Source organism: Lemur catta, chromosome 15 (assembly GCF_020740605.2).
Source record: "Lemur catta isolate mLemCat1 chromosome 15, mLemCat1.pri, whole genome shotgun sequence".
Taxonomy (NCBI): Eukaryota; Metazoa; Chordata; class Mammalia; order Primates; family Lemuridae; genus Lemur; species Lemur catta.
In genome coordinates, this window is record NC_059142.1 from 27,735,195 (window position 1) to 28,307,134 (window position 571,940).

Below are 571,940 nucleotides of genomic sequence, written 5' to 3' on the forward strand. Positions count from 1 at the left end.
AAGAAATTAGCCGGACAACTAAAAATATATAGAAAAAATTAGGAAGGCATGGTGGCACATGCCTGGAATCCCAGCTACTCAGGAGGCTGAGGCAGAAGGATTGCTTGAGCCCAGGAGTTTGAGGTTGCTGTGAGCTAGGCTGACGCCACGGAACTCTAGCCTGGCCAACAGAGTGAGACTCCGTCTCAAAAAAAAAAAAAAAAAGATCCAATTATTGAGTCAACAAGGATTGCCAAGGAAGAAAGGAGTTTTTAATATGACAGACATGTTGTGTCTTGTTGGGAGAAAAGGGAGAAGCTGCCTCAAATCTGTCTCTGACTAAGGGAGATCATGGGCTTTTCAAGGAAGGGCCACGTGCCTTGGGGCCTGTCACGGTGTATCTCCTAAGGGGTGGTATGCATTGGGGGCAGGTTTTGTGGGATAGTGAATCTTGATGTCAGGAAGTCTGCCCAAGGGACTTCAGAATCTCAGCTCCTTTGTCTTGTGGAAAACATTTCTGGGAAACAACTTGAAAGGTAAAGTAGTTAAGGAGAGGATCATATAGGGGTCATTGAAATTTGTTCAATGGGGGAATAGGTTATACGCTAAACGTAATAAGCTGGCTTTTCTGTGATAGCCTCACATACATTTTTTTATTCTTATATTTATTTATTTAATGTCCTGGATATGCTAAGAATACTCACTTTTATTTCTTCCCTATTTCTTCTGCCTGCTAATGTTGAGCAGCATGAGCTTGCTTTCAAATGCTATTTTAGACTGTCCCTGTTGTATTTCTTGTTTTAATTAATTAATTATTTTAGAGATGGGGTCTCAATATGCATTATGTTGCCCAAGCTGGCTTTAACATACTAACTGCCATGTGAGTTGTATTTAACTCATGCTAGTTTTGAGCATGGGGCGTCGTGAAGCATATGCAACTTATGTCTCTTTACCTTGAGAGCTGCGTGAACTATTGTTCAAGTTGCACATAACTCACACACAGAAAACAAAAAATAAATTTTTCATTAAATTAGAAAGTATTATCTTGTTTTCAAAGGTTTTATTCTATTTTTGTAATAAAACACTGTGGCCCCAAGGAAAATTTTTCTTTTTCTAGTGTGGCAGTCAGTGTGTTAAACCAGTGGGCTCAAGTGATCCTCCCACCTCAGTTTCCTTAGTAGCTGGGACTATAGGTGTGTGCCACCATGCCCAGTTTCTGGTATAGTTCAGTAATACCTTTATTCTCCTTCAGCCTGTATTATTGTAATTTGTTCATTCCATGTGAAAGCTAAGAAACTGAAATTAGGGAAGCATTTACCCGCTACTTGCCAGTTTTGTGTATGTGAATTTTATTTGAAATAATTATTGGCAATAAGGTAATTGCCTAAAAGTTGGGACAGATCTTGATACAAAAATATTAATCACAGTCTTATTTATAATAGCAATACATATACACATCTGGCAAATAGGGAAATAAATCATGTATTTATATAATAAGAGGTCAAGTTGCTAATACATTATTAATGTTCTGGGAAACACTGAAGCTTACTAAGTGGGGGAAAGGGGAGAAGCAGGTATTGCACTTTGGTAGTTAAGATTGGGCTTTGGAGTCCTACTTGAGATGTAAGTGGCAGGTTTCAAATTCTAGTTGTGACCCTAAGCAAATCACTTAACTTCTGAGTGTCAGAATGGTTGGAAGGACAAAATGGTAAACTGTTAAAGGGTTTGGTATTTAGTAAGCCTTCAATGAATGGTATTTACATATATGTAATAAAAACTAGGCTTTGAAAAGACTAGGAAAAAATACACCAAATATTAGTTCTGCAGATTATAAAAACATACTATTATATAATTTAAAACTTTCTATTATGAGCATGTATTTGTCCATTACAAACTTATAACAGCCGAAAAACAGGATTGAGAGTAGTTTCAGTTAAAATTGTCCTGTCTAGTTTGAGTATTTCAAGAACAGAAAGCCTCCTTTTTTTAAATTACAAAGTAAGTTACACCTTAGTATCAGATATTAATTTTTTTCAGTACTCAAGCAATTAATATTAAGGTAGCTCCTGTCATAGGATGGCTCAAGGGTGTGATGTTGATTCCAGGGGATTGAACAAATGGTATTATCATGAAGAGGTCATAACAAATTCTTAATACTGTAGTATTAAATTGGTTTTGCTTTCACTCTGGGGGAAAAATGAGATTGTACTATTTTTCCTCTATGATTTCTGTCACAATTATCTTCTAAATGTTCTTCCCCTCAACCCCCTTAAAATTGTTCTCTATGTATTTCTCAATATATTCTTTTGTTGCCCAAGCCTGAAGCCTCTTTGTGGATAACTCCCAAATATAACTTCTTCCATTAGCTCTAGATCGATATTTCCAATAAAACTCCCTATGTGAATATTCAAATTGAACACATCTAGAATACTTCCTGATTTTATTGTTTTGTTAACAGCCACTATTCTGTTAGCTGGAATTGAAACCTGTACAACTAATTTGCATCCTTTATCTTCTTAGTCAATAAAATTATCTCTGGGCCGGGCGCGGTGGCTCACGCCTGTAATCCTAGCACTCTGGGAGGCCCAGGCGGGTGGATCGCTAGAGGTCAAGAGTTCGAGACCAGCCTGAGCGAGACCCTGTCTCTACTAAAAATAGAAATAAATTATCTGGACAACTAAAAATATATATAGAAGAAATTAGCCAGGCATGGTGGCGCATGCCTGTAGTCCCAGCTACTCGGGAGGCTGAGGCAGTAGAATCGCTTAAGCCCAGGAGTTTGAGGTTGCTGTGAGCTAGGCTGACGCCATGGCACTCACTCTAGCCTGGGCAACAAAGTGAGACTCTGTCTCAAAAAAAGAAAAAGAAATTATCTCTGAAATTGTCATAGTATCCAACCTCCAATTTATCTTCACTCTTACTTCCCTAATTTAGGCTTTTTATTTCTCATCTGGATTATAACTTTTCTAGGTTGACTATAGTGTTTTTGTCTTAAGTTATAAGTAATAACATGTTTAAGAAATTAAAAACCACAGGCCTGCCTATTCTCCAGAGGTAATCTGCAAATAATTTCTTCAGGCGTTTCTACATGTATACAAATCAGAATTTTTTTTTTTTTTTTTACAAAAATAGGTTGATACTTTACATTGTACTGCAGATATACTTGTTTCTTTAATTTTAAATTTATTTTGTCATGTCACACATCATGTCATTCATCCACCCTGCTTTTTCTTTTTTTAGAGACAGGTTGTTTTTAGAGATAGGTTCTCCCTCTGTCACCGAGGCTGGAGTGCAGTGGCACTATCATAGCTCACTGCAGCCTCAAATTCCTGGGTTCAAGTGATCTTCCTTGTCAGCCTCTTGAGTAGCTGGGACTACAGGTGCACCATCATGCCTGGCTAATGTTTCAAAAAAATTTTTTTGTAGAGAAGCGGGTGGTGGGAGTCGGGTCTCTTCTATGTTGCCCAAGCTATTCTCAAACTCCTGGCTTCAAGAGATCCTCTCCACCCTGGCCTTCCAAAATGCTGATATTACAGGTGTGAGCTGCTTGAGTTTACTGGCTTACTCTGCTTTTTAACTGCTGTAATCCATTATATAGATGTACTATAATTTTTATCAGTTCCTTATTAATAGATATTTATGCTGTGTAATTGCAAGTTATACAAGTAATATAACACGTAAATTATGGTAGAAAGTTATGTAAGTACTTAATAACCAAGTTAGGAGATTTGTCTTGTGGGGAGGGCAGCAAAGACAGCCTTTAAGGCTGTGGTCCCCAACCCCTGGGCCGCTGACTGGTACTGATCTGTGGCCTGTTAGGAACTGGGCCATACAGCAGGAGTTGAGTGGCAGGCAGGTGAGTGAAGCTTCATCTGTATTTACAGCTGCCCCCCATTGCTTGCATCACCACATAAGCTTCACTTCTTGTCACATCAGTGGCAGCATTAGATAGGAGCACAAACCCTACTGTAAACTGCATGCAAGGGATCTACGCTGCATGCTTCTTACCAGAATCTAATGCCTTATGATCTGAGCTGGAGCTGAGGCGGTGATTGTAGTGCTGGAGAACAGCTGCAAATACAGATTATTAGAGAGGTTTGTGTGCACAATAAATGCAATGTGCTTCAATCCTGAAACCATCCCCCCACCCCAGTGGTAAAATTGTCTTCCATGAAACCCATCCGTGGTGCCAAAAAGGTTGAGGACTGCTGCTTTAAGGGATTCTGATGGAGCAGATAGATTATAGGCTCCCTAACCCCAGGCAAATGACTTCAGTTTAGCAGTCTGCCAACTAAATTATTTTATGCTTAGGTTAGCCAGAATCTGGCTTTGTGCTTGCAACCAATGGCCTCTAGTTAGTTGTACAGGTGTTTCTAATTTTTCACTATTATGAACTAATGCAATAAGTCCTTAAACATTTTTGGGTTCTTGGGCAAATATACAAGAACCTATTTTAATATTTATTATATACATGTTGCAATTTCTCCTGTCTTCTACTATACTGTTCCTTGAGAGCAAGGACCACTTCTCATTACTCTTTGAATCCCAAGTACAGTATAGTACTGTGTTCCATAAGCAATTCTTTTGAGGTAGAATTTACATAACATAAAATTAACCATTTTCAAGTATACAACTGAGAGCATTTTAGTACAAACAGTGTTGTGCAACCGTCATCTCCATGTAGTTCCAAAATCATAATTTTTAGTGAAAGCATTTTTCAGTCCCAGCTGAATCTTTCTAAATTATATATTGTCCATGGCTCACATAGTTTTAAAAAAAAAACTATAAGTCCGAATACCTGCTATTCAAGAACTTCTTTCTAGATTGTTATTGATTCTTTACATGTGCACTCTAGGTTAAGTATAATAAGTAGTTGCTTGCAATAAATAGAAAGGAAAAATTAAATTCAAATTAAGAATTTGATGTACGCCCTTGGTCTCACACCTTCAATAATGCATTCTTTACACATCTCTTCTGGAAGCGAAATTGTAGAAACCAGATCCCAATTATAGGAAAGCTGAATACAGCTGACACCCTTTTGCCCTTTCAGTAAGTCCCATGGCTACAGCTCAACTCAAGTGGCAAGAAATGAAGGGTGGGGCGTGGGCCTGCCATGTTCACAGTGTGTGGTCCCGTCTTACCACCAAAATGAGAAACGTCACCTCTCCACGCTTCACGATTTGGAGCTTTCTAAGTTCATTTGCTTCGGTAGGTGGAACAGAAGGCTTAAAAACCTTAGAATCTGTCTTTCAGAGAAAGAGAACGAATAACCACTAATCCCCTGCACCAGATTTCTCAAAGTGCGGGTCCCAGACCACCTGCAACCGAATCACCCAGAGTGGCTGTTGAAAACGCGGATTTCCTGGGCTCCACCGTAGAATCTAGGAGTCGGAATAGCTAGGGGTGTGGTTCCGAAGTCATCCTCCTCCACCAGCACAGCAGGTGGCTCCAATTTTTGGAGCGCAAAAGTTTGAGATCCACGGGGTTCCGCCCCGAGCGGGGCGGGGCGCAGCGAAGCGCTGAACTCCCGCCGCCGCCGCCGCCGCCGCCGCCTGCGGTCTGAGGCACACAACCCTGGGAACGCAATCCGCCAAGTCTCGTGTGCGCCCCCTCACCGCGGGAACTAGGTGCCCGCCTCCCGCGCATGCGTGCCGCGCCTTCTTTCGCCGCCGCGCCTCCAGCTGCCCTGGTTACGGTTGGTGTTTGCGAATTCTCTGCAGCGCCTTCTTCGCTTGAGACCAGCGTCGCCCAGCTCCAGGCGACGGTTCGATACGCGCGCGCCCCTGTCACGTGGGCCAAGGCGCCCTTGCGGTTGCCGGCGGGCGGCTAAGCCGGGGAGAAGCGGCGGTCACCGCGCTCGCTCTGTCTCTGCGCTCCAGGGCGGGCGCTCCGGTAAAAATGGCGAAATGGGGGTAGTCGCCGCCGAACCTGAAGCGATGGGGCGCGCAGGTGGGGCGGTTGTCGGAGCCCCCTGACGTGGGCGCCGGACTTTTCTCGGCGATTTGACCTGGCGACCTCGGGCCGTCGCCTAAGAGGTCAGACTACAGAGTCCGCGGGTCGCCGAGGGCCCCGCTGAGAGCCGGAGGCAATGGATGAACAGAGCGTGGAGGTGAGGGAGTTGAGGAGAGTGGTGGATTAGTCCCCTTTCTACCCAACAAGCATTTTGTATTCGGGATGCCTTGCCCTTGGCCTCCCTCCAGGAAGTCAGCCCCACGCCGCCCCTGCGGCTGTGGAGAGGGCTGGGCCGGTGGGGAGGACGACGTGCTCTCTGTCTGCAGCCCTCCGGGTGTCTTGTGTTTAGACTGTTCGGCAGTCAGGTGGTGCGTATTCTAGCGTTTTCAAGGATGTCTTGGCACCTCGGTGCTCATCCCCACCGGGTATTTGCAAACTATAGCCTGTGCAGAGCAAAACTGCAAATTCATCAGATGAATGTGCCCTGAGATTCGCCATCAGTTCCTGCGGCGAGTTGATGAGCTGATCCAAATCTCCCTGTGAATGGATAGTCCTTTTTCCCTTAGCGGTACATTTTGCAGGCTTCCGCCCTTCCCAGATTGAATGAGCATATACTCGTACTATCTCATTCTACTGTAGTTTCCAGGACAAACTATTTTTATATCTGATTCTTCTAAGCTGTGATTTCAGAGTGTTGGGATATTTACATAAGGGCTAGAAACATAAGAAAACAGTATGTTTATTGGACATACATGTAATCACTGTCAAATTTTGGACCTTTCAGTTACTGAAATACTAAATTCTTAGGGGTGAGCATGTTACTGGTACTGCACTTGAAACTAATTTATCCAATCAACACTCTTGTCCACCTGGTTGTCGGTTATAGAACCTGCATCTGGCGCAGGTTCTTTCTGTCCCTGCAGAGTCATGATTAGACTCATGGGTAATTTTCTCCTTGATTCCTCATGTGAAAGTATTAAAAAGGTTCTGTAAACTTACTTTAGTTTTAGGAGGATTTAATTCTCCTGGAGTGGCATAAAATAAATGTCAGTACTGTAAAAACTTAAAATATGCAATAACAATACATTTAATTAACATCTGTTTTCTTGTTTTAACTTGTTAGTTACTTCCTAAATTTATTAAACTGAGGCTTGGAAAGATAATACAGTTTCCTCTGTTTTTATTTTTTTGTTATATTTTTTTGGAGACAGGGTCTCTCTCTGTCACCTAGGCTGGAATCCAGTGGCATAATCATAACTGATTATAACCTCAAACTCCTGGGCTCAAGCGACTTTCCTGCCTCAGGCTCCCAATTAGCTAGGATTACAGGCTGGAGCTGCCACACCTGCCTGTTCTATTTATGTAATTTTTTTTTCTTCCCAAGGCCTCATAAAGCTACCACCAAAGTTTTCAGCAAGGGCAGAAACTTAGGTTCAAATAAGTAGCTAGTTGATTGCAGCATCAGGACAGAAATTCAAATTTCTGGATTTTGAATTAGTTTCTCTCCGCATCAAAGTACATTGCCATTGGGATAAGTGTCTTTTTAAGACTTTTTTTCCTCTAAGTTATAAAAACAATTTATCCCCTTTGGGGAAATTGCAGAAAAAGTAAATAAGTTTTTATTGCCCATTCAATCATGTAGTCTGCCTTTTTTCCCATACTATTATATATCATAAGCATTTTTCCGTATCATTAAGTCAAGAACTATTTCTAGTGACTATCATAATCTATGTGTAACTGCCATGGTTTAGTTAATAATTGGGCATGTGGGCTGTAGCCAGATTCTTGTCATTATGATTAATGTTTCAGTGAAAATATTTGTGCATAGGTCTGTGTTTGCATTTCGTATCTTTTCCTTAGGATAGTACCATCGTGAAGCTTACAAAAAAGGAAGCACATTTTCCAGGATATGTTCTCAGGTTCCTGGACCTTGACTAAGCAAGCCGTGCTATGGAATATAGTTAAAACTGAGATATCAGACCAAAATAAATGTAAATGTCAAGTGAGTTATTTTTAGCATGCTTTTTACTTTGATTCAGTAGCCTAATCTGGTGGACCTTACATCCTTTATTATTTTCAGAGCATTGCTGAAGTTTTTCGATGTTTCATTTGTATGGAGAAATTGCGGGATGCACGCCTGTGTCCTCATTGCTCCAAGCTTTGTTGTTTCAGCTGTATTAGGGTAAGTTGTATTTCTTTACATGCATTCAGTATACATAGAATATATTGTAAGGATTAACTATTTCCCTTTTTCTTATGTTGTATTTTGTGCCCTTTTAAAAAATGTCTCTTAAATGAATATTCCTTAATAGACCACCAATTTGTGGAGATGAATAAACATTAAATGGTAACTGCCACAAAATGTCTGTGGATAGCTGAGTGCCTCTGGAAACAAAGTCCACTGTAATTTTATAAAGTGTTTGCCTGTATTGTGATTGATGTTGAGGGATGCTAAGATAAATGTGACAAAGTGCCTGCTTTGAAGGAGCTTAAATCTAATTGAGGGAATGGACTTAAGTAATTATATTGAAGAATGTGTAGTACTGTAAAGAAGCATTTAAAAAGTGCTGTGGGGCTCAGAAGAGAGAAAGTTTATGCTTTTTTTTTTTTTTTTTTTTTTTTGAGACACAGTCTCCCTCTGTTGCCTGGGCTACAGTGCTGTGGTGTTAGCCTAGCTAACAGCAACCTCAAACTCCTGGGCTCAAGCATCCTCCTGCCTCAGCCTCCCTAGTAGCTGGGCATGCCAGCATGCCCTGCTAATTTTTTCTATTTTTAGTAGAGATGGGTCTCGCTTTTGCTCAGGCTGGTCTCGAACTCCACACTTCAAGTGATCTTCCCACCTTGGTCTCCCAGAGTGCTAGGATTACAGGTGTGAGCCACTGGCCTATATATAACTCCTGCGCCCAAGTGATCCTCCTGCCTACGCCTCCCAAGTAGCTGAAACTACAGGCGTGACACCACACCTGGCTGATTTTTCTAATTTTTCTATTTTTAGTAGCGACAGGGTCTCACTGTTACTCAGGCTGGTCTTGAACTCCGGAGGTCAAGCAATCCTCTCATCTCATCCCCTCAGAGTTCTAGGATTACAGGTGTGAGCCACCACTCCCAGTCCATACTATTCTTAGATTATTTCCTTTATTGAGAAAATCAAAGCCATCTCACATGCTGTTCACCTCAAAATTTCTGTATCCTTATTCTTCCCTAAGGCAGGTAAATATTCTTTTGTCAAGAGTAATATCTGTAACACTTAAATAATTTTCTTCCAGTCACACAGCTAGCAAATGGTGGTGTTGGATTTGAACTTAGGAAGTCTGACTGTAGAGCTTGTATTCTTTGCCACCACACCATGTGTAGAAGACCTAGGTTGCATATGATGTTAGTTCTCACTCTCATAAAAGGAGATTTCATCTTTCTTAGCCTTGTTTCCTCGGCTGTAGAATTCACATAACAAGATCTGCTTCACAGGATAGTTGTGACATTAAATGAATAAGCTCAAAAGTAATTTAGAAATTGTACTACCCACTTGTAAGGTATCATATCATCTAGCTGTTAAAATAGCAACTAATGCACATAGCATTTATCCACATTTTATAAATGATGAAACTGAAGCTAGAGAGATTAAGTAATTGACCTCCATCTCTATAGTTTATTAAGTGGTAGAGTCTGGAGCTGAACTCAGTTCTTTTTATTACAATCCTATATGCTTATGGCCTCTGGTCATTACCTTATACCTTATTGATTGTGTGTTTCTTCATTGTAACTGCTGCTTCCTACTGTCCCTTAAATGAATTTATTTTTTAGATATTGCTGCTGGCATTCTCTTCTCTGGGGTTTCTGGGAAAATTCATCTACTTTGGGGAATGTGATTTACTTTTGCAGCTTTACTATCATCTCTATGTGTATGGCTCCTAAATCTATTCCTTCAGCGTTGACTTTTAGATATTTTATCTGGTTGTCCTTCTACCATCTTGAACTTTGTTCAAGGTCAAATTATTCATATTTTCTCAAACTGACTCTTCTCTCACCATTTTCTCAAACAGAACTTCTTTCTTTTCTCTTCTGCCAATCACTCAAACTGGTTACACCAATGATTTTTTTCAGTCATGTCAGTTATTCTCTTCTAGTGTCACTTACTTCTGTCTGCTACTTTTTCATTTCTATTATGGCCATTTTGATAGAGAAATATGGATGTGTATTACTTCACACTTATATTATTATAGTTACTTTCTTTTTTTTCTTTTGGAGATATAGTCTTGCCCTGTTGTTCTGGGTAGAGTGCAGTGAGGTTATCATAGCTCACTGCAACTTCAAAATCCTGGACTTGAGGTATCCTCTTGTCTCAGCCTCCTGAGTAGCTGGGACTACAGACGTGTGCCATGACACCCAGCTCATTTTTTTATTTTTAGTAGAGATGGGGTTTCATGCTTAGGCTGGTCTTGAACTCCTGGGCTCAAGTGATCCTCCCACCTTGGCCTCTCAGTCTTAGGATTATAGGCATGAACCATGGCGCCCAGCCTATAGTTACTTTCTGATTTCTGTGCGTTAGTCTTTTCTTATCTCCAGTCCATTTTGTGTCCTGCTGCTATCTTAGTGTGTTCTGTTAATGTCATTTATTCCCCCCCAGAAGTCTCAGAGATTGATTGCCTGAGGTATAAAGTCCCAGAACATTAGCCTTGCCAGGTGTGGTAAATTTACTCCATCCTCCCACCTGTCTGACACCTGGTCAATGTTACTTCCATATGTACACATGTGTTGATCAATTAGTACCAATTTAATGGTGAGTACATGTGTTTGTTTTTCCATTCTTGTGTTACTTCACTTAGAAGAATGGGCTCCAGCTCCATCCAGGATAGTACAAGAGATAGTTTACCTTTTTTTTTATGGCTGAGTAGTACTCCATGGTATACATATACCACATTTTGTCAGTCCACCCCTGTATTGATGGACACTTGGGTTGTTTCCACATCTTTGCAATTGTGAATTATGCTGCTATAAACATATGAGTGCAAGTGTCTTTTTTTCTTTGGGTAAATACCCAGTAGGGGGTTGCCCCATTGTTCTTATTGAGTTTTCTTTTTTTTTTTTTTTTTTTTTTGGGACCCCCCCCCCCTTCTTGATTTTTCAGCTTTGGTAGCACTTTTTATGTTTGCCTATAATTATTGACTTTATTTTAATTTTGCTAGTCATTTTTTATTAGGTATAATTGATAAACAATAAACTACACATATTTAAGGTGTACAGTTTGATAAATTCTTTAAAATTATTTTTTACTTATTTTCTCCCCACCTAATTTTTGAGGGAGAGTTTGATAAGTTTTGACATATGTATCTACTTGTGAAACTATCAATACAGTCAAGATAGTGAATGTTACCTGTCATCCCCCAAAGTTTCCTTGTGCTTCTTGGTCCACTTGCCTTGTCCCCAGGCAACCATTGATCTACATTTTTGTCACTGTGGATAAGTTTGCATTTTCTGGAATTTTATACAAATAGAATCCTATAATATGTGTCTGACATTTTTCACTCACCAAAATTATTTTGAGGCTCATCCATGTTGTGTGTATCAATAGTACTCCTTTTTATTGCTAAGTAGGATTCCATTGTATGCTTATGCCACAATGTGTTTATCCATTCACCTATTGCTGGACATATGGGATGAAACTATTTTCTAAAGTAGTTGTATTATTTTATATTCTTAAGAGCAGTGTATGAGAGTTCATATTTCTCCACATGAATGCCAGCGCTTGGTATGTTCAGTTTTTTGAATTTTAGCCACTCTTCTGCGTATGTAGTGGTATCTCATTGTGGTTTTAGTTAGCATTTATTTCTCTGATGAGTAATGATGTTAGCGTCTTTTCTTCAATGGCATTTGCCATTCATATATTTCTTTGGTAAGGAGTCTGTTCACATATTTTATGTCTCCCCTCCCCTCTTAGTGGTAAAATAAATACAACAAAATTTGCCATTTTAGCTATATTTAAATGTATGCTTTTATGCCATTAATTACATTCACAATGTTGTACAACCATACCACTATTTCCAAAGGTTTTTCATAGCCCTAAATAGAAAGTCTGTACCCATTAAGCAATAACTCTCCATTTTCCCCTTCCCCAGTCCCTGGTATAATAACTTTTAGTCTACTTTTTGTCTCTGAATTTGCCTCTTATACAGGGTGTCCCAAAAGTCTCCATAGAAAGGAAAAATTTTGTAAAATTTTATAATGACTGTTTTACAAGTAAGTGTACATTTAGCTACAATGTCCCATTTTCCCTAAGTATGGTGACTTTTGGGACACCCTGTAGATATTGCATATAAGTGGAATCATACATTATTTGTCTTTAGCATGTTTTCAAGGTTCACCCATGTAGCATGCATCAGAATTTCATTCCTTTTTATGGCTGAATAAAAAGGAATTATATGTACAATTATATGTAAACGTATACAATTATGCATGAAGATGGGGATATGTTTTGAAAAATGCCTCTTTAGGTGATTTCATCGTTGTTCTGACATCATAGAGTGTACTTACCCAAACCTAGATGGTATAGCTTACTGTGTACATAGGCTAAATGGTATGGCCTGTTGCTCTTAGGCTACAAACCTGTACAACATGTTACTGTGCTGAATACTCTAGGCAGCTGTAACATAGTGGTAAGTATTTGTGTTTATCTAAACATATTTAAACAGAGACAAGGTATAGTAGTAGCGTAGCCCTGCCAACACTTGATCTTAGCCCAGTGAGACCTCTGTTGGACTTCTGACAAAAAAGAAAAAAGAAAAAAAAGGTATAGTGAAAACACGGTATGAAAGATAAAAAGTGGTAGAGCTATATAGGGCAGCTCCATTATAGTTTTATGGGACCACTTTTGTGTATAGGGTTCATTGTTGACCAAAATGTTATGTAGCTCAAGACGCGTACCACATTTTTGTTTATCCGTTTTTATATGTTGATGGATGCTTAGACTGTTTTCACCTTTTGGCTGTTCTGAATAGTTCTGCTATTCACAAGTGTACAAGTATCTGTTTGCTTTCATCTCTTTTGGATATATACCTAGGAGTGGAATTGCTGGGTTTTATTGTAATTCTGTGTTTAACTTTCTGTTTAAAGTGTGGTAAAATATACGTAATGTAAAATTTGCCATTTTAATAGTTTTATATGTACAGTGCAGAGGCATTAAGTACATTCAGTTACATTGTTGTGCAGTCATCACTCCACTATCCGTATCTAGTACTTTTTCATCATCCTAAACTGAAATTCTGTACCTATTAAATAATAACTTACTATTCCTTTCCCCCAACCTCTGAGAACCACTGTTCTATTTTCTATGAATTTGTTCTAAGTACCTTATACAAATGAAATCATAAAATATTTGTCCTATTGTGTTTTATTTCTATGCTCTCTATTCTAGTCCATTGGTGTCTATTTCTGTTCTTAAGGTAGTACCACACTGTCTTTTTTTTCTTTTTCATTTTTTTAATTTCAGAATATTACGGGGGTACAAGCGTTTAGGTTACATATATTGCCTTTGCACCACCCGAGTCAGAGTTACAAGTGTGCCCATCCCCCAGATAGTGTGCACTGCACCCATTAGGTATGAATATACCCATCCCCACCCTCCTCCTCCCACCTATCCAACACCTGATGAATGTTGCTTCTATATGTGTCCTTAAGTGTTAATCAGTTTTAGTACCAATTTGATGGTGAGTATATATGGTGCTTGTTTTTCCATTCCTGTGATACTTCACTTTAGAGAATGGGTTCCAGATCCATCCATACAAGAGGTGTTCACCATTGTGTTTTGTGGTTGAGTAGTACTTGATGGTATACATAATACCACATTTTGTTAATCCACTCATGTATTGATGGGCGCTTGGGTTGTTTCCACATCTTTGCAATTGTGAATTTTGCTGCTATAAACATTGGAATGCAGATTTCTTTATTATAGAATGTCTTTTTTTCCTTTGGGTAGATGCCCAGTAGTGGGATTGCTGGATCAAATGCTAGTTCTAGTTTTAGTTCTTTGAGGTATCTCCATATTATTTTCCATAGAGATTGTACTAGTTTGCAGTCCCAGCAGCAGTGTATAAGTGTTCCTATCTCTGCGTCCACGCCAACATTTGTTGTTTTGGGACTTTTTGATAAAAGCCATTCTCATGAGGTAAGTGATATCTCATTATGGTTTTGATTTGCATTTCTCTGATGAGTAGAGATGTTGAGCATTTTTTCATGTTTCTTGGCCGTTAGTCTATCTTCCTTTGAAAAGGTTCTGTTCATGTCCTTTGCCCACTTTTTAATGGGGTTGTTTGATTTTTTTCTTGCTAATTTTCCTGAGTTCTATATAGATTCTAGTTATCAGCCCTTTATCAGATGTATAGCAAGCAAATATTTTCTCCCATTCTGTAGGTTGTCTGTTTGCTCTAGTGATAGTTTCTTTGGATGTGCAAAAGCTTTTTAATTGGATCAAGTCCCGTTTGTTTTTGTTGATGCTGTGATTGTTTTTTTGGTCCTCTTCATAAATTCTTTGCCTAGGCTGATGTCTATAAGAGTTTTTCCACCATTTTCTTCTAGAATTCTTATGGTTTCATGCCTTAGGTTTAAGTCTGTTATCCATCGTGAGTTGATTTTTGTTAGAGGTGAGAGGTGTGGATCCTGTTTCAGCCTTCTACATGTGGCTTTCCAGTTTTCCTAGCACCATTTATTGAATGGGATTCTTTTCCTCAGTGTATGTTTTTGTCTGCTTTGTCAAAGATTAGATGGCTAAATGAGGATGGTTTTTTTTTTCTTTTTTAGACAGAGTCTTGCTCTGTTTCCCAGGCTAGAGTGCCGTGGCATCAGCCTAGCTCACAGCAACCTCAAACTCCTGGGTTCAAGCAATCCTTCTGCCTCAGCCTCCCAAGTAGCTAGGACTACAGGCATGTGCCACCATACCCAGCTAATTTTTTTTCTATATATATTTTTAGCTGTCCAGATCATTTCTTTCTATTTTTAGTAGAGATGGGATCTCGCTTTTGCTCAGGCTGGTCTCGAACTCCTGACCTCGAGCGATCCTCCCGCCTCGGCCTCCCAGAGTGCTAGGATTACAGGCATGAGCCACCGCGCCCGGCCAGTATTTTAAGATTTTTAATGATTGTTGCAATCAATATGTGTGTGGGTTCCCCGCCCCCAGACATGGTCTCACTCTGTGGCCCTGGCTAGAGTGCAGTGGTTTCATGGTAGCTTACTGCAACTACAACCTCAAACTCCTGGGCTCAAGCCATCCTCCTGCTTCAGCCTCCCAAGTAGCCAGGACTACAGGTGCACACCATGCCTGGCTAATTTCTCTGTTTTTGGTAGAGATGGGGTCTCACTCTTCGTCAGGCTGGTCTCAAACTTCTGAGCTCAAGCCATCCTTCCACCTCAGCCTCCCAGAGTGCTAGCATTACAGGTGTTGAGCCACTGTACCTAGCCTCCATGTGTCTTAAAGCGATTATTTTCTGTTGTAAAGTTGATTTTTTTAAAAAACCCTCTTTTCTTTGGTCTTCTGTTACACTAACTTAGTAACTTTTCATCTAATTTATTTAGTTCTGCATTCTAGAGAATTAATATACACAGTTCTTATGATAATTACTCATTCTTACAAGTTTTTGGAAATAAAGGAACTGCTTTTCCCTGTTAGACACACCATGAGAAGTGGACTTTTGTTTAGTGGTAAAATAGAATCTTGTTATATGTTTTTGCTATGCATATATAGTGTGCCTAAAACTGTACTTGCCTAGGGGACATAAGAAATTTTGTGTGCTTTCATAAGACATTTAAAATCCTTTATGATCTGCCTCTTGGTTTCCTTGTACTTTTGAGCAATGTGAAAAAAAATTCCTTTGTGAATGAATCTCCTATTTACTGTTTTCTGTTATAGCTAAAACTATTTAAATGAGCTTTTTCCACTCCATTTCTTTGCACCTTCACCTTCCATTTACTCTTTAACCCATCCTAACTTAGCTTTGGTTTCCTGCATAATAACTCTCATCGGTCTTGCAAGGCTATAAACTCAGTTTTGCTAAATCCAGTAAACATTTCTTTGGCTTTATTCAAAGCATTTAGGATAAATGACTTCACCTGTCTTGAACCATTTTCTTCTTTGACATAATAATCTTTTGGTTTTCCTTTTTTCTCTGTTTTCTGACCTTTAAATGTTAGACTGTCCTAGTGCTGGTTAATGGACTCTCTTCTTTTTATAATAGCTATATTATCTTCTGAGTAACTTCATGGTCTTGTGGCTTTAAATACTACTTGTAGACTTCATAACTCCTAAATTTATCTTTTCAGCCCTGGGAAAAGGTAAAAGAAATAAAAATTTTTCATTCCAGTCATTTTTTTCTTGGAACTCAGTTTTTCATCCAAAAACCTTGGAGTAGACCTTGATTTTCCTTTTTCCTTACATCCAATAGTAAGTGTAAATTAAATGTTAGCAGCCTTTTTTTTTTTTTTTTTTTTTTGAGACAGAGTCTTGCTCTGTTGCCTGGGCTAGAGCGAGTGCTGTGGCATTAGCCTAGCTCACAGCAACCTCAAACTCCTGGGCTTAAGCAATCCTACTGCCTCAGCCTCCCGAGTAGCTGGGACTACAGACATGCGCCACCATGCCCGGCTAATTCTTTTGTATATGTATTTTTAGTTGGCCAGATAATTTCTTTCTATTTTTAGTAGAGACGGGGTCTTGCTCTTGCTCAGGCTGGTCTCGAACTCCTGACCTCGAGTGATCCACCCGCTTCGGCCTCCCAGAGTGCTAGGATTACAGGTGTGAGCCGCCGTGCCCGGCCAGCAGTCATTTTTTAAAAAAGATTATTTTATATACTTAGGATCTGCTAACTGCTTCTCTCTAATGCTTACAGCAGTTTTGCAGGGTAGATAATGTTGATTCTGTTATTGCTTAGGAGGAAACTTGAGCTCCAACACTTGCCCAATGTCACGTAGTCAGTAAGTACGAGTGCTGGGCATCAGACTCAGATTTGTATACTTTCTAAAGCTAGTGATTCTTCCAATATAATGAAGGAGAGAAATTAATTTTTAAATTGAATGTGGGGGAATTACTCTAAAGATATTCCTTTACTTATGCATTAATATTGTGTCACTGGTTCTTACCTTTGGTTTTTGTTTGGGAGAAACATTGTTTTTCCCAAAGTATTAAAATTGCCATATTTATTTTGTAGTTAAATTAGATTGTGGAATGCAAAGTAAAAATGCCACAAATATTCACAGAAGGAAAAACTTTAGCCTGGGAAAGGCAACAAGGTTTTATGGACATAATTAAAGGACATTCCCATGGGACAGGACACAGAGGGAGGGAGGGATTATATAAGCAAATACAAAAATAGGATGTCAAGAATGTTATGTATTGCAGCAATAAGCCTATTTTGACTGGGAGGGAGAGGCATATTTAAAAAAATGTGATCTTGTCACTCCTTATCATGGTCCCAATGTTTATAAATTTATAATCTAACGGGGTGGGGGAGAACAACAAATAAGTCAGAAGTGTCATAAAACACAACACGGGGAAGTATAGTTTGTAGTGGTAGAGCATGGCAGTAGTATCAATTAATAAAATAGTTTGCAGAATATCAAGGAAAGTTTTTTTTTTGTTTTTGTTTGTTTGTTTTTTTTTTTTTGAGACAGAGTCTCACTTTGTTGCCCGGGCTGGAGTGAGTGCCGTGGTGTCAGCCTAGCTCACAGCAACCTCAAACTCCTGGGCTTAAGCGATCCTACTGCCTTAGCCTCCCGAGTAGCTGGGACTACAGGCATGCGCCACCATGCCTGGCTAATTTTTTCTGTATATATTTTTAGTTGTCCAGATAATTTTTATTTCTATTTTTAGTAGAGACGGGGTCTCGCTCAGGCTGGTCTTGAACTCCTGACCTCGAGAGATCCACCCGCCTCGGCCTCCCAGAGTGCTAGGATTACAGGCGTGAGCCACCGCGCCCGGCCAAGGAAAGTTTTTTGAAGGAAGTGACGTTACAACTGAAATCTAAACAATGAGTAGTAGTAACCCAGATGAAGAAAGGTGTCGAAGAATATTGTGGGCAGAGAGAGGACACATATTTAAAGGCTTAACCTTGCTGAGTCATAAGATGTGGCTCAAGAAGTGTACACTGAGATGAGTTCTAGAGGGGAGCTCTGACTTCAACAGAAGAGTAATGTGATCATAGCATTGTTTTAGGGGAAGAAACCTGACCCACATCTTGTTTTTCTTAGGGACCAAAGAAATTATAATGTTCAGGGTTATTAAATATGGAGGAATCCTTTTTCATATGCTTTTTTTCCTTCTAGCTTTATTTTCTTTGCTATAAAGTACATGATTTCCTATCATTTTAAGTCTTCTATTGTCCTTTAAGGTTTCCTGGGGAATTTTATTTCTGAGTTTATTATTTGACTTCAGATAAAAGCTAATGTTCTTTTATAGAGAAGTAGAAAGAGATAAACACAAATTAACAGATACTGGGAGTATGTTGATAGGGCTTATAGTTATTTACCTCTGAACCTGTTTACGAGACAATTAAAATAAAGTTTTTAACTGTAAACCTGTCGTTTTCTGAAAAGCAGTCAGAAAATCTTAGCATCTTCTCTGTATGTGGTGTAAAAGTGCTGCCAAATCAGTAATAATTTAAATTATTAAACTAATAGAATTTGGGGTTTACCGGAAACATTATTCTCTTCTAAAACTTTTTATAATCAGGAAACCAAGGTACTTGGATGTTTAAATTATCGAACTATAAAACACTTTTAAGTGTTTAAAAAAAGATTTTTTGTATTGATTATTCATATTTTAGGTCTATATGTCTATAATGTATATACCTCAGAATTAGCTTTTCAAAAAAGAAATTTGGTAGTATGTTAGTAATAAATCATCACTATGGTTTACTCTGGACGGTGGGAGTTACTATCATTTTTGTGACGATTATCTACACCTTCTCTGTGAGAATCAGATAATCCTAGAATCACTTTGTTTCCTATGGGAGAATAGGCTCTTAAAAGCTATTTTGGGATGAGTTTTGTCCCTTTGAAAGTTTTTCCCTATCAGGGTGATAATCAGAGGGAGACAGTAGACTGCCTGTTTTTTTTTTGTTTTTTTTTAAGACAGAGTCTTGTTTTGTTGCCCAGGCTAGAGTGCTGTGGTGTCAGCCTGGCTCACAGCAACCTTAACCTTGCGGGTTCAAGCAATCCTCTTGTCCCAGCCTCCCAAGTAGCTGGGACTGTGGGTGAGCACCGCCGCACTGGACCAATTTTTTTCTATTTTTAGTAGAGACGTCTTGCTTTTGTTCAAGCTGGTCTTGAACTGCTGACCTCAAGCAATTCTCCCGCTTTGGCCTCCCAGCATGCTAGGATTACAGGCGTGATCCATGTCGCCTGGCCTACATTGCCTGTTGTTTCTATAAGTATCTCTAAAATGAATTTAGGCACTAGAGAGTTTGGTTTATAAGTATTCAGTGTATACAAATTAAAGTACTGGTGTTTTTACAATTAAAATCTAATTCTTTTGCCTCTTTAGCGCTGGCTGACCGAGCAGAGAGCTCAGTGTCCTCATTGCCGGTAAGTGTTTTGTTATGATTATTTGTGAATTTGGAAAATAGTAAGGTGATGGGGTTTGAGTGTGCCCTAGGATTCATAAAAGCAAGGTTTCTGCAATCTGCCACATTTCCCTTCTTTGTGAATATAGATGAATAAAAAATAAGCAGTCTGTCTAGAAAAATGCGGAAACCAATTTATCTGCCTTACAATTTTGTAGAATACTTTATAATGTTTGATATGTTGTACCTTTGCCTCTCTGAGAAAACCATTGTATAACTTCTTACCTTTTATAATGAAATTTTTTTTTACTGTTTCTGGTTATAAAATTCAGATAGTAGAGATAAAGATAAAAGGCTTCTGATTCTATACTTCCTACCCTATCTTTTCATAAAACAATACTTTCAGAAGAAATTGTTAGATTTGATATCTGTTCTAGACATTTTTCTGAGCATGTGCATATATATATTAAGGCTCTAATTGAATGTGTGCATATATTGATATGTATACCTATATGCTTTTTCTTAAAACACACAAATGCTATGCTGTTTTGCAATTTGTTTTAATGTAAAATATGGCAGAAATCTTTTCCTGATGGTATGTATACATATGTCATTTTTATTTTTTTATCTTTTTAATTTTTCCTCTTTCTATGGATCAGGCCTTATATGTCATTTTTAAAAAGCCATTTGTGTAATAATCTAGTCTCTGACTGACTATACATTTATTCCCATATTGAGAGACAAATAACGATGCCAGAGTGCCATCTTTTGACCATTTTTCTTCTTTTCTTTTCTTTCTTTTTTTTTTTTTTTGAGATAGAGTCTCACTCTGTCGCCCAGGCTAGAGTGTCATGGCATTAGCCTAGCTCACAGGAACCTCAAGCTCCTGGGCTCAAGCGATCCTCCTGCCTTAGCCTCCTGAGTAGCTGGGATTATACGTGCACACGACCAGGCCTGGCTAATTTTTTCTTTTTCTTTTTTTTTTTTTATTTTTTGAGACAAAGTCTCACTCTGTCACCCAGGCTAGAGTGTTGTGGCGTCAGCCTAGCTCGCAGCAACCTCAAACTCCTGGGCTCAAGCAATCCTTCTGCCTCAGCCTCCCGAGTAGCTGGGACTACAAGCATGCACCACCATGCCCGGCTGATTTTTTCTATATGTTTGTCCGGCTAATTTCTTTCTATTTTTAGTAGAGAGGGGGTCTCGCTCTTGCTTAGGCTGGTCTCGAACTTCTGAGTTCAAAGGATCCACCTGCCTCGGCCTCCCAGAGTGCTAGGATTACAGGCGTGAGCCACCGCTATTTTTTTTATTTTTTTATTTTTTTAGTAGAGACGGTCTCGCTCTTGCTCGGGCTGATCTCAAACTCCTGAGCTCAAGCGATCCTCCCACCTTGGCCTCCCAGAGTGTTAGGATTATATGCATGAGCCACTGCTCCCAGCCATTTTTCTTCTTGTATTGTTTACTTTTCTCACATTGGCTTGCAAGAAGATCAGCACTGTCAAATAGAACTTTCTGTAATGATAGAAATATTACACTGTCCAGTAGAGTAGCCACTAGCTACATGTGGCTTTTGAGCACTTGAAATGTGTCTAGTGTGACTGGTGAAATTTTACTTTTACTTAATCTTAATTAATTTGCATTTTAATTTAATTAGTCACATGTGGCTAGTAGCTATCATTTTGGACAGCAGAGGTTTAGATGAAGGAGTTAAAAATTCAGTCTGTATGCTGAATTGTCAGTATTTCTGTTGTTTTTTTTGTTTGTTTTTGGTAAATGCAGTAATGTGAAAATAAGTTTCAAAGCATATTTTTCATTGTCTTTGTTTTTATTTTACTAGTGTTATGGTATGATTGAAACCTTTATTTTGAGGAATATGTTTATTTTAGAAAATAATCTCAAATTACTGAGTTAGAATATATATGTATGGATTTTTTTCCCCAGTGCTCCACTCCAGCTACGAGAATTAGTAAATTGTCGTTGGGCAGAAGAAGTAACACAACAGCTTGATACTCTTCAACTCTGCAGTCTCACCAAACATGAAGAAAACGAAAAGGATAAGTATGTCCTCAATTTATTTTTTCAATATTTAGTAGATTTTGCCTTTTGTTATTTTAATGACACTATATTGGTAGTTCTCTAGTTATTTATAAGTAAATAATGTAATAATCCCTGAGTTTTTAATTTGTTCATTTAATGTTCTTGTTAGATAATATTTAAAATGATTCTTATTTGATAAGTCAGTTGATAATACATTGTTAATTTATGTTCCTTGATTGAAGAATTTTGATCATATCTGAAGGGTTGTTATGGGAAGCTGATAAAGAAAGGAAAGATTAGTAATGTGGCAGTAATTTGTTTTTGCATGTAAAAAATCTGCAACATGGTTAATTGCAAGGCTTCACTCCAGCAATAATAAAATAACTTGAATTTGGAGACATTTTAGGACTCTTGAACATTTAGAAATAAAGCCATATTACTTTCTGTAGATTCACAACATGTTAAAGTAGAATGTTAAGGCTTCAAGGGTAATTAGAAAAAATTTATACCTCTTTCTTCATTATCCCGAGGAAATAAAACCGTAGAGATAAGCTTAACTGTGGTAACATAACATGTTAATGCATAATCAGAATTAAAACCTAGTGTTGTTTCCTTTATTATTCTAGTTAAACTAGACCGTTAAAGATTTGTTACTTCTACATTATGGAAGTCTTAACAAAAGTAATTATTTAATCTTTTTAAAAAGTGTATAATAGGACATTTCATAGGTGAACACTTAGGTTTTTTCCCTCTGAAGTGATCTATTTGGGAAGACCCTTTACCTCTGTTGGGCATCTTTTATTAGAGCCTCTCATAAAAAGAATGGAAATGCTATGGTTTGCTAATCTGCCAGTCGTCTTTGCTGCTTGATGCCTGGTCGGCCCCCTTGGTTTGGTGAAGATGCATATAGGTCATTGAATAAGAGTAGTTCTAGTAAATTTCCTACATTGTAAAAGCTGTATTATAAATTTGGTAGTTTGGAGACTGGGCATAGTGGTTTACGCCTGTAATCCCAGCATTTTGGAAGGCTGAGGTGGGAGGAATGCTTGAGCCCAGGAGTTCCAGACCAGCCTGGGCAACATAGTGAGACTCTGTCTCTACAAAAAATAGAAAAAAATTAGGCAGGCGTGGTGGTGCGTGCCTATAGTCCCATTAACTCTGGAGACTGAGGGAGGAGGATCACTTGAGCCCAGGAGTTTTAGATTGTAGTGAGCTGTGATGTTGCCACTGCACTCTAGCCTGGGCAACATAGTGTGACCTTGTCTCAAAAATAAAGAAATAAATTTGGCATTTTGGAAATCTTACTAAAAATAAGCTTCCAGACAACATCTGATATGCTGTTTCTTCTAACTTCTGTTAATTTCCTATATGATATTCACATTACTTATGAATGAGAAGTATAAAATATTGACCTATGTAGGTATTTTCTCTAAGCTCAGTGTCTTTGATCAGTGAAATGCTTTTTAAAAAATGCAAGAGTATTGCTCCTTGACCTTTTGGCTAAGATCAAGTATAAAAAATGCAAGAGTGTGTCTGCTTTATAAGCAAGAGAAAATGTAATTTCAAAAATTTTAATTGTGGCAAAATATACATAAAATTTGCTGTCTTCACTATTTTAAAGTGAATAGTTCAGTTTTATTAAGTGTGTTTAAATTGTTGTCAAGCCGATTTCAAAAACTTTTTTATCCTGCAGACCTGAAACTATACCCGTTAAAAAACTATGCCCCATTCTCTCTTTCCACTAGCCCCTGGCAATCACTATTTTACTTTGTTTTTGTGAGTTTGACTTCTCTTAGATATCTCATAAGTACTTAATACAATTATACAGTACTTGTCTTTTTGTGACTGGTTTATTTCACTTAGCATAATGTCCTCAAGGTTCATTCATGTAGCATGTGTCAGAATTTCTTTCCTTTTTAAGGCTGAATAATATTCCATTATATGTGTATATCACATATTATTTTCCCATTCATCTGTCAGTAAACATTTGGGTTGCTTCCACCTTTTGGCTATTGTGAATAATACGGCCATGAACGTGGGTGTTCATGTCTTCAAGACTCCTTTCAGTTTATTTGGTTATATATCGAGAAGTAGAATTACTAGATCATATGGTAATTCTATTTTTAATTTTTTGAGGAACCTCTGTACTGTTTTCCATAGGCTATATACCATTTTACAATCCCACAAACAGTACACAAGGGTTCCAATTTCTCTACATCCTGGCAACACTTCTTTTTATTTTTGATAGCTGCCATCCTAATGGGTATGAGGTTTGGATTTGTACTTCCCTGGTAATTGGTGATGGGTGAGCATTTTTTCATGTGCAAAAATGGGTATTCAAGTCTTTTGCTCATTTTTTAATCTCATTTTTTGAGTTATAAGAGTTCTTTGTATATTCTGGATATTACTCCCTTATCAGATATTTGATTGCAAATATTTTCTTCCATTCCATGCATTCCATAGGTTGCCGTTTCTTTCTGTTGATTATGACCTTTTTTAAAATTGAGACAGGGTCTCTCCTGTGTTTCCTGGGCTAGAGTACAATAATACCATCATAGCTCGCTGTAACCTCAAACTCCTGGGTTCAAGCCATCCTCCTGCCTCAGCCTCCTGAGAAGCTGGGATTATGTGGGCATGCCACCATGCCTGGCTAATTTTTTTGTTTTTTGTAGAGGGTCTCGTTTTTGCCCAGGCTGGTCTGGAATTCCTAGCCTCAAGCGATCCTCTTGCCTCAGCCTCCCCAAAGTGTTAGGATTACAGATGTGAGCCACTGTGTCTGGCTGATTCTGACCTTTAATGCACAGAAGTTTTTAATTTTGATGTAGTTCAGTTTTTCTATTTTTAGTTTTGTTGCCTGAGCTTTTGGTGTCATATCCAAGAAATCACTGCCAAATCTAATGTCATGAAGCTTTTCCTCCATGTTTTTCTCTAAAAATTTTACACTTTTTGGTCTCTCATGTTCAGGTCTTTGGTCCACTTGGAGTTCATTTTTGTATAGGTTGTAAAGTAAGGGTCTGTATCAGTCTGCTAGGGCTACCATAACAATACCACTGACTAGGTGGCTTAAACTATAGAAATCTATTTTCTCACAGTCCCAGAGGGTAGAAGGTCAAGTCAAAGTGTTGGCAGGGTTGTTTTCTGGTGTTGCTTACCTCTCTACTTGACTTGTGCACAGCAGCCACCTTCTATCTCTGTTCTCACGTGGCCTTTGCTGTGTGTGCGCTCCTGGTGTCTCTTCTTCTTTTTATAAGGAGTAGTCCTGTTGGACTTGGGTCCCACCCTTATGACTTCATTTAACCTCAATTATTTTGTTAAAGGTTTGATTAGAAAATACAGTCACACTGGGGGTTAAGGCTTTAACATACAAATTTTGGGGGAGGACACAATTCAGTCCACAACAACTAAATTTCCTCCTTTTGCATGCACATATCCAATTTAAGAGAAAACTTGAGTTGTTCGTTTGCCATGAGGATCTAGTTTTTTGTATGTGTGGGGTTCTTTTGTTTGTTTTTCTGTTTTGAGACAGAGTATTGCTCTGTTTCCTGGGCTAGAGTGCAGTGATATCATCAGCTGACTGCAACCTCAAACTCTTGGGCTCAAGCGATTCTCCTGCTTCAGTGTCCTGAGTAGCTGGGACTACAGGCATGCGCTACCACACTTGGCTAATTTTTTATTTTTTCGTAGTGATGGGCTCTTGCTATGTTGTTCAGGCTTATTTTTTGTAGTGATGGGGTCTTGCTATGTTGTTCAGGCTGATCTTGAACTCCTGGCCTCAAGTGATCCTCCCACCTTGGCTTCCCAAAGTACTGGGATTACACAGGCATGAGCCATGCACCTAGCTGGATCTGGCATTACATTGTACAGTTAATCCCATGTCCTGGTTATTGTTATCATTGACCACATGTAGGCAAATATTTGTGCATGGTAGGTATAGACGCAAAAATCAATCTGCTTATTGAGCACTTGCCTAAAATGCTAGGAAATGATGCAATATTTGTACGTTTTTTTAGAAACAAATCTTCATTTTGCATGTGATTATAAAATCCAGATTAATAAAAACAGTACTCTAAAAAAAACACATGTAATTCTTTTTTTTTTTTTTTTTTTTTTGAGACAGAGTCTTGCTTTGGTGCCCAGGCCAGAGTGCAATGGCATCATCACAGCTCACTGCAACCTCAAACTTCTAGGCTCAAGCAAGTCTTCTGCCTCAACCCCTGGTCCTCCCCCGCCCCCTGCCAGTAGCTGGGACTATGTGCCACCATGCCCAGCTAATTTTTCTATTTTCTGTAGAGATGGGATCTTGCTTTTGTTCAGGATAGTCTTGAACTCCTGGCCTTAAGCAATCCTCCAACCTCACTCTCCCAGAGTGCTTGGATTACAGGTGTGAGCTACCACGCCCGGCCTCCATATATAATTCTTTATCTTAATTCACAGAACACATTGAGTACATTTTATATTGTTTGCTGAGATATAATTGTTTAAAATTGACTGACCTGTTTGCTCAAGCTTAGGAATTTGTTGAGGTAATTATGTTTCAATTTTAATTTATTTAATTTATAACTTTATTTTCTTTTCATAATGTATAGATGTGAAAATCACCATGAAAAACTTAGTGTATTTTGCTGGACTTGTAAGAAGTGTATCTGCCATCAGTGTGCACTTTGGGGAGGAATGGTGAGCCGAACAAATTTAGTATATTCTTTTTAGTTAGAAACTTGAAGGCACTGAAATAATTGTTTGATTTAGATACAATAGAACATAGTATCATTTTATTTTAGAGAATGAAAATTAAAATGCATCTGCTTTTTAGGTGCTTTATTAAAGATACTGTACCTTCTGTTATTCCAGAAGAACCTTTTTTGTGGGGTATTTGAGGTAAGAGATTACCTCTAGCATAAATGTTTTATTTTAACCTAGTACTTAAATAATTTACACTGTATTCATTTGCAAATCTTTTGTTGTAGGATCAAGGCCTTTTTTTGGATTAAAGGTCAGTTGATCTGATATACTGGCCATGATATCCAGTTTTGGTTTCTTTTAAATGGAGCAAGAACTTAAAAACTCATGAAACAAGATGAGTGCAGATACCTAGATTTTTTTAATTTTATTTTATCGTTTAGTTTATTTTTTCTAATTTAAAAGCCAGTTTTTTAAGGGAATCTACCTTAAAGCATTCAATCAGGTCTAAAGCATTCAAGTTAGTTTTCATAGAAGCAGCTTCTTATTTTATCATCATATTCTATTTAATATTTGATTAAATGATTTACTTACAATAATAAGTACAGTTGGCATAAATAGGTTGATAATAAACACAATAGATTCTTAGTGGGAAAAATAAGTGTTAGGGGGAGCAGAAATGGGTAGAAATCTAGAGTAGTCAGCCATAAGAATTGATTATTCTGTGGGCATCAGTCAGTATGTTTCACATAGAGAATGGCAGGCCAAATTGGTTGAGTAGAATTCAGTTCTGTTAGAATTTGCATACTAATGTGCTGACTAGAAAAAAAATTAAGTTCTCACAATTTAATAGTTAAATGGACGGGTTCTGTAAGAGGCGGTGGAAACTTTTTTCCATATTTAAAGTGTACATGTGAAAATCTACATCTTTTTTCTTTTGGAGACCATAGTGAGATACTTTGTCTAGATGAGACAAATTCTAGTAAGAACTTATCTCTTATGGGAAGTTTCTTACAATAGAAATTTAATAGTTCTACCAGTCAAGAGAATTATATGTTATAATACTAAAAATGGATAGAAAATTCTTTTTAGGTTGTTAGCTCCAAAAAATTGTTTTTTGAGTTGAATGCAATTGGACTTGTGAGACTAATTTGTATTAGCATTCCATCTCTATGGTAACTCTTTGTGGCAAGGGAAATGGGTTTGATTCTTTTGTTGATGATGTGCCCTGGGTTTTTCCCTCAGGTGTCTTTCTAATTCATTCAGCTGTTGGGAAGACTCGGGATTTGGTGATGAAAAGACCGATATCAAACAGTTAATTCTACACTTAAGCCATGTAATAAATTTGAAGAATAAATGTAGAGAGCTGATGAGAATACATAGTACATAACTATGGAAGCTGACCCTTCCATAGCTGACCCTGTAAGCCTGACCTAGGCCCCAAAGGAAGAGTAGGAGTTAAGAGGTATAGAGATGGAGAACAGAAGATGGAGAATTATTTTTGAATAAGAGGGAGTAACTTTTACAAAGGCCTGGTAGAAAGAAGTTTGAGGACATTGAAGAAGGCAAGTGTTGCCTGAGAGAAGAGTGAGGTTGTGGCAGATGGTTTGGCCCACGGTTAAGGATTTTGGTTCTTTCTAATGAGTCAGTTTCTAGGTAAATGAATATTTTGCTGAAGTACGTTATTTACAATCTTGAAAGAGTTCCTATGTGGCCAAATGATTTTAAGCAAACATTGGCCTGCTTTAACAAAATAAAGGTAGCTAAAAAGATAGAATTCATTTGAAAATATTTACCAATTTATTAGTGTTCATGGAATGTTACAAGGGAATAGAAATGCAGATAAAATACGTAAAATGTTCTAAAACTACTCTTATTAATTTAAATAGCATGGTGGACATACCTTTAAACCTTTGGCAGAAATTTATGAGCAGCATGTCACTAAAGTGAATGAAGAAGTAGCCAAACTTCGTCGGCGTCTCATGGAACTGATCAGCCTAGTTCAAGAAGTGGTAAGGTTACTGTTAAAGATCATTATCCTTTTTATACTCATATATTTTGTAATATGTATAAATCAATCAGATGTCGAAATCAAGATTTTCAAGATTTGCAAATTATATAGGATCTATCTATAGTCAATTTCATCAACTTAAGAATAGCTGAGGAATTGGCATCCAAAGCCCTGGTCTGTAAGGAAGCAGTTAGAGCCAGAGAATTGCCTCTTTTGCAGAATTAGAAAGTCAATTAGTGACTTAAAGAGGTCTGTGAAATCTGTTTTTTTACAGAGTCAATATTGACTTTTGCAGAATCATTAAATTATATATTTCTTTGAATCCTCTGATTTGGGAAGAGTTTCTTCTACCAAGGAATGGACTATTTATGATGTCCTGAATTAGAAATCCACAGCATTGAAAAAATAATTTAACACTACTCTTCAGATCTTGTATGGGTCAATCAGCTTTGGTGAGCTATTTATTACACTATATTATTTCTGTGGAAAAATCTAATAAGCTGTAAACAGTTAAGTTCTAAATATATTTTTAGAATACTTTTTTTTTTTTTTGGAGACAAAGTCTCACTCTGTTGCTCGGGCTAGAGTGCCATGGCGTCAGCCTAGCTCACAGCAACTTCAAACTCCTGAGCTCTACCAATCCTTCTGCCTCAGCCTTCCAAGCGAGTAGCTGGGATTACAGGCATGCGCCACCATGCCCGGTTAATTTTTTCTATATATTTTTAGTTGTCCAGCTAATTTCTTTCTATTTTTAGTAGAGACGGGATCTCATTCTTGCTCAGGCTGGTCTTGAACTCCTGAGCTCAAATGATCTACCCGCCTTGCCCTCCCAGAGTGCTAGGATTACAGGCATGAGCCACCGCGCCCAACCCTAGAGTACATTTTGTTTAAAGTTGCCAGAATGACAGTTATCATTGAGGTTTGTGGATCATTCCTAATTTAGGAACAGATGTCATCTTTGTTTTATCCCTTAAGGAATCAATAACCAAATCATCATTTATAACATTCTTTATGTAGAAAATGGTGTCTTTGAATTGCATATATACAAGCAGTTTGGATGGTGTCTATTTGGCCTTCATCTAACTACCTTTTTGCTGTTACTTTTTGTTGGCAATATTATAATATGGTCATTAAGGAGAGTGTTGTAGGTGAAGATTCTCACTGCTTGCATTTATATAATAATAGTAAGTATGAGAAATACGTCTTTTTATTTTCTGTGGTATACCAGTTTGAAATCTATTACATATACTATTCTGCAATCTTGGAAAACCCTATTGTTTTCTTTTTGTATTTAGTTCTGAAAACAAAAACAAAAAATCTTTGTCAACTAGTGTAGATATTGGTCTTTTAAAAAATTTCATTCGTTTTAAGGTTTTTTACTATGTGAACTAGCTTTATTTTTTTTGTTTTTGAAAAGTGGTTTCCTAACAGGGATGATTGGTATTTCGAGTATGTGTTGTGTGTTATGTTACCTAAATCAGTTTTTTATAATTACAAATCTTTCTGTTTAACTGTCAACATATATACTTTATTATGCTTTAATTATTTATTTTTAAAAGTCTTTTAAAACTGATTCAGTTCAATGCACAGAATTTTTTGTTTTTTAATTTTTTTTATTTCAGGAAATTATGGGGGTACAAACATTTTGGTCACATGTTATGACTTTGCCACATCCCAGTCATGATTTGAGACATGCCCTTTCCCCCCCTGCAATGCTCTCTGCATCCATTAGTTGTGAATTTACCGACCCCCAACTCCCCTACCCCCCAAGAATATTATTACTGTGTGAGCACCTTAGTGTTGATCACTAAATGCCAGTTTGATGGCTAGCACATGTGGTGCCTATTCTTCCATTCTTGTACCTCACTTCGGAGGATAGGCTCAAGCTCTGTCCAGGAGAATATAAGAGGTGCTAGATCACCATCGTTTCTTATAATTGAGTAGTATTCCATTGTATACATATACCATATTTTATTAATCAACTCATGGATTGATGGGCACTTGGGTTGTTTCCACATCTTTGCAATTGTGAATTGAATGCACAGAATTTTTTAAAGCCACAAGTTACTTATGCTATATGAACAATTTAAAAATACTGTTACTGACTTACAGTTTTTACAGAGGGAATCAAATGACTTTAAAAATAATTTCAGGCTGGGAGGCTAGGTACGGTGAGTGGCTCACGCCTGTGATCCCAGCACTTTGGGATGCTGAGGTGGGAGGGGATTGCTTGAGACCGGAAGTTCAAGACCACCTGGGCAACATAGTGAAATCCCTGTCTCTACAAAAAATTGGAAAGAAAAGGAATAATTGCAGTGATTGCATTAATGTCTCTTCGCTTCTGTTTTTAAAATTCTCCAATTAAAGTTATTTTTACATGTTTATCTTCTAGGAAAGAAATGTAGAAGCTGTAAGAAATGCAAAAGATGAACGTGTTCGGGAAATTAGGAATGCAGTGGAGATGATGATTGCACGGTTAGACACACAACTGAAGAATAAGCTTATAACACTGATGGGTAAGTGTTTTTGTATGCTATTGGGGTACATGGTGCTTTGAGCCTCCTTAAAGTTCAGTCTTTGAAGAGAGTAAGCCTGACGAGTTGTTATAGGGTAGGAAGGAATCTTGAGATTTTAGGCTACTCCATGTTGTTACGGTCTGGATGTCTGACTTGTATTTGTTATAGAAATGACTGGAGAGAAAAGTTTGCGTAGCCGTTTGGGTAAGAATCCTTTTTGTTTTCTTGTTTTTATTTATTTATTTTTTGAGACAGGGGTTTCACTATGTTGCCCAGGCTGGTCTCGAACTTCTGGGCTCAAGCATTCCTTCTGCCTCGGTTTCCCTAGTAGCTGGCATTACAGGCACATATCATCACACTTGGCACAGGGTAAGAATCCTAATGGTCAATGGACCCTATTCTTAGGTAGCATTTTTTTTCAAGTCTAATAAAAAGTTCTACTACTAATGTCCCATTTCCTTTCAGTCCATGTCATTGAAGATGAAGAACCAACATTTGTAAATATCAGAGTAGTCCTCCCCAGGTTTTTCTTAGAGATTTAAAGTCTGGGTTTTTGTTTTCTAGTAGGTGTCATTTTAAATCTGTTAATTATATTTAGTGTTCACTTTAAGTAGACAGAACACAGATTTTTCTATTCTCTTACTCAACAACAATCAACACAGAAGACTTTTGTGACCAAATGTGGGGGATTTCTCCCCACCAACAAATAATCAATTCTGCAGTAGACACCAGCTGGGTGACCTACACTACCTGGAGATAGCATTAGACTCCATAGGTTGAGGACTTAGTCCCTAAGACTACCACTTCTCCCCCCAGAAACCAGTTACAAATCTAGGCCTCTGAACGTCGTCTTTTTTTTTTTTTAATTATACTACAACTTGAAGTCATGGAACTTCTGACTGACTGGCTTCAAGTTGAGGTTCCCACAGCCTCCTCTTTGGGTTCAATTAATTTGTTAGAGTGGCTCACAGAACTCAGAAAAACACTTACATTTACTGGTTTTTTACAAAGAATATTTTAAAGGATATAGATAAATAGCCAGATGAAGAGATGTATTGGGTCAGATCTGGAAGTCTGTTAATGTAATGATGGATTTCCTTGAATTCACGCCACATTTATTTTTTCCTTTACCCTTAGCTACTATTCTTCCTTTTCTTTATTAATAAGCTTTAGAAGGGACATTAGAATCACCACTCTGCTGGTTTAGATTGCAGGCAGCAGTACTAGTCCTGCAGGTACCTCCTTCTCAGTCCATTACTATTCAGATAGGGTAAGATTACATAGGTGGCAAACTAGTGGGCCATTTTTACTACTAGGTGCAGTATTCACTGTTAACCCCAGTTTTGTACAACCCACCCCCATTAGGCCCTTAGAAATTCTGGCATGAGGTTTAAAAATGTAGTTAGAGTTTCTTGCTTAGGAATCATCTCTCCTTTGAACACTTGTAGTTGCAGCTCTGGTCCTAGGACTAGTGCATCCGGTAGGGGAGAGAAAAAAATGGTTGAGGTGACATGGGGAAGAAAGAAAAGAGTGTAATCACTATATCAGCATACTCCTCCCTTGGCAAGAATTGCATAGTTACACCAGCATGCTCCCCCACCCCCTCTTCCCAGATCAACTGGAAAACCAGAGGAAAATCTAGGTGGGAACACTTCTTTAGTCGTACTCATGTTGAGTGTGAGTACACTCTCTTGAAGGTATGTAAGCCAGTCCTTTATGCTTGTATCTCCCCCTGTTTTAGATACCCAATGTTTTAATTGCCCTTTCTACTTCTCTATCAAACTATTACTCTGAGTAGGATATCCCTTTGCCCACTGCTGGACATTATAGACTGTACAGTGTGTTCTTTGATCTAAAGAAATGATTGGCATTATGTGTCTGAGAGGGTGCAAAGGAACATGTCTAGATTCAGACCATCTCTGCACTGCTGCAGTACCTCCATGTCCACTCGTTTCATGACACATCAAGGCAGCACATGAATGCTTGTCGATTCCAGTCACCTTCAGAACCTGGAAGGCTGCTCTTCTGATGGTCATCCACATGCCTTACTTTAATATACCCCTTGAATTTCCATAGGGCTATGCCTCATGGGGCCATCCTTTTAATAGGCCAGGTTTCCATTACCCTCTTTCCTCAGTGTATGGCCTAGCCGTTGTTCACTGCCTGCGGAGTCAGTAAAAACCCAAACACAGGGGCTTTGACTACTGTTCAGTTTTTTCATCATGGCTACAGAAACAGCAGTGCAATTCAGTTCACCAAGCCAATTTGTTTTTACCTTTTAAAATTAGAGTGGCAGCCTGCCGAACCAGCATTGTTGTCCATTCACCTTCATACTGTCATTCATAAACCATGCAGTTCTTAGTCAGTCAGTTGAGAGCTGTTTATAGGACACTGTGGACTCCAGCAGCTCCTGGATATCACACAGTTCCAGAGTCAGTTCTAGGGGAGAAGAGGCTCCCTGTGCATGAGTCTCCTCTCCCTGTATTCCCCAGGTAGCATGATCCTGTATAAATCATGTGCATCTTATGGTACTCTTCTGGGTATTGTCTTCTCCATCAGAGCGCTCTGACATCACCCAAGAACTCATGGTTATTTCAGGTTTCAAGACAATTTTATGTCCTTCAGTCATAGGGGTAGCTTCAATTAACGTCCCATCATAAGGTAGTAAATTCACTTCAAGTGGAAATTCTCTAAAGTCCCAGTAGTTATTGGGAAGTGCTCATAGGTTTTTGCCATAAGCCCTGTAAACGCTCCCCTAAGGGCTATCTGTCAAATGGAGAATTTGTCCCTGCCAGCACTCCAGCTTCTATTCTACACTGCATGAGCTCAGGCAGTCCTACTGGTTCTCATTTAGCATGTCCAATAAATAGTGCTTGAAGGGTGGATTTACATGCCTTTTATTTTACAGTACTATATAAGGGAAACATTCCCCAGTCAGGTAAAGGAGATACAACTTCTTTACATAAATTGTGTTTAAACATTCCAACCTTCATAATCCTATCAACCTTTACATTTTTATGTTATAGTTCCAGGAACTTCTCCACTCCCAGACCATTTTACTTTTACTTGTGTGGAAGGCTATGGGTTCCCATCCATGGGATTGAGCCAAGGGTCCTTGGCCTTTTTGTCAATCTTTACCTTGATTAACCTACCTCGACAATGTCCCAAGCAATTGTTGGTCAGCTTTCCCACTGCTCTCTCCCAGCCCTTTCTTTTTTTTTTTTTTTTTTTTTGAGAGACAGTGTGTCGCTCTGTCACCGGGGCTAGAGAGCACTGGTGTCATCACAGCTCACTGCAACCTCCAGCTCCTGGGCTCAAGCAATCCTCCTGCCTCAGCCTCCAGAGTAGCTGGGATTATAGGCATGAGTCACCTCACCCAGCCTTTATTTCTTAAGAACCATCTAAAGACTTCTACTCTGCTGGATTGAGTCTCATGATTCTTTCTTTTTTCTTCTTAGTTTCTTCCCTATCAATGCTTTCTTTATTGACCTTATTTCTTAATAACTGTTTAAAAAAATTTTCCCTTCCTGGGATGAGTCCTTTGACATTCCCTTTTATCTTTCCCCATTCTCTTGTTAAGTAATCTAATGTTTTTATTAGGTTTTCATTACTTTAGGTTACCTGATATTAGGTTATTAGGTTTTTATTACTTTAGGACACATTAAAGAGAGCTGAGACAGCAAATTTGATAAGGCTTCCTGAACTTTCAGTTTTGCAGCAGTAAGATTACATGAGGTGCCCTTGCAAAAGGGGCACCCATAACGACAGAAGTTTACCATGATCTGGGTAATGGGTGTACTCGGCAGATGAATATACTGGTCATCATAAAGCTAATCCCACATGGCTTGCATACAAAGCATATTAGCTGCTTCATCTGGGGTGGTTTGCTGGCATTTATAAGGGGAGCTGGACGGTCCCCCTTCTCAGGGTAAACAGACTTTACAGTGGCTTTTATCCAGTCTACCAGACTGGGTGTTCCCTCAGGAATAACCTCCTGAATGTAGCCATATATGATTGTTCCATAGTGAGCTGTGGATCCTGTATCCACTCTGCAGCATTTAAAACCAAAGTTACTGCCCCTAAATTAGTTATACTCACAATCCATTTTGGTAGTAAAGGTTCCTCAGGAATCTGATGATACTGACCTATAAAATGTTCCTTCACACTGGACCCTCTAGTCTCAATAGTTACTTGGTTTTTCCCTTCCTGTGTATTGACCACCTTCTTGGTAATCACGGGTCTTAGAAGTACTTTCTATTATCCCTGCATAATTTTTCCCTTATGGGTCAGCTTTGAAGCTAGTGGCCAAAGCTCAGACTAAAATCTGAGGTTGATCTAACATAAAGGTCTAACCCAGCATCTCTTTTAATTTCATTTTAGCTGTCACAGATAACAACCAAGGGATTGAATATTTTACTTTTTTCTTTCTTTTTTTTTTTTTTTTTTTGAGACAGAGTCTTGCTCTGTTGCCCGTGCTAGAGTGCTGTGGCATCAGACTAGCTCACAGCAACCTCAAACTCCTGGGCTTCAGCAATCCTACTGCCTCAGCCTCGTGAGTAGCTGGGACTACAGGCATGTGCCACCATGCCCAGCTAATTTTTTTCTATTTTTAGTTGTTTGGCTAATTTCTTTATATATTTTTTAATAGAGACGGGATCTCACTCTTGCTCAGGCTGGTCTCCAACTGCCGACCTCAAGTGATCCTCCCGCCTCGGCCTCCTAGAGTGCTAGGATTACAGGCGTGAGCCACCACGCCCCAAGAATATTTTACTTTTTTCTTATTAGTTTGCATTTCCTTGTGCATCTGGTGAACCAACTCCCTGGGAGTTGGATCCACCTATAAATTAGTAACTGAGTGCTTGTAACACAGCTATAGCTTCATATTGTGAGTGACCACTTGGCCACCCAGGAATCAAGAGTTCTTCCTCCCCCACCCTTTGATCCTTTCTCTTCCTAAACCACATTTCCATAAGCCACAGCTATTCTAACAAATCCCATCGCTGCTACCAAATCTGAGTGGAAAAAACACACTCAGAGTTTTTTCTATTACTCAACAACAGGAATCAACACGGAAGATATCTGTGACCAAATGTGAGAAATTTCTCCCCACCAACAAATAAGCAATCAGTTCTGCAGTAGACACCAGCTAGGTGTCCTCTAATTCAATTCTGACACAATCTACCTGAAGACAGCAACAGGTCCTACAGGGTTCAGAGAGCTTCTAGATAGCTGAACAGGTGCAGTTTTACAGGAAGGTGAAAAAGAACATCCACATGTGGGGGAGAGCGTACGCTCAAACCCCACAGAGACAGAAGTGCCTGTGTTCAGGACCCTTCAAGACCTCACCCTGTGTATCTCTTCATCTGGCTGTTTATTTGTATCCTTAAAAATAACTTCTGTAATAAACCAGTAAACTGTGTTTCCTTGAGTTCTGTGAGTTGCGTTAGCAAATTAATTGAACCTAAAAAGAGGGTCATGGGAACCCTAACTTTAAGCTGGTTGGTCAGAAATTCTGGAGGCCTGGACTTGCAACTTTTGTCTATGGATGGGGTTATAGTTTTTGGGACTGAGCCCTCAACCTGAGATCTGATGCCGTCTCCAGGTAGATAATGTAGGGGCCAAGGAAGAACTTCCCCTTCATTCTCTGAAGTTTCACTGAAAAATCATTTCACAAAAGGAAGTTAATAGGAGAAATGGCATACAAATTTATTAATGTGCACATAAGGGAGAACCACAGAGTGATTACTGTCACTCACCAGTAGGGTTCAGAAGCTTATTTACCATCTTGAGGTTATAGAAAGAATGGGGGCTTGAATCTTGGTGAAACAGGTTATGGTGGCAAAGTAGGTTATGGGAGGAGAAGAGGCCTGGCTAGCAAAGGTGATCTTGTTATATATAAGAAACCTCACAGGTAGCAACCCTCCTAGATGGTGAATCTACCTGAATATAGCAACAGATCTTCAGATCTTTAAAGGGTCAGACTCTTAGTTAATCTTTTGTAGGTCAGGACTAGGGAAGACCTCAGAAAACCTGGCTGTATCAGTGCAGATTTTCTCTACAGATGCAGATTTCCACCACAAAAACACCTTTGCAGGGCTACTTCTGTTTGCAGGCCCTCTGAACAGCTATCTCCAAAATACATGAAAGAAGTATATTTTGGGGTGAAATATTTTGATTTCCTTCCGTACTGTTGGAATTGAATTACAGGACACCCAGCTGGTGTCTGCTGCAAAATTGATTGATTGTTGGTGGGTAGAAATCCCCCATATTTGGTCACAGAAGTTTTCTGTGTTGATTGTTGGGTGAGAGAATAGAAAAAAAACAGTTTGTGTTTTTTCCACACAAGTTGACCTTTTTGATTCTTCAAAGATTCTCTCATTCTTTGATTGTGAAGCCTAGTATTGAACATAAAATTTAAGAGTCTGATCAAATGCTAAGTTTGTTGGCTGTGGTGATCTTGGTCCATCCAGTGTTTTGCTAACTCAAAACCACCTTTTTTTTTTTTCATCATAGTCCCACATGAAATATATGTGGACTTTACTAAGTGAACAAAGAATTTTTTACTGGCTGTCTTGCTTCTCCATGGTTTTAACTGTGCCTTTGTATCAACCAAAACACTATTTTGTCCATTTTATTTTTAACTTGTTTTAAATAAGATACAAATATCTTTGAGGTTGGATATTCTGATACTATTTTATGAATTGTTTTTATATTATAAGTCTATACTATCCCATTTTTAGTTTTTTTCCCCCAGATCCAACAGCAAGTGGTCTTAAAAATCATTCTTTCAGATTGAACAGGACAGTTTATCCACACAGTGGAGCAATTAGAAGAAACCTGTAGGCATTGATTATACCAGTCACAATGCCACTTAAAGATTCTATGTAGGCCAGGTGTTGGATGTGGTGGCTTATGCCTGTAATCCCAAAACTTTGGGAGGCCAAGGTGGGAGGATCACTTGAGGCCAGAAGTTTGTGACCAGCATGGGCAACATTAGTGAGACCCTGTCTCTACAAAAAATTTTGAAAAATTAGCCGGGCACAGTGGCATGCATCTGTAGTCCTAGCTACTCAAGAGGCTGGGGTGGGAGGATCGTTCGAGTGCAGGAGTTTAAGGCTGCAATAACCTATGATTGTGACACTGCACTCCAGCCTAGGTGACAAAGTGACATCCCATCTCTTAAAAAAAAAAATCATTTATGTAAATGAAAATCATAATTGTTCTTAGGCTCTCAATCTCAGTCATTCTTATTTTTTGAGAACTTTAGATGGTCTTTGAGATTCCCTTAAGTTCATTAAGCCATGTAAAGTACTGCAATATTGGTATGGGTTAGAAATTTTTAAACTGAGGGCTTCTTTAATGTTAATGTGATCTTAAATAGTAGCCAGACACATTTGCATGTGGTCCTGTTTTTCTTGAATGAATTTGGTTCATTGCCTCATTTATTTAATCAAATCAATTAAAAGTCATAATACTAAAGTACGTATCTCTTAATTTTACTAACTGTATAACTGACTGAAATAACTTCCCTTTCCAATAACTGAATTTGCCCTGCTTTTGTGTTTTTCAAATTATTTTCCATTTTGAAAAGTTACTGTAATTTGTGATTTCCAAGATAGTTTTCAGAATTAAATAAGATACTTTCAGGTTTAGGGTATTAGGAGGAACTTCAGACTTTTATTCATATCTCAATTTCTACCACTAATTTTCAAATTGAATTATGTATAGCTAACGTCTTAGGACTGTGGGATGTGGTGGCGGTAGAAATTACCTCTGATAATGGTAGATCCTGGCGAATCGTTTGTTTATTTATTTATTTATTTGGAGACAGAATCTCGCTCTGTTGCCCAGGCTAGAGTGCCGTGGCATCAGCCTAACTCACAGCAACCTCAAACTCCTGGGCTCAAGCAATCCTTCTGCCTCAGCCTCTCAAGTAGCTGGGACTACAGGCATGCGCCACCATGCCCAGCTAATTTTTTCTATATATTTTTAGTTGTTCAGGTAATTTCTTTCTATTTTTAGTAGAGACGGGGTCTTGCTCTTGCTCAGGCTAGTCTTGAACTCTTGACCTCGAGTGATCCTCCTGCCTCGACCTCCCAGAGTGCTAGGATTACAGGCGTGAGCCACCGCTCCCAGCCACTAATCATTTATTTTGACTCCCATGTGTCTTTTTGCAATCGAGCTTCTAATTTGGCTTCAAAAGTAAAAGTTTCTACCTATTAAATGTCTTTTTATCAAATAACAGTACTCCAAATTGATATAACTTCTGCTAACCTTATGGGATATGCCTCTAGTTTTTCAAATTTTGTGGTTTGCAAAGAAAATGGTCTGATTTGGCCCGGGCGCAGTGGCTCATGCCTGTAATCCTTGCACTCTGGGAGGCCGAGGCGAGTGGATCGCGCGAGGTCAGGAGTTCGAGACCAGCCTGAGCAAGAGCGAGACCCTGCCTCTACTAAAAAATGGAAAGAAATTATCTGGCCAACTAAAAATATATATAGAAAAAATTAGCCAGGCATGGTGCTGCATGCCTGTAGTCTCAGCTACTCGGGAGGCTGAGGCAGTAGGATCGCTTGAGCCCAGGAGTTTGAGGTTGCTGTGAGCTAGGCTGACGCCACGGCACTGGCTCTAGCCTGGGCAACAGAGTGAGACTCTGTCTCAAAAAAAAAAAAAAAAAAAAGAAAATGGTCTGATTTGGCAAGCATGCCTATCTTACCTTCTTTTTGTTTTAAAAACATAGAAAGTAGTTTCCTGCTTCCTTTTTTATAATAATAATTTCTTTATCCTTGTCTGTCTCCAGCTTCTTGAGACTGTTTACCTCTTTGGGCATTCTTTTTTTCAGTTCCCTCTGTGTTCAAAGGACAGACCTTTTGCTTACATGGCACAAACATCTGGCCTGTTTACCACATACATCCCTCTTTTAACCCACAGTTAAATTTGGGGGAAAATTATTTCAGAATCATTGAATGAAATTCATCTTATTGCTTCTTCTAAAAGAAATGTAATAATCTAGGAAAGTAAATTTTTTACTTAAAATATACTGTCATTGTATTATACATTTCTTAGATTTGTTTGATAGCCATAAATTGCATTTTGTCTGAAACTAGTTAGATTTGGTTCTAAAGTTCTCTTTTCAAAGCTACTGTAATATTAGATACAACCTCTGAAAGCTCTAGGAAAATCTTTAGGGTATCTGGAATGACAAATTTATGCTTACTTAAAATGGATTCTTTGTTATGGAATATGTTCAGTGGAGGTTAATTTCATTCTTAAACCAGTAATGAGCCTGAGTGTTGACGTTTTGCTATTTTTAAACAGGTCAGAAGACATCTCTAACCCAAGAAACAGAACTGTTGGAATCCTTACTTCAGGAAGTGGAGCACCAGGTGATTAAATATTAAATATAATGAAATAGTCTGTCTCCTTTTTTGTCCATATGCTTTAAAAGTTGTTTTTTTGACAGGTTATCCATGTGAAATCAAAAGATCTGTGGATCTAGGTGGTATAATGGGAATTTTTATGAAATAGGAATCAGCTGATTCTTCTCAAGTTTTCTGTTGATATTTTAGAACTACATTAATAAGCTTTATTTTGCTCTGTAAGAATAGAATTATTTTTACTGAGAATAACCCATGGAAATTGTAAATCTATATAAGGTTAAAATCTCCCCACATTGTGATTTGAGTGGTGGCTTTGAGATACTATATTGTTGCAAATTTCTTAAATATAGTGATTCCTATATAAAATTTTAGAATTTTTATTTATTGCTGGGCTCAGTGGCTCACACCTGTACTCCTAAGCACTTTGGGAGGCCGAGGCGGGAGGATTGCTTTAGACCTGGAGTTTGAGACCAGTCTGAGGAAAAGCGAGACTCCCTCTCTACAAAAAAAATGGGAAAATTAGCCAGGTATGGTTGTGCGTATCTGTAGTCCCAGCACTTTGGGAGGCTGAGGCAGAAGGTTCTCTTGAGCCCAGGAGCTTGAGATTGCAGTGAGCTATGATCATGCCATAGCATTCTAGCAACCTAGGCGACAGAGCAAGACCCTGTCTCACCAAAAAAAGGAAAAAAAAATTATTTATTGAGGAAATATCAAATGCCAAATAGAAAGCATTGTTTTAGTTGTTTGGGATACAGCAGTGAACAAAATGGCAAAAATTCTATCCTCGCAGTATTGTTTATATTTTAGATTAGGCCTGGGTGAGTATGAAGCATGTAGTAAATGAGTAAATATATGGTATTGCATAAATATTTGATATATTCACTTGTCTTGAACTTGTTTGGAATTCTTGAATTTCTCTCTATGCCTTATACACAGGTGCTTCATGAGATTGTTTTCTTAATCATCCTGGAGATTCTCTTCACTTCTTCCCTGGGTTGAATCCCTTGTTTCCTGATTGCCATGGCTTTTACTCTTTGGGGTTACTTACTTGTTGTGGTATCACACTTCTTTCCCTCAGTAGCTTTCCAGGAAGGGTAATCAGAATAAATTTTTCTTTACTGCATGTCTGAAAGTATTTTTATTTTATGTATACACTTGATTGACAGTTTGGCTGGTAGGATTTAGTACACAGATATTTACTAAATCTTGTATTTTCATCAGTACTCCCTTTCTTAATTGTACATATTGTTTTCTTAGTTGAGAGATTTTATTTTATCCCCTCTAGAAAATAAACTTGCAGCCTTCTGTTGGAGTGATGGGGCAAGTTTAGACAGCTGTGGTGAGTAGGGGTTGAGGATTGAGGATTTATATGTTATGTTTTTCTTAAACAGCTTTATTGAGAAATAATTAACATAAAAGAAACTGCATTTTTTTTTATGTATGTATGTCAGGGTTTTGCTTTGTCATCCAGGCTGGAGTGGAGTACCGTGGTGGGTACAGTTCACTGCAGCCTCAAACTCCTGGGCTCAAGCGATCTTCCAGCCTCAGCCTCCTGAGTAGCTGGGACTATGAGTGTGTACTACCACGACGGGCAAATGAAAAAAAATTTTTTTTGTAGAGACAGAATCTTGGCTGTGTTGCCTAGGCTGGTTTCGAATTCCTGGCCTCAAGGGATCCTCCCCGCTTGGTCTCCCAAAACACTAAGATTGCAGGCATGAATCATGCACCTGGCCAACTGCATGTATTTGAGGTTCACAATTTGATAAGTTTTGATGAATGTGTGTATCTGTGAAACCTTCACCATAGTGAAGATAGTGGACATATATATGTCCCAAAAATCTCCTTGTGCCCTTTTGTACTATTTTCTTCAACCCTTCCCTCTTCATGGAACTGTAGATCTGCTTTCTGTCATTACAGATAAATTTGCATTTTCTAGGGTTTTATATAAAGAATTATACTATGTACTCATTTTATATCTAACTTCTTTCACTCAGCAAAATTATTTTGAGATTTATTCATGTTGCTATGTGTATCAGTAATTCTTTCCTTAGCATTGCTAAGTAGTATTCCATTGTATGTATATACCACAGTTTGTTTATTCATTCAACTGTTTGTGGTCATTTGGGTTGAACCTAAACCCAAAAATTCAGTTTTGGGTTGTTACAGATAAAGCTGTTACAGATAAATGTTCATGTACAGATCTTTACATGGATGTATATTTCTTTTACTCTTGGATCCACCTAAGATGGAATGGCTCAGTCAAATGGTAGGTGCGTGATTAACTTTTTAAGTAACTGCAATAGCTTTCTCAAGTAATTGTACTATTTTTATATTCCTACCAGTAACACTACCAGTTTCTCTTCCACATCCTTATCAGGACATAGTGTAGTCTTTTTTTATTTTAGCCATTCTCAGAAGAATATCTAATTGTGGCCTTAATTTGTATTTGCCTAATAACTAGTGATGTTGAGCATCATTTCTTAAAATTAAATTTATCATCCATACGTCTTGTTGAGGTGTCTGTTCACATCTTTTGCCTATCATTTTATTGACTTGTTCATTTTCTTTTTGGATTTCCAGAGTTCTTTATATAAGATATATATCTTAAGATATTTATATTTATTCAGATATTTATATCTGATAAAGTCCTTTATCAGATGTATGCTTTGCAAAGATTTTACTCAAGTCTCAATTTGTCTTTTCATTTTCTTAAAAGTATTTTTTTGAAGAGGAATGTGTTTTAATTTTATAAAGTCTAATTTATCAATTTGTTCTTTTGGTGTCATATTTAAGAAACCTTTACCTAACCCAAAAACACAAAGATTTTTTTCTCCTATGTTTTCTTTCAGAAACTTCATTGTCTTAGGTTTGATAGCTAGATCTGTGGTCCATTTTGAATATTTTTGTACATAAAGTGTGGATCCAAGGTGTTTTTTGTTTGGATGTATGGCTGTCCAGTTGCTCCAGCACCATTTGTTGAAAAGACTATCCTTTCTCCACTGAACTGCCATTGCATCTTTTTAAAAAATTAGATGTCCACATACGAGTGGACTGTCTATTCCGTTCCATTGATTTGCTTGTTTTCATGCCGGTACTACACAATTTTGATTACTATAGCTTTAAGTGTTAGCTCTCCAACTTTGTTCTTTTTTTCAAGAATTGATTTGGGTATTTCGTATCTTTTCCATTTCCATGTGAATTTTAGAATCTGCTTGTCAATTTCTGTGGAAAAAGAACTCTTTTTGGATTTTCATTGGAATTGTATTGTATTTGTAGATCAATTTGGGGAGAAATGACATCTGAACAATACTGAGTCTTCATTGCATGAAGATGTGTCTGCCCTAGCAGTTGTATCTCTGCATTTATTTAGGTCTTCTATAATTTCTTTCGGCAGTATTTTGTAGTTTTCAGGGTTCAGGTCTTCCATGTATTTTGTCAGATTTATTAGGTATTTCAGATTTTTTTAATGCTATAGTAAGTGATTTTTTTAAATTTCAATTTCTGATTGCTTGTGGCTATACAACTCTTTTTGTATATTGATTTTGTATCCTGAAGTGTTGCTAAATTCATTTATTCGTTCTGATAGCTGTTTTGTAGATTGCTTGGATTGCCTATAGGTAGTCTTGTCATCTCTGAATAAAGTCAGTTCTCTTTGCAGTTTGGCTGCCTTTTATGTCTTCTTGTCAGATTGCACTGGATAGAACCTCTAGTACAATGTTGATTTAAGTATGATGTTAGCTGTGGGTAATTGTAGATGTTCTTTATCAGGTTTAGGAATTTCCTTCTATTCCTGTTTGATGAGAGTTTTTATTGTGAATCAATGTTGGTGTCAGTGTGTTCCAACTGCTATAGCTCAAATACCGTATACTACGTGGTTTATAACTAAGAGAAATTTATTTCTCACAGTTTTGGAGGCAGGGAAGTCCAAGACTAAGGTGCCAACAGGTTTGGTGTCTGGTAATAGCCTGCTTCCTACTACTTGCTGTGTTCTCACGTGGAAGAAGGGATGAACTAGCTCTTTGGGGTCTGTTTTATTAGAGCACTAATTCCAATCCTGAGGGTTCTACCTCATCAACTCTCAAAAATCCCACCTTCTAATACTATCACCTTGGGGGTTAGGATTCCATATGTGGTTTTGGGAAGGACACAGCATTCAGTCCTTTGCAGTTGAATTTTGTCAAATTCTTTTTCTGCATCTATAGAGATCATGTTTTTTTCATTTTTAGTTCTTAATACAGTGACTTGTTTTGTTTTTTTAAAATAGCAAACCAGCCTTGTATTCCTGGGATAAAAACCCCAGTTTGGTTGCTGTATTTTCCTTCTATTGTGGATATGATTAGTGTAAATTTTGTTGAGAATTTTTGCATCTTTGTGCATTAGGGATATAGAGTGTTGTTTTCTTTTCTTGAAATATCTTTGTCTGGCTTTGGTATCAGAGTAATCCTGGCCTCAAAGATGTTTTAAATTGTATCTTCAGTTTCCTGGAACAAGTTGTATAGAATTGGTATTGTTTCTTCTGTAGATATTTGATAGAATTCACCAGTAAAGCCATTTGAGCCTTATTTTCTTAATGGAGTGTTTTTTGTTTTTTGTTTTTTTTTGAGACAGAGTCTCGATCTGTTGCCCAGGCTAGAGTGCCGTTGCATCAGCCTAGCTTACAGCAACCTGAAACTCCTGGGCTCAAGCAATCCTTCTGTCTCAAAGCCTCCCGAGTAGCTGGGACTACAGGCATGCGCCACCATGCCCGGCTAATTTTTTCTATATATTTTTAGTTGTCCGGCTAATTTCTTTGTATTTTTTAGTGGAGACGGGGTCTTGCTCTTGCTCAGGCTGGTCTTGAACTCCTGACCTCGAGCAATCCTCCTGCCTCGGCCTCCCAGAGTGAAGAACGAAGAGAAGGTTGAAAGTTTTGTAAAAAGAAGAAATGTTGTTATTATTTTAAATGTAATTCATTGGTACTTGTAAAATTTTAGGGAGCTGGCAATCTCTGGTGAGTGATGGCAATGGGTAAATATAGTCTTAAGAGTTGCAGCAGGTTGTTTCAATAGCTATTAGGGAAAACTGGTTTCAGGTTAAAACGGGTAGTTTCATCAGCCAGGCTTGCAGAGAATTACGATCATAGAGCAATGTTTTCTACCTGAGTGTTTCTTCCATCTGGCCTCTTGATGCAATTCATGTAATCAACTTTTGCAATGAATTATGGCATTGATCCAAGGGAAAATTGAATATTATAATGGAGTTATTCTCCAGTATTAATCTACAATGCAGTTCAATCTTAATTTCAATGTGAGTTTTCTCAGAATTTGATAAAATTCCAATATTAATATGAACGAGCAAGGGCCCCCAATCGGGGGAGGGGGAAGAAACAAAGTTGGAGCTCTTGTCATACTGTGTATCAAGACATGAAACCACAGTATTATAATTATGACACTGGTATTGGCACACAGAGAGACAAATAGATAAGTAAAACAATAAAAAGTTCATGTGTAGACACTCAGGCATATACAACAAATGGAGAAGGATGGACTTTTCAACAAATATTGACAGTTACACATGTGGAAAATAAAGTTAGATCTTCATTTTACTCTGTATACAAGAATCAGTTCCAGGTATATTAAACATTTAAGGAGAAAGACTCAAATCAATTAAAACTTTTTTTTGAACCAAAAATCTTTTTTTTTTTTTTTTTTTTTTTTTTGAGACAGAGTCTCACTCTGTTGTCCTGGGTAGAATGCAGTCATCATAGCTCACTGCAACCTCAAACTCCTGGGCTCAAGTGATCCTCCTGCCTCAGCCTCCCAAGTAGCTGAGACCACAGGCACATGCCACAATGCCCAGCTAGTTTTTCTGTTTTTAGTAGAGATGCGGTCTTGCTCAGGCTGGTCTTGAACTCCTGAGCTCAAGCTCCTGCCTTGGCCTCCCAGAGTGCTAGGATTACAGGCATGAGCCACTGTGCCCAGCCCAAAAAATATTTTAAAAGCTAGATTGACAACCCACAGACTGGGAAAAGTTGTGTCATTCCTAAAACTGAATGAATTGGCATCCAGAATTTATAAAGAAATACAACTCAACCATAAATAGCTAAAACAATCTCATAAAATAGGAGCAAGAGATATGGACAGATCCATAGATCCTAGATGACTGTAACTGAGTGCCAAGCTCATGCTACTCAATACAGGACAGCCACAATAAGTTGAGTGACAACATGTTGGTGCAAGGAAGGTCAGTTTTATTCAGAGAGTCAGCAAACCAAGAAGATGGTGGACTAATGTCCTAAAGAACCATCTTAAGTTAGTATGAACTTGAGGCTCTTTTTTATGTTAAAGGAAACAGGAAGAGGATGCGAGTTGCAGTAGGTAACCAAGGACTGCAGACATCTGAGTGTCAGCCAGGGTCTGAGGAGGTTATAAAACTTCGTTCTTGGTCAGTTAACTTTGGAGGGCATAGATATGGTCACAATGTTCCTATAAATCTTTAACATAGCATTGATACTTGTATGTGTATGTTCCTTATCTCCCTGGGAGTTAGTTTTGGGAAAGGGATGGTTATCATCTTTTTTCTAGAGCTGAACTACAAACTATTAATAGTAATAAATTCTTCCTGTAATTAGCTAGCTTACATGCAGAACTAAGTAGAAACTTTTATTCTAAAGGTTATTACTACAGGAGGTCAGAAGCAAAATGGAGCTAGTTATGTTAAGCCTCCTTTGCACTGTTATTTGATCAATAAATGTGAAGTTTTACTGATAAACTGGGCAGTGTTTACTAAAACCCAGCAAAATGTCATCTTATACCCATTAGATTGGCAAAAATTAATAAGTAAAAATATAAATGTTTACAAGGGAATTTACTGCTGATAGAAGCATATATCTATTGAACTGCTTTCGAGAGCAGTTTGCTAATATCTGCTGAATTTGTTGGTATGCTTCAACCAGTAATTCCAGTCCTAGAGAAACTTCAATATGTTTACAAGGAACTGTTTTTAAGGGTCTTCACTCTGTTAGGGTGGAAATTTGTACACAGGTGGAGAATAATTCTCAACACAAAGATTAGAGTAGAAAGAAGTAAAAGTGTATTTTACTTTTTCTGAGAGAGAGAGAGAGAGAGAGAGAGAGAGGGAGAAAAGAGAAATGGTACAGCACCTGAAAGAAAGAGGGAAGTGCCAGTGTGGAGATCAAGTGGCTTGGAGTTGTTATTGGGGGGTCATAAAGAGGTAAAGAAAATTTATTGCTGTGGACTAATTAATTAGCAGGAAGCAGCTGTAAGATGTCAGGGTGTCCGTTTCTCCTGTTTTGTTTTTTTTTTTTTTACTATTCCTGGAGACTTGCTTATCAGTGGTTCTGGCAGAACTGGTCTGGCAAATGTAAAGGGGCAGGATTTACACTTTGTTTTGTCTGCTCAGCTCTTTTCAAATGCGGTAAAAACATTTTCATAGATAATTAGTTAATCTTAAAAGACAAGTGATTGATCTCAAGCACAGTGTAAGGTTAATGTCTCTGTGGTCAGTCTTAGAGACAGTGAGTTTATATTTTTCTGTTAGTTTGTTAAGGCCATCCTTTCACTCCAAAGTTATTTTCATAGTGAAGACTAGGAAGCAACCTAAATGTCCATTGATAAGAAGATAAATAAATTATATGATAGTCATACAAAGGTATTTTTTAAAACTGTTGAACTAAGTCTATGAATGTCAATACAATTAAATCTCAAAAACAGTATTGAGTGAAAAATATAGGCTGCATGGTGACAGAGCCTAATAGTATTTATGTGAACTTCAGAAATATTCAGAACTTTGTTTATGGCTGTATACATACACATAGTAATTGTAGAAACACATGTATGGTGATAATAAATGTCAATTGAAGGAACGAGTTGCCTTTGGAACATATGGGGTCAAGGAAGGATATATTTAGTAACCATTCAATGAATATTTGTTTAATGAAAAATACAAATTAAAACTTTATATGTATGTGTATATATGCACACAGTGATTTTAACATACCTTAAAATCATAAATAAAATTCAATAACATTAGATCATTTATTTAAGTCAGTTACTGAAAAAACCTCAATGTCCTGGGCAATGCCTGACACGTAGTAATATGAATGACAAACTATGCTGGTGCTTGTTTTTTCTGCCCTATTACCAATTACCAAAAAAAATCTTGTTGGTTGATCGAGTAGTCCAGTCATATCATATGATTATTCTTGGTAAACCCAAGGCTGTAAGCTCCGATATAGATCATATGATGTGATATAATTATTCTTGGTGAGCTATAAGCAACTGTTATTTAAAACATATAAACCCAACTGTAGTGGGTTTTATAAATATCATCCATATGGCATTTGATAGGATATTAGTTTGCTAGGGCTGTCATAATAAAATATGGGACGCTTAAACAACAGAAATTTACTTTCTCATAGTGCTAGGGGCTTGAAGTTTGAGATCCAGGTGTTGTCAGGTTTGGTTTCTCCTGAGTTCTCTCTCCTTGGCTTGCTTTCTCACTGTGTCCTCACACGGGCTCTTCTATATGAGTGCCCGCTCCTGGTGTCTCTTCTTATAACAATACTAGTCATGTTGAATTAAGGCCCCACCCTAATGACCCCATTTTTAACTTAATCACCTCTTTAAAGATTATCTCTAAATGTAGTTCTGAGGTATTGGGGGATGGCCTGCCACATACAAATTTGGGTGGTGTTGGGGAACATAATTCATTCCATAACAGATAGTTTACAACGCGGTTTCACATACAGCTTCACGATCCTTAAACTCAGTGAAGCATGCAGTGGTGGATTTATTATTCTGGTTTTATACATAAACAGACTGAGAGTTATGTAATTAGTGGTGGAATTAGAACTTCTAACTAATTTTCTTGAATACAGAATCAGTTGTCTTTTAAACTACTACTGAAGTTAGATTTCTCACTTTTTCTCTTTGACATAACTTAAGTAGTATTTCTGAAATTGATAACAGGATAAGATTTGGTGTGTGTATTATATCTTAACATTTCTGTTATGTAGAATGCCATCTGAGAAATGCTTGCTTTTAAAGGCTTTCAACATACAGAATTTGTTCTTTAATATATATAAGAGCTTCACTGTGCCAATCTGAAAATTTGTTTGTAGTTGCTTAAAATTTGACTTACCCTAAAATGTGAGGAGAGAAAATTGCATTAAAATCAAGTACTCTTTTTCAATGACTTTACTGTTAGAATGGAAATAAATAAACCTAGATCTTTTGTAGACTGCCAATTTTCTTTGAAAGAGTCATTTTATTTTTATTTATTTTTTTCAGTTTATGACCAGAATAATTGTCATTTCCTTCCTTATTAAGAATTGTGAGATGCCAATAAATAGTAATTTTGTTTGTTCAGATAATTTTTTTCCTTACACAGTTGCGGTCTTGTAGTAAGAGTGAGTTGATATCTAAGAGCTCAGAGATCCTCATGATGTTTCAGCAAGTTCATCGAAAGCCCATGGCATCCTTTGTTACCACTCCTGTTCCACCAGACTTTACCAGGTATGACACAGTTTTTACATTTCATTTTCATTTATGTGCCAGTGCATATACTTGTTTTAAAAGAATTTTTTTTTAATTCCATCTCTTTTTAAGGTGCTGTTTGTAATGATGTGGTCTGGTGAGCTCTATTTTATGCATGTAAAACTAGTCCCCCCTAAAAGTCTGGTGGACTCACACTTGAATGCAAAGAGAAAATGATTATGAATTAGGAATTGTTTTTTTTCCTGGAACTTCTTTTTCCATAGTGTAGAAAAAATAATTGATCCCATTAGCTTCATCAGTGTTTGTTTATTCTTTTACTTACCTTTTGAATTAACATATCTTTTTTTTTTTTTTTTTTTTTGAGACAGAGTCTCACTTTGTTGCCCAGGCTAGAGTGAGTGCTGTGGTGTCAGCCTAGCTCACAGCAACCTCAAACTCCTGGGCTCAAGCGATCCTACTGCCTCAGCCTCCCGAGTAGCTGGGACTACAGGCACGCGCCACCATGCCCGGCTAATTTTTTTTATATATATATTTTTAGTTGGCCAGATAATTTCTTCCTATTTTTAGTAGAGACGGGGTATCGCTCAGGCTGGTCTTGAACTCCTGACCTTGAGCGATCCTCCCGCCTCGGCCTCCCAGAGGGCTAGGATTACAGGCGTGAGCCACTGCGCCTGGCCAACATATCTTTTTATTTATTTTTTGAGACAGAGTCTCCACTCTGTTACCCTGGGTAGAGTGCAGTGGTGTCATCGTAGTTCACTGCAACCTCAGATTCCTGGGCTCAAGTGATCCTCCTGCCTCAGCCTCCTGAGTAGCTGGGACTACAGGCGCATGCTACGATGCCCTGGTAAATTTTTTTATTTTTACTAGAGACCAGGGTTTCACTGTTGCTCAGGCTGGACTTGAATTCCTGAGCTCAAGCAATCCTCTTGCCTCAGCCTCCCAGAGTGCTAGGATTATAGGCATGAGCCACTGCGCCCGGCTGAATTAACTTATATCTTGTTATATGAAACTCAGAAATGGATGAAATGCCAAAAGAATTTGAAGGTGGCATGGTGTTATCTCCATAGCCTAAAAGATTGTGGGAGGAAACAGTTACTACAAAAAGTTGTAGTCTATGTATCTTTTTCATTTTGGACTGAATCTTAATATTCTTCTGAACAGCATCTTCTTTCAAATATAATTAGAATTATACTATGCTGTTAGATAAGTGATTCTTAAGTCTGATTATATGGTAGACTCATTTGAGATTTTGTTGAAAATTATCAATGCTGGGCCATGCCATACCCAGGCCATTTGAAATCAAATCTCTATAGGTATATTAGTCTGCTTGGGCTGCCATAACAAAATACCACATCCTGGGTGGCTTAAACAACAGAAATTTATTTTCTTATGGTTATGGAGGCAAGAAGTCCAAGATCAAAGTGCCAAAAAATTCCATTTCTGATGAGGCCTCTCAGCTTGCAGACAGTTGCCTTCTCACTGTGTCCTTACATGATCTCTTCTCTGTTAGTGCCTTGGAGAAAGATCAGTCTCTGGTGTCTCTTCCTCTTATGAGTATACCAGCCTTATTGGATTAGAGTTCTTCCCTTATGATGTCATTTAACCTTAGTTACCTTCCTAAAGGACATATCTACAAATATGGTCATGTTCGGTGTTAGGGCTATAACATAAGAATTTTGGGAGATATAATTTAGTCCATGATATTGGGTACAGATGGGCATTTTCAGTTTATTCTTTTTGTATCTCCTTTGCTTATTCCTAGGATGAAGGGTGAAGCCACTGCTTCAGATAAATATTTTGGTATGACAGACTTAATCTATCTTATATTTTAGAGATGGCTTATGGAATGCTATGGAGTTTTTCTAGCATGTTGAAGGCTGTGGTACATTTAGAAAATAGCCTTTCTTATAAAAATGTTTACATATTGAGCTGCCTTTTCTTTTTTCTCTAATATACGATTCCCTCTTATGGCCACAGGGCATTCATTGTATTAGAGTATCTGGTGGAAGCCAGGGTTTCTTAACTTTGGCATTGTTGTCATTTTGAGCTGGATAATTATTTGTGGGGTGGGAGGAGCACCCATGATCCCCCTTATGACAAAAATGTTCCCAGACATTACTAAATATCCCCTGGGGACAAACCCCTGGTTGAGAATCATTGGTGTAAGCTCTTGCTCTTGAGCATCATGACTACCCACTACTCCTATTCATAGAAGGGCAGAATTTTTGTAATGCCAGAACTCAGGTGGCACTGACCAGTAGGAGGAGTCTTTATTTCTTTCTTAATTAACAAATTTGGTACAATATTCATATCTCATTAAAGCACTCAATATTATTAAACAGACTAGGTATTTGTTATCATTGAGTAGATTTGGTTGAAGAAAGAATATTCAGTGGTATCCCAAGGATGTCTCTTTGGTATGGTTAGCTATTTTAGTTTTGAACGTATCTTTTCTGAACCATTCCATCATTCGTGTTATGTGGAATGAAACAGATTTTGATGTATGTAACATACATAAGCATTAGTGCTTTTCAATTTTTTTTCCTTAAAACTCCCATAACAAATTAGTGTTTTTTAATTTTTTTTTTTTTTTTTTTGAGACAGAGTCTCGCTCTCTTGCCTGGGCTAGAGTGCCGTGGCATCAGCCTAGCTCACAGCAACCTCAAACTCCTGGGCTCAAGCAATCCTCCTGCCTCAGCCTCCCGAGTAGCTGGAACTACAGGCATGCGCCACCATGCCCAGCTAATTTTTTTCTATATATATTTTTAGCTGTCCAAATCATTTCTTTCTATTTTTAGTAGAGATGGGGTCTTGCTCTTGCTCGGGCTGGTCTCGAACTCCTGATCTCGAGTGATCCTCCTGCCTTGGCCTCCCAGAGTGCTAGGATTACAGGCGTGAGCCACTGCCACCGGCCGTGTTTTTTAATTTAAAGTGTGGTTCATGGATCACTTACATCAGAGCCACTGGGGTATTTCTTCAACATGCAGATTCCCAGGCCTACTTCCCCAGACTCTTTAAAGGTGTTATCCAGGAAATGCATCTTGGGCATCCTAAGTAATGCAACACTAAAGTTTGGGAGCCATTGATATATGTAAATTGCCATCTTTATACCACTTTCAGCAGCTCATCAGGCAGGCAACGATGCTTATCAGTCTGATAATTAAGCAGCCTCTCATGGGTAAAGATCACCTTAGGGCCCTCTCTCTCTAGTAATACTCACTAACTTATTGGAAATTTTGGCTTTTAACTTAATTCTTTCTTACTTTCTTTTTTTTTTTTTTTTTTTGAGACAGAGTCTCTGTCCCCCTCGCCCTCCTCCCTAAGTACAATTAGCGTGCAGGGGTGTCATCATAGCTCACTGCAACCTCAAACCCCTGGGCTCAAGCAATCTTCCTGCCTTAGCCTCCTGAGGAGCTGACACTACAGATGCATGCCACTACACCTGGGTAATTTTTCTATTTTTTGTAGAGACAAGATCTCACTCTTGCACAGGCTGGTCTCAAAACTCCTGACCTCAAATGATCCTCCTGCCTCAGCTTCCCAAAGTGCTGGGGTTACAGGTGTGAGCCACCGAACCTGGCCTTAACTCTAATGTTTCTAGAAACTCAGTTTATTCATTAACATACAGGAAGCAGCTATATTGGTTCTTGTATGTTAGCAACTTTACTGATGCATTGATCAGCAAAGAAAAGAGGGCTGAAATAAGAAAGACCAGCATTCACTGACATTAAGTTACCAGAGTTTAGATGTGCAAAGCAATGATGTCTCTATTACCTTTAGTTCCATTAGTCAGTGACCGGTGATGGAGCCACAATAGAGGGAAAAAGTCATTAAATCAGTGAGGTATTATTTTTTAAAGACTGTATATCCCAGCACTGTTGTAGGTGCTACATAGGAGACACAGAAGAGGAACTAAAAGTCTTTTTGGGTAAATATTCCACATTAAATAGTGGAGAATTCTTTATTAAAATCTAATATTTGTTATGTATCATTTTATATCAGACGTTCTGAGAAGAGTTCAGAATAGAGACTGGCATTGTCAAGAATACTTTATAACCTAGAAAGAAATTGAGGCCAGGTGCAGTGGCTCACGCCTATAATCCCAGCATTCTGAGAGGCTGAGGTGGAGGATCGCTTTAAGTCAGGAGTTGGAGACCAACCTGAGCAACATAGGGAGACCCTGTCTTTACAAAAAATAGAAAAAATAGCTGGCATGGGGGCACATGCCTGTCTTCCCAGCTACTCAGGAGGCTTAGACCAGGGGATCGCTTGAGCCCATGTGTTTGAGGTTGCAGTGAGCTATGATGGTGCCACTGCACTCCAGTCTGGGTGGCAGAACAAGATTCTGTCTCAAAAAAAGAAAGAAAAAAGAAAAGTTAACTCTAGGGAGTTTCTGAGAGAAATCGTCAAGTTGGGGCTGGACGTGGTGGCTCACGCCTATAATCCTAGCACTTTGGGAAGCCAAGGTGGAAGGATCACTTGAGGTGTGAGGACTTCCAGACTAGCCTGGGCAACATAGCAAGACCCCATCTCTACAAAAATTTAAAAATTAGCCGATTGTGGTGGTGCATGCCTGTAGTCCCAGGTACTTGGCGGGGGAGGGGGAGGCGGGAGGATCACTGGAGCCCAGGATTTCGAGGCTGCAGTGAGCTTATCATGCCACTGCACTTCAGCCTAGGCAACAGAGTGAGACACTTTCTCTTAAAAAATTTTAAAAAGAAATGGTCAAGTTAGGAAGGAGAACCAATTTTTATGTAGCTCACCAGTCTGTTTCCTGAAGGAACAAATGGTTACTTGTAATCCTCCATTCCCTTTGTTCATGAAGTTATGATGAGGTCACTGATCTGGAGATTTGCAGATCAGTGACTTACAGAGTTCTGGGCTAGAGATGGTTTGAGGCAAGTTTTTCATATTCTGTGAAGCCAAAGATTCACTGACACTATCATGAGATGAATCCAGTGTCATCATAAAGGCCAGAGTAGTCAGTCCATACTTCTAAAAGAAGAGAAGAAATAAAGAATATTATGAAAACAGGCCGGGCGTGGTGGCTCACGCCTGTAATCCTAGCCCTCTGGGAGGCCGAGGCGGGTGGATCGCTCGAGGTCAGGAGTTCGAGACCAGCTTGAGCAAGAGCGAGACCCTGTCTCTACTAAAAATAGAAAGAAATTATCTGGCCAACTAAAAATATATATGGAAAAAATTAGCTGGGTATGGTGGCGCATACCTGTAGTCCCAGCTACTTGGGAGGCTGAGGCAGTAGGATTGCTAAAGCCCAGGAGTTTGAGGTTGCTGTGAGCTAGGCTGACGCCACGGCACTCACTCTAGCCAGGGCAACACAGTGACACTCTGTTTCAAAAAAACAAACAAACAAACAAACAAAGAATATTATGGAAACATAAAGTGATGTCATATATATATATGTATATATATATACACACACACATATATATATGTAGAGAGAGAGAGGGGCACAGAATGGTAACATCAATTAGTATGATTGAAGATAACCTCCAAATGAGCATAATGTAGAGGTGTTAAATATTTAAGGGTGGTGGAAGTAGATGGCTTAGCAGCAACTATAGTTTTGTGTGTGTATATAAAGAATGCAAATGAAATTTTTGAGCAAATATTTTCAGCTCTCTATGAGTCTGCAGGTGAATATTTAGAAATATTTGAGTGCTTGCTGTGAATATTCTAATCCTAGCTGTGTTCCAGGCATGTCTTAAGTGCTAACATTCTAAGCACAATAGAAAGCTCTTCTGATTTATGAATTATGATTTATTGAGAAAAATATATGATTAGAGCCACAATAAAATGTGATGACTGGTGATAGGGAAGGTATTTGTATCCTGTTTAATGCTGCCCCCTAGTAGTAATTTGTTATAATGCTATTTGTGTCTAAAATGTTTTCCCTAAAAAAATATTACATATGTAGAAGTATATCACATATACCCTAGGATTGATTGATCTGTTTTCTGTGTTCTACATTTGATCATTTTCTCTCAGCAGGTGAGAGCTAGGGCAGACTGTACTGTATCCTCTTGGTTAGTCAGCCTTCGAACCTGTGCTCTTCACTCGTAATATTTCTACTTCACCATTCTAAGTTGACTGTGGCATCTCCTGCTGTTTATTTTGTGTTTTGATGAACTCCTTTGACCCTTGATGGCTAAGAAAAATATGACAATGGTAGTCTGGACTTAGATCAAAAACAACAATAACAACAATACAAGAAATAAGTCTCACTGGATGTTAAGCACATGATGGAAGTAATGGTATGCAGATCAGCAGGCAACTGGGGATTTGTTGAAGTCTTTGCACTTTATGGAGGATGTTCTGAACTTGGTGGGAGAATTGACCAGCACTTGTGTGATTGAATGTTGCACAAAATGATAGCCAAAATCATGTCCCTTATTTGACTAAATTTGAACAGGAAGGCTTTCCAGGCACTAGTTGCATTGCTCCTGCTAAATGGGGTTTGTGTATATCGAGTGCTAGGAAAGTACATAATGGAAGACCTTAGAGCAGACTTCCAAGAGTATGTGACTTCTAATCTGTTACCTGAAGGAATAGTAAAGATTAACCAGGCAAGAGTATCTGGGGATGGGGTGGTGTCTTCAAAGGAAAGATAACAACTGACTAGGGTTATGATAGGAGTGCTTGACATAGTTTATCTGGATAGTAGATTATACAGTTAGCAGTCACAGGGCAAAGTATATCTACTTACTGTGAAAAAGATGTGACCTATTTAGCTATGCATTCTTACCATAAAATAAAGACTAACTCATTTTTTAGCTGTGCTATATTTTCACATGGCAAACTACTAATTTCTTTAGGCACTATCACAGTGTTATAGATATATCTTGTATCTTATTTTGATAATGACCAAAAGTTTGAATTGAACTTTAGAAAATTTATCTGGAGATGTGGTAAAATGGTTCATGGTTTATTATTTTGGTAAATTTGTAACTTTACATATCAAATTTATAATACTGTTACAACACTGTATGATAGTATCTTTATAATAAATAGTGTTTTAATGACTTTTGAGGTGTTCTAATGACAGTACCACAGATCATCCACATGATCCAAGGATGGTTAACAGCAAAATGGGTTATCATTTAGCCCATTTCCTGTGCTTATAGTTCAGTTCTTTTTGGAAAAGATTGGGTGTATGTAAAGTTGCATCAGGTAATCTTGCCTTGCCAAGAAAGTGTTAATGTGCTAGTCCATTTCAGTTGTCCCTTAAGTGATTATATATCCTCATAAATATTCTCAAAGTATTTAAGGTCCCAGCCTGAGCAAGAGTGAGACCCCGTCTCTACCAAAAATAGAAAGAAATGATTTGAGCAGCTAAAAATCTATGTAGAAAAAATTAGCCAGGCATGGTGGCGCATGCCTGTAGTCCCAGCTACTCGGGAAGCTGAGGCAGTAGGATCGCTTAAGCCCAGGAGTTTGAGGTTGCTGTGAGCTAGGCTGACGCCACGGCACTCACTCTAGCCCGGGCAACAAAGCGAGACTCTGTCTCAAAAAAAAAAAAAAAAAAGTATTTAAGGTCTGCTAATATTTCCCATAATTTGTTCTGAAGAAGGAAGTTTTGGAATTGTGATATATTTGATTTTGCTGTGTCTTTTCATTTTTTTAAAGCCTGTTTATATCTGTTTAATAATTCAGGTTCACAGCCTCAGATTCAGTTTCTTACTTTTTCCTATTTCCATGAGTACTTTTTTAGTTTGGGTCTTGTACTTATTTTAATATGTAATCATATACTGTATTGCTTTTTTTAAAAAAATTATTTAATTGTAAACTGTTGATAGTTGCATAAATTCATTTTATTTAATGTTATGTTTAATAAGGATTTGAAAATATTTCTTAGGGACTTAAAGTTTTCAAGGTATTACTGAGGGACTTTGTTATTTTTAACTAAATGGAATTTTAAACTTATATAACCTAAATAGTTTTTTTGCCTTTTGCTTCTTTTTAGTGAATTAGTACCATCTTATGATTCAGCTACTTTTGTTTTAGAGAATTTCAGGTAAGAGTTCTTGACAACTGGTTTTTTTGTATGTACACATAAAGAAGAGCCAAGAAGTATCATTCCTTGGTAGGGTAGAGATCTAATGAATTCAGTTTAGTAGTGTTAGAAGAAACAAGTTTCCTGTTAGAAACAGAGTTTATTTATCTGGATTGTTTTGTATCTTTAGGACTGATTACTTCTCTAGTCTGGGAAAAGGAACCATTTTAAAGAAGAGGGTCCACTTAGCTTTTGCCAAGGCAGGGGCTGGGAATATAGAGGTTGATGAGCCCCTGCCTATGCATCCTCAGAAATAAAAGTGGTGGGAAGAAGTCCCTTGGGATCCATATTATCTCAGCTCAGGAATTGTGGATAAGAGGCCATTACTGTAAGAAATTTATAGGCTTTGTAAGTTGCATGTTAATTTTGCTAGCATTTACTGCTTTTTCCCTAAGATCAGAAGCAAACATCTTAAAACACAAAGGTTTTAAGGGGCTTGTCTTCAAGGGCAGCATGGAAGTGGGAACTAAGAATACAAGGTCTGGGGAGGAAAACTCCGAATAAGCAATAGCCATTAAAATAAGACCACACTGAGAATTTATACCCTTCCCTATTTAATTTTTTTCTTACAATTTTGTGGCTAAAACATAGCCTCTTTGAGGTTTTCCCCACATATTCAAAGTTTAGCACATGTTCTCTTGTTTTTCCATATTCAAAAAGGATAATTATCCTTCAGGGAAGTGAGGAAGAAACACATTCCAGGTTTTTGGGTTTTTTGTTTTATTTATTTATTTTTTTAATGGTGAAAGGCTACTCTTTGAAGCAATAATTAAATTCAGGATACTTAGTGATACTCTGGTTTTCACTTAAATGTCACAATTTTGAGGGTTTTTTTTTCCCCCTGAAACATAAAAGATATTGAATATTTCAGTATCATTAAATTTTCATTTATTCCAGAACATAAGTATGTCTAAACTTACACAGTGCGATGTATTTCACAGCAGTTTTGATCTTGGGATTTGGTCTATTTTCTTTTCTTTAGCACTTTGCGCCAGAGGGCAGATCCTGTTTACAGTCCACCTCTCCAAGTTTCGGGACTTTGCTGGAGGTTAAAAGTTTACCCAGTAAGTTTTTCATATTTCTCATAAATTTTGAAAGCAAGATCTTTTTTTCAGGGTTATATAGTATACCGGTTCATTTTTTAGTGGAGTAAAGAAATTGAAGTAATGATAATTTTATATTTCTTTATGAGGTATATAACTAAATCTATGAAAAAATAAGTTAAATATGAACAGTATGAACCCTGACATATTAAATTTTATTTCTGATTTGTAGAAAGATATTTCCTTAGAAGAAATGTTTGAACTTCTTTTAAAAACCATTTTAGGGCCTGGTGCGGTGGCTGACGCCTGTAATCCTAGCACTCTGGGAGGCCAAGGCAGGTGGATTGCTCGAGGTCAGGAGTTCAAGACCAGCCTAAGCAAGAGCAAGACCCCGTCTCTACTAAAAATAGAAAGAAATTATATGGCCAACTAAAAATCTATATAGAAAAAAATCAGTCGGGCATGGTGGCGCATGCCTGTAGTCCCAGCTACTCGGGAGGCTGAGGCAGTAGGATCGCTTAAGCCCAGGAGTTTGAGGTTGCTGTGAGCTAGGCTGACGCCACGGCACTCACTCTAGCCAGGCAACAGAGTGAGACTTTGTCTCAAAAAAAAAAAAATCATTTTAGGTGGGGCACATGGTAGCTCATGTCTGTAATCCCAGAATTTTGGGATTATAAAAAAATAATTATTACAACCAAAAAAAGGATAGAATAATAAAAGGTGACACCCAGTGCTAAAAGTAATTAAATGTAATTTCTATATGTTCCTCCTAGTTGACTCTTTATTTCTTAAATAACTTTTTAAAATTCCAGTTTTTTGCTCAGTTCTATCACCTGATTTCTAAGTTTTCTAATTCTAATTTGTGCTATTCTTTTATATGTTATGTAATTTTTTTGGTGGCTCTTAGGTTGTTTTGAAATAGGTTACAATTTTGATCTGCTTTTTGATTATGTCTTTCTGGAGTGCTTTCATTATCTGTAGGGATGTTATTCTGCTCTTTATTCTCTTTTATTTTGGTAAATGACACATAACATAAAATTTACAGTTCAGTAGTGTAAGTATATTCACATTGTTGTGCAATCAGTCTCCAGAACTTTTTCATCATGGGTTATTTGGTGGGGTTTTTGTTGTTGTTGAGTTGTAGGAGTTCTTTGTATGTTCTGGTTATTAACCCCTTACCAGATATGTGATCTGCAAATCTTTTCTCCCATTCTGTAGGTTGCCTTTTCCTTCCGTTGATTGTGTCCTTTGATACACAGAAGTTTTTAATTTTGATATCCAATTTGTCTATTTTTACTTTTGTTTGCTTTTTTTTTGGTTAATTTCTATTTCATTTCTAGGAAATTGCCAAATCATTGCCAAGTTCAGTGTCATAAAGCTTTTCCCTTATATTTTATTCTAAGAGTTTTAAACCTTATGTTTAGGTCTTTGATCCATTTTGAGTTCACTTTTGTGTATGGTGTGAGAGTCCAACTTCATTCTTTTGCATGGGGTTATTAGTGTGATACAGCAATCAAAAACATGGGCTTGTTTTCTGAGAAATTTCTTGGTTCTCCTGTCTTCCTCTTTTATCTGGACCTTCTCCTTTTGTCTTCATTGTTTCTATGCTGTTTATCTTTTATTTCACTTCTAGAACTTTCTTTGTAATCTGGGGCCCTGTCCTGAAAGGCGTTAGATATTCCTTTTCAAGAGTTCCTAATGACTAGACTGCATTTAATTTTTTTAGGCCGCCTTATATTAGGCCCCCTTGTATTTACCTAGCATTATATTGAGTAGCTCTTTCCGATTTCACCTGTTGAATTTGGCACATGATGCTTTTCAGTTAATAACTCATGGGTACTTTGCCATTCTCCTGTTCTCTGGTCCATTCAGATGCTGCTCTACTTTGTCCCACGTAGATGTTGGTAGCATGCAGGTCTTTGTGGTGTCATTGGTTTGTCTGTACCTGCTTGTATTTTGGGGAATGTGGGGATAACCTGCCATCTAGTTTTGTTGTAAATGTATGTGGGCTTTTGGTTTTGCTGTCAAGTTATTTTTTGTTTTGTTTTTATGTTTGGATTTGGAGAGTTGCAAAAACTATATTGCCATTGCAGCAGTCTTTCCAGAATCTTCTACTTACTGAAAAGTCTTAAAGCCAGTATTTTGTTATAGGTGCATCCGGCATGAAAGTAAAACTACTAAGAATTTTGTTCCTTGAGAAATGTCTTGCTTTTCTGCTGCCCTTAGGTTAAGCAAAAAAATAAAAGAAAAAAGAAGAAAAATTTAATAACTGATAATTGAAGGTCAGGGGCCAAAAATGTTCATTCCTTTTTACTCATGAATTTTGCTCCAGGGAAATTTTTCTAGGAATAAAATTCAAAAGAAAACATTAAACTATTTTAGCAAGGATGTCAACTGATTTTTAAAATCAGTATAGTTTGTGATATCATTTACATTTAACAAAATTCACTAATTTGGGCAAGTTTTGACAAATACATACAGTCCTGTAGTCACCACCACAGTGATGACGTTGACTTTGAAAAGTTATCTTATTCCCTTTTTCAGCTAATCCCTCTCCTTTCCTGGCCCCTCTGCTACCACTGATCTGCTTTTGTGAGGATAGTTTTGTTTTTCTAGAATTTTGTATAATGGGATCATACAATATATAATTTTTTGTGTTTGGCTTTTTCCACTTAGCTAATGATTCATTTATTCATTGGTATTTATTGAGTGATTATCATGTCAAACCTTGAAAGCTGTCTCAGGTCCTTTTTAAGCAAGGTAAACTAGAAATGAAGGGGTTAACACGTACTTACACCTCTTTATAGTCTTATCCCAATAGACACTGGAGGTATATAAGGCTTCCTGTCCTCAGCTCTCATACTCTGCTTGGGAGAACAGATGTTTAAATAAGTAGTTATAATGAATGTGATCCTTTAAAGAAATACATGCCTGAGCAAAGTACTGGGGAAATATACAGGAAGTAGTTATTTTTATAAAAATCTCTATAATAGAGATTTAAACAACTTTTAAGTCTCTAGACAGAATCTTATGTGGAATCCTAACAAAAAACATACGGAAATTACATTTAATTACTTTTAGCATTGGATGTCACCTTTTACTATGCTATCCTTTTTTTTAGTTGTAATAATTATTTTTTTGTCTCATTTCTAACAATTATTTTTTTTTCCCATTAGGGGTCTTAGTTTTTTGTTAGAGCTAATTTGTAAAAGTTCTTTATATGTTAAAGCTCTCAACCCTTTTCATGATATTTTCCTTAATTTGTTCGCCTTAATATTTTCACTTTTTAAAAGTACAAAAGTTGAAAATTGTTATAGACTCAAATCTCTTGGTCTTTTCATTATTTTTTTTATTGCTTTGAGGCTTAGAAGTACTTCCCAATCCAGATATCAGATATTAATCTGAATTTTGTCTGTTTGTTTTATTGTGGCTTAGTTTTTTTACATTTAAATTGCTCTGGAATTTGTATAACCTCTGATTCTTTTTTAAGGATGGAAATGGAGTTGTCCGTGGTTACTACTTATCTGTGTTTCTGGAACTCTCAGCTGGCTTGCCTGAAACTTCCAAGTAAGAGATATAATTAAATAACAGCCTTAATGTGCATTCATATACATTCCCCCCTAGCAATTTTTGTTAATTATTATGTCTGTTAAGATGTACATTAGTGTGGAATTGTTGCCATAGTATGACGGTATAGATTGGCATTTCTCAAAGTATTTGGCCTCAGGGACCTGAATACTCTTTTTTTTTTTTTTTTTTTTTTTGAGACACAGTCTCTGTCGCCCTGATAGCTTACTGCAATCTCAAACTCCTGGGCTCAAGCGATCATCCTACCTTGCCTCCCAAGTAGCTGCGATTACAGGTGCACAACACCATGGCAGGCTAATTTTTTCTATTTTTGGTAGAGACAGGGCCTCGCTGTTGCTCAGGCTGGTCTTGAACTCCTGGCCTCAAGCAGTCCTCTGGCCTTGGCCTTCCAGAGTGCTAGGATTATAGGCATGAACCACTGTGACACCTGCCAGTCCCTATATACTCTTAAAATTTATTGGGAACCCCAACGAATTTTTGTTTATGTGGGTTATATATATTATTATTTTCTGAAATAGAGATTAAAATTGAGAAAAATTTTGAAAAATTGTAATTCATTTTTAAAATAACTATAAGCCTATTGTATAGTAACATAAGTAACATTTTTTAATGGAAAATATTTTCTGGGCCGGGCGCGGTGGCTCACACTTGTAATCCCAGCATTCTGGGATGCCGAGGCGGGCAGATCGTTTGAGCTCAGGAGTTTGAGACCAGCCTGAGCAAGAGTGAGACCCCGTCTCTACTAAAAAAAATAGAAAGAAATTAGCTGGAAAACTAAAAATATATATAAAAAATTAGCCAGGCATGGTGGCGCATGCCTGTAGTCCCAGCTACTCGGGAGGCTGAGGCAGTAGGATTGCTTGAGCCCAGGAGTTTGAGGTTGCTGTGAGTTAGGCTGATGCCATGACACTCTAGCCCAGGCAACAGAGTGAGACTCTGTCTCAAAAAAAAAAAAAAAAATATTTTCTAAAATAAGACTTTTCTTTAGAAAACGTGTATTGCTTTGCAGTTTTGGAAATCTCTTTACTGTCTAATTTAACACATAGACTGCATGTGAGTTGTATTTAATGCAGGCTAGTTTTGAGCCTGGGGCCTTGTGAAGCAAAACCCTGTAGTTGGTTTGTGAAAATCTTACTTGTTGATGTTCTCATTGTTACAATTGATACTGACAATTTAATTCTAAAAACGTGGATTGCGTTGCATATAACTCATGCAAAGAAAACAATAAAAAATAACAAAGTAGAAAGGATTGTTTTGTTTTAATAAAACACCATGGCCCCAGGAAAAAAGCTTTTTCTCTAGTGTGGCAGTCAATGTGTTAAAAGAAGACAACTTTTATATTTAATTTCTTTAATTTCTTCAGGGTTTTTTTGATGAATATTCGGTTTTAGATTATGTTTCATCACTTCATCTTTACCTAACCATTGTTCCGACTGTCAGAAAGAATCCATTTTTCATCACATGTAACAATACGGTATAGTAATGGATCACCTTTATGTTGTGACAACAAAGAAAGGCAAGCTTTGAGACAAATTTCTATTCTGACATGTGGTACCCATCTGTCTAGCTTCTTTACCTTGCCAATTTGTTTCAAATGGTCCAATATTGTTGGAATAGTAACATCAAACCTTGCCACTAATTCACATATTAGGTTGAGATGGATTTGCTTCCACTACAACTTTCAGTTCATCATTGTCCACCTTGGTCTCAGGTCACCCACCTGGCTCATTTTCAAGAATAAAATCACCAGAAAGAACTTCTCAAACCATAAATGTATTGTGCATTCATTAGCCACATCCTTCCCAGAACTTCCTTGTTTGAGGTGTCTACACTACATTGGTTCCATGACGGAACTCACATTCAAAAATAACACAAATTTTTGACTTATCCATGGTTTCATAAAAATTGCTGTAAAAAAAATTTGAAACATTATCACAAGCCAAAACATGTGTTTGTGCAGACTGAAGATGTCCCTTCACAAGAAAAATAAAACAAGAAGTATCAGAGTAAAATGTCAGAGATCTCAACTGTTAAACTTATTACTTAAGGAAATGGAAGATTTCATACTTAATAACCTAATATAATTGTACTGCTAAAATAACAGACATATAGCTAATACAGTAACAAAGGAGATAAAATGGAATTGTAAAAGAAATACTTAAAGAAGATAGAAAAAGGGAAAAGGTAACAAAGAACAGATGGAACAAATACCAAGATGTATTAATGGAAATAGTCTAAACATCGCAATTAAGGTGCAGAGATTATCAGATTGCCTAAAAGAGCAAGACTCAAGTACACATAATCCACAAGAAATTCACTTTAATTATAGAGATATATTGTGCTGGTAGTAGGCATAAGGAAGTTGGAATAGTTATTTTAATGTCAGACAAAGTAGATTTCAAATAATATTATCAGAGATAAAGTAGCTCATTTCATAGTGATAAAAGGATCAGTTAAAGAAGAGGATGTAATTCTAAACATTTATGTCTATGCCCCTGATAACAGATCTTAAAAATATGGTAAGGAAAACCTGATAGAACTGCAAAGAGTAATAGACAAATACCTCTTTCTCAATCAATGTAATAATAAATGGGCAGAAAATCTTTAAGGATATAGTATACTTGAATAACACTGTCAGTCAGCCTGACCTGATTTACATTTATAGAATGTTCCATCCATCAGTAGCAGAATACAAATTATTCTTAAGTGCATACAGAACATTTACGTAGATGTAGGCCATATTCTGAGCTTAAAACATGTCTCAGTAAAGTCAAAAGGATTCAACTCATTTCAAGTATGTTCACCGACCAAAATGGAATTAATTCCTGTTTGTCACAGATATTTTTAAAATGCTGAAGTATTAATATTTGAAAGCTAAATAACACTTCCAAATAACCCCTAGATCAAAGAGGAAATCATAAGGGATTTTTACAAAGTATTTTTAACTAAATGAAAATGAAAACACTACCAGAATTTTAATATAGTGTAGTTGCTAATGTGGTTGGAAGGTAGAAATTTATAGCACTAAATGCCTATATAAATGAGAGGCTCAAATCAATGACCTCAACTTCTGCTTTTCATAGACTAGAAAAAAGAAGACCAAGTTAGATGAAAAGTAAGCAGAAGAAAGGAAATAATAAAGATCAAAGCAGAATCCGATGAAATAAAAAACAGAAAAGCATTAGAGAAAATTATTGAAGTCAAAAGAAAATAAAATTTCAGAGGTAACTATCTGATTTTAAGAATTATATAATAAGCTACAGTAATCAAAATAGCATAGTATTAGTGTAAGAATACACAAATAGATCAGTAGACTATAATAGAGTTCTGAGGCAAATCCACATATGTAAGGACAACTGATTTTTGGTGAAGATGCAAAGGCAGTGCTGCAGAGAGAAGGTAGTCTTTTCAACAAATGGCGCTTGAACATTTCAGTATCCATATGCAAAAAAAATGAACTTGGAGTCATACCTCATACCATATACATAAATTAACTCAAAATTGATGATAGACTTAAATTAAAATCCTAAAACTATAATTTTTACAGAAGAAAACAGAAAATCTGTAACTTTGAATTAGGCAATGATAGTTTAGATACAACTCAAAAGTACAGTCTATAAAGGAACAAATTTATAAATTAAATTTCATGAAAATTATGAATATCTCCTTTTCAGAATATACAGCATTAATGGAATGAAGCCCAGGCACAGACTGGGAGAAAATCTTTGTAAAGCATTGATCTGATAATGGATTTGTATCCAGAATATATAAGGAACTCTCAAAACTTAACAAAAAAAATAAACAACCTTCCCTCCTCAAATAGGCAAAAGGTTTTTCAGATACCTCATTGAAGAAGATATATGGATGACTATGAAAGATGTTTAATGTCATTAGTCTTTGTTTTTTTTTGGAGACTGAGTCTTGCTCTATCTGTTGCCCATGCTGGAGTGCAGTGGCCCAATCATAGCTAACTGCAATGTCCAGCTCCTGGGCTCAAGCAATCCTCTTGCCTCAGCCTCCCAAGTAGCTAGGACTACAGGTATGTGCCACCATGCCCAGCTAATTTTTAAATTTTTTTTTATAGAGATGGGGTCTCCCTTTGTTGCACAGGCTGGTCTTGAACTCCTGGCCTCAGGTGATCCTCCTACCTCCACCTCCCAAAGTGCTGGAATTATAGGCATAAGCCTCCACACCCAACCTCTCATTAGTCTTTAGGGAAATGGAAATTTAACCTCAATACAATACCCATGTTCTCTATTAGAGTGGCTAAAATTTAAAAGACTATACCAGCTGTTGACAATGATATGGAAAAATTTGAATTCTCATATGTTCCTGTCTGAAATGGAAAATGTGTAAGTACTCTCATTAACCATGTGGTGATTTGTTGAAAAGTTAAATATCCACTTACTGCATAACCTAGGTTATCCACTCCTAGGTATTTACCTATGAGAAAAGAAACCATATGTCATTCAAAGACTTTTACACAAATGTTCATAGTAGGTTTATTTGTAATAGCCAAATATAATCAACCCTAATTTTCATCAACAGATGATTGGATAAACAAATTTTGATATGCCCATATGGAATACCACTCAGCAATAAAAAGAAATGAACTGTTGATACATACAATAACATGAATGAATTTTAATTATTCTTAGTGAAAGAAACTAGACCAAAAAAAGAGTACATGTGCATGGTTCTACTTATAGAAAACTCTGGGACGTGCAGATTAATCTGTATTGACTGAATGGAGATGTGTGGTTGCTTGGACATGGGGCGACAGGCAGGGCTGAGAGCTGGATTACAAAAGGCAGAGGAAACTTTGGGTAATGGTAGATATGTTTAGTATCTTGATTGTGGTGATATCAAAACTTATCAAACTGTACACTTCAAATATGTTTCAGTTTTATTTCTGTAAAGCTATTAAATCAAAAAACAACCAAAATTCTGTTGGTCTATCTTGTGCTTTGTACCTTTTTTTTAAAAATAGAGATGGAGTCTCACTGTGTTGCCCAGATTGGTCTTGAACTCCTGGCCTGAGGCAGTCCTCCAGTCTTGGCCTCCCAGAGTGCTGGGATTACAGGTGTGAGCCACTGTACCTGGCCTCTCTTGTACTTTGAATGGATCTTTTACCCATTCATGATTTTGTTAACATCATGCATTGATAATTTGGAAAATAATGGTTTACTAAATAGTATTTGATGTGTTTCATTATATAATATCAATTATTACTTCATCAAAGACAGTTTTGAGAGACATTGGCTTTTTTTTCCCCATCTGAAAGTGTATGGCAGTGAATAAGACTGGTATGTTTTTTTTTTCTTTTCTTTTTTATTTTATTTATTATTTATTTTTTTACTCCAGCAGTATGGAGAAGGACTGGTATGTTTTAACTGCCGTTGCTTTTGCACCATTAGTGCAATGTAAACAGTGAAAAGGACAAATAACATATTATTTTTATGAAAATGGTTTTGGCTGTGGGGATTCCTCAAAGGACCATAAGAACTGTCCCCCACGGATATAAAACTTACACTTTAAGGACCTTTGGCATAGACTCACCTTGATGAAGAATATCCTCGCCACCACTGATGAGTCATAGTATGAGTATTGCTGGTGGAATAGAAAACATTCTGGACTCGTGGATTTTAAGTGTGTTTTCATCATAGCTCTGCTCCAAATCTGCTGCATGATGTGAAACATTGGACTAACCTATGTTATTACAACAACTAATATTTGTGGAATATTTGTGTCAGGCACTATGCCTTACATATTTCATTTTCCCTTCACTACTACCTTGGGAACTAAAGGTTCTAGTATCACTCCCATTTCATAGGTGGGAATACAATGGCTTACTTAAGTAATTCACTCAAGTTTAGCACTGGGACTGAAAAATCTGGGTTCAACAGGTTTTTCTGTCCTTTGTTCTTAACCACCAAGGTCTTTTGAGTTGATCTTGGGCCAAACTATAAGAAATTCAGCCATCATAAGATTTTGTTTAGACTGGGCGTGGTGGCTCACGCCTGTAATCCTAGCGCTCTGGGAGGCTGAGGCGGGTGGATCCTTTGAACTCAGGAGTTTAGAGACCAGCCTGAGCAAGAGCAAGACCCCTGTCTCTACTAAAAATAGAAAGAAATTAGCTGGACAACTAAAAATATATAGAAAAAAATTAGCCAGGCATGGTGGCACATACCTGTAGTCCCAGCTACTCGGGAGGCTGAGGCAGAAGGATTGCTGTGAGCTAGGCTGACGCCACAGCACTCTAGCCTGGGCAACAGAGTGAGACTCTGTCTGGAAAAAAAAAAAAATAAGATTTTGTTTATATCCTTCTTACTATTATTAAATCTTAGGCCTCCCTTTATTTCTTGGTTAATCTGTTTCCTGATCTGCCACTATTTCTTGGCTTGGGAAAATTCTATTTCAGGACCTGATACATAGATTTTGTGACAATTAAGTTGCCTTTGGTGCTGGTTTCATTTTGATGCTGTTATTATTGACCATATACACTTCAGGAGTTTAAGTTCACATTGTCTTATTAAACAGTAATAACATTATCATTAATGATGAAGTAATATCATTCAGGATACTATGTTTGAAAAAGACCGGAAATTTTGTTTTGCATTTGCTAGATATTATTTAAATACCTTAATAGGATTGTTGTATTCTGTTAAAAACAGATTACCTTATCTGTTAATTCATTTTTCAGTAAGCCTAGAGACGAGTACTGAATACTTTTTCATTAAATATTGAAATGTCATTCAACTTTAGAATTCAGAGTTTAATAGTGGGTTGGTCTAACTGCCAAAATGTGGAATAAAAACTTAAATCATTATATCATAGTCTGGTAGGTGTTAATATCAGCTGGGACTCTGCAGAAGTGCTTACATAATTTCATTATGCTTAAATATCTTTATAAAGATATGTGTTTCTATACACATGTGTAGGATTTCAGGGGACATTTGCCCATGAGTGACATCCTGCAGTTGACTCTTAACAGTATTTTGATGGGTGACTGTTGTTTTAAAGAAGGAAATTTCCTTGAGTTATTTAAAGCTGCCATCCCCAACCCCCAGACCTGTTATGAACCAGGCTGCACATCAGGAGGTGAGCGACTGTTGGGCCAGCGAAGCTTCATCTGTATTTACAGCTGCTCCCTGTGTTCGCATCCCTCCATAAGCTCTGCCTCTTGTCCGATCAGCAGTGGGGGCATTAGAGTCTCATAGGAGCTGAACCCTCCTATAAACTGCACATGTGAGAGATCTAGGTTTTCACTCCTTATGAAAATCTAATGCTTGATGATCTGATGTGGAGACCAGGTGGTGATGCTAGTGGTGGGGAGCAGCTGCAAATACAAATTATCATTAGCAGAGAGGTTTGACTGCAAAATAAATGTAGTGTGCTTGAATCATCCCGAGAGCTCCCTCCCCACCCCACTCCGTGGAAAAATTGTCTGCCATGAAACCGGTCTGTGGTGTCAAAAAGATTGGGAACTGCTGGTTCAAAGAGTAAGTAGAACTTTCCCTAGAAAGGTTCACAGTCCTGTTAAATTTATTCAGACTTTCAATTTGATAAAAGGAAAGAATTTAAGTTATAACATTTAAATTTAAGCTTTTAGTTTTACATAAAGTTGGGGTTGAGATGCTTCATAGGTAATTAAACTTTAATGCTATGTTTATTAAAAACAGGTCTGTCTGTCGTGATTTTAAAGAACCAATGAATAGCAAAAATTAGCTGGGATGTGGTGGCACACACCTGTAGTCCCAGATACTCGGGAGGCTGAGGCAGGAGGATCACTTGAGCCCAGGAGTTGGAGGTTGCTGTTACACCAGGGCCTTCTAGCCTGGGCAACAGAGCAAGACTCTGTCTCAAAAAAAAAAAAAAAAAAAAAAGAACCAGTGAAGATGAATCTTTTTGTCTTAAATATTATATGCCGTTCACATGATGTGATGTAGAGCAGTATAAAAAATGTCTTTTCTTACAAGATAACTGATTTTTTTGAAAACTATTTTATATTAATTTCAAGCTTTTACCTGTACTTGATCCTGGACCTATATGACCATTTTCATTAATGTTTTTTCCCCCCAGATTTTTAGTATTCTTGATTATTTCTATGTGAGTCTTGAGTTTTCACAATACTCATTTTTTAAATAGAAGTAAGTAGAAATTTTCTGAGTTGAAATTCATATAACACTCAATTAACCATTTTTAAATCCACAGTTCAGTGTAATTTAACACATTCACAATGTTGTGCAACCACACCTCTCCGTAGTTTCAAAATATTTCTATCACCCCAGAATACCCTGTACCCATTAAGTAAACATTTCCCATTTCCTCCTTACCCTATCCCTATGCAGCTAGTATTCTGTTTTCTCTCTGGATTTAACTGTTCTGGATATTTCATAGAAAAGATTTTATGATTTTAGTAAAAATAATGCACCATTTTGCATATTTTACATGTATAGAATATTTACAAATTCCTTTACAGCATTTACTTAATGTTTATTATTTTTCCAGTATTTGCCTTTTGTACTCTTTTCTTCAGTAGTAAAATATTATCCAGTGTTCTCTTTTACTAAAAAATTGGTTTGTTGGGCAATCCTCCTTGTCCCAAGGCCTCTGTTCTTTTCCATTTTGTTGCCATAGCTGGATGTGACTGCTCCTTTAAGGTTTCCACAGGACAATTTGGTCTTGGCAGTTGATATCCAGGTGTTGGCCCTGGCCGATTACTGAAATACTTAGTTTTCAATTCCTGTGTGGCTATAATTCTAGCACATGGATTGGATAATAAAGCTTTCTATGAGATCTAGCCAGTTGTCTCCTGCTGCAATGAACATGTATTGCAGTGGGATTCCAGGAAAAGTCTTAAATGTCACATAATGTTGAAGACTGCACATGTCAGGCCACTGTTCCTCAGTTGGTGTGCCCAAAGTTTCAGATATTCCTGTCAGCTGATCGAGATCTGAATCTCCTGGCAAAAAAGGAACACTTAAAAGCAACTCTGCTAATATACATCCAACAGCCCACATGTCTACACCTACACCATACATTCTATCTCCAAATAGTAACTCAGGGGCCTGATACCACCTGGTTACAGACTGATGTGTATAAGCCTACTGGGGCTCCCAAATGATTTGGCCAAGCCAAAATCTGCCAGTTTTAGAACTCTATTTTCATCTAGCAACAAGTTGTTTGGTTTCAGATCCCTATGTAGGATCCTGTGTTGATGTAAATATTCTAACACTTGAAGAGTCATCAACACGTAAGCTTTGCTGTGTGATGGTGTCAACACAAGACTATCATGCTTTATTATATCCTCTAGATCAGTTTCCATAAAATCAAAGACAAGGCTAATATTAGATTTATGTCCAAAAGCTTCAAGGAGCATCTTTAGCTTCTGATCTATGTCCAAGCTCAATTTTCTTAATGGTGACAATTTATCTCTGGCCTTGTAAACCGTGGCAAACTTAAAGTCTCCAACAGCCATTTCCAGCGCCACTGGGCTCTGGCGCTTTAGTAGCCGTGCGCGATTTCCGGAATGGGTGTGGATGTTGCTCAGTGGGGTCCGGCCCCTTTTTGTTCCTTTCATTTGGGATGGTGTTTTCAGGGTTACCCCATGTTGAAGCATGTATCAAAACTTCATTCCTTTATATGGCTGAATAATACACCATTGTATGTATATATCACAGTTTGTTTATTCATTCATCTGTTGATGGATGTTTGTGTTTCAACCTTTTGGCTATCATGAATACTGCTATAAATATGCACATTCAAGTTTCTATCTGGGCATATATTTTTATTTCTTTTGAATATATATACCTAGTTGTGGAGTTGCTGGGTTATATGGTAATTCTGTGTTTAATTTTTTGAGGACCTGTTGAACTTTCCCACAGTAGCTGCATCATTTTATATTTCCACCAGCGATGTAGGAAGATTTGTATTCCTCTACATCCTTGATATCAGTAGTTATTTTCTGTTTTTAATTACAGTTTTCCTAGGGGGTATAAAGTGGTATTTTATTATGATTTTGATTTGCATCTCCTTAATGACCAGTGAAGTTAAACATCTTTTCATGTACTTATTGGCCATTGGTGTATCTTCTTTGGAGAAATGTCAGTTTATGTCCATTGCCCATTTTTTAATTGAGTTTTTTGTCTCTTTATTGTTGACTTATAAGAATTCCTAGGTACTAAAATGTTATAAGAAATACGGTTTGCAAATAGTTTCTCCCATTTGGTAGGTTGTCTTTTCATTTTTTTGTTAATGTCCTTTGATGCATGGAAGTTTATACACTTTATCTTTTTGTAGACCTGAGAAGTACAATAGGATATGGAGATCAGAATATATTGACTTTCTCAACATTTTTTTTATTTATTTCAGAATATTACGGGAGTACAAATGTTTTGGTTACATAAGCTGCCTTTGTACCTTTTGAGTCGAAGTGTGCCCATCCCCCAGATAGTGTGTATTGTACCTGTTAGGTGTGAATTTACCCATTCCCTCCTCTAACCTCCCCATATTTTCTATTAAAAAATTATATAGCCTTGAATTTCTGAGTATACAATAAGTTGCTTTATAAAGTGTTTTAAAATTTATATTTTAAAATTGCATGGTGATAAACCTCAGAGTAATAGAAATGACAGAACATTCATATCTGAGGAAATGTAAATAATGTATAGAAAAAGTCTTGCATTTGTAAAACAAAAATAACTTTGAAGTATTTGTTTATATAAGATTTATTTTTTGAGGTGTTTTATGCTTGATGTATCGGTAAACATTCTTATGAGGAAAAAAGGACCTAGTGCCAGTTATGTTTTGGGTACCCATTCAAAATACCGCTGTTTTTATAAATGATGCAGTCCTTTCTAAAGGAAATGTAACTGTGTATCAATGAGTTTCTTCTCAGGTAATTACTTAATGACCTTAATGTTTAAATGAGTCTGTCTTTTATTCTTCCTTTACTAACAAAATAGTAATGGTCTGGTTTTCAATTTTAGATATGAATATCGTGTAGAAATGGTTCACCAGTCTTGCAATGATCCTACCAAAAATATCATTCGAGAATTTGCATCTGACTTTGAAGTTGGAGAATGCTGGGGCTATAATAGGTTTTTCCGTTTGGACTTACTTGCAAATGAAGGATACTTGAATCGGCAAAATGATACAGTGATTTTAAGGTAAGAGAGAAGCATTTGATACTGTGTTTTTTTTATTGTGGGAGAATAATACCAGAATTTTATTTCTGAACTTCAAGTCAGTGACAAGTTAAAAGGAAAAAACAGGCAATAAAAAATCTTTATTTCAAAGTCCATCCATTTAACAAAGATGAATATTGAAATTCATACTAACTATAATCTTAACATTTACTTAACTGTTTCATTTCAGAAGTCCTTTGTAATCAGTGTATAATAAAAGTCAATAATTTGTTTGACATCTAGTTAGTAATTTCGTTAAAAAGGAAGGTACTAAACTGGGTATGGGCCTGTAGTCCCAGCTACTCAGGAGGTTGAGGTGGGAGGATCTCTTGAGCCCAGGAATTAAAGACCATCCTAGGCAACATAATGAAACCCTGTCTCAAAGGAAAAAAAAGGAAACTGCTATTTCCAAGAAATGTAGTAATATTCCATTTATCTATTAAACTTTTAGCAGCCTCACCATTTGGAAATCTAAGGATAGTGAGGGATCAAGTGCTTCTTTTCTTTTGACTTGACAGTTTATATACTATTTGAGTGACTGGTTTTACACACTTAATTTTATAAAATGACTTTCAGTTCTTTCAAGATAACAGCAAATTAAAAGTAAGGAAATAGAAACAAAGATAGTTGAAAACCAACAGTTTTCATCATTGGTATGTTATTTGCAAGAAAGCAGAGAATATGAACACTATAAAATAACAGTGATATTTAATGCTGGGGTAGCCTTTGCAGATTAGAAGTTTTTGGGCATCCTTATGTTATAATTTGATGGTCAAAATGGGATCCTGAGTATTTAAAAAAAGAGATTCAAATATGTTCAGAGTACTTAACAGTTTAAAAAGTTTCTATCAAAACAATTTTAAAAGTTTTTTTTCCTTGGGAGTGATCTATAGCAGTTCCCAACCTTTTTGGCATCAGGGACTGATTTCATCGAAGACAATTTTTCCACAGATGTGGGGAAGGCTTCTCAGCGCCTGTAAATACAGATGAAGTTTCTGCTCCCTCACCTGCTGCTTACCTCCTGCTGTGTGGCCTGAGTCCTAAGTTTCTTGGAAGAAAATTTTTCCACTGATGACGGGGGTGGGGGATGGGGGCAGGAGGCGGAGCTCAGGCGGTGATGCTTGGCCTAGTTCCTAACAGGCCACTGACATACTGGGCCTCCTCCTGGGGGCTTGGGGACTGCAGATATACTCCTAAATTTCACATTTTCTGAGCTCCTTGTTCTTGAACATGCTAGATAAATGAGTTGCTATCATATCAGTGTTTACTATTAGGTACATTTTTCATGGCTTTTCTGGGAGTATAAAGAAGTGAAAAAAGGGATATGATCTTCAAAGTTGAGAAATACATTCATGTTTTTGTCATATTTTTTTAGAGGGATTATTTTAGTTCTATTTTATAACTTTTCAGGCTTTTGTTTTGGTTTTTAATTATTCACCAAGAGAAATAATTGGTTGCTATTTCATGCTTCATCTATAGAGAGGATTGCAAAATTACTCAAACATTAATTTTACCAACCTACAAAAGAGCCATTTTTTATATCCTTAGTCTTTTCCTCATTGGAATCATAGTAATGTTAAATCTTCCTGGTGGCTGTCTGTGTCAGAGAATTTTCTTTTTTCAATGCTCTTTAACCTGGCCTGTATTTTTTTAATTAGGCCATCCCTGTTTATAACAAAACCTTTATTTATAGACTTGTATATTAGTTCAGGAACATATTCCTGTTGTGATTTAATTATTTATTCAGCCAGCATTTCTTGAGTCTGTACCCTGTGCCTGACACTGGGCTGATAATAAAAACGGAATAAACATGCTTTAGTCCTGAAGGAACTCATGATGAAATGGGCAGATAAAAACAGAATTTACTCTATAAAATAATGTTGTAATAGTGGGATAAATAAATTGCTGTGGGGTTCACGGAGGGGCCTTCTAATTATCCTATTACTCATAATATTTATTTAATGAGAGATTGTTCAAAATTTAAACTTTATTTAGTTCAAGATTCCAGGGGAATTTTATATGTACTAATTAGAAAGTTATTTAAGGCTTTTCTATGACTTCATATAAATAAATATATTTATTTTACTCTTTTCATTGAAAGAGAAAATTAAATTTTACCTGCTTCTTGCTTTTGTTTTAATGACACAAATGTTAAAAATAATGTGCAGGGTTGACCCACAGTTTCATTAGTCATTCAAAGAAAATAACTCATTTGAAGGTCTTACTCTAATATCTTTCTAATGAGTACTGTCCTAGGTAGTATCCACTTAGATGATGATTCAGTGAATCATCTCTACCCTCTCATGAATGAGTATCGTTGACTAAAATTAGATGTCTACTGCAGATAACTATTAGATGGTTAGTCGTTTCTTACACTAGGTGCAAAGTCCTAGAAAAAACTAAATGGTAGCTAACATAAAAGTGGTAGGAAGGGCTGGAAGGGGTAAGAGATGTAGACTTCCAAATTAGTCTCACCTCTGGTTCTCCTTTTCCACAAAAACACCTTTATACATGCACTGCAAATGTTTTCACTATTAATGTAATCATGTTAGGCTGTGTAACAAAGGTAGAGGTTTGTTTGCTTTAATAGGTATTAGTTTTTTAAAAATACAAATAACAGCTGGGCATGGTGGCCCTTGCCTGTAATCCTAGCACTTTGGGAGGCCAAGGCAGGAGGATTGCTTGAGGCCAGGAGTTCAAAACCAGCCTGAGCAACATAGCAAGACCCTGTCTCTACAAAAAATAGAAAAATTAGCCAGATATGGTGGCAGCTACTTGGTCCCAGCTACTTGGCAGGCTATGCAAGAAGGATCACTTGAGTTCAGGAGCCTGAGGTTGCAATAAGCTATGATGACTCTAGCCCAGGCAAAAGAGCCAGACCCTGTCTCCAAAAAAAGGGCAGTAACTTTGGATAGATCAAGGTCCTATCATTTATTCATTAATATAATTTAATATAAGAACAGTACCTTTTCATCCCTAATTCTAGCTGAGACACACCGTATTGTATTAATAATATAGGGAGGGATGTTTTTGTTGTTGTTCGTTTTAAGATAGAGTCTCGCTCTGTTGCCTGGGCTAAAGTGCCATGGCGTCAGCGTAGCTCACAGGAACTTCAAACTCCTGGGCTTAAGCAATCCTTCTGCCTCAGCCTCCCTAGTAGCTGGGACCACAGGCATGCACCACCACACCTGGCTAATTTTTTCTATTTTTAGTAGAGATGGGGTCTTGCTCTTGCTCAGGTTAATCTCCAACTCCTGACCTCAAGTGATCCTTCCCTCCTCAGCCTCCCGGAGTGCTAACATTACAGGAATATGAGCCACTGCACCCAGCCAAGGGTGTTTTGATTTTAAGCTGCTGTCTGAAGGGATTGAGGATATAATTTATTTAGAGCATGTAAGTAACTCTTTGGGAGACATTAGAAAAGTACAGATTGAGTTGGACAGCTGACTTTTCAGAACCTTATGTCATTATAATTTGTGGACTACATGTATAAATAGCGAATACCAGGAGCTTTGAGTTCATTTGAATTTTGGCCTTATATAACGTAATCAAATTAGCCACAATTGCAGAATTTATAATTATAGATTCAAGGCTAGATGATGTTTTACTGTTTGGATTATTTTTTATGTGGAGCTATTCTTTTAAGGTTTCAGGTACGTTCACCAACTTTCTTTCAAAAATGTCGGGACCAGCATTGGTATATTTCTCAGTTGGAAACTGCACAGACTAGTTACATCCAACAAATAAACAACCTTAAAGAGGTAAGGAAATAACATCTATTTCTGGTTTAGTGTTTTGTACTGTCCTTTTGGCTTGTTACATTTGTAATTAGATTTTGGATATTTATTGTTTGTAATTTTGTTAAAAAAATCCAGTTATGCTATTCCCCTTGAGCCTCTAGTTCTGCACTGTCCAATTCAGTAGCCACTAGCCATATATGGCTACGTAAATTTAACATAATTAAAAATTTATTAATAGTTCCTTGGTTGCAGTAGCCTCATTTCAAGTGCTTGTATTAGGCATTGCAGATAAAGAACATGTCCATCGTTGCATGAAGTTGTATTGCACAATACTGCTCTAGTATTAGGTAAACTCTTTGTGTTTCTCTCAATTACTTAGGTATTTCTCTTCCACAAGCTATCTTTAGAGGACTCTAAACTATAGAATAATTGAAAGTTGCCCCATCTTGAACCCGCACTGTTGTTGAATGAGCACTGGGGAAGATCAGTTAATGAATTTTTATTTTACAATAATAAACTAAATTATGTGAGGAATGTTTATTTTCCCCTAATGAAACTTGGGGTGTGGTTGGAGGTTTGGAGTGCTGAGAGTGGTTAATAGATAAGGGAGGAAAATATGAATATATAAACAAATACATACTTTCAGAGATTTTCATGCTAAGTATATATTCACTATACAGTTTGCTAATTATCAGTGTAGCTTGGGCTGGATATGAAAGAAGGAGGATAAGAATAAATAGGGTAGTTTATCTTTGTCACAGATTTTTTTCATAATCAAAAGGCAGGAGGGATTGAGAGAAATGGTTTTAGGAACATCTGGATGCAATTTTTTTTTACTTGTACAATTTTTTACTGTGCCAGTGAGGCACGGTTTATGACCTTTTATTTGTGTTCTTGTTTTAAAAGAGACTTACTATTGAGCTGTCTCGAACTCAGAAATCAAGAGATTTGTCACCACCAGATAATCATCATAGCCCCCAAAATGATGATGCTTCGGATACACGAGCTAAGAAGTCTGCATGTTCTGACATGCTTCTTGAGAGTGGTCCTACTGCAGCTTCTGTAAGGGAGGCCAAAGAGGATGAAGAAGATGAGGAGAAGATTCAGAATGAAGATTATCATGTAATAATTAGGCCAGTTTTAGATTTTTTGTGTGTGTTTGATAAGACAAACTATAGGATCATGGCTTTTAACATAATAGTGTATTGATACAGTGGGCTGAAAATCTTGTTCATTGATTTTCATTATTGTATGTATGCCCTTATGTATAAGTCAGCAGTTGTTGAATCAAAGCATTTTAAGTTTCTGAAAATCAGTTTATTGCAGAAAACTATTCATTTTATAAAACAGACTGTGGTGGACATTCTAGAAACCAAACTGTATAAATTGTGGATTTTAAAAATATGTTTGTTTCCATTCACTGAAACTAGTAGGTACGTTATCATTGCCTATATAGGTAGAATGATTTAGGATTTGGGAGACTGCCAGGTTTTGTTCCAGCTAAACAACAACCAGAATAAGAATTCAAGAATTGGTTGCTATTATTAAGTAAAACGGGGGGAGGGGTGCAGAGATAAATGAAGGTTTTTTTGTAGTAGTTTCTATTTTTTAAGATGAGAGAGAGGCTAGACATAGTGGCTCATGCCTGTATTTCTAGCACTGTGGGAGGATCACTTGAGGCCAGGATTTCAGGACTGGCCTGAGCAAAATAGCAGGACCCCATCTTTACAAAAAATTAGCTGGACATGGTGTAATGCAGCTGCAGTCCTAGCTACTCCATAGGTTAAGGCAGGAGGATCACTTCAACCCAGGAGTTTAGGGTTCAGTGAGTTATGATGACACCACAGCACTCTAGCCCAAGTGGCAAATGAGACCCTGTCTGGAAAAAAAAAAATGAGGAATGACTTCAGTTTTATGTTAAAATGAAGGAGCCAGTGGGGAGAGAGATTGAGGATAAGGTTAAATGCATTGATAACTAAGGAGATAATAGGGGTTGGCATGGAGCACTCAGGTGTAGCAGTTAACTGAGTAAAAGGAAGGGTGAAGTTTATGGATAAGGCAGCTGAAAGCTCCGGGGAACTTTATGCTTATTAGCTTGTATTTTTTCTGTGCAGATAGATGATAGTGTTATCTAATGACCTTCAGGATGATAAAGGTTAGGCAGAACTTGTTACTCTGTGAGGAATCTTACTGGAAGCTGACATGGAACGTATGAAGCGTTTCCAGTAACATTGAGGGCCCAGTAGAAGTTGGCAACCATAAATTAGTAGTAGTACCAGTCAGTGTGGTTGTGTGAATTTCTGTACAGGGCTCAGCTGCCTGAGCACAGGAGCAGAGAATAGAAATCTGGTAACTTTTTTCTTTGGTGCTTGGTTCATGGGCTGAATAGAGGCTGTTCAACTGAGTGGAAATATTTGGAATAGAAATCTTGTTTCCTTTGCCTCAATCTAGCATGAACTGTCAGATGGCGATCTGGATCTAGATCTTGTTGGTGAAGATGAAGTAAATCACCTCGATGGCAGTAGTTCCTCTGCTAGTTCCACAGCAACAAGTAACACAGAGGAAAATGACATCGATGAAGAAACTATGTGAGTATCCCACATTAACTACCACTATAAATCTATAAATACTGCTGTCTAAGTGGTAATTACTAGAAGCATATTAACTAACTCAGGCTTAAAAGTGGGGATATTCAGCCATTTTCTGAAAGAATCAATAGCCAGTTTTCTCCCTCTCACCTCTAAGTTTTAAGCCCAGAATTTTTGTTTTAACTTTTTTTTTTAGAGACAATCCCTCGTTCTGTTTCCCAGGCTCAGGTGATCCTCCTGCCTCAGCCTCCTGAGGAGCTGGGACTACCAGGTGTGCATCACCATGCCTGGCTGATTTTTGTATTTTTTTGTAGAGACAGGGTCTTGACATGTTGCGCAGGCTCATCTTGAACTCCTGGCCTCAAGTGATCTTCCTGCCTCAGCCTCCCAAAGTGCTGACATATTACAGGCATGAGCTGTCGGGCCTGGCCTGTTTTAACTCTTAACTTTGAATTTTGAAATTATACTTAAGAAAAGTTGCAAAAATATTACTTAGAATTTCCATATACCCTTCACACAGATTCCTTCCCCAAATGTTAATATTTTGCTTTATGTTTCTCTTTTCTCTGTATATAATTTTTTTCTGAGACACTTGAGATTAAGTGAATACACTTCTCATAGTGTACTTTCTGTAAACAAGGATATTTTTTACGTAACTATAGTACGGTTATCAAAATTAGGAAATTAACATTGGTGTAATAGTATACTAAAAATTTTGCCAGTAATGTTCTTTGGTTCAGGATCTATTCCAGGATCATGTGTTGTGTTAGGTCTTAAATATCTTCAGTCTGCTTCAATCTGAATTTTTAAAAATTTGTTTTTCATGACTAACGCTTTTGAAAAGTACAGAATTATTATTTTATAGAAAGCCCCTCAATTTAGAATAATCTGAAGTTTCCTCATGATTAGACTGAGTTTATGCACTTTTGGCAGGAATACTACAGAAGTGATGATGTGTCCTTTTTAGTGCATCCTAGTGGAGTAGGGGGAGCACATGATGTCAGTGTATCCCATTACTGGTGATTAATTTTGATCACTTGGTTGACATAGCATCTGCCAGGTTTCTCTAAAATTACTACTTTCCCTTTGTAATTAATAAATATTTTGGGGGGACATACTGTGAGACTGTAAATATAATATTTCTCATCCTACTTTTGCTTACTAATTTTAACATCTGTTAATGATTCTTGCTTGAAAACGATTACTATGTTCATTGGCAAAGGATAATTTTCTAATTCCATTCCTTCTACATTCATTGGTTGGAATTTAAGGAAGAGCTTTCCCATCCCATTAATTGATTAGTATAGACTCGTGGATTTTCATATAATTAAATGATTTAATCCTTTACTACCATTATTTATTTTATTGCACAAATAAGCTCACATTTGGCCAGTGGGAACTTGTTATAGCTAACTAACTCCTGTGTTCTTTTGCAATGTCCCCATCATTTTTAAAGCACTTTTTTATTTTCTGGTACTACTAGACATTTGAAGTTCATCTTGTACTTTCTTTGTCCCAGTGTGGGCATCAGCTGTTTCACAAAAGAGTAAGGTGAGAATTTTAACACCCTATTTGACTCCTCTTCATTCTTACAAATAAGTTCCTCAAAATAGAACATTTTTACTTAATATTCCTCCTTTAGCATATATAACAAATTGTCTAAAATGGGTTAGCTAGTTAAAACGTGAAGCCAAGGTACCTAAATCCCTGAATCAGAAGTCATTGTTATAGTGAGATTTTTAGAGATGTAAAATAGAACTGGTTCATTTGAATCAACATGGAAAATTTACAGTTGATTCCTTTAGATAGTGATTCTCTAAAGTGAAATCCGACTTGCTGATGACTTAAACATGTAGTTCTGTCTGAATTAATTTCTTTGTTATATCTTTTCACTTTATTTCAAAATTGTTCTAAAGGCAAGTTGGATTTTATGTAAAACTTCCATTACAACCTTTCATTAGATTGACTTTTTAGTCCTTTTTCTAATAGAAAGTTTATGTTCTATGTACATACATCTGCAGTAATATTTCAGTTCAAACTATTTTATATAATTCATAGAAATAACAGCACAATTAGTCTTTAGTTATTTTGGGCACATGGGAAATCATAAAATATTAAATCTTAGAGATTAAGATTAATTCCTTCCTTTTAGAGATGAGGAAATAGGCATACAGTTTGGATAATGATTATTATAAGTAGCTTTTTAAACTAGAACACAGTCACTTGACAGACTTTTCTTTCCTTCTCTCTCCTTTTTCTCTACCTTCTCCCTCATTGGTCGTTCTATGATAGTACTGTATGTTTTCTTCCTGCTGTTTATTTTTTCCTTTTATTTGGAGATACTTGTAGATTCACATGCAGTTGTAAGAAATAATACAGAGATCCCAACACTCTTGACACAGTTTTTCCCATTGGTAACGTCTTGTCAAACAGTAGCACAGTGTCACAATCAGAATATTGTTATTGATATAGTCAAGATATAGAACATTTCTATCACCATAAGAATCCCTCATGTTGCCCTTTTATAGCCACACCCACTTTCCTCCCACCTGAGCCCTCTTCTTAACCCCCTAGCAACCACTCATCTGTTCCCCATTTCTATAATTTTGTCATTTAAAGAATTAAAGTTACATAAATTGAATCATACAATAAGTAACCTGAAGGGATTGGCTTTTTTTCACTCAGCGTAGTTTTCTGGAGATACATCCAGGTAATAACTAATAATCTAGGAATTGATAGTTTTTTTGTTTTTTTTTATTGCTGAGTAGTATTCTATCTTGTGGATGGTTTGTTCAACCATTCTTCTATTAAAGGACATCTGGATTGTTTCCAGTTTGGGGCTATTAGGAATAAATCTATAAACATACATGTACAGGTTTTGTGTCAACATAAGTCTTCATTTCTCTGTGATAAATGTAAATGCTGGATTATATGGTAATTACATGTTTAGGTTTTGAAGAAATTACCAATTTTCCAGAATGGCTATAATGTTTTACATTCCTACCAGCAGTATATGAGTGATCCAGTTTCTCTGAATCCTGACCAGCATTTAATGGTGTTATTAGTTTTTATTTTAGCTATTCTGATAGGTTTCTAGTGATATTTCATTGTGGTTTTAATTTGCATTCCCCTTACTCCTGGGCTCAAGCGATCCTCCTGCCTCAAGCGATCCTCAGCCCCCCAAGTAGCTGAGAGTACAGGTGCCCACCACCACACCTGGCTAATTTTTTCTATTTTTGGTAGAGACGGGTCTCGCTTTTGCTTAGGCTGGTCTCAAACACCAGACCTCAAGTGATCCTCCTGCCTCAGCCTCCCAGAGTACTAGGATTACAGGGTTGAGCTACCATGCCCAGCCCCTGAACATAGTTTCATCTGTTTAATACATATACATACACATGTTTAATACTATACACACACCATATGTATATCCTTATTGGTGAAATTTCTCTTCATGTTTTTCTAATTGGATTGTTTTTGTTTATACAGGTTTTTTTTTTTTTTTTTGAGACAGAGTCTCGCTCTACTGCCCGGCTAGAGTGAGTGCCGTGGCGTCAGCCTAGCTCACAGCAACCTCAAACTCCTGGGCTTCAGTGATCCTACTGCCTCAGCCTCCCGAGTAGCTGGAACTACAGGCATGCTCCACCATGCCTGCGTAATTTTTTCTATATGTATTTTTAGTTGGCCATATAATTTCTTTCTATTTTTAGTAGAGACGGGGTCTCACTCTTGCTCAGGCTGGCCTCGAACTCCTGACCTCGAGCGATCCACCTGCCTCGGCCTCCCAGAGTGCTAGGATTACAGGCGTGAGCCACCGCGCCCGGCCTATACAGGTTTTTTAATGGTAAAAATTCATAACATGAAATTTATCATTTTAACCATTTTTAAGTGCAGTGGCATTAGATACATTCACATTTTTGTGCAACCATCACCATCATCTATCTCCACAACTTTTTTTAATCTTCTCAGACTGAAACTCCATAAGCATTAAACAGTAACTCCTTCTCAGCCTCTGGCAACAATTGTTCAGTTTTGAGAATTCTTTATACAGTCTAGATGTTAGTCCTTTGTCAGATATCTGGTTTGCAAATACTTTCTCCCACTTGGTATCTTTTCTTTTCATCTCCTTAACAGGGTCTTTTACCAAGTGAAAGTTTTTAATCGTTCAACAATGTTTTGTAGTTTTCAGAATATGTATTTGGTACTTCTTTTGTTAAGTTTATTCCTGAATAATTTGTTTTTTCATGGTATTGTAAATGAAATTGATTTTTTAATTTTTTTCCCCCCCAAGAGATAGGGTCTCACTCTGTCACCCGGGCTGGAGTGCAGTGGCATGATCATCACTCCCTGCAGCCTTTAACTTCTGAGCTCAAGCCATCATCCTGAGCAGCTGAGACTATGGGTGCACCCTACCATGCCCAGCTAATTTAAAAGAATTTTATTTTATTTATTTATTTTGAGGCAGAGTCTCACTCTGTTCATCCTGGGTAAAGTGTAGTGGTACCATCATAGCTCACAGTAACCTCAAACTCCTGGGCTCAGGCGATCTTCCTGCCTCAGCCTCCCAAGTAGCTGGGACTACAGGTACAGGCAGGTACCATGTGACCCGGCTAATTTTTTTCTATTTTTTTTTTTTTTTTAAGTAGAGATGGAGTCTCACTCTTGCTCAGGCTGGTCTTGAACTCCTGACCTCAAGCAGTCCTCCTCCCACCTTGGCCTCCTAGAGTGCTAGGATTACAGGCATGAGCCACCACGCCCTGCCAAAAAATTTGTTTTAGAGACAGGATCTCAATATATTGCCTGGGCTGGTCCTGAACTCTTGCCCTTAAGCAGTCCTTAGCCTCCCAAGTAGTTGGCATTATAGGTGCAAGCCACTATGCCTAGCTAATTTCATTTTTGGATTGTTCTTTATAAATATGTAGAAATACAATTGATTTTTGTCTGTTAATTTTGTATCCTGCAACCTTGCTGAACTCATTTATTCTAATCGCTTTTTAGTGGATTCTTTAGAATTTTTCTATATACAGTCATTTTATCTGTGAATAGACTTGGATTTACTTTTCCAACCTGGATACCTTTTTCTTTTTCTTGCCTAATTTTTCCAGCTAGAATATCCAGAACATTGTTGAATTAGTGTGAGTGGACATCCTTGTCTTATTCCTGATCTTAGGAGGAAAGCGTCACGTCTTTCCCCATCAAGTATGATGTTAACTGTGAGTTTTTTGTAGACACCCTTTATCAGGTTGAGCAAGTTCCCTTCTGTTCCTACTTTGTTGAGTGTTTTTATCATGAAAGTGTGTTGGCTTTTGTCAAAAACTCTGGAGTTTTTGGTTTTTATTCTGTTGACATATATAGTATATTGCATTAGTTCATTTTTGGATTATAAACCAACCTTGCATTCCTAGGATAGATCCCACTTGGTCATGGTGTGTGGTTGTTTTTACATGTTGCTGGATCCTGTTTGCTAGTATAGTCATCCCTTAGTATCTGTGGGGGATTGATTCTAGGACCTCCCTTGGATACCAAAATCTGAGGATGCTCAAGTCCTTTATATAAAATGATGTAATGTTTGCATATAAACAATCAACATCCTCCCATATACTTTAAATCATCTCTAGATTACTTATAGTACCTACTACAATGTAAATGCATGTAATTTGTTTTATTGTATTGTTTAGGGAATAATGGTAAGGGGGAAAAGTCTGTGCATGTTCAATACAGACTTTATTTATTTTCATGCTCTGTCACTCAGGCCTGTGTAGTGGCCTGAGCATCAATCACTCTTACCTTGAGTTCCTAGGCTTAAGTGTTCCTCCCATCTCAGCCTCCCGAGTAGCTGGGACTACAGGCACATGTCACCACACCCAGCTAATCTTTTTTTTTTTCTCCACTAGAGATGGGGTCTTGCTGTATTGCCCAGGCTGGTTTCAAACTCCTGGCCTCAAGCGATCCTTCCACCTTGGACTCCCAAACCTTTGGGATTCCAGGCGTGAGCCACCACTCCCAGCCAGCAATTTTTTTTTCCTTAATATTTTTCATCCTTAATTTTTTTGAATCCATGGATGCAGAACCCATAGATACAGAGGGCTGACTGTATTTTGTTGATGCTCTTAGTAAAGCTGTATGTTTCTCTGAGGCTTCGTTCTATAGCCTGCTTCTCCCCCCAGAAAAAATTTCTGAGCCACCATTTTGAAGCTGGAGTAGGGACTGAAGTGTGCTTCTCCCACGTTAGGAGCTGAGCTAAATGGGTGTTGGGGACTGTAGCCTTAACTCTTCTTAGCTTGCCTTTTCAGGCCTAGGACCTCCACCTTATGAATAAGCTGGAGCAGGGGTGATCTGGGCCCCAGTATTCTCATCATGCGACACCCAAGTAGACTCTATTGAGTGGGGTCTGGGCAGAAGAAGCGAGCTCCCACCTTGTGGCCACATGTGCCTGGACCTTAGCATCAGCAACAGGTAGCTGGGGACAGAAAGAGAAATGGTGATGTCTTGCTCCTCCCAGAAATATAGCCCTTCTTTCAGGAGCTACTGGAAATGGGAGGCCTACTTTCTTGGGTGCATCAGTCTGGAGTGGGATTTCTGTATTAGTAGGGGAAGAGGAGTGGTTTTGGTTCAAATACTACAGGTATGCAATATTTTTACCATATTTGTACAGCTTTTCTTGAGTAAATATTTTTCATTTGCCATATGCCCTTTAGACTATTTCCAGAGTCTTCAAATGGTTTAGAAATAATTTTCACCAGTTTCACTAGAGCATAGTTCTGCAAAGCTCCTCATACTGTCAAGCTGGGAACTGATCTTGAGATTTCTTTGAATATCCAAAACTAGCATTGATTTATACTGTTGCAAATAGTACTTTGTTGTTTAAAATAAAGTAATAGCGAGTGTTTTTTAGTATGGGAGACTTCGTGAGGTCTGCTAGGAAGCTGCATCCTCCTTTCTGAAATACTTTAAGAAAAGAATATTTAGTCATATACAGTACTTTGGGCTTTTAAAAAAATATGTAGTGTTTTAAGCCTAGTTCACTACCATTAGGTTTCCAATTCTCTGAAGCTATAATCTCTTTTTACAATGGTTCTTTTTTTTTTTTTTTTAATTTCAGCATATTGTGGGGGTACAAAACTTTAGGTTACATATATTGCCCTTGCCCGCCCCCCCTCCCGCCCCCAAGTCAGAGCTTCAAACGTGTCCATCCCCTAGACAGTGCGCATCGCACTCATTATGTATGTGTACACCCATCCCTTCCCCCACCCACATCTGCCCGACACCCGATCAGTGTTATTATTAAATGTGCTCTTAGGTGATGATCAGTGAAACCAATTTGATGGTGAGTACATGTGGTGCTTATTTTTCCATTCTTGGGATACTTCACTTAGAATGGGTTCCAACTCTTTCCAGGAAAATACAAGAGGTGCTATATCACCATTGTTTCTTATAGCTGAGTAGTACTCCATGGTATACATATACCACATTTTATTAATCCACTCATGTATTGATAGGCACTTGGGTTGTTTCCACATCTTTGCAATTGTGAATTGTGCTGCTATAAATATTTGGGTGCAGATATCTTTGTTATAGAATGTCTTTTGTTCTTTTGGGTAGATGCCCAATAATGGGATTGCTGGATCAAATGGTAGGTCTACTTGTATATGTTTAAGGTATCTCCATATTGCTTTCTACAGAGTTTGCACTAGTTTGCAGTCCCACCAGCAGTGTATGAATGTTCCTGTCTCTCCGCATCCATGCCAACATTTGTTGTTATGGGACTTTTTGATAAAGGCCATTCTCACTGGAGTTAAGTGATATCTCATTGTGGTTTTGATTTGCATTTCCCTGATGATTAGAGATGTTGAGCATTTTTTCATATGTTTGTTGGCTATTCTTCTGTCTTCTTTTGAAAAATTTCTGTTCATGTCCTTTGCCCACTTTTTGATAGGGTTGTTTGATTTTTTCTTGCTGATTTTCCTGAGTTCTAAATAGATTCTAGTTATCAGATCCTTTATCGGATGTGTAGCATGCAAAAATATTTTCCCATTCTGTAGGTTGTCTATTTACTCTCGTGACAGTTTCTTTGGCTGTGTAGAAGCTTTTTAATTTAATCAGGTCCCATTTATTTATTTTTGTTGTTGCTGTGATTGTCTTTGGGGTCTTCTTCGTAAATTCTTTGCCTAGGCCAATGTCTATAAGAGTCTTTCCCACATTTTCTTCTAGAATTCTAATAGTTTCACTCCTAAGATTTAAGTCTGTTAGCCACTGTGATTTGATTTTTGTGAGAGGTGAAAGGTGTGGGTCCTGTTTCAGTCTTCTACATGTGGCTATCCAGTTTTCCCAGCACCACTTATTGAATAAGGATTCTTTTCCCCAGAGTATGTTTTTGTCTGCTTTGTCAAAGATTAGATGGCTATATGAGGATGGTTTTATATCTGGATTCTCGATTCTGTTCCACTGGTCTGTGTCCCTGTTCTTGTGCCATACAATGGTTCTTAAGCCATTTTAAAATTTAAATGTTTTAAAAATTAAATGCCAATGGTATCTTGATAATTTTAAAAGGCTATTTGAATATTAACACTACTTATATTTGTGATATGACAAAAATCTTTCTAATCCTTTTTGTATTTAGAAATATTCTATCTTCACGGGAGAAAGCTATGCACTATTATAAAATTTGTTGAGTTGTGACAAATCATTAATTGTATTTTACTCTATGAGCATGATGAATTTTGTGTATATTTAGGTCTGGAGAAAATGATGTGGAATATAACAACATGGAATTGGAAGAGGGAGAACTCATGGAAGATGCAGCTGCTGCAGGACCTCCAGGTACAGAGGCCAAACCTACCCCCCACCCTACCCTAAGCCATTCTGTCTCTGCTTTTCTCTGACCATATCATATTGTAATAGGTGGTAGCCACTGCTGTCCATGGCTGATGGTGTTAGAAGTGTTCTGTCTTATAATAGTATGGATTTTAGTGTTTATTACTAATGATACTTAAAACAATAATAGCTAACATTTGCAAAATGTTCTTTTCATACCAGGCACTGTATGAAGTATTTTATGTGCACTTTATTTCATTTATTTATAAAATTTTATGAGACAGGTTCATTGATGCATACATAGAGAAATTCAGCAGCTTGCCAAGTTTTCACAATTTAATAAATGAAAGAGATTAATTGGATCCCCAGATTTCTCTGGGTCCAAAGTCCATATTTGATACTATTCTTTCTGATATACAAGTCTTATTTGCATATCTTGCTTGACTGTAGAATAATCTGAATAGAGTCATTGAATCTTGACTTACAAAGGATCTTTAGAGAGCTCACTTTATATCATCAAAATTCAGAGATTTAGATGCCTGATCACAGAGCTGGTTGTTGGTATAACCAGACTTAGAACTCCAGATCCTCTTGTTTTGGAACCCAGTTTTTCCCCCAAACCGTAGTGTTGCTCCTGAGATGAACTGACTTATATAGTGGGTGTTTGTTTTGTGTTCTTGGATCTGTTTAATTAAGTATGTGAATCTTGGTTAGAACAATTAAAAGCCAGCTTTATACTGCTTCTACTTTACCCATGTTGCTCTTAGTATGAACACTGGTGTGTTCTTTAACATGCTTCAAAAACTAAAGATCTCTTAAATACTAGTCCTTACCATTTCAATTTCCAGCCTAAGCCCTTCCTACACCTCAATTTAATATGGGTGATGTCATCCACACCTGTGTTTCAGTTACTATCTGTATGCTGATTAGTCTCCAAGTTCTCTCTCTAGCCATTATCTTTCCCAAGACTTCTAGATCCATAGAGCAGTCTCAGTGTGACTCAGCAGCACCTCCGAAACAGGAATCATTATCTCTCCATCTGCCAGCCTGCCTGTCAGCAGTAGCTGCTATCTTAGTGACTGATAGTGCTATAAATTCTTTACTTCTTCCTCTCACTCGAACTCTGCTTTAATGTATTACTAAGATCTGTTGGTACTACCTCCTAAATAGTGCATAAATTCATTTGTTACTCCCACTCCGTTGCCATTCCTAGTCCAGGTCTCTGTTTTTTACAGCAGTTTCTCATCTGGGTTCCTTGTATCTGTTATTTCTCTTCTCCATTATATTTCCCACAGCATGAATTCAGGATGAGGGTTTTTTTCCCCCCTCCTAATTAATATCTGATCATGTCAATTCTTTACTTAAAAACCGTTTATTGGATTTCATTCATTTATAGGATAAAATCCAAACTCGTTAATATGGCAGGCACACAAGTAGTTCATGTCCTGGTTTTTGCTTATTTCTTTAGCCTTACTTCTCTTATTCCTCTGTGTCATTCTTTAGTCAGGAGGAACTTCTTTCAGCCTCTCAAATGTGCCTTATTATCTCCCACCTTTTTGCTTCCCAACATATTCCTTCTACTTTCCCTCATCCTGGGCATAGTCAACTCCTATTCCTTCATTTTAGCTTACATTTCATTTCTTCCTGGAAGCCCTCCGTGACTGTTTACTTTGGGTGCCTTTTCCTGCTCTTTCAGATTAACCTATTAGGACATTTGTTAAACATTATAATTGCTTATTTAGCTGCTCATTTTTCTTGTTCATCTCTGAGCTCAGGCCAAGGTCGTGTGTGTCTTCCTCACATTTATAGTCCTAGCATTTAATGCAGTATAAAAAGGGGTCATTTACTATTTTCAGATAAATGTTGAGTAAGTATACTTTATTACTAATTGTTGGATGTAATTTTCAAAGTTTTAAAAAGTATGGAAAAATTCAGAGACTCTCTCTGTGCAAAATGGAAGATGAGTGTAGTGAGTCGAGGCAACGGACTGTTTTTCAGTCTTGTGTGTGTTTGGTTAGGCCTACTTTCCTCTCATAAACTGTGTGGTAGGGAAGTTGTCATATGTAACATTTTTACATATTCAGGGTAAACGGAGATTATATTTTTTTTAAATTCATCAAATATTTACTGAGCATTTAGTTTGAATTGAGCATTATTTTACTGTCTGTAGATACAGTGTTGAATAAAAAGATATCCCTATTCTTATGGAGCTTATGTTCTAATTCTAAATATTGTACTGTAATTCAGGTACTATATTCTAGGTATTGAGGATACAATAATAAAACAGTTTATTTTTATTATATGCTTTCGGAAATTTATATATTTGGCAAACATTTGTTGAATATCATGCCTATTTCAAGATTTCTGGAAAATATAACAAAAAAAGACTTACTCTTAAGTAATTTATAACCTAAAAGTAAATAGATATATGAACAATTAGACTGTGACAGTACACATATAGAAGAGTTCAATTATTTAGATACTCCCTCCTCTAGGAGATGGAAGGTAATTTTTCACCCCTTGAAAGTAGGCTACGCTTGATGACTTGCTTCCAAACAGGCTTTCAAATAGGACAGTGTCAAAGGGGAAAACATAACTTTATAGTAGAGAAACTTAGCAAACATTATCTACCCAGGTGATCAAATTTAGCATCATCTGATAAATCATGTACCCTTGGTATGATGTGTTGAGAATGGCACTTTATGGTGTCTTGCTCCTAAATTCCCATAAAAATAATCAAAACATAAGAAAAAAAAAATCACACAAACCCTAATTGAGGGACATTATACAAAATACCCGACTTGTGCTACTCAGAAACAAGGAAAATCTGAGAAACTGTCACAGACCAGAGTAGCCTAAAGAGACATAACCAGCTTAAGTGTAATTTAATATTCTGAGTGAGACTCTGGAACAGAAAAAGAACATTAGGAGAAAACTAATGAAATCTGAATAAGGTATAGAATTTAATTAATATTATATCAATATTGGTTCATTAGTTCTTATAAATATACCATAGTAATGAAAGATGTTAACAGTGGGAAACTGGGTGTTGGATGTACAGGAACTCTATATTATCTTTTCACCCTTTCTGTAAATCTAAAAACTATTCTAAAATAAAAAAATTTTTTTTAAAAAAAGGCAGTGAACAAAAGCTGGGTTAGGTGGGTAAGGTTAGGTAGAGTGTGGAAATGCTTTTTTGTTATATGCGTAACTCCTGACCTCAAGCATTCCTCCTGCCTCAGCCTCCCAGAGTGATAGGATTATAGGCGTGCGACATGGCACCCAGCCTGATGACTTTGTGTGAATATGCATTAGACTGTACATTTATGTTTGAGACACACTTAGTAATAATGACAATATTAGCTCAGAAAGAGGGAAACTAAAATAGATGTTAAAGCCTTTGATGACTGTGGGGGAATACAATAGTGGGTAGAAAGGTAGGAGCATGTGAAAGGAAAGTAGATAAAGATCATAAACCACAAAGGAAAGGAGTTTTTGTTCAGTGGTATGAATAATGGCCTGGAAAAGCAATGAGATAAAGGAGATTGCTAATACTGCTTTCTGTACTATAAGTACATTTAAAATGGGAGAATGAACAACTTCTATTTTAAAAGAAGAACCAGATATTAGGGCAGTAAATAACAAACACTATTATTCCTCAGAATCACCTGAGTAGCTTTTTGGGAAAAGTTCCTGGGTCCCACTTCAATATTCTCATTTGGTATATCTGGGATAGAGCTAGGAACCTGTAATTTCTTTTTTATTTTATTTAGTTTTTTTTTTTTTTTTGAGACAGAGTCTGGCTTTGTTGCCCGGGCTAGAGCGAGTGCCGTGGCATCAGCCTAGCTCACAGCAACCTCAAACTCCTGGGCTTAAGCGATCCTACTGCCTCAGCCTCCCGAGTAGCTGGGACTACAGGCATGCGCCACCATGCCCGGCTAATTTTTTCTCTATATATTTTTAGTTGTCCAGATAATTTTTATTTCTATTTTTAGTAGAGACGGGGTCTCGCTCAGGCTGGTCTCGAACTCCTGACCTCGAGCCATCCACCTGCCTTGGCCTCCCAGAGGGCTAGGATTATAGGCGTGAGCCACCGCGCCCGGCCAGAACCTGTAATTTTTAAAGTTCCTTCACCTCACTGATATTTAGCCTTATTTGGGAACTACTCAGTAAAAGAAAAGAAATCCAAAATAGTTTCAACATGAAGGGGGAATAATTTTCTGCTATTTATTAGGAATTGCAGTGGATACACAGGCTGGGAAGAAAAATTGGCAGTGAGATAATAATCCTTAAAAGAGGAGATAGAAGAATTGGGAGAAAGTGAGAACATGAGGATGTGGAAAACATAAATTACTAATTGGCTTGGAGGTTCTGAATAATGGAACTTTTCTCCTAAGTTATTTCCTGCTGGATCTCTGAAATACTCATGGGCAGTCAGAACCTGATTATTTTATATTATAAGACTTTCGTGCATATAGCCTCTTAAAAATGTGGTGTCTCTTTAGAATGTATTTAAATAGCTTTATTAAAGGACAGTTTTAAGCAACATTTCCATACCTGATATTTGCTAGGCCTTATACGAGGCACTACAGAAAAGTCACTTGTTTTCCTTGGCTTAATGAGCTTAGTCAAATACAGGTGGTACGGGCATGACATCTGCTCACTGATACCTGTAATATGCATCAGTCATTAACAAGTTCTGTCAGAAAACTTCACATTGTACTCCAGTATTTAATTAAGCTAGAAAAAGTCTACCAAACTGTAATGACCTGTACATTTTGCTGTGCAGAGACCTGAATGAGATTCCTATTAGGTCATTAAATATGAAATGTCTGATTTTGAATCAAAAGTTTATTATATCTCAAGAAGCAGTACAGTTAATCAAAGTATGCACCTAAACTATCAGCACAGTTTTGCTATCTTAACAGTAGGTAAGTGGCAATGAAATTGCAAAAGGCATTTTCCACAGCTTGTTGAGAACTGAATATTTTTCTTTGCAAGAAGTGGTCCAAAGCCTGGAAGAGGTGGTAGTCAAATGTTGCAAAGTCTGGTGAATACAGTAGATGACAGAGAGTTTCCAAGTCCACCTTCTGCAGTTTGAGCAGCTTTGTTTGTGCAACATGTGGTTGAGCGTTGTCGTGCAAGAGGATTGGCCTGTCTCTATTGACCAATCTCAGCTGCTTAATTGCAAGCATCCTCATCATTTCGTCCAATTGGTTGCAGTAGAAATCGACCAGGTTTCATGAAGCTGTAGTGGGTAATACCAGCACTGGACCATGGAACAGACACTATTAGCTTTGATGATTATTCGGTTTTGGATTGTGTTTCAGCACTTCATCTTTATCCAGCCATTGTGCTGAATGCTTGTGATTATCAAAAACAATCCATTTTTCATCACACATAACAATATGATGTGGAAGCAGTTCGCCTTTATGTCATGACTGCAAAGAAGGGCAAGCTTTGAGACAATTTCTATTCTGACACTTGAATTTATGTGGTACCCTTCTATCCAGCTTCTTTACCTTGCCGATTTGTTTCAAATGATCCAATGTTGTTGGAATAGTAACATCAAACCTTGCTGCTAATTCACATATAAATTGAGATGGATTTGCTTCTACTACAGCTTTCAGCTCATCATTATCCACTTTGGTCTCAGGTCACCCACATGGCTCATTTTCAAGATTAAAATCACCACAACATAACTTCTCAAACCATTGATGTTATGCATTCATTAGCCACATCCTTCCCAAAACTTTGTTGATATTTTGAGCTGTCTGCACTGTACTGGCTCCACAACGGAACTCAAACTTGAAAATAACACAAATTTTTCACTTATCCATGGTTTCACAAAAATTGCTCTAAAAAAAAAAGTGAAAGGTAATCACAAGTCAAACCATGCATTTGAAAGTTTGAGGATGTACCTTCATAATAAAAATAAAACAAGAAGTGTCAGAGTGAAATGTAGAGATCTCAACTGTCAAACTTAGTACTTAAGGAAATTGGACAAATCATACTTAATAACCTAATACTTCGGTGTCTAGTTATTTGGAATCTGTTAATTTGTGGGCATTTACCTTTCATCTAAGACCAGTGGGTCATGGGATATTAATTTCCTTTTCCTCACCCTCACCCCTCATCCCCCTAATTGTGCACATTGTACATGTCATCTTTTATTTCTAGGGCTCAGCATGGAGTTGATGCTTACTCCTGAATTCTAGATACTAATGAGGCCTTTGGTCAGTTACTGTGCTAGTATACATCTCTCTGACAGTCTGGTTTCTTCTTTGTGTTTCTCATCATGAACCTGAACTCCTAGGAGATAGGTCCATAAACAAGTATTCGAACAATGTTAGCCAGTTTTTTGAAGTATACTTAAATTTGTGCAAATATACATTATATGTACATTTTCTACACTCAATTCCTTTTGCAGGTAGTAGCCATGCCTATGTGGGTGCCAGTAGCAGAATGTCAAGAAGAACACATTTATGCTCTGCTGCTACCAGTAGTTTATTAGACATTGATCCATTAATTTTAATACATTTGTTGGACCTTAAGGACCGGAGCAGTATGGAAAATTTGTGGGGCTTACAGCCTCGCCCACCTGCTTCACTTTTGCAGCCTACAGGTAAAATAACAATGATGATTTCCCTTTTTTCTGTGGATCTCTAAAAGAACTCTTTAATTTTGATTCCAGTATTTCAGGTAAGAGTTGGAACATGGTGTATTTCTGTAGCAAATTGATTTTTTATTATATGCCAGAAAAGTAACATTTATATGAAACAAATTAATTTTTTTGTTTTTCTTCAGTGATGTTTTCTGCAAAAACAAAGTAAAAATGCCTGTAAGATTTTTAATATGATTTGCTACTTAGAGTATGCCTAACTGACCGACTGATTCATGTGAAGTACAATTGTTCTCATTGTGAATGGACTTCGAGTGTTTCAGGCCTCATGAATTCCCTGACTTCCAAGTGGAACTGTGTATAAATTGAACGTAGAAAAAGATTTTACTTTTTACTCATGCTTCATCATTCAATAGATTAAAAATGTATTCCAATTGGCAGCAATGTTTTATGTGCAAAGGTTGTTTGTTAAAGTTAAATTACATTTGTTTAACTGTATCAAGATGGGGATTTGTGTCATCATAATTGGGCTTTTTGAAACTCTCAGGATGGAGTCATTTTGAACAGCTAAGGATTTACCTTTAAAAGCTACATTTTAGAGCCAGGTGTTGTGGCTCATGCCTGTAATTCCAGCACTTTCGGAGGCTGAGGCAGGAGGATCGCTTGAATCCAGGAGTTTGAGGTTGCAATGAGCTATGATGACTCCACTGTACTCTAGCCCAGGCAACAGAGTAAGACCATATCTATGCCCCCCCCAAAAAAGGTATTATAGATGAGACTCTTAATTCTAATTAGCCTTATGACTTAGGGCAGTAAGGAAGGCTTCTTATTTTGTAATGTAAGACCCCATAGCACCTTACACTTTCCTGTCTTTGTACTTATTACACAGTACTATTACAGCCGTGCCAGGTTCATTACCCACTGCTCAAAAGGAAGCCAATACGCTGAGACAACAGGGGGTTACAGTAGAGGAAGAGTTTAATATCACAGGCACAACACGAGGATATGGGAGGAAGTCTTCAAATCTGTCTTTCTGAAAGGGTTTTTAAAAATAGTTTGGCGAGGCAATTGGGTCTGCTGATTGTCTGCGTTTGGGGGTGGAACCATAGGAGGGTAGAAATCGTTGTCTTCTGTTTAGTCAGTTCCTTGGGTGGGAGGCGGGTCACGAGATGAGTTGAGTCAGTTCCTTGGTATGGGCCACTGGTCTGGGTGGGTCAGCCAATCCACTGGAATTCAGGGCCTGGAAGGTATCTTAAAAACTAGCCTTAGGTTTGACAAGGGTGATGTTATCTAATTCACAAAGTTAAGAATCTTTATGACTTATATGTGACTTATGAGTAACAATTATAGGAAAGCAAACTAGAGACAATGGCTAGTTATATATATATATTTTAAAGTATTTACTATTTTTAAACTATAAACCTTTGCACAGTTCAGGCCTCTACCAGTTCCCACCTTGTGGCCCTTTATTAATTTTGTAAAGGGCAGTTTCAGTATTGAAACTGATTATTTTTTATTTTTCCCAGCTGGACTGGGAGCTTTGTGATGGTAAAGGCAGGATGTTTTTCTTGTTTACTGTTGTATCCCCTGCCCAACACAGTGCTTAGTATTTAAAACAGGCTTAGTAAATGTTTATTGACTGATTGTCAGATGATGAGGGTTTATTTAATTCTTTTTGCATTTTTCCATTTGGGATTTTTACTCCTCCTTTGCCATTCTTGTCAGTTTCTGATAATAATAAACTGAAATGTGTAGGTTAATAGAGATACTCATATTTAAGTCCATGGACATGTGGAGTGGGAAGTGGGAGTCACAAAGATTGTTTTAGCAAACATATTAAGTATTTTTGTGCTTGGCCTAGAATACAAAGATCACTTAAGATCTGATTTCCACCCTGAAGTTGTTCATAGTCTACGTGTTTGTCTTCCATATTGTAATGTAAGTGCTTTGGTAGAAATATAATCTGTATATTATACAAATTTAGATAAGAATTGATTTGTGAGGAGGGGGATGTTGACAGTACAGATGCCTAAAAGAGGGGCATTTAAGGTTATATCTGATGAGTTTGGGTTGGCAGAGAAAGAAATGGAAAGGGAATAGTATATGTGAAAAGAATGGAAGCATGATAGAGCAAGGCCCATGTATTAGAAAGAGTTGTAAGTAATTCCAAAAGATTAGGGTATATTTGGAATGGAGGTAGAAGATATAAAACTGCTGAGAAATAAGGTAGAATCAGATAATGAAGGGCCTTTGTGCCTTGCTGGTACTTTCCTATAGAATGTTATGTGGGATTCTAAGCAGGAAAGTAGTGTCTTTTAAGAGTTGGGGGTCTACTAGCTCCAGCTCAGGCTTTTGAGTGCAGTGGTATAATCTTAGCTCACTGCAGCCTGGAACTCCTGGGCTCAAGTCAGCTTTCTAGCTCACTGTGGTCAGCTAGGACTATGGGCGATATGTACCACCGTGCCTGGCCAAATTTTTAATTCTCTGTAGAGATGAGGTCTCACTGTGTTACCCAGGCTGGTCTTTAACTTCTGGCCTCAAGTGATCCTCCTGCCTTGGCCTCCCAAAGTGCTAGGATTACACGGGGGGAGTCACAGTGCCTGGCCTAATGATGGATTTTGGAAAACTGCAGAGTGTTTTCACAAACATTGAATTTTCTGAGCCTCACAACAACCCTGTTGTGTGTATATTATCTTCATTGTACAAATAAACATACAGACTCAGAGAAGTTAATGGACTAAGAAAGTTACCGTGTCTAAATGGTGGACCTGAGACCAGATTCCAACTTTCTGAAATCTCTGGTCATGTTCTGTTATGAATGCTTTTAACTGCAAGTAACAAAATGCTTCTAACTGGTGGCTTAAATAATAAAGGCACTTAATTATGCATACTAAGAAATCTGAAGGTAGGTGATTCTAGGATCATCAGGTACTTAGAGGCAGAGCACAAGATGATCTTCCTGTGATACTTTTGCCTCTTCTCTTACTGTAATAAGATAGCTGCCGCAGCACCAGGCATCATGTATTCACAGGAATGTGTCACTAGCAAGAAGAAAAAACTAGGCAGCAAAGAGACCTTATTCCCATTACCCTGAAGTTATTAATATCAAGATTACTGACTCTGGAGGCAGACTCTTTGGTTTGAATTCAAGGTCCTTTACTTTCTAGCTATGTTACCTTGAGTATGTTATGCAACCTCTTAGTGTCTTATTTATAAAATGGAGTTAATAATAGTACTTTCACAGACTTAAGAAAAAAAAATAATAGTCCTTACTTCATAGGATTGATATGAGATTAAATGGCTTAATATTTTTGCCCAACACACAGCAAGTTCTTTATAGTTGTTTGTTAAATAAATAAACACAAGGAAATCTCCCTGTCAGGGTAGAAAATCTTTCCCAAAAGTGCCCCAGTAGTCTCTTGGCCAGAACTGGGTCTAGTGCTCATTCTAAACATTGTCAAAAAGGAATGAAATGAGACTAGTCATGGACCCAAGTATGCCCTGGGGCTCAAGGAGGGACCTGATCTCCCTGAGCACATTGCTGCCCACTTGGTTGATACCTGAACACAATCTGGGTCTTTTTGGCAAGATATAGAAGTAGGGGAATGGCTGTTGGGCAGACCCCAATGTCTACCTTTTACTGTACTTCCTCTTGTGTGGCAGTGGATGGTTGTAATGTTTAAGAAGGTTCGGCTATCATGTCTGCTGAAAAAGGATTTGTTCATTGTCTAGTTACAGTGCCTCTTGGTCCCTGGTTTTGTTGTTTTTTTTTTTTAATTTGGCTTGGTTTCTTTTTGCTCTGAGTCAGTCATAATGTTCTTCGATTTCCAAAGTATCTGCCTCTTTTTACCTTCCTGCAATAGAACAGAAGTGTGTATTTCCCTTACTTGTGCTTTTTTAAATATTTAGGTAGGGGAAGAAGAAATTAAAAACAACTTTAACTACTTCTCTGGGAAGAGAGAAAACTCACCTTTTAGTGGATGAAAAAATTCAGTCACTGGATACTATTTTATGATGTTCTATTGTGCTTAATAGATGTATCCAATAAAGCGACTTTTTGAATTTAGTTAGAATATATATTTTTAATATAACATATATAGCAGATTTGGCAAAGTATTTAGCTTTTGAGTTTTTCATGTTTTCAATTATGGACATAAAAGCTCAGTGTAGAAAATTTGAGAAAAGTGGAAAAGTATAAAGAAGAAAGCACAAAGCAGTAGAGCATCTTTTTTTTTTTTTTTTGACACAGAGTTTCACTCTGTTGCCCGGGCTAGAGGGAGTGGCGTGGCATCATCCTAGCTCACAGCAACCTCAAACTCCTGGACTCAAGCAATCCTCCTGCCTCAGCCTCCCGAGTAGCTGGGACTACAGGCATGCGCCACCATGCCCAGCTAATTTTTTCTATGTATATTTTTAGCTGTCCATATAATTTCTTTCTGTTTTTAGTAGAGACAGGGTCTGGCTCTTGCTCAGGCTGGTCTCGAACTCCTGAGCTCAAACAATCCTCCCGCCTCGGGCTCCCAGAGTGCTAGGATTACAGACGTGAGCCAGCGTGCCCGGCCAGTAGAGCATCTTTTAAATTTTTAGAGCTAAATATATAATTCAGATTTGAGTGATTATGATGTGACTCAGATTCTAACATTGAAGGTGTAAACTTAGGACTCTTGTATCTTCTCTTTATTTTCATTAGTGAAATTTAGTATTATTTATTTATTTAATTTTTGGAGACAGAGTCTCGCAGTGGTGTCATCCTAGCTTACTGCAAACTCAAATTCCTCAGCTTGGGCGATCCTCCTGCCTCAGCTTCCAGAGTAGCTGGGACTGCAGGTGTGTGCCACCACACCCAGCTAATTTTTTCTGTTTTTGGTAGAGATGGGGTCTTGCACTTGTTCAGGCTGGTCTGAAACTCCTGACCTCAGGTGCTCTTCCTGCCTCTGCCTCCCAGAGTGCTAGGATTACAGGTGTCAGTGAATATATCTGGCCTAATGCATGCTTTTATTGTTGATACCACCTAAAGCACCTTAGCTTATTTTTCACATTGAATTTGCATATATTCATGGTACAAAATGATTTCATGAATGTTAAAGTTTATATTAACATGACTTGTCAATTTCTCTCTGAAGCATCATATTCTCGAAAAGATAAAGACCAAAGGAAGCAGCAGGCAATGTGGCGAGTGCCCTCTGATTTAAAGATGCTAAAAAGACTCAAAACTCAAATGGCTGAAGTTCGATGTATGAAAACTGATGTAAAGAATACACTTTCAGAAATAAAAAGCAGCAACACTGCCTCTGGAGACATGCAGACAAACCTTTTTTCTGCTGACCAGGCAGCTCTGGCTGCATGTGGAGCCGAAAACTCTGGCAGAGTACAGGATTTGGGGATGGAACTGCTGGCAAAGTCATCAGTTGCCAGTTGTTACATACGAAACTGTAAGTGAAAAACTTCCTATTAGTGTCGTTTCTCCATATGTTATTTGAGAAGCTAGATGACTTTTTTTTCCCTCAGGAAAATAATATTTAAACATCTCTCTTCGTGAATTAAGACTGCAAATATGTGCAGACCTTTTTCCCCATCCAAAATTGATTCCATATATTTTTTATTATGTAATGGAGCTAACATTGCTCAATTGCTTACTTTATACTGGGTAACAAGCAAGACGAAATTCTTAACCACATGGATCTTGCATTCTAGTGATGGGAATCAGACATTAAAATCTGTAAACAATAAAGATAATTTCAGTTGGTTAAAAAATGCTGTGAAAGAAACAACAGAGGAGTGGGATTGGGAGGAACAGATGAGAAGTGGGCTAGTTTAGTTGGGGTGGTCAGTGAGAGTCTCTGAGGAGGCAACATTTGACCTCAGATTTGAAGGTTGAGAAGGTGGCAGCCATTCAAAGATCCAGAGAAAGCAGTTTTCTGGGTAAACAGAACAAAAAATACAAAGTCACTGGCCATAGGATTTGCTTCGTGTGTTTGAGAGATTGAAGGGAGACCAGTATGACTAAATATGGTGAACTAAGCAGAGAGAGGAGAATAGTAGGAGATGAAGTCAGAGAGGTAGGCAGGATTTAGATCAGGTAGGGTCTTATAAAACCTCAATTAGGAGTTTGAGTTTTATTCTTATTTTAGGAGGAAGTCTCTGGAGAATGTAAATCAGGGGAGTGTTTATAATCTTGTTTACTCTTTACAAAGATGACTTTGCTTGTTATTTGGAGAAGGGTCTAAAAAGAGTTGAGAGCAGAAGTTGTGAGACCATTAATAGCTTATTACAACCACTTGTGTGAAATATAGTGGCATATTCTGGAGTTTTAACAGTGGGAAAATGGACTTGCTCATAGGCTCACAGCCTTTATTGACTGAGGTTTCCATCTTTCTGAATTCTCCCAAGGATGGTACATAACTAGTACTATTCTGGATGCATAGGAAAGAAGTTCATCAAATATTTGCAGTTTCTGTGTCTATGAATTTGACTATTCTATGTATCACATGAGTGGAATCATACAATTTTTTTTTTAACTGACATTTCACTTAGCATAATGTCTTCAAAATTCATCCATGTTGTGGCATATTGCAGAATTTCCTTTTTTGTTCTAAGGCTGAATAATCCATTGTATGAGTATATCACATTTTGTTTATTCATCCTTTGATGGACATATTTGGGTTGTTTACACCTTTTGGCTGTTGTGAATAACGTTAATATTAATATAGGTGTCCAATTGCTGGATCATATGGTAATTCTATTCTTAAATTTTTTGAAGAACCTATGTCATACTGTTTTCTATAGCAGCTGCAGCAACAGTGCAGTAGGCTTCCAGTTTCTCCACATCTTCACCAAACACTTGTTATTTTCTAGAGTATTTTATATTTTATTTTTTCATTTAAAAATTTTTATTTATATATATATTTTTAAAAGGAGAGCTTTATTTCTTGGGAAGGATTTCTTAGCCTGTAGTGGCCATTCTGACAGGCTGGGAAACACTGCTCCAGCCACAAGCCAGGAACATGTGTTTCGAGAGGGAGAAAATGGAACAGGATTTTATACTCTGGTTTTATTGTTTATTTGTTTTTAATAATCATCCTAATTAACAGGCATGAAATGATATCTCATTGTGGTTTTGATTTACATTTCCCTAATGAATAATGATATTGAGCATCTCTTTATGTGCTTATTGGTCATCTGTGTATCTTCTTGGAGAAATGTCTGTTCAAGTCCTTTGAATTAAACCCATTTTTTAAATTTAATTTTTAAAATTATTGTTTTAAAAATTTTCAAATGGCACCTACATTTTAAGTGATGTAGACATGCACTTGGGGTGGGTGGGTGGGAGTTCTCAATTGTGTTTTGAAATCCCAAATTAATGAGCATGATAAACTGTTATTGCTGGTGCTGGCCTTACCCCAAGTGGCACTGTCTCTCTATTCTGAGTCCTTGGTGAGCCCCCCTTACCTTCCCCCAATCCCCACCTTTTCCCTTTCCATTGACTTGGGATAACTCTTGTTAACATGCCAATCACAGGGGGAAAGGGGAGTCACAGTGCATGGGGTTCAAGGTCACAGTAGGCAGAACAAGGGGCATCACAGTGCAAGTAAGTCAAGTTGGTTCCTCTGCTCAAGTCCAGGTGTATGCCACAGCAGTGCAACCCATGGTGGATGCCCCAGGAGGAGGTGGTGGCAGCAGCAGCAGTATCCTTTCTTGCCTACATTTATCTGTTCTGTTTGAAGCTTTGTGACCCATCAGTACCCAAAGGCTGTCTGATCACATTATTGGGCTGCCTGCTGTCTTTGGGTTGGGAGATCCTGGTTGGCTTGTTGAGGATGTGTTTCTCATGCTCTTCCTTAGGGCTAGGGCTGCCCAGGACCCTCTTTGAGGCCTCAGCGTATTCCATCTACTGCTGTGCTAGGGACACTTGACGTAGTCTGCTGGTGGAGTTGGGGCTGCTGACCAAACTGTTGCTGGTGGGCGTCTTGAGGATGTGGATCTGTGAAGGGGACCCCATGGGAAGGCTATTGACCTAAATCACAGTGGGCACTTTGGGAGGAGATTTGGATTTCCCCACTGTCTGCCACCTCCTCCCAGCTCCTCATCTTCCATATTACTTGCCGCTTTCCCTCCTCCCTGTCCCAAATTATTATTTTTCAGTTGACACATAATTGTAAGTATTTGTGGGGTACATAGTGATATTTTGACATTATATAATGGGTAGTGGTCAATTCAGTAATTACTATATCCATCACCTCAAATGTTGATCATTTCTTTTGTGTTGGGAACATTCAAAATCCTCTCTTCTAGCTATTTGAAAATGTAAATATTTGTTAACTCTAGTCACCCTATAGTGTTGTATAACTCTAGATAGAATTTATTCCTCTTGCTTAGCTGTAATTTTGTATCCTTTAACCAACCTCTTCCTATCCTCCCACCCCCGTACTGTTCCCAACCTCTAGGTAACCACTATTCTACCCTCTACTTCTACAAGTCAACTTTTTTTAGCTTCTGTATATGAGTGAGAACATGCAGTATTTATCTTCCTGTTCCTGGCTTATTCGCTTAACATAATGTCCATCCATGTTGTCACAAATGACAGGATTGTTGTCTTTTTTGTGGCTGAATGTTATTTCTTAGTGTATATATACCACATTTTCTTTATATCATCTGTTTGTGGACACTTAGGTTGATTCCATATCTTGGCTATTGTGAATAGTGCTGCAATAAACATGAGAGTGCAGATGTCTCTTTGATCTACTGATTTCCTTTCCTTTCCTTTGGATATATACCTAGTAGTGGGATTGCTGGATCATATGTTCTATTTATAGTTTTATGAGGAACCTCCATACTGTTATCCATAATGGCTCTATACTAATTTACATTCCCACCAACAATGTCTAAGAGTTCCCTTTTCTCCACACCCTCACTAGCATTTTTTTAAATTTATTTTTTGTTACATTTCTGCTTATGTCTTTGTTAATGCATGTCTCTTTTTTTCTCTTAAGCAATAATTTATTATACTTTGCAGGGAAGAAGTTGATCATAGTTTTTTCTAACATTTATCTAAGTTTAAGAACATTTTACCTCCATACCCATAAACAGTGGCTCTCCATCTCCCCCAGCCCCTGTTAACCACTAATCTACTTTTTCTCTATGGATTTTTCTTCTTCTGGACTTTTCATATAAATGGAATTATGCAATATGAGGTCTTTTATGTCTGGCTTCTTTCACTTAACAACGTTTTCAAGGTTCTTCAATGTACTGTGTATTAACTTTATTCCTTTTTATGGGTGAATGATATTTCATGATATGGCTGTACCACATACTGTTTATCCACTCATTAGTTGATTGGCATTTGGGTTGTTTCTACTTTTTGGCTATTATCAGTAATACTACTATGAACATATGTACAACTTTTTGTGTGGACATGTTTTTGTTTATTTTGAGTATATACTTAAATGTGGAATTGCTGGGTTATTTGGGAACTGTGTTTGACATTTTGAGAAACTGCTAGTGCTAGAGTGTTTTCCAAAGCAGCTGCATCATTTCATATTCCCACCAGCAGTGTGTAAGGGTCCAGTTTCTCCACACCCTTCGCCGCACTTGTTATTGTCCCTTTTTTTCTTTGCCCATTGAATTGCCTTGGTATCCTTGTAAAAACTCAGTTAACTATAAATATAAGAGTTTATTTCTAGACTCTCAATTTTGTTTCTCATATACATAGCACTACCACACAGTCTTGATCACTGTAGTTTTATAGTAAGTTTTGAAATCAGAAGTGTGGGTCTGCCATTTAAGATTGTTTTGGGGGCTGAGTATGGTGGCTCACACCTGTGATCCTTTAGGAGGCCGAGGTGAGAAGATCACTTGAGGCCAGAAGTTCAACACCAACCTGGGCAACAGTGTGACCCCATCTCTATCATAAAAAAAATGATAATGAGCCAGACATTTTGGTGCACACCTGTAGTCCCAGCTTCTCGGGAGGCAGGAGGAGCACGTGAGCCCAGGAGTTTGAGGTGGCATTGAGCTATGGTGATGCCATTGCACTCTAACCCAGGCAATAGAGAAAGACCCTGTGTCTCAATACCACCCCCACCCAAAAAAAGGATTGTTTTGGCTATTCTGGGTCTCTTACATTTTCATATGAATTTTAGGACTAGTTTGTCAATTTGTTAAAAAAAAAAGCTAGTATTTTTTTAGGGATTGTGTTGACTCTATAGATCAATTTTGGGAGTATTGCTTTGTTAACAATATTAGGTATTCCAAGCAGTGAACACAAGATGTCTTTCCTGTTGTCTTTTTTTCCAACAATGTGTGGTCGTTTTCAACATAATATTATAACTCTTATATTTCTTTTGTTAAATTTATTCCAAAGTATTTTATTCTGTTTGATGCTACTATAAATTAGTTTTCTTAATTTCATTCTCAAGTTGTCTTCTGCTGGTGTATAGAAAGACAATTGATTGTTTTTTCTTATATCCTATGACCTTGCTGAACCTGTTTATTATTTATCAATGAATGTCTTCTGATTTTCTGTTTATTTATTTATAAAGAAAAGTTTATTTAGCTCACAGTTCTTCAGGCTGAGAAGTTCAAGGGTGTGGCCCTGGCTTCTGGCAAGGGCTTTCTTGCTGCATCACACCATATTTTTATATTCTTTTTCTAGCTTCTTGAGTCTGCATATTAGGCCATTTAGTTGCCTTTTTTTCCCTCTGATTAATTCATTTTAAGACTATACATTTTCTTTTCATTACAACTTTGGCCATGAACATTTTGATTTGAAGTATTGTAATTGTTATTTGTTTCTAATTCAGCATTGATTTTTAGTCAAGCAATACTTTATAATTTCCAGGTATTTCGATGGGTATATTTTTGTTTATACTTAGTTTAATTGCATTGAGATTGTTATGACTTTTCTTATGGAGTTCACAAATAACCTTCTAGAGAATCTTCTAAGTTAAGATTCTGCTCCACAAGCAGCAAGATAAATTTTTTCATACACCCCCAAATAAATCAGTTGGGACTACAAAGTATCTTGTTTATTTTTGGAACAGAAGAAAAAACAGCTTCCATGCATGGTAAGATTAAACTTTTTCTGACTGACTAGTGAATTTTGTGGTATTTGATCATATTAAAAAATGTTTTTAAATGTCTTTGCAGCCACAAATAAGAAGAGTAATTCACCCAAGCCAGCTCGGTCCAGTATAGCAGGTAGTCTATCACTTCGGAGAGCAGTGGACTCCGGGGAAAATAATCGTTCAAAGGGAGACTGTCAGGCTCTGTCTGAAGGTAAATTTGGGGAGTTCAGAATGTAATCTCAGTGGGTAGATGTCTCATAAGAAATTGATGTTATGGTAAAGCTTTAGACCTTGAAATGCTAAAGTTCTATTTCAAAGTTTCTTGATCTCACAACAGAACAGGCCCTTAAGAAAATGCAGCCATTAGACTGCATATTCTGTACTCCTTAATTTTAAATACCTATCATCAAAAGGACTGGGATATATTTTAAGATTGTTTTTGAAGTTTTTACATAGTTTAAAAATACATATATAGTGAATTTTCTAACCTCAGAGAGACCTTTAGTATTTATTTGCCTTTTTGAATTTTGATTGATCTTCGTTTTTTGAAGTTTCTGCAGGAAGCTGTCAGATTGGGAGCAGGCACAGTTCTCGAGCCTTGATACATGGCAGTATTGGTGATATTTTGCCAAAAACTGAAGACCGGCATTGTAAAGTTTTGGATTCAGATGCTGTTGTGGTTGCAGTTTTCAGTGGCTTACCTACTGTTGATAAAAGGAGGAAAATGGTCACCTTGGGGTAAATTAAGTTCTTTTGTTTATGTAATGGAATAATAGCTAATAGCTTTGTTTGGAACTTTAAGTCTAGATCATAATGAACAAAATTAATTTCTACTTTGTTAATTTTTTAGCAGGTAGAAAGTTCAATTATTGCATTAAAATGTAACTTTTAAAGTATCAGAGTCTTTACTTTTTTTTTTAATGGGATGATAATACCAGAAGTTCAGTTTAAATATATTAAAGCTCATTTTCACTGAAGTTAGGGTAACAGTGATGTATTAACCTTGTGTGAACTCTGCCTTGTAAGATTTTTGTGTCAGCTTTTTTTTCCCCATGTGTCCCACACTTTTCAAAGACATTTATACTGAGATATATTGTGTATCACGGGTCTTTACGTATATTTTGTATGGAACAAAACACTTCCAGCGATTTTAGCACTGCTTTTCTACTTTCATCTCACTTTTTTTCTCCTCTTATGAAAAAGTATCCTCAAAAGTCATAACTGAAATTTCCCAAAAGGATATATGGTAGTTGATACATTTATCTCTATCCCAGGAAACATAAACTCAAATCCCAGCCATGGCAATTAAACTTCTATTTATTTGAAAGGTAGGGTGATTACAGAATGTATTGTCTATGGATGTGCTAGATGAGCCATTAATATCCATCTGCTGATCTATTTTATGGATAGGAAATGCATTTCTAAATTTAAGCAGTAGAATAGTTTTACCGTGGAGACTTTGAAAAGAACTTTGAACTAAATTTAGAGAAAGATTACAATCCCTTAAGTTTACTTAATTTTATATAGTTTCAAGGTCTGGCTCATTACCAAATGTAAAAGAACAGGTGATGGTTTACTTTTCTGTTGTGGCTCAAATTTCAGCAGTAGAAAGGTGTTAGAAAAAAAATCACTGGAGATTGCCTTGATTTTCCTATTACTAAGCCTGATATACATGTTCCTTTTAAATTAGAGCTGCAGCTAACTTTTATATTTTGTTATAGAGATATTTACATCTGACTTTAATCATAAAAATTAAATGTATATGAACATAGATTTTTTTTTCCTAGAGTGTAAAATCCTGTACAAATAACTGCAGCTCTTAGCTGTAATCCTCATTTTAGAATTGATTGAATCTGCCAGCCTTGTTCATGTGGATACTATACTGCTTGTGTCATTTTTTTTTTCCTTGCCTGATTTAAAGTAATGTAAACAAAAAGTTTAAATACTAATGATAAATGGTTCAAAATGGAAGGAAAAAAATATTAAGTGAAAAATTCTCCATCCTTATCTCTTATCTGCCTATTTTTCCAACCCCTGCCCACACATATTCATGCTGCTCTTAATTTTTTGTGTATGCCGTATCTTCTCAATTTTTATGTATATTTAAGCAACTGTGACTATGTAGCTTTTTTAATACAAAAGATGTATTTTGTTTTCTTAATAATATATCTCAAAAATCTTCCCTATTAGAACATAGTATTTAGAACCTCTATTTATATTTATTTTAACTGAAATTTTTATTGAAATAATTATAGATTCACACATAGTTGTAAGAAATAGTACAGAGAGATCTCGTGTACCTTACCTGTTTCCCCTCATGATAACACTGTGCAAAACTACAGTACAATATCAAAACCAGGATATTGACATTGATATAGTCCATCATTTTACAATTTATTATTGTGAATCTTTAGAGAAATATTTTAAGATAAAATTTGAAATTTGGTATTAAACACCAATGCATACAGCCTATGCAGTTTGATGCTCAGTTCTAGCAAAGGAAAATATAGATTATTATTGTGTCACTTAGTAGTTATATAAAAATACCAAGTTGTTTTCTCCTCTTTGAGGGCTAATGCTAAAGGAGGTCATCTGGAAGGAATGCAGATGACTGATTTGGAAAATAATTCTGAAACTGGGGAGTTACAGCCTGTATTACCCGAAGGAGCTTCAGCTGCCCCTGAGGAAGGTAAGGAATAATAAAGTTATAATTAGGCAGGAGGTGGGAATACTAACCCTTTTTGGTGGTGGTGGGAAGGGGGGGGTCATAGGTGGTTGGTTTAGTAAAAATGTTTCTGAGATCTGCTATCCAACATACTTGATCTGAACATATTATTTGTTGTGCCATTGGATTTGATTTACTAGGATATTAAGCACAGAGAAATGCAAAATGGATAATTTACTACATAAAAGGACATGTCTTACTACAGAAGGCATTTAAGCAGGGGAAAATCTGCAGATAGTTCATCTGTTCAGTCAATAAATACATTAAGCCATCCATATGCCAAGCATTAAATTTTTGCTAGATGTGCAAAAATGAATTGGATATGTTCACAGTCTTATTGGGAAGATATGGCCCAAAACAGCGAATTAGAATATTAAGTGTTAAGTCTTCATCTTTTAAAGTCAGCCTTTATTAGTCTGTAGATTGCTTTTTTCTTCTTAAAAAAGCATTCTAAGTTTTAACCATTTTTAAAATCCCTTATGGTGACCAACCTCAACTCTGCCAACTTATTCTCACTTACACTTTCCGGTATTTCTTCTACATACTCTTCCAAGTTCATGATTGTTTATTTAAAAGCATAGAAGACATTTAGTAATTTGGGGTAACAGAAGATGCTTGAAACAATGATGTGTGTATTGCCCTTGCTGAGTCCTTTATATGTTAGCAGAAAAGAACGTCAGCTTTTTAAATTATTTTTGACATTGAAATTTTTTTCATTTCTCAGTGAAACTCTGCCACCTTCTACCTCTGCACTCATTTGAATTTCACTGATTGATGAATTACAGCTCAAAGCATATATAGAGGTGCCAGCATCTACTTCTGGCTGCCCTGTGGAGGGTTTGGGTGGGTGGTGGCATTTTCAGGTTTTTCACTTAAAGAACAACTTAAATGTTTTGATCTTCTTTCTTAGCTGGTGCTCCTGTAGTGGGCAGCATTATTTCAGTTAGAAGAGAGTAAATGGAAAGGATTTTGAAAGTGATGTGTTGATTGTTAAAACATTAAGGAAAAGAAGTTATGATTGATAATCTTTATAGAAAGGGCCTTGCGGGGATTAGCTACTTTCTCTGTGTTTTTACATACTGGTTATAAATCGTAGTGGCTTAATTCTTATAGCATGTACTATAATTACAGCTCATTTTTTTCATGCAGTTATTTATGAAATTTTTCTAATTTGCCTGCTGTTGCATTTAGTGCTGGTGATAAAGTAATTCATGGACTCATTGTCTAGTTCAGAGTTTCTTCACCTTGGCACCATTGTCATTTTGGGCCACAGAATTCTTTATTATAGAGAAACTGTTCTCTACATTGTAGGATATTTAGCAGCATCCTCAGTTTTTAACCACTAGATGCCAGTAGTGCTTCCCCCAGTTACAACAACCAAAAATGTCTCTAGACATTGTCAAATGTTCCCTGAGGGCTGGGCGCGGTGGCTCAGTGTAATCCTAGCACCTTCGGAGGCCAAGGCTAGAGGATTGCTTGAGGTCAGGAGTTCGAGACCAGCCTGAACAAGAGCAAGAGCCTGTCTCTACAAAAAATTTTTTAAAAATTATTTTAAAAAAGTAAAAAAAAAAAGTTCCCTGAGAGGCAAAATCATTTCCAGTCAAGAACCATTAGTTGAACTGCATAACTCTCAATCAGGGATAACCACTCCTTAAGAATCACTTGCCACAGTTACTAATAGGAACAAGTTGTAGCTCTCAGGTATGTGGGATATGTATGGTAGGGAGGGGTCAGGGTCAGAGAGAACAATTGAAAAGTACTGGTTAGGGGTCAGACAGACTAGTTAATAGCCAATTATAATATAGGGTGATGAGTGCTGTGATAGGGTGTATAGGGAACTCAAAGAAGAGATGTATAATAATAGATGATAATATTTACTAAGTCCTCACTATGTACCAGAGACTGCTAAAGACTGCCAGCATTGTGTTATTCTCAGTGCAACTCCACATAATAGTTACTTTTGTTATTCTGGTTTTACAGGTGAGTAAGCTGAGGCCTAGAGATGTAACTTACCTCACCCAAAGTCAGAGTTAGTAATTGGAAGGGGTGGAATTTGAACCCAGAGCCAATGCTGCTAACCCAGTCACCTCTCTACTAACCTAGACTCAAGTCTACCCTTGGAACAATCATCCTAAGGGATAAGTAGGAGTTAGCCAGGTGAAGGTTGGCAAAAGATGAGGCCAGAGTAAGGGCAGGCAGAGGTCAGATCATGAAGAGTTACATTTATGCCCTAGCTAGAATATGGACTTTGTCTTTTGAATGGAATCTAAGCAAGAAATGACAATAAAATTATGGTTTTACATTCCTACTCTAGCTGCATTGTGGAGAATGGATTTGGGGAGTGGAAATGGGAATGGGGTGTGGAATTAGCAGTAAAACTGGTGGAAAGCGTGTTACATAATTTAGGTGAGTGATGATATTTTTACTTACTAATTTCAGCCTCCAACTCATAAATTCATATTAACTTATGAATTTTTCTATGTAAAATAGCTAGTTAGCATGAAAAACAATAAAAGTTTTTGACATCAGTTTAATTTATTTAAAGCTAATTGACAGTTTATCCTAAACTGGAAAAAAGCATTTGCTTGGCCACATTTAGGATCGGCAGTGCACCTTCCAGGTTTTTAAAAGTATAGAATTATTCAGGTGGGGTTTAGAGCTAAGGTCGGTGTTAATACAGTAACACACTTTATATATGGAGTGTTGTGGTGAGCACCTAGAACTCAGTAAGAAGAGTTGCTGTAAACATGCAAATCAACAGTGACACAAGTACACCCTTGCAGTTTGTTGGTACCTAAACTGTTTGTTTACCACCAGAGTGCCAGGATAGGCCATGAGAAGGACACTAACTGATGAGGCTGAGAGAAGAGCGTACAATAGACAAAAGGAGCTCTGTGTTTCTTGGAATCGGCTTTGTTTGTAGAGGAGAATGGGACCTTGCTCACTGCACTGGGTAATGTTCTATCATCAGCAGGAGCCAGTTCTCAGGAAAGCTTTATTTTTCACACCTACCTGTAAGCCTTGGTAAACAGTTGCGTGGATTTGTATCTGTGCTTAGTAGAAACAAGGCTCTTTATTTGAGCTGAATACATACAGAGGAGACATTTTGTGTAAAATCACTGTGTTTCTCTCTCAGAGGGAAGGCATTCTCAAGAAACTTTTAAGTCATTGTGGTACTGGCTGGGAATTTTGGGACTACTGAAGTGTTCTCACAATTGCTTTTAAACATCAATTAAAATGTAACTTTTTTCTTAGACATGACAGTCGTGAATAGGCATTTTCCTTTTTAACTGAGAACATAGGGGACAACTGGTTTAATGGCCTGTTGCTAAAAAGCTTGATTTTTTTTTTTCTGATTGATAACCTGCAGAACTGTGTAGATAGGACAATTTGTTTCTTCTGTGTAGAACTGGATACTTTACTCTTAGTTCCTGCTTAAGTGGCACAGACCGCTTTCAGTTAAGTCACTAGTACTCAAAACACCCATCCCAGAAAAGAGCTTTGGCATGCTTATTAAAATCCTTGCTGGCAGCCTGTTTTAGAGGAATGAAAATTCTGACAGTTTGCCATTGCTGATCTCTTTAGGATTATCTATTAATATGCTTTTAACAAATGTTATCAAAAAATACATCAACTGACTTAAATAATAAGGAAAATTGACTCTCTTATATTAACAAGAAGCCTCCCAATAACAAGAAGGCACACCTAAGTAGGGCAGTTTCAGGATTAGAAAATGTAGCTGCTCTGTGTCATCAAGAACTTTGTTTTTTAACCCAATCTGTTGCTCTCCTATTCTCAGTGAGTTGGCTTAGTTCCCCTCAGAGTGGTAAGATGGTTGCTGCAGTTCCAGACTTCATATGGAGTCAGAACAACATTCTGGGAGTAGGAAAGGATTATTTTATTTTCTATATCTCTGTTTACCAACCAGGAAAACCTCTCAGAGAGCACCTCAACAACTTCCCAACTTCCTCTTACATCTCATCAATCACTGGCAAAGAAAAGAAAATTGGCAATTCCAGTCATTTGGTACCCTTCTCCCCCGCCCGCCCCTACCCACCACCGCTTGTTCCACATGGCCATGTGGAGGAGAGAAAATACCTGAACAATGTTGAGGTTCTTTTAGAAAGGAAAAGGCAGGTGACTTATTACTGAATAAAGTGTCTGCTGTACCAGGTGGTTAATGTATTTTCCAAGCATCCAAAAGTTGTGTAACTTGTTTAAGGGAGTTATAACATGAAAGTTAGCTTGACTGAGCATATAGTGGATGCTCCAAAAATATGGTAGGGGATTGTTATAGAAATAGCATATTTTAAATTTTACTCTGAGATAGAAACAGATTTCTTTTGCATAACATCTCTGAAGCATCTTACAATTAATGGTATCTTGTAATTGCCATCAATGACTGCCGGCAACTTGTCTTTTTCATTATATTCACAAAGGTAGGAAACTTCCAGATCTTAATATTTGATAAAAGACCAAGTGGTATTTTCATGCAGGAATTCCTTCCTAGCATTTCTTGGGAAATATATGCTTTCCTAAATCTTAAGAAAAATTAGTCAAGAAATTTGATAAATGGAAAAAACTATTCTAATTATCCTGTTAGAATTAATTTTAACAATCAGCACAGAAAACATTACTGATTTGAAGGAATCCACTTATGGAAAGTTGCAAATAAAAACTGGAAACACTGATACCTAGATTCAGAGGTTAAGGGTCAACAGGAGCTCCTTGGAGAGAAGTGATCACAAATCAGTCCTGATTATAGCTGTTGCCATTTTATTTGTTCATGGCCCTGTGCGCTGCTAAGTAAATAAATATTAATACGTTTAGTATACTTGACAAAAATTCTGTGAGTGATGTTCTAAGAAATAAGTTTTTAAAGCAAATAAGTCCTTAAATTGGCATTTTAGACATGTAATTCTATGCATTAGTATAAACCTCGCTAAGAGTTCTAAATGTTACATTATTCAAACACTACCCAATAATGCCCATAGGAGGTCCAGCGTTTGAATATTCACTATATGCCACAGTTCTTTCTTTTTTTCTTTTGAGACAGGGTCTCACTCTTTTCCCTGGGCTACAGTGCAGTGGTTTCATCATATCTCACCGCAACCCCAAACTCCTGGGCTCCTGTGATCCTGCTGTCTCAGCTTCCTGAGTAGCAGAGATTATAGGCATATGCCACCATGCCCAGCTAAGTTTTTTTGCTTTTTGTAGAGACAGGCTCTCTCTGTGTTGCTGAGGCTGGTCTCAAACTCCGGAGCTCAAGTGATCTTCCCACCTTGGCCTCCCAAAGTACTAGGATTACAGATGTGAGCCACCATGCCTGGCCACAGTTTTTATAAATATTAAATAATTTTTAAAGATATTCGTGTAATGAATAGAGTTTGAAAAAGTATTTAAAGAATAACTTTAAAAAAAAGAATAACTTAGATTTTGGGAATTCCTAAGAATGTCAGAGAATTCTAATTCATTGTTTTTTAATCCTGAGTATTATTATTTGTCAGGAATTCAGAAACTCTAATTCCAAGAGGTCAAATTTGTACCCAGAAGTTCAAGAACTCAAACATGCTTTGTTTTCAGCTACACTGAGGATAGTTCCATGTGGGGCCACAAGGTGGAGGTGACATTTCACAGAAGTAGCTGGTTTTGGTCTCTTAATGAAAAGTGTTGCTCTTCACTCTTTAGAGCAGGAAAGTTTTTTTTTTCTTTGCTGAAGATGGAGAAGATTTCAGAACTATCTATATATTCAGCCTATGTCTCCTAAATATTTAAGGCAGAAATAATGCTGCCCAAACTGTTCCTAAAACAGAAGTGGAAAAATTCACCAGTAAAGTCATAATGGGGCTACAGTGTCCTTTGTTGGAAGCTTTTTTTAAACTACAAATTCTTTTTCTTTAAGAGTTAAAATACCTATTCATGTTATCTATTTTTCCCTGAATGAGCTTTGGTAGTTTGTGTATCAAAGAATTTGTTCATTTCATCTGTGTTCTTGATTTTGTGAGTAAACAATTGTTTATACTATTTCCTTATTATGCTTTTAATGTCTATAGAATCTATAGTGATGTCCCCTCTTTCATTCCTGATAATGGAAGTTTTGCTTGCTCTCTTTTTTCTTAGTCTACCTAGAGGTTTTTCAATTTTGTTGGTCTTTTCAGAGAACTACCTTTTTGTTCATTGTGGTTTTTTCTGTTATTTTTCTGCTGATTTTGTTTATTTCTGTTATTATTTCCTTCTTTTATTTTTTTGAGACAGTCTTGCTCTGTTGCCTGGGCTAGAGTACAGTGGTGTCATCATAGCTCACTGCAACCTCAAACTCCTGGGCTCAGGCAGTCCTCCTGCCTCAGCCTCCCAAGTAGCTGGGACTATAGGCATATGCCACCTCGCCTGGCTAATTTTTCTGTTTTTTGTTTTTGTTTTTGTTTTTCAGTAGAGATGGGGTCTCGCGCTTTTGCTCAGGCTGGTCTCGAACTCCTGAGCTCAAGTGATCCTCCTGCCTCAGACTCCCAGAGTGTTAGGATTACAGGCGTGATCCATGGTGTCTGGCCTGTTATTTCCTTCTTTCTATTTGCTTTGGGTTTAATTTGCTCTTTTTCTATTACAGTTTCTTAAAGTAGAAGCTTAGATTATTGATTTGAGGCCTTTTCCTTTCTAATATAAGCATTTTAATGCTATAAATTTACCTTTAAGCACTGCTATAACCACATCCCACAAATTTTGATAAATTGTATTTTTGTTTTTATTCAATCCAAAATATTTTTTACTAATCGTAGAAAATTCTCAGCCTTTCTCTCTTAACATAGTGTCTCTCCTTTGTTAATTTTGCTATCTCTATGGCAGTCTGATATAATTTTGACCATTGCCTTTTATCCCCTTGTTTCTTAATCTCTTTTTTATAATTTTCATCTCATTTTTTTCTTTCGCATTCTCAGTTTTCTCAGCTATACAATTAATCTTTTTCAACTTTGTCTAAACCATCTATTAATATTTTAATTTTAGTGCCTGTATCTTTCATTTCTAGAGAATCTATTTAATTATTTTTAAAATCTGCCTTTTCTTTTTTCAAGTTAAACAGAATTGTGTAATCTTTTATAGGTTATTGTTCCATTTTATGAAAAATTCTGTTAGTGTTATCCTTCAGTTTGTGTATCTGCGTATTCTTGGTTCTTGTGAATTGTTTGCCAAAGTACAGCTTTTTTAAAATGTATTTTTATTTATTATTTTATTTATTTTTTTTAGCATGCATGAGGATCTGAAGGAACAAAGTACAGCTTTTTGAGACTCCCTGGCCCCATGAAAATTCTTGTAATCTGTCTGTAATGTGGAGTATTAGAGGAGTATTTTGTATGTGTCAAGAATGTTTATGACCATTTTTTTCTTTCTTCTTCTTCTTTTTTTTGTTTTTTGAGATAGAGATCTCACTATGTTGCCTAGGGTGAATTCGAACTTCTAGGTTTAAGTGATCCTCCTGCCTCAGCCTCCTGAGTAGCTATAGGACATCAGGTGTGCACTATCACACCTGGCTTGTGAGCATTTTTATATCATCTTTAAAGTCCTTGTTAGATAATTCCAACATCTGTGTCATCTCAGCATTAATGTTGGTTGTCTTTTCTGGTTCTGCATATGCTGAGTAATTTTGGATTATATCCTAGATATTTTCATTATTATTTTATGAATCTGTGGGTCTTGTTTTAATTTACCAATTTGCTGGCACTTCAAATTCTGGCTTCACCAATATGCCTGTTCCTATTTACTTTTCAGAGTCCTTAAATAGCTATGCCATGCATCTGTCCTGGTTTTATTGCTGCATTCATTGGGAAAGACGGGGTAGAATGTGCTTACTCCATCTTAACTAGAACTTTCCTTACAGAGAGAATTTTACATTTGCTTTATTCAAATAATACTAGATCCTGATAACTTTTAGGTTAATTTCTTGAGATTTTAACCTCAGCTTTAAATCCCAAACCTAAATTTGGCATGCAGACCTTACTTTGAATTTTGAGGTGAGACTTTTTCCTCTTTCTACAGAGCCCAGCAGAAACAGACAAAATTCTTTGCTTTTTTTCCTGTGCCACTAGGCAGATTTTTTGTATTGTTTCAATAAGAATTTTAGGGCCAGGTACAGTGGCTCATCCCTGTAATCCCAGCATTCTGGGAAGCCAAGGCAAAAGGATCACTTGAGGCCAGAGGTTCAAGGTCAGCTTGGGCAACATAGCAAGACCTCCTCCCTACAAAAAATGGAAAAAAATAAAATAAAATAGGCATGGGGACACGAGCCTGCAATCCCAGCTACTTGGGAGGCTGAGGCTGGAGGATCACTTGAGCCCAGGAGTTTGGGGTTACATTGAGCTATGATTATGCCACTGTACTCCAGCCTAGAGGACAGAACAAGACCCTGTCTGTAATTTTAAAAATAAAGCAGGGGAGAATTTTAGCTTTATGCAGGGTATGGAGTTTTAGTCTCAGTTTCAACTCCTGTTCTATGGTATATTCATTTCTATATCCCCAATGCAGTGTTAAAATCTTTACACCAGGTTCTCCAGGGTACCTGTAGCATCTGACCCACTAGTAGAAGTATCCTTCTTTGTTTCTGACACCTGTGGATTTCCCTTCTGTCTTTTAAATGTGGCTGTCCATTAAAATAATATTTTACATTTATACTTTAGCTAATCATAAGGATTTGCAGCAGAAAGATTTTCAGGTTTTCTTAACCACTATATTACTGAAATAAATACTTTTGTAGAATTTTTCTTTTAAAATTCAACTATTGTACATAAAAAATTAGAGGCCTAACTAGGATAGAAACGAATTTATTGCTAGAATGGCCATAATTTTTGATACACATGTACTATGTGTGTCTATATAATTTTATGTTTTAGGCTAGAGACTATTATTATGTCTACACTGAACTAGGATTAAAAGGGTTATTTCTATCTCTTATGACTCTAGAAAAAAAGGTTTGATTTGGAAAAAATGTTCTCTGTATCATGAAATTAAAACTGGTTTTAAATTATAACTTGCAGGTACTGTGGAAAGGGCAATTTTTAACTTCAAGAACAAAAATAAAACCACTGCTCTAAGTATCACTAGCTAAAGAGAATTGAGGTTTGTGTGGTTACTTTCATCTTTGTTTAGTGTTTAGGTTGAATTCTTGGCATTTGATGTAAAATTCAGTAGGAATCTCAGTTTGGTAGACAAGGATATATCCATTGCCTTTCACTTACAATGGTTTCTTCTCAGAAACACGTTCTTCTCTTCTTTCCTGCCAGGAATGAGTAGCGACAGTGACATTGAATGTGACACTGAGAATGAGGAGCAGGAAGAGCACACCAACGTGGGCGGATTTAACGACTCTTTTATGGCACAGCCCCCAGATGAAGGTGCAACACATGATATCATTTTACACAGATTAATAAAACCATCGCTGCTGCTGCTTTTTCTTGTTGTTGTTCTGCTGCTACTTCTTCCGCTCTGCTGCTTTTGCTTCTTCTGCTTCTTCTTTTTTTTGTAATTATTGTCATTTGTGAGACAGCATTCTTTGGTAAACTGTATGGTGAGTACTGACAAAATTTGGTAGGTAATGTTTGGCTTGGTTAGCACCTAGAGAGTGCTAATTATTGGGTAGGGAAAGGGTCCACAGCCTGCTTCTATATATAGCCAGTGACCTGAGAATGGCTTTTATGTTCATTGTAAACAGTTGTAAAAAACAAAAAAAAAATTTTCAACAGAGGCCATTTGTGGCCCGCAGTAGTTAAATATTTACTATCCTTTGTAGAAAATGTTTGCCAGCCCCTGGGGCAATTTCAGATGTTTGATTCCTGCCCCCATCCCCAGAGATTTTTTTAGCCTTCTCTGACTTTTTCTGATGTCTTAGAAATGCATGTAGATTATAGAATCATCAATTTTTTTTAATTTTTAAATTTTTTATTTTTTTTTAAGAGACAGTTTCACTCTGTCACCCACCCAGGCTGCAGTGCAGTGACACAATCATAGATCACTGCAACCTTGAACTCCTGGACTCAAGGGATCCTCCTGCCTCAGCCTCCAAGTAGCTGGGACTATAGGCATGCACCACCCCATGCCTGGTTTTTTTATTTTTATTTTTTATAGAGATGGAGTCTTGCTATATTGCCCAGTTTGGTCTCCAACTCCTGGCCTCAAGCGATCCTTCCAACTTGGCCTTGCAAAGTACTGGGATTACAGTGTTGGGATTTCCATGCCCAGCCTTGGAATCATCAATTTTTACTTCCTCTTACCCCCAAAAAATTCTTAGGAAAAAACTTAGCAAGGGAAACCTGCTGTGAATATTTTCACTTGTTTGCTTCTGTTTTTATTTGCATTTCTTTTACCTAAGTATTTTATAAATAGTTTAGTATTCTGATTTTTTCGATTAAATGTATTTTATTTAAAATTTCATAAACTTCATTTTTTATGGCAACCTAATAATCTATCATATGGATATATCATAACCATTCCACTATGAAGCAGTTTTCTAAAATTTACAGATTAAACAATAAAAGGATATACTGTGAAGTTAGAGAAATATTCATTTAAACTTACCCAGAGAACTTAATAATCTGAGCATCCCTCTGCAATATTTCCTAGAATTGTCAGGCTTGTGCTAATTTTTAGCTTTATGTTTTATATATTTCCCTGGTGGCCTAGTATCTTTTTTAGAACAGAGCCAAGCATTAGATGATCTGTAAGTATTAAGGCATCTTTAATAATTTCCTCTGCTTCTAAAAGAAACATCCAAATTTTGGGCATATTATTTTGAGTGCTGGTGCATTTTTGTAGTGATGTTTTTGCATGTGCAATTTAATTGGCTTTGAAATGTATTTTATATTTGCAGTGTCTTGAAGTCTTGAGAGTGTATATCATTATTTCTTGTTCCCTTCTTCAGCCGCTCCCACAGTGTCCCTAGGAGGACAAAGTGGAAGCAATGCCTTTCATCTTCTCATTGTGGGTGTCTCGTATACATTTTTTTCTCCTTTATTTTTCCTTTGTGTTTTCTTATACCTGACTTCAGATCACAAATTATCTGAAGTCAGAGATTTGTTCACAACCCAGCACATCTTTATCACTTAAATAACACATTTAAAGATCATTTAAAGACTTGGGAAGGAAAATATTCTTCTTACTATATTATGTGCTTTTAAATTTCAAAAGGTTTTGGCTTGGTCAGAAGAGTTTGTTAAAAAAATAAATTGTAAAAGTTTTATCTTTTTATTTTCTATCTTAGATACACATTCCAGTTTTCCTGATGGTGAACAAATAGGCCCTGAAGATCTCGGCTTCAATGCTGATGAAAACAGTGGAAGGTAATTGCCAAATCAAGAGAACTGACTTGCAAGATAACCTTGATCCTGAATTTTGCTGTAGTTGGTGCTCAAATTTGTCATCAGTCAGATAATCAGATTTGGTCTTATTTTTTCCTTATCTCTACCTGAAATGGTAATTTGGAAACTATAAGAAAGTAGCACAATTCTAGTATAAGACAGTAGTACATGGGGGAAAAGTTAATAGAGTGGGAAGAGTTCTTTGTAATGTAATGAACTAACAATATAGTCCTCAATTAATTTAGCAAACTTGTATATTCACAAAAGGCAGTTTGTCTGCTACAACAGAAGGCCAACTAACTGCCAGAAAATGTTCCTACACACAGTGCATGCACTCAGTAACCTGCTCAGCATTGGTGCTCTTCTGTGTTCGGCTAGACACTGGGTTGTGTTTAAATGACCACCTTTATATCAGCGTTGTAATCATAGTTATAGTTTCATTAGTGTCTGTAGATTAATGAATGGAGCAATTATTTGTGTACAGATTCTGTCCCATAGACATTTTGTGTGAATAACTGAAGTAACACTAGACTGAATCTCCTTTTTGGAGTATGTTGACAAACTAAAATACATCTTTTCTCACTTGTTCAAGTACAGGCACACTTTTTAATGGCACATGATCTCTCTGTTGTGTGATTTTTGCAAATGTAATTTTGAATAAGTTAATGTGGATTGGTTATGTTCCTCGTCATGTGGACACATGTAAGATTATGTAAAAATATTTCATTTTTTTTCTGCCTCTTATTATATAACTATAGTGCAATGAACATTTTCAAACTCTCTTCTTTATTTTCATTAGCTGGACATTGATTTCAGTGTCAATACACTCAAGGATTCATACATACTGCACAATGACTTACAGCAAAGTGAAATGTTGATATAAGATTTTCTTTCATACTCATAATTAGCCCAAAATAATTGCCAAGCTTTGCTATTGTGCTCCTGCATTTGTGTTTGAGCTGCTATATATCTGTGAAAATGACACTGAAAGTTGACTAAGAGACTATTGAAAAAGCATGAATAATTATATATACATGTGAGAGATACTTCATCTATTATATTTTACTTAATGAATATTGTTTACTTTTCCATGTCTAATATCTTGCCTGAATGCCATGATTCATAGTTTACTTTTGTTCAAAGTAGTTTGCACTTTTTGTTAATAAAATAAACTTGAAAAAATATGCCTCTGCTATTTATTAAAAGTGGGACCAGAAACTCCCTTTTTCTCCTCATATTGCCAGTGGCTATTTAGCAGTGTAGATAAGATCAGACCTTTGGTTAGTTTGTTTTTAGTTTTGTGATGAGAAGTGATGGGCAGCTTCTATCCTAGTCATTCTAAAATCACAATAAACTTGAAAGACCAAAAGATTTCTTCAGAGATGATAGTTTTTAATTCAGACTTGTTAGTTTTAGTAGTGAAGTTTTTGGAAAATGTAATTCCTGCCCCAGTTCCTGGTTGTCTTATATATTAATACTAAGTCTGCACCCAGTTCCTTAATGATGCCAAGCACACCAGTGTTTTCCCTCTTCCTTGATATGGTTTGCCTACCTTGGCTGTGCGATTTTAGGTAGCAGTGAGGGAGGGAAGAGGCACAGAAGAATCAGTTGCTCTACTTTGCTCATTCCACTTTCTTGCACTTTCTGTACCCTGATAGAGACCTCACTGGTTTTGTTTGTTTGTTTTTAACCTTTCCTCTTTTGCTGAAGGGCATAATTTCTCTTAGACCAGCGGTCCCCAACCTGTTTGGCACCAGGGACCAGTTTCATGGAAGACAGTTTTTCCAGGGACAAGGGGGGGGGTGTTTCAGGATCATTCAAGCTCAGTACATGTATTGTACAGTCAAACCTCTCGCAATGATAATCTGTATTTGCAGCCACTCCCCAGTGCTAGCATCATCACTGCCTCAGCTCCACCTCAGATCATCAGACATTTGATTTTCGTAAGCAGCATGCAGCCTACATCGCTCACATGTGCAGTTTCCAGTGGGGTTTGTGCTCCTATGAGAATCTAGTGCCGCAGCTGCTCTGACAGCAGGCGGAGCTTATGTGGTGATGTGGAGGGGCTGTAAACACAGATGAAGCTTCCCTCACCTGCCCTACTGACCTCATGCTGTGTGGCCTGGTTCCTAACAGGTACGGGTCCTCCGTCCCTGGGGGTTGTGGACCACAGTCTTAGACTTTCTGCTATTACCTTGCTTCAGTATGTGGTATTTTTATCTCAAGTTTATTCTTGGAAAATTTCTCCTTAATATGGTTTTCTCTTAGGCTTAAACATACAGGATTAATGGTTGTATTGTGCATGAGCATATTGCTTCTGTACAACTTTGACAACCTTTGTCATTGAATCCTTAGGTAACCCTTGAGGTGGATGGATGTAGAGGAACCTGAGGTTCAGAGAGATTGTGTGATTCTCTTAAGGTTTAACACGACTGGCAGGGATGGGAAGAACTGATCTGGTGCCTTTTCCAGTTCACCACACTTGAACCAAACTCAGCATTCTGACACCTAGTAATTAAAACCTAAAGATTATCCTGTTTTTTAATCTTTTAATTTTGAGATAATTTTAGATTTGCAAAAGTTACAAAAATCATGAGTTCCCATACTCTTTGCTTAGCTTCTCCTTTTGTTGTCTTACATTATTATAGAACATTGATCAAAACTAACAAATTAATCTTGGTTGTAGTACTCTTACCCAAACTACTGAATTTGTTCATAATTCACCAGTGATTTTGCTAACGTTCTTTGCTGTTCCTGGATCCCACGTTGTATTTTGTTACCATGTTTCCTTAGTATCCTCTAGTCTGTGATAGTTCCTCAGTCTTTCCTTCCTTTCGTGACCTTAATATTTAATATTCTTCTATTTGGGTGTATCGGATGTTTTCTTATATGAAGTTGAGGTTAGGCATTTTGGGGAAGGCTGCTGCAGAGGCGATGTGCCCTTCTCAGTGCGTATGATACCGATAATTTTTATTGGTGATGTTAACCTTGATTACTTGGTTAAAGTGGTGTCTGCCTGTATTCGTTACTATTTTTTCCTCCATAATTACTAAATATTTGGGGCACTTTGAGGCTATGCAGATACCCTGTTTCTACTAAATTCTTGCCGACTGATTTTCGATGACAATTATCACTGCTGTGTTCTGATGGTAATTTTCTAGTTCCCTAATTTCTTCTGTTTTTTATTAGAATACTATAAGGAAAAGTTGTCCCTTCTTCCCCATTTACTTTTTTATTCAGCTGCTTATTTCTATTAGTGTGCACTAATGTGTATTTGTTCTTTGAGTTATGACCCCATGCTGTCATTATTTTGCACTTGGCTTGTTCCAGTTTGGGCCATTGGAAGCTCTTTCAGATTGGCTCTTGTGTTCTTTTGATATGTCCTGTTCTTGGTGGGTTTTTTTTGTTTTTTGTTTTTTAGCATTTCTTTACTTTCTGACACCATGAGATAATCGAAGCTCATCGTGTATTTTCCCTGCCCCAGTCATGGAGTCAACCACTTCTTGGGGGAACCATTGTTTCTTTTATTGGAGAAAAGTATTTAGAAACAAAGATACAGGTGCTGTGTACTTATTGTTACTAGAGTGTCACTGCCTCTAGTCCGTGTCAGTGGACACAATAGGAAATATATGCATACGGTCATCCCTCAGTGTCTGTGGGGAGATTGGTTTCCAGGACCCCCATGGACACCAAAATCTTATGCCCCTTATGTTCCCTGGTCATGTATGCCTTATATAAAATGGTACAGTATTTGCATATAACCTACGTATGTCTCCTCCTATATACTTTAAATCATCTCTAGATTACTTATAATACCTAATACAGTATATAAATGCTATGTAAATAGTTATACTGTATTTTATCATTATGTTTTATTGGGTTTTTTTAAAAAAATATTTTCAATCCATGGTTGGTTACATTCACAGATGTGGAACACCAGGGCATAGAGGGTCAACTGTACTTACTCATGCAAATACATGCATTTACATGTATTTCTGTATATATCTGTGTAAAACTATTTTAAAGGAAAACTGTAAGCCTATATTGCTACCAATTCAACGCTAGTTGAGCTCCACAGGGCTCTTTCTAGCTTTTGCTCTTAATATTTATAATGTCTTTTCTTTAACAGTGAGAAGCCTGGCTGTCATTAGAAACAAACTTACTTATAAATTATGCAAACTAATATACAAACCAAGTAGTGTCAGAACTGTTGACCTCTATACCCCTGTGAGAAACAAACTTACCACCTAGAGTATAGTGCTTGTGTACCGTTCTTTTTGTCTTTATCTTTTCAGTTTTATGAGACCGATGCCTGCCCACTGCGCCAAGAGGGCCCCTGGCATCTTTTCAGTATTATGTCAAAAGACGTTTTCAAAGTTATTTAGGTCCTTAGATTCAAAATTACATTAGTTTCTTTCCTATCCCCTTTGTTGTGATTATGTGATTCATTTGTAATATGGTTAGATTCATCTGTTATAGTCTACATTCTGTCCTCCCCCACATATCCTGGTTGATTTTTAAATTTACATATATTAAAATTCAGTTTATCTGGTATACAGTTCTGTGGGTTTTGACAAATGTCACATATCCACCAACATGATACTACACAGAACATTTCAGCCCTTCCAGAAATTCCCTTGTGCTGGCCCTTTATAGGTAAACACCTCCTCCCACCCCCAACAACTCCCAACTATCACTGATCTGTTCTCTGTCCTTTTAGTTTTCCCTTTTCCAAAGAGTCATAATGTGTAGCCTTCTGCTTAGCAAAATGTAGTTAATTTTCATCCATCTTGTGGGAATCAGTACTTCATTCCTTTTTTATTGCTGAGTAGTATTCTACCGTATGGATATACTACAGTTTATTCACTTACCCATTGAAGGTCATTTGGGTTATAGTTTAGGGTGATTATGAACCGTATGAACGTTTGTACACAGATGTTTGTGTGCACATAAGCTTTTACTCTCTAGGGCTGCAGTCCCCAACCCCTGGGTCGCAGACCAATACTGGTCTGCAGCCTGTTAGGGACCCTCTGCAGAGCTCTGCGGCACCCCTATCCCACCCCCTATCCGTGGAAAAATTGTCTTCCATGAAATTTAGGAAGAGGGGCTCACAGCAGGAGGTGAGCGGCAGGCAGGTGAGCTAAGTGCCATCTGTATTTACAGGTGCCCCCCATTGCTCGCATCACGCCTGAGCTCCATGCTACCCACACCCCATGGAAAAATTGTCTTCCATGAAACTGGTCCCTGGTGCCAAAAAGGTTGGGGACTACTGCTCTAGGGTATTATATGTCTAAGAGTAGGATTGCTGTGTGTGTAATATACAATTGTCTAGCCTTTGTCCCCAACTCCTGGGAAGTCACTTCTAAATCTTTGTCATTTCCCAAATGATAGGAGTTATTTATGGTGGGCCCTGCTAGTTTATGCTAACAAGATGGCTCAGGAGGGGTCTGGCCATACCAGAAAGGCCAACCATGTGATTAGAGGGTTGGGGCTCTGAACCACGTGATAGCCTGGTTGAGTTCAGCCTCATTGCCAACGATTCAGTCATGTCTACATAACGAAATTCTGATAAAAACTCTGGACACTGAAGCTTGAATGAGCTTTCCTGGTTGGCAGTACTCTGTATTGACATACATCAATATGCCAGGAGGGAAACTTGAAGATAAGGAACCTTCATGTTTGGGATCTCACCCTGTGTTTCTCCCTTTGGTTCATATTTGTATCCTTTTGTCATAATAAAACTGGTCTATAAGTGCTTTCCTGAATTCTAGCAAATTATGAAACCTGAGTGGGACAGTAGGAATCCCCAAATTTGTAGTCAGGTGATCAAATTAAGGGTGGCCTCTGGACCCCTCCTGGACTTGGACTTGGTGTCTGAAATGAAGGCAATTCTTTTTTTTTTTTTTTTTTTTTTTTTTTTTTGAGACAGTCTCACTCTGTCGTCAGGGCTAGAGTGCAGTGGTGTCAGCCTAGCTCACAGCAACCTCAAACTCCTGGGCTCAAGCGATCCTCCTGCCTCAGCCTTCTGAGGAGCTGGGACTATAGGTCCCGACTGATTTTTCTATTTTTAGTAGAGAGGAGGTCTCCCTCTTGCTCAGGCTGGTCTCCAACTCCTAACCTCAAGCAATCCTCCTGCCTCAGCCTCCCAGAGTGCTAGGATTACAGGCGTGAGCCACCAGCCATGTGGGCAATCTTATGGAGGATTTTGCCCTTAGGCTGTGAAATTTGGCCTGTCTCCAGGTGATTGGTGTCAGCACTCATTGCACTGGGTCATATAATAAGTATATTTTTAACTTGATAAGAAGCTGCCAAACTTCCATAAGTGGCACTATCACTTAATGCTGGTGGCATTACCACCAGCAACATGTAAGAGTTCTAGTTTCGTCTCATAAACACTTGGTTCTGTCAGAGTTTTTATTTTAGCCATTCTGATAGATGTGTAATGGTATTTGTTTTGCATCTATATTCAAAAGGAACATTGATCTGTAATTTTATTGTTTTCATCTGATTTGGTATCAGAGTAATGCTGACCTCATGAAATGAATGTTCTCTTTTCTGGGGAAGAATGTAGAGTTGATGTTATTTAACTGTTTGGTAAAATTCCCCAGGGTAACCATCTGGAAGGTTTCTTTTTCTTAGGTGTGTTTTTGGTATTTATCCTACTTGGTGTTCTCTGAGCTTCTGTGTCTGTGGTTTCACGTCTGTCATTAATTTTGGAGAAAACTCAGCCATTACTTCTTTAAATATTTCTTCTACCTGTTATCTTTCACTTCTCCTGCTAGGATTCCAATTACATATGTGCATATGTTACACTGATATTGTCCCACAGCTCTTGTCTGTTATGTTCTGGGTTTGTTTTGTTTTTCTTTTTTCTTCACTTTTTTTCTGTTGTGTTTCAATTAGGGTAGTTTTTGTTAACTTATTTTCAAGTTTACTGATTCTCTTCCAGCAGTGTAGTGTCTACCGATTAGCTATTTGATGAATTTCATCATCTCTGTTTTTCATGTCTAACATTTCTACTTATAATTTTGCCATTGCTGAAATCACCCATATGATCTTGCATGTTGTCCACCAGTTTTTAAAAATATATTTGTGGCCGGGCGCAGTGGCTCACGCCTGCAATCCTAGCCCTCTGGGAGGCCGAGGCGGGTGGATCGCTGGAGGTCAGGAGTTCGAGACCAGCCTGAGCAAGACCCCGTCTCTACTAAAAATAGAAATAAATTATATGGACAACTAAAAAATATATGTATATAGAACAAATTAGCCAGGCATGGTGGCGCGTGCCTGTAGTCCCAGCTGCCCGGGAGGCTGAGGCAGGATGATTGCTTGAACCCAGGAGTTTGAGGTTGCTGTGAGCTAGGCTGACGCCACGGCACTCACTCTAGCCCGGGCAGCACAGCGAGACTCTGTCTCAAAATATATATATATATGTATATAATATATATATATATATATATATATATATATATTTGTAAGGTTTTTGGATTGACTGGCGCCAGAGAAAGAAAGACGAGGAGAGTTGAAAGGGGTAAGTAGTGAGGCTTGTTGGGGTGCTCCCGGGTGAGGTTCACGGGCCGAGAGAGAGAGAGAGACCCGAGAAGTCGCATCACCCAGAAGTTTTGAGTGGGCTTATCTATGTTTTTAGGGTTGGGGGTGGGGGTTTCTTTGGCGGGAAGGTTTATGGTGGGGAGAGCAAGGAATTTTCCATTGCAGTTTTAGGGCGGGTATTGAGAAATAGGAGGGGCCGGTGGTATGTGTGGACTCCAGGAACCGTGACTCATCAGGGTAACCATCCAGGTGTGGTCATCCTTTAACTTATCTGGGCCTTGCAGCCTTTGTCCTTGGCAGGTCTCCTGGGCTGCTGCTTTTTCCATTAGGGAGGGGAGGGGTGCCCGCCACCAGCCTTACAATATTAACCATAGTTATTTAAAATTCTCTCAGTTTCAAAATCTGTCGTACTGAGTTTGGTTCTGATAATTGCTTCATCTCTCCAGAGTATGTTTTTTCTTGCCTCTTCATATGCCTCTGTATTTTGTTAAAAGTGATACATCTCACATAGGACAGTAGATAACTTTGGCGAATAGTTTCTACCCCTGAAAATGGGCAGGCCTATCCTGCTGCTTAGACCTTTACTGCAGAGATTGAATTGGTCTAGTAATTAAGAGTTGCCCTTGGTTTGGGGTTTGCCTTTGCTATGATTAACCTTAGTGATTTCAGGTTCCTATAGTCATACTTTGTATTTCTGATTGGGGTTGGATTACCAGAGCAGTGTCTCTTCTGACCCTCAGATTACAGGGTCTCTGTGTTTTTCTTGCTCTCCTGTCCTTCTTCCAGAAATACTCTGTTATTTGAAGCTTGACTGTGGGCTGGCAAGGGAAGGAACTGGCATTCTTAGATTAAGCTATGGTTTTAAGTACTGTGTGTGGCGGGAGGGTGTTCTCAATTTACTTGTCATTTCCCAGCTGCTTGGTATCTCAGTGATATTTCTGCCCCTTCCCCAGGGGTAGGGCTTTTATTCCCTCTGCTGCAGTGACTTTTTACCAGTGTCCTAAGGGCAGCAGTATTTGTGGCCCTTTTCTCCCACGGAATAATACTTTTGTTCTAGAGAGGAGATGGGGAAAGGGTCTGTTGAGTTTCTTGACCCTACCCCAAGTCTGCTATATACCTGTCCTGGGTGTGCACCACAGTTCACACTTCTTAGGGCTCTTACCAGTCTTTTCTGTGAGCACCTGGTAGAGTTTTTGAAGAAAAAGCCTGCAAGAGAGGGCAGACTGCCCCAATTTCTGCAGGCCTCCAGGACTTCACCAGTCATCACTTAAACTGTTCTGTCCAGTGTCTGCTCACAGCCAACCTACGTAAACTAGTGCTAGTGCGCCCTTCAAGTTCCTGCCCCTCTCTCCGTTTGGGGCCATTGGTTACTCTGCAACCCCAGCTTTGCAATGGATTTGGAAAAAGTCATAATTTGTAGTTAATCTGGATCTTTTTCACTGTAAGAGTGAAAGCAGCATTCCCAGCTCTACATCCCAGAGTGGAGGCTGGAAGTGCTGTGATTTTTTAAAAATATGTAAAGTACATTTTGTTGAATTTAACATGAATCTAATTAATTTTAAAACCACAACTCAGAAAATAATTATCTAAAATTTTATTTTTAAATTATAAAGGTGATAATATTATAGAAATTTGGAAAATAGAAAACTCCAAGCTTATATTCAAGGCAACTTGAATCTATGCTTCCAGATTAAATAAATTAATTTTTAAAAAGAAAAAGGAAAACTCCAAGAGCTGTTTTCCTTTTTGCATATTCATTTTAGTCTCTACGTGGTGATATTTTTAGATTTCTCCTTATTCTACCTCTGGTTCCCACATCAGCCAATACATGCCTTCATAGTATAGATTTATAGATGTTTTAAGACTATGGCTAGGGATGCTCAAAGCAGAATGGTAATGTTAGCCCCTCTGTAGTTGGGGAGGTCAGCTGTAGGGGCTGCTCTATTCCTAAACACTCTTTTCTCCAGCTGACACCTTGACGGGGAGTCTTGCTCTACAGGGGCAGAGTCCTTGCCCGAGTCCTGCAGGTCCATCAGTGTCTCCTGATGTGTATTTGGGAAAGGCTGCTCCATAGGCTCACTTCCTATTTGGTTGTATTTGACCTGGTGAGCCCATAGCAACTCTTGTCTTGACTGGCCACCCCTAGTGCTCTGGCTGTCATATCAACCAGTGTAATGACTGGCAGGGACCACTTTTTCATCCTTGATTAAACTCCAGTTACTCGTTTGGAAATGGTTTCTCCAAATGTATATCATTCCTGGCAGTTTTTCACATTTGTTTCCCTGGTCTGTCCTAAAGCAGGATCAGAAAAATCCACTAGAACCTATGTGCGAGGGCCCCTGCTTTTGTATCATGAGGGCAGGGCACATCTCATCTGGAGGTTCCATGTCTGGGGCAGCATCCTGTAGCTCAGCATTAGAGGCTTACTAAACCCAACTGCCCAGGGAGGAGTGCTTTTTTACTGAACAATACTTAATGGTTTTGAATTGCAGAGAAGAACCTGATTTGTTTGAAATGTAAATAAGAAAGGATCTTCCATAAGGTTATTCCTGGGCCAAGCAAAAGTAGGTTTTCTAAAGTGCAATAGCGGTATTCTTTACTGATTGCTGTTAAGATGACAGATGACAACCATGCAGTCAAAGGAAATGATCAAATACCTTATCAATGAAGACAATCGTGTCTGATAATTTGGCAACTTGGGTAAATTTCTCTTGAAGTCAAATGATTTTACTGAACCTAGTAGTTAGTCATTTATATCTTGCTGTGTGCTACTTCAGAGGTATTCCTTTTGAACCAAGTAATAATTATATTTTAGGGGATTTTTTTAAAGTGTAAATAACACTTAATGAAGATGTTCTTTTTTCTGTCATTCCCTGCTTTAGCAAGCCCCTTCAAGTTATCATCCTTTCAGAACTTTCTCAATTCTTACCTCTTTGGGTTCTATGTAAAGACTGAATGAATTTAGGGAATTAGGAATTGAATATTGAAGATTGTTGTAACTTTGTGAAAGTAACTTTAAAGGCCTTATGGTGAGGAAGAAGACAGGACAATGCGTTGTTTGTCTTTTCAGGTTTGACTCTGTTAAAATAGAGATAAGATTGAGTGAATGGACTCTTTGTGGCAATAAGATACCAAATTATAAACAAGACCTAAGGCCATGCCAGGCAGGGGTTAAATTGTGCACCCCTACACTTAAAGGGTAGACTGTTTGATGTGTGTAACTGCCACAAGGTTTTTTCTTTTTCTCTAGGTGTCTAGCAGCTGAACAAGCACTGGCCCCAGGGATAAACACTACTGAAACCATTGCAGCTCTCCTACCCCCAGGCACTGACTGACACCCCCACCCACCCACCTCTCGCCAGGTTCCACAAGCCACAACTACTGCTTTGATTGGACAAGAGACCAATTTCAGGAACTTTACTGATAAAACACTACAGACTCACAGACTCTTGGAGTCCTGTGAAAGACCTCTGGATGTAAAGAGCTGAACTCGACTTCATTTTAATGTTAAAACTCCACCCCGAAATGAACAAGGGATGTGTGTTACATACGCATTATGTCACTGTGCACACGTTTGCTCCCCCTCATAAATATTCATAAGACTCCCCACCCCTTGCTAAATAAGTATGTTAAATCCTACAAGTCATAAAAGCCAGCTTCCTCTCCCCTTTCTGCAGAATGTGTACTTTTGGCCTTCCCAAGGTCATGCTACCTCAGTCTGCGGATTGTCTCTTGCTGAAAAAGTTTCTCTTTTCTCATGATTGTTTTGATAACAACTTCATCCCTTTCGATGCAGGTGTCTTGCTCAATTGGCTTCACTTCTGTCCTCCACATTGTCCTTTCTTTTCTATCTTATCCACAATCCTCCAGAAAGACTTGCAACCACAACTCAGCTGATTTTCTTTCTTCCAGTTTGAAACTAAAAGGGGAAAGCCTTACTGAAAGGGAAAAACTTGAGTGGTTGGATGCCCAGTTCTAAGAATGAAGTCATTGGGAGATTTGTGGATTCGCCATTTAGCCCATGGCAGGTCCTCTTCCTCTTTCCTTTTAGGATTCTAATGCCTCTGTCTCCCTCTCCCCCCAAGTAAATTAGTGGTGAAAACATGTATAAGAGGAAATTGATCTCTTCTATATTTTCTGGGGGAAAATGATGTTATGGCAGCACTTAGCAAATTTTCTTTTTTAAATATTCCAAGATTAAGAAAACTGCCTCAGGGTGTTTTTTTTCCCCCCAGTTCTGAGGGAATCTGCCCAAATTTAAACACTGAATAACTTACCTTTCCTTTAAATAAAAACACACGACTAGTGGTTTTAAGTTGTTGGGTTTTATTAAGATAATTGGCAAGATTTCAACATACTCCTTACCTGTATGAACGGTTTTTATAAAATATGAAGGATCACTCATGATTACAACTGAACTCAAAAGTGAGCTGTAAAGCAGGTTTGTAAATTGATAAATTCACTTGGTAAGGAATTATTCACTTCATTCGTTTCAGTCCATAGAGAATTCTTTGCAGAGAAATACCATGAACAAGAGAACAAAGCCTGTCTCACCAAAGAGCACCTAGAATAAGAGTTTACAATGATGTATCTGTGGATTATCTAATACATCAAAGTTTATTAGAGTATTTCCTTTTTCAAAATCAACTGCTGTGTCAGTCTGGAGTTCCCTGTCCTATTTCATGTTTTATAATTAGTACAATAAATAGTCTTGGAAATGGAAGATAAAATGTTGCTAGAGGAAGTAACAATTATTTTTGAACACAGTACCATTTTTCTGGAAAATAGTTGTATTATAATACTGGCAGTATCTTATTTTGTTTTGCAAGAGACATTTAAGCTATTCACAGGTCAAAACGGAAGAGTGATTTTCAAAGGTGAAAACAATGTTCTTGCTTTTGCTTATTTATGATCCAAAGAAAAATTGTCTCAAATTAAGGTGTGAACAAAACTCTAGGATCCCCCTTTATGGCCTTGCTTAGGTGAAAATGCTCATTTAGTGAATAAATTAATTAGGTTTAAAAACTAATAATTTGGATCACAAATTCTCAGCAAGGCTTTGCTGGGGAAGGACATACTTGAACCACAGCAATTTGAGCTGTAAACACCGAACTGCTCTATGTATCATTTTCATCTGCCTGTTGGATGTTGCACTTCTTACTGGCACAGTGTTCCAACAAGGGAGTGTGGTTGCCATGAAAATGCAGTGTTGACACTATACCACTATAAATGTGGTCAGAATTAGACTCAGTGTTGACATTGACATTGTCCTTGGAAAAGGTGTTACTTTCAAGGAGCCTCCTAGTTAAATAGAACAGTAACTTTAATCTTATTAATTCAAGGACAATGGATGGCACTTCCAGGTAAAGAAAAGGTATGTACATATGTGTTTCTAGCCATCCTTTTTAGTACAGACCTAAGTGGGATGAATAGCCCCAGTGTTTGATGCTGTGATGTTGCCTAACCTCAGATATCCCTCAAAAGTACACATCTAGAAAGTGAACAAAGAAAACCTTTAAATTAGGGACTGACTCCCTTTGAAACTCACAGTGAATGTACAAGGGGTTTGTAATGACTTAAGTTCGTGACTTGAAGTCTGTTTCCCTACCAATACTACACTCTCGTTTATGTTTGTTTTTACTAGTTCCTATTCTAACAAAACTTGTTTAGCAGGCAAACAAATTGATGCAGATCATGTTAGATTGAAAAAGGGATACTGCCACTCTTTAAAGATTGAGTGTAGAACTTTCACCACCACTAAAGTACACAATGAATAAAAGTACAAAACACATAATTCACAGATTATACTTCAGCATTAACAGTTAATATATATTATATACTTTTATATCTGTCTAATATTTTTACAATCACCAGATACACCATCATTAAATACAAGTTACAGAAATGTGTAGATACCGTTAGTTAGAGGGTTACTTATTGCTTACTTCAGCAAGCAGCAAATAAGGGCACAGGATTTGAACTGAAGGGAACTACTTTCTATCACCAGTGGCATTAAGATATAACACTGCATTTCACAAAGCACTGCTTTTTATCTAATTTATAGAACCAAGAGCAGCATATATCAGACCAATAACCACTACTTTAGTATGTATTATAGAATTTTAAAGGACTTACCTTACAAATGGTACCTAACTATAAATATGCATGTTGTGAACAATGAATAGTAGCTATTTTTACAATATTGGTTTATAACGACCACACTAGAACTACTTTGCTTTATTTTCTAGAGAGCTAATGGTGTGGGAAATGGAATTAACACTGCTATGTAGTCAGACCTACAAAATCCAGACCCTTAAAGATGGGTCTTTGTCTCAGTTTCATCCATTTTTTCCCCACTGAAAAAGCCTGTCACTTGTAACTTTTTCCTTTCACCTTCTTTACTCTGATCAGAAACATTACCAATAGACTATAGAAATTTTTGTTAATTTGTTTTACTTAGCCAAGCACTTTGGACTATAATGTGTACCAATATTCTGCCGCCTCTGTTTTCTTGTTTTCTTAGATAATTTGATTTGGCACCAACACTGCACCTGATGGGTTGTTAACAAGATCTAGGCTTCAGAAAATGACATTTATGAGTGAGGTCCATGTGTGGGGGCAAAACATCAGAATGATGAAAGATTCTAATTCTGTAGTTGGAGCCATGTTTACTCACTCCTTTTCAACCATGTGTCACAGACTTGAGAAAAGAAGAATTGACTTCCAAATCAAGAGAAAACAAATACTGAAAAATCTCTTACATTCAAATTTTTAAAAATAAAATCTGTATATTAACAATCTGATCATAGCTAAAGTGAAGCTGTTTTTATTTATTTTTTTATATAGCTATACTGGCACCCGAAATATGCTACAGTTATCTATGTCTTTAAAATTCAGGAATTTCAGTCCTAGTTATCAGTCTGGGGAACATAAAGTAACTGTATTATCACGTAAAAATACAATTAGGCAATGGACACTTGTCAGCCCACGAGCGCTTAGCGCATCCTAACAGTGTGAGTAATCGCTGCAATGGGCTGCCCTTGTCCACTGGCGGGGCTAGTCCACAGTTGACTGAGAAAGAGTAACGCCAAGACACTCCTGATTCTCAGAGAAATCAGAGGCTGCTTCACTGAATGAATCATTATTTATTTGCTGTCTTTAATTGAAGATATGCTTCTAGCTTGAAACCACAGAAATAGAAAAAAACTAGATAATTCTAAAATATCAAGAATAACTGTTGAAATGAGAAGCACGCGTCCCATATCTGCAGTCAGAAGCTGCATGTAGCAGGACACTGGTGTGTCCTCCAATTATGACTAAACAACCTGGCTCTCAGTAATCTGCATTCTCCTTTGCACTTGGCATCTGGGCTCACTTGAGGCGATACTTTCAGCCTCCTTCATTACGAATTCATTCCCTTGGAGTAAATAATTTTACAGAAGTTAAAACTAGCAATTTTCATTCTCCAAAACCACTTTTTATTTTATAGTAGTATATGCCTTTGCTGTCTGAACTAAAAAATAAAGGCAAAAAATATAAAAATGCTATTTGAGTTTCTTTTTAAATGGCATTTTGATTCCAGTATTCTAGTATCTTTGTACCTGACATCATCTCCATTAAACCAGTTTTATTCCTGAGATGAAGGTACAGTGGAAAACACATTAGCATCACAGATTAAAACCAGTTGACAGTGGTCCCCTAAAATGCTAACTAATAAAAATTCCACCAAAAGCACCATAACAAGTTATGAAACCCCCAAATAACTACAGCCCTAGGAAATATTTTTTAATTCAAAAAATGTTCAGTCTATTATTTTACAGAAAAAAAATCAGTAAATCTTTTTGACCGTAAACCACCTCACAAGTCTGAGATGACACTTCTACACTAGTTTTCTACTTTCATTGTTACCAGTTAAAAACCATATGGCTTTTAATCTTTTGCCTACCCCAAAATGGTGGGGGGGATGTTTCCTTCACAGTCCCCAGGATTTTGAGGGACATTTCCCAACTAAGTTAATTCTGCATTGAGTTTTCCATAGACATTAGGCACATCAGACCAAATTTCAACTGCGTTGAGATTTCAACACTATATATCCTGACATAACTGACTCGTAAGCTTCCACTAGTGACGTGAAGGGATGGTGGGGAGGGGGTCATATGTGGGTGTGGAGACACATCACAGGGACCGGTTTTATAGTTTTGCAAGTGAAACTGCCAATACTTTCTTTTTTAGATTGAAAACACTGTATTTTGAGTTTCCTAGAGATCTATTTACATTTAAGAATTGAGCCATCCATGGATTCATAATGAAGCACGTATTTTAGAAATGTCTACCTTGTTTCTACTCTGATAATGGTGTTTTACTGGGGGAGAGCTAGTTAGCCTACTTTAAAGAAAAATTATTACATTTTATAGCTCCAGGGGAGATCTGGGTATGGAATATCATTACTCTTTCTGAGCTGCCTCATCATGTTTTCACTGTACCCTTTCCAGCTATTTTGCCTCCATGGCAGGGAATTTCTTAACATCCTATTCCTCTTCCCATTTCGAATAAGTGAGGATAGGCTAGTGCCTATTTTGTGGGAAGGCTCTTGAGCAGAGAGAAATGAATAAAACTTTGGACTAAACCTGAATCCATGCCGCCTCTTTGAGTAGTGGTGGCAAAAATGAGACAATCTAGGACCTCTGTTTCCCAGGGATTTGAACTGTTCATTTTCCAACCCAGAACAGACAGGAGACAAGCTCTCCATTCTGTATATCTGCTGCCCTGTTGAACCCAAACTGAAAGAAGCGGGAAACTCTCCAGCACCGCTCCATTGAGGCAATGATGATTGAACTGATTTTTTCTCCATTATTAGCTCTTTAGTAGGATTTGCTTTCTTTGGTGCACCAGGACCAAACATCTCAACTGGTGGCAAAAACTGGGCACTGTGAGGTTTGCTTGCTTCTATTTGTGTGAGATCTAGGTAGCCTGGGTCTTCCAGCACGTTGATTTGGGACCCTGGGCTCAGGCTAGTTCTATCAGTGAATGAATCCACGCGCCCATCATAGCCTAGATCGGCGGGTGCTGAGCACTGGTGCTGAGGCCAAGGGCGTTTGCACTCTCCATGATTCTCCTTATCATCCCCACCATCTTCTTGCCCTCCTTGAAAAGAGTTCTCTGTCCAATCTGATTCCTCACTAACATTTACAGCTTTGTTCATGTCCCTCAGGAATACCACAATAACAGTGATGTTATCACTTGACCCAGCATCACGAGCTGATGCCACTAATTTGTGGGCAACCATGCTGCTGTCTCCGTTATTCTCTTTCAAGTGGTCAGACACAACTTTCACTGCCTCGTCAGGGTTTACCGTGTCGTAGAAGCCATCACAGGCCAGAATGAGGTAGTCTTCGGTCCCATCCAAAACAGTGGAGGCAGAATCTGCATCTCCACAGATATATGGCTTGTGTTCAGCATCTCCTGTGGGAATTAGGAAGTAGAGCATCAGCAGTCGGACTTTGATTTACCTTGCGCACTAAGAATTTTTCTGGCCAAGACCATGAGTCTTCTGATCACAGTTTACTCAATTGTGAACTGAATTTACTGGAAAGAATTTATAAAATAAGTCTGTAATAAAATACTTGAGTTCTTTGGTAATCAGATGCTGCTTACTTCTAGTTACGTACGTAATTGCCAGTCACTGGGCTTAATTCCTCTCTAGCTTAGATTCTGAATCTGTGCCTCTGGCCATGATTTAGGCTTAGCTGAGCAGAGCAACAGTGACAAATCTAAATTTGTTGCTGTCCTGAAAAATTCAGTCCTATGTAGGAAAACTCTGTTGATTTAGTAGATCTGTTCTTTTACTGGTGGTTAGATTAGATTTAATTGAGATTTGAGAACAAGTCTACATTGAAAGAAACAAACCAAATTTCTGATCATTCTCTTCATTAAACACTTAATTTTGTTCTGTCCTTGTCTAGAAATCAATAAATAGCTTCATGCTATGAGTATGAAGAAAGGTTTGAGTTAGAAGGGATTTAAAAAATCACGTCCAACTCCTCACGCCAGGAAAAAGTGATGAGGCTGATCCAAGGCCACGCACAAGGGAAGTAAGTGGAAGGCAGTTCTCTTGCTTCCCAGTCTGTTTGGCTTTCAACATTTTAATGCTTTACTGTAACTTCTAGAGAATCGACAGAAAACGTATGACCATTTTTTTCCTGTCTTCAGAGATTCCCACGTTCTTGCTTAATGTCTCTTTCCCCACCTACTAACGGTGAGACCCCCAGGCCCTGTCTGTGCCTTTATTACTTCCTTTTCTTACTTAGCTCATCCATTCACAGACTGACATTTGAGCTGAGCCTGGAAGGATAAGACAGAGAAGTTCCCTCAATTAAAGGAACAGTATAAACAAAGACACAGAGGCAGCTGTTAGGGAATAATTGTAGTGGAGAGTAGAGGGCTTAGAGTGAGCTGGGAGACCTCAGGCCCATGCTAAACCACACTGTTGAGATAACTGACCATCCACAGTGTGTTTAGAACTTTCAGATCCAGAGCACTTCCAAATCTATTCATTATTTTCCTTTGGGTACTTGGAAGGAGCCCAGCAAAAGAGTCCTTAGCCTATCGGGTAACAAAGTAGCTTATGACTACAACAAGGGACACTCATTCACTTCTTTATAAAAACAAAAACACAGGGTACTAAGAACAATAATTCATAATGTAGGGGTCATAAGTCATCATTAAATAGCATTTAAAAAAGTAAAAAATAGGCTGGGTTCAGTGGTTCACACCTATAATCCCAGCAATTTAGGAGGCTGACGCAGGAGGATTGCTTAAAGCCAGGAGTTCAATACTAGCCTGGGCAACATAGCAAGACCTTGTTTCTACAAAAAGCTTTTTAATAATTAGCCAGGCTTGGTGGCACATGCCTGTAGTCCCACGTACTTGGAAGGCTGAGGTGGGAAGACTGCTTGAGCCCAGGAGTTTGATGTTGCAGTGGGCTATGATCATACCATTGCACTCCAACCTCAGCAACAGAACGAGACCCTGTCTCTAAAAATAAATAAATAAATAAAAAATAAACTCCAGATATGTACGAAATCTTTATCAATTATAAATTAGTGGCATATAGCTTAGGCATTGAAGACACCAGCACTAGAGTCAGACTGCCTGGGTCCTAAGCCTAGCTCTTCCACTTGTTATCAACACAACTCTCATCAATTACTGTCCTTTCCATTGCACTAAAACTGAACCTTTTGACTAGGGGGAGATAAATTGAATATAAATAAATGTACTTAAGTGATCTGGCTATATATTCAGTATTCTGGTATCTGTTATAGGTTCTCTTCTACCCAAGAAAGGTTTCTCGCCAATGTTTCACATCCCTGCTTAATCCTCAAATAGGCCCAGAAAGCTCAATAGGAACCTTATGGCTAACTCTGCTAGAACCAATGTAGGCAACGTGCCTTCTCTAACAGGTTGCTTGATTGGATATGCAGAACAACAGATAATTGCTTAATATAATTACCTGTGTTAGTATACCTATTAGATAAGAAACTAGTCTTTTGACCCTATAAAAATGCTCATCTTCACTCCTTCCACTCATTCTCAAACATATAACCCTCTCATCTTATTCATATCTAGGCTAGTTTCCATTTCATTCTTTTTTTTTTTTTTTTTTGAGACAGAGTCTTGCTCTTTGCCCAGGCTAGAGTACAGTGGCATCATCATAGCTCACAGCAACCTCAAACTCATGGGCTCAAGTGATTGTCCTGCCTCAGCCTCCTGAGTAGCTGGGACTACAGGTGTGAGCCACCACGCCCAGCTACTTTTTTCTATTTTTAGTAGAGACAGGGTCTTGCTCAGGCTGGTCTTGAACTCCTGAGCTGAAGTGATCCTCTTGCCTCGGCCTCCCAGAGTGCTAGCATTACGGGCATAAGCCACCTTGCCTGGCCCATTATTTCTTACAATAGTCAAAACCGTCTTTCTCGAGAGTGGTTTTAATTTCATCAACCTCACTTCTATACTATAAGGCCTCCCAATAGCCTATTAGAGCTAATTAAAACCCAATCCTGGGATCAGTGTCCTCCACCAATCCACTTTACTAAATTTCCTTATCCCCTACTCTACCTGACTGTATTATTATCATCATTATTATTTTCTGAATTCCACTTCTAAAAATAAATGTGCTCTGACTCATACTGTTCCCAAAAATGTTGTTTTAGTGCTTCAATTAAAAGACTACTGCAACTGTTAGTTTGGAACAGAACATACAAAGATTTGCACAGAGAAAATGCCTGCCAGAATTCTGGCTTTTCACCTGCTCTACTGTAGGGTGTCAAATTCATGACATTTCGCCCCCAAATTTGATAGGAAAGCATGAATATCCATTTCATGGTAGAAATGGCAACATCCTTTTGTCTTCATCCTCCTCTCTCCATATGTTAGGAAACATATCATGCCTCTGTCAACTTTGGATCATAAATCTGAAGGGCTCATAGGGAGAAACTGTTGAAAAGCTTTTCATTTTTAAACTATCATTTATTTCTTAAGTAGAGTTAAACTTTGCTCAGGAGTCCTTTTTCTTGTCCCTTTGTACAGTCCCCTATTTTATTCCTGAGTTTTCCAAATCTTTCTCACATTCCTCAACTCGCAGTTAAGCTACTGGATTTTCGTAGATGGCCTAATTTCCTACTTCAAAGAAAATTATCAGGCTTGAATTTCCTCAATACCTACTGCTCCCACTTTTTTTCAGTGAGTAGAGATTCACCTATATCCACTACCATTTCCTCAGAGTAAGAGGTAGCCCTTTCCCTCCTCAAAGCCAGCCTGTTCTGTTGGTCCTGTCTTCCTAGGATGCTGGCTTCTCTACCCTCTCGTGTTCAGTTTCTCCTCTACTTGCTTTCTTTTTCCTACCAACATGCTCAAATCAAAAATGTCATCATCCTAAAAACAGAAACAATAAAAGGAACCCTTTCCCAATCAGTTTTTCCCTCAAGCCACCACACTATTTCGTTTCTCCCCTTCACCATCAAGCTGCCCAAGAAACTGAATCTGCACCTGCCCTTCATGTTATTGCTTATTCTCCCTTGGCTGACTGTGCTCTGTAACCTGAGTAGTGGGTTTTTCCACCTACCAATCTGCCTCGTGAGTTTATACCCTTCTCCACATCCCATTTTAGCTGAGTGATTGCCCATGTAGGCGCTGTCCACTCTGGCCCACCTCCCATATGGTCACTACCAACATCTTTATAAATGCAGACCTGATTTGTGAGGCCCCTCTGCTTACTCACCTGGGAAAGTCCAGACTACTTAGCCTTGCAATAAGGCCCTTCACAATATGGCACCAGCACTGCTCATCTCTTACCACTCCCACCCTCTGCTCTAGACTCCTGTACTTGTTGCTATGCCTGAAAATACTGCTTGTCCTTTCAAACCCCCACGTATTTATACTTCCCTGTTCCTGGGATTTCCTTCCCTACATACTCTCCTCCACATCCAACTCAAAAGTCACTTCCTCTGTGCACTCCCCCTTATTCTTAGATTGTCACTTACTCAAGGACATTCTTCCCCTGCTTTAGTTTCCCCTTTTGTTATATTTTTAGAAGCAAGAAAAAGCAAGTATCCTCTAGTAAGTTGGTTCTGTAACAAATATTAAAGATACTCCTCAATCCCCTGACAGAGACAAGTAAGATCAAGGGAAAGCGGTCTTTGGTTAAGAGTTGTCAAAAATAATTCCATATAGGTTGTATTTTAGAAATGAGAAATTCCCCTTTTTAGCCTTTTTCTAAAGCTAATAACTCCCTCCATCTAAGGTAAAGCCAACTCTCAATTTTTCAGAAGGTATTTGTAGAATCTTTTAGCTATTTCTCTTTCAGCCTTCTGCTGTTCATATTTGGGCCACTTCACAGTTTGCCGGCACCTTCCTAAAGAGTGAGAGGAACTCAAATCAGTGGTGAAACTAAATCCTTTAAGATTTTCTTAATGTTCTGGAATTTTTCTGGTAATGATAAACTAAATTTGGGGACTGCATGTGAATTCCATTCATCCATGTCATCCCTGTGGCCAATTACTCCATTTCTTTAGGGAAGCAGGGATTAAAAACTGCAGTATATATACATACATACATCACCCACATATATACACATATCGATTTATTCTTTTTTAAAAACCAGGAAATGAATCTAAGCCATGAAGCCTAAAAATAATAAACCCAGGGCCCAAAGTGAAAGACAGAAACAGATAACCTAATTCTTTGACCTGTACCCTTACAGTTTCATTGACTTTCCCCTTCTTTTGAAAAATTTAAGTCCCAGGAAGGCAGATTCTTTGAAACCCCAGGGTTGTCTGACAAATTACTGTATTCCACATATATTACATGTATTTCCACATAAAAATAGCTTTTATGTCAAAAGAACAATGTTTTTCCTATGAATTTGTTATCTGCTTTGTCATTTTAAAAATTCATTGAAAAACTTAAAGATATAAACAATAAGTATGGGTAAAATATGCAGAGAGGCTCCCATTCTCTGGAAAATACTAATTTAAGCTAAATATGACCTAAATGGAATGAAATGAGGACCACAGTGGTTTTAAGCAGATTTATGTACTAATGATTAAAGGTTTCCATTTTAAAAAAAAGGACAGAAACTAGTAAATTCTTCATTTTTTGATATGATTCCCTTTTAATAATGAAATTTAAGTATATAAATGGATAGACTTAATTAAATAATTAAAAGAGGCATTGTTCAGTTATTTTAAATAATAATAATAAGCACTCTGTTAATGTAAGTTGTCATCTCAGGTTCCTTTGTGTCACAGTAAGTATAAGACAATGAGCTAGAAGAGGACAATTTGGAGACACAAAAATTTGTTTTTCCTACCGATAGCTCTGGACACCGAGAGACTTCCATTCACCCTCCAGGCACCAAACCAGACCACACAACCTCCAAGGGCCTCAATTCGCTGCTTTTCATCCTAAACAGCAATGCAATAAAAAGAAGCAAATAACTGGGTTCAGGATTTATTCATCTACTTTAACAGTAAACAAGAGATATAGTACTCGTCAGCTTCATGAAAAGGTTCTCTGTATTTCTCCATTGGAAGGTGGGCACAGTTGCTGAGATAGTGGCAATAATTATAATAATTCCATGAGTCCTAATTAATAACTAGAAAACTGCCTTTATGGCATGTGCTTTAATAGAACAGACCATACTTACCTCTCTGTCTGGTTTGTGTGGCTTCATTAGTTCAACAGCTTGACCCTTTCTCACAAGCATAACCTGGGAATCGCCCACCCAGGCCACATGTAGCATATTGCCTCTGATGAAAGTCACCACTCCTGTGGTCCCACATCTTAAGCTCTGAAAATAGTTTCATAAAACTAGAGTCAGTGAAAATAAATAGACACTAAATTCTCATTGAAAAGCAAGTTATAATTAATATAAACTTTTTAGCTAGGAGCTAGACTATTAATAATGCAATTTCACAAATACACAGCAGTTCATATTATTTCTCAATTCATTTTATGTACATGTATGTATTTATGTGTATTCACATGTTAATCCACCTGATCTGTAACATGCAAGGCAGGGATGATTATCAATTCCATTTTCAATACAGATAAGAAAACTATGGCAGGTTATGTGACTTACCCAAGGACAGGTAACTGATTAGTACACAAAACAAAACTGAAAATTCTTTTTCCTCCCAGTCCTGTGCTAAATCCACTGTATCAATCCTTAAAGATTGCTAAATTCTGGTCTCTTTTTTGTTACTAACCTACTATATGTTCAGTGCGAGACAAAATCATACATAAAGCATCTGACTGGTATATAACAAATGTTCCCAGTCTCTGGATATTAAGATAAGGAGCCAAGATATAACTTACATTCCCTGGAGTACTAAGATGCTTATACCTTTTTGAAAAAAAATCCTCCCTACAATATTTTTAGGGGCCTTTGCTTTTGGAACATCACATAAAGAACTAACAGCCTGGAATTTCACTGCAGTAGACCACTGTAGTTAAAGCTCTTGATCCTACTATACTAAAATGACATCTCCATCTGACATGAGTCACCACCAAATGAGCATGACTTTCTGTTACTAAGGACCTGGCCTAAATTAGAACCAATGCGTCAGGGATGGTAAAAGGTCCCTTGTATCCAAAGAGAAAACAACTTCTCATTTTCCCTATGTAGGGAATGTTTGTTATAAATCCTCACCCACCAATAAAATGTCTTCCCACACAGAACATTCAAAAACTCAGCCCCTTAGAACACATGATAAAGACACTTCAGTGCCTGTGCCCTGGAGAGAACAGGAGGCAGGGCTGCTTCACAATAGGAATAGCAACTTTCTTCCCAGCAGTTAGCAGCACACAGAAGCACAAGAAGGAAAAAGTGACTCCTGAGACAAACCTAAATTATTCAAGAGAACTATTGGCAGAAGTGAGAGATACCAGGATCATTGACAAAACAAATGAGGTAAAACATGGCCAGGAAAAAAAGCCATGATTTTGAGGAGACAGAGGAAAAGGAATAGAATACAGCATGAAGACAAAGTGATTCTCTTTGTTTCATGGTGGTGATCACCTATGTACAGATCACATAGCAGGGGCCTAGTCTCGTCCTTGGTCAGCATGATGACAGCCAGCAGCTTCTAGAGAGACAGCCAAGCAGAACACTGGTCCCTCAGGAGACTAGGAAGGTGTGAGGGCAAGAGTTTCGTTTTATTTTCCAGCCCCACCTCTTTATGTGAAACTCTAGTGGTAAACTGTTGTTGAACCTGAATAATTAATCCAAACTTGGGGGACAAAAGAGAAGGTAAAGAATATTTTTCTTGGCCGGGTGCGGTGGCTCACGCCTGTAATCCAAGCCCTCTGGGAGGCCGAGGCGGGTGGATCTCTCGAGGTCAGGAGTTCAAGACCAGCCTGAGCAAGACCCCGTCTCTACTTAAAATAGAAATTATCTGGACAACTAAAAATATATATAGAAAAAATTAGCCGGGCATGGTGGCGCATGCCTGTAGTCCCAGCTACTTGGGAGGCTGAGGCAGTAGGATCGCTTAAGCCCAGGAGTTTGAGGTTGCTGTGAGCTAGGCTGACGCCACGGCACTCACTCTAGCCCGGGCAACAAAGTGAGACAGAGTCTCAAAAAAAAAAAAAAAGAATATTTTTCTTGGTTAATACCACATACTTCTAAATTATTGTTTCATTAATTCCAAGCCCCATTACTGTTTTGTAGCATAACTATGAGATCAAAGAAATGGATTAAATGATTAATTACCCTTATGTCTCCAAGTTCATTTTAAAAAGAGTTAATATTTAAGTCATAGTGCAGGAGGCTTATGTATGTAATTCTGTAATTACTTTTAAAAATTATTTTTAACTGGTTCCCAGTTAAAAATCCAATATAGAGTTCTGTAGTTAATTATGTACCAAGGTCCAGAATGGTAATTTTTTTTTATTTTTAGACCTTAATATAGAAACCCTGTCATTCATTCAGAGTAAGAAACTTAGGTTTGATTAACCTTAGCAATATAGGACAAGAGCTATGACTTCTTCCTGTTGAGAGAAAATCAGTTCAAAGATCATCTAAGGATTCACCCTCTCCAAGCAAATTTTCCCTCAAAAGATACATAGCAAAACACTGCCTACCCATTTAGAACCAAATGTATGGAAGTAATCCCAGTTTCTGTTTCTTTTTTAGACCATTGTTTTATTCACCATATCCAATCTTGTCAGCAAGAGTCTGCTGAGAGAGATGGTCCTGGTGTGAACCTGACAGGCAATGGTGAATAAAAGGAGGATAAAACTCACTGGCCAAATCTGGCAGTGGTTACAGAAATGAATCCAGAAAATTACAGCTTGGGAGTTTCTGTACAGTACATCATTGTACCCCACTGAAACTATTTCTGAAGAGGGAATTAGACTTACAACTACAACAGAAGCCAACACTGCAGGTCAAGAATACGGAATCTAAACAGCCCTTTACCCACACAGACCAAGCTGAGCCCGGCTAGTGCATTCATAGCTGGAAAGTGGCATACCTCCCTGGCTGCTTTCTGCACAAACCGCTCATCAGTGACCCGGAAGGCCCGGCACAGGGCCTCGGCAGGATCATGGGGGAACATCTCCTGGCGTACTAAGTTAACGTGGAGGTGAACGGAGGCGTAAATGGCAGCATCCACTCCCCCATGGCCATCAAACACTGCAAAGTAAGCTTGTTCTTCCTGGTCCTGTCAATAGAAACATAACAGTTAAGGGAGTTGGGTATAGAATGATTCAAATGAACCAAGCCCCTGGAATCATTGTTGTCCATCCTTCTCCTCCACTGCATTGGTCTCACTCAGAATAACAAGACTAATTGTTTCTGTTTTCTAATATGCCTGATCAACTGCTGAAATACCTGCAATATTAGGGCATCTGTGTTTACACACCAGAACACTGGAACACATCATGCCCAATTAGCTCAGGCTGAAGTGCCTTCTCTCTCTGTGAAAGTTGTTGTCTTTTACCATGGAAACCACCCACATACATTTGCTTCTAAATTGCTGTTACAAGTTGGAGGGTGGGGAAAGAAAAAGAAGGTATGAGGATTGAGCAAAAGCTGTTCTGTATTGAGTGCTTTTTTCAAAATACAAGCATTTTAATAGTAAAATTAGAACCTGAGAACAATAGAAAATAATAGGCCTTCCAGCACAAGGCCAATTATGTTCAGGTTTAAAATACATAAAGACATGAAAGCATATACATGTTTCCAAACTATAATACCTCTTTCATAAATCATTCATAGTCACATTGAATTCTCACCATAAATAGCACAGAGTCTCTAAGCTAGTTAACCGAACTTGAACCACATCAAGTGGTTCAAGCCCAGATGCTCTGTGTGGCTGATCACTTTGCCTTGCCCCATGATTTAGCTTCACATTCCCTTGCAAAGGCAACTGCCAGGGGAGGATCTTCCAACCCTGTGCTTTGTCTTGACAAAGGAAACTTAATCATAAGATTACATTTCAACCATTAGGTAGGATGCTTCTTCATCTTCAACTCAAGTGTTTAAATCTCAGCTCTGTCTCACTTAGGAGATCTGTGACTCCCTGTACTCTCACTGAGTCCTGAGCTCTTATTAGGCAACCGTAAATGACAGTTTTCAGTTGCCTTTTGACTTCTTTTTCCTTAGCCTCTTAGAGGAGTCCAGGCCCTGTCATTGAATCTTGAGCAAATCATATAGTTTTCTTACGCTTGTTTTCTGTTAAGTAGGGATGAGTTGCTATCTCATGGGGATTTGGAAGGGCTACTAAAACAACAGGTATATCTGTGCTTTGAAAAAGTTCTTTTTAAAGGGTATATTACCAAATATAAATGTCCATAGAATAATGATAACACCTAAATACTATGAAATCTATGTCTAATACACATATTATAACTAGTTCATTTACCAATTTAATGCCACTGAAGACTGATTAAACAGAACTATCTAGAAATAATCCCAACATGTGGAATTTCTATATCCACTAAAGCAGTACTCATTTTTAAGCAACTCAATATAGCATCAGAAGAAACAAAAGGGAGCCACATGGATTTCTTTTTTTTTTTTTTAAAGTATAGCTTATTTTCTAAAAAACAAAAAACATTTACTGATGTTTACTAATGTTTTCCCTATTATAATAATGTTTGATAATTTAGACTAATAGAGAAGTATAAAGAAGGAAATAATCACCTATAATCCCACCATCCACAGATAACTAGTCTTTTTTACATACATATATATATATAATTTTTTTTTGAGACAGGGTCTCACTCTGTCACCCAGGCTAGAGTGCAGTGGCATCAGCATAGCTCACTGGAACCTCAAACTCCTGGGCTTAAGCCATCCTCCTGCCCCAGCCTCCCGAGCAGCTGAGACTACAGGCATGCATCACCACACCCAGCTAATGTTTCTAATTTTTTGTAGAGACAGGGTCTCACTCTTGCTCAGGCTAGCCTCGAACTCTTGGCCTCAAGCAATCCTCCTGCCTTGGCCTCCCAAAGTGCTAGGATTACAGGCATGAGCCACTGTGCCAGCCTACATGCATATTTTTAAAATAAAATTAGGATTATACTGTGCATAAAATTTTATATCCTACTTTGTCATTTATCATATCATTAGCATTTCCCCATGTCATTAAGTATTATTCAAAGACATTATTTTCAGTGGCTTATAATATATATCTATGAGCATATCATAGTTATTCCCTTTTATGATTTAGATCATTTTCAATATTTTATTATAAACAATGTTATATAAAATATTTAGGTCAAACAAAACATAGAAGACTTTTCTGTATTTCTATTTCCTTATAATAAAGAATTAAAAGTGAAATTACCAGATCAAAGGATGTGAAAATCTGTAAGTTTCTAAATATATGTTGCCACACTGCTCTCAAAGCCTGGTTCACTATACCAAAGGTGCTCCTTTCTGAATTAGGCCTTTAGGCTGATTTTGAAATTACAAGGCAAAATAAAAATCAACCAAGTCAACAAACAACAATAATGCCCTTCAATATGAGTATAATTTCCAAGTAAGTGTAGCGACATAGGACATAGTCACACAAGAGCCTTTTGGGTTACATTTGCATGGGCGTGGTACTGGAAACATAGACATCAGCTGAATCCATCTTTATAACTAAGCACCAATTACCAGCCCACCATCACTGCTGATTAAACCTTGACAGCTAAAATTTAAATTTAGCTGCTTAATGAAGGAAATGTTGTGCTTTGTATAAATTACTACATTGTAATTTTTAAGTTATGGACTTGAGTGAAGAAAAGAGGCAAATGACAGGCGAAGGAAACAAACCTACTTCTGTTTGCATTAACATAATATATTTAATAGAAAAAGAAGGGAAAGTGAACAAGAAAATACTTATTAAGCTGACAAGGCTCATATGGATCCAATTTGTCAGTCACAGAGATTCATGAAATGCAATTCCAGCTACTTTCTTATCTCAGAGACCAAGATTTTAAAAAGAAAATCACATGAAATCAGAAAACTGTCTCAGCCTTAAATCATTCTTTTATGTTTGTGTTTGTGTTGCTTCAGCAGCATAGTAGTGTGAAACTTGATAAACACCGTTTGATTATACTATAGAAATAGTTTCCTTTAAAAAAACAGCTTTATTGAGATATAGTTTTGGGGTTTTTTGTTTTTTATTTTTTGCTCATATAGACCATAGAATAGCTCTGGAAGATTACGCAAGAAACTCTCTTGCCTTCGTGGAGGGGACCTGAGTATCTGGAAGACTAGGATAATGAGAGAGAGATTTTTATTTTCCCAGTTTTGAACCATGTGAATGCATTATCTATTCAAAATAACATAAAATAAATAGTTCCTTTTCCATTGTCTAATGCAAGCCACTTTGCATTTAGTCCTTCTCTAACCTATGAGAGATACTATTCGAAATATATCAGAAGTTCTCCTTTTCTAACAGGACCATGAAGGTGTTTGTTTTGTTTTGTGTTTTAAATCTCACTGACTCTCCAGAAGTGCCCTTTACCTCTAGGTTGAAGAGCATATTAAAGTCAGGAATGCAGACATGTTTGTCCTCCATTTTCCTGCGCATGTTTTTGATGGCATGGATTGATGTCTCATAATAAAGCTGGGGTCTCCTGCGGAGAGGGAAGTCTTTCACCCAGCTGCAGCAAATCTCGTGTAGTTTGCTGAAGACAGAACGGGCCAATTTCACTGTCTCAATCTCTGTGAAAGAAACACAGAAACCCCCAATAAAGAGCCTTGTAAAACTGCTTTTCAATTGCCTTCTTGGTAAAGACAGAAGTAGGTCACCTTAGTCAAGTTCCTCCTTAATAGAAGAAATTCATCCTTCTCAAGAAAAATGAAATGCTTCTGAAGAAAGAAAATGACAACCTGTCTAGTAGAAAATCATCAGCCAGCAGCTGTCATCAAGATATCCTTATGTCATGAGGAGAAAACCTGTGGCCAGGGCTTGACCTATTCCTAGGCTCAATTTCTTCCAGCCCGCGGAATGCTCCAGCCACACTGCTCTCCAGTTCAGAGCACTGGTTCCTCTTTGGTTGGCTGCTATGGTATCACCTGGAGAGCCAAGCCTCTGACTGCAATGTGAACAGTGGTTATCCAGCTAATTGCAATATGAAAGACCTAGGAAAACAGCTTACAATCTATAGGAATAAAAAGATTTACCTCGATTACCGTTTGTCTTTGTCCTTGCCTTTCTTCCTGACCTCCTTCTTTAGATCCAGTTCCCTGACTTTTCTCTCTATAAATGACCATCATTTGGAACTGAATTCTATATTTTTGCTATTTGATGTATTTGTTTATTAAAGTTTTAGGCAGTAGTTTAAATAGGTTAGCCAATGAGTTAAAAGTTTTATATTTCCCTGAGGAAAAAAATACTTCAATTCTGTCTACATGTGTGACCCTGAATAGAAAAAAGGACACAGCCATCAGGGGAGCAGTCTGCTACATCACCTGAAGTCTGCTATTGACCTGTGACCTGTGAGAGTAGACCAGCTGACTTCTGGGGCAGACTTGCGTCCCTCAGTACATGGACAGGTGTGTAATCCTGTTAAGCAGCACAGAATGAACTGAAGAGATTGTATCTCACATCATTTTACCCTCCACTCAAGTTGTCCTCCACTTCAACTGCAGCTACTGAAATAACCAAGGGGAGATTAGGTTTTCTCAGGCCAGTATTTTAGAGGGTCCTCCTACATCTCAGGTAAAAAAAAATTTAGAACTTAAAAATTTTTTTACTTTACTAAATCAGATACAGCTTGACAGCCTGAGGAAATACGTGCCAGATGGGCAATGGCTGCACATGCCTCCTCCAATCTAGAACACAAATCCCAAAGAAGAGAGACTATATGTTCTAGAACAGCCTGGTAACTTGGATTCCCAATTTTATTCCAAGTCTTGCCTTTCCCTTAATCTGTGACTACATTTACCTGTTTTCTTCTTCAAAATTCTTTTTAAAATGACTGTTTGAAAAGCTGATCTCAAGTATTTTGTTCCTTTTTTCTCCTCATTAACATAAGCGCAGGGTGGTAAGTCCTGTTTTGTGCTTTGTCCCCCTTAACATTTTTATATAACTGAAAATCAAGGGTACACTTGAAAAAGAAGTTCAAAGAGCAAATACAGCCTGGGGAGATATGCACAAGAAGAAAACTGAGACCAACAGATAACATTTTGATTGTTTTGAGCAACTCCAATTTTTTTTAAGCACTAGCTTTCAGCCGGCAATTACCTACTTAACTCTGACCCATCTGGTCCCTGCAGTACTACTGCCCCCAAATGCAGACCCTGAGATGGATATGTCCTTATCTGACTCAATCATAACAGAGGATTACAAAACAATCAAGTGAATTTAGAAACTGTGAGGAAGAATGGGGTGGGGTGAAACAAATAACTGATATTAACTAACAGAATAGTTCCTGGATTCCCAGATAATAATATAAACCATTATATCATTCTTTGTATGTTACTCTTATTATATAGACCTGTGCTGTCCAATAAGGTAGCTACCAACTACATATGGCTATTTAAATTTAAGTTAATTAGCAAGAAACAATGGTGCATGCCTGTAGTCCCAGCTATTCAGGAGGCTGAGGCAGGAGGATCTCTTAAGCCCAGGAGTTCAAGGCTGTCAGGCACTATAATCACACCTGTGAATAACTGCACTGCTCTCTAGCCTGGGCAACATATTAATAGCAAGACTCATCTCTTAAAAAAATAATAAAATTTAAAATTTGGTTTTTGGATCATATTAGCTATATTTTAAGTGTTTAATAACCACATGTGGCTAGAGGTCAACACATTGGACAACGCAGGTAGGGAGCATTTTCATCATTGTGCTATCCATTGGCCAGAGCTTGTGTAGACAGATTAAATTGGTTAGCGGAAACAATACCAGTTTCCTCTAACATTTGGTTAACCACTAGGTCTGTTCATACCTCCTCCCAGTTGCTCCCTCCATCATGTTCCCTGACATTTGTTTATACCATCTATTATAGCTCTTAACCACATTTTGTAATAATAGATAACATTTATTGAGTATTTGCTACATTCTATGTCTGTAGAACATATCACAAATAGGTAAAATTATTCTCAGTCCTAGGTCTATCTGACTCTAAAGTCCATGCTCTTCATATCCCAAATCAGACTGCAGATAGAAACTGTCTTAATTGTCCTTGATTAGTCATAGTGTAGTCCCCAGCATACAGCAGGGACTCATTAGATGTTTATTGAATAAATGAATATGCCAACTTATATAAATTAATAAATATTAAAATATTAAAATATGTATATGCTTCTTGATTGTCTTCTGCTTCATCTCTCCGTCTCTTTCTACAATGGTACCACTCTCTTTCAGTTACTAAAACCTTAAAATATGTTTTAATATCAGAAGGACTAGTTTTCCTACCTATAACTCTTAATTTTAAAAGCTGTCACTTGGGGCCGGGTTTGGTGGCTCCCTGGGATCCCAGCACTTTGCGAAGCCACAGTGGGAGGATCACTTGAAGCCAGGAATTCAAGACCAGCTGGGCAACATAGCAATGCCCTGTCTCTACAAAAAATTAAAAAGTTAGCCAGGAACGGTGGCATGCACCTGTAGTCCTAGTTACTTGGGAGGCTGAGGTGGGAGGATCACTTGAGCCTAGGAGTTCAAGGCTGCAGTGAACTATGATCACAACACTGTACTCCAGCCTGGGTGACAGAGCAAGACACTGTCTCTAAAAACAAACAAACAAAAAAAAGATGTCACTTGGGTAGTTTGACACTTATTTTTCCTTTCTAATCATTTTGCCAAGTTTGGGCAGGAGAACATGTTATTATGTTTGGGATCACATTGAATTTATAGATTAATTTGTAAAAATTGACTTTTTTTCATATTGAGTCTTATCTAGGAACAAATTACATTGTTTTATTTAAATCCTCTTTATGTTGTTCAAGAGTTTTAACATAAGTCCTTCATATTTCTTAATTACTTTATTTCCGGTTGCTTATTCGCCATTTTGAATCAGAACTTTGCTTTAATGTGTCCTTTGAAACCTAGCAAACATTCCTATTTCTTTCAGTGACATTTCCTTCTTTCTTTACTCTCAGTCTGTGTGCATCTAGGGGCAAAATATATGATTCAGGTCTAGCCAATTATAGAGTCACATTCCTCTGGCCACAGTGATTGGTTCAGGAATGGGAAATGATCCACATTGGGCTGATTAGAGTGAATCCTGTGACAAACGTGAGAGCAACTGAGGAAATCCACTCTTGTTTTCCTGCTCAAGTTGAACTTGGGCAAATGAAGACCTGGCACTCTTCGAACTCATCTTGCCACCACATGGAGCCTGAAAATAAAATCAAGATGAAAGGGAGTACAGCTGAGAGTTGGAGAAATACCAAGTACTGTTGATATCATTTGAAGCCTCGAATCCAGCTGTGTGGCCCTTACCCTGAAGGGTAGCCAATAAATTCTGTTTTGCTGAAGCCACACATTTGGAGTTGTGTTTTGTGGTCACTTACAATGGAAAAGTTCCTGAGTATACATTAAGCATAAATACTAGATTTTAGTTTGAGCCAAATTTTGTCCTATGATGTCCAAGATATAGCCTACTTTATTAAGAATATTTTTAAAATTAAGAATCGATATTGACCATTATCAAATGCTTCTTTTGGCATCTTTAGAGGTTATTCTGTTTAATTTTCTTTTGACCTATTGATCTATAAATTATGTTAATAGACTACCCGATATTTTTGTTTTGTTCACTGCTATTTCCCCAGTATAATACTGAACATATGGTAGGCCCTTAATAAAATATTCATTGAATGAATTAAGTGTTGTACTCAACATATAAATATTTTAAGATTTTTTTATGTTGATTACCAAGACCAGTCTCCTTTTTTAGTTTTGTCTGAGGCAGGTTTTGATATCAGTATTATACTACACAAATTTTCCTTCTTTCCCTGTGTAATCAGAGCATTTATTTTAAAAAGCATTGGAATTACCTGTCTTCGATCATTTAAAAATTTTCACCTATAGAATTATATATGCTGTGACCTTTTGAGGAGATAGCTCCTTGACAATTTTCTCAATCTCTTTCTTCTTAGGTAAACTTTGTTAATTTATATTTTTCTAGAAAATATCCAAGTTTTCTTTTTCTTTTTTTTTTTTTTGAGACAGAGTCTCGCTCTGTTACCCAGGCTAGAGCGCTGTGGCGTCAGCCTAGCTCACAGCAACCTCAAACTCCTGGGCTCAAGCGATCATCCTGCCTCAGCCTCCCAGAGTGCTAGGATTACAGGTGTGAGCCACCGCGCCTGGCCCAGGTTTTCAATTTATTTATGCAAAATTTCTAATTCTTTTACTTTCCTCTGTATTAGTGTTCTTTTTCCCTTCTTGTTTTTAATTTTTACACTGTGATATTTCAAATTGGTTTTAGGTTGTCTGGACAAGAGTCACATTCACCAAACTGAATTTGTACCAAGTCAGATATGCAAGGTCACTTAGCAAACATTCTGTTAGGGATGACATAAACATGAAAAGAACTTTAAGGACTTTTTTTAAAGTCTGTTTTTGGAAACAACCAAGAAGAGAGACAAAAGGCACTTCAGTGGGGACTTTAAGCCAGTGACAGCAGGCGTTATTCAGTGTGCTCTTTTAGCCCTCTGATGTATGGATAAACACAATATGCCCTGTAGAGTTTCTCCTCAGTGCAATTCACACTGAGTGATTTGGGTTAAATAAATTAAAGATTTGCAAATAGTTTAGAGTTATAACAGATCAATCTAAATCACAGCAATAACATGGAGACATTCCTGGGTAATCTCTTGGAAATATTTAAAATCAGAATAACCAATGATATCCACCAAAAGGAAAATTCTTAATTTTACTTTCTTATGGGGTACAGAAAATTCTCCCAAAGCAGGCATATAGGACGACACTTCAATCTTGCTACATTAAGTATACTCCTTTTGCAGGGAGTGGTGTAGGACAGTATATATATAACTGCTGCTTGAAATGGAAAAATAAAGCAAAATTTTAAAAGAGGGGTGCAAAAAAGTGAAAATTATCTAAAGTAGCAGTCTATCCTCTCACAGCTGTAAATTACTCATCGGTTGTTAATGTCACTGTCCTGAGCTGGAGCTGAAATCAGCCATTCCACTGGCTGGAATGAGGCAGAACTTAATCTGTCTTTTCATTACAGGGCTTGTTATGCATCAGTACCAGAGGAAAGACCAGTGCTTTGTAGCAGGAATCCTATCCAACTTGACTCTGGAATAATTTGCTTCTAGGTGAATCAGTTACTCTCAGCAAAAACAAGAAGAGTAGTAATTCCTTCTTTGCCAATTTTCTGTCAAAAACAATCTAGAGAGAAAAAGGAAGAACAAGAATGTTTACTTTTATATCTGCCTCACATTCTCTGGAATCTGGCTACTCTGATTCATTAATATATTTTTTGCTCCTTATGTACCGCGTTTAAAGGAAAATGCTTTAAATAGAACAAATAGCATGACATATTAAAATTTCTTAATAATTTTGAGTAGTAGTTCCCTAATTTTTACCAAAATCTTTTCTTTAGATCCTGTCAAATATGTAAAAGCCTAAGATATTAATAAATATGCCTTTATTAAGAAATAGAGCTTCTGAGTTAAATGGGGATGTGAAGGAAAAAGCAAAGAAAAAAATAAATGGAGCCTCATTGTTTTCCTGGGGGAAAAAAAAGATGTACAATGATCCATGAGATTAAATCACATATGAATGTTTGTCATAAAGAGCTCTATTTATTGGCAGACACAAAATTTAATATAATTAGTGAGAAGTTTTGTTACAACGGATTTCTTGAATTTTTAAATCTTTTTACTTGGATTCTTGGAAGTAAGCTAAAAATTTTAAATAGGTTTTGCTCAAACTCTTCCTCCCCTCACCACTCATCCTTTTGCTGTGTCTTCACATTCCTCATTCTGGTCTTCCCATTTATCTGGATATTACTCATGACAATCTTCTGTTGCTCCCATTACTTTCCATATACTACTCTACCTTTTTAAAAATACATTTGAATTTTTTTCTCTTCTTCCCTCTTTTTATTGATTAATTTGAAAAAAATTTTTTGCATTTTTTTCCTCCTGCTACCAATGGGTAAGTGTAATTAGATTTAGTATTTTGCAAGACCACTTGTGTGTAGGCCACTATACATGAGAAGCTTTTAGTATTTTTAGACGAATTACGTAGAAAGGTACTCACCCACAGTCCCTTCTGTGCCATCCGTTTCCTTTGGAATATAATGTGCAGAAAGATCACTCTGAAGGACTTCGTCTGACGTGGCTCTGGCTAAAGCAGCAGCCAAAAAGGAAGGGCAATTACTGAAAGAAAAAAATAGAAGGCTACTTTCAGCAAGAGAATTAGGAAGTAATACATTTAATATTATTAATAATTAAATGTTAATTATAATATGTTATCTCAAAATAAAATAATACCTTTAAACAATATTCAACAAATATTTCTTGACTGTATATTGTATGGTAGGCACTCTGGGCCCTGGGTATATATTGGCAGACATGGCCCCTGACCTTGTGGGGCTCACAATCCAGTTAGGGAGACAGAAGATAAACAAGTAAACAAATAGGATAAAACTTAGAAGTCAGGTAAGTTTTATAAAAGGAAGCAAACAGGATACAGTGACAGAGAATAGAGAATAGCATGGCTACAAACCTTTTTTGAGAGCTTGGTATGTTCAAGGAACTGAAAGAAACCCAGAGGAGATGACACATAGTGGGTAAAGTGACAGGGAATAAAGACAGAATAGGCAAAGGCCAGTTACACAGACGTTTTAGACCATGATAAGGAATTTGGATTCTACTCCCAAGTGTAATGAGAATTCACACAAGACTGTGAGCAAGAGAGTACCACAGTAAGATATAAGAATTAAAATATTGCTTTGACTGCTGTGTCAAAGGAAATTAGAAGGGAGCAAGAATAAAGGAGGGGCCAGGTGCCGTGGCTCACGCCTGTAATCCTAGCACTCTGGGAGGCTGAGGCAGGAGGCTTGCTTGAGCTCAGGAGTTCAAGACCAGTCTGAGCAAGAGTTAGACCCTGTCTCTACTAAAAATAGAAAAATTAGCCAGGTGTAGTGGCATGCACCCTGTAGTTCCAGCTACTCAGGAGGCTGAGGCAAGAGGATCGCTTGAGCCCAGGAGTTTGAGGTTGCTGTGAACTATTATGACGCCACTGCCCTCTCCCTGGAGCAACAGAGTGAGACTCTGTCTTTAAAAAAAAAAAAAAAGGATTAAAAGAGGGAGACCAATAAGGAAATTGTTATAACCTAGGTGAGAAGAAAAAAAGTGAGTATATTTTGGAGAAAGAAAATACAGAATTGCTGATGATTGAATATAGAGGTGACAGAGAGAGAAAAGAATTAAGTCTGAGTCCTGGATTTTGGTCTGAGCAAATAGATGTATGGTAAGAATCATCTACCAAGACGAGGAAACCAGGAAAAGAACAAGTTTGCGGAGGAAATGGGGTAAAGTAGAAAACAAGAGTTCATTTTAATATGTTAAATTTGAAATATCTGTGAGATATCTTAGTAAAGGTGTCAAACGGTAATTGGATATTCTAGTGTAGCACTTTGAATTGTTAGGAAATTTGGAAGTCATGAATATATGGATGATATTTAAAGTTATGATAACTGAAACAATCACACAGGAAGAAAATATAAAAAGAGAATTGCTCTGGATCAGTGACTTCTATATGCCTCACCATCGTTTGTTGGGTTATGATGGAAAACAGGGTGTCAAAATCGACTCTGTAGTTTATAGGTTTTCAGATCAAGTGGAACAACAGTCAGGGAGCTGTCATCAGGAAACCATCCCCCAGCCCCACAGGCTGCCCCTGGCAGACATGCTCCTACAACCCAGGCCTAAGAAACAGCCCTGTGAGCCACCCCCACAGACATGCCCCCAGGCTAGTGAAGTGATCACCCACCTGTGCCCAGGGCCTGAGAAACAGTGCAGCAGGCCTGCCCTCTGGAGAACATATCCCCCATGCCTGTCCAGTGGCCCCACGCCCACACTCAGGGCCTGAGAAACAGCCTCGGGTTTCTGCTGCTGGCAGACACGCCTCTAGGCCTTCCCATGCTCAGGACCTGAGAAACAGCCTGGAGGTTGACCCCAGATGGACATGTCTCTGCACTGGCTAAGCAGCTGCGCCCCCAGCCACAGTAAAAGCATGCAGCCCCATCTCTAGCAAGCTAGACCCCAAGTAGGCTGACCCACTAGGTGCACACACATACGCCTGACCTGAGAAATAGCCCAATGAATCTACCCCCAGCAAAACTACACCACCACCACACAAACTCTCGCAGCCTAGGCCACTAAGACACTCACAAACATCACTAGTATAAATTACAGCTAAAGAAACTACACTAAGACTACACTACTGCATCCACCTAGAACCAAAGCTAACACATCCCACCCAACTGACACACTAAGACCCATCCATACAAGTAAGTCTTTTCCTACAAAACCTACTCCATAAAATTGGAAGAGGCAACTGTTCCACCAGATGTACAGAAATCAATGTAGGGACACATCAAACATGAAGAAGCAAGAAAACATGACACCTCCAAAGGAACACAAGAATTTTCCAGTAACAGATCCCAGTCATAAGGAAATACATGAAATGCCAGAAAAAAATTCAAAATAATTATTTAAAACTTAAGATGGGGTCTTGCTGTGTAGCCCCAGCTGAAGTGCAGTGGGTATTCACAGGCACAGTCCTACTACTGATCAGCACAGCAGTTTTGACCTGCTCTGTTTCTGACCTGAGCTGGTTCACCCCTCCTTAGGCAACCTAGTGGTCCCTCACTCCTAGGACATCACCATATTGATGCCAAACTTAGTGAGGACACCCAGTGGGCATAGTGCTTTATAACCCAGAACTTCTGGACTCAACTGATCCTCCTATCTCAGCTTCCCAGCTCAAAATAATAATCTCAAGGAAACTCAGTGAGATGCAACAGAATAAAGACAGACAACAAAATTGGGAAAACAATTTACAATTTGAGTAAGAAAGTCAACAAAAAGATAGATACCATAAAAAAAGTATCAAACAGGCTGGGTGCAATGGCTCATGTCTGTAATCCTAGCACTCTGGGAGGCCGAGGTGGGAGGAAGCTTGAGGCCAGGAGTTTGAGACCAGCCTGAGCAAAAGAACCTGTCTATACTAAAAAATAGGAAAAAAATTAGCCAGGTGTTGTGGTGCTCACCTGTAGTCCCAGATACTTGGGGACTGAAGCTGGAGGATTGCTCGAACCCAGGAGTTTGAGGTTGCAGTGAGCTAGGATGATGTCACTGCACTGTACCCGGGGTGACAGAGTAAGACTTTGTCTCAAACAAACAAACAAACAAGCAGAAATCTTAGAGCTGGATAATTCAATGAATGAAATGAAATGAAAAATAAAACTGAGAGCTTCAATAGCAGATTAAACCAAGCAGAAGAAAGCATTTCTGAACTTTAAGACAGGTATTTTGAAATAACTCAGGCAGACCAAGAAAGGATGAAGGAAGGAAAGAGAGGGAGAGGAAAGAAAAGGAAGGAAGAAAGGAAGGAAGGAGAGCGAGAGAGGGAGGGAGGGAGGGAGGAAGGAGAATTAAAGAATTTAAAAGAATGAAGAAAGCCTATAGGATTTACGGGATATAATTAAGCAAACAAATATTCCCATTATTGGTGTTCCAGAAGGAAAAGAAAAGGCAAAAGGTGTAGAAAACATGTTTAATGAAATAACAGCTGAAAACTTCCCAAGTCTTGGGAGAGAGGACATCCAGATCCAGGAAGCTCAAAAGTTCCCAAATAGATTCAACCCAAACATGTCTCTCCAAGGCACATTATGGTCAAATTGTCCAATAGTCAAAGACAAAGAAAGAATTCTAAAAACAGCAAGAGAAAAGCATCAAGTCACATATAAAGGAATCTCCATTACACTAGCAGCAGACTTCTCAGTGGAAACCTTACAGGCCAGTAGAAATTTAGATGATATATTCAAAGTACTGAAAGAAAAAAAAAAAAAAAACCTGATAGCCAAGAATATTATACCGAGCAAAGCTATCCTTCAGAAATGAAGAAGAAATAAAATCTTTCTCAAACAAGCAAAAACTAAGGGAATTCATCAGCACTAGACCAGCCTTATAAGAAATATTCAAGGGATTCTTATTTCTCGAAGCAAAAAGATGATAATCACCATAATGAAAACATGCAAAATTATAAAATTCACTGGTAGAGCAAATACACAAAGAAGAAAGAGAAAGGAATCAAACCTTATCACTACAGAAAACTGTCCAACCATGAAAATAAACAATAAGAGAGGAGGTAAGGAACAAAAACTATACAAAACAATCAGAAAAAAATCAGTAAATGACACGAGTAAGTCCTCACCTACCAATAATAACCTTGAATATAAATGGATTAAATTCCCCAGTTAAAAGATATAGACTTGTTGAATAGATAAAAATACAAGGCCGGGCGCAGTGACTCACGCCTGTAATCCTAGCACTCTGGGAGGCAGAGGCGGGTGGATTGCTCGAGGTCAGGAGTTTGAGACCAGCCTGAGCAAGAGTGAGACCCCATCTCTACTAAAAATAGAAATAAATTAGCTGGCCAACTAAAATATATATAGAAAACATTAGCTGGGCATGGTGGCACATGCCTGTAGTCCCAGCTACTCGGGAGGCTGAGGCAGTAGGATTGCTTAAGCCCAGGAGTTTGAGGTTGCTGTGAGCTAGGCTGACACCACGGCACTCACTCTAGCCAGGGCAACAAAGTGACACTCTGTCTCAAAAAAAAAAAAAAAAAAAAAATACAAGACCGAATTGTTTGCTGCCTACAAGAAACTCACTTCACCTATAAAGACACACACAGACTGAAAGTGAAGGGATGGGAAAAGATATTCCACACAAATGCAAACCAAAAGCAAGCAGGTATAGCTATACTTATATCAGATAAAACAGACTTTAAGGCAAAAGGTGTAAAAAGAGACAAATAAGGATATTATATAATAATAATGGGATCAATTCAACAAGAGGATATAACAATTGTAAATATATATGCACCCAAAACCAGAGCACCCAGATATATAATGCAAATATTATTAGGTCTGAAAGGAAACACAGACTCCAATAATAGTTGGAGACTTCAACATTCCATTCTCAGTATTGGACAGATCATCTAGACAGAAAATCAACAAAGAAACATCAGATTTGAATTGCACCACAGACCAAATGGACCTAACAGACATTTACAAAACATTTCACCCAACAAGCAAAATATACATTCTTTTCATCAGCACACAGAACATTCTCCAGTATGGACCAGATGTCAGTACACAAAACAAGTATCAAAAATTTTCAAAAGTTGGCCAGGTGTAACGGCTTACATCTGTAATCCAAGCACTTTGGGAGGCCAAGGTGGGAGGAATGCTTAAAGCTAGAAGTTTGAGACCAGCCTGAGCAACACAGCAAGACCCCATCTCTATAAAAAATTTAAAAATTAGCTGAGCATGGTGGTGCACACCTATAGTCCCAACTACATGGGAGGCTGAGCCAAGAGGCTCACTTGAACCCAGGAGTTCGAGGCTGTAGTGAGCTATGATCACGCCACTGCACTCTAGCCTGGGTGACAGAGCAAGACCCTGTCTCAAAATAAAATTTTTTAAGTTGAAATTATATTAAGTCTTATCTTACCATAATGGAATAAAACTAGAAATCAATAATAAGAGAAACATTCAAAACTGTACAAATACATGGAAATTAAACAACATGTTCCTGAACAACCAATGGGTGAAGGAAAAAATTAAGAAGGAAATTTTAAAATTCCTTGAAACAAATGAAAATAGAAACACAATATACCAAAACCTATGGGACTCAGGAAAAGCAGTATTGAGAGGCAAGTTTGTAGCAATAAATGCCTACATCAAAAAAGTAGAGATGTCAAATAAACAACTTAACAATACACCTCAAGGAACTAGAAAAGCAAGAAGAAATCAAATTCAAAATTTCTTTCCTTCTCAAAAATTAGAAGGAAAGAAATAATAAAGATCAGAGCAGACACAAATGAAATTAAGACTAAAAAAAATAAAAGATCAATGAAACAAAAGGTTTTTTGAAAAGATAAACAAAATTGACAAATCATTAGCCTAGACTAACTAAGAAGAAAGAGAAGACTCAAATAAATAAAATCAGAAATGAAAAAGGGGGCTGGGTGTGGTGGTTCATGCCTGTAATCCTATCCCTGTGGGAGGCTGAGGCAGGAAGATCACTTGAGTTCAGGAGTTTGAGACCAGCCTAAGCAAGAGTGAGACCCTGTCTCTACTAAAATAGAAAAAAATTAGCCAGTTGTGGTGGTGTATGCCTGTAGTCCCAGCTGCTTGGCAGGCTAAGCCAGGAGGATCACTTGAGCCCAGGAGTTTGATGTTGCTGTGAGCTAGGCTGACGCCATGGCACTTTAGCCCAGGCAACAGAGTGAGACTCTGTCTCAAAAAAAAAAAGAAATGAAAAAGGAGATGTCACAATGGATACCACACAAATATAATGGATCATTAGCAACTTTTATGAACAACTATAGTCCAATACATTTGAAAACCTAAAGGAAATGGGCAAATTACTGGACATATACAATCTATCAAGATTGAACCAAAAACAAATAGAAACTTAGACCAATAATAATTAATGAGATTGAATCAGTAATAAAAAGTCTCCCAACAAAGAAAATTCCAGGACTGGATCGCTTTGTTGCTGAATTCTATTGAACTTTTAAAGAACTAATACCAATTCTTCTCAAACTATTCCAGAAAACAGAAGAGGAGGGAATACTTCCTAACTTATTTTACAAGGTCAGCAAAAGCCTGATACCAAACCAAAGGAGGACACAACAAAAAAACAAAACTATAGGCCAATATCCCTGATGAACATAAACGTAAAAATCCTCAACAAAATACTAGCAAACCAAATCCAACAACACATCAAAAAGATACTACACCATGGTCAAGTGGGATTTATCCCAGGGATGCAAGGATGGATCAACATGTGTAAATCAATAAATGTGATATATCACATCAACAGAATGAAGGACAAAAACCATATGATCATCTCAATAGATTCAGAAAAAGCATCTGATAAAATTCAACATCCCTTCATGATAGGAACTCTAAATAAATTAGATATGGAATAAAAGTACCTCAATGCAATAAAGGCCATATATGACAAATCCACAGCCTACATTATACTGAACAAAAGCTTTTCAGCTAAGAACTGGAACAAGACAAGGTTGCCCACTCTCACCACTCTTATTCAACATAGTACTGGAAGTCCTAGCCAGATCAATTTAGGCAAGAGAAAAAAATAGAGGGCATCCAGATTAGAAGGGAGAAAGTCAAATTGTCCCTATAATGCAGATGACGTGACCTTAATATACAGATAAACCTAAAGACACCACCAAAAAGCTCTTAGAATTGATAAACAAATTCAGTAAAGTTGCAGGATACAAAATGAACATACAAAAATTAGGAGCAGTTCTATATATGAACAATGAACTAGCTGAAAAAGAAATCAAGAAACCAATCCCATTTATAATAACTACAAAAACAATAAAATACCTAGGAATAAATTTAACTAAGGAAGGGACAGATCTCTACAATGAAAAGTATAAAACACTAATGAAAAACAAATTGAAGAAGACACACACAAAAAATGTAAAGACATCCATGTTCAGGGCCTGGAAAAATTAATATTGTTAAAATTACCATACTACAAGGAATCTACATATTCAATGCAATCCCTATCAAAATACCAATGACATTCTTCACAGAAATAGAAAAAAAAATCCTAAAAATTATATAGAATCACAAAAGACCCTGAATAGCCAAAGCAATCCTGAGCAAAAAGAACAAAGCTAGAGGCATCACCCTACCAGACTTCAAAATATACTACAGCTCTCGGTCCCATATTGAACTCGACTTGGAAGAGGCGAGTCCGGTCTCAAAATGGAGGTAAAACCGCCGCCCGGTCGCCCCCAGCCCGACTCCGGCCATCACCACCGCCGCCGGGGGGAGGAGGGCCATGATCCAAAGGAACCAGAGCAGTTGAGAAAACTGTTTATTGGTGGTCTGAGCTTTGAAACTACAGATGATAGTTTAAGAGAACATTTTGAGAAATGGGGGACACTCACAGATTGTGTGGTGATGAGAGACCCCCAAACGAAACGTTCCAGGGGCTTTGGTTTTGTGACTTACTCTTGTGTTGAAGAGGTGGATGCAGCAATGTGTGCTCGACCACACAAGGTTGATGGGCGTGTTGTGGAACCAAAGAGAGCTGTTTCTAGAGAGGATTCTGTAAAGCCTGGTGCCCATCTAACAGTGAAGAAAATTTTTGTTGGTGGTATTAAAGGAGATACAGAAGAGTATAATTTGAGAGACTACTTTGAAAAGTATGGCAAGATTGAAACCATAGAAGTTATGGAAGACAGGCAGAGTGGAAAAAAGAGAGGATTTGCTTTTGTAACTTTTGATGATCATGATACTGTTGATAAAATTGTTGTTCAGAAATACCACACTATTAATGGGCATAATTGTGAAGTGAAAAAGGCCCTTTCTAAACAAGAGATGCAGTCTGCTGGATCGCAAAGAGGTCGGGGAGGTGGATCTGGCAACTTTATGGGTCGTGGAGGAAACTTTGGAGGTGGTGGAGGTAATTTTGGCCGTGGTGGAAACTTTGGTGCAAGAGGAGGCTATGGTGGTGGAGGTGGTGGCAGCAGAGGTAGTTATGGAGGAGGTGATGGTGGATACAATGGATTTGGAGGTGATGGTGGCAACTATGGCGGTGGTCCTGGTTATAGTAGTAGAGGGGGCTATGGTGGTGGACCAGGATATGGAAACCAACGTGGTGGATATGGCAGTGGTGGAGGAGGATATGACGGTTACAATGAAGGAGGAAATTTTGGAGGTAACTATGGTGGTGGTGGCAACTATAATGATTTTGGAAATTATAGTGGACAACAGCAATCAAATTATGGACCCATGAAAGGGGGAAGTTTTGGTGGAAGAAGCTCGGGCAGTCCATACGGTGGTGGTTATGGATCTGGTGGTGGAAGTGGTGGATATGGTAGCAGAAGGTTCTTAAAACAGCAGAAAAGGGCTACAGTTCTTAGCAGGAGAGAGAGCAAGGAGTTGTCAGGAAAGCTGCAGGTTACTTTGAGACAGTCGTCCCAAATGCATTAGAGGAACTGTAAAAATCTGCCACAGAAGGAACGATGATCCATAGTCAGAAAAGTTACTGCAGCTTAAACAGGAAACCCTTCTTGTTCAGGACTGTCATAGCTACAGTTTGCAAAAAGTGCAGCTATTGATTAATGCAATGTAGTGTCAATTAGATGTACATTCCTGAGGTCTTTTATCTGTTGTAGCTTTTCCTTTTTCTTTTTCTTTTCATTACATCAGGTATATTGCCCTGTAAATTGTGGTAGTGGTACCAGGAATAAAAAATTAAGGAATTTTTAACTTTTCAACAGCAACAACAACAACAAAAATACTACAAAGCTATAGTAACCAAAACAGGATGGTACTAATATAAAAACAGACACATAGGCCAATGTAACAGAAGAGAGAATCCAGAAATTAATTCATATATCTATAGCCACTTAAGTTTTGACAAAGTTGCCAAGAACATTCACTGGGGAAAGGACCATCTCTTTAATAAATGGTACTGAGAAAACTGGATAGTCCTATGCAAAAGAATGAAACTAGACCCCCACCTCTCACCCTATGAAAAAAATCAACTCAAAATGTATTAAGGACTTAAATGTAAGACCCCAAACTATAAAACTACTAGAAGAATACCTAGGGTAAATGCTTCAGGACACTGGTCTGGAAAAAGATTTTATGAATAAGACCTCAAAACCACCAGCAACAAAAGCAAAAATAAACAAATAGTATTATAGCAAACTAAAAAGCTTCTGCACAGCAAAGGAAACAATCAACAGAGTGAAAAGACAGAGCCTACAGAATGGGAGAAAATATTTGCAAATTATTTATCCAGCAGGTTTAGTATCTAGAATATACAAGGAACTCAAACATTTCAATAACAAAAAAACAACAACAAATAATCCAATTAAAAATGGACAAATGATCTGAACAGACATTTTTCAAAAGATTACATACATTCAACATCACTAATCATCAGGGAAATGTAAATCAAAACCATGAGATATCATCTCATCTCAGGATGGCTATTATCAAAAGGACAAAAAATAACAAATGCCCATTAAGCCATCAAGAAAGGGCAAATTAAAAAACACTGTTTTTGGGTGAAGTGACAGCATTTTGTGTTGTTTTCCTTCAGTTGGTGGTATAACAAGTGTTTTGGGGGAAAAGAAATAAATGCTGACGAGGTTGCAGAGAAAAGGGAACTCTTATATCCAATTGGTCAGAATATAAATTAGTACAGCCAGTATGGAGAACACCATGGAGGTTCCTCAAAAAACTTCAAATAGAACTACTATAGGATCCAGCAATCCCACTACTGGGTATTTATCCAAATGAAAGGAAATCAATAGATCAAAGAGACATCTGCACCCCCATGTTTATTTCAGCACTATTCATAATACCCAAGATATGGATGGAATAACCTAAGTGTCCATCAACAGATAAATGGATAAAGAAAAATGTGGTATATATACACAATAGAATAGTATTCAGCCATAAAAAAGAATGAAATCCAGTCATTCATAGCAACATGGATGAAACTGAAAGACATTATGTTAAGTGAAATAAGCCAGGAACAGAAAGTTAAATACCACATGTTCTCACTCATATGTGGAAGCTAAAAAAAGTTGACCTCATAGAAGTAAAAAAGAAAACAGAGGATACTAGAGGCAGGGAAAGGTAAGGGGAAGAGGGACATAGAGAGAGATTTGTTAAAGGATACAAAATTACATCTAGATAGAGGAATAAGCTCTAGTGTTTTAAAGCACTATAAGATGACTATAATTAACAACAATATATAGTTAATAATATATAGCAAGAAAGAGGATACTGAATGTTCTCAATACAAAAAAAATGATAAATGAGATGATAAATGCTAATTACTCTGATCTGATGACTATATATCATATACTGACATATCACTATATACCTTGTAAATATGTACAATTATTATGAGTCAATTTATAAAATAAAATTTGTTTTTAAAGAAAAAGTATATGAACAACTTTTGTTTTTGTTTTGAGATAGGTTCTCTCTCTGTTGCCCAGACAGTGCAGTGGTGTCATCATAGCTCACTGAAACCTCAAACTCCTGGGCTCAAGTGATATTCCTGCCTCATCCTCCCAAGTAGCTGGGACTACAGGTGTGCACCACCATGCCTAATTTTTTAAAAATTTATTATGGATTCATGGTCTCACTATGTTGCCTAGGCTGGTCTCAAACTCCTGACCTCAAGTGGTCCTTCCACCTCGGCCTCCCAGAGTGGTGGGATTACAGCATGAATCACCATACTTGGCCTTAAATAATTTCTTTATTATCAATGTAATTATTAGTATACAATTGATCTAATAGAGTATACATTTTGATAATTATTGGAGATTAAGGAAAAAAAAAACCGTACCCAAGGAATCTCATCTGCATCTGGGCCTGACCTCGATGAGATCTTGGACCTCAAGCTTCAGCCTGGTGCCATATGGGATGAGGTTTTGGGAGACCTTGGGGGTGGGGATGAGTGTATGTAGCACATGGGAAGAAGATGAATAGTGTGACCAGAAAAGACTGTGGCAGATTGTTTTTCTGAATAATATTTCTGATCCTACATGCTATTTTAGGACCTTGCCATTCTCCACGAAGAGGTAGAGTCTGTTTCCATTCCTTTGAATGTGGGTGAGACTTGGGGACTACCTTGATGAAAAAATCTATAGCAAAAGTGGCACTGTGTGACTTCTGGAGGTAGGTCATAAAAGCCCACATGGCTTTCCCCCAGCTTCTTCTTCCTTTTTCCTCTCTCTCCCTCTGGATACTTGGAACCCAGACACTGTGCTGTGAGGAAGCCCAAACTAACCCATGTGGAGAAACTACATGAACAGACTCATGTGGGTATAAACTGAGCCGCCCCCCACCCCCCGGCCAATAGCCATTATCAGTAGCTTGATATGTAAGTTCACAGGCCTTCAGATGATACCGGTCTCCAGCCTAAGTCTTCCAACTGAGGCCTCAGATATAATGGAACAGGTAAGCTGACCCTGCTCTAGCCAGTGTGAATTTGTGACCCAAAGAAACATTAAGCATAATAAATGATTGTTTTATGCCACCAAGTTTTGTGGTAATTGGTCACACAGCCTCAGTAACTGAAAACCCAACATTTAGAAGCTTAGTAGAAGATGAGGGACCTATAAAGACTGAAGAGAAATAGCAAGATAAGGAAAAGGATAACAAAGAGAGTAGAGTATTTGAAGGAGGGAATGGTGAACTGTGTCAATACTGCTAAGAGGTTAAATAAGTGGAAAAAAAGAATACTGAATTAAATAGCATGTAAATCATCACTGACTGGGTGCCAAGACAATTCAATGGGAGAAAGAACCATCTTTTTAACAAATGGTGCTAGGACAATTGGATATCCACATGCAAAATAGTCAGGTTGGACCTCTTCCTTACACCATATACAAAAATTAACTCAAAATGTGTCACAGAGATAAAATATAAAACTAATATAATATTAATTAATTATAATTATATTGAATATATAATTATATTAGTTATTAATTGTATTAATAACAATATTAAATATAAGACTAATATAATCTAAAACTAATATAAGAGTTAAAATATAAAACTCTTGAAACATAGGAGTAAATCCTCATGACCTTGGATTAGGCAATGGTTTTCTTATTAATAGATATTATATCAAAAGAACAAGTAAAAAAGGAAAAAATGTTAAGTTGAACTACATCAAAATTAAAAACTTTTGTGCCACAAATCAAGAAAGTGAAACGACAACCCAGAGAATGGCAGAAAATATTTGCAAATTGTATATCCAATGAGGGACTGGTAGAATATACACAGAATACTTATTACTCAATAATAAAAAGACAACCCAAAGGATCTGACTAGCATTTTCAAAGAAAATATACAAATGACCAATAAGCACAGGAAAATATGCTCAACATCTGTTGACATAATAGGAAATATATATTTGTTTTCTGCCCCTGGTTCCTGAAACAGAGCTCCAAAACCCCTGTGATTTCCTGAGTGATAGGGGTGCTAGAAGCATCTTTTGTTCTAATATTTGGTCTTTGAATCTGGTTCCTGACATAGAGTTCCTAAATCTTTTGAAATTTCCCTGGGTAATAGGATTGTCTTTTGTCCTAGTAAGGTGACTCTTGGTGAGCTCCTGAATGGGGGCTTGTCACCAGAAAAACCAAGCCATGATTAGATCCTTGGAACTTTCAGCCCCATACCCCCACATCCTCCAGGGAAGGGAGAGAAGCTGGAGACTGACTGAATAATTAACTGATCATACCTACATGATGAAGCCTCCATGAAAATCTCTAAAGATGGTGTTCAGGGAGCCTCTGGTTTGGTGAACATATCCATGTGCTGGAAGGGTGGCATACCTCAACTCCAACAGAAGCTCTTGTGTTCAGGACCTTCCCCTTTGGGACCTCACTCTATGTACCTCTTCATCTGGCTGTTCACTTATATCCTTTAATAAACCAGCAAACATAACGAAATGTATCCTTGACTTCTGTGAGCCATTATAGCGAATTATTGAATCTGAGAAGGGGTTGTAGGAACCCCTGACTTATAGCCAGTTAGTCAGAAGTCTGGAAGGCCCAGACTTGTGACTGGCATCTAAGGTGGGGGCAGTCTTGTGGGACTGAGCCCTTCACCTATAGCGTCTGCTCTAACTCCAGGCAGTCAGTGTCAGAACTGAGTTAAATTGTAGGACACCTAGCTGATATCAGGGGAGAACTGAAGAATTGGTCGATGGGAAAAATTCCCACACATTTGGTGTCGGAAGTGTGTGATTATATAGAAATAAGTTTTTTCTTTTTAACGTCATTAGTCATTAGGGAAAAGTTAATCAAAACCACATTGAGAAACCATTTCACACCCACTAGGATAGCTATAATAAAAAAGACAAGTAGTACTAACAAGTATTGGCAACTATGTGTAGAAATTGGAACTCTCATATATTGGGCATGTAAAGTCATGCTGCTTAAAGAGTTCCTTAAAATTTTAAACATAAAGTTAACATATGGCCCAGCAATTCCACTCTTAGGTATATATTCATGAGAAATAAAAACATACATTCACACAAAAACTTACACATGAATATGCACGGCAACATTATTAATAATAGCCAAATAGAAGAAACAACCAAGTGTCCATCAATTGATGATGATAAAATGCAGTATATTCATACAATGGGATATTATTCAATCATAAAAAGAAATGAGGCACTTATTCATGCTACAATGTGAATTAACCTTGAAAACATATGGGTAAGTAACTGAAGCCAGTCAGGAAGACCACATATTATAGGATTCCATTTATATGAAAAGTCCAGAATAGGAAATTTATAGAAGCAGACAGTACGGTAGTAGTAGCTTAGGGCTGAGGTGGTGGGTGGAAAATGAGAAGTGACTGCTAATGGGTAGGGGTTTCTTTTCAGGGTGATGAAAATTTTCTAAAACTTAAGATTATGGTAATGGTTGAACTGTGAATATATTAAAACCATTGAATTATACACTTTTTTTTTTGATATGGGGTCTCACTCTATTGCCCAGACTGGAGTGCAGTGGCCTGATTATAGTTTACTTGCAACCTCCAACTTCCAGGCTCAAGTGAACCTACCTTAGCCTCCCAAGTAGCTAAGACTACAGGCATGTGCTATCATGCCCAGCTAATTTTTTTTGTATTTTGTAGAGACTGGTCTCGAACTCCTGGCCTCAAAAGATCCTCCTATCTTGGCCTCCCAAACTACTGAGATAACAGGTGTGAACAACCACACCTGGCCCTGAATTGTACAATTTAAATGGGTAACTTTTATTGTATGTGAATTATATCACAATAAAGATACTAAAAAGAGTCACCAATTTTGTAAAGAACCATTGAAAAGTGGAAGTGAAAATCAGACTAGAATGGGTTGATTAGTGAGTAGGAGGCAAGGACATTTGGCAGAGAGGGGAAACAGAGATATGGGACAGTAACTGATAGAGGACAGGGGAAAGGAAAAGTTGTGGTGGTGGCTTTAGAATGGTGTAGAGTTTGACTATACATGAAATGAAATGACCCAGTGAAGAGTGTTAGATAATGCAGGAGGAGAGAAGGGATGACCAAAGGAGCAAAGTTCTTGAGCAGGCAAGAAGGGACGAGACCCAATCTACATGTGTGAATATTGGCCTTCGATAGGATGAGGCACATTTCCTTAGTTGGAAAAAGAAGGAAGAAAATGGATACAGATGTAGGTAGATTTTAGGTTTGTTAGCAGAAAAAAAGGATGTTCCCGTTTAATGGTTTGAGTCAACAAATATTTATTGAGACTACTATGTGCCAGGCACTGTTCTAGTGCTCAGAATATATGTGATATATATGAACAAAAAAGACAAAACCCCTACCCTTTTACAGGGGTTATAGTCCTGCAGAGTAGTAGGACTGTCAGACATTGCTAAGAGATTGTTGGAAGTCTGAGATAATTTTTAAATGAAGCCAGTTTTTCTGAAGGTGTGACTTTTTCCGTCTATGGTCAATGAGCTGGCACATGTGTAGGTAGGAAGAATTGTCTAGTTCATCAAGATTTGGGGTTTTGCAAGGTAGTACCATAAAGTGAAGGAGAGACATGGGAATTGAGTATCTTTTTAAGGATGTGATTATAATGTTGGACCATGGACTCTAAGTTGGCTAAGAAAGAAAGAACAGACTTGAGTTGTAAATCAATGTGGTCTAAATGTAATTAAAGAATTGTAGGTGGGAGTATTTGGGCACAAAATCTAGGGCAGAATGTTGTAGTCTGAGAGTAGGATGCTTGTGTACAAGATTTTGGAGCTGATGCAAATTTTGATAACAAGGTCTAGGTGAGACCAAAGAAGTGAGTGCTTCAGAAACAGAAAATGGCAATGCTCACACTCTAAGTCCCCAAGGAAAAAAATTTTAGAAAATTCTCTTTATTATAGATCAGTATTTTCCACATTGCAAGTTATGATCCATTAGTGGGTAATGAAATCAATGTATGAACTATGAATAGCATTTTTTTAAAAAGGAAACAGAATAGGGTACCTGAGGTAAGGCTAAAGTATTGCTTCAGATATATACACATGTGTATGTATGTGTGTATGTGTGTGTATGTATATATATATATATGGAATCCTAATTATGGTGAAAAAATTTTTCTTGAAAGCTACTGCCCTTTAACAATTATGAAATAAACTGATGGGATCCTTTTAAAATCCAAACGCTTTATAAACAGTATTACTACTTCTCCTTCCATGCTATCTAATTGAACTTTTCTTGATGAGCCAAAATTTTCCTTCACAGACCTACATTCTTTGTGAGCATTGCTTATCTTTACCATTCTATCACGCTTTACTCTGATTAACAGGACATATTCCAAATATTTTGCCTGAGTAGAGTTTTAGTACACAGTTATGACATTTACCTGGTTCTTTTGTTGTTAAATTTACACTAAAAAAAATGATCTGAAGACCTTTATTGTCATCTCGTTCCCCTAGAGTTCCAAAAAAGGATTATCTTTTGTGTAATTATAAATTATCTGGATATAAGTTCACCAAAGGTAAGAATATGAAAACTTTGGAGAATAAGGCAAAAACCATTAGTCTCATTAATGTGTCATCTGCAATACATTTTTAGTCACAGTTAGTATAATTTTTTACTTTTGTCAGACAGAATGAAAATATTTTCAGTGAAGTAGGGAAAAGGATTAGCTGACTAATAGCTAGATGTAAAACATCAAGCTAGATGCTTCACCCACATCAGTTATTCCGAAACGTTTCAGAAAGCTATAACACTTAGCGTGAATAACGTCTTATAGTTTTGACTCTTAATTGAAAGTGATTATTTCTGAAAGATCAGAATTGCAAATATATTTTAAAGCACAGTCACATCAGAGAATATTTGATATACCTCAAATAAAAGCTTATCATTAACACTTGTCATTTTAAGAGAATTACCAGGAGTGACTACCATGACAACAACATGGCAAACTGCTTTCTTTCATCATTTCTCTTAAAATGCTTGAAAGATTCAGATAGAGAAGATTTTAAAGTTTGGCAAATGTAATAAGCCTAGCAAATATCAGAAGAGGGCCAATAATCGTGGCAGTTTGGAGAACTAGGCTTACAAATGTTATTGTGTTGAAAACACTGCCAAAGTACAGAGTGATTAGAAATTTTGTTAACTTTTGCAGTACGTATCATTTTGGGAGACTGTTATCTTTTAAAGCCAAATTAATCTTGTTAGAACCCTCAAATATAGTCCAGGAATAATCTTTTGCTTTTTGTAATATAAACAGATATTCTGAAATGTTTTCCATTCTTACCTTCCAGCAATTCACATCCTGTGAACAAAAGGAAATGTTTTCATAGTACCAATTTGTTACTTTCTTATTTCTTTTAGACATCAAAGCAGATTTTATATATTCATAAAGATAAAATCCTTGCCTATTTTGTATCTAAATATTATAAAAATTATATACATAAATAACTTTTGAACAATTTTGAAAAGACATTAAGTGGCAATTTAGTTTTAATTTTTAAGTTTAGTCACATAAATAAAACACTTCACTTCATTAAAACTATTTATGTTAAAGAATACATGAATGCACATCTAAATTTCTGTGTATACTGACTTTCTCAAATGTTATATATTGTAAAGCTAAAATCCAGGCTCTATTACATTTTCATAAACAGAGCTCTGTAAACAAAGCATGGGGTCTTGCTCTAAGCTAACAATAAGTGTTCTGAAGACACACACACAAAACCCCACAAAACTTGGATTCATCAATGTTCTGATTGTTCTTTTCTGCTGCTCAAATTGGCTAGCATCATCTTTATCCTCCAAATACTTATCTGGGTAGGTCAATCTTGCTTCATCAATTCTTTTTTTTTTTTTCCCCCTTCTTGAAACAGGGTCTCTCTCTGTTGCCTGAGCTAGAGTATAGTGGTATCATCATAGCTCACTGCAATCTTAAATTTCTGGGCTCATAACTTGTAACTTAAACACTGTGATTTCTTCATGTTACCACAAAAATAAAAACGTATAAATATGAAGAATAATTATGGATCACTGTTGAAAGGTGGCCTTATTAATAACCTACCTAACAGAGGAAAATCAAATATCAAACAGAAAATAAGAGAAATAAACTCACAGCACATAATTGTCCCCGTGAAGAGAAAACTCAAAGTACAACTGTCCTTTGTTTTGTTTAATTAAACACCTATGGCCTAACTTGTTATCTCTAAGAATTTTGTTTTCTCAGCCTTGAAGAGCCTCAAGCAGACATTAGGGGTGTAAACTCCCTGCTCCAGCTCTCTGCCTTAGTTCCTACCAAAAATGCAGAATTCAAGGATTCAGATACCCCAGCCTCACAGAGAAAAGAAAAAAATAAAGAGCACCTCCAACAGCTTTGCCACCCATTCTATTATCAGTCTGCTAAAGTGAGGGGGGAAAAGCCATTTTTACCCTTTAAAACTACAAGCAACTTTTCCTTACCAACCTGGGATTTCTACTCCTTCATTGGTGTGCCGTGGCTACTCACTCCATCTCTTTCTCTCTCTCTCCTTCTTTCTTTCTCAGAGAAATAAATAAACTTTTACTTCTGTATATCCTAATCACTGTGTAATAAATCTTTCTTACCCCATGTACAAATTTCACACCCTTTTAATTATTGATTTTGGAGACTGAACACATATAGTTGCACACTGAGAGAGACCTAAAATTTCTGTAAACTGGTTGCGTATGGTAGCTCATACTTGTAATCCTAGCATTTTGGGAGGCCAAGGCAAGAGGATCACTTGAGGCCAGGAGTTCAAGACCAGTCTGAGCAACATAGCAAGATCCTGTCTCTGCTAAAAAAAAAAAAAAATATGGAAAAATTAGCCAAGCATGGTGGCATGCACCTGTAGTCCCAGGTACTTGGGAGACTGAGGCAGGAGGATCACTTGAGCCCAGGAGTTTAAGGTTGCAGTAAGCTTTGATGACATCACTGCACTCCAGTCTGGGTGACAGAATGAGACCCTGTGTCAAAACAGAAAAACCAAAAAAACCCCACAAACTCAAAAAACAACAACAACAACAACAACAATCAAGTGTTCTAAAAACTTATTATTTGATTGATATTCAACTAACTTGTTGGAAGCTGGGTGGGGTGGCTCACAACCATAATCCTAACACTCTGGGAGGCTGAGGCAGGAGGATTTCTTGAGGTCAGGAGTTCAAGACCAGCCTGAGCTGAGACCCGTCTCTACTAAAAATAGAAAAATAAAATTAGCCAGGCATGGTGGTGCATACTTGTAGTCCCAGCTACCTGGGAGGCAAGAGGATCGCTTGAGCCCAGGACTTTGAGGTTGCAGTGAGCTATGATGATGCCATGGCACTCTGGCTCAGGCAACAGACTGAGATTCTGTCAAAAAAAAATTCCACTTCTATTGTTCTATTTCAAATAAGGCTTTTAATTTCCAAGATGAGACAAAGGCAGTTTAAAAGTATAAACTAAGACTTCAGATCTAAACAAATGTTTTCACATAATTGAGTTGAGTAGAAACAAACTCTCTATATTTTTTTGTGAGTAATTTAGGAATACTAAGTATGCCTACGTACTAGGTATATCTTAAACATTGAATATATATTTATTTTGATCACTGTAATTAATCCTTGCAGTGAATCCAATAAGAAAGAATCCTTCAGATTTTGTAATAGCTTGTCTTCTTAAAGAGACACACCTACATCATAAACTTCATATAAAATAATATTTTTACTAACTAGTTATGAAATTTTATATTTTAAACTAGAGTACTATTTCCTACCTCTGTTTTTTTTTTTTTTTTGGAAACAGAGTCTCGCTCTGTTGTCTGGGCTAGAGTGCCGTGGCGTCAGCCTAGCTCACGGCAACCTCAAACTCCTGGGCTTAAGTGATCCTCCTGCCTCAGCCTCCTGAGTAGCTGGGACTACAGGCATGTGCCACCATGCCCGGCTAATTTTTTCCAAATATTTTTAGTTGTTCGGTTAATTTCTTTCTATTTTTTAGTAGAGATGGGGTCTCACTTATGCTCAGGCTGGTCTCAAAATCCTGACCTTGAGCGATCCTCCCACCTCAGCCTCCCAGAGGACTAGGATTACAGGCGTGAGCCACCGCACCTGGCCTTTCCTACCTCTTTTAAAATATTTATTTACAAGAGTTTATTATTCTATTCTCCATGATATGGGTTGATATCAATCCAATGAATTTGTATTTTCTATTAGAGGAAAGGAGTCAGATTGGAATTAAATACGAAAGCAGGCTTTGTTGTTTCAGCACTGTATGTTGCCATCTTGTTATAAAACAGAAACCACAATAGATAGATTAATATAGCATAAAAACATTTAATTTGTATTTATTTTCAAATGCTATGGGTGGGTAAGTTCTGTTAGATGGACAGGATAATATTTTAGTTCGATCTTTTTCTAAGTTGACTTCTTAGTATCTTCTACATGCATTTTAAGACAATATACATTTTAAGACTGCAAACTGAATTCTTGTTATAAACCAAGCCAGGAAGCATTTTCATCACAATACCAAACCTACACAAATCACTAAAGACGTTATTAGTTAAATTAGAGGTTTAAAAGTCATCCTTCCTGACACTGGCAATGTGGGCGTCTGCACAGCACCCACAGCTGTGTTTCAGTAGTCTTGGCATAGAATTACTAAGGTAATAAAAATTCTTGAAGGTGGGAAGTTTCCATCAATTAACTTTGAGAGAGACTCGTCTGGAGCAGCCTCATCTCAGCCCACGTATTATGATGATGCTATCTACTCAGTATGCCCTTGCTAAGATGACAGCAGTTAAATGTTGAATTTCTGATCATCCTCCCACCCCAGTTAATCATATGTATTCTAAATGTAGAATAACACATTAAACTAAAAATAAAGAAGGAAAATTCTCCCCTTGACTTAGTATTCTTTTTCTTAGTGGACTAAATGGAGTTATAACCAGGGATAAATTTTTCCCTCTTTAAGCTATTTTCTTTTTCTATAGCAACCTCTAGGAATGCCACCTGGAGTCAACTGATTGCAATGCCCACACATCGCAGATTCTCTTCATTAGCTTTTCTAAACCTAAATAATGTAACCTACCAAGTGACTAGTTCCTGAGGTTCTGGGTTTGGGGTTCTCACAAAAGAAATCTCATTCTGGTGCTATCAGTATAATCTTATACTTCTGCTATCAGTATAATCTTACCAACCATTTGATCCTACTGACCAGGCTGACATCCAAGCCAAACCAAACGGTATCCTAAATTTCTGTTACAAATTTACCAAAGATCAAGCTACCACTAGTGCCACAAGATCACAAAAAGAAGAGAGCTGATCAGTAACTATCTTCCTTGTCTCCTTCTTCCATGACCAGAAGGAATTAAATAGCACATCTTTACTAAAACAGCTCTTGTCAATATCACCAATGGTATCTTCCTGTTGCTACATCCCACAGTCTATCCTCAGGTCCACTTCACTCAGGAACGTTTAACTACTAATCATTCCCTCTTCTTTGGTCAACTTTCTTCTCTAGACTTCTATAACATTATACTCTCCTATGTTACTCACAGGGCTCTGTCTTCTCAGTCTCCTTTGATGGTTTTTCCTCTTCTCCCTGCACTTCTGAATCTTCTCATTATATTTGTAAGTCTTTTAATTTTTGCATAGCCTTTATCAATTTCTAATACACTACAGATATTTCTTATTTATTATGTTTACTGTTTATTTTATGTCTCTACTTTGCCTCCGCTAGACTATAGATGCTTTTGTTTGCTTTGGTACTGATGCCTAGTGCCCAGATCAGTGCTTGGCACATAATGCTCCATAAATATTTGCTGAATGAATAAACTACTGTTTTTCTGATTTATATATGCTTAAGCCATTCCCTAACTCCTTAGAATGAATGTTCCTTAGCAGCAGAAAAATCAACATATTTATGAAAGACTATAACATAATGTTGAGTTGTTACATATAGGCTAAGAAATTTGGTCTAGTACCAGTAAACGGGTGATAACCATTAGTAAACAGGAATTACGGACATATTTACACTTTTGTTGTTAACTCAAATACTTAGTTTATAATGAGGCCTCATTTCTATTAGAGTCTTTAGTCCCTCTCACCAAGAGATAATGTAGTTAAATTTCAAAAGTATGTATAGTTTTTTAATAGGAACTCAGTTTCAACCAATATTTAGAAATGATTGACAATTCTTAAGAAAGTAGGGGCCTTCCTAAAGTGATATGTAATTATTCTTTGAAACACAAATACAAATAGAACTCTAATGATTCTAATAACACACATTACTATTTCTAGATATTAAGTCATAAGCTGTGACATATACATTTTGAACATTGATGTAACAAAATGATATCATATCTTGTTTTCAAGAAAAGTAGCTGCAATATTTGGAGCTTTTATTATGTGCCAGCTAATGTACTAAATTCTTTACATCCTTTATCTCTTTTAATTCTCACAATAACACTGTGAAATAAGGATGTATCTGAAATTCCTTTTTCTCCCTCTAATATAATATATGAGTGGTATGTATGAAATTCCTAAAAGAAGAACCTAAGGATTAGAGAGGGTAATAGTTGAGCCACATTATTATTATTATTATTATTTTATTTTAGAATGCTACAGGGGTACAAAAATTTTGGTTACATGATTTGTTTTTGTGCAGTTTGAGTCCCACCAACAATGTATAAGTGTTTCCTTCTTTCCACATCCACACCAGCATCTGCTGTTTGGGGACTTTTTGCTAAAAGCCATTCTCACTGGAGTTATGTGATATCTCATTGTGGTTTTGATTTGCATTTCCCTGATGATTAGAGACTTTGAATATTTTTTCATAGTTTATTGGCCATTAGTCTATCTTCTTTTGAGAAGCTTCTGTTCTTATTTTTTTTGCCCACTTTTTTATGGGGTTGTTTGATTTTTTTCTTGCTGATTTCAGTTCTTTATAGATTCTGGTTATTAGCCCTTTATCAGATATATAGGATGCAAATATTTTTCCCATTCTGTAGGTTGCCTATTCACTCTATTGATTGTTTTCTTTGTTGTACAGAAGCTTTTTAATCAAGTCCCATTTGTTAATTTTTGTTGTTTTTGTGACTGCCTTTGGGGTCTTCTTCATAAATTCGTTGCCTAGGCCAATATCTAGAAGAGTTTTTCCAACATTTTCTTCTAGAATTCTTATAGTTTCATGCCTTAGGTTTAAGTCTGTTATCTATCATGAATTAATTTTGTGAGTGGTGAGAGGTACAGATTCTGTTTCAGTCTCCTACATGTGGCTATCCAATTTTCCCAGCACCATTTGTTGAATAGGGATTCTTTTCCCCAGTGTATGTTTTTGTCTGTTTTGTCAAAGATCAGATGGCAATATGAGGATGGTTTTAGATCAGGGTTCTCTGTTCTGTTCTTTTCCATAGGTCTATGTCTCTGTTTTTGTGCCAGTACCATGCTGTTTTGGTTACTATAGCCTTGTAGTATATAGCCTGAAGTCTGGTAAAGTGAAGCCTTCCAATTCGTTCCTATTGCTTAAGGTTGCTTGGATATTCGGGGTCTTTTCTGAGTCCATACAAACAAAAAACTATTTTTCCTAGATCTGCAAAAAATGACAGTACTTTAATGGGTATTGCATTGAATCTGTAGATCAATTTGGGTATTATAGAAATTTTAACAATGTTGATTCTGCCAATCCATGACCATGATATGCTTTTCCATCTGTTTACATCCTCTGTAATTTTGGTGTTTCATAATTCCCCCTGTAGAGCTCTTTTGTGTCCTTAGTTAAACATATCCCTAGGTATTTTATTTTCTTCATTGCTATTTTGAAAGGTATTGAGTCTTTGATTTGGTTCTCAGTTTGACTGTTGTTGGTGTATATGAATGCTACTGAATTGTATACATTGATTTTGTAACTTGAGACTTTGCTGAATTTCTTTATCAATTCCAGGAGTCTCTTTGCAGAATCTTTGGGGTTTTCTGGATATAAGATCATATCGTCAGGCTGGGCACAGTGGCTCAAGCCTATAATCCTAGCATTCTGGGCGGCCGAGGTGGTAAGATCATTTGAGGTCAAAAGCTCAAGACCAGCCTGAACAAGAGCAAGAACCCAGTCTCTACTAAAAATAGGAAAAAAAAAAAATTAGCCAGGCATCATGGTGCATACCTGTAGTCCCAGTTACTCAGGGGGCTGAGGTGGGAGAATCTGAGGCAGGGAGACTGCTTAAGCCCGGGAGTTTGAGGTTTCAGTGAGCTATGACAATGCCACTGCACTCTAGCTGGGGTGACAGGGTGAGACTCTGTCCCCCCCCCAAAAAAAATCATATCATCAGCAAAGGGTGATAGGTTGACCTCTTCTTTCCCGATTTGGATAACCTTGATTTCCTTCTATTTTCTGATTGCTCTAGCTAGGACTTCTAGCACTATGCCGAATAGAAGTGGTGATAGTAGGCAACCTTGTCTGGTTCCAGTTCTAAGCAAGAAAGCTTTCAATTTTTCCCCATTCAGTATGATATTGGCTGTGGGTTTGTCATATATGGCTTTTATAATTTTTAGGTAAATCCCATCTATGCCTATTTTGTTAAGTGTTCTTATAAAAGTGTGTTAGATTTTGTCAAATGTTTTTTTCTGCATCTATTGAAAAGATCATGTGGTGAATTAATTTGCAGATTTGCATATGTTGAACCATCCTTGCATCCCTGGTATGAAGCCCAGTTGGTTGTGGTGAATTATTTTTTTGATGCGCAGCTGAATTCGGTTTACTAGAATTTTACTGAGAATTTTTGCATCTATAGTCAAAGGGATATTGACCTGTAATTTTCTTTTTTCTCATGTCTTTTCCTGGCTTTGGTATCAAGGTGATACTGGTTTCATAAAATGAGTTGGGGAGAATTCCTTCCTTCTCGATGTTATGGAATAATTTCTGCAGTATAGGTACCAGGACTTTGAAGGTCTGGTAAAATTCAGATGTGAAACCATCTGATCTAGTTCCTTTTTTTTTTTGTTGGAAGGTTTTTTATTGCTGCTTCAATTTCAATACTTGATATTGGTCTGTTCAGAAACTCTATTTGTTCCTGAATGAGCCTAGGGAGGCTGTGTGCCTAGGGAGGAATTTGTCTAATTCCTCCACATTTTCAAGTTTATGTGCACAGAGATTTTTATAGTATTCTGAGATGGTATTTTGTATTTCCGTGGTATCAGTTGTTTTGTTTTTGTTTTTGTTTTTTTGAGACAGAGTCTCACTCTGTTGCCCAGGCTACAGTGCTGTGGCATCAGCCTAGCTCACAGCAACCTCAAACACCTGGGCTCAAGCGATCCTCAGCCTCCCAATAGCTGAGACTACAGGCATGCGCCACCATGCCTGGCTAATTTTTCTATATATATTTTAGATGTCCATATAATTTCTTTCTATTTTTAGTAGAGATGGGGTCTCGCTCTTGCTCATGCTGGTCTCAAACTCCTGAGCTCAAACAATCTGCCCGCCTCGGCCTCCCAGAGTGCTAGGATTACAGGCATGAGCCACCACGCCCGGCCCGTGGTATCAGTTGTGATTTCTCCTTTTTCATTTCTGATTGAGCTTATTAGAATCCTTTCTTTTCTGCTTCTGGTTAATCTAGCAAGATTCCCATCAATTTTGTTTATCTTTTCAAAAAAACCAACTCTTTCTTTCATTAATCTTCTGTATAATTATTTTGTTATCAAGTTCATTTAGTTCTGCTCTGATCTTGGCTACTTCTTTTCTTCTACTGGGTTTGGGATTGGTTTGCGCTTCCTTTTCCAGTCCCTCGAGATGATTCATTAAATTATTGATCTGTGATCTTTCTGTCTTTTGGATGTACGCACGTAGGGCTATAAATTTTACTCTCAGGACTGTGTTAGCTATATCCCACAGACTTTGATAACTTGTATCCCCTTTATCATTTAATTCAAAGAATCTTGATTTCCATCTTAATTTCCTCCTTGACCTAGCTATCATTCAGCAGAAGGTTGTTTAGTTTCCATGACTTTGTGTGTAGATGCGTGTTTCTGTTGGAGTTGATTTTTAATTTTATTCTCCTGTGGTCTGATACATGGTATAATTTCTATTTTTAAAAATTTGTTGAGACATGTTTTGTGGCATAGGATATGATCAGTCTTAGAGAAAAATGTTCCATGAGCTGATGAGAAGAATGTACATTCAGTGTTTTAGGGGCAGAATGTTCTATAGATGTCTGTTAGGTCCATTTGTTCTACAGTTCCATTTAAGTCCATTGTTTCTTTGCTTATTTTCTGTTTAGAGGATCTGTCCAGTTCCATCAGTAGGGTGTTGAAGTCCCCAGATGCTGTTTATCATTTTGTTTAAATCAAGTAGGATTTGCTTTATGAATGTGGGTACTCCTTTGTGAGGTATGTAAATATTTAGAATTATGTGTTCTTGTTGAATGGTTCCCTTTACTGTTATATAATGATCATCTTTGTCTTTCTTTACTTTTGTTGATTTGAAGTCTATGTTATCTGATGTGAGAATGGCAAAACCAGCTTTCTTTTGGTTTCCATTTGCATGGGATATTGTTTTCCATCCCTTCACCTTGAGTCTGAATGAGTCCTTGAGGGTCAGATGTGTTTCCTGGAGACAGAAGATACTTGGCTTGTATTTTTTTATCCATTCAGCCAGGCTAAGCTCTTGAGTGAGGAATTCAAGCCACTCACATTTATTGAAAGAATTGATAAGTGGGGTGGATTTCTATTCATTCTGTTGAGTAGAACTTTATTGCTTTGTTTTACCTCTTGAGCAATTATGGTATCTGGGCTCTGACCTTTATCTTTTGGGTGATTTTGCACTGGTGAGTATCTATTGTGTTGATCCATGTATAATGCAGTTCTGAGTACTTCTTGCAGGGCAGGTCTGGTCTTGACAAATTCCCTCCGTATTTGCTTGTCTGAGAAGGTCTTTATTTCTCCCTCATATAAGAAACTTAGTTTTGCAGGATATAAAATTCTAGGCTGGCCATTATTCTGTTTGAGAAGACTGAAAATGGGGCCCCAATCCCTTCTGGCTTATAAGGTCTCAGTTGAGAAATCTGTAGTTAGTCTGATAGGTTTTTCTTTGTCAGTTACCTGATTTTTTCGCCTTACTGCCATAGGTGTGCCTCTTTTTTATTTACTTTGGCAAGTCTAATGACTCTGTGTTGTAGTGACTGCCTCTTTGCAATGAATCTTCCAGGAGTCCGTTGAGCTTCTTGTATCTGGATATCTAGATTTTTAGCAAGGCCAGGGAAATTTTCCTCCAAATAGATTTTCCAACCCTTGTGTATTTTTTTCTTCACCCTCTGGGATGTCTATGATTCTTATATTTGGCCTTTTTACATGATCCCACATTTCTTGTAAGCTTTGTTCATTCTTTTTATTTCTATGTTCTTTCTCTTTGATTGACTTGTTTAGCTCAAATGTGTTATCTTCAAGCTCTGAGATTCTTTCTTCTGCTTGATCTAACCTATTCTTAAGGCTTTCCAATGTGTTTTGTAAATTCTTGAATGAAAATTTCATTTCCATAAGTTCTGTTTGGTTTTCTTTAATAATTTGTTTTCTTTAGAGAACTTTTCATTCAGTTCCTGCATTGTTTTTTTTACTTCTTTGTGTTGGATTTCTACTTGGTCTTGTATTATGTTGAGCTTCCTTGCAATCCATATTCAAAATTCTTCATCTGTCATTTTAATCTTTTCATTTAGGTTGGTATCAATTGGTAAGGAGTTATTGTTTTCTTTTGAGGGTGTCCTTTCACTTTGATTTTTCATATTTCTGGAGTTCTTTTGCTAGTTCCTTCTCATGAGGCCTCTCAAATCAAGAGTTGAGGGTGCCAGAGCTGGCTTATGAACCTGTCTCTGAGTCCCCAAAGATCAGTCCCTGACTGTTCCAGGGAGAGCAGTGTTGGTCTTGAGTTGCCTTTGGGGTGCTTTAGTAGGTTTGATGAACCTCTCAGGTTATGCCACTGTGGTGGCTCCACTCTCAGTGGTGGGCTTGGCTGGGAGCACACCCCCACTGCAGAGAAACAGGCTTCTCAGCACTGAGCACTCTTGCGGTTGCTACAGCAGAGAGAGGTCACAGCTACAAGCCAGCTTGAGCCAAAATTACTTTCTGTGATGCCAGCAATGGAGGAGGTGCAGAGGAGGAGGCGTCTAGGTGTAAGAATGCTGGCTCTCTGGTCTTTCATAGCATTCTCCCAGGGGGTGAGAGTTTTGTGTCCTGCTTCTTGCCTAGTCACCCACGTGGGGGAGGGGAGCTTCCCTAAGCCTTTCACTGGGCTCTGGGCCTCTCTGGATTTGGTCTGCACTGCTGTCCTCTTTTCTCTCTCTTCCTCTTTCTCAGCTTCACAGTCTTTCTTGGTGGGGTCTCCAGATGCCTCTGTTATCTCTCTCTGTGATCCACACCCAAGCTGCAATTGTTCTCTGCTCTGCTCAGTCTATCCTTCTACCCTTCAGCCAGGAAAGTCCAACAAGCTATGTCTCTAGTTGGCTGTTTTGGCTCTCTCCCCTTTAATTATTTCATTTCATTTCATTTTATTTTAAGACATTTTATCTTATTTTAAGTCACTGTGTTACCTGGGCTAGAATGCAGTGGCTGGCATCATCACAGCTCACTGCAACCTGAAGCTTCTGAGCTCAAGGGAGTCTCTTGCCTTAGGCTCCAGAGTAGCTGGGACTACAGGTATGCACCACAACTTGTGGTTAATTTCTTTTTTATTTTTTGTGGAGACAGGGTCTCGCTATGTTGCCCAGCTTGGTCTCAAATTCCTGGCCTCAATCAATCCTCCTGTCTGGGCCTCCCAAAGTGCTGGGATTACAGGTGTGAGCCACCACACCCAGCCTGGAGCCACATTTTAAACCTGGATGTGTAAGTCTTGACAACTATGTTATAAACCTCTAACAGTATAATTGCTTATACCAAGAACACATGTGGTAATAATTATTCATATTTTGATAAAGAAAACTAAAATACAAGATAGTCTGCTAAAAGTTACATAGTTTGTCAACTGTGTGGTGGCTACAGGGAAACATGTTACCTGGATCTGGGCCCTTGTTTTTCCATGAACATAGACTATGTATTTATTCATTTATTTTAATTAACAAGTAATACATGCCACATTATTGTTGAAAAAAAAAATAAAACTGCCACTGCACTCTAGCCTGGATGACAGAGCAAAACCCTGTCTCTTTAAAAAAAAAAAAGAAAAAAAAATTCAAATAGTACTAAAGGACTTATTATGAAAGAAAACCCTTCCCCATTTTTCTCTGAGCTCCAGAGACTACCAGCCTCAACTCTTCTAGCCATTCACCTTTTGTTTCCATCTTTCTAAATAAAATGTTTATGCTGATATTTCTTAATTTTTCAATATTAGGTATCAGATATATTATCTTCCCGCCATGGTAGAAGAGATCTTAGTTCTTTTTGATTTCTTGCTTTATCAATATTATCTCTTACCAAGATAAAAGTTTTAGTGATTTTTCACACACATACAACTCTCCCTCTGTTTTCCCAATTTGGTTAAATCAATAAGTTTTAAAATATATTATATTTATGCAAATAGCATAAACTGCTGAACAGTGTACTAAGAACACAACTCCTTTCTTATACAACTACAGTCATGGGTCGCTTAATAACAGGGATACATTCTGAGAAATGCATCATTAGGCTTTCATTGTTGTGGGAACATCACAGAGTGTACTTACACAAACCTAGATGATATGGCCTACTACACACCTAGGCTATGTGGTATGGCCTATTGCTCTCAGGCTATAAACCTGTACAGCAATGGCACTGTTCTGAATACTATGGGCAATTTTAATACAATGGTGAGTATTTGTGTATTTAAGCATATCTAAACAAAGAAAAAGTACAGTAAAAATACGGTATAAAAGATTAAAATGGTACAACTGTATAGGGAACGTTTATTATAATTTTATGAGACCACCATTATATATGTGGTCTGTTGCTGACCAAAACATCACTATGTGGTGCATGGCTGTATTTTGTTTTTCCTAGAGTCAATAACTGCTTCATGTTTTTCATTATTTGTTTTTTTGTTGAGATAGGGTCTCTTTTTGTTTGTTTTGAGTTTTCTTTCTTTTCTTGTTAGTTTTGGTTTTTTTTTTCTTACTTTTTTTTGTTTGTTTTAGAGATGGGGGTCTCCCTATGTTGCCTAGGCTGGTTTCAAACTCCTGGACTTAAGTGATCCTCTTGAGTAGCTGGAACAACAGGCATGTACCACCTCACCTGGCTGCTTCATTTTTTCATTTGCTTTGTTTCCAACACATCTATTAGTATTTTTTTCCAAATGCTCCATCATCATTGTGGCATGCTATTCAATAATAATTTTCATATGCTCAAATAAATCACTTCCTTTTTTTTCCCCCGTGGAAAACTCCCTGGGCTAGGCCTGATGTACAAATGACATCCTGGGACTTCCTTATGGAGCTCTTCTGTGCTGGATCACCTGTTTCCTGGATCCCATGTTTTCCTTTTTTCTTGTTTTATTAACTTGGTTTTTAGATTTTACTAGAGTACACCCTTCCCGTTAGTTTTACTATCTTCTACTACTATCTCTTACCTTTATCTTCCCAATGATTTTGAGTCATACAATATATACCCTGTCAGAGCTTATAACATGTAAATTCTGTTCTGGAATAGTAAACTCAACACTAATCCTATGGATTCCATGTGCACAGCAGGTCTCTATTTTCTTTATCACTTACTTGTTTAGCTGGGATGTATATTATAATAGTTTCTTGAGAAAGCATCAGGGAAGTTACATTTTCTGAGTTCTTGCATGTTCAAATATGTCTGTTGCCTTTTAACCCGAACAACAGTTTGGCTAGATCTTGGTTTACACTTTCTTTCCTTGAGGACTTTATATTGCTCCACAGTCTTCTGGCACTGAACTTTTCTGAGGAGAATTCTGAAGTCAATCTGGATCTTTCTCCCCACCGTCTGTTCTTTCTTTTTCTCTAGAGTCATTCTTTAATTTCTGCAGTCCAATAACATGACTAAGTTGTAACTCGACATAATTATTCTATGTAAATTTTTCCTGGCTCATCATGTGCCCTTGCAATCTATAGATTCAAATCTGCCTTTTTCTCAATTTTCCCACGTCCCTTACTATGTTTTTCAGAAATGTCTATTCTCCTTTTGCATTTCCAATGTGCCCTTTATTTCATTGACAATTTTATTTTTCTCTTCTACTTATTTCCTGAACTCTATTACCTAAGGCTTTTTCTTCTGCACCAAATCTTCCTTAACCTATGTCTGCTTTGTGTTCTAGTTTTATCAAAGCATTTACAAGATTAAGTTTTTCTATTATTTAAGGCAATATATTTTATTATAAGTTTCATCAGCTCTGTTTTTCACCATTCATCAGTTTTCAATTGCCATTTATTTTTATTTTTGTGGTGTTCTTTTCAACTGTTCTATAATAATCTCCTTATACAAATTCCCTGCTGATTTCTTTATAATAATTAGTCATCTATTCTTCCTGGACCAGCTATTTGTAAGAGGTTCATGTGAAGAAGTGGCAAGACTGTGTTTCAGGCTAGGAAGAATTCTCCTTAGTTCACAATGAAGTTCCTTAGGACCCATGGTTGTCTGAGGGAGTTATTTTATTCTTAACTTCTCCCCAGCCAACAAATAATTGGCAACTAGAAAGCTGCTCATAATACAGGGTCTCTTTCCCACAACACCTTTTTAAAAATATGGTATATTTCTAATTCTTCACTCAGCTCCTCCTCTCCACCTTCTCCTCGGTGCCCAGCTAGGTATTAAGAAGCTCCTGCTGACAGCCTCTGAACGGTTCCAAAATTGCTGATTTTTGCCCCTCAGAGCACACCAACTTCTTTGGAGAATAAATTCTATTGGCTTTTACTGAGATCTGCAGATGTAGGAATTCTACCTCATCATTTCCTCAAACCCATTTGGCCTTTGTTGCATTTGGCACCCCTTACTCAATTTCATGATATGGTGTTACAGATATTTCCTACTCTTATTGCAGATGATATTTACATTTTTCTTTCTTCCTCCAATTTTTTTTCTGGTGATTTCTGAGAGAAGCAGACAATATCATTGTCATTATACCATTTAAAATCTGTAATGAGCCCATACTTCTTAGTAGAGATTGAACTGCTTTTCAGAGAGATAGCGATAATTACTCTTCTAATATAGAGACTTGCATTAAATATTTTGATTCTTTAGTACAGTAAACAAGATAAAATGATACTTTCTTGAAGGAGTGCATATTTAGTGAGTTGAATCAAATACATTCAACTATGAAGCATAATAAATTAGGGAAGGAAGTGATTCCAGAAGGAAGACTGATATGTGAGTAATCAGTAATCCTATACTCTAATTCTATGCTATTTAATTTATACTATGACCTTGAAAGTGTTATTTTGTCCTCTAATTCTCTGTAAACCTGAAATCTCTAATTGTTGTTTAACTTTTAATGGAATTTAGAGATCCTAATTAAATGTAAATTTATAACAATTGAGTACTAAAGAGAATTAATATCAAATCAATCACAATTTATGAAGTATTTATAATTACCTTCCATTCTCCTTTCTGCCCTCTAAATTATTGCAATAAGCCTAAGGAAGACTAAAGCTGGCCAAAGTCTGTAGCAAATTATAGATTTTTTTCTTTCTAGTCTGAATAACATATGTGCAAAAAAACAACTGCATTCACCAAAATTTAAATAAATCACTGAGGAGGAAAAGTGTGATTTTATTTTCCTACTTCATTTTAATCACACATGATTATACCGAAATTCCAACAAATAGCCTTTCAGATACTTGATTCTTATAAATTATGATAGAACCTCAAGTACAGTCTCAAAACAGAGGTAGTAGGCAGAATTTCTGATGTTGAAAATAATGACAATGTATCCCATTTTTTAGACTTTCCAAAGCTAACAGAATTTTAAATGATGAGTCGAGGTTAAACAAGTTAACTTCCCAATGATGTATATAAAACAAAATAACATGATAACATAAAGAAACCCAGTAGTGTTCATATTAGTTCTTTGAAAACTTATATCTAGCCAGAAACATAATAAGCAAGTGACAACTTTCAGAAGTTATTGCTTACTTTGTTTCTCTTCATGGAGTAAATAAGGAAGGAATTGCTTTTGAGGTTATGAAATGCTTTTTTCCCTTCTCAGTATTCTATTATAAAAATGTTCAAATGTACAGAAAAACTAAAATATTACAGAGAATATTCATATACCCATCTATTAGATTGTGCCATTATTATTTTGCTATCTTATCCATCGATTGATCTATCAATACATCCTATTTTTCATGTATATTAAAGCAACCTAGAGATATCAATATATTTCTCCCTAAATATGAATATCATTAATCAGAATTCAATATTTGTTTATAAGTTTTAGTAAAATTTATATACAATATAATGTACAAATCTTATATGTGTATTCACTGAATTTTGATATATGCATATACTTACTGACTCAAATCCCTACCAAGATATAGGACATCATGATTACTCCAGAAAATTCCCTCAGGCTCCTTTCTAGTCAATCCTCACCCCCAGTTTCCCACTGTTCTCATTTTTTTCCACCATAGGTTAGTTGTGTCTCTTCCTGAACTTCATATAAATGGACTCATATAGCATGTATTCTTTCATGTTTGGCTCCTTTCAATCAGCAAAATATTTTTGAGACTCACCCATGTTATTGCATATCAACAGTCAATTCATTTTTATTACTCAGTAGTTTTCCATTTTATTAATATACTACAGTTTATTTTCCTATTGATGGACATGCAAGCTTTATTTAGTATTTGGCTATAATGAATGAAACTGCTATAAACATTCCTGTGTGAGTCATTTTGTAGACATGTTTTCATTTCTCTTAGGTAAACACCCAGAAGTAGAATTTCTGGTTCACAAGGCAGGTGTATGTTTAGTTTTATAAGAAACTACCAGACCTCAAAGTTACCATTTTTACATGCAAATTGATAATGTACAGCATTCTGATTGTTCCACATCTTTGCCAGTATTTGGTGTTGTCAGTCTCTTTATTTTTATTTTTTTAGAGACTTACTCTGTCACCCAGGTCTTGTCTTACTCTGTCACCCAGGCTGGAGTGCAGTGGCATGATCACAGCTCACTGCAGCCGCAAACTCCTGGGCTCAAGCAATCCTGGGCGACTGAGTAGACCCTGTTTCAAAAAATAAAATAAAAAAATAAAAGAAAGAAGAAATTTGGACATAAACAGATAAAGAGTGAAAACCATGTGAAGACACAGGGAGAAAATGGCCATCTACAAACCAAGGAGAAAGACCTCAGAAGAAACCAACTCTGCCAACACCTTGATCCGGGACTTCCAGCCTCTAGAACTCTGAGAAAAAAAATTTGTGTTGTTTAAGCCACCAAGTCTATAGTACTTTGTAACAGTAGCCCTAACAAACTAATATGGCATCATGGTAATGGTATAGGGTACTTTCATATTAAAATCTGGTATTTATCAAGGTTTTTTTCCTTTTAGTTCCAGATTAATTTCTTTAGGGTCCTGGCCTTAGCTAATTTTAATGGCAGCTCTAGCAGGAAAGCAATATAAAAATAGGAACCATCCTGTCTAGAAAAGTACTGACCTAAGATTCAAAAGAATGAGTCTTCTAATCATACTGTATTTCAATTCATTCATCTATGAAGTATGAAATTATACTACCTTCACCATTCCTGTCCATTATCTACATATCCATGTTCCATACTTTTAATCTTAGCTGTGTACCATCAAACTATAAAATGATTCTTTAAAGTATAACCTTGATAAAATAGATATGTAAGAGACTTCTAAAGATAGAGATAAAAGTATCACTCAAAGTTAAACCAAGAATTAAATGAATTTATTTGAGATAACACTGTTATTAGTAACAAAGGCAGCTGATGTATCTATTTTGAGAAACTGGTAACAGTGAAGGAAACTGCAATCCAAACACTCCAGCAAAAGAGGCCATTATTTTTTTGTAAAAGTATCTGCAAAGGGCCAAAACACTAAAAATGTTTTATCACTTGCTAGTTTAAGTCAGTAATACATCTCTATAGTATAAAAATGAAAATATTTGAAAATAAAGCTATTTATTATAAATTCATATGTTCTGATAAATCTCGGTCAGGTTTAAAAAACTAAATTGTGAGTTAAAAAGAATACACAAAGTCTCTAATTCAATGTTAGTCAACATTTTTTAATCAAGTTTATTTTTCATGTTATAATAAGTTGTTTTTAAGTGCACAATTATGTTATATGAGTTTATAACATTTACATATTGTAGTCAATTCAGTTAGAAAAATGAGGTTATTTGAATTAACATAAATATATTGAATCTGAATTTATAGATATTGTTGCAGTTTTATATCAGCTGTGGCATCTAGTTTTTTTTCTTTATTTTTTGTTATGTTGTTGTACTGAAGACAATCCAATTTCCACAAACGCCATAGAAACAGTAATGGTTTTTTAAAAATCAGCTTCTCCCAAAATCTCAAACTACTCCTCAATTAAATAGAAATGGCAAGGTTTATTAGGAGATAAACACACACATATCAAACAATCTGTCAGCACAGCACAATTAATTGGTTATAGTCCCTAGGGTATTATGTTATTTGACTATGCTTCTTTATTATAACATACACACACATGCACACACACATTTTAAATTATCCAAACAATACGCACATAGTTAAAAACCAAAAATATGAAAGGACTTATAATGAAAAGCAACAGTGCCTCTCTTCCTCTTTCAGTTCTATTCACCAGAGACAACCCATACTTTGCATTTAGATCAACATAAACCACTTTAACATTAGTATGTAATTCCCAGTTGGACGAGCGGGGGAAAGAGGAAGAGTATAGAGAAAGTGATACTCTCATACACTGTTGATGAGAATGTAAATTAATGAAATCATTTTAAAGAAAAATTTGGTATATGCAATATTTTAAAAATATACATATCTTTTAATGTAGCATTAGAAATTTATCCTAATTATATAGCTGTAAAAGTATTCCAAGAAATATATGTAAAGATGTTGGCCAGCCACAATGGCTCACACCTATAATCCTAGCACTCTGGGAGGCCGAGGTGGGAGAATTGCTTGAGATTAGGATTTCTAGGTCAGCCTGAGCAAGAGTGAGATCCCATTTCTATTAAAAATAGAAAAAATTAGCCAGGCATGGTGGGGGGCACCTATAGTCCCAGCTACTCCGGAGGCTGAGGCAGGAGGATCGCTTGAGCTCAGGAGTTTGAGGCTGAAGTGAGCTATGATCACACTACTGCACTCCAGCCTGGGTGACACAGCAAGATCCTGTCTCACAAAAAAAAAAAAAAGAGAGAGAGAGAAAGAGAGAGAGAGAGAAAGAAAGAAGCAAGTCACAAAACAGTATCAGCATTTGAAAAAGGGGATGATTTAGATGGTGACATATATACATACTTCTAAAAAAATTGACAGCACTTACTTTTGGGGATGTAGGAATGAAAAGTTGGAGGCACTTTATACTTTTCATTTTTCTGTATTACTTGAATTTTTAATTGTGATATTACATTATTTTGTGTATAAATAAATAAATGGCATGAACAGGGTCTGACAGTTTTTATTATATGAGCTACTTATTTATTCATTTTATTTGCACTATCATCAGTATCTGAAAAAGGTGATCATTTTTCTCCATCTTGAAATATTTTGTTTCACTTTTAGGTCACCACTTTTGCTGGTTTCTCTTCTTCTTCCTGACCTCTAGAAATGGTAGTGCCCAGGGTTTAGTCCTTGACTTCTTCTCTATCTATACCCATTTAGTAGATTTCATCATGTCTCATGGCTTTATGTATTAACTATATGCTGATGCCCCCCAACTGTATATTTCTGGTACAAACCTCTCACCTGAACCCCAGGCGGCTATTCTTGGATATCTTGGATATCCATTGCCTACTCTTGGATATCTAATGTGCATTTCAAACTTATTAACATGTCCCAAAATAAACTCCTGATTCCCAACCTCTTTTTGGCCAAACTTTTTCTCCTACAAACTTCCATATTTCTGTAAATAATTCCTTCCATTTTTCAATTTGCTTGGTCCAAAAACCCTAGAGTCATTTTTTATTCCTCTCTTTATCTCACACCCTAAATCTGATGCATCAACAAATCTTCTTGGTTTTATCTTCAAAATCTGACTGCTTGTTACCACTTCCATAGATACCTCCCTGGCCTAAACCATCATTATGCTTCAACTGAATTAACATCATTAACCACTACTAGTCTCCCCATGTCCCCCCACCCCATAGTTTATCCTGTCCACAAGAGCCAGAGATGTCCTTAAAAAATGTAAGTTTGTACCAATGTTAATTTCTTAGTTTTGATAAATGTACCATAATCACGTATCACCTGGGAGTAGGGACATACAGGAACTCTCTCTCTTTTCAACTCTGCTGTAAATCTAAAATTATTTCAAAATTGAAAGTGTTTTTCTTGTTTTGGGGAGGGTAGGAGGCTTTATTCTTTTGGTAGATCCTCTCAGTCATTATAGATATTGCTGCACTGCTAATAAAAAATATATGCTTCTCTGTAAAGCATTAAAAAAAGTTCCAAGGATAAGATGGCTAAGGTCTCAGCTCAAGGATCTCCAAATATATTCTTATCCATTCCCTGACCACTCTGTGTGTTATTTCTTGGTTGTTTTTCAGGTCGATGCCATTCTCTGTTTGTGAGCTTCTATGGTGCAAGATTTTTTGTACGGTCGAATTTCTTCAGAGCCAAATCATCCTGGGAATCACATGTTCCACTGGCGCTCTAAATGCAGCTGGACATCTTTCACCTCCACGGTGCTGGACTTGTCATGCCGAGCAAGCTGGCAGGCTGCTGTCACCACACTCTTGATAAAATCATCAGCAATCTGCAGCAGCATCTCCTGCACATCTTCATCCAACTGCTCATTAGGATCCACTTCTCTTACTAAGTCCTATAATTTCTTCTTGGTCAATACCTTCTTAGGTCAATACCTAAGACGACCTCCTGTCCCAGGAGTGGCTGGTATCTTTACCACTGTAGTGCTATTTGCCATGGAGCCTTGTGGAGGGGTGCTGGGTGGTTCCAGTTTTATGGATGACAAATTGGAGAGGTTGATCAGGGCAGAGGGCCACACTGGTTCATAATCTGCTGAGCTTTGGACTTCAACTCATAAGAGCTTATCAAGATCCTGTTTCTTTTTGGAACTGTGAGGACCAAGGCCAATCAAAGGCAACAGCATATATCTCCCCATGATATGTGGAGACTGCCCCAGTGAAGCGTTTGTCTCAGCAGCCATCTGACTGCATGGCCCTCCCCGAGTGCTTCCCAAAATTGAACGTTTAAAATTAGGCAAGTCATGTCATTGACTGTTTAAAACCTCAGTGCCAAGAAGCACAGAGAAGGCACACAATAAATATTTATTGGATGAATGGATGAAAGCTGAAGGTTATCTATTCAAGACCTCTCTCCTCACCATCCACAGGATGTGAAAAAATAAAAAAAGAAAGACATCTCAAGTTCAATGATTATATATTTCCCTACATTGCCTCTTTCCATCTATCAATTGCTGTTCTTCTGCTAGGTTTAGTACATGTTTCTAAATGTCACATTCCTCTCATGATTTTCTTTCTTCTGTCTCACACAATGACTATTCCTACCCATTATCTTCTGAGAGCCATAAACCTTCAGGCATTTCTTTGCTTTCAAATTTAAACTTAAATTATCTTTTGATAGCACTCTGAATCAAACCACTGTGAACATTATGAATCTGAAGGCTATAACTCTACTTCCATTTATGGTTCAGTATAGAATACTTGGAGTTTTAAACATATCAACATCCCAGGTTTTTTAGATAAAATTTTAGGCCTCATAATTGTAGCTCATAAAAATAATCTCTTCTCTATATTTTATCTAGATTCAGATTTGAGGTTCAAGAAGCAAAGATTATGGATAGATACACATGTTTAAAAGTATCTGAATAAATGTTTCTTATTCAGTTTTTTAGAAGCCTGCATTTTCAAAGCATATATTGTTTAAAAAGCTATTTGGGGGAATTTATGGTAGGTAAAAAGTACCCTACTAAAGATCACATGTTAAACATTATAAATCAGAATGAGAGTATAGCATTAAATCTAGCCTTATATGAAAGAGGATTTTCATCTTTGATTTGATACAAATTCCAGTAATCTAAGTAATCTCTACCTGATGAAGGAATATGTCCTTAGAAATTCTACTGGTTAAATAATTCAGTTTCTGAAGGAACTATTTTTAAATAAGCCTTAAATATACACCAAACCTCCAATACAGTTGGCAGCTTCAGAAAAGCTTAATTACCCTTTTATTCTTTTAACCATCCAAATAAACCAATCCAGTGACTACCATAGTACTTATTACCTGCTGTGAGCACAGTCAAATGGATTTCCCACTGTTAAATTCAGAAAATAAACGAGAAGAAGAAGAAAAAAACAACAACACACAAAAATAAATAAATAAAAGGAATGGAAAAAAAAAAAAGAACTCTGACGGGCAAAGTAACAAAATACAGCAACCACAGACAAAATGAAAATCCCAGCCTGGCTTCCAATACTGAGAAAGATCTGAGAAAGTATTTTTAGAAACTTTATGGAAAATATCTAGGAAAATGCTTTCATTCATAGTGGTAAAATAAAATTCAACTAAGAATAGAGTAATTTACTGTGATTTTCTTTAAACGCTACTCCATAGGAAACCAGAGAATAAAATTATAGTTTGCCTTTGAAAAGATCTGATAGGGTCAGTAAATGAAAAATGAAAAAACTGAAAAAAAAAAAGAAAAAATGATGGATTTAAACTTTTTTTATGGAGAAGAACCACAACAGTACACTGTATGTGTTATTCTCATAATGAGAAGAAGAAATGGTTGGCAGTAGATAATATAGCAGGGTTCAAAATCATTTTACTTTCCAGCTTTTGCTTCCCTTCTGAATTCACCACAAAATTTGTTCTGTGCTGCTTAAGTTAAACTAAGAGTGGCGGCATCAAGCTGAGTAAATCTGATTGCAGAGCTATTGTCTATTGCAAAATGGATTTCAGGAAGATGTCTCCCTAATGGAAATGCTGAATTATAACCTTAACCACAGCAACATATCTGGGCATTGCGTTAGGAAAACCCGTCACAGAGTAAATGGAGTAGAAGAAATGGGAAAATGTATACCATATAAAAAAGTGCTATAATATTCTACCTAGGGAAACAAACATAAATAGATAATAAACAACAGCAATAATTATAATAGTAGTAAATTCTAAACTTCACCAGAAGAAAAACTCAATACGTTAGGTGTACCTTTTAATTTCCAACGAATATAGACAGCTCTTATAGTTACTGAGAGAATCTGTTAACTGGTTTACTACTGGTATATAATAATCTCACATATTTGTATAGTCCTTTACGTTTACAAAGGGTTTTCACATATATTATCTCCGTTAGCCCATACCAAACCCTGTGAGATAGTATAATGAGTACTAAAACAAAACCATAGAATTGGAAGGAACCACAAAAGTCATTTAGTCAATTTTCAATTTGCAGTTAGGAATTCCCTCTATAGTATCCCTAACATCTGGTTAAGTCAGCTTCTGTCATAATTTCTTTAGTGACAGGAAATCATAAGCAAAGGTTTATGGAGAATGAACAAGGCTTACCTGAGTATTTATTAAAATAGGATCAGGGAAACATGGCAATGGAAAATTCTACCTCTACCAGCTATTTTCTGTTTATTGAAAATTTATTATGTGCCAGACACTGTTTTTATGTACATGATCTCTTTTAACCTTTACAACAACCTGTAAGGAGCAGCTAAGAGCTGCTTAACAATTAGGAATATTTTGCTTGAAACTATTTTTTTCCCAAATTATTTAATGACCTTTAAATTTTATTTAAATAGAGAACCTCTGAAAATGCATGTTGAATAGAAGGCATAGCTAAAGATAAGGTATGAATATGATTATTCCCATTTTATAGATGAGAAAATTCAGTTAAGCGAATTAGCCCTAGTTATATTTAGGAAGTAATGGGGTGGGACCTAGAACACAGATCTTCAGTTTACTAATCCAATAATTAATTCCATTCCACATTGCAAAGTAAGCAAGCTACAATGTATTTTAATAGAGATAAACACGTAAAAATCTCTTAAATTTGCAACAAAAATAAAACTATTTATTTTTTGGCTATAATAATAGAGCTTAATACAGCTAACTGTAAGATGAATGAGAGTTATCAAGATGTAAGATTTAGGGCTTTTACAAATTAACAATCTATTGACCATATGTGATTCAATATATTTTTTGGTCATTGCAACCAGTGATATGGTATACTTGTAGATTACTACAAAAACAGGCACAAACAGCCAAAGCCTGCCTCTTCCCCCTCTCTTTCTCTCTCTGTCCCCTACGCTCCATAAGAATACTACAAAATGACGACAACAATCTTTGGTACTAAGTAATAAATAATTGCAGAAGATAATGAGAAATGTCAAAAATTTAGATTTAATTTTGCCACAGATTATGTGTGCTTTTTATTGAGTTTAGTCTATGGAAAATGATAAAGCGGGCAAAGCTTTCTCTAAGATCAGGTCTTGTTCATGTATTATCTCTATATCAAAATTTGTTCCTTGATCGCTTGGTTAAGGTAGTGTTTGCCAGCTTTCTTCATATTTTTTTTTTCTTGGAAGTGAGTAAGCCCACACTCAAGGCTGGAAATGGGGGTTAATTCTACCCTTGGGAGAAGAACATTTTACCTCTGTGGTATTCTTCCCAAAAGCCCATAACCCAAGTTTAGGCTTTTGGAAAACATTATCAGATAAACCTAAATTGCAAAACATTCTATGAAACATCCAGCCAGAGCTCCTTAAGACTATTAAGCTCATAGGAAACAAGGGAAGACTAAGCAACTGTCATAGACCAAAAAAGAATAGGAAATATGATGATTAAAAGCAATGTAGGCTGGGCACGGTAGCTCACACCTGTAATCCTAGCACTCTGGAAGGCCGAGGCCAGCGGATCGTTTGAGCTCAGGAGTTCGAGACCAGCCTGAGCAAGAGTGAGACCCCGTCTCTACTAAAAAAAATAGAAATCAGTTAGCTGGACTAAAAATATATAGAAAAAATTAGGCGGGCATGGTGGTGCATGCCAATAGTCCCAGCTACTTGGGAGGCTGAGGCAGGAAGATCATTTGAGCCCAGGAGTTTGAGGTTGCTGTGAGCTAGGCTGACATCACGGCACTCAAGCCCGGGCAACAGAGACTCTGTCTCAAAAAATATAAATAAATAAAAATAAAGCAATGTAGTATGCCAGATTGGATCCTACAACAGAAAAAGGACACTGGTAAAAAAAAACTGATGGGAAAAAATTTCATTAATAGTAATGAACCAGTACTGGTCAGTTTCTTAGTTTTGTCAAATGTACCACAATAATGTAAGATGTTAACACCAGGGGGTATGTAAGAGGTAGATGGCAATATTATCTTAGCAGCTTTCCTGTAAAACTAAAATTATCCAAAACTAAGTTTATTTTTTAAAAACTCTGCTCAAGGCTAGAGGCTTATAAACTCATTCATCACCTTGCTGACTATAAAACACAGGAAAACAAAACTGTTTTTCCTAACTTAACATATTACTTCTGACACCAGATATGTGGGTTTTTTTTTCCCCACACATCAAGCAATTCTCCAGCAGACACCAACTGGATGCCCTATAATTCAATCAGTTCTGACACTATCTACCTGGAGATATTGTCAGATCCCACAGGTTAAATGAGGGCTCAGTCCCACAAGACTGTCCCCACCTCAGATGCCAGCTGCAAATCCCAGGTTGTGAACTATACTTCTGATCAACTCGATATAAATTGGGGGTTCTCATGACCCCCTCCTTGGGTTTGCTAGAGCAGCTTACAAAACTCAAACACTTTACTTACTATTGCTAATTTATTACAAAGGATATTTTAAAGGATACAAATGAACATCCAGATGAAGAGAAACAAAGGGTGAGGTTTGGAATGGTCCCAAGCACAGGAGCTTCTGTCCCTGTGGAGTTAGGGTGCACTACCCTTCCCAGCACAAGGAAGTGTTCTTGTTCGCCAACCCAGAAGCTCTCTGAACTCCATCCTTTTCCGGGTTTTTATAGAGGCTGCATTATATAGGCCCGATTGATTAAATCATTGGCCATTGGTGATCTATTAAACCTTCAGCCCCTCCCTCCTCCCCATGAAACTGAAAGTTCCAACACTGTGATCCTGTGGTTGGTTCCTCTGGCAACCAGATAGGCCATCCTGAAGTTATCTAGAAACTACCAGTCAACAGTCATCTCTTTAGCATACAAAGAAACACTTATCACCTTGGAGATTCTAAGAGTTTTAGAGCTGTGTGTCAGAGATGGGGACAAAGGCCAAATGTATTATTTTTTGTTATAAATCATAATATCACACTAATCATCTCCTACAATTCTACTCTTTCCTCAATCCATTCCAGTCACACTAGCCTCCTTGTTATTCCTCAGATATACTAATTATGCACTTACTTTAGGCCCTTTGCATTTTACATTATTTCCTCTGCCTGGAATGAATTTTCTTCAGATATTTATATGGTTCATACCCTCACTTCCTTCAAGTCTCTGCTCAAATATAACATTAGAGAGGATTTTCTTACCTACTTTCTTCAAAAAATACCTTCTTATTATCTTTATCATTACTGATTTGTGAATGATTGTCTCCCTCTTATCCCTCCACAGGGACTCAGTTTTGTTCACTGCTTTACCTTCAACACCTAGAATAGCACCTAGTATATAGTAGGCACTCAGTAAGCATTTGTTGAATGAACAGATGACTTTATATTAAAAGCAGATAAAAGAAAAATCCTCTAAGGATATCTGCATTTTAACAAGAACAAAACCTTAAACCAAAGGAATAAAATTCTAGTGTTGCAATGACAGATATCATTATTAACCAGTAAAGGTATTTAAAAATGCAGCAGAACAGCCTTCAAACCCACTCCATTCTCTACTAAGATCCTCACTATCCTGTAGTACACAAAAAGGTGGTTAGATATTATTCCCTATTCCTGTGTTTCAATGAAAACAGGAAAGAAATGTTTAGGGAATTATCTTAAAAATAGAGGGAAGACTTCCAGTTTTAGTTCCACTTGTAAGAAGCTTGGAAGGGGCCACTCCATCCTAACAAGTAAAAAACTGAACAAACTGAAAAATCAACAACTCTTCTTAGATCCTTAAGAGAAGTAGGGTCACAGGTGCTCCTAAAATTAGAGAGAAAGGTAAGTGTATACAGAGAATCACAACATACCCAAGCAGAGAATCCACAGGAAGCAATGCAGGGATAGAAAAACCTGAACTGTAATTGACAAACTGCTGTAGGCTACCTACGGAAAAATCTGAGAGTTAAAAACTCTAGGATGACCCAGTCAGAAGGGAGCCCATACTTTTATGAGATTTACCTCCAGAGCTCTCCCAGGTCCTTACAGCAAATATCAGAGAAAAACCCCCGCATGCATCTGGCAAGAGGAGAGGAAAAGGAACCATGTTGAAATATGGCAGAACACTCTGCTCTTAACAAGGCCCGTCTTCAGGAGAAACTAGAGTCTAACCTACTGGGGTTTATCAGAGCCTGAATGACTTGGGGGAAGGGAAATATCCAACGCCAGCCCCCTCTAGCATGCCTGTGCTACCTAAGGGGAAAGAATAAACAAAACAAAATCTGAGAAACGTGTGAAGTTCATAGCCCAGAGGTGTAGGCTCACGAATTATAGGACTATAGGATGTTTCCCGTCCCTCCACACCTTACGACCACATTATTAAATGCCTATTTTTAAAATTTTTATTTTCTAAATTTATTTTTATTTGTATATATTCATGGGGTACAAGTACAATTTTGCTACATTGATATATTGCATTGTGTTGATAGTTTAGGCACATATTTGATTAATTGTACTGCTTCTTGTTTGAGATATAATAAACTACACTTTTGATTAGAAATTGGACATTTCATATTTAAAGACCTAATACACTCACAATACCTGTGAAGTGGTATAGTGCTATTTGAAAGTGGGTTTGGATTAGTTGTTAACTGTATACTATATACTTCAAACTCTAGAGCAACCACTAAAAAAGCAAGGAAAAAAAAGATGTATGACTTAAATGCTAAAAAAGAAAAAACAGAATCATAAAATACTCAATTAAAACCACAAAATGCAGAAATAGAGAAGGCAAAAACAGGAACATAGAACAAGGGCAACAAATAGAAAACAGTAACAAATATGATAGATATTAATCTAACTATATCAATAACTTTGATGGTTAATGGTCTAAAAACACCAATTAAATGACAGAAATTGTCAGAGTGAATCAAAAACCGAGATGCAACCATATGTTGTCTATAAGAAATCCACTTTACAGCTGGGCACGGTGGCTCATGCCTATAATCCTGGCACTTTGGGAGGCCAAGGCAGAAGGATTGCTTTAGGCCATGAGCCTGAGCAAGAGTGAGACCCTGTCTCTACAAAAAATAGAAAAATTAGCCAGGTGTGGTGGTATGTTCCTGTAGTCCCAGCTACTCAGAAGGCTGAGGCAGGAGGACCCCTTGAGCCTAGGAGTTTGAGGTTGCAGTGAACTATGATGACATCACCACACTCTAGCCTAGGTAACAGAGCAAGACCTTGTCTCAAAAAAAAAAAAAAATCCACTTTAAATATAAAGACACATATAAATTAAAAGAAAATGATGGAGAAAGATATACTGTGCTAACACTAATCAAAAGAAGGCAGAAATAGCTATATTAATTTCAGACAGAGTAGACTTCAAAGCAAGGAAAATTATCAAGGCTAAAGAGGCACATTATGTAATAATAAAGGGGTCAATTCTCCATGAAGGCATAATAATCCTTAATATGTATGTGCCTAACAACAAAATATGTGAGGCAAAATCTGGTAGAATGTCAAGGAAAAATAGATGAACACGCCATTATATTTGGAGACATCAACACCCCTCTATCAGAAAAGGACAAAATGCAGCAGGCAGAAAATCAGTAATGACATAGTTGAACTCAATAGCACCATCAGTCAACTAGATATAACTGACATCTACAGACTACTTCATCCAAGAGCAGAATCATATTCTTTTAATCTCACATGGAACATTCACCAAGACAGACTACATTCTGGGCCATAAAATATACATTAACAAATTTAAATGAATAGAAATCATACAATATCTACTCTCAGAACCCAGTAGAATTAAACTAGAAATCAATAAGAGAAAGATAACTGGAAAATCCTAAAATATGTGAAGATTAAACAACATACTTCTAAATAACACATGGGTCAAAGAAGAAATCTCAAGAGAAATTTAAAAATATTTTGAACTAAATGAAAAAGAAAGCACAATTTGTTAAAATTTGTGGGATACAACAAAAGTAATGCTTAAAGGGAAATTGATAACATTAAATGCACATATTAGAAAAGAAGCATTAGTCTGTTTTGTGCTGCAGTAAAGGAATGCCTAAAGCTGGGTAATTTACAAAGAAAAGAGGTTTATTTGGTTCACAGTTCTGCAGAATGTACGAGAAGCATCATGCCAGCATCTGCTTCTGGTGAGGGCTTCAGGGAGCTTCCAATCAAGGTTAAAGGCAAAGGGCAAGCAGGTGATCACATGGTGGGAGAAGGGTCTTCTAACAACCAGCTCTCTCATAAACTAATAAAATGAGAACTCATTCATCACAGAGAAGGCACCAAGCCATTAATGAGGGATCCATTCTCATGACCCAAATACCTCCAACTAGGCCCCACCTCCAACACTGGGGATCAAATTTCAACATGATATTTGGAGGTACCAAACATCTAAACCACATCAAGAAGAAAAATCTAAAAACAACCATCTTAGCTTCTAATTAGAAAACTAGAAAAAGAAGAGCAACTTAAAACCAAGATGGGCAGAAGAACAGAAACAACAAAAATTAGAGCAGAAATCAATGAAATTGAAAACAAGAAATCAGTAGAGAAAAATCAATGGATCTAAAAGCTGGTTCTTTGAAAAGATCAATAAAATCAATAAGTCTCTATCTAGGCTAACTAAAAAAAAAGAGAGAGAGAGAGAACACAAATTACTAATGTCAGAAATGAAGGAAAGGACATCACTACAGATCCTATGGACATGAAAAGGATAATAAAAGGAATATACAACAATTCTATGCCTCCAAATTTGATAACCTAGATGACATGGATCAATTCCTCGAAAGACACGATCTGCCAAAATTCACACAAGAAGAAATTAACAATCCAAATAGGTCAAGATCTAATAAAGAAATTGAATCAATAATTAATAATCTTCCACAATATAAAGGATCAGGCCCAGATGGGTTCACTGGGGAATTATACCAAATACTTAAGGAATAAATTACACCAATTCTCTATAATCTCTTTCAGAAGATAGAAGCAGAGAGAATACTCCCTAACTTATTCTATGGGACCACCATCACTCTAATACCAAAACCAGATAAACATATTACAAGAAAACTACAGACCAATATCTCTCATGAACATAGATGCAAAAATCTTCAACAAAATGTTAACAAATCAATATCCAACAAGTATAAATTGTACATAATTAAATAAATAAAAGAATTATATATTATGACCAAGTGGGATTTATCCCAGGTATGCAAGACCAGTTCAACATTCAAAAATCAATTAATGGGCCAGGTACAGTGGTTCATGTCTGTAATCCTAGCACTGTCTGAGGCCAAGGCAGGAGAATTGCTTGAGGCCAGGAGTTTGAGACCAGCCTGAGCAACATAGTGAGATCCTCTTTCTTTAAAAAGTAGAAAAATTGGCTGGGTGTGGTGGCACACACCTTTAGTCCCAGCTACTTGGGAGGCTGAGGCAGGACGACTGCTGGAGCCCAGGGGTTTGAGGTTGCAGTGAGGTATGACGACGCCACAGCACTCTGGCCTGGGCAATGGTGTGAGACCCTATCTCAATAAAAAAAAAAAATGAATGTAATGCCTTATACCAACAGTCTAAAAAGAAAAATCACATGATCATATCCATAGATGCACAAAAAGCATTTGACATAAGTCAACACCCATTCATGATAAAAAAAAAACCTTTCAGTTAACTAGAAATAGAGGAGGTCTTCCTCAACTTGACAAAGACTATCTACCAAAAACCTACAGCTAAGATCATACTTAATGGTGAGAAAGTAGAAGCTTTCTAACTAAGTTCAGGAGCAAAGTAAGGATGTCCCCTCTCACCACTCCTTTTCAACATCATACTTAAAGTTCTAGCTAATGCAATAAGATAAGAAAAAGAAATAAAATGTATACCAATTGGGAAGAAAGAAATAAAACTCTATATTCATATATGATATGACTGTGTAGAAAATCTGAAAGAATCAACAAAAAACTCCTGGAGCTAACACACAATCATAGCAAGGTTGCAGGAGACAAGGTTAATATACAAAAACCAATCACTTTCCTATATACTGGAAATGAACAAATGGAAATTGAAATAAAAAATACAATACCATTTATATCAGCACCCCCCGAATTAAACATTTAGGTAAAAATATAGTAAAATATGTAAAAGATCTATATGAGGAAAACTACAAAACTCTGCTGAAAGAAATAAAACAAGAACTAAAAAAATGGAGAGATATTCCATGTTCATGAATAGGAGGACTCCATATTGTCAATATGTCAGTTCTTCCCAACTGATCTATAGAGTCAATGGAACCCCAATCAAAATCCCAGAAAGTAACTTTGTAGATATTGACAAACTGATTCTAAAGAGGCAAAAGACCCACATTAGCCAACACAAAATTGAAGGATAAGAACAACAATGGAGGACTAATACCACCCAACTTCAAGACTTCCTATAAAGCTACAGTAATCAGGACAGTGTGGCAAAAGAATAGACAAATAGATCAATGGAATAGAATACAGAGTTCAGAAATTGACTCAAACAAATATGGTCAACTAATCTTTGACAAAGGAATAAAAGCAAATACAATGCAGAAATACAGCCTTTTCAACAAATCCAACAAATAATACTGGAACAACTGGACATCCACATGCAAAAAAATGAATCTAGACACAGATCTTACACCCACCACAGAAACTAACTCAAAACAAATCATAGACCTAAATACAACATGCAAAACTATAAAAGTCCTAGAAGATAACACAGAAGAAAAATCTAGATAACCTTGGGTCTCATGATGACATTTTTTTTTTTTTTTTTTGAGATAGGGTCTTGCTTTATCACCTAGGGTGGAGTGTAGTGGTGCTATCATAGCTTACTGCAACCTTGCACTCCTGGGCTCAAGCAATCCTCCTGCCTCAGCCTCCTGAGTAGCTGGGACTACAAATGTGTGCCACCATGCGCAGCTAATTATTTAAAAATTTTTTATTTTTGTAGAGACAAAAGTTGGTCTCAAACTCCTGGCCCCAAGTGATCCTCCCACCCCAGCCTCCCAAAGTGCTGGGATTACAGATGTGAACCACTGCACCAAGCCTCACAATGACTTTTTAGATGCAACACCAAAGACATAATCCATTAAAGAAACAACTGATAAGCTAGACTTCATTAAAATGAAAAACTTGTGCTCTCCAAAAAGACACTATCAAGAGAATGAGAAGACAAGCCACAGACTGGGAGAAAATATTTACAAAAGACACATCTGATAAAGATGTGTTATCCAGGCTGGGCAAGGTGGCTCATGCTTATAATCCCAGAACTTTGGGAGGCAGAGGTGGGAGGATCACTTGAGGCCAGGAGTTCAAGACCAGCCTGAGCAACACAGCAAGACCCTGTCTCTACATAAAATATAAAAAATTAGCTGGGCATGGTGGCATACACCTGTAGTCCCAGCTACTTGGGAGGCTGAGGCAGGAGGATTGTTTGCACCCAGGAGGTTGCAGTGACCTATGATGATGCCATTGCACTCTATCCTGGTGATAGAATGAGACCCAATCTCAAAAAAAGGACCTGTTATCCAAAATATATGAAGAACTCACAAATCTCAGCAATAAAAAAAAAACAAACATGATTAAAAAATGAACCAAAGACCTTAACAAAGACTTCACCAAAGATATACAGATGGCAAATAAGAATATGAAAAGACGCTCTACATAATATGTCATCAGGGAAATGCAAATTAAAACAACTATGATGTATCACTCACTATACACCTATTAGAATGTTGAAAATCAAAAAAAGGATGTGGAGCAACAGGAATTCTCGTTTATCGCTGGTGAGAATGCAAAATGGTATACCCACTTTGGAACGCAGTTTGGCAATTTCTTACAAAACTAAATATACTCTTACTATACAATCCAGCAATGAGTTGAAAACCTATTCCCACACAAAAACCTGCACGTGAGTGTTCATAGCAGCTTTATTCAAAATGGCAAAATTTGGAAGTAACCAAGATGTCCTTCAGCAGATGAAGAGATAAGTAAACTGTGGTATATCCTAAGAATAGAATATTATTCAGCACTAAAAAGAAATCAGCAATCAAGCTAATTTATTTGATATTATTGAATAAAAGAAGCAATGTGAAAAGTCTACGTACTATATGATTTCAACAATATGACATTCTAGAAAAAGGCAAAACTATAGGAGACAATAAAAAGATTACTGATTGTCAGAGGTTAGGAGGCAGGAAGGGGTGAATAGGCAGAGCGCAGAGGATTTTTAGGGCAGTAAAAATAGTCTGTATACTATAATGGTAGACATATATCATTATAAATTTGTCCAGACCCATTGAATGTACAACACCAAAAGTGAACCCTGATGTAAACTATGGGTTTTGTATGATAATAATGTGTCAATGCAGATTCATCAATTGCAACAAATGTACCACTCTGGTGGGACATGTAGATAATGATGGAAGTTATTGCATGTGTGAGGGCCGTAGGTATATGGTATATACCTTTCTCTCAATTTTGCTATGAACCTAAAACTGTTCCAAAAAAATAGAGTCTTAAACAAGTAAAAAGCAGAAACAAACAGGAAAAAAATAGAGGGAATTAATATAATCTCTATGATCAGAGTCAAAGTAGGAAATTAAACCTCATTTTTAAATATGTACGTTATGGAATGGACACCCTCAAATAAACAACTTTGGAATGGTGTCATTTTTAAATATGAAGGGCTATATATCTAAAAATAATTTCTCAGATTTGATAGGGGCATATGTTATTCAAATAATACAAACAGTGCCAAATCATATTATACAGTATTCTTTAACTTAGAAGACCAGAGTCTATGGGCTAGTTTTAGTTCTGACAGTCATATTAACATCCACATATTTCTAAAGAATGTTGTATAGCATATGGCATGGTATCTCAGCTGTACCTACAGCTAAGCATCACAAACTCAGGGTGTTCTTACGTCAGCAGGCCAACTGCTTCCACTCACTATATCACATTTCTACTCTCTGCCAAACTGTTTATGTATAAGGCAAGCCTGCTAAAAATGAACTAAACTGGTTCCCAGAAGCATAAAGTGTTTTATTATAATTAAAATCCAGGGTACAGCTCAGGTGAACTCAGCAGTATCAAGATAACCAAAATTACTAACAAAACTATGCCATCCTACATGTTTGCTTCAGGTCATTATAACAGGTAAAAAACCTGATGAATCATTACATTTATTCAACTAATAGTTACTATCTGTAAACATAAACCATAGGATGATCTTACAGTGGGGAGCATAGCAAGGTACATAACCCAGTGACTACCCAAAAGGGGTTTATAGTCCATTAAGAGAATTAAAACATCATGCTAATTTCCAAGTCTTTCTTACATATTTCCTTCAGCAGGCATGGCATGTACTATCTTCTTTATTTGTCAAATGAAGAAATTTGACCAAAAGAAAGAGTTGAGTTGAAAGAGGTTGAGCATCTTGTTCAATTACACAGAGTAAGTAGTATAGTAATATAGTCCTAATCTATAGGGGATCAGAGGAGGGAGAAATCACTTGTAACAAGGGCAGCAATTTTTGTACTGCTGACTGACATTTTTACGCTTTGAATCTGATTTACAGATTTATCCTTCAACAGACTTAATTCTGCCAAAAATCTAAAAGGTCTTTCTCACAGGTACACTACTATCCTTTCCCCAAATAATCTGCTTATCTAGAAGATTTTACCAGCTCCAACTTCATAGTTAAAAGCATTGGCTTTGCATCTGTATATTCTGACACCTATTATCTGTGTGATCTTGAATAAATCACTTAAACTCTTAAACTTTTCATTCATCTGTAAAATGAGCCTACTATCTACCTTTCAGGGATGGTTGTAAGAATTAAATGACATAATTAATATACAGTACTTAATATACAGAGCTCTGATATTTAGTATTGTATGCCTGATTTATAGTAAATAATAAATAATGTTCATATTATTTCCATTTCCTATGTGGTAACTGTGTAGGATTTTATTCCTTATTAACTATAATTCATCATTTTTATCATCTATACTTAGTTTTATTAATATTAGCTCAAGAACATTTTTGAGGATCTGCTTTGTGCTCTGCCAAACCATCAATCCTACCCTCACTCCAGCCCTTTTATCAAAATATGTAATCATATTATTTGTTTTGGTTTATTGTCTGGCTTCCTCCTTTAGAATGCAAATGCAATGAAAGCAGGGACCTTATTTTTTTTACTCACTGCTTATCCCTAGTGTCTGGTAAATGGCAGTAATGAAATATTTGCTAATCGACTGACTGACTGAATTAATTAATTAATAGGACATGGTCTTTTCTCTTAACAATCTTAGGGTCTTACTGAGAGGATACACCAGTTAAACAGATAACCTGAGTACAAAATGTAAGACAGACTTAGGAACTGGATGCTATAGAAATCCAAAAGATGGCCAGGAAAGTTTCCTGGAAGAGGTGGTATCTCTTAGCTCTTTAAAATACATTTTGGCTGATCTGAGTGCAGTGGTCTTTATAACAAATTGATCACAACCAGTTACAGATTCCTTTGTTCCTTCCCTACTGCTTTACTTGACCAGTCTTTTTTTTTTTTTTTTGAGACAGAGTCTCGCTCTGTTGCCCGGCTAGAGTGAGTGCCATGGCGTCAGCCTAGCTCACAGCAACCTCAAACTCCTGGGCTTAAGTGATCTTCCTGCCTCAGCCTCCCGAGTAGCTGGGACTATAGGCATGTGCCACCATGCCCGGCTAATTTTTTCTATATATATATTTTAGTTGGCCAGATAATTTCTTTCTATTTTTAGTAGAGACGGGGTCTCGCTCTTGCTCAGGCTGGTCTCGAACCCCTGACCTCCAGCAATCCACACGCCTCGGCCTCCCAGAGTGCTAGGATTACAAGCGTGAGCCACCACGCCCGGCCTTGACCAGTCTTAAAAAAAAAAAAAAAAAAAAAAGGAAAGAAAGAAAAAAATAAAATACATTTTGCTTTGATTCTTAAGTTCAGCTTGCTCTTTTCCTCCAGTGCAAAAAAAAAAAAAAAAAAGCCAACTAACATTTATTCAACCTTTATAATGTTTCAGACACTATTTTAGTGGTTTTCATTTAATGACTCATTTAATCTATAAAACAGTTCTATAAGATAGAGATACTGTTGTAGGTGAGGAAACTGTAGCACAGAAACCATAGTAACTTGCCAAAGGTCACATGATTCAATATCAGGCATTTTGCTCTTAGGCATTCCAAGGAGTTGCCTCTCAAAATCAATCAAAATGCTTTTTTTAAATGACAGAAAATAAAATTGGCCTTATAAGGAGGTTTTCTTCTATAAGGAAGAAATTTAAATTAAGAACCTAGCTAGAAATTACTCATTTTCTAAAGAGTGGTAAGTTCTCACCCAATGCAGTTTTCATATTATAATAATTCTGTAATTCAAATTTCCCATAACATTATTCTTTATCTCAATATATTCTCTAAAGAGGATTATATGATTTAAAATAATAGGTCAATGGAATTGTTAAGTACATACTCATAAGTACTAAAAGAGAGAAAAAGGATTTTAATTGTCATTTACCTTGTTTTTTTAAGAACATTGTCATTGAACTAACAAGGGAGTCTGCTTTGGTTGTACATATGAGACAACTCCCATAGAAAGGGGAACTTCTGGCTCTAACAATAAGCTTTGTATTTATGGAGAATTCCTGCATACCCACTGATCAACCAAAATTTATCCCATTTGTCCTTTACTCTTTGTAAGAAAGACAGCACTCCAGGAATCATCCCTACTCTTTCATGCATCATCCATTTTCCCCCTCTCTAACAGGTTATTCTATCAGTATATAAACATGCTATAATACCTCTAATTTTTAAAAACATTAAAAAATTTCAAAAGGCTATTATTTCTCTATTTCACTATTCCCCTCTGCAACACAATTCCTTGAAACAAACGTTTACACTTAATGTCTTTTCTTTCTTCCTGTTTTCTCTTGAACCAGCTGTTGTTCACTGAAACTGTGTTTGTCAAGGTCACCAATAACTTACCAATCTAATGATAATTGCTCAAATCTCATGTTATTTGACCCACTGGTAGGATTGGACACAATTGATTTCTCCCCACCTTCTTGACACACTTTCTAGGGCACTACTTGGTTTCTTTACTATATAGTGATGTCCTTCTCATTCTTCTTTGCTGGTTTCTCCTCCTGTTCCTGATTTCTAACCATTGAAATGTCTCAGGGCTCAGTCCTTCAATCTCGGTTAGTCTCTGTCTACACCTACTCTTTAGATGATCCATCTAGTCTCCTGGCTTTAAACATGACTATTTCCTTATTATTCCCTAATAATACTTACTTCTAGCCCAGACTTCTCATCTGCTCATGCCTCTATTTCCTCATGTTTACTCAATGATTAAACTTGGAAGTCTAACATACGTTCTAAACTTAATATGACTAAAGCCAAATTCCTCATTTCCAGCTCCCAAATTTACTCCTCCCACAGTCTTCTCAATCTCAGCAAATGGCAATTCCATTTATTGACAAAAGCCCTGAAGTCACCCTTAATCCTTCTTTCTCAATCCTATATCAACAAGTACTGCAAATACTGTTGACTTTTTTTTCCAAAATATATTGATTGTGACCACTTCTCACCATCACTAGCTATCACCCTCTCCTGTGACAGATAGTCCAACAGCTGGAATCTGCCTCCACCACAAACTCAGTCTATTTTCCATACTGTAGCCAAACAGAGCTTTTCAAAATTTAAGTCAAACTCCAATGAAATGATAAATTAAAGCAAGAATCATTAATGGATGTCTAAACCAATAAATGAAATTGTGGCACTGTAGTTATATAAAAGAATATCCTTATTTTTAGGGATAAAGTATGTGATGTCTGCAACTTCTAAATAGTTTAGCAAAAATAGATGAATAGACAGACATAACAAAAAAGGCAAAAGTGTTAATGGTTTTGCTAAAACCAGAGAGTGGGCAAATGGATGGATACTCATTGTACTATTCTTTCAACTTTTTTGAATGTTTGGAAATTCTCATAATAAAAAGTTGGGAAGAAAATGTGAGTCAAATTATGTCTCTCTCTGCTCAAAACCCAATGGCTTCCCATTACATTCAAAGTAAGAGCAAAGTTCCAACAATGGTCTACAAGGCCCTAAATAATACAGTTCTTCTCCCCCCTCCATATCCCAACCCGTAGCCCTAACTATCTCCATCACTCACTTCTTTACAAGCACACTGTCACTGTTTCTCAAACACATACGGCACTCAAGAGCTATGCCTGGCTAATTTTTCTATTTTTTGTAGAGATAGGATCTAGCTATGTTGCTCAGGCTGGTCTCCAACTACTCAAGTACAGTAAACTGCTAATGAACAAAGATCATCTTAGCCCCAATTCTTACATTTCCTGACTCTCAGCTGCCTAAATATTACCTCTGTCCAAAGATCTTGTCATTACCAGAAATTGCCCCACCTCCAAAATTATTAATTCATACATCCCACTAATCAGCCACAACCTCCTATCTTTCAGGTTCATCTGTTCAAGTATGCTACTTCAGGCTGGGCACAGTGGCTCCCCGCTGTAATCCCAGCACTTTGGGAGGCCAAGGTGAGAGGATCACTTGAGCTCCAGAGTTCAAGGTTGCAGTGGCAGTGAGCTATGATTATGCAACAGCGCAAGACCCTATTTCTAAAAAAGAAAAAAAGAGGAAAAAAAAGTGGGGGAAAATAAATTCAGCTGGTTAGATATAAATTCAACTCACCTGTATGATATTTCATAATAATTAAAAGTGGATAATCATCTCCTCTTCTGGAAAGATTTATATTCTTCTGCCACTTCTTCTAGTTTGAATACAGAATAATGAAAACAAAGTGGATTATATTTGATGTATCTCAAGCACTATAAGTTTAAATGATCATTATTATTTGCTCCTCACCATGTGGCAAAGGCATTTTCTGGCACTAGAATTTTGGCAACGCAAAGTTTGTATCTACTTGATGAACAAGTAAGAAATGTCTCAACTCCAAATTATTTTATTGTTCTACATTATAATTTTAACTGAATTTTGATTTACTTATGGAATTAAAAAGCACCCAGGATATATTAGTATTTGTTTGGCTGTAGAATGGTATACTATTTGATAAACAAAGGGTAAACTGTAAAGAAACTGTACTTGATAGCTGTTTAAGTTGCTGGGACCAAAATGTAGTCACTTATGTCAAAACCCTAACAAAATGGAGCCAGGAGACCATAAAGGGGAGCTTTCATGTCAGTTTAAAGTTATCTATTTTAACAGTGGAAAAATCATTGTTTTGGTTATAAATGTATTAATACGGTCATTATAAAAACATAGTTAAGAATAAAAAAATCGATCTGTTGGTGTTCTGTATGAAATAATAAAAGATATATAGTTAAGACATAAAAAATGAAGGCCATAAACACTTAAAAAATTTTAGATTAGGTTATCCTGGTCCCTAAGAATTTTAATGGTTCTTCACTGTATCTAAATTGTTCTCCACTTTTACAGTTTAAGCAGTATCATAGTTATTGTCTCTCTTACCTTCCCACTAGCTGCAATAAAAAAAAAATAGGCATGCCATCTATAAACATTGGTTAAATTAATGAAGCCAAAGACATTACCCTGCTTGCTCTGAACAGGGACACAGACTAATTAAGCAGCCTTATTGGTAGACAAATGGTTTAAATTACCTTTTCCAGTTGCTGAATTTTAAAATACTTCCTAGTTGTAACTGATTTTTATTATGTGACATTTGACTGTACCTGGTTGCTAGAACTATCTTTAGAATAAGCAGCCAGATCTAACGGAAAATGTACAATATTTAGAAGAACACAGAGAATAGGAGAGTCAAGCAGAGAATAGGAGGAGTGTCTGGAGACCAGTGGGAGATGGCACAAAAACAGATATAGTTTCAAAACATCAGAGATGTATATTTACACAAGTTCCCCTATCCCACTATGTTAGATGGTACCGGATTCCTCGTGTGTTTAGGTTCCTCTGTTTAGGGTTTTCTGTGCCACTCCTGCTTTACACTGCTGTGGAAAGTAAAAGGTGTGTTCTATTATTCTTATAATAAAAATTCTGTTGATTAACAACTATTTAAAGGCACTTCAAGAAGGTAAAGAGAATACTATTGATTTCTCTCTGCTTGATACTCCGTTAATCTGGAAAGCCAAAATGATTTGGTCGCTTCCTAATAATAACATTAAAGAGGAAAGAAGTCAATTTTTCAGTTTACACTGAAACTTACCAGAAGATCTAATATAAAATGATTTTTATTATCCTGAGTTTTGTTTTAAAAAAATTGCTCCTGAGTATCAATAAATCATATCCCTATATGTATTTACATGTTTCAAAATAGTCTACAGCACCCAAGTTATATTGGTATTTGTTTGACTGTATAATGCTACATTATCTGATGATCAAAGGGTAAAATGTAAAGAAACTGTACTTAATAGCTGTGTAAGTTGCCTGTACCGAAAGGTTGTCACTTATGTCAAAACCCTAACAAAATGGAGTCATGCACAAATTGCCTGTAACAGGTCTTATCACAAGACATTCCTGCACATGGACCAGAAAAAAGGACTTATTGCAAGAACTTCCTCAAAATTGCAGTACTCCAGAGAGGCTGCCTACACAAGGATGCTTACCTAGCAATGGCTGTCTCTCCACCAATGAACAAAAGCTAACTCCTACAATGGGCTTCTGTGCTCTACAAACTGTTGTTTCAAAGCAGCTTATGTGGACTTCTCTTTGTCTTAAAAATCTCCCTTTTGCTCCAAGTCCCTCTGATATGCCTATGATCCATCACAGCACACATATCCCAGATTGTAGGCCCCTGCTATTCCCAAATAAACTCTTTGCTTTGGAGAGTCATTCTCTCTGTCACTCATTTTAAGGTTGACATAGCTAACTGGCGAAAAGTTTTACAAATGGTTAGGACAGAATGACTAATTATCCAAAATAATTCTCAAGGATTCCAATAAATTTTGTCATTTTCGTAGTGTGACACAACAAAAAAATATATATATCTCCATATATGTATATATATGGAGATATATATATATATATATATATATATATATATATATATATGGTTTCTGCCCCTGTTTGCTGGAACACAGCTCCTAAAACCCTTGGAATCTCCAAAGTGATGTCTTTTTGTATGCTAATAAGATGACTTGGAGCCTTGGGCATGCTAAATAGCCTCAGTATGGGAGCTGGTTGCCAGGTGAAACAACCAGGTGACAAGAGTGTTGGAACTTTCAGCCTCAACTCTTGTGACCTCCAGGGAGGGAAAAGGGGTTGAAGGTTGAGTTAATCACTAATGGCCAATGATTTAATCAATCGTACCAACATAAGGAGGCCTCCATAAAAACCCAAAACAACAAGGTTCAGAGAGCTTCTGGGTTTTGAAATACATGGAGGTGCCGAGAGGATGGGGAAGCTCTGCACCCCTTCCCCATACCTTGCCCTATGCATCTCTTGCATCTGGCTGTTCCTGAGTCATATTCTTTTAGAATAAACTGGTAACACAGTAAGTAAGCTGTTTTCCTGGGTTCTGTGAACTGCTGTAGCAAATTATCAAACTCAAGAAAGAGGACATGAGAACCTCCAATTTGTAGCCAAGCTGGTCAGAAATTGTGGGTAACCTAGGGACCTACTACTTATAACTGGCATCAGAAGTTGGGGACAATCTTGTGGGACTGAGCCCTTAAGCTACGAAGTCTGCACTAACTTTGGTTAGTGTCAGAACTGAATTGTAGGACACCCAGTTGGTGTCTACAGAGAATTGGAGAACTGCTTTGTGTGTGAGAAACCCCTACACATCTGGTGTCAAAAGTGAAGTAACTAAGAATAGTAGAGAAAAAAAGTTTGGTTTTCCTATGCACATAGTGTAGGTTTATAATGACTCTTGCTGTTTATTTCAATAAAAATCATTCTTGTAACTGCTTTTCATCACCCTTCTCTGTCTTTCCTTTCCATGAGTAACACCACCATTACTTCAATTACTTAATAACACATTTGCCAGGAATAGCTCAATAGAACAGAATTATGTATAATAAACAGTAATACATAATTAGCAACAAGATAAAATATCAAGGTCACTCTCATTTGGGCATCATTATGGTACTAAGAGATATTTTCTCCATGGGATAGCACTATAGAAACTTATAATTAACCACATAAGAGTTAAGGTAAACTTAACAAAATAGCAAAGGGAGGGATTATAATAAATTTCTTCAAGCTTTTATTTCTCTAAGGTCATCAGTGGTAAGATTATTGGAGCAGAGGGCAAAAGACCCCCAAACACCTTAACTTACCATATCTTGCCCATGCTCTTTCTCTGCTTGCAACTCATTCCTCCTATATACCCTTTGCTCCAGCCATATGCAATTACTTGTATAGTAGAGGTAGATATGACTATATGTTTTGTTGTTTTATGTTAATACAACCTCACAGATGCCATTTCCTCAGCTTGAACTTCTCTTATTTTCTTCTCCAGTTAGTCAACAACCCTTGGCCCTAAAAACCTCAGTTAAAGCATTACCTTCTTCAGGAAACCTTCTTTGACTTCTTTCCTTTTACTTCTATACTTTCACAGCAGCTCTTTTATTTATTATACTATAATTATTAATTTATTCATATATTTTTCACTATCTACAAGATCCTTTAAGGTAAGGACATATCATATTCAACATTTTTCTCTATCTCAGCTTTCAGAATAGTATAGGCCTCAATAATGATTGTTGAGTGTTCTTAAAATTATTTCAAATTCAAGTAAAAGTCATAAATAATACTATCAGGTTGGGATGGCTGTGGCAATTTCTTAAAATAAGACAACAATGAAGTTTGCCACATCTATTGACTCTTCCTTTCACAAAAGATTTCTCTGTAGCATGCAATGCAATGCTGTTTGGTATCACTTTACCCACAGTAGAACTTCTTTCAAAATTAGAGTCAATCCTCTCAAACCCTGCTATTTTAAGTTTATGTAATATTCTAAATCCTCTGTTGTCATTTCAACAATGTTCATAGCCTCTTCACCAGGTATAGATTCCATTTCAAATAACCACTTTCATTGTTCATCCATTAGAAGCAACTCCTCATCCATTAAAGTTTTATCATGAGATTCCAGTAAGTCAGTCACATCTTCAGGTTCTACTTTTAATTCTAATTCTCTTGCTATTTCCACCACATCTGCAGTTACTTGCTCCACTCAAGTCTTGAACCCTTCAAAGTCATCCATGAAGGTTGGAATCAATGTCTTCCAAACTTCTGTTAAAGTTGATATTTTGACCTCCTCCCATGAATCACGAATTTTCTTTTTTTTTTTTAATGTGAGCCTAACTTTTATTTGTTAATTTCTTGCATTTGAAGTACTTTTTGATGACATCCTTGGCCTGAGATTCTTTGCCATAGTCCTTAACTACTACACAACTGCAACCAACCACTTTACAGGGTTTTATGTCTCTGTCAATTTTACAGAGGCCTACCCAAGTTTCTGGTCTTCAGTCTTAATTAAGTTGATTTGGTGTTCAGCACAAAGGGCCTCCACCAACTTGACATACATAGGCTCAGAACAGTTGGATGCAAACATACAAAGCCTTGTCTAAGGCTTTGGCAGCTTTACAGATTCCATGAGATAGGCCATCATGGATGGAGGTGGTCTTCAGTACCTCTTGTAAAACAGTATTAATGTCCACTATACCTCCAGCAGCAATGCCTTCCTCAGCCATGGTGATGGATTACAGGTGAAGCTGAATCTTGAATATACCCAAGCCTCTGCCTCCATGCAACTCGATGATGGCAGCAGGGCACAAATATTCTTAACAGCATCTAGAATGATGAATCTTTTCCAGAAGGTTTTCAACTTATTTTGCTCACATCCATCAGAGGAATAACTATCTATGGCAGATATAGCCTTACAAAATGTATTTCTTCAATAATAAGACTTGAAAGTTGAAGTTATTCCTTGATGCCTGGTCTGAAGAATGGATGTTATGTTAGCAGGCATGAAAACAACATTTTTCCCCTTGTACATCTTCATCAGAGTTGTTGGATGACCAAGTGTGTTGTCAATGAGCAGTAATATTTTGAAAGGAATCTTTTTTTCTGAGCAGCAGGTCTCAACAATGGGTTTAAAACATTTAGTAAACCATGCTGTAAACAGATGTGCTGTCGTTAAGTCCCTAACAAGAGTCAGCCTGTCCTTTGAAGCTTTTTTATTTTTTATTTCAAAATATTAAGGGGGTACAAATGTATTTTGTTACATGGGTCACTTCTGTAGTGCTTGAGTCATGGCTATAAGTGTGCCCATCACCCAAATAGTATTCATTGTACCCATTAGGTAAGCTTTGCCCCTCGTCTCCTCCTCCACTCCTCTGCTTGATTTCCATTGAGTTTTATTTCCCTCTGTGTACATGTGTGCTCATTGGTTAGTTCCAATTTAATTTATTATTTTTTTTGAAACAGGGTCTCGCTTTGTCACCCAGGCTGAAGTGTAGTGGCATGAGCATAGCTCACTAAAACCTTGAACTCCTAGGTTCAAGTGTCCTCCCACCACAGCCTCTCAAGTAGCTGGGACTATAGATGCACACCACCATACCAGACTAATTTTTTTTTAAGAGATGAGGTCTCCCTATGTTGCCCAGGTTGGTCTCGAACAGTTGGCCTTCAGCAATCCTCCCACCTCAGCCTCCCAAAGCACTGGGAATTACAAGTATGAGCTATTGCACCTAGCCAAATTTAAACCATTATCTTGCAAATAACCAATGCATGATGCTACAAAATTAGGCATTGGTGAAAATTCAAATTGCAAGATAGATCAATGGATTTTAATGTTAACAGAGTACTAAAAGTTTACTGATACGGTTTCAGATTCCACATTGCAACTAACGTTTAAGAAATGAGAACAAATTGAGTTTTGTTACAGTATCAAAAAGAAGATCCACAATTATCTGAAAAGGCTATTAAAAGTACCCTCCTCTTTTTAAACTACATATGTATGGTCAGATTTTCTTGAGATACTTCAACTCAAACAATATATCACAAAGATGGAATACATAAGCACATACGAGAATCTACTTATTAAACCAGACTTAAAAGAGATTTACAGAACTGTAAAACAATGCCATTCTTCTCACTCACTACATTATGTTTTTGTTTTGGGAAAAAATATTTTTCATTTAAAATTGTTATGTATGCTAATATGTAGTTAACAAATGAATTAATACATTTTAAATTTTTTTCTCATATTTAATTTCTAAAACAGTAAGTATTATTAGGTACAAGTCATATAAACAAAAGCATGAATCCAAAAAGTTTGGCCGGGTGCAGTGGCTCACGCCTGTAATCCTAGCACTCTGGGAGGCCAAGGCAGGAGGATCACTTGAGGTCAACAGTTTAAGACCAGCCTGAGCAAGAACAAGACCTGGTTTCTACTAAAAATAGAAAAATTAGCCAGGCATGGTGTCATGTGCCTGCAACCCTGGGTTCTCCAAAGTGCTGGGAAAGATAAATACCAGATTCAGGAAAGTGACTACAATGGGAGAGAAAGGGCAGGCATGAGATTAAGGAAGGGTATATGCAGGGGGGCTTCAACTTGGATCTCTAATGTTTAGTTTTCAAAAAAACTTTGAACAGATATGCCCAAACATTAAATATGACAAATAGGGTGGTGGGTATATATGTGTTTGATTTGTTCTTTTTTTTCTATACTAGTCTATATTTTTGGAATATTTCAAATAAATAAAATCTAACACAAGCACATATCCTAATCCTAATTTTTACCAAGTATAAACTTTCTCCTCTGCAGTTGAGAATCCATATAGGTTAGTACAGAGCCTAGTGCATTACTGTGCTCAGTGTTTGCTTGCACAGAAAAACTTAAAACATAAGGGAAAAACTGATTACCTGGTTCATTATTTGTTCCTTTCCAAATAAAGCAGCTTCATCCAAATGAAAAAAGAACCAACAAAAATAGAGATCACATGAGATGTTTACTGGTATAAAATGTGTAACTATTTCCATTTCCTATAGTATGCAATTTTGAATTAAGACTCATTAAAATAATACATATATATCCATTTGTAGAGAGGCTTAATTGATTGATTCATTTAAAATTTATTTAATTTCAACGATATGTAAGACCTTGTGTTAAGTACTAGGATGCAGAGATGAATGAGAAAAGGTTCCTGCCAGTAAGCACCTCATAGTCTAAAGAATCCGAACAAAGAATTAACATAAAATGCGGTAAATTTCAGTGTCCCTTAGAGGGTTAAAAAATGTGATAAATGTTATCAAAAGGCATGTACAAAGGGACATGAGATCACTCAATGAGTATTGGAGAGAATGCTAATTCTGTCTGAGAGCTGGGAAAGGTTTCAGAGACAGGATAACATTTGAGCTGGGACTTGAAAAATGAGTAAAAATTCAATGGATAGAAAAGAAAGGAAAATGTGTTCCAGGCAGGATGAAAAATATGCAGGTATTAATATATATGTCTATGTATGTTTATATACACAGAGTTGATCCTCATTATTTACAGTATCTGTATTTGCATATCCATTTACTCACTAAAAATTTGTTCATAACTTCAAAGTCAATAATTTCATAGTTATTTATGAACATGCACAGAGTGGCAAAATATTTGAGTTACCTGAAATACACATTCCCAGCTGAGGTTAAACACAGTGATGCTTGCTCTGCCTTCTTGTTTTAGCTCTCACACTACCCTTTTCTTGGTCTTTTTAGTGCTATATTGTTCACATTTCTATATTTTTTGCTGGTGATTTTACTGTTTAAAATGGCCCCCATGCACAGTGCTGATATGCTATCTAGTGTTCCTATGAACAAGGTTAGGATGTGCCTTATGAAAAAAATACATGTGTTAGATAACCTTCATTTTTACATACAGTCCTGTTGGCCTTGAGTTCAGTGTTAATGAATCAACAATATATATTAAATAAGGTATCTTTAAGCAGAAACACACATAAAACAAGGTTGTATTGATTGGTTGATGAAAATATTGTGAACAGAGGCTCACAGGGACCTAGTACTATATTTCCTCTAGGAGTAATGGTTCTCTATGCACTGACTAAATGTTTGTGCTAACTTTATAGAACATGACTACTGTGAATAATGAGAAACAACTATGTGTATGTGTGTGTGTACTCACTAGTTAACTAATGTTTCTTTAAATAAGATTTTTATTTTTATTTTTTTTTTGAGACAGAGTCCCACTCTATTGCCCAGGCTAGAGTGCCATGGTGTCAGCCTAGCTCACAGCAACCTCAAACTCCAGGGCTCAAGCAATCCTCCTGCCTCAGCCTCCCAAGCACCTGGGACTACAGGCATGCGCCACCATGCCCAGCTAATTTTTTCTATACATTTCTAGTTGTCCAGCTAATTTCTATTTTTTTTTTTTTAGTAGAGATGGGGTCTCACTCTTGCTCAGGCTGGTCTTGAACTCCTGAGCTCAAACGATCTGCCCACCTTGGCCTCCCAAATGCTAGGATTACAGGCGTGAGCTACCGCGCCTGGCCTATTTATTTTTTAATAAAATTTACTTATAGGAACCACTGACTACTTAGATTAGATATACATGGCACATTGCCTTATCTTGAATAAGTAATGAATAATCAGCTATAATGAAGATAACTGAGAGCTTATTATGCATATTGATAGTCTTTAAAAAAAAATTTTTTTTTTGAGACAGGGTCTCGCTTTGGCACCTAAGCTAGAATTCAGTGGTACAATCATAGCTCACTGTGGTCCCAAGCTCCTGGGCTCAAGGGATCCTCCTGCCTCAGCCTCCCAAGTACCTAGGACTATAGGCATGAGCCACCACATTCAGCTGATTTTTTTTATTTTTTATTTTTGTAGAGATGAGATCTTGCGATGTTGCCCAGGCTGGTCTCAAACCCCTTGCCTCAAGTGATCCTCCCACCTCCGCCTCTCAAAGTGCTGGGATTACAAGTGTAAGCCACCATATCTGACCAATTTATGGTCTTTAAAAACATAGTTTTTAAAACCATTACTTTAAATAAGCATGGTATTATGAGGTTTCTAGTAAGGGCAGTAAGACCTCACGTAAGGACAGCTAATATACTTGTAACCACTTAAGAGTGGAGTAGAAATTTACAAAAGCAGATGTGGCACAATTTTACTCATTTCATTATTTATATAAGGTATAATTGTAGACAGTGGTAAAAACAGTATGGTAAAAACTGCAGTAGAAAAAAAATCTAAAATTATTTTTAAAGGTTTCCTCAATCAATTAACAGATTTGAACTGACATTTTCCCAAAGTGATTCCAATGAACAAAAAACATATAAGCTTCCACAATGGTAGCTCACTGTAATGAAAAATAATCAGATAATATCTGTAAGCAGCCAATTTGCTATAAGGTTAATCTTTATAAAAAATTAGAACAAGTAAGTCACATAACTTAGTATTTTATGAAGATCTTTTTAACATTAACATTTCCTATAATAATTATTCCAATAACTTTGAAGTACGTAATTCAAAAATTCACATTTCCTTTACACTAAAATAGGGAAAATGAAAAACAGAAATGGATCTAAGAGAACACATAGACACTTGAGGTCATGACTGAGAATTATGCCACAAATCCATACCTTTGTAAAATATTACATTTTAAATTCATAATGACATATTTTCCATCTTTGCTGAAAGGTCTGCACCTCTTAAATGATATTCAACTGTCTAACAATTAAGAGCTACATATTATACATTTTAAATATTCTTTTGCAGTCTGGGAAGGTAGTTTTCAGAAACTGATGAGATTGACAATGCCGATAGGTAAAAGTTTTCTAACAGTTTCAAATTCTATTTAAAAATATAGGAAAGAAATGAGGATGAAAATCATTGTTTAAAGAGAAGAGTCCAGGGAGAACAAGAGATCAAAATTTCATAATGCTACAAAAGCAATTTATGTAACCAAAACGTTTGTACCCCCATAATATTCTGAAATTTAAAAAAAAGAATTTAACAGGAACAAATATTTTTGGTATTTATTGTGCACTGCTGGTCTGCATCAATGACTCATTAAAGTTCATTAAAATAAAAAAATTCATAATGCAGGGAAAACCATCAGAAGTTTTCACTGTACATATAGCAGGTAACTGTAAAGCTAATTCCATGAATACCATTTACTCATAGCCAATGCTACTTAAATTTGTATCTTCAGTCATACTTCTCTTCTGAACTTCAGGTTCTTATATCCAATCACACATGCTCAATATTTCCAGTCAGATAGGCACCCCAATTTTAGGTTTCCAAAACCAATGTCTTGATTTTCCCTTTAAACCTGCTCTTCCCAAGCCTTCTCCATCTTGTAAATGGCAATTTCATTCTCCCAGGTGCTCAAGCCAAAAGCCTTGGATTTATCTTTGCCTCTTCCCTTCTCATATACCACATAAATAAATCCTATTGTTTCTTCTCTCAAAATATATCCAGAACCTGACTACTTACTATTATTTCTAAAACTACTTTTCCTAATGTAAGCCATTATTACTTCTTACTTGGATAACTGACTACTACTCAGTCTTTCCCTTTTTCTACCTTTTTCCCTCATAGTCCAGTCTCCACAGAGCACCGAGTGAACCATTAAAAATATAAAATATAAATCATGTCTCTGCTCCCTTTGGGTTTCAGCAAAAAAAAAAAAAAAAAGTAAATCACGTCCTTCTTCTGCTCAAACCCTTTATTGCCTTCCCATCTTATTCAGGGAAAAATTCAAAATGCTGACCATGGCTTACAAGGTCCTACATGATTTAATTCCCTGCTACCTCTCTGACCTTGTTTTCTAATACTCTTTCCACTTTTGCTCCAAGTCACACAAATTTCTCTGCCATTCCTCAAACACGTTGAGCATTGTCTTACCTGTATCTACACTTACTGATTCCTCTGCCTAGAAAGCTTTTCACCCAGATAGCCACATAATTCACGTCTTCACTTATTTCAGATCTCTACCTAACCTTATCAGAGAGGACTTCCCTGATTACCCTATTAAAAAATAGCAAATTCCCTATGTGCTCCTACCTCATCATTCTCTAGCCCCTCACCCTGCTTTTCTTCATAGAACTTACCACCACCCGTCTAAAAAATTTAGCGTTTATTTTCTGTCGTTTGCCCATTAAAATGAACATGAGTTCCTTGAAAAGAGGAGCCTTCTTTGTTTTTGTTCACTCCTGTACCCTTAGGACCTAGAACAGTACCTGACACATAACAGTACCTGACACATAAAAGGAACTCAACAAAAATCTGGCAAATTAATGAATGAAATGAATTCAAATATAGTAATTATTTTAAAAGGCCTCATTTATAAGGTCAATAAGCCTAAAACCCCATAAATTAACAATTAAATGCTATAATAACTTTTTAAAAATTTGCTATCTAGGATGCAAAGAACTTTATATATACACACTGGTTACATTTCTATAATTTAAAGTGTAATTCATATTTGAGGACTTTTAAAATACTTTTTTCTTTTTTTGAGACAGAGTCTTGCTCTGGCTAGAGTGCCGTGGCATCATCATAGCTCACAGCAACCTCAAACTCCTGGGCTCAAGCAATCCTCCTGCCTCAGCCTCCCAAGTAGCTGGGACTATAGGCGCACGCCATGGCTAGCTAATTTTTCTATTTTTGGTAGAGACGGGGTCTCGCTCTTGCTCACAGTGGTCTAGAACTCCTGAGCTCAAGCAATCCATACTCCTTGGCCTCCCAGAGTGCTAGGATTACAGGCATGAGCCACCACATCTGGCCTCATTTTTAATAGACTATTTTTTTAGAGCAGTTTTAGGTTCACAGCAAAATTGAGTGGGAAGTATAGAGTTCCCAGATACCCTTTGCCACCACACATGTACAGCCTCTTCCACCATCAGCCAACCTAGCCCCAGGTAACCACTAACTTGCTTTCTGTCTCCAAATATTTGCCTTTTCTGAACATTTCATATACATAGGTTCATAAATATGTAATATTTTGTATATGGCTTCTTTCACTTAGTATATTTGTAAATTTCATACATGTTGAAGCACGTTATCAATAGTAAGTTCTTTTTTTATTGCTTAACAGTAATCCGCTGTATGGATGTTTAGAGTCTGCCGAGGTGGTACCTTATCTTTCTTTTGTGTCAGAGAAGAGGAATCCTCAAGAATGCCAGTAATTAGAGATGGTAAAGAGAAAAGGGTGAAGAACAGGAAACAAAATTATGGCTGAGTAAAGTCTGTTCCTAAGAGAGGTGGGAAAGGCAAGCTCCAACAAATTAACTGTAGGAAGAGGAAGCTGCCCTGAATGTGGGAATTCACTCTTTCCGTTGGATCCCCTAACCTAAGCTTGTTCACTACCACTTGCTTATTATAAAGAGGAGGGTGTGGTCCTGGCAGCCAGCCCCTGTATCTATATGAAGAAATCTGGACTATTTTTTCCAGGTGTACAAGGGGTTGCCAATCCATTGTATAATTAAATAGTATAGCTCAAAGCAAGTATAAAGTATTTTTAAATAACATTCATCTGATGACTTCTGGCAAAAAAATTATAAGATTTAGCATATGTGTTTATCCCTTCCTCTTATAAAATGATAGCAAAGTAATTTAAAACGTTTAAATCCTCAAGGACAAAGAAAACAGAAGAAAGAGCACATGGTATATGGATAAAATATTTCAATAAACTTTTGGAAAAGGGAGAGAAAATGGAGGAGTGGTATTTGATTTATCAGGGTGGAGGAAGCTATAACCTTAGGGAATTGCAAAAGTGGACACTGATGACTAGAAAGCCAATTCACTCCCAAAGAATCTGGGAAAGCCTCAGACCTTGGAAGTACCAAGTGGATGGAGGGGAAGCACAAAGTGAAAGACAGGATAAGAGTCTATGTATGTGTCTAGGGTTATATTTAGCTTTTTGACTTGAAAAAAAAAAAAGAGTCTCTGTGTGTGAAAAGTTGATTGCCCTCTCTACTCCCATGCACAGAATGCCGGCCACTAAGTGCACACACCCCAGCCCTGGTGGAAGAACAGAAGTTTATCCTCTAGAGAAACTGAAAAGGAGTGTTCTAGACCTGAGGACCCTAGGCAGGATAGAGAGTAGAGGTGGAACAGAGAGTGGAGGTAAGATAGACTAAAAACAAAGGGATTTTTTTAAAGATCAAATGGTGGGACTTCAATTCCCCTAACCACTCTTCACCTCACCCCACCCCCAACCCAGAACACTTGCACTTTACTGCCCAGGCAAGAAATTGGATAAGTCTTTTGTTTTTCCAGGTCCATTTTTTATTTTAGTAAAATCAGAACATGTATTGTGCACATGCAACTCTAGCATCTAAACTAAGACAATAAGCAATTACTAAAGCTACAGTGACTTTAGGTTCAATCTAAAAAATTGGTTAAGTCTTTTCTAGAGGCCAGGCGCGGTGGCTCACGCCTATAATCCTAGCACTCTGAGAGGCTGAGGCGGGAGGATTGCTCGAGGTCAAGAGTTCGAGACCAGCCTGAGCAAGAGCGAGACCCCGTCTCTACTAGAAATAGAAAGAAATGATTTGGATAGCTAAAAATATATATAGAAAAAAAAATTAGCCAGGCATGGTGGCGCATGCCTGTAGTCGCAGCTACTCAGGAGGCTGAGGCAGAAGGATTGCTTAAGCCCAGGAGTTTGAGGTTGCTGTGAGCTAGGTTGACGCCACAGCACTCTAGCCAGGGCAACAGAGCAAGACTCCGTCTCCAAAAAAAAAAAAAAAAAAGGCTTTTCTAGAGGCATTGCATAATCCTAGAGAAAAGTTCTCCTCATAATGACATATGGCCATGTCTCCATCCTAACAAGCAAAAGTGAGGTTTACCCACAATGAGTTTTGTTCCTAAAAGTTTTTAATCAGTTTAAAATAAATATATACAGACTACTAAAAGCCATCAGACATGAGAAAATCTCTCAATAGGAAAGATTAAAATCAGATGTCAAAAGACCTATCTGATATTTAATATAAGATTGCTAAAATAAGGCATTCAACAGAGGTTATAAAAATCCCCAGGAGGATGGGCACAGTGGCTCACACCTCTAATCCCAGCACTTTGGGAGGCTGAGACACTTGAGGCCAGGAGTTCAAGACCAGTCCAGGCAACATAAAGAGACCCTGTCTCTACAACAAAAATTGAAAAAAAAAAAAATCATCTGGGTGTGTGGTGGCATCTGCCTGTAGTCCCAGCTATTCGGGCGGCTGAGGCAGGAGGATTGCTTGAGCCCAGAAGTTTGAGGTTACAGTGAGCTATAATCTAGCCACTGCATTCCAGCCTGGGTGACAGAGCCAGACCCTTTAAAAAAAAAAAAAAATTCCCAGGAAAGTAGAACTACACATGAGATAGAAAATATGAAAGGAAAGATAAGATACTTCAAAGATCAATCTAAAGAGATTAACATTTGGCTAACAGGAGTTCCAAGAAAAGAGGATGGAGAAAAGAGAGGGAAGTAGGTATTATTATTAAATATTATCCCCATTTTACAGATGAGGAAAATTAAGAAAGTAGATGTTAATCTAATATTTAGTAAGTGGTAGAGCCAGAGTTCAAATCCAAGCAGTCTGGTGTCATAATTTACACTCTCAACTATTATGTACTCCTGCTTCTCTATCAAAAAAATAAAAGGCACTGCCCAGATAATAGGGCAGATTTAACATAAACATTCAATTACTCCCTCTAGAAACCATACTGAAACAACAGTGAAGGTAGATTTAAAAATACATAATCCCATAGGGTAAGGAGGAAAAGAGAAAAAGAAAAAAAAAAACAGATTTTTTTAAATCAGAAAGTAGATGACAGAGTGGTAACTAACTTAACAGAACAGAGAGAGCCAAGTCCCAAACTGGCAGTGAGGAAAACTGAGAGAGCCAAGTCCTAAACTGGCAGTGAGGAAAGCAATATATACCACAGAATCCTCTAAAGGCACAAGAACTGGCAAGACAAAATACCTGTAGAAATGGGGTTAAGTGGAGAGTGGGATGGATAAAGTAAGAAAAATTGAGTGAAAGCTATTTAAGACGCTGTTACATCCCTAGATCCCTTTCTTCCATTCCACATCCCCACGTAACCACTTCTCCCTAACTCCCCAATCCTGGCAGAAGTCTGCAGTTTATTCCCTGGAGAGGATAAGACAGGAAATCTCATGATTAGGGGATACCAGGCACAGTTGAGGACACAGAAAATCAAGGGTACTAAGTGATTCTATGTATAGGTGAACACTGAAATTAGCAGCCTACTTCCCCTACTCTATTGAGCTGGGCAGATTAGAAAACTCTTTTTTGATGAATCTGGGTTGGCATCAGAAGGTTCCCTAACAAATGGCTCAACCAGGTCATCCTACAATAAAATTCAAAATCTACAAGTTCCATCCATGTGTTTAGGCTTCTGAATAGGCTTTTTAATTCACCTATTCTTATGTAAGAACAGAATTATCAGATACCTAAAGAAAGCCTATATATGGAAGATAGAGACGAAAATCAACAAAAGAAAAGAAAGCAATCTGGTAAAAAGAAACCATGCAAGGAGAAGAAAACTTTAAGAAAAAAAGTTATTTCCAAGAGATAAATGAAACAAACAAAATAATATAAGAAATATTCAGAACACAAAGAAGAACTTTTATAAATTAAAAATGTAATAACAAAAATGAACATCTTAAGAGAAGGATAAAGTTGAGGAAATCTTGGAAATAATAGAGTAAAAAAGAAAATGAAAATAGGAGAACAAAAACAATCTGAGAATTTTGTTGATAAAACAAACACAAAACTTTCAAAGTCAATCAATACAATATGGTTAAATAAACCTCTATGGAACACTATGAAATGGTTATAGTAGTACTGCTGTGGAAAGATCTCCATAATAAACCATTAATTGAAAAACAATGTAAGTTGCTAAAACACAGGTACTATGACCCCATTTACATAAAAAAGGGGGAAAATGCCCTGCAAACCATATATTTCTTTCTATAGAAACAGTATGTAAATATACAAAAAAAGATTTGGAATGAAACATCAAAGTGGTGATTTCTGGAGGGGGAAATGAAATGGAGGAGGAAAGGGGAAAAGGAACATTTTGGTTTTACTGTATATATTGTACATATTTCTACTTTTTGGAAATTTTTGCAATGAAAGTTTTTTCAGGTATTATAATAGACTAGTGTAAGTTTTAAAAGAAAGAAAAAGGCCGGGCGCGGTGGCTCACGTTTGTAATCCTACCACTCTGGGAGGCCAAGGCCGGAGGATCGCTTGAGGTCAGGAGTTCGAGATTAGCCTGAGCAAGAGCGAGACCCTGTCTCTACTAAAAATAGAAAGAAATGATTTGAACAGCTAAAAATCTATATAGAAAAAGCGCATGCTTGTAGTCCCAGCTACTTGGGAGGCTGAGGCAGAAGGATCGCTTGAGCCCTGGAGTTTGAGGTTGCTGTGAGCTGGGCTGACACCACAGCACTCTAGCCCGGGCAACAAAGTGAGACTCTGTCTCAAAAAAAAAAAAAAAAATCCATAAAAAAAATAAATAAAAGAAAGAAAAGGAAAGAAAGGGAAAAAGTGAAAAAGAAAATAAAAAGGATTGGTATAATCTTTGGATATGTAGGGAATATTATCCTCAATTAGGATCTCAAAAACAAAGTGAGACTAAACAAAATAGTATTGATAGTAATGATTTTACTTGTGGTGTTAACATTCCACTTGTTGAGGACATTAAAGTTATCTCCAAAAAACTTAAGATAAAATAAAATCTACAGGAAACAAATACTTTATGCTGTTTATATATATGTTTATATATACGTGTGTGTATGTGTGTGTATATATATATATATCTCGAAAAACTTAAGGCGTCACAAGTGGTATACCATCATCAGCTTAAAAAAAGCTCTTTCACAACACAACCAGAAGAGAAATTTTCTCCTTACAATTACACTTTTAAGAAGTCTGTGATTCTAGGCAAAAGATTACATATATGTTTAGGATATATCACCAGATTTTCCCTAAAAGATTGTTACAGATTCTCACTGCTCTATTCTGGTAAAGTTCTTATGTTTATACATCTTTGGTGTAAAATTCTGCAGGAAACTTCATATTCCTGATTCTTTGAATTAGGAAACCACTAACCTTACATTTAAGCTGAAGGAGTAAAAAATATACCATTCTGACATATTGACTATTTTAAATTAAAGGCGCTTGAAAAACAGCAGGTGCAAGATCATTCTAACCTCTTTTCTGTTTCTTAAAAACAGGACATGAAATTCCCATGTTAAGATACCCTCCATATACCAAAAGAATAACATCCTTATCCTCAAAGTTAAGTTGAGACCAAAAGAGTTCCATACAGACCTTGTTAAAATAACTCTTATCTTTTAAGCCTCCCCACATAATTTTGTTGTTTTTTCACAACTTAACTATTTTTGTCCAATTCAGTAAATCAGTTATTGACTGTAACTGCTTCTTTGGGTCTTTGTTTCCTTATAAGGGGGTCCCATGCCACATAAAACTTGTATTAAATAAATTTCTATGCTTTTCTCCTGTTAATGTGTTATGTCAATTTAATTCTTAGGTCCAGTTGGGACCCTAAGAGGATGGAAGTAGAGTTTTGCTATTTCTACAAACCCTAAGAGTTCAGGAAGTGTGTGTAGGGATAAAGTTGAAGCCAAAATCTTTTTAAAAGTCAATTTATTTCAATGCCTAACCTTTTTTTCCTAAATGATATCCTACTTTTAGATTCTAACCTCATGGTCAAAAACATGGACATAACAATTAGCTTGGCCCAGTGGTGTGTGCCTATAGTTCTAGCTATGCAAGAAGATCACCTGAACCTAAGAGTTCAAGTCCAGCCTGGGCAACAGAGCAACACTCTCTTTTTTTTCTCTCCCCACCCCCACTGACCCTGCCTCTTCTAAAAAACCCAAAAACTTCAGCAAAAGATCTGAGAAAAAAGAAAAAAAATTTAAACCACCTCCCAAAACATGGAGATAACAATAAGCACAAGTACTCTTTTATTTCAAAGATACTAAAATATATATATATTAAAAATATTTAGAAGTGCGTTCCTAATTCTGTGAGCAAATGCTTTATGTATATTTTGCAATAAAATCAGAATATGCAGTTAAGATATCCCATTGAAAATAAAAATTCTATTTATACAGAATAAACTGACACCAGAGGGGGTATAGCTCAGTGGTAGAGCATTTGACTGCAGATCAGAAGAAACTGAGTAGTCTAAAGGCTAAAGCCTCCTAGCTCCCAAATTCCAATGTCTGGATTATTGCAGAGACATCCTACCATCATCTCTAGCAAGAGTCCTGAAGGACAAAAGGAAGAAAATATGTGGAAAGATGGTAAAAATAAAATCATTACAGTGTGGCACCTCTTTTGGATAATTTATTAGTTTCATATTATCATTTCTTAATTTAGTAACAACATTCAACTGAATTACTAAAAAGAAGAAATGAATTAAACATCATCCTTTATTTTGTGCCCCAAATTAGAATAGCAAAAGTCATTTTTCTTATAGGCTATATTTTATGACTCTCTAAACTGATCTTCCAATTCATAATATATTCTTAGCTTTTAAGTGATCATCTATTCTATATTTGCCATTTGTTTTTTTCCTAGCTGGCAGATTAAAGTCTCTCTTACTGAATTTAGTAATGGCTTTCTTAACATATCTATCCTGACAAATACAACTAAGTAATCTAAAGCCACTCCTTAATTATAAGTTTAGCCACAAAAAGTGATTTCTCCTTTAGCACTTTTATTTTTTATTCACTTACTTTTATTTTTTGCTTTTTAGATAACAGCTTCATTGAGATATAATTCACATAACAAATTCTTATTACTTCTCTTACCATAATCTCTCTTTCAACTAACACCTAACTACTCAAAGAAAATATCTGTCTTCCATTGTTCTATTTATGAGCTGTTTAACCCTAAGAATAGCAGTAGAGTAGCAAAAGATAGTTGGTGGGAGTTTTGACAAAAAGTTAGAAATAGAGTCTAAAGCTCCTTTTAAAAGTGTCCAAAAGTAAAAAAAAAAAAAAAAGAAAGAAAGAAAGAAAGAAAAAAACACAGTGTCCAAAAGTCCTCTTCAGAATTTCCATAAAAATTTCCTAATTCTATGATTCAAATTATCTGCTTTTCTTCAATTGCCAGTATTAAATTCAATTTAAAATCTTTAAAACAAATCTTTATTCCATACTACTTTATGGGTTAAAAATACTTTTGTGGGCTGGCCTGGAAATCTACCAATATTTAGAGTACTTTGTATGGAAAAATACATCAAAAATTCTAAAATAAATTTTAAAACAAACTGTTACAATACAATTTTTTTGAAATTGAGGTTTCCTGTAATGTAGGCCAAAAAACTCCCAGAAATCTATAAATTATTGTAAAGGTGCATTTGTATTTTTGGTTTAGAAACATAACGTGAGCCAGCTTTGTATTATTTGAAAAATAGGAAGTAAGAGAATTTTAAATGCAGTATCTTTTTATTTTTTGAGATAGGGTCTCCCTCTGTCATCCAGGCTAGATTGCAGTGGCATCATAATAGCTCACTGCAACCTCAAACTCCTGGGCTCAAGTGATCTTCCCATCTTAGGCTCCTGAGTAGCTGGGACTATAGGCATGCGCCACTACACCCAGCTAATTTTTCTATTTTTTGTAGAAACAGGGTCTCACCATGTTGCTCAGGCTGGTCTTTAACTCCTGGCCTCAAGTGATCCTTCTGCCTTGGCCTCCCAAAGTGCTAGGATTGTAGGCATAGCCACTGCACCTCACCTATTTTTACTTTTTTAATGAATAAATTTATCCTGATAGAAAAAGCAATATCTTGATTTTCCTTTTTCCTCTCATTAAGGGAACTTTATCCTTTTCCTTAATAATGAGAAAAAAAGTTCTACTTTACCTAACGATGTGCCAAAGCTACATGTGTTGGCTATGCAAATAGTTTCACTATATTGTCAAAATTTTAAAAGCAAAACATTTTATGTCTATTTAAAATGTCATCTTAAATTCAATTAACATAAATTTTAGAAATAATAAGTAGCCATTAAATTCAACATGCACATTTTCATCTGGCAGGTATATTTTAATCAACTACTTCCTGAAAGTATCTAACAATAATTTGACAAGTTCTTCTTCATCTCCTTTCCCAACATTTAATGTCTTTGTTATCTTCAGTCTTCTAATTTACTATCAGTTTCTGATTTATTATTCTATAAATAAAAGTTTAAGTTTTAATCCCTCTTACTTTAGGAAGAGGATTAGAAATAACAGGTAGCCATGAATGAATATTTTTAGTTTGCCAATATTTTAATTTCCTATAAAAATATCAAAAAATATGTTACTGTATCATCACTACTACAGATTTCAAAATATCACTCCCAGGTATACAGAATTCTTTATTAATTGACATTCTGGTTATCTGCAGGGAAGCCAAAAACTGCAAGCAATGTGGACATTAAATGTAGGGAAATGCTTTCTAATCTACTGATAAAATGAACACTATAGTCTTCTATCAATACAAAGAAAATATTCTAAAACTTACTTAAAAAGTAAAGGACAATAAAAATATAGCTTTTTAAAAAGTTAATCAAGCCCATTTTTATCCATATATAATAAAATTTTTATCCTTAGAGATGAAATTTTATAGAACATGCCACAAACTACAAATGCACTACTTTTGAATGAATAGCATTTTGAGTCCTTCCTTAAGGCAAAAACAAAACTTTTGAAGCAAATAAAAACTCATGTTTATATACCTTTAAATCACAAAGCATAGTGCTCATCATGCAGTCAATGTAATAACATTTAGGCAACAGAAAAATCCTTTTTTTATTCTTTGAAGAGATATAAATTCATTGGTACTCCATGAAGTCATCCTCTTCAGATGAAATCCTTGTATTACATCTTTCATTAATGATAGTGCAGATGTGCTGACATCCTTGGGATTTTCACTATGATTAAACTAGCTGTATCCCATCTCATGGGTCTCTTCTTTGATGAGCTGCATTTTCCCCCATCCTGTATTATCCACAGTGTTAGCAATGATTATAACTAAAACAGACTTAATTACAGTACCTTTCAAGTAAAGTACTAAATATAGTTCTTTGTTCAGTCAACTGTGAGTGTCCATGAATCACAGAAGTGTTTAAAACAAGATGCATAAGATTCTATTAAATTATGTACTGGGACCTAAGTATAACTGGCTCCATGAAGAAATTTCAATGACCCCTATATGTTTTTTATAATCCTCTCCCTTAACCAACTACTTGACCTTTTGAGTTGTTTCCCAGAAATGATGGATTTTCTGCAAGACAGAGGAGTTGAGATTCTGAAAGTCACAGGGCTGACTTCCTGGAGCCAAGACTCACCATCCTCCCTGACTTGGCCCAAGGGACATGGCTCCTCCTTAAAAGGCCCATGATCTCCCGCAGTCAAACAGAGGGATGGATTTGAGGCAGCTTCTCTTCACAAGACATCTTTCATATTAAAAATTTCTTTCTTCCTAGGTAATCCTCAATAATTGGATCTTTGTGCAATGAGCAACTGGACCGAGACATAAACCCCCTTGCGGTTTCAATAACATAAGCTTTTTTATGTAAGTATCTATAAAACGGAGACAACTTATATTTGAAAAATTACACTTTTAGCAAACTGAACTTTGTTCTGGTGTATGGGTGTCAAATTGGCAAGACTTGAAAAACTGGGATTTACAAGTATATATTGTGCCCATTCATTCTGAAACAAAGAAACAGCATGCTCCTATAGGAGCCAAGCAAAAAAAGATGAAAGAAACTTGGGACCTAGCTACAGTTACAGAGAACATCAAGAGGAAACCCTCTGACTCACATTTTCACATATTTCTCAAAGTATCAATCCATGTTTTCTTTCATTGGTTCTTTTCTCCAAACCCTCCTTTTTCTTTCCTTAAGAGACCTAAGTGCCTGCTGCTAATTAGACAAATTAATATTGATACGAAGACAATATGTTATTTAACACAGAATACACAGCTATTTGCTGTGGCGGCTAAAGTCACTCCATCTTGGATACTCATCCACTATGCTAACTTCTGATCAACCCCAGTCCCAGGAATGCCTCCAAGATTTCTACTTTATTTACTGCTTTTTGTGTAAGCCAAGATGACCTTTATGTTATCCTAAACACATACTGTAAATCCTGCCCTTAGGCATGTTACAGGCTGTGATGCACATAGCATTTTTGCCTTTTCCTGAATGGTTGACTTAAATTGTCCTGCATATTCTTTCTGGAGCATGTATACACTTTCCTTGTGGTATATCAGTCCAGGGTTTGGGGTAGGGAGGGTACTGGTGAGGATGTCTGCCTAACTTGCTGCTATCCAAGACCACATTTCCATCCATAAATTCCCCAATAAATCGCCTTTTATGACAAACTGGATTTGTCTGCCTCATTCTTTGGTTTCTTGCCTCCTTTTGCTTTTGGAGGTCGCTTTGCACATATGGCCCTTTCATGAGTTACTTGGTAATAATGTTCTGCTTCTCAGGTTCATCATAATATGTTAATTTACTAGTCTAAAAGAATCTCGAATGTAGTCTTTCACATCTTTGGTTTTTGTGTTTATAATTAGCCAGGTAAGGGCAATTACATTGTTTTTAGAAATAATCATTTTATAAGTTAGAGGGACACACAACAAATTCATAGGAGGTTGCTTTACAGGAAGAAAGAAGTATGAGTTAGGAGGAGAGAGGGTAAAGGGTATTTCAGCTTTATTAATGCTTTATTCTTTTTATATAAAATATTTAAATTTTAAAATTTCTCAAAATAAAACTTTAATTTTAAAAAACTGTACAAACTCAAATATACTCATCACAGCCAACCAATCTTCTCCATATAGGCTGCATAGGAAATTGCAAGGTGAGGAGCTTCCAATGGTAATAAACCAGTAACTTTTTCCCCTAAACATTTAAAAGTCCCAACTATCCAATAAGTAACTGGGAAAATGCTCAATCTCTCTGAGGTAGTCGAAATCAAGTTCTTATTTCTCAAAAGACCCACATAAATACATATTACTATTGTAACTGATATCTCCTGTGGTCCAGAGTCCACTTCTACCTGCCTAACAACAATACCTTCACATAGATGTCTTATAGCATGAATACTTTTGCATAATTCATCTTATACTTTCAGACATGAAATATTATTTTCATTTGGGAAGATTTCTATAACTGTTAAAATCTTGATAGAACTCTCAAAATTACATGAATATAAGCAGCCATAAAATTATAAAACATAAAAGTAGTGAGAAATTAGAGAATATACAAATGATCAATGACAAGATCATACATGAAGATAGAACTCTGATCCACAATCTCTTCAGCAACCAGCCTGGAAAGCCAAATCATAATCTCTGCAACAGTTAAGCCCAGAACAGTCAGGATTTGATCAATGACTGCCAGTTTCCCTATTTTTTTGTCCCACCTCATCCTTCAACCTTGCATGCTTTCAACTCAGGGCCAACCAGAGAAAGCCACATATGTTCCTTGAATTAATTCCCTAAGATGTGATGCTTCTAGTTAGCTGGATTTCAACTTCCCTATGCCAACAACCTCCAATCAGAGCATACCTAACATATCGTCTTTTTTTCACCATAAAACTTGCCTACTCCCCTTTGAGTTTGCCCAATGCAAGTGATGGTGGCTGACTTCCTTGTTATAGCAAAATCAGAATAAATGGCCACTGTTGGTTCTCATTTAGTTGGGTTTTATTTCCACAATAGTATAAAAATCATGCAAAAAGAAAATTAACACAATAAGCATTTTGTTCTAACCCAACAAGATCATACTTCAGTCTTGCCACCTCTACCTAGCTCTTATTCTGTTTGCCAGCCAGCCCACACAAACTAATTTACTTCTTTAGATACATAGTTTTCCATTGCTTGGAAAAAAACATTTTGTATTTTCCTTCAATGTTTGATATTTCAGACTCAAATTGGTATGGTTTCTTTCTTGGGAACTGTGATCATTTGAAAATAATATCCAAAGAAAATACTGTGCTATATTTTAGAAGAACAATGATGCTGATAGTATAATATAAACCTAAATAATGCAATAAAATATCTGCTGTCAATCTGTGAATTTATCTACAAAAAATGTCAGAGGGTGATTCCTGTATTTTGTTGATACTGAAAAGCTAAATCATACCAACTTACAGATAATTATGGAAATTTTTCTGTAGCATATTCAAGTTGTTTTGAATAAAATGTGAGCTTAAGCCCATGATGGTGTGAAATTAAATAATTCAAACTTAAAGCTGTTGGAACTTTAAAGTATTTTGAGCCTTGAAAGGAACGTGGCTATGTGGCCTGAGTCACACAGCATACAGCTACAACTTACGCTTTTTCCTGTAAATGATTATGAAAGGCCTTGCTGTGCCAGAGATAAACCCCCCTTGGATCATCAGCCTTACTCACTGAATGTTAAAGCAATGTTCTTTGGAATGTAGCAAGCTGTAACCAAATTGCTATAGTCTATATATTAAACTTATATGGAAAAATGTTGCAATTCTGATAACTGAACTTCCCCCCTTTGAAACACTGACCTCATTCATTTGAAGTCTGTGTTTTCTGAATGGCTATCCTCAAGCTTTGTGCTCGAAACTCTGTACTTGCTCATATTTTTGAATCTCATTATTTAAGGCTAAGAATGGCATAACTAATATGAATGGAAAATTCAATGGCTTTACAGTTACTATGGAGAACAGTATAGAGGGTCCTCAAAAAGCTACAAACAGATCTACCATATCCAGCAATCCCACTACAGGGCATTTATCCAAAGGAAGGGAAATCAGTGTAGCAAAGACACATCTAAAACCCTATTTCACTGCAGCACTATTAACAATAGCCAAGATATGGAATCAACTTAGGATCAACTTAGAAAATGTGGTACATATATACAATGGAATACTATTTGGCCATAAAAAAGGATGAATCCTGTCATTCTTGGCAGCATGCATGAAACTGGAGGATAATATGGTAAGTGAAATAAGCCATGAACAGAAAGTTAAACACTGCATTTTCCCACGCATATGTGGAAGCTAAAAAAAGTAGAGAAGTGCAAAGTAGAACAGAAGATACTAGAGGCTAGGAAAGGTAGAGGAAATGGAAGAATGGGAGAGAGTTGTTAAACCACACAAAATTATAGTTAGATAGGAGGAATAAGTTCTAGTGTTCTATACCACTGTTTGGATGAATATAGTTAACAATAATATATAGTTTCAAATAGCTAGAAGGAGGATATTGAATGTTCTCAACACAAAGAAATGATAAATGTTTGAGTGACGGATATGCTAATTACTCTGATCTGATCACTATACATTATATGGATCAAAACATCTCTATGTACTCCATAAATATGTACAAACATTGCATTTTATTTAAACTACTTAAAAAATGAGGATTCTGTGAAATACTCTAAAAAAATTTAATGGCTTTACAAGAAAGGATAAGAAGGAGGAATCAAGAGCATTATATTCTTGGCTGGGTATGGTGGCTCATGCCTGTAATCCCAGCACTTTGGGAGGCTGAGGTAGGAGGATTACTTGAAGCCAGGAGTTTGAGACCACCCTGGGCAACATAGGGAGACTGCTGTCTATACAAAAGAAATTTTTTTTTAAATTAGCCCAGTATAGTGGCACATGCCTATAGTCCTAGCTACTCAGAAGGTTGAGGTAGGAGGATCACCTGAGCCCAGATGTTCAAGGTTACAGTTAGCTACAATCATGCCACTGCAGTCTAGCCTGGGTGACAGAGCGAGACCATTTCTCTAAAAAATAATTAAAGGGAAAAAAAGAACATTATATCCTCGATGTCATCTTTTGGATTTGGTAACAATAAAGTTTCTTAATGAGGTGAAAAAACTCCAAAATATTCTCAATTCTTTGTGTGACGTCTACATACCTAAGAATGAAAACTTTTTCAAAATATTTGTTAGATGAACAAAGTATAACATGTAGGGAGTAGCAGTTTATAGTAAACACACTGGATGGGATTTTACCTAATTTTATTTGCTATGACAGAGCATTTTGCAGCATCTATTAAAATAACGGAAATTTTATTCATTGATTTCTTTAAACTGCAGAGAACTGAATGACCTGCTAACACTTCCAATTATTTATCTTTTCTTCAACCCCACATCAACATCAGCAAATGTATTTTTTAACATCTATATTATGTGATATTACAGAAAGTTTTACTAAAGAGCTTCAAAGTAGAACCCTAGATATTATTTTCTGACCTCAAAAGAAAGAAGCAACATTTCATTGGTAAACCTCAAAGAAAAATTATTATTTTAAAATGATTTGTATAGATAATAAATATCCTTACTACATAGTACATACTAAGGACTACTAAAAATTATTTTCATTTAACTCTTTGAGCAATCCTGTAATGTAAGGTATTATTAATCTTATAGGTGAAGAAATTGCATCACAGAGAGATTAAATGATTTTTCCCATTATCAATCAGCTAAGCAAGTAGCAGAGCTAGAATTTAAACTCAGTCTGATTAAAACCACTATCTATGCTGTACTGCCACTAAGCCATTATGCCCCAAGGGGGAAAAAAAACTACTATGCTATTGTAGCAAAACCAAAATACAAACAAAAACTACCTTAGTGATACAAAGTAAAAAACAAAAATACAATCTTCCACTCAATATAGACAACAAAGTATTTTATCAATGTTAAATTTTCTGAAGTTGATAACTGCTCTATGGTTATATAAGAACGTATCCTTATTTTTAGGAAATGTGTACTGAAGTATTTAGGGATAACAGGGCATAAATGTATGTAACTTATTCTCAAATGGCTCAGAAAAATATATATATAAACAAGTAGAGAGAGCAAAGATAAAGTAAATGGGGCAAAAAACAGGTTAATCTGAGAAAAGAGTAAAGGGTGTTCTCTATACTACTGTTGCAAATTTTCTGTATATTTAAAATTATTTCCAAGTTTAAAAATTTTCATGTAGAGAAGATTTCTCTAGGGTAAAAATAGCTATCATTACTGTATTAGTTTGCTAGGACGGCCATAACAAAGTACCATAGACTAGAAATTTTTCTTACAGGTGTGGAGACCCAGATCAGGGTCTCCATCAGGGATGATTTATGGAAGCCTCTCTCTTTGGCTTGTAGATGGCTGTTTTTTCCCTTTGTCTTCATATGGTCTTTCCTGTATGTGTATTTGTGTCCTAATCTCTTTTTCTTATAATGAGACCAGTCATATTGGATTAGGAATTACTCTAACAAACTCTGTAAAGGAAAATAAAAATTTCAGGACCCTTTCTCAGCTCTTTATGCAAAAAGGAAGGTCAAGCCTACAGGCTGACTCATATGAACACCCCCTTCAAAATGAATAGCTGTTACTAACTTTATGCATTAGTCAGACCTCCCCAGAAAGGCAAAAGGCCTTAGGCATCTACAAAGGGCTGCCCCCACAGATCATTCATAAGGATATTTATTGCTGGCATAATTAATTTTTCCTTTACTCCCTTTTTCTCATCAAACATTCACCTTATCTTACATAAAATGTAGATTTCTTGGGACTCACAACAATATAACCATTTACCTCACTACCCACTCACTTCTTCCTTTTTCTCTCTGTATGCCCTCTCCCCTTATATATTGAGTTTCCAAACTCCTCTTTGGAAGAGTCACAGATGCATCTGTGGCTAGTGTTTTTCTTGGGCACATCCTCAAACTTTGGCTTAATAAACCTTCATTGATTGAGATCTTTGTCTCAGTAACTTATTTCGGGTTGTCTCATGATGGTATCTGTGAAGAGACACCTCGGAGTAGGGTCCCTTTTGACTCGCAGCAATTCTGCTCTTGGTGCTAAGGTACTGGCCAGAACCTAAATATGATCTCGAGGATTGCCAAGAGTCAACAGCTGCTCTCTCCAGAGGTTCCTCCATCTTCCAAAATTTTTGGTTTGAGAGCCAAGGTTTATTTTGCCAGGAAATTGCCTAAAGGAGTTTTGCTTGGTTTTGATACGGAAGGTGAGTTTCCTGCTTCCCTGATGACAAAGATTAGTCTTCAGCTTGGACCCCACCTCCACGTAGGAGCTAGATTGGGGTTTCATTTTGGAATTTGACAGCTGAAGGTCAAAATTTATTGTCAGCTGGCTATAACTTCTCCTTATACTTAGAGATCTCAACAATATATAAATTGTGCAATTGCTTTTTCTATTTTTGGTATTGATCTGTCTTACATTAGATTTGACCAATTCTTGGTCAAAACTGACAGAACCTCTAAATTATGGGAAAAAGGACCTCTAAAATCGACTAAAACCTCTACAGCTATAATAAGTCAAGTTCCACCCCTGGAGACACTGGCTGGTTAACAAAAATCCAAAAATTTTACCCCAAAATTTATTTCTTTGACAAATTTTAAAGTGGCATTTCCAACAAAGATTAACTAAGAGTCTGACACCTTTAAAGGTTTAAGAGAAATTCTCTGAGAGTGTGGTGAGGTTTCATTTACATAACAAGACCACCTTCCAGCTCTCTCTCTCTCTGTGCTATTAGAATTAAATATACCATTAAAAATTCTGTTTGTCAGTGATCAGATGACATTAAGATAGATCCTTTATATTAGACTCCTAAGTTAAAAAAAAATAGAGATCTCGGAAACAATTACCTTATTTGTATTTATAAGAAAATCACATTAAAACAGACACACAATAATGTTATGGCCTGCTTTTAAAATTCTCTTGACAAAATTCAAGAGCAAAAATCTGACTTAAAACAAAGATAAAATCCTTTGTACGCTGCCCCTGTGGGAATAACTGCTGCTGTGGAAAAAACAGCAAAGGCCAGTCCACCTTATGGCCTAGTGGTTAAGATTCCGTACTTCTGTATTTGTAATGTGGGTTTGATTCCTGATCAGGGAATGGGTCCCTTTTGGCTTGATTATATAATTTACAGGACTTCTGAGTTTTTGATGTGCTCATTTATTACTGGTCCTTTTTCTTAGACAGTCTTTGATTTCCTGTCTTCTTCTGTCTATCGGAGGCACTTGAGGCTTTTGGAAGTTTACGCGTAGACGGTCAGCTGAGAAGCAAAGACCCTAAAAAACTATGGCTAGACAAAAATGGGGGTTGTATCCCACTTGTGGCTAGCAAAACTTCTTTTCTTAGAGCTGTCTGTGGGACAGTTCTGGATCTTGTTAGAAACTATTTTCCGCCCGTTTGAAGACAGCTTGTGCATCACTGGCTAAGTCACAACCTTGGTTAATCTTAATTTAAAAGGCACCTCTAGTTTATCTTTATTTATTTATTTATTTTTGAGAAAGAGACAGAGTCTCACTCTGTCCTCTCTCACCTCCGTCGGCTTCATCGTAGCTCACTGCAACCTCAAACTCCTGGGCTCAAGCAATCCTCCTGCCTCAGCCTCCCAAGTAGCTGGGACTACAGGTGCACATCACCACGCCCAGCTAATTTTTGTATTTTTTAGTAGAGATGGGGTCTCAGTCTCGCTCAGGCTGGTCTCGAACTCCTGACCTCAAGCAGTCCTCCTGTCTCAGCCTCCCAGAGTGCTAGGATTATAGGCATGAGCTACCACGCCCAGCCCTCCAGATAAACTTTTAACATTTTCCATTTATGAAGGCACAGTTTGAATTTAACTGTAGTTTTAAACTAATGTTTTACTTGTCTTACGGCTAAAATTCTAAAATTAAAACTATAAAGTCTTTGTGTGTGCATGCAAATATATGTTTTATCTACCTAGAGGTATATGTCTATACATATGTCTATATATTGTCTACACATGGTACCAAATTGACTTAAAAATATGAGCACTCATAAATTAATATACCCAAATGCCTTTCAAGTTCATGTGACTAATTATTAATAAATCTAGTTTTAAAATTATTAATAAAATAAAATAATAACATCTTCAAAATTTAATTTAGACTTTGTCTGAGATTACTGGTCAGACAGGTTTTAGGCAATTCCTGCCAGATGTTCTAAGGTCATAAGACTGTTCTGTGATATTTTTGATAATTGTTTGACTGGTCTATGAGCTTTTATCTTAAGTCCATTAGATTCTAGGCTCTAAATAAATGGCCATGGTAAGGCCTGAGGACATATGGAATTCTCCCTGATCCAGTTGTGCCTCCTAGCTATACTGAGAAAGGTTAGATATTATCCTCATAGCTTTGTCCTCAGTCCTGTACTCTATACTTGATATATAAACTCAAGACCCAGACAGGCCCTGCCCTTCATAGCCATCTTGGGAATCACGTGCTACTTGGGCCCAGGATAACTGAGAAAGGCATTAGGGTGGGTACCTGTGTCATAGCTTCAAAATTCTTTTCAGTAACTTAAAATCTTTAATTCATGTTGTGTTAAGTTAAATAATAGATCATTATAAAATGTCTGAGTCATTCTGAGGTAAATTAAAATACTAAAATAATTACTAAACATAAGTTTAAGATTATATACCTTGACATCTTATTTTTATATGGTATAAAAAGCTAAATATATTTAAATTTATTAATAAAAAATGAGGGACTGATGAAACAGTTCAAAATTACTTCCCAGATTTTTTACTAAAAATAAGGGTAAGAGTTAACATTGTAATTGTTACATGTAATTAAAACTACTAGAGATAAAAATTTCTATACACAAAAGTATTTAAAAATATAGGCTATGGGGTGGGGTTTTTTTGGTTAAAAAGATTAGAAAACATAGGAATGTGGCTTTTATTAAAGGGAAGATAATTTGGCCTAGTTTAGAGGCTTTAGGATTGTTTTAAGTTAAAGAAATATGCCAGGCCTGGTGGTGCACACCTGTAGTCCCAGCTATGTGGGAGGCTGAGGCAAGAAAATTGCTTGGGCCCAGGAGTTTGAGGTTGCAGTGAGCTATGATTGCACCACTGCACTCCAGCCTGGGCAACAGACTGAGACCCTGTCTCTAAAAAAGTAATTAATTAATTAATTAAAGAAAGAAAAAGAATGATGGATAAAGCTGAATGGATATAGAAAGTTGGAAAAGAAAGAAAATGGTAAAAAAAATTATATAATGTTGGAAGAGGTTTATAAAAATCTTATGCTGTGGTCAAACTAATTAAAATTGGATGGATTTATTTATAAGGTTTTATTAAAATTAGCTTTTAGCATTAATGATACACTAATACAAAGGTAAAATTTGGTTTTTTCTTTTGAACAAGATTTTCGTGTGCTATTAACAGACATAATAAAAGATTTTTTTGCCTTTTGGGTAAATGGCAAAAAAAAAAGGGAGAGACAGATTTTGTTTGTTTCCTGGTGTTTTTATTAAATCTTATGATTATTTGGGAAACTGAATCTACTCTCTATCAAAGAGTAAAGGTTTTTGCTTTGACTACATGAATGACTATCATTTTACAGTGACCTGGGATCCTGTTTTGTGATAACAAGTGTTTTTAACCTTTGATATTTGCCAAACTTTCCGAAGTCAAAATTTTAAATTCAGTCTTTTTGACCTCCAACTAGCTTTTTGAGTGTTAGAAGCACTAAAAGTCCAAGAGAGACATATTAGGTTTATTTGGTATACTAAAACCATATAGGAAACATTGTCAAATATGAAATGGTATTTAACTTTCTTTGGGTTATATTTGTATAAACATGTTTTTAATATTGGTTCTAAAATTGTATGAGATTTGTAAAATTCTGATATGTCTTGGTACATGTTATCTGTAGTAATTATGACTATTAAGTGAAACTGTTGTATACCATAGAAATAACCAAATTTCCCTGTCAATTGCATTTTTAACCATGACTATTTTAAGACTTTTTATCACCCACAGATAATTACTCTTTTACTTTGATTCTTCTCAAAAAGGTAGTCTATGATCAGCTACAGTCCAAGATTTGCTTCTTTAAGAAAATTTATAGAAAAGATTCTGGCAAGTACTCTTCAATATCGGTTTCTAATAACTTTGGAGATCATACCATTTGGACTAAGAAAACTTCCAAGACTTTAATTAAAATACTGATGCATTCATGAAGATTGCTAACCCAATCTCAAGCAGAACAAAATTAATTATATGGGCTGAATTCACAGAGGATTGAAATAATTTTTTATGACTTTTTTGTTAGAAACATTGCTGATTCTTTTTATTTTCCAGAAGTCAGATTCAGTTGCCACCGGAAAGAAAAAAAAAAAACAAACAGAAGTCAGGAAAACTCTTTTCCCCCTACTTTTGAGCTATTTATAGCTTACAGTAAATTGGATAAAGTATCTTTTTGTGAGCAAAATTTGAAGTATTTATTTATCTCTGTACTTGATTTCTCCATAATTTGGAAACTATTTGTGAGTATTCTTAATTTATGGCAATATAGTTATTTATATAAGTTCAATAAAAATCTCCTTTCTTTTATAACAGGACACAATTGGATGCACTGGTTATTTTACTAAGGCTTTGACTGGAGTAGCGTATTTTCAGACTGCTTTGAGGAATTAAGGCTGATTTTACAGAGCCAATAAAAAGCCTGTGGAAAGACCAGCCTGGTACTTTGTACTTTATAAGGTTCTGATCTGTGGTGGGTAAAGAATGTCATTTTCCAACAGGTTCAGGAACCTTAAGTTATTTTGGGACCTCAAGAAAAGAGGAGTTCACCCAATTCATACAGGTATTGCAGACAGTCTGACAAATCCCTGGCTTGGCTAGCCTCGAGAGGCTTTTTAAAAGTCTAATCTGAGATTCCTTAGGAAAAAGTTCCAGCAAAGCCAACTTAAACAAAAGCTTCTATAGTTAATAACTATTCTTGCTGCACTTTATACAAATAATCTAACCAAGTATAATAAGACCAAGATTTATTTTGCAAATACATTTTTCTTACTATGATTTATCCTTGGTATAAATGAGAAACTGGAGAGAGAAAAAATGTTTCAGAAGAAACTACTATATGCCTGTAATTACATTCTAGCCTTTTTCATTGTTTTTGAGTTTTTATTATTTGCCTACAATTTGGCACTGGTCCTTTTTGATTTAAATTTCCCTCCTCTTTATTGGACACAATCTCCTAAGAATGAGCCTTTCTAGTGACATGAAAGTAGATGAAACAGGACCACAAACCATGTCTTCTACAATGCATTCTGCAAAAGATTTTGAAGAACTGGGGGAAATGTAAAGGTATGGTGCACCATGCCCAGCTAATTTTTAATTTTTTTTTTTTAGAGGTGGGATCTCGCTATGTTGTCCAGGCTGGTCTCAAACTCTTGGCCTCAAGCAATCCCCCTGCCTCAGCCTCCCAAAGTGTTGGGATTATAGGCATGAGCCTCCTCACCTGGCTGGAACCCCCAATTTATACCCAGTAATTTAGAAGTACAAATACCTCCTCCATCCCTGGGGACTGGCAATTGATGTCTGAAATTGGGGCAGTTTTATGGGACTGGATTCTTTAACTTGTGGGATTTGACACTCCAGGTAGACAGTGTCAGAATTGAATTTAATTGTTGGATGCTCAGTTGGTGTTGGAGAATTGAAGAATTGGTTAGTGTCAGAGAAAACACCTCAGAAAAATTAATTGCCTTATCTAGCAAACCTGTTTCTCTCAATTGTGTTCATTTTTATTTTATTTTATTTATTTATTCATTCATTCATTTCCTCATTCTTAGAGATAGGGTCTCACTATGTTGCCCAGGCTGGTCACAAACTCCTGGGCTCAAGTGATCTCTCTACCTCATTTTTTTTTCCTGGTTTGTATTCATTATCTTGACATATCATCTTAGCTGTACATTGTTGAATAAAAGACAACAGCCACAATTTTGAGATAGTTGTAGCTCCAATTGGGAAACAAAAGACTAATTCATTGTTCACATTTTTTTTTTTTTTTTTTGAGGCAGAGTCCTACTCTGTCACCCTGGCTAGAGTGCCAAGACGTCAGCCCAGCTCACAGTAACCTCAAACTCCTGGGCTCAAGCTATCCTTCTGCCTCAGCCTCCCAAGTAGCTGGGACTACAGGCATGCACCACCATGCCCGGCTAATTTTTTCTATATATTTTTAGTCGTCCGGCTAATTTCTTTCTATTTTTTTAGTAGAGACAGGGTCTCGCTCTTGCTCAGGCTAGTTTTGAACTTCTGAGCTCAAATGATCAACCCACCTCGGCCTCCTAGAGTGCTAGGATTACAGGCATGAGCCACTGTGCCCAGCCTCATTGTTCACATTTTAATGTTATTCCAGAATATGATAACCTCCCTATTACATGCAGTGGTATACCATTTTAATTAAGTTTTTTTTTTTTTTGAGACAGGGTTTTGCTCTGTTCCCTGGGCTAGAGTGCAGTGGTGTGATCATAGCTCACTACAACTTCAAACTCCTGGGCTCAAGTGATCCTCCTGCCTCAGCATCCTAAGTAGCTAGGACTATAGATGTACCACAATGCCTGGCTAATTTTTCTATTTTTTGTAGAGACAGGGTCTCACTATGTTGCCCAGGCTCGTGTTGAACTACTGGCCTCCAGCAATCCTCCTGCCTTGGCCTACCAAAGTGCTAGGATTATAGACATGTGCCACCACACCTGGCAAGCATTTTTTATAATTCCATTTTTCCCCTTTCTTTAGCGTATCAGTTGTAGTTTTTTTAGTTGCTGCCCTGGAGTTTTTTTAGTGGTTTGTCCAAGAGTAAATATAAAATGTAAATATACATTCACAAATGTAAATTGGTTGTAAATTACATTTACAACCAATCCAAGTGCATGCACTTCCAAATAACACTATACCACTTCACTGGTAGTATGAGTATGATGTCTGATATTAATTTGGGGAAATTCTCACTCATGCTTTTCAAATATTTCTTTTGTTCCTTTTTGTCTTTCTCCTCCTCCTGGTATTGATATCATGCATATTGTAACTTTTGTAGTTGTCTCACACTCTTAGTTAATCTGTTCTGACTTTTTCAGTCTTTTTTATCTTTGCTTTTTCAGTTTTAGAAGTTTCTAGTGTATATCCTCAAGCTCAGAGATTCTTTCCTCAGCCATATCCAGTCTACTAATAAACTTATCACAGGCATTCTTCATTTCTCTTACAATGTTTTTGATCTCTAGCATTTTTGTTATTTTTTTTGTAGAATTTCCATCTCTCCACTTATATTGACTATCTATTCCTGGATGCTGTCTACTTTATCCATTAGATCCCTTAGCATATTAATCATAGTTTTTAAAAATTTCTAGTCTGATACTTCCAACATCCCTTCCTTATCTGATGTTTGTTCTTTCTCTTCAAACTGTGTTTTTTGCCTTTAGTATGTCTTGTAATTTTTCCTTGATAGCCAGACATGAGGTACTCGGTAAAAAGAACTGCTGTAAACAGGTCTTTAGTAATGTGGTGGTAAGGTAGGGAGGGTGGGGAGGCATTCTATAGTCCTGTGATTAGGTCTCAGTCTTTTAGTGAGCCTGTATCTTTGGACTGAACTTTACATATGCTTCTCAGTCTTTCCTCACTCCCTACCCCTTAGCTGGGACAAGATGGCTAGAGTGGGCTGGAGATGGGCATTTCCCTTCCTCCAGGTCAGTTAGGGTCTGGTTAACTAGTTTCTCCTTAGGGAAGACCTTGTTAAGGAGAACACAGTGCTCTGGTGTATTTCAACATGGTTCCTTTACCCCTCCCCTTGTAAGAAGCATGAGGGGATTTTTCTCTCATATTCACTGTGAGGACTTGATAGAGGTCTTGGAGGTAAAAATCACAAAGATGTGGGGGCACCCATATGACTGAATCCCTCTGAAGTTTTAACTCTCAGAGTTGTCCACACTGAACCTCCAGAAATATGCCAATTAAAATTCAGATTTCCCTACCCTGGCACTGGTACCTGCAGAGGTTGCTACTCATGGGTTTCTGCTCTCGTAAGTTGTGAATCTCTGTATTTACCTGTTGGTATCTCCAATTTTGGGGGCAGCAATTTTCCCTGTGACCTCATGCTATACCATTTTAAATAACTTATCCCATTTGGTTGAAAATCATGAACCGTAAAACAAAATACTAGCAAACAGAATTCAGCAGCACATTAAAAGAATTATACACCATGATCAAGTGGGATTTATTCCTGGAGTGTAAGGATAATTCAACACATGAAAATCACATTAACAGAATGAAGGAAAAAACCCACATGATCATCTCAACTGACACAGAAAAAGCATTTGAGGCTAGGCCCGGTGGCTCACACCTGTAATCCCACAATTTTCAAAGGCCAAGGTAGGAGGGTTGCTTGAAGCCAAAAGTTCAAGACCAGCCTGAGCAACATAGTGAGATCCTGTCTCTACCTTAATTTAAAAAAAAAAAAAAAGCATTTTACAAAATTTAAATTTAAAACCCTTTAATGATAAAAATACTCAACAAACTAGGAGTAGAAATAGAAAGAAACTACCTCACCATAATAAAAGTCATATATGAAAAACCCACAACAAACATCATACTCAATGATAAAAGACTGAAAGCTTTTCCTCTAAGATCAAGAACAAGGCAACGATGCCCACTTCTTCATTTCTAGTCTACAGAGTGCTGGAAGTCCTTGCTAGAGAAATTAGGCAAGAAAAGTAAATAAAAGGCATCCAAATTGGAAAGGAAAAAGTGAAATTATCTCTGACAGATAATATGATCTTACATGAAGAAAACCCTAAAGATCACACACACATACACCCCCCACTACCTGTTAAAACTAATAAATTCAGCAAAGTGGAAGGATACAAAGTCAACATACAAAAATCAGTTGCATTTCTATTCACTAACAATGAACAATCTGAAAAGGAAATTAAGAGAACAATTCCATTTATAATAGCATCAAAAAGAATAAAATACTTAAGAATTAACCAAGTAGGTGAGAGACTTACACAATGAAAACTACTAAAAATTTCTGAAAGAAATTAAAGAGGACATAAATAAATGGAAAGACATCTATGTTTATGAATTGAAATAGTTAATACTGTTAAAATGGCAATACTATCCAAAGTGACCTATTGAGTTAATGTGATCTCTATTAAAATCCTAGTAACAGTTTTTGCAGAAATTGCAATCTCATCTTAATATTTCTGTTGGATCTCGAGGAAACCTGAATAGCCAAAACAATCCTGAAAAGGAAGAACGAAGTCAGAGGATTCACAATTTCTGATTTCAAAAGTTACTACAAAGCTACAATAATCAAAGCACAATGTACTGTCATAAAGACAGACATACAGACCAATGAAATACAATGGAGAGCCAAGAAATACACCCGGGCTTATGTGGTAAAATGATTTTTGACAAGGATTTCAAGACCATTCAATAGAGGAAAAGATAATCTTTTCAATGAATGGAACTGGAAAAACCAGATATCCACATGCAAAAGAATAAAGTTGGACCTTTACCTAATATTATATACAACCATTAACTCAAGATAGATCTATGATCTAAATGTATGACATACTACTACAAAGTTCTTAGAGGAAAACATAAGGCAAAACTTCATGATGCTGAATTTGGCAATGCTTTCTTGGACATGACACCAAAGGCCCAGGCAACAAAAGAAAAAATAGACAAATTCGACTTTATGACAAGTTAAAAATGCTGTTCATCAAAAGACACTATCAACAGACAGAATGGGAGAAAATATTTGCTAATTATATATTTGATAAGGAATTAATATCCAGAATATATAGAGAACTCCTAAAGAGCCCAACAACATAAAAATCAAACAACCCAATTCAAAATTGGGCAAAGGGCTTGACTAGACATTTTTCCAAAGAAGATATACAAATGGCCCATTAAGCACATGAAAAAATGTTCAATATCATTAATTATTAGGGGAAATGCAAATGAAAACTACAATGAGGTACCACTTTATATCCATTAGGATGGCTACTGTCATAAAAACAGAACATAACAAGCATTGGTGAGGATGTGGGGAAATCAGAACCCTGTGCGTGAAGCAATGAACAACAGATGAGTGGTTGCCAGGGGTCAGGATTAGGATGTGAGTGAGTAAATGAGTTATTTGTTTGTTTATGTGAGACAGGGTCTCGCTCTATTGCTGGGGCTGGAGTAGAGTGGCATCATCAGAGTTCACTGGCAACCTCAAACTCCTGGGCTCAAGCAATCCTCTTGCCTCAGTCTCTTGAGTAGCTGGGTCTATAGGCATGCACCACCACATCTGGCTAAATTTTTTTTTTAAATCCCCTTATCTTCCAATCAGCTAATTTTTTTAAAAAAATTTTTTTGTGGAGCAAGTTCTTGCTATGTTGCTCAGGCTGGTCTTGAACTCCTGGCCTCAAGTGGTCCTCCTGCCTCTGCCTCCCAAAGTGCTAGGCTTACAGGCCAGCCAGTACGTGGCTATAAAGGCATAGTACATGGGAATTCCTTTGGGAATTTTGTATCCCAATTGTAGTTATGGTTACTTGAATTTATACATGTGATAAAATTCCACAGAACTATACACAAAAAAAAATTCTTTTAAAAAAAAGATTGCATGTAAAACTTGGTGAAATCCAAATAAGGTCTGTAGTTTAGTTTATAAATAGTGTTATGACAATGTCAGTTTTCTAGTTTTGATACTTATACTATGGTTATATAAGATGTCACTGGGGGAAGCTAGGTGAAGGGTAGATATGAACACTCTGTACTATTTTTGCAACTTCTATGTGAATCTAAAATTATTTCAAAATTGAAGTTTAAAAATTCCTGTTACCTTATTATGCAGAACAACTTAATTCTCAACCTACACCCCAGATTATTTTTTTTAAAAGAGCACCAATTGTTCTAATTTAAAAACAAAACATAATCACTATGTTTCATGTGTGTGTGTGTGTGTGTGTGTGTGTGTGTGTGTGTGTGTGTGTAAAGCACTAGTGGAAGCTTTTTCTTTAATTTCAAGCAGATAAAATTCTGAGGTAGACTCCTTCTTCACAGAACAAACCAGGAATCCTGGGTTTATTTTTTATCCCATTACAAATGTACAACAATAATTGAAGAAGATGACAATAATTTGTACTAGTCTGTGCTGGTTAGAGCCTACCTGGAATATTGCTTTCAATTCTAGGTATCATTCTTTAAAAAACAGTCCAGGAGTGAGTGACCAGGATAGAGAATAAATTTGAAACATATTTTCTGTGAAGCAAATAGAGGAACTAGGCTATGTTAACACTAGAGAAGAAGAGATAATAAAGTTCTGGTAATTGCCTTCAAATCTACAAAAGGTTACCCTGTGGAAGACAGATTTATTTGGAACACTTTACAGTGTAGAATTAGGATCAATAGTCCTACAAAGACTTTTGCCCAAGATAAGCAGGCACTAAAAAATAGTGCTGTCCAAAGAGGAAATGGAGTGCCTTGAAAGACAGAGAGTTGCCTGTCACAGAGAGAATAAAACCATTGGCAATAATGTTGACCTTTCAGGACTTCTGGTTTAAAATAGCAAATTGTACACATGCATTTATCTCAGAAACCTCCTGAAATGTGAAATTAAAATAATAGAAAGACATGGAAGAGATGACAGTGGACAAAAAAAAGATTAACAAATTTTTGGAAACAAGAAAGGGGATAAAGGAGTAGTCACATTCATTCAGCACAACAGAATCTAGCTGGTTCTCATCAAAGAACTCCAGAAATCTGAGGAACTGAAGACACCAATTATCTCAGACAGCAGGAGTGAGGAGAAATGTTAGAAACACTGCAATTCATTGAAATTATATACATGAAAGAAATAGTTAAGACATCCTTCTTCCAATCCCCAAGTAGCCAAACAACTGGTCCTCCTTTACACTGGCAGGAAGAGGAAAGGTTTAGTTTCTGATTAAATTGAACCAGAATAGCTCTATATTCAAAGACATAAGACATAGTAAAGGGTAGAGGTAAACCTTACTGAAAATAAGGATACTATGTGAAAAATTACATACAAATAGCTGTCTTCCCCTGTTCAGTTCCCAAAATACTGGCTAAAGTGAAAAGCCTAAAGCTTTAAGAAAAAAAAGCAAGTCATATACAAACAGGACCAGGAATCAGAATGCTATCATCTTTTTCAATAATAACAATGCAAACTAAGATAGATGGATGTCTTCAAAATTCTGTAGGAAAATATTTTCCTAACGTAAAATTCTATACTCAACCAAACTATCAATCAAGTGGGCGAGTGGAATAAAGACATTTGAGGTTAACAAAGTCTCAAAAAAATTAACTCCCATGAATCTTTTATAAGAAGACTATTAAAGGATGTGCACTGGCAAAATGAGGGAGGAAACCCAGAAAGAGAAAGACATGAGAATCAAGCAACTGAGGTACTAATAAAGGAAAGAAGCAACAGGAACTCTGAGAATGATGGTAGAGCTCCAGAATGGCACCTGTATAAGAGGTCTACAGAGCTCTTTTTGCACCCTTCCTTTGGCTCTCACTTTGCTGCAACAGTGGGTCCAGTCATCATCTGGGGCATATGTACCATGTTCTGTAAACCTATACCTTGCTCTTGCCCTATAATCCTATCTCTCTTCAATAAACCCCATTTTCATGCTTGGAGGGGGAAAAAAAGAGGTCTAGAGAGCATACAATCCAGATAGGAACAAGTAGATTCAAGGCTCTTGGATAAAAGTCTTAAAAAACAAACAAAAAAAAGATGGTTATCTAACCATTTTCAACTATACTGAGAGTGGCTTTATAGTTCCGTTGCAGAGTTTAGAAAAGACATAGGTACATAGAAAACTAAGCAAATGAAAAATATTAATAGATAATTATTAATTCCAGGAAAAACAAAAGGTTGTACAAGAAAGAAAATGTAAACACAGTATATGATGGTTCAGCTGTGAAGAGAATTTATATAAGTTGAACAATGTAAACATTATTTTGCCCAAAGTCATGTTATGATTACATTGGCAATGTGTCAGGGGAAGGTAAGTGGTAGCAAAAGTTGTATAAGATTGTTAAATCTTTATATTCCAGAATAGGAAACAAAGAGTAATGTCTATAATCGAAAAAGCAAGAAACAATACAAATATTCACTTTTTTTTTCTTTTTTTAGAGACTGTCTCACTCTGTCACCCAGGCTGGAGTGCCATGGGGCAATCATAGGTCACTGCGGCCTCGAACTCCCAGGCTCAAGCAATCCTCCTGACTCAGCCTCCTGAGTAGCTGGGACTACAGGCATGCATCACCATGCCTGGCTAATTTTTCTATTTTTTTGGAGAGACTGGATCTTGCTATGTTGCCCAGGAACTCCTGGGCTCAAGTGATCCTCCTACCTCAGCCTCTGAAAGTGCTGGGATTACAGGCGTGAGCTACCACATCCCGCCTAATAGAAACATTCTTTAGAGACAGAGATAAATCCCAGAAGAAATAATTTAAAGAATTAAAAATAGTTGCCTTCTTTGCTATTGCTGTCCCAATGTAAGGGGAAAAAATATAAAAATAGTTGCTCCAAGGAGGACTTGGGGATAAAAAAGAATAGAATAAGAGACTACTCTTTTTATAATAAGCTTTACAGTATACTATTTTGCTTTACAAGAAAGTTGTATATGTATTACACTGAATAAAAATTAAAATTATTTTCAAATCTATAGATTCTAGTGTCCCACTTCCGGACCCACTGTGTAACAGAATACCTGAATACATCTACTTATTTAAATGGCCTTAAACAATTATAACTGGTTAGTTCAGTTGGATAAAACAATAGTGTAAGACTGTGGACTTAAAGCACAGTACAGGCTTTGCCATAATCCATGGACTCAAAAACATACCCTCAACCCTAGCCAACAAATTTAAATAAGTATGCATCTCTTACAAAGATGACCACGAAAGAGATTTTAAATGGGTTAGCACAATCCATCACTACTACAAGAAAACCTTCTTAAAAGTATATAAGCCCAGCATGGTGGCTTGCACCTGTAAGCCCAGCTACTTGGGAAACTGAGGCAGGAGGATCACTTGAGCCCAGAAGTTTGAGGCTGTAGTGAGCTATGACCATGCCACTGCACTCCTGCCTGGGTGATAGTGAGACTCCATCTCTTTCAAAAATATATATATATAAAACCCATACAAGATAAGGTAGTAACAAAATCTTTATGCATTAAGAATAGTGAATTACATTAACCAGTTAAAACTGATTTCTCTCTTGCAATAACTTTTATTGTATACTTGGATTAAATGTATATTTAACGTACTTCATCCTTCAACATAGCTTATCTTTGAGGTTCTGCTGAATTTTAGTTGCCATAACAACCTGAGTAAACCCTTTTTTGCTGTAGATATCTGTAGCTATTTATAAATGCAACAGCTGGGTCTGTCCAGCTAAATTTCTGTTATAAAACAGCGAAGCAGTTTTCATTTGCTCTCAATAAACTTGGGGAAAATGTTGGGGACCATTAATACTAAAATTTCTATATTTCTATCTTAAATATAAAAATGTACTATAAATTATATACAATAAGACAGAAGAAACACATTTTCATTTCATTGATTACTGAAGAAATAGCAATGTTAACACAAAACTTTCTAAACTGTCAACTTTTTCCTGAATTGAAATATGCTTAGTTTTTTGTTTTTGTTTTTGTTTGAGACGGTATCTCACTAGGTATCCCCAGGCTAGTCTTGAACTCCTGGGCTCAAATGATCCTCCTGTCTCAGCCTCCTGAGTAGGTGGATTTGTCCTACCAAGCTCTGCATGCTTAGTTATTTTAAATGAATTTCATCTCTCCATAATTACACAATGCAAGACAAAACACAAAGAAGCAAACACTGGCACTTACATAAAACAGCATTTACTAGCAGCTAAGGCAAACTAAATTCATTAAGAAAAATAGAATAAATATTTTGTAACTGAAAAATTTTTTAAATTTCTTTTTCAAATGATTGTTTTGGTTCCATTAAAGTAACTATTAATAATTAAATTGAAGAAAGCTCAGTGATATAAGGGTTTTTTCCATAAAATATATGACTCAATGAGTTTTTGAGTACATGAGATTATAAAAATAAAAGGTTTATTCTGCAGCATGTAGCAGTTGATTGGCAGCTTTTCAGATAGGATCTGAGCCCAAAGTGTTGGTTTAATAGATCATTCAGATTAAGACTGCTGTATTTAAGACAACCTACAGTTTTTTCTCATAGGAAAATAGTTTTAAATTATGTATAAATAAATTTGTTGACTGATTATTATTAAACACATTTTCTACCTTGGATTGAGATTTTCATCTTTGTGCTCATCTCCTTCCAAACCCTTTCCCCAACTATAACTCATGCTTTAGAAGCATGAATTATGTCCTTTACATCAGTATATTTTGGAATAGTCTATTAATTTGAAAATTAATAGATTATGAAAATTAAATCTCACAACTTGTCCACAATTAATTTAATCAATGCTTAATTTTGCAGATGTTTTACAATAATAAAAGAATGTACAAAGAAACAATTTCCTAAGGGGGAAAAAAGAACTAAACAATAGGTGATCCAGATAGCAGCCAGCAATGTTATTTTCAAATTTTAAAGAATAACTATAGATGTATAAGAACCATTCTCCTATATTCATTACTGTTGTATTTTGATATAAAACATAACTAATCTTTAAATGAGGTCTTTGCCCTTTCACCTAAATTTTTCAGAGAATAGGATACTTAAAATCCTCAGAAACCATTCCTGTGCCTGGAATTTCAAGTAAGTCTGCCTTTCATACAAATACCCACATGACTATTTTCCCATTACTTTCACAGTTCCTTTCCTGCCCATTCCATTCCTTGAACAACTTATCACAAATGCTTACATGACAGGAATATGTCCATTTCAGTTTCTCTTAAACTAGATACAATTCTTCTTAGGTAAAGAAATGAGGATAAGACCTTATTTTTATATTTTTCCTTTAAGTTTAAAAAGTGTTCATATATACTATGTTATCTTATCCTCACAATAATGCTTCTACATGGGTAAAATAGGTATTATTAGCATCACTGGAAAATTTGAAAAACTTAGGCTCTGAAGCGTTTGCCCCAAGTCAAACAAGAAGTGCAATAATAATCAGAAGTCAGCTCTCCTGATATATTCTTTTCAACACTTTGCTGCCTTACTATTTTATAAGTGACAAAGGAGGAGAGAGTAGGGCAACTGACTTTGGCAGCCTTCGGTTGTCACAGACCCTGAACAACAGGATCAATTATAATCTAGTCTCTCTAACAGCAACGTCTGGCAGTATAAGTAGACCTAACTGATACCACAATTTTAATTATCAACCAGAGGCTTAAACTTATGCTTGCTATAACAGAATTTCCCTACAGGGGGATAAAAAAAAATGGAACATTGTATTTCAGAAAAGAACCACCTATAAAATCCAAATCTTCCCATTTTCTTTTTTTGGGGGGTGGGGCAGGAGAATATATGAAGTCTTCACATTTTCTATTCATGGTCAGCTAGTGTTTAAAACATAAATTAATCAAAGAGCAAGTTTACAAATGCCTATGGGCTACACCTGTAGAAATATGAACACATTATATATTCAGTAAATACTTAATCCTAGTGTAGGGCCAGAACAGAAGGGGATAGAAACTGGTTCCACCTTTGACATTCTTCTTACCAGCTAACAATATAGCAAACACCTAGAGGTTGTTCTAACTGTACTTATCAGCAAAACCCATAACAGAATCAGAAGCAGGTACATATTCCCTCTTGCTTTGGAGAAAGAAAGAGATATTCGGGACTCTCCAAAAAAATCAGACTTAGCAACTTTACTTCTAAGTAAACAACCCACACTGCTGCTCATGTTTTATAATGCCTGCTCCTATTCACATACTTATTTATATCATTCAGTACGTTTCAGCACCTCTTGCCTAACTCCTTTATTATATCCTTCTTTCCATCTCTCTTTTTGGTAATCCTCATCTCTATCTGCTCTGTCTTCTTCCTGCCAAATACTTTCCTGAAGCTGCCACCTCAACTCACACATAAAGCCTTGCCTTCATCAACAACTTGTGCTTTAAAATGATCTCTTAATTTTCCTTGCTCTCCTTTCAAAATCTCATTACCTTGATGTATCTCAATTAGTTATTAGAACAGCTAGTTGGTTAAAGGACCGTAACTGTTAAATAACTAGTGTCATTTTAGACAGGATAGGGGAGAAATTTGGGAAAGGACAGTTTTCACATTTTCAGCCCGCTCTCCCTCTGCCTTTAGCAAAGAATAATGGAGTTGTAAACCCAGGAAAACCCTTTCCCCCATTCCTTAGAGTCTCAAAATAATTTCCCTTCAGTGCTGAAGAAAACTTTAGTTCCTAATTCTATTTTCATCTCTTCTACTAGTTTCCCAAGGCCCTTGCTATCCGGTATGAATGAAGGGAATTATTTCTATTACATTGGGCAAGTTCCTACTCTGCCCTAAGCTAAATTAAATCAAATACCCAAGGTATGTGTATCTATATCAAAAGATGTATGCTTGTTCTGGTCTCTGAGTGGCCCAGAGAGGAAGAAGGTGCTTTAACGTAGGAATCTTCATATCAAAATCAAACAGTTTTCTTCTTTTTCTAGCGAGCTCTTTCCTCCTCTCCATATGATCATAAAAATGCAAAGTTTAGATGAAGGTCCATAATATTAATTATATATAATACAATCACTTATATGAACTACTTAGCAATTATACTTTAAACATCATTCAATTAGAATTAAGCACACCATTAAATGTTTCAGATTATGTTTTATTTGATTATAACACAGAATTTGGTATCTATTTAGTCTTCATAGTTTACCAGATACAACATGGTAATCTGTTTATCTAAAATTAGTAAGACCATTGCTACTATATAAGCCTTAATTATGACTCACTCCTACAAGTAATTCCCTTTATTCATGATATACTTCAAATACACTTATTTTTAAATATTTGTTTATATATCTAAGTGAGATAACAAAACATAGATAATAATTCTGTTGAACTTCTAGTACAATTTGGACATTACGATGAAGTAATAGCCACCGATGTGTATTCAGTCTCTATTGTATTCATTTTAACTTATTTATATACTCTGTCAGTGTTTTAAAGTAATTTATGCACATAAATACATATTTTATATATTTACAGACTACATATTTGTAGTCTAATAAGCACATTCCTTTAGGGCTTTGATCATGTCTTTTACCATTGAATCCCAAGTAATTTGAAACAGAAAAAAAACACATTTATTGGCCACTAATGAGTCCTGCGCCTAGTTTAGCACATCACGTATATTATCTTCTTTAATCCTCTCAGCAATCCTGTGAAGTAATACTATTATCAAACCACATTTTCCTGAGGGGAAACTTTTGCTTTGAGAGGTTTAGCATCTTGTCCAAGGTCACATAATTAGTAAGGGGAGTCAGGATCAATTCCAGGTCTCTCTGACACCAAAATCCATGCCCTTTATCACTGTGTTATATTACTTCTCACATACGTAAGAAAAAATATGTAATTAGAAGTACGGCTATGGAAAACTGGAAGGCAGAGATCAACACCCATAACAGCAATGACAGTATTGGATTTCATCATCTTATTTGATAAAGATTTAAAGAGTAAACAATATATTTATTCATCAATTTGTTTTATTTTTTTGGAGACAGGGTTTGGAACTTAACCTAAAGAGACTTTTTCCAGAAAGCAAGAAAGTTTCAAGGAAGTAGGAGAGAAGCACTACAAAATAATAAACAACAAAAAGGAGGTTGTGTCAGCAGTAAATTTTACCCAGGATCTAGGTGATCTAATTATCATTGGCTCATATATGGGTTGCCAGTACCTGAAATACCAAGAAAGTAGTGAACTTATGATCTATATTTAAAGCTTACGCTACATAAAGCCTGTATATAAGAATAAGTAGCCTTCTCAAATCTCCATAATTAAAGTCCAATTACCTTTTATTAGCTGTATCCTCCAACAGTAATGTTAAGTGTCTTGGGCTCATCTTCACTATAAACTCCAAATACAAATAAAGATCTATGTTATCTTTATCAGTACCAACATGTAGTCACTAAAATATACTTGTAGATAGAGATGTTCTGAATTAAATACAAACCTACTACTTGTTACTTATGTGACCATAGGCAACTCATTTAACCTCTCTGTGTGCCTTAAGTTTCTCATCTATAAAACAAAGACAATAAGAGTTCCTACTCAACATGGGTTATTGTGAGGGTTAAATTAGATGTGTTTAAAGTTTAGCCCAGGGTCTGGTATATAGTAAGTACTCAATAAAGCTTAACTATTTTTAAGTACTCCTTTTTTTCCTATTTAATATTATTTACTTTTCAAGTATGGTACTGATAATAGACTAGATACACTATAGATTTAACTTTAGAAGAAAACTGGAGTGTATTCTTCTTGGGAAACTTAAGCATTTTCTAGCAGATAAGCAAAATCTAGTGTTTTATTATCATATAAGTTTCAGAATGCTCAGGAATCTCAAGTGTTAACCACTTTGAGAAGTGGCATGATTTATTTATAGCACGTTTCACTTGCTAGAATACAAGAATCTTTCTAACTTGTCAATGCATATATGCCAAAGAAATCAGTATTTAATATTTCAAATTTAGAGAAATAAAAAAGAGAAAAATACTAAAAGGCAAATCTAGAAATGTTATTACCCCCAAATGATAATAAATTTGTGGAATTTCAAGATATTTTCTTATTTTAAAATGAAACAGTGAACATTCTAAAAATGAGGCAACAAAAAGTCTTCCAAAACTATCTGTTAAAACACAATGTATGCCACTATGAAAAAGTTGGGTGGTTTCTCAAAAAGGTTACCATATGATCCAACAATTCCCCTCCTAGGTTTATACTCAAAAGATTTTAAAGCAGGGACTTGTTAGGTTGGGACAAGGAGGAAGGGGAACAGATGCTTTGTCTAGAGGAGGCGTTCCATTGAGAAATAGATGACATCAGGAGATGCTTTGCCTACTAGGAGGAACAAATTGACCAGAAGGGGGGCTTCCAAGAAAGAACAGATGATACGTCAAGGGGTTCACAAAGACTGACCAGATATTTGGTCTACGATAAGGGGTCTCCAAGGACTGACCAACCAGAAAGAGGTAGAAGGGCCACAAAGTGGAGATATGACCAAGGTCACAAATGAGGGTCTCTGGAGCATGTGTACAAGGTGACATTATCCTCAAATGACCTACCCTTATTAACACAGTGAAAATCACACCTACCAGAGCCATGACAGTTTACAAATACCATGACAATCCCTGGAAATTGCCTTACAAGGTTAAAAATGGAGAGGGTTCCCAGTTCCAGGAATTTTCCACCTTTTTCTAAGAAAAACCACAAATATTCCACCACCCATGTAACATAAAATTTGGGAATCAGCATAAAAAGGAACATCTTGTTAAACTCAAGTCCTCCACCACTCACAGAGGTTGATCCATTCCTTCTCTGGAATGTACTATGCTTTAATAAACTTTTGCACTTTGCTTGCTTGCATCTGCTTGGTCTGCTCACTTGCTCCGTTGACTCGGTATCAGTAACCATTCTTCAGTACTGGGAACCAAGAACCAGGGAACACAGGGACCTGACATCTTGTCCCCACACCTGACAGACTCAAACTGATACTCCGTACAACAGTGTCCACAGCAGCATGGCACTCAGTTATAACAATGTCTCAGCCATAATTTCTAGTTAATACTGACTTTAAGGAATTCAAAACAACATTCACAAATTATATCACTCTCACACACCTAATTATAGTTAACTTGGTAGAAGATAGTTTTTATCTCCCTACTAAGAATTCTGAAGTAAGTTAAGGATAAAGGTTTAAATGGTTTACCCAAGAATTCAATGGCAATAACTTTATTTATTTATTTATTTATTTATTTATTTTTTTGAGACAGAGTCTCGCTGGGTTGCCCAGGCTAGAGTGAGTGCCGTGGCGTCAGCCTAGCTCACAGCAACCTCAAACTCCTGGGCTTAAGCGATCCTACTGCCTCAGCCTCCTGAGTAGCTGGGACTACAGGCATGCGCCACCATGCCCGGCTAATTTTTTCTATATATATTTTTAGTTGTCCAGATAATTTCTATTTCTATTTTTAGTAGAGACGGGGGTCTCGCTCAGGCTGGTCTTGAACTCCTGACCTCGAGTGATCCACCTGCCTTGGCCTCCCAGAGGGCTAGGATTACATGCGTGAGCCACCGCGCCCAGCCAATGGCAATAACTTTAAAGGAAAGAAAAGTAGATAGATTTTTGTCACTGAGCATTCACATGTACTAAGCTAGAAGTATTTCTGTACTATAAATAAATACTCATTATAGCTCATATAATTTATTCCTTAAAATAACCTGTGCCACAGAATCACACAACTCAAGGGTTCACCATTCACATTTTGGTCTATGTGGTCAGAAAACTTCAGACTGTGGGCCAAATCTGGCCCAGCATCTGTCTTTGTAAATGACGTTTTATTAGAATACAACCACACCCATTTGTTTTCATATCGCCTATGGCTGTTTTTGTGCTATAACAGCAAAGCTAAGTTATTGTGACAGGTATCTTATGGCTTATGGATGGCAAAGCCTGAAATATTTTCTATCTGGCCCATTATAGAAAAAACACTGTCAGCTCTTGGTCTGGGTGAATACTGCCCCTGGAATAATGTGGTGTACAGCCTATGTAGCAGCTCTGAAACAATTTACTGAAGAAGATATCATCAGTATTTTATAGATAAGAAAACTGAGACTCAGTAATATCAGGTAATGTCTCCAAGGTCATGTAGCTTTTAAGTGACAAAGCTAGCTTTCAAACCCAGATCATTCCACTAAATCACACAGATCATGTAAATATCGGGGGTAGTAACAAATACCTCCGTTAGCTGTTGTTACGAGTCTCAAATATGCACATGAAAATATTATAGAAATGTTAATTGCTATTATTACAAAGTAAATATTAAACACCCATATAGTTTGACCTTATATTCTCCTTTTTCCTTCCATAAAATTGGTGCTTTTGCCATATGTACCCCTATATTTACCAATCCCTCAGAATAAGATCTTTATATTCCTGTTCCCACCATCTTCCATTTATCAAAATACTACTTCTTCTCTAGAATCATCTTAAAAGCCATATTCTTTTTTTTTTTTTTTTTGAGACAGAGTCTCACTCTGTTGCCCAGGCTAGAGTGCTGTGGTGTCAGCCTAGCTCACAGCAACCTCAAACTCCTGGGCTCAAGCAATCCTCCTGCCTCAGCCTCCTGAGCAGCTGGGACTACAGGCATGTGCCACCATGCCCGGCTAATTTTTTTCTATATATATTTTTAGCTGTCCATATAATTTCTTTCTAACTTAGGCTGGTCTCGAACTCCTGAGCTCAAAGGATCCACCCTCCTCGGCCTCCCAGAGTGCTAGGATTACAGGCATGAGCCACTGCGCCCACCTGGCCAAAAGCCATATTCTTAATGACACCTTCCCTGACTCCCTAATCACAATATTCATTGTTCTTTCCTATGTTCCTCTATAGCATGTTATTGGAAACTGTTTAACATTTGTTTCATTCTATTTTCTATTATTCACTGATATATTTCTATTTCCATTATATTATTATTTTACATTATTTAGGGAACTACTTCTTATTTATGCTTATATCCACCTCAATCTCCCTTTCCCACTATAGTGCCCGTCAAAGTTCCTTGTACATAGTAAATACCCACTGAATTGAACTCCTTGACATTGTACACCTTAGTTCTGCTCTGTTCCCATCTGTTGCTCATCACACCAAGTTAGGTTGCCTCCAGTACATCTGTCCACCTCTCAAAAGGCCAGAGGAAAGCTAGAAACTCTTCTAAATTAAATATAGACAGAATTTTTGATTTCTACAATGTTCAGTATGATATTCAATACTTTAAATGAAAATGCCTGTCTATAACCTAATTTTTCTTTAAAAGATTAATATTTCATCAAGTTTATCAATATAATCCATTTCCCCATTTAATTTTTAAACCAAATTGTTCATACTCAAATCCTCTCACAAATAAACGCAATGTTCCAACTCAGCTGTTGGCGGCACAATGTGTTCACAAAGAACAACCCCTACTACCTTGGCAAGAATTACAGAATTAGCTAATTACAGTACAGTCTCCTTTATCTGTTTTTTCACTGGGAGAAGGAGCAATCTGGATATACCAAAAAGCAAATGATCCAGGAAGCCATCTTAAGGTCTTTCCGCAAATATGTAAGTCCCACTAAGTCAATTTAGATTAGGCTTTTCTCCACATGTACATAATTTTTCTATGATAGTAAGAGAAATTCCAAGGTGTGAGGTTTTCATGAGAAAGAGGCTAAAAAGATCCTATTGTACAAGGTAGCCAAGACAATAATGTTTTGGACAAGCTGGAGATTTATATGGGCCTGAAGCTTGACAAAAATAGGGTTGAGATACATAAAGTAGAAGATAGTCCTGACATAAGAGAGCTTGAGTTTTCTTTGGGGGAGAAAAAAATAAACATATGAAATAATTTGAGAACAATAATGAACATATCTTATGAACAGTGATTCAAAATATTTCTCTCATTTCTCACTGCTACATCACAAATTATTTTGACTACTGCCATAAATTAAACAAATACACAATACTGTTTGGGCCTTAAGATTGAGCCACAGAGACTGAAGGGAAGAAGAATATTATTTTTCATTTTTCATGATTTGTATTCCACTTGCCTTTGAAAGGACTTGAGGAAACCAACAGAGTAAAACAATGTGTGCTATTTATGGTTATAAAAAAGATATATCCCTCAAATAATGTGGGAAAGTAAATAAATCTAGGCACCTGAGGTGATCAGATGACATCTGGACTAAAAAGATGTGAAACAACTTCAATCTCCTACCATTTTCTTACAACAAAATGTGAAACTACTTTTAAATATATCTTTCACTATGAATTCTATGATAAGGTTGATGAACAGACTATATTAGAAATCCTTATTCTTAGGGAATTTAGAAAATAAAAAAATAAAATGGAATTCTGAGACATCTATCCTACCTTCATGTTTAGTTCTTCATCTTTTAATAACAAAGGATTTAATGAACAAGATCTTACGTATTTCTCCTTTTCTAGCTAAGGATGTGAACTGCAAATACAAAATTAGAAAAACAGCACAAATTCATTCACTTTGTACCTGCTAATCAAAAATCAGTAACATTTTATAGAGACAGGTAAAGGGATACTTCATGGTCACACAGACACCTATAGCTTAAGATAACAGTTAACAATACAAAAGAAAAAATTCTCCATTTTTTCCTACTAATTTGGTTCTGATTGCACAATGCATAAAAGTTAATAACAGGTCTTGAAGACATAAAACAATTTGATTGCAAGAAGATTGTCAGTTTTGATGCAGTAGTGCAAAGGATAAATTCTAAAATTTCTAAGAGGCAGAGTCCTAATTATGCTATTATTGATATATTAATTCTCCAATTTTTCCCTAATGAACCAAAAATATTTCATAGCTTCTATTCAAGGCAAATACAACATGAATTTACCCTGAAAAAACCTTTTTAACGTAAGTCACACAAAAATGCTAGCTAAAATATGAAAATCATGCTGAAATAAAGTATCAGTGAACATAAATTCACAATTAAAATCACAAAACATGAAGCAAACCACTGACTGAGGGTCAGCAGAAATAATAAACATGAGAACCCACAAAACAGTGGTATTATTGGCTACAGGATAACATTTAAAGAAGCAAAAAGGATTTAAAAAATATGACTAAGGAACACTACTCTCTTCAACGAACAGGCAGATTTGGAAAGGGAACTAATGGAATTTCTAGAAACTGGACATATAATAATTAAAATCAGAAACTCAGTGGACAAGTTAAAATTCAGGGTAAATGAAGCTAAAGTGAAAATTACCAGTCCGAACTGGAAGACAGATCCAAAAAACATAACCAGATGTAACATGGAAACATAAAAGAAGTAGAAAATATAAAAGAAAAGTTAAGAGACAAAGAGGAAAAGGTAAGAATGTTTAGTACATACAATTAGAGTTCCAGAAAGAGAAAACAAAGAGAATAGTCAACAGGCAATATTTGAAGAAGTAATGCTAAGAATTGTTCAGATTTGATAAAAATCACAGATTCTCAGATGAAGGGAGCCCAACAAATCCCAAGCAGGACAAATAAAATGAAAACCACCTATATACATTGTCATGAAACTGGATAACATCAAAGGCAAAGAAAATATTTTAGAGGCTATGAGAAAGAAAAGAGATACCCGAATGAATTTCTAAAGTATGTAATTTAGGAAGAAGGAAACTTGAAAGAAAGGTCTGAGATGCTGGAATCCTAACAAAGCAAATTATAAACATGCATAAGTCTAAACAAACATTTGGTTGTATAAAACAATACCCACAGGCTCAGTAGCTCACGCCTGCAATCTCAGTACTTTGGGAGGTCAAGGAAGGAGGATCGCCTGAGGCCAGGAGTTCAAGACCAGCCTGGGCAATATAACTAGATGCCATCTCTATGAAAACATTTTTTAAAAATGTAGCTGGGCCAGGCACGATGGCTCAGCCTGTAATCCTAGCACTCTGGGAGGTTGAGATGGGAGGATCTCTTGAGCTCAGGAGTTCAAGACCAACCTGAGCAAGAGCAAGAGCAAGAGCTCATCTCTACTAAAAACAGAAAAATTAGCTGGGCGTCAGTGCGGGCACCTGTAGTCCCAGCTACTTGGGAGACTGAGGCAGGAGCATCACTTGAGCCCGGGAGTTTGAGGTTGCTGTAAGCTATGATGATACCACTGGACTCTACCTGGAGTAACAGAGCAAGATCTTGTCTCAAAAAATAAGTAAATAAAACAAAACAATAATAATAATGTCTAATCTCCAGAATTAAATAAAAAGTCAAATTTAAATAACAGACAACAATCACCTTTAAAAAAGATTATCAGAGTTTAAGCATTTGGTATTTCTGTAGTATAAGGAAGTTGGGTGAATATTATTAATTTTGGATTTTAGATTAAATATATGTTAATATTCTTAGAATAAACAATAAATAAGTATAATTTGTAAAACTTCCAAAGGGCAAGAAAAAGAAAATAGGCTGGGTGCAGTGGCTCATCCCTATAATCCCAGCACTTTGAGAGGCCAAGGCAGGAGGATCTCTTGAGACCAGGAGTTTGAGCCCAGCCAGGGCAACATAGCCAGACCCTGTCTCTACAAAGAAATTTTTTAAAAAATTAGCCAGGCACAGTGGTGCATGCCTGTAGTCCTAGCTAGCTGCTTGGGAGGCTGAGGCAAGAGGATTGCTTGAGCCAAGGAGTTCAAGGTTGCAGTGAGCTGTGAATGCGCCACTGTACTCCAGCCTGGGCAACAGAATAACACCTCATCTCAAAAAATCCCAAAAAAGATGGTATAAATAAACCTATACAATTATCACTTTTAACAATAATTGTAAATGGACTAAAATCTACACTTAAAAAGATTCTCAGCCTAGATTTTTCAAAATTAAAATCCAGCTATACATGTTGCCAAAAGACATGTAAAATATAAGAAAACAGACTGAAAATAAAAGGCCAAATAAAGTTGTTCCAGACAATATAAACCAAAAGAAACTGGTAAGAGATATCATCAAATAAGATAAACTTTTACACAAAAAGTATTACTGAAGTAAAGAGGGCCACTACAGAATGATAAAAGTTTCCATTCACCAGGAAGACATAATAATTCTGAACTTTAGGTACCTAACAGCAGAGCTCCAAAATACTAAAGAAAATATCAATAGAATTACATGAATAAGTCAACAAATTCATTATTATAGTGGGAAAAGTTAACTCATCTGTTTCAGTAAGTGATAGATACAGACCAAAAAATCAGTAAGAATATTTAAACTTGAGTGCTACAATTAACAAGTTTTATTTTATGGTCACATTTAGAACCAATACCCAATAACTGGAGAATACACATTCTGTGCAAGCACAAAATGTTTTTGAAAACTGACCATATGGTGGGCCATAAAAATTCATAACAAAAAAGGGTAGCAATGATAGAAAATACCTAAGTAGAAAAACAACTGATGAGAGAAAATTCTTCTTTATAGAATAGTTCAGCTATTAGATACAGAAGAAATTATAGAATTATGCAGTCACTATTTTGAATCACTAACAAAATACGAATCTGGGCAAAAATCATCACTGGCAGCTAAAACCATTAGGTGAAAGTCCAGAGGAGGACTGAATGATCAAGCTGAGCACACTGGAACCTTCTGACCAAACATAACATCATAATACAAGAAACAGATATTATCTGCCTCCTACTGTAATGCAATATAAAGTACACAGTACCACCTAAGAACTATTCTTAACAAAAACTCAAACCTAAGTCTGATCAAACCTCTAGTCTGCATTATCCAATCTGATAGCAATTAGTCACATGTAGCTATTGAGCACCTGAAATGTAGCTACTCTGAATTGAGATATGCTGTGAGTGTAAAATACACAGCAGATTTCAAAGGTGTGGGATGAAAAAAAATGTGAAATATCTCAAAAATTATTTATATTGAGTATGTGTTGAAATATTTTTTATATTGGGTTGAATAAAAATGACTTTATTAATTAAAATATATTTGCCTTTTTCTTTTCTAATGCAGCTACCAGAAAATTTTATGTTTTGTGGCTTGCATTTGTAGTTCATGTGATTTTTTTACATTTTTTTAAAAAATTCAAAATATTAATGAGGTATAAATGTTTTTGTTATGTAGAGACCTAGTATAATGCTTAAGTCAGGGCTTTTGGTATGTCTGTCACCAGAATAGTGTTCGTTATACCAAATAGGTAAGCTTTTATCACATACCTCTCCTCTCATCCACCCTCCTTCTTGGTTTCCAGGGTCCTTTATATCTCTGTGCCTGTGTATACTCATAGTTTAGTGAGAATAGTGAGAATATATGGTGTTTGGTTTTCCATTCCTGACATACTTTTCTTAGGATAATGCTCTCCAGTTCCATCCAAGTTGCTGAAAATAACATTATTTCATTCCTTTTTATGGCTAATACTCCATGGTGTGTGTGTATATATATACACACCACATTTTCTTTATCCACTCATGAATTGATGGGAACTTAGGTTGGTTCCATATCTTTGCAATTCTTAATTGTGCTGTGATAAACATTTGAGTACAGGTATCTTTTTGACAAAATGACTTCTTTTCCTTTTGGTAGATACCCAGCAGTGGAAATGCTGGATCAAATGGTTGATCTACATTTCTTTCTTCATACTGTTTTCCACAGTTGTACTAATTTGCAGTCCCAACAACAGTGTATATGCAACAGTTCTCTGCATCCACACCGGCATCTATTGTTTTTGTTTGTTTGTTTGAGACGGAGTCTCGCTTTGTTGCCCAGGCTAGAATGAGTGCCGTGGCATCAGCCTAGCTCATAACCACCTCAAACTCCTGGGCTCAAGCGATCCTTCTGCCTCAGCCTCCCGAGTAGCTGGGACTACAGGCATGCGCCACCATGCCCGGCTAATTTTTTCTATATATATTTTTAGTTGTCCATATAATTTCTTTCTATTTTTAGTAGAGACACGGTCTCACTCTTGCTCAGGCTGGTCTCGAACTCCTGAGCTCCTACGATCCGCCCGCCTCGGCCTCCCAGAGGGCTAGGATTACAGGTGTGAGCCACCACGCCCGGCCCATCTATTGTTTTTTGACTTTTTAATAATGGCCATTCTGATAGGGGTAAGGTGGTATCTCATTGTAGTTTTGATATACATTTCTCTGATGATTAATGATGTCAAGCATTTTTTCACATGTTTGTAGGTCATTTGTCTATCTTCTTTTGAAAAACTTCTGTTCATGTCTTTTGCTCACCTTTTCATGGGGTTATTTTTTTCTTGCTGATTTGAGTTCTTTGTAGATTCTGGATATTAGTCCTTTATTGGAGGTATAGTTTGCAAACATCTTCTCCCATTCTGTAGATTGTCTAGTAACTCTGTTGCTTATTTCCTTTGCCATGCAGAAGCTTGGTCTCGCTCTAAACTTCGCCTTTACCTTTAACCGCTCCCTGGAGCAGGATAACATCTCCGGTGCCTATAATCCCCTATGTTTCCATATATGCTGTCCTAATTGGGAAAGCTTTTGCATTGGGCTATCAGCAAAATAGTGACACTTTCAGAGTCACGGCCACACCTCCTTCATGTCTGTTCACAGGATGAGCCGGAAGGTATGCCCTAAATGACTGTCACTTCTTTAAATCCTATTATATCCTTTCTTATGCTATCTATCTCTTTAGTGAGTTTTTCATATTTTTCATTCATGCCCTGAAATTTTTTTTGGATTCTTTGTTTTGGTTTTCAAGTTTCTCTTCAATTCCATTCATCTTGTTTGCCATGCATATTCTGAATTCCATTTCTGACATTTCAACAATTTCCATTTGGTTGAGGTCCATTGCTATGGATCTATTATAATCCTTTGGGGGTGTCAAACTAGCTTGTTTTTTCATGTTGCCAGAATTCTTTTGCTGGTTTCTTCTTATCTGAAACATTTTCTCTCAGCTCAGGGCTGACAGGTTTGTGGCAGGCCTGCTCTCATTTGCTGGGAACTCTCCTACTTAGTGAGGAGGAGGAGAAGAAATCCTTGGAGAGTGCTTCTGTGGCCTATTCTGGAGGATTGACCTGGCAGGAGAGGGGCAGATGCACTGAAAGCCAGTAACACAGCTGTCCAACTGTGTTCTCCTGTTCTCCTGTGGTTATCACAGTCCAAGCTAGTGCTGGGGAATATTTGTTTGGATTGGAGGGTTGATCCCCAGGCCATTGGTGAAAGCTTGGGCAGGGGCTGGGCAAGTCCCTCTCTAAGGAGGTGGGTGGTGTGACCTCAGCAGGCACCTGTGCGGGTCATGGGAAATTTACAGCTGCCTGTGCAGGGCACAGGAACTTGGTGGGCACCTGGACAGGTTGGGGGTCTTGGCTCATGCCTGGGCAGGTTGCAGGATCACAGCCAGTGGGAGGGTGGCTCCTCAGGCTACAGTGTCTGAGCCACCCACAGCTGGTGGGGCCCAGGTGATGTGTGGCACACCGCCAGGAAGTTGTAGTGGCTGGAGCTCTCCCTGTGCCCAGGTCCAACTGTGACAGCTGCTTTGGTACTACTCAGGTGGCAGTGGTGGTGCTATTGAGATGGCAAGATGGTGGCAGCAGATGCTGAGGACTGTGGGTGCCTGCTTTGTTCGGATCCCCAGGAGGCAGTGGGGGAGAGGGAGTGGGGGTGTTACACAACTCCCAGTCACAATGTGCATGACAGCACCCGCCTTCCCCGCTCCCTCTTTGACCTGGCAGGGGTAATAGGGAGCAGCTGTAGTGGAGACGACCCCTTTGCAGACTGGGTGTTCTCGGACTGAGAGCACAGATTGGTGTCTGTTGCTGCGACCTGAGACCAGAAGTTGAAGAGACCCCACTCTACTCACTTGCTAGTGCAATGCTGCTGCAATCTCCAAACAGCTCCCTGATCAATTCAGAGGCCTGCTGTGGTGGAGGACCCCCCTCACAGCTCGAATTTCAGCATCCATTGGGGGAGAGCAGAGCCCCGAGGATCTCTCCCCTAACCCTTCCCCACACGTGGACACTTCCCCCAGATACTCTGCATTCTTGCCAAGTGAACCACCCTACCTCTATCTTCCCCACTTTTGTTGTCTCCAGTTGCCTCTCTGATGATTCATAGGGATCTCCCCGGGACGGTCCATCCATGGGTGAACCTCTACCTGCAACCTTTGATCCTCTCCTGAGAGCACAGAGTATAGAGTACAGGCTGCTTCTAGTCTGCCTTCTTGGTATTGGTAGAAGTTCTTCAGTTCAATTTCCTTTTTTTTTTTTTTTTTGAGACAGAGTCTCACTCTCTCACCCTGGGTAGAGTACAGTGGCATCATCATAGCTCACTGCAGCCTCAAACTCCTGGACTCAAGCAATCATCCTGCCTCAGCCTCCCAAGTAGCTGGGACTACAGGAGAGCACCACCACACCCGGTTAACTTTTCTATTTTTAGTAGAGATGGGGTCTCACTCTTGCTCAGGCTGCTCTCGAACTCCTGAGCTCAAGCAATCCTTCCTCCTCGGCCTCCCAGAGTGCTAGGATTACAGGCGTGAGCCACCGGGCCCAGCCGAAGTTTTTCAGGCTTAAGGAAAATCACACCAGATGAAAACTCAGAGCTTAAAATTGATTCTTTAAGGTATTAGTCTGCCATCTTCTGTTTGCTGACTTTACAAATAAATGTTGTTTTCCTTGCCCCAACACCTTGTCTCTCAACTTATTGGCTTTCTTGTGATGAGTGGTAGGAGCTTGGACGCCGTTACAGGTAGACTGTGAAAACTTAAGGATTTTTATTTAGTTTAATTCTCAAAGCAGCCACATGGCTCTTGGCCACTTTCCATCATCTTCAAAGGCAGCAATACTGCATCTCTGTGACCATTCTTCTATAGTCCATTTCACATTGTATTTCTAACCAGGCAGTATGTGCTGCTCTAAAACTATCATTTTACAGAAAATATGATAAATATAAAAACATATTAAATGACATCACAGGAATGCAATTAACCAAATCCAGAATGTGAGAAAGTCAATCAACAAATGATCTGATTTCTTCAACAAATATGTGGCAAGAAAAAAATGGACAGATAAAAAAATGCTGTAGATTAAAAGGGATTTAAGAGATGTATCAAACTAATGTAATGAATGGAGTTTATTTGGACCCTGCTTTGAATGACTGGATATTAGATGATTTTAAAGAATTATTAATTTTTAGGTGTGATAATGAAATTATAGTTAAATTTAAAAAGAAAAAGTTTTCTTACCTTGGAGACACATACTGATATACTTATGGAAGAAATGAGATTTGTTTTAAAATAATCCAGGTGAGAGGTTGGATAGAAGCTGGAAGATACAGAAAGCAAGATTGTCCTCACTGGTTGTTTGGGAGTCATTGTTCTATTCTGTTAACTTTTGTGTATTTTTTTGTGTAGTTTTATATGCCCATACTGAAAAGTCTTTCAAAAACCAGACTAATCCTTTAAACTAGATTAATGGTTGCCTGGAGCTAAGGATGGGAACAAAGAGTGATGACCAATGGGCACAAAGTTTCTTTTTAGAGTCACAGAAATCATCTAAAATTAGATTGTGGTGCTGGTTGTACAACTCTGAAAATTTACTAAAAATCATTAAATTGTACACTTAAAATAGGTGAATTTTATGGTATATAAATTATACCCCAATAAAGCTATTTTAAAAATTGATATTTAATTATACACTTGGCTGGGTATATGATCAATTTAACATAATAGAGAGCCTAGATATAGACCATGAAAATATGAAAACTTGACAAAGGTGGCATTACAAATCCATGGAGAAAGGACACATTTTATATATTATATATATATATATATACATATATATATATATGTGTGTGTGTGTGTGTGTGTATCCACACAAATACACCCCTAGGAGAACTGCAGAATCAAAGGATATTTGCATCTTAAGTATTACCAGGTAACACAAAAATATTTTTCTAAAGTGTTTGCACCAGTTAAAGATTCCCACGAGCAGTGTGTAAGGGTTCTTGTTCACCCACATTTTGTCAATACTTGTAATAATCCAATTCTTTAATTTCTGTAAATCTGGTATGTGTAAAAATGTTTTATTGAGGTTACAATTTGCTTTTCTTTGATCTCAAATGAGGTTGAGCACCTTTTTAATATGTTTCCTGCCCATTTGTGTTTTCTTTTTGTGAAATGTCCATTAGTTTTATTTCTGTTTATCTTCAGGTTTGTCTTTTCTTTATTGATTTGCTCTTTCCTTTCATTCATTCATCCATTCATTCACTCATTCATTCATTTATTTGTTGAGACAGGATCTAAAACATTCTAATGCTACTACAATTAAGAGGTTATCAGCATTCACTGTAAGATATGAAATTTACTAAAATCTTTTTTTAATGCAAAGTATTAAAAAAATGACAGAGCGGCCGGGCGCAGTGGCTCACGCCTGTAATCCTAGCACTCTGGGAGGCCGAGGCGGGTGGATTGTTTGAGCTCAGGAGTTCGAGACCAGCCTGAGCAAGAGCAAGATCCCGTCTCTACTAAAAATAGAAAAGAAATTATACGGACAGCTAAAAACATATATATATAGAAAAAGTTAGCCGGGCACGGTGGTACATGCCTGTAGTCCCAGCTACTCGGGAGGCTGAGGCAGGAGGATTGCTCGAGCCCAGGAGTTTGAGGTTGCTGTGAGCTAGGCTGACGCCACGGCACTCACTGTAGCCCGGGCAACAGAGTGAGACTCTGTCTCAAAAAAAAAAAAAAAAAAAAAAAAGACAGAGTATGAAGTAGAAAACACAGAATGAGATGACTAGATTATCTTGCAGTGGCCACTTTCATATTCCTTCTATCTCATCCCTGTCTCTCTATATTACAATCCCCAAAGGCCTAGTCTGACAAATGGTGAGCACTCCTTGGAGAGGGAAGAAAGGAAAAAAATTGAATTAGTAAAAGCAGAACTATCATTAGCACACAGAGGAAGAGCAGAAGGCTGGAAACTCTCACACGTTTTTTTCCCATTGCATTTTTTATCATTTATCAGTTAGAAAAGGGATCTAATTACCCTTTCAACTAAATCCCTATACCATCAACAACTAACTTTTTCCAGCTATTCTTTTTCCACAAAGTTTACATTTCTAAACATACTAATTTTCTTGGTGAAATGATGGGTAATAATATGGACTTTGGAGTCAAAACACCTAGGTTTGAATCCCAAATCCGCTGCTACAAACTGTGCAACCTTAAGGAAGCTATTTTAATTCCAGATGTTTGTGTGCTTATTTGTAAAACTGAGATACTTCTTTCACAGGGCTGTTTAAGGAGTTTAATGAAATAAGGAATATATGGCACTTGATATACAGTAAGTCCTGTCAATCTTTCCTCTCATGTCCTGTCAGGTGGCACTTAAAACTTGGCCAATTTCATTAATTTAACTAATTTTTAAAATTAATAGCAACTTTAAAATTTTTAGTTTACTGCTGATAAAGCATGACATGTTTAAAATTTTTAATAATAATAAGCACTTGCCATATGCCAAGCACTATACTAAGTGCTTTGCATATAATTTATCACTTAACACTCACGATAATACTATAATTAATTATTTCATAGATGAAGAAACTGAGGAGATTTACATAAGTTAGCTAACTGATCTAAGGCAGCATAGTTGGTGACAGAGCTGGCACAGGTCTATTTGATATTAGGTCTTATTCATGATTACTCATGATTATTTCTCTTATTCATGATTATTCCACTATAATGGCTCCTCTCACTATATAATACCTCCTCTTGGTGGATATGGAAACACAAGAGAAACTCTGAACGGACAAAAAGTTTGAAAAGTAGACACATATAACAATTTATTTTAAAAAGGAAAAAAGAAAAAGGCAAACCAAACCAACAGAATTTCTCTAGTACTGTGGAACTAATATCTGAGTAAACTTAGCAGAATCTGACTAAACATTGTAACATAGCATTTGAAAAACTAGCCCATGTTTTTCTGGAAGTAGTATGAGTGGTTTTCTCAAAAATAGAAAAATGCCTAGGGCACTATACAAGGGAAGACACCCCTGGTTTTCCTACTTTTCCTTCTTAAAAATTTATTGGAGCTCCAGGGATACAGTGGAACTGAGCCCTATTTATTACATAGCTTGATAAATGTTTCATACCATTTGACATCATAGAGCATCATTATACTAAATGCATCTTTCTGGCCGGGCGCGGTGGCTCACGCCTGTAATCCTAGCTCTGGGAGGCCGAGGCGGGTGGATCGCTCGAGGTCAGGAGTTCGAGACCAGCCTGAGCAAGAGTGAGACCCCGTCTCTACTAAAAATAGAAAGAAATTATCTGGCCAACTAAAAATATATATACAAAAAAATTAGCCGGGCATGGTGGCTCATGCCTGTAGTCCCAGCTACTCGGGAGGCTGAGGCAGTAGGATCGCTTAAGCCCAGGAGTCTGAGATTGCTGTGAGCTAGGCTGACGCCACGGCACTCACTCTAGCCCGGGCAACAAAGTGAGACTCTGTCTCAAAAAAAAAAAAAAAATAAAAAAATAAATGCATCTTTCTGACAGAAATGGTACCTGTCCTATATAGATGACTCCTTGATGAGATTGATTTATGGTTGGTGAATAATATTTCTAACCTCCAAAACATAATACATCAAACTGCTGTCACAAATTATTATGTTTAGTACTTACGGGTTTTTAAACAAAAAACATATGGAAAAATGGTCTTGATTTAAACAGTTTAATTTTTTCTACTGAACACAGAAAAATATGCTGCAAATTCTACCTTTCTTTTGTGTAAATAATGAGTGAAGACTAACTTTCCAAAAGGGAAGAATATTTTTACATTTTATATAGCTTTTTCTTTATATATCTGTTAGGAAAAGGGACTTAAATCCAATACTGACAGTATTTTGCTCATATTATGCACATTTATTTAGCATTTTCCTTCCCCAAACCACAATTTTGGATCCTGTTGTCCTCTCTATAGATGGGAAGACTGTATAAGTTCATACTTTAAGTATGAACATGAAGACAGATCAGCAGAAATTATCCAGAGAGAGAAAAAGGATTGCAAACAAAACAGAGTCTTACTGACTGATGGGGTAATAACAGAAGGTGTGAAATATGCATAATTAGTGCCCCCAAAGGAGAGACTAAAAGATGGGGAAGAAAATATTTGAAGAAATAATGACCAAAAATTTCCCCAAATTTGGTAAAAGATATACATTTTTATATTGAAAAGCTTAGTGAGGCTGGGTGTGGTGGCTCACACCTATAATCCCAGCAAGTTGGGAGGCTGAGGAGGGAGGACTGTTTGAGGCCAGGATTTCAAGACCAGCCTGGGCAACACAGCAAGACCCTGTCTTTTTTTTTTTTTTTTTTTTTGAGACAGAGTCTCACTTTGTTGCCTGGGCTAGAGAGTCCTGTGGCATCAGCCTAGTTCACAGCAACCTCAAACTCCTGGGCTTAAGCGATCCTACTGCCTCAGCCTCCCAAGTAGCTGGGACTACAGGCATGCGCCACCATGCCTGGCTAATTTTTTCTATATATATTTTTAGTTGTCCAGATAATTTTTATTTCAATTTTTAGTAGACACGGGGTCTCACTCAGGCTGGTCTCGAACTCCTGACCTTGAGCAATCCACCCGCCTCGGCCTCCCAGAGTGCTAGGATTACAGGCGTGAGCCACCGCGCCCAGCCAACCCTGTTTTTATAAATATAAAAAAAATCAGCTGAGTGCACATGCCTATAGTCCTAGCTACTTGGAAGGCTGAGGCAGGAGGACCACTTGACCCCAGGAGTTTGAGGCTGCGGTAAGCTATGATCAATCCACTGCACTCCAGCCTGGGCAACAGAGTGATACCCTGTCGAAAGAAAGGAAAGAAAGGAAAGGAAAGGAAAAGGGAAGGGAAGGAAAAGGGAAGGGAAGGAAAAGGGAAGGGAAGGGAAGGGAAAGGGAAGGGAAGAGAAGGGAAGGGAAGGGAAAGGGAAGGAAAAGGGAAGGGAAGGGAAGGGAAGGGAAGGGAAGGGAAGGGAAGGGAAGGGAAGGGAAGGGAAGGGAAGAGAAGAGAAGGGAAGGGAAGGGAAGGGAAAGGGAAGGAAAAGGGAAGGGAAGGGAAGGGAAGGGAAGGGAAGGGAAGGGAAAGGGAAGGAAAAAGGAAGGGAAGGGAAAGGGAAGGAAAGGGAAAGGGAAGGAAAAGGGAAGGGAAGGGAAGGGAAGGGAAGGGAAGGGAAGGGAAGGGAAGAAACGAAGGAAGGAGGAAGGAAAGAAAGAAAGAAAGAAAGAGAGAGAGAGAGAAAGAGAGAAAGAGAGAAAGAAAGAAAGAAAGAAAAAGAAAGCTTAGTGAACCCCAAGCAAGAGAAATATATATGTAACCACATCTAAGTACATCATAGTCAAACTGATGCAAACCAAATATAAGAAACTCTTGAAGCCAACCAGAAAAAAATGACCTAATTTCAATGGACTGAAGACTTCTCATCAAAAAAAAAAAAAGAAAGAAAGAAAATGAAGACCAGAAGACAGTGAAGTGATGTCTTTAAAGTGATGTAAGAAAAAAGAAACCTGCTAACCCATAATTAATACCTAGTGAAAACATCCTTTAAGAATGACCAAAGAATTAAAGGAATTTTAAATAAGTGGAAACTGAGAGAATTTGTTGGTGCAGTACTGCTAGAAATGCTAAAGGAAGTTCTTCAGGCTGAAAGAAAATACCAGAAGGAAACTTAGAACTTCAGGAAGACATGATGACTACTGAAAATGGTAACTATATGGGTAAATAAAAGACAATTTTATTTTAGTTTCTTGAAAATATACATGACTGCTGAAAGAAAAAATTTAACAGTATATTGTAGAGTTCATAATAGGTCTGTATACAATACATACGACCACTATATCATAAAGGACAGTGGGGGGGGGGGAAATGATTTATATTTAAAACAAAATGGTATAATATTAACCATAAGTAAACTATGAAAAGTTGAGGATTATACGATGTAATCCATGGATCAAGTACTAAGTAAATAATGCAAAAAGATATAGATTTAAAAGCCAATAGATAGTTGTGGTGAGCTCTGACGACGCCTACCACTCCATTCTAGCCCGGGTGACAGAGCAAGATTCTGTCAATAGATAAATTAAAATGCAATTTACAGATTTTTTTTTTTTGAGACTGGGTCTTGCTCTGTTGCCTGGGCTAGAGTACAGTGGCATCATCATAGCTCACTGCAACCACAAACTCCTGGGCTCAAGGGATCCTCCTGCCTCAGCCTCCCAAGTAGCTGGGACTACAGGCGTACACCACCAACCTGGCTAATTTTTTTTGTTTTTATGTAGAGATGGGGTCTTGCTATGTTGCCGAGGCTGATCTCCAACTCCTGGCATCAAGCGATCCAACCACCTCAGCCTTCCAAAATGCTGAGATTATAGGCATAAGCCACATGCCCAGCCCAGAATAGATTTTTTCTTAAAGCAGGAGGCAGTTACTGCATATGCTGTCTATAAGAGATACATTTTAAATATAAAAGCAGAGATAGGTTGAAAATAAATAGAAGGGAAAAGATAAGAAGCATAAAGAAGTTAGAGTGGCTAGCCTTTAAGATACAATATTCTTCAAAACTAGGCCGGGCGCGGTGGCTCACGCCTGTAATCCTAGCCCTCCGGGAGGCCGAGGCGGGCGGATCGTTTGAGCTCAGGAGTTCGAGACCAGCCTGAGCAAGAGTGAGACCCCGTCTCTACTAAAAATAGAAAGAAATTATACGGACAGCTAAAAATATATATAGAAAAAAATTAGCCGGGCATGGTGGCGCATGCCTGTAGTCCCAGCTACTTGGGAGGCTGAGGCAGTAGGATCGCTTGAGCCCAGGAGTCTGAGGTTGCTGTGAGCTAGGCTGACGCCACGGCACTCACTCTAGCCCGGGCAACAGAGTGAGACTCTGTCTCAAAAAAAAAAAAAAAAACACGAAATATTACCCTCCATAGAAACCACAAAGCAAAAACCTATAGTCGATTCACACAGCAGCAGAATATACATTCTTCTCAAGTGCACACAGAGCATTCTCCATGAGAGATCATACGCTAGGTCACAAAAAAAGTCTAAACAAATTTAAGAAGATTAAATAATAAAGTAGTTTTCAGACCATAATGATATGGAACTAGAAATCTATAAAAGGAGGAAAACTGGAAAATTCACAACAAATATGTAGAAATTAACACACTCCTGAACAACTAATGGGTTGAAGAAGAAATTTTTAAAAATTAATATATTCAGACAAATGAAAATGGAAACACAACATACCAAAACTTATGGGCTGCAGCAAAAGCAGTCCTAAGAAGGAAATTTATAGTGATAAATATCTACATTAAGAAAAAAGAAAGATCTTAAACAACTTAACTAATACCTTGAATAACTAGAAAAACAACAGACTAAGGCCAAAGTTAGCAGAAAGAAGAAAATAACAGAGATTGTTAGGTAGGGATAAGGAGGGAGAGGAACAGATGTTTTGTCTACGATAGGAGAATGTAAGAACTGATCAACCAGAAGGAAGCAGAGAAACTGTAGCCTAGAGATATGGTCAAGGTCATAAATGGGGTAAACTGGAGCATGCATATCGGGAGGTTCCAGTTGTCCTCAACTGACCCAGAGTTCATCACCATATAATTAGCATTGCAGTTTTGACTCTTTGGGCTTTCGTGAAGGATTCTGGGAGGATGCATGAGTACAGACCAAGGGAGTTATGTAAGGAAACCTGTCAATCACTCAAGGGTGGGAAATGGAAACACCACCTAAAGAAAGGAGGGGCAGTTAATTTATCATATTAAGACATCTGTGGCTGGGCACGGTGGCTCACGCCTGTAATCCTAACACTCTGGGGGGCCAAGGCGGGAGGATCGCTCGAGGTCAGGAGTTCGAGACCAGCCTGAGCAAGAGCGAGACCCCATCTCCACTAAAAATAGAAAGAAATGATCTGGACAACTAAAAATATATACAGAAAAAAATTAGCCAGGCATGGTGGCACATGCCTGTAGTCCCAGCTACTCGGGAGGCTGAGGCAGAAGGATTGCTTGAACTCAGGAGTTTGAGGTTGCTGTGAGCTAGGCTGACACCATGGCACTCTAGCCTGGGCAACAGAGCGAGACTTTGTCTCAAAAAAAAAAAAAAAAAAAAGACATGTGTGTACTAGAACTCAGAGTAGTTGCCACTCATGGAGATAGACCTATTCCCTCTTTGGAACATACTGTGCTTAATAAATCTTGGGGCCTGGCTTGCTTGCATCTGTCTGGCCTGCTCATTCATTCCTTTGACTCAGTCTCACTAACCATTCTTTGAGACTGAGATAAGCACCAGGAAACACCAACCTGACAAGATTAGAGCAGAAGTAATAAAATAAAGACTAGAAAAACAATAGGAAAGATCAATTAAATCAAGGGCTTTTTTTTAAAGAAAAAATTGACAAGCCTTTAGCTAAACTAAGAAAATAGAGAAGACTCACATAAATAAAATCAGAAATGAAAGAAGGCCGGGCATAGTGGATCATGCCTGTAACCCCAGCCCTTTGGGAGGCTGAGGCACAAGCCTTGCTTGAGGCCAGGATTTTGAGACCAGCGTGGGCAACGTAGTGAGGCCCTGTCTCCACAAAAAAATGTTTTTAAAAATTATTAGCCGGGCATGGTGGTGCATGCCTGTAGTCCCAGCTACTCAGGAGCCTGAGGCAGTAGTATCGCTTGAGCCCAGGCGTTTGAGGTTGCGGTGAGCTAGGCTAACACCAAGGCACTCTAGTCTGGGCAACAGAGTGAGACTCTGTCTCAAAAAAAAAAAAAATGAAAAAGAAATTTTGATTTAATAAAAGTTTAAAAAAAATTAGCTAGGTATGGTGGCACACACCTGTAGTCCTAGCTACTTAAGAGGCTGGGAGGATTACTTGAGCCCAGGAGTGCAAGGTTATGGTGAACTATGATTGCACCACTACACTTCAGCCTGGGCAACAGAGATAGACCCTGTCTCTAAAAAATAAAAAAGGAAAGAAAGAAAGAAAAGAAACAGGAGACATTACAACTGGTACCACAGAAACACGAAGGATCATAAGAAACTACTATAAACAATTACAGGTTGAGTAACCCTTATCCAAAATGCTTGGGGCCAGAAATGTTTCAGATTTTGAATTTTTTTAGGTTTTGGAATATTTGCATTGTACTTACTAATTGAGCATCTCTAAGTTAAAAATCTGAAATCCAAAAATGCTCCAATGAGCACTTCCTTTGAACATCACATTGGCACTCAAAAAGTTTTGGATTTTGGAGCATTTCAGATTTTGGATTTTCAAATTAGGAATAGTGAACCTGTATATGCCAACAAATTGGATAACCTTGAAGAAATGGATACATTTCTAGAAACACACAATCTACCCAATGATTCACAAAGAAGTAGAAAATCTGAACAGATCATTAAAAAGTAACGAGATTGAATCAATAATCAAAAATCTCCCAACAAAGAAAGCCCAGGACCACATGGATTTACTGGTGAATTCTACCAAACATGTAAAGAAGAATTAACACCAATCCTTCTCAAACTTTTCCAAAAAAATTAAAAAGGAAGGAACAATTCCAAATGCATTTTACCAGGCCAGCATTACCCTGATATTGAAGCCAGACAATGGTAATATAAGAAAAGAAAATTACAGGCCAATATTTCTGATGAACATAGATGCAAAAATCCTCAGTGAAATACTAGCAAACTAAATTCAGCAGCATAATAAAAAGATTATACACCATGACCAAGTGGAATTTATCCCTCGGATGCAAGGATTACTCAACATATGCAAATCAATAAATGTGGTACATCACATTAACAGAACAAAGGATAAAAATCATATGATCACCTCAAGAGATACAGAAAAAAAATTGTCAAAATTCAACATCCTTTCATAATAAAAATTCTCAACAAATTGGGTAAAGAAGGAATGTACCTAAACATAATAAAGGCCATATAAGACAAGCCCACACCCAATATCATATGCAATGATGAAAAGCTAAAAGTTTTTCCTCTTAGATCAGGAAGAAGACAAGGATGCCCACTCTTGGCTGGGCACGGTGGCTCGCGCCTGTAATCCTAGCACTCTGGGAGGCCGAGGCAGGAGGATCGCTAGAGGGCAGGAGTTCGAGATCAGCCTGAGCAAGAGCAAGACCCCATCTCTACTAAAAAAAAGAAAAAAAAAAACAGAAAGAAATGATTTGGACAGCTAAAAATATATATAGAAAAAAATTAGCCGGGCATGGTGGCACATGCCTGTAGTCCCAGTTCCTCGGGAGGCTGAGGCAGAAGGATTGCTTAAGCCCAGGAGTTTGAGGTTGCTATGAGCTAGGCTGACACCATGGCACTCACTCTAGGCAGGGCAAAAGAGCGAGACTCTGTCTCAAAAAAAAAAAAAAAGAAATGAAAGGATGCCCACTCTTGCCATTTCTATTCAACATTGTGCTAGAAGTCCTAATCAGAGCAATTAGGCAAGAAAAAGAAATAAAGGGCATCCAAATGAGAAAAGAAGTAAAACTGTCTCTGTCTACAGATGGCGTGGTGTTACATATATACAAAACCCTAAAGACTCCACCAAAAAACTATTAGAACAAATGAATTTTGTAAATTTTCAGGATACTAAATCAACACACAAAAATCAATTGTGTTTCTATATACTAACAGTGAACTATCTGAAAAAGAAGATAACAATCCCCATCTACAATAATATCAAAAATAATAAAATACTTAAAAATAAATTTAACCACAGAGGTGAATGGTCTGTATACGGAAAACTATAAAACTGTGATGAAAAAAATTGAAGACACAAATAAACGAAAAGATATTCTGTATGCACGGATTGGAAGAACGAATATTGTTAAAATATACATACAACACAAAGCTATCTACAGATTCAATGCAATCTGTATCAAAATTCCAATAGTATTTTTCACAGAAATAGAAAAAACAATTCTAAGATTCATATGGTACAACAAATACCTCAAGTAGTGATGCAATCTTGAGAAAGAAAAACAAAGATGGAAGCATCACTCTTCCTGATTTCAAATTATATTACAAAGCTATAGTAATCAAAACAGTATGGTACTAGCATAAAAAGACATATAGACCAATGGAACAGAATAGAAAGCCCAGAAGTAAACCCACACATACACAGTCAGCTAATCTTCAACAAAGGCACAAAGACGACAGAATGGGGAAAGGATAGTCTCTTTAATAAATGGTGCTAGAAAAACTGGATATCCATATGCAAAAAGAAACCCTAAAGTTGACCTTTATCTTACACAAAAGTCAACTTAAAATGGATCAAAAACTTAATCATAAGACCCAAAACCGTAAATAAGAGCCAGGCATGGTGGCTCATGTCTGTAATCCTAGCACTCTGGGAGGCTGAAGCAGGAGGATCGCTTGAGGTGATGAGTTTGAGACCAGCCTGAGCAAAAGTGAGACCCCATCTCTACTAAAAATAGAAAAAAATAGGTAGGTGAGTACACCTGTAGTCCCAACTACCCAGGAGGAGGAGGCAGGAGGATAGGTTAAGCCCAGGAGTAGTTTGAGGTTGCAGTGAGCTATTATGACACCACTGCTCTCTAGCCAATGTGACAGAGCCAGACCCTGTCTAAAAAAAGAAAAAGAAATCCTGCCATTTTCGACAACATGCATGAACCAGGAGGAGGTTATGCTAAGTGAAATAAGACAGACACAGAATGATAAATACCACATATCATTTATATCATTTATATATGGTATCTAAAAAACTCAAACTCATAGAAACAGAATAGAATGATGGTAACCAGGAGCTGGGGGGGGGGGGGGGTGAAGGTAATGGAGAAATGTTGGTCAAAGGGTACAAAATTTCAGTTATAAGATGAATAAGTTCTGGAGATCTAAAATATAGCATGGTGACTATAGCTAATAATAATGTATACTTGAAATTTGCTAAGTGAGTGGATCTTAAGTGCTCTCATCACACACATACACACACAAAAGGGTACTGTGAGGTGATGGATATATTAATCATTTTCATTGTAGTAATCATTTCACAGTGTTTATATATATCAAATCATCACACTGTATATCTTAAATGTATATAATTTTTATCTGTCAATCATACATCAATAAATCTGGAGGAAAAAAGATTATCAATGATAAAAAGGGACATCATCTAAAAAATAAAATGCTTAATTCATAAGGAAAAAAATCATAAATATGTGCGTCAAAAAAGAGTTTCAAAATACATGAAGCATACTGGTGGAATTAAATGGAGAAATTGACAAAATCACAATCACAGTTGGAGATTTTTTAATACTCTTCTCTCACTTAACAAAACATATTAATAAAAACATATAAAGTCTGAAAGACACTAAGAACCATCTCGACTTAATTGACATTTATAGAATACTATATCCAACAAGTGAGAAACACACATTCTTTTCAAGTACACATGGCATGTTCACCAAGATAGACCATATTCTATGAAATAAGCTTTAATAAAAGCAAAAGGATTGAAATAAGAGTTTCTCTGCCCACAGAAGAATTAAATTAGAAATCAGTAAGATATCTAGGAAAAACCCTACCTATTTGGAAACTAAACAACACACTTCTAAATAACTCATAGGTTAAAAAAAATTTTTTAATATATGTATAATAAACTGAATAGTAATGAAAAATACAACATATCAAAATTTCTGGGATGCAGCTAAGGGAGTAGATAGCAATTTATAGCTTTAAATACCTATATTAGAAAACAAGGGCCAGGTGCAGTAGCTCACACCTGTAATTCCAGCACTTTGGGAGGCCAAGGCGGGAGGGTTGCTTGAGGCCTGGAGTTCAAGACCAGCCTGGGCAACATAGTGAGACCTCATCTCTACAAAATATAAAACAAATATTAGCCAGGTATGGTGGTGCATGCCCGTGGTCCTAGCTACTCGTGAGACTAGAGGATTACTTAAACCCAGGAGTTTAAGATGACAGTAAGCTACAAATGCACCACTGCACTCCAACCTGAGCAGCGACACCCTGTCTCTTAAAAAAAAGGAAATAAAGAAGGTATAAAATAAATGACCTAAAGTACAACTTTAAAAAGCTAGGGGAAAAAAAGGCAGAGTAAACCCAGAATAAATAAAAGGAAGGAAATAATAAAGAACTACACTCAATTAAGTGATTGTATTTCACTGTAGTGACTAGTCAAGGGAAAAAAATAGAGACCACCACCAATGTGAGGAATGAAAAAGGATATCACCCTAGATCCTACAGACATTAAAAGGACAACCAAAGAATATTATGAATAATTTTATCCCAATAAGCTTGACAAATTAGATGAAACAGACAAATTCCTTGAAATACACCACTTAAGAAGACTTAACATGAAATGAAATAGAAAATCTGAATAGCCCTGTCTATTATATTTTTAGCCCTATGTCTATTAAAGAAATTGAATTAATCATCAAAAACCTCCCCACAAAGAAAACCAAAGCAAAGATAGCTTTACTGGTGAATTCTATCAAACATTTTAAAAAAAGATAACATCAATCTTATACAAAGTCTTTCAGAAAACAGAAGAGACACTTTTCAATATTTCATGAGGCCAATATAACTCAATATCAAAACCAGAGAAATTACAAAAAGAAAAAGGAAGAGAGAAGGAAAGCAAGAAAATTATAGACTGATTATCCTTCATGAACAAAGACATAAATATCTAAAACAAAATATTAGCAAATTGTGGCCGGGCGCGGTGGCTCACGCCTGTAATCCTAGCCCTCTGGGAGGCCGAGGCGGGTGGATCGCTCGAGGTCAGGAGTTCGAGACCAGCCTGAGCGAGACCCCGTCTCTACTGAAAATAGAAATAAATTATCTGGCCAACTAAAAATATATATAGAAAAAATTAGCCGGGCATGGTGGCGCATGCCTGTAGTCCCAGCTACTCGGGAGGCTGAGGCAGTAGGATCGCTTAAGCCCAGGAGTTTGAGGTTGCTGTAAGCTAGGCTGATGCCACGGCACTCACTCTAGCCTGGGCAACAAAGTGAGACTCTGTCTCAAAAAAAAAAAAAAAAAAAATATTAGCAAATTGAATCTAGCAATATATAAAAAAACAATACTACATCATGACTAAATTGGGTTTATCCTGGAGATGAAAAATTGGTTTAATGTTTGAAAAAAAATTGACGTAATTCACCATATTAATAGATAAAGGACAAAAAGCATCTAAATACATGCAGAAAAAATATTTGACAAAATTCAACATCTATCCATGACATAAACTCTCAGAAAATTAGGAGGAGAATCAAACTTCCTCAATCTGATAAAGGACATGTACAAAAATCTACAGCTAACATCATACTTCATGATGACATTTGACACTTTCCCCCTAAAATCAAGGACAAGGTAATCATGTTCACTCTTACTTCTATTCAACGTTGTACTGGTAGTTATAGTCAGTGCAATTAGGCATGAAACAACATACAAATGAAAAGCATAAAGATTGGAAAGGAACAAGTAAAACTCTGTTCACAAATGACATAATCATTTACATAGAAAATCCTACAGACTATATGAAAAAATTACTAAAACCAATAGTTGTGTGTTGTAGGGTATAAGGTCAACATACAAAAATCAACTGTATTTTTACATATTAGTAGAAAATTATTGGGAATATAATATTTTTTAAACTATATGTTAGCTTCAAAAAACAAAAACTACTTAGGAATACATTTAATAAAAGTTATGCAAGATCTCTACACTGAAAACTGTAGTATACATATGTGTGTATATATACACATATATATAATGTTTGTGGATTAGAAGACTCAAGATTTCTATTCTTTGCAAATCAATCTATACATATCCAATGCAATCCCATTCATATCTCCACCAGTAATATAGAAACAGAAAACCTGATTTTTTTTTTTTTTTTGAGACAGAGTCTCGCTCTGTTGCCCAGGGCTAGAGTGCTGTGGCATCAGCCTAGCTTACAGCAGCCTCCAATTCCTGGGCTCAAGCAATCCTTCTGCCTCAGCATCCTGAGTAGCTGGGACTATAGGCATGCGCCACCATGTCCGGCTAATTTTTTCTATATATATTTTTAGTTGTCCAGACAATTTCTCTTTATTTTTTAGTAGAGACGGGGTCTCACTCTTGCTCAGGCTGGTCTCGAACTCCTGACCTCAAGCGATCCTCCCGCCTCTCCCAGAGTGCCAGGATTACAGGCATGGGCCACCGCACCCAGCCCAGAAAAACCTGATTTTAAAATTTATATGGAAATGCAAAATACCTAGAAAATCCAAAGCAATCTTAAAAGAGAATAACAAAGTTGGGGGATTTACACTACCTGATTTTAAGATTTAATATGAAACTACAGTAATTAAGACAGTATGATTCTGGCATAAGAATAGATAAGTAGGTCAACAAAACCTAATAGAGAACACTCAAAAGACCCACACTTGTACTAACAACTGATTTTTAACAAAGGAACCAAGGCAATCCAATGGAAAATAGAAAATCTTTTCAACAAATATTGCCAGAACTGGATATCCATAAGAAAAAAAATTCAACACCTTAATCTCTACCTCACACTATATACAAAAATTAATTTGTAATGGATCAGACACCTAAACAAAAAGCTAAAACTATAAAGCTTCTATAAGAAAATATAGAAAAATATCTTTGCATCTTGGGGATAGGCAAAAGTTTCTTATGGTAGGAAAGTAATAATGATAAAAGAAAAAATTGACAGTCATCAAATTTTAAGAATTCTGTTCACGTAAGACACCATTGTAAAAAAGAATAATTCACACAGTAGAAGAAAATATTTGCAAAACACAAACCCAACAAAGACTGATATCCAGAATGTATCAGGAACCCCTACAACTGAGTAAGCAAAAAGACAAACAATTTAAAAATGGGCAAAATAGTTGAACACTGCCCAAAGAAGTTATATAAATGGCTAATAAGCACATAAAAGATCCTCAAAATCATAAGTCATCAGGGAAATGCAAATTAAAACACAAGATATTATTACACACCCACAAGACTAGCCAATATTAAAAAGATTCAAAATACCATATGTTGGTGAAGAGATGGAGCAGCTAGAACTCTCATACATTTTTGGTGGCCATATAAAATGGTGTAACAACTTTGGAAAACATCAAGTAGGTTTTTAAAAACTAAACGTATACCTACCTAATGATCTAGCATTTCTACTCCTAGCTATTTACCTCAGAGAAATAAAACCTCATTTCCACAAAAACAATTGCATAAGAATGTTCACAGTAGTTTTATTCATAGTAGCCAAAAAAACTGGAAACAGCCCAGATGTCCATCAACAGGAAAATAAATGAGAAAACTGTGGCATACTCACAGAATAGAACACTACTCAGCAATAAAAAGAAATAAACTACCAATATATGTCAATAATATGGATGAATCTCAAAAAACATGCTGCCTAAAAGCAGCTTTCCACAAAAGTGTGGGGAACCTGCAGCCTAGGTCCTTAAGTGCAGCCTTTTGACTGAATACAAATTTTACAGAACACATCCTTTTATTAAAAGGGGTGCAGCAGAGAAAGATGAAGATTTTCTTGCCTCCTTTGGTGCTTAAAAAACAAAAATCTTGAAATCAGAAGGCCACAGTTTCCCCACCCCTGGCCGTAGCATTAGCGGAGATTGATTGGGAAAGGACATGAGGAAAGCTCCTAAAATAATAGTAATGTTTTAATGCTGATAGGGGTTTGAGTTACCAGGTAAATGCGTCTGTCAAAATTCATCAAATGGCAAAATTAAGATTTATACATTATATTGTACATGAATTTTACTTCTAAAAAAGTAAACAAAGATTGGACTGAAATAAATATTTTCTTGTTTAGATATTCAGGGACAAACTTTGCAACTTATTTTATTTCAAAATATTAAGGGGGTACAAATGTTTTTGTTATATGGATACTTTGTATAATGCCTAAGTTGGGTCTTTTAGTGTGCCCATCACCAGAATAGTGTTCATTGTACCTGATACGTAAGTTTTTACCCCTCCCCATCCCCCTGCAACTTATTTTAAAAAGCATCCCAAAATAAGATGTATAAAGGGATGCATAAATGGATAGGACATGTGATAAAGCAAATATAGTAAAACATCAATTGTAGAATCAAAGTTGTAAGGTTTAGGGGTGTTCACTGTTCAATTCCTGCAACTTTTCTGTATGCTTGAAAAATGTTATATAAATGTTGGAGAAAAACAAAACCAAAAGTAAATATTAGTAATATTGAATCAAAAGATAAAAGTCAATGTCAAACTAAAGTGCTAAAGAAAAATCAAAATGTAAAGAGCTATCTAAAGCATTCAATCATTTTTAACACTTTCAACATTTCAAACTTTAACTCAGGCTGAATGACTGTATCTACCTAAATTAAAACTGATCTGGAGGCTGGGTGTGGTAGCTCATGCCTGTAATCCTAGCACTCTGGGAGGCTGAGGTGGGAGGATCATGTGAGGCAGGAGGATCAACACCAGCCTGAGCAAGAGCGAGACCCCTGTCTACCAAAAATAGAAAAAATTAGCTAGGAGTGGTAGTGTATGCCTATAGTCCTAGCTACTTGGGAGGCTGAGGCAGGAGGATCACCTGAGCCCAGGAGTTTGAGGTTGCAGTGAGCTATGATGACATCACTGCACTCTAGCCAGGGCAATAGAGCAAGACTTTGTCTCAAAAAAAAAAAAAAAAAGATCTGTATCTGGTCTTAGGTGACACTTATGAAAAGTATTTATACCTTTTATACCTTACATATAAAACACCAAACTCAAGAATAACCATGTTGAAAAATACATAAATTATTATTATAAATCTAAGTGGTGACAGTTCATATTTCTACTATGTAATTCAGTTATAATAAGAAAACCTTAATATATTTAAAATGTGGTATATCAGATTATACAGAATTATTAAATTCTACTTATCAAGGTGGGTAAAATTGATATTGAAACCTTGTAACTGTAGAATTGTACAGATATAAACAAATAATACTGTGATGTATTTAATGTAAAATTTATAATCCAGATCTCAGGTGTAGTTTAACTTTATCACTATATAAAGTTAAACATGATAATATTTTACAAAGGCACGAATAATACACTTTAAAATTTGATGTTAGTATATCATATGCAGTAGTATATATGTATGTTAGTACATATTACATATTAATACATATATGCATAGAGAGAGAGAAGGATTATGGGACTAAGCAAAAATGGAGAGAACAAAGACTTGAAGTAAAAAGATGAAGGGAGTATAACAAATCAGGAAAGTTCAAGAGGAATAAAAGAATCAAATTCAAATGGAATAAAAAAGGTAGGAGAGCAGAGAGTACCTGCCAAGCCAAAATAATTATTAAATATCCACCAAAAAAGTAGTAAATTTCATGTAAAATGATCACTGTTCCCAGTATTTACAACCATATTACATAGAGAGTTGTTGAAAAATTATAATTATAGTATAAGGCAAGATACAGTAAACATCATGTCCTTGGGGGAAAAATAAGTAAAATATAAAAGCTCAGAAAAGAGAGACATACTTAACTTGGAATCTTCAAGGAAAGTTTCAGGGAGAAAGGAGACTTTAAATGGCCTTTGAAAGATGGGTTAGATTTACATAAGTAGAAAGAAGGAAGAGTACTCTAGGAAATGTGAAAAATACATGCAGAAAAGACACAAATGGGAATAAGAATGGTGTGTGGGGAAGAAGTGGGCAAGGAAGAAAAGTGTTAAGTGTAACCTTAGCAGAAAATTACCCCCCTAGACCACATTAAAATGAAATTAGGCAGAAAGTTCATGTGAGGAATAACAGGGGAAAATGGTTAAGGATTACAAGGGATATTTATAGAATAACATACTTCATCAGAGCCTTAGTTTTCATTAAGTAGACCCACCTGTGTGCTCCTTGGTACCAGTCCCTCTCATCAGCTGTCTAACCTCTATGTATGTGATACGGCCCACTACCCCAAAAGCTCAAAGTCCTAGCACTCACTTAATAACTTCTGGAAGGAAAATACTGCTCCATTCACATGGGTCCTGAGTGTAGCTACTAAGTCAGTCCAGAAAGCCTGGAATTTTATACTTGAGTAGGATGTGGTATTCCTATACCAGGTGGATGAGGAGGGAAAGTTTTGTTGCTAACGAAGTAATTCTTAACATTTTAGGGTTATAGACTTGAGAATCTAATAAAAGTTCTTCATTACTTTAGCAGATATTGAGCATACATCCACATACTGGGGATAAGGTTAAGAATAGGACAGTGTCTGCCCTCAAGAAATGTACAGTTGAGCAGTAAAGACAAAACATTATTGAACAATCATAGGCTGCCACCTCTGATCAGTGAAATTAGATTTTCCCTTTATTTCTGTTCATGTCCTTTATAGCATTTATCATAATCTGATAATGTGTGATAATTTCTATTCTGGTTATCTATTGCTGCATGTTAAACCATCCTTTAAATTTAGTAGCTTAAATCAATTCATTCTCTTTCAATGTTTTGTGGATTGACAAGGCTCATCTGTATAGTCCTCACGTGATCTTCTCACTTGTGGCTGCAGTCAGATGGTAACAGGGGATGAAGTCATCTAAAGGCTCAACTGGATTGGATGTTGGCTCACAAACATGGCCAGCTGATGCTGGCCATTGAAATTCAGCTGCGGCTGTTGACTGGAGTACCCACACAGGGCCTCTCCATGTGGCTTGAGCTTCTTACAACATTGTGGTTGGGTTTTAAGATGGATTATTTAAAAAAGAAGGGAAAAAAAAAAAACATTCCAAGAGATCCAGGCAGAAGCTGTTAGGCTTCTTGAGACCTAACTTCAAAAGTTTCAAAAATTACTTTTGCCACATTCTATTGGCCAGCCCAGATTCAAGGAGAAGAGTATTAGACTCTACTTCTTGACACAAAAAACAGCATGCATATACACAAAGAGAAGGAATTGATGATGTCCACCACAGACTATCAAAACCGGTCATTTAATACCTGCCTTCCCCACCAGATCAGAAACTCAGTATTAAGACAGGAACCATATTTGCCCCCTTTCTGTGCTATGTACACATTACAGTGGTTGGCACATAGTAAGCCCTCAATAAATATTTGGTGAATTCAGTTTTCAAAAGTACACAAAAAATGCCACAAAATTGTGCTAGAATGAAAGTTCTATAAAAGAAATACACTTTCTGGTGGCAGAAAGAGATATCTAACTGAATTCTATAAAAGAAATTTACTTTCTGGTGGCAGAAAGAGGTATCTAACTGAAGCCTGAGAAATTAGGCTACTTGATAAAATGAGAGTATGTGATTAAACTGTAATACTTGTTGAATGTCTGAAATATGTAACAGGGTTCTTGTATGTCACATCAGGAGAAGGCAATAGGCTAGGTATTTGCATGGTATACATATATGCAAAGGGTCACATCTGGGAATTATCTAAGAAAAAATGAAAATAAAGATGCCTTTTGTTCAAACAGAAGTCAGCTGTCAAATGAGCAAGAAAATAACTAGCAGATCGTAGCTGATTTTTCTGATACTACATCCTACATTGCGACAGAGAGGTTAGCTAGTGAATTTTGCAGAGTTCCTAGGATCAACTCACAGAGACACATAATGAAAGCAGTGAAAATTTAACCTACTACTAGAGAGAAGAATGTAAGCAGGAAAACAAGTTAGAAGGCAATGAGTAATGAAGATTTGAACTAAGGGGGTTGCGGTAAGAATGGAGAATGAATCTGAGACACATTTCAAAGGAAACAATGACAGAATGACAGCAAGTAGATGAATAACTACTTTCTCATAGACATGGAAAAGAATAAGTCATGAGCCTGAAGGAACCCTAAAGAGGTGCTGCTTGATGAGGAAAAGAGGAAGAATCTCTATTTGGATATATTGAAACGAAAAGTGAAATATTTCCTATGTTCTGTTAGAAACTGGGGCTTGAGCTCCAGTGACACTGTGGAGCTAGAGGTGTAGAAGTCTATGAGCATAAACAGACTCAAAAAAGATCATTTAATTGCTTTTATTAGTCAATCTTTTAGCCCAAAACAGATGAACATTTTATGTCTGGTTGGATAGTCCATTTTATGGTATGTCATTATGAAATTTCTCAATTTTGAGAATACAAAGGCAATGTAGCTGAAGCATATGCCAGTTAATTATAGGATTAATTCAGCTGATCTGGCTGATTAGGTGAGTTCTGGATCATTAACCAAAAATAAATTTATCAAAAATCATTTTAAGTAAAGACTGAATTTTTTCCTTTTCTTTTATCCTTTCCTCTCCAATAGAATGAATTCATTTAACTCTTTAGTTGATTAGTTTTAATCTTTATAATAGCATGTAAAAGAATGTTCAATTTGTCTGCCCTCCCTCCCTCCCTGTTATTGCTGCCAGAGACTGAGAGGCAGAGAAAGGGAGAGGACTAGACCTAAAGCCTTCAAATTCTGCACTGATGAATACATTCATTACTATTACATTGCTGAATATGAAATATTCTTGTCTGTCCACCTCCTCTTCAACAGCAGCAAAGAATTAGAGCAGAAACAAATTGAATTCTTTCAAATGTTACTAAGAAGATGAAAACAGATCAATTAAAACTAGTTAAAAAGAAGCAAATTCAGAGAATTGGCATTTAGTGAAGTGGATTGCTTCTGCTAAATAAATGTATCCTTCCTCCCTCACAATTACATGCGAAGCTACATCATGACAAAAAGAGTACTATTCTATCAGACTGAAGAGCCTCATTCTTCTGTCTAGGGCATACAAATAACTCTAGTCACCTTGCTAATCTTGAAGAAATAGTCTAACTATCTGGATGAAAATCAAGCAAAAGAAGAGTTTATGCAGTTTGATGTGTGAAAAACTTCAAAAATAGAAACCTGAAACAAGAGTTTGTATAGAGAACTGGCATTTTCATGTTTTAAAGAAAACCGTTATCTCTGAATGTGGCAGAAGCAATTTTTTTTAGACCATTACATTTCAAAATTACTGTTTCTTTTTAAGCATTTTATTCTTATAATTGTAATTTTGCTCCATATATTTCAGGCTATAGCAATAATTATGAGTTGTAGACACTTATTTTAAATACCAAACACATTTAAATTGAAATATCTACTAACTGCTAAACACCACTAAGTGAATATACATTAGATAAGACTTAGATGTCTGGATCAGAAATGCTACTATTGTGTATATTTTCCTTGAAATAATAAAATTTAAATCTTTAAGACATCAAGAAATTTAGATTTACATTTAGGTATTAAGGATTCCTAATTCACTTTCCATTTTCTTTACTCCATTATTTATTCATTGAGTGAAACAATTTCTGTATTGGTTATGTATGCTCTCTAAATCCTTTGAAATGGCAAATACTATACAAATGGGAATAATACAAAATGATTAGTCCACAGGGTTCAAGAATAACAAATTATTAAATCTACAGAGAAAAATCAGTTTTTAGACTCCCATTTTTAAAAAACAAATTTTGGGCCAATAACGTATTAGTACTTAAGTCATGTGTATTCAATGAACTTCTGCTCAAGAAACCTAATCGGATATAATCTATTACTGTGGGAATTTTGTCATTATAACTATTTACATCCAGTCTGGGAGCCAGTGAGGTCTGGGAGTCACACAGCCCTGTATGCTATCTTTGCCACTTACTAGTTATATGACTTTGGGCAAGTTATCTTTCTGAGCTTTGAATTCTTTATCTAATAGAATTTGTGTGAGAATTAAATATGTTATGCACACAAAATATGTGGCACATAGCTACAGGTATCAGCTGCTACTGTTATGTTAAATGGGTCAACTTAACATCTGTCTCCCTCCCCCAATTCTCAAAATCAAAATTATATAACTAGTCTCTAGTGGTTTTCCATATAAGTTTGGAAGAAGTCCTTCCAGAAATTTATCTAAGGAAATTATCCAACTGAAGGCTGATAGTTTATTCACAAAGATTATGAATGCAATGTTATTTAAATTAAAAATTAGAATAAACTCAAATATTAAAAATAAGGGACTAATTCATCAAATTATGTATAATCTGCAGATGGAACATTAGGCAACAACAAAAAATATGGAAATCTACATAGCAATATGCAAAGTATCATATATTAAGTGAAAAGGGCAAAATACATAATACGATATGATTGCAACTCTGTAAAACTTATGTCTACGGAGAGGGGACTAGAAGGGAATGCACAAAATAGTGAAACTGTTGTAAGGGTGGCAGAATTATGCATTAAAGTAGTCACTACCTCCTTATCCATGGTTTCCCTTCCCACAGTTTCAGTTACCTGTCAACTGCAGTCCAAAAATATTAAATGGAAAATTCCCAAAATAAACACTTCATAAATTTTAAATTGCATGCCATTCTCAGTAGTGTGATGAAATTTCAAGCCATCCCTCTCCATCCCACCTGAGACATGAAATCATCACTTTGTCCAGCATATCCATACTGTATATGCTACCCACCCCGTTAGTCACTTAGTAGCCATCGTATTTATTAGACTGACTGTCAGGTATGGTATGACAGTGCTTCTGTTCAGGAACCCTTATTTTACTTAACAATGACCCCAAATTGCAAGACGAGTGATGATGACAAATAAAATATGCTAAAGAGAAGCTGTGAAGTGCCTCCTTTAAGTGAAAAAGTGAAGGCTCTTGACTTAATAAGGAAAGAAAAAAAATCATGCCAATCTCGTTAAGATCTATGGTTAAGAATAAATCTTCTATCCACGAAATTGTGAAGAAGGAAAAATAAATTCTTGGTAGTTTTGCTGTTGCACCTCATACTGCAAAAGTACTTAACTAAGATGGAAAAGGCATTAAATTTGTGGAAGACATGAACAGAAACGTATTCCAATTGATGTAATCAGCAACCAGGTTTGGAGGCATCCACTGGGGGTCTTGAACATATCTCTTGCAGATAAAGGAAGCTACTGTACTTTCTCTCCTACATTCCATAGATTTCATAATATTTTTTATTAAAAATAAAAGTTATACTATTCCTTTAAAAATTCAAGTGCCAGTACAATTCAATGGGGAAAAGAATAGTCTTTTCAACATATGGTGCTAGGACAGCTAGATATGCACTTGTAAAAAAATGAATTTGGACCCCTATCCCCACCAAGCACACAAATTGTCTCAAAATGGATCATACATCTAAATGCAAAAGCTAAACTGTAAAACTTTTAGGAGAAAACATAGGAGTAAAATCTTCATGACCTTGGGTTAGACAACACCAAAAGCAAAGTGACAAAAGAAAAAATACATAAACTGGACTACATCAAAATTAAAAACATTTGTGTTGTAGATGGTACCATTAAGAAAGTGAACAACTCACAGAACAGCAGAAAATATTTGCAAATCATATATCTCATAAGGTACTTGTGTCAAAAACATGTAAAGAACTCTTACAACTCAATAATAAAAGACAACCCAATTTAAAAAATGGGTACAGGAGGCTAGGCACGGTAGCTCACACCCATAAGACCAGCACTTTGGGAGACTGAGGTGGGAGAATTGCTTGAGCCCAGGAGTTTTAGTTAACATAGCAAGCATTTGTCTCTACCAAAAAAAGTAAGAAAAATCAGCTAGACATGGTGGCTTGCGTGCCTGTAGTCCTTGCTACTCAGGAAGCCGAGGCAAGAGGATCGCTTGAGCCCAGGAGTTTTGAGGCTGCAGTGAATTATGATAGCCTCCTCTAGTCAGGGTGACAGAGAGAGACCCTGTCTCAAAAAAAGTGGGGGGTAAAGAATCTGAATATTCATGAAGTCTGAGCAGGAAGATAATACAGAATACTAAACATATGAAAAAATTAATTATTAAAAATGTAACATTTAATATCTTAAAAAAATAATTTGAATAGAAATTTCTCCAAAGGAGATACGCAAATGGCCAATAACCATATGAAAATATGTAAAATCCAACCAATACATTCAAGACATTTGAACTTGAGTTTCCTCTATAACATCCTTACTAAAGCAGTAAACTAGCCTTGGTCAAACACTACGCACATACACTACTGCCTCTCAAAGCATCCTGTTATTTTCTAGATAGCTCTCATCACTAGAAAATTCTTCTTTCTTTTGTGCTGAAGTCTTCCCATAACCTTTGGTTTCCAAGCTGTTTTACGGCTCAGATTAAGTCTAATCCTTTTTTCACATGATACTGCTGTCATTTGGACATATGTCAATTCTCTCAAACATGGTACCTAAATCTGAATACATGCCAGGTGTGGCCTAACCAACCTCCCTTGTTCAGAAAACTATAATAATTCAATTTTGGCAGGCAAATCACATTGCTGCTTCATATTAAGTTTCCCAGTAAAACCCCCTTTGTTATAAATGCTCCTATTAGGCTATTCATCCTTCATCAATTCTTTTGACTGACTTATTCCAACCGAAATGCAGGATTATATATTTAGTTATACCAAATTTCTTATTTAAACCAATCTGCTAAGTCCTTGTTGCTACAGACTTCCAGATTATTTTCATTGGTTGCATAAAGGTCCATCAAGCTTTGTGTGTCATCTCTGAATTTGATCAATATGCTGTCAATGTCCTTACTCATTGCTCACCTCCAATCTTTTGGCATTTTCCTATTGTCACTAATTCCTCCAAGGGTTGGCTTTCTTACCTACAATTTCACAGCAACCTCAGATATAATTAATTCAGGTTAGAAAAAAAGTCATATTGAGCAGTTAAGATTCTTTCTTAATTAATTTCATCTATACTAGACCTCAGTTCTCCTTTAGTAAGTGATTTTTTGTTGCTGTTGTTCCAGAACAAAGATTGTTCTCCTTGATGGAAAATATGGAAACAAAATAGGAGCTGTTAATATTAAATAGGCATATATCTTCCATATTCCTGTTTCTGAATATAATTGTAAAATCTTTAAAATTATCTTTAACATATTCCTCACATCTGTTAATTCTGAATTTTAACTTTTCTTTAATTTTAAATTTGTCTATTTCTATATTCACCTTCTATAAATATCCTTTGTAAAATCTGAGTTATTATTGTTCCAAGTGGAGTCACAGTTTTAGTTGCATTTGCCTTTTTTTTTTTTTTTTTTTTTGAGACAGAGTCTCACTGTGTTGCCCGGGCTAGAGTGAGTGCCGTGGCGTCAGCCTAGCTCACAGCAACCTCAGACTCCTGGGCTTAAGCGATCCTACTGCCTCAGCCTCCCGAGTAGCTGGGACTACAGGCATGCGCCACCATGCCCGGCTAATGTTTTCTATATATATTTTTAGTTGTCCAGATAATTTTTATTTCAATTTTTAGTAGACACGGGGTCTCGCTCAGGCTGGTCTCGAACTGCTGACCTTGAGCGATCCACCCGCCTCGGCCTCCCAGAGGGCTAGGATTACTGGCGTGAGCCACCGCGCCCGGGCGCATTTGCCTTTTTAAAAAACTCATTGTTGGCCAGGCGCGGTGGCTCACGCCTGTAATCCTAGCCCTCTGGGAGGCCGAGGCGGGTGGATCGCTCGAGGTCAGGAGTTCAAGATCAGCCTGAGCAAGAGTGAGAACCCCTAAAATAGAACCTACTAAAAATAGAAAGAAATTATCTGGCCAACTAAAAATATATATAGAAAAAATTAGCCGGGCATGGTGGCACATGCCTGTAGTCCCAGCTACTCAGGAGGCTGAGGCAGGAGGATTGCTTGAGCCCAGGAGTTTGAGGTTGCTGTGAGCTAGGCTGATGCCACAGCACTCTAGCCCAGGAAACAGAGTGAGACTCTGTCTCCAAAAAAAAAAAACTCATTGCTATAATTTATAATTGTAAAATTATACAATAATTTTTTAGTGTTTCCCAACTTTCCTAGTCTGTCATAAGGTCATGACTGTATATTTTTTGGTCAGTTTTTTAAAGTTTTCTTACCACAATCTAAACAATGCATGTATATGTGGCTACTTCTAGAATTCTCCAACACAGTTATCACAAACTTTATAATGATACAGTCATTTTTTTCTAAGTTTTCTTCCTTTTTACCTTGTTTCTCTTAAAGCTTTATTTGACATGTTTATTTTTTCTTGTAATCCTTTAAGTCTTCATTTCTGAAAAAAAAATTTTTTTGAGCCAGGGTCTCACTCTTTTGCACGAGCTAGAGTGCAGTGGTATCACGTCATCAAAGCTCACTGCAGCCTCTAACACCAGGGCTCAAGCAATCTCCAAAGGTTTGTACCATTCCTACCTGCCAAGCAATGCTTCCTCATTGGGTGTAAATAGATCCAGAGCAGCAGTACCCTTCATTGCATCTTCTACCTCCCCCTATATTTACTAAACAAATAACATTTTTTGTTTGGAAAAAAAATAAAAACACAGTAAGCAAAAAAAGATTTTGAAAAATCTAAAATCTTACTATCCAGAGAAAATCATTGCTAATAACTTTGTGTATATCCCTCAAGACTTATCATACAAATATATATTTTTCTCTTACATTCTAAGAAAATCTCAGCAAGGCAAGAATTTGTCAAACACTCAGTGTTATGTTTCAAATGCATTTGGTTGGCCCTGGAGCCTGCTGAGAAATCTGCTCTTTTATTTGAACGTTTCTCCTATCCAAAAAACATCTACCCTTACTCCAAATGCTTATAAATCTTATATTCATGTCTTAACCAACTATATTTACCATTATAGATTCCCAGCCTTCAATTCAAGCATTTTGATAAAATTAGAACTCCTTTCACAAACTTGCCAATCTTCCTAATTATAAGAGTTATTATCAGAAGTAATGACTAGATGTGTCAATTTGGACTAAATGTAATGGTATCTAATACAAAAATAATTCCCAATGAATTGACATAAAAAGCTATAAATTTCTAGAGGAAAATAGAAGAGAACAGGTGGGGAAGGTTAGTTAAACCCTTTTAAATGTAACACAAATCCCAAAAGGCATAAAGAAAAAAATTAGCCAATTTGACCAAGTACAAAAATTTAAACTTCTATATAAGAAAACTATTCCATAATAAAATTTTTAAAGACATTTTATAGACTGGGAGAAGCCATTTGCAACACACAACACTCAAGAGGCTATCCATAATACATAAAGATTTCCTACCAATCAATAATAAAGATAAAAATATAAAAGTTCATAAAGGATATAAATAAGCAATTTAAAGAAATACAAATCACCAATGAGCATAAGATGCCAAACCAATATATTCAAATAAGATTTTTTTGCTCATCAGATTGGCAAAAACTGAAGTTGAAAATATCTAGTGCTAACAGCATGGGGAAACCTTCTCGTCATATACTACTGGAGTTAGTGTAAACTGATATAAATATTTTGAATGATAATTTGAAGAATTAAAAAAAAATTTAATGTGTATCACCTATATTCCAAAAATCTCAATTCCAGGAATTCATCATACAAAAATATATGCAGGTGTACACAAAGATCTACATTTATGAATGGCCACTGCAGCGTTCTTTGTAATGCAAAAACCTGGAAGCAACACTTATCTTCATCAATAGTGGAAAATTTAAATTATGATTCACCTATAATGGAGTATTATGCAGAAGACAAAAGAATGGGGTAAATCTTTACATGTGGATATGAAAAGATAGCCATAATACACTAAAAAAAATTTTAGGGTGTATAATAATCTCATTTGTGTTTAGGAAAAAAACTGTGTGAATAGATATTGCTATAAAGAATGAATGCACAGAAAAATCTAAAAAACATATATATGCATCAAACTGATAAGGAAGACTTTTACATCTTAACATTTTAGTAATAATTTATTACAACCAGCATGAGTTACTTTGGTAAATACACATTTTTAAATAATTACATCTACTGACAAAAATTGAACTAAATTTATCTAGTAAAAGGGGCACAACTGAATTACAGACTATTCATAAAAGAGACACTATTTTTTCAACTGCAGGCTGCAACCCATTAGTGAGATGCAAAATCACTTTGAAGGGATGCCCCAAGCATATTTTAAAAAATAAAAGACAACAGAAAACATTAGACTGTATTATACTTAGTAACTATTGTCTTATAATTTTGGATATAATTAAAAACTTATATGTGGGCCTTGATCACCAAGCAAAATGTATTTCCTATTATGAACTTTGAGCAAAACCACACTAGGACCCTTAACAACCTTTCAACATTATATTTTCAAGGAATATTTCATGACTTAGTAATAAAATGCTCACTTGAAAATGTTAAAATGAAAAAATCAGAGCACAAAACTATATGTGATATATGTATCTTCTCAATTTAGTTGTAAATATATTTGCATAGAAAAAAGGGCTAGAAAAGATATTCCCAAAGGATGGCTATTTGGAGTGGCAAAATACAAGTAATTTTTCTTTTCTTTTTTTTTTTTGAGACAGAGTCTCGCTTTGTTGCCAAGGCTAGAGTGAGTGCCATGGCATCAGCCTAGCTCACAGCAACTTCAAACTCCTGCCTCAGCCTCCCAAGTAGCTGGGACTATAGGTGTGAGCCATCACGCTCGGCTAGTTTTTTCTATTTTTAGTAGAGATGGGGTCTCATTCTTGCTCAGGCTGGTCTCAAACTCTTGACCTCAAGCAATCCTCCTGCCTTGGCCTCCCAGAGTGTTAGGATTACAGGCATGAGCCACCGCACCTGGCCTTTTCTGTTCTTTTTCCTTATAGTCTCAAAATTCCTACAATGAGCATGTGTCTTTTATCTAATCAGGGAAAAAAATGCTATTTAAAACATATTAAATTACAATGTATATTTTACCACAATAAATGTACAAGCATATATTTATTCATCAAGTACTTACTGAAAACCTCCTATGTACTAAGCATTGTCAGTATTGTAGGTATTGATAGGATAGGATGGTGAGCATGGAGCTCATAAACTAGTAGGAAATTCTATAGAATAATATAGAATAAATTCCTTATATAGTAAGGTAAAACTCTATTTATAGAATAAATAGGGCATTATCATTCTTTCAACAGTTATTTAATGCTTTATGCACTCTTCTAGAGGTACTTGTTACCCTCCATATACACATTATACTGACTCCTCCTAGGCATTAGGTTAAATGGTACTTTAATAACAATCAAATCCTCAATTTATATTTTTTAAAACTTACATACTTTGGGTAAATTTCACACTGGTGTCAAATTTAGAAAGGAAGAATATTTTGTTGATAAATAGGATTCATTCTTTTTTTACTATTAATGAAAAAATATAGATCAAAGGAAAAAGGTTCATAAAATATCTTCTCATGTGAAATATAAAGTTACAATGATCCTTTCTCTTTAAGAGTTCCACAGATAATTCCATGTTCATACTGTTTTTCAATTTACTAGATTACAAATTTACATTGGAAAAAATAAAAATACCTTAATTATGCTATTAAAAGCCATGATTGTTGGGCACAGTGCTTGCACCTTTAATCCCAGTTACTTGGGGGGCTGCAATGAGCTATGATTGTGCCACTGCACTCCAGTCTGGGCAACAGAGTGAAAGTCTGTCTCTTAAAACAAAAACAGAAACAAAAAACCACATGATTAGGCATACCTATGATTTTCTTATTCAAGATTCCTATAGCCTACCTCCTCTTTTTGGAACCCTTCATCCTAATGGTTAAATTTTCCTTCATTTTCTCTTCTGGGTTTTTCTCTAATTTAGTTCTCTTTTTCTTAGTTCTCCTGATTATAACAGAGGCTGGTGGTATTCAATGAAACCACTTAACCAAGTTAGTGTTTTGAAGGGACAGATTAACTTTTAAACATAATTGACATATTAAAACACAGCCCAATATTCATAAGTTCGTAAGTCAGGTATTTCTACAGGTGCTTAAATAACTTCCAGTATTTATTTATCAAAATAAAGCAACAAGTGACACCTAAAATGACCAATTTGGTAAATTAAAAATGAGGAAATGACACATATCAAGGACAAATATTTTATTCATGTGTACCACAGACATTAATTTAAAAATGTACTTTTTGTAGAGAAAAACTTCAGTAACTTTTATCAGAAAAAAATATATTACTAAACATCCTTTATATTAATTTTTCAAAATCAGTATGCAAATTTATCTAGTTTTTATTTCATAAAAATCCATTAAGTGTTCTACTAGCTTCTAAAAAGAAAATTAAAATTACTGGACTTTCATTTGGGTCAATCAGTGCTGAAGATATGAATATTTTCCCTGTCCCCCTTTTTTTAAACTACAAATGACCATCTACAATCACAAACATCAAAAATGGCATGCTAAAACAATCTTTGAAACTCAACTAATTTTAAGTAAATAAACCTTGATATTACTAAATATAATCAGTAAAAGCAAGAATAGCATTAAAAATAATTCAAACAAGGTATTGTTCAGATATAGGCTGAATTTGTTTAAAATATTTACTTGGAAACATCTGACATTTAATTGCTGGAAAATGTTCTTGGTAATGATTACAACAAAGTCAAATGAATTGCTAGTTAAAAATATAACAACATTTTAGTAGAGTGGCAACTGTGAAGTTAGATGGTACCAGCTCATACCCTAGCCACTTACCAACAGTTAAACTTAGACAAATCTTTTACTTTGTACGTCGGTTTCCTTACCTATAAGAATGATAACAGTACCTATCTCTCATTTGGTTGTTATGAGGATTACATGAATTAATGTATGCAAAATACTTGGACCAAGTGCTCTATATTACAAGCATTATTTAAGCATTTCTTTATTACTATTATAAAGACAGCTTAAGTTTATAAAACTATAATATCACATTAGAAATAAAAGATCCATCTAGATGAAGATTTATATTAGACTTGCTTGCTACAGATTATCCTAGTTCTTATCAATTCAATAATGTATAAGCCAAGATAACTGATATTCTTTTTTTTTTACTCACCACTATACTAATGAGGACAAGATAAGTGGCATTCTATGAACAATTTCATATTTTTAAAAAATCACAGATAAAGCATTCACAGACAAGTAAATCTAGAATACAATTTATTACAGAAAAATATATTTTTAAATATTATCTAAACCACAATATTTCTGACAATACTATTTAGTCACAAACTATATTATAGAGAATAATGTCCTAAAAGGCAATCTTAGCAATATAAGGATGTGCATATTTCTGACAATACTATATTATTCATAAAGTATATTATAGAGAATCATGCCCTAAAAGGCAATCTATGCATATAGCAATATAGGATGTGTAGATACTATGTTCAATACATCTTTTCTTAGTCTTTAATTATAAAACCATGGTGATTTACTGTGAATACATTCATAGAAAATGGTCATCAATATTCAAAATTATTTACATCCAAGTATGCTTAAGATTGAACATTCTAAAATATTGAACATTGGTCTTCACTGAGGTATAGGAAATTTTGTATTGAAAATATCCTGTTTGTTTTCTTCTTATATATGTACTATGTACTAAATGTTAGTTTATTATTTTTAACATTATACACATCTGTAACTCATTTAAATGCAACTTTTATTTGGATTCCTACCTTCTCCCTAACGCAGTGGTTCTCAAACTTCAGTATGTATTATAATTACCTAGAGTTTTTATTTAAAACAGATTCCTGGAACCTATAGAAATTCTCATTCACTGGATATGGGCAGGAGCATAGGAATCTGCATTTTTGACAAAACACTCCAAATTATTCTGATGTAAGTAATTCATGTCCAACACTTAAGAAACACTGCTCTAATAATTTAGTTTATAATATACATGCTATGCTTTAATTCGTTAAATATTAACTCAATGCCTTACAAGTACAAGGCTTACTTAGTGCTGTGGATCAAACATGAATTCTGCTTCAAGGAAGGTATAGTTTAATAGAGGAGATGAGACAGCATATAAATAACTTAAAATAAAAAGGAATTATTATATATCTTTTAAAAATATAAAGATAAAATACTGGGGTAGTTCAGAGGAGGGAATGATACTACAGCTAACCTCAGGGAAATTCTTCTAGTAGGAGATAGCATTTGAAATGAGTGTGGAAGCCTGTCTCTTTAAATTATAAGGGCAGAAAAAATAAACTAATAAATAATTCTCTCATTGAATGATAAATGTGTCTATTAACATCACCCCTTCAAACTCAGAAAAATTATTCCCTATCTCCTAAATTTTTTTATGTTGATTTATTATCTGGGTCATGGTCTTGTGTTGTCCTGTATATCCATCAGCAGCTTGGTGTGTTTCTATCTCTTCAGACATGTCCTTGAAAGGATCTGTTTTAGTACTTTTAGTACATTTATCCTCTGAAAGATAAGGTCACACAGTGGATACTGATACAGAGAAACATACTTATCCTTTCACAAATCTTTAGGAAGTAAATAGGATTTAAGCATAGTTGAAATGGAAACACTTTAGGCAGTCTTCAAGTTCTAAAATCTCCACACAGCTTGGCATCAGGTAGCATGATGAGAGAAATGATCAGGAAAAAAAAAGAGAGAGAAAGAGAAAGAAAGATTTTACAATTTAGAAGCTATTGTTCTAAAAGCCAAATAAAACAAATTAGAGGGCAGAAGTAGAGCATAAGACTCTTCTGTTTCCTCATTATGGGGCATCTTGTTTAACATGAGTGGCTTTTCTATGACTTTTAGTTTTTAAAATTCCAATATCTTCCCAGAAATGCAGCAAACTCAGAGTCTACAGAGCTCATTATTAACTGAATGAATGAATGAATGAATGAATGAATGACTTCCAGGTCATTTGTCTGGTATTTCTTGCAGGTTTATCGTTCTTTATTAAGAGAAATAAAAGTTAGCCAGAGAAGCCCCAAATGGGCTCTGCTTTCTCATCTCCAAGCCATTGCACATGGTAATCTCTCTGCTAGAATGCTTTTCAGCTCCCTCCTCCTCTTGGATAACTCCTACTTAGTCTTCCAAACTTAATTTAAGCATCCCCTTCCAGAATCCAATGGCCTACTTTGGCACACCCGCCTCAGTGTCCCCATAAAGTCCTCTGCACTGCAGTATCTTAACTCTTATCAGTATACTGTATAAAGGCAGCAAGATAATAAGCTCTGGAGTCAGACATATCTGAGTTCAAATTCTGATTCTACCACTTACTGTGTGACCTTAGACAAGTTACCTAATGTGTCTCTAAGAATTAATTTTCTTATATGAAAAACAGAGAATAACAGCATGTACAGTGGTTAGCATACCACTTCATACATAATAGAATAATAACTTTTATTATACTCACATTGTATTGTACTTGCTGGTTAGCTTTTCTGACTTTTCCTCTAAATTGCACACTTCTTGAGGAAACGCACATGCTTATTTCTGGATAAGTAGCATTTAGCACAGTGTTTGTGCATATGGTAGGTACTTAATGTTTTTTTTTGATGAATAAATATTACTCCCATTATAGTAAAATTAATTTGCCACTTGAAATCCTTTCTGTAATGAGGTGGAAAACAATTGAATAAGTAAAATTAAAAAAAGAACTCATTGATGTCAGTTGTTTAAAAATAAGGATTTACTTTTAATTATACTTATTATGAAATACCAAATGACTCAATATCTTGCTTGAACATAGCTGATCATATATGCCTAAGGAACCACATACCTATAATTTTTTCATGGTCTATATTACCACAAGAATTACCAAGCCACACATAAGACTATGTTTCTCTGACAATCACTTAGAAAAGTTATAATAAAATAAAAAGCCTTTTAAAACTAAAGAAATTCTCAGTATAGAAAGCTTAATTAATTACAATCTTTTATAGTCCTTGGGGAGATGAGAAGACATTCAGTTTTGTAGTTTGTTAATTTTGACCTATATAAGAATATACTAATTATTCAACATAATATTTAATGAATTTTTTTAAAAATTTTTCTTTTGAAGAAAGTAGTTTGACCAAATAATGGACTTTTCTATTGTGATTTTCTATTATGATGTTTAATTAGCTGGTTTGAATAACTTTAAGGTATAATTTTTGCTATTCATTTGTAAGGTCTCATTCTGAGAGAATGCTTTTATTTCATATTTGATCTTCAATATATTTCAATTAATTAATTAAACTTAGAGATGAGGTCTCACTGTGTTGGCTCAGGCTGGAGTGTAGTAGCTATTTACAGGCATGATCATAGCACACTGCAACCTCACACTCCTGGGCCCAAGCAATCCTCCTGCCTCAGCCTCCCAAGTAGTTGGGATAACAGGTGTGTGCCACCACGCCCAGCTCAATTATATTTTCATCTTCAATATATTTTTACAGACCTGCACTAAAGCTAATATCACTTGTCCTATTTCCTCCTCTTTTCCTTGACAGTCAAGGATAGTTTTATCTTAATATTATACTTAAATATAAACTGGATATCTTAATATATAAAATGGAATTCTGGTTCTAAAGGACAAGCTTTACTTTGAGCCATTTTTCAATTAATTATGCAAAGGAATGATTTTATAATGATGATTCCAAAACTACGTTACAGATATAGATCCAATGATGAGGGTTATATTCTATGACACTTTTAGAATACAAGTGATGTATTTAAATGTTAATTTATAATTTAAATGTTAATTTATAATCCACTGCTTATCAATAACCAGTATTTATTGGCTTCTAAAAGATCACTTACTGAATATATAACATTAAAATAGACTGCAAACTAAACAAAAATTTTTCTCTTTTCCCTAACTGAAAAAAAGGATTTCTTTTCAAAACAGATACTTGTTGAGTAGATGGCTACTATCTCTATAAACAGTATAGAAAATAGGTCCCACTTTGGCTACTTTAGTAATATTGAAACTGAAAATTTTAAATAGATTGCAGGATTAATCAAGTATGGAAAAAATATCCCCAGGCATTTTAGTAAATGAAAAAGTATGTTTTTAAAAAAAATTTTTTGCCATTGTTATGAACCATAAAGTTCTTAACTATTTTCTTTAGTCTATTGTTTAAAGAATTTTTTTATTTTAAATTGTGTTTTTAATAATTGTTAACTTTTTCTTTTTTTTCATTAGAGGCAAGAGTTTAAGGAAATATTTGGTGCAAAACCCTTAGACTGCTCTTTATCTATCGGTATTACCTGAGCAAGATAGACTTTTTGGGTGGAAAATAAAATAAAAATCTAACCACCCTTCCTGCTCAAAAGGGAGGTTAGTTATAGTTAGCCAGGAAAGTAGATGCTCCACGCAGAAGAAGCAGAATTTACAAAGGCAGAAAGGCCAGAAATAACATGATATTTTTAGAGAATCACAGTAAGTTCAATAATGCTGGAAAATCCAGGGAAGCAACATTAGAAGGGAAAGAGACCAGTGGCAGGGAAATTAGACAAGAGACTACTAATCAACGCAAAAAGCATGAACTAAGCAAATGGCAGTGGTCAAAATTCAATTTCTACATTTGCACATTCACTGAGATTTTTCCCTATAGGAAATATGTTTGTAATGTAGCATGAGAATCATAAAATGAACATCAGAACTATAACCTCTCAAGTCAAACTGCCTAGGTTAATGTCCTAGTGACAACACTGATGGTGAAAACATGTTCTTTAAATTCTCTGCCTCAGCTTTCTCAACTGCAAAATGGTTTAATAATAAACGCTTTATCATATACTTTGTGATGATTAAGAGTTAATATAAAATAGTGCCTAAACAAGCTCTCAATAAAAGTAGTACATAGCAGCAACAGAAACAACTTATTACTCTTACTGGTACTATAATTATTGTTTTAGGTACAGACACTGCTTTGCAGGTTTATACTGTTAACTAAGTCTTACAGAAAGATGTTTTTATTTATCAATCCAAGATTAGAGAATACTTTGGGCAAATGGTTTTTTTTAAATGCAAATTGGTTTTATCTGTCTTAAAACACTGAAAATTGATGCATAATCAACTTTCCATGTGATTCTGAAAACTTTAAAATATTGTTGTTTTTCTGATTATATATAGATTATGAATAATAAGCCAAGTATCTTTCTCTAAGATGAAACTATAAGCTTCCTTAAACCAAGACTATAATGAACTAATAAATATTCAGAATTGCCAGAAATCAAATATGAAAACCTCAGATATCATTCCTATTGCAAAATCAATGATATTGTGATTTAATGACTGTCACCTCTCATATTTACATAACATGTTTTAATAAAGAATATGATTATTGCTTAAAATATATATACCTCCACACATTTAAAAAAATACTACACTCTCTCTCTCTCTAAGGGAATTACATTTAATTTTTTGTTGTTTGTATTTCTCATGTAGAGGTGATGTTAGCTGTAGTATAATATTCTCAAAAAAGTTGGCTTATTAGTATTTATTTTAGTTTTTGTATTTAGATTGTCAACGTTGAAAAAATGTGAGTAAGATACTACTACATAAGGTCAAAGTTCAGATATTGCACCTTGTGGTAAAAGCAGGTCAAATACTTTAATCATAACAAGACAACAACTGTAATGTTTCTAAGGAATCAAGTCACCAGGAAAAAAATTACCTTTTGATATTTCTAACCAGCAGACTAGTCTTTTGGTTCTTTTTCTTTGTTGACTTAAACTAAGATAGGAAGTAATGAACTGGTCTTTCTCAGAGCTATACACCAGAAGGTAAAGTCTTAAGTGAAATTATACATGAGGAATTAAGAATACTCTCAATCTTTTAACTAGCTCATTACTCTCCTTATAGTATCACTGTTCTTCAAACTTGTCATTGTTCACAATATTCTCAAAAGAATTTACAAAAGAATACTCTTTAAAATCCATGAAAAATGTTCATTACAAAGTTGTGGAATGTTAATCAGTAATGAGAATTACAAACATTTCTATAGCTAGTTGAAAATGTTAACAAAAACAAAACAAACACATCAATAAAAACATAAAATAGGAAGCCGAACTTGAAGTGGAGATGTAGGAATGAAATATTCTATTCTTTTGTTTCCTTTATTCTTTACCTTTCAGAGAGCAGAGAAGGAAAATAATAAAAAAGAGAAAGAAGGGGATGAGAACAGACCTATAAAAACTTGGAAAGAAAAGAGTCTGGTAGACTAAGCAGAGAAAAAGTTGAAGATTTATCATTTATTCAACATTTATTGAGTGCTTACTATGTGTCAGGAACTGTACTAGGTACTGTATATAAAAAGGTGAACAAAACCTTTTATCTCTTGGACTCAGACTGGGAAAAAGACATTAAACAACAAATAAATGTATATAAATTGTGATAAGTAGATATATACAAAATGTATAGAATGCTATGAAAACTGAAAAACAAGACTTTAGACCAGAAGTAAGGAAACACTTCTATTTTATTTAAGATAAAAAATAATGGTTGAATTGGACAGTTGGAGAAAATAGGAAAACAAATGTACAGAGACCCTGAGGTAGGAGAGAGCATGGCAGGTTCTGGGAACTAAATCAGTACCACTGTGATTGGAGCATAGTAATTTATCATGAACAGAGGTTGATCAAGGTGAGACCAGATAAGGTGGCCAGGGGCAATTAGGTGGGGCACTGTAGGTCTCCTCAAGCACGGCAGATTATACCCTAACTATAATTTGAAGACATTATGGGTTTTAAGCAGAAAAGCAACATGATCTACTTACAATTTTAAAGAGCACTCTGATTGCAGTACACAAAATTGTTTGAAGGGAAGGAAATGTGGAATGAGAAATACCAGTTGAGAGTATTTCTCTATCCCAGCTAAGAGGTGATGGTAACTTGTATCAGCTTGATGGGAATGGAGACAAAAAGAAAAGGACAGAGTATTTTGTTTTCATTTAGAAGTGAAATTAAAAGACCTCTAACCAAAATAACTAAAATGCTCTTCCATCTTGCTTCTCTATTGTGGTGTGCAGAATTTCTAAAATGGCCCCCCAAAGATGTCCACTGTAATCACTGAAACCTGTGAATACTAATGAGACATCACTCCCGTGATTGTGTTATGTCACAAGTTGATCTTAAGATGGGCAGATTATGTGTGCCTGATCTAATCACATGAGCCCTGAAAAACAGAGAGCTCTCTCTGGCTGGCAGCAGCAGCCTGAGAGATTTGAAGCATGAGAAGGATTCTATGTATCACTGCTGGTTTGAAAATAAAGGGAGCCATGTGAGAAGGTGAGTGGCCTCTAGGAGTGATAATCAGTCCCTGCCTGACAGCCAGTAAGGAAACAGTTGACCTCAGACCTACAGGAAGGAACTAGATTCTGTTACCAATCAGAATGAGCACGGAAGTAGATTCTTCTGAATCTTACCGCTGATACCTTGACTTTGGCCTTGTGAGACTTTAACCAGAGCAGTGAGCTGAACCTGCCTGGACTTCTGACCTACAAAACTGTAAGATAACAAATGGGTATTGTTTTAAGCCACTATGTTTGTTACACAGCAATAGAAGATTATAATATATTCATGTGCAACCCTATAAATGATATGAGGTGATATTAACAATTCAGTAATTTAGATCAGATTATTCTCTAGTTATAGAAAGAAATCTGGGGGAAATAAATTCAGCTTGCTATTCTTCCAAAGGCTAAATAAAGATGTATCTGGGGATTGGAGTGAGAACACTTTTGTGATATTATGATAGGTTTTCATCCATAGGTCCTGGCTCATACCTCCCATAGATAGTCTTATAATGTTGGGGCATTTTAGGCCTCAGGAAACAGAGCCTCTCTCTTTGACCTTCTCCTGCCCTCCTTTCACCTGTGCAAGGCAGGACTCTAATCTGAGTGTGGGTCATAAGACCCTCATTCCAGAGAGGGTCCTGCCCCATTATTGTAGAACAAAGAATGCTGCACATAGAGGCCAAAAAAAATCTGGATAGACCTTGACGGGTTTAGATCATACCCTTTTTGTCCAAACACATTGCTACACAGTTGTCAATCATGCCTATCCAATAAAGTCTTCATAAAAGGCTCCAGAGAAGAGCTTCCAGATAGCCGAACACATGGAAATTCCTGGAAGGTGGCATGCCCAGGGAGGGCATGGAAGCACCAAGACCCTTTCCCCAGACCTGGCCCTACGTATTTCTTCTCTGTATCCTTTGTAATATCCTTTTTTTTTTTGAGACAGAGTCTCACTCTTGTTGCCCGGCTTAGAGTGCCGTGGTGTCAGCCTAGCTCATAGCAACCTCAAACTCCCAGGCTCAAGGAATCCTCCTGCCTTAGCCTCCCAAGTAGCTGGGACTACAAGCATGTGCCACCAAGCCTGGCTAATTTTTTCTTTATATATTTTTAGTTGTCCATATAATTTCTTTCCATTTTTAGTAGAGACGGGGTCTCACTCTTGCTCAGGCTGGTCTTGAACTCCTGACTTCAAGCAATCCTCCCGCCTTGGCTTCCCAGAGTGCTAGGATTACAGGTGTGAGCCACTGCGCCCGGCCTGGATCCTTTGTAATATCCTTTGTAATAAGCCAGTAAACATAAGTGTTTCTCTGAATTCTGTGAGCCACTCTAGCAAATTAATCAAACCCAAAGGGGGGTCAAGGGAATCCCAACCTGAAGCTGGTGGATGGGTCAGAAGTTCTGGAGGCCCACACTCGCAACTGGTCTCTGCAGTGGGAGGGGGCCGGTTTGGGGGACGGGGCCCTCAATCTGTAGGATCTGACGCTATCTCTGGGTAGATGGTGTCAGAACTGAATTGGGGGACACCCATTTGGTGTCCACTGCAGAACTGATTGCTTGTTTGATGGTGGGGAGAAAACCTACCCCTACCCATCACATTTGATCATAGAAGTCTTCTGTGATGACCGTGTGTTATGAGTGTAAAGGAAAAATAGTTTTTTTTTCCAAAACACCTGTTAAATATGATTTTAAAACTGTCAGATCTGTATTATAGAATTAAAATTTTTGTTGTTCTGGGTTTTTTAAATATTAAATCTAAACCTGAACTGTTCTTTATGATAGCCACTAGTCCCATATGGCTATTAAATATTTGAAATGTGATATTCCAAATATGCTGTAAGTATAAAATATACACAGGATTTTAAAAATTTGGTATAAAAATGTAAACTATATCACTAATAATATTTTAATATAGATTACATGATGAAATGGTAATATTTTGGATATATTGGGTTGAATAAAATAAGATATGAAAACTAAATTCACCTGTTTCTTTTTGATTTTTAAAGTATGGTTAATAGAAATTTTTAAACTATATATGTTATTATATTATATTTTTAAACTATATATATGTTACTATATCATAGTCAGCTATAAGTATTCTCTTTTCCACATAGTTCAGTGGCAATAATGGCACACAGCTATTAAAAAATAAGGTTTGTGGTATGGCAGTGCGAACAGTATCAAGAACACAGAGAAATCAGACCTTTCATACAGTGCTGTTGGACAAAGCAATTAGGCAATATTTAACAAATTAAAAACATACATAATATCAATCTGATAATTCTACTTCTAGATATATACCCAAGAAACCTATGAACATATGCACAAGGAGACATGTCCAAATTGTAGCATTATTTGTAGGGCAGAGGCTGCCAGCTATCCACCAAGGTTTTGTACTCTTTTTCCATAACATAGAATTGTTTCTTGGAATTAACTGCCAAGCCAGTGACACATTTCCTAGCCCCATTGTTTGGGAAATGTAGGTGGTTGCCATATGACTTGAATTCTAGCCAATGGAAAGTGAACAGAAGTGGAATATGCCACTTCTAAGGACCGGCCCTTAAAAATCTCCAACACCATTCTCCACTCTATAAACATAAGAATATGGATAGATGTTGCTGCCTAGAGCAACCTTAGAAACCATATCATGAAAATGACAGAGACTTTATCAGCCTGGGTCCCTCGATAACTCCTTAAAATACAGCTCCTTCTTCTCCACTGAAGGGACTCTATGTGAGCAAGAAGTAAACTAACATTATGTTTAGCCTTTGAGATTTCAGGACTAAGCCATAACTTAATGTATATGTAATATCCAAAAACTAGAAACAACTTACATGTCCATCAATAGGAGATTGGATAAATAATAGTACAATCATACAATGGAATATGTATGCTAAAATGAAAGAAATAGATCTACAGGTATCAATATAAATCTTAAAAAAACACTTTAGTCTCAAAATAGCTCGTTAACAAAAACTCCACCATATATTGACCATACAAATTCATGTGTAGTAATAATATTAAAACACAGACCAGAATATATTCCCAGAATTCTCAGATTACCTCTTAGAAGAAAGAAAAGGGAATGGGTTTAGAGAAGGGGATTACAAGGAAGTCTTCAATTCCATATGAAATGTTTTATTTCCTTAAAAGAATCTGAAGCAATTATAATTTGTTGAAACTAGACGATATTTTATTATTCTCTATTATTTTCTAAATGTTTAAATTATTTCATAATACCAATAATCTTTTTCTTATATAAATACCTGCTTGGAGGGTAAACTAGTAAAACTTTGTTAGAGGACATTTTTAAATTACATTATCAAAAGGCTTAAATATCTTTTAATAAACATTTTATTTTATTGAGACAAAGTCTCACTCTGTTGCCTGGGCTACAGTGCCATGGTGTCAGCCTAACTTACAGAAACCTCAAAATCCTGGGCTCAAGCAGTCATCCTGCCTCAGCCTCCCAAATAGCTAGAACTACAGGCACACACCACCATGCCTGGCCTAAATATCTTTTAATATAGCAATCTCAACATTAGAAATATATCCTAAGGAAATCAGAGACTTACTCAAAAATTGACCATCACAATATTCTCAGAGTAACCAAAAACTGGTAACATTTCAAATATCCAATAGACTTGTGATTAAATTACTGAGTACTCATTAAATAATAATTACAGAGAACATAATGGGACATGAAGTGAGATGTGTGGGATTTAGATGAAACAAGATTGATAACTGCTGAGGCTGAGTTCTAAGTATACTATTTTATTTTTTATATACTATTAAAACTTCCTAAGTTTTTTAAAAACAAGTTAAAACAGTAAGAACAATTATCTTTTTTTTTTTTTTTGAGTAGGGTCTCACTCTGTCACATGGGCTAAAGTACAATGGCGTGATCATAGCTCACTGCAGCCTTAAACTCCCAAGCTCAAGCAATCCTCCTACCTCAACCCCTCTCAAGTAGCTCGGACCACAGGCATGTGCTACCACACTCAGCTAATTTTTTTTTTTTTTTTTTTGTAGAGACAGGGGTCTTCCTTTGTTGTCTGGGGTAGTCTCGAACTTCTGGCCTCAAGTGATCCTCTGCCTTGGCCTCCCAAAGTGCTAGGATTACAGGTGTGAGCCACCACACCTGGCTTTTTTTTTTTTAATCTCTTAGCTCATTCATTGGATCAGCCAATATTTATTGTGTGTTATATATGTGCCTGGCACTGTAAGACCTAGGGATATGATGGCAAATGAGTAGCTAGTAATGTAATGCAATTGCCTCCAAACATTTGCTCAATCACCCTATAAAAAAATCAAGCATCATGAACCCCCCAATGTATGTATACTTCTTTATTATACACATATATGTACACACATACCATTTTCACTAATAATATTTTAGTATTTCTCTCTTTAGAGATGTAGTCTTACCATGTTGCCTAAGCCGACCTTAACTCCTAGGCTCAAGTGATCCTCCTGCCTCACTCAGCTTTCTGAGGAGCTGAGACTACAGGCACACTACCACTGCACCCAGCTAATACTTCAGTATTTCTTTAGGCAGTATTTCCTTATTTCATATATACCCATATTTCACATAATCTACTTAACAATTCTATTTTTGCTGATTTCTCGAATATTGATTGTAACATCTTATAAAAAATCTAAAGTAACTAAGAGAACTTCAGGCTCTTAAGTTTAGTTGTTTCTTATGCTTGCATTATAAATATTATGTCTAACGCATGATTTCTTTGCAGATATTTTTAAAAGCCAATTGTCCATTTCGTGAGGGTTAATTTTGTTAGAACTAGGAAATATAATTCATAAATTCATTTAATCAGGCATAAGTAAACTGCAATACTTTGTAATGTCCTAAAAATTAGAGGAAAGATGCCACTGTCATCCCCACTCTGAGCTGTGGAAACTGTACTCCCTCAAGATACCTCATCTATTATGTTTGATGTGCAATCAGTTATACAGAACAAGTTGCCAATCTCAATAAATATGTCAAATATTAATAGCACTTAATTTCATATTTTATATACAAGATTCTAGTATTTTCTTCCTTTGCCCCAATGAATTATTTTAGGTGCACCTTACGTTGAAGACCATTGGTCTAGTGAAGGAGCTATAAATATTTGTTGATAAAAAATAATGAATTTAGAAAGTACTTACAAGAAGAATAGCATTGGGTATCATGTAAGGGCACATGGAAGGGACTCCTAGCTCACTGAGTGTGGGAATAGTGAATAAAGGCATCCTAAAGGAAATAGTGTTAAACAGAGACCTAAAGAATGGATATGATTGGATGGGGTGGAGGTGAGAGTGGGTGCCAGGAGAGTATGGTATTACAAGCAGAGGGAATAGTGTACTATGTGCAGCAGTGAGAGCAAGCACAACACAAACTAATATATTAGTAATCTAATATAGCTGAATTGTACTTTCTAGAGGTATAGATGTGAGATGAAGTGGGTAGATAGTGATTCCAGAGATGAGGCTGATGAAGTAAAATTATAAGGCCTTACCTTTGGATTTTATCTGGAGAGCAAAGGAGAGAGAGATGATAAAGGGTATGTAGTAAAGAATTTGGCCTTGCCCAAAGAGAAGTCTTGACCAAAGGGTAACCTCTAATCCTCCAGAATTTCTGGAGTAACAAAAGTATTTTTGTTATTCACTGTGGGCCCTTTGGAGCACATGGTATCAGCATGACCTCTGGGCAGGAAGGACTGGAAACTGAGTTCAACCATGGGGACAATCAGTCATAAGACTCAATTAAAATTCTAGACACTAAACTTCATGAGTAGGCAATACTTGGAGTAGTGCCATACATTCATGCTGGGAAGGTAATGCATCCATGAGGACAATAGGAGCTTCACACCTGCAACCCTCCCAGACTGCACCGTATGCATCTCTTCCTTTGGCTGGTTCTAATAAGTAGTGTGTCCCTGTAATGAATCATATCCATGAGCATAATAGCTTTCAGCGAGTTCTATGAGTCCTTCTAGTGAATTATCAACTTTGAGGGTGGTTTTGAGAAACCTCCAAACTTGAAGTTGATGTCAGAGGTGAGGGTGGTCTTGTGTGGACTATTCCTTCTAACTTTGTATTTGGACCCTAACTCCTTACAATGGGGTAAGAAGTCTTGAGCAGACTTGGCAGTGTGGACGACTATGCCTTTAACCTCACAGTTTGGCTAATTCCAGGTAAAGCGTAAAAATGTTTAAGCAGTGTGACAATTAGACAATCTACATAATCTAGATTCTAGAAAAATCACCTTGGCCACACGGGGGAAAATATATTACAAAAAGGTAAGACTGGCAAGAGATGGCAATGATGATGGGAATGGAGAGAGACATATTTATGAGATATTTACAAGGCAGAATTAACAAGACTTGAATGAATGTGATGGAGGAAAGGAGAAGTCAGGGAGTATCAGGTTTTGTTTGTTTTAGGGGAGAAAAAGGGGGCTGGAGGATTGAATTCAGTTTTGGACAGTTTAATTTGAGGAGCTTTTTAGACATCCAGGTGGAGCTATTCCATTACCAGTGAAAGCAGGGATGGAGATACAGTTGGGAGCCTTTAGCACAACCTACAATACTGAAGTCATGTGAGAGACTGATAATGACTAGAGACAAATAAGTCAACCAGACTAGAGAAGAAGGTCAAGGACAGAACAATATTAAAGGGATGGGCAGAGTATTAAAAGCTCACAGAGAAGAAGTGTGGCAGCCTGAGAGTTAGGAAAAAAAACCTGCAAAGTATGATTAACACTGAATGGTATTTGTTTTCTTCTTTTTGCTTACATGAATTTTCTCCACTTCTTACAGTGAACACTACTTTTTAATAAGAAAAAATGTGTAATTTAAAAATAGATATAACTTGCATCCATGTATTTTTCCATTTATATATGTAAATGAGACAAAGTTTAATGATTTTCTGACCTATCTCGAAGTCATTAATGACTCACACAATTCTATATAACTGAATTAGTAGTGTCTATAACTGATGATTTTCTTTTCCAAGCCATTTTTAAAGTGCCCACCCTCATTACTACTGCAAATCATCTGGAACTACTTAACTTCGCCAGGCTGCTGGGATATCTGTCACCCCCTTGGGAAGTTCAACAAACACTAACCGAGGAAACAACTGTTCTGAAAATGTGATGACATATAACTCTAGTAAAGACTTCAGAGTATTTATTTCTTTTGGATTAAAACAAATAGATTTATCCCTAGTGTTGTATACAGAATTAAATACATAGTATTGACCTATATAACCTACAAAAGTAGCCCCACAGTCAGTCATATCTGCTGTAAGATCAATTATAAATTTGCAAATTATTTCAAAGTTATAAAATACTTCACCTCCACTTTTTCAAAGAATCATTAACCTCAGAGATCCTAAGATTATGTCATTAGAAATTATTTTCATCTCTTGAAGGACATTTAAATTTAGAGAAAGGAATAAAACATAAATCATTTTTATACAAGCAGCTAAGGTTCCAAATCACTGGAATTTCTTATTGATAAGTAACAGACTAATTTAGCAAAAGTTCTAAAGTATTACACGAATTTATTACTGATTCTTCAGATTTCATAAATTGAAACAAATTTGATTAAATGGCTCCTTAAAAAAGCATTTATAGTCCACAAGAGGTCTTTCTCATCCAAGGGGTTTTTTTGCCATTTTTGAATTATTATTTTTTAAATGTTAAATATTATTATCTAGTAGAGGAATATCTAAGTACAATTTTCCCATTTTTGAAGTTTAAAGACAAAAACTTAACCCTAAATAGTATTGCTCTGAAAACGTTTAAGTTGCTAATTATAACTATATTTTGTTCATTTAAACCTGGATCTTATTATCTAAGTAACTGCTTGTTTTAAGTTAGTCCTGAGCTGAGTTTACCAAAATGAAAAATGATACATTTCTGCTGTTCTTATTCTAAAACTTGAGTGAAGCAAAATAGAGAAAAATAATGTCACTATATTACTTTCTTAAAAAGTAAAATTTCACCCAGTGTATACATAAATCAGTATTGGGAAGCACCTTTCTTTTTTCTTCAGAGAACTTCAATCAGTTTAACAGCTATATATTGTATATTTCTGAAATAATGACAGAAAAAACACACTAGAGACTTATGAAACGGGTATTAAATGCAGTGGTATTTTCTTCTCACACTGGTCCCAACTATCAGATTGGTGAATATACACTTCAGCTAACTTCATTTAGAAATGTTAGCACCATTTGACAGACATAAAACTGTTAAGAATTCCCAAATAAACGCAGTTAGTGGGCAAATGAGAAAATATTTAGAAAAAAAAACCTTTACTTTCCCCAAATAAGCAATTCCAACATATTCATAATCAGATTATTTAAAAGTATTGCCTAGGAAATTTGAGAAACCAACATTTTAAATATATCAGTGAGAGTTTTGAGGTTCAGAGATTATACTGAAAAATGTTGGAATAATTTGTACATAATTTGTCAGTTCTGAATCTGGATCCACAGTTTTCTCATCTGTGAAATGAAGTGCTTGGAAGGAAAAATGATCTATCCCTGCAGAGTATTTCCAGTTCAATTCTTGTGACTTAAGTCATATGCTTTTCTTTTATAAATAAAATAAAAACTAAAAGCATCATTATAGTTTTTAAAACTGTTAAGGACCTTAAAGATACTTTACATAAACAAGCCAGCCATTTTACATCTGAATAAAAATTCATTAATAGATTCTGTACAAAACGCTGTATAAACAATGAAATCTCTGATTTAAGAGAAAATATTTTCCAACTTTAATTTTGCTAGTTTTATTTCAAATCCAAACTTCTGTTCTCAACTAGATGGCCATTTTATCATTTTAATCCTTTTTCTAGTTTATATTTGTATGGCAATTAATCTTGCTTCCCTGCCACATGAAAAAACACACATCTTCTTACCATCGTATTTATATAGGTTTCATTAAAAACAAAAAACCTTCTTGAATGGCAAATGTTCAGGGTTGTACTAAGCTAATCACCTTTTTCTGGACATTCTCTACTGTTTGAATTGTTTAATTCTGTAACTGCACTGGTAAAGGTAAGAATTAACTGTCAAAATAGAACTAGTCTGATGCTGAGATAAATTCCTTCACTTTGGTAAACATTTCCATTTTGTTTTAAGCAGGAAGCTTTATCTGTCTTCAGTGTAAAAAAAAGACATTTCATAAGTCCTTTTCTATTATAGTTTACAAAGACTAGAAAGACTTTAAAATGCTAATACTGTTTATCTCTGGGTGGAGGTATTACACACAATTTTATTTTTTACATTTCTCCAAAAGCATTACTACTTTGGTAATTGAACAGTATTTTTACATTAAATTTTATGTAGCTTATAGTGCGAGACATCCACATAGTCTACTTCTACAAGAGATTTGTTAAATGCTTTTTCCCTATTGATAGGAGGCTGGTTTAACAGAATGATTTGATCACGTGTCTCTAGGTTGGATGAAGACAAAACAGCTTTATTTACCAGGCCCTGCTTTTATTTAGGCTTTTGAGAAAATCCAAGAAGTGAGTTTGAACTTAATTACAGCGAACATGCAGTAGTAAACTTTTTGGGTGGCCAGAGTAACACCTTTCATTACAACTAACAGCTGAATGGTAGAAAGACTCCCAGGTTTACCAATGTTTTCAGAGACTTGTTAGTATTCTCCTCTGTCATTATTTCAGAACAATTCCATTTAAAAAGAAACGCAATTGTAAACCGTTTCTATTTCAGGCCCATAAAAACCAGAACTGGGCTGAAAGGCAAAGCCTTGACCTTTCTATTTTAGACTTGCATCTGTGTAGCTAAGCCATCTGCTTTCTCCCCACCCCATCTACTTAATGGACTGAAAATACTGCACCTAATTGCAATTTTATCGAAACGGCCTGGCTTCCACTTTAACGAATTATGATTCTGCCTTTCACCTGAAGGCTCGCTTGCACAATTTTGCTTACCCTCCCCAATTCCTTCCCACCTCCCTCAATTATGAGTTGTCAAATGTCTTTAAACTAAGATACTAGGCTCCCTTGTATTAAGCCATCTAAAGAGCTCTTCACTTTCAACATTGAGCACCTAACGGAAAATCTACTCCAGTATCTCCTCATTTGGATATTATCATTGTTGCAGTTACGCAGGAGGCACCTCGCAGCCCAGCCCTAGAAAGGAGTCGCATCTCTCCGCCACCAAACAACAAGGGACCCAGCCTGGGAAAAGACAGACTAGGGTGGGAGAAAACCTCCGGGAGGAAGAAGGGAGCTGGGAAGAGGGAGCTCAAAACTGGGAGGAAGGACCATCCAAGGCAGGAAGAGAAGAGGGTGTGTGAAGTGAAGCAAGAAGCGGGCGGCCGAGGTGAAGGGGGACGAAGGGGCCGGGGCCCGGCGGGAGGGCGCGAGGGGCCCGGAGAGCGGCTCCAAGGCCGGGCGGGAGGCGCGGGGGCCGAGGCGGGCGTGGGCAGCTCGCAGCCGACCGCCCGAGTCCGAGCAGCGGGGGCGCTTTCAGCGGCGGTAGGCTCGGATACGGGGGAAAGGAGCAGAAAAGAGAGCAGTTTAAGGGGCCGAGGGAGCCGCGTCCGAGGCCGGCGCGGCGGGGACAGTGGGCCCACCCCCAGCCAAGCCCCGCTACTTAACTATTTGTAGAGCTGCTGCAGGCACAGGTCCAGGCTCTCGCCCTCCACCTCCTCGCGGATGATGCGCTCCGACAGCGGCCGCGGTAGTGGAGGCAACGGCGGTAGCTGGGGCCGCGGCGGGGGTGGCACGGCCGAGTGCCCCGGGGCTACTCCCGCTGCCTCCTGCTCCTCGCCCTCTACCGCCGCCGCCGCCTCCTCTTCCACCGCCTCCTCCTCGGGCTCTGGGTCTTGCTCCTGCTCCCTCTCCTCCGTCGCGGCTACCGTGGCCGCTTCCTCCTCGGGTTCCTCAATTGAAGCCTCGGCCGCCTCAGCTGCTACCAGTTCAGGCTCCGGCTCCGGCTCGGACTCGAGGTCGGGTTCCGGCTCCGGCTCGCCGCCGCCGCACGGTCCTCGAAACTCGCCCAGGAATAGCTCTAGGAAGCGCCGGTAAGTTTTCTCCTCAGGGATGCAGCCTGCCATCGCTGCTCATGCCCGGGGGCCGACCGGGAAGGGGGTGGGGTGGAAGCCCAGGAAGGGGAGGGGGCTGCTTTTGAGCCTCGGGCTTCCGCAAGGGCCGTTAACAGCCGCACCGGCACGAGCGATCAGCACTAGGTTGCCTGGAGAGGGCTCCCGCAGGCGTGCGCGCCGCCGAGCGCGGACGTGCGCGGCCCGGGGGCGGAGCGCGCCGTCCCTCTCAGGTCTGGAGGGAAAGTTGGCGGCGGGCGCGCGCGCAGGGTCCAGTGGCGGCCCACCCTCTATCCCTACGAGAGCTCAGCCCACGCTGCCTAGAGACTGTCACCATGGCAACCAGTTCTAATTAAGCATTTCAGGGTCCCTCCCCGTCGAGTCCATGGAGTCGAAAGGACACTCGACTCTCCCGCTCTCCAACTCTGAATGTCTTTATTGGATGTGGATGAATTCCCTAGTCTCACGCGGTTAAGGTGAACTAAGACATCTCCAAGTCTAACTGTTGGTTCCCACTTGGTTTGGATTTATGTACTTCAGTTTCTTTATCTGTTCCTGCCTTGCCTTATGGTATCTTTTAAAAAATACCACACTGTGAACACCTTTTTGTTGATGACACCCACTAAATAAAGTTCGGGGAGGGGGGGTGCCTCAAACATCTACAAAGTGATAGGCTCCTTTGCATAGGTTCTTTCACTTGATTCTGTGAAGAAAATGATGTTATCTTCATTTCCCAAAAAGAAGACACTGAAAATTATGATAGTGATTTACTTGCTTCAGGGTCTCAAAACTTCTAGTCACAGCGTTGGAATTAGAGCCCAGGTCGTTAGTCTCCAAGGCTCTCTTGACCATTTTTCCTTAACTCTTCTCTGTCTCTGAAAATTCAACAGTGTAATGTGTCTATATAATGCCTTAATTCTGTTGGGCTTTATGGTATTTTCATCCTTTAATCCTTACCACTGCCCCTTGAAGTGCAGGGCATTATCATTATGATTCCATTTTATAGATGAGGAAACATCCTTAAGACACAGTGACTTTGCTCAAGGTCACACACAACCCAGGTCTTTTCACTGGATTTACCCACTTCAATGGATTTCACCCATTAGTTTTCCAGTACACCAAAATTCCCCTCTTTATTTTCTGCATAATGCATATTATTACTTTATTACATAATATTTATTTCTACATTTTGTTTGCTCTTCTTTCCCATCCCCCCAAGTCTCTTTTTTTCCTTCTTAGATTGGGACTGAAATGACTTTAAATGATTCTAATTTTCTTACCAAACTACACATAAGCCTATTATTTCCAAGCCTCACTGAGGGGAGTGGGAGAGGGAGAAGCTGTGTTGTTATACAGCTGTATAGATGATAGCATCATTACTGCATACTCCCATGTCCATGGCAACATATAATTCAGCAAAAACATAGTGATTCTTCCTCTGCTTTGAAAAACATGTTCTCACCAATTATCCACCCCATCTTCTCCATTTATTGTTTCTAGATTTCAGTTAGATTTAGGGTCTGAAATACCGCTGTTTCCAGTCAGTTATTAATGGCAGAAGAGGGAGTCTCCCTGCCAACTGTTTTCATATAATACTGTTCTCTAAATCCCTGACCTGATACTGTTATTTTAAGATTAAGTGGGTTGAGCTCACTAATGTACATTATGGAATCGTGTAAAATAATTATTTTCTCTCCCCTAGCTTGAGATTAAATAATACATGATGGAAAGTATATAGTGAGTAATGCACTTGAGTCCTCTATAACTATTTATTTTTTTCTCAAAAGTAAATGGAAAGATCCAATAGGTCTGTTTCCAGACATGCTGAATGTATTTATACATGTTTTGTTTAAAACATCACTAGTGTAGAGCAACTTCTCTATGAGATGCCAAGAAAGTCTTTAAACTCCTCATTTGTCAAAACTCGCCCAGGAATAGCTCTAGGAAGCTATTGTCTTTGTTTTCAATCCACCTGTTCATTTCCATTTCAGAATGTCTAAAAAAGATTGACAAAACTTTTTAGGCTGCAAACCTAAATGTCCACAATTTTACATTCCAACAACTGTTCAGGATCTCAGAATTTGACATGATGACATTTAGTTCAAGAGTACATAGCTGTCAACTGTAACAATTCATATCAAGTTACACCTTCCTACTTTGTAATGTAGTTGCCTCCCTCATCTAGATGACATTAATTTATGACTCAACCCACATATCAAAGGGAAGTGATATAAATTGGGGAAACATTACTACTAAGAGTAAAAGAAAAAGCCCACACCTTTATATTACTACAAATGAGAGGCGTGTTTGCTTATATTAATAAAGATATTCCTTCACAAAGATCAATATGGATCCTATTGTATCTATTTGACAAAGTAGCTTTACCAGAAGATTGCTGATAACAGTGCTGAGATCTCAGAGCAGCTGTGTAGGAAGATTTTGTGATTGTCAAGAAGTCTTTTTAGTAATTACTCCACATTGCTTTGCTTTCCTTTTCAGTTTCTCTCCTCTTATACTTCCTTAATCCACTTTCTTACTATTAAAAAATACTGAGCTATGAAAAGCTTAATGTGTATCAAAGGTATTAAAATTTTTTAGATTTTTTTTTTTTTTTTTGAGAGAGTCTCACTCTGTTGCCCAGGCTAGAGTGAGTGCCGTGGCGTCAGCCTAGCTCACAGCAACCTCAAACTCCTGGGCTTAAGCGATCCTACTGCCTCAGCCTCCCTAGTAGCTGGGACTACAGGCATGCGCCACCATGGCCGGCTAATTTTTTCTATATATATTTTTAGTTGCCCAGATAATTTATTTCTATTTTTAGTAGAGACGGGGTCTCGCTCAGGCTGGTTTCAAGCTCCTGACCTCGAGCGATCCACCCGCCTCGGCCTCCCAGAGGGCTAGGATTACAAGCGTGAGCCACCGCGCCCGGCCGAGATTTTTTTTCTCATAAAAATTGTTCTCCCTCTAACCCTTAGCTCTTTGGAGGAAATGCACAATGTCTTTTTATGGACATTAATGGTAATAATATTTATAAGGTTAAAAAGAATTGTTGACCTTTCTCCCCCCACGTCTCACTTTTTCTTATTTTTCCTCCTTTTCTCCTTCCTTAAAAAAAAATTTTAAAAAAGAAAAAGAATTGTTGAGTTTAGCAGTTTCTTATACGACCCAGCAATTCCTCTCCCAGATATTTCCTCATGAGAGATATTTACATACACATACCCCCCAAACATAAAAAAAACCTTGTACATAAATGTTCAGAGAATTTGTATTCATAACAGCTCAAATCTGTAAACAACCAAGTTGTCCATCAACAGGTAAATGGATAAACAAATTAGTGTATTCATACAATGGAATACCACTCAGCAATAAAAATAAACTACTGATAAACACGACAACATGGATGAATCTCAAAAACATGCTGGGCCAGGCACGGTGGTCCATACCTGTAATCTTAGCACCTTGAGAGCAAGATCCTATCTCAAAACAAAAAAGAAAGAAAAAGAAAAAGAAAATGTAGACACGAAAGAGTACATACTATATGAAATTTGTACACACTTCATTGATATGAAATTCTAAAACAGACAAAATTAACCTATCGTGAGAGAAAGCAGATTCCTGGTTGTTTGGGACTGAGGTAGGGTGGGAGATTCCTGGCAAAGGAGTAACAGGTAACTTTTTGAAGTTCTATATCTTGACTAGGGGTAACCACAAACGGGTGTATTCATTTGTCAAAAATTATTGCCAGGCACAGTGATGAGTGCTTCTAGTCCCAGCTACTTGGGAAGCTGAGGCAGGAGGAATGCTTGAGCTCAGGAGTTGAAGGCTGTAGTGCATGGTGATGGTGCCTGTGAGTAGCCACTGCAATCCAGCCTGGGCAACACAGCAAGACCCCATCTCAAAAAAAAAAAAAACTACCAAAGTATGCACTTAAAATAAGTATATTGTATGTAAATTTTACCTCAATAAAGTTGATTTTTATCCTTAGGTTGGGATAAACAAAAAATAAATAAAGTTGATTTTTAAAGTTAAAAATAATTGATTACTGTGTCCGTCTTTGTCCTTTTTGCTCTCATATCCATTTCTTCTCCTCCCTTGCTCTGCTCTGTATTGTAGGAGGGCTGACCCTTCCAGGCTGTATTCACTAGACTCCTGTGACAGCTGACTTTCAGCTGGGATTTACCCAGTAGGAAGCACTAACAAGAAATTGGAAGGTGAGAGGAAGGGAGAAAAGCCCTGTCCCCCTATCTCAGTCCTCAGATCTGTAGTATCTCCTTTGTAGCTTTCTTCCTCCTGAATGTGCCCACTGGGATTCCAGCTTTTGCCAGTGACCCCAGGCTTTGAGCTCCAGAAACATCATTTTCCTCCATTTGTCCTTTAACCTAGGGATGGTAGCAGCTTCCATTTTCCTAATCTTTTAGGAAAGGGAATTTTGGCTTTTTAGCTCTTCCATCACTGTGTAACCAATTTCTTATATATAATTCTCTGTTTTCTTAACTGGATCCAATTGGTATGGTAACAAATAATACCTTAAGGAACTATTACAAAATGGATTAAGCCAAAGTTAAAGCAAGTCTAAGCCTCCAGAGGTGCTACTGAAACACTGAGTTTACTTGAAGCAAAGTTAGCAGTAAATTATTTCCTAGAATTAGAAGTTAAGGATAGGTTGCCAGTGGTTCAAGGAGAAGGAGCCAGGATGAATAGGTAAGAACACAGGGGATTTTTTAGGGCAGTGAAAACTATTCTGTATGATACTGTAATGGTAGATACATGCCATTATACATTTGTCAAAACCCATAGAATGTGCAAGAGTGAACCTACTTTAAACTATGGACTTTAGTTATTAACAATGTATTAATAATGGCTCATCAATTATAACCATTGTAGCACACTAATGCAAAATGTTAATAATAAGGGAAACTGTGAGTACTGTGGTGGGAGAAGACATATATTGGAACTCTGTCCTTTCTACTCAACTTTTCTGTAAACCTAAAACTGCTCTAAAAAATAGTCTATTAGTTTTAAAAACTTAATAAAATATTGATATATGAAAAATTAGTGCTTGTAACTAAGAAAAATATGTAACTTCTCAATTTATCTCCAATTAATAGTAGCTTGACTATGCAAGTCTAGAATATTCTTTCTATTCTAAAGTATGCATGTTTTATCTATTTGTAAGAAAAATAGAAATACTGTTTCCAAAAGCCGCTAATTTTGACTTGCTAATTGTAAAAAAAATCATTGATTTGAAACTAATATCATATCTGAAATAGCAAAATATACTTTGTTTACACTAAATATTGACACTTTATATTTTTGAGAGAATAACAATAACACATATATAGCTCAGATCCAGTGGCCTAAAAAGTTGATGACTATGTAAATGTTTAAGGCTAGGCCTAATGATGAATGTTAAAGTTACAAATATAAAAATGTATATTTTTAAATCATATTTTAAAACTGAAGGGAAGGCTAATATGTAAATAGTTTTAAAAAATTAATTTGATTCTGTTATCAAATTGACTAGTCGGGAGAAACAGAATACTTGACAACTGAAAACAGAGAACACAGAAATGTTTTCAGATAGAAACTTCCTCTTTTACATCTCAGATCAATAATATAATTTAAAAATCATCCCTATTTGCTGCCAAAATATTACCGCAATAATTTTTTATTCTTCTTCTATTACTGGTAAATATGGTCATATTGCAGCAACAGTCCAAAGCTGTCAAAATTAATATTGATGTCAGGTAATAATAGGCCTACATGTACTATATTTCACCAGTTTTAAAAAGCAAAGAAGTCCCCCAAACAGGGTCTAACCTTTTTTCTTAATGTTTTAACCATTAACAATAACAATCTTTTTTATCTAGCACGGTTTTTTGAGGAGCCAAAATTATTTTTGAACTTACTATGACAAGCTTACAGAAGATGAAGAGGGTAGGGGTAAAGATAATTTGATGATAGCACTATAAATGGCTAATATGTGGTATGTTCCCTCTATGATGAATAGTTCTTTTAAAATGAATTGACTATTAAAAAATCCACTTCAACATTTTGCTACTAGTTTTCACTTTACAAAAACCAAAAAAGTGCTTTTGTGGTAAAAATTTACCTTTATTATCATCTAATTTTTAATTACTTTTATATATTTGCTTAGAATAAATACATGCAAGAATTGTATTGATCATGTCCTATTCCAGTCAGCAGATGTCTATTCCTCACTCTGGAACATTCATCAAAAAAAACCACTTGCTTTTTAAAATGAAAATGAAATAGTCAACTAAATATAAAAACTCTTCACAAAGGTGTCTTCTATGCTTAGATAGTACTGAATACTTTATTCTTAGTGTAGCTGATGGAATTGAGCCACAGTGACATTTGTGACTAGAAGGGAAGATGGAAATGATTCCATTAACCTAGAGTGCTGCAACATATGGTAATCATAGGTGGTAGAATAGCTGTGTCGGACAAGGGTGGAAGTAAGCCATGTGGCACAGACATTATCAATTACCACACGTGGTAACCATGCTGACACAATGCATCTTTTCCAGAAAGAAAATGATTTGGGCATATGAAGTAGTTTGCTGCCTTATGAAAGAGTGCTCTGTAAATGACATATCTGGTACCACTATAGTACATGTGGTTTCCAGTAATTCTGCAAGATCTGAGAATCGTTAATGACCTCTATATACCTAAATAATAGTACAATACCATGCAGTTATTTACACAAAGACAGCAAATCAAAATATGTATGCAAAATAAAGCCAGGTCCTTCACACATAAAATTATTAATTTTTAAAATATCCTTTTAAATTGTCACATAAAATTCTGAAATTTTTTATCTCTGGAAATATATGCAAATGATTTCATGACTCTGTAAAGTATAAAGCCTATGGGCAAAAGTTCAAGATTAGATCTAGGCTGTACTGGAAGATGGAATTGCAATTATTTGTTCCATCTATTGGCAAAAATATTTAATTAAAAAGAAATATGAAAATTGTGTTTTAAGAAAATTTAATACGCAAACATTCATTCAGATAAGTGCAGTATGGATTGAAGAAGAGAGATTGAAGGCTGGAAATAATTGGGCAATGGGAGATAATGAGAGTACAGAAAAGAATGGTGTCAGTGGGAGTGAAGATGAACAGAAAAAGCTACAACACACTGGACAGGAGGATCTAAAATTCTAAGAAGACACCTAAAAACACAATTTGGGAAGATTTGACAACCCACCCAGAGAAGTTCTCAGGTGACTGTTTCAGTTATCTATTCCTGCAAAACAAACTCCCTCAAAACTTAGTGGCTAGAAGAAAAACCATTTTACTGTATTTCACAGCTCTGTAGGTTGACTGGGTTCAGCTAGGTGGTTCTCACTTGCAGGTCTCAGAAGTTGCAGTCAGATAGCAGTTGGGGATAAAGTATCTGAAGGCTCAATTGGGCTAGATGTCCAAGATGACTTATATTACACTTTTTTCATTTACATTGAAAAAAATGAGTGGAAAAATGACTAATTTGTAAATATTTTTCAAGGTATTTGATTGTGTTGCCAAGCTGGCCATTGATGCTGGCAGTTGATGCTGGCTATTGACTGGGAGCTCACCTAGGGCTGTCAACTGTAATGCCTACACATAACATTTCCAACATGGTGGCCTTACAGTAGTCAGACTTCTTACATGGTGGCTTAGGGCTTCAAGAATGAGTGTTCTATAGAACACAAGTAGTGAAAGTGAGGGTAAAAAGTGAGTGTTCTAGTGAGTAAGACAGAAAGTGCATAGTCTTTTATGACCTAGTCTCATAAGTCAATAGTATTACTTCTATGGTGCACTATTGGTCAAAGCAGTAAACTCAAGAGAAGGGGACATAATATACCTCACCTTCTGATGGGAGGAATGTCAAAGAATTTGTTTTAAACTACCATAATGACATTTATCTTCATGAATTTATACAAAATTCAGCAACTTGAACTTGGAGGCTCAGAAATATGAGTGTTGCAAATTTAATTACATGAAGGGATATTAACTAATACTAACAAATCTCACAAGAATATATAAAAATCACAATGACAACATATGAATTTACAATGAGAACTATTCCAAGGAGACCAGACATTTTAATTGATCTGGATGTAACCAAAGTACCTGGGAAATTGGTATGCATAGAATCAGATAAGTTCATTATGATTCAAATATTTAATGGCATCAAGCTGAGATAGTCTGATGCAGCCAAGAAAAATGTAAAATGACATTATGAGATGTCATTTTTAAAAACTTATCAAATTGTCAAAAAAGATAAAAGTATGTTGTCAAGAGTGTGGAAAAACAGCCACTTTTCAATATCACTGGTAGAGGTGTAAACTGATAGCCTCCCTGGAGGATAATTTGGCAACTTTTATCAAATTTTTAAATGCATATACATTCTGATCAAAACCCTGCATCCTCATAAAAAATTGTATTGACCTAAATATTCATCAATAAAAGTGATTAAATAATAGTATATTCATTCGATGGAATGCCCCATGGCAACTTTTTAACTGAGAAAATTCTACACGTACTGGCAGAAATAAGGTGCAAAACCTGGTGGCCTTACAGTAGTCAGACTTCTTACATGGTGGCTTAGGGCTTCAAGAGTGAGTGTTCTATAGAACAGAAGTAGTGAAAGTGGGGGTAAAAAAGTGAGTGTTCTAGTAAGACAGAAGGTGCATAGTCTTTTATGACTTAGTCTCATAAGTCAATAGTACTACTTCTATGGTGCACTATTGGTCAAAGCAGTAAATTCAAGAGAATGTATGTATTATTTAAAATTTGGGTGTTAAAGAAAAAATATATTTTAGATACTTGGAATACCTTTGAAAGGTCATATAAGAAGCTGATAATGATGGTTGTCTTCTAAAAAGAAACTGAGTAAGGGACAGGAGACAAAAGAAGACTTATTTTTCATTGAATTTTAAATCTTGTGCCTTTTAAATTTAAATCTTATGCAAATATTACTTAGTAAAAACAAAAAGTAATTTAAAAAAAGACCAGAAAACATTTTTTCTCTTGAGGAACTGGTATACCTCATATCATTAGACCAAGAGAGTTATGTAACCAATTGTTTCTTTAAAAAAAAAAAGAGAAACAATTATATGTGTATAACTGAAACATATATATTTATTATATATAATTGAAATATTTTTCTTAAAGAATCCTAGTGACAATCAACCAATTATGTTTTTCTTTGCCTTGGTTTACATGAATTCTTGATACAAATTCTCTTTCCTTTGTCTTTTGTCAAAGACAAAGGACGAAAAGGCTTTTGTCCTTTTTTTTTTTTTTTTGAGACAGTTTCACTTTGTTGCCCAGGCTAGAGTGTCCTGGTGTCAGCCTAGCTCACAGCAACCTCGAACTCCTGGGCTTAAGCGATCCTACTGCCTCAGCCTCCCAAGTAGCTGGGACTACAGGCATGCGCCACCATGCCCGGCTAATTTTTTTTTCTATATATATTTTTAGTTGTCCAGATAATTTTTATTTCTATTTTTAGTAGAGATGCGGTCTTGCTCAGGCTGGTCTCGAACTCCTGACCTCAAGCAATCCACCTGCCTCGGCCTCCCAGAGTGCTAGGATTACAGGCGTGAGCCACCGTGCCCGGCCTAGTCCTTTATCTTGTATTAATTTTTTATTTTGAAAGTATTAATAAGTAGGACATAATTTCCATGAATTCTCAAGCTCTTCTGGGTAAGCCTAACCTTTATATCCTCATGAAATAAGCTACACATGAAATTGCTATCAGAGTAATGCTGTTTAAAAACTCACACAATGACTGGCACATTTGGTAGCTGTCTGTCCGTCTGGGGGTGCCATCATGGCAGACTTGGCCAGCCAGGTGCTCCTGGGCTCTGGTCTCACCATTCTGTCCCAGCCGTTCATGTGGGATCTGAGGCTCTTCCTCCAAAAACAGGACAAAATATTTTGGGGCAACATGTATATCAGCTTCCTGGTATCTTATGTTATGTTCAACACATTGCCAGCATCGATTGGAGGCCTGGGTTGTTCACAGGCTTAATTCCAAGACTGTGTTCAGGAGTCCTTGGAACTGTGGTCCATGGCAAAGTTTACAGCAATACCAGGAGTGTGACAAGTGTGAGCAGTTAGGATCTGGAAATGTACAGAAAGAAGTCTCATCTTCTTTTGACTAAGTTATCAAGGAGAAAACTGGAGAGATGATTGCTGGGTCTGCTGCTACCCTCATCACATATCCCTTCCACATGATCTCTCTTGAGATCTATGATATGATACAATTCATTAGCAGAGAATCCAAGTACTGTGGATTTTGTGACTCCATAGTAACCATCTACTGGGAAGAGGGCATCCTAGGATTTTTTCATGGGTCTTGTTCCTTGCTTCCTAGGTAACATTTTTTTGTGGCTCTGTTAATTCACTGACCTATGTTGTCAATATCCATGCACTGGACAATGGAATTTCCATCATGAATGAAATGAAGTTATACCCAAGCTGTCATGGGATTTTTTTGCCAGTATGTTGACCTATCCCTTTGTGCTTGTCTCTAATCTTACAGCTGTCAACAACTCTGGACCTGCTGGTGGATCTCCTCCTTATCCCCCAATATATACTTCTTGGATAGACTACTGGTGCATGCTACAAAAAGAGGGAAATATGAGCTGAGGAAACAACTTGTATTTCCAGAAGGTCCCCTTTGGGAAGACTTACTGTTGTGACCTGAAAATGTTAATTTGAAGATGTGGGGCAGGGACAGTGACATTACTATAGTCCCAGATGCAGAGAATTATGGGAGAGAATGTTGATTTCTATACAGTGTGGTGTGTTTTAATAAACATTTAATCTTGGGAAAATGGGAAAAAAAACCCTCACATCTTACTACACATAATGGGAGTCAAATGGATAGTTGAAACATAAAGAGGCAGATGTCAATGGTGAACTAAAACTGAAAACAAACAAAGGAATATATTGTGGTCAAAAAAACATGAAATCTTGTCAACATATTTTATGCCAAAATCAGTTCTCAGGGAGCAAAATGTTCTGTAAATTTTAACAGTAACAGTAAATTTAGGCACTGATGTTAACTAAAAATACATATTATGAACAGCCAGACTCGCTTCTGCAATTCAATGTTTTTTTAAAACCAATAGAACAATTCAACATCAAGTCTCAAAACTGAAATGCAATATATTGCAGTGGGAATTCTAGCATTACAGATTTAAAAATAAAAATGTATAAATGTCACTCTTTTCTGTTTCCAATATTGATCATTTAAAATGAATATTTAATAAAGCCTCTACAAAAGCAGAAACCACAAAATTTAGAGCAATGAATTAAGCAATCATTTAGTCCTATCTTGTTTTATAAATAAGGTAAAGACATGATAAAATAAAGGTGCCAAAATTGATATGGCTTATTAATGTCTCAACTTGAATTAATATGTTTGTCTTCTAACTGTAGTCCTATGTTCTTTGCTGATTTAGGATGTTTTTTTTTTTTTGACACGAGGTCTCACTATGTTGCCCAAACTGTCTTCAACTCCAGGCCTCATGCAATCCTCCCCTGCCTCTGAGTAGCTGGGATTACAGGCATGAGCCACCTCACCAGGCCAGTCCTGTTTTTTCTACCACATCATACTATAATTTTATCACTAGTTGGAAACATTTTAGTAACAACATTATTAACAAGAAAATACAGTAATGAGAGATAAAATAAGAATAGCTAATCTATGAAATGAAAATAAACCTACTAGGGTTAAAATTTAAGCTGGTAGAATAGCTTAAAAATATATCAAAGACAAATCAATTGCCCCAAACTAGATAAACAATAAAGGTCCATAAAAGGTTCAGGAAAAAAAGTTGTTACTTATATAAATTTGTAAACAATTAAAACACTATTAGAAATAACCCAACTGTCCATCAACACAAGAATGGGTCAACAAAATGTATGGCGGTCCCCCCTTATCTGTGGTTTTCGATTTTCATGGTTTCTGTTATCTGAAAAAATATTGAATGGAAAATCCTAGAAACACATAATTCATTAGTTTTAAATTAGTCCCAGCTACTCAGGAGGTTGAGGTGGGAGAATTGTTTGAGACTAGGAGTTAGAGGCCAGCCTGGGCAACATAGTGAGACTGTGTCTCAAAGAAATGATTTCACTTCTATGAAATATCTACAATAGTAGGCAAATTCATAGAAATAGATTTTTTTTGGAGCTGGGATCTTGGGTAGAATTAATTTTTATCTTTTATTTATTTAGTTGGAGCTGAAATTCATAGAAATAAAAAGTAGATGAGCGATTTCCAGGAGCTCAGGGGAGGGGAGAAAAGGGAGTTACTGTTTAATGGGTACAGATTTTCTGTTTGGGGTAATAAAAAGTTTTAGAAATAGTGGTGATGTTCTGATGCTCAATGAGCTGTGGGTGGGAAAAAAAAGGAACAGTGGTGATGGTTACATAATATTATGAATATAATTATTCACACTTAATTGTACATTTACAAATGGTTAAAATAGCAAATTTTACATATAGCTATTTTACAATAAAAAAGTAAAGATAAAAACCAAAAGACTATTATGTATTTATAACAAAAAATGCTCAGAAACATCATCCTATGCATGACCAAATAGTATTTTTATCTGATCATTTGAAAAGCAGAATTTATTCTAAATCTTATCTGAAATATTTATTTATTCAACAAGAAGTTAATACGTGTTAGGCACTAGATGGATGAAGGGATGGAAAGAAAAGCAGATGGGACAGCCTATCAGTCCACCGTACAAGTTGCTAGTAGGATCAAATAAAATGATGTAAAGTATTTCCTGGCTGGGTGCCAGTGGCTCACGCTTGTAATCCTAGCACTTTGTGAGTCTGAGGCAGGAGGATAGCTTGAGGCCAGAAGTTCAAGGCTGCAATGAGCTATGATGGCACCACTGCCCTCCAGCCTGGGCAATAGAGCAAAACCCCATCTCTAAAAAAAAAAAAAAAAAATTCTTAAATGATAAAACATTATATAAATATGTTTTAAGTTATACATCCCAAGATGGAAGCTAAAAATACATTTTTCTGGGGAAAAAAATGCAATTCAATAAAAGATGTTTATAAAACCAAGGATTCGCAAAAAAGATAACATGCACACTTGAAAAAGTGTGGAGATTTATTATCAAAGATATTGATGGGATGATCTATAAGGTTTCCTCTAGTAATAAAGATCTGTAACAATTGCATTTGAAATGTTAAGCCTCTATCCTAAAAATAAATAAAAACAAAACCCTAAATTAGGTTATCTGAGCTTTTAATTTTATATTTTATCCTTTTAATAACTTACTTGGGATCAAACTGAGTTTCCAAGTACCCCCAGAGTAGAAAGCATTTCTCAAAGCAGAGCAAATTTTGAATTGTTAATATTTGTTTGTTCTTGGAATGAGTAATTTTAAAAGTAGACTATATTAATAGCCTGTGTTGTACTGACTGTGGCCAAAGCATTAAAACATAAAGTGACACAAAAAACAATGAAAATAAATTTTCTATGTATGTAAGCAAATATATTTATGTTTGCAAATGAATTACCAGAAAGGGTGATCACAGTAATGACATGAAAAGGCGTAAAAGGCAATATATATCCTTTGGATTTACCTTATTGACTAACCTTAAGATGAAACCTGGATGCAATCACTGATTTGCCAGAAGGTGACACTTTAACCAATTTAGTAGTCTAGCATTATGTGGCAAGCCCGTACAAATTGTGGGATGATAGGTGTACTGTCCCATCATGAGTTAAAACCAAGCAACTGAAAATGCTAGTGGGAAAAGCTTATATTTACATATATTTTATAACTAAGAAATAATATTTGAAAAATAAAGCTTTCAAAAAGCTAAGGATCTGCCCTTTCTTCAGTTTCATAAATGGGAATAACCCTCTACGAATGCAGTTTAAAAATGGTAACACATCTGTTATAGTGTTTTTTAAACTTTAATATGCAAATAAATCACCCAAGGATCATTATTTCTTGAATTATGTTACCATATGATTTGGGAGACTAAATAATGGTTCCTCAAAGATGTTTACAATCTAATCCACAGGATTTATAAATGTTACCATACATGCCAAAGGGACTTTGTAGAGGTGGTTAAATTAAGGATCTTGAGATGGGGAGATCATCCTGGAGTATCTTGGGTAGGCTCTAAATGTATTCAAAAGTGTCCTTGTTGCTTGAGCTGAAGAGTTAGAGACCAGCCTGAGCAAGAGCAAGACCCCATCTCTACTAAAAAAATAAACAGAAATTAGCCAGACAACTAAAAACAGAAAAAAATTAGCCGGGCGTGGTGCCACATGCCTGTAGTCCCAGCTACTTAGGAGGCTGAGGCAGGAGGAATGCTTGGGCCTGGGAGTTTAAGGTTGCAGTGAGCTATAATGACACCACTGCGCTCTAGCAGGGGCAACAGAGCGCACTGGTGTCATCATAGCTCACTGCAACCAAGTGAGACTCTGTCTCAAAAAAAAAAAAAAAATTCCTGGTAAACTATGGCTATTCTATGTATAATCAATTGCAGAATAGTTACACTGAGAAATTTTATAAATTTAGTGCTTAGTCTGGGACAAGAAATACCAACTGACACTAAAATCTGGGAAATACAGTTGCACAGTATATAATAATCAAATTTTTAAATAATTTTTTTCCACAAGGAACCAAAGTAAATTTTGTAAATGAATTGGAAAGTACTAAGAATTCAGTGCCAAAACATTTTTAGATGACTTTGAAATCACTCAAAAATCCAATTTTTAAAAAATTTTGAGACAAGGTCTCACTCTGTGTTGCTCAGAGTTGGAGTGCAGTGGCACAATCATAGCTCACTGCAGCCTTGAACTCCTGGGCTAAGTGATCCAATCCTCCCACCTTGGCCTCCCAAAGTGCTGGAATTATAGGTGTGAGCCACTGTGCCTGGCTTCCTAGGATTTTCTAGGCAATTGGCAAAGAAAGAGCGGAAAACAATCTAAATGGTAAATTCAGACTGGCAATATAACATCAACTTTCCACATTTATGAAATATAATACCTACATCGTATCTACTGGAATGTTAATTGAACAGGGCAAAATGTGATTGTAGAACATTACTTTAGAAAAACTTTTTCAGAGAATCATATTCCTTAAGTATTTTTCCCATTCACTTCATATAATCCTGACTCGGTCATGTGTGTGTTTATGTTTTAAAGTAATGAGTCTATTACTTCTACACATTGATTTCACAGCATAAATACATTTGTATACTTTGAGATTAGTTTTTGGATTATTGTTCTTCCTCTGGTTCTCGTGACCGTTTCCGGGAATTCAATGAACCTTCTGTTTCCAATGAACATGCGGTAGCAACAACAGCATCTCTGAATCCCTGAGGCTGCAAGACAAAAAATACAAACACACACACATACACAAATATACTTTAAGAACATGTAAAATAAAGATTAGTTTCCCAAATATTTTTAAGTAACTGATAAGAAAGCTACTCTGTTCTTGAGATAGAATTTATCAACCACTGTGAATGAACAGTGGATAGGTGTACAAGCCAGGGCTGTATTAGAGTATCTTATATATATATTTATTTATGCATATCCATATACACAGACAGAGAAATAACAGTGCTTTACAAAAATGTTCTCTAAAAGACCTAACAAGCTTTATGGTGGCTCTGTTAGAAGAGGTGAAAGGAGGTAACATGTACTAATTCTTAAGTACTTTATAAATTTATTTTCCCAATTAAATACTCTAAAATAAAATATTCCCACTAAGATATTTCAAATGCACCTGGGCAGTGCAAAGACTAAGTGGATAATTCAGTTTCAGAATCTCTTTTCATTTCTGTTTTTGTACTTACAAAAATGAGATGTCAAGAATATACTTGGCTCAACACTATTGATAAATATGCATATTTCAGCCAAAAATGTGTGTTCTATGATGTAAATTCACAGGAAAACTAACGATAGATCTATAAAATCTATGGCTAAAATGAGTAATGTTAGTATTTTTTCTTTTCTGGAAATCTTCAACAACTTTCACTTTAAAAATCTTTAATATCCTGACATTACATATGGCATGGAACACACCACCCAAAAATAAGTATTTCCTCTGCTTTTAAGAATAAATTTCAGTACAATTGTGACTACAGTATTCTGTATATACTACTATTTTGGGGACAATGTTCTAAGCATCAAAAGCTGTCCTCAAATATGCTTGCTGCCTACAGAAGTTAACAGAAGCAATTTGTAAATGATCTTTTCAGATAATTACTGCCCACCAACACCAAAATCCCACTCTAATCAAATAATACTGACTGTGATTTGAAACAGTACTGTGGATTCCTTCTGGCTTGGTGATTTGTATAACGTTGCCAACCTGCTTAGAGAAAAAGAATATATAAAAACACACAACCTTAATTAATTAGTTCAGGTGACTAAATTCATAACTTACAGGTTTTTACTATAATTTTGTTTTCTAAGGACACATAAAAGAGAGAAATATCAAAAATATCTATTATATGTATGCATGTAATAATTATTAATTACATGTAACAGTTGTTTATATAAGTGAACTATTAAAAAAAGTCCAGTGACTAATACAAATAAATTATTTTATATATGATGAGATACTACTTATGTTAAAAACAGATGGTGGAACTAAATATTTATTTAGGTAGAAAACTATTCATATATTAAGTAATAGTTATACTGTATGATCCATTTATGAGTATATATATATGTATTAAAAAATTGCTAGACTACAAAGTTAATAATTGTTATCACAAGGTAAAGTTTACCTACATTTCCCAAACTTTCTACAGTAATCACATATATTTTGTATTCTTATAGAATTAAGAGAATTTCTTGAAATATAAATGAGGAACACATACTATATTATACTAATACAAATAAGCTAGGAAGACACATTGTTTTAAAATAATTATGTCCTAAAAAATCACTATCATGACAGAACAAGGTTTGTTTAGGAGGAGTTTTATTATTATTATACAAAGTAAATAATATAAAACTGAATGATAAAAGTAGTTGAGAAATAAAATTCTAAACTTTTAACTATATTTAAATACTGTAAGAGCAACAAATGTAAACAAAAACCTTTAGAGTACCTTTTAAAATTACTTTAAAACTGATCCTGTGATTTATTCACAATAGCCAAAAGGTAGAATCAACCCAAGTATTCATGGACAGATGAATAAATAAAATGTAGTATATACATACAATAGAATATTATTCAGACTTAAAAAGGAAGAAAATTTTGACACATGCTACAACTTGGGTGAACCTTGAGGACATTATGCTAAGTGAAATAAGCTAAGACATTATGCTAAGTGCCACTCACAATAGGACAAATACTGTATGATTCCAATTATATGAGGTATGTAGAGCAGTCAAATTCATAAAGGCAAAAAGTAGAATGTTGGTTGCCAGGAGATGAGGGGAAAGGAGAACCAGGAGTTAGCATTTATTGGGGACAGAGTTTCAGCATAGGAAGACGAAAAAGTTCTGAAAATGGATGGTGGTGATGGTTGCAAAATTTGAATATCCTTAAAGTCAATGAACTGTACACTAAAAAGTGGTTGAAGTGGTAAATTTTATGTTACATATATTTTACCACAATTTTTAAAAACTGATATAACTATACAAAATGCCGATTCTAACTTAGAGAAAAAAAAAAATCATACACTCAGGGCTACAAGGGCCATTCATTTACAAGTAATGTTGATTTGTTTTCAAAGACAATTCAAAAGGGACATTTTGGTTATGATTTGTTACTCTCTTAATTTTGAAATTGCCCCTCTCCTCAGGCAAAATTTAAAAGAAAAGCAAACAGAAACCATGGTCCATTAGCTTATTGTTCTAGGTGTGGACTTCCAGGATGAAAAGAGCAGAATCCAAAATGTCATATTTTCTATAATTGCAACTTTACGCATAAATAAAATCGATGTCAAATAATATGTAATCAGGATAGCTGTGTAGGATTATAAATTTTTGCAATGCTTTGGGACTGATATTCTATCTTTAATGCAAAAATATAGCAGAAAAATAGAGGAAAAGTATACTTTAACTGGCCTTATTAGAAAATCACTGTTTGATTCAATAAAACAAAAATTTGCTAACCTGAAAAATTAGTATCTAAATCACCTCATATTAACAGTATGTTGAAAAAGGTACCCAGAGCGTTTAATTTTTCTGAGGAAATTATTAAAAAGTATTAAGCTTTTAAGATACATTTGCACGTTTATTAAAGAATCCTAAAGTCAAAGGGGCTCTAATTATTCAGGCTGAAAACTGTTCTCAAATTTCTAAGTAAAAACACATTTTTGTGTGTCATGTCTGTATCTCAAGAGATCTTTTTAAACAAGAAACTAAACCAAAGAATCACTTGGCTCATGGCCCTAGCTGAGATGAACCTTAACATATGGCTGAAATACATCATTTGGGTCAGGAAGAAACAAGACAGAAGCACAATTTGTGCTCTAAAACTGAGCACACATATGAAACACTGTGTGGGGGTGTTGATATATTACTCCACTCTACCATCAGATCTTCTTGGCAAAGAGTAGTGTAATTCTGAACAATCTTGGCTTCATATTATCATGAATATGCAAATTGGAGGAAAACCCACATAATATAAGGACACAGACAAAATTATTTCTTTTAATAACTGTTGGAATATTATTCCACCATTAGTCAAAGGGTAAAGATCAGGTGTCATCGGTGAAGGATGGGGGGCTGGGGACGAGATGGTATACCTAAGTTTAATTCCCAATATAAATTTGGCTATTTAAGGTTTTAGTTTTTCTACCCAAATGAAAACTGTTCCTTTTTATAACTATTTTTCCTCGGTATGAGTTTCTACTTCCATCCATTCAAGATAAACTAAATTTTATTTTATTTTATTTTTTTTAGAGACAGGGCTGTCGCCCAGGCTGGAGATATGCACAATCATATCTCACTGCAGCCACAAACTCCTGGGTTCTGGAGATCCTCCTGCCTCAGCCTTCCGAGTATCAGGGATTACAGGTATGTGGCACCATGCCTAGCTAATTTTTCTTATTTTTTTTGGAGATGGAGGTCTCACTGCATTGCCCTGGCTGATCAAAAATTCCTGGCCTCAAGTGATCCTCCCACTTTAGCATCCCAAATTGCTGGGGTTATAGGCATAAGCCACCACACCCGGTAAGATAAACTAAATTTTTAAAAGTATATAAGATTTCATGCAACTTTAATGACATAAAGATACATGCTTTTAATGAAGATCAAAAGAATTTTAATTTTATTAAATGAGGTCAACTTATTCTGATTATAATAAAGTATGCATATTACTTATCATATATCCACAGCCTGAAAGAAGTTTGGAGAAAAAGGATTTTACCTGAAAAGAAGAACAAGAGCTGCACATTCAGATTTACTGGGAATCAATGCAATACTGTAATTACCTTCTAGAAACTGTTATTATAGGCAAAAAGGAATGAACTCTTTTATAGAGTCAGCTATAAAATGTGGCTTATCTATTTTACAGAGTTATTTGAAAAATAAAATAATACATACTTATACACAGTGCTTTGCAAAATAAAGGACAGTTAATTAAAATTCTATAAATCGTAGCTATTATTTACTACTTATTTAGTCAATTAACCTTTTTGGGCCTTGGTTTCTCACTTTTTTTTTTTTTGTTTTGTTTTGAGACAGAGTCTCACTTTGTTGCCCAGGCTAGAGTGAGTGCTGTGGCGTCAGCCTAGCTCACAGCAACCTCAAACTCCTGGGTTTAAGTGATCCTACTGCCTCAACCTCCCGAGTAGCTGGGACTACAGGCATGTGCCACCATGCCCGGCTAATTTTTTCTATATATATTTTTAGTTGTCCAGATAATTTCTTTCTATTTTTAGTAGAGACGAGGTCTTGCTCAGGCTGGTCTCGAACTCCTGACCTTGAGCGATCCACCCGCCTCGGCCTCCCAGAGGGCTAGGATTACAGGCGTGAGCCACCGCGCCCGGCCGGTTTCTCACTTTTAATGATAACAGGTAAAGATTCTTTAAAGAATTACTGAAAGGATTATTTGAAATGTTGTATATAAAGTGCCTAGTAAAATACCTAGCGCAAGCAAGCATGCACTCAAATGATAGTATGAGTTGGAAAAATAGTATGAGAGGAAAAATTTTAAACTCTATCTAAATTCCATGTCAGTATTCTACATCATTCTCTAATTTCTTGGGAAGGATTCATAGTAAGCTGGATTCATACAACGGTTAACTCTTAAAAAGTAAGCATGATTTTTTGACCCTAGCTAACTGTTAGATAAGGAAGGCAAACTTTTCCTTCTGATGAGTTCATAAAAAGATGAAATATCTTGCTCTGCCCCTATTATTTTTCTTTCTTCTTAAATATATTTGTGAGTATTTAATTTTAATCTGGAGAAGACTGCTACTGTATACTAGCTCAGGGGGAATTCCTAAGAATATCTAAATGGTGGAATGTGGCTCATGCCTGTAATCTCAGCACTTTGGGAGGCTGAGGCATGAGGATACCTTGAGGCCAGGAGTTCCAGACCAGCCCGAGCAACATAGTGAGACCACATATCCACGAAAAATTTAAACATTAGCTGGATGTGGTGATGCACACCTGTAATCAATCTCAGCTACTGGTGAGACTGAGGTGGGAGAATCACTTGAGCCCAAGAGTTTGAAGTTGCAATGAGCTATGACTGTGCCACTGCACTCCAGCTTGGGTGACACAGCAAGACCCTGTCCCTAAAAAAAAAAAAAAAAGGTGGAGTGCACTTTATAGAACAAGCTAAGCTAAATCTGGGAAAGTATAAGCAATATGTTGAAAAGACTCTCAGCTGGAGAACTCTTGCCAAGTCTTTACAAAAAGGTTCGCTGCTGAGAAAAGAACTCCTTTTGTGAATACAGTATACAGTAACTTATTTACAAAATTAGGAGGAGGTAGTTCATTGTAAAGCACTATGTATTAGAAAAAAACCTTACCTGAGTTCTTTGGAAATACCATCTTTAAAGGAGACACAAAATATATGAGCAGTTGCAAACGATGTATGCAGAAGTGACACTGATTTTGCTATAAGCTTAGGGTCAGTAAAACCTAACTTCATCAGGAATGATTTTTTTTCTCAGTTTGTAGAAGAACAAAAAAAAATGCAGATTAAAAAATAGACAATATCACTGACTAGGTCCAATATATATTTATGTAACCCTTTACTCCATCTTTGCCCATATGCTATCTCAAATTTCCTCCTTTATTAGAGCATTTCTAAACCAAATTCTCGAGGTTATGCCAATTAATCACAAAGCAGAGAGGCTGGCATGAATCTGACATTTCTAGAAGTGTAGAAGAAAAGACTTCACAGCTTTCAATGGCCTATTTTAAAGAAAATAAAAGCTGGTTTGTTCACTTGCTCAGCAGCTTTAAAAACAAACACAAAGGTTTCATGCTGCCATACTTTTATTTTAAAGAATATAATACTTATGAAAGGCAGGTAAGTAAGTAACTGGATAATAAAAGCAGGATAAGAAAATACAAAGAAAAAAATAACAATTTCATACAAGAAACATACTAAACAACTAAGAAAAACTGTCCTATTTTCCACATAAATTAGAGTCTTGAAGCTAACCCCAAAAGTTTTCCTTTGTCCTGATTTCATTTTTTTCAATCCCCTGCAGGAACACAGAGTACCCACCACCTCCTTTTACATGGTTAACAAATAATTTCAAAGAGCTTTGGAAGGTGGCATTCTTTGGCCACCTACTCATCCTAGGTGCATGCACCCAGTCATTTAAATATTCCAAAGAATTTCCTATGTAGCTAAATGTGCAGTATAACAACATGTTTCTACATTTGCTCTAGGTGATATAAGACAAGGCAACAAAAACATTAGTTCATGGGTCACTGTAGATCTCATCCACAGGACTAACTCTAAGAAACTAGTAAGTGTTAAGTGTAATTAACCCAATATTTAGAATTATTAACTTCTTTCTGTACAAACCTTTGTTTTCGGTCCCAATGAAAGATAAGCCGTATTGTAGCAGCATGTCCCCAACTTTCCCCTGAGAGAAAAGAACATAATAACTGTATACTGCCTTACTGACTAGGTTATAAGTTTCTCAGAATGTCTCTGACCAAATATAGTCTTACTATATTTAAAATAACAAGAGTATACTTGGTTTTAAAAAACCTGGGAAATGAGTAACATCCTAAGATTGATAGATTTTTACCTATCTAGGGAAATACTGCAAATCATTATCCTCTATTTGCTTTTAAAAAACTTTTTATAGTTTGAGTCAGTATATTTGTCATTCTTCCGTATCATCAGGCTGACTAACATATTTCTTTTCTTTCTTTTTTTTTTGAGACAGAGTCTCACTCTGTTGCCTGGGCTAGAGTGCCATGGCGTCTGCCTAACTCATTGCAACCTCAAACTCCTGAGCTCAAGCAATCCTACTGCCTCAGCCTCCCGAGTAGCTGGGACTACAGCCATGTGCCACCATGCCCAGCTAATTTTTTCTATATATATATTTTTTAGCTGTCCAAATAATTTCTTTCTATTTTTAGTAGAGATGGGGTTTCGCTCTTGCGCAGGCTGGTCTCGAACTCCTGACCTCGAGCGATCCTCCCGCCTCGGCCTCCCAGAGTGCTAGGATTACAGGCGTGAGCCACCGCGCCCGGCCATGACTAACATATTTCTGAACCCCAGAAGAAAAGTAAAAACTTTGACAGAATATTCTTAATGATTTTAGTGGAAATAAATCTTGAAGCATTGTGTTCTATCAAAACTATGACTGAGGTTAGGAAGAGTGTCTTAAGTCTACACACTGCAGTGTGATTTGTATATAAATGGATTCACCATTCCTCCTACCTGACTGTGAGCATTCGGAGGGCAAGAATTGTCTTATGAATATTTATACCCCCATACTTGTCACACTAGTGTCAGACAGTAGATACTGAATAAATATTTGTTAAATAAACAGTTAGTGTCTAAGGGCACTGTGCTTGATGCTAAGGTTTGTCGATGAACAAGACAAATACAGTCTCTGCTTTCATGGAGCTTATAGTACTCAATAAGAATCAAATGATAGAGGTAGAAAGAAATGTGTGTAACTAAAATGTTTATCTGATGAATTACCCACCTAAAGCAGGAACCAGCAAGGCCTGATTTTTATCAATCTTTGTTGTCATCTGATTGGTTAAAATTACCTATGAAAACAAAATGTGGGAAAATTAGGTGAATCTCTGAGGGAATGAATTATGAGAAGAGACCTAAAATCATAAAATAAAGAAAGTACAATATAAATAGAAGAATTAGGAAAAAATAAAACCCAGTAGTCAGGTCAAATGAATTCAAACTATGACTATGCTAGTCTGCTAGTAATAGCAACAAGTATTGCTTTACTACTCACAGATGGCCCTCAAAGGTAAAAATATTACTAATTCTCTTGATTAAATAGTGGCCTACAGAAAAAAATTCCTTATTTTGAAAGGTAGTAATTTTAAAACTAGAAAAACAAAAGTGTTTACGGCTGACTTAATACAGTACAAGTCAGATTTCTGGCACCTTTTTATCCAAAATTCTCCAGAAACAGTTATTTTAAATATTCTTTCAATATAGATCTTCCCTATAAAGAGTTACTAGTATAAGCTGACATTGATAAAGAAATTCTATGAAAAGCAGTAAGAAAAGGTACCTATTCTGAAAGAATCATCAGTTCCATAAGAAAACAGAGAAAGAAAAGGCTGTGTGGCTGTTCCCATTGCAGTGGTAACACCCTAAAATTTCTTTTTAGCCACAAAGGAGAAATGTGTGATCCATCCAGGTCTCAGTTAGACACCAACTGGATGACATGACTTCTAGTTCCTCTCCCCTGAAGTGCCATGGTGCTTACCCCATTTGTTATCTCACACCAGGCATCTTAGAACAAGCTAAGCAAGAATCTAAATTGGTAATTAACTGAAGCATATGACCAACTGGCATCCCCAACATGCTGAGTAATACCCTTTACTGTACATACTACCAAGTGTTTAAACTCTAGCAACTGGGGACATTTACTTATGCACACACTTTTTGTTTAGAGGTGCCGCTATCCAATTCTATAGCCATTAGCCATATGTAACTTTTTAAAGTTAAATTAAAACTAGAAATTCAGTTCCTCAGTAGCATTAGCCATATTTCAAGTGCTCAAAAGCCATGCTGGGTACTAGACTGCACATTTTCATCTTTCCACAAGTTCTACTGGGCACTGCTGGTTTAGAAAGAGTATTTAATTTATCCATTATATACCTTCAGGAAAACAAAAATAGAAGTACCGGTTTACCAGCTGTTGAACATCTCAGATTTAGATTTTGCATTATTAGCAAATATGTGTAAAGTAATTATACTACTTCTGTAAAAATGTTGAGCTCCGTAATACAAATGAAAATTACTGTGACTGCTCCAAGCTTCTAAAGAATGTCTTTAAAATAGTAAAGTAACAATAACTTTGAAATTATAAACTTTAGTGCTTTAAAAATACTTCTGCTATCCAAATATCCTTCAACTGATGAACAGATAAAACAAAATGGAGTATAGCCATAAAATGCAAAATTATTCTGCTATAAGAAGGATACTGATAGATGCTACAATATGGATATTCTATATGGATATATGTACGATATAGAGCTTGGAAATACTATGCTAAGTGAAAAAAGTCAGACATAAAAGGCCACATATTGTATGATTCCATTTATATAAAATGTCCAGAAAAGACAAACTTACAGAGACAGAAAGTAGATTAGTGGTTGTTAAGGACTAAGGGAAGGGCAGAATAGGGAATGATAACTAAAGGGAAGAAATTTTTTTTTTAATCTGGAACTATGCTTCCCAGAATTACTTTACCAGTTCAGTACCAAGTTAGGGTTGATCACAAGAGAAATTTGCATGAGATTTAAAAGGTCAAAGTGAAGAAGCATACATTTTTAATATTCTCAATGTTTTTGTGGGGTGGGGGTGTCTCTTTTTTGGGGTGATGGAAATGTTCTAAAATTAGACAGTGATGATTGCACAATTCTATGAATATACTAAAAATGATTGAGTTATGCACTTTAAAAGGGTAAATTTTATGATATGTGGGTCATATCTCATGAAAGCTGTTATAAAAAATTTCTGCGAACAATACAAGAAGTGTATTTTTTAAAGGACTATCCCCATATCAGTTTGGCGAAAATTTAAGAGAATAGTTAACACTCAAAGTTGGTAAAGATATGGGAAAACAAGAATTCCCATTCATTGCTGTAGAGAACATACTCTAGAACATGCTGAGAGTAATTTGATAATATATAACAAAATGTTTAAAAATAGAGATTCCTTTGGCTTAATACTTTCACTTTAAGAATGTATGCTAAAGAAATAATTGGACAAATGAACAAAGATGCAGATATAAAACTACTTTTTTTTTCTTTTGGAGACAAGAATGTCGCCCTGTTGCCCGGACTAGAGTGCCATGGCATTAGCCTAGCTCACAGCAACCTCCAACTCCTGGGCTTAAGCAATCCTTCTGCCTCAGCCTCCCAAGTAGCTGGGACTACAGGCATGCGCCACCATGCCCAGCTAATTTTTTCTATTTTTAGTTGTTTGGCTAATTTCTTTATATTTTTAGTAGAGACGGGGTCTCACTCTTGCTCAGGCAGGTCTCGAACTCCTGAGCTTGAGCGATCCTCCCGCCTCGGCCTCCCAGAGTGCTAGGATTACAGGTGTGAGCCACCACACCCAGCCGATATAAAACTATTAATTGCAAGGTTTTAAATGGTGAAAAACTGGAGCCAACTTTAAAGACAATCAATAGGAAGGTGGTTAAAAGACTATGCTAGGCCGGGCGCAGTGGCTCACGCCTGTAATCCTAGCACTCTGGAAGGCCGAGGCGGGAGGATCACTCGAGCTCAGGAGTTCGAGACCTGCCTGAGCAAGAGCGAGACCCCGTCTCTACTAAAAAATAGAAAGAAATTATCTGGACAACTAAAAATATATAGAAAAAATTAGCCGGGCATGGCACATGCTTGTAGTCCCAGCTACTTGGGAGGCTGAGGCAGAAGGATTGCTTGAGCCCAAGAGTTTGAGGTTGCTGTGAGCTAAGCCAGGGCAAAAGAGCAAGACTCTGTCTCCAAAAAAAAAGAAAAAAGAAAAGACTATGCTAATCACACAATGGAATACTATGCAGCTGTTAAGGTAAGGTAGACTTATAAGTAGTGTACATGGGAAGATGTTCACAATATAGTAAGTGAGAAACAAAAAACTGCTTTGCATAACAGTATGCATAATATGATCTCATTTTCTAAAAAGTATGTTTGTATATGTATAGAATAAAGTCCAAAAAAATATTTACACCACACAATAATCATCTCTGGGTAATGGATAATCACTTACTTTCTACACTTTTCATTGTTTAGAACTTTTTGTTACAACAAATATACATAACTTATAATTGTAAAATATGTTTCTTATCAAAAGTCATATATGCTTCCATACATGCTAGCTAGGAAAAAAATATCAAGCAAAGAAGAATTTATAAAGTAAAGGGGAAAAGTATATCCCTAACCCCATAAAATTCTATGCCTAGAAGTAGCCACTGTTAATGTTTTGGTTCTTTCAGACCTTTTTCTTTATATATATAAATATAAATGCACACATATAATTGTAATTTTTCTCAAAAGTAGGATCACACCATTTATTTATTTATTTTTTTTTGAGACAGGGTGTTGCTCTGTTGCCCCAGGGAAAAGTGCAGTGGCATCATCATTGTTCACTGCAATCTCAAACTCCTGGGCTCAAGCAATCCTTTCACCTCAGCCTCCCAAGTATCAGGGACAACAGGTGCATGCCATCATGCCCAGCTAGTTTTTCTATTTTTTTAAATAGAGACAAGGTCTCACTACGTTGCTCAGACTGGTCTCAAACTTCTGGCCTCAAGCGATCCTCCTGCCTCGGCCTTTTAAAATGCTAGGATTACAGGCATGAGCTACCAGGCCTGGCCACACTAAATATGTTTTTATGCAATGTAAATTTTTTCACATAATCTTTTATCTGCATATATCTTGTTCCATGTTGGTATGTTTATATTTACATTACTCTTCTTACATAATGCACACTATTTGATATTATCATTTGGATTACCTTTTTAACCAGAAAAGATGAAGCTATTTCTTTTAAAACAAAAACCAAAACCTAAGGAACTATGCAACCCATTAGTCTTGAGTGCCCCCTACTGGAGGCACTCATTGACATTAACAGAATGCTAAATTACAATTAATAGCAAGAAATATTAATAATGCAAACACAGGGCACTATATTTTTCAGCATATGGCAAAAAATCTGGACACTCAAATAAAAGATGTATGATTTTAAATTTAAATGATTTTATCAGGATAGTTCTTTATTTACTTACGATGTATTGCAGGTATGTGCTAAGGACCCTAATCAAAGCAAAGACAAAGAAATCAAGTTAAATAGTTTGACCTTCTTCCATCTCATTCCCAGACAAGTGTGCATATTTGTGTCAATGGTGGGATGGGGTTACAGAGTAGGAAGTAATGGCAAAGAAGCAGTTAAAAAAAACTTTTACCTCATTCCTTTGTATCTCTTCACTTCTGAGCCTATATTTACCTCTCTCCTCACATTTCAAATCTAGAAGAGTTATTTAGACCTACCTCAAAACATCCAGGTTATTTACACTATGTAATTTTCTAATCTATCTGAGTCTGTGATTATACACTATGTGATAATTAAGATTCAGAGTAAAAGAAAAACAGAGATGTTGGAAGAGCTTACCTGAAAAAATCCAAGTATATTTAGACAAAGAAAACACTGCAATTACCAAAGGTAGCATTTCATTATCAAAGTCCATTTTTAAAAATGACATTGGTTTTGCTTGCTATTTTACAGGAAAACTGCCACACAACACTTATGACAAGAGTTGATTTTTTTATAGAAACCAAACTAAACCAAAACTATACTTAAAATGGCATGTCTGTATTATTTGCTTTTGGCCAGGCAAATTCTATTTTGCTATTTCTAGATATTAATATGTTATACAGTCTTGATTTTGTTATGAAATTTTCTTCACTAGTAATACTTACAGCTAATTTGTAATTATTTGCAAGGCTGATCATTTGCTGGGCCAGGCCATTTAGTAACCGAGTACGGAGAGATAGGTCATCTAGGTCGTGACGAAAAGGAAAAGCAATACCATCCACTATCACCAATCGAACCTAAATACAAAAGAGATAATGATACTAGATTAGCTTTGAAAAATAAAATAATAAAAGTGACATCCATTACAGAAAAAAAAATCTTGAAATTCAGGGCTTTATCTCCAACTCTCCAAGGAATAGTTTTCTCATGGAGAGGTGTTTTTTGTTTGTTTGCTTTTTAAGAGACAGGGTCTTGATCTGTTGCCCTGGCTGGAATGTAATGCTAGGATCATAGCTCACTGCAGCCTTGAACTCCTGGGCTCAAGTGATCCTCCTGCAGCATCCCCACCCCCTCGCTCCCAGTAGCTGGGACTATAGGGACTACTAAGCCAGACTAAGAGTTGGAAATCTATTTATCCAATGCTTTCTATAGTAAACAATAAAAGTCAAAATGTACTGTGGTTTGATAATTTGTCAACTTAAAAAAAGTAAACCAAAAAGAAAAAGGAAAAATTATAATTTTCTTATAACTTGCCACTATACACAGTTTTTACTGATAAAAAGCACATTTAAAGTCTTGGCAAAACAAATTTCTTAAATATACCAACTTTTACCTGGGACTTCAGATCGAATAAATAAAAAAAAAAACAAAAAAAGAAAAAAAAGAAGATAAAAAATATATATAAATATACCAACTTTACCTTCAGAGTTCCTTTTATACAAAAAAAAAAAAAAAACCAACAACACCTTCAAATATTAAATTATACCTGAGCATGGTACCTCATGCCTGTAATCCCAGGATTTTGGGAGGCCAAGGTGGGAGGATTGCTTGAGGCCAGGAGTTCAAAACCAGCTTGGGACCCCATCTCTAAAAAAAAATAAAATAAAATAAGAAAAATTTTGAGTATTGACATTGGAATGTAAAAAAGAAAAATTAGATATGTGAAATGGCATGAGCCTATAGTCCTAGCTACTTTACAAGTTGAGACAGGAGGATTGCTTGAGCCCAGGGGTTCAAGGCTGCAGTGAGCTATGATTATGCCACTATACTCCAGCCTGGGCAACAGAGTAAGACCTGTGTTTTTAAAAAAAAAAATTAGGCTGGGCACGGTGGCTCATGCCTGTAAACCTAGCACTCTGGGAGGCTGAGGCAGGAGGATCGTTTGAGCTCAGGAGTTCAAGATCAGCCTGAGCAAGAGCGAGACCCTGTCCCTACTAAAAATAGAAAGAAATTATATGGATAACTAAAAAAATATATTGAAAAAATTAGCCGGGCATGGTGGCACATGCCTGTAGTCCCAGCTACTCGGGAGGCTGAGGCAGTAGGACTGCTTGAGCCCAGGAGTTTGAGGTTGCTGTGAGCGAGGCTGACGCCATGGCACTCTAGCCTGGGCAACAGAGTGAGACTCTGTCTCAAAAAAAAAAAAAAAGAATGCAAGTGGGTACATTACTATCAACCTTACAGAAATAAAAACAATTAGAAGAAAGCGAACATTTGTATGCCAAGAAATGAGATAACCCAGATGAAATGAACAAATTCCTACAAATAGACAAACTACCACAACTGACAGAAGAAGAAAGAGAAAATCTGAATACACCTATAGTAAATAAAAAGATTGAATCAGTAATCAAAAGCCTTCCAAAAAAGAAAAGCCCAGGATTAGATGGCTTCTCTGGGAATTCTATTAAGTATTTAAAGAAGAATTTACACAAAGTCTTCTCAAACTCTTCTGAACTATTCTCTGAGGCCAGTATTATACTGATACCAAAGCAAGACAAAGACATCACTAGGGAAGAAAACTACAGACCAATATTCCTTATAAATATAGATGCAAAAATCCTCAACAAAATACTAGCAAATCAAATCCTGCAGCATATTAAAAAAATTACACAACATGATCAAGTGGGATTTATCTAAGGAATGCAAAGGTGACTCAACATATGAAAATCAACAAGTGAAATACACCACATTAATAGAATGGAAAAAAGCCACATGATCATCTTAATGGATATAGAAAAGCATTTGACAAAATCTAATACCTTTTATGACAAAAACACTCAACTAGGAATAAAAGATTGCCTCCTCAACTTGATAAAAGACATCTATGAAAAGCCACTGCTAATATCAGAAAGTTGATTCTTATAATTCACTGTAGTTACAAAGCTACCACCAATACTGAAGTAGTGAACACTGAACCATTGCTCCTAGGAAAAACACACGGTTAGGTGTCTGTGAGCCTCTAGTCACACATTTTCACCAACTGATCAATACACAACCTTATTTTATGTGTTGCTGTTTAAAGATAGTTATTATAGGCCAGGCGCGGTGGCTCACTCCTGTAATCCTAGCACTCTGGGAGGCCGAGGCAGGCGGATTGTTTGAGCTCAGGAGTTCGAGACCAGCCTGAGCAAGAGTGAGACCCTGTCTCTACTAAAAATAGAAAGAAATTATGTGGACAGCTAAAAATATATACATAGAAAAATCAGCTGGGCATGGTGGCGCATGCCTGTAGTCCCAGCTACTTGGGAGGCGGAGGCAGTTGGAGCGCTTGAAGCCCAGGAGTTTGAGGTTGCTGTGAGCCAGGCTGATGGCATAGCACTGTAGCCGGGGCAACAAAGTGAGACTCTGTCTCAAAAAAAAAAAACAACACACCAAAAAAAAGATAGTTATTATATGTTGCTGATTCATTAACATTGAACTTATGGCAACATCACAGTAACTCATGCATGAACAAAGCTTATCTAACACATATATTTTCTCCATAAGGCACATAACAGCCTTCTTGTGCTTAGGAACACTAGCCAACACACTTCAGCACTACACTTGATGGCCATTTTAAACAGTGAAATCAATAAAAACTCCCCAAAATGCAAAAATGTGCCATTCTTTAGACCATGAAAAAGATAGTTTATAGTAAGAGAATGGAAACAAGGCAGCAGAACATCACTTTGTTCAACCTCAGCTAGCAATGTGTGCTTACGGTGACTCAATTTTTCACCACTCTACACATGTCCACTACTGTAGACTGTGCAATACTTAATCAAAATCAAATGCCCTTAAGGTTGCAAATGACTGATACCCATCTAGAGGATCAACTGAAACTGCAGACCTCCACGCTACAACCAAATATTCAAATGTTCTCCAACAAAAAGCAGACAGGACAGAGTCATTAAATGGTTAGTTAACTTTAAAATTAAAAAGAGTTTTCATTTTTTGAAATTCAGTACATAGTAGTCAGATTTTTACAAAATAATGTATATTTTTAAGTATATTTAACTGAAGTTTCTTGAATGCAGCCTTCGAACATGAAAAGGCTCCCCACCCCTGTACTATACTATACTTGTTTCCATTATTTTAGCATGTACTCCTACCTATAAAAAAAAAGTTAATCGTAAAACAGCCTCAGGTCCTGCGTATTCCAAAAGAAAGCATTGTTAATATAGGAGATGACAGTTTATTGCCCCCAAAGACCTTGCAGTGGGACAAAAACGTAGAGGTAGAAGACAATAATACTGATGATCCTCATCCTGTGTAGGCCTAGGCTAATGTGTGCACTTGTGTCTTAGCCTTTAACAAAAAGTAAATTGTTAAATTTTACTTTAAAAAAAATAAAAAATAAAAACAGAAAAACACTTTTAAAATAAGGATATAAAGAAAATATTTTGGTATAGCTGTACAAAGAGTTTGTGTTTTAAGCTAAATGTTATTACTTCAAAAGAGTCAAAAGTTTTAAAAACTAAGTTTATATAAAGTAAAAAAGTTATAGTAAGCTAAGGTAAATTTATTGTTGAAGAAGAAAAAATATTATTTTGTTAGCAACAGGTTCTTTCTATGTTGCCCAGGCTGGAGGCTGGCCTCAAACTCCTGGGCTCAAGGGCTGAACACCTACTCCCAAGTAGCTGGGACTCCAGGCATGTGCTACTGCCCAGCTAGAAAGAAAAAATTTTTTTATAAATTTCATGTAGCCTAAGTGCACAGTGTTTATAAAGTCTACAATAGCATATAGTCACGTCCTAGGTCTTCACATTCACTCACTCACTGAGAGCAACTTTCAGTCCTGCCAGCTCCATGCATAGTAAGTACCCTATACAGGTACTCCATTTTTAATCATTCATATCATATTTTTACTGTACTTTTTCTATGTTTAGATACACAAATACCTATTGTGTTCCCATTGCCTATAGTATTCAGTATAGTAATATGCTGTACAGATGTACAGCCTAGGACGAATAAGCTATAGCATGCAGTCTAGGTATATAGAAGGCTAGACCATCTTGGTTTGTGTAAGTATATTCTAAGTTTACACAACGAAATTACCTAATGACACAAATTCAGCAAAGCTGTGCTATATAAGATCAACATACAAAAATCACTTATATTTTTCTCTCTCTCTTTTTTTTTTTTTTAGAAACAAGGTCTTGCTTTGTTGCTCAGGCTGGCTGGAGTGCACGATAGCCTCGAACTTCTGGGCTCAAGAGATCCTCCCTCCTCAGCCTTCCAAGTAGCTAGGAGTACAGGCACGCACCACCATGCCTGGCCAATTTTTCTATTTTTTGTAGAGATGGGGCCTCGCTCTTGCTCACGCCAGTCTTTAACTCCTGGCCTCAAGCGATCCTCCCACCCCAGCTTCCCGAGTAGCTAGGATTATAGGTGTGCCTAGCTCAATTCTAAAAATATTTAGAATATAACTGTGGGAGCCTTAGTATAGCAGTTAATGAAGCAAATTTCTCCCAAGTTCTTACTTTCTATTTTCACAAAAGAGGTTCTCAGATAGAAAATGTATCTACATTGCCAAGGGATCTTTTTTTCTAAACTATGCACATCCATGATACCACTTTGCAACTGAATGGGTCCAGAATATGCCACTATGGCAATAAAAACTACCTTGAGGTGAGGGTATTTGAGTTCCAGAAACTCCTTATCTGCCTAAAAGCAGAGTGTCCCAGAAGAACTCAATTGTTATAAATCCCCCTGTCAGAAAGAAGTCTGCAACATACCCAAACAGACATTGTCACACAACTCTATCTCCTATCTATTCTCCTAAGGGCCCATTCATTTATCTTCCAAAAAAGTCATTTGTTTTCCCATAAATGCCCTTTCCTTCCCTCCCCCTTTTTAAGAAGTCATGTGTTTTCCCTTAAGTGCCCTTGTCCCAACACCTTTCACCTATGAAGATGGAATACAAGCTCTAAATTCTAACTGTCCCTCTGAGTCTCATTTCTTTCTGAGCTCCCATACTTATGAGTGATTAAATCTGTTTTTTTCTCTTGCTAATCTGTCTTTTGTCAATTTAATTTGCATCTTCCCCCCAAACCTAAGAGAGTAGAGGATAACTTTTTCCTCCCCAAAAGAACCTTAGCTCAGAAAAAACCAGGGGGAGTAGAGAAAAACTTTGCTTAAGTTTAAAAGGCTTCTCAATCTTTTAACACTATTCTAATATATACCACCCATCTCCCACACCCAAGGCCCAAAACCTCTGCTGTTTATCCTTTCTTATTAAACCTAAGCACGTAAGGGCATCTAAGCATCTAAAAGTAGTGGTTCTGAAAGGGTGGTTCCCAGACCAACACCTCAGAACTTGTTGAAAATGCAAATCATCAGGCCAAATCCTCTGTATTCTGAATCAGAAAGTCTGGGGGTGGGGCCCAGCCATAGATGTTTTAACAAGCCCTCCAGGTGAAAGGCATGTTGAAAAAGTACCGTTTTTTTTTTTTTAAAGAGACAAGGTCTTGCTATGTTGCCCAGGCTGGACTTGAACCACTGAGCTCAGGCCATCCTCCTGCCTCAGCCTCCCAAGTAGCTGAAGTATAGGCCTATGCCTCTGTGCCCAGCTGAAAAGGCACTGTATTTTGAATGGGAAGAAATCTTAGCCCTGAGGTAATAGCCAACATCAAATATAAAAGGGTCAAATTAGCACAAGACCTTACAGAACCACTATCAAAAATGAGTTGCAAATGTATAAGCAAATTGGGTAAAAAACAAAATGATACAAAACAGAAAGACTCTCCCATCACTTCTTCCTCCAAAAAACCTAAAACGAAAGAAAGGCTCAGAACAGAAATGGCTTCCTATCACTCCCCAACATGTGTCAATTTCCTGCAATATCCAAAAACCTATCTTTAGCATTGTTGCCTTAGGGAGAAGTAAAACCACGGGAGTGACTATTACTCCAGTATTGTTAGTTGTGAAACAGTAGAATAACAGAAGATAATTTTTAGCATCCAGAAATATTAAATGATCAAATTTTTTTTTAATTCTAGTGTAGTCAAGTTATTCAACATGAAAAAATGCCCTATCTCCTTCATAACTAAAAAAACGTAAATCAAAATAACAAAGAGATGGCATTTTGTATGTAGAAAATCATGGCGAAAATATCCATAGCCTCAGGATGATGGGTAACAGGCATTCTCATATGCTGCCAGTAAGGATGGAAACTGGTGCAACATTTTTGAAGGGCAGTTTGTATTAAAAAAAAAAAAATTATTCTAACAAGTGTTAAAACAGTAAGGAAGACTTTATCCAAGACTACTGCAATAGGGCCATCACAGTAGGGGAGAGGGAATGGGTCCAAATCTGCATACAACATGGACAAGTTTTGAATTATAACAAAGGAGCAGGGTGAAGGGGTCAGGGGATGGAAAATTGCTAAAAGGAAACATCAAGGGTAGGGAAATTCTTGTTAAATTGACAACAGGATTCTTGATAAAGGCTGGACAAGGACTTATACACCAAAGGTGGGGAATGAGGAATTTGATCAGATAAAAAGAATGATCAGATCGTCAAGTGTGAGAGATTCTCTCTAAACTGACAGGATCATGTTTCCTAGGACAGGGTTGGGTAGGCCAAAGACAGGATGGGGGCCAAATTTAGTCAAGGAGAATTTCTGTCATCAGTAATGTTTATGACAAAGATGCACACACCCTTTAATAGTCAAATTCCAATATTTAGAACTTATCCCATAAATATATAAATTATGCCAAGATATACAAGGATTACCCCTAACCATCTTTAATAATAGCATCTAAAAGTCCACCAATGGGGGACTGGCTAAATAAATTACAGTTCTTAAAATGAAATAATATACAGCTGAAAAAAGAATGAGGCCTATTCATATGTGCTGACCCAAAAAGACATGCAAAATATTTTAGGCCAAAATGGAAGGTGCAGAACAACGTTACAGTATAATCTCATTAACAAATAGTGAGATAGATGCTGCAATATGTACAAAATTTTTCTGGAAAGATACACAAGGAACTGTAAATAGTGGTCAACTTTGGAGAGAGGCATTAGGAAACAGTAGCGAAAGGGAAGTTTTTATTTTTTATCTCATACCTTTCTATACGTTTGTTTAATAGGAACTAGTCCACCATTACTCTTCCTATATTATTTCAATTTCTTATGCTAAGCATAAACTATGAATACATATATAGCAAATAAATGTAAATAAACTGTAGGACAGGGAAGGAGGATATTTCCTGAGTTGGCTTTGACTTCAATTTTATGCTAAACTAAAAAAATATAGTTATTTTTCATGCTTATCAAACACCTCCAAAAATACTTGGTTAGTTACATTTCAGTAGTTTGACCCATACCTTGGAGTGTTCTGAAAGGAAATCTGGAAGGAGATAAACTTGTGCCAGTAGCGCTGTGTAGTCATGACAACGAAAATAATAAATATGGGAAAGAATATTTTCAAGAGTGAAATCCTCCAAAGCTTTTTGGTGTTCTGAAACAAACAACAAAACAATCTTAAAATAATTAATTTCACCTGTTTCATTTAAAGGACATCTGTATTATGAAAAGCACTTTTTTAAACTTCTAGAGAAAATAAGGACTGTACAATCAAAAAATAACACAAAACAAAGCAAGCGAAAGCAGTCAATCCAGAAGCCATTTAATTTTTAATTGAAAGGACAAGAACCTGAATATAAATTACCTTTTAAAAAAGTTATTTTAAAATCAAACACTTTATTTCCTCATAACATGCACCCAAAAAACCTCCCAAACACTTTTAACAATTCAATTAATGCAGTTAAGAAGTCAGTTTTAGGCCGGGCGCGGTGGCTCACGCCTGTAATCCTAGCCCTCTGGGAGGCCGAGGCGGGTGGATCGCTCGAGGTCAGGAGTTCGAGCCCAGTCTGAGTAAGACCCGTCTCTACTAAAAATAGAAAGAAATTATCTGGCCAACTAAAAATATATATAGCAAAAAATTAGCCGGGCATGGTGGCGCATGCCTGTAGTCCCAGCTACTCGGGAGACTGAGGCAGTAGGATCGCTTAAGCCCAGGAGTTTGAGGTTGCTGTGAGCTAGGCTGACGCCACGGCACTCACTCTAGCCCAGGCAACAAAGTGAGACTCTGTCTCAAAAAAAAAAAAGAAGTCAGTTTTATACTATTCAAAGCCCCCCGAAGTCAATCAGTTTAACAATGCAAACATTTCCAGATGTGGTTTTCAAAGCTACCTTTGGTTTTGGAAAAATGAGAATGGGAGTCAATATATACTGGAATCTATTTAACAACATTTGCTTATATTAAGGTGTCCAACATTAGCTTATATCTGGCAAGTTGGAATATGATGATTTGAAATCATACACTGGAATACATATATAGGTTTTGCCCCAAAGTTCCTGCAGTAAGAAGCAAGGACCATAAAAGGGGAAGAAAAGGTCAGGCTAGGCTGTGGCATTTCTTTTTCTGTAACAGAGATGTAAGAGTTTCACACTAGTATACTGTCAATCATTAAGCTTCAAGTTCCAGATGGTCTCTTGCTGAGGTTTTGGATGAACACAAATGCAACTTACTTTTATTAAACAGAAAAAAAAAAGGATCATTTGCTAACTTACCCTCTCTAATGTGTGTTCCTGCTATAAGCTGAAGGTGCTGAATGCAGGCAGTGGCAAGGTCTACCACTCTATCAACCATAAAACTTCCCTCTGTATCAATAAAAACTGCTTCACCTGCCACTCCTCCAAAACATTCTGGTATCTGCACATCTACTGCCAACTGAATACTGTCAAGAGAAAAGTCAAATGATCAAATCATTATCATGATCATCTAAGACAGTGTTTTTTAAACTCCAGATAACAAACAGTTACCCCTAAAATTTTTATAAATGCAAATATTCTCCCCAAGGCAACAGAAAATCTGACTCTGTATGACTCTAGATATATGTGAATCAATGATGCTTGGATTAGGGGGTAGACATGCCTATAAAACCAAGATTAAGAACTTTTTAATGATTTTTAGGCCCCTGGAAACAGAATCCTTTTCTTATTATACATAAACCTACTTTGAAACATCTGAATTTCAAATATATTCTCAGGAGTGAATTAATAAAGTAGAAGCTGCTTTGTTTACCCTTATGACTGCACTACATTGTTGCAAAAGAAACATCTGATATCAAAATAATTGCATCAATTTATCAAGATGGGGTACTGAAGTAACACAAATATGATTTTAAGTTGGTTTTAGTTTGACGAACACATAAAATTAAGAGCACATACATGCCTCTTTTGGTCTCCTGACTGTAAACCAACAGCACAATACTGTCTTACATATTTTAATATATTAAGCCCACCCTTAAGAAGGGAACATTTTATTTTACCATAATTGTGTTTTTCCAACACCTGGTGCACCACAAATTTCTGTTGTTTTCATTAAGGGTACTCCACCCCCAAGAATATTATCTAGTTCTGAACAGAAGGTAATTATGAAGCCCTGGGTATGCTCTTGCTCAAGAAGTTCCAGTGCTGTACACTTCTTGCCTGACTCAGATGTACCAGCATATCTTGGTTTATTTGTGAGACATTCTCTTCTTATAATTTGCAGAGTTTCTAAGGCTTCCTCTTTTGATATCCCAACTTCTGAAAGTGAAATAAAAAAATCCTAATTTTAGAGATTTAAAACAGTCTAATATAATAATGGGTTACCTTCATTAATTTTAATTTTTAGATAAGAATGATGCTAAAAGTAGGGAAACATAAAAATGTAACATTCCTTTAGCTATTTAATTTTTCAACTTAATAAAGGCAGTTGTCTCTGTTTTCTTAGTTGTCACATAAAGATTTACCTATTCAACTAAAGCATTTCTGGGTCTGGGAGGTGGCTCATGCCTGTAATCCTAGCACTCTGGGAGGCCAAGGAAGAAGGATCATTTGAGGTCAGGAGTTCGAGATCAGCCTGAGCAAGAGCAAGACCCCCTCCCCCTACTAAACACAGAAAAGATTAGCTGGGCAACTAAAAATAGAAAAAAGTAGCAGGGCATGGTGGTGTGTGCTTCTAGTCCCAACTATTCAGGAGGCTGAGGCAGGAGGATTGCTTGAGCCCAGAAGTTTTAGGTTGCTGTGAGCTAGGCTAATGCCATGGTACTCTAGCCCAAGCAACAGAGCAAGACTCTGTCTCAAAAAAAAAAAAAAGGCATTTCTGAGTACCTACTAAGAGTGTCTCAGGGGGTAGAAATAAAAATGTACTAGCAGTCAGTCCTTTTACTATCCCTTTTGGTCTTATGAAGCCATAATTAACTTGCTCTCATAAGGTATACAAATTATTTTTCAGATGAGAAAGAAAATGGCTTTTTTGACTGCCTAAAATAAGGTACAACTTTAAGAAGTGAATGTGTATAATAAAAACTTTGCCAGGGGAAGTGGCTCATTCCTGTAATCCCAGCACCTTGGGAGGCCAAGGGGTCGAGATCAGCCTGGGCAACACAGTAAGACCCTGTCTCCACAAAAAATTGTTTAAAAATTAGCCGAGCTTGGTGGTGTGCACCTGTAGTCCCAGCTACTTGGAAGGCTGAGGCAAGAGGATCACTTGAGCCCAGGAGTTTGAGGCCATAGTGCACTGTCATGGTACCTGTGAATAGCCACTGCACTGCAGTGTGGGCAACATAGCAAGACCCCATCTCTTGAAATAAGAAAAAAACACTTTTCACAGAAACACGATGTAATTAATGCACGTATCACTCCAAAATATTTAATAGGAACAATTTTTCAATGCACAAATATCTTAAACAATATACTTATACTTCCTCAACTACACAATTTCATTCCTGACAATATGGCCTGAGAAAAGGAAATGGCAATTACATGGCAAGCTCCTAAAGAAATAATGGTGAGGATGATAACACTTTTCAGTATATCAGTGCTTGATGTGGTAATGATATGAACTATAAATGCAATGCTAATCAAGATACTGGTGGTAGCTGGGCATGATGGCATGCTCCTGTAGTACCAGCTACTCGGGAGGCTGAAGTGGGGAGGATAGCTTGAGCCCATGAGTTGAGACCATCCTGGGATACAGCAAGGCCCCATCTGTCTAGAAAGCCAATGGTGGCGATAAGTATATAAATGTAAATCCTATCCAATGCAAGAGCCTGAACTCTGGAGCCAGATTGCTAGGGTGTGTAAATCCTGACTACACCATTCCCTGGCACCACCCTACCCCCCACAATCCCTGGACCTGTGAAATCACACCACTTACTGTGTGACTTTGGGCAAATTGTTATCAAACTTTTGTCTGCCTCAGATTTTTTTCTTCTATAAAAAGGGAACACGGCCCAGAATGGTGGCTCATGCCTGTAATCCTAGCACTTTGGGAAGCCAAAGTGGGAGGATCACCTGAGACCAGGAGTTCAAGACCAGCCTGAGCAACACAGTAGTCCCAGCTACTCAGGAGGATTACTTGAGCCCAAGAGCTTTAGGTTGCATCATAGGAGCTATGATGATGCCACTGCACTCTAGCCCTGGCAAAGAGTGAGATACTGTCTCCACAAAAAAAAAAAAAAAAAAAAAAAAAAGGCCAGGCGCGGTGGCTCACTCCTGTAATCCTAGCACTCTGGGAGGCCGAGTCGGGTGGATCACTCAAGGTCAGGAGTTCGAGACCAGCCTGAGCAAGAGCGAGACCCTGTCTCTACTAAAAATAGAAAGAAATTATCTGGACAACTAAAAAAAAAAAAAAATTATACATAAAAAAAAAAAAATTAGCCGGACATGGTGGCGCATGCCTATAGTCCCAGCTACTCGGGAGGCTGAGGCAGTAGGATCGCTTGAGCCCAGGAGTTTGAGGTTGCTGTGAGCTAGGCTGACGCCACGGCACTCACTCTAGCCCGGGCAACAGAGCGAGACTCTGTCTCAAAAAAAAAAAAAAAGAGACAATACACGTAACAAGCTTGGTAGAATACAGGGCCATCCAAAACGGTCAATAATTGTTAACGATTATTATTCAGAATCTCTCACTTCTTTGGAAAACCAACTTGTTGAAAGAAAAAGAGCCCATCAAACGCTAGGGGATACAGTCTGTGGTATCACTTAAAACAAATAGCTAAGGTTAGGTCCACAATACTTATTCTTGAGTGGTGAGTTGAAACCTCCTTACTTTCCATCACTAAGGACAATAACTTAAGATTCTCTTCTATCTTCTTCAGCAAATAGCACAGGTCTGGGCATACCATAGTGTAACGTACACAGTCAGAATGACCGCAGCCAGCTTCATTTTTTTACATCTCAGGATGCTGTGATTCTCAGCAATGTGTAACTTTGCAGTGCACTAGATTACGAGCTTTTGGATTTTTCAGTGAATTAAGGGAGAGAAAGGGTGTCTTCTTTCTACTGCTTTCTCCAGGTTTGGGGGAATTCTACTCCCTTTCTCACTCTTAGTGTCTACAGACACTTCACGAATCCTGCCTAGATAGAATTAAGATCCCGCTGTGGATCTTGGAAGGGCGAAAATTAGACAGCTTATCTGGTTTCAGTTCTAGACTCCACTATTACCTAGCCCAGTTATCATGTAGTTACTTAACCTCCTCAAGATGAGAGATCAGTTCTCTCATCTATATATTGAACATAATATTCCATGTAAGAGGGTTCGTTTGGGTATAAACGAGATAATTCGCAAAGCATTCAGCAGGCACTGCCACAGAAAAAGCAATTAACAAATGGTTTCACGACCACAGTTCTAATCATTCCGACAATTTTTAAGTGGAGTTAAACAGCTGTTTCACGTTGTAAACGCCGCGGCCGGCCGTGGGAGGCAGCAGATTCTGGCGGAGACTGGGTTGCAGCCTGAGGCGGGAGAAAAAAGGGGGCGGAACCAAAGGCGGCCTGGTGTGCCCGAGCTTGCCGTCGGGAGTCGTTACCTTTGCTGAGCTCGGAGGGTTTCACCTCTAGTAGTTCCTCTGCAGTCTGGAAACCCGCAGACACGAGCTTCACCCGCACCGCGGGAGAGAGCGGAAAACTCACCAAATCCCGCTGCATTTCAAAGCCGTAACCCTACGCGCGCAGTCGCGCAGCCACAGAGCCGCTAAACCCCGCGCAGCCAAACTCCGCCTGCCAGCGCCCGGCCGTGCCGTGTGACGTCAGGCGTAAAGTGGGAGGGGCGGGGTCTGCGGCCTTGCCGCACGAGGTTTTAGGCTTTGCCTGTGTGCCGTGGCACGTAAATTTTCACACTTCGGCAGCGTTTCCGTTAGGATTTCTTCAGATCCCCTTTAGGCTTTCCCAGTCAAATGTACATCCTGACAGTAAAGAGATGGATGGGGACTGTAGGGTCAAGAGGTAGGCCTAGTAGGTTCTACACATTGTGTTTCCTCACCTCCACCCCGGTCTGTCGGGTGGAAGCCTCAGAATCTTTAATAGGAACGATCTCCCAGAATGAGAGGAGTGAGAGTAATGAACGCACACCAGTTTTTTTGGTGTGAAAAGTCCCAAGAAACAGTCATGTAAGGGTGAATCTGCGTGTCCATTATAGGGTTCCAGTCTCTTGCCGGCCGTCCCCCTTTCCTGCCCCCCTCGCTTTTCTCGCCCTCGCGAGGGATTGTGGGCCAGCCCCCCACCACCGCCGGCGTCCTTGGCGCCCAATCCCCACACCCACCCACGCCTTCCCGCGAGTCCAGTCTGGAGCATGGAGGTTTCTGAGACCGTTAGTGCTACATGGCCTGCCCAGCTTGAGAAGTAGTCGGAAAAGTAAGCAAATAATGTCCCCACCGTGGACTGGGCCTGGGCTCCTCGGGTCCTGAGAGGGAGGGATTGGGCTGCGCAAGAGCTGTTCTGGTACAGAATTGGGAATGGGGTGTTCATGGCGTAGAGGTGACCGCTTCTAAAATACAGAACTTCAGGGGAACTGCGAGGCAGTTTGAACGGTGATTTGTGAGGTCTTTCCTTGCCTAGGTATGATTTATTTAGAAGAGTAACATTCCCTACCTATTGGCGACGATTCTTAGCCTTGACTTTTCTTCCCAGCTTTAAGGAACTCTTTAAATATCGCAAATCAGAGTCCTTTAAGTGCATAATAAGGTCTACAGAAGGAAACAACATATGTTGAGCACCTCAGCAAGTCCCATAGTTTAAGATGCTCCATGAGGAAGATAAGGGTATAGAAGCCCAGCACAGTTTTCTTGAAGCCAAAATTCAAACCTACTATCCTTTTTACTACCGCGAGCTGCCTCCAAACTGTAAACACCTATTGGCGGGAAGAATGCGAGAAGCATTTGTACCCCATTTGGTAGGTCAGGGAAGATCTGGGAGGACTGGTCAAAATGTGGTTCGCTGCTAAGTATATTGCTTAACTTCTAATATGAGCTGCGTCTGGGCACTCACTGGATATTAGATAAATATTGTCCTCAGGAAGAATTCATGCTTATGTTTATAAAGCAACCAGATTCTTGGGCAAGGAAGAGATGGTGTTACCACATTCAGCAATAGCTCTTTAGTTTGGTCAAACCCATTGGAATTGGTCATATTCAGAATTTTGCTTTATTGGCGGCAGAGAGTTAAGAAACTAGTCAGCTCTATCTGTAGCTATACAATTAGGTGTTGTTAATATCTTCTGACCCATGAGGTGCCTATAATAATTATTATTTTCATCATTAATATTTCTGTAATGCAGTTTGCTGTGTAGTCATGCTTTCAAACTGAGATCCAGGTTTATGAAGGCAGGCACTAGGAACTAAAGCTATGGGATAAATATGGAAGGTGCACCTCTCTGTATTGTCAGTTTTCTCAAAATTTTGTTTAGGGAAGGAAGACTTGAATGATTTTACTAGTGAGTCATTTGAAATTTTTCATATTAAACAAGCATTATGCAAATATAAAAATAAATTTTAAGATAAACATAAAAGTAAATTTTAAGGTAAACATAAGACGTCAAAAAAGACAGATCAGGCTTAAACTGGATACTTGAGTAGTCTCCCAAAGCCCCTTGAGAATGTTTTTTGTTTTCCTTTGGAATTTGTGGTGAGTTGATGAAAAAATTTGACAGGCGCTGCTGTGGGCAAATGAGCATGGCCTTGGGTGTCATACAAATTTGGATTTGTATGGCAGACATCTCTGGAAGTTACCAACTGTGTGACCTTTAGCAAGTTACTCCGTTTCCTCACTTGCAAGTACAAGAGGATGCTATTTTATGGAGTTTTTGGAAAGATTAAATTAACAAATACAAAGTACTTAGCACAGAAAAGGTACTTAATAAATCTTAGTCTCAGGCCTGGCATGGTGGCTCATGGCTGAAATGAATGCCAGCATTTTGGGAGGTGAGGCAGGAGGATCACTTGAGGCCAGGAGTTCAAGACCAGCCTGGGTAACATAGTGAGATCTTGTCTCCACAAGAAAAAGAGAAATTAGCTGGACGTGATGGCAAGTTCTGTTCTCCCAGCTACTCAGGAGGCTAAGGCAGGAGGATAGCTTGAGCCTAGGAGTTTGAGACTGCAGTGAGCGATGATTGCACCACTGTACTCCAGCCTGGGTGACAGAGCAAAACCCTGTCTCTGAAAAAAGAAAAAAATCTTAGTCTCTTTCTCTATTTTAAAAATATTCTAATGTGTGTATTCAATGAATATATCCTCATAGAACACCTAACTTAGCAGAGTGCTAATACTATGAGTGTGAGATTTTTTTAAAATGCATAGAGTTGTAAAAGTCCTCAAGTTAGAGTGCTTTTACATATTTTATTTGACTTGATCCTTATAGCAATCCTATGTACAGTTACTGGAGTCCTCATTTAAGGTTAGCACACTGAAGATTGGATTACTGAAGCAAGATTAAACATTTATTAAGTGCTAGTTATGTGCCAAGTAACAGGATAAAGAAGACAGATTCTCTGCCTTCACAAAGCCTATAATCTATCAGGATCATTATTGAGTATTTCAGATATGTTGTATTTCTGACTTGTGTTACTATCTAGATATAATACTAAGGGTAGGAAGGAGTTATTGCTGTTTATCTTTGTTAATCTGTCAAAGTTTTCCAATAATGAGACATTTTCATGTTGACTGGGCTATTTCCTGGTTATATAGGAAAGAATTAATATGAATATTTTTATTATGACCGGGGAGAAGTTTGTTTTCTTTTAGCCTAAGAACAGAGAACTAGATGTTTAATTGGATTTGGGATAAGAAAGAAAAGTGAACATTGTTTGGACTGAGGAAAAATAAAAACCTCTGAATCAATGCTTAGCTTTAGAGGTGGTTATGATAAAAACTTCTTTAAGGCCTCAGACATACATATTTGGAGTAGCAGTATCAATTGCATAAGGCTGTATACTTAGTAGAAGTTCCATATGTATTTGTTGTCCACAAATTCCTTGAAACACTCTTCTTATCTGACTTCTGGATGTCACACCTCCTGATTTCCTTCCTGCCCAACTGGCTACAAATGTCTCCTTTGCAAGCTCATCCTCCATAACCTGAGCATGAAAGGCTAGAGTTCTTTTAAGGTCCCTCTGCTGATTCTGTTCTCTCTCTCTCTCTCTCTCTCTCTCTCTCTCTCTCTCTCTGTGTGTGTGTGTGTGTGTGTGTGTCTCAGTCTCTCTGCTATCTTATTCATATTCATAGCCTCACTATTTATATGGAGTGACTCTCAAATTTACATTTATAGTCCTGACCTGTTCTCTGGCCTTCTGATACAAATATCTAATTGCCTGCTGGACAATTCAAACTGTCTTCCAACTCAACCTATCTTAAACCTAACTCATTATCTTCATCCAGAACGTACCCTCTTCCTGCATTCCCTACCTCCATGAACCACATATTTTACCTTTCATCTGCACAATCCAGAAACCTAGGAATCATGCTTGACACCTCCTTCCTTTTCACTCCCCATGTTCAATGTTCAAGGAATGCACAAATCATATCAGTTTTCTCTCTGAAATATCTTGATTATGTCCATGTCTCTTCTTCTAGTAGGTACTGCAAGAGCCTTTTAGCTGGTCCCTCTAACTTCTCTTCCTCTCCCCTCCAGTCTTCTCCCACACTATAACCAAAGTGATCTTTCTACAATACATTTTAGTTCATGTTACTCTCTATTTGCTTTTAGGGTAAAGACTAAATTTCTTTCTTTCTTTTTTTTTTTTGTTAAGGCAAGGTCTTGCTCTGTCACCAGGGCTAGAGTGCAGTGGCGTCATCATCACTCACTGCAACCTCAACCTCCTGGGCTCAAGCTATCATCCTGTCTCAGCCTCCCAAGTAGCTGGGAGTATGGGCACATGCCACCATGCCTGGCCAGTTTTTCTATTCTTTGTAGAGATGGGGTCTCGCTTTTGCTTAGGCGGTCTTTGAACTCCTGACCTCAAGCAATCCTTCTGCCTCAGCTTCCCAAAGTGCTAGGATTACAGGTGTGAGCTACCATGCCTGGTCTAAATTTCTCAATGAGGCTTACAAAAAGCCTTGCATGTTCTGGCCCCTGTTTATCTCTTTAGCTTCATTCTTTTCCTTTCTCCCTTTTACTCCCTCCACTCCAGCCATTCTGGCCCTTTTTTAATTCTCTGTGTGTGCCAGGCTTCATCCCTCAACAGAGCCTTTGCACGTGCCTGTGATATTACCTTGCCCTCCTTCACCCAATTAACTACTATTAATATATATCCTTCAAATGTCAGCATGCATTGACCCCTATTCTGACCCTGAACCTGTACCTCAGCAATCAAAACTAGGCCAAATCTTTAAAGTTCTCATAGCATCAAATGCATTCATGTGATCATTTATTTGACATATGTCTATCCAACTAGCCTGAAAAAAAGTTTCAATAGAGAAGGACCATGTGGATTTTACTCACTGTTTTCCTAGGGCCCCTACACAGTGTATGGCTTTTTTTGTTTGTTTGTTTGTTTGTTTTGGAGGGGATTTTTTTACTGTTTTTGAGACAAAGTCTCATTCTGTTGCCTAGGCTGGAGTGTGGTAGCATCATAGCTCACTGCAGCCTCTAACTCCTGGGCTCAAGCAATCCTTCTGCTTCAGCCTCCCGAGTAGCTGGGACTACAGGCATGCGCCACCATGCCCGACTAATTTTTTGTATATATTTTAGTTGTTTGGCTAATTTCTTTCTATTTTTAGTAGAGGCGGGGTCTCGCTCTTGCTCAGGCTGGTCTCAAACTCCTGAGCTCAAACAATCCACCCGCCTCGGCCTCCCAGTCTTTCTCTCTCTCTCTCTCTGTCCTTTTCTCTCTTTCTCTCTTTCTTTCTCTCTTTTCTCCTCACAGAGATGAAGAGGATTTCTACTTTATAGAGATTTGTGTATGTAAATCTAGTCAAATTTTGTATTTAATTCTGACTTTGGTAACTTGCTTAGAAAGTCTTTCACTTCAAAATTATAAACATAATTTTTTATTTATATTTTTTCTACATGTGATTTTGAGTTACATTTGACTATTTTAATCTATCTGATAGTTTTAAAAAAAGATAAAGTAAGAGGAAGCATTTTTTTCTTCTTTCCAGGAGCAAGCTGATTTTCTCAGTAGTCCTTGTGGAGCAATAATCTCTCCCCCTTGTGTCTGAAATGATACTTTTATCATATATTTTTATGTATTTAGGTTCTATAGTGTTGGTATAAAACCTCTTGAATCATTGTGTCTGTTCTTTTAAAATATCCTACTCGATTCAGTTTATAAAGGTTTTATACATTTGGTTAAGAGTTTTGCATATTCGTTCATAAGTGAGATTGATCTGTGGGATTATTATGTCTGCTTTGTCTGGTTTTGGTAACAGTTATGCAGTCTTTTTTTAATGAATTTAAGAAGCTTCTCCGCTTTTTTCTATGCTAACTTATGTTAGTATTTAACAAACATATTATATTTCCTCATTTTTTTCTAATCAAAGACATGTTGTGGCGCTCCTCAAAGGATATTAAAGTATGAAGAGTTTCTGTGAGGATTATAACAGTAGCATTTTTTTAAACTTGCTTGAGGTAGAAGAGAGTGGAGGACAGACACCTTTTTGCTCTAAGGCGGACTCTCTTGAGCATATCTTTCGATAACTTGGCCAATACAATGAAATTCTTGTGAAATATTTAACCTGGGCCTTGGGAAGATTATGGGGCCCTTAAGGACTCTGTGTTATTAGTTTAAGAAGGCTCTGCTAGTCACAAATCTTCTGAAACTGGCATTGTGGATGTAAGAATTGTTTGGAAGTAATAGCAGTATAGTTCACATACATCATTTTTTCCCATACACAACTTATTCTCAACTAGATTGCAAGGTATCTTAATTTTATTTCACAACACAAAATGTAGATATTTTATTTACAGATTTTATATATATACACATATGTGTGTATATATTACATAATACTTCCTTCTTTGAAAAGGAAAGTATATAAAAATCAAACTGGTAGACTGTCAGAAGATCAGACTTGAGGAGTACTTTCTGCTTGCCTCACAATCTCCTCCCCATTTACCCCAATACTTTTTTCTTCCGTCTCAGACACTAGTATGTTCTCAGTTGTTGCTTTTTAATCTTTAATAAAATTTTTAGAAGCAGCATTATTTCTTCCTGTTTTAAAGATATAATCTGCTTGATTTATTTTGGCAGAGAGAATAGTTAAGAGTCCTTATGTAAAATAAAAAGACTTGGGAAGTAGGGTGGTTCTGGTGTGATCTTGGAGAGACAACTGTTAAATTTGGAAACTTCAATTCTAATTTACAGTGAGGAAGGAAGGAGGGGGTGAGAAGAGTGATAATATTTACTATGTGGTCATGAATATGTGAATAATTAATCATTGCCTGAGGTAGGATTTGCTCCTTTTTGAAGAGTCTAATAGGCATCTAGAAGGGTTCAGGAGTTTCTTGTGGAGTGGATTCTCCAGTGGTCTTGTTCTGAATTTTGTAAACACCTGTGAAAAAGCAGACGCTGACCCTGTGCTTGTAGTGTTGAGTACAGGAGGGTTTAAGGACACCTCCAAACACAACTTATTCCTGATTGGGAGGAGGGACACTGATCACAGAAGCATTTTCAGAGGTGAGGGTCATTGGTCGTACTCTGAGTGTGGAAGGGGGCGCTCCGTGAGGTTTTCCTGGTTTCTTTTGTTCAAAATTGGAAGTAATGTTTGTGAGCCTGGGCAACATAGCAAGACCTCCTCTCGACAGAAAGAAAAAAGAAAAGGGTTTGTGCACTTGATCTTTCGAGTAACAGTGATCTACGAAGAAGCACCCAAGAGAAGGGGAAGGCCAGGCGCGGTGCCTCAGGCCTGTAATCCTAGCACTGTGGGAGGCCTAGGCGGGTGGATCGCTCGAGGTCAGGAGTTCGAGACCAGCAAGAGCGAGACCCCGTCTCTACTAAAAATAGAAAGACATTATCTGGCCAACTAAAAATATATATAGGAAAAATTAGCCGGGCATGGTGGCGTATGCCTGTAGTCCCAGCTACTCGGGACGCTGAGGCAGTAGGATTGCTTAAGCCCAGGAGTGTGAGGTTGCTGTGAGCTAGGCTGACGCCACGGCACTCACTCTAGCCCAGGCAACAAAGCAAGACTCTGTCTCAAAAAAAAAAAAAAAAAAAGAAGGGGGGGAAAAAAAGTAAGAGTGATCATTTGCTGCATGTTTGAAAGAGCATTTTGTACTTACACTTGACGCTTTGGACTGACAACCTATATATAGACTGGATTTTCAAAGGAACTTTTACCGAATTTCATCTTGGTAGACTTGCTTATTTAGGTTATGGGTATAGCAGCTTAACTGCATCAGAAATCACAGGGCCAGAGGCGGGCGCAGTGGCACGCCCCTGTTGTCTGTCCCCCCTACTCCGGAGGCTGAGGCAAGAGGATCCCCTGAGGCAAGGAGTTCTCGCTGCGGGGGAAAAAAAAAGAAATCACAAAATCACAGTGCCATCAGTAACGCCAGATCTTCAAAGGCAGGAGCTAATTTACGTGCTTACATTTTAATCCGTAAAGCATCTTTAAATTTTATTTCAGTAGTATCAAGCTAGCTGGCAAAGGACGCGTTGAATGAGATCAGCAAAAGGGGTGTGGAATATGTAGATAAAACGCAGTGACTGCTGGTCATTCGTACCCTAGGCCTATGTTTCTTAAGATTATGACACATCCAGATATACAAAATTATTGCTACATGGTTATTATACTTGGAAAATCCTCATTCCAGAAGTGAGGGGCTCGATAGACCGCATGAGAAAAATGACCCTACTTTAGAGTGGTTTGAATCTGAGTGTGAGGGGCCAGGCAACAACAGGAATTCATACTTACCTGGCAGGGGAGATACCATGATCACGAAGGTGGTTTTCCCAGGGCGAGGCTCATCCATTGCACTCCGGATGTGCTGACCCCTGCGATTTCCCCAAATGTGGGAAACTCGACTGCATAATTTGTGGTAGTGGGGGACTGCGTTCGCGCTATCCCCTGTTTTAGTTTTGTTCAAGAATAGGATGTGCGCTTGGGGTACCTAGCGGAGATGTCTTTGTTTTCTAGTGTCTGGCATTTTTAAGATTTTCAGGTTTTTGTTTCGTTTTTTGGTACGTATGTGGGATTCGTGGATACTTTTAGTCTTATGTGTGAAAAAAGGGGTGTCAGTGAATCTATGAACAGAGGAGTTTTAATCCTCGAAGAAATTTCCTGTTGTCTCTTCGCCGTATCCTGAGTCTCCGTTGTCCTCCGTTCTATACTTAAATGTGTACACATTATTTAGTTCCTAGTTGTTAGTGAGCACATACAATAGTTGTTCTCTTGTTTTTTTCACTTAAGACAATGATCTCCAGTGGGAAGGGTTTTAAAGCAAGTTCCTGATACCTGGGGTTGGTTTGTTTCTCTGTCATGGAAGCCAATATGTGTATATCCCTTACATTCCCCTCTCCCCGTTAAGCTACTGTAAAGGGTTACCACAAAGTTAGTGGTTTAAAGCTACACAAAATGTTTTACATCTCAAAGCAGTCAGAAGTCTAGGGGGCTGCGTTTCTCAGGAGGCTCTAGGGAAGAATCTGTTACCTTACATTTTTCAGCTTCTGCCTTCACTCCATTTTCAAAACCAGCAATTTAGAAAATCTGACTTCTCTTTCATTCTTGTAATCGCTGTTTCTCTGGCCCTCCTGTGTCCTTCTCATAAGGACTCTGTGATTATGTTAGGCTCACCTGGATAATCAAACATAATCTTTTCATCTTAAATCCTTAATCACATCTGGAAAGTAACAGATTCACAGGTTCCAGGGATTAGGAAGGAAGACATTTTTGGTGGGGTGTTATTCTGCGTACATCATCCGAAGTCTCCAATTCGTCCGGAGTTTTTGATGTCACCAAAAGGGGCTTGGAATATGTAGATGAGCGCAGTGTCTTCTGGTCTTATTTACACTGTACATATATTTCTTAGGATTTTGCAAATATTCTTGGTCCAAAATGTTTTTGTCTGGCTCTTATAATTGGGAGATGTCTTTATGTTATGAGTGATAAGCTAGAACTTGTGCAAGGAGATTGACCCTATGTGTAGTGTATTTGGAATCTGAGGGTGAGATGCCATGCGACCTTTCCAACTCATACTTACCTGGCAGGGGAGATACCATGATCACGAAGGTGGTTTTCCCAGGGCGAGGCTTATCCATTGCACTCCGGATGTGCTGACCCCTGCGATTTCCCCAAATGTGGGAAACTCGACTGCATAATTTGTGGTAGTGGGGGACTGCGTTCGCGCTTTCCCCTGTATTCCTCTTTGTTAAAGAATAGCAATCATTCTTCTAAGCTGGCTTTATGTTCTGAGCTATGGCCCTAGATGAGGCTTACTGTTTCTTTATACTTAAGTTTGTAAAATAAAATTACTGGCCATGCTGCAGCTTGGTGTGTGATTGTTGTAATGACAGGTTTCCCTCAGTGCTTTTTTTTAGAGCTTGAATTTGTTTTGTTTTTTTCTGAACTGGTTTTACTTTTTTATTTTTTTTTTTGAAGGTTTTACTTCTTAGTGAAGTATAACGTGTGTATGTGACTTTGAGAACATCGATAAGGGGGTTTGTCGTGAAAGAGCCCGATGTCCAATTTTTAGCTGTTTTTTTCTGGAAACTTAATGTTTTTGTGCTGGTATTTATAATAAGAATTTACTTAAATATTTCTCACCCCAGTACCTTCCCTCCTCTAGCCTTGCACTATAAGTGGAGCAATTTTTGGTTCCCAAAGTTGTATACTTTTATTATTTGTTGACCTCTCATTTGGAAATATGAGGATATTAGCAAGGCCTTATCCCACCCATAAAAAAATTAATGATGTAGATTGTATAGAGTGGTAGAAGAAAGGGCAGGAACAAATGTGAATGGTAGGAATATGTGATTTATTTACTACTTGTAAATAATAATGACTTCTTTCTGGTTGGTCAGTTTTTTAATTGATACATAATGATTGAACTAATTTCTGCATTACACGTGATGTTTTGGTACATATACAACCTGCAATAATCAAATCAGGGTAATTAGGATACCCATCATCTCAAACATTTATCATTTCTTTGTGTTGGGAGGAATATCAATTTTTTTTTTTAACATTTTTTTTTTTTTTATTTCAGCTCATCATGGGGGTACATAAGTTTAGGTTATATACATTTTCCATGTCCCACCCATCCCCCCGAGTCAGAGTCCCAAGCACGTCCGTTCTCATTCTCCAGACAGTGCGCCTGGCACTCATCATGTAGTCATACCTCCATCCCCTCCCCCCCCACCTCCCCAATATCAATTTTTAAATTTCATTTTGCTTAGTACAAATAAATACATGCATTGATCTTGTTTCCTGCAACTTTTCTAAAAGTTCAGTTATGAATTTTTAGGGTTTTTTTATGGTAAATGGTTATTTAGGGTTTTCTACATAAACTTCCATGTCATATTAATTAATTTAGGATCTTTAAGATGAAGAGTAAGTCATTGTCTACTTCAATGATTAGGAGACACACAACATGGAAATAAAGATTTTATTACTTACAGGTCAAAGGGGATACAAGGTATGCCTGAGGGCCACACGGATCCTGGTCAATGTGAGGAGGACAGAGGGAAGGACCCATGGACCAAAGCCTTTATTGAGATTTAGGGTATTACCCAAGCAGGTTTCCATGGGGAGTTCTCCCCCTTGCTCAGGCTGTTCTCGAACTCCTGAGCTCAAGTGATTCTCCTGCCGCCTTGGTCTCCCAGAGTGCTAGGATTACAGGCATGAGCCATGGAGACAAGCCAGGGATTAATTTTCTAATGTTAAACCAACTTTACATTCCTGGGGTAAATCTTATTTGATCATGGTGTATTACCCTCTTATATATTGCTGGATTTGGTTTCTAATTTTTTAAAGCAATTTTGTGTCTGTGTTCATAAGGGATAATGGTCTGTATTTTTCTTGTATGGTATTTATCTGGTTTAGATATCAGAGTATGCTGGCTTCTGAAAATAAATAGGAAAATGTTCTCTCCTGTTCTGTTTTCTCAGAGCTTGTGTGAAATTAGTATTGGGGATTTTGAACAGAAGAATGACATGATCTAATTTAGGTTTTAGCAGGCTTCCTGGCTGCTCTGTTAAAAGCCTGAGGGAACAAGGATGAAGGGAGATGAGTCCAGACACTACAGCAGTCTTACAGGCAGGAGATGAGAGCAGCTTGCCAAAAAGTGGTAACACACACACACATACACACAAAGTGGTAACACTGGAGGTGAAGGGGTTAGATTCTGAATATAGTTTTAAGGAAAAACCAATAAGACTTGCTGGTGGATTGAATGTGGGGTATGAGAGGAAAGGAAGTAGAAAAGGATGACCCTCAAATCTGTTTTATATTTCTTCTTTAATACATTTTTTTCACCAGTTTAAAAATAGAATCTAGAGGGCTGCCTCTCCTGCCCTTCCTCTTTGCCCACTCCCATTCACGGGGTGGGGAGGCTCGAGTATCAACATGTCAAGGTACTCAGAATCCTGAGTGGAAGGCTGGTCTCCCTGAACCTTTCTTTCTTTTTTTAAACTTATGAAACTTATGCAAAACTTCTAATGTAAACTAAAGTAGAATAATACAGAATACTCCCATTTTACCATACCAGTTTAAGCATGATCAATTCAAGGGCAGTCTTGTTTCATCTATCCCTCCATACCCTAAAACACCCCCCACCTGATTATTTTAAAGCAAAGCCCATATACCATAGTATGTATTTCATCCAAGATTAACTCATATCTCTAAAGATAGGGCTCTATTTCTTTTTCTGGACATTTTTGACAGCTTTATTGAGGTATAATTTATATACTGTAACATTAACCTGTTGTATAATTTGATGATTTTTGGTATATTTATACAGTTGCCCAACCATCACCATAATCCAGAATATTTTCATGACCCCCCCAAAAATTCCCCTGTGTCCATTTGCAGTGATTCCCGATTCCCATACCCCAACCCCAGCCACAGGCAGCAACTGATCACTGACTATGTCTATAGATTTGCCTTTTCTCGGAATTTCATATAAAACAGAATCATATACTATATAGTCTTCTGTGTCTGGCTTCTTTCACTTAGCATAATGTTTTTGAGGTTCATCCATGTTGTTATATTTATCACTAGTTCCTCTTATTGATGAATAGTATTCTATTATGTATGGATGTATCACATTTTGTTTATCCTTCTCTTGGTAGATACTTGGGTTATTTCCACTTTTGAGCTATTATGAATAATGTTGCTATGGACATTTGCACACAAGTCATTGTGTCAACTGTGTCAACATATGTCTTCTTTTTTTTTTTGAGACAAAGTCTCACTCTGTTGCCCAGGCTAAAGTGCCTAGCTCACAGCAACCTCAAACTCCTGGGCTCACGTAGTGATCCTCCTGCCTCAAGCCTCCTGAATAGCTGGGACTATGGGTAAGAACCACCACATCCAGCTAATTTTTTCTATTTTTAGTATAGACGGGGACTCGCTCTTGATCAGGCTGGTCTTGAACTCCAGGCCTCAGGTGATCCTCCCTCCTTGGCCTTCCAAAGTAGTGGAATTACAAGCATTAGCCACAATGCCCTGCTTTTTGTCTATTTTTTAATTGGAAGGTTTGTCTTATCATTGAGTAGGACTCTTCTTCTATATGTTCACAATATGCTTCATCATTTCTCCTCCCTTGGCTATGTAATTTGCCAGCCCAGTAAAAAATGTTAATGAGAGCTCCTTGTTAAAAAATAGTTAGGAATTCCAAGACATTGATAGCAGAGTATTAAACCAGGTATGTGCAGGGCCTTGTGCTGCTATGTGGTAACATGTCTACGAACCCAGCCCTGACCTTAACCCCTTCTCCATCTCTTCTATAGATTTCCATAGGGCTCTCTCTCCCTTTGCCCCGGTCAATCTCTAACTAGCTGATAGCTCTTTGTTTCACCTAGAACCTATAATCCCCCCAACTGAAACCTTCAGAAGAATCCATTGCCTCCTATCCAAAGCCTAAAGTGGGTAGTCTGGCATTCAGGGTCCTTCACTATCACACTCTAATGTTCCTTTCTGTGCCAGATGTCCATGAACAGATACCCCTCCCCTCAGCCTTAAGACCAACACGTACTATTGACAATGATACATTCCTCTTGGCCTACAGTGCCCATCTTTACATGGGTAAATCCTACCCGTCTTTTCTTTCCTTAACATTTATTTTAATTACATATAAATAGACTTTGCAATTAAGTAAATAGCACATATAAATATCCCCTAACCTGCCACTTAAATCCCAGTTATCCTTTTTTTTCTTTCCATACCTTTTATTCTCCCTTCATAAGTAGTAGTATACTGTGTCTTCCCACTCCTTAAGACCTCTCTCAAATGTCATCCCTTCTAGGGAGCCTGCTCTGATTCCCTCTAAAGAAGTATCTCTTGTTGGGGCTTCATATCCTGAGGGCAGTCGGGAGTATTAAAGAGCTCTGGGCAAGGAAGTATGAATGACATGATTAGATTAGAGGAGCTCCCGTGCCCTTTCCTAGCATCTTGACAGTTTCTGAACCTTGAAAAAGAGAACTGGGATAGAAAAATGCAAATAGAAAAGATATTCCACAAAACAGGGACGGCCTGAGTATACATAAGGGTGGATTCTTTGAAGAAAGGGAGCTGACCTGGGTATGGACCTTGACCAAATTTTATTGCCTATTTCAAACTCCACGTAACTTTTGAATTTATAATGGCTTTCTTAAAATTAATGTTTGTGGCTTCCTAAGCATTCTGTATTCTTTCAGAAGGAAAAAGGGAAAAGAGGAACAAGGCTGATAGTGCTTTGAGTGACACTGAAAAACAGGCTTCAGTAAACGTTTAAAGGCGCAGAGCATGAGAAGGAAAGGAAGCTGGACATAACCAAAGGATAAAAACCAGCTGGAGAAAACCAAAGTAAAGGGAGCTTGTTTGTAATAGGTAAATAGATAACTCCAAGGCCACTGAGGAGAAACACGCCTTCCTCTAGGGTATTGACTGTGTGTTGGCAAACTTTTTAGCACTCTGCTTTTGTTGTGTTTAGGTTGGATATGGCTTTGTTCTTAGCTCTGCATAGAGAATTGGGACTTTGCAGAATTATAAGACCAACTAACCTTTAATGAGCGCTTACTGTTAAGTGATGTCAAAAGTGCTTATTTGGACTGTGAAGTCAGTGCACTTATATATTAGAAGTGACCATGCCATACATGAGCCTACAGGAGGGAGACTCTGGCTTTGGGTGAGATGAGAGGTGATTGTCCTGATGGGAAAGACATTCTGTCCTGAAGATGGATGCTTCAGTGTCAACCATTGAACTCTAAATGTATGGAAGTGCCAGTGTATATTATATATATATTACATATATCTAAAAATATGTATTAGCATGTTATATGATTGATGTTAAGATGTTCTTTTTTCACATATCTGTGAAATGAGAATTCATCTTGCAATCCATGTTTTGTTATTTGCAGGGTTTTTTCTTTTTTAATTTTTAATTATTATGGGTACATAATAGTTATATATCTTTATAGGGTTCACAGGATGTTTTGATACAGGTATACAATGTGAATAAATCAAATCAGGGTAATTAGGGTACCCATCATCTCAGGCATTTCACATTTCTTTGTGTTAGGAACATTCCAATTCCACTTTTTCAGTTATTTTAAAGTAAATACCCTAACTTATTGTTGAATATAGTCATTTTGTTGTGCTATCAAATACTGTTCATTCTATCTAACTATATTCTTGCACCCATTAACCATCCCCACTTTATCCCTCCTGCCTGCTGCCCTTTCCAGCCTCTCGTAACCGTCATTCTACTCTTGGTCTCCGTGAGATCAATTGTTTTTAAAATTTATGTCCCACATATAAGTGAAAACATGTGAGATTTGTCTTTCTAGGCCTGGGTTATTTCACTTAACATAACGTTCTCCAGTTCCATCCATGTTGTTGCAAATGGGAGAATTTCATTCTTTTCTGTAGCTATATGATACTCCACTGTGTATATTTACCGCAAGTTCTTTATCCATTGATCTGCTGGTGGACACTTAGGTTGGTTCCATATCTTGGCTATTGTGAATAGTGCTGCAATAACGATGAGAGTGCAGATATCTTTTTGATATACTGAATCCTTCTCTTTTGGATATATACCCAGCAGTGGGATTGCTGGATCATATGGTAGTTCTATTTTTAGGTTTTTGAGAAACCTCCATACTGTTTTCCATAGTGGTTGCACTGATTTACATTCCCACCAACAGCGTAGGAGAGTTCCCCTTCCTCCACATCCTCGCCAGCATTTGTTATTGCCTGCAGGGTTTTCTTCTTAATGGAACATAAAAGAATGGTAGTATATCTTGCAATGGGTATCAGATTAGATGAAATGTAAGTATTTATGTTAAAGGTGATTATTTTTAATGATATAGAGAAGGGAGAAGGACAGAAGCAAGGCAAAAGATAGCAGAAAATAGTCTCCTGAACCAGATTACTTCAATCCAAGTCATGGCTCTGCCACTTACATTGACTGTCTAAACTTGAGTGAGTTAACCCTTCTGTTCCTGTTAAAGAAAAAATTATTCTTTGCTACTTGTTAAAGCACAATAGGAAGACCTTATTTAGGACCATTGGATAGGTATAGGGACCACTCCAGTGGGATCTTCCGATAGGGGAGAAACATTGGGCCCAAGTCTCAATACAGCATGGATAAATGGGAATTTATAGCCAAGGAACAGTGTGGGGATTCTGTGGATGGAAAGTTACTAAGGGGGAACATCAAGGGTAAGGGGCATTCTGGGTAAACTGACCTAACAGGAGGATTCTTATTGAAGACAGGCCAGGGTGAACAGATATCACCTGGGAGGTGGTGCAGGATGAGGAACCTGATCACCTATCAAGAATGGGGGGTTTGGACTGAACTGACTTAGTAGGGTTCTTTTACTAAAACTGGATTTTGCAAGAAAATGCACAGGTGGCGGCCTCAGAGGAGGTCCAGAAGCCTGACTAAAGTTTGACCAAACAAAAGATCTTTGTCATGCCTCAGGTTCTAGGTTTTTTATCTGTGAAATGGGGATGATTCTATTTCCTACCTCAAAAGTGTGAGCATTAAATGTAAAGTTCAGGTGCATTGTAAGCACTCAGTAGATGCTAGCTGTTAGTATTTCTTGATTTTCTTTAGGGTTTTTATTGGGTTGCCTGACTCATATGTTATTGTTATAATTATGCTTTACGGTTTAGGCTGTTGCTTTGTTAATTTATTTGGTTTAATCCTCACAGGAACTCCTCCAAAATCAGTAATGCGTATTTTACAAACTGAAGAACAGGTTAAGAGGCTAGAAGCTTATTTAAAGTCGTGCAGTGTGACACTGGATTGCAGACTAGATCTTGGATTCCAAAATCCCCCCTCTGCAATACACTCCGCCAGACATCCTAGACCCCCTCTTGGAATAGGACGAAATGGTGCCGGGCTGGTGGGGAGCCAAAGAAGGCATGAAGTCGGCTCGCGACTAAAATCTCATTCGCGTCCGTTTTTTGCTCAAGGGAACTCTCCACACAAGGAAGACACGAAAGCCTTCTGGTGCACCAAAAGTTGGGAGAGGGGTACATTTCGAAAATAGCTTGACAAATGTCACTAGAGTAGGCGGAAGCAAGAGGAGGAACCGGTAGTTGGAAGTCGGTCCAGAGGGTGCGCAGCGGCAGCTGAAGAGAATGTAGCTGCCGGGACTGCGCATGACGTCACGCCGGGAGGTGGAGTATGTAGATTGCAGACTGAGTGCATTTTGGAAGCACGTTCCCTGGAAAGAGATGCATATTATTTCTATCACCAATACAAAGATACAGTCTGAAAATCTTTTGCTTTGAGTGCGCTATGTGGATAAAGTACAGTTAGAATCGTTTTTGGAGTGACCCGAACCTTACAGTGATGTGCGCTGCACCGGGTTGTGCCGGGGTCAAAAGCAGCTCATACTTACCTGGCAGGGGAGATACCATGATCACGAAGGTGGTTTTCCCAGGGTGAGGCTCACCCATTGCACTCCGGGTGTGCTGACCCCTGCGATTTCCCCAAATGCGGGAAACTCGACTGCATAATTTGTGGTAGTGGGGGACTGCGTTCGCGCTTTCCCCTGGTTATTTTAGTTTAACAACAGGTTTAGTTTTGTTTAGGTGAAGATTCATTGCTTGGTAAAGTGTTTTTGTGGAGGAACGTTTGTATTAAGATTGTTTTGCTCACTAAAAGATGGCTTTTCCCGTTACAGAATTCATGATTTTGTGTTTATTTTTACAAACAAAGTTATAAGGTTAATTTCAGTTTGTTTTTTGTCTTTTAAAAATACGGCTTTTGGTCGGGATCTAATCTGTAGTCTTTAGCTAGTAGAGCAGTTTGAGGCTGTGGTGAGTTATGATGATACCACTGCACTTTTCCCTGGGCAACAAACGCAGTGAGACCCTAAAAAAAAAATTAAAAATATTTGCCATGAAGTCACTTCTCCTGCCCCAAATAATTTAAGGCCCTTGTAATACTCAAGTTAAAAATAAAAATAAATGAATGAATTTAAAAAAGCTTACGGGTGAGAGCTGTTATTAGACTCCTGATGGTGTGCTAGACCTTAGGTATATAGGAGAAACAGTTCTTGCTTCCACGTCCATTAAAGGCCAACTTTTTGTTCCTGACTGAAACCTCCCCCCTAAAAAATAATAATTTTAAGGCACCTCTTAGATGACTAAAGTAACAGGGAAAACTGGAAATGTACCCTAAGAAACCATCATTAATAACAATAAGTCCTGTGGATTGCAATTATATATCAAACGGCAATTAATTGGAAGCAACGGAATATTGATTACATAAATTATCTATGATCGAGTATATAGTAAAATGAATCAAAAAGTTATAAAATGGCATGTAAAGTATACTCCTTTAAAATATATATATGTATAAAGTTTCACAATTGCCACATATAACATCAAACTGTAACAGGGATAATTTTATAGTGAGATTGTCATTCTAAACTAAAAATAAAATCCTGCCAGGCTTGGCGGCTCGCACCTGTAATCCTAGCATTCTGGGATGCTGAGGCGGGAGGATTGCTTAAGGTCAGGAGTTCGAGACAACCCTGAGCAAGGGTGAGACCCCCGTCTCTACTAAAAATAGAAAAATTAGCCAAGTGTAGTGGTGTGGACCTGTAGTCCCAGCTACTCGGGAGGCTGAGGCAGGAGCACTCTAGCCCAGGCGACCGAGTGAGATTCTGTCTCAGAATAAAATAAAATCCTAAATTGTCCCTTTACCCCCGACTGAATGGACCCATCTTTGCCAAGGGGGAGCCCAGAAAAATCCTAAAACTGAGTTAGTTCCTGGCCATGAAGGGAAAGGAAGTCTCTACATGCCTTATTAAAGCCCTCCCTTTTGGAGTGTAGACACAGCAATTGAAGAGCATTAATGTTAAAATAGAGATCATAAAACTGACAAAACAAGGCCCGGTGAGGTGGCTCACGCCTGTAATCCTAGCACTCTGGGAGGCCGAGGAGGGTGGATTGTTTGAGCTCAGGAGTTCGAGACCAGCCTGAGCAAGAGCAAGACCCCATCTCTACTAAAAAAATAGAAAAAAATTAGCTGGACAACTGAAAATATAGATAGAAAAAATGAGCCAGGCATGGTGGCACATACCTGTAGTCCCAGCTACTGGGGAGGCTGAGGCAGTAGGATTGCTTGAGCCCAGGAATTTGAGGTTGCTGTGAGCTAGGCTGACTCCACGGCACTCTAGCCTGGGCAACAGACTAAGACTCTGTCTCAAAAAAAGAAAAAAAAAAAAAAAGGGACTGACAAAACAGACTCTTCGTGGAAATAAAATACTAAGTTAACAGCAGGATCTAAGGCCATGCAAGGCAAAGGTTAAGTCACACCTGCAGGCTGCCATTAACTTGCTTCACAGATCACTGGGTGGTATATTTGGCTTGCCCTATCATTAGCAGACTTCATAATTTAGGCATTCCTTCCTACTCACTCCAGATTTTCAAACAAAGCTTAACTCTCTCAACTAATTGCCAATTAAAGAATCTCTCAATCCACCTGTGACTTGTAAACCATTCCCCCTAACTTTGAGATGTCCTGCCTTTTAGGGCCTAACCAATGTATTCCATCCATGTATTGATTTATAATTTTACCTGCAATTCTTGTTTCCCTGAAATGTATATAACCAAACTGTAATCCAACTGCCTCAGAACCACTTAAGCCCTCTTAGGTTTGTGTATCCCTAGGCCGTAGTGACTCCTAATGGGTGAGAATAAACTGGGTTTTTTTTTTTTTTGAGACAGAGTCTTGCTCTGTTGCCTGGGCTAGAGTGCCGTGGCGTCAGCCTAGCTCACAGCAACCTCAAACTCCTGGGCTTAAGCAATCCTTCTGCCTCAGCCTCCCGAGTAGCTGGGACTACAGGTATGTGCTACCATGCCCGGCTAATTTTTTTTTCTATATATATTTTTAGCTGTCCAGATCATTTCTTTCTATTTTTAGTAGAGACGGGGTCTCGCTCTTGCTCAGGCTGGTCTCAAACTCCTGACCTCGAGCAATCCTCCCGCTTCAGCCTCCCAGAGTGCTAGGATTACAGGCGTGAACCACTGCGCCTGGCCAAAATAAACTTTTAAAAATTATTTTAGGCTCAGCACAGTCGCTCAGGCCTGTAATCCTAGCACTCAGGGAGTCCAAAGCAAGAGGATCTCTTAAGGTCAGGAGTTCTATTCTTTGTTCTTCTTTTTTTATTTTTTGCTTTTACCTATTCCTGTCCCTTCTACAGAGGTCAGGAGTTCTAAACCAGCCTGAGCAAGAGCAAGACTCTGTCTCTACTAAAAAATAGAAAAAAAATTAGCTGGGCATGGTGGCACTCACCTGTAGTCTCAGCTACTCAGGAGGCTGAGGCAGGAGAATCACTTGAGCCCAGGAGTTTGAGGTTGCTGTGAGCTAGGCTGACACCATGGCACTCTAGCCCAGGCAACAGAGGGAGACTCTGTCTCAAAAAGAAATTATTTGACAGAGTTTCTTTTGTTGTTGTTTTTTGTTTTTGTTTTTGTTTATTTGGTCTGTTAACGTGGTTGATTTTAATTTTTAAAAACTTTCCAGGCCGGGCGCTGTGGCTCACGCCTGTAATCCTAGCACTCTGGGAGGCAGAGCCTGGAGGATTGTTTGAGCTCAGGAGTTCGAAACCAGCCTGCACAAGAGCAAGACCCCATCTCTACTAAAAAATAGAAAGCAATTAGCTGGACAACTAAAAATATATAGAAAAAATTAGCCGGGCATGGTGGCGCATGCCTGTAGTCTCAGCCACTTGGGAGGCTGAGACAGAAGGATTGCTTGAGCCCAGGAGTTTGAGGTTGCTGTGAGCTAGGCTGACCGCCAGGGCACTCTAGCCAGGATGACAGGACGGGACTCTGCCTCAATAAATAAATAAACAAATAAATAATAACTTATTTGTCCTTTCCAAGTTATCTGCCAGGAACATTTATCACTATTGTAATAATTAAAAATACCCTCCAAAAATATAAAACAAAGGAAAGCTCCTTGGATACTATAGTTGCTGCAAACAGAATTGTTTTGCCTGGAGCCCCTTGCGGGAAAACACAACGTGAGGTATATTTGTCTAAAAAGAAGGGAGGACCACTTGGTTTTTTCCCAAATCCTGGCCGCATGCTGCTTCCCTTTGGAAGAACTGCGGAGACCGGCTTTGGGTCTTAAAGTACACAGGGCACCAGTCCAGGAGCAGAATGGCCTGGGTGGGGCTTGGAGACCTCGCAGCCGCATTTTACACGCATTCAGCCCTCACAGAATCCTAGTGAGGTAGGCAGTATTATTTCCACTTTATAATTTTGAGAAACGGCAACTGACAGAGCCTGAGAGTTTGATCAAATCCTAGGGTGGAGTAGTGAATCAGACCAGGCACAACCTTTTCTGCTGCCTTCCCCTGTGCCGTCCCCCACACCACCGCCTCCCACACTGCCCTGCAGCGCACGATTCAGACTCATGGTTACACATGCACTCCAGAACCTTTGCGTATGCCTGAAAAGGCAAGCAATCAAAATCCCCTGTCACACCTGCCGATGTCTTTTAGCTTGTCGGGAAGGGTAGCAAGAGCGAACGCATCTGGGAGGGAACAGTGTGAAGAAGAGAGCCTCGAAGCGGAGGGTGACGTCACTACAAGAGGCAGGGATATGTAAATAAAAAGCGCAGTGATTGCCGGTTCTAGTGTATTTTTCGCTCGGGAAACTTTCCAGCGAAAATCCGAAAGGATGTAGTTTGATCTTTGTCATATGAAAAACCTTGGGGCTTCCAACAGAAGGCCTAAGAACACGTAATACAATTGACCATAACTAGTAAGTGTGTTGAAGGCGAGGGTGGGGTAGCAGTCCAAGGTCACAGTTCATACTTACCTGGCAGGGGAGATACCATGATCACGAAGGTGGTTTTCCCAGGGCGAGGCTTATCTATTGCACTCCGGATGTGCTGACCCCTGCGATTTCCCCAAATGTGGGAAACTCGACTGCATAATTTGTGGTAGTGGGGGACTGCGTTCGCGCTTTCTCCTGATAATGGCGGTTTCAAATGGTAGATTTTGGTGTTTTTGGTTTTTCTCGTCATTTGTTTTTGTAGTGTTAATCTTGGCGGCGTCATTTGATGTCTGAGAATGTTTTTGCGTAGTTTGCCCTTGTGGGCATGTTACCTTTTTTTAGAAATGATTTTGGTTTTAGCGAATCAGTGGTAGGGAGGGATGGTTTGTGTATTTGTGGGTGCTTTTATTAGGAGTGTTTCTGGTTTTAGCAAACCTGGAAGGCTCATTTTGAACGATTCACAGTCTTTGTCTTTCGATTTGAAACATAGCATTCTGCACGTGGACTTACGTGATCCTTTTGTGAAAACTGCATAATATGGGGTGTATGTGGAAAGCTGTTCTTTCCCCCCCCCAAAGGTTAAATTGCTAATATGCCAATTTAGCTTTTTATTTTTTTCCTAGTTGTGGGATGACTCGCTGAGGGCACTTTTTTTTTTTTTTTTGAGACAGAGTCTCACTCTGTTACCCTGGCCTAGAGTGCTGTGTCGTCACCCCAGCTTACAGCAACCTCAAACTCCTGGGCTCAAGCAGTCCTTCTGGCTCAGCCTCCCAAGTAGCTGGGACTACAGGCATGTGCCACCATGCCCAGCTAATTTTTTCCATATATATTTTTAGCCGTCCAGATCATTTCTTTCTATTTTTTAGTAGAGATGAGGGTCTCGCTCTTGCTCAGGCTGGTCTCGAACTCCTGACCTCCAGCGATCCTCCCACCTCAGTTTCCCAGAGTGCTAGGATTACAGGCGTGAGCCACCGTGCCCAGCCTGAGGGCAGTTTTAAAAGTAGGGTAGAAATATTTGGGGAGTGGATGTTAGTATGTAGATGATGAGCATGTTTAAGTCTTTATTTAAACAATTAAACTATATGTATATTCAGACTATACAACTTGCTGTTATTAGTGTGTTAGTTTGCTGGGACTACCCTAAGAAAATACTACAGATTGGGTGGTTTAAACATCAGTATTTTCTCACAGTTTTGGAGGGTAGAAGTTCAGGCAAGATAGAGGTGCTGGCACAGTTGGGTTCTGAGCCCTCTCTCTTCAGGCTTTCAGGTAGCCAACCTTTCTGCCTCCTTACACCAATCCTGGCACCTGGTGTCTCTTCTTATAATGACACCAGTTGTTGAATTATGGCCCCACCATAAGGGCCTCATTGTAATTTAATGACCTCTTTAAAAGACCTTATCTCCATATACAGTTACAATCTAAGGTATTGGGGGTTAGGGGGACACAGTTCAGCTCACATTAGCCATGCAATTTTTTTTTTTTTTACACAATGAATTGCTTTTATTTCAGTATGCATCCACATTTCAGCATTTAGTGGGCCTGAACAGAAAGTGGAAAAACGCAGCAATTTGCCAGGAAGTCAAGCCTACCAATTTCAGGGATCTGCTGTGCACACCCAATTCTTTCTGGATCTGTGCTGAGGATTGTGAGAAGCAGCAGCACCAAAACCAAAGTATGCACTGAATTCAGGGTTCTTTTTGTTCCAGTTGTCACATTCCAAACTAGACCTCAATGGATTGCAAGGATGACCAAATGAGAGCCCTGTTCAAAACTTCTTCAATGTTTAAAAGTAAAAGCAATTACAGGAAAATAAAACAATTCAGAGGGATTGTGTGTGGCTTACGAGTGTCTTCATGCCACTTCATGTGGGCTTTCTCCAAGTTTAACCACCAAGAGCTCAGAGCTGGCAGGTCTGAGTAACCCTGGTGACTGTTCTTTTCACCTCATCAAAACCTGAGCTAAAAATATGCATCAGCTGATGATGATAGCAGAGGGTGGTAGGGCTGAGGACCCCATATTCATTTCCCAGGCTGGTGGAGTGAATAAATGTGGTTACAAAACTAAATGAGGGAGATCAGAGACTCTGTCCAACCTTACCTGATGGCTTCTGGCCAAAGCAAGGAGTGTCATGGAAAGTGTTGGGTGATGACAGTGCAAAGAGGGACTTGGAGGAGGAGGGAGGAGAAAGCAGCGCCCCTCAATAAAGGTGGGGGAGAGAAGATATGGGGAAAGCCCTGAATTCCTCACTGAAGGCCAATCTCAGAGGGGAGCAGAGGGGTTAGAATCTATGCTTTGGCCAAGGGTGGGAGCAGAGAGTGGGGAGGGGATGATGGCTTAGAAGGGGACATCATTTAAGACTTAAAGAAAGAAACCAGGAGTGCAGGCAAAGCACCCCACACTCCCAGCAGTAGTCCCACAGGCTGTGACCTGAAACCTTCACATCTACTGTAACAAGCCCCCAAGCTTGGAGGGCTGTTGCAGGGAGGGCAGGAGGCAGGGAAAGGGAAAGGAGAGAAGTCAGAGACCCCGGCCATGTGATCAGCAGCAAGGTGATTGTGTGATGTGTCTTTTCACTGTTGAGTTAGAGGTGCTTCACCAGTTATGATGGGAACCAATTTAAATATACTTTCTTTATTATTATTTTTCAAATTTTAATAAATGAAGAAAATACACTTCACGAATTTGCGTGTCATCCTTGCGTAGGGGCCATGCTAATCTTCTCTATATTGTTCCAATTTTAGTATATGTGCTGCTGAACCGAGCACAAAATAAATATACTTTTTTGATCCCAGAAGTTCAACTACGTGGACAGTGGTTACACTTGACAGGATGATTTATTATAGCACAACTTATATATTTCAAATGGACAAAAAATTAGTATCATTTACAGTATCTTAAGGTAAATTGCCTTTGAATGGGAGCTTCCCTTCCAGTACTTTTGAGGTCTACAAGACCTATCTAGAAAATTTACTACTGTGGAAAATGAAGACTGCTTAAATCGAATGGGGGGAATGGGGGGAAGGGGAAGGGCCTGTGGTTTTTCTTTTTGATTAATTGCTCTAACACTGTCCTTTAGGTGGCTGAGGGAGTGTCATATTTTCTTTAGATGTCATTAGGTGCCAAAGCTCTTGCAGGACAACTGTGAGGCTACATAAGTTCTGCCATCTTGCTAGCACTGATCTGGCTCTTGGATCCACCACTCCATTAGAACTATTAACTCCGTTCATATTAATTTTTGTTACAAATCTTACAAACGGGGGTGCTTCTGGGTATTTAGGACCACATTCTATTTTAAGGCTGTATATTTGGTTTTCATAAATTGTTCTTGGAGGCCCAGTGATCACCCCTGTCCATCTTGTGTCATGTCTTCATCGTCTTCTAGACCCAGCTAACTGTGCCATCTCCTACTCCTTTCTGGCCTTTGATTTCTTTCAACAGTCGGAAATTGTAAGGGACTTTTACTTCTGATGGTGGCTGCCATCTTGTGTCACTGTCCTAGCCATCCAACTTATAATGGAAATATACCACTTTTTATATCTGGAAATAGAAGGAAAGCAGAATGGAGGGTGGGGAGGAAATGATACCTTAATATAAAAGCTTCAGTTCATATATATTTAACATAAACATTATTTTCTATCACTTTTGTTTGCTTAAGAATGTTGTGATGCTGTTGGATTACAAGGATGCTGTTTGTAATCAATGGCATGCATATTAGCAGATATCAAAGGAAATAAAGTTAATGCACTCAATTTATCAGCACTAGGGCGGGGCGTGGTGGCTCACGCCTGTAATCCTAGCACTCTGGGAGGCTGAGGCGGGTGGATCATTTGAGCTCCGGAGTTTGAGACCAGCCTGAGCAAGAGCAAGACCACATCTCTACTTAAAAAAATAAATAAATAAAAAAGAAATTAGCTGGACAAATAAAAATATATGGAAAAAATAAGCTGGGCATGGTGGTGCATGCCTGTAGTCCCAGCTACTAGGGAGGCTGAGGCAGGAGGATAGCTTGAGCCTGGGAGTTTGAGGTTGCTGTGAGCTAGGCTGATGCCACAGCACTCTAGCCCAGGCGACAGAGTCAGATTCTGTCTCAAAAAAAACAAAACCCAAAAAATTTATCAGCACTTTCCACATTTAGTGGATAAATTAAGAAGGTATTATTTCTCAGTAATTTATAATCCTTGAGCCTCTTGGCTGGTGAAGACCCACTGAAGTGTCAACCTTCTTCCTTTTTCTTTTACTTACCCTCATTTCCCACCTGTGCTTCCCCATGGAGCCCTTAGTCATACCCTTAATGTGCATGCTTGTTGATTCCCGTCGATGGGGCTTCTTTGTTTTACCCACTGTCTGTGGAGCACCAGCATGGTACCAGTTGTCTGCCCTGCTAGACTGTGAGGATTGTGATAGCAATGATCTAATGCCTATTACCTTTGAGATACATGGTAGATGTCTTAGTCCGTTCTCTGCTGCTGTAACAAAATGCCTGAGACTGGATTATTTATACTAAACACATTTATTTCTCACAGTTCTGGATGCTGGGAAGTTCAAGATGGAGGGGCCAGCATCTGGTGAGGGCCATCTTGCTGCATCATCCCATGGCCGAAGGTGAAAGGGCAGGGCAAGAGAGGCAAAAGGAGGCCTAAACTCATCCTTTTATAAGGAACCCACTCCTTGATAATGACCTGCTCCCTTGATAATGATAATGACATCAATCCATTCAGAGGGTAGTGCCTAAACACCTCTTAAAGGTCCTACCTCTTCCCAACACCTCCACATTGGGGATCAGATTTGCAACACATGAATTTGGGGAGGCACATTCAAACCATATCAGTAGGTATACCACAAACACTTGATTGTATGAATGATGGTCAGGTGTGGCTGCCACATGTGGAAAGTTAAAATCTCTCTTTCTGATTCTTTTTTTTTTTTTTGAGACAGAGTCTCACTCTGTTGCCCAGGCTAGAGTGAGTGCCGTGGCATCAGCCTAGCTCACAGCAACCTCAAACTCCTGGGTTCAAGTGATCCTCCTGCCTCAGCCTCCCAAGTAGCTGGGACTACAGGCATGCGCCACCATGCCCAGCTAATTTTTTCTATATATATATTTTTAGCTGTCCATATAATTTCTTTCTATTTTTAGTAGAGACGGGGTCTCGCTCTTGCTCAGGCTGGTCTCAAACTCCTGAGCTCAAACAATCTACCCTCCTCGGCCTCCCAGAGTGCTAGGATTACAGGCATGAGCCACCGCGCCCGGCCTTCTTTCTGATTCTTAGTAATAGCTAACAACTACAGAGAACTTGCTTGGTGCCAGGCAGAGTTCTAAGCACTTTACACATATTAGCTCATTTAAACCTCTCAGCAACCCTCTGGTTATTATTATCCCCATTTTACAGATGAAGAAATTGAGGCCTATCAATGTTGAATAATTTCTCCAAGGTCCACAGTGACAGAGCCAAGACAAAAACTTTAGAGTGTGAACTGTAAACCTAACCCACTACATTATGACATTATACTATCTTATTTTATACTGTTTATATATATATACATATATTTATTTAGGAGATGGGGTCTCACTATGTTGTCCAGTCTAGGCTTAAACTCCTGGGCTCAAGCAGTCCTCCCCCCTCAGCCTCCCAAAGTGGTGGGATTAAAGGCATGAGCCACGATGCCTGGCTTTACTACATTAAACTATCGATACTCCTGTATAATGACTACATTTATGTTCTAACCTTTCAAAGGCAATATTTTCCTAATTAATGACATAATAAACGTGTATATTTCTAATTTTATTTCCTAGTAGTCATCACTTTTTCAGTCCTGGGAATTAGTGATAAATATATTCAGGTCTTCAATTTCAACAATAACATCTTGTAGAGTTTCAGTAATTGTTCCCCCAGTCGTCTTCATTATTAATGAGGGTGGGTGGACAAGTTTCTAAATGTGAAAGAATCTAAGTTGCTTCCTTGCATTTCTGGTTTGGTTAGAATAAACATGTTGGTCTCTTTTGAAACAGATGTCTCGGGCTATTCATCTTCCAGTCCCCTGTCCTGTTCAGCTTGGTACCGTAAGAAATGACTCCTTGGAAGCTCAGCTTCATGAGTATGTCAAGCAAGGGAACTATGTGAAAGTGAAGAAAATTCTTAAGAAAGGTAAGCACCATGTTGAGATGGGAGATGCAATTTGGTCCACGTTTCTGAATAGCATTCGGAGGAGAACCAGGGACATCATAAAACTATGAATGGGTTCTTGGGGAAATCCAGACGTTAAATTTAGAGATTTGATAGTCTCCACCAGTGTACTCATATTGTTCAATAGAAGTCATAAATCCCTGTTTGGATGCTATTTTGTTATTTTGTGCCGGGGAACTCAGGGTCTTCCAACTGCTAGGCTCCTAATCTACCCACCTTTGATTTTGCCTGATTCCCTTTACTCCGTCAAATCTGCTCCATCCATTGAGTCCCCTGTGGCCTGCAGTTGACTGAGAAGCTCAGCTTTCACTGTGCTGCCCTGTATTGTTCTTTATTTCCACTCAGTGCTTTTGTTTCCAGGGTTTTCTTGCTGGAGGCTACTGGCAGCTCAGCCTACAGGATAGACAGAAATAGCAAACATAGCTCAGGCAATCTTCAGAAGAACAAATAAGGCCGGGCGCTGTGGCTCATGCCTGTAATCCTAGCACTCTGGGAGGCCGAGGCGGGTGGATCGCTCAAGGTCAGGAGTTCGAGACCAGCCTGAGCAAGAGCGAGACCCCCGTCTCTACTAAAAATAGAAAGAAATGATCTGGACAACTAAAAATATATATAGAAAAAATGAGCCGGGCGTGGTGGCGCATGCCTGTAGTCCCAGCTACTCGGGAGGCTGAGGCAGTAGGATCGCTTAAGCCCAGGAGTTTGAGGTTGCTGTGAGCTAGGCTGATGCCACGGCACTCACTCTATCCAGGGCAACAAAGCAACACTCTGTCTCAAATAAAAAAAAAAAAAAAAAAAAAAGAAGAACAAATAAAACAAAACCCATATACAAACAAAACCTCTCCTAGTGTCTGGCTCCTTTCAGTGTGACCAGAAGTCCTGCTGGATCCTCCCCTTTCCTTTTTTAAAGGCAAGGCTTATGAAGCTTCTCTTTCCTGGTTTGTGGAACAGTCAGGGTGACCTGGTTTCTCTCCAGTGTTTCTCCACTTGCTTCAGCAGCTTCCCGAAGACTTCTAGAAGGGTAACCTCTTCTAGGATCCAGCTATCCCACAGAATAGGTCCCTTAAAAAGTTCTCAAACTTTTCCATGCATCACCCCTAGGGTGTGTAGGTGAAATATCTCACTGTGAGCTCAATAACTGATGTGAAAGATCCTGGGGTTTTTTTCTGTCAAAATTTTGCATTTTATTCCATGATATATCCATGTGTGTTTTAACATAAACATTGATGTTCAATATAAGTACGCTGTGACTTCTAGTGACTGTCTGTCTATTCATACCCTCCAGTGTGAGAGGCAGAGTTTTATGACATTTGTTATCTCCTAGGCATCTCCTGAACATTCTACATCTTTAAATTCTTGATGTTCAACTAGAGTGAGGGATGGGGTTAACAGCTGTAACTGGATATGGAACAGGACTTCGTCTATGTCTGGAAATTCCATCTAAAGCCACAGAATGGAGAATAAGAGGTGATAAGATCCCCCACAGTCTAATTCAGGGCTTCTTAGAACATGGTCCTTGGCCAGGCGCGGTAGCTCACGCCTTTAATCCTAGCACTCTGGGAGGCCGAGGCGGGAGGATCACTCGAGGTCAGGAGTTCGAGACCAGCCTGAGCAAGAGGGAGACCCCGTCTCTACTAAAAAAACAGAAAGAAATTATATGGACAGGTAAAAATATATATAGAAAAATTAGCCGGGTATGGTGGCACATGCCTGTAGTCCCAGCTACTTGGGAGGCTGAGGCAGAAGAGTTGCTTAAGCCCAGGAGTTTGAGGTTGCTGTGAGCTAGGCTGATGCCATGGCACTCTAGCCTGGACAAAAGAGCGAGACTCTGTCTCAAAAAAAAAAAAAAAAAAAAAGAACATGGTCCTTGGACCTTCAACCCCCACCACTTACTTTGGGGCTATCTCAGAGAAGGCAGTGGGGTGAGGGTGGAGGTTTCAGTGGAAAGGATTCTTTAAAAGGTTTTCAGGCTGGGTGCAGGGTAGCTCATGCCTATAATCTCAGCACGTTGGGAGGCCAAGGCAGGAAGATCACTTGAGGCCAGGAGTTCAAGACCAGCCTGGCAGTATAGTAAGACCTCATAGCTACAAAAAATAAAAAAGTAAAAAACTTAGCTGGCCGTGGTGGCATGCACCTGTAATCTCAGCTACTCCAGAGGCTGAGGTGGGAAGATCACTTGAGTTGAGGAGTTCAAGGTTACAATGAGAGCTGTCATCACGCCACTGTCCTCCAGCCTGGGTGACAGAGTGAGACCCTGTCTCTAAAAAGATAAATTAGTAAAAAGCATTCACAGGATTAAAATGCTGTGGATTTTTCCCTCCTTCCCAGCCTGAAGCCAAGAACATGTCCCTTCAGGCAAACCTTATAGAATTGTGGTGCTTCTAAGCAGGAGAGATGAGAACCTGTGTCCCAGCCTGCTGAACAGTCAAAATATGTCAGCCTACTCTAACTGCTACCAAGGTGACAGGCAGAGAACCTGGAATGTTACCTGGACGTTAGGGGTCAGGATGACTGCCATCTGCCTTCTACTTGGAACAGTACTTGATGGCTGGGTGGGCATAGGAGACTAGCAGTTGGATTAGCCACACTTCTAGCAGTTAGTGGGACAAGTAGACTCCACAGAGGGTAGCTGAGCCATCTAAGGGGCTCCTACCTATGAAGGAAGGAAGAATCCCAACAGAGAGGCTGGAGGACAAGAGCTGAGGGGTAAGCAAGAAGTCAGCAGAAGAGGGCACACACCTGCATCAGGGTGCTATGCAGTGCCCTGGAGGTACATGACTGATCCACTAGTAACTTCCACAAACGAGCAGCAATTACCATGAAGCCAAAAGCCACAGTTCAGTATGAAGGTCATTGCCCCTTTTTGTCTCATTTCTTCTCCTTGCCTCAGCTCTGGAGTTGCCACAAATAGCCTTGAGATCAGAGGAAGAATGGAGGAGCAAGGAAGAGAGTTAGCAGAGCATTGTAGGTCCTGACATGTGAAGGAGGGGAGAAATTGGAATTGATGAAAGATTGAGGTTTTGATTTCATTAGGACTGCGCAATTAAAGTGACTGAAAAACAGTGGAATCTGCCTGAGACGCCTACCAAGGAGAGGAGAAGGAGGAGCTCAGCAGCAGAGTGTAAGAGCACACTGCTGAGGATAAAGCTGTTCCTGATGGTGTCCCATTCAGTTCAGCCCATTCAGAAAACCAGTTATCACAGGGTATACAAATTTTAGAGTCCAAAAGATGAGTTCCAGAACCTCAAACCAGACTTTATTTTTTTTATTTTCTTTTTTTAAAAGTATGGAATGCTTCACGAATTTGCATGTCATCTTTGCACAAGGGCCATGCCAATCTCTGTATCATTCCAATTTTAGTATATGTGCTGTTGAAGTGAGCACTAGACTTTATTTATTTTTATTACAGGTATATTAATTGAGTTCTAGGGTTAGAGCAGCCAAAGAAAGAGGTATGACCCTGCCCTTCTGGATTGTAATTCAGCAAAGAAAACAGAAATGAGTTAGTAGCTGAAATACTGAGTGTTAGGCCTGCCCAGGGTGGGAACCTGGAAAGTATGTATAGGACGGAATGCAGTTAATGGAAAACTTAGATAGTGGTCATAAGACGTGTGAAACAATAGCCTCAGGAGTCTGGAGAGTCCACAGGTTGTAAATCTAACTCTGACCACAGACAGTTGGGGTGATGCTGGCAAGTACCGGTTACTGTTCAGAAAAAAATTCACCCTCCTGAAACTTCCATCCAAACCTCCTATAAAACCCAAGGCTCTCTGCTTCCTGGTGTGGATGCTCTTGTTAGCCTCCACCCATCTGCACCCAGATGTTCAAATAAACAGCATTTTACTACACTTTGGGCTTTCAGTGTGTCCCTCTGGGCTCTGACCTAACACTGAGAAGGGTAGGAAGTCAAGTGAGCACACCAGATTCATCTTAGCTTCCTTGTCTGGGGGTAACCAAGGGAAACTTCTGAGAGGAACTGGTATTTAGGCCAAGACCTTAAGCAGGAAAAGGAGTTGATCAAGCCAGATACAGTGGCACACACCTGTAGTCCCAGCTACTTGGGAGGCTGAGGTGAGAGGATCGCTTAAATCCAGTAGTTCAGGTCCAGGCTGGGCAACATCTGAGACTCCATCTCTATAAAAAAAAGAAGAAAAAGAAAAGGAGTTGACCAGGAAAAAGTCTGGCCTAAAGATGGGGAGGTGCTAGGAAAGGGCATGGAGGACTTGAGGAAGAAAGCAATGGGGTATAGAGAGTGGTGTGAAGTGAAGCTGGTGAGAGAAACTGGGGCTAACCCAGGCAGAGCCTCATGGGCTGTTTGTTGGAAGGGTTTTGGTTGTATTTAAAGCTACCATTTTAGTATATTGTTTTTTATTTTTCCCCTCTTTTTTGTTTCTCTTTTCTGTCCTACCTTCTTTTCAGTTAATTAAATGTTTTAGAATTCCATTTTTATTTAGCTATTGGCTTTTTAGCTGTACCTCTTTGCATTATTATTATTTTTATATGTGTGTGGTTGCTCTAGTGAGTACAGTACAGTCGATGCTCCAAATCCATGGGTTCTGCATCTTTTGATTCAACCAACTGAAGATTGAAAATATTAGAAAGCACAATAAAAAATAAAAATACGGCCAGGTGCGGTGGCTCACACCTGTAATCCTAGGACTTTGGGAGGCCAAGACAGGAGAATTGCTTGAGGTCAGGAATTTGAGACCAGCCTGAGCAAGAGCAAGACCCCATATCTACGAAGAGTAGAAAAATTATCCAGGTTTGATGGCATGCACCTGTAGTCCCAGCTACTTGGCGGGAGGATCGGTTGAACCCAGGAGTCTGAGACTGCAGTGAGCTATGATGACAGCACTGCACTCTAGCCTGGGCGACAGAGACCCTGTCTCAAAAACAACAACAACAAAAGCCCCACATAATACAACAATGAAAAAAAATACAGAATAACAACTATGTACATAGTGTTTACACTATATTAGGTATTATAAGTAATCTAGAGATGATTTAAAGTATATAAGAAGATGTACATAGGTTGTAAGCCAATACTGTGCCATTTTATATAAGGGACTTGAGCATCCATGGATTTTGGTTGGGGGGTGTTCCTGGAACCAATCCCCTGAGGATACTGAGGGTCAACTGTATATTTCTTTAACTTTTTACAATTTACTTAGAGTTAATAATGTACTGTTTCACATAAAATGTACAACCTTATATGCCCATTTCTTCCCTTAACGTGTCCTCTATGTTATAGATGCCATAAGTATCATATCTACATGAGTTATGAATCCCACAATATACTTTTATAATTTTTGTTTTAAAGAGTCATGGGTTTTTTACACTTACTTACATATTTACCATTTTGGGTGCTCTTTATTTCTTCTTAAAGATTTGTCCCTTCATCCAGAAGAACTTCCTTTAATATTTCTTATACTGCAGATCTACCAGCAACATAATTTCTTAGTTTTCTTTTATCTAAAAATGTCTTTCTCTCACTCTGATTCTTTTTTTTTTTTTTGGAGATCATTCTGTCGCTGAGGCTAGAGTATAGCTCACTGCAACCTCACATTCCTGGGCTCAAGTGATCTTCCTGCTGCAGCCTCCTGAATAGCTGGGACTACCACGGGTGCCACCACTTGCGGCTAATTTTTCTATTTTTTATAGGGACGGGGTCTTGCTCTTGCTTAGGCTGGTTTCAAACTCTTGAGCTCAAGTGATCCTACCACCTCAGCCTTCCAGAGTACTAGGATTACAGGCGTGAGCCGCAGTACCCAGCCTCACTCTGATTCTTGAAGAATATAAAATTGTAGGTTAAATGTATTTTTTTTTTCTTTCACTGTCTTTTGGCCTCTGTAGTTTCTGATTAGAAGTTAACTGTCATTGTTCACCTGTATGTAATGGGTTGTTTTTCTCTGGCTGTCTTGGAGAGTTTCTCTTTTGGTTTTCAGTAGTTTCACTATGATGTGCCCAGGGGTAGTTTTCTTTATATCTATCCTGCCTGGGGTTTGCTGATCTTCTTGAATATGGAAATGAATGTCTTTTACCATTTGGGGGAAACTTTCTGCCATTATTCCTTCAGATACTCTCTTTCTGCTTTATTTTTTCTCTCCTCACTTTCTGGAAATCTACTTTTGCTAAAAGACCTTTACATATTGTCCCACCACCCCCAAAGCTCTGTTCATTTTTTTTCCCATCTTTTTTTTCTCTGTGTTGTTCAGATTGGATAATTTCTGTTGATCTGTTGTCAAGTTCATGACTTTTGCTCTGTCATTAACCTACTGTTAACCTTATTCAATGAAATTTTTATTTCTGATATTTATTTTTCATTTCTAGAATTCTGTTTTATTCTTTTTTTTTTTTTGAGACAGAGTCTCACTCTGTTGCCCAGGTTAGAGTGCCATGGCGTCAGCCTAGCTCACAGCAACCTCAAACTCCTGGGCTCAAGCGATCCTCCTGCCTCAGCCTCCTCAGTAGCTGGGATTACTGGCATGCACTACCATGCCCGGCTAATTTTTCTATATATATTTTTAGCTGTCCATATAATTTTTCTTTTTTTTTTTTTTTTTTTTTTTGAGAGAGAGTCTCGCTCTGTTGCCTGGGCTTGAGTGAGTGCCATGGCATCAGCCTAGCTCACAGCAACCTCAAACTCCTAGGCTTAAGCAATCCTACTGCCTCAGCCTCCCAAGTAGCTGGGACTACAGGCATGCGCCACCATGCCCAGCTAATTTTTTCTATATATATTTTTAGTTGGCCAGATAATTTCTTTCTATTTTAGTAGAGATGGGGTCTCGCTCTTGCTCAGGCAGGTCTCGAACTCCTGACCTCGAGCGATCCACCCGCCTCGGCCTCCCAGAGTGCTAGGATTACAGGCGTGAGCCACCGCACCTGGCCTAGAATTTCTGTTTTATTCTAAAAAGAAACAAATATAGTTTTATTATTCTGCTGATATTTTCTGTTTTTTCATTGATGATGAGCATAGTTTTCTTTACATCTTGAGCATAGTTACTTTAATTCCAAGATCTGGTCATCTTGGAGTTGGTCTTTATTAATTATGTTTTCTGGCCAGGCACAGTGGCTGAGGCCTGTAATCCTAGCACTCTGGGAGGCCAAGGCAGGAGGATCACTTGAGGCCAGGAGTTCAAGACCAGCCTGAGCAATGAACGAGACCTGTCTCCACAAAAAATAGAAAAAATTAGCTGGATGTGGTGGTGTGTGCGTAAATTCCCAGCTACTCAGGAGGCTGAGGCAAGAGGATCACTTGAGCCCAGGAGTTTGAGGTTGCAGTGAGCTATGATGATGCCACTGCACTCTACCCAGGGTGACAGAGCGAGACTTTGTCTCAAAAAAAAAATTGTTTTCTATTGAGTATGGGTCACATATCCTGTTTATTTGCATGTTGAATAATTTTGGATTATATCCTGAACATTGTAAATGGTATGTTGTAGGGACTTTGGATTCTGTTATGTTCCTCTGAAGAGGATGTGTGTGTGTGTGTGTGTGTGTGTGTGTGTGTGTGTGTGTGTGTTTCTGTGTATATTTTTTAAAATCAATCAATTATTTAGTAGGTAGTTAACTTAGCTGAACTCAAATTGCAAACTCTGGCTCTCCTGCAGTAGGCAACAACTCTAATGTCAATGCAATTCCTTAGGTTTCAGTTGTGCTACATGGAGCCAGCCCTGTGGTTGTGTGAAGGGCCAGCCAGAGATTTGGGCAGAGTTTATATGCAGAATTGGGGGCTTCTCCACTATAACTCTTTTTTCTGGGATTTTTTTCCCTTGCTTTTCAGCTACTACAGTGGCTCTGAACTCTGACGTCTAGTTCTTCACTCCAGTAAAGCTGTGTTTTCTGTCCTAGTTTTAGCCACATCCTCAGGCTAAAAGCTATAAAAAAAAGAAAACCAGGGCCATTTCTTTCTTTCAAGTCTCTCATATCAGCCTGATTGTTGTTGCTCTCCAGTGTCTTCACATAGTTTTGTACACTTTGTCCAGAGTTTCTAGTTGTTATTTGTATAAAAGTTAGTCTGACAGGTGGTAACTGGCCATTACTGGAAACAGAACTCTGTATTTTGGTCTGTATTCCCAAAACAGTAGAAGCCCTTTAACAGGTGTGAATAGTGTTGCAGTTTCTAAATTGTTGCTCTGTCTTGCAGTGTTTTTCCCCCGACACCAATTCTCTCATTCTTTGACTCCAACTGGGTGCCCAACAATTCAATTAGATTATGACATTAACTTCTGGAGTTAGCATCAGACCCCACAAGGGCTCAGTCTCACAAGACTGCTCCCATTTCAGATGCCAGCTACAAATGGAGTGTCCAGGCTACCCACATTTCTGCCTGGCCAACTACAAATTCCTGAGTTCCCATGACCCCAGGTTAGATAATTCACTACAGTGACTTACAGAACTTAGGAAAACGCTTTACTTACTATCATCAGTTTGTTACAAAGAATACAACTCGGGCACAGCCAAATGGAAGAAGTGGATAGGGCTAGGTATGGGTGTGTGTGCAGGGCCTTCCATTCCCTCTCAAGGCATGCCACCTTCCCAGCTCTTCAATGTGTTCACCAACTTAGAAGCTCTCCAAACCCCATCGGTGAAATGTTTTTATGTAGGTCTCAGGTCTCTTTATATAGGCATGATTGATTATATCATTGGCCATTGGTGATTGAACTCAATCTCCAGCCTCTCTCTTCTCCCTGGAGGTCAATGGTAGGAGGTGGGTGCTGAAAGTTCCAACCCTCTAATCATGGCTTGGTCTTTTTGATGACCACCCCCTCTTATAAGAAATATAAATATTTCTGGAATGTAGGCTGGAGTGCAGTGGCTCTCTCCAACCTCAAACTCCAGGGCTCAAGAGATCCTCCAATTTCAGCCTCCTGAGTAACTGGGAGTACAGGCACATGCCACTACACCCAGCTAATTTTTAAAACTTTTATATGTAAAGATGAGGTCTTGCTATGTTGCAAAGGCTGGTCTTGAACACTTGGGCTCAAGCAATCCTCGTGGCCAGCCAGGGTGGCTCACGCCTGTAATCCTAGCACTCTGGGGGGCTGAGGCAGGAGGCTTCAGGTCAGGAGTTCAAGACCAGCCTGAGCAAGAGTGAGACCCCATCTCTACTAAAAATAGAAAAAATTAGCCAGGTATGCTGGTGTGTGCCTGTAGTCCCAGCTACTCCATAGGCTGAAGCAGGAGGTTTGCTTGAGCCCAGGAGTTTGAGGTTGTTGAGAGCTATGCTGACGCCAGGGCAGGCACTCACTCTAGCCTAGGCAACAGAGTGAGACTCTTGTCTCGAAAAAAAAAAATAATAATAAAAATAACAATCATCCTGTCTCTGCCTCTCAAAGTGCTGGGATTATAACACCCAGCCAATGTTTCTTTTATCAAAGGTGTGACTACATTTACATTTCTAAATGGTTGGTCTGGCTGCAGGACGCTATGAGGTATGTGAGGGGAGGAAGAAAAAGTAGGATGACTGACATATTTTTTTTGATACAGAGTTTACTGTGTTGCCCAGGTTGAACTCGAACACCTGGGCTCAAGCAATCCTCCTGTGCAGCTGGGACTACAGGCCTGTACCCCCCTCACCCAGCTAGGTTTTTTTGTTGTTTGTTTTTTTGGTGTTTTTTTTTTTTTTTAGCTACTGGGTTGAAAGTGGTATTATTGCTTCGAAGAGGAATAAGTTTGACAAGAAGCTGTTGGAAGTCAGTTTGGGCAGGCTGAGTTTGAGGTACCTGTGATTCAGCCAAGCACAATATTAGATAGAAGCCGAATATCTGAGCCAGCAGCTCAGAAGAGAGGTATCAGGACTGCCCGAACAAATTTGAAACTAAGGATGGGCAAGATGAGAGTGCCAGGAGCCCTGCTGACAAGGACCTTACTTCCTTACAGACAGACCAGACTTATTGGGGGAGGAGTGGAGTAAGAGGGAGAGGAAAACCCAACAGTCAGGGGTTCCCAACAGTCAAATCAGTAGTCAGGCTGAGGGAGGGAACAATACATTTGTTGATTCATCATTCATTCATTTAGTCAGCATTAACTGGGCACTTACTGTGCCAGGCAAGGGGCTGGAGATACAGAGATAAATATGACATGTTCGTACTTTTAAAGAGCTCACAGTTTAGTAGGAGGAAGTAAATGTATTTGCAACAGAGTGAGCTGTGTAGAGGCACATACAAAGATAATAAGGGACACAAAACACATAGTGGTCAGTGTTACCAGGGGAGGTCAAGGAAGGCTTCCATAGGAGTTGACATGAGGTAAGTCTTAGAATGCAAGAGTGATGGTTACACCCATGTGAAGTTGGAGAATTTGCTCATAGAAGGCCAGGGATGGCATGGATGGTGAAGGGTTTCCACAAAGGTTGGAGGAATGGAGAATGGAAAAGTCTTAGATATGGAAGGGCCTAGACCAGAGATAGTGCTCTTGGATGAAAGTGACTGAAAGGCACTTTATAACTTCAAGATGTAAGGAACTGCTCTGGAACCAGGAGATATATCTCAGACCCGACCAGATTGCCCCAACACTCTTCTTTTTCTGAAGAAATTAAATGCAGAGCATTTGGGTGTCTCTAAAGAGGGCTGTCTATAAGGAGATTCTATTTGGAGAGGTGCTTGATGAGAAGACTAAGCGTCCTTACAAGCTGATGGTCTTATTAGACTTGCTACTATGATGTAATAAAAAGCGTGGTTTGCATGTGGCAAAGGCCTGTAATCCCAGCTACTTGGGAGGCTGAGACTGGGGAATCACTTGATCCTAGAAGTTGGAGGCCAGCCTGGGCAACATAGTGAGACCCTGTCTCTAATAAAAAAAAAAAAAGAAGAAGAAAATGTAGTTGATTCAGAATGTGGCGCCATGTGAATGTCCAGGGGCACTGTGTGTGTTTCCTGGCATGAAGTTTGCAGCAGGAAATTAAATAACTAAAACAGTTACACACTATCATATATGAAGTACTGGGACTAACTTTTGCTAAAAGTAAATGGGTAGGCTTTCTCTGGGGTTTAGAAGCCAGGAAGATGAATCATTCAGACTGAACTTTGAAGGATGATGTATTTAGTGCTTTATTAGAGAAATGGATTTGATTGGAAACTAGACTGTTAATGAATCTACAAGGGAAGTTCACTGTTGCTCACCACACGAAAGCCAATTACTGAGACAATGAGGATTATCGAGGAAGAAAGGATTTATTTCAGGAGATGCATCTACTGGGAGGTGGAAGGTATGGACTGCCTCAAATCTGCCTCCCCGACCAACAGGGTCAGGGTTTTTTTCTAGAGGTGAAATGAATAATGCATGAGGGGAGTGAGCATCATTACCTGTAGGGTGGAGTGCAGGGCACACAAGTGCAGTGAGAAATCATGCTAGTACATACATCCCACGATCAGAAAAGGGTGGATAAGTTCTTCCCAGGCCAGGGATTTTAGTATTATAATGAGTTAGGGGTTATTATTAGTCATTCTTTCAGCCTTGTGTGCAGGCTCAGTGGGTCCTTGGGCACAATCTGTGGTGGGGTATCATTTGTCTTTGGACAAACAGGTGGGGAAAGACTCTGTAGTTATCTCGTGGCTGTAAGGAGGTTCCACCATTTCTGGGAAAGAAACTCAAAGGAATGTATTAGTACAACAAAGCTATAAATGTTTGGTTCTTAAGTCTTACTGAGAGCTCTCTATTTTCTGTCTACTTCGAAATGGCAGTCGCTAAGCTACCAGTGTTGAGATAAAACTCACTGTGAAGGCCACTTAGAGCAGCCGGACCTGGTCACTATGTGAACACTGAAAACTCATTTGAAATATGAGGGAACTAAAAACACTATTTAAAAAAAAGGAAAAAGAACCGCTTTCTTGCTTATGGAGCTAGTTACAAGACCTTCTGAAGAAGACCACTTTGGCTTACCAAAAGAACAGGGACTTGATTTAGTGCCAGACAGACTTGAGTTCCGACTGTGGTTCCCTTAACTGTATGACAGATGCTGTAGGCAGCATCTATAAGTTAGGGGAAATAATCAACTATTCTAAAGATTCTTAGTTGTTGAGAGGATGGAATGAGATAGTATATTAAAACACTTAACCATCGAGTAGACATTCAGTAAACCATCGTGGTTATGATTATTATTATATGGTGTTAAGAGGTCTACACTATTTCTCTTGGTCTCTGTCTCTTTCATCTCTCCCTCCTGTCTCTTTCAAGGAAAAGGAAACCTGGTTTCTCCAAGTCAGCTTTTTTTAATTTTATTTTTTGAATGAAGGGAGTCTTGCCCTGTCGCCCCCGCGCAGGCTGGAGTGCAGTGGCGCGATCATCATCAGCTCACTTCTTTAGCAGGCAGGAGGCCATCCACGCTGACGCGCGTGTAGCACGAATAACTTTTCCTTTGCGGATCCTAGGTGGCGCCTGATGTTGGGAAAGTAATCGCATCTCGGTAGGGGTTAGGAGAGAGTCAGACGCGCGCAGAGAATTCAGCGTGTGATTGGTTGCTAGGACGCCGTATGTTAATGAGACGTCTTGCTGCCTTAAAGAGTTTCTGGAAATTTACAAGTGAAAATAGGGTTGTGAACGTTGACATTTGACCAAATTGTTACGAGATATAAAAAGTATCTGAAAAAGGCAAATGACTTGCGAAGAAAAATTTCTCCATCACCTTAAAGTGTGCGGCCGCCATAGACGCCCCAGAGGCCGCAAATTGGAAGTTAAGACTATACTTTCAGGGATCATTTCTATAGTCCGTTACTAGAGAAGTTTCTTTGAACATGTAGAGCACCGAAAACCACGAGGAGGAGGCGTAGCGTTCTCTCCTGAGCGTGAAACCGGCTCTTGGTGTTGCTTTGCTGCAACTGCCATTTGCCATTGATGATCGTTCTTCTCTTCTTTCTTGGGGGAGTGAGAGGGAGAGAACGCAGTCTGAGTGGTTTTCATCATGAATGGTGTCTCTTTAGTAGAAGGTGAGGGTGTTATTTGTGTTGTGTTGAGGTTTTTGTGTCTTATTTTTTTTATTTTGGAGTTTTTGTTTTCAGATTGGGGTTGTCTGGCTAGTTTGCCGTCATTAGTTCATTTTATATTTTTGACTTCTTTTTGTCTAACTTATTTCTGTTCTTAATGAGACGGTCTCACTCTATGCACCTGAGTGCGTGCAGTGGGGTCGTTGTAGTTCTCTGCACTCTCAAATTTCCCGGTTAAAAGGATTCTCCTATCTCTACTAAACTTGTAGCTGGGTGGGATAACAGGCATGTAAGATGCCCAATTTTTCTACTTTTAGTAGAGACGGGGTCTCCTCCGTTTTGCTCAGGCTGTTGTCAGACTCCTGAGCTCTAGTAATTTTCTCATTTTGGGCTCCTAAAGCGCTGAAATCACAGGTGAGAGCCGCTGTGTCCGGCTTGGTAACTCTTTAAGTTCTCTTGTTTTCGGGAGAGTTTTTTTGCATTTTTGGTTGTTTATTTTTTGCGGGTTTTTTTTTTTTTTTTTGCTTTACTTTTCTGGGATACTTACTTGCTTGAGTAATTTACCATTAGCTCTTTACGTTCCCTTGTTTTGGGTCATAAATATCTCAGTTCACAAGAGGTTTCTTCTTAGTGATTGTTAATTTTTTGGGACATTCCGTTCCTGATTTTGGAACAAAATTCAGTGTCTCCTGGAGATACTATGATTTCTAGTTATTTTCTTGTATGTCTCTTTCTGGGTTTTTTTGTTTGTTTGTTTGTTGGGTTTTTTTTTCCAGTTTCAAAATTTTTGCTCTCACTGAGGGCTTTTCTCAAGTATGTGGTAATCCTGGGTTGTCTATAAAAGGCCACAAAGAAGCTGATTGGAAGAAGCTGATAGGAAGCTTTGTGGGCTTGGGTGGGACATTTCCCCTTCTGGGAATGCCTGGGTGGGGAGGGTAACTTTTTATTCCCCCTGAGGCTTCTCATTTCTTTCTGAGAAAATTCTCATGCTCTCTGCCTAGGGAATAGATGGTTAATTATTTGAGACCTGTTGTCAGCCCGGTATTTTCCAATGTTTAGAGTCAGTGAAAGATCTCAGTCCTGCCATAACTACCATCCATATTCCTGCACAAGTATGGTTAGTAAATCAGTCCTTGGTACACAAGGCATATCACCCTTGAGTCCTTTTTTTTTTTTTTTTTCTAGTGGATTACCAAAGCACTACCTACCTCATTCCTGTTCTGAGCAAAATATCCCTGAAAGGACAGGTTTAAACTTTTAATGTATTTTTAAACTATTAATAGTATTGACACGTTATTATGAAATAAAATCTAGAGTTTACATTAGAGTTCACTCTGTGTATATAGTTCCATGGGTTTTGATGAATGTATAATATGTATCTATCATTATAGTATCTTACAGAATTGTTTCAGTACCCTAAAATGTCCCTTATGTTTCTCCTATTCCTCTCTCTCTTCAAACCCCTAGCCATCTCCAGCAACTGAATGATACAAAAAAATTAAACAGGCAAAAAACCCCTGCTGCCACTGACCTTTTTACTATTTCTATAGTTTTGCCTTTTCCAAAAATGTCATGTAGTTGAAATCATACTGTATGTAGCCTTTTGAGATTGGCTTCTTTCACTTAGCAAAATGCATTTGAGTTTTCTCCATGACATTAGCTTGATAACTCATTTCTTTTTATTGCTGAATAATATTCCATTGTTTGGATTTACTACAGTTTGTTTATCCATTCACCTATTAAAGGGCATCTTGGTTGTTCCCAGCTTTTGGCAGTTATGAATAAAGCTGCTATAAACACCTGTTTGCAGGTTTTTGTGTGAACACAGGTTTTAAACTAATTTTAAGTAAATACCAAGGAACACAATTGCTGGATTGTATGGTAAGACAATGTTTAGTTTTTTAAGAAACTGCCAAACTGTCTTTCAAAGTGTACCATTTTACAGTCCCAGGAGCAATGCTTGAGAGTTCTTATTGCTTCACATCCTGACTAGCACTTGTTGTCAAGGATTGATGTTTTGTATTATCCATTTGGATGTTATGTTTTGGATTATCCATTCTAATAGGTGTGTAGTGGTATCTCATTGTTTTGTTAATGTTTTTCAAATATATTAAAATAATGATTTAAATACCATTAATATTTAAATAAAAATTTAACGATATTAAAATAAAGTATGAGCTGGTGCAGTGGCTCATACCTATAATCCCAGCACTTTGGGAGGCCAAGGCTGGAGGATAGCTTTGGCCAGGAGTTGGAAACCAGCTTGGGCAACACAGGGAGACCTGGTCTCTACAAAATAATAATAAATAAGCCGGGCACGGTGGCTCTTGGCTGTAATCCTAGGACTCTGGGAGGCCGAAGCAGGCAGATTCTGCGCTCAGGAGTTCGAGACCAGCCTGAGCAAGAGCGAGATTCCATCTCTACTAAAAAAAAAAAAAGAAAAGAAAAGAAAAAATAGAAATTAGCTGGACAACTAAAAACATATATAGAAAAAAAAAATTAGCCGAGCATGGTGGCGCATGCCTGTAGTCCCAGCTACTTGGGAGCTGAGGCAGGAGGATCGCTTGAGCCCAGGAGTTTGAGGTTTCTGTGAGCTAGGCTGATGCCACAGCACTCTAGCCCAGACAACAGAGTAAGACTCTCAAAAAAATAATAATAAAATATAAAATTAAATTAAATTAAAAAAAATAAAATCCTGGGTGTAGCCCTTGAAATGATTTTGTGGTTCACCAGTAAGTCCCATGTCCCATGCCCCAGCAAACTGGGAGTCCAGTTTGAGATTCACAACTTCATCCTGAAGCAGGCATTATATTTAAAAAAGAAACAAGCAAAAAAAAAAAGTGATTCACAACTTCAGGGCCAAATTATCAGACTCTCTGTGTCTCAGTTTCCTCTTCTGTAAACTGGGGATAATAATAGTATCTACCTTGAGAAAGAGTAGATGACATAATTTATACATAAAGCTTTTAGCACAGAGACTGACGCAATATTAACACCTTAGCAGAATCGGCTATTGTTATTAACCTTTTACCATTATGTCAGTGGTTTCAGAGGGGTTAGGGGAAGTCAAACCACACAATTCTCACCCATCCCCAGCCCCACCCAGATTCTCATATGCTCCAAAGGCCAGTATCTGTACTGTATTTTGGAAGTCTCTCCATGGATTTAAAAAAGAAAAAGGTCCCCAGGTCAATCACTGGCTCCGAATAGTAATGACGTCATATTAACCTGCTAGCTTTGGAGACTCAAGATCTTAGGTTGTAAAGCTTAGGACAAATCACAAAGGACATACATTCCCTGTTGTTTTGAGACAGGATCTCAGTCTATTGCCCAGGCTGGAGTGCAGTGGCACAATCATAGTTCACTGCAGCCTCAGACTCCTGGGCTCAAGCGATCCTCCTGCCTTGGTCTCCCGAAGTGCAGGGATTATAGTTGTGAGCCACTGTGCCCGGCTGTTCCTTGTAGTTTCAAAGATTCATTTTTTTTTCTTTTTTTTGAGACACAGTCTCACTCTGTTGCCTGGGCTAGAGTGCCGTGGCATCAGCCTAGCTCACAGCAACCTCAAACTCGTGGGCTCAAGTGATCTTCCTGCCTCAGCCTCCCAAGTAACTGGGACTGTAGGTGCATGTTACAACACCTGGATAATTTCTCTATTTTTAGTGGAGATGGGGTCTCACTCTTGCTCAGGCTGGTCTTGAACTCCTGAGCTCAAGTGATCCTCCTGCCTCAGCCTCCCAGAGTGCTAGGATTACAGGGTGAGCCACCACACCCGGCCTACATATTCTTTATTATACTGAATTGGAAACAAACCTGTCCTCTCTGGAGGGAGGTAGTCTCTAGCTTCCAAGGCTGTTCACTGTACAAACTTTCTCAAGAAAGTATTCTATAACAAGGGCTAATGTGTAGAAATACAAGAAACCATTGAAAATTGTCTTGTAACAATGACATAATTAGATTTAAAGTTTGAAAGGAAACCTCTCTGAAGCTTGGAAAATGAATTGGAGAAGGGCAGTGGTGAATGTAGGCTAAGCTGTATCCAGCTGAGAGATGGTCTGTTGACCAGCAAGAGAGGTGGTAGACCTGGAGAAAGGTGGATGAATTTGACAGGTCTTTAGGAGATAAATCAACTGCATTTATGACCAGTTGGTGGGAAGAAAGGTGTTGGGGATGACCCTTATTTTCTGGATTATGCCCTTGACTGGATAGACATTGGTACCATCATTGAGGCAGGGACTTAGGGAAGAGGCCGAGATTTAGGGAACAGGCAAGAGATAATTCAATTTGGACATGTTGAATTTGAGGTGCTTTTAAGACTTCAAGACAAGAAGTCAACTAAATATCAGGTAGGTAGATCTGCATCTGAGGTCTGGTGACTTTATGCACCACACTCCAGAGTCAGGCCTCCTGGACTGAAATCACAGTCTGGCACTATCTCTGTGACTAAGCAGAAGTCACTTAAATTCTCTGTGCCTACATTGTCTTGTGTGTAAAACAAGGGTAATAATAACCTTCATAGTGTTACTGTGAATATTAAATGCAGTAATATGAAAATAGGAGAGCTAGAAAGGACTAAATGACCTACTTTGGTCATTTAGTCCAATTTCTTATTTCAACATTTTATCATTGAGGATAGTGTTTCTTCTCTGACCTCTATCCCCACCCTACCCCACCCTGTCTTTGGTACTCAGAAGAGGGGTGTTTTACAGTAGTTAGGCTTCAATTAAAAAAAAAAGGCAGGATAGTGGCTCACGCCTGTAATCCTAGCACTCTGGGGGGCTGAGGTGGGAGGATCACTTGAGCTCAGGAGTCTGAGACCAGCCTAAGCAAGAGTGAGACTCCTGTCTTTACTAAAAATAGGAAAAATCAGCCAGGTGTGGCTCTGTCTCAAAAAAAAAAAAAAAAAAAAAAAAAAGAAGAAGAAGAAAGGTGTTGGCTGGCACAGTGACGCACACCTGTAATCCCAGCTACTCAGGAGGCTGACGCAAGATGATCACTTGAGCCCAGGAGTTCAGGACCAGCCTGAGGAACATAACGAGACTCTATCTCAAATTTAAAAAAATTAAAAAAAAAAGCAAATGGGTGTTTCTCCAAGTATGTACATCATATAGGTAGGTGTGAGATACGTAGAGCAGGGGTTTAGATTCCTTTAGGGAGGCTAAATTTGTCACCAGCTACCCAGTTGGAGATTTAGTAATTTCCTTGAAGACAGGAACGATGGGTCTCACTTTTTTTTTTTGAGACAGAGTCTTGCTCTGTTGCCTGAGCTAGAGTGCTGTGGCAGCAGCCTAGCTCACAGCAACCTCAAACTCCTGGGCTCAGATGATCCTCCTGCCTCAGCCTCCTGAGTAGTTGGGACTACAGGTGTGCACCACCATGCCTGGCTGATTTTTTGTATTTTTAGTAGAGGTGGGAGGTTTCACCCTTGCTCAGGCTGGTCTTGAACTCCTGAGCTCAAGTGATCCTCCCACCTGAGCCTCCCACGGTGCTAGGATTACAGGTGTGAGCCACCACACCTGGCCTCATTTTCTTTTTTATCTGGCCCAGCACTGTAGAGTGCTGTTCACTGGGTAAATACATGGCTGTTGTCTGTCAGGAAATGGCCAGAGGGCCTCAAGTCAAGACACAGGTTATATTCTTAGCCTTTTGCTAACACAAAAGGCTGTAGTCCTTTTTCTTCTTATAGACAGAAGGCTATAATTGTTAGCTTTTTTGCTCTTTATACAACTTACTTCTGGTTGGTAAGACAGTTCCTGTTAATAAGTGGTTCATCCCCAGCTACCACTTGTTAGGAATGATTGCTCTATGATTTGCTTCCTTAGCCTTTGTGAGAAATGCCTAAATGATTCTCTGAGTTCCTCAGACAGTGCACCCAGATTCCCCCTTTGTTCACTTTTCAACCTCAGCCCCCACTTCCACCCCCAGTGCTGTCACTGTCCAATTCTCTCCTTATGGATTTACTTCAGTCAGGTCAGTTCATTAAATTTTTCCTACAACTTCCTGACTCTAGGCAAATCACAGAGCCTTTACTGTGGGTAAAGTGCCAGGAGATAAGGACTGAAAAGATACAGAATGCAGGATATTAATACTCAAGAAAGCAGGAGAGGCCCGGTGTGGTGGCTCATGCCTGTAATCTTAGCACTCTGGGAGGCTGAGGTCGGAGGATTGGTTGAACTCAGGAGTTCAAGATCAGCCTGAGCGAGAGTGAGACCCTGTCTCTACTAAAAATAGAAAAAATTAGCTGGTCGTGGTGGCACAGCCCTGTAGTCCCAGCTATTTGGAGGCTGAGGCAGGAGGATTGCTTGAGCCCAGGAGTTTGAGGTTGCTGTGAGCTAGGCTTGATGCCACGGCACTCTAGCCCAGGCAACAGACTGAGATTCTGTCTCAAAAAAAAACCAAACAAAATGCAGCAGAAGACAGCCTTGTGGCCTTGGGAGAGCCACTTAAAAGTTCTATACATTTATTTCCTCAACTTTTTACAGTTATTTCCAAGATTGAATGGGGGTGATCCATGTAAAGAGGTTAGTAGAGGGTCTGGGAACATATTAAAGTAGTGCTGGAGAACATTTTCTTTTTCATGAGTAAGGGAAATTGCAATTTTAGCCATTTTGGTTTGTTTTTGTTTTGTTTGGTTGGTTTTTGGCAGAGGGAGGAGTGCTATAACCTTTCACATTCACCAGGGAAGTTATTTTTAAATATAATACAACATTTATTTAGGTTGGATTTTTTTTTCTTTTAAATACTGAGAGGCACAAAGAAGAAAACAAAAAATGAGGTGTAATCTCTGTCTAGACAGACCTGCAGATATTTAAAAATAAAGGTGATATAGTCTAAGGTTAAAAAATTCAAACAGTACAAATATGTACAAAATTACCAATAAAAGTAGAAACCTTCCCTCTCAAAAAAAAAAAAAACCCAAAGTAACTCCACTTTTAGAGTTTTTGTTACTTTTTTCCTAATTAAAAAAAAAAAAAAGAATGGGGGTGGGGAGGGAACAGTTTTTAAAAGAAACTTTTTTGTTCCCAGTAAAGATTGGCTGGGCTACAGCAGTTTGAAAAGCTACCCAGGTGAGCGGTAAAGCTCCCCTGACGCCCAGGCTCTCCTGAGTAACCAGCAGATGGTGAATGTCACCCACGTATTAGCTTTGAAATTCAGTATCTTGGTTAAAAATTAAAAAACAAAAACCCTCACCCAGAGACGCTGCATGTCATATTTAATGCCGGAAAACTACTTTGAGGCACACGGGCACACGTTTTGTCTTAAACTTCCGGAAGTGTGTTTTTACAGCCAAAAGACAGTAACTTCTGACTGGCTGTCGGTCTGTAATAGGCTAATTAGGAACTTGGAGTGTTCGTTTCTTAAAAAAACTCTGAGTGTTCAGAATACTTATTTGAAAATTGTATATAAAACACTTTGAAAACGCATTTGTGATCATTCTAAAAAGGTGATAACGGGATTGGGGAGAAGGGGGAGTGAATTTCGCCATCAATTAAAAGTGCACAGCCATGATAGACCCAGCAGAGGCTGCGAGGTGCGGGTTAAGGCTATACTTTCAGGGATCATTTCTATAGTCTGTTACTAGAGAAGTTTCTCTGAACGTGTAGAGCACCGAAAACCACGAGGAGGAGGTGCAGCGTTCTCTCCTGAGCGTGAAGCTGGCTCTTGGTGTTGCTTTGTTGCAACTGCCATTTGCCATTGATGATCGTTCTTCTCTTCCTTCTTGGAGGAGTAAGAGGGACAGAATGCAGTCTGAGTGGTTCCCTTAAATCCGGTTGCAACAAGAGATACAGGGTTTGTGTGTCTCTAATTAAGTGTTTTGTTCCTGCCTAATGCGTTCTGTACCCTGCATAGTAGACTTGGTGATTTGTGTTCTAATGTATGTTTTAGGTAAGTACACTTTGTGTGATACTGGGCTTCTCATTTTCTCTTAGAGCCTAAAGAATCTAAGAAGGCAATATGCTAAGTTTTTAGTGTGTGAGTGTTTGGGTCAGCTGAAGTGTTGAAAAAGAAAGTTGGATTTTTTGTCGACTTTCTTTACTGCCATGCCACTAACGAACTGTCACTTAACTATCCTTTATGATGATTTCTTCCTTTGTGTCATTCCAGACCAAGGAAATACATTGTGCGTACCCTTAAGGTTTATAGCAGAAAAGGAATGAACACTGGGTTTGGCCAAAGTATGGTGCACAGAGAGATTTAGAGACACTCAAGTTATCCTGGTTATCCTCCACGGAAGGGTAGGGGGCAGCTATTGAAAGAAGGTGAATGAGCTGTGCAGTTGAAGGTCACTAACTGCTATGTGGAGATTAAATTTTGGAGGAGGAATGAGGTGGCAAGAGTTAGGCATCTGTTGCATTCTTCTACATAGGAGATGATTGTAGTGATGGGGAAAGAGAAACATTGACCAGACTCGAAAGATGTTTTAAGTGGTAAGATTGACCAGACTTAGGGTTTGATTCAATGTGGGCAGAAGGGAGAGGAGCTGTCAAGGATAATTGTTACGTTTTATGGCTTTAAGAAATGGTTGGACAGTTGCTCCATTTGTTCAGATGATGGAAAATGGAGAAGGAACTGAATTAGGTAGAGCGCTGGAGCCGGAGCGGGAAGTGATAGTAGAGTTCAGTTTAGGGCACATTTAGGAGAGATTTCTCACCTTTAACAGGCATTGGAAAAGGAAGAGATGGACCTTCTAAAGCAGACTAGAAGGAATAGCCACAGGTAGGAGGGAAACCAGATGAGGTATGTGGAAAGCAGACAGAGATTAAGATTACAGGTAGGAAGGTATCCATGGCATCGAGTCACAATGGTGACCTTCTTGGTCCTGTGGTGGCAGCAGAAACTGGTTTGAGGTCAGTTGATCACTGAAGGGATATTAAGGGCTTGGCTACTGGATCAAAAGCTCACCAAAGAAGTCTAGGAAGCAGAGTATAGAGATGGGTGTGTTTAGCTGGGGAGACTGGGGGTGGGTGGGATGTGAATCCAGGCAGGGTTTACTTAAAGATAGGAGAGCAAGTCTGAATACATATGGCAGGAGAAATTGAGATTTGGGAGAGTGCAGCATCTGGGCCTTTGAGTCAGCCAGAGATGATGGGGAGTGCAGATGTAGGTGGGCTAGTCCATGTGGTGAGACAACATTGAGAATTTTTTCAACCAATGGCTTCTAGTTCTATGCCAAATATAAGGCAAGATCATTACTAAGGGTAAGAAGAAATGAAAGAACCATCACAGAGAGCAGGTGAGGGAAAGGTACCTCCTGAAAGTTGAGTGTGCCCCTTCCCTGCTTCTGAAACTTTGGGATTGCTTCCTGGTCTTGGGAACACCTTCTCTGATCACAGTTCATTTCTTATTCTTCCACTCCAGCCATGTACTATGTAGTTCCTCCTTTATTTTCTCATGCTGGATCTACAGTGGCCCTAAATTAGCCGTTGGTCCTATTTGAAGGTTGAGGGCTGTGAGGGAAGCAGTATATCCTCTGGAGTTGATTCCCTGGTCTGTTATTTACTAGGTGTGGAATTGTGGGTAATTGCTTAACTTCAGTTTGTCCCTCTGTGAACTCAGTAGGTGTAGTAATAGTATCATCAACACATAGAGTTATTTTAAGGGTTAAACTAGATAAAGTAAGTGTAGTAGTTTAATACCTGCTTCCCCCATTCTGAAAAAGCCCCTCCCTTAGATTAGAAATCCCTGTCACTTCCCCAGTCTTCCCTATATCAGTACTATCCACCCAGTTGTTCTGGGCACAAACCAACATTTCACTTTTGAAGCCTCTTTCCTTGACCCCCCTCCCCTACAAGTCCATCATTGAGTCCTATCAACTTGACTTCTAGAACAGACCGAGTTTCTTCATCCTCCTTGCTACACCCTAATGCAAGCCACCGTAGTCTTTACCACAGACACCTTGCAGTGGCTTCAGAACTGGTCTCCAAGCTTCAAAACTCTAAATAGTTTCCCTTCACACTTCAAATCCAGACTTTTCTGGCCTTGCCTTGTGCTGCCATAGAAAACCCTTGGGTATCTGGTCCCTGTCTGCCCTTCCCTGTCCTCCTCAAACCCTCACTCAGTCACTCAGCACAATACTTCTGACACCAGATGTGTGGGGGTGGTTTTCTCACACATCTAGCAATTCTCCAGCAGATACCAGCTGGATATCCTCCAATTCAATTCAATTCTGACACTGATAGCATCAGATCCTACAGGTTTAGGTCTCAGTCCCACAAGACTGCCCCCAACTTCAGATGCCAGTCGGATGTATTATAGTAGGTTGTCACATAACTACACTTCTGACTGCTGGCTATAAATCAGGTGTTCCACAGCCCCCAACTCAGATTTGATTAATTTGCTAGAGTGGCTCAGAGAACTCAGGGAAACACTTCTTTTTTATTAAGGCAAGCATGAAAATGAGGTTTATTGAGGGGAGCAAGAAAGGATTATAGAGCAAGAGCAAGATATAGGTTTACAGAGCATGATACATATGCCACAGATGACGACTGGACCCATTGTTGCAGCAAAGGGAGATCGAAAGGAAGGGGAAACACTTATGTTTACCCACTTATTATAAAGGATATTACAAAAAATACAGATGAACAGCTAGATGGAAGAGATGCATGGGGCAAGGCATGTCAGAAGGGGCACAGAGATTCCATGCTCTCCCTGGTCACCCTCCTGGAACCTCCCCATGTTCAGCTATCTGGAAGCTCCTCAACCCAGTCCTTTTGGGTTTTTATCTTCATTATGTAGGCATGATTGATTACATTGACCATTGGTGATCAACTTAACCTTCAGCTTCTCTCCCTTCCCTGGAGGTTGGAGGGTGGGGCTGAAAGTCTCAACCCTCTTATCATGCTTTGGTCTTTCCAGTGACCAGTGCCATCCTGAAACTATCCAGGTGGCCCTAGCCACCAGTCACAATTAGCATACAAAAGACACTCTTATCACTCCAGAGATTCCAAGGGTTTTAGGAGCTGTATGTCAGGAAAGAGGGACAAAGACTAAATATATATTTCACGATATGGCAGAGACAGTATAGTATAGTGCGTGGACTTTGGAACCAGACTCTGCTTTCTAGGCCTCTGTTTCTCCATCCATAAAACAGTGATAGCTATAGTTCTTTCCTCCTATTGTAGAGTTTTTGTGAGGATTAAGTGAGTCAACGGAATGGTGCTTGGTACACATTAATGTTAATGTCATATTTCGCCTCTGGAGAGGACCAGAGGTTAGGTGACAGGCCCATCTGGAGGTTCCGGGCTAATGATGGTGGTCATTAAGACTTTGATATTTGAATCCAAGTCTTTTGACCTTTTTGGTCAGTCTTTCTTTGTACCACGTCATAGCTGCCTTTGGTCACTTCTTAGAGAACTGTTTTTAGTTACCTTATATCAACCACAACGTGGGTACAATGCTGGCCTAAAATAAATATTTGTTGAATAAATAAGTGTTGTTTTCTACTAGGAAATCTCCAGGGGCATGTTTGTGTAAGCTGTAGGGATGGTGGTTTTCAACCTATTTCTTTCCAGTCTCTTGTATCCCCTCAAGAAGTGTTGCTGAGTGCCTCCCTAAATGCTTCCTGGTCCCTAGAGAAGCCTTAGGAGGCCCTAGTTGATTTAATTTTTTGCCTCCAGAGTCCCTGGGATTAATCAGCCTGCTTCCCTTGACTGTAATCCCTTCCTATCAAGAACTATGAATAGTCTGAGAGATTTGACAAGTTACACTGCTATAGGCTTACGATGAGATTCCTGGGTCAGAAATGAATGATAGTTTATTACTCATAAGCAACAGCAGTAGCCAGAATATCAGCATTTTTGTTCCTGGTTTCCCTAGCCCCAATTCCCACAGAGCCATGCAAAGAGATCCAGATAGCATTGTATATGTAGTGGGTTGCTTTACAGTAGAGGAACCTTTATAATGGACAGTAGGCCCTTTGCTCCAGTGAGAGACATTATCTTTATTATACCAAACAGTGAAAGCGTGTATTTACTTTGCCCTGAATGTAGATACTGAGTTCTAAACATAAACATCTTTAAAAAGTGGTCTAAGGCCAGGTGCAGTGGCTTATGCCTGTAATCCCAGCACTTGGGGAGACTGAAGCAGGAGGATTGCTTAAGCCCAGCAGTTTCAGTCCAGACTGGGCAACATAGAGAGACCCCATCTCTACAAAAACAAATAAATTTAAAAATTATCCAGGTGTTGCACACATCTATAGTTCTAGCTACTCAGGAGGCTGAGGCAGGAGGATCACCTGAGCCCAGGAGTCTGCAGTGAGCCATGAACATGCCACTGCACTCCAGCCTGGGCAACAGAAGGAGACTCCGTCTCAAAAAAAAAAAAAAAAAAAAGGCTGGGCACGGTGGCTCACGCCTGTAATCCTAGAACTCTGGGAGGCCAAGGCCGGAGAATAGCTCAAGGTCAGGAGTTCGAGACCAGCCTGAGCAAGAGCGAGACCCCGTCTCTACTAAAAATAGAAAGAAATTAACTGGACAACTAAAAATATATAGAAAAAATTAGCCAGGCATGGTGGTGCATGCCTGTAGTCCCAGCTACTCGGGAGGCTGAGGCAGAAGGATTGCTTGAGCTCAGGAGTTTGAGGTTGCTGTGAACTAGGCTGACGCCACAGCACTCTAGCCCTGGCGTCAGAGCGAGACTGTCTCCAAAAAAAAAAAAAAAATGGTGGTCTAGAACAAACGGTAGTTAGTGCTTTGCTCCTATGACATGCATAAACAGGAGAGATCCATGGAGAATTGTCTTCCCGCTATTCTTTGCTGCTCTTCTCTACTCCTCTTAGGCTTGCTTGTGTTGGGCACGTAAGTATACCAGGCACTGAAGATAGGGAGATACATTTGGTACCTCTAGGGTAGGGTAGACAGTCCGGTAGGAGATACAGACATGCCATAAATATTTGTAACACAGCAAGGTCTGAGCAGTGAGAAATGTGAACCCCACTAGCACTGCTCTCACCAAGAACACTGTTCCTTCTTACTAGATGTCTCTGGCTTTGATGGTGATGACTGATCCTCCTTTTTGAAATTCTTAACATCTCTTGTCACCATGACCTATTTCTTCCAGGTTTTCTTCTAACTTCTGCCTACTTTTTGGCGTTTTTCCTCAGCTTGCCTCTTAAGATGGTAGTGGGCCTCAGGGCTCCATCTTTACTCCTTCTTTACTACATCTTTACTCCTCTGCTGTTTGAGTAGTATCTTTCAAGACTTATTTCCTCCTATTGCTTAAAAATGGCCAATGATAATGTTAACTACCCCTACCTGGCTCAGTTTTGGACACTGGACACCTTTTCTTGGATTCATTCATTCAGTACTAGGTGCTTGGGATGATATAGTGGGTACACAAAGCCTTTCATAGTCTGCCCTTCTGAAACTTAAAAGTCTCATGCAAGTGGCAGACATTAATTGAATGATCACACAGAAGAGGTGTTTGATCTGCTCAAGGAGGTTAAGGAAGTGTTCCCTGAGACAATGACATTTGGACAGATGTCTGAATGATAAATTGAAGTTAAAGTTGGGGTTAGAGTTTGAGGGGGAGAATTCGTATCTCGGAGAACAGCTTGTGTAAAGGCCATGTGGCAGAAAGGAGCATGGTGAGTATGAGAAGTAAGAAGGCCAGTGTAGCTGAAGTAAGGGGGGAAGATGGTGTAAAAGGCTTGAGATGTTGGTATGAGTCAGACCTTGTAAATATGTAGATAAGTTTTGTCTTTAACTTAAGAGACAGGAAGCTGCTGAAGCTTAAAGCAGGGAATAATACATTGCCCTGCTTGTTTGTACACAAGCCACGTCATAGGATAAAAATTCCTTTACCTGAAAAAAATAATCCAAAAGAATATTTGTATGTCTGGAATTTTGATCACAAGATAAAATTTAAAAATAGCACATACTATGTAAATCTCATGGTCTTTGGCTTTGGATTGTTGCTTTCCTTTTTTTTTTTGAGACAGAGTCTCGTTCTGTTACCCTGGCTAGAGTGCAGTGGTGTCAGACCAACCTCAGACTCCTGCGCTCAGGGGATCCTCCTACCTTAGGCCCCCGAGTAGCTGGGACTACAGGCAGACGCCACCACGCCGGGCTAATTTTTTCTATGTTTAGTAGAGACGAGGTCTCCAGGTCTTGCTCTTGTTCAGGCTGGTCTCGAACTTCTGAGCTCCAGCGATCCTCCCGCCTCGGCCTCCCAGAGTGCTAGGATTACAGGCGTGAGCCACCGCGCCCAGCCCCAGCCAGTTTTCATTTTCTTTTTCCTCTCGCGAAAAGCCGCCTTGCTTCGACCACCGGTCGGGTCCAAACTGAGGCGTGTGTGTGTGTCAGTTTTTGGCGCCCCAGCGCGTTTTGTTGTCGTCAGCATTACGCGGGCAAACAGGACGGGCAGAGGAAGTCAGGCGGCGTTAGAAATGACTGGCGAGTGATTGGCTGTTTAGCGACTGCATGTTAATTAAGGTGACAGCCTGAAATGTCTTCGAAAACTCAAGCATATTCAAAATACCTTGTCGAACTCTAGTAGTGGAAAGATATTTTTTAGAAAATATATACCAGTATTTCTTGAGAAAAATGGTGTCCTAAGTAAAACTCATCATCAGCACAATGTGTGTGAGTTTTGTCCAGTTCGGAGAGGCGAGGTGAGTATGGTTAAGACTATACTTTCAGGGATCATTTCTATAGTCCGTTACTAGAGAAGTTTCTCTGAACGTGTAGAGCACCGAAAGCCACGAGGAGGAGGTGCAGTGTTCTCTCCTGAGCGTGAAACCGGCTCTTGGTGTTGCTTTGTTGCAACTGCCATTTGCCATTGATGATCGTTCTTCTCCTCCTTCTTGGGGGAGTGAGAGGGAGAGAACGCAGTCTGAGTGGTTTTCTTTTTTTCTGGATGGTAACTAAAGATAGCTTTGTTTTGTAGTCGTTGTTTGTTTGTGTGTTTTCATGTTGGCTTAAGTGGGGTTTTTCTTTTTTTTCTTTTTGTTGGGTGTTTTCTGCCTTTTTTTCCCCCTTCCTCCTTTGTGCTACTGGCTATCTGGTTGTTTTCAGTGGGAGTTGTATGTTTTTCTTTTTTTTATTGGGGCTGTTAGTTTGTGGTGGGGTGGTGTTTTCCCCAGCTCTGTACTGCCTTGAACTTATGTATTTAAGCAATTACTTGCCACAGTCTGCTTGGAAACTGGGGCTACAGGCCATGCTGAGCTACCCGGTGAACTTTTCTAGCTTTTGTAGAGACTGGGTTTCTCTTTTGCTCAAGCTGGTCTACTTACAGTGGTAGTATAAAAGGCTTGAGACACCGTTCCTGGCCTATTTTGTGTAATTTTTTTCCATTGTTGAATAGTGTGTTTTTTAGGTGAGGTCTTCTCTATTCCAATGATGTCTTTTTATGTTACCTTCCTCTCAACATACCCCTCCCTTATACGTTTCCAACTGAGAAGCGTTTTAATCCATTTTATTTTGCCAGAGTGTGGTGAAATGGTTCAATGCAAATTTCTGTAAATAATATTTTTGATGAATAAACTCTGGAGTTTCCTTCCAGTTGGTCTTTGGCCTTTCATGTATATATGTGTGTGTTTGTGTGTGACTAGTGAAGGCTTGCTTTTTTCATTTCTAAAAAAAGTTCACAGCAGTAATATATAAAAATATAGTATAAAGAAATTTAAAAAAATTTTTCTTAGTTACATCTCAGGAAAATTCCTGAAATTGGCATTGATTTTGGTATTTGTTTTGCAGGAATTTATGTTGATGCAGTTAACTCTCTGGGCCAGACAGCACTTTTTGTTGCGGCATTATTAGGCCTTACAAAATTAGTTGATGTTCTGGTGGATTATGGATCAGACCCAAATCAGTAAGTACAATAACATTGATATCTAGAAAACAAAGATTGTATTCTTGAGATGAGTTGGGGCATTTGGAAACTAATATGACAAAATATTAAAAGAACCATTGCTAATTTATATCAGTGAAATATAATTGTATACATATGTTGAAACATAATTTTAACTGCTAATAAAATTTTTCCCAAGCAGTTATACTGGGCCCTATGAAATAATTAAGTGAGATTAGTCATTAGTTAATTAGTTGTTAACAGCACATTTGCATATTTTCACACTGGGTTATAATTTGTATCATGTACTTCACTTGCTTAGGAAGTTTAACATCCTCACAATCAAATTCTCTCTCTTGTTTTTTGAGACAGGGTCTCACTCTGTTGCCCAAGCTGGAGTGCAGTGGTGTCATCATAGTTCATTGTAATCTCAAACTCCTGAGCTTGAGGGATCCTCTCGCTTCAGCCTCCCTAGTAGCTGGGAATACAGGCTTGCACCCCCATGCCAGCTGATTTTTCTATTTTTTATAGAGACAGGGTTTCAGTGTGCTGCTCAGGCCTGAAGTGATCCTCTCGAGGAGTCTGTCTTGGCCTCCCAAAGTGCTAGGATTATAGGTGTGAGCTCCCTCTCCTGGCCACAACCAAGTTCTTCACCAATTAATATACTTGACATCATTTTGTCAGAGTGACTTTTGCCTGTCTTTTATAGTTGTTTAAAAGAATCCGAGTTTAATACTTGGTCCAAATTTTAATGGAACAGCCACAGAATGTATTGACTTAGCAATGTGTGAACATCTCTTCTCTTTGTGAAGCACTTTGGCTTTTCCTGGTGCCTTCCCAGGTATTTGCTCAGTTGATCTTTATAACACCTCCTTGACAGGTAGGGAACAGCAGGCATTTTTACAGTTCCCATTGAACCGAGCTAAAAACTGGGGTTTTGAGCACTTACTCAATTCCAGCTGATTTTTACAGTCTTTCACATTTTACTTAAGGAGGCCCTGTTTAATGTACTTTAAGTCCAAGTTTGAAGCATTGATGTTGGAAGGTTTTGTGGTTTTATGTGTGTGCAGGGGTTGGTTATAAGATTGCTTAGTCGGAGAAAATTTGGGAGCTTGGAAAAGTATAAAGAAAAAAGCCAATCAGTTGAGAATTCTGTAACCTAGAGGTAGCTTAACACAATGAATATTTTGTGTTTCTGTCCAGAATTTTTGTAGACTATTGATATACCTTGAGTGAGATTAAACAATTTTTTTTCCCTAGGTTCACACTCAGTTGTCTCTATTGTTTAGTTTCAAAGCTTAGAAAAGAAGACCTAGCTCACCTGATACTTGTAGATAGCAACTTTAGGGAGGACATATCAGGACTCCCTGCAGTTCCTCAGGAAAAATGCAACATTTTCCAGATCATTTGCATTTACAACTGTTTTGTTCAGGTTTAGAGCTGGGTTCTTTAAAGATCAAATCATTCAAAGCCTTAATTTTTCAGATTAGGGAACTGAGGCCCAGAAAGTTTAAGTGACTAGCCTGTAATATATATGGCACATTGTGTTAATGATAGAGCTGAGAACAAGAGTCCAGCCCATGGTGCCAGGCACCCCAGCCCCTGAGGAACTCAGAGTTTAAAGAAGTTTCCTTTTTAGAAGTGGCCATGATGCCTGGAAAAAGGTAGATAAGGACAAAAATAAGGGGAGGACAGCAAACCTCCATGGTATTTTGTGATTAGGAACATTTTCATGTGACTTAAAAAATATCTTATGATCAAGGAGAAGGGAAATTTCTGGGAGGAGGCTTTATTCCTAAACACCTAATGGAAATGCTGTGATGGCCTGGGCCTCTCAGGGTCACAAAGTCAAATGCCTGATGCACCAAGTAGGGGTCGCTGAGTACAGGGTTTGGATATCTAATGCTGTTGGGCAGGAGGCCAAATCTTCCAAATTTCTAAGAGTTGGAAATCCCAAATTTCAATATGAAATCTTCCAGATGTTAAATATTATCCATTATTTCAATATTTTTAGAACACTGGGTTGGCCAAGTCAATCTGAAACTCCAGTTTTCAAACTCTATGATATATTTATAACAGTACATTTTTTTTCCAACACCAGTGAGAAGAGGAAAGGATAGTACACATTTTCATACCACTTGGTCCTGGATTCTCTTGGGAAGTTAAGCTGGATATAAATAAACCATTATTCCTTTCTTCCTTAGTATTCATGAGAAATGAAGAATAATCTCTCCCCCAACCCAACTTTCTTACTATTTGTGGGAGGAATGGTTAGAAGACTGTAAGCCATTATACAAAGTTGCTTTTGCAGCAGGAAGGATATTATGGTTTCACAATGCAGTGTGCTGGACTTCCTGTCTGACTTGGCAATGGGAGAGAGCCAACAGTGAGAGCCACTAGTCCCCAGATGCCTGGGTGCAGGCCAGCCTCATTAGCATCACCTGGGCAACCTGTAAAAAAACACACATTACTGGGCCCTGTGCTTGCAGATTCTGATTCAGTCCATATAGGTGCAGTCTGGGAATCTGTATTTTTGACAGATATCCCAGTGGCTCTTTAACTAAATTATAGAACATCCATTTGTTGGAATACTGTGCGGCTATTAAAAAGAATTGAGGTGACTTGTATTTTCTCATATGGAAATTTTTCAAGATATATTGGTAAATGAGAAAATTTAGATGCAGAACAGTTTATATAGCATATTCTTATGTATACTTGTTTATACATTGAAAATTTCTGGAAGGATACAAAAACTTGAAATAGTAGTTGTACCTGGGCAAGAGAACTGCGTGTCTGGAGTTAAGAGACATTTTTCTTACCTTTTCCTTCTCCTTTTTGTCCTCCTTTTATTTTCTTTCTTCCTCCTCTTCTTCTCATTCTATTTTCCCTTCCTCCTCCTCCTGTTTGTGTTTTTTTCAATTAAAGGGAGAATGCTCCCTAGGTGATTCTGATCTGCAGCCAAGTTAGGAAAACCAAGGCTACACATCACATCTTCACTGCATCCTTGACACAAATGGCCATTTCTTCATGCCTCAGAGAGTTTATTGGCTTAGATGGAATTTTTCTGAGATGTAGATCCTTGACTGGATTGCTGATGCAAATCACAGGATTTGGAGGGGGAACAGAGACATTCTCACATGAGAAAGATGGTCCCTTGTTAGGCTGTGCTTGCGCAGCATGATCCCAGGACACAGCAGGCATGAAGAGACTGTTTCAGGGCAGTCGATAATTAGGAGTGGTGGTTAGAGAAAGCTGGACTTGGGACCAGACGCACACATGGGAATGAACCTCAGCTTTGCTCTTTTGTTTTCTTATCTGTAAATTGGGAAACGATACTGCCTTGAAAGGTTGGAGTAAGGATGGAAAAAAGGGATGTGTGTAAAGCTCTTGTTGGCACAGACAGGGGACTCACAAATAATAATTATTGCAATCCTCTTCATTAAAGGTTGCCTTTGTAGAATGGCAGCCTTGTGTTACACATGGAATCCCCCTCCATGGAGGGAAGGTGTGTTGCCATGGACATTAATTGTACCTGTCCCCTGTCCCCAGCCGCTGCTTTGATGGGAGCACCCCTGTCCATGCAGCAGCATTTTCAGGCAATCAGTGGATTCTCAGCAAACTGCTAGATGCCGGAGGTGACTTGCGACTCCATGACCAGAAGGGTCGAAACCCGCAGACCTGGGCCTTGACAGCAGGAAAGGAGCGTAGCACTCCGGTAAGGGTGGGCCCTGCTCTGCAGCCACACCCAGTGAAGAGCACTGGGCTGAGTGAGAGTCAGGATCCCATGGAGCAGCACAGAACACGCAGTGTCCTTAAGCACTGGCTCTGGACTCACAGGCCTGGGTTGAGGCAAGTTACCAGCTGTAAGGCCTTGGGCAAGTCTAGTGAATCTTTCTAGTCATCTATTCTATGGGGAGGGAGAACAGTTGTAATTTTGTCTGACCTGTTTAGTACTTACCAGAGATCAGACATTGTTCCAAATGTTTTTTATGTATTAACCCACTTAATCTTCACAGCAACCTCTCAGATAAGTAATATCATTGTCCCCATTTTATAGGTGGGGAAACTGAGGCCCATTGACATTAAGTAACTTGGCTGAGGCCACAGACTAGTAAGTGTGATGTGTTTTAATGAGGGCTAAATAACACAACGAATGTAAAACAAAGGCATGCACAGCACCAAGCACCTCCATGTGCACAGTGTCTTTCACTACCTCTGGTTCTCCTGTTCATTAGCTATGGGGCCTTGGACCAGTAATTCACTCCTCTCATCCTCAGTTTTCTCATCTATTAAAGGAGGGAGTTGGAGGAAATTGTCACCAAATCCTCTCCCTGAAAACATTCCAAACCTTTACAAAGTCACCTGGGCCCTTCCCTTTCCAGAGATTTCCCTGTTGGGGCTCCCAGCTCCTCTGACCACTTGTCTTCACACCCACGCCTCCATTCCCACTCAAGGCTGGCGTGGCCAGCGCTGAGTGTCTCTGCAATGTGTTGCAGATGGTGGAGTTCATGCAGCGCTGTGCCTCGCACATGCAGGCCATCATCCAGGGCTTCTCTTATGACCTGCTGAAGAAGATAGACTCCCCGCAGCGGCTCATCTACAGCCCGCCCTGGTTTGGGGGCCTCATGCAGGGGTGAGTATTGCTTCAAGCAGAGTGGGCTGTTCTGCGTCATCCCAGCCTTCCTCACAGGAGCCCTGCAGCCCCTGCTGACTCAGTTTCCTCCGCATTGGTTCCCTCCAGCATTTGGCTTACCCAGAGGGGTGCACTCAGAAAGAGAAGATGTGGCCACTGATAAAGGATGGCCAGAGGAGCACCTGCGGCCACCTCCCACCCCTCTTTCCTCCTGGAAGGTCTGGGGGGAATGCCTGTGCGTACCAGTGGGAACCGTCCTCTGGTCAGCAGAGGGGGAGCATCTCAGGTCTGAAGAGCCCCACGGAAAAGCCTTACCCAGCAGGGCAGCTGCCTGGCTTTTTTTGGTCATCTCCTGAACCATGGAAAGCATGTTGTTTTATTACTAAGATTGTAGAAGACAACAAATGCTTAACTTACGGTTTCTTGGGCTATTTTAAGCTGGTGTAAGAGACTTGCTGCCAGCTGGGTGGGCAGCTCCCTCCTCCCACCATCACAGCTACAGGAGGTGGGCCCCAGGCTCCTCATGCTCATGGATGAGCTTGGCACGAGGGAGTTATTGTAAGTTTTATTGTAAGTTCTTTATTGACTCTGGGTTTGTGTGTAGAGAATCCGTTTTGCTTTTCTCTGATGGCATCTCTTTCTGTAATCAGGGGAGCTGGACTTAGCACACTTGCAGGCTCCCTCATCCTGTCCTTCATGCACATTGAGTCCTGGTTTTCCTTCTGATGACCCGGATGCTGCTGCCTCTCAGGCGAGATGAGGTCATGATCCCCTTGAGGACTAGTTACTCCTAACTGCTGTGCTGTACTTGGGCCAGTCTTGGTTATTTGGCATCCAGAATGATCTTTTTAAAATGGAAATCTGGTTGTGCCGCACTCCGCTAAAAACCCTGTTAGGGCCTTCCCCATGACTATCAGGATAAACCCCCAAATCCCTCATCAGGCCTTGGAGGCCCTGCCTGGCCCAGCCCCTCCTCTTTCTCCCACCTCATCTCCTGCCCCTCCCCCTTACATGGAGTTCCCCTGTTCAGAGTTTAAGAGAGACTTGGCACAGTGTGCAGTTATTTTATTTGTATACATTCCTCTCCATTTTTCCAATACACTGTGACCTCCAAGAGAGCAGGGATTGTGTCCGTCTTGTCCATCACCACTAACCCTTAGCTGCGTAGTGCATGATAGGGCTTAGTACAAGGAGAGTAGGTTCATGTGCCAGCCTGAAAGGAAAACCCAAGTTTAAGTGTTGATAAGCTTTTAAAATTTCAGTTACTAATCTAAACATAGCATGTATTTATATAATTAGATGAAACATACTTACTATGGGGTTAATAAAATGCTTAAGGGAAAACAGGATAGAAAGGCACTCCCTCACCCTTTTTAATCTAAAGAAACCACACAAATCCTTGAAATAAGAAATGGCATCTCAGATCTGTGAGTGGTGCCTAGTCAGTAAGGTTCCTCACAGGTGTCTGTTTACACAGAGGCTGGATCAGAGAAAGGAAATAAAAGCACTGAATTGAGAAGAACAGAAGTTGGTTTTTTTTTTTTTTTTTTTTTTAAAGAGACAAAGTCTTGTTATATTTCCTAGGCTGGTCTAAAACTCCTGGGCTCCAGGGATCCTCCCACCTCAGCCTCCAGAGTAGTGGAACTTCAGGTGTATACCACCATACCCACCTGGCTCTTGAAGTCAGTTTTTCCTCCCCTTGACCCAGATGAGTTTAGTTAAATAGATGCTGACTGAGAAATTTAGGTAAGAGCAAGAAATGTCAGTCTGAACTGCAGTTGTTGCCCAGGTCATTGTTAAGAGAGCACTGAGTTGGCTTCTTTCCTTACTCTCACCTTCTAAAGAGCCATACAAGCTGCTGAGAGGCCCCTAATGGGAAGGCAGGAGGCCCCCTGTTCTGCCACCTTTACTTGCAGCTCAAAGTCCTTTCCCCTGGGCAGGAAACAGTCCATTCTCTCCTAGATCTTTATTTATTTTATTTTATTTATTTTATTTTTTTGAGAAGAGGTCTTTATTAGTCAGGCTGCTCTTGAACTCCTGGCCTCTAGCAATCCTCCTGCCTCAGCTTCCCAAGTAGCTGTGACTACAGGTGTGAGCCACCACGCCTAGCTGATATCTCCTAGAGCTTTGAATCCTAAGAACATAGGCCTTGTTTCTAGAAGAGACTGATGATTTGATATAGGAAAGGAGACTTTTTGTTATGGTCTGTGTGCTTAAATAAGGGTGACCATATAGCTTATCATCTACTGGCTGTTTTGACAGTCAAAGGGACACTATCAATAATGATGCTAGGACATCAGCTATAAATTGGGATGTCCAGTTTACCTCAGTCTAAACTTCAGAATCCTCTCTTCAACAGTATAGAAGCTTAGGCCGGGCGCAGTGGCTCATGCCTGTAATCTTAGCACTCTGGGAGGCTGAGGCAGGAGGATTGCTTGAGGTCAGGAGTTCAAGACCAGCCTGAGCAAGAGCAAGACCCTGTCTCTACTAAAAAATAGAAAAAAAATTAGTTGGACAACTAAAAATAGAAAAAGTTAGCTGGGCATGGTGGCACTCACCTGTAGTCTCAGCTACTCGGGAGGCTGAGGCAGGATGATCGCTTGAGCTCAGGAGTTTGAGGTTGCTGTGAGCTAGGCTGATGCCACGGCACTCTAGCCTGGGTGACAGAGTGAGACACTGTCTCAAAACAAAACAGAACAAAACAAAAAAACCACCACTATAACAGCTTAAAGTAGGGAAGATATAGCCTGCCACTGATGAGTTACTAAGGAGATAGAGGCTAAAATTCTTCCAAACACAGAAGTAAAGCATTTACTCCTGCTCAGGAATAGTAGCATATGGGGCCTCAGACCTGATGTGGGTGGGGACTGAATATTCACTGTCCTCTCACTGTTTCTGCCATTTGCCAAGAAAGGGAAAGTGACCAGCAGCAGCAGAATGTTTTTTGCTTCCATCTGAGCTGAAACTACTCAATCAGCAAGCATCAACTGATCACCTACTGCATGCATGACACATGCTAGGCTGCAGGAGCCAAAGAAATATAAGGCATCACCACTCACCTTCAGTTAATGCAGGCCCTGGTGTGCAGGTGATGGTTTTGGTGTGGTATGTGAGAAGAGCAGTGGCTGGAATGAGCAGCCTCAGGGTCTGGTCCCTGCTCTTCTTAACCTCAGACCAGCAGGTTTCCCATCCCTGGGCTTCAGTTTTCCTGTCTGTAAAATGAGAAAGTTGAACAAGATATGCTTTGTGATTCTTTCCAACTCTGACCATCTGTATTTGTTATCTATTACTGCATAATGAATCACATCCTCCCCCCCTGCCACCAACACCACCAAACTTAGCAGCTTCAAACAATAAACTTTCTCTTTTTTTTGAAACATTATCTTGTTCTGTCGCCCCAGCAAGAATGTGGTGGCCATCATCACCGCTTACTGCAACCTCAAACTCCTGGGCTCAAGTGATCCTCCTGTCTCAGCCTCCACAGCAGCTGTGACTACAGGCATGGGTCACCATGCCTGGCTAATTTTTTTTCTATTTTTAGTAGAGACAGGGTCTCACTCTTGCCCAGGGTTGTCTCGAACTCCTGGCCTCAAGCGATCATCCCACCTCAGCCTCCCAGAATGCTAGGATTAGATTACAGACGTGAGCCACCATGCCCTGCTGACAGTAAACATTTTTATCTTACACAACTTCTGTCAGTCAGGAATCGGGGAATGGTTTAGCTCGGATGTTCTGGCTCAAGGTTTCTCATGAAGTGGCACTCAAGATGTTAGGGCTGTGGTCATCTGAAGGCCTGACTGGAGGTGAGGGATCCAGTTTCAGGGTGGCTCACTCACACCCTGGTGCTGGGTGTTGCGTCTCTCCATAGGGCTTCTTGAGTGTCCCCACATCATGGCAGCTTGCTTCCTCCAGAGTAGATGATCCGAGAGAGATCAGGGCAAAAGCCCTGGCGGATCTAGCTTTGGAAGGGACGTGATGAGAGTCATAATTTCTGCATTATCCTCTTGAATTCGCAGGTCAGCCCTGTCTGACCTGTGAGGGGCTACACAAGGGCACGACTACCAGGAGGTGAGAATCGCGGGGCCCTCTCAGAGGCTGGCTATTACACTTTCTTTAGTTCTGTGATAAACAGTCAAGTAGTAAAGACAAAATCAACTGTACATTCTGAAAACTTGGTTCAGCATTGTTCCTCTGAATATGAGTTATCAATTCTTAGTTTTTCTCCCTCTTTTAAATATTTCTAGAAGCCCTAATGGCTCTCCTAACCGACTGCTTAAAGCTGGAGTCATTTCTGCCCAAAACATCTACAGCTTTGGCTTTGGCAAGGTAAGAGGTTGCCGGTGACAGCCAGCGTTTGCGGGACTAACTGCAGGATCGCCTGGCCCCATCTCCCACCTTTGTCCAACTCCTCCCTCTTGTCCTCACCAAAGTGATTTTTTTCCCCTTTTTGTCCCTTCTGAGGGAAAGGTATCTCTTAGTGTTCCTGCCTTTACTGACAAATGGTCAAAACCCTGGAGAATTCCCTTGCATGGTCCTGGGCTAGATTTGGGGAGTTTAGAATATGGTCCTTTAATTCTCAGTGGAGGCCCCAGACATATTCTCTCTAACAGAGAGGCGGAGAGATATGCTGGCCCCATGGGTCTGCTTCCTTACTGACCTTGCCCTCCCACAGGCTTGTGACTATGGTTGGAATGCTTTTAAGGAATTGAAATTTTAAGCTGAGAAATATTTTGAGGGCAAATAGTATCTTTTGGGTGCTTGGTTCTGTCCATCAAAGAAAGAGACTGTTGGAAACATTAATGGGTGGATGAGTAATGTTCAATAACAGCTTGGCCACACTCCTGATTCTTTTGTGCTGAGGCAGCCTGGGGGTCAGTGGGGGAGAAGGAATGCTGGCTTTGGCCTCACAGTCCTGGGTTTGGTCCTAGCTATGGCGCTTCAGGCAGGCATCTGACTTCTTTCTAGGAGACTCGGTTTCTTCATTAGTAAAAGAAAAAGAATAACACAACTTTGCAAGGTTTATAGGAAGATTAAAGATAACATAAAGAATAATGTCCAGTGTATAGGGGTATTCAGCAAGTTGGTAAGTAGCAGCTGTCATTATTTCAGCTGGCTGATACGATTCTCCCCACAATCTGAGGTTGTGCTTTATTTCAGTTTTACCTCACAGGGGGGACGCAGCTTGCCTATCTAGGATCTCTTCCAGTCATTGGAGAAAAGGAAGTGATTCAAGCTGATGATGAGCCCACCTTCTGTTTCTTCAGTGGCCCCCACATGGTCATGACCAAGTAAGCAGGGGCTGGCCAGTGGAAGGTCTGATTTTGTCCCATGGGAAGAGTGGGCTGCGTGTGACTTCCTTGTGTGGAGGGTTTCTGCTCAAACACGGGGAGCTCTTAAGAACATGTGTCTAAATCATGGTTTCTCAACCTGGACATTATTGCTGTTTTTGGCCAGATGATCTTTTGTTGTTGGGGCAGTCCTGTGCATTGTGGGATATGTAGGAGCATTCCTGGTCTCTACCCACCAGTGTCAGTAGCAGGGCCATATGACTCCTGCAGCTATGACAACCAAGCTGTCTACAGACATTGCCATATGTCCTCTAGGGGGAGAACTACTGCTCTGAAAGATTAATTTAATCCAATGTTTTAACCTTTCTGCTTTTTAAAAAGTTAGAGGCAGCTTGGTGGTGACCATCTTGCCTCTGATATAGGCAGAAGGATATTGATGCCCCTGTAGAAACTGGAGTAGGTAGCAGCTGCAGCTCTCACCAGGCAAATCCAGCATAAGTGGCAGTAACAGGATTTGGTCATGACAAAAGTCCCTAGGGTGTTCTCAATCCCCAGAGACCTAGCCCCTGCAGGGTCATGGGAGTTATCTTGGCCGAGGTCTCTCACCCTCCTTGAACCTGGATGCCTCTTTCGTGCTCAGAAGATATAACCTCCTAAAAGGCCTCTGCCAAATTTGCAAGGCCCTCTGTCGTGCCCACGTCTGCTCCTTGTTTTCCTGCCCGTGCCACAGATTTGTTATCTGGTCTCTTTTTCTCTGTTTCATTGCTGCTGCCTTTGCCCAAGTCATTACCATCCCTCACCTGGACTGGCCTCCTAACTGGCCTCCCATTCTCTGGACCACCCCTGTCCTACCCATTCTCCACACTGCAGGTACCGTTGTCTTTCTAAAATATAAACCTGATCAAGTCACTCACTCCCAGTGACTTCCTGGCACCTGCACCTAAGTTCCCCAGGGTGCTTTAGTACCTGACAGTAGTGGGAGGGAGGACCCAGCAGTGGCTAGTGGGTGTTACAGGTTCTGTGTAGACACCACTTCTCTGGGAAAAGCTCACTCCCTGAAGTGGATGTTTACCCCTTTCTGTTCAAACTCTCTCCTTCCCTTGTAGCCTGGTGTGGAACGGGAGCAGGGTCACAGTAAAAGAGCTGAATCTCCCCACCCACCCTCACTGCAGCAGGCTGCGGCTGGCTGACTTGTTAATTGCTGAGCAGGAACACAGCAGGTGAGAGGGAGGCCCAAGGGCCAGGCCCCTTACAGCCCCAGGTCTCTTTGCAGACCCAGGTTCCGGGATATACAGGGCTGTCCCTGGGGTGTGGAGCACCAGCTCCCCTCAGCCCCAGCATTTCCTGACCATTGGAATCGGTCGACTTGACTTCCATGGACTGCCAATAAAGAGAAAGAGGAATTAATGAACAGCCTGAGCAGTGGGAATGGTGGTGGTGAGGGGCTCAACTCTGTCAGCTGTCCTGTAACCCTGAATGGTCCAGCCTCCTGCTGCAGCCCCTGAGACCCACCCATTTTGTCCCCATTAGGACAGCGTGTGGCTGTCTTGTTTTCATAGAGCGTGGTTGTGCATGAGATCCTGATGTCTGAGGAACCATGTCTCTGCCATTGAGGACATGCTCATGGGTCTTCGGACCTTAGGTTTCCTGGGCCTCCAGGGTTGGGTCCTTCAGTTCTTGCTAGGGCAGGCTCTAAATTCATGGGTTTACAACAGGGCAACTGAGGCCCTGAAATGGATCCAGGCTTATTGAGTGCTGTCCTGAGAAGGCCACTCAATTTCTGTAGAGGGCATCTAGAGAGGCCAGATTCTTCCTTTTGGGGAAGTTACCCTGAAGGGACCCAAGAAAGCTGAAAGAATGTGTAGATACAACATGGACTCTGATGTGAGACTGAGTGGGGTGTGTGTCCTTGGGTGAGCTCCTGACATTTCCTTGACATTTGTTTCCTAATGACTATGAGGATACGTTTCCTGCAGGTGATTATTAGGATCTGAGATGAATTATGCAGAGTGCTTTACTCAGGAGCTCTTAGTGACATTATCATTGTTGTCATTGATGGCTCTAAGCTCCCAGGGTCTGATCAGCAAAAGGCCACAGATTCCACCACCAGAGACCGCCCCACCCAACCCACACCCCATCCTGTTTTCTTAGAAAAATGTTGTATACAAATTATTCATTTAGAATGTGTTCAAAGGGCCTAGAGAAAGGGCAATACCCATTTTTTCATCATGTCCTCCTTCCCTCTCTGCCACCTGAAGCTTCTTCTCTTTTGCAGCAAGCTGCGGCACCCACACCTGCTGCAGCTGATGGCTGTGTGCCTGTCTCAGGACCTGGAGCAAACCCGCCTCGTGTACGAGCGCGTCACCGTGGGCACGCTGTTCAGCATCCTCCATGAACGAGTAAATGGCTGTTTTCATGGCTTTTCCCCTAGCTGCCCTCCCCGCTCCTTTCCCCTCTCCCACCCCAGCTGCGGAGATCCCATTCATGTGTGCATGGAAAATAAATCTCTTCATTCTTTTACTTTATGCAGGCTGTATAATGAGCCATTTAAGGCTGATAAGTACGTGCTTAGAACTACTGTGGTTTCATTTTTGTCAGTTCTGCTTCTTTATCACACATCTGTGAGTGCAGCAGACCCAGAAACACACAGACACGTTTCTTGCTAACTGTAATTCGGCAGCCCCTGGCTTTATTTTTCTACGTTTTTTACTTGTGCGCTATCCTGCTTTGTTTACATAGAGGTCTATGTCATTCCCCTCTCTCTCAAATTTCTTTGGGGTTAGAGAACATCTTCCATGGCCGACAGATTCCCTGAGAAGTATGCTTTGGGCTGAGTTATGGCTACAGAGAGCTCCTGGAGGATTTGATTTTTTTTCTGATTTTGTTCTAAAGACCTTCATTGCAGGGCCCTTACCCCAAATTTGCCATTTGCCCTTGTCCCAAGTTTGCCATTCCTCCTGCCTGAGGACCTCCTATTAGTATTCTCTTTTTCCTTTTTCCCTTGGGTGAGGGCATTACCTTAAAATGACATTTCTCTGGAGGAGAGACCCATTATGACTTCAGTCATCTGGGTGCACTGATGTATATGAATTTCTGTCCTCTTAGAAGGAACTTTCTAGTTTATCTGATTGGGATGAGGGGCTGAATTGGTCATCTGCATCCTGTGGGGTCCTTTGAGCTTCCAGGCTCTCCCAGCAGCAGGGGCTTGGACAGGGAGGGGACAGGGCATGGAACCTCCCCTGGCAGTTTTCCCCAGGCCAACCCTGGATCCACATACCAGGCTTTGGAACTTTCTCTTCATTGTTTATGGTATGAAGCAGCTCAGCGGAGGAAAAGGAGTCTAGGTTTGGAGCCAGGGGGCCTGGGTCAGTGGGACCTGAGGCCAGTCCTTTAGCCTCAGTGAGCTTTAGATTCTCCATCTGTAAGATGGGGACCCTAGGGACCTGTGAGGATCAAATGGAAAGATTTTGGAAATACAGTGTCAGGGGCCTGGTCCCTTTTATTCCTGGTGTTTTATCTCTTGCTTGCAGCGGTCCCAGTTCCCGGTGCTGCACATGGAGGTGATTGTGCACCTACTGCTCCAGATCTCCGATGCCCTGAGATACCTGCATTCTCGGGGGTTTATCCATCGCTCCCTCAGCTCTTACGCTGTCCATGTCGTCTCCCCAGGGGAAGCAAGGCTGACCAATCTGGAGTACATGATGGAAAGGTGGGTGCAACCTGTTGTGTGACTTCCTCCTGAAGAAAGTCCCTGGGGGACGTTAGCTGTAGAGGCAGAATCTGATCTGGGTGGGACTCCTTCTCATTGGTAAGCTGAACTGCCCCTCAGTGAATGAAGAGGTTTCCCAAATGCCTTACTCTGTTTGCCAAGCCTGGAGGGACTTTGGGGAACTTACTTCTATTCAGGACATTTTAATAAACATTTAATAAGTAAGAGCTCATATTAGCCAATGTGAATATATGCTGTAGCTGTCCACTCCAAAATTTTCAGTGGCTGAACACAACGAGTATTTCTCACTCACATTGCAGTCTAGTAGGTGTATTACAGAGGGGCAGTGTTCCATGTCTCTCCCATCTGTGGCTCTGCCAGCCTCCGAGCCTCTGTCCCCTACTACGTTATTTGTGTTGGTGGTCGTTGAGCAACAGAGAGAGCATGGAGGGAACACGGTGGGGTTTGGGAGCAGCCCCAAGTGGGTAATATCATTGCTTCCCACTTGACAGTGGCCACAGCCCAATCACCTTCTTACTGTAGGAGGCTGAGAAACGTGCCTTAGCTGTGCATCCTGGAAGGAGGGAGAATGTGATGGGTGCTGATGAGCCTGATGGCCTGTCACACCTGCTATGTCCAGGCCAAGCACTGGGCTGGTGGACGTGAAGGGCCTGCCTTACCCTTAAGGGGCTCAGCACAGTGAGAGGCAGGCAAAAACAATGTCCTCATTCAAAGGTTGGTGGATGAGCTTAATTTTCTGTTTGCCTGGAGTCAAAGTCCTTCTGAGAGTTGGGGACTGACCCTCACTTCTCGTCCCCAAGCTCTGAGAGGCAGAGATCTCCCCTGCACTTGCTTGCTGCCATCCTCAGCTCTGAGCCTTTGCCCAGTGTTGATGCTGCTCTTCTCTGAGGCCTCAGCCACTGGGCAGATCCCTGGCTTAGAACTCCCTACCTCCTCTTACCCTGCCCCTGCCCCCGCCCCAGCTTTGTTTCTGAGTTTCTTGCAGGCCTTTCTTTCTCACACACTTCAGAATTCACTTCTCTTGCTAGATGAAAAGCTCCATGAGGGCAGGTATTTCTGTTTTAGTCACTGTAGTCACTGCTGCTTCTCAAATGCCTAGCACAGGCCTTCACACAGTGGGCACTCAGCATTTTTTTTGCTTTTGGAGACAGTATCTTGCTCTGTTACCCGAGCTAGAATGCAGTGGCATCATCATAGTTCACTGCAACCTCAAACTCCTGGGCTGAAGCAATCCTCCTGCCTCAGCCTCCCCAGTAGCTGGAACTACAGATACATGCCACCATGCCTAGCTAATTTTTCTATATTTTGTAGAGACGAGGCCTTGCTCTTGGTCAGGCTGGTCTTGAACTTCTGGCCTCAAGCAATCTTCCCGCCTGAGCCTCCCAAAGTGCTAGGATTACAGGCATGAGCCACTGCACCTGGCCAGCATGTTTTTTGAATGAATGAAACTGAAAGAGTCACCTCCCCAGACCTTGAGTGCCTCTTATCCCTCTGCCTAGAGAAGAGGGCAGAGGCCAGATTGTGCTTGGCCTTGTGGGCCCTGGTGAGGTGTTTGAATTTCATCCTGAGAACACTGGGATGCTGTGGAAGAGGTTTTCTTGAGCATTATGGTGTCATGCATGACTTATAGGTTGAGATGATAAGAACCCTCTGGCTCCTGTGTCTCTAGAAGGGGCTGCTATGCTGGGGCAGGAGAGAGCAGGGCAGTCATTAGGGTGTGATGAACTGCTGTAGGTTTCTACTTGGGAATGAGCACAGGCCACTTGAGCTGCTCACCTCATATCTGGTCCATTCTTAGTGTGAATTAAAACCTTTCAGGGGTTCCTCATTGCCTACAAGGTTAAGTCAAGGCACCTTTGCAGGGAGTGAAAGCCTTCCCAGGTGGGGCTCCACCCACAGAGCCACCCTGATGACTGCCCCAATGCCCTCTGGCCATTTGAAGCCACTTTCAGTCCATGCCTTTTTGCAGAGCTGCTCTCTATATCTGGGATACCTGGTACACACCTCTTCGGTTTTTTTTTTTTTTTTTTTTTTTGGAGATAGGCTCTCACTCTGTTGCCCAGGCTGGAGTGAAGTGGCATCATCATGACTCACTGCAGCCTCAACCTCCTGGGCTCAAGCAATCCTCCTGTCAGCCTCCCAAGTAGCTGGGACTATAGCGGGATGCACCCCTGCGCCTGGCTGATATTTTTATTTTTTATACAGATGGGGACTCACTATGTTGTCCAGAGTAGTCTCAAACTCCTAATCTCAAGCAATCCTCCTGCCTTGGCCTCCCAAAGTGCTGGGATTACAGATGTGAGCCACTGCACCCAGCTCTCTTTAGTCTTTTAAGCTCCCTTCAGACACAGTCTCCTACCACTGATGCCCTCATCCATGAGGCACTTTGCATATTCCTCTCACGTGTATCCCTCCAGTGCACCTCAGTCATTTCTATAGAAGTGTGTTGGCCCCGCTAGATAGCGAGTTCGTCACCAGCTCAGGGCCTGCCACATGATAAGTGCTCAGTAAATGTTTCTTAAATGATTGGATGAGTCTAGATGATGGAAAAACTTGAGATGGTTCAGAGTTGACCACTTTGGCTGTGTGTTCAGGAGCAGTGAAAGCTAAGGGGTTCAGGGGTTTTTGCTGTTGATAACACCATTGGCCTTTTAGGAAGGCTGTGACAGAATCCATTATTTCTCAGTGATTGAGCGCCATCTGCTGTTGCTATGGAGGCATAACAGTTTCTTTCTCTACTTTTGCTCTCCAGTGGCAATGTGAATCTTAGAGTGAAATGGTGCTTTGGAGATGGCCCAGCCCAACCCTGTACTCTTATAGATGAGGAAACTGAGGCCCAGAGGGGTGAAGGGATCATGTGAAGTTACCCAATTGGTTGGATAGAGGTGCAGTTTGGGCTAGAACCAGGTGGAGGAGGATGCCTCCAGGCTATACGGGCAGGCTGGATTGGAGATTGAGGGCAGGAAGATCAACTAGGAGGCCATGGGACAGGGCCTGGTGGTGACCAAGGAGCCAAAATAGAAGGGAAAAAAGTGAAATACAGAGAGGAGCAGGGGTGAACAGCTGGCCAAGTGAGAGGGTAGGAGGTAATCAGGGTCTGTGAGTGCTCCTGGGAAGTCCAGCGGGACGGGGTATGGTAGGAAGGTGTGAGTTCTCATATGGGCTTCTTGATCTCAGAATGGCAATGCAGGCAGAAATGTCAGTCAGCAAGCAGTTGCAGCCGTAACTGCGTACCCTTCTTTGAAAGCTGATGACGTGAGTTGATTATCCAGGAACCCAAAATAGCCTTTAATTCCGCATTTATTTTTGGTAACATTCTACTTGGGCACATCTGTTTGTTGAATGTCATTGTCAAGGGTAGCGTTCCATCTCTTGGTGTAGAAGTGATGCAGCAGTTTCTCCTATCCTTCAGCTGCTCCGTAATGGAATCTTTAGAGCTGGAACTGACCTTGTAAATGGTGTCACATAGCTGCAGCCAAATGTAATTTTAATGATGTCAAAGCTGAAGCCCAGAAAAATAACTGTTCTAGAGTAAGAGCCAGAAAAGAAGTCCCCCACTCCCAGCTAGCTTTAACAGAGGAGGAAGAAGGGGTTGTAAGGGCAGAAGGTGAGAGGAAATAGGAAAGAAGGGATTTAAAATCCTGGTTATAAGTGACTTGTCCTTTGCTAGGGCCTTAGACAAGCTTGGCAGGCCTGAGAAGGGTGTTTCTCTTGAAGAATTGCCCCCGAGCTTGGGAAGCCAAGAGAGCTAGGTTCTCAGAATACATCTCTGACAATAAAACACTCCATTGTGTTTTCTGCGTTGCTAATATAATTTATATTAATTTAACACATAATTATGTAAGGTACATACAAATATTAAATTTATACATTAAATATAAAAATATTTATATATTAAATTTGCACACACATCCACACTGTTCACACCACACCAGGCCACACCTAACTATTCAGCAGTGTAACTAAAAAGTCAGTACCAGATTTTATAACACCATGACTTCTTGAACTCAGTGCCCTCTATCAAAAGGTTTGCTGGAAGAAACATTATTTAGGGAGTTTGCTCAAAGTCTGAGAAGCCCATCCCATCCTCTAAAATTTGTCCTCACACCAGGTCAGCAAAAAACTTGCTATCACTTTCTTTTTGAAAACTTTTTTTGAAAACCAGCAGTCAAGTCTTTACTAAATGCTTCCCATAATGCTCATACTAATTCCTTACTTGGCAAAATGCTTTGTGGCTCATGGAGTGTTTCTGCATCTATGATCTCATTTGATTCTCACAACAGCTGTGGGCAGAAATCATCTCTGACTTCACCCTGAGGACTCTTGTTGGCCCAGAAGACCTTTAGGATGCTCTGACTTAGCTCTTAGGAAGTCTGGTTGGGAAGATGAGTTATTCACGCAAACGAGTGAACCTTTGAATGCTGAAATGAGAGTGCTCACTCCCAAGAGGGCAAGAGTTCAGAAAAGAAGCAATCATGAGGGCTGGGTGTGGCAGCCCATGCCTATAATCCCAGCACTTTGGGAGGCTGAGGCAGGAGGATTGCTTCAGGCCAGGGATTCGAGACAAACCTGGGCAACACAGTGAGACCCCATCTCTAAAAAATAAAATAAAATTAGCCAGGTGTAGTGGCATGCACCTATAGTCCCAGCTACTTGGGAGGCTGAGGCAGGAGGATTGCTTGAGCCCAGGAATTTGAGGCTGCAGTGAGCTATGATTGCGCCACTGGACTCCAGCCTGGGTGACAGAGCAAGTCCCCATTCAAAAAAAAAAAAGCAATCATGAGGAGTTGGAGAAGTCCCAGGTGGCTTTGATAAAGCAGATGGGGCTTGATGGGGGGGTGTCTTGAAAGAGTCTTACGTTCATTTATTCAACAGCAAGCATCAGGCTCTGGTGTAAGCTCAGGGATACAGTGAATAAAAGGCAGATAACGTGCCTGCTCTCATGGAGCTGACTCTCTAGTGGAGGGGAGAGAGATAATAAACTAAATATCTGAGCAAAAAATTCAGGTAAGTGCTTGAAGCCAATAAAACAGGACTACTTTAGATTAGGTGGTCAGGGAAGGCCTCTCTAAGGAGTGACTTTCAAAGTAATTCACTAGTCACAAGAAGCAGCTAGTTGCTCTAGGATCTATGGGGAGAGCATGCCAGGCCAGTGGTACAAAAACCTGAGGTGGTAGCGTTCTTGGCATGTTGGAGGGACTGAAGGAAGGCCCCTGTGATGAGAGTGGAGTAGGTGAGTAGGAGAGAGTGATCAGCTGAGATGGGGGTCGGGGGAGGCCTGGGTGGGTAAGGTGTTGAAACACCTCTGAGCCAGTGTGGCTTAGCTCAGTGTCTAGCTAGGTTTGTGGAAGCTCAAGGAAGTTGTCAGTCTTGATAGGCAAAAATTTTACAGATGCACTATGTAGTGATCAAAAGACCCTTTAAGGCATGAGTCCTGCCCTTGTGTGTTTTCTTCTGTAGCCAGGATGGAGGTGTACACAGGGACCTGACTCGAGTACCCCTCCCTGCCCAGCTGTACAGCTGGGCTGCACCAGAAGTGATCTTACAGAAGGCAGCCGCAGTGAAGTCGGACATCTACAGCTTTTCTGTGATGATACAGGAGATTTTAACAGGTAGATCAAGATTATTAATGGTTGACCAGAGTCCCTGTTGTTAGATTGTATTTTTTCCCCCAGAAGTTACTTAGTTTTATGCTTATGGAAGATATAAGGTGATCTCCCAGAAATCTTTCTCTTTTAACTATTCTTTAAGACTCAGCGAGACTCACCCATCTGCATGACAGTGATGATGCATTAAATCCAAGCAAAACTTTTGTACTGAATATTGTCAATACGTAGGGTCTCTGTGAGGTACCCCTTAAGGACTTGTAAATGAATGCAAAAGGCTGGCCTTGGAGAAGTAAACTATGAAATCAAACACACCCCAGCGTCCAGTAGAAGTATAAACAGTGTCACCTGAAAGAAATGGATGCCCTTCCAAACCATAGGACTCTAATGTGAAGAAAGTGATCACATCTGAAGACAGAAGGAATCCTTCAAGAGAAGGACACACACACGCACACACACACACCCCACATTCATTGAGGGAGTCAGCTGCCTTTTTCAGTGTTTGCAGTCCCAGAGGCAAAACCACTCCATCTATGAAATGAATGCATTCAGCTACCTAGCCTAATGCCATGAAATACTCCCTTCTGGCCCCCAGGTCTGCCAGCAGGGAGCCTGTGTGTATGTGACGCTGACACTACTATTTCCTATCTTTGTGGCAGGATTTCCTTGGTAAATGGGTAAAGTAGCTTCTTGTTTGTAATTCAGCTTCCAGGTAGTTTTTCTACAGAGAGAAATCAATGTTTAAAGGGGTTGAGTGACTTGACTGAGGTTGCCCAGCTTCATCTCATTTCATTTTTTTGTCCCCTTCTACCTCCTGATTTCTTAATGTTACTCCTTCCTATGACTTTTTCCTTCCAGACAACATACCCTGGAATGGCTTAGACGGCTCAGTCATTAAAGAAGCTATAGTCTTGGGAAATTATTTAGAAGCTGATGTCAGGCTTCCGAAACCTTACTATGATATTGTTAAGTCAGGCCTCCAGGTCAAGCCGAAAGACCGAACTATGAACCTTCAAGATATCCGGTATATTCTGAAGAATGACTTAAAGGCAAGCCCTGAAGTTGTTGGGATTTTATTTCTACCTACCCATCTCAGGAGAATAGGGAGTAAGAGACCAAGACGAAGCTAGAGACCAAGTTGTAAGAAATTTTGGAAATCCTCATTTGGTTATACCCTTTCTATGTAGCTGAGAAAAGCCTAACTGCTTAACTTGGTGAGAGCAGCAGGGAATTGAGGAGGGGAGCAGGGGAGGTTCAACACACACTAGGGGCACACTGCAGGCACATAGTAGAGATTCAATGAGTGGTAGCTATTATTATTGCTTTCAAGGTATTGATAATAACAATAACTTAACTAATTAGGACTACAGTCAGCCTACCCAATAGGAGTTTATCTGATACCTCAATTGGTTTCTAAAACCCCAGTGACATTCAGATGACTGTGAATATGTCCTTGACAATATTTCCTGTGTTACAGGATTTTATTGGAGCCCAGAGGACTCAGCCAACTGAGAGCTCCAGGGTGCAGAGATATGAACTCCATCCTGATGTCAATGTCTATCTAGGACTGACTTCAGAACATCCAAAAGAGACCTCTGACTTGGAAATCAAAGAGCTAAAGGAAACGGGTATGGCCTTAACTCACAGGTTAAGCATCACTTTGTCACAGTTGTGTTCTGAGAGTGACATAAGCTGTAACTAATCATCTACTCCAAGCTGTACATATAACTTATGCTGGGAAAAGATGGATGTGTTAGGGAAAAATCAATATCCTTAAAATAATGAAGTTAAACTTTTGGGGCTCCATATATACCTGGCGTGGATCCAGAACTAAGTAGTAACAATGAGTTTATTTTTAACATGATTACTCTTAAATTGAATTTATCTTTCTTTCTTTTTTTTTTGAGACAGAGTCTCACTCTGTTGCCTGGGCTAGAGTGCTGTGGCATCAGCCTAGGTCACAGCAACCTCAAACTCCCGGGCTCAAGCGATCCTCCTGCCTCAGCCTCCCAGAGTGCTAGGCAGGCATGAGCCACCACTCCCTGCCTGTTAAGAATTTCTCTAATTCCTTCACAAATAAAAATTATTTTTAAATTGAAAACTACTGGGCTGGGCGCGGTGGCTCATGCCTGTAATCCTAGCACTCTAGGAGGCCGAGGCGGGTGGATTGCTCGAGGTCAGGAGTTCGAGACCAGCCTCAGCAAGAGCAAGACCCCATCTCTACTAAAAATAGAAAAGAAATTATCTGGCCAACTAAACATATATATAGAAAAAATTAGCCGGGCCTGGTGGCGCATGCCTGTAGTCCCAGCTACTCGGGAGGCTGAGGCAGTAGGATCGCTTAAGCCCAGGAGTTTGAGGTTGCTGTGAGCTAGGCTGACGCCACAGCACTCACTCTAGCCCGGGCAACACAGTGAGACTCTGTCTCAAAAAAAAAAAAAAAAAAAAAATTGAAAACTACTGTCTGCTTGTTATCGAAAATTTGAAAGAGTACAAAGAAAAAAATTACTTACCATTTTAATTCTGCCACTTAGAAAAAATTTGTTAACATTTTGGTCTTTCCTTCCAACCTTTTTTCTACTTTTTTGATTTTCCTTGACACAGGGTCTCACTATGTTGCCCAGGCTGGTCTCAAACTCCTGGGCTAAGCAATCCTCCTGCCTCAACAATCCTCCTGCCTCAGCCTCCTGAGTAGCTGAGATTACAGGCATGCACCAGAATGCCCAGCTTTTACTGCTTTTTAGTGCATTTGAAAACCTTAGAATTTAGAGCTAGAAAGGGCCTTGGAATCATCAGTCTTAATGCCCTCATATTACAGACGAGAAAAGTAAGGTTCAGAGAGGTTGTGACCTGCTCAGGATCACAGTGAGATTGTTACAGAGCTGGAACTCAAGCCATCCAGCCAAACAACCATTCCCTGTTACTCTCCTTTTGACAGGGCCAGAGGCCTCCAGAGTAGCCCCCAAGCTCTCATCATTTTAGCTTCTTTATCCCATTCTCTGCAAGCTGTACAGTTGTCCACCAGGGATGGTGGGTCGTCAGTCCTGGTGTTGTTTTTGAGTTATTTATCCCTCCCATGATGCAGTGGCTTCTTGGGCAGTATCTCAGCTACTTTTATCAGATGCTTACTAAGAGCATAACTTTAACTGACGTAAATAGTCAAACTCTTGTGTGTGTAAAGAAAGCTATGAATGTGGTTCTTAAGATTCAGGGTCCTGTAATTTGCATGTCCTGACAGTTATACATGTATGAACGCACTGTAAATGAAGCTTAGAATGTTTCCCCCAGGGTTGGACTCCCTCCCCAAAAGTTCAGCCTCATCCCATATCAAAATGGGAACTTTTACCTAGGTTAGAAATACCTTCCCCGCTCTCTGTGAGTGTATCCAGTGGTCTTCCACAACTGGGAAGGGAGTGGGAAAATAAAAGCTATTTTGCGCATTCTTGTCCTCTTGAACAAGGCAAGGCTGCTTAGTTGCTGAATATGATCACTTTAATCAGTTGCATGCTGCCATTCTTTTCAACAGGCAGTCAGCCTCATTCACCAAGGAGTCACTTTTCTCCCACTGAGAAAAGAACACCAGATCCTCAGGCCCCAGGTCCCAGTCTGACTGCCAAGGAGACTCAGAATCAAGATACTCCTTCTGATCCATTTGTGGCAGAAGAGGCCAGCAGCCCCAGCCTAGATCAGGCAAGCCTCTGCAGCTTCGAAATCAATGAAATCTACTCAGGCTGCCTGAACTTGGAAGATGACAAAGAGGAAGAGCCTCTAGGAGCTGCTTCATCTCTTGAGGGGAATAGACCAAACCAGGTAGATGAACTGAAATCCATGGAAGAAGAGTTGCATAAGATGGAGAGAGAGGCCTGCTGTTTTTTTGATGAGGGTGAGAACTCTTCAGAAGCTGATACAGTGCTCTCCTTTGAGGACTGGGACTGGCAAAATGCTTCGCTTGGTTCACTCAGCCTTTCTGAACCAACCAGAGAGGCCAAGGGCAATGTGAGCAACAGGTCCATGACTGAGGAGTACATCAGTAAGTGTGTGCTCAATCTAAAGATTGCACAGACATTAATGCACCAGAATGCCAGTTTGCTGAGAAATGCCCAACAGAAGATAGATAAGCTTGAGATGATACAGAAGGAACAGGAAGAGTGCAGGTCTTTGTGGGCTACTTCAAGACAGTTTGCAAATGTCTACAACTTGCCTTCAGCTATGAGTCCTCCAGCTTTGAGTTATATTCCTCCTGTCATGCAGCAATCAGGGGGCCAGCAGCCAGATAACAGAGGCAATTTCCCAACCCTAGAAAGGTTTCCAAGAACAGCGAAAGACTTTCAAGGAGGACATTTTGGCAAAAGGTCCAGGAAAAAAAGTGGTTGTGACTGGAAACCTTTCATCCAAGTCTCTGAAGAAAGCACAGGGGATCAGTCAGAGACGGCCCATCAGGTAACCTAAGTGGGAGGGAGGGGCAGCCTAAGCAGGACCCGAAAGCCAGGTTCAACATTGTCCCCTACCTGGCTGCGGGGACTGACATAAGTGCGACCAGCTTGAAACAAGGTCCTCTTGGCTTTGGGAAATAAGTCCTCTAGGATGGAATTCCAAGGTAGATACTCTACCTCACACTGCAAACCCAACACACAGTCCATGTTCTTCTCTGTAGTTTCGTATGTATCAGATTGAACCATAAGAAATTGCTGGGTTCTTTTAATCACAAAACTAATTTTATTATATTTTTTCCCACTTAAATTTCTTGGCTAATATCTTCACTCTCCCAATGACTTCTGGTTCTTATTTTCTTGCTGGACACAATGTCTTTACCCTGCTTTAGATTTTCCACACATCTCTTGACAGCCCAGGTTGCTCTCTTCTCAGATTCTCTCTCCAACGTGTTTACTTCAGGCTGGATTTTAACCTTCCTTGATCTCTGAATGAAGTCTGAATTTCCTCTTACTCCTTTCTCTCTCTGGTTCTTCATGTGGGCTCCCACACCTTCCTTTGCTCCTTCCTCCTCCGCTGTGCTGTTTTATAGGTTAAAACAAGTATGGCAATTTCACATGGTTCAAATTACGAGATATGTTGGGCAGATATATCCCATTCTAAGTTGCTCATTCATTCATTCATTCATTCACTTAATGAACATTTATAAAGGCAGAGGCTCTATTCGTCCCTGGGATATGATGATGAATAAATTACAAGCTCTGCCTGTAAGTAGCTCAAATACCAGTGGGGGACTGAGGGACCTGGTGGCCAAAGAACACACCTTAGAGGAGGTGGGCAGACACCGTGGGAGCTGGCTGGGAGGTAGAGCTTGAGGCTTCCGGAGGTTGCAGAGTGGCTCCCCTGTGAATTCCTGAAGGACAGGGCCCAGCCTTACTCATTCCATGTCCTGGCACCTAGCGTGGCGCCTAACACATAGAGAGAACTTGATAAATGGTCATTGAAGGAATGAGGGAATGAATGAATGAATGAATGAATTTGAACAAGTTCACACACAGAGAACGGACTGCCTCTTGAATCATAGAATTTTAGAGCTGAAGATCCCTCAGACATGGATCACCCCTGTCGTTTAACAGAGTGTGAAGCTCAAGCTCGGTGACTTAAACTTCGCAAGATCCAAGGTAGGAGAAGGGTAGGAGCGGTCTGCCCCATTGGAAGGAGGATTTTAGAATTGCTGGGCCATGATGATAAAAAGCAGGCCAACTTTTAGTAGGTTTTATTACCAGTTTAAAATTATCTATTTACAAGCACCCTATCTTGCTTATACAGGGCAAACAGCTCTCCCCTTGCCCCCAAACTTGCTACACTACCATCAGGGTCCAACCTGATTAGGGGCAGGTCTCCTGATGCATAGTCTAGTGTTCTTTCATCATACCATACTGAATTTTAGTGAGGCTTCAGTCCTCACTTAGAACATTTGGAAAAGCATTGGCATTTGTTTTCACATAAAGAGAAGGCTCAAGGAATTTACTTAGATTCTAATATTTCTTTTTCTATTGAAAATTAGAGTTTGCTAGAAAGCTATTAGAAATAACTTTTGTATATTATGTGTTGGTTATCTATTGCTATGTAACAGCAGAAGAAAAAAGCCCCAAACTTAGTGGCTTAAAATAACAGTCGTTTATTATTTCTTGCAATTCTGTGGGTCAGGAATTTGACAGGGTTCACCTGAGTGGTTCTTCTTTTCCATGTTCCATGTGTCATTGGCTGGGGTCACTCACTTGATTCCATTCAGTTGGAGGTCAGGCTGGGCAAGAAGGTCCAAGAAGCCTCCACTTACATGCCTGGTGCCTTGAGCTCCAAGTGTCCTCTCTCTCTGCTCTTGGCTTCTCATCATTCGATAAAGCTTCAGCCAAGCTTCTCAACTGCATGGCAGCTGGCTTTCTAAGTGAAAACTAAAGCTGCCAGGCCTTTTAAAAGCTAGTCCCAGCCCTAGAACTGTGTCATTTCCACTGCTTTCTGTTGGTCAAAGAAAGTCACAAGGCTAGCCCAAATTCAAGGGGAGGAAAATAGACTCCAGCCCCTGGTAGGAGGCCTGATAGGGTAGACAGGAGGGAAGGAATTGATGGCAGCCATTGTTGGAAACCATCTACTGGTACATATGGCTATATATAAAACAATTGTACCATATTTATTTTTTCTTTTAAAAGTTCGCCCTCTTTTTCTAACATCAGGGAATAAAGATCTCCATCTAAGTGAAATTTTCAGATAATTGAAATTCATTCCTTTAATTTCCTAGTTCTTAAAATTTTAATTATATGAAAACATTACAAACTTCCTGTTATTCTAAAATCTATTTTGATTATATTTTAAATATATTCTAACCTTTCCTTGGTGACAGTAACATTTTTCTGACCATCTGTTATTGTGAGGCTCCATGATACAGAGCTATCTTCAGCCCCTGCTGAGGAGTGTTTGCCCATACGAAGGCCCATTGGAGCTCATACTTCAAGGAGCTTGTGATAATTTTTTATGCCTCCTCTCACTTTTACACATCTTGCTGCCATTTTCAAACCCCACATTTGTTGCTTTAATTTGCTGTAGGCTAGGAAACATAATTAACTAAGTTTGTTAAAATTATGGTAAATTGGGATAAGTAGATCCCAAAAGTCTTTCCTTTGAATAAAGCGCATAGAATTTCATTTATTTTACTTTTGCTATTTCCAAAGTATTGTAGTCTTTATTTCATTGTATTTTATTTTCATAGCATCCTTACTGGTAGATATTTTTGTCCCTGTTTTATGGATAAGGAACTGAAGTACAAGATTCTCTTAAGTTAGTCTGAGTACAGCTGAGACTAGAACCCAAGGCCCAAAGCTCCTGCCACAAAGATCTGCCTTCATATTAACGTAGATGGAAAATGCTTAAGAAAGTGTTTGGCCTTCATTTCTATGTTGTCCACTCATTTTCCACTTGCATCCTGTCTGGATGAGGTTCCTGGGGGCCAGCATTTCTAGGTAAAGGCCTCCAGGTAAGAGATGGGTTACTAGGTATGAAACATGCAAAGCTAAATTGTCTAGGTAAGTCTGCTTATTTCTACACGTTTAGCAAGATTGGCTTTGAAAATAAGAATGTACGAGTAAAGAGAAGAGGAATTCTCTCGTCAGAGCACTGAAACATGTTTATTGCTTTTTAAGCTACTGACTCTTTGTGGCCCTGGGAAACAGAACGCGGGTAAACAATTTCAGCCTGCTCAAGGAGCCAAGGATAATTTGGAAAGAAGCAGGAACCAAAATACCAGTAGGTAGGTCAACATTTTATTGTTCTTTGTGTCACCGTGCCTTTAGACTGTCCTGTGACCCTGAAGTCACTTAATGGTCTTCATATGTCGAGTGACAAAGGGACTGTGATGAAGAGCGATGCAGAGGCAGACTTATGGCAGCTTCTCCTGCTGAGTGAGCCGGAAGAGCGGTGGAACAGGAACTTGTAGGAGACATCAAAGGCCCAGTGGCTGTCGGGTTAATCAGACAGAACTCATCAGTTGTCAAAAGCAAAGCATCTTGGCTTTCTAAAACTGCCCAGATAGTTCTTCTTATTAATATAAACAGAAATGCCTGCTGTTCCATTTACCAGTGTTGCAGAAACCAAATTAATTGAAACCAGGGTTGTTTAAAGTAAGCATCACTGACTCTAGAGGGGAAGTTGAACAATATCAGTGTTGCTCTGGGGTATCTGATTTCCAGCCAGATCAATGAAATGAATTAGCTTTAGCACAGATCACTGGGAGGAGAGTATATATGTACACTGAGGTTTTTTTGTTTGTTTGTTTGTTTGAGACATGATCTTACTCTGTTGCCCAGGCTAGAGTACAGTGGTGTGATAGAGCACACTGCAACCTCAAACTCCTGGGCTCAGGTGATCCTCCTGCCTCAGCCTCTTGAGTAGCTGGGTCTACAGGGTTGTGCCACCACCACACCTGGCTAATTTTTAACACTGAGTTTTAAAGAACTTATGTAAAACAAATTTTGTTTTGTGTAGGGAGAATTTTTAAAGGGACGATAAATGTTTTTCAGCATAAACTAGTACATCAGTTTTAGTTTTTCTTTTCTGTAGATAAATGACAGCACTAATCCCCAGTTTTGAAGTCAGTTTTCCTAGAAAAAAATAACTTCTTGTTCCTCCCCTTAGTGGTGATTGAGACTAATGACTAGAGTTTTGCTGTTCCTTTCCTGTTGATAAGTATGTACATAAGGGAGGCCTGGTACAGTGGCTCATCCCTGTAATCCCAGCACTTGGAGGCATAGGTGGAAGGAATGCATGAGACCAGGAGTTCAAGACCAGCCCGGACAACATAGTGAGACCCCATTTCTACAGAAAGTTTTAAAAATTAGCCAGGTGTGGTGGCATGTTCTTGTAGTCCCGGCTACTCAGGAAGCTGAGGCAAGAGGATTGCTTGAGCCCAGGAGTTTAAGCTTACAGTGAGCTATGATTGCACCACTGCATTCTAGCCTGGGCAACAGAGGAAGACCCTGTCTCTTAGGAAAAATAAAAAAGTACATAAGGAAGGATGAAGGAAAATGCCAGACATGTTAGATCAGTTTATTTTTTTACCCTTATGAAGGGAAATATGAAGGCTCATCTAACTGGCATCAGAGGGTTTAGCACTCACACTACTGATCGAAGCAGATGGGGTGACATCACAGCCATTAGATGGCAAAGAAAACCCATAGTTGTGGCCTCCACTGCTCAGCTTCACCCTATTCCTCCAAAAGAACAAAAGTGAAAAAGAGAAGTTTGTTTTCCTAAATATCCACCTAGTCTTTTTGCATGCTTTAAAAAAATAAAGTGGCAATTACTATACCTGTAGGCAGTTTATATCCTGATTTTTCACTTTATGTTAGAATGTGAGCATTATCCCATGTTATTTACAAAAAAAAAAACAACCCTGTAAACTTATTTTGAAATTGTTGGATTTCACCCATCATTCAATTTTTTTTCCATCATTCAATTTTAAGTTGTTTCTTTCTTTATTCTGTTATAAACACAGCCACAGTTACTTATAAATGAGGCTTTTTTTTTTTGCATTTTGGATTATGTCAAGATAGATTCCCAGAAGCAGAATTACAAGGTCAAAGCCTTTGAACATTTTAAAGATTCTTGATAGCTGTTGCCAAAAAACTCTTTAAAGAAGCTAATCAGATCTGACCTCTCAGATTCAACAGTTTCTCTGCTTTTTGGTCCAGCCAGGGAGTAGGGCATTTTGGATAACAGGGAATTCATATCTATGCCACAAATCACATATTTTTGAAGTTGGTTTAATAGATGATAAATCATGGGATATTTATGATATTTATAAACCTCTCCTCCCCCGCCTTTTTTTTTGAGATGGAGTCTTCCTGTGTTCTCCAGGATGGCCTCCACCTCCTGGGCTCAAGCAGTCCTCCTGCCTCAACCTCCCGAGTAGGTGGAACTACAGCCATGTTCCACTGCTCCCGGCAAATCATGGAATATTTAGAGGAAAAAAGACTCCCTTATTTTGCAGATGAGAAAACTTTGGCCCAGAGAGATTGACATTTGCCAAAATTAGAGAACTAACCTAGGAGTAGGTGAGGGTCTAGAACTCAGTGAGAAGGCCTCTGAATGTTCTTCAGGATCCCTGGTGCCTCATGACCATCTTTACTAATGTTAGTTACTGTGCTGTTACTGATAGGCAGGTGGGCCCGTTACCAGAGAATTCTGATGGAAGGGCAGGAGCAAAAACCTCCAGCTGAACCATCACCTATAATTTATGGCATTTGTGAGAGGGGAGGCTCTGCAGCAGCCAAGGGATGAGATTCTGTCTGGCAAAACTACATTTCAGTTGTGTGTTTCTTCTACCTTTGAAAATTTCCCAAAAGCATTTTTAGAAACATAAAATCTGAACTTGGAAACTGAAAAAAACCTTAGAGATCTTCTAGCGCAGTCCTTTCTTTCATTTCTTAGCCAAGGAAGACCTGGAGAGTCCAGCACCCAAGCCAAAGTCACACAGCTAAATAGTGCAGTCTTCACCGTGTCAAGCCACCAGCAGGGGCCGCCTGGGTCACCCAGCCCTCACCAGGATGCTACCACGTAAGGATCCTTGTGGTTTGAAAACTGGGGGGTCTGGCGCCCTCTGGTGGTATGAAGGAGCCAGCGCAACTCCAGGAATGGCTGAGGGAGTAGGGGACCTTTCCTCTGGGTGGGCTGGTGGGCTTTGAGTTCTGTGAGGAACTTGATCAAACTGATGTGTTTGTGTCTACTCTGTTCTCCTCCTGAAAAAACTTATGCAACTTAGGATCGGTGTGGAATCTGTGTCTTCTGAAATCTATAATGCAAAGTCAAGAAATAATAAAGATGGAGAGGTACACTTAAAATGGAAAAGTGAGTATAAAGTCATGGGTTTTGTTAGACAAAATGAAATTTAAAGTATATTTGTGGCTGGGCATGGGTGTAGTAGCTCACGCCTGTAATCCTCACACTTTGGGAGGCTGAGGCGGGAGGATTGCTTGAGGCCAGGAGTTCAAGATCAGCCTGGACAACATAGTGAGACCACATCTCTACAAAAAATTTTAAAAATTAGCTGGGCATGGTGCTGTGTGGGTATAGTCCTAGCTACTTGGGAAGCTGAGGCAAGAAGATCATTTGAGCCCAGGAGTTCAAGGCTGTAGTGAGCTATGATCATGCCACTACCTGGGCAACAGAGCGAGACTCTGTCTCTGAAAAAAATAAAATAAAATGCCACTGTACTCTAGCCTGCTCAACAGAGCAAGAAGGAAGGGAGAGGGGAGGGGGAGAAAAAGGGAAGGGAAAGGAAGGAATGTTGGTTTCTGCAGCCTATATCTGGTCACAAAACATCACCAAACTTCTAAATAAAGACCAAAACACTTCGAACATTAAACATGGAAATAAACCAATGTGAACTGTACAACATATGAAAGATTAATAAAAACAGGCAAGATAATTATTTACCCATTTATTTCAGTTCAGGGTGATGGGTGACCAGAGCCTATGTCAGCAGCTCAGAGCACAAGGCAGGAACCAACCCTGAATGGGATACCATTCCACTGCAGGGCACACTCACATACGTACACACACTCGGTCATGCTGGGACAATTTAGACACACCAGTTCTAACATGTACATCTTTGGAATGTGGGAGGAAACCAGAGTACCTGGAAAACACCCATGCAGACATGGGGAGAACATGTAAGCTCCACAAGCACCACATGGATAGTTGCCACAACTGGGAATGGATTTTTTTCATCAATATTATAATAAAATGATGTTGAATGAAATAATATTATTCAAGGACCTACTGTATAGATATTTGATATACAACATTATTAAAGTGGAGAGCATACATTGTCACTCTCATTTCCTGTGGGCATTATCCTTTGTATCAGTTTTATCTTGTAAGCTTAAAAGGATACAGTGTCTATTTTTTTAATACTGGTACTAAGTGACATTATCAGAAATACAGAACATTTGGAATGAGAACATGCATATACGTACACATCCACAAAATATGAGCTCAGTGTAGTCTAGGAAGGCTATTCAAACTCAGATACAATCCTTTCTATTTGCTGTTGTAGCCTGGGAACTTCAGATGTCATTTTTCTTGTTAAATCTTCACAGCAAAAGGATCTGTTTTCTGCTGTCTTCCACTCCAGAATTCAGCAACAAGGGCTGTTATTTGGGCTAACCAGCTGAAATTCCCTTCTCTCACTCTGTCATCACTTCTCCCCTGCCCTCCCCTTCAGACCAAATAGGACAAGCTAAGGATGATGCAACTGTAAAAAGGCAATTATTGTTACAATATGAACTATCATAGTATTACATATCTCTTTAAGGTGAAAGCATTTGTTTCTAATGTTCACAGTGATGTTTTAAACACTGATTTCTCTTGTGCCCAGTGGAAGTGAGAGAAATGGCAGAGAAAGCAGCTACTGGGCAGCTCACAGTTCCTCCTTGGCATCCTCAGAGTAGTTTGACTTTAGAGAGTGAGGCTGAAAATGAGCCTAATCTCCTGCTGCAGCCCCCCATTAGGGGCTCTGAGAACATGGATTGGCAGCAAGTTGTAGAGTATCACAGGGAAGATGATGACCCAGAAGGAAATGGCAAGTTTGACAAAACAGACAACAGTGACAGTGACAGTGGCCAGTGTGGAAGACAGCCTGGGCCTCGAAGCTTCACCAGTAAGTTCATTTGGTAGAATCGGGATAGCTGAGCTCTCTCAAGTTACCAGCTCTCAAAACGAAATCACTTTCTGGCATATTTCCTTTGCTTGGTCCCCTCTCCTTTCTTACCTTTCTGGGAGCCTTGAATTCTAGGGGAAAGCAGGATACCCCTTGTATTTCTCCCTGTGTTTCCCACAGGCAAATCCAGAGATTGATGAGTTTTTCTATTACTGAAACAGGCCCCTTTGTCCAAAGGAAATAAAATAACCTACATGCACTGACCCTGGCCCTAGGTCTAACATGGCAAGGAATTGAGCCTTCTTTACCTGGGAGTGGGGGTGGGCCATCACTGCCCATGTCTTTGCATTGTATTCTAAGCTGGAAATAAATCCACTGGCTCCCAGAGTGTCCATGCCAGAGGAACCTAGAGACAATATTTACTGTCATCAGTTTATAGAGTTACAGGTTAAAACTGAAGGCTAGGCCGGGCATGGTGGCACACGCCTATAATCCTAGCACTCTGGGAGGCCAAGGTGGGTGGATCATTTGAGCTCAGGAGTTTGAGACCAGCCAGAGCAAGAGCGAGACCCCGTCTCTACTAAAAATAGAAAGAAATGAGCTGGACAACTAAAAATATATAGAAAAAATTAGCCGGGCATGGTGGCGCATGCCTGTAGTCCCAGCTACTCGGGAGGCTGAGGCAGAAGGATTGCTTGAGCCCAGGAGTTTGAGGCTGCTGTGAGCTAGGCTGATGCCACGGCACTCTAGCCTGGGCAACAGAGTGAGTCTCTGTCTAAAAAAAAAAAAAAAAAAAAAATGAAGGCTACCTGGTGGTGATTTGCTTAATCAGAGTATGGGATATTATTTCGAGCTGCTTATAAATCAAAGAAAAGTACATCTAAAATTATCTTTTATCTTAGGCAGAAAATCTGTTGGCTTGCGGGGTTTTTGGTATTTAGAATCTGTTCCTTGTCAAACATCACTCTTTTTTTGTTTTTCTTTTTGAGACAGAGTCTCACTCTGTTGCCCAGGCTAGAGTGTCAGGGAGTCAGCCTAGCTCACAGCAACCTCAAACTCCTGGACTCAAGCAATCCTCCTGCCTCAGTCTCCCGAGTAGCTGGGACTACAGGCCACCATGCTTGGCTAATTTTTTCTATATATTTTTAGTTGTCCAGCTCATTTCTTTCTATTTTTAGTAGAGACGGGGTCTCGCTCTTGCTCTAGCTGGTCTCGAACTCCTGAGCTAAAACGATCCTCCCGCCTCAGCCTCCCAGAGTGCTAGGATTATAGGCTTGAGCCACCCTGCCTGGCCCAGGCATCACTCTTGAGGGGGTGGGCAAAAAGATAGAGGGTCCAAGGCTGCATTTGGAGGTCAGGCTAAACAGTTTCCACTGTCTGGACTGAATCTGACATGGGACTTGGCCATGCCTGGCAGAATATGTATGCATGTCTTCTCTCACACCACATTTTTGCCCCTTCCATGCTATCTATCACTCAGTGACTTTGGCCCTGATTGTGTTATAATCATTAGGTATCAGGCACCTGTCCCACAGAGAAAGTGAGCAACCAGAGCATAGTGAAGCCTTTCAAGCAAGTTCTGATGCATCTGTGCTCATTGAGAAATCCTACAGTGTAAGTAATACAGCCTGAGAGCCAAGTTGAACCTAAGGATCTAATAGAACTGAGTTGTCATTATGTATTATGATACCAAAATAATATCCGTAATAGTTCTTTTTGGTTGGAGCATGTGTCCTCATGTCATTGACATAAATAAAGTAGTCTTTTCTCCTTGCCTGGTACTTTTTTGAGTCAGTTCAACTCAACGTCTTGTACCTCTTGGAGTGTGGGGAGAACACACACAGGTGTCAGATTGAGCTCTGGTCCTTGAGCGTCCCATCTAGTTGGGTAGACGAGACTAAGCTCAGCAGGTGACTGAGGTCACAATGGAGTAGGAAAAGAAAGGCTAGGGTTGTGATGAGAGTGCCTTCAGTAGAATATCCTCTAAGACCCAGATTCAGTCAGCTCTCAGCTCAGTGGAAGGAATGTGTTTATGCCTGACAACTGTGGCTCAGCAGGATCCATTCATTTCCTCTCATTTGCATTGCGGTTACAGCCTTGCTTCAGGGGTTTAACACATTCTGGGCCATAGTCCACCCAGATTAAAGAAACAAAATTTGTTTATTGTCATTCACTTGGGGCCACAATCATTTAAAGAATATAGATAGCAATTGAAAATGATACAATACAGATAAAATGCAAGGTCTTTTGACATATAGTATTTTATCATAGCATACAAACTACTCACAAGATCAATTTATTCTTTCTTTCACGTGAGAGCTAGAAGGATGTGCCACATTAAGCACAATGGCTGGGCTGGAGACTCAGTCTAGTCAGGGAAGCGGGGAAGGTATCTGGGAGGCCAGGCTTGTCTGAGAAATTTCAGTTTGATATGAGAGTTAAGGGCGAGCAGCTGGTAAGTGCACAGGGAGGGGAAGTGTGTGGCAAAAGCAGTGTCCAAGGATATAAGCCACAAATCTCTGCAAAGAGATGACTGAAGGTGGAGAGAAGAGCCAGTTGTCTGGCCATGTGGTAATCAGGGCTTGACTGTAGCAAAATAAGCAGAACAAAAAGGTAGGAGCACAGAAGCTGAAGAAATAAGTCTGTTACTTTTAAATAATATTATTTTTTATTGAGATTGCATTGCTATTTTTAAAATCATGCTCCTTTGCTTACCTTTAATGGTAGTATCCAAGGGACTCCCAAGTTCTGAGCAGCCTCAGCCTCTGTAGGAAGATGCCAACACACAGGCTATGTTTGTGACCTGAAGGGATCAGGGTGTTTAAATTCAGTCCGTAGGTAGAGTTGTCTAGGGCCTTTCTTGTTACTTATTAGTAGAATTTTAGATTAGAAAGGTCTCCTAATGCCCACCTATTGTGCCAGTGAGGATGCTGAGATTCAGAGCTATCATTCCTTCACACTTGTCCAGGCAGTTCACAGCTGCTTCTCCCACCAGGAAAGAGGCAGAAGCACATGCTCAAACAGGCAAGGAGAGCCAGCTCAGAGTGTCGCACTGACTCCTCGGTAATTTTAGATAACCCTGTTATTAACTCTGCATCCAGCTATAAAGGGATTTGGTTACAATGAACAGCAACTTAAAAGTGATTTCCTATATTATTAATAGGATCAGTCCATGCAATCAACTTGTTCACCTGAGTCTTCTGAGGACATAACAGATGAATTTTTAACTCCTGACCATGAATATTTTTACTCCACAATTGCTCAAGAAAACTTAACTCTAGAGGTAAAAATCACAGATCAGGGTAAAGTATATTTTCAGCTTTCTCTGTTGCTGTATTTCTTTTAAGTTATTTTTATTGAGAAAGATAGCTTACGTATAAAAGCATACAATGTTGATTTAGCAGTGTTTATGTGTTTTGAAAAATCATCTGAAAAATAAGATTTTTGAGGATGGAAGGTCATGTGCTGTTTCTCCCAAAATTGTGGTTCCTGCATTTGCATAGCAGTTGGTACTTTTTTTTCCAAAACATTTTTATTCAGGCCGGGCGCGGTGGCTCACGCCTGTAATCCTAGCACTCTGGGAGGCCGAGGCGGGTGGATCATTTGAGCTCAGGAGTTCTAGACCAGCCTGAGCAAGAGCGAGACCCCGTCTCTACTAAAAATAGAAAAGAAATTATACGGACAGCTGAAAACATATATATATAGAAAAAATTAGCCGGGCATGGTGGTACATGCCTGTATACAGTCCCAGGTACTCGGGAGGCTGAGGCAGGAGGATCGCTCAAGCCCAGGAGTTTGAGGTTGCTGTGAGCTAGGCTGACGCCACGGCACTCACTTTAGCCAGGGCAACAGAGTGAGACTCTGTCTCAAAAAAAAAACAAATAAACATTTTTATTCATACTACCTAATTCATATATTCTTCCTGTGGGGAAGCAAAGAAGGCTATTATTCCTCTCTCTGAAGAAAACGTGGTGATCTGCAGATGAAGGGAATTAACCCCAGCCTGCCAAGCTTTAGTGGTAGGAGAGCCAGGATTGAGACCAGGGTTCAGCAACAAATATGACACTGTCCAGTACACCAGGTTTTCTTGGGAATCTGCCTAGCTTTTGAAAGAACCTACCTGCATTGAGTATTTTCATTTGTAAAATGACATTTGTTGGATTCTCTTATTATATATTTTCTACCCCATATCCCCATAACCTGTCACCATTTGGGGATCTTTTATGACTATGAAAGGCAGGGTAGAGGAAAGGAAGTTTGTACATGTCAATCACAGCATTTGACTGTGTATCAAAAGTATAATGTTCACCTGTCTGTACTGCTCAGTTAGAACAATTTTCCGTTATTAACAATCCTTTAAATATTTACTGTGAGCAGACCAGGACATTAAGAAATCTTTAATAAAAAGATAAAAATATACACACATACATACATACATAATTACGTATGTATATAAAGTATGACATACAAAAGTGTACAGATCTTAAGTGTATGGCTCATGAACTTTCACACACTGAACATAAGAAATGAACCCAAGAAATGAAACATCACCAATCCCCCGAAACACCCCCTTGTGCTCCCTTCTAGTCACTTCCTCCCCTCAAAAGGAACCATTGTTTTCACTTCTTACCTCGTAGGGTAGTTTGGCAGACTGGGCCATTGTTTTCAACCTTCTTTAGCTCTTCTGATAAAGCTCCGAAGAACCAAAACATCTTTGTTGGAAGATTGGGGTGAATAGGGGATGGTGCTGCAAAGAGGGGAAAAGTCACATAATTCCTCCTTGCATTGGGAGGTGGGGGGAGGACGTGCTAAGGGGGATATATCGTACAAACAAGTACTTAATGTCTGTGAAGCAAGTTTGTTCTTTTTCTATAAAAGATGCAGGGACCTTATGAAGATTTTCAAGGTTTAAGAACATCAAGAAATTTTCTCAGCCCTTTAGTGGTCTGTCTGCCTCCAGTGAACCTCCTTTCTTTTTCATTCTTTTATAGACCTCAAGTCCCATAGAACAGAACTCTGAAGGAATACAAGGTGCATTTGCGAAGCCTCAAGCCTCTGGTAATAAGCCCTTAGTGCAGATTCCTTTGAGCATCACCTGCCTTCACTTTCTGTTGGATCGCAGATGTTCAGAGTTGGAAGGGTCCTTAGTTAGAGTCAACCTCATCCAGGCTTTTCATTTACAATTGAGAAAACCTAGGCTCAGTGATTTCCCCTCATTGGAATGAATCTTCACCAGCCTCCTGACATCCACACATTGGGTTATTTATACTTCCCCTAGCATTTTTATAGCCCACATAATTGTAGTAGTTTCTTCTTTTTTCCCCCTTTAGTCTCTCACTAGATTTCAGGCTCCTTGGTGGCACCCAGCAGGTGCACAGTTATCTTCGCTGAGCTTGCCCAAGCCACACAGCTAGTTATCAGTACAACGAAAACTAGAACTAAGTTTTCATGTTTTTCTCCACCTCAGAAGGCAGAGTCTCACCAACATTTTCCTTTGCTTGTTTAGCATCTTAGCAAAGAGTTAGTAACAGGGCAATGGTGCAGATAAAACTAAACATCCACCCTTTGGGAGGCCTTGGGTTCTATATAACTTAGCAGGTGCTTTCTATTACATGAAAAGTTAACCTTGGGTCAGCAGCCAGGAGTGTGGCACAAAACAAGATGTAAATGAACTGTTCTGTTACAGACATTTAAAAAATTGTGTACTTTTGCTCTTTTAAGGTATGCACCCATCTATTTTAAAACAAGAGTTATCCACCTGCCAAGCTATGTAGCTGTCCATGGTCATGTCTCAACTCCCTAACCCCAGACGGGGTGGGATTATGAACTTACTCCGTTCCTCCCACTGCACACAATAGCTTCCACCTCTAACCTGGTTGAGGCCCCTGCCAGAGCTGGGAGCGTTTTAAGAAACTGTAAGCTTTTAGATGAATAGTTAATTTCTCAGGATAATATGTATTAAAAGTCCCAAGAGTCTCGGGCCAATCACTTCTTCCTGCCAAGCCTCTGCCTCTGATCACTTTCTGTGGGCCTGGCCTATATGTAGCCAATTTACTTGTATTTGGAGGAGGGTTGAGTAAGATGGAGAAGTTGTAGGAAAGACGGGTCAGAAAACCAGGGCCAGTTCAATAAAAACAATTGAAGTACATGAAAAATCCTCTGATTTCTGTTCTTTTCCACCTTTTCAGCCCTTCTCTGCCCCTTTTCCACTTAGGGCTCTGATACATATCTGCTTGCAAGCCGGGGACGTGAAGGGTACTGTGCAGTGCATGTTGGGTTCCAAGCTCCATTCTGCCACTGGCCTTTTCTGCGTAACCTTGAGCAAGTCACTTCTCCCCAGGGCCCCATTCTCCTCTTGCATGAAGTAAAAGAGGGGGTTGGACTTTAAAATCTCTAAGTTCCAGCTCTAAATTGTGTTTATTAGAAATTAGTTTATGCTTTCTGGGTGTTTATCAATTTCAAAGAGGGTCACAGGAAGAGGAATCCCAACATCTCTCCACTGGTGGGGTTTCAGAACTCCTTGGTACCTGCTAAGGGTAGCACTGTTCTGGTGGGCCTTCCTAGTGCCTACCAGATCACCTGGACCTAAAGAATGGGGTTTGTTGGGGAGTCATCAGCATTTAGAAACAGGGCAGGCTGCTTTGTCTGCCCGCTTCTCTATGAATAGAACAGGACAATGGTGGGAAGCAAAGTGGATACTGGCCCTGTCTGCCTGAAGGTCTGCAAAGCATCTTACTGAGAACTGGGGAGGAGTAACTTCAGACACTCAGTGCCAAGGAGAACAGAATTAGCTCCTTAGTACTCAAGACCCCACTCCGGCCCTCACTCTCTAGGTGGTGTTTGATGGCCAAGAGGCACAGTTAGTGCTCTGGGAATGCCCAGCTAATGGTCTTTTCTGTTTTGAATCTTTAGTGAACAGTTTTTGGTTTCAACGCCCCCTGGTGTCTGTTGACAGGAACCGGGTCAGTTTGCCTTGTTGAAAAGACAAAATAACATTTGTCTCCAGAAATAACTGTGTGGTTATAACTGAAAGGCCAGTAAATGGCTTGATTGTATTCCGAGTGTCAGAATATAGTTCTCCCCTCTGAGCAAGGAAAATAAACTTTCAGAGCAAAAACCTCTTCTACAGCACTCAGTCCAAACCCAATTAGGGAAGCACTTTGTTTCTCCCTAACAGAATCCCTATTTCTCATTCTGGACCAGACCAAGGGAAATTCCAGGGAATGAAAATAATAGTCTGAGTTGGCAAAAATTCAGTTAAAAATACATTTACTTTATTCTTTCAGGTGAGGAAAATTTCCAAGTGACAAAAATTCTTGTAAAGAATGCTGAGATTTTGACCCAGTCTCACTTTCAACCTATACGAAGGTATGGACTATTATTACCTTATTCACAATTTCAGATTCATAGAAGGAATGTTAAATGGTGATAATGCCCCAATATAAATATTGTTTTATCTTCAGATGTATTTAGCCACTGTCTTGTAAAAATTAGCTTTGGGCAATTTAGCTTTGTTAGGACTTGCTCAGAATTTGAGTGGTGCTAAAATGGAGTCGTTATCTGTACTCAGATCCCGACTCTGCCTTTCTGTTCATGTGGCCTTGGTCAAGGTTCTTAGCCCCTCTATTCTATTTTCCCATCTGTAAATAGGGTTAAGAATCCTTAGTGGGAATGTTCACATAGGAATTGAAAGTAATAATATAACTCCTGGACATTTATCCCAGAGAAATGAAGACTTAGGTTCACACAAAACATATGCATGTTTATAGCAAATTTATTCATAACAGGTTCAAACTGAAAATCCAGATAGTCTTCACCAAGTGGATTATTAAACAGGCTGTGATACATCCATACTACTGAGTACTACGCAGCAATAAAAAGGGATGAACTATTGATAAGTGCAACCAGCTGGCTAAATCTCCAGAGAATTGTGCTGAGTAGGAAAAGCAATCCCCAAAACGTATTTACTGTATGATTCCCTTTATATAACTTTCTTGAAATGACAAAATTATAAAAATAAAGACAGATGAGTAGTTGCCAGGGATTAAGGAAGGGGTAGGGGAGGGAGGGAAGTAGTCATGGCTATAAATAAGACACATGAGGGATCCTTGTGGTGGTAGAAACATTCTGTGTCTTGACTGTATTAATGTCAATATTCTCATTGTGATAATTGTTCTATAGATTTGCAAGATGTTACCATTGGGGATAAAGTATATTTCTTACAACTGCATGTGAATTACAATTTTCTCAAAATAAAAGTTTAATTTAGAAAAAACTAATAATAGATGTAAAGTGCCTGGCACAATAACATTCCATTCATTTTCCCCTCACTGGGCCTCAATTTTCTTAATTATAGCTAGTATTTCTTAAGCATCTAGCATATGCCAGGCACTCTGTTTTGTGGTGTCATTTAATCCACTTAACGGGATAAAATCCACTGAACAACCCTCTGAGGTTCATACTGTTACCTCCACTTTGCCAGCAAGAAGAGCAAAGTTCAGAGAGTTTAAGTAGTTTTTCTAAGGTCACTTAGCTACTCAGTCAGGACAGACTAGATTATGCTATATAGCAACCCCCAAATTTTAGTGGTTTAAAACAACAAAAGTTAATTTTTTGCTTATGCTCCATGTTTGTGGCTCATGGGTTGGCCAGGGGTGTTCTGTGCTGTGTTATCTTCTATCTGAGACCCAGGCTGAAGGGGGCTCCATCTTTGTGCTTCTTTGATTGCTGAGGCAGGAAAAATGGAACATAGTGAATTGTGCACTGTTAAATTTTCCACCCACAAGTGACTCATCACTTTCACTCATATTTCGTTGGTTAAAACAAGTCCTGTGGCCATTTGGGTAAATTGAGAGGGCCAAAAGTGCTGTTGGAGAAACAAACATTTTGGTGAACAGAATTAATAAAGTCACAACTCAACTCCAATCCACGCACGCTCTTTCCTTTATACCATTGGTCTCACAAGGTTTTGCAAGGATTAAAAATGTAAAAACATATGGAAGGATTTAGCATGGCATCTGGCTTATTGTGTTCAATGAGTATTGACATTGAATATTAAATATTGGTTAAAGTAGAAATGGGTCGTTTGTCTTCGGTATTCTCTTCTGGCCATTTTTCTGGTACAAACCTCTCTTGGCCTCTGCTGCTACTGTACACCAGGAAGCTGTCTCATAGTTGCTAAGGCCTCCTGGCTGTGCACCCGGCTCCAACATCTACTTCCCAGCAAAGTTTCTGTGCTCCGTTGATTTTCTCAGGAACTTGCTCAGTGTCATATAGAGTCAGTGACTGAGTTCAGGGCTGGGCTGACCCTTGAGAGTATTTAGTCAATCTCTAGAGAGGAAATTGAGGCCCAGACATGCTAGAGAACTTGCAGCTAGTTAGTAGCAGAGCCAGAACCGGAACCCACACTTTCTACTTCTGAGTTTACTGCCCTTTCTGCTGCTTCTTACACTGGGCTGATAAACTGGTCCCTTGTACCAAGCTAGTGCACTTTGTTGACAGAGGGGATTCATACAATTTTCTTACTTTCTCTCTCACAGTACTGCAGGTGAACCAGAAGAGACATTAAAGGAGTCACCAAAGGAACTGAAAGAGAAAGACATGTATGGCCACCAAAGAGAGTTGCCTAAGGATGATTGTGTAAAGTCTTGGTTTTAAGGGAATAATATTTCCTTGTTTATAAGAATCTATATTATTTCCATTTTTTAATGTATAGACTTAACATGAGCATGTTTCTCCTTTCACCAAAAAGCTGTTACCAAATTCATGATGTGATTTTATAATTAATAGCATCTTACAATCAAGGAAATACAGTGACAATGATAATGTAAGTTTATACTTCAGGTAGATTTAATCTGTTTTCCACATAAATATCCTTTTATCTGTGATAATATTTATTTTTAGCTGCTGAGGTATTTTTAAAGTTACAATCTCTTTTTAAGATATTCTCTAATATGCTCTTTAAGATATATAAGATATTCTAAGGTATTCTCTAATTCTGGCCTATTGCCAAATAAAGATTTTAAAGATTTTGTCAAGAGTATACTTAAAAAGTACCTCTAAGGAATATATTGTTTGATTTTTCTAACCATTTTCTCACAATTACTGTGTGCTCTTATCTTTAGATCATTGACAGATATTCAAGACCTGTCTAGTATTTCCTGTGAACCAGACAGCTCTTTTAAGGAAGCCTCATGCAAAACACCCAAAATAAACCATGCACCTACTAGTGTCAGCACTCCGCTCAGCCCAGGTAATCACTCACAGGGAGGAGAAGCATTTGGGGGGAGGAACTTACAACCCCTGCCCATTGACTCTGGGAAGTCAGGCCATGGGATCAGATCTGGTGGCTGTTTTCTCACGGTGCTGAGGTATTTCCTTTTGGCCAAAACTGCAGGGGATAATCCCTTGGGAGGCCAGGTAGGGTTGGTGATGGTGGTTATTGGGCAGTTTTTAGGAGGTTTTGGTTAGGACTGCAGTGACAGAGACATGCAAAATCTACTCTGTACTCTAAGCATTACAGAATTTAGTGCAAAACCATTGGATTCTCTAGAGTTTGCAACATAAAACAGTACCCTGTGCTTAAACATATGTGGTTCTTGAGTCCTGCAACCATATACCACCAGCATCAAATATCCTCTTTCTAGTGTCATTTCCATTATATTTGTGATTTAAAATATCTCCGTTTATTTTGATGGCCAAGTTTTTATACCTTGGAGAACTGTGTTTCAGATTAATGATTATTTCAGTTATTAACTATTGAGAAAATTCCTGGTATAAGTATAGAGTTTTGTGGGTTTGGGGTGGTTTTTTGTTTTTATGATGTAAAGGATTCAAATACTGACTGCTGCCTTTTTTACAACAGGGTCAATTTCTTCAGCTGCCAGTCGCTATAAAGACTGCCTTGAAAATATCACATTTCAGGTTAAAACAGGGTCTACCTCTTGCAGGGACAGTCAAGAATCTATTCAAACTTTGTCTGATAAATTTACAACTGTCCAAGAGAAAGCAAAGAGCCTGGATTCTCTCCTTACTTCCTCTGAAACTCCCCCTTCAAGACTGACTGATCTTGTAAGTATATCAATTCTGTATTACACACTCATGGAGTCAGCCCAAAGGGCTTCAGTAAGTGCCAAGATTTCTCCAGATCCATTAAGAAAGCAAGAAATAAGCTGGATCCTCTCCAGGCTTCCCTGGGGCTCCTCTCCTGAGTCTGCATTATAGGAGGCTTAAGTTTTGCTTCCTCCTTGAAGCCTCCCCTTGGTTACTTCCCTGAGAATTTTGGTTGATCTCCACTTTCTCTGAACTTCTGAACTAATAGCTGGCAGGAAAAACACTTTATTGTATACTACCTTCTTCTCCTCCTCCTCTCTACCTCTTCCTCTTGTTTTTTCTTCTTTTTCTCTCTCTTGCTCCCTCGTATTTCATATATGTAGTCTCTTCAAGAATACTAGAAAGTTCCTTACATTGTACTGCTCATTAAAAACCTGTTGGCTGACCATTCTGTGGACAGACTGATTGCTTGCTTTGGCCCTCAATGGAAAATTGATTGTCAACTTCTTTGGGAATTTGGCTCACAAAAGGTCTCACTCTGAAGTAGGGAAATGACAAGGAATTTTATCCATTCATTCAACAAACTGTTAATTGAAGCAGGGTTTAAGTACCGGGCACCACGTCAGGCCCTCTTCCAGGCATGCAAGTGTGATTAAGAAAGTTTAGCCAGGCGTGGTGGCACATGCCTGTAGTCCCAGCTACTGGGGAGGCTGAGGCAGGAGGATCACTTGAGCCCAGGAGTTCAAGGCTGCAGTGAGAAAGAAAGGCCTGATGTAACACAGAGGTAAGCGCTGAGTGCTGAGGCAGCAGAGAGGGATAAGAATGCTTTCCAGAGGAAGTGAAGTGAATGAGTTGACTTAACAAATCAAGTGGAAATGACTGAGTTGCATGTGCTTTTTTAACTCAACGCAGGTGTCAGTTACCATGTTTATCTCTTACTTATAGAAAAGATTGTCTGCATTTACTGGGGCTGGTTCCTCCAGCATTTCTAAGGCACCTGACATATCACCCCAAACCACCCAGAGAAGGAGCCTGCCTAAAGGTACCTTGTGTTTAATATCGAAAGTGAAGTTTATAACAGCCAATTTAAGAGAGACTTAAATTGATGCCCAACAATCTTTGATGCTACATTAGGTTCAGACAAAAATGCTATTTTCCCCCAACTAAAAGTAAAACACACTCATTGTAGAAAACTTGTAGAATAAAGAAAAACTTAAAAAAAGAAAATCACCACAGTTTTTTTTTTTACCTCCTATACTATTTTGGTGCATATGTTTTTTTATTTTTATAAATATATAAAAATATTTTTAGCATAGTTGAGATCATATTGGATATCAGTTCTGGACTACTTTTTCATTCCCCCTTGATAGATTTTTGAGAATTTTCCCTTGTCATGAAAAATTATTCATAAATATATGTAATAGCTGTATCATAGTCTATTCTACATATGTTTCTTAACCATTCCCTTATGTTGAAGATTTATATCATTTTCCAGTTTTTGTTCTTTGTACATAAGTCTTTATCTGCACCTCTGATCCTTTCCTTAGGATAGATTCTTAGAAGACAGTTTCTAAATCACAGGGTCTGAGCATGTTATCAACTCTTGAAGCATAATGCCTTTGTTACATTAATTTAATGTCTTTTGTCTTTGGTACAGCTCTTGGAATTTTCCTCAGGTGGATAGGGATTTTTGCGAATTATATTGATGAGTTTTGGTTAATGTTATAACTGAGCACTTGGGGCAAGACCCAAAGTGTGATTGCTCGTATATCCCCTGGCCTGATAATCTATACAGAAAGGCCTCCTACTTTGTGTTTTTGTTCATTTTGGCTGGTTTTCCTTCCTCCTCGATTTATTTCATTTTTGGGAAACCCTCAGTCAAGTCTGTGTGGGAGCCTAGAAAAATCCAATTCAAGTCCAGGAAGGTGTTAAGTCATTTTCCCCTTTATCTTTCTTAAGAACTAGTAGAAGTCATCTCACAGCATCACATTGATGAACTACCACCACCATCTCAGGAGCTACTTGACGAAATTGGTAAGGGATGTTCAATACAAAATCTTCTCCTTGTCCCTGTTCAGTTAAGCCACTGACCACAATATGGTTTCTTTGTCTCAAGTATGACCACTAGTGAAAAAGGCCGTATGAAGATATAGTTGAATGTACAAAATTTAGGAAGGGGCAGTTTTCCAGTAAAATGGGCCACAGCCTGGCTGGGATAATTGGCATGTGTCTGCTGTCATTTTGTTACTTAAAGGGTTTATGGTGATGATTCTAAGGGGAAATGACAACATTTAATTGGTTTATTATGATGAATTTCTTTTATTAGAGGAATTCTTATCTTCTTTTGAAACCAAACCAGTCATTCCATGGAGGCCTGAGGTCCGGCTGCTCAGGCCAACACACCTGTACTTTCAGTATTGGCATTAGCAGGAGGTATTAAAAATATTGGAATTGTGGATAATTCCCTTTCCTAAGAGCAGGGAAGCCAGGGGCACAAAACATAATGAGACCAGAATTTTCAGGCAGAAACTGAGCAGTACTAATAATTTCATTTGTAGCTGATTTGGTGGCCCTGCCCAGCTGAGCTTACGCTGAAAGTAAATTGTACATAGTTGTAGAGAGTTATATATATGATCTGCTTCCCCTGGAAAGACCTCACTGTTCCCTTCTTGGCAGCCTGGCCAGCTTAGCCCCTTGCCCTCAGAGGGTGCATCTCATCAGACTTCTGACAGTCCAATTCTTGTTAGGGAGCCCAAAGAGAATTTCTTGAGGGGCACCACTTGGTTTTTAGGGTCTCTGAAGTTTTGTGTCTCATAAAGAAAGAAGTGATTGAGGGCTTACTGGTCTACTCAACAGACAGCTACCCTCTAGGCTCCCATCAAACCCTTAGCCCCTGACAAGCTTAGGTAGAGCCAGTCAGATTTCCAGAACCTTCCTTGGTTTCTTTCTTTTTCCATAGCCATAGGCCCTTTCTTGCTTCACTGCACCCCTCCCCCAGTGCCACAGGGTTGTCCAGGTCACAGTTGTTGAGTCAGGATCTTAGAGCCCACACCCCCACCCCTGCTTTCTGCCTCTGAGGCTCTCTAGGCAGTCCTTGCAAATTCCTCTTCTCCAGTTGCTGTTCTTAAAATAATAGAACTGTTGACAGTGGGGGTTACCTCACACACATCCGACTTAGTTAGTTTCTCAGTATCCTTGTTCCTTGGTCATGGTTTAAGGCAGTACTTATAGGCTCCTCTGCAGTTTGACCACAGCCGATACTTCTCCTCTGCTGTCCTGTCTCTACAGTCACCATGTGAACCCTCCGGCCACCTCCCCCATGTCAGCAGCTGTGTTACCAGGCTTCCTCCTGGGCTCTGGCCTCATGGCACTGCTGTACCCCAGTGCAGTCTGCAGAAGCCTTCCCTTATTTCACTTATGGGAATTATCTGGGCCAGGTTTCTAGGTGATGCCTGCACATTGAGATGGGTCAGTAATTTTCCAGAAAGACACAGGGCAGAGGACACTTGAGTAATTTCTCCTGATAATGGGCCTGCCCACCTGATTACTGTATATCATCGCTCTATTGTTGTTTCTCCTAGAGAGACCTTTGGGGAGTGACCTGAAACTGTTACCTGTTCTTTTGGAGGGCCTACATCCAAGGTTCTAGGTTCCTGACAGAGAATTAAAGGGGAGAGTCCTTTAGAACCCTAAGATATAGGTGATCATTTAAAATCAGCGAGGAACTACTTTTAACAAGGATAAAAATGGGTTTCTAAAATTTGAAATTAAATGCTCTTATGGGGCCCCTTGATACCCAGGAGCTGCCAAGTAGGGCTGCTTCCTGCACTGCAGAAATGAAGCAGACCTGTGCCTACACAGAACAGGACCATGCCAGGCAGCTCAGGGTGGCTTGTCTGTGCTGCCTCCCAGCTGTCCCTCTGCTTTGTGGAGCACTTTGAGGAGACTAAACAAATGCAGAGCAGCATGCTGAGTTTAGCAGATGCTTGTCTTGGCCCAATATTTCTGTAGGAACTTGAAATGATGGATATTCTTTGTCTTCTGTCTTTCCATAGACCAAGTAAAAAATGTGAAACAAGCTGGGAGTTGTGCCTCATGCCTGTAATCCAGCACTTTGTGAGGCCAAGATGGGAGGATTGCTTGAGGCCAGGAGTTCAAGACCAGTCTGGCCAACATCGCAAGACCCCATCTCTAAAAAAAAAAAAAAAAAAATTAGAGCCTGGTGACGGGCTTCTGTAGTCCCAGCTACTTGAGAAGCTGAGGCAGGAGGATCACTTGAGCCCAGGAGTTCGAGACTGCAGTGAGCTATGATCATGCCACTGCATTCCAGCAGCCTGGGTGACATAACGGTACCCTGTCTCTTAAAAAAGAAAGAAAGAAAGAAAGAAAGAAAGAATCATAGGCCAATAGAGATGGGAAGACATTTGGATTGTTCTGATGTTGTTAGAAACTTCTTGAGAAAGTATAAAATATAGATTAAGAGCAGAAAGTCTAGAGCTAGACTGCCTAGATTCAAATCCCAATTCTAACACTTACCTGTGTGACTCTAGGTAAGTTCCTTAACCTTATTTTCCTCATCTGTTAAACAGGATAACAATAATGCAATCAATTTCACAGGGTTGTTGTGAAGATTAATTGTGAACATTAATCCTGCATTAACGTACGTAAATGCTTAGAAACAGGACCTGCCACATAGGGCTCTCAAAGTATTATGTATCATCATTTTTATTTCTATTTTCAGTGTTGTATGGGATTTTGCCATACTTGAAAAATTGCTTTCAAACTTGGAATACCCTAAAGCAGTGGTTCTCAAACTTGTATCAGGCATCAGAATCACCTGCAGGGCTTGTTAAAACACAGATTGCTGGATCCCCAAAGTTTCTGATTCAGTAGGTCTGAAATGAGGCCTGAGAATTTGCATTCCTAACAAGGTTCCCAGGTTATGCTAATGCTGCTGGTCTGAGGACCACCTTTTGAGAAACACTGCTCTAGAGAATGGTGGGATATGCAAAAGAGGAACTAAGTTACCTTCTGCTTTTGTATTGTGGCAGAGTACTTGAAGCAGCAGCAGGCTTCATCCACAGTGGTGCACGAGAACACAGCAGGTGATCCAGGCATCACTGCAAATGGTAAGCTAACTACACAGATGTTTTTCCTCAGGTTCTTGCTATAACATTGTCCTTGGCAGTACAGCAGTACATATGAGCAAGTGTAACCTTGACATCAGGCACAACTCCACCTCAGTTCTGACTCCACCAGTTACTTTTGTTTTTGTTGTTTTTGTTAGAGACAGGGTCTCACTCTGTAAAGCAGGCTGGAGTGCAGTGGTGAGATGATAGCTCACCGCAACCTCAAACTCCTGCCTCAGCCTGCCGAGTAGCTGGGACTACAGGCACATGCCACCATGCCTGTCTGTTTTTTTTTTATTTTTTGTAGAGGTGGGGTCTCACTATCTTGCTCAGGCTGGTCTCAAACTCCTGGCCTCAAGTGATCCTTCCACCTTGGCCTCCCCAAGTGTGGGGATTACACGCGTGAGCCACCACGCCTGGCTACTTTTGTGTGGCAAACTGTTTTAATGTCTCCAAGTCTCAATTGTCCTCATCTGTAATATGGGGATAATAACTCCTGTTACGTGATGCATATAATACCTTCGTGTAGAGTGGCCGGTACACTGTAAAATACCTAGCAAATGTTAGTCCCCTTTCCTTTATAGGACTGCTGGCAGGATGAAATGCAACAGCATATGTGAAATTGTTGGCATACATTAAAGGGTACATAGCTTCCCCACCCAAATTCCTTCCCTGGGGCTCCAACCTAGAAACATCTAATAAGTGAGAACAGCATGGTCCCCCAAAGTAAGTTTGTGTAGTTTGTTTTCAGGGTTGCTTGCTTCCTCTTTTATGTGCCCTTTCTTTCCTTTGCTTCCTCTGTCTCTCTCCAGCCTTGGCACAGGCATGGTTTCCTGTAGCTTCACCTGGCACCAAAGAGGTCCCAAGACCCCAGAAGCAGCTGCTGTGAATAAGGCACCCGCAGACTGCCACCTGGCCCCCTGCTCTCGTGGGAAGAGGGAGCTAATGCGTTGCATACTTCAGGGACCACTGATTAGCCTTAATTTTTGCACTTCATTTTAAGGCAGGCTTTCTCAATTTTTTTCTTGTTCTAATAAAGTTAATTCTTTCACCTGTTTTTAGATAAAAGGCACTTAGAAGAACAAGAAACTGATGGTAATAAAGAAGACAGTAGTATACTTTGGACCAAAGAAACTCAGGATCTAGGAGAGGACACAGAGAGGTAACAGAAAAAGCTGGACTTTTGAAAGGATTTTAAAAATTGTATTTGTTTGTATTAGTTTTTTTTCTAATATTGACAAATAAGAAGGGAAAACATGTTCTTTCATGCTATTCTAATAACCCCTATTCCTAAAAGGTTTTTTTTTTTTTGGTTTTTTAAAATTTTCAATTGTGATAAAACATATATAGCATAAAATTTGCCATCTCAACCATTTTTAAGTGTATAGTTCAGTAGTGTTAATAATTATATTCATACTGTTGTACAACCAGTGTCCAGAATTTTTTATGTTGTATAACTGAAATTCTATACCCATTGAACAACTCCCCATTTTCCTTTCTCCCCAGCCCCTGACAACTACTATTTTGCTTTCTGTTCCTATGAGTTTGACTAGTCTTTTTTGTTTGTTTGTTTTTGGAGACAGAGTCTCACTCTGTTGCCCAGGCTAGAGTGCTGTGGCGTCAGCATAGTTCACAGCAACCTCAAACTCCTGGGCTCAAGCAATCCTCCTGCCTCAGCCAGGGTGTGCACCACCACACCCAGCTAATTTTTAAACTTTTCATAGAGATGGGGTCTTGCTATGTTTCTCAGCCTGGTCTTGAACTCCTGGGGCTGAAGCAATCCTCCTGCCTCAGCCTTCCAAAGTATTGGGATTACAGGCAAAAGCCACCGGGCCTTTAGCCCATTTTTTTTTTTTTTTTTTTTTTTGAGACAAAGTCTTGCTCTGTCACCTGGGCTAGAGTGCTGTGATGTCAGCCTAGCTCACAGCAACCTCAAACTCCTGGGCTGAAGCAATCCTCCTGCCTCAGCCTCATGAGTAGCTGGGACTACAGGCACACGCCGCTGAACCCGGCTAATTTTTTTTTTTTTATTTTTTAGTAGAGATGGGGTCTCGCTCTTGCTCAGGCTGGTCCCCAACTCCTGACCTCAAGCGATCCTCTCACCTCGGTCTCCCAGAGTGCTAGGATTACAGGTGTGAGCCACCGTGCCTGGCCTGCCCATTTTTTTAAATAGGGTTATTTGTTATTGATTTTTTGTTGAGTTGTTTTGGGGTTTTTTTATTTGTTTGTTTTTTACTTCATTTTGTTAGGCAAACACAGGTTTCAGTTATCTTTCAAAACATTTTAATTAAAAGCCTTGGAAGAGAATTTTTAGATCTTCTAGCTAGTAAGAGAAAATGGGGGCAATTGCCCAGACAGTTCAGTTTAAAAGTACAAGGTTGCCTCAAGAAACATGATTCTGTTCCTGATTTGGATCTCTCCTTTTGCCTGTGTTGTAAGGTAAACCACTTCTGCTCACCTTTGCCTCTTTCCTTCTCCTGCCTTGTCTTAAACTGTCGTCATTCAGGGCCAGGATTAGAGTGAGGTGAGTGAGACACACTCCTTGGGCACAGAATTGAAGGGAGCACCAAAAAAAAACTCAGTAGTCAAGATAAGTAATATTTTAATGCAATTTTTGTCATTGTTGTTGAGATAGGGTCTCACCCTGTGGCCCAGGCTGGAGTGTAGTGTTGTTATTATACCTCACCACAGCCTCAAACTCCTGGGCTCAAGCGATCCTCCCACCTCAGCTATCCCCACACCCCCAAGTAACTAGGATTACAGGCATAAGTCACTGCATCGGCCCTTTTATGGCAGTATGTTAAAAAATCAAATTTAATGCAAAAATATCCATGATGAACAAAATGTCTAAATTTTGAAGAAAAACAGGATCTGAATTTGCACCTGTACCACTCACTTCATCTTAATTCTGGCCCTGTGGATCCTTGGGGAAGCCATGCAGAATGCTTTCAGCTGTGAATGATAGACAACCCCACTGTCATGCTTAAATGAGTTTGTCTCGCCTAACGTGGTCCACAGGTGGAAGGGCATGGCTGTTGTAGTAGTTCAGTGACGCCACCAGGGACTTAGGCTTTTTTGATCTTCCTGCTCTGCTGTCCATGACATGTTGGCCTTTCTTTATAGCTTGTCCTCTCCTGGCTGCCGTCCACACACCAGGCAGAGATAGGGGGTGGGCAAAGGAATATTTTATCTGACTCTGCCCCTTTTTACCTGGAAAGCAAAAACTTCCGAGAAACCCTTCCCTGCAGGTGCCCACTTATATCTCATTATATCTCAAGATGGGTACAAGGGAGACTGGAAACTAAGTTTTTAGCTTTCCAGCTGCTATAGAAGAGGAAAGCAATGGAGAATGTTATGAATAACTTTTGGGTAGTAAATCTAGTATCTGTCACATTCTTTGAGGACTAAATTATTCTTTATTTAAGGATGGAAAAGCAAGAGACCTGGAAGGAAGGGTCTGGGAAGTAGAGGAGACTGGAGCTCTATGACCTGGGAGGAAAGTGGGGAGAGGGCTTTTTGGGGAGACAGAGAAAACAAAAGAGGCAACTATGGGGAAGAAAAATATTTTTTCAAAGGAAGTTTTAGAAACCTTTTGTCTATGATGTGTGATGTAATTTCATTCCTTCCATCTCTCCAAAATACCTTCAGTAACAAAGCTATGCTATTATTCAAGGCAAAAGAAGAGTTGCCCGGGAAGGCCATGTTACCTTTGGTTATATAAATATTAACTTCTTTGTACATGATCAGAAGTTAGCTAATGTTATTGTTGTCTTTTCCTTTTCTAAAAGTGCTGGCAGTGCTAGCCACAGATAGATGCTCCACAGACACTCATCTCAGTGCTATGAATGACCAGTCTAGGCACCAAGCCAGAGTGGAAGATATTTTTTCAGATGGGTGAGACTTTTCAAGCCTTCTTAAAACACTCTACTCTGCATCTTCTAGCCTCAGAGGTAGTTCTTAGTCAGAAGAACATGTAGGAAAGTGTATATAGTTCTAGCCCCAGGTAGAGACTGACTTAATGACCTAGATAGAATTGAGACAGAGTCTAACATTGGACTTTGGGAGGAAGTGATCTCATGAGTGCTGAGCCTTTTTATCAAGAAACTAAAGGACTATTTTGATGCACATTTAAATCATATCTAAGTGACCTAGACACAATCTCACCAAGCTCTCATTTTCCTGTATGTATGTGAAAGCACAGTTCCCTTCCCACTCTAAAGTGTTGTGTGTACTTATCTAGGGAGAAGGGAAATGACTGTTGTCTCCATTCTCTTCACTTGTCCTTGGACAGAGCTCACTCTTCTCTGGATGAGGACCTGGAAAGATGGCTGCAGCCACCTGAGGAGAGTGTGGAGCCACAGGACCTCTCCAAGGGCTCTACAAGGTTATTGTTCCCCATTAGAGGATCATTTTCTTCTTTTTCAGGAAGTGGGGCTAGGTTTTAGACTTCTTGGGGAGTGACTGGTGATGTCATTACACTGCTGTAGATAAGCCAGCCCCTGACTCCATCTGTCTGCACTCCCAGGCTTGCCCTTCTTCCTCCAGCTACCCACAGTACTCAAGATATTGATTAGCAGATTGATATCAGTATAGAGAGAAGCCTCTAAGATTGCTGTATCTTGGCCCTGCTACCTTCAACGTTTTCATTAGTCATTTGAATTAAATCAGAAAAGGCATGCTTATCAAATTTTTAGATAACACAAATCTAGGAATGAATGCTAATATGATGGGTGATAGACTGAGGATTCAAAATGATCCTGACAGGTAGAAATGTTAGATTCTCTAAAAGATGAAGGTAAAAGATCCAAAAGTTTTAGTTCCAAAATTATAACATGTGGGAAACCTGGCCTAATTGGAGGATTTTTTTTTTTTGAGACAGAGTCTCACTCTGTCACCTGGGCTAGAGTGCCATGGTGTCAGCCTAGCTCACAGCAACCTCAAACTCCTGGGCTCAAGAAATTCTCTTGCCTCACCCTCCCAAGTAGCTGGGACTATAGGTGTGCACCCCTACGCCCAGCTAATTTTTTCTATTTTTAGTAGAGACGGGGTTTTGCTCTTGCTCAGGCTGGTCTTGAACTCCTGACCTCAAGTGATCTTCCCACCTAGGCCTCCCAGAGTGCTAGGATTACAGGTGTGAGCCACCGTGCTCTGTCCCAAATTGGAGAATTTCTCATCGGAAGCTCCTACTCACTATAATTTTGTTGAGGGCAGGAAGTATATCTTATTTTTATGTGCCCAGCACTTAGCATGCATCTTTAGACATGGTAAGAATTCAAGAAATTCTTCCTGCAGAAGGCATGGACGAGGACTCTGTGAGGCCTCAGTTTGATGAAGTCACTTAAAGGCTAATGCAGCATTAATGCTTGATAGATAGAAATGTACTGTCCAGATCAAGGTAATGTATGAGACAGGTAATGTGCTGTTTAGAGGACTCCTAGGACACAGTGTAGAGCTCCTTTCTGGGTGTCACATTTTAAAAGGGATGTTAACAAACACAAGAGCGTGGCCACAGAACAGTCAGAGGTCTGGAAACTATGTCATATGAGAACAACTAAAGGAGCTGGGAAGCTCAGCCTGAGAAGAGCAGATGGAGTGGAGAATTTGATAGCTACCCTCAAATACCTGAAATATCGTAAATAAAGTGAAGGGAGTCAGCTTTCTCTCTTCTGCCCCAAAGGACAGAGAGCTAGCGACTAAAAATTGCAGAGTAACAGAATTTTATTCAGTAAAGCACAAACTTTGTAATAGCCACAGCAATCTGATAGGGGAAACAGCTGCCTTTACACTTTCTTTTAACAGCAGCTACTGCTGCTCAAGTAGAGGCTGGGTGACTCTCTGGTCTTGGGCATTTGGATGGAGGTAGAAGATAACTCAAAGCCTCCTCCAACCTTTGAGTTTGTGATTCTATTAGTGGTGAAAAGTTAGAAGGAAAAAAATCCCTTTTCACTCCAGCTGGCTTTATTTGCTCTCTCATTTTACATATTTTTGTTTTGACGATCTATCTAATGAAAGCACAAGAAGAATCCCTAAACATGTTATTTTGGTTCAGCCAGCAATTATTGAGCACTGACAATAAGCCAAGCACTGTACTACTAGGGGCTGTAGGTGCAACAAAGCGGGGTAGATGGCTCTGCCCTTAAGGAGCTTCTAGTTGAGTGAGGGAGATGGTTTCTGCTTATAGTTTGAAAAACGTGGTCTTAAATTGTTGAGATATTTTAATTACTTAGATATTTATTTCAGAGAGGTTTTTAGGAAATAAAGACAAAGTGATAAAATAAGTGTGGTTTTGAAAGGACACCAATTACAACATAAATAAAATGCTTTTTTTTTTTCTTTCTTTGAGTCAGTATAGCATAGTGGTTGAAAGCAGAGTATTGGGCAGACTGCCTCTGTGTCAGGTCCCAGCTCTAGGACTTACTAGGTGTGTCATTTAACTTCTCTATGCTTCAATTTCTTCATCACTGAATGAGGATGGTAGTGGTTATGAGAATTAAATGAATTAAAATATATATTACAGCATTTAAACCATAATGCCTGGCCCATAGGAAACACTTTGTTAGGGCTAGCTGTTATGTTTCCTTTGGAGTGTGGTCCTGTTCCCCTGGCCATTATGCATGTGGTTTGATGCCCCTAATCATTATTATTAAAGGGAAACAAATACCAAGGATGAAGAAGGTGGTGAAAAGAAGATAAAAAGAGAAGAAAACATCAAGCCAGAGAGAAGGAAATCAGAGAGCTTTTTAGGGACTTCTGAAGAAGGTATGAATGATTGTTTATAATAGTCTGCAGTCCTTTGACTGCACACTGCAGTCCTTTGACTGATGCTTTGATGAGCATCAAAGTTATTTAGAAATGTTTCCCAGATGCTATACATAATCCTCCTACCTTTGATAATTTGTTTTTCCCTGCAGTTCTGCCTAGGTTTTCTGTTAATTGCCAATCATAGCGTCATCACAAAACAGTAATAACATCCAATTCTATTTATAAAGCAAACTTTCACCCAGTCTCATCATCATTATCTTGCACATTGTCTGGAAAGATGTTTTGCTTCTAATTGTCTGACATCTTCAAAAGAGTTTTAAATTTAGCTCACATGGATGCTGTAGAATCCAATAAGAAATCATATTTTATGGAATTTAAATGGGATCTACAAGTAATTTGAAAGTTATAAATTAACTTTAATTTCAAAACTATTTTGATGGAGCTTTAAGGTTTCTGGTATGCCATTTACAAACGATGCCTTCCTATATTTAAGTTCCTCCTAGTCAGAAAGTAAGATATTAACTCTTTCAGATCATCTGGTATCCCTTTCATCCCTTCTCAAGTCCCTTCTCCTTTCTCTGCCCTACTTTGTGCCCCAGGATGCTGACCCTAGTGGACTGCATCTCCTGGGCTTCCTATTGGCCAATGGGAGGCTGCAGCAGACCAAAGGATTGGAGAGAGGTTGGGTATTACTTCCCCTCCCTACCTACTTTAGCACCTTGTGTGCCTGGTAGAGGTGGTGTCCCTCCACAACTCTACAGCTTCTATAATGCAATCCGTTCTTCCCATTTCCAGCTCTCACTAGGTTCCAGTAACTGACCTTTCATCCTCAACCCCTCAGTCCCTTCAGACTTAGGCTTCCTGCTGCTGCTAGTCACTGGATGCTTTGCCATTCCTTGTTTGTTCCCTTAACTCTAACTAAACTTCTGTATGTAGTCACTTCATTAAGGAGTCTTTATTTGAACCAGCCATGGGTACAGTCTGTTTTCTTCAGAACCCTGACTGGCACAGGACCCAGAGTGTATGGGCATTTAGCTAGTATTGAGTTCACTGAGAAGATAATACAAGGACTTTGTGAATTAGTGTCATTAGTGTCCACTGTGATGGCAGAGAGAGCTGTACAATGTTAGGAGGGGAAGCCCATTAACTTTTTATAAAGATTCTATCTCTAGAATAGATCACCAGTTGTAGGTAAAACAACTATTGTAGGTAAACTAGAGAGAGCACTAACATGAATTCTGAAAACTGGACCCTTTGACCTAGAAAGTAATCAGGTTCTTTTTTTTTCCCCTCTTATATTTCATCCAGATGAACTAAAACCCTGCTTTTGGAAGCGACTGGGTTGGTCTGAACCATCCAGGTAATGAGATATCAGATGTTTGTAAGTCAAAGTTCATGGTTTATAGATAAGACGAGCAGAGTTAAAACAGTTACCAGTGTCTAAATAAACATTAATGACAAAGATTCGAATTCAGACAAAATTGGTCAATTTAAAACATGTTAATGTTTATAGTTAATTAAAATATAAGGTGAAATTAATGCCAACTTTGATTAAATAAGTGTCAGAGTCAGCCCAAGAACAGTTTTAATATGGAGCGAGTGCAGAAGATGCTGCTATTAATTGCTTTGCAGTCATTTTGCATTTTCATGATACACTTTTGATCATAATCCCTCTTGATTATAAAGACCAAAATTTTCTTCCCTTGAATTCAATTAAATAGAAAGAGGATGATGTTTGTGTCTTTGAGAAATATACATACCAACTTGAAACTCCCTTTTTTTGTTCTTTAAAAAACACGCGCACAGGATAATCGTGCTGGATCAGAGTGACTTGTCAGACTGACTGGAATTGGATCGTAGATGGACTCCTGGCCTGGGTTTGAGTGTCCTGGTCGTGAGCTCCATTCTTTGACCGCTTCGGTTGCCATGAGGGCAGTGGTTCCAGGTCTTAACTCTCACTGTTCAGCTGCCACAGCAGAAATAATGGCTTGGCCCCTCTGCTGGCAGCACATTCAACCATTTTCAGTAAGATTTCTGAAAACTGAGAGGTTTGTGATTGTAAACATATTTTGTTGTGCCCAGAATGGCTTTTGGTTTTGTTTTGAGTCCTGTTATGTAATAAAATGTTTGCTTTTAATACTCATTAAGTTTCAGCGGTGAAAGATACATTTCTGTGTTTGAATTATTGGGAGCTGGGGAGAGAACTGCCACCCAGAAAGGCCTCAATTTCTGTTCTAAAGTTTGACAAATAGGCTGCTATTGCTTCCACTCATTATACAAACTGGCACCAGTCATCCGTGTTTTATAACAGAAATACCGCCTGTCCACTTGGCCGGGATAGCTATATTCCCATTCCAGCTAGAATTGCCTTACAATACTGGGGTAGCAATAAAACCCTAAGATATTTTGAACTCTTTAACGTGAACAGACATTATCTTCATATATTTTGGATTGTACACCTCACATCATTAACGTGTTGGAGTAATGAACTTGTGGTAAGACTAACATGGTAACATTTTTTCCATTTTAGCTTCTTGTGACTACTGGCCAAATGCATACATGTATCTAGCCTGGTTTTTATAGGATTCATATACCTTCATCTAACTCCAGTTTGGAGTTTTCACATATGAATAAAAACCTTTTCTTGGAAACTATTTGCTGTTGTACACAGTACTAGCCAGCTAACATTTAATTGAATAGTTCCTATTGTGGATGGTTATATTCATAATTCTTTGTTCCCAGAAATTTTACCCTGCACAGATAAAATGGGACCATTTTAAATTAAGGAAACAGTTCCTTGCCATTGTAACCAGAGGAACAAGTAAGTTTATAAATAATACTATGTAAAGAAACTTTGAGGGATACAGAGACTTACAGTATACAGTCTTCCTCTCAAAAACATATTTTAATTAATGAGACAAAACCAATATACAGGCCAGCCGTAGTGGCTCATGCCTGTAATCCTAGCACTTTGGAAGGACGAGGTGGGAGGATCACTTGAGCTCAGAAGTTTAAGACCAGCCTGAGCAAGAATGAGACCCCGTCTCTACTAAAAATACAAAAATTAGCTAGACATCATGGCATGCACCTGTAATCCCAGCTACTTGGGAGGCTGAGGTAGGAGGATCACTTGAGCCCAGGAGTTTGAGGTTGCAGTGAGCTATGATAACACCACTGCACTATAGCCAGGGTGGCAGAGTGAGACTCTATCTCAAAAAAAAAAAAAAAGGAAAATAATACCAACATACATAAAAATGTAAGGACTAATATAAATGAGTTATATTATGGCATTAACTTTTAGTATTCATAAAGGATGCAGGTCCTACACAAACTCCTGCTGATAAGGATTGTAATCTCCTATGTACAGAGTAAACGCTTCTATCTGGCCAGTGACTGTGGAATATTGGCCAATATTAACAATAATAATAATAATCATGCTGGTAGGTATTTATTGGTTGTAGAGCAACTATGATGTGCCAGTTACTTTATATACATTAATCCTTTTCCTGCACATAGCAGTCCCACTTTAGTATGCTACTTCTCCCACTCTTGTCAGCTATTTCAAACTTCTACCCCTCACTTCTCAACACTCAACAGATGACTGTACCTCCAACTTTACAGAAAAAATAGAAGCCATCAGATGGGAACTAACTCAGCTTCCCACCACCAAAACTACTAACATGACCACATCTATCTCTGTAGATAGATGTAGTTGTAGGTAAAGCAGTCTACCCTGAACTAGAGGTGGACCTGTTCTATACCTATTACTACTACTTTCCTTCCTGTTATGCTGAAGAAAGTGTTCCTCTTCCTGTTCTAAGCCAGTCTCATTTTTTGTCCACTCAGGGTTATCCTTCCCAGGTTATCCTATTTTCAATAGCTTTAACCCCTTCTTCTTTATGAGCTTCTTTTCATAGGCATTAACACCCTTGGATTTTCCTATCTTTAAAAAGTGTTCCCGGGATCCCACTTTCCTTTCCAGCTACTGTCTCATCACTCTCCTCCCACTGCAGTTAGAGTTCTCAAAATAGTTGTCTGCACCTATCTTTAGTGCCTCATCTCCCACTCACTCCTCAGTGTACTAGAATCTGAATTCTACTCCTTCCATTCTCTAGCAGTCACTAAGGTCACCAGTGATTTTCGTATTCCTAAATCCCATGGACACTTTGGCTTCATTGTCATTTGCTCTCTTAGGCTATTCCCTTGGCTTCCTTGATGGTTTTCCTCTGATTTTCCTTCTGTCTTTCTGGTTACTTCACCTCAGCCTCTTACATGGATTCCGCTTCTATCTTTTCTCACTCCAAGTTTTCCTTCTAAGAGACCTTCTTCACTCCCATGGCTTCAGTTAGCACAGGACTGACAACTCCAAGATTTGTATTATGAGTCTAGGACCAGACTACCCATATAGTCAATGTCTCCACTTGGGTTTCCTTCAGGTATCTTACTGACATACCCAGTACTGAACTCAGTCTTAACCTCCCCCACCTCCAGCATTCCCCTTACAATCAATGGTATCATTGTCCAGTCAGCCACTCAAACAAGAAACCCAGGAGCCATCTTTGACTCTCCTCCTATTCCTTTACTTCTTACATAAAAAAATCAATCATTAGTCAGGTGCAGTGGCACGTGCCTGTAGTCCCAGCTACCGGCAGGCCTCCAAAATCTATATCTCTTATACCCACCTTCTCTCCATTTCAATTGCCACTACCCTCCCTCATCCAGACCACTAGTAACTCTTATCTGAACCATTACAATAGCCTCCTCAAGTGGCCTTTTCCATCCAATCCCACACTCAACACATCTTTTTGAATGACTCCTATGTGCCAGACACCTCTCTAAGTGCTTAGGCAACAGTGAACAAAGCAGAGCCTTGGCTGTCTTGAAGTTAAATAAGCAAATAGATCACATGGTAAATGCTATGAAGAAAAGAAACAGGTTAAAGTGACAGTGGTGGGCAGGGGCAACTTATCATTGGGTAGGGTATTCAAGGGAAAGCTGCCCTGAAGAGGTGGCCTTTAAGCTTTGATTGGAATAAGAAAAAGCCAGTCTTGCAACTCTGGGGGGTGAGCATCCCCACAAGGGGAACAACAAGTTGCAAAGGATCCATGGGAAACACCAAACCGGAACAGCAAAAGGCCAGTGTGGTGGAGCAGAGTAAACTGTGGGGAGGCTGACTGGAGGTGAAGTGAAGCTAGAGACTGAGTAGGGATTATATAGAACACAGTACAAGGTAGAACTCCAATGGAAGGTTCTAAGTGGGGGGTGGGCAGAGAGAGGGATAAAACTAACTGATTTACATTTTTTAAAGATTTCTTTGGTACTCTTGCTTCTCTAATTTTTTTCTCCACAGTAATTTTTTTTTCTTTTTCTTTCTTTTTTTTTTTTTGGAGATGGAGTCTTGCTCTGTTACCTGGGTTAGAGTGCCATGGCGTGTCAGCCTAGCTCACAGCAACCTCAAACTCGGGGGCTCAAGCAATTCTCCTGCCTCAGCCTCCCGAATACCTAGGACTATAGGTGGGTGCCACCATACCTGGCTACTGTTTTTTTTTTTTGTTTTTTTTTTTTGAGTAGAGATGAGGGTCTCACTTTCTTGCCCGGGCTGGTCTCGAACTGCTGGCCTCAAATGATCCTCTTGCATTTACCTCCCAAAGCACTGGGATTACAGGCATGAAAAAGCTGAGTCTTTATACCAAAAAATAAATGTCTGATTAATTAAAAATTTAAATGTAAAAATAAATACATAAAGGTTAAGAAAATACAGGTTACTGTTTTTTAATCTTGGTGTGGAGAAAGCTTTTCTAAATCATGACCTCAAAGTAAGAAGAGATTGGTGAGTTTAGCATACAAAAATGTAAAACTTCTTTACTACAAATAGTGCCTCAACAAGTATAAAGTTAACAAAGTGATTGTAAATAATTGCAATATATCGCATAAACAAAAGGTTTATATCCCAAATATACAAAGAGTTCTATGCCAGGCGTGGTGGCTCACACATGTAATTCTGGGAAGTGGAGACGGGAGGATTGCTTGGGGTCAGGAGTTCGAGACCAGTCTGAGCAAGAGCAAGACCCCCCCCCATCTCTACTAAAAATAGAAAAATTAGCCAGGCGTGGTGGCGTGCACCTACCTGTAGTCCCAGCTACTCAGGAAGATCAATTGAGACCAGGAGTTTGAGGTTGCTGTGAGTTAGGCTGACACCACAGCACTCTAGCCCAGGTGACAGAGTGAGACTCTGTCTCAATAAAAAAAAAAAAAAACGTTCTACTAACATGTAAAAAAAATACCCTAATAGAAAAACAGGCAAAGAACAATTCACAAAAGAAGCAATACAGATGGCCAATTAGCATATTAAAAGATGTTCCGTTTCACTAGTAATCAAAGGAGTGCTAATTAAAACAGGATATTGTTTTTCATCTAACTGATCACAAAGAGGAAAAATATAATTTCTAAGATTGGTGAGTATGTGGGGAAACAGACATCTTCATTCACTGTGTTGGGGGTATAAATTGGTACCACTTATCTGGAGGGAGGGATATTTGCCAGTATGTATTTTAAATGTGATTATTTTTTGACCCAGAAATTCCATTTAGACCAGTACTTCAGAAATTTTGTACATGTGAATCACCTGGAGATCGTGTTAAAATACAGATTCTCACCAAATAGGTCTGAGGAGGGGCCCAAGCTCCTGTACTTAGCTCCCAGGTGGTGGTCGTGCTACTGGTCCATCCAGATTTAGAGGGCTTTATCCTAAAGCAGTGTTCCAGAACCCTGGCTGCACATTAGAACCTTCTGAGGAGGTTTTAAAAATACTAATGCTCAGGCCTTAGCCTCAGATTATTTGATTTATTTTGTCTGAGGTGGAGCATGGGCTTTAAAAAGCTCTCCAGGTGATTCTAATGCGCAGCCAGGATTTAGAACTATTGTCCTAAGGAGAAAATTGGACTGTACACCATGATGTGTTTTCATAAAAGGATGTTTATTGCAACATTGTTTATAATATCAAAAAATTAGAAACAATCCAAATAAGCTGGGTGTAGTGGCAAGCACCTGTAGTCCTAATACCTGTAGTCCTGCAGTCCCAGCTAATCAGGACACTGAGGCAGGAGGATCACTTGAGCCCAGAAGTTTAAGGCTGCAATGGGCAATGTTCCCACCTGTAAATAGCAGCTGCACTCCAGCCTGGGCAACATAGTGAGAAAAAAAATAACCTAATGTCCAGCAATAAAGGACTGGTTGAGAAAATTATGCAACAATTATAAATGGATTAATTAGAAATTACACCACAGATATAGATTTATTGACACACAAAAATGTCCATAACATATTATGGAATAATGCTAATAGTGGTATGCTAGTGGGTTTATAATAGGACCTCATTTATATAAATTTATAAATGTCTACATATGGTAAATGCATAGGAAGATATCTGGAAAGATGCTTATTAAAATAGTAAAGTGGTCCTTTCAGGTGATTTTAACTTTTTATAATTCTTTGTAAAGCTGTTTTCATTTTGGGGAATAGAAAGGTTTAGAAATACTTAAAACTCAAATCAGCTGGGCACAGTGGCACACACCTGTACTCCCAACTATTCGGGAGACTGAGTCAGGAGGATCACTGGAGCCCAGGAGTTCATGACCGCCTGGGCAATATGGCAAGATCCTGTCTCAATATAAATAAATAAATAAGATAAACTCAAGTCAATGAGAGGGAGGACTAGAATGTCATTAAAATTAAATAACCGTAAACCTAATCAATTTATTATAGCTCATTTGAAGAAAAACTTTAATACAAAAGAATGGTCAATGTAGAGCATAGAAAAATGAAGCTGGCCATCCTGTAACCTCGACCCTTCATAGTCAATCGTGTGTTTGGAAATGGGAGGGTCTACGTCAGAGAGAGACAGAGTAAGAGAGAGCATAGGAAAAGGCGATAAAGATGACAGAGCCTCTTATCCAAAATGGTCATCCAAATTGGAAAGTCACTCTTCAAATCAAGAGAGAACCAGAGTGCAGCTGGTTGGATAGCTGACAGGAAAGGATCATGAGAAAGGACACAAAGATTTGTTGTGTGACACCCATGTACAAGGCAATGGTGCAAGTCAGGTAACTTGTCCAAGGTGCACAAGAAGTTGTTTATGCCTGAAACCAATGACTAACTCCAAGTCCCTTCTAAAATACTATACTCTCTTGGACAGAGAATGTGAGATTTTACGATTTGAGCAACCTGGATTTTTATCCCAAGGTCAACCAAACCATCCATGAAACCTGGAAAAGGCTGGAGCTCTGTTTTTTGGCTTTTATATAATGCAGTTTCAAACAAAATTGGGACAACTTTTTGTACCTTATTAAAATTGGGGCTAACACAACATGATTGGTTTCAGTAGCCTTGCCATCACAAGATCTTCTGGCTTATTCCTTCTCTGGATGAGTCCCTGAGAATTAGAGTCGGGAGAGGAAGGTCTGGAGCCTTCCCTATATAGAAGGAAATCCCGGTTTTGTTAAGATCTTGGCCCAAGGCTTGGTGATGTCAACTCTGAAGACAAATCCATTTTCCTGTCTGTACTGCCTGGGATTTTCTGAAGAACTGTGGCTGTACAGCAAGATGTATAGCTCCTTCCTTTATGACATCACCAGAGAGGTAGCTAAGGGGCCTATTTGAGACACTCTTAGAACAACAGCCATTTGAGACACATTTAGAACAACAGCCACTTTTGTGGGAGCCCAAGAACAACAGCTTTTAAAACTGAGGGTAAATATTCAGGCTTCATTAGGATCCTGAATACAAGCCAGCTGATAAAATATGGGGTCTACTCAGAAGGGCACAGTCTATCAGACGGTCAAGACAAGTAAAACTGGATCCAAGGTAGCGGTTTCAGCACAGAGAAGGGCTGAGGTTTCTATGGGCACAAGCCCTCAGCGGGGACATGGGTACATTCTTACCTCAGGCCAGCGAAATGCTGCAGTCTCCCTGAGCCCTTCCCAGCGAAGATCAGAAGCTGCACATCTCACCACTCCCCATTCGGCATCAGACTATCCTCGATCTTTCTCCCCCAAGTCAGGGCCCAGTGTCTCTGCAGTACCCATCCCTCGGGGAACTGAGTCGCGTTCAAGAAAGGAAGGATCCCGCCATTCCTCTCCTTGTCAAAAGAGCCAGCGGATGCCAACTTCCCATTCTGTAAGCATACATCAGAATGTTAGTCCAGTCAGAGAGGAAGCAACACGAAGACATGGTGAGACCAAGCCATCATGTGAGGTCGGCCATCATGCCTCATCAACCCCAGATGCCAAATACGTTCGTCGGTTGAATTTTCTAGACCACAAGTATAACTTACAATCACAAATCTTACAAGATGACCCGCCTTCCAAGATCCAGAACCCCCAAGGGGTCAGAGTTCCCCGTAGGATTTCAGCTTGCCCAAAGGATGAAGCAGTACAAACTGAGCCCATCCAAAGGATTTTGACTACTAGTGAGGTCAGATCTCCAAGAAGTCCGTCTAGCCCAGAGCATGGCAGCAGCTGTGTCTATGAACATCGGACAGTCCAGAGAAGGAAACCTGGAGAAGAGCCAGAAACAGGTCCTCGCTGCTCAGTTCTTCCAGACTCCAAGGCCTTGTATAAGAATACAAACTTGGACTCATCCCCCAAATTCTCTATCCTTAGGGATTTGGATAGTAGACACCGAGTTTCTGTGAGACTAGATCCTGAGATTCTCCAAAAGCATTATGTCTATTCCGAAACCAAGCCCTCTGCAAAAGTCTTAAGATCATCAGAGGTGGAGTCCAACTTGAGGTCCCCAATCCGAGGAGACAGTGAGGTTGGCCGCAGAGTCACCATCTCCCCAGGGGGACAGCCAGTACAGTCAACTCACTGTACGACAGCTCAGTCAGCATCTGGGAGCCCCGGCAGATCTTCCATGTTTGTCACTCCAGAGCCCATCTATAAACAGCAAAGCCAAAGACCCAGAGAAAGTATCTATATGTCCTCAGGACCCTCACGAAAGCCCTCCATCCATGCAGAACTGGAACTGACTCCTCGGCCCTTGCCACCTAGGTCCTTACCTAGGTATGAACCTGACTCCTCATGGTGGGACTTACTGAATCCTGAAGTTGAAACGCCACAAAGCCAGCCAACAACACCTGATTTTGAGCCTAAGTCCCCTTCTTCCATAGACGCTTTATTGTCCCATTTTAAAACGGACTCAAGCCCTTTCTATGAGGATGTCATGTTCCAGAGAGAGAAGGAAAGCCCACCACCACCAAAGGATTCTCCAAGTTGGGCACCACTGAGGGAAGTGCCACAGGCCGCCAAGTACACCTGCAAACAACCCATTCAAAGGTTTAGTGCTTTCTTCCTGGGTATGTGAAGAAGCAGACTGCCCAGGTGCAGCCCTGATTTAGTGAGATGGGGTTTTGGGGTGGGCAGGAAAGGCCCCCTCTTCATTCTGGGCCTCAGGGCTGCCCTCCTGCCAGTGCCAAAGCTAGTCCTGTCCTTGACCCCATTGCTCCATTCCTTCCCTGCCAGCTTCTCTGAGTGCCAAGCTAATGACATCGATGATAATGCTTCGGCCCAGTGTCAGGCATTGCCTGTTCCAGGAAACACTGCTTAACTTTTCAATGGAAGGTAGTAGAGAGTGGTTTACAGGGTCAGAAACTGCTTCCTGAGAGTGGAGATGAAGAACTGAGCTGGGGTGAGGGCCGATAGGGGCTGTAAAGAGAATAAGGACCTCAGGTAAATATTCTGGCAACAAAGTGGAGAAGGTGGGTGTAGATGAGCTGGGACTTGAACTTCCAGGAGGGGAAAGGCATCCACAGGGACAGTGAGCGGGTGTAAAAAAGGGAGAGGGAGAGGGAGAGTGGGAATGTGATGTTTAGTCATAGGCTGCAGGACTTCTTGGAGAAGATCGAGGGCTGAGGGTACCTCTGCGTGGAGAAATGTTGAGCTAGAAATGGAAATGCAAGTAGTGGGGGGTGGGGTGTGCCTCCCACAGAGCGAGGTAAAGCAATCATCTCTCTGTTACTTTCAGATGTCTCTGAGGAAATGTACAATCGTGTCATCTGGTGGCTGAAAGGTCTGTGCTTTTCTCTCCTGTGGGCCCATAGTGGAGGTTTGGGGGGTGGGAAGACAGGTGAGAGGGTGGCGTCTATGTATCTGTAGAGCTAGGTCCTTAGGAGATACATGGTGGGGTTTTGACCTAAAGGAACAGAAGAACTTCTCATCTTGCCTTAAATTCCACCATTAGAATCATTCCTTTGGGGCTTGGAACCTTTTTCGTTTTTAAGAGTCTCCTTTTAATGGGAAATCACTTCTGGAATGAAGAACAATTTAAGCCCCATGGCCTTTCAACTTAGCTGGTCTTACCTATCATGTGATTTAAAAAAGAAAAAAACCACCAAAGCAAACTACCTGCTTCACAGTTTTGCTCAGGGCTAAGTCCACATTAATTCAGGTTGGGGATTCTTCTCTTCTGGTTCCTCAGAACCCTCCTCCAGCCCCCACCCTAGAACCTGGGAGGTACTTAGTTGGCTACTGCCCAGGCAGGATCTCCAGAGATGTCTGGGCCTGCCCCTTGAGGCTGTCAGTGGGTCTTTGCAGCTCTAGAATCCTTAAGAAAAGTGTCCCCAGGGCCTCATGACCCTCCACTCCTTTGTATTCTTGGCCTCTCTGGTGGCAGGGGAGGGTGGGGACCAGCCCTTATAGAGTAATTCTTGGCAGCAGGAACTTCTTGCTGTGAGTATTGTGGCCCAAAATATGCCCCAGCCCTATGAGCATGACAGAGGCCAGGGCTCTGCATAAAGCAGTTCCTGGGAAGGAGGGAGCCCTGGGAATGCAATCCAGTCCCAACCAGCATGAGCCTGCCAAGTGATGGACAGCAAAGAGCAGAGAAGGGCAGCAAAGCTCTTTAAAGTGGGGGTGTAGTAAAATATGGACTTTGGAGTTATCCTACTGGGTTTGAGCCTTGGGTCCACTATTTTCTGACTGTGACCTTGGGTTTGGTAAGTTATTTTACCTCTCCAAGCCTCAGTTTCCCCATCTGTTAATGGGAATAATGGCTTCCTTTAAGGATTATTGTGAGGACTATTACAAAATATTACATGTAAAGCACTTAGCATGGTGCTTTGCAGTAGTGAGCACTTAGTATACACTGGCTATTATTATTTGGGCCACTTGCACTAGGAAGGGATTTGGGCCAGGTTATGCCCAAGTCCACTGGGCATCTTTAGTAAAATTCTCTTTTTCCCCTCCTGTTGGTACTCTCTGAATTCATTTGCTGTCCCCCGGGGAATGCCTGGCTTCTACTTCTCTGTTATGACAGATGAGGAGGTAAGAATGCCCCTGGGAGGTTACTTCCAGTCTTCCTGTGCCCTCTTCCCCACCCTATCCAAGTCCCTCTTCTGGCCTCTGATGAAAGGGAGTGTGGAGAGAGACAGAGCTGCTCCCTATGGATGGGCAGGTTGTTCACTGCACAAGGGCACCTGGTGGAGGGGGCAAGTGGGGGCTGAAATCCAGGCTATGCTGCACTTGCCAAGCTATGCACCTGTGGGGCTGCATCTCCCCAGAGGGGGATTGGCACAAAAGTGCTATATGAGCTAGTTGCAGCCGCAGAGAGAAAGAAACTTTGGTAGATGATGAATCCTGCCAAGTGCTCTGTGGAAAGACGGGGCAGCCATGGATTGAATCAGTCCCCACCTGGCTTTCCCCTCTCCAGCCTGGGGCATTCCAGAAAAGGGTTGCTTTTTTGGATTACACACTATTTAGGTCCTTAACTTGGAAAAACTCAATGTAGACTCTGCTCTTGGCCGTCTTGTGTCCTGAATTTGGCAAATAGTGTCCTTATTTCATAGTGCATTGTTCCCATAAGTACTTTGGCTCTTCTTGGCCCATGTTTGGTAAGATGGTCAAAGCTACTTCCATTCTTTCTCTTGCCATATTTCTGTCTTACCCAAAACCTAGCAATGACCTATAATGGGTCCCATCCATGGGCTAGCCCAGGATGGACAGTTGACTTCAGATGGAAAACAAATGAGCAGGGGGGCAGCCTGAGCTCAGATAACAGAACAGCTGAAGGGGAGGTGTCCAGAAATGCTGTTGCCACCCCCTCTGCCATGGGTTCTTATCCAGCCCCATGCCCCAAGCTCAGCTGTGGGTGGGAACAGCTACTTTTAGAGATTGTCTTTATTTAAGACAGTAAATCCTTCTATCCCTCCCTTCCTCTCTTCCTTCCTTCCTCCCTCCCTCCCTCCCTCCCTTCCATAGACAATTTTTATTCAGATGCCCATAGCATTCTGCTAGGCACTGCTGGAGCAGCATTGAAGCTTTACAGCACACATTCTTTGTCCTTGAGAAACCATCTGGTTGGAGAGATTAAGACATGGACAGGAAACATTTAAACAACACTATGAAATAGTTTGTGCTCAAATGTCAAAATAGATGGAACAGACTGAATGCTCTTGGAGGGTCTTAGGAAAGAGGGAGTCAGTGGGAGGTGGGCAGAGGGTCAAGTTTTGCCCTCCTTCCCAAAGCCAGGAGGAGGTGTCTTTACAGCTAGTCTCTTGCTCATCCATAGATACAAATCTGTACCTTTGGGAATGGATTACTATTTCCCTTAGTTCAAGATTTGATGTTTTTGGCTGAGCGGGCTCCTCCCTTTTCTCCCCCACCCTCACGGTCTTTTTCTGTGCATCTTGTTTTAGTTTAGGAAGTCAAAAGCCTTGGCAGCAGGGCGGCTACTTCCCAAAATAGCTCTTATCCTGTCTCAATAATTACAGCTCTCCAGCCCTGTTCAGCAACAGAGCTGGTCCTCAGAAGCTGGGAAGAGAAGGCTCCCAGGCAGCCAGGCTGCTGGTCTTCTCTGGCTCTCTGGTGGTAGGGTGGCATGGAGATGGACCAGTACTCTCCCTGCAAAGCATGAGAGAGCTAGGCTTTCCCCAGCCCGTCTCCTAGGCTGGATGGTCCTCAGGCAAATCTCAAGATGGAGGTTCTGAGGTGCTGGTGTCCAGGGCCCCTCTGGTTCCTCTGATCTGGGGATGGTTGACCATAGAGTGTTCCAGATTCCATTCTCGGTGGGAATTCTCTGGTGGCCAGCCACAGCGCCTGGCTCGTGAGAGGCAGCATGTTTGTTGTTGAGCTTCACGAGCCTCTCTGGATAAACAGCTGGGGATGGTGCCTGATTCAGCCTCTCTGTCTATGTGTCAGCCCCCTCCAAAGGGCCCCTCAAAGCCTTCTTTCTAAGGAGTGGGGTGGACAGAGGCTTGGTTTGGGACATTAGGGGCTGGAGCCTCCCCAGAAGAGGGTGTGCTGGATTGAGGGAAGCATTCCTGATGGGCTTTTTTTGGTGTCAGAACTAGCAGAAGCTCACAGGAAGGTCCTGAGGGTGCCCTATTCGGTCAGCGGGGGCTGCCCTCTCACACAGCCCTGGGAAGTTCCTGGAAATAAAGCGGTTTTTGACAGGAGGGGCTGCAATGCCTCTGATAGACAGGGATGCCCTAGCCCCAAGATCCTGTGTCCTTAAGGCACCTGACCTACTCATCCTTAAACGTGACTTCTCAGGCTGTCAGAGGACAAGGTGGTTTACTCTCTGCTATATCTATCAATTATGCAAGAAACCAAGTCTGGAAAACAGGTCAGGAACCAGAGGAGGCCATCTATGTGATACCTACGGCAGACCTCAGTATCTTTGGGGTGACACGTCATTTGTCCCCCGAGGGACAGGATGATCAGCCTCCTGTTGGCTCCTGAACACAGGGAAGTTTTGCTCAGGTGCACTTCCTCTGTAAGGAACAATCCAAAGCCTCCAAGGAACTCAGGGAGTTTCTGCATTTGTGAGGATGTTAGCAGAATCCTAGGATATAGGCTGTCTCAAAGGAACCCTAGGAACTGTCTTTCCAGCTCCCCTCATTTTCTCTTGCATTACATATTGGCTTGTAGTTGAGAGGAAAGGGAATTGTTGAAAGAATGGAGCAGAGCTGTTGAAAATGGAGCAGGACACCTCAGGAGGCTTTTTATAGCAGCTTGACCCTCACTACACAGCTTCTGAGGAAGTGGCATCTTATCCTGTCAGATGGCACCTTTTTCATTTCCAGCTACCATGGACAGACAATTCCAGAGCAGCATGGAAGGCTGGTGACCTCTGGCCAAGACTCACTAATCTGGGGACAGGCTAGGTTGACCAACTCATCAGGGTTTGCCTGAGATTTTTCTGGTTTTAGTACTAGAAGTCCCACATCTTAAGCACCCCCTCAGCCCTGGGCAAACTGGGATAGTTGGTCACCAAGGACAAGCTGTGGGGCATTTGGCCTCAGCGAGAGCCCTTCGAAGCACAGGGTTGGGGGATGATGTCCCAGCTTCACCATGAAACCTGGGCAGGTTACTTCCTCTGCCTGTAAAATGGGGGCCTTCCTCTTGGGCTTGATGGCAGAACTGAGGCCAGAGTCCTTTAGTTTTTTGTTCTTCCCAGAGTGATCCTACATAGGGAAGAATCTGCCATATACATTTTGGACTTTCTGTGTATTTTCAGAAGCTATTTGGTGACTAGAAACCATCTCCAACATCACATCTTTCTGTGATAGTTTGGTGGTGTGTGAAACGGTGGATTTTTCAGGTAAGAGGAGAAACAGTGGGCCTGAGTAGATTAGAGAGCTCGGCTTCAGAGGTCAGGGTGCATACTTGGGTGAGGAAGCAAATCTGTGACCCAGAAGCCACCCTGACAATTGCCCAGCCAGAGGAAGGCTGTCCGGAGTGGCAGAAGTGGCCATGTCCCTTTACCCTCCTCCGCTCAGCTGCCTTTGGCTCAGCTGCTGTGCAGGGAGCAGCAAGAGACAGCTGCACCTTGGGGGCTGAGTGAAGGCCTGGAGGAGGGGGAGGGAATGTGAGGCAGTTCCTGAGAGAAGCTCAGGCCCTGACACTGAGGGTGCCACTTCCTTGGCACAGCCACTGCAGGCAAAGTCATCTAGCTCCAGGGGTCTCCACAGTGTCTGTTTCTGGGAATTGGATCAGCAGGTCTTAGGCCAAGACCTGCTTTCTAGAGATGGTGTGGTATCTAGCAGGTGGTGGCAGCATGGTCATTCCAATGTCACTTTAGTCTCAGGCATTACTCTGGTATTCTTTCTCCTCCCATCCATCTACACCCATTACACATGCACACTCATAATCCTTTGGAGGAAAAGCATTTGAAATAGTCACAGTTGGCAGTTGCTGGTTTGGTGTTGATAATTTTCCCATTAGCAGAGATAATAGCTATCATTCATTTAGTGATCATGTTAAGTGTGTTGGTGAAGCTTCACAGCAACCTATGAGGTGGACTTTTTTCCCCTATTTCACAGATGAAGAAACTGAGGCTCAGAGCTTGCTCATCAAAGCTGGGAGCACTTTAAGGATCATCCTGCCCCAGGGATTCAACTATGTGGTATAGAAATCCTCCTTCTGTAGTCACATCTTCCTGGAAAATAACTTCTTTATATTTTAGTAGCACCTTTAGATACCAAGAATTGTGAAGGGAAAGGTTTTAGTGGGAGTAACATCTATGTTTTTGCATGTGAACATGAGGCTGGGAGGTAGGTGTGAGCTCGTTAGCAGCCAGAATGAAGGGCAAGTGATGGGTCAGTGAAGCTCAGGGCCTCAAGGCTTGTCTGTGCTCTAAAATCAGAGTGGAAAATTAATCAATTAATCCTTTTAGTCAATCCATATTGATCAGCCATATCCTGGGGGCAGAGGCCTGGACATCCAGGCAGACATCACATCACATGTTTGCTGAACTGAAGTGACCAGAGGTTAAAAGAGAAGACATACTCCCTGCTCTTGAGGGGCTTGTGGTTAATTTGGGAGAGAAAAGTATACAGATGGGTCACTTGGAAGGGTGCGGACATTCAAAGGATAAACCAAAGTCCAATCAAATGAGTCAGCAAAGCAGAAGCTGGGAAGGCAGTAGGGGGGTGTCTTGAGGGGAGTCAGACATCCGGGGCTTAGTCACATTAGGGGGAGGTATGCAAGTCCCTTCCAACCCTGAGCTCCTGTAGCCCTGCCTGTTCAGGATGGGCGTTGGGAGGACTGTCTCCCCTATCAGAGTGGCTGGCTTCTAGCACTCTGCCAGCTCTGGAATTGCCCCTCTCTGTAGCCACTCAGCAGGTGCTAGGAAACACAGTGCTCCCCAGCCTTGCCACCCACATCTCATGCCTGTCCCAGGATCCATGGGACATGTGGCAGTAGTTGGGGGAGACGTGGGGCTTAAGCATTTTGGTTTCTTGCCTTTGTCTAGCGCAGACTTTGCTGGCTGAGGTTTCCTTGAAAGACACAATCCAGTGGTAGCCCTTTGGCCCTACCAGGGCTCTCTGACTATATCATCAGTGACTACCTCTGGGGAAGGGAAGTACAATTTGTTCTTGTACTTCTTAGGGAAACTTAGCTACTGAGAGACAAAAATGGTCTTTGCTGGTCATGTAGATCTGAAATCATGATTTCTTGTGGTAATCACTCTTTATTCTTGGCTTTGAACCTGGGCCCTGGTTTGGCCCAAGTGCAGCTTCCTTGCTTAGCTCCTGTGCTGCACAACCTTCACCCATGGTAGGCAGGAAAGACATGGAGCCAAGATAGACCATGTTGGCCTGACCTAAGCAAAGGAGCCTGAGCCAGCAGGCTGGAGCTGTGGTTGCTGCTGAGTTTCCCAGCCAAGTGTCCACTCCCCAGACACTGGGCTTGGATACCCCACGCTAGTAGTGCCTGGGAAATTGTACTCTGGTCAAGAACATCAATGCCTGGTGGGATGTTGAATTTCAAGGGAGAGCTATAGCTCCAAGAGCTGAGTGGTGCTAAGGCAGAGTTGGCCAGGTCACCTGCTGCCTGGAGGTGGGGAAGAGCACTCAGAAGTCAGGGATTCATGCAAGGGCTGCTGTATCTCGGCCCTGCTTCTGACCAGGTGTCAGACCCTGCTGCCGTCAACACAGAATGTGAGAGCTGGAGTTGGGGGCGTCCAGGTTTCTCTTTCAGTGGGGGAAACCGAGGCTCAGGGAGGGCAAGGGACTTTTGGGCAGTGAGGTAATCACCAAAGTTGGCATGGGACTTAAGCCCAGGCCGAGTTCTCTCAGAGCCTCTGAATGTTACAGGGTTAGCATGCAGGGGCTTGTGCAGGTAGAATGGCTCAAAGTCTGTCTTCAGCTTTTATTTCACCCAGTGTGCCTCATGTTGGGCCTGTGGTATGGTGATTAGAAAGGGGCTGTGGCCATCAAGACCCCAAGATTCTTGGCTTGCAGCCGAGTTCCATGGTCCCAGGCCTCTCTTGGGGCCTCACTTCCCTCAAGGCAAGCTGGCACCAAAGTGCTTCTCTGGAGCCTGGGCAGCAGGTGCCAGAGAAGAGCTGGGATTCCAGCCACAGCTGAGGATGAGCTAGCTGAGCTGCCCTTTGAGCTGTGTCTGTTTCCACACTTGGAACGCAGCTGAGGCTGGGGGGAGGAGGGATGTTATAATAGAAGAAAACAAGGCTTTGTAACAGGGGCTGTCTTCCTTGATGTAGGCTTTCTCCCCACCCCAGGCCACACTACTGCCTGCCCGCTGGAAGTGCCCAAGGGGTGTTCTTATGAGTGTGTGCATGAGTACTAGCGGCCTGGGGCTTTGAACAGTGGGGCTTTGTGTAGCCCAAGCTTGATATTTGGGGCTGAAGGCAGCAGCTGCTGCTTCTGCAGGCTTCCAACAGTCATTGGTTTCTATCTTTATGTCTTTGTTTTCCTGAGTACAGCTTTAGTTCTCCTGATCTGCCCCAGGCCTTTTCCACCAGCCTCTCTATACCTTCAGAGGTTCTTTAGCAGAGGCAAGCTGCTGTCCCCATCTTACACTGCTTCCTCTTCTCTCAGATCCTGAGCCTTCTCCTGAGTCTCTGCATGGCCAACTTTTCTTCAGCACCTCCTGCTGCTGCCTTGCTCTCTTACCTTCCTCCAAGGCCTACATCAGCATACAGGATACCCTCCTTCCCCCACTGCATCTACTTTTAGAATGCCAGAGCTGCAGGGAAGCTTAGAAATAATATAGTTTATGCCAGGTGCGGTGGCTCACACCTGTAATCCCAGCACTTTGGGAGGCTGAGGCAGGAGGATCACTTGAGGCCAGGAATTTGAGACCAGCCTGGCCAACATAGTGAGATCCGTCTCTAAAAGAAAAAAAAAATAGCAGCATGTGGTGGCACGGACCTGTAGTCCCAGCTACTAGGGAGGCTGAGGCAGAAGGATCACTTGAGCCCAGGAGTTTGAGGCTGCAGTGAGCTATGATTGCACCACTGTACTCTAGCCTGAGTAAGAGAGCGAGACCCTGTCTCTAAAAAAAATTTTTTTAAATCTAGTTTAATTCCCTCATTTTCAGATATGGAAACTGAGGCCCTGAGAGGTGTAGTGAGTTGCCCAAGGTCAACCAGCTAGGAAGGTTTTTCCTCAACATGCTGGCTCACAAATGCTCCTGATGTCTTGGAGCAACAACACCCCTCTGTCCTCCAGTCCACCAGTGCCAAATAGCCAATAACATCTCCAATAGCAGCCCTGTTTTTTTCTGAGCCTGATTTCCCCTGCCGTGCCAGGCCCTCTTTCCTCCCTTGGCTGAGTTCTGACTGGTCCCAACCACAACCACTGGTTCACAGATCAGACTGAAATAGGGCAGGTGCTTCTACCCATAGAGAGGGCCATGACTGTGGGTCTAATTTTGTCCAGCGTGTATTCAGGCAGAGGCCAGTAGGCCTGCCCTTGGGGGAGGGGTCTTGGGGGGTCAGGTAGGGGCATGTTTCTGGAAACTTCTACAGGAGTCTGACTAGCTCAGACTGCTTAGCTCAGGAAATCCCCACCAGCTTCTCACTCCCCAAGCATCTAAACTCCCCACCTACCAAGCATCTGCCTTCCCCTAGCTGCTGCTCTGACCCTTCTGAGCCTCTAATGCCTCTAAAAGCTGCTGGGAGCATCTGTCCCCATAGCATCCACCTACTTGGGGGAAGAGTGGCCCAGGTGGGTCTGCGTCATGCCTGAGCTGGCCTCTCCCAAGGCCCTCCCCACTTTCCTCAGCCCAGGCAAGGCTCCACCACCCTATTAAAACCACTCAGCCTCTCCCTTCCACCCTTCCAGCAGATGATCCCTGGATAATTTATGCAGCAAATCCTCTTTAATCTTTAATCTGGGGTCTTGCACGAAGGGAACTTGCGGCTAACCTGTCTCTTTAGCTCGGGTGGAGGTGAAGAATGTATGACATTTCCCTTTCGGAGGTGTGGAGGGTATGGACAGTAACTTGGCCATCAGTGACTTCACTTTCTGAAAACCTTGCGGAATCTCTGGAGTAACTAACGGTTTCTCTTCAGCTTGTGTAGCAACTCCCCTTCCCTTCCAAAGGCATCTCCTTCTGGGGATACCAGGTGGGCTGTCCCTTTTTCTTTGGGGACTGGCTCAAGCCCCCGCGGTGCTCCTGAAGCTGAGTAAGAAAGAGCCAGGTGCCCAGGGCAGCCCAGGGACCGGGAGCCGAGACCCCCACCCTGTCCTGAGTGACTCTCGCTCGGTACCCTGCGCCGCCGGGGTTCCTGAGCTGTAAGGCCCGCCCCCAGGTGGGCCCCCGGCCCGGCTCCTGCCTGCACCCGTGCAGCAGAGGTGCAGCGCCGCCCCGGGGCCGCCTCGCTCCGCCCCCGCCGCCGGGCCCCGCCCCCAGCGGTCCGCGCTCAGGGAGGCGGGCGGGGGCCAGCGGTGCCGTGGTGAGGTCGGCGCGCAGCTCCGGTCGCGGGTCGCTCGGGCGCTGTCCAGGCGGAGCCGGCCCGGCTCGGGCTGCAGCCATGGTAAGGCGGGCGGGCGCGGGGCAGGGCCGGGGCGCGCAGGGCCCGCCGCTCCCGGGCCGCTCCAGGGGGACCCGCGGCGCCGCAACCCTGGCAGTGCGGGGCGGGAGGCGCTGTCGCCGGCCCTTGGCACAGGCAGGCGCTGCTGCCGGGCGGCGCTGCGTCGCCGCTCCCAAGTTTTTCCTTCCGAGCAGCGACAGAGTGGTCCCTGACCCCCAGGGTGCTGCCCCGCGGTCTTGGACGAAGGGGTGGGTCCGTGATGAGGGAGGTGCCCGGCGGCTGAGATGCGCATGTTGGCTGGGGAGGGTGCGTCAGAGATGAGCTGAGGTGAAGGGACCCTGTCCTTGCCTGGGTCTGCTGTTACCTGGGTGACGCCTCCTCACCCACCTACCCTGGGCGCAGGGGTCAGTGCCAACTTCGTTTGGAAAACAGAGGAGGCCCACAAACACTGCCTGCCTACCCAGGAGGGATGGTGAGACGCTCAGTCCCTCCTTCCCACAGCCTGGCAAGGGGCAGCTCCTGGGCCTTTCCCAAAGGGACCCCTGAGAGAGGGAAGCCCAGTCCATTATCCTGCCCCGTGGGATCAGGTGTATCCCGCTGCCTCTGGGACAGGAACCATGGGGAAGCTCCCTCCTGCTGCCTCTACCCTCACCCCCTCCCCCAAACCAGGTCCTCTGCAGTGCATGGGGGTAGGGAGACCCATCCCTTCCACCTGCCTGTAGGTAGCAAAAAGAGAAAGAGTAACCCCAGCCAGCCTCCCCCAGCCCTCAAGTAGGAGGTTCTGCTGCTTGGCTGTGAGGATGCCAGCTCTTCTGCCTTTGTTGTCAGAGCCTGCCATAAACACAGTGTATGGGTGTCAGGACCTCCAGGCCACACACCATCCTCTCCCAGTCTGGAAGCCCCACAGCCTTTGCCCTCTGCATTGGGAGGCACAAGCTGTTTACAGCAGGAGGCGATCCGTGACCAGCCTGTGGGGCAGGATGTTGGCTGTGGGCAGCCTCCAGAAGGGAACTCCCTGGGCCTCATGGAATCAGAAGCTTTCAGGTCTGGAAAAGCCAACCTTTCAGGCTCTTGTCTCTCAAGCTGTGTCCAGGCGAAGGCCCAAGTCTTGGCCAGGAAGTCTGGGTGACCCTGTGACCTTCCCCAAAGGGGGGGTTCTTGGGAGAGGCCAAGTGGTGCCTGTCCTTATCCCTGCCCCCTTCCTTCTACCCACATGGGGGATGGACAGACTGATTGTTCTAGGGATGGAAGCTTGGGGAAGCTCTGATTGTCCCCAGTGCCAAGTCCAGCAGGGGCCAGAGGGGCTTTTTCTGCCACACACTAAGTTCAGTTCAGCTGAGGTCTTGGTGCTTTCAGCTTGGCTGAGGCCACCCTGTTCTCTAATTAAAGACACCCCCCACCACCAATGGCCCCAGCCTCAGGCCCCTGCCCTCAAGCCAGCCAAGTCCTTAGGCTGACTGGTTCATGTCAGGCCAGATTCCTCTATGAAGGTCTCCTTGTCAAAGGAGGTCAGTGTCCCAGCTGCTTTGGGAATCAGTGGGGAGGCTTCCCCAATGCAGGAGCCCCTGGGAGTTAAATTTGCATGTGAAAAGAATGACAGGCCAACACTAATGACCATCCTGTGGCTTTAGAGATGTGCCTTTTCTCCTCAGGTTCAAAGCAGCTTAAGGTATCTGTCATTGGGGAGTGCTTTCTCTCCCTAGCCTCCCTGGGAAGCAAGGAAGGGCCATTCACAATTGGCACTAAGGCCCTGAAATTAAGACACTACCCAGATTCACATAGGGTGTTTCTGGCCCAACAAGAAACACTGGCCTCTGACTCCTGGTCAAGTGCTCTATCTGTGCACTCCCAGCCAGGCCCCTTAATTTGTCTCCCACCTAAATGAAGTTTCTGAGATGCCCACCTTCCATTGGTTTGAACCCATGCCCCTCAGAGACCAAGTGTTAGCAGCTCCCCCTTGACTCTATGGAAGCCCTGGGGTGATAGAATTGATATAGGTCCTCCTGAGCAGAGGTCAGGTATCCTAGGGTAGGAGGAGTCCCTGGAGCAAAGCCCCCTGGGTGGCTGGTGTTCCCTGCAGGGAAATCTAGGAGCAGATTTCTGAAGACAGTGGGGCTTCCTGCAGGAGAAAACAAAGGGACACTGGGGAAGAAGGCTGGGGCCATTCCCATGAGAACCTATACCCAGAGGATTGTAGGACATCTCATCCTACTTCATTCAGTACTGCTTAAAGTTAAGGTGAAAGAGAGATATTGGGGGATTGGAATCCTTTGGGAATGGGTCTCCTGGGTGGCTGCCCCCATGTACTGATGGGCCAGGTCACCTCGGGGACAGCTGATAGTCCTTGGGCAGGCCAAAGTGTCCTTGTGGGTTAATAGAAGAGGTCAAGTGGATCAAGAACCTGTGCTGCAGACAGACGTGGGAGGTTGGTGCTGTGCCCACCAGGGCAGGCTGCAGGCGTTGGGGCAGCCAATCAGAGAAGGAGGGGGCTGCAGAGGAACCAGAGTGATCCTGCTACAGCTGAGCTGTCCTTGGAGGGTGGGAGCCAAGGGATGGGGAGGAGGAGGGGTGGGGAAGGACATTCCACAGGCTTTTTTGGCCCCTGCCAGAGACAGAGGGGGTAAAATAGAAAAGGAAAGGAGCAAGCCAGGAAGCCTGATAGACAGCAGGAGCATTGAGACAAGGCTGTTTCTGTGTGTGAGGAACTTTGCCTGGAAGATAAAATTAGACCTAGAGCTTGCCGGCAGGGCATCTGAAGTGTGGGGCATGGACCGTTCACTGGGATGGCAAGAGAATTCTGTCCCTGAGGACAGGGCTGAAGCTGGGGTAAGGTGCTGCTCTGGGAGATGGGTGGACCTGACCTGTCCTCCCCCTGCCTTGGCTGGGATTGGGGCTCAAAGTCAGAAATGATTTGGTCACTTGCAGAGCTGGGGGTATGGGATGGACAGACAGGAGGTAAGGACCCTGGAATCCTGACTGCTTGTTTAAACCCCCTATCTCCCCTCCATGCTGAGGAGCAGCCAGGGCTGGCAGAAGTGAGGAAGGTGCTGGGTTCCTGGTGGCTCTGCTGGAAGATTATGGGCTTAGGGGTGGCATCAGTGCCTTCCCTCCTCCCATCCCTGCTGCCCCTCCACTCAGTGCCCCTGGGGATCCCGGTGGAGCACAGTCCTCTCCCACCCTTGGCCCGAACCCCAGACCAACTGCTGGGTCGTGGGGGGGATTGTGCAGAAAGGCAGGATTTCCTGGAGTTCCCCAGCCTCATTAGCTGCCAGACAACAAGAGCTGTGGCCCCCTAGCCCCATCCCTTCTCTGTTGCCATACAATTAATTGTCCAAACTGGGACACTTTTGAGAGTGAAAGGGGACACAATTCATCATGATGCTAGGACAACAAGCATAAACTATGATGTATAATCACCCCGTGGACCTCATAACCGTTATGGGTGAGAAAAGCTTGTTAGGTCAGGCTTGCCTCAGGATAGCTTCTGGTCACTAAGCCCCCACAGGCTAGTTCCAGTTTCAGGCTAAAGGGCCTCTTTTCCTCCCCTCTGTCCAGGCAAACCCTGGAGATTATGGCTATAAGCAGGTGTAAGGACTTGAGGGGTGACAGCCTGGAAGCAGCCCCTAGGGGACTTTTCCCTCTAGCCTCCCTATCTCAATCCCTTTCCTCTGGCATAAACCCGGCAGTGTGCATACCCGTCTCCCTCAATTCTTCCCTTTATAAGATGGGGATGTGCAGGAAGACTGTGGCCATCTTATCTCCCTCACCCTGGCTGGGACTCCACAGTGGTCCAGGGTAGCCCCCACTGGCTTGGCCAACCCCCAGAGGGTGAGTCAGCCTCTGCAGCCAGCCCTTGTCCATTGTCTGGGGGTGGCATGTGGGTACTGTGAGGCAGGGCCGAGCCCAGCACTGCCAGGCACCCCACAAAGGAGGCTGACCCCAAAAGGAGAGGGGAAGTTTTAAGGTATAGATCTGAGGGTGAGAATGAGGGAGAACAGCCCCTCTTCTGAGCTCAGGGTGAGGTGGAACAGCCTTCTGCAAAATCTGTGGTTCACAGTTCAGGGCAGGCTCTCTCCTGCACTGCTGGCTCCAGGCAGAATGGGTAGGGGGACAATGGAAGGGTACTTCCCCTTACATGTCCCTCATGGTTGGGGCTGTCAGCAGCTCTGGAGGCCCAGCCATCCCCCAGCCACCCACCCCGCAGCTCTTCCATAGCCAGTGTCCACCCTCCCTCACCTGGTCCTTCCAAGGTCCCACACTCAGCATCTACTGGTAGGTTTACTCTTCTCTCTTGAGCCTCTCTTGGAGCTCAAGGTCTGATGTAAGGTGTAGGGTCAGCTATACTGAGCTCTGGGCAGTGAACCCTGGGGACTGAGCACCCACACAGTAGGATCTGCACCTCAATCCCAAAGTGCATTGGCCGGCAGTGACAGGAGGCACAGAACCCGCTGCTGGCTCCTGACTTACCTGGGGTCAGCAGCTCCCTTCTCTCCTACCTACTTTCCTCATGCCCCTGCACCATCCTGACTCTCTGCACTCTCCCTTGAGTCCTGAGCCACACTGTCTTCTCTGGTCTAATGCCTCTGTCTGCTCCTTCTTAGTCAGCCTGACTTCCTGGCCTTTGGGGCAGTCCCTGGCCCTTGGCTCGGCCAGACCCCCGGGAAGGGCAGCCTCACTAACACTCTGCTGAGAGGGAGCATCAGAACTGTTGCTCCTTGGTTGCCAAGAGCGGTTGCCAGGGCTTCGGGGGCTGCCCAGGGCTCCTCCTGGGGCCCTTCCTGGCATCTTGAATTGGGGCCTGCTTGTGAGCAGGTGAGGGAGGGATAGTGAGTACTTCCTCTGGCTTGGCTGCAGTTTCTTTCTCTTCTAACCACAAGTGCTTTCCCCCTTTCCCTCTTGCCTTCTCCTGTCTTCCACCTTCTTCCTCATTCTTCCCTTCCCGCCTTCCTGCCACCTGCCACCTACTCCACCCCACTCCCCATCCTCCAGATCAAGCGTTTCCTGGAGGACACCACGGATGATGGAGAACTGAGCAAGTTTGTGAAGGATTTCCCAGGAAGCGAGAGCTGCCACACACCGGAGGCTAAAGCCTGGGTGTCCAAGCCCCAAATCCCGGCGCCAAGGCCCCACACCCCAGACGTCTGTGATGATGACCTGGAGTTCAGACCCCCCTCGTGGCCCCAGTCCTCTGACAGCCAGCAGTACTTCTGTGCCCCAGCCCCTCTCAGCCCCTCAGCCCGGCCCCGCAGCCCATGGGGCAGGCTCGATCCCTATGATTCTTCTGAGGTAGAGCCTCCAGCCCTGCCTTTGCCTTTCAGTGGGCTGGTGCGGAAGACCCAGGGAGGGAGGAGAGAGCATCAGATTGTGTGTGTGTGTGTGTGTGTGTGTGTGTGTGTGTGTATCTGGGGCTTCTCTCTGTCCTGTGTCAGCCCCAGCTTTGTGATGTCTGCCCCCAAAGCACTGGAAACTGACAGTTCCAGCAGGGGCAGGAGGCCCAGGGGGTGGCCTCAGATGGGAACCCAGGGGAGTCTGGCACTGCTCCTTTAAGGCTGGGGCAAAGATCTAGAAAGGAAAGCGAGAGAAGACTGGTACTAGGTGTCGGGGCCCTTTCTGGCTCTTGCCCTGATGCCTTCTGCCTTCCTGTTCACTAGGATGACAAGGAGTATGTGGGCTTTGCGACCCTACCCAACCAAGTCCACCGAAAGTCTGTGAAGAAAGGCTTTGACTTTACCCTCATGGTGGCAGGTAGAAAAGGGGCAGGGCTGGTCTGGGCAGGGGTGTTTCAGGTGGGGATGGTGTGTGTGTCTGTGTGTGGGGAGCGGGGGTATGTGTAGGAAAGGAGCAAGCAGCAAGTGGATGTGCCTTTTTGCAAAATAGCCAGGAGCCTTTGGTGGCCAAAAGCCTGTATATGTGCGTGGGGAGAGGTGTGAAGTGGTGCAAAGAACACTTGACCAAGAATTTTCTAGTATTTGCCTCTTTCTCTGTGACCTTGGGCAATCCCTTGCTCTCTCTTGGCCTCATTCAAATGAGAAAGCTAGAAAAGCCAATCTCTCTGTTTCCTTTCTGCTCTAAAATGCATAGTTTGGTTAGTCTAGTCCCAATTAGATAAGAAAGCAGTTCCCCCACACCTTGATCAGTGGAGTTGCCTCTTACCTACACCTTACCTTCCGATCTGGTGCCTCTGTCTTCTCTCCTGCCAGGAGAGTCTGGCCTGGGCAAATCCACTCTTGTCAACAGCCTCTTCCTCACTGACCTGTACCGGGACCGGAAACTGCTAAGTGCTGAAGGTAAGCAAAGGAGAGGAACATGAAGACAGGCGGGCAGACCTGTCTTGGGAAATTAAACTCACTCCGGAGTCTGGAGGATGCCTCCTAGCATGTAGCAAACCATGGCTTCCTAGAGAGACTGATAGCATCTCTCCATAGGCCTGTCTGCTCTGGCAGCCTACCAGCTGGCTCCCTAAAGATTTGGGTGCTGAAGCAAGGCAGGGACCAGAATCTTGCTCTCTGAATGAGTTTCTGGCCCCCAAGGATTCCAGGAATCCAAGAAAAAAGCCAAGAGCAGAGAAGAGGCTGGGGCCAGAGCCAACAGCCACCGGCATTTCCTGTGTTGGGAAATGTGCTCCTTGCTGGTTCCCAGAGAACAGGCCCCCAGGCAGCCTGGGGGTGGAGAGGGGGGCAGTGTGGATGAGGCAGGGTGGGCAGCAAAGCTGGTTGGGGTTGGTGGTTTGTCCTGACTGGGCAGGTCCCTGCCCTTGCCCTGGCCTCAGTTTCCCTCTTCTCCAGAGCGGATTATGCAAACCGTGGAGATCACTAAGCATGCAGTGGACATAGAAGAGAAGGGCGTGAGGCTGCGGCTCACCATTGTGGACACACCAGGTTTTGGGGATGCAGTCAACAACACAGAGTGGTATGTATGACCAAGCACGACCCCAGCTGTCCGGACCCACACACCTACTCCATACCCACGCACAGGTGCACACATAGGCAGACATAAACACAAACTTGTCAGGAGGAAGAGGTTTGTGACCTTGAGCATGCCGCTCCCCTTACTGGACAGCCGTCTCCTCCTCTGCAAAGTGAGAGGGAAAGGATTGGGATAGATGATTTCTAACATTCCTTCCAATGCTGACCCATAATTCTTTAATGGGGGTGGGGACACAAGATAAGAAAGAAGGCTAGGCTTGGTGGCTCACACCTAATCCTAGCACTCTGGAAGGCTGGAGGATCGCTTGAGCTCAGGAGTTCAGTTGAGCAAGAGTTAGACTCCATCTTTACTAAAAACAGAAAAAATTAGCTGGGCGTGGTGGTGCCTGCCTGTAGTCCCAGCTACTCGTGATGCTGAGGCAGGAGGATCACTTGAACCAGGAGCTTGAGATGGCAGTGAGCTATGAAGACATCACTGCACTCTAGCTGGGGCAACAGAGCGAGACTCTTCCTCAAAACAAAACAAAACAAAACAAAACAAAAAGAAGAACCTCAAAAAACCAAATATATGTGAACACATGTAGTATAGGGCCTGCCAGGTGCTCAATAAACATTGCCCTCCCTCCTTCCTTTCCTTTCACCAGCAACATTTTAGGTGCCATAAACCAGTCTTGTTGAAGGAATGGGGTCCGTGGAGGGAGGAGTGAAGGTGAGAAAGAAGAGGCAGAGGGGAAAATGGTGGAACTTTGTTTAAGCCCCAATTACCCTCCAGTCCACTGGCCAAAAGAAAAGTTGAATTTGCTACATCCCCCATCATTCTGGCTTTTTCCCCCCAGGAAGTAGAGGGATGCTTAGGTAATGGTCGGTCCTAAGTAAATAGATGAGGAGGAGAATGGATGAGATAGACAGGAGAAAAGGTGCCTTTGATGAAGAAGTTAGGTGAGCGGCGATAAGAGCCCTAGAGAATTCACGTCTTGATTGGCATTTAGTACCTGCATGATCTTGAGCAAATGACTGCATTACTATTTCTTTAACTGAAAAATGGCAGCCCTCACTCCCTGACTCAATTGATCTGAACATCACCCAGAATGATGCATGCGCATTGAAAACCATAAAGGGCTATTTACATTGCACTCATGAATTTTAACAATGATAATTGCAAGATCAACAATATAATTTGTGGGGCCCAGTACAAAATAAAAATGTGAGGTCCCTTGTTCAAAATTATTAAGAATTTCAAGATGGCAGCAGCAGAGCATCAAATCAAGTATGAGCCCTTCTGAGCTTGGGTCCCTATGTGATTGCACAGGTCACACACCCGTGAAGCTGACCCTGGGTAGTGACCTCATAGACCTTTCTGTGCCCTGACTCCCCATCACATACTTTATCATGACCACATGTGACTTTTGGCTCATCAAACTCCTTCATTTTCAACTTCATAGTCTAAGCCTTGAGGGGAGGGCCATTTCTTACATCCTTGCTGCAGTCCTGTGCTAGTACATGGTCTCCATCAATATTCTTTTTTTTTGTTGTTGTTGAGACAGAGTCTCGCTTTGTCGCCCGGGCTAGAGTGAGTGCCGTGGCGTCAGCCTAGCTCACAGCAACCTCAAACTCCTGGGCTTAAGCAATCCTACTGCCTCAGCCTCCCGAGTAGCTGGGACTACAGGCATGCGCCACCATGCCCGGCTAATTTTTTCTATATAGATTTTTAGCTGTCCAAATCATTTCTTTCTATTTTTGGTAGAGACGGGGTCTCACTCTTGCTCAGGCTGGTCTCGAACTCCTGACCTCGAGCAATCCACCCGCCTCGGCCTCCCAGAGTGCTAGGATTACAGGCATGAGCCACCCTGCCCGGCCTTCCATCAATATTCTTGATGGACTGAGGTGGGCTCATATCATCATCACCTTTCCTGCTCTAGGAGTATGTCTCAGCAAACCGGGTTTGCCCTGAAATTCTCATCCCAACCAGTACCCAGTTCCTACTGTGGCAAGTGCCACTCTCTCCTTTGGTCAATTTACTTACCTTCTTCATTCTTCCATAACAATAATAATTTCATTTGCTTGGCACCTCACAGTTTACATTGCACCTCCATATGTACTCATTTAGTCAATCAGCCAGAATTTATTGAGCACACACTAGGGGTCCAGACTGTGCTAGATATTTTAGAGGATGCAGAACAAGTACAAATGATCCCTGTCCCTGAGAGGCTTACAGTCTAGTGGCAGCAGGGGGTGGCAGGGAGGTGGGAGCAATTCTCTAATGTGTGTAAATCAGATAACAAATTAGTAAATGAGTCAGGGAATGTGTCGTGGCAAACACTGAGTTAGGAGTCAGAAGGCCAGGGAATTGGGTGGGTAGAGAATTTACTAGCCAAATGATCTGGAGCAAGTTTCTTAGCTGCTCTGGATTTAGTTTCTTCATGTAGAAAATGAGAGTGATCCAGCCTGGGTAACATAACAAGACTCCATCTCTGCAAAAAATAAAATTATGGGTAGGTATGGTAATCCTCGCACTTTGGAAGCCTGACGCAAAGGATCGCTTGAGCCCAGGAGTGTGAGGTTGTAGCGAGCTATGATGATGCCACTGCTCTCTAGCCTAGGTGACAGAGTATGACTCTATCTCAAAAAAAAAAGTGATGATGACATCATGCATAATGACCACCTGTCAGGGCACTGAGGATTAAACTAGATAATAGGAGAGCAAAGGACCTGGAAATGGAAGTTCTTGGAAAAATATGTTTATTTATTTCCCTGTGTGGTGAAGAGGAGAGAGCAGTGTGTGTTGTTATAGCCAAAGGAGCTTTCGTGGAAAACATGGTTCTTGGATGGGGACTTGAAGGATGGTGTGGGTTTGGAGAGGTGGGGAGAGGGTGGAACCACATGAGCAAAGTCTCTGAGGCTGGACTGTGAACCTGACTTAGGGCTTCCTTGGCTTCCAACGGGTGTTCACCTGCAGCCTTGCTATTCTTGTTACTTTGTTTGGTCACCTAGGCCCTTTCCCTTTCATCAAACTGGTATTTATTGAACTCTGCCTGTATGTTCAGTCTAATTTTCTATGAGGACATGTGAACTATATCCCCATCCTACCCAGGTATCTCCTGAAGATGTAGTAAAGCAAGCCAGGGAATTATAATGCCTTGAGAACACTGCTCAGGGCATGGGCTACTTCTCTTTAGTCCCAGAGCTCACTAGGCAGCCCCCACTCTCACCGTTTCTCTGCTTTCCCTGCCCTAGCTGGAAGCCTGTGGCAGAATACATTGACCAGCAGTTTGAGCAGTATTTTCGAGATGAGAGTGGCCTGAACCGAAAGAACATCCAAGACAACAGAGTGCACTGCTGCCTGTACTTCATCTCACCCTTCGGCCACGGGTATGGTCCAAGCCTGAGGCTCCTGGCACCACCGGGTGCTGCCAAGGGAACAGGCCAAGAGCACCAGGGGCAGGGCTGCCACTAGCAAGTGGTCACAGATTCCTGTTCCCCAGGCTCCGGCCGTTGGATGTTGAATTCATGAAGGCCCTGCATCAGCGGGTCAACATCGTGCCTATCCTGGCTAAGGCAGACACACTAACACCTCCTGAAGTGGACCACAAGAAACGCAAAGTGAGGGAAGCTGGTGGTGGGAGGGGATCAGGTGGGCTTCTAGAAAGGATGGGGTCCCCAGAACTGTGGGCCCCTCATGTGTTTGCCAGATCCGGGAAGAGATTGAGCACTTTGGAATCAAGATCTATCAGTTCCCAGACTGTGACTCTGATGAGGACGAGGACTTCAAATTACAGGACCAAGCCCTAAAGGTGGGGCCACCCCAGGGGTCCCCTTCCCATCTTGTTTCTTCTGGGCCGAAGAGGAGAGTAGGATTCTATACAGTGACAGGCTATTGGGGTGGGAAAAGGCCCTGGCTTCCTAGAGTGAAGCAGAGAAGATGAAAATACAGGTGGAAAGGAACAGGTGAGAATGAGGGGTGCTGACAGGCACCCCTAACTTCTTCCAGGAAAGCATTCCATTTGCAGTAATCGGCAGCAACACTGTTGTAGAAGCCAGAGGGCGGCGCGTTCGGGGTCGACTCTACCCCTGGGGCATTGTGGAAGGTAAAGCTAGCTTGTGACCAGGGTATTTCTTTGCCCTCGGTGGCTCTCCCCCACCCATGCCTCTGGGTGACCCCTAGCCTTGCTGTGCAGTGGAAAACCCCGGGCACTGCGACTTCGTGAAGCTGAGGACAATGCTGGTGCGTACCCACATGCAGGACCTGAAGGATGTGACACGGGAGACACATTATGAGAACTACCGGGCACAGTGCATCCAGAGCATGACCCGCCTGGTGGTGAAGGAAAGGAATCGCAAGTATGACCATAAGCCAGGACAAAGCTGGCAGAGGGCAGGCATCTCACGCACAGTCTTGGGTGAGACCAAGCCCTTCCCTTATTCTTCTACAGGCCCTGGGCTTGATCCAAGTGGGTGCTGGGGTCTTCCTAGCCTTACCAATCCTCCTTTCCCCTTTCCCTCAGCAAACTGACTCGAGAGAGTGGTACCGACTTCCCCATCCCTGCTGCCCCACCAGGGACAGATCCAGAAACTGAGAAGCTTATCCGAGAGAAAGATGAAGAGGTGAGAACAGTATGGGGCAGTAGGGGTTGACAGCCTAGGAGGTCCCATGTTTGATCGTAAACCTTAGTATCTCTTGGTTTGGGAAAAGAAAGATCCCTGGCTCTGGCTGCATATCTGGGTCCTGGATTGGTCAATTGATGGTTCTGCCCAGATTCTCCATCACACTTCAGGGCTTCCAAGGCCCTAGTTCAAGGGATTAGAACTTGTGGGCACTTTCCCCAACACTATATAATACTAGACTCTCCAAAGGGCCCCATTTTGATTCATGTGCCTATTCCAGCTGCGGCGGATGCAGGAGATGCTACACAGAATCCAAAGACAGATGAAGGAGACCCATTAACTGGCTTTTAGCACTGGATATTTAAATCTCCTCCTCTTCTTCCTGTCCATGCCGGCCTCTCCCAGCACCAGCTCTGCTCAGGCCCCCGAAGCTACTGCCACTTCGCCTTACATCCTTGCTGACTCCCCAGAGACTCAGAGGAAATAAAGTTTAATAAATCTATAGGTGGCTTCTGGTGTCCCTGTCTGTGTCTTTATCACCTTCTGGAGACCAAGATCATAGGACCCAGTTTTGAAAAATTGATGGAGGAGGATGTTGGTTTCTGGCTTTTAGTAGGCAAGGGAGAGTGGGGAAAAATTTCCCCTCCCATGGCAGAGTTTGGAATCCAGCCTGGCCTCTCCATCTTATTAACGACCATATCTATGCTGCTTTTTATTTGGGATCTGAGCCTCTCTCCATCTTTCCCACATACAGTACCTTCAATTGTATAGCAGTTTTGGATCTGATACCTGCACTTGGGAAAAAACAAAACATGCAACCTCCTGACTTCCTATTTCCCCTGATCTGGGAAGAGGAATAGGCAGAATTAAGGTCTACACTCTAGGAAGCCCGTGGTAGAGCACTGAACAAATGCCGAAGCCACTGTAATCACCAAACACTATAGTTAAGTGCTGGAAATGAATAAAAACACATTGTCCTGAAGGAGTTCAGTATTCAATTAAATACTTATTAAGAATCTGCTAGGTTGCAGGCACTGTTCCAGACCGTGGAGTTAAAGTAGTGAACACAGGCAAGGTTCCTGTCTTCCCGGAACTTACTAACTTTACTAAAAGTTCCAGTACTCTATAAACAAAGACTCTTGAGGACACTTTAGCTCCAGGGCTTGGTATTAAAACGCTCAGGCCCACTCTAGACCTGAAGCTGTCAGTTGAGAACTGCAATCAACTGTTCTCCACGTCTGTCGCGTTGGTGGTATCGCGGGGCCGAGGCGACCTCCAGCGGCCACCCTCCATCCTGTTGACTGTTCTGGGTCCCCTGGAGAGAAAGGGAGGGGTGACGATCCGGGTCCTTGGAAGCGTCCTGTTCCCTCCTCCCTTTACAGACCAGGAGGCCGCAGCTAGCTAGTAGCAGTCTCAGATCCAGGTTTCCTATCTCTCGGACGACAGATTTTTATTCAGGACTGGCGGCACAGTGCAGGTCATGAAGAACGGGAGGGTCGTACGCCCATAGATTAAAAAAAAAAAAAAAAGTGAAGGTTGGAGGAACCCGTTAAGACACAGAAAAGGGGAAGTCCCCGCGCCGCCAGTCGGAGAAGATCGAGACTGAGCTCCAGGTTCAGCCCTCTCCCCTTTCCTCGCCTGCAGGTTTTTCTCCCATTGTGCCTTTGGGACCGGATGACCGCAGCGAAACCAGAACGTAAATGGATAAACTGAGGTGCCACTGGGGATCTATTTGAGAGGTACCCGGAGGGCGGGACCATCTGCGGAAGTAGCTGTAAGGCCCGTGCCCCTACAATGCCCCGCCTCCAATTGCGCTACCAGCAGGCGACAGGCCTCCCCCACTTCCGGCCCCCAGGAGCCGTAGCCAGCAGCCCCCTCTTTGCTGCTCTTCCATTGGCTGCCGCAAGGACGCGCTGTGATTTCCCATTGGTTGCGTCTCTTCTCTGGCGCTGCGCCTCCCCCCTCCAGGTATAGTCTCATCTTCCGGCACCCGATAGGCTAAAGGCTGGGAGGGCGTCTGCCCTATTCGACCAATGAACGGTGTGGAGAGTGAGGGCGGCGGCTGCGTGGTGGGGGCAGGGCGGGACTTGGTGTGGCCATTGGCCAGGGCGGGCACAGGCCAGAGATACGATTGGTTGGGGAGAAGGGCACCGTGGTGGGGTCGAAGCTGCGCGGCCTCAGCAGCTGCGGGAGACGGAAGTGGCGAGAGCGCGGCCTCGGAGGGTCGGGCGGACGCCGCCTGGGTGAGTCACCGTGCCCCGTGCACTGCCAGCTTGGGAACCTCAACGACTGCGTTTTGCTCGGTCCCCGCCCCGACCCCCACCGGCTTTCTTGAGTCCCGCCTTCTGTCATTCAGGGCTCCGCCTCCGAGTCTTTAGGCTCCGCCCCTAGAACCTGGGCACCTGAGCTCCCCTGCCAGCCTGGCCCGCCCACCGGGATCAGATCCCTTAGGTCCGGAAACCCTGGGCTTCCCAGGACTGGTCCTTATTCCGCCTTCCCTCCCTCCGTTTTCCTAGGGCTGCATGCCAGTGGGCGGTGAGGCAGCACCTCTGGCTTGCCTCTTGCGGGCTCCCCCATGAGGGAGGGTGGCCTGGGGAAGAGGGTACTGTGAACCGGGAGGAGGCGGGCCCACAGATGGAGCCTCCTGCGGTGCTCTGCTGCACTGCTCCTGAGCATAGCAGGCATGAAGAAAAGTGTAAGTGAAACCTGGGCCTGGCTCCCTAAGTGGACCTAGGAGGCTGCATCCTGAAATCCGTTACTTGGGCTTATCTGACTCCAGGCCTAGGCCGGCCTGATTCTGTTCCTGTTGTGTGGCCTCCTCCCCATAACCTCTGCCCCACTTGGTGTCAAGTACACTTAGCAAGACCTATCCAGCCCTGCTGCCCTCTGATCACAGGTTGTGCTCCCCTCCCTCCTGTCCTCTGGACTCTGCCTCTAGTAAACATGTAAGGTGGGTGCTACTCCCAGACTCAGAGACTGGCAGAGCATTCCTGTGGATTCAGGCCCCCACCAGGGCCAAAAATGAGTCCCAGTTGGGCAGCCTTTGTCTCTTCAGAGTTGGCAGTTCTGCTTTCCCACAAAGAACAGAGGTTGGAGTGTTCTACTTCTCCTTCTGGGTCTGGGAATAAGGACTCTTGAGTTCTGCCGAATGCACTTGGATGACACTCATTTCTGCTTTAGAACTTTGTGGCTGACTTCATGCCCTGCAGGATCACTTGTTGCTTTCTCCACACATAGCTCCCATTGCCTCTCTCTGGCATGGTGAATTGTGGAAAGACTTGTGGAGAGACTGTGAGGGGGGAGAATAAGAGTTGTAGAGAAGTTGATGGGTAGATGTGTGGCATTTGTTGATTCCATGGTGATGTTAATGGTGTCCTTAACCCTTATGTTCCTCTGTCTCCTTATAGTGAGAAGCAGGCAGCCAGGACCCTCACCACGGTAGAATGGTGAGTACTCTTTCTTTCCTAGACCATTGAGTTTTTCTGTAATCGTTGTGTCTTTCTCAGTGAAGCTGCCCTACCTCTCCTAGACCTTGAGTTTCAGGCTACTCTGTTCAGCTCCTAAACTGGTTCATCTGCCCGGAGATAAATTAGGGTTTCTTTAGATTGCAAAACATTAGCTGGTGTACAGCACTGGGAGCCTCCAGAAATCTTTTTCTGCATGTGCAATGCCACGCCTTCCCTACATTACCTACACACCACTGGCTCTCCTACCCCCTCCTACACCAATCCTCTTGCTTTTTTGGGGGGTGGGGGCGGGGGCTGTCTCTGGAAGAATTTCTGTGTTCTGGTCTGAAAAGCCAGGGCTTCTTTATCTCAAGATCCTTGGACTTATGGTGGGTCCTTTGAATATTGTAGGTGCTGTATCAGCAGTGACTCCACCGAAACTATGGGGCTTTCTCCAGCTCCAAGGTGTTGCTGTCTGTTAAGCCAATGCAGGCAGCAGCTGATTGATTATCTAGCAGGATAGAATCTTCAATATTCCAAGAATATCACCAGAGGTGGTTTATAATGATTCTGTAAATTTTCCATTAACTATAACTGTCATGTTCTCACCCCAAGTTCATGGAACCTTTAACTCTTAAGAGCTAGGAGGAGGAAGCAATAAGATGAGAAAGGAGTAGAGAGTTGCAGGCCCTGGCCGGGACTGGGCCCTTAACCTGGCTGCATCTCTTCAGTTTGTTTCCAGTGTCCCCTATGCTTAGGGACAGGTTAAAGAATTCAATTCATCAGAGGATTTCCTCCCTTTCTTCCACAGACATGTGGATCTATGGTGTGTGCTGTGTTGGTTCGTTCTCCAGTCAGCCTGTTGGTCTTGGCCCCCACCAACTGATAACGCCTCCCTTTTTCTCTTCTGGGACACCCTGAAAAGAGCATGGGCTTCAGAGTCGGCTTTATTTAATTTCAAATGCTAGCACCACCACTTAAGTAAATTGCATACCTTCTCTCAGCCTGAGTCTCACCAGTAAAACAGGATAAGGCTTACTTCTTGGGGATTGAAAGGTTTTGGTGAAGTGACATTTGAAACTGCCTGGCTCATTGTAGATGCTTAATAAAACGTCAGGTTTTCTCTCATTCCTCCCCTCCCCCCAAAACAAAACAAAAGCCCTGCTTTCTTAGTTAATAAGCACAGGAAGTTTGGGGTTCCAGCCAGCTTTTTCTGTGACTCTTGGTGACATTTTGAACCCCTTATCTCTACTCCTTATTCCTTGGCCCTCTACACAACTCCCCCCACTCCCCTACCCCTGAGTTTCAAATTTTTTGTATAGCTTCTGTGATCCATGCTTCCAGCTGTTTTCTTTCCCAGACTAAGACATTCTTTCTCCTCCAAAAAGGACTTTATTACACAGAATCAGAGAATGTTAAAAAAAATAAAAGGAGAGATGGGGCTCAAGGCGTTGGGTTGGGCAGGGATTTTGGAATAAAAAACTCAGAGGATTTCCCTTTTAAGAGTGTGTAAAGACTAACCTGGCACCAGACCAGTGTCCATTCTAAGGGGCAAAAAAGGTTTAGTGAAGTCAGGGGATTGAAGGACACTGATGGGCAGGAGTACTGTAGGTGGTGGTTTTGGAGGGAAAGGAGGAAGCGCTGAAACTGGAAAGGGCATGAGGTGGAGGTAGGTGATCTCCATCTTGGGGTGCAGAGTAAGCGTTGGGGGGACTCAGGAAGGGAGGGCGTGGGGATGGTTGTGTGAGAAGACAGGTGTGGGGTGGCTCACCTGGGAAGAAGAGAAATGAAAAGATGTAGGCGGTCTTGCCTTCTGCTCACATGCGGTGTGGGGGCGGCCCACAGCCCAGACTCACGAAAGCCCCTAGGTGTCCCAGGGGATGCGGGGAGGGAGGAGCCTGGGCCTGTGGGCGGGGCCCCGCGGAGCTGCCCCGCCCCTGCCCCCGCCTTCGCGCCGCGGCCCCGGGCTCTCCCCTCTGCTGGATCCCCTCCCCTCCGCGCTCGTGCCGAAGGGCGGAGCTGGGCCCGCTCCATTGTGGAGAGGAGGGGAGAGGCGCGCGGGAGCTGCGCCGAGGCCCCGCCACCAGCGCGCTCGACTCCTGGCCGCCGCGGCTGCACCTGGCGGGCCCCGCAGCCGGGATGCGGCGGGCGCCCGGTGCTGGCGGGCAGCGCAGCGGCTCCGGGGACATGTGCGCTGGCCCAGACCGCCCGCGACCATGAGCCTGACCGCCCGCGTCTCCTGCTCCGTGCTTAGCTGCTTCGTAAGTGCCAGCCCTGTCTGTGGGGAGCTTGGGGGCCCAACGCTTGCTGCACCCGCAGTGGCGCCCTGGGCCATTCCAAATTTCGGCCCATCCCTCTTCCCAAGGCCCCGGGCCCGGCCCTGAACGTCTGGGGGCTGGGGAGGGGAGTTAACCCTTTCCTTGCTTGGACTTGCTTCAGTCTTCGGGTGCCGGGGATTGTCGACGGCCAGGGATGGAAATTCTGTAGCCCATCCTGGCCCCGCAGCGACCGCCCTTGACTGCAGATCTCCAGGCCCCGCCCTGCAGGGGTACATCCCTTACCTCCGCCTCTCCATCTTGGTCCCACCCGCTGCATCCTTGCTTGGGGATGTGGCTAGTAAGCTGTATGGGATGTTAGGGGGCTGATCGGGGAGCACTGGCTGTGGACTGTCTCCGGGGCTTCAATCCCTTCCCCCTTCCACCGCTCCATCCCTCCTCACCTGACAAGCCAGGCTTTTCTCCTTGACTGTCCCCCAGACAGCCTCCCTCTTCTCCATCTTCCCTGCGCCTGCAGGGCTCCGTACCTCTGCATTATTCCTGCTCCTCCCCTCCTCCCCCCGGCTAATGCTGCTTCCCAGCTTCCCCCATCTGTCCTCTCAGATGTCCCCCGCCCGCCCCGTGGGTGTCTGCCAGTCCTTCTCTCTCTCCCCTGGCTGTCCTTGGGTCTCCTGGTTCCTCGCAGGCGTGGATCCCCTCTTCTCCCCTCCCTGGTGGTTGGGAGGGGAGTTACTTCTGCTTGCCGAGGGTATTCCTCAGGAATTCCCCTCAGATCAGCAGGCGGGGCAGGGTGCTTGGCAGGTAGTGGGGGCTTGTCAATAGCCTGGGCCTAACAGGAAGATAAAACCCCGCTCCAAAACACATCCTCCTTTTGAAGCATCAGTGAAGGCCCTCTAGAGGCATGGTACTGAATCCCCCCACCCACTCCTCTTTGTCTCCTTCACCCACCAGATCGAAGCTTCAGTGACTGCAGGTGCCGGAGTTCCCTCCTTTCTCTATAACCAGCTGCCACACCTGGCCCTCTGGCTCCTTTTCCTCAGGACAGCAGTTTCTCATCCCCACTCCTGTCTTACCCTTACATTAGTCTTTTTTTCCCTTAGTTTCCTCTCCTCTTCAATTTTTGAAATTTTGGCTCTATGGGAGAGTCCCTCTTTGAAGAGTGCAGATTCTCAGTTCCTCCTTGGCCCTCTCTCTTCCCTTAGGCTTAATAGGCTTGAGAAACCCCTCCGTTTCACCCTTCCCTGTCTCCAGCTACATCAGGTCTCTTTTCCCTTTTCTGGTGACCAGAACCTTTAGAAGTATATGTGGGATTTGAGACCAACCTGGGCAATGTAGCAAGACCCTGTTTCTAAAAACAATAATTTAGCTGGGCCTGGTGCGTGTCTGTAGTCCCAGCTACTCAGGAGGCCAAGGCATGGGGATCGCTTGAGCCCAGGAGTTTGAGGCTGCAGTGAGCTATGAGCTATTGCACCACTGCACTCCAGCCTGGGTGAGAGAGTGAGACCCTGTCTCTAAAAAAAAAAAAAAAAAGTACATGCGGGGTGTCTGTGGATTTATTGGTGGGGGAAGGGCTCAGAATTAGCCTGGTGGGCCAAGTGGTGCTTGGTGACTTAGGACTGTGGCCTTCCTATAGGGTGAGGAGGGGCCCCCCAGCCTGGAGTACATCCAAGCCAAGGATCTGTTCCCCCCCAAGGAACTAGTGAAGGAGGAGGAGAATCTTCAGGTAAGAAGGAATTGGGGGCCCAGGGTGGGTGGGGCTCCCTGCCCAGTTAAAAAACACCTCCCCCTCAAAATCTTCAAGGGAATCTAGCACTGGAGCTCTCCTTCCTGCTCTCTGGTCTCTAGAGGGAGGGGGGATCTGTCTGTACGTGTATAATGGAGCATTTGGTCCCAGGGAAAGAAAGGCAGTTTTCCTATACAGCCGTTGCCTGGTGCCCGTACTGTGGAGAGGATTCTCCTCTCCTGTGTCGGTCCACCTTTCCCAGAGGGGATCCCACAGAGCAGGGGCTGTGGAGGAGAAGCAGGAGGTGATTTACTTCTGGACTGAGGGTTCTTCTGCACCTCGGCAGGTACCCTTCACAGTACTGCAGGGTGAGGGAGTGGAGTTCCTGGGCCGGGCAGCCGATGCCCTCATTGCCATCTCTAACTACCGGCTGCATATCAAATTCAAGGACTCTGTCATCAACGTGAGTTTCTGTGTTGTTCTCCCATACCTAAGCTAGAATCCCTGTGAGGTTAAAGGTAGGATTGTTCCAATGTGCTCTCTGATCATGTTTCCAAAAAAGATACTCCCTGGCCTTGTGTTTTCCTGCCTCATTCTTACAGCTATGGTCTATCTTTCTGTTTCTGGCTCATCGTCCCCTCCCCTCTTCTCTCTTCCCATTGCTCTGTTGCTGGCCTTTCTAAGGGGCACAGTGGCATTGTTGGAAGAGTGCAGGCTTTGGAGTCAGGCAAACCTGGGCTCTTTTACTGCACTGCCACTCACCAGCTATGTGACCTTGGTTAAGTCACCTGAGGCTTGATTTTTTTTCTCTTTAGTAATATGGGGTGAAAACACCTGGTTTGCAGGGTTAGTGTGATTATTAATGGGGTCACATGTAGAGGACCCAGCACAGTTACGAGGCACTTAACAGGCCCTCAGTAAATGCTGGTTTCCTTCTTGCTATTGATACCTTATCACCTAAGCTGGGGTGGGGATTAGGAGTGGTGCCAAATGGGGGGGTGGTCTGAGCTTCAGTTTGCCCTTCCTCTGAAGGTCCCCCTCCGGATGATTGACAGTGTGGAGAGCCGTGATATGTTCCAGTTGCACATTGCCTGCAAGGACTCCAAAGTGGTGAGGTGAGAACAACAGGGCCTCACTCAGGCCCCCTGACCCTAGTCTTGTCCAGACCTGTCTGCTGCAGGGTCTCTCTGGCGCAAGAGAGGAAAGATACTGCCTCACTTCCCGGTCAGTTTACTGACTCATAATATCTTTTTTTTTTTTTTTGAGACAGAGTCTCACTTTGTTGCCTGGGCTAGAGTGAGTGCCGTGGCGTCAGCCTAGCTTACAGCAACCTCAAACTCCTGGGCTTAAGCGATCCTAGTGCCTAGAGCCTCCCGAGTAGCTGGGACTACAGGCATGCGCCACCATGCCCGGCTAATTTTTTCTATATATATTTTTAGTTGTCCAGATAATTTTTATTTCTATTTTTAGTAGAGACGGGGGTCTTACTCAGGCTGGTCTCGAACTCCTGACCTCGAGTGATCCACCTGCCTCAGCCTCCCAGAGGGCTAGGATTACAGGCGTGAGCCACCGCACCCGGCCGACCCATAATATCTTGATCTGAAAAAAATGGGTATATGCTTAGTTCATGGAGTTATCATAAGGATTAAGTGAGATAATGCATATGAGAGCACCTAGGACAATATCTGGCATAGGGCACTCACATTATTGTTGGCTCATTTAACATATATTTATTGAGTACCCTACTCCATGCCAGACTGTTTTAAGCATTGGGGATACAGCAGGGAACAACATACAAAATTTTCTGCCCTCATGGAGCTTATATTCCAATGAAGGGAAACCAATAGGAAATAATAAGTATGTTAAATGCTAAGTGTAAAGAAAAAACAGGGAGAGGGGATATGGAGCGCTATGGAAGTAAATGTTTTAAAACAAAGTAATCAGAGAAGCTGCACCGAAAAGATAATGTTTGAGTCAAGACCTGAAGAAAGTGACCTTGTGGGTATTTGGGGGAAGAGTGCCAAACAGAGGGAACAGAAAGTGTCAGAGCCCTGTGGTGAAGGTGTACCTGTGCCTACAGATTAGAAGAATGGCAAGGAGGCCGGTGTGGCTGGAATGAGTGCACGTGGGTAAGGGTAGTGGGTAAGATCTGAGAACAAAGCTGTTTGGCTTTTACTTTGAGGTAAATGAGAAACAATTGGAGGATTTTGTGCAAAGGAGTGACATGATCTGCTTGATGTTTTGTAGAATCACTCTTGCTGCTCTATTGAGAACAGATGGAAGAGAATGGGAGCAAGAGCAAAGGCAGAAGCTGGAGAGTAGTTAGGAAGCTATTGCAGTTGCCCAGGGGAGAGATTGTGGTGGCTTACCTAGGGTGGTAGCAGTCAAAATGGTGAGAAGTGATCAATTTTGGGTGTATTTTGAAGGTAGAGATGAGAAAATTTACTGACAGACTGGCTATGAGAGAAAGAGGAGTCTGGGATGACTTCAAGGATTATTAAAAGGATGCCCAGTTTAGAGCCTACCATGTGCTAAGGTCTACAGGAGATTCAGAAGAAGAATCCATATTGCCCTTCTGTTCAATGAGGCTAAAGTCTAGTTGCTGAATGAAGACTTAACATGTGGCAATGTGCTGTGGAAAAATTTATTGTTTAATACTTGAAGCGCATTGAGAATCAACGTGTCAGGCTAGGCACAGTGGCTCATGCTGAGGCGGGAGGATCGCTTGAGGTCAGGAGTTTGGAGACCAGCCTGAACAAGAGTGAGACCCCGTCTCTACAAAAAATAAAAAAATTAGCTGGGTGTGGTGGTGTGTGCCTGTTGTCCCAGCTACTTGGGAGGCTGAGGCAAGAGGATCTCTCGAGCTCAGGAGTTTGAGGTTGCAGTGAGTTATGATCACGCCACTGCACTCTAGCCTGGTGATAGAGCGAGACCGTGTCTCAAAAACAACAAAAAAGAGTCAATGTGTCTGTGGAATGAAGTAGGCTAGAAAGGCTTCAAGAAAGAGAATGGGCTGAAACTGTCTTCAAAGTATTAGTAGGATGAGGCTAGGCAGAGAGGAGACATTAGCAAACAGAAAAGGAAAACAAGGAGCTAGGAATGACATTAGCAGGACTTCCGGCCTGAAGCAGAAGATCTGTGTTAGGGAGCCATAGGTGATAACTCTGGTCTGGTAGGGTAAGGACAAGGAGTGGAGACATTCAGGCCATGTGGTAGCATTTAGATTTGGTATGAGAAACAGTTGGGCCCCATTAGAGGGGATAAGTATGTCTCAAACACAGGAGTTCTTGGGAAGAGAATTATCACAAGAGACAACTTCTCTTGGGTGTTGGCCAGTGTCCCTGGTCCCCCACAGGATCCCCATTGCCTTAGCTCCTGCTTTGGAGCCTCCTTTCCTCACAGCCTTCCCATGGCCATGTTTTTGACCCTTATGGCCCCATGGCCACCCGCCCCTTGCCTCACCCAAGCCTGTGGCTTCTTGCCTGGCAGGTGCCACTTCTCCACTTTCAAGCAGTGCCAAGAGTGGCTCACACGGCTAAGCCGGGCCACAGCAAGACCTGCCAAGCCTGAGGACCTCTTTGCCTTTGCCTACCATGCCTGGTGCCTGGGGCTGACCGAAGAGGACCAGCATACCCACCTGTGTCAGCCAGGTGAGGCCAGGCTATTTTCTTTGGGAGGCTGCTTCTTATCCCTTGGTTCTCATCTGTCTTCCTCCCCCTGACATTGTGTTCTGGGAGGCTAACAGTCCGGGGCCTCTGTTGCAGGAGAGCACATACGATGTCGGCAGGAGGCGGAGCTCACGAGGATGGGCTTTGACCTGCAGAACGTCTGGAGAGTCTCGCATATCAACAGCAACTACAAGTGAGAGGGCAGGGGGTGGGGGACCAAAACACCAATCCAGACCCAAACCTCTTCCACATTTGCGTAAGCATGGTGGGCACAGCTCCTGGGTCTTTTTCTGGTTCCTGTCCACCACCTGGGGTCTTGCTATCACATGTCTTAGACTCAGTCTGGTGACCCCATCTGGTCTCTTCTCAGATTGTGCCCCAGTTACCCCCAGAAGCTGCTGGTTCCTGTGTGGATCACAGATAAAGAGCTGGAGAATGTGGCTTCCTTTCGTTCCTGGAAGCGGATCCCCGTGGTTGTGTATAGGTGAGGGGGGAGTGGGAAGTAGGCAGGCTATTTTTTATGCAGTACGAGTCAAAAATCAGAGGTTTTTCAGCAGCCTGATTGAGCGGGAATTGACACCCAGTAGGGAAGTGACTGAAATATTAAAACAAAAGGTGCCTTAGTTTTCTTTCCTAAGGATAAGGTTTTTGGAGTGTTTATTCTCTTTTTTGGGGTGTGTGTGCACATGTAAAACATTGCATTAGTACAGGGCTTGGCAAACTGGTTTGCAGACCAAATCTGGCCTATAGCCTGTGAGCTATGAATGGCTTTTACATTTTAAAAGGGTTACTTAAAAAACAAAAACAAACAAACAAAAAAGAATACACAACAGCAACTGGTTGTGACCTACAAGGCTGAAAATTTATTGTTCGGTTCTTTACTGAAAATGTTTGCCGACCCCTGCACAAGAGCATTATAGCTAAAATAGAGTGAGATAGGTAGTAACCCTGAGGTTTGGAATTGTTCGTGTTCTTGGCTCTGGCCTCGTTCTCCTGCCGGGTGTCTGTACCTGGAGCAGGTGCTGTGCAGATTTGATGAGTCAAGGTCACCTTGGGAATACAGAGCCCATTTGAGAAAATGTGTGTGATAGCACTTTGTATACTGTAAAGTCCTCTAGAGATGTTGAGGCTTTTGGTTGCTATTATCATGACCTGGACGAGTTGGTAGCCCCTGCTGGTTCTGGAGACTTTGGTCTGGCCCCCTGAGGGCAGGCCTCTGGAGTCTTTGAAATGCCAAGGGCATTATGGTTTCTTCTGTTTTGTCAGACACTTGCGCAATGGGGCGGCCATTGCCCGCTGCAGCCAGCCTGAGATCAGCTGGTGGGGCTGGCGCAATGCTGATGATGAGTACCTGGTCACCTCCATTGCTAAAGCCTGTGCCCTGGACCCAGGGACAAGGGCCACTGGGAGCTCCCTTGGCACCGGGAATAATGATACCAGCGAGGCTTGTGACACCGACTTCGGTAAGGTGTGGGTGGTGCTAGCTCCCCAGGGAGCGGGCCCCCTCCCTGGCCTCATTGGCTCCCAGGGAGTCCTCAGTGAGAGGATGGGAAGAAGGTGACAACACACAGGGTGTTTGGGTCCCTGCCTTTTGGGAAGCTGTGGGGTGTGTGGGGTCTCCAGTGGCATGTTCCTGTGTTCTGAGAGGGAGGTCCACAGGGCCAGGGGGAGGCTGGGTGGCCTGCTGACCCAGGGTCTTCTTCCTACTGTGTAGATTCCTCTCTGACTGCATGCTCTGGGGTGGAGAGCACAGCGGCCCCCCAGAAGCTGCTGATCCTGGATGCGCGATCCTACACGGCAGCAGTGGCCAACCGGGCCAAGGGTGGAGGTTGTGAGTGTGAAGGTACTACTGCTGCCCCACTGTCTGTAGCCAGCCTGTCCTCTGCGTGGCTTTGGTGAGGGAGAGGGTTGGGAGCAGCTTGTGTAGTGGAAAGAACCAAACAAGCCTGGCTTGGAATCAGGACTTTGCCACTTATTAGCTATGACTGTGCTTAAGTTACTTAATCAGTCTAAGCTTTATTTTCTCATCTGTAAAATGGAGATGATACATACCTTACAAAGTTGTTGGGATGATTAGAGGTTGTGGCACAGAGCAGCTACTGTTTATTGAGAATTTATTATATATTATCATTCTTAGTACTACTATCATCTATGGTTAATATTACTATTACTACTACTAGTATATGGCACCTGAGTATCCAGAGGTAAAAGTGTGATTCAGATTTCAAGAGTATATTTAGTACCCATCTGGTAGTGTGCTGCGCTGCCAGGGAAGGTTTTTGTCTACTAGTACCACTCTTGTCCTGGATGCCTGTTTCCAGGACGTGCTCTTATGTTCTGCTGTCCTTTCATGTCTAGAGTACTATCCCAACTGTGAGGTCGTGTTCATGGGAATGGCCAACATCCATGCCATCCGGAATAGCTTCCAGTACCTCCGGGCTGTGTGTAGCCAGATGCCGGATCCCAGCAAGTAAGTGTTCGCTGCTCTGATTCCGTCATCCCTCCAGCCTTATCCCTCCCCAGTACTTCTCATCCTCGGAAGATTAGGTGGGGAGATGAGAAGTTTAGAGGTATAGAAGACCTGAGGGCCTGGGTAGAGTTGGGTGCAGTGGGCCAGTTCCAAGAACACTTCTACTTCTCAGCCAACGCTTTGGCACAGCCACAGGACACTGGATTCCTTTTGTTTGGATCATTTATCCTACTCAAAGAACACAGAGAACTGGAAAGAGAAAGTAGCTACATGTGTATGTGACACTTCCCAGTTCCTCTCTCAATCCTAAGACGCTCTTATCTTCCCCAGGTCCTGTCTTTCCTACTTTCCTGCTCAATATCTCTTGGCTAAAAGGCCATGGCTTGGACCTCTTGGTTTCAGCTCACACTGGGGATTTTGTTGGGTATGGCTGGCCATGGGTGGTAGAGAGACTGTTGGTGATGGACTTGATTTCTCCTCTTACGTAGCTGGCTGTCGGCACTGGAGAGTACCAAGTGGCTGCAGCATTTGTCGGTGATGCTGAAAGCAGCTGTGCTGGTGGCTAATACAGTAGACCGCGAAGGCCGGCCTGTGCTGGTACACTGCTCAGATGGCTGGGACCGCACGCCGCAGATTGTAGCCCTGGCCAAAATATTACTGGACCCATATTACAGGACGTTGGAGGTATTGAGAGGAGTTGGGTGGGAAAGACCAGAGGGAATGCGGGAGGAGAGGTGTTGAACCCTCTGAATCTGTCTTGGGGATTTGTCGGTAGAGGACATTGGTGGCTCTGAGTCCTGTTCTAGGTTCAGTCCTATTTTTCTTTGAAGCTGCCAGCTTCCTACTTTGGGCAATTCCCAGGGGAGTAGCACACCAGCCTTTCCAGAGAGGCCTACACTTGGCCTGTCTCTTTGTTTACAGGGCTTCCAAGTGTTGGTGGAGTCTGATTGGCTGGATTTTGGGCACAAGTTTGGAGATCGCTGTGGCCACCAGGAGAATGCAGAGGACCAAAATGAACAATGCCCTGTGTTCCTCCAGTGGCTTGATTCTGTTCATCAGTTGCTTAAGCAGTTCCCCTGCCTGTTTGAATTTAATGAAGCATTCCTGGTAAGTCCTAAAGCCTGTGACCAGGGTCGGGGGTGGTGTCAGCCTGAGGCCCCCAGGTACAAGCTGTCTTGGCCCTCTAGGTAAAACTGGTGCAGCACACATACTCCTGCCTGTATGGCACGTTCCTGGCCAACAACCCCTGTGAGCGCGAGAAGCGCAACATCTACAAGCGGACCTGCTCTGTGTGGGCTCTCCTTCGAGCCGGCAATAAGAACTTTCATAACTTCCTCTACACACCTGGCTCAGACATGGTAAGTCTGAGCCCTTGTCCTATATGTGCTACCTGGAAACCTATTGGGAGAAGAGGCCGAGTCAGTGGGGAGAATGTGGAGCCAAAGGCTTAGGCAAGAAAGAGGAACCGGGAGCACCTCACAGAGCGCTAGTATTGGGGTGCTTTCCCAGGTCCTGCATCCTGTTTGTCACGTCCGAGCCCTGCACCTTTGGACAGCTGTTTATTTGCCAGCATCATCTCCGTGCACACTTGGGGAGGAAAACATGGATCTTTACCTTTCCCCGGTGGCCCAGAGCCAGGAGTTCTCTGGCCGCTCTCTGGACAGGTAAGAGAAGCCATTCTTGCTCTCTCCCATCTCTGCCAGGGAGGCAATAATAACTGCTTCCTATCTTGCCTCAATGTCTTTCTCTTTCTCTTATGAGATGTTTTAAAGCAACTTCTTGAGTCAGTTGAAAGAGAAACTTGACTCAAGACTTGTAGCTAGCCCAGGGCGTACTCTGTATATTTTCAAGGTTTTCTCTTAAGATAAGATTGGATACTTGCTTTCTTGGAGCTGCTGTCACCCTGTGTGACACACCCAAGCAGGGGAGTGGAGAACGATACAGAAAGGACTATTTTAGGAAGGTTTATGGGAATGATCTTGATCTTTGTTCACTGATACAAAGCATGGGGAACTGGCTGTCTTGGCAGCAATCTTTGCTATGCCCAGCAATCGCTTCCAGAAGCATCTGACTCTCAGAGAAGTGGGTTCCCAGGAGGAGGATGGCCTTTACATTACTCTCTCAGAAAAAGGCCAGAATTTAAAGGGAGACATAAAGTTATCTTCTGACTAAATATTTGCGGGAAAGTAGGATGAGGGTTGGTTAAATTATTAGGGTAATTCATAGTCTTTATTTTTTAAAAAGTCAATATAAAAGTAGAAAATGGAAATCTTCCCTTATGATCCTTGTCCACAGTTAACACTTTGGTGTGTGTCCTTCTAGGTCTTTCTCTCTATATTAGATATAGCCACACTCTCACACACTTACACAGAAACATTTTTTATGAATAACAGTGGAATTTTTTGCATACTCTTTACATTTTTGTGTGTTCTGCAAATTGTTTTTCCCACTTTGGATTAGATTGTTAGCCCATGACAGCACATATAAAGCTACGTTATTGTTTTTAGTGGCTTCAGAGTAGTCCAAAATTATAGTGCATCATAATTTATATAACCAGCTTCCTATTAGTCATTTAAGTAGTTTTCTTTTTTTTTATCCTTACATAGTGAGCATCCTTACATGTATATCTTTTAAAAAAATTGTGGTAAAATATACATAATATTTACCATCTAAGTCATTTTTAAGTGTATGGCTCAGGAGTGTTACCTTATATGTGTACCTTTTCATTTGTGCTAGTATTTCTGCCAGATAAATTCCTAAAAATGAAAATCCTATGTTCAAAGGATATATTTATTTTATTTTATTTTTATTTTTATTTTTATTTTTTGAGACAGAGTCTCGCTTTGTTGCCCGGGCTAGAGTGAGTGCCGTGGCATCAGCCTAGCTCACAGCAACCTCAAACTCCTGGGCTTAAGGGATCCTACTGCCTCAGCCTCCCAAGTAGCTGGGACTCCAGGCATGCGCCACCACGCCCGGCTCATTTTTTCTATATATATTTTTAGTTATCCAGATAATTTCTTTCTATTTTTAGTAGAGACAGGGTCTCGCTCTTGCTCAGGCTGGTCTCGAACTCTTGACCTTGAGCGATCCCCCTGCCTTTTTTTTTTTTTTTTTTTTGAGACAGAGTCTCGCTCTGTTGCCCGGGCTAGAGTGAGTGCCGTGGCATCAGCCTGGCTCACAGCAACCTCAGACTCCTGGGCTTAAGCGATCCTACTGCCTCAGCCTCCCGAGTAGCTGGGACTACAGGCATGAGCCACCATGCCCGGCTAATTTTTTGTATATATATTTTTAGTTGGCCAGATAATTTCTTTCTATTTTTTTAGTAGAGACGGGGTCTCACTCTTGCTCAGGCTGGTCTCGAACTCCTGACCTCGAGCAATCCACCCGCCTCGGCCTCCCAGAGCTAGGATTACAGGCGTGAGCCACCGCGCCCGGCCAACCTTGAGCGATCCCCCTGCCTTGACCTCCCAGAGTGCTAGGATTACAGGCGTAACCCACCGCGCCCGGCCTTAATTTATTTTAAATTTTGATATTTGCTTATTGGCTAAAGTTTTTTTTTGTTTTGTTTTTGAGACAGAGTATCACTCTGTCACCCTGGGTAGAGTACAGTGGCATCATTGTAGCTCACTGCCACTTCAAACTCCTGGGCTCAGGTGATCAATTCTCTTGCCTCAGCCTCCCTAGTAGCTGGGACTACAGGTGTGTGCCACTGTCCCGGCTAAGTTTTCTATTTTTAGTAGAGATGAGGTCTCGCTTTTGCTCAGGCTGGTTTCAAACTCCTGAGCTCAAGTGATCCTCCCGCCTCGGCCTCCCAGAGTGCTAGGATTATGGATGTTAGTCACTGTGTCCAGCTGGCTGAAAGTTTTTAACATTAAAATATGTTATGTTATTGGTTTAATATTATAAAGGAAAACAAAAAACCAACATCCCAAATTATTGGTTTTAAGGTCTTTTGAGCTGAGTCCATTGTCAGGAAACCATGGATAGGCTTCAGGAATTCTGTGATTTTCTCTTTCCCTAAACAACATAGAATTTGAAAATAGGTTCATATGTTTACTTTTCCATTTGCAGTAAGCTCTATGACCGATTTATGAATGACTGCTTTCAATTAGTATCTAATTTATCAATTCAGTAAATGTTTCTTTAATACCTTCAAGTTGCCTAGTACTGTACTAGGTTTTGTGGGCTGTACCAAAGAAAGAGAAGATATTGGTCCTACCTTCAAGATACTTCCAAGCTGTAAGATAAGACACAGAACAACTATGAGAATGTATGTAGTTCAAAGCTGTTAGAGAAATGAGATGTTTTTAAAAAGGGACATTTGGTGGCTGTTTTACTCAAGAAATTTTTAGGAAGGACCAGGCAGGAACCTTGGCTTTTTTGTGTCCCAAGTATCTGGCTTAGAACCTGGCACATAACAGGTACTTTAGTAAATTTTGACACAGGCAAACAAATGAATGGAATAAAGGGAGTTGTGAGTTTGGTAACAAAGTTAGTGGAGAGGGGTCCAAAGGAATTGGATACATGAGAGATAGTTTTTTTTTTAAAAAAAAACAAGACCTCTCTGGAGCTGGCAAGGGTTAAGAAGGGGCTATTTTAAGGAATAGAAAGGAATATAGGACAGGTCATTGAAGGCATTGAAGGCTTTAAACATTACAGGGCAGAGTTCATTTTGATTGTTGTTGAGTCATTATGGGAAGTCATTGTGACCTGCTGACAATGGGATTTTTGGAGAACTAATCGGTGAGGAGGGTAGTAGAAGGCACAGACGCCGTCGCAATTCAGATAGGAGGGGAAGAGTCCCTGGAAAAGAGAAAGGATTAAATTCAGAAACATTGTAGAGAAGCTGTTAGCAGGCCGTGGAATTGACTGAAAGTTGGAGGGTAAAAGTGAAGAATAAAGAGTACCCAGTGTCTCTTCACAGTCAAAGATAGGGCCCAAGTGTCTGAACTTAGAACTAGGAGAATATTAACGCCACCAGCAGACATTGAGAAGCCAAACTAGTTTGGGGAGAAAGAGAAGATTGGGATTGAAATACTAGTTGATAGCAAAGGGGAGGTGTGGTGTAGGCAGCTCCAAATGGAGAGTTGGATTTAGAGGACTAAGTGGTATAAAGATTTTAAAGGAAATGGCTGCTGTAACACCTGACCTGACTTACCTTAGGTTCTACCTTTCCCTAGATCAAAAATGTCCTGTTCTCTTTTTTCTTCTTCCATTAAAACCCAACACATTCTCCTATACTTAGCTCAAATCCTACCCTCTCTGTGTAGCCTTTCCTGACCACCCCAGCTGGATGAGCTCTCTCTCCTTATTCTAAATGCAGGGATTATTGTCTATATGAGCATTATCAATTAAACCTTTAGTGAACACGGGAATCAGTTGTGGAGGATGGCTGAGTATTGCTATTTGAATTTGGGTGAAGAGTGCATGGGAGTTTCCTAGATTCTTCTCTTCTTTTGTGTGCTTGAAAGTCTCCATAATAAAAAGAAAAAAGAAAAATAAAGTCAGCTGTGGTACGTTTAAAAAATGCAGATGCCGGGCCGGGCGCGGTGGCTCACGCCTGTAATCCTAGCACTCTGGGAGGCTGAGGGGTGTGGATCGTTTGAGCTCAGGAGTTCGAGACCAGCCTGAGCAAGAGTGAGACCCCGTTTCTACTAAAAATACAAAGAAATTATCCGGACAACTAAAAATATATGTAGAAAAAATTAGCCGGTCGTGGTGGCTCATGCTTGTGGTACCAGCTACTCGGGAGGCTGAGGCAGTAGGATCGCTTGAGCCCAGGAGTTTGAGGTTGCTGTGAGCTACGCTGACGCCACGGCACTCTACCCTGGGCAACAGAGTGAGACTCTGTCTCAAAAAAATAAAACAAAAACAAAAACAAACAAAAAAACAAAACAAAAAAATGCAGATGCCTAGGCCTCACTCGTGGCCATTCTTTTTTTTTTTTTTTGAGACAGAGTCTCACTCTGTTGCCGGGCTAGAGTGCCGTAGCGTCAGCCTAGCTCACAGCAACCTCAAACTCCTGGGCTCAAGTGACCTCCCAAGTAGCTGGGACTATAGGCATGTGCCACTATGCCCAGCTAATTTTTTCTGTTTTTAGTAGAGATGGGGGTCTCACTCTTGCTTAGGCTGGTCTTGAACTCTTAACTTCCACCTTGGCCTCCCAGAGTGCTAGGATTACAGGCGTGAGCCACCGCGCCTGGCCAGCGTTCTAATTCAGTAGGTCTTAGATGCTCCCTGGTTGTCTATATATCTAGAAGATCCCACAGGGGCAACTGATGTATACCAAATATTGAACTCCACAGGTCTATTTCATTCAGTTGGCACCTAGCAAAGGCACTTAAGTAAAGGGAGTTAACAAGTAAACACGTAAGTGCAGTAATGTGTTATAGGAAGCACTGAGCAATGAGCTTTGATGTGGACCATTTTGTTTAATCCTCAGGATGGCTTTATGAGGTAGGTACTTTAACCTTTCTTCTATAGTTGTGGTAATTGAGGCGTGGAGAAGTTAAGGTCACACAGCAAAGAAGTTGCCAAACTGGGATTAGACCCTGGACTCCAGAGACTGTAATCATAACCCACTGCTATTGCCTTCCTGGAATTTCATACCACAAAAAAAAAAAAAAAAAATCAAAATTGATCAAAAAAAGTCAAATTAAACATAAAAATATATTTAAAACATTTATTATAATAGTCTCAAGAACCAATTACTTAAAATAAGCTGTGTTGTTACTCTGCCTTTGGGGGTTTTTTTCTGTATGAGCTGAACTGACTGAACTAAAAATAGGCTGGTGAAATCTCCACTGTCTCTTGCTGAATTTTCCTGAAGTTTTCATTGCTCTAAGCACGTTGAACTACATTAAAAATCAGGGCACCCATTCTTGAAAGTGTCTGTTACCCATTTGGTATATACAAATGCCTGTAGAACTCTTTGAGTTCTGTATACCAGGGGAAGTTTCCATGAGGCCTTAGGAGTCACAGGCACACACTGCTGCTACATGGTTATAAAAAGCTGTGTTGAGGAGTCATGGGTGTAGTCTTGAGTATAGTCTTAATAAGTTTGTGGTTGATTACCTATATCTGAATCCTCTGCAAGGTATGATTTGTTACTTTTTTTTTTTTCAAGACAGAGTCTCACTCTATTGTCCATGCTAGAGTGGGCATGATAATAGCTCACTGCAGCCTTGAACTCCTGTGCTCAAATGATTCTCTGGCCTCAGCCACCCAAGTAGCTGGGACTACAGGCACATACCACCATGCCTGGCTAATTATTTTTGTAGAGACAGGGTCTTGCTATGTTCCCCAGGCTGGTCTTGAAAATCTGGTCTCAAGTGATCCTCCTGCCTCAGCCTTCCAAAGTGCTGGGATTACAGGTGTGAGCCACCAAGCCCAGCCTGTTGTTATCATTTTATAAAGGAGAAAACCAAGTATCTGAGAGGTTAAATAACTTGCTTGTAGTCATGTAGCTAATCAGTGTCAGAGCCAATATCGTCTAGTTCCAAAATTCATCTTCTCTCTTACTGTGATAGAAATAGAGGCAGTAGAATATTATGTTTGAGGCTCAGATGTAGTTCTGGCTGGAATAGTAGATTTAGAAGGCATCAACATAGAACGGGGGTCCCAACCTATGGTGAGTTGTATAATTATTTCATCATATATTACAATGTAATAATAGAAATAAAGTGCACAATAAATGTAATACACTTGAATCATCCCCAAACCACTCTCCCCCCGCCCCCACGTGCAGTTTGTGGAAAAATGATCTTCCATGAAACAGTTCCTGGTGCCAAAAAGGTTGGAGACCGCTGGCATAGAAGGCAGTTGAAACCATGGGAGTGGTGGAGGTTGCCCAGGGAGATTGTGTAGGTTGAGTACTGACAAAAGTTAAGGACAGATCCTGGGTTCTTGAGGACAGGGTCCATGTCTTACGCTTTTTGCAGAGTAAGACTTTCAGTGAACATTGGTTATTTGTAATCTTTAATGTTATTATTTCTTGTGAACCCTGGGCTTTGATATTGCTCTGATGAGCCGATTCTATACACTGTATTAGAGGTGGCTCCCATCTCCTGATCCGGTCGTGTTGTGTTTGTCATTCTAGATTACCTAAAACCAGATCCATGGATGATCTTCTTTCTGCCTGTGATACAAGCAGCCCCCTGACTCGCACATCCAGTGACCCTAACCTGAATAACCACTGTCAGGAGGTCAGAGTAGGTTTGGAGCCCTGGCATACCAATCCCGAGGGATCGGAGACAGCCTTCATGGAATCTGGCATAGGAGGTCCTCAGCAGACTGTAGAAGTGGGTCTTCCTCCCCCTCTGCCCAGCAGCCAGAAAGACTATTTAAGCAATAAACCTTTCAAGAGTCACAAAAGCTGTTCTCTAAGTTATAAACTGCTTAATACCGCAGTGCCACGGGAAATGAAGAGCAACAACTCTGATATAGAGATCAAACTGTTGGAAGAGACTAAGGTACCAGCTCCAGCCCCTCCTGCCCAGGATGAGCCGGGTAGGACATTAGATGGCACAAGGGAGCCACGTGAACATCGTCCTGAAACAGAAGCTGTCAGTGCACTCTCTAAGGTCATTTCCAACATGTGTGATGGAATTTATGATTCTCCTGAGTCTTCCCAGGACTCCCTTACAGGTGCCCCCCAACAGGCCCAGCTAGACTCCGCGATAGGTGTGCCCTCCAGATGTGCTCTCAGTCACAATCTCGGCATCCTTTGCAACCCACCGAGTGCTGCCTGCCAAACTCCTCTAGACCCAAGCACTGACTTCCTCAGCCAAGATCCCTCAGGGTCTGTGGCAAGTATCTCCCGCAAGGAACAGCCTAGTTCTGTGCTGGATGTGATCCATGGGGAGGAAGACATTGGTAAAAGAGGAAATAATAGGAACGGACAGTTGGTGGAAAATCCTCGCTTTGGGAAAATGCCATTGGAATTGGCCCGAAAGCCAATCTCTCAGAGCCAGATCAGTGAGTTCTCTTTTCTAGGGTCCAACTGGGACAGCTTCCAAGGGATGGTGACTTCGTTCCCCAGTGGGGAGACCATCCCTCGGCGGCTGCTTTCCTATGGCTGTTGTGGCAAGAAGTCAAACAGTAAGCAGATGCGGGCAGTGGGGCCCTGCTTTGGGGGCCAGTGGGCTCAGAGAGAAGGTGTGAAGTCACCTGTCTGTTCTAGTCATTCCAATGGACACTGCACTGGCCCAGGAGGAAAAAACAACCGGATGTGGTTGTCTGGTCACCCAAAGCAAGTCTCCAGCACAAAGTCTGTTCCACTGAGCTGCCCTTCTCCAGTGCCTCCTCTCTACTTGGATGACGATGGACTCCCCTTTCCCACGGATGTGATCCAGCATAGGTTACGGCAAATTGAAGCAGGGTACAAGCAAGAGGTAGAGCAGCTACGTCGACAGGTGCGTGAGCTTCAGATGAGGCTGGATATCCGTCACTGCTGTGCCCCTCCAGCAGAGCCCCCCATGGACTATGAGGATGATTTTGTAAGTATTCACTTGCCGTCATCTGCCCATTTGTTTATTCTGTCCATCCAGCCTTCCATCCATTGAGCATTTATTCACTGGGTACTTGCTGTGCCACTGAGTTAGGTGCTTGGGCTGTAGGATGAAAGATAAGTAGTCAAATAGAATGATGTTCTTAAGTGTTATGATTGAGGGAGGCATCAGGCATTAGGGGGCTGGAGTGGAGAAAAATATCAAGGAAGGCTTTCCTGAGAAGATAATGCTTGATTCTTGCCTGCTGCTCCTTTAAAAAAAAAAATTAATTCTTGAGCCGAGTGCTAAAGAATGTGTGATATTTAGCTAGGTAGACAGTGAAAAGGAAACACTATATGCAGAAGCATGAAGGCAGTGGGTATTCCAATGATATGGCTTAAACAAGGGGGTGAGGTGTGTGTGGGTGAATGTGTATGCACACAAACACACTTGTGCTGGGACTGTGAGGGAGAGTTGGGTATTGTGGTGGGAGGTGACATTGGCGAGTTAGACAGGGATTGGAAGGGTCAGCTTGATTGTCCTCTTGTTTGGATTTTACCCTCAAGGCAATATAATTTTAGGCCAGTAAGTAACATAAACAGATTTGTAAGTTAAGAAAATTATTCTAGCAACAGTATAGAATTTTGATCAGGCAGCAAAGACCCAGATTGGGAGGCTGGTTAGGACATTTTGGAATAATCCAGGTGAGAGATGATGAGGACCGTCTAGGCTTTGCTGTGTTGGGCGGCCTCCGGTTCTGGCACCACAGCCCTTGGGAAACTTCTAGGAGCCAGCTTCTTCCCCATAACATCTTGCTATCTACACAGACACATCCCTTCCTTCTGTTAAGGCACTCACTTGCCTGCTGCCCAATTCTCTGATGCTTGAAACAGGAGTCGGTGCACTTTTGTTTTGTAAAGGGCCAAATAAATATCTTAAGTTTTGTGGGCCATATTGTCTGTGTTGCAACTATACAACAAAAACATTCATAGACAACATATAAATGATGAATGCAGCTGTATTCCAACAAAACTTGAGTTACAGAAACAGGCAGTAGGCTGGATTTGGCCTGTGGGCCATAGATTGCCAATCACTGGTGTAGAATGTAACAAGAGAGTCTTTCCACACTGCGGCATAGCACATTGGTTAAAAGCAGGGGTCTGAAGCTAGAATACTACGTTCAAATCCAAGCTTTACTTAGATCAGCTGTTAACTTTCTCTGTGGCTTAGTTTCCTTAGTTGTAAAATGGGAGTAATAGTAGTATACCTCATAAGACTGTTGAGAAATTAAATAAGTTCACATGTGTCATGCACTTAGAACAGTACCTAACACAAAGTAAACAGTGTAAACAGCTGATGATGTTGATATACTTGCCTTTTCTTCAGACATGTTTGAAGGAGTCAGATGACAGTGATACAGAAGATTTTGGCTCTGATCACAGTGAAGACTGCCTTTCAGAAGCCAGCTGGGAACCTGTTGATAAGAAGGAGACTGAGGTATGTCTAGGCAAATATGTGGTGGGTACTTACGTGAGCCAGTGAGTTATCACATTTCCCATTCCTACAGAATGAGCTCTCTCCCAAATGCGTGTCATCTTTGTAGGCAAGTGGTAGCCAGTGTTGAAGATCAGCCTTGTCATTTTCCCTGTGATGCTTTTCTTGTTGAACAGTTGCTCTTCCACTCTGTTGACAAGGACCTGGAATTTTTCCTTGTGCCTTCTGTTAGGTGACTCGCTGGGTTCCAGACCATATGGCATCACACTGCTATAACTGTGACTGTGAATTCTGGTTGGCCAAACGAAGACACCATTGCAGGTAAGATGTTTTGTATGATTTATTATGACTCATAAAGCAGTACAATATATATATGTATAGAACTAAATTGAATTAATCTGAAAATTGAGACATCTTTATAGAAACTATTTTTGTTTACTCCCAACTTTTCATTTACTCATGGAAAGGCTTTTAGACTATCATTTATTCTTAGTATATTGGCATTTTTAATTTTTATTTTTTAGTCCCAATACTGATAAAGGCATGTAGTGGCATTTCTGATGAACTCTTCCCTCTTTGTGCTTTGGCAGAAACTGTGGGAATGTATTTTGTGCTGGATGCTGCCATTTGAAGCTGCCCATTCCTGATCAACAACTCTATGACCCAGTTCTTGTCTGTAACTCATGTTACGAACACATTCAAGTATCTCGTGCCAGGGAACTCATGAGCCAACATCTGAAGAAACCCATTGCTACAGCTTCCAGTTGAATGCCAGGGGAGATGACCTGTCCAATTTCAGCAGGTTTGAAGGGAGGATCTGCTTCAAGTGTAGTTTGGAAGTTTCCTTGGTGTGGCTCATGAAATCACAGAGCTCAAAGATACCGTCTTGAGAAATCCTCCTTGGTACCATGAAACTGGAGCAGAGGAATTCCAATTTGGCAGGAGGTCCTCTACTGGTGAGACCCTCACCCTGGGGTAATGGTCCTGATCCAGACCCAGAGTCTGGAATCTTAACATTGAGTTGGTGACTCCAGCTTCTTTCTCCTGGAGGTCACAAGATGATGATTTCATAGATATTGCCTGGTGCAAAGTGCCCCAAACAGCAATAGAAAGGCATATGTATAACCAAACTCCAAGTGATAACCAGACCCATCTCTCCTCCACCTTGAAAAAAGCAGATTATAGTATACAAGATAGGAATTCCTGTCCTATTTGAGATGAACTATATCCTGTACCTCTGTGTTCTGTGTCTGTGCATGAAGGCTCAGTCTTTAGAGGCACTCCCTCTAGTTGCATTAGTACTGTCTTTTTGTGGAGTTTGGTTTAAAGACTGGTTCAGCAAGTCGAGGTTTCGATGTGTTTTTCACTTGGCTCATTGGCCAGCATCAGTGAATCTTCAGTTTAGGGGGACAGTTCTAGGGAGTGAGATATTTTTGGGAGTAGAGGAAAACTCTGCTGATGTTCAGTCCTGGCAAAAATCAGTTACTTTGAGCTGTGAAGGCAGTCGTCTCTGTTACACGGTGGCAGCTTTTGAGGTATGCACTGTGAAGAGCGAGAAGGGAAAAGCAAAAGTTGTCCTTGTGAAATATCTGCTGATTGTGCCCTACCCTTTGCATCTGACTTTTCCTAGTTGTCCTGGTGCTAACACGGGAGCTACACCTTGATCCTCTCCTGGCATGAAAATAAAACAAAGGTTTTCATTGTTCCATTGCCCACTTCCCCCATGTTGTCTTTCCCTTGGCTGCTGCCTCCTCTGGGTCACACTGCTTCTTATCCTGAACACTTGACACCTTGAGGGTAGAATTTAGTGTTTGGTTTTTACCTCCTAGAATTTGCTGTTTGGTATGTGAGGGTTTCAGTACAAATGCTGCTGTCTATTTCTGTGCACTTAACAATGGAACCCAAACAGAAAAGAATAAAGCCTTGATACCAAAATTGGGAGAGAAAATGTGTCCATTTGGACCAAACATTGTTGGTTTTTTAAAAATTTTATTTTGATTTTTCATCTTAATATGTACCAGTGGCACTTAACCAAAAGATACAGTGATATAGCCATGTACTGTGGTTGGGACAGATACAGTCTCCTTGGCCTATAATGACACCACTAGGACGTCCTTTATACATTTTCCTTAATTTGTTGATGTATAAAAGGTAAATCATATTTAGGGTTATCTTGTTTTAAAACTATGGTAGTTATCTTTCTTACTGCTACTTTCATGTTGCTTTCTAGAAAAAAATTTTCATTCCAAAATAACTAGGATCTGCATTTAGAACAAGAATTATTTGTCCTGACCTTTTCTTCAGTCCTACAGAGAGGCATCTGTGGTTCTTTTATACTTGCCATGGATGTAACCTAAAAAGTTTTGGCGTATTTAGGTCAGCCTAGCAGAACGTTTTTTTGTTTAAATGGAGCTGAATAATGGAGATTTTGTGTATGCAAAATTCCTGAGATCATTGAAAAAGTAACAAACTACTCCTTGTGTCTGATACATAAAATTCTTCTAAGCATTTTCTCAATCATTAAAATTTACTGCCAGTTGTGAGTGGCTTTTTAATTAACTTGACTTTCATTGCACTTCACTCTGCCTGTTTTCACGGGGAGTAAAATTGGTAACATTTGGGGAGACTGTATCTGTCTACTTTGTATGGCTGTTTGGAGGGACTGTCCCATCAGTGAACAAACTGCATGGTCTTGGAGGGAGACTCTAGGCTCTTGGCTCACTCAGATGTGTTCATCAAATACTCCTTTCAGAGCTGTTGTGGGTGTAAGTGACATGATGTGGCCAAAAACCCAAACTGTGCAGTTGCGTTGTGACAAACATGCAATGTGCTGTAAAATCTCAATACAGTTGAAATAAAATCTCTATATTAGTGCTGCTTTGTTGGGTCTTTTTATTCGCTTCAATTTCTAAGAAAAGTTTTAATACTCATTGTTCCTTTGACCATGAGAAAAGACTAAAACTTTATACCCCTTCCTCCCAACAATTTCCATTTTTTAAATAGACCCCTCTTGTTTAATCAGCACAGCTCTTGTTATATTCTTATTTATTGATTGGGTAGGATCTATTTTTATGGATTCTGTAGAATTCCGTCCCGTCTCAGGTGAGGTTTACTTCTCTTTAATGTCTAAAATGTCACCATCAGGTTGAGCAAGCACACGGGACTGTACTTACAGTCTCATGATTCCCTTCTCCTAGGCATCTCATTCTCATCTAACCTTGAGTAACTTGTCCTAAGCAAAATTTTGGCTTAAAAGAGTGTATTTTAAAACATATAAAATGCTACTACCTAAAAGGTGAATTTGTTGACCCAAGATATTGTACCTCCACCACCACCAGTTTTATTTGGAGAGCGGAGCAATTCAACTGTTAGCAGAGATTACAGGGTTAGGCCCTTTGTTCTCCAGAATGACCCACTGCGCATTGCCTAAGGCACGCTTTCTGCATTCCAAATCCCGCACTCAGGCGGTGGTGAAATACAGGAATCTTGAACCTTCGTGTTCCACGGTAGATAACTGGGCTTCTTTCTTTGAAGGGCTTAGAACTCCCCGGTGGGCAGCCTTCCCCGCCTTAAGGTTGGGGACACCCAGGGAACTTCCCCGCCTTAAGGTTGGGGACACCCAGGGAACGCGGCTCTCTGCCCGCGCCCCCGCCCCGGGCTGTGGCCGGCGGGGCTGCGCGGCCGCCGGGGGGCAGGGCCGGCTCGCGCCGCGTCCAGCCGCGCGGCGGGAACTCGAGGCCCCATTGGCCGCGCTGCAAGGCGCAGCGGGGACTCGTGCGCCAACGGTCCCGGTCCTCGGTGGCCCGGCGCTGGCAGGAGGGGGCAGGGCGAAGCGAAGGCCAGGGGGATCGAGAACGGGGTGGGAGAGCCAGGCTCGGCGGGGCGAGGCCCAGGGCCCGGGCGGGGGCGATGGAGGAGGCGCTGCTCTCCACCCCCATCAACCCCAACAACTTCCCCGCCAAGCTGTGGCGGTTGGTGAACAGCCCCCGCTACCGCTCCATCCGCTGGGACGGCCGCGGCGAGGGGCTGCTCATCGACCAGCCGCTCTTCGAGGCCGAGCTGCTCAGCCCGCCCGGGGCCGGCGCCGGGGCCGCGGGAGCCGGGGCCGCGGGAGCCGAGCCCGAGCTCTTCAAAACCACCAACTTCACCAGCTTCATCCGCCAGCTCAACCTCTACGGCTTCCGCAAGGTGGTGCTGGGCGGGCCGGGCGCGGCGGGGCCCGGGCCGGGGCCGGCGGGCGGCGGGCCGGCGGGCGACGGGCCGCTCCACCACTTCCACAGCCCGCACTTCCGCCGCGACCAGCCGCAGCTGCTCGTGCACCTTAAGAGGCTCACCAGCGCCAATAAGGCCAAGCTGGCGGCCGGCCTGGAGGTGCCCTGCCGCCCGCCCAACCGCTTCCAGAGGCTCCTCATCACGTCGGCCTCCGCCTCGGCCTCGGCCTCGGCCTCCACCTCCCCGCTGCAGCAGCAGGAGCCGCCAGTGCCGCCCGCTGGACCCCGGCCAGAACCGCACGGTGAGTCCGGCGCCTCGGCCCTCGCTTACCGCAGGGCACATGGGCGTCAGGGAGCAACCGCCACTTCGGGGCACATGTTCGCCCAACCTCACCTTGGAGGTGTCCGAAATGCGCCCGGGACGCACATTCCGCTGTGCTCTCGGAGACTGTAGGTCCCACCACCTCGAGATTCTCACTAGCACCCGCGGCCCGTGGCCCCCAGTGCCTCCTCTGGAAAGAGTCCGTAAGCATTTAGCCCCTTCTGAGTCCACTAGCAGCAAAAGGGACCTCTGCTTCAGGCTTGCTTTCAACTCTTCCCAAGAGTTGAACACCCGAGAGTTTGAACCCTAAGAGTTTACCTGCTTGCAACCCCCCATAGACATTTACCTTCCCGAGACCCAGGCTCTCCGCTTTGAACATCTAGAATAATGTTCAGGCCCTTACTTGAAGCACTGGGTCTGAAAGAAACACAGAAGGGTCTCCTTTGCTTCAAAGGGAAGAACAGAGTCACTCTACTGGTTAAGGCGGCAAGGAAAAAAGTTTCAACCAAGAAAACTTAGAACATTATACTAACTAAGGGAAAGTTTCGGAAACGGTGCCTTGAGTGGGTTTGCCCTTGAAGAGGCATGCCACCTTCCACCTATTGACACATCTAAGAAATCTTAGAAGTGTTACGACGGTAATCAAATTTAAGGTTCCAAGTGATGTGTTGAATGGTGGACATTATATATCTTAAGAGCAAAAACATAATAATAGATTCATTTATAAGATACTGTTTCTATGTAGAATGAATTGGCTAAGCGTTTCTTTGATTGTAGCTAATTAGAGCTTGGTGCTTCCTTAAGGTGTTATGGTTACACAAACATAAGGCAATAATGGTTTTCAGCTGTCAAGTTTTAGTTAAAAAGAATTTTAGAAAGCTCATATTTACAGCTCTTGAATTTTTCACTGTTAGCTACAGTCTTGCAGTATGGAAAAAACTTTGTGTAAATATGTATTTAGCAAAAGCTCAGAAACCTTCTGTGATAGTACATTATTTTATGGACTTGATTTCTGATGCTCTTTCCCCCTCTTCCAAAAAGGTGAAGGTGGCAATATTGCCTTTCCCTGTTTAATGAGTTCACGATATAAAGCAGTATACCAAGAAAGCAACAGGATTTAATAATAAGAATTAATTCTTTATTTTCAACTAGGAGAGTAATAGAAACATCGCCAACATGTTAACATAGATTTAACATAAAGAAGTCTGGGTTATTTTTGAGTTATGGAAAAAATTTAGATATGCAAAAAAAAACCCATTATGTTCAATTTATCCTAGATCCATGGTTATGAATGACATAGTACTTTGTTCATTTGGAATTTAGAAGGTAAGGGACTAGGTTGTGTGTCTGTGGAGTTTGGAAGGTAAGAGACTAGTTTAGAGTTCTAGTAACAAGTTGAAAAATAGCAATGGCACAGGAATGTTCTAAAGGAATTCTAAAAGAATATTAAGGTACTTCCATGTGATTTCCCTTGATTTTGGCAGGGAATAGTATGGAGAAAGGCAATGGAGATAGTACTGTTGCATACGTTTGGCAGAATCTCTGACATGGTTTGTTTTTTTTTTTTTCAGGTTGTGTTTTTGATGGGTATAAGGAGAAAAGACTGGAAAATGTGTTTTGGGGAGAAATGGGATAACCATTTCAAAGAAAAAAACATACATATGTACACACATAAAAACCAACTTTTGCTCACTTTTTTCTCTTTTCTGATCTTTTTCCCTCGCCTATCTTAAACCCAGTTGTATTCTATGGGTAGAATCCATTTTAATTGAAACAAACACTTGAGCTATCTAGAATCTGATTTTATGCATTTATAGTTCAGTTGGTCAGCATTTTAAAGATTACTGTTTGTTAAAAAACATAAAATTTAATTGATGCTTTTTTAATATAGGTAATATTTCAATCCATATATACCTAGGTTATTGTTTTCATGCATTTCTGGTTTCTACCTTTCTACCTGTTGGTATGTGCAGAAGGTATGTCAGGTGTGGATTGTCTGCACCATAGACTTGGTTGACTAGGGTATTGTGTTACTAGTTCAGGTGGAATGTAATTCTGCTACAAGTTCAAGAATACTGGCACAGTATTGCTTTGTTCTCATTCTATGTTCTAAGTCTTTTTGCTCTTCTATTTTTCCTAATTTTTATTCTACTCGAATCTTGCCTTGGTTACATTCCTGACTAGGCTGCTACTTCTTCTTCTTCTTTTTCCCTTTTTTAGAGACGGGGTCTCACTCTGTTGCCCAGAGCTGGAGTGCAGTGTTGCAAGCTCACTGCAGCCACAAACTCCTGGCCACCAGTGATCCTCCCAAAGCGCTAGGATTACAGGCATGAGCCACGGTACCCAGCCTCGCTGCTACTTCTTAGTTTCCATTTTGTTTTCTGTTGTTCCACTTCAGTTTATGGTTTGAATACTTCTATCTCTTTTACAACAGAATCCTCTGTTTTATGACCTAATCCACTGGGCCAAAGGTCTTGCTCACCTTTCAAGAATAGACTTGATAAGAAGTATAAAGAGCACATGTTTTTCCTCTTTTTTTGGTTTACTTTTGTTATTTTGTTTTTGGTGGCAGTTTATTTTACCATATTTGTTAAAACATTCTAAACTAAGTAACAAGTCTGAGAAGTAGATAATCTGTCTTTGCCTGAGCATACCAAGCTCTCAAGAGGCAAGTTTTGGGGTTCTTCTGGGAATGATTAGTTCGAATTTGATTCCATCCATCCTGCTCTACATTTCCAGAATTCTGGATTCAAATTTTGCCAAATATATCTTAAAGATGTCTGAAGATGACTGGGTGGCTCATGCCTGTAAGCCTAGCACTCTGGGAGGCTGACGCGGGAGAGTCGCTTGAGGTCAGGAGTTCAAGACCAGCCTGAGCAAGAGTGAGACCATGTCTCTACTAAAAATAGAAAAATTAGTCGGGCATGGTAATGCACGCCTATAGTCCCAGCTACTGGGGAGGCTGAGGCAGGAGGATAGCTTGAGCCCAGGAGTTTGAGGTTGCTGTGAGCTATGATGACACTACTGCACTCTAGCCAGGGCATCAGGGCAAGACTCTGCCTCAAAAAATAAAATAAAATGTTCTGAAGACATAAGATGATGCTCTGTAAAGTTGGTCACATAGAGCCCTGTGAGATAATCCTTAACAGAAGAATAAATAAGAGCTGAACATGTTTAATTCTTTAGAAAACAGGCTTAAAGGAATACTGTTGTAATCCTGACAGTGTTCTAATTTTAGCAGCATCTAATATAGATAATTGGCCATTACTCAGAGTTTATCGTGATAGAAGTAGAATTTATCTTTTAATTCAGATATAAGCCAGAATTTGAGTCAAGGGAGATAATTTTTAATTACTTGCTTATATTATTGACAGTCTGAAAATTCAGCAATAGCTTATCCCTAAAGAGAGCAGACGAAGGACTAGTGAGCTATTATTGCACATCGTAGGCAATATGTAGTTTTGGCATATGAAGCATCCAAGGAGAAATCAAGCAGTGAGTAGTTTTGACACTCGGAAACACCTGTTGCGAAGAGCAAAAAAAAGTTTCTTTAGGAAACCAGGGATTGTCAGTAGTGAATTCAAAGTGTGTGTACGTATGGAATTGCAAGTCAAGTAGCATAAAAACTATTTTTTGTGCTTTAAAGGAAAAAGGAAAAGTAGTTTTAAGAGGCCTGTCATTTGCATGCATTCAACCTTCCAAAGTAGGATTTTTTTCCCCATTAAAGAACTCTTAATTTCCATGACTTCAGAATTTATCGTTTGTATGTGTGTACATATTTATTTTTGGCATTAATGCTTTATTCTTTAAAGGAAATTAAACACAACAAATAGAATGTGTATGTGCAACAGGTGGAAGGGATTTGCAATCTAATTTGGAAAAGCAGATACTCGAGGGCTGTCTTTCAATACGTAGTTTAACACTTGAACAGCACATAAATTAGGTTTTCCTTGTTTTACAGATTAGTTTAATAAGTTGAAAGGAATTTGTGAACCACATAATTTGTTTTTTAAAAAATTTTATTGGCCGGGCGCGGTAGCTCACGCCTGTAATCCTAGCACTCAGGGAGGCTGAGGTGGGTGGATCGCTCAAGGTCAGGAGTTCGAGACCAGCCTGAGCGAGACCCCGTCTCTGCTAAAAATAGAAATAAATTATCTGGACAACTAAAAAAATATATATAGAAAAAAAAAATTAGCCGGGCATGGTGGCGCATGCCTGTAGTCCCAGCTACTGGGGAGGCTGAGGCAGTAGGATCACTTAAGCCCAGGAGTTTGAAGTTGCTGTGAGCTAGGCTGACGCCACGGCACTCTAGCCAGGGCAAAAGAGTGAGACTCTGTCTCAAAAAATAAATAAATAATTTTATTTATTTATTTTTTTAGAGACAGGTTCTTGCTCTGTCACCCAGGCTGAAGTGCAGTGGTGCAATCATGGCTCACTGCAGCCTTGAATTCCTGGGCTCAAGCGATCCTCCCACCTCAGCCTCCCAAGTAGCTAATACTATGGGCAGGTGTGACCATGCCTGCCTAATTTTTTTTATTTTTATTTTTGTAGAGATAGGGTCTCTCTGTGTTGCCTAGGCTGGTCTCGCACTCCTGGGCTCAAGCCATCCTTCCACTTTGGATCCCCAAAGTGCTGGGATTACAGGCATGAACCACCGTGCTGGCCTCGCATAACTTAATACATAAAACTCTCTTTAGGAATAAATTAGGCTAGCTTTGTGTATGTTTAAGAATCATAATCTATAAAATAAGTCCTGCAATATTTTTATTTTTCCTTTCCTCATTACGTACTATTTCCCTTTTTCGCTCTTTCTTATCTCCACTTTGTACTCCTTTCTACCTTGCTAGCTCGATAAGAGAAAGCAACTATCATAATCTCTGGGCCTGGATATGTGGATTTTTAACAAACTCTCCAGGTGATTCAAATGTAAAGAGCAATGTTTGAGAACCACTGATATCTGGGAAGACACAGTAGTAGAGAGACTCTTAAGACAAAAAAGACCACGGAAAATGATTGATTGTTTTAAGGAATGAAGAAGAGAACTAAGTCAACTTTTCAGGCCTGACTTTTCTATAAAGATTATCATTTTAAAATAAATTGAAAGGGAGGAAAGAACATTGTATCTCTTTTTGGTTTGTGTTATAATTCTATGTTCCACACTTATTTTTTTTATTTTATGTGGAATGCTTATTTTCAGGCCTATTATTAATGTTTTTAAATGGTTTGAAAGATTGGAAAATTTCTAGGGAGTAGCTTATGCATTGGAAAAATCTGTCAGTCAATTGAGGTAAAAGGTAAGATGGGTGAATCGTCTACAAATGGCTTGCAACATTGAATATGTGATTTAATGCCAGAGTTTGGGCACTTCATCTCTTAAGACAGTCACATTGAGAGCCAAACAAAAATTTATTTGATTATTCTTTCAGCATTATATGTGCAATCTCATATTCTGGATTCTGAACTTGTTTTTACCAAAACTAAACTTTTCTTGTGTTAAAAATGGCTGATTAGTGAAGCATAGTATATTTTATGATCTTTAGTTTACTATGGTAGTGTAATGTAAAATTGGTAAACGTGCTCTTCCTCTTTTACGCAGGACCAGTGGCTGTAGGACAATTTCACCGGTCGTTCCGGCGAGATAGTTTGTCTCCTTACTCCTACGTATCAACTTCATCCCACAACCACAGTACTTTCCCTCTGAAAGGTTTAGATCGGACCCCGATTCCTTCTAGAACATGGCAGAACTCCCTTGGAATGCACCCTGGACAAGTGGACACATCTCCCACTTTTTCAGATAAAGGGGTTCCATTTCCTGTACTGCAAAGGTTTCCAACTGAGGTTACCTATACGCTGCAGCCCAGCGCCACATCTGTACACGTTCAACAAGGTCCTCAAACAATGGTCAGCTCCTCCCAAAAATACAGTAACTACACACCCTCAGCGCAGTACTCCCAAGCCTACTATCCAACAGGTATGAGAAAGTTCACTGGCTTCTATTAAGGTAGTTTACAATGAGCATTTATATTTTTAAATGCATTTTAATCTCTGTGTACTTAAACACAAATAGTAGGAATATCCATGTAAGGAATGTCAAAGATTTCTTAGAAGGACATATTTCTAACAAATATATAAAATTTCATTGTGTTCTTAAGGGTTGTGAAAATTCTGTTGGTGCATAAAAGTTTGTTTTTGGTAAAAGTTTTGTATCCTCAAAATATGCCCTAGTTATAAAATTAAGACTTAGTGTACCCCAGAACCTTGTTTTAACTCTTTTTTTGTTTTGTTTTTTTAAAAAATTTATATATCTATTATACGCTTTATATTTTTTTAATTTTATAGGTGAGATTACCTCATTGAAATCATTTTGGTATCTCAGGAATGAAGTTTAATAAAAAAGCATACTCTCTGAAAACTAAATTAAATTCTTTAGTAAAAACGTGGTGAGCAGTAGTATCCCTACAGTGTTAATCCCAGCCAACTAAGAACAGGGTGGTAGCAGAGAGGAAATGACAACTGACCTGGAACTCAACCCAGGGCATTGAGGACATGCTGGTAGATCCCACCTCACTAACTGAGAATCCTTATAGTGACCATCTGTTTTGTTTCTTGGGAGAAAAAGTTATGTGTGTGTGGTTTTTTTTTTGTTTTTTTTTTTTTGGTAAATATCTTTTTGCAAGATAATAGTCTTACCATTTCACTCAAATGTATTTTCTCTTTTACAGAAACACCATAGCAGTGCCATGTGTTTCATCATGTAGTATACTTTTTACAGAGTGATGAAATGGGGCAATAGAAACAAGACAAGGGTCAGCTTTCAGAAAAGACCAGAGAGAGAAGAAAGGGGGCATTCCTTTGCCCTATGAATTAAGAATCAGGGGTGGGGAACCTGGGGCCTCGGGGCCTCATGTGGCTCTCCGAGTCCCCAGGTGTGGCCCCTTGATTGAATCCAAACTTCACAGAACAAATCCTTAATTTTTTCAGTTATGTAAATCTGGAAGCAATCTCTGGAAGTATTTTGTTAGACCACTTCTCCCAGGCAGTACTAAACCAAAAGCTAAAATAAGTGGAAAGAATGTAAATGAGAAAAGGGAATTAAATAATTTGTTGCCATTTTAAAATTGTGAATCTGGGGACTGTTCTATTTGTAATTGTACTCACTATTTTCTAGCTGTTAACATCCAAATATATACTTGTACTTTTGCCTTATTGCATTCTACCTAAATATAGCAGTAAAAGGGATGGCTTTATTTTCCCAAAACGTTTAGGTTTAATGATATTAAAACCAGAGTTTAACTTAGCTTGAGTTTTATAGATTTTTAGAGCTGCTACTCTTGGTGGATGGAGTTGAGAAGAAAAAGGGGGAGAGAATTATATGGAGCAAGGATGAGTTAGCATTTTTAATCATTTTGCCCATTAGAAATTTAAAAACTTTTTTTTACCATCTTATGTAGAAAATGGTTGAGGCCTAGTATTTTTGCAGATTTGCAGCTACTTGAAGAACAAAAATATTTATGTGATCTTTAAAAATATAAGATGACTAAGTTCATGTTTGTAAGTTATCTTATATATAGCAACAAACAGGATCATATTTTTATTACTGGAGCGTTTAATCTGTTCTTAATAAACAAGTTAAACATTGCTATCTAAGTTATGATTTTGGCTGCATTCCATGTATGCATAGAATATATATAGAGAGAGGCAATCTCTGTCCTTATAATTGCTTTCCATTCTGTAGCCCAGCTGGATAATTCCCCTGCATCCCTCCTTTTACCGGTAGATGTTTCCCTTTCCTTTCCTTTTCTCAAACTACTAAAGACTCAGAAGTTTCTGGGGAGTTGAAATTTGGAAGGACTGCAGCAAAGAGATGTAGAAATGTGCTCCGGCCTTCAAAATTTGGAATTTTGGAGACATTTTCCTTTGGAAATAGTAGATGAGGTAGTTGGGTTCTATATTACTATTAATACAGCACTTATTAGTCCTGTACTTAAGGCGTAGATGGTTATAGTCTGGTTTAGGAGCTAAACCAGCTTGTATGATATGATTTCTATGGGAAAATACATTCCAAGTTCCAGTAGTCCTCATAGAAACTCCTAGTTCTAAATTTTATGAGAAGCACTTATATATTATTCACCAGAAAACAATACAAATAGTTAATATCATTCATTTATTATAGAAATGCTATTTGTTAAATTCTGATTTTAGAAATGTGATTTTAAAGATATTTTAGCTTGATGTAAACTTATAAATTGAGAGTTGTCTCTAAGAGTTCAAGGTAAGGAATAGGAAAGAGACATTAAAAAGAGAACAAGTAAGTGCTGCTGATATTTTGATAGTATACAGCACATATAAAATAGAATCTCGTGTTATCTGAATTTTTGTTTTATCTGTCTTCTTTAATATGGATAATTGAAATGACTATAAGGTTTCTGAGATTATGAGAATAAGAAATCTCATGGTGACTTCAAATACATAGAGTAGTTCTATGATGTAATGTAGGCAAAACTGCTTTGAACATTCTGAAGTACTGTAATATATAAATAAAAACTTACATTGTTAAATACAAAAGACCAGCAATGGAGAAGAAAATGCCATAAAAATACTCTACAAATACATAATGCTCCAAATTATGGGTGAAGGAAACAAAAAGTAGTGAGCAATTTAACCAATATTTAGTGAATACCTATTTATGAAGAGTATTACAAATGACTTTCCCAAAGTTAAATAGAATATCATTCTCAGAAGTAAGATAATAATCACTTCCAAATTCAGCTAAGTCATAACAAAGGGACTAATTTTGGAGTAATGGTTATATTTGAGTCCTTTCAAAATGAACTGTGTGCCTGGAGGTTTAGGTCAAATTTTAATTAAAAACAACACCCAATTTCATTAAAAAATTAGTTGTGTTAAAAATGAACTTGGATCTGGTCTTCAAGTATAACCAATACATTTTACATTTTGTAATATCACATAAATTATTAATTTCTCTAGTAAAGCCAAACACTGAAACTAAAAATTGCTATCAGACTAATAAAATGACTCATTATTATAAGGTATCTTATGTATAGCAACAAATAGGATCATATTTTTTATATTTATTTTTCTTCCCTTGAAATGTCAGTTTTCCTTGCCTGGCTAATTGAAATTTTTTCTGTTCTTACCACTCCTTCAAAGACAAAATGTTGTAGATCTAGTATTATTTGACTCTTTTTAGTCTTGTCTTATCTAGAATTCAGCTTTTTTCCTCTGATGTTATTTTCACAAGGTGCTGCTATAATTTAATTTCCCTCTTTTATAAAAACTTCATTTTATTTATTTATTTTTTTTTTTTTTGGACAGTCTCGCTCTGTTGCCCGGGTTGGAGTGAGTGCCTTGGGGTCAGCCTAGCTCACAGTAACCTCAAACTCCTGGGCTCAAGGAATCCTCCTGCCTCAGCCTCCCGAGTAGCTGGGACTACAGGCATGTGCCACCATGCCTGGCTAATTTTTTTTTTCCTATATATATTTTTAGCTGGCCAGATAATTTCTTTCTATTTTTTTTTTTAGTAGAGACAGGGTCTCCCTCTTGCTCGGGCTGGTCTCGAACTCCTGACCTCGAGCGATCCACCCGCCTGAGCCTCCCAGAGTGCTAGGATTACAGGTGTGAGCCACCGCGCCCGGCCTTATGTATTTTTTTATAGAGATGAGTTCTCGCTATGTTGCCTGGCTGGTCTTGAACTCCTGGGCTTCAGTGATCCTCCTGCCTCAACCTCCCAAAGTGCTAGGGTTACAAGCATGAGCCACAGTGTCTGGCCTAAAACTTTATTTTATACCTTATATTTTGCTTATTCTCTACTACGTATTTAAACATACATTAAGAATGTTCATACAGTCATATTTATATAGAGGCCTGCATTGAGGACTTATTTTTCATTGACTACTGTTATAATGCTGAATTGAATCAAAATCAACTTTGTCTTTTTTTCAAAGTTAAGTTTTGAACTCAAAGCAGTGATTAGCAAATTGTAGCTGCCCTTCATCTCATATTTTATTTAACAAATACTTATATAGCAGTCACTATGACCAGACACTTCTTCTGAGTGCTTTTCAAATATTCACCTATATAATCCTCACAACCATCTTATAAAATAGTAATTATCCTCATTGTATAGATGAAGAAACTAAGGCACAACTAGTAAGTGGCAGGCTGGGAAACAAACCCAAGCAATCTGACTCAACAGTCTGTTCTTTTGGCCACTGTGTTCCACTGCCTACCTGCCTCTCATAAAGAGGGTCTTTTGTTTTTCTGTTTTGTTTTTCTTTTGAGACAATTTTTTTCTGATATATCTCTTCCCCAGAGTTAATTATTCCCAGGTAGGGTAGACGATGGCTGTTGGCAGAGGGATCTACCCTATGTCCTGCTGGTGGCATTGGAATTACTCTGGGTGATCAACTCAGCTTGTCCAAGCAGAGAGAACATACAGTCCAGCTGCTAGAATGGGAGCTTAGTTTGGGGGCTCCAGGGAGTGGGGCTGCCTCTAATTCATTTCTTTATTCCCCTACACCTAGCATAGTGCTGAGCCATAGTGGGTCCTTAGTAAATAATTTATTGAATGGGATGAACTAGTTCTAATCTCAGCTTTGCCATTAATCATTGGACATGAACTTCAGTGGCTTATTTCATGTCACTCAGCCTCAATTTCCCTTTCTATAAAGTGGCCATAATAGTTTGGGCCAGGAATTAAATAAATTCATTTATGTGGATAAACTTTGTAAAATTTAAACACTAATTACATGTAAAGGATAAAATATTTTAAAAACTTTTAGATTACCCTAGGTATTAACTCTTTAATGGCTGAATAAAGAAATTTTTAAGAATATATGCTTTGCCCTAAGGTACAAATGATATTTTTATTTTTTATTTAAAAAAGTATATACTATTATTATTGTTCCAGCCTAGGCTGGAGTGCAGTGGCACAATCATAGCTCACTGTAACCTCAAACTCCTAGGCTCAAGGGATCCTCCTGCCCCAGCCTTCTGAGTAGCTACGACTACAGGCACATGCCACTGTATCTGGCTAATTTTTTAAAATTTTTGTAGAGGTGGGGTCTTGCTATATTGGCCAGGCTTGAATTCCTGGGCTCAAGCCATCCTCCAGCCTCAGCCTTGCAAAGTGCTGGAATTACTGGGTGTGAGTCACCACCCAGCCCTATCATTATTTAATTTTTTTCTGAATTGACCCTTGGGCAAAAAGGGTTGCTTATTATTGTTTTAAATTTCATTTAAATTCTAAATGTTTGGTCTTTAGGCTTCTAATCCTATATAATTTACATAAAGAAATATAGAATATGGAATTATAAAAGCTTTTCAGTGTTGTTCCTCTCATGCTCAGGTAGCCTATATTGTCAGTTTCTCTGAAGAGTCCAGATTTTGTATTTACGGAAAAGAAGGACTTGGCACCAGAAAGCTCTCTTACCTAACAGAAGAAACTAAGCACAATCATATTTGCCTTTTTTTATTGTGGTGAAATATACATCATATAAAACTTAACCATTTTAAGTATTTTTAACTGTATTGTTCTGTGGCTTTAAGGACATTCACCATCACCACCATCCATCTCCAGAATTTTTTCATCTTCCCCAATTGAAACTCTGTACCTGTTAAATGCTAACTTCCCATTCTGTCCTCCCCCTGAGGTTGAGAGGTTGCCCCTGGCAACTGCCATTCTACCTTCTGTCTCTATGAATTTTACTGAATATCTCATGTAATTGAAAAATCATGCTGTATTTAATATGTAAATTTACCACTTTAACTATTTTTAAATGTATAATTCATTGGCACTAATTACATTCACAATGTTATGCAACCATTACCACTATTTCCAAAACTTTTCATCACCCATATGAAACTCTGTACAAGTTAAGCAATAGCTTCTCATTCCCCCTTCCCGTCAGCCCCTGGTAATCTCTAATCTACTTTTGGTTTCCACGAATTTGACTATTCTAGGAACCTCATATGAGGAATTATACAATATTTGCCCTTTCGTAACCAACTTATTTCATTTAGCTTAATGATTTCAAGTTTTATCCATATCGTAGCATATGTCAAAATTCCCTCCCTTTTCAAGGCTGAATAATATTCCATTGTATTGTATGCACCACATTTTGTTTACCCATTCATCTATTGATGGACATTGGATTGCTTCCACCTTTTGGCAGTTGTGAATATTGCTACAATGAACGTAGGTGTACAAATATCTTTTCAAATGCCTCTTTTCACTTCTTTTGGGTTTACACTCAGAAGACCTTTTCTCTACCTCACCATAAATGAGGAGGTGCTAGGGGTCTAGTTGTTATAGATGTTAACTTTAAATTAAATTTACTGTTATGATGTTTTTCCTTTTGAGTTTTTATAATATTAGGCATTTTCTCACTGTTGACACTGTACTATGCTGAAGTAGATTCAGATCCAAAACATTTAAATTCTTTTGAGACAGCCTCGCTCTGTTGCCCAGGCTGGGACTACAGGCATATAGCTGGGACTACAGGCATATACCACCATACCAGGCATATACCACCATACCAGGCTAATTTTTTCTATTTTTAGTTGTCTGGCTGCTTTCTCTTTTTAGTAGAGACGGGGTCTCACTCTTGCTGAGGATGGTCTCAAACTCCTGAGCTCAAGTGATCCTCCTGTCTTGGCCTCCCAGAATGCTAAGATTCAGGTGTGAGCCACCATGCCTGGCCCCAAAACATTTAAATTCTATATTTGAATTATCTGCATAGGGTAAAGTATATGAACTTGTTTGCCTCACTTGTAGTAGGAGTGCTAATTTTTAATAATTCTGGCTTTAAAGTTTTTTATTACTTAGACATTTTTTGAAAGTGTTATCAACTCTTATATCTGAAACTGAATTCTGTTCTTTGCAGTTTTTACTTCTACATGCAATTTCTTTATTATTTATTACCTTTTCTTTTTTTTTTTAGAGACAAGGTCTCACTGTCACCCAAACTAGAGTGCAGTGGTGTGATCATAGCTCCTACAGCCTCAAAATCTTGGGCTCAAGTAGTCTTCCCACCTCAGCCTCCTGAGTAGCTGGGACTACAGGCACATGTCACCACTCCCCACTAATGTAAAAAATATTTTTTAGAGACAGGGTCTCGCTGTGTTGCTCAGGCTGGTCTTGAACTCCTGGGCTCAAGCGATGCTCCTGCCTCAGCCTCCCTTGTTGCTGGGAGTACAGGTTTGAGCCACTGTGCCCAGGTTCTACCTGCAATTTAATCTCTTAAGTGAACACTGCCTTCGGAAAGACACTGAAATTATCTTTATGCAGATGAATGTGCCATAGGATATAGTGATAAATTCAGTTTTATAAATGTTAGTGCTTTCATAATGCACATGCACAGTAGATTAATTTGTCATATGCTAAACACATAGTTGGATTTCCATACCTGGGTTTTTCATACTCAGTGAACTTGCTAATACTTTGTTCTATTTTGTTGGCTATACATAGTAGGACTGCGCTAGTAAGGAAATAGCCATTGAGGAGTCTTTTTGCATTATAATCTATTAGAGTCCTCCTTTTCTTCATACAGGTGCCTTTCTACTTTCCATTCGTTGCTGGACACTTTAAAGAACATTTACTATTTTGCTGTTTCGTAAGATACCAAATCAGCTGTCAGATATATATTAACATATTCTCTGTTGCATGTTGTAGTTTCTTGGTTTGTACAAGAAATTTATATTAAAGTACATTTTAGCAGCTGTTCAAAATGTGTAACCAGTGAAGTCAGAACATAGATATATCAGAAAAATAAAGCTAACACCCCTCATTGATTTATTTGTAATGAAACACTGCATTTTGGTACTCTGATGGAATGAACCTGCAGCGCCTATGTCTTTTCCTACCGCTAGGGGGCTGAGTTTTCCATCACTATTACAACTCGAGGAAAAAAGTATACTTTTTTCAGTTTCAGCAAACCCTGCCGACCCTGCTCAGTGTTTAGCTATTTGGATTCAGTTAATTTCCCAGGATATCTGTGCTTTCAAATACCTTGGGAAGTCAAATTCAAATCCAAAACATTTTAATTATATATTTTTGAATAACCTCCAAAGGATCAAATTTAAAAACCTGTTTGCCTAACCTATGTTGGAAGTAACAACAGCTTGAATTTTATGAGGCAATCTTAGTAATATGTAGCTTTTTTTAGTCACTGACATTTTTAAAAAGTCATATTCAGAAAATATCAACCTTTATATTTATATCTGAACTGGAATTCTTTGCATTCTTTCAAGTTTTCTTTCTATGTACAAAATTTAATGCCTTAAATTGCACATGATACAATGAGAAAATATTTATTTTTAGTATGCCTTTATGAACTTCTGACATTTTAAAACTCAGTCAATAATGAAGAAATAGGGAAACATTTCAGTTAAGTTTTTACAATTCTTAGCTTAATTTCCTTTCAAAGATTAAGGAATGAGATTATTTAGTAATTTTATTAGCACACTCAGAATATTAAAAATGTGGATATAAAAAGGGAAAGTTGCCACCTTATAATAAAGACACCTTTAGAGATATTCAACAAGTGGAGTTCTAGTACAATTAAAATGTTACATTTCAGGAAGAAGGAAAACTTAGGGGGAAGTACTATGGTATATCATAGAACTTGTGCTTTGGAGTTTGATTACTAGCTCTGTCACTACCAGCTTTGTGACTTTTGGCAAATTAATATTGCTGAGCGTTAATTTACTTATTTTATAAAGGCAATATATGTAAAGTATCTGCCACTGTGCCTGGAACATGGTAGGCACTGAATATATACCATCGTCTGTTTAATCCAAAGTTGTGATGTTATAACAGATTCTCATTCATACTGGAGAATCTCTCTGTCTGGAAAAGAGGAGACTCAACCTATTATTAAGTCTGCATCTGTAAGTGTAACTATCCCAGTTGAAAGAGTTCAATCTTTTCATGATGTTCTAACTACAAAAGGGAAATTTGGAAAGCGTATTTCTTTAGTTAGAATAATAGCAGCTAACATTTATTAATTGCTTACTTTCTGCCAGTACTACTCTAAGTTCTTGGTGGATATTAGTTCACTCATTCCTCACAACTGCTATATTAAGTAGGTTCTATTATTATCCCTATTTTAATAGGATATAGAAACTGAGGCCAAAAGAGATTAACCATGCTCAAAATTGCATAACTATTAAGTAATGGAGCTGGGCTTCAAAGCCAGGCAGTCTAGCTCTAGGATCTGCATTCCTAACCACTTGTATAAATGATTAAAACATTTTTACATGTATTTCTACTGGATGCATTGTTTAATGGTAGAATATTTGGAGAATATTTATACTTTTAAAACACTGTCCTGTCCAATTGGTTGTTACTGTTAAAGTAAATAAAACAATTATTTTGGAATTTCAAGTATATTCTGATATTTTGAATAAAATGAAATTACTTTTAATAAGAATAAACCTTTGGTTAGAAAGGTAACAAAATGTTTATGTGCTAAAGAAATCACTTATAAAAATAGACAAGGCTCTTTTAAAGACTTTTAAAATTAGTTTTGAATAAATAATAGTACCTAATTGTACTAAATATTATTTTGTTAGAGGAAGTTCTTTTTTTTTTTTTTTTTGAGGCAGAGTCTCGCTCTGTTGCCTGGGTTGGCGTGAGTGCCGTGGCATCAGCCTAGCTCACAGCAACCTCAAACTCCTTGGCTCAAGTGATCCTTCTGCCTCAGCCTCCCAAGTAGCTGGGACTACAGGCATGTGCCACCATGCCTAGCTAATTTTTTCTATATATATTTTAGCTGTCCATATAATTTCTTTCTATTTTTAGTAGAGACGGGGTCTCACTCTTGTTCAGGCTGGTCTCGAACTCCTGACCTCGAGCGATCCACCCGCCTCAGCCTCCCAGAGTGCTAGGATTACAGGCGTGAGCCACCACGCCCGGCCTAAAGGAAGTTCTTGAAGTTTGGAGTTCTTTCCAGGTTGAAAGAGGGTGCTCCTTAAATGCTATAGAGGTTTATTTTGGTTGATGGCTTTTCTATGTTTGAATTTGTTCCAGCTGTGCTACAGTGCTGTTCTCCTTCTACCCACATGGATGCTCTAAGTAGTTGTGTCACTCCCACTGCCTCTTCCTACACACACTGCAACTACTTCCAGGTAAGATTCTTGGAACAGTGGGCATACTCTGTGCTTTGTGTACAATATTGTTGACCTTGCAAAATTTCAAAGTGTAATTTTGTATTAAAGAATGGCCAGAGGTAAGCTGTGGATTAATGGGCTCAGTTTTCTTAATTCTAAAAAAAAAAAGGAATTGATATAAATGATATCTGAGGATTCTTTCAGGCCAGCTCTGTTCAATATGTTAGCCACTAGCCACATGTGGCTATTTAAATGAATTAAAATTAAATGAATTATTAATGTAATAATTCATTCCCTAGTCACGGTAGCCACATTTCAAGTGCTTAGTAGTCTCATGTGGTTATTTAAATCTAAGTTAATTAAAATTAAATAGAATTTAAAATTCATTCCTTAGTCAAAGTAGGCACATTTTAAATGCGAGATAGTTTATATGGTGTGTGGGTACTATATTGTACAGTGATGATATAGAACATTTCCATCATTGCTGAAAGTTATTTTATTTTTATTTCAAACAATCCACCCGCCTCGGCCTCCCAGAGTGCTAGGATTACAGGCGTGAGCCACCACGCCTAGCCCTAAAAGTTATTTTAAACAATGCTGTTCTAGACTTTCCATTGTAAAATGGATACCAGATAGACTCTAAAAGTGTATGTCACCAAATGACAGATTCTTCCAAGGTGGTACACGTAATTAAACTTTTTAAGGAGAAAGGAAAAATGGTGTCAAAAATGAGAAATTTAAGTGGTGGCCCCCTTCATCCTTAGCCTGCATGTTATAAACACCATACCAGTTGAGCATCACTTATCCGAAATGCTTGGCAACAGAAGTGTTTTGGATTTCAGATTTTAGAATATTTGCATATATATAATGAGATATCTTGGGGATGGGACCCAAGTCTAAACAAGAGAATTCACTTATGTTCCGTTATATATCATATACACATATCCTGAAGGTAGTTGTATACAATATTTTTAATAAATTTGTCCATGAAACAAAGTTTATGTTAAGTATTTTATACATGTAATTTTCTGCTTGTGGTATCATGTCAGTACTTAAAAAGTTTCAGATTTCAGAGCATTTCAGATTTCGGATTTTCAGATTATAAATGCTTAACCTGTACTTCAAATATTTTCTCACTATTTCTTAGGATACAATTGTTTTGATTCAAATGTTTTATATTGCTATTTCTAGGATAAGATTAAATCCCATGCTTTGTATTTTTATGCTATAACTGCTAAAGATTGAAACTGTGTGTTTGCCTTGGATACATCTAGCCAAGATAGCTTCAGTTAAGAGAATATCTTACTTAGTGGCATGAAGTACTCAAAAGAACATTGTTTTGAGAAAATCTACATAGGGAAGTAAAATTATAATCAGGCTATTGTTTGAAGAGTATAAAATCAGACTAAGGGAACTTAGTTGGTCATTTTTCATGGATACCATCAAGCCTGAAATCCCAGTCCATTCATGTTCACTGGAGGGACATACCTATCCCACAGCTAAATGCTCTTGTTTGTAGATCCAGGCACTCTCTCCCCTGGATCATACTAGAGATACTCTGACAGTGTTTATGTCTTGATTATGTTCATATTTTAGATATGTAATTTAAAACATTTTTATAAAGACTTTTTCTTACTGCAGTGATAATACATGTTCATTATAGGAGAATAGAGATAAGCACACATAAAATTTAAAAATAGATAAAAGGGAAAGTATTTCAGATTCCATCCTGAAAATAAATTCAGTAAGTGGTTGGACTATAGGTACTGGGAGAGTGTGCATGAATGGTCAGTGTATTGTTTTTTTGTTTTTTTTTTTTTTTTTTTTTTTTTGAGACAGAGTGTCACTTTGTTGCCCGGGCTAGAGTGAGTGCCGTGGCATCAGCCTAGCTCACAGCAACCTCAGACTCCTGGGCTTAAGCGATCCTACTGCCTCAGCCTCCCTAGTAGCTGGGACTACAGGCATGAGCCACCATGCCCGGCTAATTTTTTTGTATATATATTTTTTAGTTGGCCAGATAATTTCTTTCTATTTTTAGTAGAGACGGGGTCTCACTCTTGCTCAGGCTGGTCTTGGTTAAGAACAAGAGCTCTTAGGCCGGGCGCGGTGGCTCACGCCTGTAATCCCAGCCCTCTGGGAGGCCGAGGCGGGTGGATCGCTCGAGGTCAGGAGTTCGAGACCAGCCTGAGCGAGACCCCGTCTCTACTAAAAATAGAAATAATTATCTGGACAACTAAAAATATATATAGAAAAAATTAGCCGGGCATGGTGGCGCATGCCTGTAGTCCCAGCTACTCGGGAGGCTGAGGCAGTAGGATCGCTTAAGCCCGGGAGTTTGAGGTTGCTGTGAGCTAGGCTGACACCACGGCACTCACTCTAGCCCAGGCAACAAAGTGAGACTCTGTCTCAAAAAAAAAAAAAAAAGAACAAGAGCTCTTGAGTCAGACAGACCTAGACTTGAAACCCACCTCTGCAGTTATTTCATTATGACTTTGGGTAAATTACAACGTTTCTCCAAACCTCGGTTTTATCCCTTGGAAATGGAGATTATCATTTTTCACAGGGCTTCTGTGAGGGTTAAATGAAATAATGTTATATAAAGTACTTTGCGTGTGCTTGGCACATAGTAAGAACTCATTATATGGTGCTATTGGGCATAGTAGCTTAGTGCTTACCTTATACTTTTTGAATTTACATTATTTGTCATTAGTGGCCTTCTAAAAATCATTGACACAATCTTTGTAGTATGTTTGGCAACATCAACTCACTGTATGTTTTATTTAACCATAGCTCTTCTGTATTTTATGTTTATAATCTGAGATAATCACACATTTATTGAATGCCTACTCTGTGCAAAGCTCTGCATTGGGCAACCTCAATTCATTACCTGTTTAATTTAATCACTATTTTTCTGTATTTTATGTTCACAGCTTTAGATCTTTGTTACCAAGTGTGTATTGAATGCCTATTTGTGCAAAGCACTATATGTAAGAGAATATATCTTATGGATATAAGTCTAAATGCAACAACTATTTTAGTCTATTGTTTTATTATTAAAAATATACGATTCTGAGAACCAAAGGATATTTGATATTCCGTCCATCTTTTCCCAGATCATTTGGAGCAGAATATCAGTACCTCCACCTGAATCTATAGAAGGATTGGTGGACTTGTGACCATCTTGTGCTTGAAATTTCCTTACTGAATTTCTAAAACAGTATATGATACATACAAGTGATGTTTTTTTCTATCAACCCTTATGAAAGAATGTGGTATATAGACATTTTATCAGCAAATAGGCATTTGGGTACTATAGCTTTTTGGTTTTGTATAGTTTAACCCTGATAATTATTGGTCCATTCCAGTATAAAACTTAGCATAGTGTGGTTGACATATAATAGATGCCAGGTAAATGTTAACAGTAGATTTGAAGTTACTATTGCTGAAAAGTAGATTAACATTCATGTTTTCTTGGTAAGCTTTAAGTTTAATCTATTTATATTTAGCATTCATCAGTCTGAATGTTGTTGCTTTCCTCCTTAATCTCGTATTTGATTTTCTATCCAAATAGTCCTATTTTTTCTCTTTTCCCAGAATCCTCCAATGCAATCCTCCTATCCAGTTGAGTTTCTGCCTTCTAATTGGCCCTGCAGTGCTACTGATGAAAATAAAAAGACAGAAGTAAACCTAGAGGCTGTCTTTCAGATAGTAGACGAGTTGCATTCCTCCCCTAAGTTGGAGATGGTAAAGGTGGAGCCTGTTGAGAATCAGTGCCCAACATCTCAGTCCAACAGAGGCCAGCATATCCTAGCTAATTCAAACAACAGCAACCCATCTTCCACAAGTCAGGCTAGCCAGCTGGAACCACTTACTCCTGTAGGCTCAGATATTACATCTTTTGTGGTCGGCACAGAACAAGCAATTACCTGCTCTCTACCACAGTCACCTGAGTACATCTATACCATCCACACAGCTCAGCCTGTTGAAAATAGCACAATGCAGGAATCTGCAGCCATCCAACAAGCTCATGTCAAACTGAAGGAGCAGCTAAGTCATAATCCATCTCCGTCTTCAGTAGTATTTGTGCAGGAAGGGCTACCATTCAGCACACACCAGGTAAAGGGGGCAAAGAAAAAAATCCTAATAAAGTTCAAAGTACCTAGTGCTTCTTGCTTAAGACTATTCTAGTAGAGAGTTTGTCCAGATTTTATTTGGGTTTAACACCAGTTCATTATGCTTTCCAGAAGAATCATGTCTTAGTAGTTTTGCACAAAAGATTCAGAAAAAAGTTACCTTACCCCCCAGGCATCCTCTCACTGTGTTATGGTCTGAAGTCAGCCTCTAGAGAGGCAGTCTGATTGAGCATTGTTAAAAACATTCCTTGAGTTTTTGCTTCCTATCTTAATTTGAATGGACTTAGGTATACCTGGCTGATACAATTCCATTACCCTGGAGGGATGATTTATTTGACAGATATTATGAGGAATTTCCTAGCCATTTGTAGAATGGAGGTAAGGAGATTGTTGGAGGTCTTTTCTTTTTTATAGCATCATTGAACTCTAACTTGTGAGAATTTTTGTTCAAATTTCCTTACTAATATCTGCATTCCTAAAGCAGAACTCTGACTCTAGTTTGAGGGACATATTTTGAAGGTAGAGGCTAATTCCTTTATTATTGCTAGTTTATGACCAGAAAATCAACAAACTTTGATTCTAAATACTTAGTAAGAACAATTCATCAAAAGTAAATCTAAATTAAAATCACATTTTGTGAATTAACTTAAGTATTTTTTCCTTGATCTTAGCCTGATACATGTATATTTTTTTATTTTGGATTTTTTTCTTTAATGGGACTGAAAATCTCTTCATTGTTAGAAATTCCCAAGATAATTTCTGGCAGTTTTTTTTTTTTTTTTTTTTTGCTTTTTTTATAGCCTTTTTTAGCCCTAATTTTAGATCCAAATGTCTTAAAGTTTCTATCACTCATTATTCTTTTTTGAGCCTATTAGAGCCAATAGATCATATGTTAAGATAATATTGTAAATTCAGTAGACAAAAGGTAGGCCCATTGTGTTTTAAATATGCCTGTAGAAAGAACACAGAATTTGTCTTTGTTCCTTCATAGTCACATCTGAACAATTTTGTATCTTAAAATTGCATTCACACAGAGTAACTTTTTCATTAACAAATATATCTTGAAAGCTGTGTTTTTAAGTTTTAGCTTTATTTCATTACATGGTTTTATGTTAAAATAAGTAAAGAAATAAAGTATTTCAGAAGTTAATCACCCTGACAAAGGGATTTAACATTCCAAAGAAAACTTAGAAACTCCAAGAAAGAAACTCATATCTTATCAACTGGGCAGAATTTTTAGAGGCTGAAGCTTACACAATTTCCAGGGCCTTTTTAAAAACAAAGAATGCAAAATTAATAGAATAAAGTGCCCACACCCCACTGACACCACCTAACAGAATCATGCCTATGGCCGGCCATTCCAATATCAAACAGGAGGGGAATTCTGATGGACCTTATGCTAAAGGGAAAAAAGGTAGTGGTCTTAACAAATTATGGTTAAAATATCTTACCTTTGTAAATTAAAAAAAAAATCAAGCATCAGGTAAATCTTCCCCTGATCATAAGTAAATATTTTAGCTCCATATACATTTCAGTGGTTTGTGTATAGGGAAATGTACATCTTACTACTGAATATTTAGATAACAAAGGTGGTATCATTCATCAGCATGAAAAGCCTTACAAGTTTGTTGGATTGTGTTCCTGTAATAGAACTCCTTTGATAAAATATCTTAACTTTTAGTAGATATTTTGGGGAAATCTCAAAATAATGAGTGGGTTTAATATTTTAGGTGGATGCCAGTATAAAATGCCAGACCACTCCACCTGAGAATATCTTGCCTTCAGAACAGATGGGATTCCTCATTTCAGAAATCGGGTCTGCTAGCAAGCCGAGTAAAGACACAGGTTTATCCACTCCAGCTAGATACAGAGAACGACGGAGCAACTCACAACAAGGAAAGTCCCCTGGTAAGGATTATTGTGCCCTAGAATGATACAAGTAGAACCAAGGTGTAGAATTAGTATATGAATGACAGTTTTTCTGGGTCTTCACATATTATTCACAATTTTATTATACCTGTCACATTGCTATTTTTACTTAGCTGTAATTTTAACTGTGTATTTGTTGTTTTGTTTTTGTTTGTTTTTTTTTGAGACAGAGTCTTACTCTGTTGCCCAGGGCTAGAGTGCCATGGCGTCAGCCTAGCTCACAGCAACCTCAAACTCCTGGGCTCAAGTGATCCTGCTGCCTCAGCCTCCTGAGTAGCTGGGACTGCAGGCATGCGCCACCATACCCGGCTAATTTTTTCTATATATTTTTAGTTGTCCGGTTAATTTCTTTCTATTTTTTAGTAGAGACGGGGTCTTGCTCTTGCTCAGGCTGGTCTCGAACCCCTGACCTCCAGCGATCCTCCTGCCTCGGCCTCCCAGAGTGCTAGGATTACAGGCATGACCCACTGCGCCCGGCCTGTATTTGTTCTTAATTATCCTTATGAAGTATATCATATTTTCTTAATATTATATGTAAGAATTTGAGCTTTCAAAAATATTGAACATATAAGAAAAAGCAAAGGAATTTAGATTATTTAACTTGGCGAAGGCAAGGATGAAGGGTGATTTAATAATTATCATCAGATGCCAAAGACTTTGTAATTACAGATGTGCCTGTTCTCTTATTAATACACTATAGTGCAAGAGGGAATGTGCTTAGATTGTCACAGGAGAAAATTAGATGGATGTTAAAAATATTATCCTGAGCACATTATAAAGATTCTGTGAAGTATAAGTTTGCTCATCCCCTCTCTTTAACTCAATGGCATCTATACTGAGATCACATGAAAGAGTGGGTTTGCTTGGGAGAATAACACCTGCAATCTCCTATCTTTGCCGTGTCTGTCAGAGAGCCTTAAAAGAGGTGCTTGAGGAAAGTGTGAGGCCCTGTTTAAAGGCACTTCTTACTACTGTTTCAGGTTGGGGTATTGAAGCAGTTGGACGTATGACCCAAATTACTGAACCTAGTCAGTAGGTGGTCAACCACAAGTAGGAACTATTCCCTTCCGTCTCTGCTTGCACACCAGGTGCCTCTAGCCTGAGCTCGTCTCTTTTTTTTAGGGCTTTGCTGAATGTGTCAAGAAATAGTTAATGCATTGTGAATTTTGTGAATATTTTCCCCTATAGTTGTATGCTCACTTGGCATGTGATCTGCTTTCCAGGGTATCATAGGTAATGATTTTACCAAATGTTTTGGCATGGATGGCAAAGGTCACCAACATTCTAGCCTGCTGTGGCCTAAACCACCTGCAGCCTGACATATATCATGTCTTGATTAATGACAGGGGTATATTCTGAGAAATGTGTCATTAGATGATTTCATCATTGTGTGAACATCATAGTGTACTTACACAAACCTAGATGGTGTAGCCTACTATGCCTCTAGGCTATGTGGTATAGCCTATTGCTCCTAGGCTACAAACCTGTACGGTATGTTACTATACTGAATACTGTTGGCAGTTGTAACACAGTGGTAAGTATTTGTGGATCTAAACATATCTAAGCGTAGATATGATACAGTAAAAATATGGTATTATAATCTGATGGGATCACCATTATATATGCAGTCCATCATTGACCAAAGTGTCATTATTTAGCACATGATTATGGTACCATGATGTAAAGAATGAGAATCAATATTAGGAGACAACTAGAAGTCTCTGTCACGTGAACTAAGAGAAAATATTTACAACACAAAATATAGAGCATTGTATTCATACAACAGAAAAAGCTCCTACAAATCAAAAAGAAAAAGGCAGCTCAATAAAAATAAATAAAATATTAATGTGCAGTTCAGAATAAGAAATACAAATATGTATATGAAAAGAAGTTCAACCTCTCCAGTAATCAGAGAAATGCAAATTAAATCAACCAAAAATGTTTGCCAGTCTGGTTGGCAAAACTTTATTGATAACATCAAGGTTTGATAAAAGCACAGGGAAAAAGGAACCCCCTCTACACTGTAATTGGAATGTAAATTTGTATAGCCTTTTCAAGGACAATTTGGCATTATCTGTAAATAACTGAAATGCTCATGTGCTTTGACTCAGGAACACTACTCCTGAGAATCTCTTCTATAGAAATATGTATATTCCCAAAGGTACTTAAAAGAAGTTTACTGTGGTGTTATTTATAATAGCAAAAATTTATGGCTGGATGCGGTGGCTCATGCCTGGGAGGCCGAGGCAGGAGGATCGCTTGAGGTCAGGAGTCCAAGATAATAGCAAAAATTTGGAAAAAGCATAAATGCCAGACTATAGGGAACTAGATAAATTATGATAAATTCATATAATAAAATACTATGCAGCTATTTAAGAAAATAAAGTAGCTTGATATGTTGTGACCTGGAGAGATAGGAAGTGTTTATAATAAGTGAATGAGCAAGTTGCAGCACAGTATGTCTAGTACATCCCCTTTTCTAGAAAAAAACAAAGTATATACGGTAAAATTATAGAAAAAAATCTGGAAGTATATGACAAAATGGATAGATTTAACACTGGTTACCCCTGAGAAGATAGAATTTGAGGGTATGGGGGTATTTTTAACTTCTCAATTTGTGTGTGTGTACACATAGTAGGATTATGGGAACTTTTCACCCCCTTTGTATTTTTCTATATTTTTAAAATTAAAGAATATATATATACTAGAATACTTTAAAGTATTCTTATAGCATGAATATAAAAAGCCTCAAAATAATAGAAATGAGCAATTTACAGAATTTTTTAAAAAAATATTTATATCCCAGATATTAAATGACTTTTGAATTTTAGATATGATTGACTCAAACTAAACTTATCCTACACCAAAAATGCCTTTCCAAGATTTCTGAGAATTACTAGGGCTCACAGTGGCTTTTATTTTTGAGTTTCTGCTTCTGCTTAATTCCAGGCTTGTCCATCTCTCACCTCCCTGAGCTGATCTCAGCCGTCTGTTCCATGCCATTCCAGATGCAGAACTGGGCCCCCTTGCTTTGATTCTTGGCCTCCCCCAAGCATTTACACTAAGCATCTGTACGTGTAGCATACTTTTCTGAAGATTTGGTGAGGTAGAAAAGGTTTATATTTAGAATTCTGCAAATAATTTTAAATGGATTTTCAGCCATCCCTCTTCTTAAAAGCCCTGTCACTTTACCACTTAGTCACCTTTCCTTGTCATTAGTCAATATGGCCTCTGCCATGATGCATTCTTTCCTGGTACTAACACCAGACCTTCTCTTTTCTGGTCTCTTTTTCTGCTCTTTCCCCAGGCCCTCAATTTCCTGTGCATACTTAGGCAGAGAAGGCTAGATACATCTTCTATTTTCTGATGTCCTTGAGGCTTCATCTTCCCCAGCCAAAAACAGCCTGTCAAGATGTATTCCTCAACAAAGACAGTCACCTCCCTAAGAGGAACTCTGGTGCCTGCTGTTAAAATACTAATTTCCTCTCTTTCACTGCATATTATAGTTATAAATGTAATTGATAAAATAATTAGCACGTTAATTATCTTTATAACTCTTCCTGTTGGTTTTTTCCTAAGTAAAAGCCTTATCCTTTGGTCAGTGGTGTAATTGACGAGTCTTAATTGACCTTGGCTTCCTGTTTTGAAACATAAGAGTTGTGAAATATTGGCATCATTATGACACCTAATCACGCTTTCATTTTTTTTAGGGGCAGAGAACAAATGACTTATGATTAAGCTAGAACCTAACTCGGCTAAAAAAGTTAGTTTTGTAATTAAAGTGTAAGCAGAAAATACAATTCATGAAGTTGCAAATTACTCTCTGTGATAGAACTTAGCCTAACAGTTGGTCTTTGAAAGCATGGCTATATATAAGGTCCTATGGCTTCAAGTGACCTTAGCCAAAGTTAGTGTGTAAGATTTGCATACTGCATATGAGAGGCAGTACAACATAGTGGAGAGCAAGAGAGCTTTTGGTGTTAGAAAAACCTAAACTGAATTCTAGATTCTGTTCTTTACTGTGACCTTGAACAGGTAGTGATATATACCATATAACTGGCTTAGTATGGTGCCTGGTTACATAGTAAGTAGTCACTACATAGTATCAATAGAATTTTAGCAATAATTACTATTATTTTTATAATACTTGATATTCTCATGTTTATTGCCATGAATTACTTTTCAGATGACTAGTCTTACTTTAAATTCACACGAGCTCTTAGTGTTGCGTCAATCCTATAATATTTCCTAGTGAATATATTCCCTTTTCTCTAAAGCTGCGGTCCCCAACCCCCAGGCCACAGACTGGTACCAGTCCATGGCCTGTTAGGAACTGGGCCGCACAGCAGGAGGTGAGTGGCAGGTGAGTGAGTGAAGCTTCATCTGTATTTACAGTTGCTCCCCATCACTGGCATCACCACATAAGCTCTGCCTCCTGTCAGATCAGCTGTGGCATTAGATTGTCATAGGAGCGTGGACCCTACTAAACTGCACACGTAAGGGATCGAGGTTGTGCGCTCCTTGTGAGAATCTAATGCCTGATGATCTGAGGTGCAGTTGAGGTGGTGATGCTAGTGCCAGTGAGCAGCTGCAGATGCAGATTATCATTAGCAGAGAGGTTTTTCTGCACAATAAATGTAATGTACTTGAATCATCCTGAAAGCCTCCCATGACCCCCATCCGTGGAAAAATTGTCTTCCATGAAACCAGTCCCTGGTGCCAAAAAGGTTGGGGACCGCTGCTCTAAAGCCATTCTATCATATCTTCTCTCTGCTCCAGCTTCCAACACCCTTCCTCTCTCTTCATTCATGGCTATGACCTTGTTTCTTATTTTACTGAGAAAACAGAAGCAGCTAGAAGAGAACTTTCATGTCTTCCCACCAACATATCTATCAGTCTACCTCCAGTTGTAACCCTACCCTCTGCCTTTCTTCCTGTTACAATGGGAAAGGGCCAGTCCTTCCATCTGTATACAGAATCCCATCCCCTTTCGTGTACTCAGACTTAGCACCCCCTACTGTCCCCCTTACTCTTCAATAATCACATTTTATCTTTTTTTTTTTTTTATCGAGATGGGGCCTCACTCTGTCACTCTGGGTAGAGTACCGTGGTGTGATCACAGCAATGCACTGCAGCTTCCAATTCCTGGGCTCAAGAGGTCCTCTTGCCTCAGCTTCCAAGTAGCTAGGACTACAAGTGCATGCCACCACACTCAGCTAATGTTGTAATTTTTTATAGAGAAGGGTCTTGCTGTGTTGCTCAAGCTGGTCTCAAACTCCTAGGCTCAGGCAATCCTCCCACCTCAGCCTCCCAAAGTACTGGGATTACATTTTATCTTATGTTAGATAATTCCCACAGCATGCAAACATGACTTCACAGGTCCTCTATTTAATTACTTTCACCATTCCTTCATTCATATTTCCGTCTAGCTATTGCTCCATTTTTCCTGCTCTCCTTAGAGAAAAGCTCCTTGAAAACATATCTTTACCTCAACTGCGCCAAACAGGTTTTTATTCCTTCTGCTCAATTGAAACTGCTCTTGACAAGGTTTCCAATGACTGTCACATTGCCAAATCCAGTAGTCAATTCTTAGCCCCCATTTTACTCTACTCGGGCAACATTTGGACAGATTACTTCAACCTTCCTGAAATACTTTCTTCTGGCTTCTGGAACATTGCCCTTTTGTGGTTTTCCTACAACATCACTGGCCAATTCTGTAGTTTCTTTTACTGAATCCACTTCTACTTACCTGTCTTATAAATATTGATTAGCCCCAGAGTTCAGGTCTTGGACTTCCTTTCTTTCTATTCAATTCCTAAGTAATCTCAACCAATCTCATGCTTTTATTATCACCTTTATAGTGATGTCACCTAAATCTATATCTTAAGTCTCAATCTTCTCTGAACTTTAGGCTTGTATACCCTATTGCCTACACTACATCTTGGATGTCCAATAAGTGTCTCAAACTTAACGTATTTACATTTCCCCCAATTTTACTCGTTTTACTTATAAATAGTACTTCTAGTCACCTAGTCAGGCAGAAATCTTGGAATCTCCCTTGACTCCTTTCCCTTATACATCTAGTCCATCAGCAAGTCTTAGCTCTCTGTAGATCCAAAATCTGACCACTTCTCACCGCCTTTACAAGCTATCACCACAGTCCAAGTCACTATCTTCTCTTATCTAGATGACTGTAGTAGCTTCTTCATTGGTCTTCCTGCTTCCACTGTTGGGCTCTACAGTTTTTTTTCTGCACACAGCAATCAGAATGACCCTTTAAAATCTGTAATTATTTTGCTATTTAAATTTCTCTAATAGTTTTCCATACATTTAGAATAAAATCTAAAAATCCTTACTGTGGTCTACAAGCTGCTGAATGATTTGGCTCCTGGCAACTGTTCTGACGTCATGCCCTGCCGCCTTCCACCTCCCTCATCTGTTCCAGCCATAGCAGCCTCTTCACTGTTCTTTGAGCACACCAAACATATTCCTGCCTTCACACTTGCTGTTCTCTGTGCCTGAAATGTTCTTCTCCCAGATATTCACGTGATGTGTTCCTTCATTTCATTCAGTTCTCTGCTTAAATGCTGGCCAATAATAGAAACTTTCCTGACAATGCTATCTGAAACAGCACCCTATTCCCATGTGCTGCCCTCTTTCCATGTCTCTTCTTTATTCTTGTTTTTCTTTTATAGTGCTTATCACTACTTGCTATTTTCTGTAATTCCCACCCCCCTTTCTAGAAGGTTAGTTCCCTGAGGGCAAGGACTTTGTTTTGTTCATTGATGTAGCCCCATGACCTAGAATATTACCTGTGGAATTCCATGTTTGTTGAGTAAATAAATGAATTTCTTGTTTTCTCTATTATATATACTTTTATCTTACTAATGTACTTTTTTTAAAAAGCCTTGGAAAAAAGTAATCTTTTATAAATTATAAAATTTACAGAAAATTTACCATCTTAACCATTTTTTAAATCTGAAATTATTCTTGTAAATTTATAATACCACTTTACTGCAGTCTTTGACTCCAAGACACTTTAGATAATATTTGGTCGCTGAGGAAGGCATGAGTTACAGTAAGAATCTTTGTTCCAAAAGTCTGGGTCCTTCCATCCATACCAGCCCTTTTCCAAAATAACCTGCAGATCTTCAGCTCCTGTATAATGTGGATCTGGAATCAGAAATTTTATCTGCCCTGTTATGTCATTCCATGCAACTCCTAGTATTGTGTGGGCCAAAACTCCCCTGATCATCATTGGTGTCCCTTCAGTCTGGAAATGATCAGCCAGTTCCCGTCCTTGAGCGGCCATTTCTGAACCTTGGCTGACAAAGTATGTTAAAGCTTACAGTTTAGTAGTATTAAGTACATACATTCACATTTGAACCATCACCATCCATCTACCTATAGAATTTTTTTCATCTTTCCAAATTGAAACTCCATACCTCTTAACCAATAGTCCCTGGCAACCACCATTCTACTTTTTTTTGTCTCTATGAATTTGACTATTCTAGGTACCTCATATAAGTAGAATCATACAGTATGTGTCCTTTTGTGATTAGCTTATTTTAATTAATAATATCTTCAAGGTTCATCCATGTTATAATGTGACAGAATTTCTTTTTTTTTTAAGGCTAAGTGATATTCCATGGTATGTATGTACCACATTTTGTTTATCCATTCATCTGTTGATGAGCGCTTGCTTCCACATTTTGGCTATTGTGAATAATACTGCTATGATCATGGATGTACAAGAAACCAATTTTAAATGAAACTGATGGTCTACTCTCCCTCTGCAGGATGCTTATCAGGATAAATTACTTGTTTTTTTGGATAACTTGTAGTTCACCAGATGAGTGAGCACCTGCTCCTAGTGACTGGTTTATCTTTTACAAAATATGGCCCAAATTAGGTACTGTTCCAAATGCTCTCTGGATTTTCTCAAAGGTGTTATTAGAATTCCATTTTATTTGAATCAGCTGTCTTGCTCAGGCTGTGGATCAATTCTGCAGAGCTGTGTTCTACAAATACAGTGACAAAAGTCTCTTTATGTCTAGAATGAAATAAAGTCTGAATGTCAAAGTGAATAATAAAAAAATAAACAAGAAAAGATGAGAATAAAAAGAAAAAAAAGAATGAAATAAAGGGCTGATTCTGTATAGTTTAGTTTAATTCCCAAATGCTAGGGCAAAATTGTAACCTTCAAAACCAACCTAAAAAGACCTCCTGGTCATGTTGCTCTAGAAGTTGTACACTAATTAGATTGAATCTAGAAGCCACATTAGGTTCCTTTTATTGCTGCCTGTGTTCTTCAGATAGGCCTTTTAGCTCTACTTCAATACATGGTCTTAGACAAGGACTTACTTTAATTGCCTGGGTTAGAGTGCAGTGGCATTGTCATACCTCACTACAGCCTTGGACAATTCAGGTAAGTGTTTCCATAAGAGTTCAGCTGCGTTAGTCAATAAATGGGAATTTTAGGTAGGCAATCAACTTTCAAAAAAGTAGTGATTACTTATTTTAATGTTGCTTTTCTGAAAGAATTAACCTTTTCACATTCCCAAAACCCACCCACCTATCCTTACAGCATGGAAGAAATGAATTTTTGTGTGTTTACTTCACTTTGATCCCTTTGACATTTTTCTTTACTTTTTCACTTGTAATGAAAAGCAATTGCAATGAAAAGGGGCTTGGCCACACACTGAAAGGGAGAGAAACTTTAAATTTTATTGGTCTCTTTGGGTTAACAAATGGCCTGCATCAGTGTGCTTTAGAGTTACACGAATGCCCTAAAATTGAGAATCTGATGGGACCGTGTAATTCTAGAGTCATTTCTGCGGGTGAGACATAGGCAGTTTGTTCTCATCTGAAGTTGTGTCTATAGAACTCTATGGAGAAGCTAAGAGTGAGTAAACCATCCTTTCTTTCTAGATCTTCATCTGCTGGTGGACGTGGCCTGCAAGCAGGAGCACTTTCCAAAGGAGGAAGAATTAAAAGAGTGAGGAATGGATGACAGATGTGACTTGTGCACGAGCTGTAGCTGGAGGCAGACTAGCCTTGCACATGACACACTGTTGGGATTTTTTCAGTTCTGTTAAGGAAAAAAAGTATTTTTTGTTTTGTTAATTGAGAATTTTGTTAATTGAGAATTGGGAATTTGCTATTTACTGCAGCTGTTCAGTTCAGATTATTTGCCTTGACAAACTACTAAACATCCAGCAGCCATTCTTTTTTGCTGCCCAGATCCCTTCCAAATGAGAAGTCCTGGCCTTCTGTTACAGTCAAGAAGCATCCACAACTGCTGCATCTATGGTAATGGAGAATAATCTGTGTGTGTGCTGATGCGTTGTTCTGCCACTCTCGAACTGTAGTCAGCACAACTCCAGTGGGGAGTTCAGTCTCTCTGTTTCAAGTCACAGTGTGATCCTTTTAGACAAGATCGTGTGAGAAACAAAGACATGTGAGGTCACCCAGATCACAGGTCTAAATGGGTCAGGAATTCCAGGGAAGAAACTCTGGGAAAGAGCTAATTTTCTAAGTGATTAACCAGGAAATTCTCTTACTTCCTAACCCAGCATTCTGTTTCAAGAGCCAGGCATCGGACTTGGACCATCTATCACACTTAGCCCCTGATTCTTTTATATTAATGGGAGCATTCTTCTATTTTCCTATCTTTCTTTAATTTTAATGATATGTTATCATAAATAGTAAGAAGGTTTTGTTAATGCATCAGTTATTTAAATGTCTTCTAAAGAAAAGTATTTAACTTGTTTAATATAATTATATTTCTAAATGCTGATAGATTTAAAGGTTTTAAAGCTTTATATTTTTATTATTGCAGGATAGAAGGATAAAGGATGCATGTGTAATATTTTTATTTTGAAGGGGAAATGTACAGTGTGTAAAAAAACATTAAGAGATTTAACACAGTGTTTTCTTATTTTAGATTTTTACATTCAGTAAGTATAAATCCTCATCTATATAAGGTATTGTGTGCAAATTTGGGGAAAAACCAATTAGCAGTCATTTAGCAGAAGCTATGCCTCTGATATTTAGAATTTTGGATAGCGGGATAGACTGTAACATTTTTTTCTTATCCCTTCTATAGGATTCTAAATTTGAGTGGTAGGATTGTGGGACTGTTTTTTAGGAGAGAAGGTTATCTTGGATGTCCAATTTCTACGGTTAATCTCTTTCTTGCTCACCCAATGACAGCAAGAAACTTTCTGATTTAAAGTCTTCTAAATTGACTAGAACTTTCTTATTGGATTCTGCTTCAGTTCTCCTAATAAGCACTGCAGAAACAAAAGGAAAGCCTAGGAATATGAAGCTAATTAAAAGAAAAGGCACTTAGTTATGTGACATAGTGCTATCCTAGCCATTGTGGGTGTAACAGTTCATTTCTTATATTGTGTTGTGCCTTCCCGATGATGTTAAACCCTAGAAGTGTTACAGAGATCTAGTTTTTTTGGAAAAGGGTGAGGTCTGTATTGGTCTGCAGTGACTCAGTTCAGATAGTAAAGTAGGTTCTGAAAAGTGACCTGTCTAGTCCCTTTGATTAGACTAGTTGATGTCCATATGGTGAGCATTTATTCATCTTTATTAGCAAGGTTTAAAAGATGAACAAATTATCCAGACACCTACATTTTTGGCCAGACTGTATATTTTGACAGAGTATGTGAAGAGGAAACCCAGTTTCCAAATGAAGGAACTTTGCCTTTTCTCTGTCATGTTGAAGAACTGATATACTGTGTAGGTGATATTTCTTCCCTTAAATAGGGCTTTCTTAGCTTTATATATGTTGAGAATAATATCTTTTGAGGAACATGTGTCAAGCAGGAACCTTGGCATAGATTTAGTTTCAGTGGTTTTAAGGCTTAATTAATGAAATGCCTTAATCAGCTTTCCAAACTTTTTTATATATGAATACAACAGACCAAGGAGCTGGATCTCCTGCTATACTCACATGCCTGGTACCTATCAACTAAAGCTATCATTAATGACTTGGGAAAAATGGCAAAAGGTATAATAAAATCTTCGTGTGAATTAGCCAGTAGGGTCTGACACAACTAGTCAACTAACAAGGTTCCTGACTAGCACCTCATTATTTCAGCACCTTAAGCAGCAATAAATTTCAATCAGTCAAAAATAAAGTGAGTGTTCCAACTTGACTTGTTGCCTTGCTTATTTTTACTGTTTGATAGGTGATGAATAGAAAACTCAATCATTATGACCATTAATAATAATAGTAATATTCAAAAGAGAATGTACTCTGTTTTCCTAAGAATCTGATTTTAAAAAAATTTTACTTGAATAGCGATTGCATTTTTAAAATGCCATTAAGGATAAGGATAATTCTTAGACATGTTTTACAGAAACTTAGTTTTTTAGAAAAGGATGAATGATATTTAGTAAATTTAGTCAATCCAGGGGTGAAAGTGGATCCTGAAGGATGATCATGTGTAAGATTATGTGGTAGATGTCATTATTAAGATGGGAGTTTCATTATGATAGTGATGGCATCTTTATGACATCTTTGGAGTGGTATTGTGGTATATCAACCCTTGAGGGATAACCCCAAAACTTTGAAGGTGGAAAAAAAATTCTCTTGCAATTCTGGGGACCCAAATAAACACAGTATATCAGTGATCTAAACTACATAGAGCTGTTGGTAGATCCTGAGTTTTTCAGGTCCTCAGGTTCATGATACATAGCATCATTCCCAGATCTCACAGTTTCCTCAAGAGAAGGCAGCCATATTTGTAACTTTCTTCCTTCCTTCAATAAGTGTGTATATGAACTATTTGGTTTAGCTCTCTTAATTCCTTTGCAGGTTTCAAGCAGGAATGACTGAAAGTCTATTTGTAGGTTATTTTTTTTGTTTGGTTTAACTTTAAAGATACTTTTACATATATCAGTGATATATATAATGTGTATTTTGCATTATTTATGCTGTACAATTGTATGGCATGCATAAAATAAAAGCATAAACCATAACAGATTTTTAAAAATTCTCTCCAGCAGAATGAGAACTCTTCCTATCCTTTGGGAAAGGAGCTATAAAAGGTTTATACAGTTGGTCCTTCTTATCAGTGGGTTCCACATCCATGGATTCAATTAATCTTGAATTTTAAAGATTCAGAAAAAAAATTCCACAAAGTTTCAGAAAGCAAAACTTGAATATTCTGCATGCTGAGTACTCTGTTGAATCCATGCAAATTAAGTGATGTATTAGGTATTGTAAGAAATCTAGAGATGATTTAAAGTGTACAGAAGGACATGCATACGTAAATACTGTGTCATTTTATACAAAGGACTTGAGCATCTGTGGATTTTGGTATTCTTGGGGGTGCACTGGAACCAGTCCCCTGCAGATACGGAGGGACGACTGTACCTGTGTTATGTTTTTAAGGTCCAAACAAGAGAAAAATTGCCAAATTAAGAATTAGAATTTATTTCTGTTCTAGGTTATCAGATCTAACATTCTGAAACTATTCTTATAAACCTTACCTATAGAGGAAAACTGTTTAGAGTGAATAGGCCACTCATACTTTTTGCTTTCAGCGGCATTATGTCATTTGACATTTACAACAAACCTACAACTATTATCATTGACATTTTACAGATCAAACAGGTTGATTTTTACATGAGGTAAAAAAAAACCCACATAAAATTGACCATCATAACCATTTAAGTGTACAGTTCAGTACATTTAACAATATTCACATTGCTGTTCATTTGTATAATTTTGAAAGGTTATGGCAGCAGTTCAAAATTAAAATGGCCACAATTAAATATATGGTAAATCTGAAAATTCAAATGTTATAAACATATTATAAACTTGCATTATTTCTAATGACAAGGTATAGTTTGTGAATATGGTAATCAGCCAAAAATGACTTTCCTTTTCCCCTACGCTCTTCTCATTAAGCATATTTTGTTCTTTTGCTTGTATTTATGACATAAACTTACTTGCAATCTCACATTGAGGGCATAGGTCTGCTCCATAGCATTATTTCACCTCCCAAAGATGTGAAAAGAA

The 571,940-nt window shown here is 39.3% G+C and overlaps 8 protein-coding genes, 2 long non-coding RNA genes, 9 other non-coding genes and 5 pseudogenes across 27 annotated transcripts; 14 read left to right on the forward strand and 10 right to left on the reverse strand.

Annotated features, from left to right (window-relative positions):
• Positions 1 to 5,623: 5,623 nt before the first annotated feature.
• Positions 5,624 to 132,772, forward strand: TRIM37 (tripartite motif containing 37). 2 transcript variants are annotated; one of them, XM_045525642.1, is made up of 25 exons: positions 5,624 to 6,088; positions 8,012 to 8,113; positions 19,451 to 19,491; positions 21,408 to 21,524; positions 26,090 to 26,177; positions 28,070 to 28,192; positions 30,584 to 30,707; positions 40,023 to 40,090; positions 49,475 to 49,599; positions 57,566 to 57,616; positions 58,638 to 58,719; positions 62,189 to 62,265; positions 73,278 to 73,457; positions 77,122 to 77,236; positions 78,122 to 78,337; positions 79,667 to 79,803; positions 88,535 to 88,620; positions 95,045 to 95,239; positions 100,360 to 100,668; positions 106,382 to 106,510; positions 106,851 to 107,037; positions 108,870 to 108,988; positions 118,294 to 118,404; positions 120,267 to 120,345; positions 131,162 to 132,772. In XM_045525642.1, the coding sequence occupies exons 1-25, from the start codon at positions 6,068 to 6,070 to the stop codon at positions 131,244 to 131,246; spliced, it is 2,967 nt and encodes a 988-aa protein (XP_045381598.1). In that variant the 5' UTR covers positions 5,624 to 6,067; the 3' UTR covers positions 131,247 to 132,772. The 2 variants fall into 2 exon arrangements, with proteins under 2 accessions (XP_045381598.1, XP_045381599.1); XM_045525643.1 differs by lacking the exon at positions 95,045 to 95,239 and having other exon boundaries at positions 5,666 to 6,088.
• On the reverse strand, positions 70,856 to 71,683 carry LOC123620419 (annotated as a pseudogene).
• A 3,540-nt stretch (positions 132,773 to 136,312) lies between the features above and the next one.
• Positions 136,313 to 322,444, reverse strand: PPM1E (protein phosphatase, Mg2+/Mn2+ dependent 1E). The gene is made up of 7 exons (XM_045525644.1): positions 321,951 to 322,444; positions 156,144 to 156,262; positions 149,430 to 149,629; positions 145,941 to 146,129; positions 143,111 to 143,254; positions 142,775 to 142,868; positions 136,313 to 137,373 (listed from the first exon to the last, which is right to left on the reverse strand). Exons 1-7 carry the CDS (start codon positions 322,406 to 322,408, stop codon positions 136,313 to 136,315), a joined length of 2,265 nt encoding a protein of 754 aa, XP_045381600.1. The 5' UTR covers positions 322,409 to 322,444.
• LOC123620418 (heterogeneous nuclear ribonucleoprotein A3-like) lies at positions 163,880 to 165,449 on the forward strand. The gene is made up of 2 exons (XM_045525645.1): positions 163,880 to 163,935; positions 164,002 to 165,449. Exons 1-2 carry the CDS (start codon positions 163,930 to 163,932, stop codon positions 165,160 to 165,162), a joined length of 1,167 nt encoding a protein of 388 aa, XP_045381601.1. The 5' UTR covers positions 163,880 to 163,929; the 3' UTR covers positions 165,163 to 165,449.
• Positions 193,877 to 194,290, reverse strand: LOC123620420 (annotated as a pseudogene).
• LOC123620167 lies at positions 217,068 to 217,460 on the reverse strand (annotated as a pseudogene).
• On the reverse strand, positions 299,300 to 302,670 carry LOC123620422. The gene is made up of 3 exons (XR_006728837.1): positions 302,595 to 302,670; positions 299,455 to 299,540; positions 299,300 to 299,317 (listed from the first exon to the last, which is right to left on the reverse strand). It is a non-coding gene; the product is annotated as an uncharacterized LOC123620422 (long non-coding RNA).
• LOC123620421 lies at positions 302,711 to 306,560 on the reverse strand. The gene is made up of 3 exons (XR_006728836.1): positions 306,444 to 306,560; positions 305,541 to 305,637; positions 302,711 to 302,728 (listed from the first exon to the last, which is right to left on the reverse strand). It is a non-coding gene; the product is annotated as an uncharacterized LOC123620421 (long non-coding RNA).
• A 9,786-nt stretch (positions 322,445 to 332,230) lies between the features above and the next one.
• Positions 332,231 to 333,123, forward strand: LOC123620423 (annotated as a pseudogene).
• A 4,433-nt stretch (positions 333,124 to 337,556) lies between these two features.
• Positions 337,557 to 363,936, reverse strand: RAD51C (RAD51 paralog C). 2 transcript variants are annotated; one of them, XM_045525647.1, is made up of 10 exons: positions 363,716 to 363,936; positions 360,188 to 360,446; positions 359,427 to 359,593; positions 358,178 to 358,311; positions 350,531 to 350,662; positions 345,556 to 345,622; positions 344,415 to 344,475; positions 343,402 to 343,423; positions 338,711 to 338,771; positions 337,557 to 337,776 (listed from the first exon to the last, which is right to left on the reverse strand). In XM_045525647.1, exons 1-10 carry the CDS (start codon positions 363,831 to 363,833, stop codon positions 337,628 to 337,630), a joined length of 1,170 nt encoding a protein of 389 aa, XP_045381603.1. In that variant the 5' UTR covers positions 363,834 to 363,936; the 3' UTR covers positions 337,557 to 337,627. The 2 variants fall into 2 exon arrangements, with proteins under 2 accessions (XP_045381603.1, XP_045381604.1); XM_045525648.1 differs by lacking the exon at positions 343,402 to 343,423 and having other exon boundaries at positions 363,716 to 363,898.
• Positions 363,937 to 372,026: 8,090 nt separating this feature from the next.
• Positions 372,027 to 372,190, forward strand: LOC123621435. Its single transcript, XR_006729156.1, has one exon. It is a non-coding gene; the product is annotated as a U1 spliceosomal RNA (small nuclear RNA).
• Positions 372,191 to 373,311: 1,121 nt separating this feature from the next.
• Positions 373,312 to 373,475, forward strand: LOC123621436. Its single transcript, XR_006729157.1, has one exon. It is a non-coding gene; the product is annotated as a U1 spliceosomal RNA (small nuclear RNA).
• Positions 373,476 to 381,160: 7,685 nt separating this feature from the next.
• On the forward strand, positions 381,161 to 381,324 carry LOC123621274. The gene has a single exon (XR_006729023.1). It is a non-coding gene; the product is annotated as a U1 spliceosomal RNA (small nuclear RNA).
• TEX14 (testis expressed 14, intercellular bridge forming factor) lies at positions 381,175 to 477,405 on the forward strand. 3 transcript variants are annotated; one of them, XM_045525651.1, is made up of 33 exons: positions 381,175 to 381,495; positions 391,578 to 391,713; positions 420,365 to 420,479; positions 424,008 to 424,173; positions 424,955 to 425,091; positions 429,336 to 429,417; positions 430,249 to 430,379; positions 431,486 to 431,599; positions 432,655 to 432,778; positions 433,910 to 434,088; positions 439,570 to 439,721; positions 440,574 to 440,764; positions 441,193 to 441,343; positions 443,242 to 444,155; positions 447,344 to 447,450; positions 450,129 to 450,254; positions 450,460 to 450,545; positions 452,077 to 452,358; positions 453,872 to 453,972; positions 455,522 to 455,641; positions 457,350 to 457,416; positions 459,645 to 459,726; positions 461,898 to 461,960; positions 462,483 to 462,610; positions 463,223 to 463,428; positions 464,356 to 464,452; positions 465,370 to 465,444; positions 468,462 to 468,539; positions 469,602 to 469,701; positions 472,831 to 472,923; positions 475,189 to 475,298; positions 476,610 to 476,661; positions 477,108 to 477,405. In XM_045525651.1, the coding sequence occupies exons 2-33, from the start codon at positions 391,578 to 391,580 to the stop codon at positions 477,142 to 477,144; spliced, it is 4,602 nt and encodes a 1,533-aa protein (XP_045381607.1). In that variant the 5' UTR covers positions 381,175 to 381,495; the 3' UTR covers positions 477,145 to 477,405. The 3 variants fall into 3 exon arrangements, with proteins under 3 accessions (XP_045381607.1, XP_045381605.1, XP_045381606.1); XM_045525649.1 differs by lacking the exons at positions 381,175 to 381,495; positions 391,578 to 391,713; positions 420,365 to 420,479; positions 452,077 to 452,358 and having other exon boundaries at positions 424,101 to 424,173; XM_045525650.1 differs by lacking the exons at positions 381,175 to 381,495; positions 391,578 to 391,713; positions 420,365 to 420,479; ... (4 more) ...; positions 476,610 to 476,661; positions 477,108 to 477,405 and adding an exon at positions 467,466 to 467,544 and having other exon boundaries at positions 424,101 to 424,173.
• On the forward strand, positions 385,602 to 385,765 carry LOC123621275. The gene has a single exon (XR_006729024.1). It is a non-coding gene; the product is annotated as a U1 spliceosomal RNA (small nuclear RNA).
• LOC123621321 lies at positions 388,229 to 388,335 on the reverse strand. The gene has a single exon (XR_006729058.1). It is a non-coding gene; the product is annotated as a U6 spliceosomal RNA (small nuclear RNA).
• LOC123621163 lies at positions 388,621 to 389,869 on the reverse strand (annotated as a pseudogene).
• LOC123621345 lies at positions 395,030 to 395,133 on the reverse strand. Its single transcript, XR_006729081.1, has one exon. It is a non-coding gene; the product is annotated as a U6 spliceosomal RNA (small nuclear RNA).
• On the forward strand, positions 404,426 to 404,643 carry LOC123621294. Its single transcript, XR_006729036.1, has one exon. It is a non-coding gene; the product is annotated as a small nucleolar RNA U3 (small nucleolar RNA).
• LOC123621295 lies at positions 412,210 to 412,427 on the forward strand. The gene has a single exon (XR_006729037.1). It is a non-coding gene; the product is annotated as a small nucleolar RNA U3 (small nucleolar RNA).
• Positions 419,293 to 419,510, forward strand: LOC123621293. The gene has a single exon (XR_006729035.1). It is a non-coding gene; the product is annotated as a small nucleolar RNA U3 (small nucleolar RNA).
• Positions 477,406 to 483,993: 6,588 nt separating the features above from the next.
• SEPTIN4 (septin 4) lies at positions 483,994 to 508,116 on the forward strand. 3 transcript variants are annotated; one of them, XM_045525656.1, is made up of 14 exons: positions 483,994 to 485,655; positions 486,324 to 486,368; positions 487,614 to 487,621; positions 501,069 to 501,365; positions 501,731 to 501,824; positions 502,280 to 502,366; positions 502,865 to 502,988; positions 506,240 to 506,374; positions 506,488 to 506,605; positions 506,695 to 506,796; positions 506,994 to 507,090; positions 507,181 to 507,343; positions 507,508 to 507,607; positions 507,888 to 508,116. In XM_045525656.1, exons 1-14 carry the CDS (start codon positions 484,101 to 484,103, stop codon positions 507,945 to 507,947), a joined length of 2,985 nt encoding a protein of 994 aa, XP_045381612.1. In that variant the 5' UTR covers positions 483,994 to 484,100; the 3' UTR covers positions 507,948 to 508,116. The 3 variants fall into 3 exon arrangements, with proteins under 3 accessions (XP_045381612.1, XP_045381614.1, XP_045381613.1); XM_045525657.1 differs by lacking the exons at positions 483,994 to 485,655; positions 486,324 to 486,368; positions 487,614 to 487,621 and adding an exon at positions 495,970 to 496,082; XM_045525658.1 differs by lacking the exons at positions 483,994 to 485,655; positions 486,324 to 486,368; positions 487,614 to 487,621; positions 501,069 to 501,365 and adding an exon at positions 495,962 to 496,082.
• A 1,418-nt stretch (positions 508,117 to 509,534) lies between these two features.
• On the forward strand, positions 509,535 to 535,045 carry MTMR4 (myotubularin related protein 4). Of its 3 annotated transcripts, none has more exons than XM_045525655.1 (19): positions 509,535 to 509,575; positions 511,015 to 511,053; positions 514,963 to 515,052; positions 515,399 to 515,515; positions 516,085 to 516,167; positions 518,542 to 518,702; positions 518,817 to 518,913; positions 519,091 to 519,204; positions 519,987 to 520,183; positions 520,435 to 520,563; positions 521,079 to 521,190; positions 521,679 to 521,874; positions 522,112 to 522,297; positions 522,378 to 522,548; positions 522,700 to 522,854; positions 529,289 to 530,687; positions 532,065 to 532,175; positions 532,405 to 532,493; positions 532,763 to 535,045. In XM_045525655.1, exons 2-19 carry the CDS (start codon positions 511,051 to 511,053, stop codon positions 532,938 to 532,940), a joined length of 3,588 nt encoding a protein of 1,195 aa, XP_045381611.1. In that variant the 5' UTR covers positions 509,535 to 509,575; positions 511,015 to 511,050; the 3' UTR covers positions 532,941 to 535,045. The 3 variants fall into 3 exon arrangements, with proteins under 3 accessions (XP_045381611.1, XP_045381609.1, XP_045381610.1); XM_045525653.1 differs by lacking the exon at positions 509,535 to 509,575 and adding an exon at positions 509,762 to 509,850; XM_045525654.1 differs by lacking the exon at positions 509,535 to 509,575 and adding an exon at positions 510,075 to 510,302.
• Positions 535,046 to 536,081: 1,036 nt separating this feature from the next.
• HSF5 (heat shock transcription factor 5) lies at positions 536,082 to 567,900 on the forward strand. Its single transcript, XM_045525659.1, has 6 exons — positions 536,082 to 536,685; positions 542,302 to 542,676; positions 552,757 to 552,854; positions 556,431 to 556,952; positions 558,700 to 558,877; positions 567,830 to 567,900. Exons 1-6 carry the CDS (start codon positions 536,082 to 536,084, stop codon positions 567,898 to 567,900), a joined length of 1,848 nt encoding a protein of 615 aa, XP_045381615.1.
• Positions 567,901 to 571,940: the final 4,040 nt, after the last annotated feature.

Coding starts and splice junctions, on each gene's coding strand:
- TRIM37 (XM_045525642.1), top strand. CDS start 6,068: ATGGATGAACAGAGCGTGGAG. Junction 57,617..58,637: donor TTTGTTTTAGAGAATTTCAG/GTAAGAGTTCTT, acceptor TCTTTTCTTTAG/CACTTTGCGCCAGAGGGCAG. Junction 73,458..77,121: donor AATGATACAGTGATTTTAAG/GTAAGAGAGAAG, acceptor TATTCTTTTAAG/GTTTCAGGTACGTTCACCAA.
- PPM1E (XM_045525644.1), bottom strand. CDS start 322,408: ATGGCAGGCTGCATCCCTGAGGAGAAAACTTACCGGCGCTTCCTAGAG. Junction 143,255..145,940: donor TGCAGAAAGCAGCCAGGGAG/GTATGCCACTTT, acceptor AACTATTTTCAG/AGCTTAAGATGTGGGACCAC. Junction 137,374..142,774: donor CTCGGTGTCCAGAGCTATCG/GTAGGAAAAACA, acceptor TAATTCCCACAG/GAGATGCTGAACACAAGCCA.
- RAD51C (XM_045525647.1), bottom strand. CDS start 363,833: ATGCAGCGGGATTTGGTGAGTTTTCCGCTCTCTCCCGCGGTGCGGGTG. Junction 345,623..350,530: donor CAAATAATTACAAATTAGCT/GTAAGTATTACT, acceptor TTGTTTTCATAG/GTAATTTTAACCAATCAGAT. Junction 338,772..343,401: donor GGTATTTCCAAAGAACTCAG/GTAAGGTTTTTT, acceptor TTCTCTAAGCAG/GTTGGCAACGTTATACAAAT.
- TEX14 (XM_045525651.1), top strand. CDS start 391,578: ATGTCTCGGGCTATTCATCTTCCAGTCCCCTGTCCTGTTCAGCTTGGT. Junction 425,092..429,335: donor TTTGGGGGCCTCATGCAGGG/GTGAGTATTGCT, acceptor AAATATTTCTAG/AAGCCCTAATGGCTCTCCTA. Junction 452,359..453,871: donor TGGGCCTCGAAGCTTCACCA/GTAAGTTCATTT, acceptor TATAATCATTAG/GTATCAGGCACCTGTCCCAC.
- SEPTIN4 (XM_045525656.1), top strand. CDS start 484,101: ATGGGGTCTACTCAGAAGGGCACAGTCTATCAGACGGTCAAGACAAGT. Junction 506,375..506,487: donor ATCTCACCCTTCGGCCACGG/GTATGGTCCAAG, acceptor CCTGTTCCCCAG/GCTCCGGCCGTTGGATGTTG. Junction 506,797..506,993: donor TACAGGACCAAGCCCTAAAG/GTGGGGCCACCC, acceptor AACTTCTTCCAG/GAAAGCATTCCATTTGCAGT.
- MTMR4 (XM_045525655.1), top strand. Junction 522,549..522,699: donor ACACACCTGGCTCAGACATG/GTAAGTCTGAGC, acceptor GTGCTTTCCCAG/GTCCTGCATCCTGTTTGTCA. Junction 532,176..532,404: donor TTGATAAGAAGGAGACTGAG/GTATGTCTAGGC, acceptor GCCTTCTGTTAG/GTGACTCGCTGGGTTCCAGA.
- HSF5 (XM_045525659.1), top strand. CDS start 536,082: ATGGAGGAGGCGCTGCTCTCCACCCCCATCAACCCCAACAACTTCCCC. Junction 552,855..556,430: donor CACACTGCAACTACTTCCAG/GTAAGATTCTTG, acceptor CTCTTTTCCCAG/AATCCTCCAATGCAATCCTC. Junction 558,878..567,829: donor ACAACAAGGAAAGTCCCCTG/GTAAGGATTATT, acceptor CTTTCTTTCTAG/ATCTTCATCTGCTGGTGGAC.